Below are 543,611 nucleotides of genomic sequence, written 5' to 3'. Positions count from 1 at the left end.
GCATCATGCTTACAGTGGATTCAGGGCTTCCAAATCCCCTGGAGGCTTTTTATATGCTCCTCTGATTTATAGTCTGGCTCCCCCACTCCCCAGCCCAGCCCCAGTCATTCCCACCAAGCTCATTACAGTACAGGGGTCTGAGACCCCAGCAAGCACTTCATCTGATCCTTCAGCAGGGACACCTAGATGTCCTCAACCCCTTGCAGCTCCTGTCAAGGGGAGCTTCAGGGTTGCCTGACACAGTGTCTACTTCCTATCTCAAAGGATCCGCTGCACCGCTGCTGCTTCCTGTCACCTTCCAAAGGCTGAGACTGTGGTAACCACAATGTTCCCATTGGACCATATATGGAGCACTTCTTTCTTTCTTCTCCCATTCGACAGAATCAGCCGTTCATGGGGGAACCAGCCACATGTATCAGTGTGCTTCCTCTGAGTGCAGCCAGGCACAGATAGTCACAATCACCAAGGAGAAAAGCAGATTCAGTTCTCATTGGGAGTGGAAGTTAGACTGTCTAACTACCTACCAGCTAGCTCCCGGAGTATGAGCTGAAGTGACTCGCTGCGTGAAAGACCGCCCCCCCCATGCCAGATTTAATGGTTTAAGTAGTACAGGGTTGCCCAGTCCCAAGGTGAGGGTCAAAGTCAAAATGTGATTATGATAGAAATGGTGCAGTTGACCAGTGTTTCATCCCTGCTCTGCCACTTCATCACTGTGTGACCTTGGAGGAGTCGTTCATGACTTTGGGTCTCAGTTCTCCCAACTGAGCATAAAATGCAAGCAATGTTTGTGTCCACTACTAATGAATTAGTATGAAGCACTCTTGAGTGTTCTTCAGTGTGTAGGAGACCTTATCAAAAAGGCAGACATTTTACACTATCTAGTTGCTATCAGTAATATATGGATGGTTCTAGAAGTGTCTGTGGCTGTGCAGTTGTGTTATGGTGCAGCTGGGCTGTCCAGCCTCACCAGAGCTTCGCATCTTTCCCTTGAGAGACTCACGGCTCACCTTCCCTCCCTCCTTGGCATCCCACAGCATCTGGAGGTGTGACTGGTGGAAAGCATGTCACCTTATTTGTGAAGTCACTTCACTCATCCCTTCTATTTGATGGGTGGAAAATCTTGAGCACAGAAGGACCTCACCTCTGCGGGTTTGAATGGGAATGGCCCCAGTGGGTTGGCTCATCTGTTTGATTGCTTGGTCTCCAGTTGGTGGAACTGTTTGAGATGGAGTAGGAGGTATGGTTCTGTTGGAAGAGGTGTGTCACTGGGGTTAGGCTTTGAGGTTTCAGAAGTCCACACCATTCACAGTGGTCGCAGAGAAAGGACTCTCTCTCTCTCTCTCTCTCTCTCTCTCTCTCTCTCTCTCTCTCTCTCTCTCCTCTCTCCTCTCTCTCCCTCCCCCTCCCCTCCCCTTCTCCCCCCTTCCCCTCCCCTTCTTCCCCTCCCCTTCTCCCCCTCCCCCTCCCCCTCCCTGTCTCCCTCTTCCCTCCCTCTCCCTCTCTCCCTCCCCTCCCCCTCCTCCCTCCCCCTCCCTCTCAGCTCCATGCCTGCCTGTCTGCTGCCATACTCTCCACCATGATGATCATGGATTCTAACTAACCCTCTGAAACTCTAAGTCCCAATGAACTCTTCCTTCTGTAAGTTGTCTCTTCACAGCAATAGAGAAGTAACTAGACATTGCAGAAGGCAGAAGAGCCCCAGTCCCCTTAGCTGGTTAAGGGGTTCACTAAAAGGTCTTGTCTCTTTGTGTCAAACAGCCAACGTAACCCTTCGATGAGGACTCAGGCTTTGCTCAAGGGGAAGTGGAATTCTCCAGCTGGTCTGTCAGAGTGTCAGTATAGAGCTGGCTGTCAGCGACTATCAGCTTAGACACCATCTAGAACAATGCCCCAGCCTCACATGCTCACTGGGACTCTGCAGGCGGCTCTATCTACAGCTCTCTGGAGGACACAGAGGGGAGGGGTCAGGTTCCTCCAGCTCAGCCAAAGGAAGCTGGCAATGTCTGGAGGTGGCTGCAGATCTTTGATTGTCACACACACAGCCCCCACCCTGAAGGTGCACAAGGTAGAGAGTCCTCTGGGATGGGAGTTCAGGATATACCAAAGGCTGTGGCTTGCTGGCCCACCCGTTCCCTGTGCTCTCTGGGTACTTTCTGTATCCCTTTCATGGCTCTCTGCTGAGCAAGTCACTCTGTCTATCAGGGCTCCAGAGGTCCCCAGGACATGTTTAAAAGTCAAGTCTCCTTCTAACAGTGACATTTGGGAGTTGAATGACACCTTTAAAACAATCTTTCCAGGGCAGCTTTCAGACACCAAGGAGCCCCGCTGTCAGATATGAATATTCGCTTAAAAATAAAAATTATAGTGCACTTAAAAAAGAACATGTTTTGTCAGCACCCCGTGATAGGACAATTTATTGCTGTCTACAAAAAGAAGGCCCCAACGACACACTAGAAGCCAGCTCCACTGGCTGTGAATTACAAGGCATTCTTTCTCTGGTCGGAGTAAATCCTGTTGTCACTCACAGTGTGACAGGTGGCACACATCCAGGAGTGGGCACAGTTTGACAACACATCCATTGCCTGGGAGCCAGTCAGTCTTACTGCCGAGTGAGTGAGGCTCAGATTCATGCTGTCACAGGCCTCTCTGGTCACCTCTCAGGACAGGTGCCCTTTCTGAAATGATATAGCAGCTAGGGTTGGTGGGCTACCAACAGGTCCAAAAGCAGGGTTACGTGGGAAAGAGAGGGTTCGAGACAAAAGCTCTTTTTGGGTTGCCCTGACTTGAGAGAAGCATCTCTTCACCAGTAAAAGGGAAACTTGAGCCTGGGGATGGGAAGAGAAGGGGGTGGTGCTGATTTGTAGAGCCTCTCCCATTGGTGTTGCTTTGGAGGAGATGGGTTCCCCTGCTGAGGAGCCTTGGATGTTCAGGCATCCAAGCTGGGCTGGGGATGCTGTCCCCACAGCCTCTTCCATGCTTCAGGAAGCCAAGCTCAGATCTCAGGGACACTCATAATTCCCTGAGTAAAAATAAACAGTAGCATATCCCATACCCACCTGACCCTGACCTGCCTCTGGTCAAGAGGGTAGGTAATTACCCAGTCTATACCACCCAGGCGATCTTCTAGCTGTCAAGTCTCAAACCCTGGGACAAATGGCTAAGGTGTCTATTTAACATATGAATGTAGACCAGGTTCTCCCAGCATCCCTCAGTCCCTACCTGTTCTTTACCTCACCCCCACCCCAGCTCTCCAGCCCAGGGGCTGGGCTGCCCTTTCCCCAGAGGCTCTTTCCTATGTAATCCAGCCATTTGGTTACCTGTCCTTTTTTGTACCTTCACCCTCTTGGCTGCAGTACCTCATTCCTCCTCTCTCTCTCTTCCCCTCCCCCTCTCCTCACAAGGCCCAATTCAGTCTGGTCAGGTCCCCTCCGGACTCTCCCAGATGTCCCTGCCTTTGGCTATGCACTCCCTTTTATCTACAATAAACCGTCTCCTCCAGCTTTTCAAGGACTGGTCATAGCCTTTCTTTTTTCTTTTCCTTCTATTTCTTTTTTTTTTTTTTTCATTTGCTTCTCCATCCAGCTTCTTTGGATCCCACTGAGGAGGGCTTCCATTGGAAGTTGCTGTCTAAAGCTGTAACTAAACACACACATACACACACACACACAGAGGAATAAACAGCATGGGTAATCACCCACAGCAAATACAATGTGATGTGTCATTGTACATTGTATATTCCTGTGGGATTACATGCTTTCATAGAAGGCTAAGGTGGGGAGGGTGTGGATGCCAAGTAGATACTGGATATGCAGTGAAATCTGAATTTCAGATAACCATGAAAACCATTTAGTGTGTGTACCTGTCTTAGTTCTGTTGCTGAATGAAAAGACACCATGTCCAAGATACACGCCCCCCCTTTTTTAAAGCATTTAAATGGTGGCTTGCTTATAGTTTTAGAGGCTTAGTCCATTATCAGCATGGCAGGAAGCAGACAGATAGCTGGAGCAGTCGCTGAGAGCTTTATTTGAATTCTGATCCACAGGCAACAGGCAGAGAGAAAGAGGGAGAGAGACAGAGACAGACAGACACAGAGACAGAGAGAGACAGAGCAGAGATTGACTGACTGACTGGCTGCCTGCCTGAGCCTAGAACCTTTGAGTGAAGCCTCAAAGCATACCTCCAACAACACACTTCCTCCAACAAGGCCACACTTCCTAATTGTTGGAATCCTTCTCAAACAGTTCCACTTGTGATTGAGCATTCAAATATATGAGCCTGTGTGGGCTATTCTCATTCAAACCACCAGATTCTATTCCTTGGCCCTTACAACCTCACAATCATATATGAATATCATACATGAAAAATACATTCAGTTCAACTTTAAAATTCCCTATAGTCTTTCAAAGTCTCAACACTGTTTCAAAGTCCAAAGTCTCTTCTGAAACTCAAGGCTCTCTTAACTGTAACCACTTATAAAATCAAAATCAAAAGGCCCATACCATACTTCCAACATACTATGACACAGGATATAAATTACCATTCCAAAAGGGAGCACAGTGAGGAAATGCTGGACCAAAGCAAGACCGAGGGTCAGCAGGACAAACTCAAAATTCTACATCTTCATGTCTAATGTCAAAGAGTTAGTTCTTCATATTTCCAACTCCTTCCAGCTTTGTTGACTGCAACATACTTCTCTCTCCTGGCCCGCTTCCACACCCTGTTAGCAGAACTCCTTGGTAGGTAACTCCAACATCTTGGGGTCTTAAACACAATCCAGGCTTTACCTTGACAGCTTCACGCAATGGCGTCTCCAGAGAGACTGCCCTGACTGGCCTCAGCAGCTTTCCATAACCATGGAAGGAGATCCTGAACCCCCTCTCGTATATCCTTGAGTCTAAAGCTAGAGCCAGAAGCTGAAGCTGCCAAGTTCTTCTGCTTGCTTGGACTGAAACCTGGCCTTTCCAAGACGTACATGTGCATAACTTCCACTCGTGAATGGTTTCTAGCTCAAGGAAATCCCTCAGGTTTATTTCATTCACAGGCTACAGGATTATCTGGGTGGTGTCTTGCCTCGGGGGGTACCGCTCCTTTTCTTCTTCTTCTTCAAATCAGGTCTCTCTTTAAACATTTTGTCTTCTTGAGCACAGGAGTTGGTTCCAGCTCCACCTTTCCTGGTGTTTTGGTTTTTTGTTTTCTTTTCTTTTTTTTTTTTTCTTCTCATGAAGGAAAACTCTGAGGGAAAACTCTGCTAACTAAGGTCAAAGTTTACCTTTGTCCAGATAGCCTTCTGGAACTTGGCACTCTATGGAGGACTCCCTTCGTTGGCAGGGCTTCCTCCTCTGTGACCTTGTCTGGGGACTTCAAACCCCCCCCCACACACACACACACACCTCGACCCGTAGCACGTCACATAGCCTTTGTTAGATTACAGGTTTGACTTCCTGTCCATTGATTTCCATTCAGCCACCACTTGAGATTCCTGAAATGCTTCCCCATGCGAATGAGGCATTTCGGTGCCCTAAGTCTTCAGTCAATGACTTTTGCCATCCTGTATGTTTCTATCCCCTGTCCCTCAAAACAGTATAAGGCTTGAATCACCACCAAGTAAAGTTGATCTGCCTCCAGACAGCTGGACCCAGTGTGTCCTCTTCACTGTGCACACTCACAGGGCTTCTGAAGCCCTGACTCTCCTCTCCGCTCCCTTTGCCAGCTTGGATGATATTGGCATATGATTCACGAGGGCAGGGAGAGTCACAGCACTGTACACTTTGTATTCTCTTTGCCCCTCTTGCTCCTTCTCACTGTATATCTGCATAAGACCATGTGACACAGTCAACACTAGATTGTCTTAAAATCTTCTCTGCCAACCTGCCAATAACAGTAGTCCAAAAATCTTCAGTTCAGGCTCAAGCAGATTTCTATGACAAAGGCAAAAAGGCAGCCACACTCTTTGCCAAAATAGTAGAAGAATAGTCTCTAGGCTTGCTGGTAATAATCTTTCCTTCTCAGCCAGACATGGTGGCACATGCCTTAATCCCAGCACTCAGGAGGCAGAGGCAGGAGGATTTCTATGAGTTCAAGGCCATCCTGGTCTCCATAGGGAGTTTGAGGATAGTCAAGCACTCTCTAAAGAGAGACTGTCTCAAAAACAAAAATCATTAAAAAAATTATTCCTTTCCTTGAGTTGGGCCCCCACAGTCACTGTCACCTTCAGCATTACTGTCTTCTGAGCTCTTCCTAGGATGGCCCATGAAGCCCCACTTAAAGCACTCAACTGCTTTTCTAGTCCAAAGTCATCCATTTTCCTCCAACAAACAGCACAGTCAGGCCTCTCACAGCAATACCCCAGATCCCTGTACCAACTTCTGACTTAGTTACTGCTTTATTGCTATGAAGAGAGACCATGGCTGAGGTAACTCTTATAAAGAAAAGCATTCAAGTGGGGGCTTGCTTACTGATGCTTTTAAACTTCAAGTTCAAACCTAGCTGGGTAAGGTCTTTGGTTTCTTTATGTACTTTTTTGCTTTGAGACAGATTCTTGCATGTAACTTACGTTTGAGTTTCCTTTCTTCCTGTTTCAGCCCCTGCCCAAGTAGATGGATACAGACACGAGTCGAGTCAGAACTTCCATCTCATTCCAAGTTTGTATTTACTAAACTGATAACACCAGAGGAAGGTGTCAGATGTTCAAGTTGGAATTGGGTAGGGCAATGTTTGCCATTTAAAAAAAAAATGACAAGCTTAGGTGCTCACACATTTAATACCAGCACTCAGGAGGCAGAGGCAGACAAATCTCTGTGAGTTCAAAGCCAGCCTGGTCTACAAAGCTACTTCCAGGACAGCCAGGGTGACACAGAGAAACCCTGTCTTAAGAAACCAAGCCAAACAAACAAATAAACAAATAAAAATAAGCAAGCTAAAGTTTTGACTAAAACTACAAAACCCCAGGGCTGAAGAGATGATGGGTCATCAATTAAGAGTGCTTATTGACCTTGCAGCAGGTCATGATTCCCTTCCCAGCATCTACCACCAGTGGTTCACAAACAATTTTAACTTTAGTGCCAGAGGATCCAGTGCCCTCTTCTGGTCTCCGCAGGCACTGCATACATATAATGCACATAAATTCACACAGGTGCACATGCTAAAACACAAAATCAATAAACCATCTTTTGTTTGTTTTTTTTATTTTATTTTTGTTTGTTTTTTGGTTTTCGAGACAGGGTTTCTCTGTGTAGCCCTGGCTGTCCTGAAACTCACTCTGTAGACCAGGCTGGCCTCAAACTCAGAAATCCACCTGCCTCTGCCTCCCAAGTGCTGGGATTAAAGGCGTGTGCCACCACTGCCTGGCAATAAACCATCTTTTAAAAATGCAAAACTATGAAATATTTTCTGTTGGGAATGGAATCAACTCAAATTACTTTAAGTGTCTTGCTGAGCGCAAATGTCACCCATTAGGCATTCAGACATATCAAAACAAAGTAAGATTCAATAACAACAAAGAGAGAAGAAAGAGCCCTCAAAACTAAATGAGGTATCTGCAAGAATCCTTATGCTTGGGATGGGTGGTGGCTCTGGAACCTGACAAATTAGAGAAGTTCTGTCAGCTTGCATTTCAGGAAAGGTTGAGCTGGTAGAGCCCCTTTGACTGCCCATCTCCTGATCCCATCTCGTTGGGCTCTGTGATAGGGAAGAGGGGAAGAGGCAATCTGGGTCCATTGCCCTGGACCAGAGAAAGCCCAATTAGTTTCTGGCCCTCACTGACCACCCCAGATTCCTTTAGAACGGACACTTATCCAAGATGACATCAACCCTTCACAGCTATTCTCAGTTTGTCTATGTCATCATTTTTTAAAAATATCTTTGTCTTCTTCTTTGACTTTTCAAACCAGTCTTTTCTTCATTTCCTTATTACCTATTTCCCCACCCCTTTTGATGATCATGAAGACAGCTGTCTCCTGTGGAGAGACCACAGGATCTCAGGGTGGAGCAGTGTGTGATTGGATGCCCATTCTGTCTCCTGCTCCTCCCTAGGAGACTAGATTCTGGTGAATTTCCAGCATCAGGAATTGATCATATATGAACACAACAGCCCTTTGTTGGTTTCTAGTGTCCACAGCAATATACAGTATCTGAGAAAAGAAACATCATCTACATGTTTGTGTTACATATAAACTCACACAGGCACACACACACACACACACACACACACACACACAATAAATCTTTTTAAAAAGAAAATTATTTTATACTCACCCTTTTCTGGGTCCTCTGAATCAATGTTTCAAAAACAACTTAAAGATTTTAATGAAAACCTCAGACCCTTCACTTTCCCTATAACCCTCCACACACATGGGTCAGATCCATCGGAAGTTTATCCTGTGTTTGGGTGTGGTGCTAATGAGGAAGATGCTGCTCTCAGCTGTCAGAGAACCATTCTAGAACCTCATGACAAATGGATTTCAAGTGTTGAAGTCTTTTATGCCCTGAAACTGCTGCCTAGGATCAATATGTGTTAATATTGAATTTTCAGAACTTGCAATTCTAAATTTTGTTTTATTAACTTGAAACATTTGAAATGGCTCCTTAGAATATACACCAGACAAAAGAACTTATTATCCAAAGTGAAACCACCCAGTCTGCCCCCTTCTCCACCTTTATTCCCAGAAGCCACTACCATTAACCAATTCTGTATTTGGTTTCTCTGGGACGTGGCATCTTAATTCTGTCTGTGTTTCCATACTCTGTTGGAATGCAGTCTGTAGAATTCCTGCCACGAAACATGGGGATTAGCAGACTTACACTGCACCTTCTCCAAAAATCTTTATGATTTTATTATTGTTAAGTTTTTCTTTTAACTCGATCTTATACCCAAATGTCATTTCTTGTTCTATTATTTTGGCTAATGTATCGCTCAGATATTCCTAACTTCATCATCGGAGTTGATAATCCTGTATGCTTTTTGTAAACACAAGTGTCATTGTGTTTCTAAAATCCTGAAAAACAAATAAACTGATCATCATTATAACTTTGTGGACATTATTCCTTAAAATTCAATTATGGGGATAGCCGGTGGGATAGCTCAGTCAGCACCATTCCTACTTCAATCCCAAGTACTTAAGTTGGATCCTGCACCCAGGAAAAAAATTATGTAGAAGCAGAAAGATCCCCAGGACTTGCTGGTCAGCTAAACTAACTGGTAAGCTCTAGGTCCCAGTGAGAGACCCTGTCCCAAAATCAATGTGGATATCTCTTGAGAAACAATACCAAAGGCTGACCCCTGGCCTCCAAATGCATGTACTCAACATGTAGGAACACACACATACATACATACACACACACACACACACACACACACACACTTGGGTCACTATCCTAGGACTTTTTTCTTTTCCTGAATATCCACTGTCACTAACTTAAGCAACATGGCGGTCATTCAACTCATGGCACATTTTTGTCTAGTTTTTATTTAGATATAGACCAGAGTCTCTTATATAACTTTGTATTTTTCTTTAAAATCTTAATTGCCTCATTTGTTCCTTGCCAATAAAGTAACATGTTCAGGCTCTCCCTAATTGCCAGGGTCCTCATAGTTCTCAAACCTCTTAAACATCCTGCTTCTTGAAGTCTTATATTCCATAGAAAGTGTGTTCTTTTAAGTCAAAAAAAATCATTCTGTTCATCTTTAAGAAGCTCTGAGTTCAGGATTTGGGAATTTCAGTGATGTTTCCAGAACTTTCTCTTTTGACTAATGTGATAAAATATCTGAAGCCAGTATTATTTTTGCTCCTTTGAAGGCTTTTTCTTTTATTTCTAGCTGTTAGGAATTTCTCTTTGTGTCTGATGTGCTAAAATATCTTGAGTCTGTATGACTCTCTCACTTTCTAACCGCTGCAAACCGAAGGATCTTTTAACAGAGAGAACTAAGAACCAAGTTCCCCAAGTCTGCTTGCTTTAATTCAAGGAAACTCTCTCCTCCTCGGCCATTACTCTCTCACTGTTTTTTTTTTTTTTTTTTTTTAAAGCAAAGTTGAATTTTATTAAGAAGCAATTTTAATACTAAAATACTAAGATGGAAGCTTAGGCTTTACAGGCTAGAGGAGGCAGGTGCTTTAGGAGAACATGTACACCTAAGACATGTGGTGTCTTAGGGTTTTATTGCTGTGAAAAGACACCATGACCACAGTGACTCTTATAAAGGAAAACATACAATTGGGGCTGGGTTACAGTTTCAGAGTTTAGTCTGTTATAGTCATGGTGGGAATCATGGTGCTGGAGAAGGAACAGAGAGTTCTACATTGTGATCCACAAGCAGCAGGAACTGAATGCCACACTAGACCTGACTTGAGCATCTGAGACCTCAAAGCTCACTCCCCAGTGATGTGCCTTCTCCAACAAAGCCACAGCTGTTTCAACAAGACCACGCCCCCTAATAGTGCCCCTCCCTAAGTCCATGGGGGCCATTTTCTTTCAAACCACCACAGCATGGGTGAGGGCTTCTGGAGAGACAGACACATAAAAGTGTCTTCAGAACAGCCAAGCATGATTTGGGTGGTTTTTTAAAGTTATGTGGTTCAAAGGGTTTTAAGGAATTTTGCCCTCCTTTGTAAAACCTAGGGTGTTTTCTGAGGGGGACTGGATAGGTGGATAAAATAAACCCAGTGACCATAAGGGTGGAAGGAATCCTCATTATACCACGGTACAAGAGAGCTAAGATGTATACTTTGACTGTAACAGAGTTTACGATCTCATTTGTGAGTTGGGTGGGTGGGGAGGAGCAGGGGGAAGTATGATTAGAATATATTGTATGAATTTCTTTTCAATAACATCTAGGGTTTACAGCAGCAAGGGAGTGACGTTAACCTCAAGGAGCATCTGCACTTTGGCCTTAAGCATGGCTCATTGCTGTTTTAACATTCTTCTTTGAAATATCTCCATAAAAATGAACACAGTTTCTACACCAGCAAACTTCGGGGTATATTTTGTTAGTTGTGCTGAAATTCTTGATTCTCAGCTGACAAAAGACTTCAAGGGTAGGGGCTCCTTTCCTTTCCTACAGCCCCTTAATTTTCTCTGTCTTGGTATCCTGCCTCAGCTTCCCCTCTGAGACTTTGATCCTTTAGTCTTTAGGTTGATAATGGCCAAAGATCTAACGACTGAGGCATCTTTGCTTCTGAACAGGGATGAAGACCCTGCCTATCCAGCACTGACAGGCTTGGATTGTCTGATCTAAGAAGAAAATCAGAGGGTTCTAACCTGGAGATCAGAGGGTCATCATTTGACAGGACTGGGAACAACCATATAAACATATATGGCATCAAACAATAAGCAAATAGCAGACTGATATGCCCAATCCCAACATTAGCACCAAAACCAGCAGCCATTTTCTCACGGGGTGCCTGGTAACCTTTCTACTGCTAAGTCACTAACCTTTAGGCAGAATCTGACAAAGATTTCATTCAGGTATATAGACTTTAGGGGACAAGGATTCAGCACCCCAATTGTCAGGTACATTTATCAACATTTACTTAAAGAAAAAATCTCATAGACACGATGGAGCTGGAGAAATGGCTCAGCAGTTAAGAGTACTGTCTGAACTTCTAGAAGTCACAGGTTCAATTCCCAGCACTCACACAGCAGCTCACAACTATCTGTAACCCCAGTTTCAGGGTATCCAACACTGTCACAGACATACATGCAGGCAGAGTGCCAATCAGTACACATGAAGTCAATAAATACATCATTAAAGAAAAAAAAAACTGCACAGTCTCCTCTTGTGCTGCTTTCAGAATGCAAGGGCTGTTCAGGTTGCAAGGCAGCTAACTGCATCTTCTTAACTTCTGAGTTTATGGATGAGCCTCACCTCAACCTCATGCCATAAATAAAACCTGACAAAAAGTCCTGAAGGTGAAACCAAAAATCAGTAACACCCAAGTTTATATATTGACAATGTGGCAAAACAAAATAAATTAATTAATTAAAAATTTTAAAAAAGTCTTTGGCAATGGAATACATTAAAATGTTGTGACGTCAACACCGTCTAAGAGCAATACAACCGAAGAGCAACTGAAAGTATGAAGTCACATAAGGTGACAGGAGCTGACAGACTTTGCACATGGGGACCTTCTGTTTGAGAAGTTAAAATGTCTGGTTTTTGAAGAGCACTATTACAATTTTACAAACTATTAAAAGTTTGCAGGTAGAACAGACCTCATCTTCAAGGAGCTCTTGAGAAAACATTTCTAGAATCCTGAAGGGCAAGACCTGCCCCCCAAAAGATGCTCTCAGCATCAGGAGCCCCAACTCTACACTGCCAACTGTAAAGGCTCCCAGACTTGCTTTCAGAGACCTCTACTCAAAAGTGGGCTTTCTTGACCACAACACAGAAAATAACTTCAGGACTCCTCAGTATGAAGCAAGTTGTAGATTACTCAGAAATGTTTTTTTTTTTTGGGGGGGGGGCTGACTCAGTGGCTTGGTGGGTAAAGGTGCTTGCCGACAAGCCTGGTGACATCAGTGTCTGATACCTAGTACCCACATGGTAGAAAAAAGCTGACTCCGAGAACTTGCCCTTTGACTTCTATGGTGTGCCATGCTCTCCCGCCCCAAACAAACAAACAACAAAAAAAGATATAAATACAATAATTTTAAGACAGAAATAGTTTAATATAGACTTAAGCATGGGGGTTTAGGAAGAGAAGATAGTGGGGATGGCATGTTTAATTCAGTAAACGCACAAATAACGTTTCCTTACCCCACTCCTAGGGTCTCAAAGACATTTCTTTCCCCTCTTATTCTTCAAATAGAATAGCATCAACTTTTGAGATGACTCTATATTTGACATCAATATTGTCACGACTGTGTAAATAGTGGCTGAGGCTGTAGCTAGGTCCAGGTATGACCACACTTACCATTTCTCTTAGACAATTTGTGCTCCCAGTAAGGATAGCTTCCTGTCGTCCTTCCCCAAGGGAAGGCCTCATCCATGTCTAAGAGTAGGTAGGCTCCTTGTTCTACCTGAGCAGTGGAGGACTTGGATTCTGAGCTGGAAATCCAACAACTGGCAAAGGCCTGGCTTCTCCTTAGTTTTCAGTGTTGCCGTTGAGCAATGTCTGCAGTCCCATCTTGACTTGTGACACCCTTGAGTGTGCTTGGTGGCTTTCATTCACTGTGCTGGACACTCAGTGAATGTCTTGGGCCAGCGAACAGTGGCATCCACAAAATGTTCTCCAATCACTGCCCTGGAAGCCCCTTCCCAAGCCTTCCCCGGTATTTAAGCAGACACCCCTCCGGCTGCAATCTCTCCTTTGAGCCCAGTTTTGCTACTTGATGGGTTCAGCTTTCTGTTGTTGTTATTATTGTCCTAATTATTGGGAGATTTCCTCAACTTTCTGAATGCCTACCAGTTTTCTGCCTTGGTCTTTTTACATTCTAAAACTACATTTGTCTTCAAAATGCCCCATCCGATAACAATATTCTCTTTCTGCCTACCGAAGTAAATCAAATATATAATTATTTACTTTTAAAGTTTATAATTATTTAGCTCAACTAATAATTTAAGTTTTAGATTATTTTATTCTTTGAGAATTTTATAGACCATGCTTTCATCATATTTATGCTCAACTTGTCCAAGATCCACCCCGACCCTTTACCACAAATTTCATGTACCTTCTTTATTTTTATTTTTGTTTTCAAAATAACCCACCAACCATAATTTGTGTTGTCCATATATTTTGCTTGGTGTGGGACCACCTACTCGAGCATGAGCAACCTCCCAGAAGCTACACAAAAAATGATTCTCTTTTTCCCAAAGGCTATCACCTGTCTGTTGTAGCTTAAAAAAAAAAAAAAAAATTTAAAAACTCCAGCCCAGAGCTTCTTCCCCTGACTTAGACCATTTATGTTCCAGGATGAAAGAAACACACAGCCTTTTATATTTTTAAATATGCCTTAGGCAGCACAATAGCTGGGCAATTGCCTACCCTCCATGCTGTCTGAATCTACCTTCCCATTGATAACCCCAAGCCATCACAGTAAATAGTAAGACAAAGCCTCTACAAAGCCTCACTACTCACTATGTTCCATCTGGGCTGCTCTCAACTCCAACCAGGCAGCCCTCTGGGCCATGTTCTCTTGGACCCTAACTCTTCTTCATCTTCCCTCCTCCCTCCTCCCTCCTCCTTCCTCCTTCCTCCTTCCTCCCTCCTCCCTCCTCCCTCCTCCCTCCTCCCTCCTCCCTCCTCCCTCCTCCCTCCTGATTCTCATGTTCTCTCTCTCTCTCTCTCTCTCTCTCTCTCTCTCTCTCTCTCTCTCTCTCTCTCACACACACAGAGCTGGGGAAACCTAATCTCACTTATGTCTCTTCTACCCAGCTATTGGCTGTTGGTATCTTTACTTACCAATCAGAATTCACTTAGGGAAAGGGTCCCAGAGGTTATGTGCAGACTCCAGGTCTTAGGGGCCCCGCGATTAGCATTGCTATAGACAGTAAAAGACCAAACCTCAACAGTCCTTAGCTCCTCCCTTAGAGGATAGGGATCATGAACTCCCTCCCCCTACACAGGATATCCGGATACTAATGTCTTGAGGAAATATTCCACACTCTTGTCTGGCCTTTTCATTTGGAAACCTTTGGCTTCTGGAATGAGCATAATTCCCTGTATAGGTTAACTCCTACTAAACTGTGTGTGTGTGTGTGTGTGTGTGTGTGTGTGTGTGTGTGTGTGTGTGTATGGAGCTTACAAAACCGTGAGTTTCCACATTCCCTTTTCAAACATCATTAGTGTTAGTTGTCCCTTCCTCTCCCTACCCTCCCAGACCTCTTTCCACTTAAGCCTCCTTCCTCTTTATTTCCATTGTTCAGTTCACACCATCTACACTTGGTTACCGTGTCCTCTTCTTTTAGCTAGCTTTCTACCACTGTAAGAAAACACCATGACCAAAAGCAACTTGGAGGCTTACACATCCCAATCACAGTTCATCCTGGAGGGAAGTCAGGGCATGAATTTGAGGCAGGAACCCGGAGGTAAGAACTGAAGCAGAAGCCTTGGAGGAGAGCTACTTACTGGCTTGTTCAACTTCCTTCATTATAGCACCCAGAATGACCTGCCCAGGGTTGGTACTGCCCATAATGGGCTGTGCCTTCCCAATAATTAATCAAGAAACAACCCACTGAATTGCCTATAGGCCAGTCTGCTGGGGTAACTTTCCTGTTAAGATTTCCTCTTCTCGGGTGACTGCAGTTTGTGTCAGGTTAACAAAAGCTAGCATATCTCTTTAAGACCCCCCTTCCCTCTCCTAAACTTTCTAGTTTCCCAATGCTACTTGAGAATGAGAACATGTTTTTTTTTTTTTTTTTTTTTTCTTCTGAGCCTGGATTACCTCATTCAGCATAATGTTTTCTAGCTCCCTCCTTTTACCTTCAAGTTTCATTTTTCTTTAAAACTGAATAAGTCTCCACTGTATACAGTGTATCACATTGTTATTATCTATTAATGAATGGAAATCTAGGCTGTTTCATGTCCTAGTTATTGTAAGTAGAGCAGCCATGAACATGGATGAGTATGCGTCTCTGTAGTAGGACAGAGCCCTTTGTGTCTATGCCCAGGAGTGCTACAGCTGGGTCAGCCAGCAGATCTATTAGTAGCTTTATGAGGAACTGACATACTGATTTCCACAGTGGCTGCACCAATTTGCACTCCTACCAACTGTGCACGAGGATTCCCTCTGCCCCACGTCCCTGCCAACATTTGTTGTCTTTTCTATTTTTAAAGGTTATTTTTAGGTTTAATTATTTTATCTCATGTATATATGTATTCTGCCTGAGTATATGTATGTGTATCACATGCGTATCTGCTGCTATTGGAGATCAGAACAGGTGTGAGATCCCCTAGAACTGGAGCTATGGATGGTCAAAAGCTACCACAAGGTACTGGGAACTGAACCGGGTCTTCTGAAGAAGCAATAAATGCTCTTAACTGCTCCACTCCATCATTTATAATTCTTAATTTTAATCATTCTGACTAGAGAAAGATAACATCTCAAGATACTCTTAACTTTCTTTTTCTTGCTGGGTAAGGATGGTGAGTGTATTAATAACCCTATTTAGAGGCATAGCTGCTGAAGATATTTTTTTCTTGTTTTGTAGGTTGCCCCTTTAGTCAATCAAAAATTTCCTTTGCAATACAGAAGCCTTTCTATTTTCATGCCCTCCTACTTATTGTAAAATATTGATCATATTTCCTGGGCAACCAGAAGTAATCTCAGGCAGGAACCTAAATATTAGGCTAGAACAAAGAAGTAATTTCAGACAGGAATCTAAATTTTAGGCTAGAACAAGGAAGTAGGCTTCAGATGTGAAAATGACCTAGGACTAGGACAGGGAAGTAGGCTCAGATACTTTGGTCATCCTGATAAGCCCTTAGAAACAGTGATCACCGTTTAATGCCTTGCTTTTTCTTTGACTATTTGTGTTTATTGTCTTGCTTGTTCCTTGACTATTTGCATCTATTGTATTGCTAGACCCTCAACCTAGAACTGACCTTAATACATGCATGTAATCAAAATGGTACAAAAGCATAAAGGAGGAGGGGGATGGGATAGGGGGTTCTAGGGAGGGGAAATGGGGAAAGGAGATGACATCTGTATTGTAAATAAATACAATATCCAATAAAAAAAAAAAAAAGTTCTCTACCTGAGCCTGTAGTTGAAGTGTACTTCCTACTCTTTATTCTTAAAATTTCAGGGTTTCAGGTCTAATATTGAGGTCAGAAGAAGAGAAGGAAGAGGAGGAAGAGGAGGAGGAAGAAGAAGAGGAGGAAGAGGATGAAGGGGAAGCGGAAGAGGAGGAAGAGGAGGAAGAGGAGGAGGAAGAGGAAGAGGAGGAAGAAAAGGAGGAAGAGGGGAGGAGAGATTTAATTCATGCATATGCAGATGTGTCTGCATGAGTTTATGTACACCACAGCACCACATGTTTGCAGTAGCCCACAGACGCCTGAAGAAAGTCAGGTCAGATCCTCTGCAAGAGTAATGTATTAATTACTTTTCTGTTGCTGTGATAAAATGACCAGAGCAACTTATAAAAGAAAGAGTTTGAGGTTATGGTTCTAGAGCGATAGGAGCCCACTATGATGGGGAGGTATGATAGCAAGCGGCAGGCCTGCCAGCAGGAGCAGAAAGCTGACTGCATCCTCAATTCTAAGCATGAAGCAGAGAGAACAAACAGGAAGTAGGGCAATGCTTTAAGCTCTGAAATCCCACCTGCAGCAACACGCTTCCTCCAGAAGCCTGCATGACCAAAACCTTCCAAAACAGTGCCACCAACTGGGGACCAAGTGATCAAATATTCAAGCCTATAGGGGACATTCTCAAACCAACACTAATAGTAAGTGCCCTTAATAGTTGGGTAGTGGTGATGAACACTTTTAATCCCAGCACTCAGGAGGTAGAAGCAGACAGGTCTCTGTGAGTTTGGGGCTATTCTGGTCTACAGAGTGAGTTCCAAGACAGCCAAGGGCTACAGCAGAGAAATCCTGTCTTGTTTAAAAAAAAATAAAAAGTGCTCTTATTGACTGAGCCATATTTACAGCCCCTACCATTGAGAGCTTTGGTCCATTTGGAATTGATTTGTGTACAGGGTAAGAGAGAAGGACCAAGCTTCATGTTTCTCATATGTAGATACCAGTTTTCCCAGCACCACTTGTTAAAGGTTCTGTCTTTTCTACAATGTGTGTTTTGGACATCTTTGTCAAAAATTGGGTGGCTAAAGGTATGATGTAGACTTTATCTGGGTCTTTGATTCAAGTTCATTGATCAAAATATCTGTTTTTGTGCCAGTGCCACACTGGTTTTACTCCTATGGCTCTGTAGTATAGCTTGAAATTGGGTATGCGATACTTCCAGCAGTGTGCAATTGTTCAGGATTATTTTGGCTATGAAGAATATACTGCTAGTTGGGATACAGGAGGACTCAAACACCACCTCTCAATGTCCTGGGGACTTTAATAAATGCAAAAATAATAAGATTTTAATAATAATGTAATAAATTAATAATGTAATAAAACTAAAAAATAAGTCTAACATGTGCATATACTTACCTATTATATAATACTGTTACTATGCATTGATTTACATCTTCTAAAACTTTATATAAATGAAACCATATGTACTGTTTATGGCTGGTCTTCTTTGACCCAGTGAGGGTGTTCTGAGATTCACTCCAGTGTTTCATTTCTTTGAATTTCTACATCATATTCGGTTATAGAAAGTGTATACCACATTATGTATATCCATCCGTTCACCTGCTGATTGGTGTCTGAGCTGTTTTCAGCATAGGGGGTGTAACAAATAAAGCTGCCACGGGCATAGGTGAGCAAGACTTTGTGTGGATATGAACAAATGCTAAGAACAGAATAGCCGTATCATATGGTAGATGTGCCGTTAATGTTTCAGAAGCCATCGGTAATAACTGTCTGTTCCTCTGTAACCAGTTAACCCCTGTATTAAAACCGCAACTATTATCTCAGGATTCCTGTGGGTGATGATTCAAGGCTCAGCTAGAGCTGAGTGCTAAAGAAATTCCCATGCGCTCTTTGTCCAGGTGATCTACCCATCTCCGTGTGGTCTGTGTCTCCACCATCTACTGTTAACCTGCTTATCCATCGCTCTGCTTAATTGCTGTGGCTGCTTAAAAAGTCTTAAACGCTAGGCAGAGAAAGCACTTCATGTACGTTCACTTCTTTTAAATTTGTTTTGTTTTTTGTAACTTCTTTGCCTTTCCTTATAACTTTTAGATATTTTATTACCAATTTCTGCAAAACAACCCATGGGGTTTGGGCTGTTACGCTGTTCTTTACATACCAATTTAGAGGAATTTGTCATTGGGATGATTCTGCACCTCTGATCATGATGAATGTGGCGTCGCTCCCCAGGTTAAAGAGGTTCTTTAATCTCTGCTTTGTTTTGCAGTTTTCAGTGGGAAGGTATTTTCTGCTGTTTCTCCTATTTTTAAAGTTTCTTTTTACATGTATAAGTGTATATGTGCATGTATATGTGTGTACCACATGTGTGCCCAGTGCCTGCAGGCATCAGAACCCCTGGAACTTGAGTAACAGCTGGTTGCAAGCCACCAGGTTGGTGCTGGGAATCCAGTCCTGGGCCTCTGCAACAGCAGCAGGTACTCTCAGCCACTGAGCTGCCTCCAGCCCATATAGTCTTCTCTTTAAATCATCAGATGCCACCTATAAGTGTTTGGGGCTCGGACTGTGTCACAGCACTTATGTCTCTTTAAGGTTTGGCTGCTTCATTTTCTTGGGAGCCTATGAAGTCCTCCTCGGGGTCTCTGTCAAATGTTTAAAAACACACAAAGGTAGGAGGGAAGAAGAGGTCAAGGGGCCCCCAGAGGGAGGGGAGGAGCTAAGAGAGAGAGCTATGGGGGTATGGAGGATAAGAATGCATACACATTGGGAATTGTGAAAGAATATATAAAATACTTTAAAATAACATATAATAGAAACTAAAATTATTATAAACTATATTCACGCTACTGTGCTGTAGAACACTAAGACACACCCTTCTCCTAATTATTTTTATATTCATTGCTCAACCTCCCTCCATTTCCTTTATCTTTCTTTCCTTTTTATTTATTCTTCTCCCCCTCATTCCCCTCCTCCTTTTCCTTCTCCTCCTCTTCTTTTCTTTTTTTTGTTTTTGTTTTTTTGAGACAGGGTTTCTCTGTGTAGCCTTGGCTGTCCTGGAACTCACTTTTTAGACCAGGCTGGCCTCGAATTTCACAGAGATCTGCCAGCCTCTGCCTCCCCAGTGCTGGGATTAAAGGCATGCGTCACCACTGCCCAACTTTTTTCTTCTTTTTAACAAATATCTACTTCATTACATTAGCAAAGCCTTCTTTCTGATTCTGTGTCTCCTGCGGGCGCGTGCTCTTGGGTGCGCAGAGAAAGGTGTCAGTGGTCCTCTATCGCTCCATCCTATTCCTCTGAGGCAGGGTCTCTTCCTGAACCTGGCGCTTGTTATCTTTTAGTCAATCTAGCAACCAGAAAGTCCCAACATGCCTCCTGTCTCTGCTCCTGCCGGGTTATAGGCACGTGTGAGCCTGCGTGATTGTTATACGGGTGCTGCAGTCTGAACTTGGGTTCTAACGGGTACTCGGCAGGAATGTTACGCATCTGAGCCAGCCTCCTTCCTAGTGGTTAAGGAACTTTATTCTCGTTTCTTTGGTGATAATCAATGTTTGTGAGGCATATATGAGAGAAAATGCAGGATACTTCTGAGTGTACAGTGTCTTTGATGTACTGCTTTCATTTGGGTGCACACATCACAAGTTCTCATTTCCCGATGGACGTTCATCGTTTTATCGCAGTGGCTGTATTAACTTCCATCCCCAGTGACAGTATATGAGAGTTCCTCTTCCCACCCTTGCTATTATTTGCATTTTTTGTCTTATTGATAATAGCCCATTTAACCTAGGATAAGATGGATATCTTGCTGGGGTTTTCATTTGCATTTTCCTGCCAATTCCTACTGTCGAACCCGCTTTATATACTTATTGGCCACTATGAGTCTTTTGAAAAATGTGTGCAAAGACCAGCTGCTACTCTGTGGAAAGGAATCCTTCCAGTCCACACTTCAGTGTGTCCTCTTTTAGATGCTTTTATAAGTGGATCGATTTCTAAAAGTTCGATTTCTATTTATTTATGTCCAATATGTAGAAATGTGTTTGGCTTTCTTTGCAAGTGAATCTTAAATCCCACAACACTGCTATGCTTATTTCTTAGTTCAAGTAGGGTTGTGGTAGATTTCTCATATGTTTTGTACATAGATGGACTGTGTCCACAGTTTCTGTCTCTTTCCACCTGAAAGCGGTTTTTCTCCTTTCTCCAGCCTCCCTTTCCCCTGTGAAAAATGATTCCTGGAGAAGCTATGTGTGTGGAGACTGACTGACTGATTAGAACTGTAGTGTGGTAGAGAGGTTGGAATGTTGCAGGTCCAGAGGCTAATTCCCTTATCTTGGGCTAGTTCTAGCAATCTGCAATAGCCATTCCTGGCCCACCTCTGTATCTGCACTAACATCTTGTGACTAAGAGAGAAAACATTGTGGAATGTATGAACTTATCAGACCACTAGCTTCCACCAATGCAGAAACCAAGGATGTCATCAGATAGCATCTTTGGTCTATAGAAAAGCTTCTCCCATCTAAGTGTACAGACCTCTCTGATGTACCTACTCCCTAACCCCCAGTGTACTTTAAAACTCATATAACGATGAGCCATGGGGACCATGACTTTATGTTGACTAGGACTGCTTAGATGCACACATCCTTGGTCCTCTACCTAACTTTCCTCTCACTTCAGGACCCTGAAAGATGGACTTGAGGGGTTTGCTGCATCTCTCTGTCTCTCTTCCCAATGCAGTCACTAAACAAGTCTCTCTTTCCTGCTTGTCACTATAATTTGGTCTCTTTTAGTTGGCTCATTGAAGATGGGTGGCTAGACCTGATTTGACACAAGTTGTGATCTACAACTTACCTCCTAGAAAGATCCCAAGAAATAATAATGATAATAATAATAATAATAATAATAATAATAATAATAATAATAATAAAATTTTAAAATGCCTCAGCTGTTGGGAGAAAGATAATACGTTTGACTCTTTGTGTTACTAAGTCTTCCAAGTCTTCCTTATACTGTAAAGAAGAGATACTGTATGTAAAAGATATCTTACATATGACAGTTTTTTGTTTTTGTTTTTGTTTTTGTTTTTTTAAGCCTTGGCTGTCCTGGAACTCACTCTGTAGACCAAGCTAGCCTCAGTCTCATAAAGATTTGCCTGCTTTTGTCTCCCAAGTGCTGGGGATTAAGGCATGTGCCACATCCACCTGGCTGTAAAACTAAAATTTTAAGGAATAAAATAATGATAAAAGACAAAATGTACATCTAGTCACTGTGACCATACAGGGAAACCAACAGGGGTGGCTAAAGACTCTGAGTCTTTCTTTGGGAAAATTAATGTGAGCTTTTAAATTTAAAATTTTAATTTTGCTTTCAGGAACAAGAGTACATAATCATGCAATTCTGGTCATGATGTTAGCTCCCTCATTCCTGTCTGGTCTGGTTCTACAGTGTGGTCCTCTGTAAATTAACTGTGAGCGGCGATGTACCTACTGTGGGAAGTATTTTTTTTATTAGACAATTGCCCTTCCTTGAGATACTAGACTCTATTCCAAACACTAAGAGGATAACTCATGTCTCTGTTTTCAGATGTGTATGGAAATCAGCAAATGTGTAAATACAAACGTTTTAAGGGTTTCTGAGGATATTTTTGACTGCTGTGGTCTCTTTAAAAACAAACAAATAAACAGACTTTTTTTTTCCAGATCCTTATTTTAGCCTGGCCTATACTAAGATTAAACCCTAAGTATTTTTTAATGTCATTTTAAAAACCTACTTTGAGTCTTACACAGGCATCTTAGAGTTTACAGAGCACCTTAATGTGTTATGCCAGGATGATACATTTTAAAAAGTTATTCATCTCTGATTTTTAGTAAAAAAATGATCCGGATACCTTCTTCTACTTTAGATGTCTTTTAAACACTAATAAAAAGTAAATGATTTTGCTAACAGAAAATATTTCAAAGTACATGTTATAATAACGTAAATCCTTTTTTATAACTTAAATCTTTAACAAGGAATTAATTTAAATTGGGTTAAGCAAACCAACACTATTAATGCATTTTACGTGTGTTTCTAACTGCTAGGTATGTAACTACATGTTTTCTGTTCTTTAGATACAGCCTCATGAGCTTTCAATTAAGATTACCTCATTAAAATCATTTTCTAAATATTATAATAATTATGATGTTAAAGTTAAAGTATTTTCAAGGTTAATTCAGTATCCTGCAGGGCATGGTGGCTCATGCCTTTAGTCCCAGCACTCAGAAGGCAGAAGCAGGTAGATCTCTGAATTTGAGGCCAGCCTGATCTACAGAGCAAGTTCCAGGACAGCCAGAGTTACACAGAGAAATTGCATTTCAAAAAACCAACATCAACAAAATCAATATCCTGAGATAAAATTAATGATTGATTTTCTATAACAGTATCTCCTAATTATTAAGTTGTTCTTAGCATTCATTTACTAAATGGACATTTAAAACTTATGATTAAATATTAGTTTTTTTTTTTTTTTTACATTTTCTCATTGGACATGGATTTTGCTTTTTGAATAATCAGTCATTGCTCTAACCGTAAAAAATTCTCTTTAAAGTGTGATACTTACTTAGAATGTTCCTACTAAATTACATAGAAGTTGTAAATGTGTTTTAATGAAGAAATATTTAAATTTGTTAATAAGATCTGATCTATTAGATAAACAAAGCATGGTATTGTAAAGGACTTTTAGCTTTGATAACTGACGTTCTAAATTAGGTAGAGTCTTCTTCAAATGATGAAAAACAAAACAAAACAAAAAAGATTTCATCAACCTAAAGGGGAAAACAGACATCACATCAAAGACCCCATTCTGATTTAAAGATTATACCATTTCCAGGTGTTTGTAACACATTCCTGGGAGGCAGTGGACTTTCTCATATTATCTGAGAGCAAATTTATGAGGACCTTGAAAATGCTGGATGGTCTTCATCTTCACTGACATTGACAATTGAGTGCACAGAGTAACTATGTTTTTTAAATGCTTTTAAAATTAAATTTAAAAATTTTAATAATATTTAATATTCTGCTTGACATATTCTTAACTCATAACATAATACTAATCTTGGTTATACTCAGTGACAAATAAGGATATTTCATGTCATTTCATTTGATTGTACCTTTTTTGTTCTGAATGCTTATTCATCATAAACTCTTATACTACTCAAAACTAATGCTTCAAAGTTTCAAATTTTTGAACAATAAATAAACAACAACAAAAATATCAAGTAAGTGCTGCACTTAGGAGGTAGAGGCTGGAGAATCTCTGTGAGCTAGTGGCCAGCCTGGTCTACAGAGAAAATTTCAGGGCTACATGGAGAAACCCTATCTTGAAATAAAAAAAAGTTTCAAGTTTTTCATTTGTCTTTCTAAATTGTGTGTGTGTGTGTTCTCGTTATTCAGTATAGTTGGATAAAACAAAAAATCTAGCTTTTAAATTAAACTTTAACTCCATTTATTCTAGCTAGAGATACCTAAAACTTTGGGTTAATACTTCTTATCCAAATTATTCCAATAACATTAATCTCTAACAACATCATATATGATGTTTTATATATTAAATACTGATACTTCTTGATTTTAATTAATATCTAAAATATAGCCAGGAATAAAGAATCAATTAAACAATATTTGTATTTTACTAATGAAAAAAGAGATGATACTCTAAAGGCCATAAGCAAGGCAGTTTACTATAGAGTACAAATAACTGTAAAGTCAGGGGCAAACAGTCAATCTGTTAAAAAAAATAAAATGTGTAAATTGTGGTTATTTATGTTTGTTTAACTTGTTACCCTCACTCCATCAGGCCAAACTCTGTTAATTTTAGGATTGGTAAACCTATGTCCCATGCAAATGTTAGGTCACAGGCAGAGGATGTGGAAATGGTTTAGATCTGGGTCATGACCGCTAACGGTTTTGATATGATACAGGGTTTCTTTCTTAATGGGCTTTACCGGCTATTCCTCTCTCCTGAAGACTACCATCCTGCTCACTACTCAGCTTTGCCTGTATCAGGTCTTAGGAATGAGCCTTCCCAGCCACGAGGGACCTTATAGTATCTAACAAATGATATCCCTCCTCAAATGCACAAAATGTGGTGCTTGGTCAACATGGGAACTGTGAACAATGATTCCTGGAGAAGCTGTGTGTGCAGAAACCGACTGACTGAACTGCAGTACTGTAGAGAGGTTGGAATGTTGCAGGTCCAGAGGCTAATTCCCTTATCTTGGGCTAGTTCTAGCAATCTGCAATAGCCATTCCTGATCCAACGCTGTATCCACACTAACATCTTGTGACTAAGAGAGAAAACATTGTAGAATGTATGAACTTATCAGACCACTAGCTTCCACCAATGCAGAAGCCAAGAATGTCATCAGACAGCATTTTGGCCTATAGAAAAGCTTCCCTATTCTGCTGTAACTGCCTCTTGACTCGAGTGTATCCACCAATGTATTTTAATCTTGCCTTGATTTCTGACTTTCTTTGTGCTGTTAAACTATAAAACTTTGCAAAACTGCTTCCACATTGAAACATGGAATTTGGGGCAACCTAAATCTGGCCATGGTCACTCGGAATGGCTCCAGAATAAAGTTGATTCTCTTTAATATGAGAACTGTGGATTTTGAGTTGACATTCCCTTTACGTTGTACACATCCAGCACATTGACTGGACTGGAACCTTCGTGAAAAGGAGGACCATAAGCAACTGAAGCAGATGTGCTAGCTCACAGATGACGAGCATCTGGTTGTGGGTTTGGAGGATATGCAATGCCCCAAGGTGACATTATAAATCATACAGTGTTTTCTGTTGATATGACCTCTCTCGGAAGTCCTGCCTTCCACACAAGGCCGTCTCCCAGAATCCTACAGGCTGAAGCTTTACGAGACTGACTGCTTCCACTTGGTGACAAGCGTTCAAAGCCTCTCAGTGTGTTTTTCATTACAGCGCATTTTTTTTTTTTTTTTTTTTTTGGTTTTTTGAGACAGGGTTTCTCTGTGTAGCCCTGGCTGTCCTGGAACTCACTCTGTAGACCAGGCTGGCCTCGAACTCAGAAATCCGCCTGCCTCTGCCTCCCAAGTGCTGGGATTAAAGGCGTGCGCCACCACCGCCCGGCTGTACAGCGCATTTTTAATATTCGAAATAGCTTTTCACTTTAAGGATACATTAGAGTTTCTTCACCTTTTGACCTGCTGGGGGACATCTTGGCTGCTACCAGAGTTCTGTTACTTGAGTAAAACTGCCATGAATGTGTGTGCAAGGCTTTGTGTGCACTTTGCAGAGATTATGTAAATATATACAAAAAAGAGGTAATTGCTGCGTTATGTGGAAGGCTGGTCTGCTCGTCAGAAACTGCCAGGCAGGCTTCCACAGAGCTTGGACCACTCTACAGTTACTCTATGTCCTCACTAGCTTTGGGGGATGTCAGTGATTTGTACTTGGTAATTGTGATAGATCCATACGTAGTGCTATGTGTCCTTGACTTAAGCACTCTGCTTTTCAGGGTGAATATCAGCCATGTGTGATTTCTGCCCCCTGTATTTTGTCAGGCCAGTGAAGCTTCCTGCTGTGTTTCTTTCTGTCTGAGGATTAGCGTAGCTATGATGAAACACCATGACCAAAAGCAACTTGGGGAGGAAAGGGTTTATTTGGCTTACATTTCCATATCGCTGTTCATGATCAAAGGAAGTCAAGACAGGAACTCAAGCAGGGCTGGAACCTGGAGGCAGGAGCTGAGGAAGAGGCCTTGGAGGGAGGGGTTTGCTCATCCTTGCTTGCTCATCCTGGTTTTTTTTTTTTTTTTTTTTTTTTATAGAGCCCAGGACCATCAGCCCAGGTATGGCTCCACTCACAATGGGCTGGGTCCACCTTCATCAGTCATTAAGAAAATGACCTACAGCCAGATCTTATGGAGGAATTTTCTCAGTTGAGGTTTCCTACTTTTAGATAACTTTAACTTGTGTTAAGTCGACATAAAACTATCAGCACAACCTATTTCATCTTTTATCAGAAATGCATATTAGACTGTGGTAAATACTTTCCCTGTGAATATTGAGAGGTTCTCACAAGTTGTTTTTAGTGTGTTAGTATGATGAAATACATTGATTTTGGAATGTTAAGTCCACTGTACATATCAGCATTAAACCTCACTTGCTAACTTTGCGGTATTTTTATTATTCAGTTTCAACATCACACTGCTCTCATTGACTAAGGATGAGAGTGTTTCCTGGAGGAGTTCATGTAGGGACCCTGGGTAGTCGCTGCGTTTCTCACACGATTCCAAGCCTCTTCCTTTGAGAACCTGCAATCTTTTTACATACAGTTATCAGATGCTTCCAACTTGGTCTTCTGCTTTCTGGGTTTGCCCAGTTGAGGCTTTGATTTTCCAGGACCAGTTAATAGCATGCTACCACCTGTTTCCCAGCTTCTGAATGGATTGCTTCAGTTTTTCCTGCAGTTGGCTTGGATATGAACACACCAAGGAATGCTAGGAATATATTCACTGGCTCCTCGATGCAGGGGTAGCCTTCACTGCCATTGCTGACAAGCTATGAACAAACAGCAGTGAATGCAGGCATCTTCCATTCTGCCTGGAGACAGACCTTCTAAACTACCGGTTTCCATCTGATAACTCCCTTCACTCTATTGTCTCTCTCACTCCCTCTCTTTCTCTCCCTCTCCTTCCCTCCCTCAACCCCCTCTCTGTGTGTGCACATGGGCATGTGTGTACACTGGCCTGTGCATCTGCTCCTGCCTCCAGGTTCCTGCCCTGTTTGAGTTCCTGTCCAGACTGCCTTTGATCATGAATAGTGAGTGCAATGGAAGTGTAAGCCAAATAAACCCTTTCCTTCCCAACATGCCTTTGGTCATGGTGTTTTGTTATAGTTATAGCTTTGTTATAGAAACCCTAACTGGCTGAGACATGGAGATTGCTTGGATCCCACTAGCAAAGGCTCAGTCCACAAAAGTGCCTTCCAACTGTAGGTTCCAACCCCAAGCCACTGGCTGCTCTGCCTGTGCTTCTGACTGGCCAGCTAGAAAGGAGATGTTTTTTGTGGTTTGGGTATGAGGTGTTCGTATTGGCTCTTGTGTTTGAGCGCTCAGTGACTAGATAGTGAACCAATCACTAAGGGTGAATTTATTGGGTTGAAACCTGGCCCAGGTTCTGCTGGCCTCTCCTGCTGTTCCTCTCTCTCTCCTCCCCAATTTCTGCTATGGTCTAACCAGCCAGATTCCTAGTGGCCCTGTTCCTCTGTCATGAAATTACAATATCCTGTCCTCCTCCTCTGAGTCACTTCCTGTCAAGTATTTGGTCACAGCAACAAGAGAAAAAAAAAATATCTGGACATGGTAGCACTTGTCTTTAATCACAACTCCTGGGAGGCTGAGATAGGTGGAGCTCTGTGAGTTCGAGACCAGCCTGCTCAACATTGTAAGTTCCAGGCCACCCATGACTACACAGTGAGACTGCTTTGCCCTCAAACACACAAAAGTAATTAAATAACTGTTGGGGAATATTTTCACACACTGTGTATTCATATGCTGATTTCTGCACCCCTCTGAGACCCGGTTGCAGTCTGGACCTTGGTGTGACTCAGTATTTTGTAAAGCATTGTTCCCCATTGCCTTCTGATTGGTTAAATAAAGAGCTGTATAGCCTATAGTTGCTCAGGAGAGCATAAGGTATCCATGCCTGGATTAGGAGGGAGGGTCTCAGGTGGGACCCAGAGAGTCAGCATCTCCACTGGGACACAAAAGGAGGAGGATGAACCAGAGAGAGACTAAGATAGCAGGTGATGGGGCCACATGGTTGGGAAGCAGGCCAGGCCAGGCCAGCATAGTCGGGTTAGAATAGCTCAGAATTTGCCCACCTTAGTACCTGAAATGTATTAATAAGTCTAAAGGTCTCCATGTCATGATTCATAGCAAAGGCTGGCACAGAAAAGCCCAACTGATTCCCATTGCTTTAGCCCTTGTAGATTCAGTCAGTTTGCTGAAATGGCTCCCAAAGCTAAGAAATACAACTTTTATTTTAAAGGATACGATGAAAAGACTGTGGTTTGGGAGGAGGGTTGTTGAGCTCTCATGCCCACCGTGAGCACCCTATCAGGAACCCCCAGAAGGTCTCCAGACACTGCCTCATTTGGATTTTATGGAGGTTTCATTGCATGGGTGTGATGGAATCATGAACAACAGTGAAAATGTGATTGAGCAAAGTCTGTGCTGACAGCCAGCCAGGGCACATCCTTCAGTGTTCTCTTAAGGCTACAAGACAAGGCCTTGGAATGAGGGTCTCATTGCTACAAGGCAGATCAGAGACTGTTCTTCCATTTTCTTTCTGTTCAAGGGCCTGAACTTGGAACCTCATGCACGTTAGGCAAGTGCTTGGCCCTGCTCACCATTTTCTTCATTTGTATTGAGACTTAGAAAGTGTCCATCAGTTCCTTGTCACATTAGGAAGCCGATTTGCAAAGAAGAAAAGTGAATGTTGGCTCACAGTTTTGGAGATCTTGGTCTATGACTAGTTGGCAGTGCAGCTCTGGGCTTGTGGTGGCACATCTGATTGGAGAGAGCGATGGAACAAAGAAAGAAGAGAGAGGCTGAGGTCTCACAGGCGGATCAAAGATACCGCCCAGTGACCAAAGACTTATTAGGCATCACTTCTCTTATTTTTTATAGTTTAAAAATTATTATACTTTATTTTCTGAGATGAAATCATTATATTATTTTTCCCTTCCCTTTCTGTCTTCCAAGTCCTCCAATGTACCTGTCTTTTTTAATTGGTTGTTTATATGTATATGTGCAATTAATATAATATTAATTATTATATATAACAAAATAATATAAATATGTAATACATACATATATAATATTATATGTTATAATATTATATATATTATAACCTACAGACAGCTAAGGAATGCTGGGATAAATAGCCTTCCCCAGGGGTGAGCACACCAGTTGGTTATATAATACCAAATGGTCAACCCTGAAAAAATACATGTAGGTAACATTATTCAAACTGAACAGACCTCACTTGCTAAAGTTTCCACTACCTCCTGATAACACCAATATGGAGACCAAGACTTTATACATAGGCCCCCAAAGGACATTCCAGATTCAAGCTATAGGAGAGGTGTGAGAATAAACCATCTTAAACCTGAGGTCAGTACTCCCCTCCCTTTACAGGGCTTAAGCTTCTATAGAATATATACATAACCAGCTTTTTTCCTAGAGTCCATCTAAGCAAGTTCACTGCCATGTTCCTGGGTGCACAGACTTGAAGTCCTCTAGTTTACAGGTGCAATATGTCAGTCACCTTGGATGAGTCTTAGCCAAATTTGCTGGAGCAAGATCTGTGACTTCAAATGATTACCAAAACAGCAGCAGGGGCCCAAGGTGGAGCTACATCCCGCAATTAGAGTGAGTTAGATCTGAAGAGGATGCTTCTTGGGTGATTCTGGCCTGAATAATACAATCATCCCACTGCCAGGGCTGGAGACGGACTGCAAAGCACATATCCAAGGGGCCAGCTGCTGGGAGGCGTGCAGCTCATTCTCCATTCCATCGAAGCTGGGATGTTGTTGCTATAGGATCCTCCAGGTAATGCTTCCCACTTCAGGGAGACAGGCTCTGGAGGAAGTAGAGGATCTTGAAGAAAGCTCTGTAATTATAACTGAAAAGAAGGCAGCTACTATTTTGCCTGCAGAACACTGTGTTTCCCCGTCAACTAGTAGAAAACAGACCCCAGGTTACCTCTTCTACATTTGTGTAACATCTTTGGCTATTGCTTCAACCTCCAGTTGAAAAGAGAATTCCTCTTTCTCCAGGAATCTCCCAGCTGACCACCGATTCACAATGTGGGTCTCACAACCTCCCCATCTCACAAAAATGGAGATGTGATTTCAAGTGGAAAAAAAAATCTGACAGGGAGGTTATGAGACAACTCCACACCTACAGCCGATCTGTCTTCAGCTATTTACAGCTATGTTTTAAAAACATGTCATTTAAATATGAGTGGCGGCTTCCTGTAAAACTTTGGATGTAGCAAGCAACAAGAAATATGGCCCCGGGGGGTGAGAAAGGAGAAAAATAGTTTCTGTACACAAAGCCCTACCATAATAAACAAGCAGAGACAGCGCTTCCTGACCCACTGTGCCAAGCAAACATTTGAATCCCAGACTCTGCTGCATTCAAAATATTTTTACTAGACCAAGTGCAAAGTATTATTATCATTAATATTAAGTGTATCCTTCTTGGAACGCGCCCAGGCTAGGGTTCTACCCAAAGGCCCCCTAGAAGCCAAGGGTAAGGACGTTGATCTCCACAGTTGGTTTGGTTTTAATTCCCTTCATATAAATTTTGCAAAGCTGGGGACACACATGCACATTATTGTGCTGATGAAACCTACGCCCAACAGCCCCAGGCCCCCAGCAACCACCCCACAAAACCATTGCAACGGGATGGGATGGGATAGAAATTCCAGAGCAGTAAATAGGCAGCACGCAGAGCCAGATTCCCAAAGGAGTTGGGGGGGGGGGGAAGCAAGAACAGTTATGAAGGCACTGGGTGTCCACAGCTGCCAGGGAGTCCACCAGTGTAAAAGCCTTGGGAAGACAGGAAAGTGGACAAGAGAGAAACGTCTTTCTGTGCTCTCTTTGTTCAGAAAAGCAAATGCAAATGTGGATATTCCTTTTGCTTAAAACCAAAACAACAAAACAAAACCGAAAGCAACAAGAACCACAAACCCAGAGCTACTAGTCATAACGCATGTGCCAAGTTGACACATGTGTTATATAAGTGACACACATGTCACATGTAAGAGATGCTTGTTTGTATGCAGTTTGCTGAGGTTCCACAGAGCCACCTGTGCAAACCACACCCAAGACCCAGAATGTTAGCAATCCCCGAGAAGTATCCTTGGGTCTCTCTGCAGTCAATTCCTGCCTGACTCATCTCTCCAGAGGTGACCACCACCATCTGGAATCCTTCCATATATTCCTTCATAGGCAGGAACAAGAAATTACAGAGTATATTAAGGGCAACTTTATGCTAATGGATTTGAAATCAGGCTGCAAGAACTGTGTGTGACAAGAAGTGACTTACCCAGAGACTGACTTACCCAAAGACTCTGTCAGCCTTCCCCTGGATGTGACAAAGGAGGGAGGGAGAGAAAGGATGAGTTGCCCATGTGGATGCGTGTGGGAGGGGCATCTTCACAAGTGTCACTAAGGCCCTGAAAGAAAGAAGGCCATGTTTGGAGGGATCCAGCAGGAGGAAGGGGACACAGCATCCACCATAGTGACACCTGTAATGTATTGCCGGCATGCCAGCACCTGGGAGCAGGAGAGTGTCTTGTCACAATCACCACTCACAAACCTGGGTCTAAAAGAGCTGATTGGTCCTAATTCCCCACGCTAACTGATGGGGATGTGTGTCACTCAAGCAGCTGTCCTAACCAACACTACAAAGCATGGGGACGGCAGAGACACATTGATCACCTCAGGGCCTTGATCACCTGTGTGTTACTATCTTCAGCGCCTCAGCCGTCTTAATGCTGCAATCCTCAGGTTGTGATGACTCCCAACCATAAGGTTATTTTTCTGGCTACTTCATAACTGTAATTTTACTACTGTTATGAATCGTAGTGTAAATATCTGATCCGCTTGCAAACACTTCACAGATACACCAGCAGTCCAGTTGGGCAGTATTTACAGCAGCATGGATGGCAGCACAACCTAGCAGGAACAGTTGGGCCTCAGCAAAACAGGCATGAGTCAGCAGGAGGGATTCAGACCACCAGGGACGCCAGGAACAGTCCTTGGCTGTGCCTCTCTCACAAAGTGAAGATCAGGGAAGACTGGAGACCAAGAAGTGTTTAGCTATGCAAGCAAGCCAAGCTCCTCTCACAGTCCGTTGAGTCTATTTATATCCCCTCCAAACATCACTTGTCCTCCACGGGTCTTGTCTCGCCATTTGTCTGTGTCAGCTGACATCACTCTGCCAATCAGCCCAAGTTCGAGGAAGCTGCAAGAAGCTGCAACACACCACCGGAAGTTTTTTTGGTGAGTTTCTGTCTATGGAGTCCCAATAAAAGGGGCTCAACTACTCTCAATGTAAGGCGGACCGATACCGGTGTGTAGTTATCAAGAATCCTTCATCACGTGTCCTTTCGCGTGCTTGTTTTAGCAGAAATCCTTTCACCTGTGTCTGCTTCAGCAAAACAGTCCTTCATGTGTCTGCTTTAGCAAAACAGCTTTTCACTTGTGCCCACTTCAGGAAAACTCTCCTTCACATGTTTGCCCCAGCAAAACATCATCCGACCCAACTGACTTTGCAAAGAACCCGTAAGTTTCCACTTCACTTGTGGAATAAGATTAGTTTGTTTCACAGGAGAAAATAAAATCTTGAAAGAAAATTATGATTATCTGTCCAAAATGTTTATCTTTGTTTTTAAATTTAATTAATTTTAATGGACTAAAATCAAGGATTATAAATATCGCTGGGGTGAAAATAATATGTTTTTGATTTTTAAAATGATTTTATTTTTATATGTACGATCATTTTGTCTGCATATATCCCTGTATACCACATGTATTCCTGGTGCCTCTGGAGGCCAGAGAGAGCATAGAGTCCCCTAGAACTGAAGTTACAGATGGTTGTGAGCCATCATGTGGATGCTGGGAATTGAACCTAGGTTTTCTGGAACAAACAGCAAGTGCTCTTAACCACTGAGCCACCTCTCCTCCTCTGACTCCATAATTTGATATGCAGATGATGTCGTGTTTAAGTCAGACACATATAATTTCTGTTGAAGACCTTCTAGGCTTTGGAATGTAGAAAGTGTCGTCTGTCCTGAAAGTAGCCTTGCTACACAGTCTGAGAGTTGGTTTCCACATACAAAGAGCAACACGCACAAGGGCAACGGCTCTGCAAGAGGAGCTGCGTGGATGTATGGAAAACTGTGTGAACATAGATCCCGGAAAGATGTACAGAAGCCCTAGGCCTCAGTGCTTGTGAGTGAGACTGTATCAGTCTCTTCAGGCGTATGTAGGCTAAGATGAAGGAAGCCATGGTGAGTTGAGGCAGGGTGGAATCTGGCATGGGCGTTGCCTTTATAAAAAGAGGAAGAAAAGGCCTGAGCCTCTGGACCAACAGATGGGAGCTTACTGAGAGCCAAAGAATACCTGAGGCTATCCTAAAAACAAAACAAACAACCCCCCTACCTCCCCTCAACCACCACACCTACAAGACAAATTCCTCCCTGAAGGTCTGGAGGGAACAACACCCTGACTTTGATCTGACCTTCAATGACTCAGAGACAACAATTTCTGTCATTTCCAGCCACCTGCTTGCTGTACTTTATTATAGCCAATCTAGGAAACTGACATAGATAGCCATCACTTAACAGCCCAGGCCTTCCCCGAGATTCAGTGTTCTCCTTTTAAGGTAGGTCTCAGGAAGGAGACGGGGCCAGAGGAATCTGGGTTTCTCTTCAGGCCCAGGTCCTCAGCAACTCCCAGGGAGAGGCAGTAGAATGTAGCAGCAGAGATCCTGGTCTCTGGGGTTTGCATTCAGAACTCTGGTTGGCTGATCTTTGGCAAATTACTCAACATCTCCATGCCTCAGCAGCCTAATCTGTAGGAAGGAGACAAAACTGAGTTTCTAGGAGAGCAAACAGGGTATCACTATAACATGCTGTCCTGATATTAGGGTTTTGGGGTTCTTTTTTTGTTGTTGTTTTTGTTTTTGTTTCTTGTCAACTTGACACAAGCTAGAGTTATCCCTTGAAGTGGAATCTCAATTAAGAAAAATGCCTCCATCTAGATTGTCTATAAGACATTTTTTAAATTAATGACTGATGTGCCCAGGCTCAGCCCACAGGAGTATGTTGGAGAGTCTAGTGGTGGTGGTGGTGGTGGCAGTGGCAGAGGCGGTGGCGGTGGCAGCGGCGGCCTGGAGGAGGCAGCAGCATCTGGGCAGGTGGCCCTGAAAGCTAGTCATGTCAAGCAGCATTCTTCCATGGCTTCTGCTTGACTTCCTGCCTTGACTTCCTCCCCGACCTCCTTCAATGAATGACTACGATACAGAAGTAAAAGCTATAACAAACGTTTCCTCTCATGGTTGCTTTTGGTCATGGTGTTTTGCTTTATCACATTATTAGAAAGTCCAATTAATACAGATAGCTAGAATAACATCTGGATTGTAGTAGGTTCTAAAAGTTCAGTATGCCATAACCCTGGTGTCTCGTTCCTCTTATTGGCCACGGCATACTGCAGTGGGTCATCTGCTGGCCTGTACTGAAACAGTGGTGGGTGGCCAGAGGCTCAGAAAGACCAGGTGAGGATTTGGAGTTGGAATAAGGTCATATGTTGAGGCTCAGCAAGAAAAGTCAATAGCAAATGTGTCCAGAATGGGGATCGTGGTGCACAGTGTTCTGGGAATACCAGGAGGTGAGCTGAGTTGGGAACAAGAGAAGAAAATAGGTGACCAAATGTCTGGGAAAGTGGAGTCAGGAAAAAGCAGGGAAGTGAGCCACTACTGTCCCAGAAGGGGTAAACTGAGAGCATGCACAATGGCTGAGCAGTCCTAGGGGTGGCCAGGGTCTTAACGAGACTCTTGGTAAGGTGTATGGGAGAGGCTACTACCTACTAGGTGTGGGATATGGGTCAGGTAGGGAAGCGGGTAAGGGAGAGAGAGGGGAGAGAAGGTCTCCCCAAGGTCTCCTGGCTGGTAGGAATGGGCGTGCTGGGAATGATGAGCTGGTATTCACTGCCCTGCTGGCAGATGTGGTCAGACCTACAGATTTGGCTACATAGACACACACACACACACACACACACACACACACACACACACCATTCATCACCATAACTTATTAATTAGTTAATAATTAAACTAATGGGTTCATACACTTATATCACACTTCTTCATTTGTTACCTTTGAATAACACCTATGGATTCTATACTATTCAAACTGAGAATTTGACTAGTTTGCCTTTACCCACTGGGGCCAGCCTTTTCCTTCATTTCTGTCTCTCATGTACCTTCATCGTCGGCTACTTCATCAATAGAAGGGTATTATTCTGTTTGCTGGTATCAATGTAAGACATAGATGTCACCTCAAAGGGAGTAAGAACTGTCTGTCTTTAAGCTGAGTATGAATGGCCATAGCCCAGGAACAAGGATTCAGGTTGTGTCAAATAACATGTTCTAGTGCGGAATCAGCTTTGCGAATGTTTATAATTACACAATAAGATGGTTGTAAATCAAGGATTAAAACCAAACATCGATAGAAATGGCGGGTAGAAGAGCATTGAAGAGAGAACACTTCTGCAGCAGATGTCAAATGCTGCCAGACAGCATTCTTATCCTTGAGGGTGGCAGAAGCTAGTCACCTGCTCAGTCACTAGAGCTTTGAAAAGCTTACCTGATACAAGGATGCAAGGGCAGAGACAGACATGGGCAGTGAACAGCAAATAAAGAGATTAAAAATAACCTAAAATCACTTGGCCTTAGATGGGCAACATCCCAACTCCCCACCATTACAAAGTTCCAACCAGTCAATAGTCTTGTGAACCCTTGACAAGGGTATGGGGGTTCTCTGGGAGCTTCAGTTTACAATGGCCTGCAGGTGAGTTTCTTGTTCTTTCTAACGTTTGTCTCCGTGGTGGGAAGGAATGAATGACAACGGCACCTGTCCAACTTCACCAATACTGTTATGTCAGTCAGTCGGATTGTTGGCTGTTCCTGAGCCACAAAAAGTAGAATGTTCTTAAGGCCGAAATCAAATAGATTCTTTCTCTAACACACTGTCCCCGCTTGTAAAGCAGGCAGTTGTGAACCCCACAGTGTGGATGCTGGGAACGGACTGAGTTTTGACTTCCTGAGAGCAGCAAGTACTGTTCTTTCTCTCCGTGTTAAAATTTATTTATTTATTTTACATCCCAATAGCAGCTTCCCCTCCCTCCTCTCCCAGTCCCTTCCTCTTCTTCATCCCCCAACCCCCTCCAGTCGTCTGTCTTCTCTTTCTACTCAGAAAAGGGAAGGCCTCTCCTGGATATCTGCACTGACATATCAAGTTGTAGTAGGTCTGGCATATCTTCTCCTACTGAGGCTAGACAAGGCTCAGTTAGAGGAAAGGGATCCAAATACAGACACCAGAGTCAGAGACAACCCTTACTCCAGTTGTTAGGGGTCCCAAGTCAAGACCAAGATGCACATCTGTTACATATGTGCAGAGGTCCTAGGTTCATCCCATGCACGCTTTCTGTCTGGTAATTCCGTCTCTGTGAGCCCCTATGGGCCCAGGTTAGTTGATCCTGTAGGTTTTCTTGTGGTGTCTTTGACCTCTCTGGTTCCTTCAATCCTTCCTCCCCATCTTCCACAGGATCCCCTCAAGCTCGGCCTAATGTGTGGCTACAGGTCTCTGCATCTGTTTCTATCAGTTGCCAGGTGAAGCCTCTAGGATGACAGTGATGCCAGGTTTCTGTCTGCAAGTGTAGGAGAATATCACTAGTTGTGTCAGGGGTGGGTTCTCTCTCATGGTGCGGCTCTCAAGCTGGATCAGTCTTGCTTAACCTTTCCCTCAATGTCTGCTCCATCTTTACCCCTGCACATCTTGTAGGCCGGACAAATACTCTTTTTGGGGGGTTCGGTTTTTTGGTGGTGTTTTGTTTTGTTTTGTTTTGTTTTGTTTTTTTTGAGACAGGGTTTCTCTGTATAGCCCTGGCTGTCCTGGAACTCACTCTGTAGACCAGGCTGGCTTCAAACTCAGAAATCTGCCTGCCTTTGCCTCTCAAATGCTGGGGTTAAAGGCTTGTGCCACCACTGCCCAGCTAGGACAAGTACTTTTAACCTCAGCATCATCATACAGGATCTCCTGTGGCCAAGACTGGTTGAGACTTACTATATAGCTGGGGCTGGACTTGAACTCCCAAACTTCTTGACTCAGTCTTCCTAATGCTGAGATTGCAGGCAATGACCACATCAGATGTGGTCATAAATTTTATAGCTTTTTGCCTTTGTTTTTTCCTCCCTTAAATGTTATAATCACCACTTCCCCCCCACCCCCACCCCCGTTACAACAAATAGCCACACCCAATTTCCCAAGCTTCACTTATTTCCTGAGATTTGAAACAACTCCAAACTTGCCCTCCCCTGCTCGTATCCACACTGACAGGGTTGGAAGAAGTCTGTGAACTTGACTTCCCAGCTTCCCTTGCCAGCAAGTTTCTACCAATGAGTCTCTTCATTGGCATCAGGGGTGGCAATGGTGGGAGCTGTTATGTTCTAGACTCTGTAGCTGCAACCAAGGGGAAGAATCCAGGTTCTCCAGTGAAGCTGACGGTGGCCACATGCTGCGGTTGGCCCTAATGTCTGTTCCATTCCTTCAGTTCCAGAGTTTGCAGCCTCTTGTGGCTGTCTGGCTTTTGGGTGTTAAGGACTGAATGAATGCTTGCCTCGATCTCAACCCATTCATAAAAGCTCTCATTCCGTGGTGACTGTGTTTGGAGGCAGGGCCTATAAGACTTAGTTAAGGTTCAGTGGTACTGTATATTAGGAGCCCGAATTTGGTAGGACTGGTGTCTAAAGAGAAAGAGAGAGAGAGAGAGAGAGAGAGAGAGAGAGAGAGAGAGAGAGAGAGAGAGAGAGAGAGAGCAGAGATCTCAGGCGTGGAGCACACAGGGGGAAGCTGTGAGGACACTGGGAGAAGGTGCCTGTCTATAAGGCAGAAAGAGCGGCTCACCAAAGCCAACCCACAAGTCTTGATCATGAACTTGCAGCCTGTAATACTATGAAAGCATCAAACGCTGTTGCCACACATGGCACACGGCACACACGGCACACACGGCACACACGGCACACACGGCACACACGGCACACACGGCACACACGGCACACACGGCACACACGGCACACGGCACACGGCGCACACGGCACACACGGCACACGGCACACAGCGCACACGGCACACACGGCACACGGCACACAGCGCACACGGCACACGGCACGAGCAGAGCACGCACTTGCTAACCTCAGCCCCTGATCCTTGCTCCCTTCTCTCTCTCCAGTTGTTTTCTTTCTCTTTGCACGCCAATTCGGGAGCTTCTAGTCATGGACTCTCCCCTCTGCTATGTGCAGGGCTTGTTTCTTTTATTTGTTTGTTGTTGTTTTTTTTTTCAATTTCTCGGTTTTCTTATTAAGCTCTCTTAGTTCCGATCTCTACTTACACACCCATGTGTTCTCCCAGGCTGCCTATTTTTTTTCCATTACAGTTTTCCTTAGAACATTAGTTTTAATTATCTTAAATTCCCAGTATAATTCCAGCAGATCCACTGTATCCGCCTGCTTCTATTGCTTGTTCTTTCTCTTAAAACTGTGTCTTTACTTTTAGTCTGCCTAGTAACATACTGTTGAAAGTCAGTTGTGGCGTACCAGCTAATACAAAAGATAAAACAAGAATTTCCTGTTGTTTGGTTTTGTTTGTTTGTTTGTTTGTTTGTTTTGCCAAGCGTTTACTACTGGCTGTACAGTACAGATCAGGGGCTTCCGTGTTCTCTAGTGTTCTTGTTTTTATTTCTCTTTGGAAATAGAAAGCCTGAGTCTAGCAACTCTTTCAGGTGTAAGCCTATGGTCACACAAGAGCCTGTGGGAGCATGGAAGCACTCTCCAGTCCTGTGCTTGGGTGTTGATCTTCAGTGGGCCAGTGCTCTTTGGTCTTTACAAATCCTTCATTTCTCCACATAGGACAAACAGGAAGGCTACAGGGGGATGAAGCTGGGCATTTCCATCTCCCAGGCCCACTGGGTTCTTGTAAAAACTCTGGCCAGTTAGACTGAACCATGTCGTATCTTTTGAGAGCAGGTCCTGTTAAGAACAGAACACTCTACATGAGTTTGAAAATGAATGCATTCCAGTTTGCTTGCCAGAGGATCCAGATGGTTTTTTTTTTTTTTTTTTTTTTTTTTTTTTTTTTTTTTTTTTTTTTTTTTTTCCCATCCTCACTACGGGAGATCTTGAAGTCAAAATTCACAAGTGTGAGGCGTCCCTCACACCAGTCCCCTGGAGTTTCTTCAAATGTCCACATGGAACCTCCAGCAATTTGTCACCTATTGTCACCTACTCTCAGCCCCTCTCAATCACACTGAGGACTTTTGCTTATTTTTTTGTTTTAAATAGAGTCTCACTATCTTGCCCAGGCTGGTCTCCTACTCCTGAGCTCAAGCCACCCTCCTGCCTCAGCCTCCTGAGTAGCGGGGAGCCCAGGTGTGTGTGTACCAAACATGGCTCCCATGGAGGTGTTTGCTCCTAGATGTTTGCTGTGAGTGTCCGCATCCATCTATCTTAGTTACCTTTCTATTGTTGTGAAGCGACACTACGACCAAGGCAATTTATAAAAGAACGAGTTTTTTTAGACTTACAGTTTTAGAGGGTGGGTCCGTGATCATCATGGAAGTAAGCATGATAGCAGGCAGGCAAACACAGTGCTGGGGCAGTAGCTGAGAACTTACATTTGTTCCACAAGCACAAGGCAGAGAGAGAGAGAGAGAGGAGAGAGAGAGAGAGAGAGAGAGAGAGATTGGAAATGGTGTGAGCTTTTGAAATCTCAAAGTCCACTCCCAGTAACACACCCTCCTCCAACAAGGCCACACCTCCTAATCCTTCCCAAACAATTCTACCAATTGGGGATCCAGTATTCAAATGAATGAGCTTATGTGGACCCTTGTCATTCAGACCACCTCGAGACCTGTCTGTCTTTCCGGTTTTGAAGCCAGCACTTAGCCTTGTGACTTTACTTCTCCAATAGCTCTAAGAAGCTGTGTTGGTTCTCACGCTGTCCAGTAATTTTCTTACAGTGACAAGAGTGATGTCTTCCAAGATCCTTGTGTGCTGAACCAGAAACCAGAGATGGTTTTAGCATCTAGAGTGCTTGTCCAATGGCAAATCCTCCAAGTGCTTTGAGAAGTTTCTGTGTTCTAGACGGGTGCTGCCTGGTCTGGTGTTCTTTCTACTGCAGTGTATCTCCCTGCCTGGAAGCATCCATCTCAGAGCCTCCGGGACTCACGATCAAAGCTTGTCCCACTGCTCTGCAGGCCTTACCTCCAATGGATCGCCTGTCATTAACTGGGGATGCATCCATTGGTCCTTGGACCCAGCATGGGTCTTAATTTATCTCCTTGCTTTGCTGGTGTACTTCCTCAGTAAACTCTATAAAGAAAAGCTGTAGAATGTCTTCACTTGCTATTCCTGACTCTCCATTCCCTCTTTTTCTTATTGTTTTAAGCAGAGTCTCATTATTCAAACCAGGATGGCCTGGAACTCACTATGTAGCCCCGGCCCTCAAGATTAGGATTTACCTGGACCAGCTTGCTGACTTCTGAGATTACAGGCATGAGCTCTCACCTGGATGCTTGGGCCTAACAATTTAAATCACGCATTCACAGATTTTATCTTTTACACCCCAAAGGGTCTGGTGTCATTGTCTTCTAGAATCTTCTGAGAAGCTCTCACTTTTATTTCTTCTCTCTGAAAACTTGGGTATCTTTTTATTTATTTTATTTTATTTCTGTGTTCTCAATTTTCATGTGGCTATGTTTAAATACAGACAATGTGTTATCAATTCAGCACGGTAGTCAATAGCTCTCTTCAGAGGAACACTTCTGATCCTTTGTGCCAGTATCTTCCATTGTTTCTGAGATTATATTATTTCCTAAGTATTCTGTGCTTGTTGCAGACAAACAATCAAGCTTCTGACACACTGGGTCGACTTATTGTGACTGTGTTTTTCACTTACATCTTTTAGTTTCTTCCTATTTTCATTTTAAACTCTAGGAAGCATCCCGGCTTTATTTTATTGACAATGTTGAATTTTAAGATTATTTTATTACAAAAAGTAGACTTACTTTTTAATTATGTGTATATGTCTGTGTGTATGGAGGTATGTGTGCGCAGGAGTGACTGAGCACATGAGTGTCTAAGGAGGCCAGAGGAGGGTGTTGGTTCCCCAGCAGCAGGAATTATAGGAGGTTGTGAGCTCCCTGATGTGGGTGCTGGGAATTGAACTTGAGTCCTTGGCAAGGGCAGAATAGACTCTTAACTGCTAAGCCATCCCTCCAGCTCTAATTAGTTTATTTTAAAATTTATTTTTAATTTTTCAAATTTAATTTTATGTTTCTGTTTTATGTATGTGGGTGTTTGTCTGCCATGTATGTCTATGTACCGTGTGCCTGCTGCTGCTCAGAAAGGCCAGAAGAGGGTGTTAGCTCTCCTGTGACTGGAGTTACAGATGGCTAAAAACTGTCCTGTGGTTCTGGGATTTAAACCTGGGTCATCTGGAAGAGCAGTGGATGGTCTTAACCAATGAGCCATCTCTCCAGCTCCTCCTCTCCCCATTTTTTTGAGAAAATATTTCACTATGTAGCTCTAGCTGGCCCCTAAAACTTCCTATGTAGACCCAGCTGGCTTCAAACTCTCGAAGAGCCACCCGTCTCTGCCTCTTGAGGGTTGTTGTGCACCACCTGGCTCAGCTTAATTAAAATTTTTATTTAAGTCATCATGTTTGATTTCTAAGCTTCTGTCTTTACTGTGTAATTTCATTTTTCACAGCATCTATTTTTGTTTTTAAATTACAGGCCTCATACCTTCATTTCTCTGAAGATACCAGTTAATACTTTGAGGAATTATCTTCTGCTTTCTGAAGTATTTAGTTTCCCTACGGGATTGGCTGTTCTCGTGTTTCTTTATGTGTCCAGTGGGTCTCCATCCTTCTTTTGCTTTTGAGAGTGGAGCACCAAGGTGACTGTGCTGGGTGCCTGGTGCACAGTGTGCCTCGTTTGTAGAAGGTCTGCATCCACAAAAGGTAGCTTCCTGGATCGGAAAGTGTTAAGGACAGGGCCTAGAGCAGAGGTTCTCAAGCTTCCTAATGCTATGGCCCTTAAATACAGTTCCTCATGTTGTTTTTGACTCCCAACCACAAAAGCACTTTGTTGCTACTTCACGGCTGTAATCTTGCTACTGTTATGAGTTGTAATGTAAACATCTGATGTGCAGGATATCTGATATGTGACCCTCAAAAGGGTCACAACCCACTAGTTAAGAACCACTGCCCTAGACCGGTCTGTATCAACAAGCCCAGGTTAGGCCCATCTACCCTACGTTTCAAGAAGCCCTCCAGAGCGTTCTATAGGATGCCAAGGCAGATTTTCAGCATTACCCCATTACATAAAATTTGCTCATATTGAAAGACCAGTTAGTTCTTGGAAAGCATGTCCAGTGTTTCTCAGAGTGACTGAGGGTGGGCTGGAGGCCACGGCTAGCTGTTACCACCCTATGTCTGGGTAGCTGAGGGTAAATGACTGAGCAGTGTTTTAAATAGACTTCTACTTAGCCCTGCTCTTCAGGTATTTCCCCTCTGCCCCACCAGCCTGTTTGGCTGTGTCCCCAGGTTCAGAGGGATGAGGCACCATCCCCGAGCTTCCCTCTGACATGCGCAGACGTGCAGGCATTGACCCTTCTCCCTCCAGTCCCTACCTGTCCATTTGATTTCCTGCTGGCATTCCCTTTTTCAAATGTCCCAACAACTAATGACTCTGTCTCTGGGCCACAGGGTGGCCTGGGAACTCATTCACCCTCTTCCTCAGAGTTCCTTTCTTGGTTACCCAAGAAAACACTTCCCCCCCACCCCCGACCACTTGTTTCAGCAATAGCTAGCTCACCTGTTGTGGTTCTACTATGCGGGCTCATTGTATCACTCACAAAGTCCAAGTTGTCATCGATCTCAACAATTCTGAAGTCAGAACTACTGTTTCCTCCATGTAGAAAGGACAAGAGTAAGATGCAGAGAGCCCATACCTCGGGGGACTCACAACTCCCCATGGGATTCTAGTGCTACACCTTCCCTCTGTGGCGAAGCTCCTCCAACAGAAAGTGTCCTGGGGGTCCACCCTGACACCCTATTAGGAATTACACCCCTTCACTTTTTTTTTTTTTTTTTTTTTAGTACGAAAAGGTCTTTAAAATATTAAAGAGGTTGGAATTCATTTTGTGTTAAGGTCCGCATGGTACTCCATGGGGTAAGTGGAAGCGACTTTAAATTGGTTTATTCTTTTTTTTTTTTTTTAAGATTTATTTATTTTATGTATATGAGTACACTGTCACTGTCTTCAGACACACCAGAAGAAGGTATCAGATCCCATTACAGATGGTTGTGAGCCACCATGTGGTTGCTGGGAAGTGAACTCAGAACCTCTGGAAGAGCAGTGAGTGCTCTTAACCACTGAGCTATCTCTCCATCCCGAAATTAGTTTATTCTTGAGGTGATCTCACTAGCTTGTCTGAAATGCAAGGTTGCCTTGGAGTCTCACAGCCTAGGGCTAATCTCACAAACTTGGCTCAAGCAAGAGAAAGGTCGCCTTCTGCCTTCCATTCTTCTGTTCGTGCCATGAAGTAGAAAGGAAAGGAGAGAGATGGTCTAGTTATTCAGAAAATGCTTCAGTGGCACAGCCACCCCATGCCTTAACTGGGAAGGAGAAGCTGACCCACCTGGGTGCGGATCCCTCAATAATGCAAAGGTAAGGCCAGAGGAGGTTTCCACAGCTGTGCCCGGGTAGAAGCAGACTATCCGGAAGCCTGTGCTTACCACCAAATGCTGAATGGAGACAGACCCAACTCAGCACAACACAGCTGCAGTTCCTGGCGCTCCAGGGTGAGCCCTTCTGCCCCATCCTTGGGAGAGACCACCAAGCTCCATAGCCACCTGCTTCCCAGGAGGTCACACATGAGCCTTGCAGGATACTCTGGACCCCAGTATGTCCCTGGGTGTAATGACTGGGGGTGAATGAGACAGCTGTTTACAGAGGGAGGGAGAAGAGAGGGAGGGAGGGGGTGGGCATTTTTCACAATTTAATAACCAGAGAAGCAACAGCACTTACAAACAAATTGAGCCAAAATGTCATTCAGGGACGGGGAAGAGCAATTACTTAAATATTTGAGACAGACACCCCAAGAGCGGTGATAGGGGCCATTCTTTGTTAATATTTAACTGGAGCTGGGCAGCCACCGAGAAAACAACTGTTTACAGGAGATATGAACTAACACCCCCTATTTGCTGAAACCCATGGGGAGACTATAGCTCTTGAACAGCTGATGGTGTTCCTAAATCCCAGCAGCTCCAGTAGGGGCCCACATCACCACCATGAGGCTGCAGGGGTGGGGAGGCCACAGCTGTCCCCAGAGCCCTGTGAAAACTGTAAACACACAGGCAGGGGTCAGCTGTCTTGCTCCAGACTCACAGTTTTCAGGAAGCCCAGCCCTGCAGCTGGGCCTGGGAGGTGGCTGCTGGCAAGATCATCAGCCCTCTCTCCTGCAGACCCTGGCCAGGCTGTCCTGGGCCCATGCACCATCCTGGCAGACACCATGCATGAAGCCAGGTGCTTATGAGCAGAGGAACTGAACCCCAAACTGGCTTGCTATGTCCCTCAGTTCACACTGGGGCCTCCTGGGACACCAGACTGGGCTGTCTATAGTTAATAAGCTTAGCCTGTTTGCAGGGTTGGGAGACAGGAGCTTTGTTCATTACAGTGTCTACCTCCATTAGCTTGTCTTTTACCTACAATGGACTACCTCAAGTCTCACTTCTGCCCTGCTGATATGACAACCATTTCCTAACTTACTTGTCCATGTTAGCTAAAACCAGACCCAACTTACTCTTCGGCTGCCCTGTACTGGAAAGCCCGGTTCAAGACCAAGGGAAACGTTACCTTGAGTTCTTAGGTTGTTTCCAAGGTGCCACAGTTGAGACCACCTGTGCCTTTCAGAAGCCCATGTCCTGTTGCATCATCTAATATGTTTGTTACAAAGTTGCCCAACCCTAGACCCACAACCCTGGCCTCCTCCCGGCAAGCCACTGCCAACTGGTAAAAACCACAGACGGCCTTGACCTATCGAGAGCCTTCCCGTTGTTTGCACACCTGGTCAAAAGAAGCGAAAGATGGAAGAGGGAGGCGTGCTCTGAAAAAGCCATGGAAGAGCTGGGGCCGGTACAACAATATTTGTTAAAATAAAATTTAGTTTATAAGAGCTAAGGTTTGGGTAGATATTTAGTACAAAATTGCAGACACACACACACGCACTCCTCAGGACTATTGACACAGGCTGTCTAGAGTACTAAAATCATAGTCATTAAACTTTTTGTGTTCACTGAATAGCTCTGGATATTAAAAATCTAAAGGAACATTGAAGAGATTGTGATTAAGGAACGTGAAACAACTGGCAAAGGTTCCAGTTTAGCTAAATGCTGGTCAATGGGATCTAGAGACATCCATGGCCACTGAGTCACCAATTAGTCATTTGAACAATTTTTTATTTTGATTGTTGCTATGGTTTCAACACAACTCCCTCTACCTCCCAACTCAGGTCAGAATTTAGTCCCCATTGTGAAGTAAGTGTTAGAGAACAGACACAATCTAGCCAACAGTGAGGCATGGCTCCTGCCTACTGGGGAGAGATCCCTTGCTGCTTGGGACTCTGCCAGCAGAGTCACCACCAGATGCAGCCTCTCAACCTTGGATCTTTGCAACAGTGAACTGAAGAAGGCCTCTTTTCTTTTGAACTCACCCAGGCAAGGTGTTGTGTTTTCTTAGTAGGGAAATGTTTCCAGCTTCAGAGTGGTACTCTATCTAACATTTTGGGGAGTCTCTTTCTTTGGAAGGAACTTTGTCTTCTTGGGAGAACAGAGCTATTCTCTCCCTGGCTTCTGGAGAGGCGTAGATCCCCGCAGTCCTATATGGCCACTAAACGTGGGGCTAGGTTGAAGCAGCTGGCCAGTGTCCTAGGCACAGGTAGCATGCTCAGTATGGATAACATCCTACACATGTCCCATGGTCACCCAGCAGCAATGGATTCTGGGTCATTTTCTCAAAGCCATTCAGTAGTCAGTTACCTACAGGTCACTTTGAATCCTCTTATTATCTTTCCTCCCAAATGGTAACCAGTCTGTTTTGCAGTCAGAAGACCTTGTGGGCACAATCAGGGATGTCCTTGCATTGCATTGTTTGAGGGCTATCTCCTTCCCTAGCTGAAATCTTATTCAGAGCTAACAGGCATGCCCTTGGCACAGTGCTTTGCTTGTCATGCCTTGCTCATATAAGGCACAAGCCTACCTTGATGTCCCTCCTGCTCTTCCCTCTTCAGCACCCAGATAGGCTCAGTTGTCCTAGAATTGCACACATCAATCAAAACTCAACTGCACGCTCAGATGGGCAGCATGGGGTTACTTGGTGCATTCAAGCGTTGGAGAGGTCACTTCTGGAAGGGTTTTATCATGGTCTGAATTTCAGGCACGGAACACAACTGACTCTTCCACCTGTCCTTTCCTCAAAGTAGCATCGTGGTAACTCATCTCCCTGAAGCAGTGGCTGTCCTCATGTTGGCACTTGAGGACCAGTCATTCTGGTTAGCAGAGGGGGCATTCAAGTAGCCCAAAGGGCCGTCATAGGAGCTGGAGTTTGAAGGGGTTGGGGTCTTTTAGGGTATAGGGAACCCCCTCTTTACATTAAGGAGGATGCAGGATAATGTCCCCTGAGACTACTGCAGAGACAACTCCATCACCCACTGACTGTGCCATTCCTGAGTGTCATTCCCCAGATTCAGGCAGAGGTTCACTCCCCACCTTGGAAAACTTGTCTGTTTGTTGCCGTTGTTATACCCACCTAATAGTCTGGCATGTTTAAAGTCTATAAATGTGCCTACATAAGAGTATTATTTTTTAACAGTATTTACTGAGTTTTAAATTCTTATTTTTATACTGTGATAAAACATGTGCAAGCAAAATTCACTGTTGATGACAGCGCAAGATGAGTAGGCTGAGCACGCTGGTACTTCAGTACAGCCATGGCCACCCCTTTCCAGAAGTTCCTCATCTTCCTAAGCTGGAACTATGAAGTCCCCAACAACCACTCTCCTGCTTTCTGTCTCTGCCTGCACAGGAGCCTCATCAATGGAACTCTATAACATGGCCTTTTGAACCTGGCTTACTTAACTCAGCGTCATCAGGGTTAATCCATATTTTATCATTGGGCATAGTTTCCCGTCTTCTTACAGCTGAATGTTCTACTGTTTGGACTGTGCTTTTCTCAACCATCCATCCGCTGACACTTGGCGTTACTGCATTTTAAATTAACATATTAACGTCGGCTTTCTTCAGTGTCTTAGTTTCAGTGGACCATGACCTCACTGCCTGTTCCCTTTTCTTGTCCACGGCAAGCCTGTTGCCTCTCACCTGGGCCTGTTCCACCTGCACATCTGGCCACAGGCAGCTCCTCCCACCACCGTATTCTTGTTAACAACATCTATTCACAGGCCTTGTCTATCATCACTGGCTCCAGGTTTCTACGAGCACCCTTCCCATTCCAACGTGATCCTATTCATGACTCTTTGTTTATGCTTTCTGTGATTAATTCAGCCCCTAGCTTTCCTTGTGAACTCGACTCAATCTAGAATCCCTAGGGAGAGTCTCTGTCAGGAACTGTTTACATCAGCATGGTCTGTACGGCATGTCTGTGGGGGATTGTCTTGATTGCTTTAGTTGGTACAGGAAGACTGTTTGTCTGATCTGGTTTTTGTCTAACAACAGATTGAATCTGGTGCTGGTCCACAGGAACGATGAGAATCCAAACATCTGGAGGAAGACTGAGCACCTCTGTATCCCTTGCCGTGTTCCAAGCCCTAGAGATGCAGTGGTGGACAAGACAGGCACACTCTCCTGTTTCCACGGGCTCAACATAGCTGTACAATCTGACTGAGGAGTAAAACAGACTGGCCAATAAATAAAATGCACACAGAGCTAAGAGAGGGAGCAGGGGGAGGGGAGTGTGCACAGTTTCAGTGTGAGCCTGAAAAGGGCTCTCCACGATAGTGCAAGGATCCCAGAGAACTGTGAAGCTCTGAGGTGAGGGGGGTAGGAGAAAGGACCCAGAATGGTGTTGAGTGTGCAGCATTGGAAGTTGGCGTCACTGGAGCCATGGGGCCAGTGCAGGGACTGTGTGAGACAGGGAGCTACAGTGACAGCTAAAGGAAGAGTGTTATACTGACCTCTGTGTGAACAGGACACACTTTCCACATGATGAGGCAACACAGGTGGGTTTGAGGGAAATGAAGTGAGGCTGTTTGCAAAGATCCAGGCAGGAAGCAGCCATGGTGGGCCAGGGTGGTGGTGCTCACAGGGAGGACTGTGTTGCAAAGGAAGTGCAGCAGTGTTCCACAGTTTCTATGTGCTTTGTCCTTCTAGGATTCATGGGTTTTTGGCTTGGTCCCCAGTGGTATGAGGTTGAGAGGTTGTGGACCCCAAAATGGGCAGAGTTGGCTCGGTCACTGGGGATGTTGTTTTTGGAAGGGACTGATGTAGTTACTGTGGGAGCCTGAGTTACTCCTCCAGAAAGGGTAGTTTTAGAAGACCAAGACTGGCCTCTCTTATCCTGGATTCTGGTCTGACAGTGTGGTCTCTCACATGCCCATCTGTTCCCCACAAATGCGATCCCATCAGTGGTGGTGTTCTCATGAGCAGAAGCCAGATCCATGCTCTAATGCCTCCAGAAACAGGAGCTAAATAGAGCTCCTTTCTTTCCAAACCACTCAGGGCTCTATCTTTCACCACAAGAGGAAATGGGATAAGACATGGAGAACAAGAGAAGGGGACAGAGATAAATCACATGTGGTCCAAGTGATGGACACTGTCATTCCATAGAGCAAGTATATTGATTGGGGAGTGACACATGCTGAGGACGATCAATCAAACTTGCCAGTGTGGCTTTCATACCTGACTGGAGACACAAATATCCCTGAGAAGACAGAAGAGACTGATGGAAAACACCCCTGCCCAGTCACTAGACAACAGAGAGTTTTTGAGACGTAAGAGATTCTCTGGACTTATTGAAGGAAGTGGAACTGAAGCCTGAGCCCTCACTGGAGAGAAGGAGTGACCAGCCAAGCCAGTACTTCATGGCCTTCCTAATGCTGTGACCCTTTACTACAGTTCCTCATGTTGTGATGACCCCCAGTCATAAAATTATTCTTGTTGCTTCTTCATAACTGTAATATTGCTACTGTTATGAATCTCAGTGTGTGTGTGTTCTGATGATCTTAGGCAATCTCCAAAGGGGATGTGACCCAGAGGTTGAGAACCACTGCCCTAGAAACCCCTGACTAATACAGCCCAGAATGACTGTATTTATGGAACCAGTCTGTCTTTGATCAGTTAAATATGAGTATTCAAATACAGTGGGAAAATGGAACCAATCAGAAAACAGATATCAAACATGGAGAAGAAGGGAAAGAACCCCAAGCCTACTAAAATTTGCCAAAAATTGAAAACATGTCCAAAGGTCTCTCTGCCCCAGCAGTGATAAGAACAGACACTTAGCTTGTTGAAGGGTTCCATTTCTTCTGGAGCTAATGTCAGCTGTGCTGTGGCTGAGTGGGGCGGGGGACAGATAGTTTTTATTTATCCAGAGCAGTAGTTCTCCTTCCTAATGCTGTGACCCTTTAAAACGGTTCCTCATGTTGTAGTGACCCCCCCCCAACCATAAAATATTTTCATTCCTACTTCATAACTGTGATTTTGCTGCAGTTATGAATCATGATGTAAATATCTGATAGGCAGGATATCTGATACATGACCCCTATAAAAGGGTCATTCGTCTTCCAAAGGGGTCACAACCCACAGGTTCAGAAGTGCTGAGGTATACTAATACCACACAACCAAAAAGATGATGGGTATTAGCTAATAGGTTTGGCAGAATGGAGGGACCAATACTGACCATTTTAGGCGCTGTCTGGGGTGATGTGTGGTGCATAGCTGACTAGGCAGTCAGCTAAAGGGATGAAAAGAGGAGGGCACTGGGCAAAGCAGAAACGGGCAACTCATCAAGACATTTTCTGAGGTGGAAAAGAGAAATTTGGGGTAGTAATTGTGGGGGTTGTGACTCAAAGATGTTTTCGTTTACATCATCTTTCAAGACACTAAAGAAGCAAAAACAACTATGTGTTTATGACTCAAGCCTGTGATCCGAGTAGTTAAACATTTCTGGAGCTGGAGGAGGCCTGTGGGATGGATTTCTTCAGACAAGGGAGGAGCAATGGGGAGTCAGAGCCAAGAGCAGATACAGAGCACTAGGGAGAGTAGATGAGGAGGACTGGCAGAGCCTCTGTGCTCTGAGGCACATGGTGGAAGCTGTAGGCATCTCTCCTTATGGCCCCTACTTCTAGAAGATGAGCAAAAAGCTCTCGAGCTGAGAGTGGGGACATACTTTATAACCGGTCACTTTGTCTGGCTGTAATAAGATACCTGTGGTAGATGGTGTTAATGTCAACTTGTCACTAGTTAGTATCACCTGAGTAGAAGCCACGTCTGAGGAGTTGTCCTGATTCCTTTAACTGATGTGAAGAGCCACCCCCGGTGTGGGTGGCGTGTCCAGGTAGCAACCCAGATGAATAGGAGCGTGGCAGAGGGGAGATTGCTTGCCTTCCACTCACTTGGTCTTCCCTCTTGCAGTTGAGTTGATTTACACTGCTGCTGCTGAGGAAAAAGAGGAGGAAGAAGAGAATGACAATGATTGTGATAATGACAATGATGATGATGACAATTATGACAATGATGATGATACTAACAATATGATGATGTTGATGATATGGACTGAGGAGCAACCAAGTTGTCTGCCTTTCCAGTGTGAGACATCTACTGTGGGACTACTCTGACTGCTGTGACATCCAGTGTCCTGGACCAAGCTACCACCATGTCCTCAGCTTCTCAGGTGTGGGACTAAGGTTGGAATATTTTATAAAGAAAAAGGATTATTTTTTTAGGTTTTATTTATTTATTTATTTATTTATTTTATTTTCTCAGGTTTATAAGCTGAAACTTCAATATTAGGTGCCTCATGTATTTCACTTCAGAAGGGCTCCCCTGGGCTTGTTACGTGATAGCGACGGTTTCATGGCAGAAGTATATGCAAAAGGAGAATATCACATGACAAGACAGGAAGCCAGACAGTGGGGCCAATTTCTGTCCTTTTAACTCTGGAGGGAACTAACTGGAGTCCCATGAGAACATGTTTATTCCCTCCCAGGGCTCATGTGCCCAGTGACCCAAGTACCTTTCACTGAGCCTTGTGTGTTAAAAGTCTATCATCTCTCATACTGCCATGCTGAGGACCAAGCTTCTAATGCATGAACCTCTGGGAAGATACCCATGCTGTGTTCAAACTCTGACTCCAAACCCCACATAGCATGCTCAGTCAGTAGTATATGCTGTGACCACTAAATTCTCTTTCCAAGAGATGGTGTCCTGAATGGACATCAGGCAGAGCATGGTGGACAGAAGTCACCAGACCCACAGCCCTCTCTGCCAGCATGCACCTCAGGTGAACAGGGCAAAAGGACTATGAGACAAATAATGGAATGGGATTGGAAAAGAAGGCAGATGGGAAATTGACCTTCATTGGATAGAGGGCTTTTCTCTAGTTACGAGCTGAAGCTCTCTCACTTTTCATGGTCTTGATGGCATTGGTCTCTCCAATGCTCTGTCATAGGGTTTCTGCTGTTGTGATCAAACAGCATTTCCAAAAGCAACTTGGGAAGGAGAGGGTTCATGTGGCTTGCAGTTCCACATCACAGTCCATCACTGGAAGAAGTCCAAGCAGGAACTCAAGGCAGGAGTCTGGAGTCAGGAACTGAAGCAGGAGGCATAGAGGAACGTTGTTGACTGGCTTGTTTCTCACAGTTTCTTCACTCAGCCTAATTTCTTAATCGATCCAGGACCCCAGGGATTAGAAACATCAATTATTAAGTGAGAAAATGCCTTATAGACTTGCCTACAGGTAATACAATGGAAACACTATCTTCAATTGAGATTCCTCTCCCCAGGTAACACTAGCTTCTGTCAAGTTGACAAAAACAAACACGGCTTATGAAATATACCTAGAACTGGGGCTCTCACTTTTCACTCATCTCTGACCCCTTCTGCATATTGCCTACCTGCCATAGAATCTTCCCAGAGCCAGCCTACAAAGGGAGCAAAGAGAGGACTTTTAGGGCTGCTGTAGTTAATATTGTCAACTTGACAAGACCCAGACTTACTTAGGAGACAATTCTTTGTCCATGTTTATAAAGAAGTTTCTAGATTTTGTTAATTGAGGTAGAAAGATCCTCCAGATGTCGGTAGTACCAGTCCATGTACCAGGGTCCTGAACTGAATAGAAAGGAGTGAGCTGAGTACCAGAAGCAAAGGAGGAGACGCAAGATTAGAGCTGTGCTGCGGGAGCTACAGGGAGAGGGGTTTCTACAGGGAGAGCAGTTTTAGTAACTGGGGACCAAACATTTAATCATAGGAGCCTATGGGACCATTCTCATTCAAACCACAAAACCATGACCAAGGCAACTTATAAAAGAAAATGTTTACTTTGGGTCTCATAGGTCCAGGGAGTTAGAATCCATGACCTCATGACAGAGAGCATAACAGCAGGCAGGCAGGCACAGCACTGTAGCAGCAGCTGAGAACTTACATCTTGATCCGTAAATACAAGGCAAGGCAGAGAGCTAACTGGAAATGGTATGGAATTTAAAAATCTCAAAGCCCACCCCCTGTGACACCTTTCCTCCAACAAGGCCATACCTCCTAATTTTTCTCAAATACTTTCAGTAACTGGGGACCAAGCATCTAAATATAGGAGCCTGTGGGCACCATTTTCATTCAAAGCACCACCATGTTCTTTGAGCCATTCTATCAAACCCACCTTATATAGGCTAGTAAAAGTGACTGCATTCACATGAGCTGGCATGCGTATAATGTGTGTGCACATTATTCACCAGTGGGTGCGTGTGGAGGCCAGAGATCAACATTGGGCATCCTATTCTCTCCATCCCCCTTTTAAAAAATTGTTTATTTATTTAATGGGTATGTATGTGTGCCCAAGCATATGCATGTTCATGCAATATTTGAGGAGGCCAGAAGAGGACCTTGGGTCCCCTGGCGCTGGAGTTTCTGGCAGTTGTTAGTCACCTGATGTGGCTACTGAGAACTGAACCCAGGTTCTCTGGAAGGGCAGTGAGCAGTTTCAACTGTGAAACATTTCAGCTCCTTACCTTATATTTTGAGACAGTTACTCTCACTGAACCTGGAGTAAAATTCACCTCTCTACATCCCAGTGCCATGCTTACAGTGTGCGTTTCCACACCTGTGTGTTAGGTGCATGGGTGCTGGTGATACAAATGCAGGTCCTTGACCTTGGATGGCAAACACTTTACCCACTGAGCCGTTGCCCCAGCCCCAAAGACTGTCTTTTACCAAACTCCACCTCTGCTTCATGCTGGCTTACTTTGAAATTCTTTCTACATCAGAGCGAGGGATCCGGATTTATCTGATCCTTAAGTTAAGATTGCTAAAAGATTAAGGGAACTTTCCAGGCTGCCATGGCGACAGCTTAGAACTCTCTTCCTGCCATAGATAACGTTTTTTTACTGACATGAAAGGTACATTCGTGAAAGAATTGTGGAGGCTTGTGCTACAGTCACTAAATGCTATCAGTGTGTAACAGGGTCAGGGTCCCTTCAAGGAGCCTTTGAAAGAGCACGGTGTGAAGCTGAGGGGGTGAGGGCTAAGTTGCAATGGAGACCCTAGGATGTTGGAAACACCGGGACTGTGGGAAGTCCACAGAGGAGAGCTGGAAGTGTAGAGGAAAGCCAGGCTAACAGAGGGTGCATGTGCACTGCAGGCAGCGGGCTGGAGATGTGGGAGCCTAGAGAGGTCCATCACATGCTCCAGGTTTGGTGTTTGCCCCCACTGAGCTTCAGTGTTACACTGGTCCAAAGTTTCCTTGCTGATCCCTCATCTTCCCCACTAGAATAGAAGCAAGCATTTATTCTGTGAGATTGTCTATTGGAGTTACGTATGTGCTTTTTAAAAAATTTTTTATTTCATTGGAAGAGATTGCCTTGAAGCTTAGAGAGAATTAGACTTTGGACTTTTAAACAATCAAAACTGTTAACGACTACAGGGACAAAAGCCACAAGACTTGAGGTTGGATTGAATGCATTTTGCATTAACAGATGGCTAGGAGCCTATGATGACCAGAAAAGAGAGAATCTGGCTCAAATGTGGTATGTTTGGGTGTCAGGCTGACAAGGGGTAGACTTGTGAAAGTTAATATTGATTGCTAGCTTGACAGGTTCTATAATCACCTAGGTGACCATGCTGTGGGAACTTAAGGGAGTTCCTAGACTGGATTACATAAGGTAAAAAAAGGACACACCCTAAATGTGAGTTGTGCCTTTCCATAAGCTAGGGGCCTGCACTGAGATCGAAGGAGAAAGCAGGCCAAAAACTTGTGTTCATCTTTGCTTCCTGACCATGGGTACAATGTGACCATTGCACCTCACAGCTGCCTCAGGCTCCTGCAGCCATATACTCCCCAGCAATTGTGGACTATCCTCCCTAACTGTTGACCAGAATAAACCCTTCCTTTCTTGAGTGTGTCATTTTGTTACAATAACAAGAAAAGTAGCTAATGCTACGCTTCACAGTGCATCTCCCCTGTGCCCACTGAGGTGGCTCTGCAGGTGTCAGCTATTCAGTCCCTAGAAGGGGACAGGGTGACAATGACTACCTAACAACAGAAAGAAAACATTAGCAGGTGGTACCCATGCCTGCCTGCCCACCTGGATGTTCCAGGCTCTGCATCACTGGAAGGCACCACTTCCCAGATTCCTCTTGTGAATCTGCAACAGTGAAGACTAATATCTGTAAGCTATAGTCCCATCTGCCTGATGCTTCCCAGAACCTTGGGCCATCACATGCTCACCTCACCCATCATTGGTGCTCCCCTTCCATGTTCCTACCTGTGTTCTAAGCCCCCTCTGTGTGCTTCCTTTATTCTCACCTCCAAGGGAGCCATCCTGTCATCCAGAGGCATCTTATGCTGTCTCATGGAGGAAGGGCTTCCTTTCCATTTCCCCTAGCTTTCTGCTGTCCACGCAGCAGGTTCTTTCCACTTATGTGACATTCTTGCTAATCTTGGCTTTGGCTTTAGTGGATAGCTTCTGTTCTGTTCCTTTTTAAACAGAGAGAGAGAGAGAGAGAGAGAGAGAGAGAGAGAGAGAGAGAGAGAGAGAGAATTAAACACACAAATGAGGAATGCAGCTAAAAATGGGAGATGTGAGGAGAAGCACTTTTTAAAGTTAGTACAAATATTTTTGGAATTTAATTTTCCTTTAAAAAAAAAAAAAAGAGTTGCAGACAGAGCGTCTACATCCTGTGTTTGAACACTAGTGGCCTCTGATGTCTTTATTTGTAAACCAACTAGTGATATATGACTCCACAGGCCCTCACTTCCCTCCTGGCAAAATTGGAACAATGGCGCCTCTCTTCCTCCTGACAGCCTCCCCCTCTCTTTCTCCCTCTCCTCTCCTTACTCTCCTCTTTGCTCCCTTTCATCTTGCATAATTGTGGGCAAACAGGACCACACCTTATAGGAAATACTTAGCACTGCGAGACAAAGGAAGTCTATAAAGCAAGGCTGGGCCACTCAACCACAAGGTCAGTTTCGGCAAAAGCATTGCGAAGGGGACCTGGGAAGGTGGCAAGCCTCACCCACTCTGAGAAAGCAGATGTGAGAGGTATGGAGAACAGAAAAGCAGACCGCCCATGCTCAGCCCTGGGGCGTGGTCGCCATTCTTGACAGATGTAAGATAATGAAAGCTGGACCTGGTGGCTTAGGTCTGCAGTGCTGGTTAGACTTTGTCAACTTGACACAAGCTAGAATCATGTAGGGAGAGGGAACCTCACTTAAGGAGTTACCTCCATCAGACTGACCTGTAGGCAAGTCTGTGAGGGGTTATTCTTGGTTGATGTGGGAGGGCCCAGTCCACTGAGGCTGTTGCCAGGTAGACAGACAGGTGACCCTGGATTGCATAACAAAGCAGACTGAGCAAGCCAAGGAGAGCAAGCCAGTAAAGCAGTGTTCCTGTAAGGTCTCTGCTTCATTCCTGTCTCCAGGTTCCTGCCTTCAGTGGCTTCCCTCAATGACGAACTGTGTGACTTGGAAGTAAAGCCAAATAAACAGGTTCCTCACCATAAGTTATTCTGGGTTATTAGGTTTTGTCACAACAATAGAAAAGTAAACTAGAATACCTGCCATCCTGGGTACTGGAAAGCTGAGGCAAGAGAATCACAAGTTCAAGGCCTGCCTGATCACTGAAAATTAAAAAAACAAAAGAGGGCTCCAGATGTAACTATGTAGTAGACAGCTGCCTAGCATTCATGAGGCCCTGGGTTCAAATCCCTATACCTCCTCCAACATGCTGACAGAAATCATCTCTTCTTTCAAATTTCACCCAGGCCAGCCTCTGCATAGTCAATCCATGTAGCCGAGGATTCCACTCCATTCCTAACCAGTACATATGCCCAGCTTGCTTGCCCTATTGTGGTTCCTAAGGAGTTTGGTTCTGGGATAGAAGCATAGAACTGGTTTCAGAATGTAGGCTGTGGTGATGGATAGTTGGTTAGGCATCTACCCAGAACCACTCAATTTTCTTTTATGAGAATTGTAAAAACACTGACATTCCAGCCATGGGTTATTGGTTGAATAAACCATAGCATGCCCGTAAATGTGGGAACTATCCAACCATCCAGGTAAAAGCTGGCATGGGAAACCATCAACCTGAGAAAGTGTCAGCTGAAAACTCATCTTTGGTGATGGGGAATCCATATAAGATAGCCCTGAGTGTGTCCATGTTTCAGTCGAGTAAGGCACAGGAAACCCTCCACCCGCCGGCTAGCAAACATGAGTCTACATGTATCACACTTCAAATCCTTGAGCTACATACATGAGGTGAGGACATCACACTGTGTGACTGCCAGTCTTTGGTAAAAGCAGATGGTCCCCTCCACTCATGACTGGAGTCAGAGAGGGCTATAAGAGGATAAAGAAGACAAGAGGCCACTGCCACTGAAGACATAAAGATAGAAGGGAAATAAGAGGGAGCGACCAGGAGGAATTGTTGGGGGGGTGGGGGGTTGTCAAGGTGTGGGTATGATTTAAATACATTGTTTTTGCGTTTTAAATTACCAAATAATAGATTCTTTAAAATGTGGATGGGTTGTAAGAATACTATTAAAATTTAACACGGCTGTTGGTGCTCAAACAAAAGGCTCAGTGGTGAAGACTCTACCCTCATAGAGGCCCTGAGTTTGGTTCTCAAGACCCAATACCCTTTCTAATCTCATTGAGTACAGCACACATGTGACATACATTCACACCACACACACAAACACAAACATGCAATCATGCACACATGTGCACACTTTCATATATACAAGGATAAAGTTTTTTAGAAACGTTTAACATGGCACATTAAATTTTCCAAAGTGACCCAGAATAATCTCTCATCCCAAAGGCTCTCCTAGAACCTTGCTGTTTCCTGCCTGGAGGTGAAAGTTTGTTTCCCTCCCCTTGAACCTGGCAGGCCTTAGTGTTTGGGCCACTGACACAGTGTGGTTCTCAACCTGTGGGTTGCAACCCCCCGCAGGGTTGAACGGCCTTTTCATAGGGGTTTGCCTAGGATTATCAGAAAACCTAAATGTTTGCATTGCAATTCCTAACAGTTATGGAGTTACAGTTATGAAGTAGCAACGAAAATAGTTTTATGGTTGAGGGTCACCACAACACGAGGAACTGTATTAAAGGGGGGTTGTAGCATCGGGAAGGTTGAGAACCAGTGCATTAATTGCTAGGGGTGGGTGGAAGTGACACACCTGACTTCTGCAACATTAGAAAAGCTTTATCTTGAGATAACCCAGCTGCCACGCCTTAAGGAAACCATAACCGCTTGAAGAAACGTGACAACTGCCAACAACCACCTGACTGCCGGAGATGTGTGTAAGCAGCCTTCTAGGGATTCTGGGCCTTTTAGTGTTCCAGAGTAGGAGCCAGACATCATGGGACAGAGGTGAGCTGCCCACTACTATACCTTGTCCACATCCTTCTCCTGGCCCAGGATCGTAAATGGTGGTTGTGTTCTTCAGCTCTGGAGCGATTTGTTTCTTGGCTGTGACAACCAGAAGGAGCATGTGGGTGTGTAAATGGAGGAAACTTAAAAAACTGAACAGAGGGGTTGGGCTGCTATGGACTTGTTTTCCCATAATTCATTAGTTCTATCTCTCTGTCTTTGTGTCTCTTTGTCTGTCTGTCTCTGTCTCTTTCTTTCATTTGTCTGCCCCATGCCTCTACCCTCCAAGTCAGGCTCTCATGTGGGCCTAGCTAGCCCTGAACTTGCTGTGTAGACCAGTTTATCTGTCCTTGAACTTAGAAAAATCTACCTTTTAGGCCTTGTAGTGCTATGACGTCCCAAATTATGACTTGTTCATAATTTTAATGTTTCAACAGTAAGTTGACATTATTTGTGTTATAAAACTAAAAACAATATGAATTTCTCAGATGAAAAGGGGTTACAGCATATATCCAAGCACACTGTACCTAACCAGCCCGTGTCTTGTTGCCCTGTAGGAATTGGAGCAAGTTCACAGGCACCGGTGAAAGGGTCTAAGTCTTGGCAGTGGGGCCCTGCTCCTGGCTGGAGTGTCTTCTGTCCTGGTTTCTGGTGGGCGTGGCTGGCCTTTGTGAAGGGTATTATGGGAACAAGTGTGTGCTGAGGTGGGAGGGGGCTCCTGCTGGGCCACTAATACATTCCTGATCAAACCTTTCATCTTCAAACACCTTGCAGATATGAGGTTAATTAAGAGGCTTAGCCTGGAATGCTGCATCTAAGAATGGTATTAAAATATTTATGTGAACTTTTGCATTTTGAGTTTTCCAAATGCAAGTTGCCAAGCCTTGTACAAATACACTGTAGCCGTGGCAGATGGCAATCAACGCCACAACCTGCATCAGATTTTCTTGAGAAGCTTCAGGGTGGAGGGATTTTTACCTGACAATATCTAGTATATCTCCTCTTTTATATCTCAGGGGAAGGTTCTAGGAGGTATTTGCATGATAGTCACCTTGGGCACTTGGTGCCTCTGCTAACAGTGGGCGTAGGACCCAGGACTGCAATGCCCTGTTGGAGCAGGACCTCATTCTTATGAACGTCCCATGCTCTCCTACCCTGGTATCTTTGATGATCTAGGGGACAGGGGTTGGGGGAGAAGAGGTGAGGAGTAGAGAAGTTTTCACTGCCCATCTTCCTCTGCCCCAGGCACTGAGCCCTGGTCTTCAGGGTGCTGGAGTCCTAGCCTTACTTTATCCTTTCCTGAGAGCACCTGGGTTTACCCTTTGATGAAATCACTTTGAGGGTACAGTGGGTACACAGAGAGGCACAGAATAGCCAAGAGGTCAAGGCTCCAGGACACACAGTTCTCCCTGTATCCCTGCCCACTGCCACTGGTTCTGCCTCGTCCATCCACTTACCTCCCCTCTGTCCTCATGCCTCATCAGTCTTGAGGAGATGTTGCCTTCTCAAAGACACCCTGCCCAGCCACAGGCCAGAGCCACCTCCCCAGTGCCTTATGCTTCTGCTTCTTTGTTTATGGCTTACACCCTGAAGCAGTCTTGTCTGCTTGTGCACCGGTCCGGTCCGTTCCCATCTCCCCTCTAGGATGTCAGCTTGACAAGAAGGATGAGACTCTCTGGTGAGGTTGCTAATATCCACCTCAGCTAAGGGTCAGTTGCTCATGCTGTCCTTGCTTGGAGGGTGGCTGAGCCAGTGAGTGACCCAGGCTCTCAGGGAGGTGCTGGAGGTACATTGGTGAATGAAACACAAGTCAGATGCCCTAATGTGTACAAATAACTGTTACAGCTACAGGCAGGACTATGGAGTCGTGGTAGGTCCTCAGGCTGAGGGCCAGATGGGAGGAAAACAACAGACACTAGGGTGGATCTCAGTGGACAGGAAAGAGAAAAGAGCACTTACTTCAAGCAGAGAAGGAAATGGCAGCATTGTTGCTAAGCCTGAGCCTGGCAGCCCCCTCACACCAATGTATCTTCTTTCTCCCCGCAGACTCCTCCCTGCCCTATAGGCCTTCTTCCTTCTGCTGGGCAGACAGAAGGTATTTTTCCTGAGCTTCAAGAGCATTGTTCTGTCTGAACCAGGTGAGCCCCAGGGGTCTTATGGGATTCTTGTAACTCATCTCCATAGCTTGAAAGGGAAAGCCTAACTAGGCTGCAGTCAGGTCCTGGGTTATGACTTGTTTGCTTAATTAGTTTGCTTAATGCATGCGGCATATGTATGAAGCATGCCATGTACCTGACGGTCAGAGGTCAGCCAGAGGGAGCCGGTTCTCTTCGATTGTGTGGGTCCTGAAATCGAGCTGAGGCCATTGGACGTAGACTTGGATGCAGGCTCTTCAGCTGTTGAGCCATCTCACTGGCCCAGGCCCTGGGCTCCGACTGTGGGTGCTGTCTCCTCACAGCCCAACTCATCCTGCCCTTAACTTGCCTGAGGATGGAAGGCTCCCTCCAGAAACCCTCCTACAACCCAATCGCCCCCTTTCTCCTCTTTGGCCCACATCTGTACCTAAAATGTATCATGGTGGGATGACCAATTTGGGCAACCCCCTGGTTTTATGATTTCTGTCTGAACCCACCATAGGGCATTGTGTGCAGAAACTTAGGTGTCTGCTGTGGCTCTATTGTTCCATGAAGGAGACAGGTATATTCCTGCATGCCGCCTCCTCCCCAGTCAGTCCAGGGAATATCCCAGCATAGAGGTTGTTGTGAGCTTCTTGTACACCTGTCTTCCTGCATGTCAGACCCCACTCGCAACACCCCCCCACTCATGTCTCAGGGCTCAGGAGGCCTCGGTTGATCTGGAAGCCAATGCAGAGGCATGAACATCTGTCTGTCCAGTCAAGGTGGGTTCTGGAAGGATTGTGTCCATAGGAGTGAAGAGCATGTGGGCAGGGAGTCCTGCCCCAGTTGAGATGGAAGAACTGGGCAAGGGCAGATGTCCAGGAGGGGTGGCCCTAAGATGCCCCTGGGAATGCTGGGTGGGGGAGGCCTGGCCCCTCTCACTCCTCTTGTCTCTGTGTTGGTCTTCTCAGCACCTCACCCTTACTGCTTTGGTCTCTCTTGTTAGCCAGTCTGTGAGGCACCTATTGAGCCGAGCATTTGGCTCCTTATTCTTGTCGTGGGAAGTATCGGACCAGCAAATTTCTAACACTACATTACAGAACATGGAACCAGAGACCTGACTCATGTATGTACCACAGACCTATGACACAGGGCTGGCCTCACGTTACAGGCTGGCTTCCCCAGCCGTGCCTGTCCGGTGAGATTTCCGAGGATGTGTTAGGCTCCCACTATTCTTTCCAAGCCTGCGGCTTTCAACCATTTTGACTGAAGCCATTTCCCAAGCTCTCCTTCTGCTCCGGATAAGAAAGTGTTACGTAAAAGCCCTCCTCAGCAAGGTAATGGGAGAAGCTTGTTCCACATCACTCTGGTGAGTCTGGTGCTCTCCAGCCCACCCTCATCTTGTCTTCATAGGCTGGTGGCTCCCGGGACTCTGGCTACTCCACACGTCCCAGCTAGTGCACAGTATCACAGAAGCTCCCAGCCCACTGATACCGTCTGGACAGCCGGTTCCAACCTAACCACATGTGTAGGTGGAAAGGAATTTGAAGAGAACCCAGTCTCCAAATAACAATACGGAAAAAAAAAAAAAAACCGTTAAGGAGACTAGCTCTAACATGGGTCGTAGCAAACCTCGTTCATTAAGATAAAAAGTGGGGAAAATTGGCAAGGAGGAGGGAAAATTAGAGTATTTCCTGTGAGGAATATATGGGGCATCCCTGGAAATTTCTTGAGGCATAATACGTTTACTGTTCCTCTTCTTGGAAAAAAAATATCCTGCCATGGCTCACCTGTCCCCCCTTCCCCCCCCCAAGCAGTTATTTATGGGTGTAAAATATTCCTTGTTCCGAGCAACTTACAACAAACACCACTGTGAGAGTCTCCCCTCCTAGTGAAGAATTTGGCATACAGTCAGGATCTGAGGTTTGGCTATTTGCTTGCAGCCATTAACTGCTACATAAAGCCTTTGGAAAAAAAAAGAAAAAACCCTGTATCTGGAAGTCTGTGCTATAAAAGACCATTTAGACCAGTGGAAAGCTTGTCTTTTGAGTTGTGTCGCCCAAGACTTCAGTCTCCAGGCGGGAACTCCCAATTACACATTTACTGGATAAGGGTACAGGGGCTACCTGAGGGGTAATTAGAAATGAAAACCCCTCTTTGAACCCACCATTGTGGGATGCCCAAATTTGGCTCCAGAATTATGGCCCTCGTGGCCACAAAGGAGCCCAGAGAGAATTGCTTTGGGATTGAGGCAAATAGGAGGGCGGTGCTCTCCCCCCTCCTCAATTAAGAACACTTTGACCTTCCCTCTTGTTTTGAAAATGACTAATTAAATGCCCAAGTCCAGCTGCTTTGGCACATGCCAAGGGGTTATTTAGAAAGCAGACACCTGAAATGAATGCAGACACAAATGTATTCTGCTGCGGAAGATGCTGCCTACACATCCTCTGTATGGGACCCACAGTCAGAAGGATAAAAACGTTCCGAGACAGCCTATCCCAGCCTGGTTTCTTGCCATGGGATTCCAGCAGCATCAAAACAGCCTTCTTGCATAAGCAACATTCTCTTTGTGATAATGGTCTCTGAAATGGGAAGAAGCAAAGTAAAGGTGCCTGCCCACCTTTACCCTCAGGATTTTGAGTGTTGACCTTGCATTTTCCTTAACTGCTGTATTTGTGATCGTACCACAGGCTCTCCAGAACCTGGCATGTCCCTTTGTCAGTACCCAGCCTTTGTAGTGCAGATTGCAGCTCCTGAGCCACACAGCACAAAGTAGCTCCCCTTAGAGGGAAACTGATGTTTGTTAAGGAGTGGCCCCTGATGAACCAGCTCCTTGGATGAACTTGTAACAGATTCTGGCCACAAGCTCATCTACAGCTTGTTTTCCAGTTTCCAGCCATCAGGTCTACTGCACAACGCCCCTTGCTTCTTACCCAATACGATGGCTAAGAAACTGGAACCAAGGCTCCACCTCACACGAGTCACAGAAGGATAAATCTGGAAGCTCCACCCACTTCTATATCTAGCAAATGGCAAAGTCACCTGTCTTTGGTATCGATGGTGACGCCCACTGTTGGGAGGATTCAGATAAACCACATTTCCTGACCACAACTGAAAGCTAAGTTCTGCCATCTTTCTGGAGGGCATTTTGGCACTACTCAAAAGCCTTGAAAACACGCAGTCTAATTTCTGCTTCCAACGATGTTGGACTAGCATGTTTCAGACCACACCTCCCATCAAGAACAACTAGAAAAAGCTGCCTAGCCACTACCTGCCTGAAGGCACTAGAGTAAACACAGGACAGGGAAGACTTGAGAAGACAAGTTCCTGGAGAGAGGAGAGGCTCAGGGATGGAGGGAGGGAGCGGGGGCGGGGGCGGGGGCGGGGGCGGGGGCGGGGTTCTTCTTCTTCTGAAGGCAGTGTCAGTTCACAGGCTGCTGCGGGTGTGATGCTGAGAAGCCAGTGGCGGTGAGGAGCATGCAGTCAAAAAGGTGGACAAAACTTGAGGAGCATCATGGGACAGGCGACAAAACCTGGCACAGATGTCTTGCAAAGGAGGAGTCAAAGCAGATACCCCAACTCCTTGGAGTCCTAGAAAGCAATCGTGGTGACCCTCTATCTCTGTTCACCTGACTGTCTGGCTTTAGTACTGGATCTTCCTGTTCTGAGAAACCCCTTTGTCCAAGAAAAGCCAAGGCAGTGGCTCAGACTTGGTAGGCCCTGAGACTAAAGCTGGTGCCTGGTTCTAATGTCCTCAGACTCTGGGAAAGACTGTCACTCATTTTGAGTGCCAGGCAGAGAGGCAAAAACAGTTCTTCTCCAAAAAAGGATGCTGCTAAAGGTCCCTAGTGTCTTCTATAATTTGATACAGAATGTCTAATATTCAATGAAAGATAACCAAGTATGGACAGTGATGGGGTTGGAACAAGAGGGGGAAATAGACACTAGAAACATATCCACTGGAGATTCTGATGCTGCTGTTCCAATGCTGTCATGATGCTACTTTAAATATCTGGTGTCATATCCCACACCTGTAAACCCAGTCCTTTGGGATTTGAGGGAGGCTGAGGCTATGCACTGGCTTCTTCCCAAAAAAGCAAAGTGAAAAACCTTTACAATAACAAGTCTAATTCATGCCAGAAGCAAAATGACAGCACGAATATTTTCAGTAACATCACAGTAGCAATAAATAGAAAACTTAAAAATGTGACTAAACTTAAGGTTAATGGTTATGTTTATCCAAAGCTTAAGAAAAAAAGTAATTATGAAGGTAAGTTAGAAAAAAATATATGCAGACCAAAGCATTAAAAAAATGTAGATTTTTCTACTTTGAGAGAAAACACATAATTATTGATCTAGAAGGAGAGGGAGAGAAAGAGGAAGGAGGGGGAGGGAGAGGGATGGGTGTAAGGTACAGTCTTTGAAGATCTGAGGGTGGTCCCAAAGTGAGGAAGACAGGGCCACCTGCTCAGGAAGAGCAGACACGGGGCAGGCAGGGGACAGCTATTCTAGTAAGGGTGCACACACACACACACACACACACCACTAACTAACTAACTAACTAACTAACTAACTAACTAGCAGTATAAATGAAAACCACAGATAGATACATAAGTGTAAAACTGTAAAACAAATAGAAAATCAAAAAGCAGCCATTAACCAAACTGTACTTCCTCCAAAGGAAGCCATGAGGGCCAGTGGATGAAGATGCCACAGATAAAGCACTGAACGTAAAAGATGCTGACTGTGGGGGTTTGAATAGGGAGGGGCACTATTAGGAGGTGTGGCCTTGCGGGAGAAAGTGCTTCACTGTGGGTGCAGGCTTTGAGTTCTCCTTCTACCGCTCAGAGCTCAGACTCATCCCAGTGCAGATGACAGTTTCCTCCTGGCTGCTTGAGGATCAAGATGTAGAACTCTTGGCTCCTCCAGCACCAAATCTACCTGCATGCTGCCATGCTTCCCACCATGATGACAATGGACTGAACCTCTGAAACTTACTGTAAGCCAGTCCCAATGAAATGTTTTCTTTTATAAGAGTTGCCTTGGTCATGGTGTCTCTTCACAGACATGAAACACTAAGACAGTGACCTAGGGTCAAATGTCCAATAAGAACATTCATGAATGTATGAATAAATGAATAAAGAGGCAGGTGAATCTAAATGAAGACTGTATGAAGCAATTCAAACCATCACAGTCAGCATCAAAACAAACAAAATGTTAAATTAGCCTCAAAGCTGTAAACTTAAAACAGAAATCAAATCAAAAGGGATGAATTCACCATCTTACTAGATTTTTTAAATATTGTATTTTTTGTATGAGTGTTTTGTCTGCATGTGTTCCATGCATACCTGGTACCAGAAGAGCCCAGAAGAGGGCACTGGATTCCCTGGAACTGGAGTTACTGACAGACAGTTGTGAGCTGCCATGTTGGTACTGGGAACCGAATCCAGGTCCTTTGCAAGAGTAGCCGATGTTTTAAGTTCTGAGTCATTTCTCTAGCTCCATGGTAGAAGAGTTCAACACATCTTTCCTAGGAACAGAGAGAACAAGTAGACAAGAAAGAAAAGCCAGCAAGCATATGAAGGGCTGAGGCAGCACATGTAACAGAGCTGACAGAACTGGAATATAACTCTGTTTGCCTGATTGTGGGATGATCACTCTTTCTAAAAGATTCTACATACAGCATTGGTTACACGTGACCCGGAATCTAGGAGATGATAGAAATCTTTAACATATTCCCAATGACTGAAATTCCACACAGAGCATTTTCTCACCACAGAAGAATTAAGCCAGAAATCAACAAGTAGAAAGACTTATACTATAAATTATATGCTTCCAGACAATCCATAGGTCAGAGAGGAACTCAGGAGAAAAACGAGAAAGTGTTTTGAATTGAATGATAAGAATATATGGCTGGCTTTTTTAACTTTTTTAACTGATTTGGGATGGTTAACCTATGAGTTAAGGGACTATAGCAAATTCATATTTTTGAGTTTATTGTTAGGGTGCTTTCCATATTTTACTTAGAAATAGCCGAGAGGAGTTAACAGAAAACAGTCCAGGTTACCTTACATGGATAGTTGGTTTTCAAAACATCAGAAGTCCATAGAACTGATGCTACAAATATTTATATATTAATGTTCATATTGATTAGAGACCTGTCTGCTCCTGACAGCTTCCTGTCGTGGATTCTAAGAAGAAATTGAGCATCCTTGGAGTTACTCCAGTTGTGTGGTAACAGCCACTAGGCAAGAATTGCCTCTCTCCATCTACAGACAAATTACTGTCCAGAAAAGGACACACATGCAGAATAGTCGACTGATTATATCTGCCTAGACAGAGTAATCAGTCCTTAATAATCCTGCATCACCAAGGTCTGTCAGATGATTCTGGGCCAGAAGGCTGAAGATTTGATGCTCCAACGTTCGGTAGTATAGGGGCTTTTCAGGTGTTCAGAGGTCTCTATAAATTGGCTAAGTTTTAGAAGCTATGCTTTGTGCTTCCCACAATTATAGTTAACTCAGTCATTCTGGATTTCTGACGGGGTTGAAAACTTATAGCTATTTACCGTAAGAGAAAAGATTTGAGTGGATGGTAGTCAGCTGACATTCATCCTAAAGCCAGGTTCAGAACTAAATGTTTTAGTTAGGATAGATGACAGAGGTGCTGGTTAGTCAACAAAATGATGGACTGGGTATTAGGACTATCTTGTACCTCACTGGTACAAATTGGCATAATTATGCTCTAATTGTATTTTGAGAGAAAAGTTTCATTTTAACAGGAAGGGTGATGTGTAGGAGGAGCTAAGGTAGGAGGAGTACTGAGAGCAAGAAAAAGAGTAAGAAGAGGAGGAGAAGAAGGATAGGAGAAGCTAGGTGATGAAAGAGAGAAAGAGGGGGGAGACAGGGAGGCAGATATTCATGTATCTCCACCAGTCAAAGATAGTTGTTATATCTAGGTCGGTCAGTGGGTTACACCTCTGATTGAACAATTCCAAACTTATAACGCTTATGATTAACATTATTTAAAAAAAATGTATAAATGCAAAAAGGAAAAGGGGGCATGTGATAGGGGTTTTCTAAGGGGGGTGGAGGGGAATGGGGAAAGGGGATGGCATCTGAAGTGTAAATAAAATATCTAATAAAAAAAAGAAAAAAAAAAGAATATATGGCTGGGCCTGGAGAGATGCCTCAGTAGTTAAGAGCACTGGCTGTTCTTCCAAAAGATCCAGATTCAATTCTCAGCAGCCATGATATATATCCACTAGAATGCAATGTTCCACACCTTTAATCCAGCACTTGGAATGTAGAGACCGGAGGATTTCTGTGAGTTCAAGATCAGTCTGATCTATGTAGTAACTTCTAGGCCAGCTAGAGCTACATAGATAGACTCTTTCTTAGATAAACTATACACACACAAATACACACACACACACACACACACACATGTATGTGTGGCATAAAATCTGTGAGAAAAAGTTGTACTAAAGTGGAGTATGAGAGAAATTTTAAAGGCTAAAAATGAGCATGCATAAATACTGTATGATTCACTTATACAAACCATCTGCAGTAATCAGATTCATAAGGCACAGATAGTGGTTGTTGCTGAGGGTTTGAGCAAGGAGGAGTGGGAGCCAGGGTTTCTTGGGTGTTACAGAGGTAGATGGTAGTGAAATTTGTACCCAATGCTGCCGTATTATACACTGGAAATGGTTAAGGTGGTAAATTTTGTTATGTGTATTTTACTACAATTTAAAGGTGTTTTTAAGATAAGTATCCACCTTAAGGAGTTGGGAGAATATCACATTGCCCTGAGATAAGAATTAAGGGAGGAGAGGGAAAGCCAGGGGTGGGAAGGAAGTACAGAGACTTACACTAATATAATTCAGTCCTAAAGACACTTCAGCCAACCATACATGGTGGTTGGAAGCTAAATTGACTCTTGGAAGTCTTCCATCTTTGGGCCCTGGACAGACCTTTATGTCCCATAATAACCAGCTAGACCTTAGGTTGGGGTGGCATACGACCCTGTGCTAATAGCTCTATTCAAGTAGAACAAGACTCTGGTTGACATTGGAGGCCATCAGTCAGAGGAACTTTCAGCAGCTGGGAAAGGACCACAAAAGAGGATACTCAACAGATCTTCACATTGTGAAGAAGAAATGAAGCAAGAAGCCACCCATATCACAAATGCAGCAGAGGCCGTGTGGAAGGTCTCACAAAACTAGACAAAAAGAGGGAGGAATTATGGGTAGGTTTATGCCAATCACCTTGAAAATTTAGATGAAACTACAAAATCCCACTAATTGTTAAAAACTAACATCAGAGGAAATAGGAAACTGAATAATTTCCTGTCTATTCAATATATAATTTGGAATCCTTTCTATAAAGAAAAATCCAGACCTAGATGACATCAGGGCATGAATCCACATAGTTAATGTATAAATAACACTAACTGCATAAAAACTCTTCCAAAGAATAGGAAAAAAAAAAAAAAGAAAAGAAAAGAAAACTGTCAACATATCAACCTATTATAGGTAAGAATAAACTTGATACCCAAACCTAGGAAGATCATTATAAAAACTGAAATTGCTGGTTAAGCATTCTCATAAATACAAGTATAATCTTAAAATATTAGCCAATCAATAATGGCTAATATTTTGATGTATTATATATCAACCTCATCATCTATAAAAATAATATTCCAGGATTAAAGTTTCGATTAATATTCAAAAGTTAGTATAATTTAACATAAGAAAGAAGATTCTATGTATCACTGGGTAGGTACAATTCAACATTTATTCATGCAGGAAATGTTATATAAACTACTGATAGAAGGGAATTCTTTGATATGATACAGGAATCTACAAAAATCTCATTGAAGACATCACACTGAACCATGAGTTAGAGAAAGCTTTTCTCTTAGGATCTAAAACCAGCAAGGACCAGAAAGGTAAGACTAGCCGACCCTTCCAGGGCCATGAATGTATGTTTGTGTGGGGACTTCACAGCTCAAATGCTATGACCATGACCACTTATAGGAGAAAGCACTTAATTGGGAGCTTGCTTACAGTTTAAAGCAGCACAGCGGGAGGCAGACAGGCATGGCACTGGAGCAGTCGCTGAGAGCTTTATATCCTGGTCCACAGGCGGCAGGTGAAGGGAGAGACAGGGCCTGGTGTGGTCTTTATGTAACCCCAACATCCACCCCAGTGGCACACCTCTTCTAACAAGGTCACACCTCCAATGAGGGTGCAGTTTCTAATCCTTCCCAAATAATTCCACTAACTGGATATCAAAAATTTAAACATACAAGTCTATGGGGGCCATCTCATTGAAACCACCACATCAAGGAAGTTGTGCAAAATTCGCTCTCAGGGAGTGAATCAATTTCTACAAGAACCAGCCTCACAAGAGGCATTAATTTCTCTCAGCAACCCAACCACCTCTTCAAGGCCACACCTCCCAGTACCGTTGTCACAACCAGTTTTCCACAAGAGCTTGGGTGGAGACAAACCACATTCACACCACTGCAGCTGCTGTGGTGGAGCTCAGTCTGAGGCAGGATGGCCACCAAGGTCAGACCATTAACCTGCGGTAGCAGTGGGTAGCCACACGTAACAGCTCTGCCCAGGACCACATGCTTTCCCATAAGCCCTCGGGCCTCTCATTTGACTTTGGCGGTGGCAGCATCTGAACTTCTTACTCATATTGCTAGCTTCCAACAACTCAGACGTCAAGTATGTGCCTGTTGAGAGCAAAAGGAATTGATCTCGTGCCACTGAGCTCTTGCCAACAGGAAGAACTGTAAAATCTCATGGCTGCTGAATGCATCCAAAAACTGGGAAAGGAATGTCTTAGGAAGTCTGAAGACAGTTTTTGCCTCTATCCCCTCAGGAAAAAAAAAAAAAAAAAAAAAGTGGTTTGAGAAAACCAGATCCCATGTCCTGTGCAATCGGTTTGTACTCAGGTAGCTGGGGACAGTGGGTCCTTCCTGCTACTGAGTACTTGGTTGATTGGGTCCATGGTTGCCTGGTGATGGTTTGTGGACAGTCCATGGTTGCTTGGTGATGATTTGTGGACAGAATGGAATCTTCAGGGAGCCTAAGCTCAGAACCGAGTAGCACGGAGTGTCCCAGTGCCTGGCACCCCTGCTCCGTGGAGGAACCAACCTCTAAGAAGAGTGAGAGAAATGGGTTGCTTTCATTGAGGAGTCTTCACCTTTCATAACAGGCTTGCCAAGCCGTGAGGCAGATATTCCTTCAATGTGGTTGCCCTGTCACCACACTCTGGCTTTCAGAAGGGCAACAGAAAGGCGCTCTTCCCGGCCTTCCACTGAGCAGTTAGAAAAATCAATACAACTAAGCAAGATGGGTGTCACCCAGTTGCTTCATCCTGTGTGCTCTTTTGACCCAAAGACCCATTATCAACATCCCAGAAGGGAAGGCTCCAGCCTCCACCTGCTGCCCCTGTGGCCCCACATTCCCAGTGGGATCGCCTTTGTAGTTCTCAGGGACCTCCCCCTTCAGTAAAAATTTCCCCTTAATTTGAACTATCATGGTGGAAAATATTTCATATGTGCTATACTTTGAAACTTGAATGTCCCCCAAGGAGGGGCTCACGCTTTGAGTGTTTCCCACCAGTGACACTAACTTGAAATGTGCTAAGCCAGTAGGAAATGGGGCCCAGCTGGTAGAAGTTGGTCACTAGGAAGGGGACTTTCAAGGTAGCAACTGGGCCTCTCTTCCTAGCTTGCAGTGTGAGGAGTCTCTGCCAAAGGGGACTGAACTCCCCCTGCTTCCCACCAGGACGAAGCTGGGACATAAAACAAGCCTCTCCTCTCTTGAGTTGTTTCTGTCGGGCATTTTGCTCACAGGATAAAACCAGCTGGTCTAACACTCAGCAAGCTGAAGGGTCAGACCTCAAAGCGCTTGCTTGTTATTCACCCTTTCAGGGACTCGCCACAGACACACATCATAGTGTCTTGTTCTTGAAAAAGGACCTTGTCATCCTCATAGAATTGGGTGTTTTGCTTCTTTCCCGTAGCATCACATGCACACACACAAAAAAAATTGAATGTGATTGATTATGTCTTTTCAACAGTTTAAGCTGCATAATTTTCTATACTCTGGATGTTGTAAGTGAGCAAATCTCCTGTTGTTGGACACTTACATTGACAATGACTCTGAAAATCTATTCATCAGGGATACTCAATAATCCTGCTTTTCCCTGGGACATTTCTAAAATTTGGGGCTAGAGGTGGGGCTCAACAGCTCTTGCAGAGGAACAGTTTGATTTCCAGCATGCAAGTCAGGCAGCTCACAGCCACCACTGGCTCCAGTCGCAGGAAGTCTGGTGCCCTCTTTTTGGCCTCTGCGGGCACCTGTAGTAACACCCACAAATAAAAAGTACACCATAAAAATTTCTCTTGTCATGAATATTCTGGTTTTTCTTATCTTTTTTTCTGACACCATTGAATTGCTAACCACTACATCATGAAGTCTCTTCTCTTTCAGACAAATGTGTGCCCTTGTTCTTTGAAAGACATCAAGTACATGGTGTTGATTTGAAAGAATATGGTCTTATTAACAATGGTTTTGATTATTTTAGGTTTTTATTGATGCTGAAACAAACAACCACACACAAAGTACAGATCAGAAGCCTAGCACAGGCCTCCTTGCTTCCAAATCAGATCTTCTCTAGTGGTCCTACATAGGTGCCCCCTGCCCCATCTTCCAGTTTCAAGACAATGTTCACATTCCTTGGCTTGGAATGTCTTCCCCCATCTTCAGAATCCGTCTCTAACCACACCAATGGAAAACTCTGCAGGCTTAGATTTTTCTAAACCTACTTTAGAGTTCTTGAATGCTTCAACCTCCCTTCTAGCCTACCAGATCAGAAATAGGGGAAGAAGAAGGTTTATAAGAAAAGGGGTTTGTAGACCTGTTTAGAAGTAGTTCTTTAGAGTGATTCCACTCTTTATTATCAGGATAAACAGTAGTAAACACCAAGCACGAGTCAGTAGTAGTGGCAGGATCCAGCAGAAACCACAAGGCTCCACCGAAGTAGCATGAGTCAACAGAAGCGGCCAGAATCAACCAGAATATCAGAAGTTCATTGGCACTTTTCTCTCTATGAAGTGAAGACCAGTGAAGACCACTGAAGCATTGCACTGCTAGGGAAGACCAGTGAAACACTGCAAGGCGTAGCAATGCAAGAGCATCCTTTCGCTGTCTGTGGGGTTCTACTTACACTCTTTCTAAACATCCTGAGTCCTCTCGAGTATCTGCTTCAGCAAAACATCCTCTCACAAGACAGCTTCCAGAAAAACATCACCTGATTTCTCACAAGACAGCTTCCAGAAAATCACAGGACACAAAGAAACCCGGAAATTTCCACCTCAAGGGACTCAAAGGATTTATATGCTTAGACGGGCCCTAGAAAACCCAAGACCATCCCCTATTTATACTTTTTATACTGTGATCACCTCTGTGAAGCCCCTGTGAAGCTCCCATGGCTGACAAACTTGCTGGTTCCAGGGGCAAGGGCGGGGCCATCTTTCCATTCACTTCACTGTTTGTTGAGTGGATGTTAGAGCCCCAAGGGAAGCAAGCACTGGAAAGACTAGCCCCCTTAAATCAGTTCTTACCACTACCCCAGCCCCTCCCCCTCCCCCAGACAGATGTTCTTCTTATCCTTACTGGACAAAAGAGAAGTCAGGGCTGCCAGCCAGCCATCATTTGGAAGTCAAAGCTAACCTGGAAAACATGAGCCAGCCTCAACCCTATGAAGCCCTCTTACCTTGCTTTCCCAAAGAGCAACGCTGGAAGCCGTGTAAATAGTGTAGATCCGAGGCCTTTTAGATTGTTGCTATTTATAAATACTGAATGGGCCAACTTTGTTTTGAATCATCAGTGCGTGTTGTGTGCCCTGAAACCCTTAGGTGAGAAGCTGTTCTAGTGAGCCAGGCATAGCCGTCCTTGGCTGCTGGGATGAGGCTGAGTGGTCATTTTGCCAAGACTGGCACAGTTTTCATGGACCTGGGCGTGGCTTTGTGTGACTTTCAAGTTCCAAATGGTGCTTAGGTCCTCTTCAAAGCCTTTTCATAAAATGAATTTTAAATGGTCGTAAATGGTTTCCTCCATCTTGCTGGAGTGAAATAGCAAGCTATGTTCAATCTCACAGTTTCCCAGCAGCTCCCCTCAGCAGTTGTAGAAGTCCGGTGCATTGCCTGGCCACCATACAACAGGATGGCTCCTCCAGAAAGGACTATGCATTCTGAACTTATCATCCAGCTGAGTTATCATCCAGAAGTGACAAAGGAAATATAAAAATATCATTTCCCAGAATCCCACTGCTACTTCTGAAGTAGGTGGACAGGTCCTTCCTCAGAAACAATGTAACATTATTGAAATGATAGATGGCACATTACTGAAACAATGTAGCATTAGAGTTTCCAAGGTATAGGTCTCCCAGAGTTAGACGGAAGAAACCAGGATGGGCAATTTGACTTGGATTGTACTCCAGATCAACAATGAACAGTTTTTAGTGTATGTTTCCCCAGCATGCACAGTCTTAAACCCACATATAACATTATTTGTTGTTTGTCTAACGTTCAAATTTAACCAGGCACCCTGTATTTTCTCTGGCAGCCCTTCTCAGGAGGGAAGAGGCCCATTTCTAATTCAGGCACCCAATGTGAAGAGTTCCAGCCTTGTGGTTTAACCTCTGTGACTCAAAGGAAACAGATCTGTGTCCTCAGGGTCTCTCCTACCTGAAGCTACTTTTGCTTCTTTATTACTGGTCTGAATTCTTCAAGGCCACCTACATCTTGTTACCTCCAGGGTGCCTCTCCTGATTGCATTTCATCCATTTAGCTCGGGACAGAGGAAAGCCTCCAGTATCCCCAAGACTGAGCACCGTCATGGACTTACAGACTGATGAGAGATGAGGAGAGAAAAACAGAACCCTTCAAAGAATGTGGAAATGTTTAGAGATGTAGAAGAGATGGAATGGGCAGGGTATGGTACTTTATTTAAATGTTACACAGTATACAAGTATACTGTGTGAGGTTCCTGATTAACATACCAAAGCAGACCTGACCTCCAGATACTCCCATCATCCCTTAGTTTCTACCTGTTATAAGGTATGACTAGTATACCCCACCCCTTACCCTGAACTCTCCAGCCCAGGGAGATGACATGCTCTTCCGTATATGATCCTTATATAATTCAGCCATTTTGATTACCTACCCTCCTTTGTACCTTTGGCCTCTTGTCTGCTGCACCAGATTTCTCTCTCTCCTCTCTCCCTTCTCCTCCCCATCTCCTCACATGGTTCAAGGTCATGGCCACTCTGGACTCACCAAGATGTCTCTGACTCTGGCTACACTCTCCTTTTTATCTAAAATAAACTTTCTTCTCTACCATACCTGGGAACAGCTATGTTCTTTCCTTTCTTTTTTAATTTTTTTCATTCATACATGATTTTAAAACTTTAATGTATCAGTTATGCTTGAGGGTGTAAGAGCTAGGAGTAAGAGCCCAGGGAGCAGCTATCAAGACTTTGGGCAATATTGGTCTCTAGTTTCTAACTGGATTTCTGGAGGGTGAAACTTGTGTCTACAGCATCAGCAGACTGTTGTATAGCATGGCTCACCTCCTATGAAGGAAAGCCAGATCCTGTGAAGTATGCTTGGTTTCACATCAGCCATTCAGGGGAGAAAAGAGAACAGGTCTCACGGGTGACAAGAGCAGTTATGGAATTAGGGCCAGGAAACTGGGGCACAGGTGAGATCAGGTGTCCCCCAGTCATGCTGAAGAATGTTATCAAGTGCCAGACAGAAAGCAAGACAGGGAAGACCATTTCTGTGAAACTGGGAACAGAAGCATTGAGCTGACTGACACCCGGGTCTCAAAGAAGAATATACAAAGATACTTTAGCTATGAAGAAGGAGTAAAACCCTGTGACCAAGGGAATCTGAAGGAGTGGACTCCATAACTAAAACTCAGAAAAGCTGAGGGGTTAAGGGAAAGAAAACCAGTGGGGAATCCAGGGAGAGGAGAAAGAAGAAGGGATGGAGAAGGGGTGGGGCTTTCTTTTGCTTCTGGTCCTAACTTCTTCAGGATTTCACACTCTTGGAAACTGAAACAAAATAGGACTAAAATCCTGAGGGTTTTATTGTTTGAATATATACCACTTGGGCTTCTTCTCTGAGACAGGAAGTTTTACACTTGACAGAGAAATTGAGTCGTATGTTTCAAATGCTCGTCATCCAAGGAAATCATGGGGCTCATTTTCACACCGGTCCCGGTGTTCAGGGTCTCTTCCCCTCTTTCTTCAGTGCTAGGGACTAAACCAACGTCCTTTTAAGGCTAGGCTGATGGTCTTCCACTAAACCAATCAGTGGTTCTCAGCCTGTGGGTTGTGACTCCTTTGGGGGTCAAATGACCCTTTCACAGGGCCAAATATCAAGTATTCTACGTAGCAGATTTTTATATTATGACTGATAACAGTAACAAAAATACAGTTATGAAGTTGCAATGAAATAATTGTATGGTAGGGAATCACCACAGTGAGAAACTGTATTAAAGGGTCACAACAGTCAGAAGGTTGAGAACCACTCTACTCTAGAATATAATCTCAGACCCCAGTCCAGGTCTTAATTAAGAGGAATCAATTGGAATTTCAGGGACAACCAAAAACTGAGTATTTCATGTGCTAACAAGGAGGCCCAAGTGTCAGCTACAACAGTGGTGGGCAGGGTGGGTAAAAGTTCCCTACAGATACTCAAAATGTGAGTATTTAAAAAGTATTTATTTTTCATCATGTGAATGTTTCCATGTCTGTGTGTGGTTAACACGCATGTGAGTGCAGGTGCCATGGAGGTTCAGGCCATTGGATCCCTGGAGCTGGAATTACAAGCAGTTGTGAACTGCCCGATATGGGTGCTGGGAATTGAACTCAGATCCTCTGGAAAAGCAGTATGTGCTATTGAGCACCAAGCTACCTCTTTGGCCCAGTGAACATGGTTTTAAAAAGTTTGCTTTACCAATTCCCATGAAGAGCATTGGCACTGGTGCATCTGCACACACCTCCCCAGTGACCATTGCCAGGGAAGAACAAGATGGCCGCTTCTCGCTCACTGTGTTCAGTACACAGAAGCAGCTTGGCAGCTCTCCATAGTGAGACAGGTTTACGTGGGAATCTGCAAACACCTGAGCCTCACACTCACTTGGAGGCCTCTCCTGCTTTCTAGATGGATGACACTATTCGAGTGTCCTTTGGGAAAACACTTTATAAAACCTTGAGATGTGACTTTCAGCTTTCAGGTCCCCTAACTCTAGCATCTATGTCTTGAGCAGATGACACTCTGAGTGGCATTGGTCCTTTAGGGGCTTGGCCTTTGGGGATTATGACAATAAGTTTCTTGAAACTACATCAGAGAAGGTATTAATCTTGGGCAGAGCTGGTGTGTGTGTGTGTGTGTGTGTGTGTGTGTCCATCCTTTTAGATTTTAAGTTGCAGAGTCTTGGTTTTCAGCAGCTTCCATGGAAGAACTATGCTCAGATGTTTTCCTCTTCAGCATACAAATTACAGCTCTTGCCTGGATGCACAGTGGGACAGGAAAGCCTGCTTCTCCAGATCACACTCTAGTGACACTCAAGAGAAATCCTCCTAGGGAATATTTTCCAACAGGCTCACCCAGGTCAGGCCACTGCCAACCATTGTTGCAGTGTTTCTTGGAGTCTTTGAATGTTGGCTGAGCCCTTAACACCAAGGGACAAGAGCAGCAGGACACATGCCACATTACTAAAAGAACATAAGGACCTAGCTTCAGGAAAGCCGCTGTCAGGCTTGCTGACAAGTCTAAACTGGTTTTTGCAACCCCTAACTCAGTGAAACCAGCCAATCAGCAGTAGAGGATGCTGAGAGGCCTGAGGTCACTGGAGAACAGGCAGGGCTGAGAGTTGTGTCTGAAACTAAGTGTCCTGAGACAGGACATGAGGACATCACTGGTCCTCCACTGCCAGCAGAAAGACAAAGGGGAGCACGGGATTCCCTGAGACTTCTCCCTGCTGTGCACTGAATTAGTAAGTTCCTGCTGAAAGTTTGCCAATGGAAATGGTTAGATAGGGTGGGGCCTGCTTCCCTCTTAGAGACATCCCAGGACGGGGGGCCTGACAGGAACAACCACAGGGCCAGGAAGGAGACCAGAGACCAGATGTCCTATGTTCTAGTTCTAGTCATCCTATGTGGCAGGGGTGGGGGTGGGGTGTAGCTGGAAAGAGCTTGAAGGTCCACTGTGTGATGTTTAATATTGTCAACTCAACATGGTCTAAAAGCAGTTAGGAAACAAGCCTCTGGTCGTGCCTGTGTGGGAGTCTCCAGATAAGGTAATCGAGGTGGGAAGACCTTGCTTGTAGCTAGCACCATTCTCTGGCCTGAGGTCTTAGACCAAATTACAAGCAAGCTCAAAGCTAGCATTTCTTCTTTCAGCTTCCTGCCTGAGGAAGCAAAGTGAGCAGCTAGATGTCCCGAGCGTTGTCACCGTGACTCACCCACCATGCTGGATTTGAACTACAAGGCAAAGCAAACCCTTTCTGAAGCTAATGCTGCCAGGCATTTCGCCCCAGCAGTGCAGAAAGTGACTAATGCATTCTGTCATGAAGTGGTCGGCTAGGATAGGGGTGGGGAGGGTGGGTCCTGCAGAAGTCTCATAGCAGTGAGGGGAAGGTGTCAGTCAAAGTCCTAGAAATCTACCCTGGAAGAGACTTTTTAACGAATTAATATATTGAGATAAATATTGTATTAAGTAAAGTTCATCCTTTTTGAGTGTTGCATTTAATGTACTCTGGAACTTTTGCGTAGCTCAGTAGTTCATGCGAAATGCCTTAGGTTTGCCTCCCCAGCACCACAAGAAAAAAAAAAAAAAGTATTTCCATTTAATGAATTCTGCACAGTCCTTTAACCCGGATACAGAACATTCCCCCTAACTTGACATGTCCTCCTGCAGCCACGCCCTGTCCTTGGCTACCATGATGACCTCTGTCCTTACAGTCTTGCCTTCTCTGGAGTCTTGTGTAAATGGAATCACATGGGACATGGCTTCGGTTCTGACTTCTCCCAATCAGAATAACCCTTTTCATGTTCTTCCTTGCTGTTGTGTGCCCTAGCCGTTTACTGCTATTTATTGCTAGGCAACAGCAAAGTGTTCCATGTTGGAGCAGTGTTGTGTTGTAAGCATGTGCCACTGGCTGCCATCCATCCACCAGCTGAAGGACATCTTGATGATCTCTGCTAGAGGGGGTGGTGACTAAATAAAATTGCCTGTATTCACACAGGTATTTGTGGATATATATGTCTTTGTTTATTTTAAAAGTGGACATGCTGGATCACAGAATAAGTAGGTGTTGTGTTTCTAAAAAAATAAAGAGCCGGGCAGTGGTGGCGCACGCCTTTAATCCCAGCACTTGGGAGGCAGAGGCAGGTGGATTTCTGAGTTCGAGGCCAGCCTGGTCTACAGAGTGAGTTCCAGGACAGCCAGAGCTACACAGAGAAACCCTGTCTCAAAAAAATCAAAATAATAATAATAATTAATGATAATAATAATACTAATAAAGAGAGAGCGGATATGTTTTGGTGGAGGTGTAGGCAGGTGTGGGGTAAGGGGGTGCCTCTGAGGGCCCATGGTGAGGCACCCCTTTCCCCTGAGGGACAGAATAGAGTTTATTCAGGGCATGGGGAGGAGAGTTAAGAGGGTAGTAGAGGCAAAGAAAGGCAGAAAGAGAGACAGACAGACAGACAGACAGACAGATAGACAGACAGACAGAAGAGAAGTAATAGAGACCAGCCATGAGCAAGTGGGGAAAGGGGAGAAGGGAATGGGGAAAGAGGGGAGAAGGGGCAAGGAAACAGCTGGAGAAGGAAGCCAAGAATAAGAGAGGGGGGAGAGAGAGGAGGGGGCAAGCAGCCCCTTTGATAGTGAGGCAGCCATACCTGGCCAGGTAACTATGAGGCGGAGCTTAGACGGAATGCTAACAGTAGGTATGGTTCAGCGTGGTGAAGTCTTCGCATAGATCTGGGCATTTTGCATTGAGGAATGGGATTCTGATTCCTTTTAAGTTCTCACTGGCAACATAGCCCCAGGTGTTAGCCATTCTCATGCCTGAGCAGTGGCATCTTGTGAGGGATTCATTAGCAATTCCCTAGTGTTGGCTCTCTTCCCTAGTGTTTTGCCAACGTACAGATCTGATACCATCTTCGTCAAAATTCCAAGACAACTCTTAAGAGAAACAGAATCTTAAAATTCACATCATAACACAAAGACCAAAGGCGCTGAAAAAACAAACAAACAAACAAAAAAAACAAACCAAACTTAACAAAAAAACCTGCTAGTGATGTCACTGTTCCTGGCATCCAGTGGGGCTGCAGAGCTAAGATGAACATGATACCGGCACAAAAATAAACACACATTGAAACAGAACTGATGGCCAACATATGGGGCACTCCTTCAGTCACCTGACTGCTGAGAAGGCCAACAGCACAGACTGGAGGAAAGAGATCTCAGCCAGGCTTCATGTGCACAGCTTCATTCAGTGGCCTCTCAGGTTCTCTTGTCTTCTCGGAACCTTCACAAAGGGACCCCCTGCCACATATGCCCAGCTTCAGCAGCCCCCCGAAGCCACGGAGGAAGTTTTCCCAACCCACTTACTCCCCTGTCCTCCAAAACTTTAAAGCCAGCAGCGCAGGGACAGATGCCACCTGTGACTGCTGCTCGATTGAGGTACACCCTGTCCCCTCACAGCATTTGATTGAATTGTTCTCCTGGGGCAGGAAAGGGCTTATGCTCCCTTTGACAAGTTAGGGGATTAGCGAACAGGAGTCTTGCCTAGAGAGAACCCCCAGCTTTATACCATTGCTGAGCTGGAGGTCTTTCTTAATGACACTAATCTCCTTATCTTTTTCAGCACAGACCTTGGCTGCAACATTAAGTTTCCCAGAGTTTGTATTTCTTTCTGCCCTGTTTGCTCTTTGTGTTGTAAACCTGCATAAAAGTGATTAGGAATTATATGACAGAGTCAGTATTAGTTTTTCTGTGTAACCGTGGCTGTCCTGGAACTTGTTCTGGAGATCAGACTGACCTCAAACTTAGAGAGATCCACCTGCCTCTGCCTCCAGAATACTGGGATCAAAGGCGTGCACTACCACCGCATGTCTCAGCATTAAGCAATCTTGAAATTGCCTGTGTCAAAGAAATGAATCGTTGCTTTTAACTTTAGCCTCAGGCAAGTTCTTAGGATAAAGATAGAAAGCAGCTGTGGGTTTGGTTTTTTTAAAACCCAAATATCACAGTCTCTAGCCTAGTTCGTAATAATGTTCCCCTCTGAAATCTCTTAAGATGAGTCTCCCCAGGTGACATAGCTACTGTCGTCCAAGCTCCCACCAGGATGACCCTCTAGCTCTAGGCTCCATTTGCTATAATCAGTCACTTTTCCAGTCGAGAGTCCCAAAGTCTTCCCCATTCCTACAAAGCTGGCATGATCAGATCTGTCAATAGCCTACTCTCTGGCACCAACTTGCACATTAGTTACTTTTATATAGTTGTGCCAAAACAACCTGACAAAGGGTTTATAGAATGAAAGGTTATCTGGCTTACAGTTTGGGGGGTGGGGGTGGGGGTGGGGGTGGGGGGAAGGAGTTCATCATGGCTGGGAAGTGTGGCAGCAGAGAGCAGACATGGTGGCTGGAACAGAACCTGAGGGCGCACAGCTTGAACTGTTAGTAGGATGCAGAGAGAGAACTGGGAAATGTCTTGAAACCTCAAAGTCCACCCCCAGTGACACACTTCCTCCAGAAAGGCCACACCTCCTGAACTTTTCAAAAGGTGCTGACAACTGGGGGGGCAAGTATTTACATATCTGAGTCTATGGGGTACATTCTCATGTAAATGACCACAACTATGTAACAGGTAAAACTGGAGCTCTGGAAGAATCTGTGTTCCACATGGTAGTAACCATCGAGAGAGACAGGAGACAATGAAATAGGAGATTATCCATTCCCTGCAGCATGCAGTCTACAGTGGAACTGAGGCCACATCTATGCTGCTCTAAAGTTCTGAAGGCTCTAGCCTAGTGATTCTCTTTCCCTATGGACAGACACCCTCACAATTCACCCAGACAACTTCTGCCCCAGATTCTTTTGACACAAAGGTCTCACTGGTGACCCAGACCTACCAGGCACACACCCTGCCATGAGACTCTGGAGACAGGCATGCCTTGAGAGGTGGCTGTGTGTGTGTGTGTGTGTCTGTCTGTCTTTCTGTCTGTCTGTGTGTGTGTGTCTGTCTGTCTGTGTCTGTCTGTCTGTGTCTGTCTGTCTATGTCTGTCTATGTCTGTCTGTCTGTCTGTGTGTGTCTGTGTCTGTCTGTCTGTGAGACTGTCTGCAGAGTGGACTATGGAGGTGAACACTCCTGTGATTGATAGAAAGCCATGCATGAACAAGAAGTTTTAAGAAGAGCCCAGGGACTAGTCAGATGCTTTCCTGACTTGTACCATCTTGGGTTGGGTCCATAAGAAGTTTAGAGCTGTACAAACTGCCAAAATCTAGTAGATTTGCTTCTCCTAAGTAGATTAGATTTATGAAAGCCCATAATAAATAAGTCCTTCTTATCGATAGCTGGACTTGAGTAACCATCACTCACAGTATAGTCCTGATCAATATATCATGACAGCCAAACTGTGTATTTAAAAATAAAGCAACTTTGAAATGAAAAACCAGGAAACAATACTTTACTCAAACAATAGAGGTCTCTGTTGCTGGCAGCTTAGATTGAGAGATCAAGCCATCCAGAATTTCATTTCTATGGAAAGGGAAGTGTGTGAATGTTTCCAATGAGTAGACTCATAAGGAATATGAAGCAGTCAGAGTTCCAGCAGAGATTTAAAATAAAATGGTCTGTACACGCAGGTAACATTATACAGATGGAGCAGGTTATCCTTAGGAATCGATATGTTTGTGCATATATGCGTACACTGACAATTAATGAAACAAAGAGGCCATAATTTGGAAGGCAGCAAGGAGGGGTATATGAAAGGGTTTGGAAGGGAAAAGAAAATGGAAAAAGTTTGTAATTATATTACCATCATGATCATCTAAGCCAGGCATAGTGTATGCCTTTAGTCCCAGCACTTGGGAGGGAGAGGCAGGTGGATCTTTGAGAACAGCCTAGTCTAAAGAACAGCCTGGTCTAAAGTTCCAGGACAGCCAGGGTTACACAGAGAAACCCTGTCTTAAAAAATCAAAACCAACCGAACAAATAATAAAAACATCATTTAAAAGGAAAGTAAACAAAATTAATTTTAAAATTACTCTCTGTGAGTCAGAAAAAAAAAGTTTGAATGCCCTCACTTCCGTTCTAAAGACACTGAGACTCAGAACACTGTTGAAGTCTCATGGGGAATTTGGAGCAAAATTAGAGCTAGAAGCCCCACCACTCAGCCCAGTCTCTCCCTGCTAGGTAGCAGTGTGTGCAGAGGCGAGGATTTCAGAGCAGCAAATTAGTCAGAAAGAGCAGAGGAAGAAGAGCAGACTGGGCCTCATCACATATATTGTGTTTATGGCCGTACTAGCAGAAGCAGAGACCAAGGGAGTAACACTGTGAAAGATGTATTTTGCTGAATCCTTGTCTGATATTCCTCTCTCCACAGGGAGCCATCAATTCAGACAGGAGAGCACAAGCTCAGAACATTCTGCCTTTTACCCACGCCACACACACTGCACCCTCTGTCCACACACAGCTCTCCTCCACAAGGTTCAGTGACAGATGTGTCTAGGGGAGGCTTTGTTTCTCCAAAGCCACTCACTCTATCACAGGACAACAGAAGAACAGGACAGTGAGCAGCCTGTAGTGCCTCATAAGCACAAGCATCCCCAATGGCCAAGGAGATGGTCCTGAGAATGGGCAGACTGAAGACTATCCAGCATCAGCCTTTGGAGATGTCTCTGAGAGGTGATGTTGGCCTAGAAGATAGAAGCTGGATGCTGGGCACCTGCCACAATCTGACAGGAGCTTGTGTGTAAATGAGATCAACGGCCAGCTTAGCATAAAGACCCCCTTGAGCCAGGAGTTGACAGTCTAAGGCTTTGGGTCCTTTCCAAAGGTGAACAAAGAACTGGAAGTTCAGGAATGGCCAGAGGGAAAGCTCAGAGTGTTTATTGAAGCAAGCAGAAATCACAAGATGGGGCTAGAGGATCCTAGGGCTCTCCTTTCTCTTGGTTCCTTTTCTTCTCCCAAGTCCCTCCTCTCCTCTCTCACCCTGATGGTCCTTGGCCTGGGGAGGTAACAGAGGTGAGCAAGGTGACCTCCCAACTGCTCTACCCCTCCCAGCTGCTTCTGTGGAAATGTTCTGTCCCTTCCCTTCACCTCTACCCTGGCTGCCTAGTCCCCATTATCTCCTCCCTTTAGGAAATTACCTCATCATTTGTACGAATGCTTCGGAAGCTCGATAAGATGAGAGGGAGCATTTTCATTAGAGGAAAAAAAGTTTAAAAAAAAAAGATCATTTGTTCATGAATGACTCCCTGGAAATGTAAATATCTTAATCAATGTATCTTCTATAAATAGATGATATGTCATGAAGTCGATCAAACAGGACAGGAATCAGTTTTGGAACAAATGCGAGCTACAAAACAGTATTCTTAATTCTCCCCAGACTGAGAAATAGTAACTGTGTCAGCATTCGGAAGACGAAGCTCTCTACTGTGTATTGAAGAATAACATGGAGTCCGGTAGCCTACAAGAGAGCGCTCAGAATTGGATGCTTGAAAAGCAGCAGGTCTCAAGTTCCAGTGTGTGCTGTAACCTATTTATCTCCGTCAGAAAGATCCAAGCTTGTGAAAACTGAGAGCTTTGTTTTCAGTGTCCTTCTCAAATGGATGCTGATACCAGCATGGGACTGTTTTTTCAACGATGAAAGAACAGGAAATCATAGTGCCTGGCTCACATCTCTTCCCTTCAGAAGCACAGGACTGAAACAGATCACTTATGGCTCACATATCCAGACAGGAGTCCTGGGTCATGAAGGAGAAATACTACCTCACAGTACTGTGGTCCAGATATAAAGCACACTCCCCTAAAGTCTCATGTACCAAAGGCTTGGTCTTCAACACTTGTTTAAAAGGTTGTTTAAAAGCATTGTTTAGAGGTGAAAACTTATGGGAAATGACAGAAATTTTGGGAGGTGGGGCCTGATTAAAAGAAGCATGTCAGTGCAATCATGCCTTGGAAGGATAGATACATCTAGTCCCTGCAATCCCCTCTTTTTTTCCTCTGTTCCTCCCCCTTTCCCTCTGTCCTGGCTGCCAGAAAGTGAGGAACGTTGCTATGTCTCATGCTCCTGCCACCATAATGTGTTACCTCGATATGGGACCACAATAGCAGGGTAGGCGGTAGATCCCCATAGACAGTAAAAGGGAAAGGTTCTGTGGCAAAACTGTAAGCTAGCCGTATAAACACGACACCAAAGGGGGCAAAGTCTAATTAAGAGCCAGGAAATGGCAGCCAAGCTTGGAGACCAGTCACACATACAAAGTCAGCAGCTAAATGAAACAGAAGCCAAAGATGGACAGAGATGGCTTCAGTATGTGACCACCCTCCCAGTGGGTGTGTAGAGCAAGGGACATGCCAAGGGTGATAGACCTCCATTGACCCAGCACATATATGCCAAAAGATTTAACCAGAACTAATAGAAATTACCCCAGGGCTTTGAGGTAGGATCCAGTGAAAGCTGGAATCTCAGTTCTATTAAAGCAAAACAAAAGGTAACACACACACACACACAGAGAGAGAGAGAGAGAGAGAGAGAGAGAGAGAGAGAGAGAGAGAGAGAGAGGAGAGAGGAGAGAGGAGAGAGAGAGACAGAGAGAGACAGACACAGAGAGAGATTCCCAACACTTTGAAGATAGAGTTCAAGACTGGCCTAAGGTACAAAGTGAGTTTGAGGTCAACCTGGTATGTAAAGCAAGACTATACTCCCTCCCACCACCCACCCACCAACCCACCAAATATAAAACTATCAATATAATCACAGAAACAAGATTTGGAGCTTTAAAGATCAAGCTGAACAATATCAAAAAGAAAGAGTATTGAAAGCTGCAAGAGAAACTACTGAATCAATATACAACTTTCAATAATCATTCAATAACTCAATTTTATTCAATAATAATAATGACTTCATTTCTCCAGTCAAAAGATACAGAACAAAGAAATAGGATTGAAAACTACAAGAGAAAAATCACCAACTCATGTACAAAGAAAACCCCATCAAAAGAACAGTTGCTCTCTCAGTGGAAACTTGAAAAGCCAGAAGAGCCTAGATCAATGTACTCCAAGTTCTAAAGGATGATGGACAGCAACATGGATATACAACAAAACTATCCGCCAGGTGTCTTAGATAGGGTTTCATTGCTGTGAGGAGACACCATAACCAAGGCAACTCTTTTTTTTTTTTTTTTTTTTTCCCCCGAGACAGGGTTTCTCTGTGTAGCCCTGGCTGTCCTGGAACTCACTCTGTAGACCAGGCTGGCCTCAAACTCAGAAATCCTCCTGCCTCTGCCTCCCAAGTACTGGGATAGGCATGTGCCAACACTGCCCGGCACCAAGGCAACTCTTATATTTAACTGGGGCTGGCTTACAGGTTCTGAGGTTCAGTCCATTATCATCATGGTGGGAAGCATTGAGACATCTAGGCAGGTATGGCAATAAAGGAGCTGAAAGTTCTACATCTTGTTCTGAAGGCAAGCTGGAGAAGACTCTCTTGCAAACAGTTAGGAGGATCTAAAAGCCCACTCCCTACAGTGACATACCTCCTCCCAACTGTGCCACTCCTTATGGGCCAAAATTACTCAAAATTACTCATCCCACCACAGATGATGGAGAAAGATTTCCCACGATATAAACAAGCTAAAGGAATCCATGTTCTCCGAGCCATTCGCACATAGACTATGGCAAGCAATACTTAGTACTGGAGAGAGGAAGAAGCATAGGCAAATCCTAGAGCTATTTTTCATAGAACTAAAAACAGAATTATAAAGTTCATATGGGAGTAGAGAAAGACCCCAATAGCTGAAGCAATCCTTAGCAGAGAGCGGTGCTCAATACCTGGTCTCAAATTATACCACAGAGCCAAAGTAACAAACACACTGTGGCACAAAAACAGGCATGTAGGCTAATGAGGTAGACTAGAAAACACAGAAGCCATCCCATAGTTACACAGCCCCTTAGCTTTTGACAAGCTGTCAAAAGTATACATTGGTGGGAAGACATCCTCTTCAACCAATGACACCAGAAAACTGGATTTTTCACAAGAATAATGAAACTCCCAGGATTTCATTCTGCTCAAGAGCCCATCCAAAATGGCTGAAACTCTGAAAGTTTCAGAAAGCAGAGTAAAATAAAAGATATAAGACTAGACAGAGAGTTTCTCATTAAATAAAGTAATTAAAAGTATGGCGCATTCTCATTAAATAAAATTCTCTGTTTTTGGAATGCACAGAAAATAAATTCCACTGTGTGTGTGTACCACATTTAATTACGTGACATTACAAAGCTTCTGTACAGGAGAGAATAGCCAAGTGAAGAGACAGCCCATAGAGCAGGGGAGAATCTTTGCCAACTAAACATCAGAGAAGGGGTTGATATCGAGGCCATACCGTGAGCTGCAAAAATTAAACACTAGAAACCCCTCGAGGGGCTGGAGAAATGCCCAGCAGCAACAAGCACTTCCTGCTCTTTCAGGGGACTTGAGTTCAGTTCCTAGCCCCAGGGTCTGGCAGCCTGTGGCTTCCTGTAACTTCCAGCTCCAGAGGATCTGACACCCTCTTCTGGCCTCCGCAGACACCTGTGCACCTGTGGCACGCTGTCACACAGACATTCATGCCTACACGTGAGTAAGAATAAATAACTAACATAATCATTTCATCAATACATGAGCAAAGAAACTAACGGCGCAGTTCTTAAAAGGAGACCGTGGGGGACCCATGAGCATTGGAATTATTTAACATCCATAGAGATCGAGGAAATACGCAAGTTGACACTGCTTTGAGAAGCCCTCTCACCCTTGTAGAGAAGCTACTACTAGGGAACCATGACAAGTGCTGCTGAGGATCCTGAAGAAAGAAGAGTCAGGATTCGCTGTCGGTGGGAGTGTAAATGCCAAGGCTCTATGGAAATCAGATGGTTTCTCAAACAAAACCAAAAAACAAACAAACAAACAAAAACCCTAAAAATACCATAAGATCCAGCATGCCACTCCTAGATACATACTCAAAGGGCTATTAGTCAAAATACAATGGAGATATCTGCACATCATATTTATTTAACAGATAGATCATTGACAATAGCCAAGAATTGGAACCAGTCCAGATGTCCATCGGTGGATGAGTGGATGATTAAATGTGGTATCCACACACAGTGGAATTTATTTTCTGTGCATTCTAAAAACAGAGAATTTTATTTAATGAGAATGCGCCATACTTTTAATTACTTTATTTAATGAGAAACACATACTCTTAATAAGAGACGAGAGGTTGGTGGGAGATGTTAACAGGGGTAGACTTATCCATGAACTGGTTCCAGCTTCTAACCTATATGTCTGTTTCTACATCCTTATCCTTAGAAAGCCATGTCTGCTGATCACACCATTGCTCAAATGAGTGGACTAAGAAGACATACCTCTAGACATTTAGAACTGTTTGGCATAGTCTTAAAATGATTTTTGACTCTTTGCGTTTGAAAGCATGAAAGAAACATGAAAACATGTAGACAGGAAGTAGCGTAGACTTAGCAGACATCTTCTTGCTCCCTCGTCCAACCTTGGCAAACATCACCTCCCTCCTTGACTTTTCTTCACCTTTGTGCAGCCCACAGCTGGGGCCTGTGCTGATCTGATCATGTTTTGGCAAATCTGGCCACAGACATGGAAGAGGTGTAAGAGCCAGTTCTAGATGACAAGATAGTCCTCCCAGGAGGGACTCTGTGATGTATTTCTAAGTTCTTAAAACAAGACATGAGGAAAAGATCTCTTACTCTTCTACTCTGGACTTTAGAAGGCCAGAGTCTGGGGAGCAAAGCTCTGGGGTACCAACTGATGGTTAGCTGAGGTTAGGAAAGGGTTGGCAGAGGAAAGGCTGGGAGATGGCAGGGTTTGACTGCAAGGTTGAGGCAGCCTGGTATTGCACTGCTCTGGACTTTGGTAGTAGATGAGCCAATCCATCCCCTTATCTTTTAAGTTGCCACAAGGTGGGTGTTCAATTACTTGAAGCTGAAAGCATTCTGGGTGATATGGCGATCCCCATCGAAACACACACGATGGATGGGTTTTCAGAATAGCCCAGGATAAATCTTACAAAGAAAAGAAAATCCTAAAAAGCTGCCAGCAGGGAAAAAGACAGATAGCCCTCAAAGGAATGAGAATCAGACAAGCAGAAGACTTATGGCTTCCCTAGGAGCTGGAAACCATGGAGCAGAAACTTCAAAGACTAAAGGGAGATGGTGTCAACTAACAGTGCAGCCAAGGGGACAGCCAAGTATGGGACTCCACTAAAGGAATACTGGGACACCTCTAGGGTTAGGGTGGCTCGTCAGAGAAGGGGCCTGTTGCACAAGTGTGGGAATCTGGGTTTGGAGCCCTGGCACCCACATACGGCAAATGCAGTGGTGCACATCTGTAATCCAGTACTGTGGAGGCAAATGCAGTGGTGCACATCTGTAATCCAGTACTGTGGAGGCAAATGCAGTGGTGCACATCTGTAATCCAGTACTGTGGAGGCAAATGCAGTGGTGCACATCTGTAATCCAGTACTGTGGAGGCAAATGTAGTGGCGCACATCTGTAATCCAGTACTGTGGAGGCAAATGCAGTGGTGCACATCTGTAATCCAGTACTGTGGAGGCAAATGCAGTGGTGCACATCTGTAATCCAGTACTGTGGAGGTAGTGACATATGCTTCCTAGGGGATTACTGGGTAGACAGCAAGTCTAGCCTAAGTGGCTAAGTCAGGTTCAGTGAGAGACCTTGCTTCAAAAACCAGGGTGGAAAGAGGAATACACACACACACACACACACACACTCGTACATAAAAACATATACATAAACACAATCATTAAACAATCATCCACTTTCTTCTTCATAAGAAAGAGAATATTCTAGTAAAGCAAGACAAGGAACCACCAAAAGGAAACCAATAACTCTAAATCCAGATGAGCAGACAGGAAACCCAGAATTACATCTGAGCAGCAGCCTGGCTATGAAGCATCTTACACTACAGCCAAGTCTTGGGGAACTCTGGTGTGAGGACTCATAACAAAGATGAACCACATGCTGAAGACCTACATAAACGAGAAGCTGTGACGAAGGCATAGCATGGCAGAAGGATGGCGAAAGGCATCAGTGCTCCATGGACCACTGGAGGATGCAGGCTCATGACTTATGTGTGCAGCCCCTGGCCTAAACTGATACAGCGTCTGGGTAGGCATAGAGAACAAGAATGAAACAGGCACTGAGCACTGTGGAGTCCCCAGAGAGCTAGCAAGCTCAAGTTCTTCATGTTACAAAGGCCTACATTTCCTCACTCTCCAGACAGAATGGACAAGATGGGATTTACATACCAAGAAGCCCAAGAGGTGTCTTGGGTTTGAGTACAGTAGAAGACCCAGAGTGTTCAAAATTTCTTAGAATGTGCCAAGGACACTGGCAGTAGACCCGTAAAGGAGGCCACAGTGTCTGGGTGTGGTGACACACACCTTTACTCCCAGCACTTGTGAGTTAGAAGCAGATGGGTCTCTCAGTTTGAGGCCAGTGAGGTCTACATAGCAAGTCCCAGGACTGCTAGAGATGCACGGTGAGACTCTGTATCACAGGCAAACTAATCCAACAAGATGGAGGAGGAGGAGGAAGAGGAGGAGGAGGAGGAAGAGGAGGAGGAGGGAGAGGAGGGGGGAGAAGGAAGAGGGGGAGGAAGAGGAGGAGGGGGAGGAGGGGGAGGAGGAAGAGGAGGAGGTCATATTGTCTATCTATGTGACAGATGAGAGTAAGACATCCTGGTGAGACACTGCACAGTAGGGTGGTGACAGATGGCAAGCGTGCACTGTATTTTTAAAAAGTCAAAGGATTTTGGAAAGGTTTTATCAGAAACGTGTCACAGACATTTGAGGAGATAACTATGTTTATCCTGAGCCAGACACAGCAGAACTTTTCTGCAATTCCAGTGCCCAGAAGGTAGAAGTGGGAGGATCAGAGACTCAAGGTCAGACTTGGATACATAACATATTTGAGCCCAACCTGAGCTACACAAGACCCTGTTTGAAAACATAATGATAATAATGATGACGGTGGTGGTGGTGGTGGTGGTGGTGGTGGTGGTGGTGGTGGTGGTGGTGGTGATGATGATGATGATGATAAAGAACTGAGGCCAGGTTCCAGAACATGACTTGGTTCCTCAGAGAACAGGACTTAAGTGGTCAAAAGGCAGTAGCTTTATTTCCCTCGTCTATGAGCGTTCTCCCTTGAGCCTTAGGCTCGGATCCAGCCACAGGTACCCACCACAACAGTGGAGAGCAGAGGCTGGGTGTTTGGGAAGCAGAAGGCAGGCTGAATAGACAGTGAGGACGCATGTGAAAGTGCAGACTCCAGGAGCGCACGGTACAATTCTGGGCGGGGACAGCAGATGCTGAAGACATGAATGTCTCCTGACTTAACCGCACATGCGTGTGATGCTTCTTCAGCGATGCTGGTTTGCTGTGGCCCATTTGTTTGTTTCCATTTTTTTTTTTTTTGGAAAAGAACTAATGAAAAAATTCCCACAAAGCCCCCACTTCCCACTGTTTCCCCATTTTTAACATTTTACATCAACGTGGGACACTTGTGACCATGAATGAGCCCGTGTTGACTGGGAGGCTTAATTATTTTGACTGAGAAAGTTCCTTTATGTTTTGGCTTGTTGAGGACTTTTTTTTTTTTTTTTTTTTTTTTTTTTTTTTTAATCAGGCTGACTGGGAGTGTTTTAAATGTAAGCAGACCAGGACAAATATTTTTTCCTCTTAATATATTAGGATTATGCACTACTAGATTTTCAGTAGTGACTTAAAACAATGATAAATGTGATTTGTCAAGTGTTAGGTGATCTGGTAAAAACAAGAGAAAAAGCAACCCCTTAGATCCTTACCTCACAGATCACACACACAAAAGCAAACGCCAGGCATATTAGATCTAAATGTAAAACTCTGCCATAAAAGAATCGAGGGGAAATATGGGGATATATTACTATAGCCCTGGAGTTGGGAAGCCCTTTCCTGCCTAGAGCCAGAACCCAGTTTCCATCAAAGGAGCCCATAGAACTGATTATGCAGAAGTTAAAAACCTGTGTTCTACTCCCCTGCTCCTGCCCATCGCATACCCTCCCCAGTGGAAAATTCCCACTCACGAAAAGCAGATGAGGTAAAGAGCTGACTGGCGGCCTTGGTTGGGGGAGGGGTAGTAGGCAGGCAGAGAGTACCGAGGCTGATCAGGGCTGTGGACCTGGTGCTCAGGATGCTATCATGGTGGATACCTAACATTACACACGCACTCAAACCCACAGATGGTGCAACGCCACAAGGGAACCCCATGTAAATGATGGATTGTGGGAGATAACAGTGTGTCAACCCCTTTGTGATTGTGTGTCCGTTCATCAAGTTTTAGAAACGTCCCACTCGTAAGGATGTTGACAGTGCCGAGAAGAAGGCACAAGAGAGATATCTGTACCACCTCATCAGGCCATCCTAAACAGAACTGCGTGAAATAGACAAATGAAAAAGTATGCTGAGATACAGTGTTTACCATGGCTATTGGATTAAGGGTTAACGTGCACCACATGGAGAAAGGCACTTCACACCAGCAGGAGTGGGGACAGCTCATACTCAGTCCTGGGGTGACTGAGGTTGAAGCTAGCCTGGGCTGCACAGCAAGATGTCAAAACAAGACAGGGACAAAAAAGAGAAAAAGGAGAAAGGGCCTTCTAGAAAGTAGGTGAAGGTTAGAAGCGGGCAATTCGCTAAAGAATTTCAAGCACACACAAACACAGGCAAGTACACGCAGTATCAAGATGTGACTCCAAGCAACCCTCCAGAATGGCAAAGATTAAAGTGGGTAGTGGGGCTGGAGGCTGGTGGGAAAGTAACCAGGGAGATCTCCTAGGAAATGGAGAGGAGGCAAGTGCTATAGCCCTGGCTGGGGAGAGCTGGTTATGGAGAGACAAGGACAGGCCTGTGGTTGAGACTTCCCATCAAGGAAGACTGGGGAAGGCCAGTGAGGAAATCCATGGCAATGGGACCTGCCATGAGCCTAGAGGGGCAGCTGGTGATGGTCTGCTCTTGGTCATGGTTGGGTGGATTTGTCAACCTAAGTCACAACCAGAGGCTTTGTGGAGAAAAGCAAATCTGTTCGGGAATGAGCAGAATCTAAGAGATTTGACAGATCACAAGTGGAAACTTAAAGAAGAGGAAGAGAAGTCAGTGTGAGCTGTTTTGAAATAAAGATCAATGGCACAGAAACATATTACTGGTTGGGGTCATGGCTATTACTAGTTCAGCCCAGCAACTCACTGTTGCCAGGGAGGTATCTTCAAAGGAACAACTCTGGCTTCTCAGTCGTGAAGGTTACAGTTCACACCGGCTGTGACTAGATAGATGTCCTTACCAGGCATGGTCTTGATTGACAGGTTATATCCAGCAGTCTTTTCCAACAGTTCTTCTCATCTTCTCATCTGCAAACTGTGCATGAGGTTTCCCACTGTATGGCCTCCCAGACTCATCGAGTCTGATTTTGGCATAAGTGACTCCATGTTAGCCTCGGCAAATGTCCGCAGATAGCATCTGTCCACCAGAGGGATGGATGACAGGGTTGGTTACAACAACAGGGCCCAGTCCTTCCAAACAGCCTTCCTCACAGGCTGGTCTTCCTGCCTTTCAGCCCTCCCTGAATGGCTCTCACCACTCCCTGCCCTCCACTCACAACAGAACACTTCACTCTAGCTATCTCCTAGTTTTCTGAGTCCCTACCACAACCCCATGCCTTTCAGAGAAGCAGAAATTGAACGCAAAGGATGAGAAACTCCAACATCTTTGCTTTCCGCACATTTTGTACCATTCAGGAATTTCTAAACACAAACAAACAAACCCAGCCAGTGTCAATTCGCCAGGAAAACAAAATAGTTTGGGAGCATGATGGTATTTGTCTGAAATTCCAACCTTCAGGAGACTAAGGCAGGAAGATCATCAGTTTGAGGCTAGCTTAGGCTAAAAGAAAGAAAGAAAGAAAGAAAGAAAGAAAGAAAGAAAGAAAGAAAGAAAGAAAGAAAGAAAGAGAAAAAGAAAGAGAAAAAGAAAGAAAAAAGAAAGAAAGAAAGGAAGGAAGAAAGAAAGAAAGAAAGAAAGAGAAAAAGAAAGAGAAAAAGAAAGAAAAAAAGAAAGAAAGGAAGGAAGGAAGGAAGGAAGGAAGGAAGGAAAAGAAATTTCACAAACAAATGAAATGCAAATTTACAATATGTAATTAGGCACAGAAGCACTAAAGAGAAAGCACTCCAGCCCCTTGCTTTTGTGGGCCAATTTTACCCACAATTTACAGATAGTAGCACTTATTTTCACCCCCAGACCTAACTTGTTCCCAGCAGCAAGCAGGAAGATGCTGGAGTCTGGGAATTACTGCACAAATCACTGAGACACTGATCTCAGTCAAACAGGGCTGGTTTATTGAAAGCATGCCCCAAGACTGATCTATTAGGGCCACAGACTAGACTCAGGGGCTGACTGTGACCAGGAATGTTTCTCAAGGCCAGTTTAAAAAGGCAAACACCACAATGAGCTCACGTGCAGGTGCAGAAAGCGCTAGCTGCCTGGTGGTTGGCTCTGACTCAAACTATTTTGGCTAGCTAGACAGAACAGTTCTAACTAACCTTTATTATGATTGGTTCTAAGTGGAGCTTATGATTGTTGAATTTCTTAGGATTAACAAATTTCAGAGCATACAGAAAACAACAGGGTATGTGGTCAGCATGACCCTGTTCTGAGTCCAGCTATTTTTCTGTGTCAGTAACAATATGAAATGACTGACGGGCATGGAAGAAAATGCCTACAGCTATGCTGGAGGAGCTTCAACAGAAGGAGGCTTTGGGATTCCAGACCCACTCCTCCTCACTCCCATCTCCGGTCCAGGTCCTTCCACAAGCCCTAAGCGTATCTCCATTGTTGAGTCATCCCTCCCTCCCTCCCTCCCTCTCTCCCTCCCTCCCTCCCTCTGTCTCTCCCTCTCTCCCTCTCTCCCTCCTTTTCCTCCCCATCTCTCTTTCTTTCCCTCTTCCCTTTTTTGTATGTATATATGTATCATGAAACTATTTCCCTTTTGTCTTTAACCTTTTGCCTAAGTCATTGTGATTGCCAACACTGCAGATGTGCGGCACAGGCCTGTGATTCTCACTACTGGGGGGGAGGGGGAGAGGGAGGGGCAGGAAGACTAAGAGCTCAAGATCACCCGAAGCAGCTACATATAGAGTTTGAGGCCAGCCTGGGCTACAGGAAACCTTGTCTCAAGAAAATCAAAGTGAGTTTTGCCCTATCCTCTGTTGCAGGCACATGCCCTTCTCGACACTCCTGCTTTCTGTCGTGGATGAGGCAGCTTGGAGTTTCTCTAGATGTGGAAGCCCTGTGGGCTGGGGCTACTCAGTGCCCAAGAACTGTAAGACGTTTCTGTTCTTTGTTAATTACGCAGTTTCCAGTGTTATGTTACAGTGGTAGAAAGTAGATCAAGATCATGAGCTGATCATGGCGTTGACTATGAGGTAAGTCACTCAGAGGTGCAGGCTCTCCACACGGCCTCAGGGCTGGTTGACACTGTAGGAGTTGAGCTCCTGTCTCTAGCATGATCAGGAAGTGGGAAAGGGAGAGGTCGACCATTGCTTTTCCATACACAGCCCTGACTGAGAAATCCACCCCCTCTCACCACTAGGACATCGGTCCCTCTGTTACAGTGCATGCCAGCCACACACTGCCTCCCTGGACTCATGCAAACACAAGTCCATCAGTTTCATTGCTGTAAAACATTTTCATCATCCTCCATCACCACCAGCAAACTGAGTAGAAGCAGCAGAAGGAGGGGTTTAACAAGAGAAATGTCTTACAGACATGCCCACAGGCCAATCAGATGGAGGCAGTTAGTCAATTTAGATTTCCTCTTTTTAGGTATGTCTAGGTTTGTGTTGAATTGGTAAATACTATAATATTATACCACTTGAGAGCTGACTCCACCCCTTGACAGCTGCAGCACTCGGGAGAGTGGGGCTCTGCACCTCAACTGGGAGCCCAGTAAGGCTGACTCTCATGTTATGGATTTGGGTAAGCTGGACCCAAGGGTGTGAGAGCTGGAGAGCTTGCCCTGGTGGTGCTGGTACGGTGGTGCTTTCAGGCTGACCAACTCAGCTCCACTCAGGCTCAGACCCGGGACTTTGAGCTGTCCCGCCCCGACATCAACGCACTCTATGAACTGCTGGAGCATGTGACAACAGGATAACCAAGAGGAGTTCCTGTGGGGATCCAATATTGATGGAGTAGCAGAAGCCAGAGGCCTCAAACCAGACCAATGATTCATTGCACTGAACATTTGCAAGTGAAAATGTGGGCTACACTGTGACACACTGCAGCTTCCACAACGAGATGCTTTTTTATGTTTTGTTTTATTTTTTATTTTATTTATTTATTTTTTTTAATTTTCTTGGGGGGAAGGTTGCAAGGGCAGAGGAAGGATACAAAGGGATGGAGATAAGTGGGACTGGGGTACATGATGTGAAATTCAGAGTCAAAAAAGTTAAATAAAAAAATATGTCACCCCCTGTCAACTTTGACACACACATACTCTTGAGTCATAGCCTTTTCTTTCTTGTTTATCCCCAAACCACATGCTAATATCACAATATAATACACAGCCCAATGGCAAAAATCCCAGCTTTATATTTTCAAAGTCCAAGTTATCTTTGAAAATCTAAAGTCTCTTAGCTGTAGGATCCTGAAAAATTAAAAACAAGTTAAATGCTTTTCTAGAGAAAAGAATAAGGACAAGGTTATCAACCAGTCCAAGCAAATCCCAAACAAAGCAGTGAAACAGCTTGGGGTCCAGCGTCTGGAACTTACTCGTGATCTTTTGGGCTCCAAAGGGGCTTGGGAGTTCTGCTTCTCTGCTCTGCCATCCACAACAGTATGCAAGTCCTTTTAAAGGGGAGCATCCAGGCTGGGGTGTGGAGGACAGTCCTTGGATGGTCTTGGCAGCTGTATAGTCCCAAGGGTGGAAGGCAGCAGCTGTTCAAACTGCTCAAACACTCTTCCATGGAAGAACAGGGAGGGGAGGACAGCGATGATGTCCCAGGTACACCGGATACACACCTAGATTTGGAACTCCAAAGGACCCAAGTATCATTCATAACTCTTTCTGTTGCAAATGATGACGCTCCAACTCAAAATGCTTATCAGTGGGAAAGAGGGGAGTCTGAGGGAGTTACCGGCTTGTGTAATGGGAACTTCCAAGGGAATATTGGGCTTCAGGCATAGCTGGGCCAGTGGGATGGCCAGCCTACTGCCCAGCAGCTCTAGTACAGGCTATGATTGTCCCAGCTTCAGAGGTCTTCTCACCTTAAAGAAATTGAGTTCTCTAATGGCTTGTTCTGAATCAAAATATCAGATCCTGAAGCTAGAGTGGGGTGACACTGGACAGAGAGAATGAAGGGGGAGTCTGCTGGAGAAGGTGAACAGATGAGACATACGAACCTTCAACGGGTCACCATACTGAGCTCCAACAAGGCTCAAAGTCCTTTATAGATAAGAGACTCTTCGCTGGGTTTCAATTCTTTCATGGGGGCAGAGGATTCTTCTCTAGAACCATTCTATCCCTGGCTTGAGCATCGGCTCAGCAAGTCTGCAGGGGCGTATTAAAGTATAAAAGGCACAGAAACAAAATTGAAAACAAAATTTATGACCCCCTTTCAGACCAATATCCTAAAGCTGACCAAGACAACCAATCAGACAGAGCTCCCTAAATTGCAGAGGAAATTTAACGGACACTTATATTAAACTGCACACATGCAGGGGAATCTGCTCATTTCCTAGCTCCCCAGGGAAGGGATGAAAAATGTCTCAAAGACTTCACTTGAGATAGAGAGATGAGATGTACTTGCCAACAGCCAGCTCATCCCTTCCTTATTTCTGCTAATATCACTGACGCTCATCTGTCATGGGGTCCTCAGGCCACCTTAACAGGATAGTATTGCTGCAGAAAAAAAAAATTTGATGAAGTCAAAGAACTTCTGTTACTCTAGTTTAGAGGTATAGTTGGTAGGACACATAACTTCCCCATGGTGTCCTACTGTTGGTATGATAATATTTCTTCAGCTTATGAAATGGGGGCAGTTGTCAGGGCTGTCCATGAATCCTACAATATATGTATGTACATGCATACTTATGTGCCCATATGAATGCATGTATACATGCACACACCATGCAAATACTCTTAAAGGGGGCTGAGGGAAGACTCCAAACTGAAGACCTTTCACCCAGAAAGCTCAAGACACTCTAAAGGACTGGCATGACTCTCTATGATGGCAAGTCCCATCCTTGTTTCACCCATCAGCTGTTTTCTGATTTTCCTTGCCAGCAGGACTCTGGTTGCATCTGGATAGCAACGTGCTCAGTAGGATGGTTTATCTTCTTTACTGTCTTTCTTAGGGTTGCTATTGTTAGGATGAACTACCATATCCAAAAGCAAGTTGGGAAGGTGTGGTGGTTTGAGTAGGCATGATTCCCATAGACACATGTGTTTGAATGTTCAGCATTATTAGGAGGTGTGACCTTATTGGAGTGACTGTGGCCTTGTTGGAGGAAGTGTGTCACTATGGAGGCAGGCTTTGAGGTCTCATATGCTCAAGCTACACCAGTGTTGTCTACAGTCTCCTCCTTGCTGCCTGTAGGTCAAGACATGGAACTCTCCACTGCTTCCTCAGCACCATGTCTGCCTGTACACTGTTGTGCTTCCCTTGATGATAATAATGAACTAAACCTCTGAAACTGTAAGCCAGATTGTCTTAGGGTTTTACTGATGTGAACAGACACCATGACCAAGGCAAGTCTTATAAGGACAATAGCTCATTGGGACTGGCTTACAGGTTCAGAGGTTCAGTCCATTATCATCAAGGCAGGAGTATGGCAGTGTCCAGGCAGGCATGGTACAGGAGGAGCTGAGATTTCTATATCTTTATCTACAGGCCAATCAGGAGGAGGGTCTTAAAACGCACGTCCACAGTGACACACTTCCTCCAACAAGGCCACACCTCCAAATAGAGTCACTCCCTGGGCCAAGCAAATTCAAATTAGCACACAGCTTCAATTACATTTTTTTCTTGTATGAGTTGCTGTGGTCATGGTGCCTCTTCACAAGAATGAAACCCAAACTGAGGCAGGAGAAAAGTGTTTATTTGGCTTATACTTTCACACCACTGTTCATCATTGAGGAAAATCAGAAATGAACTGAATTAGGGCAGGAACCTAGAGGCGGGAACTGATGCAAAAGCTATGGAGGGGTGCCATTTACTGGTTTGCACCCCATGGCTTGCTCAGCCTTCTTTCTTGTAGAACCCAGGACCACCAGCCCAGGAATGGCACCACCAACAGTGGGACTGGGTGAAAATGTTTTACAGGCCTGCCTACTACTCTATCTAATGGAGGCATTATCTTAATTGAGGTCTCCTCCTCTCAAGACAACTTTAACTTGTGTCAAACTGACACAAAACAACCCAGTACATTCATCAACCTGACAAGATTTAGAATCACCATTTAAACTTATCTGTATATGTTGTGAGGTGTTTTCAAAGAGGTTCAAGTAGGGGGAGGAAGACAGGCCCTGAATGTGAGCATCAGCAATCCATGGACCAGGCTCCCAGGAAGAGTAAAAACAAGTACACAGAACACAAGACTTTATCTCTCTCTGCTTCCTGATTGCAGAAGCCACGTGACTGGTGACCTCAGCTTGCCAGCCTTCCTGCCATCACGGGCTGAGACCCAAACTCTAAGCCATAACAAACAATTCCTTCCTTAAGTTGCTTTTGTCACAGCAAGAAGGAAGCTAAGTCATACAATTAGCAACCAGGAAAAAAATTATGAGTCCCTCTACCAGTGATTGGGTTTAGACATGAACATATGACCAGTTCTCATCAATGATAAATAAGGACATGTCTTCTAGGAAAGTGTGTTCATTTTCCTTTCTTTTTTTTTTTTTTTAAATATTATTTATTTATTATTATTTATATGAGTACACTGTAGCTGTCTTCAGACACACCAGAAGAGGGCATCAGATCCCATTACAGATGGTTGTGAGCCACCACGTGGTTGCTGGGAATTGAACTCAGGACCTCTGGCAGAGCAGTCAGTGTGCTCTTGACAGTTGAGCCATCTCTCCAGCCCCTCATTTTCCTTTCTAATTGGAGGGAAAGTGTTCCTTTTCCTCCAGCTGTGTGTGCATGCTATGATGCAGAACAGGGAACAAGGGAAGAGAATACAAGAACATGAACAGGTACAATAAAAATGTTGTGATGAAATTAATTATTCTGCATACTAAAATTTTAAATGTAAATTTCAAAAGTTCAAGGTCCTGGTGGGCATTACTTGGGCATTGCTTTCTACATGGTCTCTTCTGCTACAAACTGAGACCACATTAGTTGGCATTCCACTCCCCCCGCCCTACCTGGTAGAAGTGGCTCTAGTCATAGGATGTCACTGCATAGGAGGGATGAATAAGATGTCCAGACAGGCCCAGAAGTGGGTGGCCACATACTGGAATACTTCTCCTTCTCTACTTCCCTGCAATGAGACGTGCTGTTATAATCAGAGCACCTCCCAGAGCAGACTCATGAATACTCATGCTCCAGGCCCAGCCTGGAGTAAAGACTCATAAATACAGTGCCATTCCTTCTTACCTTCAAGGTCTGATGATTGCAGTCTTCAGACCCAATGTCTCTTCCTGAGATCTGGTAAGTGGACTTTAGGGACAAACTGACAAGAGTGATTGAAAAATCAGAATGGCTCAGAAACACTGAGGGCCATCATTGTCAAGCGTCAGACAAGATACACCTAGCGCCTATCATAAATAAAAGATGCTATTTACCTGAAGCCTTTTCAAAGTAGGCATCAAATCACAGAGGCAAACATTCCAAACACCCAGTTGAGTTAACAGCGCCTGCCTACCTGCTTCTGCTATCTCTTTGCATTTGAAATCATCATCATTATTGTCTGCTGCCAGGATACCTTCCGACCCCACGCTGGATTACAGAGTCAGTGTTTCTGACGAATGATCCTCATGTTATCTACTGAGGGCTACATTTTGAAATGTTACCTATGCTTTCTTTCTTTCTTTCTTTTTTTTTTTCTTTTGACATTGTAGATACATATAAATTTAGAAACCAAAAGAATGTTTTCATTTATATTCTGTGACTTCTGTAGGGGAGGCAAGAAGAAGCTTTTTGATATATTTTGTGCTTTTAGGTTTAGACCCCCCTTCCTCTTTGCAAATATGATGGAATGTAATACTTACCAGCTGCAACGTATTCTCTAGGTTGGAGATAGCTGCTCAGGGGCCAGTAAAGCCAGCTCTCCGTTCTTTCCCTCCTCAGAATGAACCCATTAAAAATTGTCAAAGCCAGTGGTCTTCCTTCCCAAGACTATGAGTCAAAATTGTTAAGAGTGCCTGGGGTGGGTCCGTTATGTTTCCCCAGGATTCTGGTGCTGTTTGTCTGTCCCACGCTCCTAGGAGTCCTGAGAACTAGAACCCTGCCTTACTGAGGTTTACTGCTTCTGAGACTGAGCAACTGCCATCTGTGTTGACTCTCCAGCCTATAGAAGTTGGCTCTTCATGAACCTTCTCAGCATTGATCAGATGTCAAAATCTAATCTCCAGCACCCCACCCCCCCATATAATACACATATATCTCCCACTGGTTATGTATCTCTGGAGAACCCTGGCTCCTGCTGTAGGCTCTGCATACTATTTTCTTAAATATTCTCTATGTATTTTACATGACCTCTGCTTTGTGAATTTTGCCTTCTAAGCAATTACCTTCCCCAGCGTGCTGTTGGATTCCCATCACGCACTGCATGAGTTTGTGATAGGTCAGGTAAGGCGAGTGTCTGCTTGGAGAACGTCTGGGTCTCTGCAGTAACTACCACGGTTCTGGAAACTCAACCTCCCAAGTCTCAGCCTCTAGTTTTTTAAAAAATTTATTAACCTTTATTTTATGTGCATTGCTGTTTTGCCAGAATATATGCCTATGTGAGAGTGTCAGATCTTGGAGTTACAGACTGTCGTGAGCTGTTGAGTGGGTATTGGGATTTGAACTGGGGTCCTCTAGAAGAGTAGCCAGTGCTCTTAACTATTGAGCCATCTCTCCAGCCCTGCTTTTTAATTTCTTTTTAAGTATTGTGGTGATTTGTGCCCTGAGCTCTTTCTTGTTAAAATTTCAAGGTTTTCCTTCTATTTCTAGGGGATAAATTTGTGCCTTCTGTAGCAGAGTCAAAGAGCTACTAGAACTTCATCTTCTGGTAATTGTGCATAAGTGATTACCTCCATTTTAAAATAGTCTCAAGAGCTTAAAAGTACACTCTGAGTTCATCAGGAATGTGGAATGCATCCACAAACAAATGATCTTCACTAACACAGTTTTCGCTTTCTCTGTGACCCTGGGGAACTCCAGGCAAGGGAACCGGTAGCCTTTGCTTTATTGGCCAATGAATCTGGTTTCCAACCTCACTCAAGGTCTTCAAGGGACTACAGAAGGTCTAGGCCTGACCTCAGCAGGCAGCCCCAGGAAGGCACCTGCTTCTCACCTATTGCTTGAGTGTGGTATGGCCAACTGCTAGACAAACCAGACCCAGCTAGAGTAGATTTTGCATTTCAAGCTTCCAGTTGTGTCCAAGAGTTGGGGAAGTTTAGCATACTTCACTAAGTATGCCAAAGTCCAAGCTCATCTTGCGTGGAGAAGAGTTCTACATTAGTGATCAGCTTGTGATACCCTCTCATACCAGGCAGGACAACCTGGGGAGGAATTTGTATTTAATTTCTAGCTGTAGCTTATAAATTCATATGCTTCTGCATTGTGGCAATACTATAAATTGTCTAGAGATTGTGTAAAATACACAGAAGGGTATGTGTAGGTTATATGTGAATACTACGGCGCTTTATAAGGAATTTGGACATCCATGAATTTTGTTATCTGTGTGGTCCTGGAAGACAACTCTCTCTCTCTCTCTCTCTCTCTCTCTCTCTCTCTCTCTCTCTCTCTCTCTCTCTCTCTCTCACACACACACACACACACACACACACACACACCACACACACACATGCATGCACATATACATACCCCCAGCATTCATCTGTCTGTCTCACCTTTGCCTCACTCATTGGCAGATGGAGCTGGGATTTTTGTTAGCATAGTAGATAGCATGTCAGTCTCCTAAAACTCCATAGAGATAATTATTTCTCACAGACTGTCTTTATTGAGGGTTTTTAATTTCCTTTTTAAAGACAAGGTCTCATTCTATAGCCCCAGGCTGGCCTGGAACTCACAGTGTAGTCCAGGCTGGCCTGGAACTCTCTTCATCTTTAGACTTCTAAGTCTAAATCACCATGCCTCCTGGGACTTTTGTTGAGTTTTGCCAACTCTTGGGCCCACAACTAACCTGGGACTGAGTATGCTTCAGACACGAGAACCCTGAGAGGTTTTCTTTTATGCCAACAAGTGAGGCAAAGGTAAGACAGACAGATGAATGCTGGGAGTTCTCTTACCCATCAGTGATTTAATAACTTGTATGCCAAATCAGATCAGGTCAATGTTCTGGAGTTTTCTAAGCCAGCTGGCATTGGACGTTATGTTCTCAGATTTTTCTGTGTGTTCATTTTTCTTGTGTTTGTTCTAATATGTGAACAGGTAGTGTGTCCCAAAGATAGCCAGGTCCTAGCCCACAAACCCTGTGACTGTTGTATATAGTAAACGAGACTTTGCCATCAGATTAAAGATCAGATACAAATATCCTAGGTCAGCCTAGTGCCTTTAAATGAAATCAGAAGTGTCCTCATAGAAGAGGGTACACAGATATTTGACACAGAGAAGGTTAAAAATACCAACCTGCTACTCAAAAATTATGTTTTTACATATATACATATACAGATACATTATATACATATACATCATATACACATATATCATATACATTATACATATACATACACATATACATCATATAAATATATATCCTATACACATATATACTACATATACATATGTATGCACATACACACAGACACACACATGTGTGTATATGTACATACATATATATTAATATATATTACATGTATGAGTGTATCCCATAGTATGAATGTGGAAGTGAGAGAGGGCAGCTTTTGAAACTCAGTTCCCATCCTCTCCCGTGTATGTCCCAGGCATGGAGCTCACATTCTCAGGCTTATCAAACAAGTGCCTTTACCTACTCAGCCATCTTGGCCACTCAAAGCTGCAACTTTTGACAATGAAAGATATAGCCAGGAGAAAAGCAACTCTAAGCTGCCTTGGGGAGAGGGAGGCAAGGAAGCAGTTTCCCTCTTATAGCCTGAGGGAGTGACCCTCCCAAAACCATGACTGCTGGAGCCAAAGTGCTTTGACATTTCTGACGTCCAAGCTTCAGGAGAAATCTATGTGTGTTACTTTAAGCCATCAAGTTCCTTATGGTTTGTGGGTGGGGCTTCCTGATGTTTCTGGATGGCTGAGGGAAGAGTCAGTTATGCAGATGTGAGAACATCTATTGGAATCTGCTGGGGCATCAGGCTGAGAACAACACTAATCATCTGAAACCTTGCTTGGTAAACACTGTATACAACCCTCTCTGCTCAGACACCCTTCCTCAGCTCACCAGGAAGCCTGCCTGGTGCCTCAGGCCACACCAGTGGCAGGCACCTTTGTAAGCTCACCGCTCAGAATCTGAAGACCCAGAACTTCAAGCCTGCCCACTTTGGTCTCAGCCGTGTAGTTCCCTTCTTGACCATTCTATAACTGGATATCACTGTGTCCAATGAAGGCTGTATCCATTACAGCTTTTTAAAAATATGTGGGTAGCTTCCCTAAGTCTCCCCAATAGATTGTACTTTTATTGCAGTTACTAATTCTATATTAAATTCCCCTGAGTGATGCCTGTCTCCTGATTAGATTTAGCCTACTTTGTATGAGTCCATGATCAACTTTTAAGTTGAATCTGTGTTATTTTCTATCACAGTCTAGAAAATCAACAAAACAATATCTAAGCCCTCACTGGTAGTATTGGCCAATTTTCATGGTGTAAAATATTCCTTTCACTTCCAATTTCCAGCTGTCAACACATCACAGAACATGAATTTAGGAAGAGAGAGATGTCTTATGGCTACCATTATCTCCAGTTTCTATTGAATTGATATAACACACAGATACAAGCCCTAAGCATAAGTAATTTGGTAAAATTAATTAGGAAGTGTTTGTTTTTATAAAGCATATTTAATTGCATTTTCATATAATTTCATAATTGTTAACATGCCTGTGTTTAACAACTGGTTCACAAAATTCCAGATCACTTAAAAGTTGGCTTTTTTTGAGCACTACAAACCAGCTGCTGGCCAGCCCTGGGGTAGAGGCCTTGGGCAATATGCCAAAGGTGCTGACCATGCTCCCCATTAGGGCTGGCCTCTTCAGAGAGGAGGTCTTTTGATGTCCTGCTGGGGTGAACCTGGGTCAGGAGGAGCCTTCACTGACCACATTTGTCTCTCCTGTCTTCCACTGTGACCTTATCTACGTTCCATCATGCCTAGTAGCATCTGCACTCCTGGATAGCAATGTCAGTTACCATGCCCTATGTGTCTTAGAGCAATGGGTTTCTTGGTGGACACTGTTTTGTTTCCAAGTGTGGTTGGTGAGGTGACTGTGGTCAGGCAACCATACCTAGGTGTGGCAGCTTCAAAGCTCACCTCGCTACTCGCTAGCAAGGGGACTCTGAGCCAATCATCCACCACCCACGCATGCCCAATGAATCATGGCTCCAGTGAGGGTGGGACAGGGTCATGGAAGCAAGGACAGGGCCCTCTAACTGAAGCAGCCCTGCTGGAGCCCGCAGCACATTCCCTGGGAAAGCCTATTCCTGGGAACCAGCAGCGGGTCCAAATCACAGAATGCTATCAGATAGCCCAGCCTTCCCCGCACAGAAAACAAAACCCAGGCAAGCCGCCTGATCTTATTCTTGCGTGTTTCCCAGGGATCAAAGAGCCTCTAACATTAACCCCAGAGAAGCTATTCCCTCTTAGAGATAAAAATATTTGCTGTGCCCACCCCTGTAATTTTCTAAGGTATCCTTGGCAAGGGAGTGATCACTGCCACCAAGGGGCCAGCTGGCTAGAAACAGAGTGGGGAAGCCTGGGTCAAGATCCCCAGTCTGCCGCCTGCCTACCTGTCTGGAGCCTATGCTGTCTAGGGAATGAAGCTGCACCAAGACTCACAAGCACCATGCAGGGTCCACCTTGGATGGGGTAAGTGAGAAGGTAGCCTTAGCTTAGCTCTTCCTCAGCAAGGCACTAGGAAGAGGTTCTGTGAAAGTGATTCCGGAGCACACCTGTGAGGTTAATGCAGAGAGATACAGACAGAGACTCTAGAAACTTATGGTCAGTGTCGCCCCTGACCCCTGGTCACTGCCAAGATAATCCCCATCTCCTGGCTAGCACATTCCTTTCCTGTTCCCTCTAGCCTGTAGCTGGGACCCATCCTAGGTCCAGCAGTCCAGGCCTAAGCAAACACCACACTGTGCTGGGTCCTCAAAGGATCAAGATCTTCCTCTGGTAAATACAAAGGGGATGGTTTCAGAAGAGACAACCCCACCCCAGATGGAAGTGCCAATACTGGACCTGCTCTCCAAGCCTGGCTTCTACCCATCCTTCCCCAGCCCGCCTGATGCCTCTGTCTCCTGACTTCATCCAGAGTCTCAAACAGCAAGTCTGACTTACTCTGAGAAAGCTTCCAGCTGACTGTCAGGAATGGCCAGATTATGGGATCTCACTGACCAGGGAGCCTCCTGTCTAGTCCGTTCTTCTTCTCACCTCCTCCCTTATCCCAAGTGTGGCCAAGTCACCAGTCCACAGACTTGTTAGATAATGTGCCTTTTCTTCTTGGTCTCATTAGTGAAAGTTAAATGACAGGATAAAAGCAAGGATCCAGTCACCAGAAAGGAAGAATAGAAAAACACCAACAATACACTCTGATATACACACCTATAGGAACGTGCAGGTGCACAAGTGATCATAGTTACTTATAGTTCCCGACCCACAGTTACAGACATCCACACGTGTATGTGTGTCAATGTACATTTTGTATGTATACACTGGCAGTTGGCCCTCAGTACCCTCTGAGACTGGTTCTAGAATCCCAAAGCCTGCAGTGTTCAAGTGTGGCACATAAAACAGTGTCGTGTTTACATGTAACCTTTGCATGAACCAATACACAGGGTGAATGCCATCTGAAGAGCTGGGTCTTCCGATGCTGTATATTTAGAGAATAATGAAGTAAAAAACCATTTATACAAGATCAGGCAGTGGTGGTGCACACCTTTAATTGTAGCATTCGGGAGGCAGGGACAGGTGGACTTTTGTGAGTTCAGGGCAGCCAGAGCTCATAATAGAGAGACCATGTCCTAAAACCAAACCAAGCATCTGTACACTCAGCATGTATTTTCAATCTATGATTGCTTGAATCCATGATCACAATCTGTGGGTGCAGGGGGACAGGGGAGAGAGAGAGAAGAGAGAGAGAGAAAGAGAGAGAGAGAGAGAGAGAGAGAGACAGAGACAGAGAGAGACAGAAAGAAACAGAGAGACAGAAAGAGACAGAGAGACAGAGAAAGAGAGACAGAGAGCCATTAACATACAAGTCTCAACAAGGCTCAAACAGACACTTAAACAAGTACCATGACATTCAGAGAGAGAACATTCCTTCCAGACAAGGATCCCAGAGAGGTGCCTGGGCATATCACATTCGTCCAGAGTGAGTGTCTCTGGTTTTCAGGTTCCTGGTGGCAGAGAGAGTAAACTGGCCACTGCTCCTTACTTTGCTATTCTCTTCCTGGTGTGATATTGATCATGCCTGGGGTTTTAGACACCATGAGAAATGTCAAGGACTCTTGTCTTGTTCCTTTAGCCTGACTGCCCCTGGCCTCAAGAATCCAGAGATACTGTCACCCCTTGACATCTTCCTCAGACTGCCTATGATGCCTCCATCATCTTCCCGGTGCCCAGCCAGAGCCCTGAGTACTTCTAGCACCGTTCTTCCCTCCTATGCCCATCCCTCACCAAGCACTCTCAAGTTTCATTCCCTAGTATAACTTGGGTCCTCCATGGCTCAGCATCACCATCACCACCCTGAATGGTACCCATCTTCACTCTTCAGACTGATCTTTGCAGAATTCAACTCTCATCCCACTCCCTCTAAGTTTAGTAACAACCCTTCTATACATAGAAGATATTCTAATTCCATTCTGTTGCTGTGATAAAAACAAAAAACAAACAAACAACAATAACAACAAAAAACCATTCTGGCCAAAAGCAACTTGGGTGAGGGTAGGATTTATTTCTGCTCATGGGTTTACTATCCATCATTGAAAGAATCAGGTCAAGAACTTGAAGCAGAAACCATGAAGGAAAGTTGTTTGCTAGTTAGATGACTTACTCATGTTTAACTAGCTTTCTTATGCATTCCAGAAACACCTGCCTAGGGAATGGTACTACCCACAGTGGGCTGAGCCATTCCACATTAATGAACAATGAACACACACACACACACACACACACACACACACACACACAGAGAGAGAGAGAGAGAGAGAGAGAGAGAGAGAGAGAGAGAGAGACCCACTAGCCTAATTGATCTAGGTAATCCCCATGGCCACTTTCTTCTCAGGTGACCCCTGGCTGTGTCAAGTTGACAGTGAAAGCAAACTGGGGCACTTTCTCTGGAGATTCGGCCCAAAGCCTTATACCTGCTTGGCTGCTGCTTTCCCATTGAGCTACATCTCCAGCCTTCTCTTTGCTTGTGCACAGCACATTGGTCTGCATGATATAGGTGCTTGAGAAACATTTGATGAGGAGGGCAGAAGGGAAGGAAAGGGAGAGAAAAAGAGAAGGAAAAAGAGAGGAAGGAAAGGGAAGTGGGCAGGGCCCTATCTGCCTGACCTAGCCTCCACGCTCCCATCTGGTCCTGCCAGAAACTACTCTGATTTTTTTTTTTTTTTTTTAATCGAACACAAGTTCTGGTCTCCGTATGGTCCCTAGGGTTCTCAGGTGTCTGAATCCCATAGGACATTTCCATGTGTTAGGCTACAGCTAAGGATGTTTCCCAGGTGTGGTGGGGCCTCCTTGTGGATGTCAGTGCTACACACATCTCTACACAAGAAGTTTCGCACTCCTTCAAGCTTTCCCAGTGGCCAATACATAGGTTGAGAATCAGTCCAGACAAGTGTTTTCAGAGCAAGCGCTGGCTTTATGAGTGTGTGTGCAAAACGTGTGTGTGCATGCACATGCCTGCTTGCATTTGGGCACATATGTTTATCCAGGCGTTTCTAACTCCTTCCACCTTTCTCCACTGGCCAATAAGTAGACTGAGAGCCCTGACAAGTATATTATGTCTCTCTCTCTCTCTCTCTCTCTCTCTCTCTCTCTCTCTCTCTCTCTCTCTCTCTGTGTGTGTGTGTGTGTGTGTGTAGTGCTTGCATGTATGTGGGTGTCTGATTATGTGTGTGAGTATAGGCATGCATGTGGACCAAGGCATGCATGTGGAAGTCAGAGGACAACCTCTGCTATTTACATTGTTTGATACAGAATTTCCCTATTCGTTTGCTAGCTGCTAGCTGGCCTGTAAAGTTTCTGTGTTAGAATTACAGATGTGCATCACAGCATCCTGCTTTGTGTGGGTTCTGAGGATCCAGGTCCCTTTGCTTGCATGAACATCTCCACCATCCTGTGTTGGCTTTATAGAGAAGCCAGCCTGACTCATCTCCCCAGGCTCTGGCTTAGCACATCCGTTGGGGCAGATACACCTGGGCTGTTCTGCATGGCAGGAGTCTGCTGGCTGAATAGCCAAGCACAAGAGCACCAGGCAGAAGGGTACAGCACTGACTAAACCTGTCATTCCCATACAAAGGAGCCATTTGAGCAGCCTGACTCCACAGAGTATAGGAGCAAGGTTCTGGCTTGATCCAGTGGCTCTAGAAGGGCAGCCCTGGTCACCAGGAAGGGAAAATGACAGGCTTCCTACTAAAGACTCCAAAGAGACACTGGAACTCGAGCATAGAGCTTGTAGACACTAACAGAGCATGTGACAGTGAGGCACCATCCACTGCCACTCATCCATAGGCTAGAGTCTCACAGCAGTGCTTGGGGCATCTCGATCCTGGAGCATCTGCTACGGTGTGGTGGGGGCACTCCCACAGGGTCCCAGGAATCCCCATGTCTAGGTGCCTGCTGCAGGGACCCCAGATTTAGAGTGCTCAGATCAATCATCACAGATACTCTGCTCCTGACAACCTATCCCTCCAGCTACCTCTGTCTACAACAGCACCCAGTCTATACCCGCTCCCAACACAGTACCTTTTTGCCAGCTCCCAGGGCACTGCCTTCCCTTCCAGGCTTTCTGAGTTGTTTAGAATCAGGCATGGTGAGGATGTGTGTGTTTAACCATGGCTGCAAGAAGAGGCTGAGAAGTCCTATGTGTGGGCTAACACACATGCTAAATAGACTTTCCACTTCTTACTCTGGTACTGCTCACTACGTCTCACGGGTCATGACTGAAGTTTATGGTCATTAGTGTTCTTTAAGCAGCTCACTCTGGCTACCTCAAGTACAGACTGGTCTTGCCCACTCTGATTAAGGCCAGATTAGTTAAGAGCATTTTACTGTGTGAGACTGGAGTGGAACCCAGGAAGCCAGGCAGTAGACAAACGAGTAGGTTGTAGCATTGAGCCCAGACTGATGAAATTAGCATAGCGCTAGTTATCAGCAAGTGAGTCAGGGAGCTATGCTCTCCAGCTCTCATTTACAGGTCTGTCATACCCATGGCCAAGTGAGTAAGCACAGCATGAGTCCCAGCACAGCATGACAGCAATTACATGCTATTAGGATGACCTATATCCCCACATCATATGAAAGGCTTGTGATGGGCTATCGAGAGGACAGTACCAAACATTCTGCCAGCACTTAACTCTGCCTGCACAGCAACCAACAATTGAAAATACAGGGACATATCTTAGTGGGAAGTCCAAGAGTCAGTAGTTGTTCAGTCCCACAAGGCTAGGTGTTTCAGCTGGTCTTCTGTATAAGTTGGAATCCTGAAGAAAGAGGTTCCAACAGATGTGCTGGCAAGTAAGTGCAAGCAGGCAAAGGAAGTTTCTTCCATTGTTCTTATGTAGGCCTGCAGCAGAAGGTGTGGCCCAGATTAAAGCCGTGTATCACCGCACCTAGATTTGGAACTTGCTCTGTCCCAGGCTGGTCTTGAACTCAGAGATCTGCTTGCCGTAGTCTCCTGGTATTAAAGGTGTGTACTACCTTGCCTAGGCCTAAGTTTTTCATGGCCACTGTGCCTCAAGATCTGGATTAAAAGCGTGTGTCATTCCATGTCAAGATCTGGGTCCGAGGCCTGCGTCTTCCAGTCTAAAGATCTGGATCACAGGTGTGCCCTCCATTTCTGGATTGTAGTTCATTCCAAATATAGTCAAGTTGACAACCAGGGATAGCCATCACAGGAGGAAAGGACTTTTGGCTTACAGTTTACAAGTCCATCATTGAAGGATCCCAAGGAAGGAATTCGAGGTAGAATCCTAGAGCCAGGAACCGAAGCAGAGACCATGGATGAACACTGTTTACTGGCTTGTTCCAGCTGCCATGTTCAGCCTGTTTTCTTATGCAACCCAGGACTGCCTGCTTGGCAGTGGCCCTGCCCACCATGTGTATCCTCCTGCACCAATAATTAATCAAGAAAATGACCCTACAAACAGGCCCATGGGCCAACGTGAGAGAGGCAATCTTTGAACCAGTGTTCCCAAATCTCAAGAGACTGAAGTTTGTATCAAGTTTGCTTCTTTGTTACTGTTTAAACGAGCACATCTGCCCAACGACTACCTACACGGCCACAGGACTAAAACTGAGAGCAGGTGCAAACAGCACAGTGAAGCTGTTCTCATCATTGCCGTGGGACACACGGTTCTCACCAGCACAGAGCCAATGTAAGCACTACACCCTGAACTTCCAGGACTGTGAGCTAACTAAATCTTAAGCCCCTTTTAAAGTTAGCCATTTTATAATAGCAAGGAGCAGCCAATTAGTAGACTATCGTGTGCCTTGAGAATATTGTGCTATATAAGAGCAAACAGTCTAAGGGCCTGCTCCATCCACGTAGACTTGTTAGCAGGTCCTTAGACTGCCTGGAACGCTTTGAGGACAATGAGTCTGGGCAGGTTGCTGGAGAAAGACAAGTTTTTGTTCAGAAACTTTGGAAGTCATGTGACAGGAGCTCTAGGATATTTTTGTCCCATGCTAGGGAATGAAAAAGAGGTGACCTGTCCACCCCTCTCCACCCCTAGCCTGTATCAAGCCCAGTACAGAAGCTTGGGAGAAGGGTCCTATCGCCTCCCAAGACAGACAAAAGAGCAGTGGAGAGGTCCAGGAGCTCTCGGTGTGGACAGTGGGGTGGTTGGTAGTATAGCTGCAGAAGACGAGCCTGACTGTCCTGGAGCAGGACAGAAGACACACTGCAGAGAGGACCTGAGCTCAAGTCATCTTGAGCTGATAAATCTACTCCAGAAGAAACCTGCAGACATGAAGGACACCAGCAAGGGGTTATGTAAGCTGACACTTACATATAATTTTAGATTCATAGGTGAGAGTTATAGGGGACCTGCCTGTATGGCAGGGAGAAAATAGGGGTACCATCCAGCTGCTCTTTAAAAGACTCATGACAGAAACTGGGGTGAGGCATGGGCATGATCTGGTAGGCCCAGCTGGCCCAGCCAGGAGGTGTCCAGGTGCCTGTTCCCTTGTTTTGTGGCCATGTGGATACAGCTTCTGGGCTGTATGTGTGAGAGGTAGCAAGGGAATGGGGACTAGATTTCTCTGCTGGTGTTTCTCCAGCAAGGACAGCCTTGAACTGATGATCTGGGGTCTGTATACATTCCTTTTCTGTTGCTGTGATAAAACACCACAACCAAGGCAACTGACAGAAGGAAGGGTTTACTTGCACTTATGGTTCCAAAGAGAGAAGACCCCCTTTATTATTATGTCAGGGAAGTGAGGCAGCAGTGGGGCTGGAGACTGGAGCATCAAGCTGAGAATTGTGGCAGGAAGCACAGGTGACCCCAAAGCATACCCCCCTCCCTCCCCCCAGTGATGTAGTTCAAGGCCACACCTCCTAAGCTTCCCCAAACAGCAACTGGCAACTAAGTATTCAAATGGCAGAGCTTATGCAAGGATACTCTTATTCAAACCACCACAGGGCCCTTGTCTCATCTGGCCAGTTTTCATCAGGATGACTATATAGGGATACAGCTCGGAGGCAGGAGGAGGATGAAGTAAAACTGTAAGGCTGGGAAGATGAAGTGAGATTGATACAGGATCCAGAGATGAGAGAAGCAGGTAAGAAGGGTGTAACCACGTGATAGAGGAGATGAGGAAGTGGCCGATGGTGACTGAGAAAATGATAGGGTGCAGGGATGAGGGATGGAAGATGGAGGAGAGGCTGCGGAAGAGAGACAAGGGTTAGTGGAGAGAAACCGATGCAGAGATAAGGTCTTCGCTTAGAAGCTATATGTTACCTGCTGATAATAGATTTCAAATTTGAGTAAACAAAACCAGATGTGTGGGCCGCAGCCAAGGCAGAGGTGGTTCTGAAGAGCCTGGCAGAGGCTCTGTGGGCTGTGTATAGACATGCTAATGGGGTAGGAAGGTGAGCCCTCCTACCCCTGCTGCAATCTGCACTGGCAACATTGTTAACTGTAATCTATTGGCTCAGTTCCGGTTGTCATTAGAATCCAAGCGCCTTGCTGGGAGAGCGCAGTACTTTCACATGCTATGTTGCCGGCCTAGTTCTCTTAATATTTTTCACCATAGAGAGTATCACCTCATCAGCCCCATCTTCTGAGTATTGTTTATGTGCTTATCAAGTCATCAGCCTCGTTTTCTTGGCAGAGGTTGTGAGTGGCCTGAGGTTAACTATGGGCAAGGAAACAGCCTCCAGGCATACAAGCTCACTGACAGCCTGGGAGGCATCATCCGGAAACTCCGTTGCTTTCAAAACGGGAGGTGAGTTCTGCACCGTTTGGAGATGTATCCGGGCTCTGCCGGGGCAGCTCAGCCCATTGCTTACCCTTCTAGACACCACATCAGAAGAATGGCTGTTCTCAGTGACTGTAATGTGGCCCTGGGGATTCAAGATCCTAAGGCTGTGGGCATCATAGTCTGGGGGCAGGGAAAGGCTTTTGGGTCTTTTGAGTTCCATGTGCCCTTCTCAATGCTATACTTTGATGTGATTTTTCCTCTGCTTTGGTCTTCCTAAAATCCCAACATACCAGAAACCCTTTCCCTGATGATCAGCCCACCTTCTCACCTGCTCTGCTGTCTGGCCACTCTAAGACCTGCCTGGGGCATCTTACCTCTCCCAAAGCTCTGGGTCTGGCCTTCCTGCACCCCACCAGACCATTCCGGCAGCAGATGACAGTGTCCTAAAGAACAAACACCAAGCACATTCAATCCCAGGTGCCTTGCAGTCTGGTAGGCCTATGTCCTGTTATAAAGTTGCATGATGAAGAAGCAGTATTCAGCCCTGGAGGGCTCATGAAGTGAGCACCATGGCCTTCAGATCCTTCAAGAACAGGAACATGGAGGAGGAACAGCTACCAACCAGCTCTCTGACTCCCGACTCTGGGGCATACCCTGGCTCTGGGGGTGGGGGGTAGCCTGGCTCTGGGGCTCTCTGAGTAAACACTGACTTTAACCCGGAATCTTGCCTGGGGTCACCCAAAGACGTGTAAGTGGTGCCAGGGGCAAAACAAGGGTTCGAACTGCACACCCTTAGTTATGTTGGTTAGTGTACACTCTCTGGCTTTTGGGTGTCCACAGATGTTAACCAGAACTCCGTTTTCTCACTCTCTTTCTATCCACCAAGACAATGTTCTGTCTCAGTACAGAACACATACAGCAGCTGTGCGGACGCATTTTGCCTTTTGTTTTGTTTGGTTTTTGTTTTGATTTTTTTTTTTTTTTTTTTTTTTTTTTTTTTACTTTTTTGCCTCAAAACAGAACTGTATTGGCCAAAATGCCGGAGAAGCCAGGTTTTAAGCAGGCACTAGGCAAACCTGGTACAGTCACGTAGCATTTTGAAGTATATAGTATAGGGCCACCCACCAGGTCTCATGTGATGCCACTGGGATCCTGTGTCACATGTGTGTACTTGAGCTGCACTGAAACATGTTCAGGCCACTCAGGGACAAACTATGGCACCTGATTGACACAGGAGCCCTCCATCCACCGACATCCCTTCACCTTCCGGGCCCTCTTCCTGTTTAATTGTTGAATTTTATTTTATTTTTTATTAATTATTTTATTCATTTACATTTCAAATGATAGCCTCATTCCCTGTTACCCCTCCACCAACCCCCCATCCCATACCCCCTCACCTCATCCCCTTTGTCTCTATGAGGGTGCTTCTCCACCCATTCACCCACTCCCACCTCACCCCTCTAGCATCTTCCTGCACTGGGGCACCAAGCCTCCCTCCCCTCCCATTGATGTATGTGCATGTGTGAGAGAGGGGATGTACACGAGTGTGGTGCCCACTGAGGCTAGAACAGGGCATCACATCCCTTGGAGCAAGCATTAGGACTGGTTGTGAGCCACCTGATGTGGGGGCTGGGAACAGAACCCAGGTCCTCTGAAAAAGCAGTATGTGCTTTTAATCTCTGAGCCATTTATCCACCTACCTTCACCAACAGATTACAAACTAGACCCTGGAAGCCACAGTTATTGTGTGCGTGGTTCCCTGACTGGTCACTATCAGTCTCACTTTCCCCACAGGGGAGACACAGTGTCTGTCTGGGTGGATGCATATGTGTGCCCGAGTGTGAGCATGGGCGTGCGTGTGAGCCGAGGCTTGTGACGTCAATGACGGAATAAGGTGTGTGATCAGTAGACACACAGCTGGATCTGTTAGCTGCAGGGTGAATCGCTATGGCTCTGGAGTCTGTCTCCTCAGATTAAACATCTGAAGGGAGAGCCGGATGAAAGAGTGTATTTGCTGCACCCGTGTCTCATTAATCCAGTCCTGCCAGGGAATGGCGATTGCCTCTGAAATCCTTCTAACTTTGGAATTAGCGTTTTATCAGAAACACTTTTAGCCTTAACTGAACTTTTCAAAACACAGTATAATTCTCCTTCATACCCTAGGTCCTCCCAGTGAAAGCTGGGCTGTTCCATGGGGTCTGATGAAGATGGCGTGTGTGACCATCTGGTTCCCACAGAAAGGCTCCAGGTGGCTACATCTGTTGGCCTCACGTGTGCTCATTTTAATGGTCACTTGGAACTGTGCGACCACAGAAATTTACAAATACCCGGGAGGGTCAGTTAGAACAAAATACCTGAGGTGAGTGAGCGTTGGTCAGAACCAGTTGAGTTGTTTTGGTGTAGTTGACAGGCACTCCATCTTGTAATCCTTCAGTTTCAGTTTGCAAGAGCAGGGGAAGTGGCTGGAGCTGGGATGGAGGAGACAGAGGAGCTGCAGGGATGTGTTGGAAGATGACATCTTTCAGCTCTGGCTGGGTTTACATGTAGTGATGCACCCCATCCAGTCTCTTGGGGCTTCTGAAGAACACACCACACTATGATCCACAGAGGGTTCAAGGGGCAGACACTTGTTGCCTTGTCTGGGGCACGTGACCACTGGCAGCCTTTGGGATCCCCTGACTGCCAGACCAGGAGTACCTGCAGCAGGCAGCCATTCCTATCCACGAAAGCCCTGTTCTGTATCTAGGGCCATGCCCACAAGGTGGAAGCTCTTTCAGCCCTCATCCCATTCTCCCTTAGAATCTAAAGACTCAGGATGGTGTGCTGAGGTGCCTGTGTGCTGTGAGCCATGAGCACAGACAGTCCTCACTAATAAGAACAGGCAATCCTTTAGTTTATGAATTAGAATGGGTTATAGGGTATGGGTGCTGCTTCATGTAGATAGTCTTGTTGAATGCCTCACCCCCAATCTGCAGAGGAGGAGACTGAGGCTGGAGTAACTAAAGACCACTGTTGCGGCCTGAGCTACCCCACGCTTGGGAGCCAAAATGTCAGGGACTGCTCTATCAATATTCAAACCCGCACTGCCAAAAGCCTTGGAGGCTAAATTGTTCCGGCTCGTACTGCTCCAAGCTGCTCCGGTCCACGGGTCGGGGTTCAGCAAGAGAGAGAGTGAGGACGGACTCAAAGAATGGAGACCAGACAGAATGTGATTCAATCCCATTTATTCTTCAGTCTCTCTTCTTAGTCCAAGTCCCAAGTCTTGAGTTCCTAGTCCCTAGTTGCTAGTCCCTAGTGCCTCCAAGTTCCAAGTTCTTTCTCCAAGTGCTAAGTGCCTAATACCTAATGCCTAATTCTCTGTTGTCTGATTCTCTTTTCTTCTTCTGTCTGCCTCTCGCCTTTTATATGTCTCACTTCTAAGCCACGCCTTTAAGTCACACCCTTAAGTCATGCCTTTAGGTCTTGTCTCTAAATCTGATCTCTAAGTCACGCCCTTAAGTCACACACCTTTAAGTCTCACACACCCAAGGGAAAATCCTGGGTATCTAAAACAAGATGTTATCAGAGTGTGCTCAGCTGTTGTAGGCTAGTATAATCAAGTCTGTTGTCAGAGTATATGGCTCAAGATGGCTGCAAGGATGATAGCCGCCTTCTGTTGGCTCCCCACAGACCACAGTCATGTCTTTGAGAGGTCTGGGCTTTATTGCTTCCCTCTGTTGTTCCCAGACTCACGGTCAGCTTGACTTGCCCACTAAATTGCTGACCACACCTGCCTTCTGGTTCATGAGAGAGAGAAGGATAAGGCACACTGCAACCTCTTGTCCTTTAATCCCAGCACTGGAGAGGCAGAGGCAGGCAGATCTCTGTCAGTTCAAAGTCAACCTGGTTTATACAGTGAGTTCCAGGACAGCCAGGGCTACACAGAGAGATCCTGTCTTAAAAACAAACAAACAGAAACAAAACCTGCAGCCTTTTTTCACCTGTGTCACAGACTGGCAAAGCTTCCAGCCTGCTTGTGTACCCACAATATGCTTTCATCTTTCTGCTTTTGCTCTTTGAGTGTGACCTTGGAGCAAAGTGCAGTTTCTTTCTTTCTTTTTTTTTTTTTTTTTTCACAAAAGAAATAATCTATGGGCAAAGGCCATTTCTTCTTCACAGCAGCCAAAAAGAAACAGCAGGCAGGGTCTACGCTGTAAGACAAAACCAAACAAACGCTGGAAACCGTACTGGGTGCATCAAACACAAAAGGGTTAATGCAAGTACACTGTGAGTCTCCCTTATCTGAACAGCTCAGGAACAGGAGTGCTTGGGAGTTTTTGGATTTGGAAATAGTTGCATAGCCTTTACTGGTTGAGTGTCACTGATCTGAAATGCTCCCAGATTTGACGCTGTGCGGACACTCAAAAGGCTTGGCATTTGGAGGCCTTTCAGACAGTCAGCAGAAGGATGCTAACCTGTACATGAAAAATCAGATGGGGAAAATGGCAAGTGTGGGTACTAAAAAAACAAAACAAAACAAAACAAGATTCAAACCTTCAGGAAGCAGCTGGGAACCCTAGGCTGAGGGATGACTTTGGAAATAGGGACACTATATCTCTAGGCACAGTGTGTCTAGGCTGGGGAGCAGAGCTGGAGCCCATGGTTGGCCCTTGCTGCTGGCACAGTAGAGGCTCTCAGAGACTCTTCTAACTATATCCACACTCCACAGTTTCATGTGGAAAATGGAAATTTACAGGCACCCTGTAAGTGAACCACTCAGGACTCTGCTTCACCAAGAGTCAAGGTTTTCCTCTGTGTAGCAGGATGAGAACCTGCCCTCCTTCAGTGAAAGATGCTGTCTTTCCCTTGCTATGCATGAATACCACAGGCTGAGTAAAGGAACAGGGGTGTGGTGGTTTGTATATGCTTGGCCCAGGAAGTAGCACTATTAGGAGGTGTGGCCTTGTTAAAGGAAGTCTGTTACTGTTGGGGTCACTTTGACACACTGTGATCTCACTTTGAGATCCTCCTCCTAGCTGTCTCGAAGTCAGTCTCTCCTGGTTGCCTTCCAGTCAAGATGCAGAACTCTCAGCTCCTTCCCCAGCTCCACATCTGTCTGGATGCTGCCATGCTTCCTGCTATGATGATAATGGACTAAACCTCTGAAACTGTAAGCCAGTTCCAATTAAATGTTTGCTTTTATAAGAGTTGGCTTGGTCATAGTGTCTGTTTGAAGCAGTGGGAACCCTAAGAAAAAGAGGTTAACTGAGTTCTTAATTTTGGAGGCTGGAAAGCCTAAGAGTATGGTACTCAAACCTCTTATATGTCTGGTGAGCATGCTGAACCATCCGTCACATGATGGAAGGCATCGTATGGGGAGATAAAGCAAGGGTGCTAGTTCTGAGATCTCTTCCTCTTCTGGCAAAGCCACTGGTCCCATCATGAGACCCGGCCCTCATGAACCACCAGAGTACTTGCTAAGGACCCTACTTTTGAATACATCAACAAATGAACTTAAAGGTTAAGTTTCCAATGCACAAACTTAGGAGACATTTCCAAACTTCAGCAGATGTGTTTGTAGCAGTGTTGAGTCGGCCAGCTGCGGTAGGTGATGGTTCCATTTGATATAGTTAAGACCCCTGAGTCATGCATGCTAGGGTCCTGATGTGGAAATCACGAGCATAGTTGATTTGATACCCAGTATTAGTAACTGTCCTTGTTGCTGTGACAGAATACCTGATGAAAGCAACTTAAGGGAGTCAGAGTCTGTGTTGGCTCATGGTTTTCGTGTACATCCCATCATGGCAGAGAAAGCATGGTGGTAGGAGCATGAGGCAGCTGTTCAGAGAGACAGGAATACCAATGCTCAGCTCACTTCCTTTTATTCAATCTAGGGCCCAGCCCACTGAGTGGTGTTGCCTACCTATGGTTAGGGTAGATCCTCTCAGCCCAAGTAGCCCAGCCTAGACACCCCCTCACATTCATGCCAAGAACTCTGTCTTCCAGGTGGTTCTATACCCTGTCAGGTTGATAATCAATATTAACTACCATGGGTCCCTTGAGGCACTGTCTGTGACTGATACATTTGAGTATAAGATCCAGGAATTTCATCAAACCCATCAGTGAGCGGAATGGTGCCTATCTAGACAGAGTGTTGGAGAACCCTGCTATTAAAGTCACAGATCCCCATGAACAGATGGCTCTCTGAGCTTGGTGCAAAAATGGAGGACTCCCTTTCTCAGCAGGGCCTCCCTTTCTCTGCCTGACTTTGTCTGGAGAGTGTCCCTGAACACAGGTGCCTGGCCTTATCTGAAGAATGACCTTATGTAGACCTTAACTCAGCACACTATCTGGCTTGCTGTCTGCATGATAATCAGGCACTGTATTAGGACCCATTAGCCCTTTGCACCTGCGCCCGTTGAAGTCCTTATATGCCCTATTCCTGGAACTATAAAGTTGAGCTGTCTTTCTGAAGCTGATCCTGGAAGTTAATCCATCCATACTCACAGCTGTCTGCACCCGCCCCATGCCTCTGCTTCCTTTGTCCTGAGGGCCATGACTGAGGAGGTAGCTGAGGAGAAGGGAGACCCACACAGAGGGGCAGAGGAGGCCCTCCACAAGCCAGTTCACAAGGTTGTCCTCTCCATGGGTTGCTTCTTAAAGATAACACTGCAAACATGGAAAGCAGACAGAGAAGAGGAGAGCTCTTATGTCCGAACTTTAACAGGCATCCTGGGACAGTTTCTGAAGACACAGGCTTCCAGACATTCCTGTCTTACCAAGATAAGACAGGATTTGTCTTGGTCCAAGCCAGGGCTTTGTTCAGATAAAACACTAGCTTGTTCCATACTTCCACAAAACAATTCTAACTCATACTATTGGTATTACAGTCAGCCTGGAGGGACTGACTTCGGGAATACCCCCCCCCCACACACACACCCATACCCACAGATTGTCTAGTCTCTCACATAAGCGATGTCATGTTTGTATGTAATCCATCACATATTTCTACATTGTTTATGATAGCGACGTGATGTGAATGTCATGCCTCACCACTTACGGTTGGCTTTTCAGTGATCCAGTTCTTTTGGGTCATCATGTTCCTGTAAGAAAACCCTCGTTCACATAAACTCATTGGTTTGCTGAGGCAGACGTGGGGGAAATCATTACTTTGGTCTATTGCCAGTCCTTATTGGGCATGAACAGACATTTTTTTGTCATGTCTCCCAAAAGTGTCACAACAGAAATCACAGGGGAGAGAGATAGAGAGACAGAGAGGTAGAGGGAGGAAGGGAGGGAGAGAGAGAGAAAAAGAGAGAGAGAGAGAGAGAGAGAGAGAGAGAGAGAGAGAGAGAGAGATCTCCAAGGGATTCTGAACAGGCTCTGAGTCAAAACATCCCTATTTTTTAAAGATTGATTATAAAAAATTGTATTTTCTGAAAAGGGCCACTATGATAGCTCTAGTTTTGTACTGATTTTTCTTAAATCTTTTTATTTCCCTCGTTAAGAGCTAGAGTTTGTCTCTTTCCTCTATATATGGTGGAGCTTTGTCACTGGATCAGTCAAAGCTGTGTTGTGTGACTGCTCATGTGTAACTCTTGGGGTAGAGTTGGGACATGCAACACAGCTGTCACCTAGACGACAGCATTAGCCCACTTCCTACTCTGACGAAAAGTATCTGAGTGAATACTAAGAAAGAGGAGAGCCAAACAAGCATTTAGCTCATGTGTCTACAAGTCCAAGAGCATGGTACTGCTATTGGCTTAGCTCTGATGGGGACGTCGTGGTAGATGGCACCTGAGCACATATGCACAAGGGAGGGATCATGGTGGTGAAGTGGGAGCGTGGCTCAGGAGTGTGCCTCATGCTTTTATAACAAGGCCCCGTGGCAAGGACTGATTTAAGATTCCATAGAAGAGAAACTGCCTTAATCCCACCAAAGACAGCACCCCTGTAACCTAAACAAATCCCAGTGGTCTCCACCTCTTGAGAACCACCTCTTAACATCTGCATACTAGGATCAAGCTTCCAGCACACAGACCTTTAGAGGGCCAAAGCACAACCACACTAGGGCTGAGCCAAACCAGACCCACACGAGGAGACCAATGCGGAGGGAGCCTCCAGGCACAGGGCTAACAAGTCTTCAAATGGCTATGGTCCCAGCCTTTGAGTCTCCCTACTCTGAGGGGTCATGCAGCAGAGAGAAACCATTCTGCTGTGCTTATCCAAATTCCCAATCCACAGGAATCTTTGAAAATAAGGGACTGCTTTAAACCACCAAGATCTGAGGTAACTTGCTGCAAACCCGTAGAAACTGGAGCCTTAGGTAATCATAAAAATGTCTGTTTACATTTGCACTCCAGCAGTAACAAGCTAAGATAAGCAGATCTAATACACATGTGTGTTTCTAAAAAAAAAAAATATATATATATATATATAGCACATTTTATGTTCTCTCTCTCTTTTTTTTAATGTATTTATTTTATGTATATGAGGACACTGTAGCTGTCTTCAGACACACCAGATCCCATTACAGATGGTTGTGAGCCACCATGTGGTTGCTGGGAATTGAACTCAGGACCTCTGAAAGAGCAGTCAGTGCTCTTAACCTCTGAGCCATCTCTTAAGAACCTATGGGACATACTGCCTCGGTTGGCTGCAGAGACCTTGTATAAATTTAAATAAGACCATTTGAGAATTTCCGAGCAAACAGGAGTAGTCTTCTGATCATACGCCGTTCCTGAAACTTCTTTACAGCTCTTACTGACCACCTTGATCACTAGGTTGCAAAATGAAAAGTAAAGCAGGTCATCCATAGCCCAAAAACAAACAAACAAACAAACACACAAACAACAACGACAACACAACCAAAAACTTAAATAAAATACAATTTCTCAATCTAGAAAAGTGATTCTCAACCTAAGGTCATGGCCCTTTGGGGGCAGAATGACTCTTTCACAGAGTTTGCCTAGAGCCATCAGAAAACACAGATATTTACAGTGTGATTCATAACAGTAGCAAAAATACAGTTTTGAAGTAGCAACAAAAATAATTTTATGGTTGGGGCACAACACGAGGAACTGTATTAAAGGGTCACAGCATTGGGAAGGTTGAGAACCACTGGTTTAGAACAATATAATTGAAGAAAAAAAATAAGCCAGTACAGTGTTCCTGGTGGATCCGCAGGCGTGCTTCAGTGGCAGCAGCTTTGATTTGTAACCTTTCGTTCTTTCTCCCGTCCATGTAGAACAGGGAATGCCGCAGAGATCAGTGAGAACAATGAGCAGACTACCCCAAGATTATCGGGTTTTGTTTTGATCTAGCGGAGGTCTGAGGATGTACGCTGTCAAATTAAGCTGAATTCCAGGTGGATCTGGCCCTACAGGGAAACTGGGTTTCAGTCACTTAAAGGGCACAGGAGACTCATGTGGCTGCCATTAGGTGTGAGGGAAATTAGGTACATTTTTAGCAGGTAATCAGAATCAAGTCTGGGCTGGGATGCAAGTGTGGAGCAGGACCGGAGCAGGCCTGGAGAAGTCTGTATTCACTTTGGGGTTACTAGTGGGAAGTGTCAACGGCAGAAGACTAAGGAGCTCCCAATCGCACAGGTCTAAGCATGCGCGTACACCAGTGCCATTTCTTCCCGATCCTATGCTGCAAAAGCCCCCACCCATAGGATACTGGGAATATCCTTTGTTTCTGAGGAAGAAGTAAATCTATCTTATCTATTTCTGGAAGAGGGAGAAGAAACCTCTAGCCTCAAGCACATATGGAAAGATCCAAGCAACAGAGGACTACAGACGCATGCCTCTCACTTCAGAGGGAAAGAAAGATGGGAAACCACATAGCAGGATCACGCACCAATCAAGCTGAGGCTACTGCTGGCAGGGAGAGAGGGAAAACCCTGTCCGGGATCCTCTACAGACACAAGGCAGAAGCCGGCTGCAGTAGGAGGGAGAAGAGGCACAGCCTGGGAAACCCCACACTGGGGTTTAGGATCTGAGATTAAGGCTGGTCCAGGACAGCAGAGAAAACCAGCCCTGCCGTATGCTAGCACTCAGCCACAGGAGATATTCTGCCCCGAAGAAGAGGTAAGAATAACAAAAAGAGCCCTCGTGGAAGCTCTGTGAAAAAAACCATATCTCCCTGTCTAGTCCCCAACTTAGAGCAGAGCAGAAGCTTCTCCTGTTAGCATTCCTTCTACACTCCGCCCAACAGTTACCTAGCAACAGCCAGGTAGGCCTGGCTTGCTATAAAAGGGACTGTTTGGCCTTTCCTTCTCTCTTTCTCTGACTCTCTTCTCTCCCTAACCCCTCTCTCCCTCTCTCCGTTCTTTCTCTCCCCATCTCCACATGTTCCTGGCTGGCCTCCTCTCTTTCTCTCTCCTTTCCTGTCTGCTCTCTTTCTCTTCCTCTACTCCCATCTCAACTCCCCTTCCCATGCCCCCAAATAAACTATTCTATACTAGAATTCTGTACTTGGCTGGTACCAAAGGCAGGGAGGGGGCGGGGTGATGCCTCAGCATGGGCCCGCTGAGGTATCCTCTCCCACCTCACCATACTGTGTCCTGTGAAGCATATCCTTAGCTTTTTATAAAACACATCACCTCTCAGTTAGAGAATTGTGACGCTGTGCTTATGTTGAGTGTAGTCGTTAGCAACAGCAGAATCCTCAGCTACCAGCTAGGTTAACTCACCTTGTAGTAAGAGCAGTTTAGAAACAGCATGGACATTCGCTGACCTATCTGAGTTCATACAAATGAGGTTCTGGCCTTGGATGGAAGAATCCAATTTAATTAAAAAAAAAAAAAAAGTAAGAGGAGGCCATCTTGAGATGAAGTGAGTTACAGAAATAGACTCCATGGCCCAAGAAGTTTGAACAACCAGATAGGAATTATAAAGTAACTTTGACAAGTATGTTGATGCATGTGCTGAAAGTGGCAGTGGGGTAGAGGGGTCATCAAGCATGAGGAGAATGTGTGAAAGATGGAATTCTGAGAGTGATGCAGAACACTAGGCATACATACATATTCATACATATTACATATAACTATATAACATGTATTATATATGTGAAAATTAGACAGGTAAGTAGAAGAAATACAGCTTTGGGCAAATTTAAATAACAAAACAAAACCCTTGTAACTACAAAAACAGAAATCATCCTGAACAAGCCATCTCAGTCAGTCAACTGGGTCTCAAGAGACAGATCAAGGATTGAAAAGAAAAAGACAATTAGACAATACTATAACATGATTCCAGCCAATGCTGAGGCTGAACCCAGTTTATTTTTTCTCCAGCCTGCTTTTATACCATTGTAAGTACATGCAGAGAAGAGTCAGTTCTAAGGCATAAACAAAGTAGTTAAGGAACAACCATCATAGACAAAGGTCCCATGATTTCTGTATTCAGGGTCTTAACAAGACTCATCTAGACACAAAGAACACATTTCTCAGCTCTATTCATCTTGAGCCTACTTCTGTGTCCTAGCCCAAAGTCAAATTCCTGACAAATTCCTACAAGGCAGCCCCAAAAGCTCTCTACATCATCCAAATAGGAAATCATACAACAAAACCAACATAGACTATTTGAGGGCTATAGGATATCATTAAGTGGTCAAACAAACATTCAATTGGAGTCACAGAAGGATAAGAGAGAGAACAGAACAGAATATATACATGAAGAGGTAATAGCTTAGGCTGTTTCAAAAGCAACAAACAATAAACCAAGAAACCAAGCACCTCAGAGGACCCAAAGTCAAAATACCAAAAAAGAATGGGAGTAAAATACCACAGTACATCACCACCACACTACCCCCGAAACACATGTCTATACACACTGTAGTCAAACTACCTAAAACTAAGGTACACACTGCTAGGTCCCAAATCCCAAAAATGACAGTCCGGCTTCAGCTCATGTTGAGTGCTCACAGGACAGAAAAAAAAAAAAAAAAAAAAAAAAAAAAAGATTGCTGGTCAAATAGATAAAAGCTGTCTCTCAGTATCCTCAGGCAAATGTAATCTTCCCCAATCACAGGCAATGGGGCATCTAGTTAAATATCTAAGCCCCAGCTAACCTCAAAGCTGCTTTTAACATGTACCTGTAATGCGAATCGAAGTCACTGGGCTCTCTTGGCCAGAAAGCCAGTTCCCAGCTCTTCTGGCTTGTAGAGCTCCCTCTTTGAAGCTACACCCCGCATCAGTTCTTGGTGACACTCCCCCTGACTCCCCATCCCATGGCTTCACTCCTCTCTGCCTCCTAAGAGGTAGCCATGGTACTTTGGACTCCCCCAAGTACCTAAGGCTATTCTTTCTCCACCACCTGAGAGATAGCTACACAGCAATGTCATACTTACAATAAACCTTCCCACTCATGGAGCTGTCTTGTTCTATGGTTTTACTGTGCCATTATTTACAAAGAATAAAGCTTGAAGGTTGTCAAAGAAAAACATACCTCATGCAGAACAGCAAAGGTCAATGCCCAAATTAAAAAAAACTCATCACCCAGAAGAACATAGTCAACAAGATCATCTTCCAGGCATGGAGGTAAATAAAGGTGTTCTCAGGTGAAGGAAAGAAATTGAAGAAAATTTGTTGCTAGCCCACCTGTTCCAAAACGAAACAAAAATGTTAGATAATTTTTTCAGACAGAAAAGATGTTGATAGCAGAAGGAGCCACAGATCAATAGAAATGAAGCATGCAGAAAGTATATGTATTATTTAGTGTTCGATAGATAGGTAGATAGATAGATAGATAGATAGATAGATAGATAGATAGATAGATAGACAGACAGACAGACAGACAGATTACATAAACTGGCTTACATTAGCAAAGGCAAAATACGCCTCCAGTGTCCTTGTGTGGGCTGGAAAGCAAGGGAAAGATCCCAGAGGATGCTCAGTCCATGATGATGATGGAAGTCTCAGGAGAGAAGCCAATGATGACATCCACTCCAAGGCTGAAGGCCTGAAAGCCTTCTGGGGAGCCCCTGATGCAAAGGCTCAAGATCCTGGAGTCTGGTATCTGTAGGCTAAGGTAGCAGAAATGTACCCATGCAAGAAGAGTCAGACCCACAGTGAGATACATCCCTGCATCACTTTCCATTTTTTTTTCTTTAGGCCTTCACCCTCTGGGATGCTGTAAGGTCCCCACGAAGGGAGGACCTCACCCAAGTCTCAGGAATTCGCAGCCACCCAGTAACTCAACTCATAAGACACCGAACTTGATGTAATCAGCAAGAGGTATATTTCAATCAACATGTTGAGGTCAAGACCTGTAGTCCACGCAGGGGCAATGGGGTCTGACCCTGGGGCTTTGGAGACAGAGAGAATTTAAAGCCAAAAACCACAACTGGGGGGGGGGGAAACCACAACCCAGGGGGAGTGAAGGAGGGTTATTGGAGAGTACCTGTGGAAAGTCTCAGCCCATTATTCAGTTTGCAACAGGGTCCAAGGAACAGTCATGGGGAACATTTTGTATAGGCTATTCTCTAAGAGCCTATTCGTAATCAACCATCTATCTTGTGGTCAGCCAAGTTCCTGAAACACGGAGCTCACGACCAAGCTGACCTGTACTCTTGGTTCTGCTCTGCCTGCTAGGAGTTTTTGAAAAATTTTAACACTTTCAATGCCACCATCTAAATTCAGGGCTGGTCTTCCCCCTTAGCTAAGCCTCTCTGGGGACAGCTTCATAGACAGACCCAGGGGAGCATTTAGCTAACTTCCTAGGGACTTCTCCATCCAATCAGATCATCAGTCAAGACCAATTATCCTGTAAGTGTATAAACTGACAACATGATAACCCCATATATGGCTAAGGTGTTTATTGTATATATGATAGAAAGAACAGTCAGAGGCATCTGGGAAAGTCCAAGTAGAGAGGCACAAGTAGACTGAACATGGTGAGCAAAGTGGATTCAGCCATGAGAGAAGCAGGAACAGAGCAGAGAGCAGAGAAAGGAAGGGAGTGAGACAAAGAAGGAGAAAGGAACAGAGAGAGAGAATGAAAGAGAACATATGGAGAATAGCAGGGTTATAAGAAGAACGAGTAGCTGTATGTGGAGGGGGGAGGGGCAGGAGCTGGAGGGAGCCTAGGGTAGGAGAGGAGGTGAGAAGGGTTAGGACACCAGAGAATGAATATTAAAATCTGTAACAGGGACTTATGATATTGAGAGAGCCTGGAGGCTAGCATGAGCTTTGATGTGGTAACAGGTACATAGGTAGCCATTTGTTCCTTCTGCCAATGGTAAAAAACCGATCCCTTTTGGTAGAGGGTAACAGAGCCACATATACCTCAGGAATTCTGGCTTTTGTCTGACTGCTAGAAATTTTCCTATAGTTCAGGCTGAGTCCATTTCTGGATATTCAGACTGCTTTTTGGAGTCTGAGGAACTGAAATCTCTTTTGAACCTAGCAATAAGTAAAGAAGTTTAAAATAACCCTTTCTTTTATTAATTTATTAAGCTTATTCTCTTAATAGTTCAGGTATTAAAACCTAGGGCCTTAGGCATGCTAAGAGACAATACATCTTGAAAATGTTGTATATTATATATATTATGTATTACATATTACATATTCTATATATCATATATTATATTATACATTACATATATTACATTACATATTACATACTACATATTTCATGTATATTATATTATGAATTTATATATATAAACATATATAAATAAACTATTTTAAGTGAATAACATATATATGTTTTATATATATATAAACTTGTATATGTTAACTATTATATGTAAGTATATAATATATACTTATTATATACATTTATACTATAAGCATGAACTCATACTTGGTTCTGCAAGATGAAAAATGGACAAAAAGGCTGTATATTCATCCCCAGAGTGTGTTTATTGCAGTGAGTTCAAATCCTTGTTCCCTCCATGATGGAAGGGCTTCATGAAAGCCCTATCTTTGTGTCTAGACTTTTGTCACAAGAATATCTGTTCCTAAGGGATGGGAATGGCGATCAGCCGTGGAGTCCCTATTGTATGCAAGACCCCAGGCATGACCTCTAGAACCACAAAACCAAAATTTTAAAAAATCATAGTTTTATTTATTCTTCAAAAATATTATTTAATGTATTTCATCATATTCATCCCTCCTCCACCGGCCTCCCTACCTATCCAACGTCATATACATTGCCCCTTCCTCCTCTCTCTTTCTAAAAACAGTTTGCATTGTCTGACTACTCCAGTATGGGTTCTGCCCTAGAGTGGTTGCTATATCAAGTTATCACTGCGTTGAAGAAAACCCAGGTTCCCTCTCCTAGTAACAATCAAGTGCCAATAACTCACCATCTAGGGCTGAGACTTAAGTTTATGAATTATTTATCATTTGGACATTTGGGTTGTTTCTACCTTGTTACCATTAGGAATAACATCATGATGGCAGGGTGGCACTTCCCTTGGACTTACATCTGAAAGTATAATTCTCCAGTCACACCATCTTTCTATTTTACACTCCTTAGATCTGCCATGTTGTTTTCCAAGATGGTTGGCTCATCTTCTATCCTCAAAAACAGTATCTGAGGAACGTAATTTCTCCACATTTCACCAGTACTCATTCTTCTTCTTTAGATTAGTCATTTTTGTCTTTGAATGATGTGGGTATCTTCATAATATTGTATGAAAAAACTCATTCTCTCTCACTCCCTCTCCCCCAGCCCCCACAAGCATTTTTGTATTCCATTCAGCATCCTGTGAGCTAACATCTGCAGGTGAAGTCGAGAAGATGAAGCCGTACCTTTACTCTAACATATGGACTCTGACTGACTAGGATCTTCTAACTATCCTCAACCAAGATGTCCTCGAGTGTGTTGGGAGTGGCTTTCATGATTGATAACTTTCACCCCAGGCTTTGCTCCTGTTTCTGATTTAGCATGGAGACTCCACATCAGTATCTCTGTCCTGGCGTCCACCAGCTCCCGCCCCTGGCCTCTTAGCCTGGAGAGAGAAAGATAAAGACATTGTCCCCCTTCTGCAAACCAATCTATTCCTCTCTGCCAGTGAGAGCCCCTGAATTTTGCTGACTAGCCCCATTCATGGTAGCTTTACACTCCTGAGTGATTTTTTTTTTCCTCTTTCTTGGCCATTTTTTGTCATCTTGTAGTCTTTTTTCTTGTTTGCTGGTCTCTGTCTGCTTGTTTGCATGTTTTAGGGAATGATGTGCTGGTTTCCATTATTTTCTGTTTGTCTTTTTATTTTACTTTTTTTACAGAGAGATGTTATTATCCAGCTGTTTGCTACCATCATTTAAAAATCTTTAAAAAACAGATTTATTTAATATTAATTGTGTGTGCACGCGTGCACACTTGTGCCTTTGTGCTTTGTGTATGTGCCTGTGTATTCGAGTGCCGCGGAGTCCAGAAGAGGACATCAGATCATCTGGAGCTGGAAGTTACAGGTAGTTCTGGGCCGCTCAGCACGGGTGCTAGGACCCTTACTCAGGATCTCTGCAGCAGCAGTGCGCACAAACTGCTGGGCAATCTCTTCAGCATTCACATCACCTTTTCAAAGATGTTAGCAACACTTGCAGATATTCCGTTCACTCCCAGGCATGCCCAATTGTTCACACATCACTTACCCATTGTGCACCCCACTCATGTTAGGCACCACTCTTCAATCTTCCTGTTCTCATAGATTGTGTTACATGCCCACATATGTTCACACCTCACTTTATTTTTATAAGAAAACAATATGCTTATAGAGGTAATTTCAATACCTCGAATTCAAGAATGTATAATACACATTTCTAGATTATTAAGTCAATGCACCAGGTGTTACGGACTGACCTTTAGAGGCTCAGGCTTTGAATGATCACTTCCTAACTTGGAGCACCGTTTTGAAGGCTGTGTAGATTTTAGGTTGTGTAACCTAGCTGGCAAAAAGGTGACTAGGGGTCTGTTTTTGAAAGACATACTTAGCTCTGGTTCTTGGCTCTGCTCTCTGCTTCCTGTTTGTACCATGTGAAGAGTCACTGCCTCATGCTCCTGCCTCTAAGCATGCAGCTACTACCTTCCTCATCACGGTGGGCTGAAACTCCTGTGGAACTAGAAGCCAAAGCAGGTTTTACCTTCCGGAAGTTGCTGCTGTTGGATGTTTGGTCACAGTGAGAATAAAAGTAACTAATGCAGAAACGGGTACAGAAGAAATGGGGCCACTGGTGGATGACTTAACCATGTGGTTGACCTTTGGAGTTGGTTTACAGGAGAAACTTGGAAGAGACTAGAGCTGTGGAGTAGAGAGGCTTTCGAATGCTATAAGCCCCACTTAGTGGGTAATTATGGGTAGACCAGAAGGCTGATAGAAATGCAGCTGGTGAAGAATGTGCCCATGATGTTTTAGATGGAAACAAAGGGCTCAACTAAAAAATGTGGTTAGAATCAGTTGTGGTTCGAATGGGTGTGGCCTCCATAGACTCATGTGTTTGAATGCTTGGACCATAGGAAGTGACACTATTAGGAGATGTGGCCATGTTGGAGGAAGTGTGTCATTAAGGGGGTAGGCTTTGAGGTCTCCTATGCTTAAGCCACATCCAGTGACACAGTCTCCTTCTGCTGCCTGTGAATCAAGATGTAGAACTCTTGGCTCCTCCAGCACCATGTCTACCTGGATGCTGCCATGCTTCCTGCCATGATAATAATGAACTAAACCTCCAAACTGTAAGCCAGCCCCGATTAAATATTTTCCTTTACAAGAGTTGTCTTGATTATGGCATCACTTCACAGCAATAAAACCCAAACCAAGACATCAGTTATGTTACAATCTAATGACAACAAAGAAACATATCGCTATACCTTTGCTTGTGTTCTGAAAATCACTGTGAAGTTCAGTTTAAAAATAATGAGCTAAATTATTTGGAGATGAGAACTGCAAGATGGCATAGTCTCCAGGCTGTAGTGGAGTTGGTACTGGCCACTTTTAGATAGAAATACAGTGAGAATCAAGAGTAAAAAACACAGCAGAAAAATGTGGAAAAGATTGGCCAAAAATGAAAAGTAAAAAAAAAAAAAAAAGAAAAAAAGAAAAGAAAAATGTAAAGGAATGTATCTGAAGCCCTAGGTGAAGCAAGTCTGGACAAAGCTTTCTTCGATCGTCTGTAAAAGGAAGGCCGTGTCCTTTACTCTGGGCAACCGAAAAGGTGCTCTCAAGAGGAGACTCCTCCCATGGAAGGCTCTATGGTATGAACATGAAAATTCATGTGAAAGTTTCTGGATATGTGACAGGAAAAGGGCCACACGGGGAAGTGTTTTTCCAGGGTCAGCTGCCCAGGCACACAGAGCTCAATACAGCTTTGGTAAAGGAAGCCATGGCAACATTTCAACTTTACAGAAAATTTTCAGATCTACAGACAGAAAGAGTGATGGGTAGTGGAGGCTTGTGCTCAAGTCCTGGAGTAAAGCTGGTGATAGGAAACCCTGTGTGGAAGGGTCGGACCTCCTGCAAGAAGCCCACCGACCTCTGTGTGAACCTGTAAAGCTGAACCCTACGTTAGAATGGACACTCCTCCTCAGGATGTTGACGATACCAGAAACATGGAATGTATGCTAAGGAAAGCTGTAGACAATGAGTGGATAGGGCCCACATGTATTACAGAAAGCAGGCCCATAGAGGCAGGCCACCCAACCCTGCTGGAACACAGGTGAGGCAACTATGTGCCCCAGATGCTGAGCATGGAACCATGGGACTTACTATTTATCTTGGCAAAGATAAATACTGGTCTTACTTTGGTCCAATCTTTTCTATCTGTGCCCCAACTTCTCCCTTTTGGAATGGGGATGTTTAATATCTGTCATGGTATAGAGAAAGGATTCAACTTGTTTTTAAATACAGAGGTACACAAGTCAGTTTATTTGGGTCTCAGGAGAGATTTCAGACTTAACTTTTAATTACACACACACACACACACACACACACACACACACACACATATATAATATAGATAGTGGGGGGGGGTATGCATGTGCCACAGAGTGCATGTGACAGCCAGATGACAACCTGAGGGAGTCTACTCTCTCCTAACACCTTGTAGGTCCCAGGGTTGTCAGGCTTGGATACAAGCAGCTTTATCTGCTAAGTCATCTTGCTGGTCCTGCAATTTTGGACTTTTGAACAGTGTTATGATGTAAACATAGTGACTCAGGAAGTTGGACTACATAATTTTGCATTATAAAATGACCATAAGCCTTCAGGGGCCAGAGGTACAGAGCTTTAGGTTGAATATGAAATGTTCCCCATGAGTTTTGAATGCTCAGTCCAACCTTAAGTTGCTATTTTGAAGTTGGAGGAACCTGGAGAAAGCGGCACTTGGTATATACAAATAGGTCATTAAGTGTGGTCATTTCAAGGTTAGACCTACACTTGGTTCCAACCTGCTTCTCCCTGTAGCATCATGCTCCCACTGTAAGGGATGGGGCTGCTCCCGTGTTCCTGCCCCCTCCACCTTGACCCACAAGCTAAAATACACCTTCCATAACAAGTCTGTGTTAGATGTCCGGTCACACAGGCCAGGAGCATAATCCTGTGACAACATACTTTGTAGCACACAAATGCCCTGAGTTTGATACCTAGCACCACCAGAAAGAAAGAAAAAACTTACATGTAGAATGTTCATGGGAGCTAGTTACTGTGTTCTCGACTGCAAATTAATGGAGTAGATTTTAAGTGGCCTGACCTCAAAAAATAAAGGTAACTATGTGTGCTGATAGGTTTGCTAATTTTCTAGGCTTCTCTATATTAAAGCACTGTGTGTGTGTGTGTATTTATGTATATATACACACATATATGTGTGTATATATACATATATATTACATATTATAAACATATGCAATTTGATAGTTTTTAAGGACTGTGGATATGGCCCAGTAGTTGATTGCATCCACACAAATATGGTAAAAAAGAAAAAATAATTTGACTAATAAATTCCTTCTACATTTCAAAAGATTTATTTTTATTTTTCAACATGACTATGATAAAAGAAAAATTAATTTAACTTACCTTCTATATTTGAAAAGATTTATTTTTAATTTGTGTGTGCACAGTATGTGGATACCCACAGAGTCCAGAAAAGGGCTTCAGATCCCCTAGTGCTGAGGTGACACGTGGTTGTGTGCAGCCATGTGTGTGCTGGGAGCCAAAACTGTGGACCTCTCGAGTTGCAGTGAGTGCTCTTAACAGCTGAACCATCTCTCCTACATTTTTGTGGTATTTCATACTTAACCCAGAGTTAATTGGATATGCCACGAGGGATCTATATTCACTCTGAGCTCTCCCTCCGATTTCAAGTGTCAGCACATATGGCTCATTTTCCACTTGTTGCTTCTGAATTCAAATCATCTGCAGACTCCTTAGCATCTGATGTTCTGCTCCACCAATAGAAATGCAATCGTGGCACAAGGCCTAGTCCACCACAGCGGCACAACACAGCAAAGGTACATTCTGAGAATCTTGAGGCAGAGGAACTTTATGAAGGGTTCTCTTTTACAAGTACCATAAGCCAGAATTGTTTCCCAGCAACTTGCAGAAATAATATTAACACGGTGTCACCCACAGATATTTACTCAAAGCCATTCATATGTCTTATCTCCCAGCAGGCACTTCAACTGCCAGTTCTTGAAATGCTGGATGACGCCTTCAAGGTACTCTCGGGAGTCACTCACTCACCAGATATTATGAAAGGCCTATGCATCCAATATGCTGTGCTGGGGACAAAGCGGGTGTTGGAAATAAACAGCATGACACCTTCCCAGGAGGAACTGTGGGATAAAGGCACAAGTGCTGACAGAGCGAGGTAGAGACATGGATGATGTGACAGACGGCCCTGCTCAGAAGAGATTGGCTGACTGATCTAGCTTCCTAATACACACAGCACATGTGCTAGGATGTAAACACTGTATCTTCCACCTCTACTACTGTCAAAATCTTGATACTCAAGGAAGTGGGCCTATAGGAAGTGACTGGTCATGGGAGCTGAACCCTCAAGGATTACAGGAGCTCTAGAAGGACCCTGTTTATGAATACAATGTGAAGACCCTAAAAGGCAATGCCAAGATGAAATGGGTCTCAGTGTCCCCACTCAGTATTCCTAACTCCAGCAGCACCTGGATATTAGACTTCCCAGACCTCCAACTTTACAAACTGTGAGCAAGCTCCAGCCCAGCGAGCACAGAAGAACCTGAAAGTCAAACCCAAACCTGGCACCTTGTTGACAGCAGGGACCCGGGGATCTGTAATGCATGGTGCCTTCCCTGGTAGCTTCTGCAGGTATGGTTCTTTCTGTGGGTTCCTTCAGGGGTCATGTATAAATTAGTTCACCACTGTGTTTCAAGACTCATTCTTTATGAGTTTGTTTAAACTGTATTTGAAAGGTTCTGTCTCAGAGCCCAGCATGTAAGCTTCTGAGCACACCACCAGCTACCACCCTACTGCCTCCAAAAGCTTCCCCTTTCCTGTAAACATTTTAGTATTTCAGGCATAAGTTCACTCAGGATCCGTTTTATGGACTCTGAGTATTGACATCCTCAGCTTTAAAAACTGCTGCTTCCTTGAGATCTGGAGGCCACAAGAACGACCAACTGTCCAGCAAGGTACTAGTTGTTTCTTTCACTATCATGTTTAAGTCAGCCCAGAGTCACTTCCCTCGCTCCACCTCAGCCATTCAGAAGGGAAAGCATCAGGGCCTTGTTCATGGATCTAAGGAAGGGGAGGAAGACAGAGTTGGCAAAAGGGGTTGGCTTCTTGCAGAAGAATATAAAAAGTTACTTTCTACAAAAATACCTGCTTAACCAAGTCTCACAGATAAGAGACTTAGAAAAGTCCACACAGCGTACTGCTGAGACTCAAGTTTGGCAATGTCAGGAAACAGCATTGGAACGTAAGGGGGATGCGCCTCCTAGTGACCACAACTGGAACTGCTCCTGGCTACACCCACATCTCTAATCAGAGAAGATCCTGAAAGATTACCATTCTTAAAGAGTTGCAAATAATTCTTAATGATAAAAGAACTTCCAGGGAAATCACTATCCCTGACCTCAAGCTGTATTACAGAGCCACAGTGATAAAAACTGCATGGTATTGGTACAGAGACAGACACATTGATCAATGGAATAGAATTGAAGACCCAGAAATAAAACCACACACTTACAGACACTTGATCTTTGACAACAAAGCCAAAAATATACAATGGAAAAAAAAAGAAATCATCTTCAGCAAATGGTGCTGGTCTAACTGGCAGTCAGTATGTAGAAAAATGATCGATATTTGTCACCTTGCATAAAGATCAAGTCCAAGTGGATCAAGGACCTCAACAGAAAACCAGATACACTGAATCTAATAGAAGAGAAAGTGGGAAAGAATCTCAAACTCACTGGCATGGGGGTGGGGTGGAGGGGGGCAATTTGCTAAACATCACCTCAATGGCTCAGGCTTTAAGATCAAGAACTGATAAATGGGACCACATGAAACTGACAAGATTCTGTAAGGCAAAGGACATAGTCACTAGAACAAATCAGCAACCTACAGTTGGGGAAAAAATCTTCACTAACCCCACATCTGATAGAGGGCTAATATCCAAAATAAATAAAGAACGCAAGAAGCTAACCTCCAAAAATAAACAAACAATCTAATCAAAAAAATGGGGTATAGAGCTAAACAGAGAACTCACAACAGAGGAATCTCAAACAGACAAAGAGCACTTAAATGTTTAAAGTCTTTAGTGATCAGGGAAATACAAATCAAAATGACCCTGAGATTCCACCTTACGCCAATCAAAATGGCTAAAATCAAAACCTCAGGTGACAACACATGTTGACAAGGATGAAAGAGGAACACTCCTCCATTGCTGGTGGGACTGCAAACTGGTACAACCACTCTGGAAATCAATCTGGAGGTTCCTCAGATAATTGGAACTAGATCTACCTGAAGACCCAGCAATACCACTCTTGGGCATATACCCAAAAGATGCCCCACGCCATATGATGCTTTAATCCTACCTGGGGAGAAGAAAACAAACATTGGGGGGGGGGAGGGAGGGATCTGGGTGGGAGAGGGGAAGGGGAGAGGAAAAGGGAACATGATCAGGTATGGGGGTGGGAGAGCTCTGAGGGCCAGCAGAATGAATGGAAATATGCAACCCTCTAGAATGCACCAGAGATCTGGGAGGTGAGAGACTCTCAGGACTCAAAGGGAGGGACCTTAGATGAAATGCCCTACAGTGGGGAGAAGGAAGTCGTAGAGTCCACCTCCAGAAGAAAGACAGGGCATAAATTGGAGGCATGGGGTTGTCATCCCACTGTCAAAAGCTGACCCAGAATTATTCTTTCTAAAAGAATTGCAGGGACAAAATGGAGAAGAGACTGAGGGAAAGACAGTTCAGTGGCAGGCCCAACTTGGGATCCACCTCAAAGGGAGGCTCACTGGCATGGGGGCAGGGTGGAGGGGGGCAATTTGCTAAACAGAACCTCAATGGCTCTATTACTGATGCTATGGTGTGCTTACAGACAGGAGCCTAGCATGGCTGTCCTCCAAGAGGCCCAACAAGCTGCTGACTGAGACAGATGCAGCTACTTATGCCCAACCATTGGACTGAAGTTGGGGACCCCTGTAGTTGAATTAGGGAAGGGCTGGAAGAAGCTGAGGAGGAGGGTGACCCCATAGGAAAACCAGCAGTCTCAACTAACTTAAACTCGAGATCTCTCAGACACTGAGCCACTAACCAGGCAGCACACACACGTCTGAGGCCCCTGACACATATACACCAGAGAACTGCCTGGTCATACCTCAGTAGATGTGCCTAACCCTCAAGAGACCAGAGGCCAGCCCCAGGGAGTAGGAGAGAGCTGGGGGTGGGGGGTGGGGGATTGGATGAGGAATTGTGGGAGGGGAGACCCTGGGAGGGGGACAATGACTGGATTTTTCACTTTAAGGCAGCCCATACTTAATAAATCATCTGAAGCTTGCCCCCTGGAATTTGTTTCCTTGAGACAGATTTTGTCTCTGCAGAGTCTAGCCTGGAACATACCATGTAGTCCAGGTCATCTTCAAAATTCCTGCAACATATTCCGTGCCTCAGCCTCCCAAGTGCAAAGAAGACAGACCTGAGACACCACGGCTGGCTGTCCCGTGAGGTCAGTAGAAATATTCCTTCTGGATCTAGATGTTGGCTAACAGTCTTGTGCAGATATTAAAATAGGACTCAGTTTTACATCTGACTGAGCAAGATCTTTCTGGACTAAATTATATTTTCTCTTCCATGAAAGGCCTACAACAGATCTGTAGCCATTCAGAAAACACTTGTCTCAGAAGTTTTGTTTTTTGGGTTTTTTTTTTTTTTTTTTTTAACGCTTTCACTGTGTCAACGATCCAGACAGCTCTCACCACCTACCTGTTGAAATGGAGGGATGTGTTGAAAAGCCACCTTTTACTTGTATAAGCAGTGATGACTTTACTTCTGATAGACACTCCGACCCAGAAGGCACCCGGAAGGCTGCTCTGGATTAATGCAGTCCTGCAAACTCATTCTGTTTCCGTACTCTTGGAACTGTTTACATCACTCACAGAAGCCACTGGCTCTATGTAATACTGTACCTCCCTTGAGACAGATCATACTACGAAGGCCTTACATTCATAACTTACAGATAGTGGAAGTCTATGAAGTAACGTCAGCAGGGAGAATTGTAATGGGAGGAGTTTGAGAAAAGGCGTGGCCAGCGCTGTCTATCCAATCATTGGGGAGGCTCTGCTTAGTTCCAGCCACCATGTTCCACATTAGAAGCGGTCAGAGGCCGCCAGAGGCCAGGCTTGCCACTAGACCCACGAGATGCCAGTCTGGCGGCTGGCTCTGTCAATGCACCATGCTGTCCCCACAAAGCTCGCTGAGCCCTAGACAATACCCGCCATCCTCACTGTACCCGGTAGAATGAAGACTCAATGCTTAAAGATTATCCAATGGATGTATATATTTGGAAATGTTCAATTAACAAGATGCCCAACCAATTAGAATTGTTACCCAATAGCTAACCTTTTGATAAGTTGCTACCCAGGACTGCTCTCGAACCATCCAGCCGTCCTCCTCCACGGTTGCTAGCCTCCTTCTCTCTCCTCTCATTCCTCTTCTTCTCCCAGCTCCACCTCCTCTTCTACTGCCCAATCACTGAGCTCCACTGCAAATACAATGTAGCAGTAGCAGGAAATTATCCTGCTACAGAGAATAACTGCCCATCCCCGACCGCTGAAGCTGAAGGACTTGAAGGTGGGAGATAAAGTAACACTCAGGCAGGCAGGACTTTCTGCCTTTTTTTTTTTTTTTTTGGCTTTAAGATTAACTTCACCGCCCCCCCACCACAAACACACACACATACACACGCACGCACGCACGCACGCAAATAAAAAGTTCTAAGTTGTTATGGTTCAGTGTTCCATTTCTTTATTTCACCTTCATTAAGGCAAGCCAAGTACAGATGCTGTACATTAAAAACATAAATACCCCTCTCACACCATGTCCATCTCCCCACAAAGGACTCTACACACTGCTCTCTGAAGCACATAACCACAGCTAAATGTACAAAGAGCCATCCGCTGGTCCCACATAGCCAACTCCAATCAGCAAGACATCGATTAGGGTCCATATTCCCAGGCCACCAAAGCTGAAGAGCTTGCCGAGACCTTCGCGCCACTGGCCCAGGTAGAAGCGATCGGCTCCAAAGCCCCCAAGGGTGATGCTGCAAAAGATGAGCAGAACGGGGTTTCCTCCACGGTAGGAAAGGGTCTGAGGGGATGGAAGCCCCACAACTACACCCTTACAACACCAAACAACCACAGGCAAGAAGATAAGCAAGGACTCAGCATGTGTGAGGCCTGGGTTTGATTCTTGGATGCAGGAGAGAATTAGGAAACACATAATTTTTGGCTATTCCGAAAGTCAACATTTTTTGTTTCAGAAATGACCATCACTGAGGGACCTAGCTTGCAGAGTGCTGGTGTGGAGGCAGGAACCGAGTCTTGAACACTTGCCATACCTGGCGGACGCAGATCAAGTCACCTAATCTTAGGTACTTCTCTCTAAAGTTCAGCACTGTGAGTGATCCTTAAAGGTCTTTTTAATTCTAAGATCTAAAACTACTGGGAAATAATGAAAAAGCTAAAAGCAAGCATCACAGTGCTCAGGGGAGGAGCCTGAGCACCGGCTCCAACAAGTACTCACTGTGGCCAACTGTTGGTGTCCTACCCCAGCCCAGAGCAGAGCAGTCAGCCCTTAGGATCCAAAGGAAGGCTCTGTATCTCAGCCAGCTGAACACAACTCTTGAGAGAAAACACGCCTGTACTGACAGGGAAAACTCTTCCCTTTACCCACAAGTGACAAGCATTCACACAGGGCTCACACTGGATCGAATAGCCAGGCTGAGGAGATGATGGAAGGTGAAGGGATGGGATGTCTGTATGCTGTATGCAAGCATTACACTATTTGATAAAAGGGACTTGAGTGTCCAGGGATTTTGGTATCTGAGGGGACCATGGAACCAACAGCATTTTGGAGCAAACCACAGACATCTAAGAGTGAGCATTCTGAATAACCCATGTTGAGCTGCAACATAAAAAGCTTTCATATTTCCAGTCAGTTGTTCAGCACAGTGTGTGATGTAAAATGATGACAATGTAAGGGTCCATGAGAAGGTTGTCATGGGAACTCTATCTCCTTTGCAATTTTCTGTGAGACTAAAATTATTTTAAATTTAGAGGAGATCTGGTTGGCTGGTTCAGTAGGCCTGGTGTCCCACACCTATAATCCCAGCACTGAGGCTGAGGGACGACTGTTGTGAGTTTGTGGCCAGTCTGGACTACATAGTAAGTTCCTAGCCAGCTAGAACTACAAGGCAAGAACCTATCTCAAGAAACAAGATGAAAAACAGATTTGCAGGTCAGTTACTAGTTTCCATTCGAATCACTACAGACAAAGCCCGCATATGGCCAGCTACTGGACTTGATTTGTCGCAGCTGAGTTTCTGCTGTGGGTTCCTCTTTTATTTTTCAATTATCCCCCTTCTCAGGCAGGATGCTTCTCTTTTCTCAAGCCTAGATCCTACTACAGAAGCAATGTTGCCACCAAGGAGACCTTTGGCAAGGCCCAGAGAGAGTCTATCAAAACTGGGTGCCCTGACAATCAGTAGTAGGTCAGGATGCCACCAGGCATTCCAATACAGCACAGCCCCAAGACAAAGAATTTGACCCAAAAGGTCAACAGTAATCGGATGAGCAGCCCTGTCCCAGCATCATCCACTGCAGGCCCCAAGTCTGGGGCCAGAACTAAGACTTCAGCTGTAAATAGCCTAACTTTCATCACTCATTTGACTGGAGTCCCTCCTGGTTTCTCCTTTCATAGCAAGAGCAGGTATAATTCTTTTAAACACCGCTGAAAAGTTTAATAATCCTTTAGTGCATTTTCTTTCCTTTTGTGCATGTAGTATATGGTGTATGTGTGTTGTGTGACAGTGGGGCCAGAGGCTCTATATTAATCACCTGACCATCTGACTGCACCTGAAGCTTGCCCAGCCCCTGGCAATACTGGGAACCAGCACTGCCGCAGTGGGTGCTGGGCATGCTTGTTTGGCAAGCACTGTGTAGGTTCAACACTTGTTTTTATGTAAGAGTTTCAGGTATACAATTAGACAGCACAATTATAGGTAATTTAAAATGTTTCTCTTGAGCCAGCGATATGGCTCAGTAGGTGCTTGCATCAAAGCCTGGTGACTGAGTTTCATCCCAAGAACCCAAGCAGAAGGCAAAATTGTCCTCTGGCCTCCACATGTATGTTGTATAGACAGACAGAAAGACAGACACACATACACACAGAGCAAAACAAAAATGTTTAAATTAATTTTTTAAATTTTTCCTAATTTTCAGTGAGCACATTACTACTCTCTACAGTAAATTACTTAAAATATTCATCACTAGACTGCTTTAAACAGTATTTTAGTGATTCAGGTGGGTTTGGGTGTGAAACCCTGGCTGTTTCTAACAATGCAGCAACAGTAACTCTAGCATGTCACTCACACCTCAGAGGAGAAGCTAGCACAGCTCAGATCCAGAATTCCATCTCTCTCCAACAATTCCATCTGTCTCTTAGCACCTACCTAACGTAAGCAGGAGGTGAGACAGAGACAAGCCTGACTGAGCACAGTGCTGTAAGTTCCCACTGACCCAGAGAACCAACTCTAGGAGCATCTAAACTCAGCAAGGCTAAGTGTACCTGAGAGCCAGGGCCGTCGACCACTTGTAGCCACCGGTCCAGTTGCAGTACAGCAGCTTAAGGAAAGTCCGGTTGCCTTCCAAAACCAAAAAAGAACATTATATACTGAAACACGGGCAACATAAAATATTCTCAGACTCACTTGTCAACAATGGCCTTGGAATTTGGAATTTAAAAGTTACCTCTCTTTACAAAAGCATTTACCACAGCGAACAGTTTAAGACAAACTCTGTGGGGTTCGAGGCCTGTGCTCGAGCACAGCCCACTGCCCCACAAAACTCTTTGCTATTTATAAACACGGATATAGTGCTTGCATTGTTAACTTAGGGCTAGCCACATGGAAAGAAATAAAAACTGAATCCATCTTAGATCATCTACTAAAAATGAACTCCAGAAGGATTACAGACCTAAATACGAAAAGCCAAATTTGGTTCTTAAAAGAAAATGCCTTTTATCTTTATGATCCCATAATGAGAAAACAATAAGAACACATTATATAAGAACTGGTTCTGAAGGTAACTTAGCTTCTTGACTCTAACTGTGTTCTGACTAGAGAAAAGGCCTGATGGATAAGCACTTTGCATGCATGCATGCATGAGAACCAGTTTGGATCTCCAGATGTCATGGAGAAGCTGGGCAGACGTGCAATCTAAGCAGTGAGGAGGCAGGGACAGGAAGCCTCCCAGGCCGCCTCACTAGCTAGAGCTGGAACAGGTGAGCTCTGGGCTCAGGAAGAGATCAAGGAGGTCCCTAATTTCAGGCTCCACAAATGCCAGCACACACCTCCAACCCCACCCTTTCTCTACCTCGGCCCCCCATCCCCACCCCAGCTCATCATCGAGATCTTCCCAAGAAGGTAGAGTTCACAGCTTGGGAAAGGGACTTAGGGCTACTGAAGGTTGCTATACACAACACAGAATGACAGTAAGTGCCAGAGAAGAACCGGGTGTTATCAAGAGCGGTGTGTACAGTGTGCACGCGCTGGGAACGTTAATGTCAAGAGCAGTGTGTACAGTGTGCACGAGCTGGGAACGTTAATGAAGATAGCCTTTCTAGAAGACAAGGCTATGGGGCAGGTATCTTCCGGAAAGGAAGCAGAAATAGAGTTCAGAGATGAGTCACCTCTGTGAAGACAGCTGGGGGAGAAAAGCAAGCAATGCACTCAGGTGGGTACAATGCCATCAGCACTACCAGCCGGAAGCTAATCTGAGTGAGGTTCCACTTCTGTTCTAGACCTGAGGTAGTTTTCTTGTTTTGTCACAGAGGATGGTGAAAGTTAAGAGAACTAGGGCTCTCCTGCTTTTCCTTCTGTTTGTCAACCTCGTTCTGAGAACTGATTTGTTTGAGGAACTCTGATTTTAATTCAATAAACTTAGTTCTCAAGTTTCTGGTTATAATGGCTCTTGAGTGAGCTCAGAAAAGACAATTTTTCTCACAGCTCCCTCACACTCTGTTCCTTACCCAAGCAGTGGATGTGGTCGCGCACGGTGCAGTTGGCTAAATAGCGCTGCCGAGGGCAGGCCACGGTCATGCAGGTGGTGGAATTTGAACACTCGTAGTCTGTTTCAGGAAGCTGCCAGCAAAACCTGCAAGTCATGTTGATGATGAAGTTCCTCTGGGGTTTGAGGTCTTGATCCTTAAGGACCAAAGCACGAAATCAATCAGCTACAATACGGCAGCTTGTTATGACATCAAGAGACCCAAATTTCTAAAACACTTATATTTAGTATGTAAAGGAAGCAGGTTCATAAGTAGCATCAAGGGAAAAAAATCTATGCAGTTTACCTAAAGAAAAAAGGCTGTAGACTGGGCATGGCGGTGCACGCCTTTAATCTTAACACTTGGGAGGCAGAGGCTGGTGGTGCTGAGTTTGAGGCCAGCCTGGTCTATGTAGGGAGTTTCAGGACAGCCAAAGCTGCAAAGAGAAACCTTCTGTCAAAACACCAAAGGGGTGTTTCAGAGTGGTATTTCACTGTGACTTTTGTTAGCTTTTTAATAATGAGTATTCATATTTTTACAATATATAAAAGGGGGGCTGGAGAAACGGCTCAGTGGTTAAGAACTGACTGCAGGTAGGGTCCCAGTGCTAAGAGCGGGGAGAAGACAAGGGCTCCCACCCCTAACCAAAAAACTATCAGCAACTGGTACCCATCTGCCAAGGGAAAACTGGTCTCCTCTACTGAAGTCTCCTTGGGTACAGTAACTACCCTTCAGGGCAGGTCACATGCCCAGGAACAGATGAGGGCCAGCACAAAATGAACTCAAGAGTATCTCTCTAGACTTTTGTCTCAAATAGCTTTGTTTGGGCATTTTTTTTCTTGTCTTATTGGTCTTTTGCTTATAGTCTAGTTTCCAATTGTATGTGTGTGTGTTTCTTGGGTTTTTGTTTTTTGTTTTTTGTTTTTTAAGAAGGAAAAGAGGGTGTGAGCTGGGTGGGTAGAGCGGTTGGGAGGATGAGGGGGGAAGCATGATCAGAGTATATTGTAAGAAAACCATTGTTTTTTAACTAAAAAAAAAAAAAAGACCTCCCCCACTAAGGGCCAAAGAACCCACATTTCATTCCCAGAACCCTCATGGTGGCTCTGGAGACTCACAACTACCTCTAGCTCCAGTTCTAGGGAGATCTGGTTAGATGCCCTCTTCTGGCCACCAGGGCACCACATGTAATGGCAAATACACACATGTCACACATGTGGCAGATACATGCAGGCAAAACACCCATACACTTAAACATTTTTTTTTGAAGAAAAAAAGAAAAAGGAGGAGGGGAAGATGTGTGCTTTCTACCTCATTCTGCCTCAGGGCTCAAAAGAACACAAGACATGTAGAGTTCTCAGTACTGCCACCAGGTGGCTCTCAGGTGGACTGCATTCTGGTTGATGTGTTAAATGATCACGGACAAAGAAGTAACCCCAAGAGACTGAGTCAGAAAAGAGTGAAAACAATTTAGAACTAAGGTGAGACTGTGTGCTTTGCTTACAGAAGCGCCAGAATGGGGCCAGGGTCAGTGTCTCTCAACAAAGGCAATCGCCCGACCCTTTCATCTACCTGGAAGGTTCACTCCCTTATTTTTCCAGAGAGCTACCAGGTATCCCACACATTTACTGAACCCATCTTTCCACCAGGAAGAAATGAGACTGAAGAGAAAGAAGAAAAATCTACAGGGATGTGGGAAGGGAACGAAGTCCCTTACCCTGGAAGCTAGTTCCTGCTAGCTGATAGTAAAAAAAATCTCAAGTCAACTCATACAGCCCAATCTGCCCATAGAAGCAAGGGTTCCTTCCCTAAAGACAAGACAGAGTGCTCAGGGTCAAAATGTTTGGAGCCTTGACTGTTGTATTAGGATTCCAAAGCTCTAAACAGCATATTCCAGGAAACAACTGCATACTTTCATTTTGAAGGCTAAACTTAAGAAAACCAAGTAAACCAGATCATATGTTTCATTAGCATTTACATCAGAAGAATCATTAAATCTTATTGTAAATTACAGCCTTTACAGCCTGTTAAGTTAAGAAAGTTACAGAATCATGTTCACAGCCACTGTGAAGGCGCCTAAGTGCAACTCTTAAGGGACAAGCAGCCTTGTCTTGGGTGTGCATACTGTCCTTTTCTTACGGCTTTCTCTCTCAACACCTACCTTAATCAACTCTGCTTCACTCTGACTGCTCCTGAGACTTCTCCCTGGCCTAGTTATGGATCCTGCTTTATTGAAGTGGGAGGTCTCCATGGGGACACTGGCCACGGTGCTATGCTACGCTGCCTCTCCCACCACTGACAAAGCTGATCCCTTTGTAAGTTCATCTGTGGCAAAGAGACATTACCATCCCCTCTGCACCCCAGTTCTCACTCCTGAGAACCCAGACGTTCATGGGGGACTTAGGCTAGCGAACTGACATCTTCAAACCCCAGAGAGCAACATTGTCGATCAACAACCAGCCTGTCTGTTGACATTATAACCAAAACAGGACTAACTTGATATGGAAGGAAATGGAAGATTATACTTATAGTCATGTTTTACTTCAGTGTGTATGTGGTATGTGTTCGTGTATGTGTGTGTATGTGTGTGTGTGTATTCATTTGTGTACCTTCATGTGGAGGACAGAGGTTGACATCTGGCATCTTCCCTGACAGTTCTCTATTGAACTTGGAGTTCCAAATTCTGATCCTGAGTCAGTAAAGCAATCACTTTACTGACTGAGCCATCACTAGGCAACAAGCCCTTAAGGTCCTCCTGTGTCTGCCTCTCCCGTACTAAGATTACAGCCACATGCAGCCAAGCTTAAGGTTTTACACTAGTGTTAGTCTTCATCCTTGCACAGAATGTTCTCACCTCAAGATTTTCATTTTTGGAAAAAAAATTAAAAAATTAAGTGGCTCAGGGGTTGTTGAAGGCAGGACCTCATCTATATCCTAAGCATATGTTCTACCACTGAGATATACTCCTAGAACCAAAGATTTAAAAATACTTTCCAGTCAAGTTGTAAAAGACCACAATCAAATCATTATGATATATATCTGACCACTATAAGCTACACTTTTAACGCTATAAAACATGCAGTTGGGAAAAGTAAACTACAATACTTACGACACAGGTAACAGAAGGTTTCACTGTGCAGTCAAACGTGACAGGCTTCCCATAAGTGCAGGAGACATTGGTCGCACATTCTATACAATCTGCAGGAAGTCTGCTACACAAACCATTGCTTGGACACTTCATCATGTAAGGAGGGATTTCAGTACTCTCTGTGAGGTGAGAGAACAGCTGACTCTCTATGGATAGTGATCAAAAGAACAGTGAAAGGCAACTTTCTAAGGAGGAGTGATCCATCATCAGCAATGACACATGTGCTGGAATGCAAACAGCTTGGAGTTGGGGTCAGTGATGCCTGCAGTCTAAGAGGGTTTCTGTCCCCAGCTGGCTGTGACCTGGTAACTAGTGAGACATTAGTAAAGTCTTTCATTCCTGCTTCCCAGGTGGCTATGAAAACTCTAAGTGCTCAATGACAGACAACGCAGAGAAATGGCTGGGCCCAAGTCAGACCCAATGGCTACCAGCACAGTGGACAAACTAAAGCTTGGATAAGGCAGAGTCTATGCAAAATCCCAGAGGACTATTTAACAGAACTGGAACCAGAACACACAGCTATTCAAATCCAACCCAGTGTCCTTTTCACCAAAATTTATTGATAGAAAAATGAAGCTACTGACACCCTCAGGCCTCCAATTCTAGAAATACTGGTATTAGTATGTATGTCCAATAAGAATCTATGAAATACCTCTGCCAGTTTCCAAGTCCAAGTCCCTGAAATAATGGAACTCCAGAGAGATGACCCTGAAGAGCTAGCAGGCATACATTCAGCAAAACAAGAAGACTTGAAAGTGGCATGACTCTATAAATGGCCAACTCTATAAAAACCATTTCCCCCTATTGTCCCTATCTCCATGTGGCCTGGCGTTGAAGGTTCAAATGACAAGGCTGAAAAGGCCTTAAATCAAGGTAACTACAGTGGCCGGAAAGAGGAGGGAACAAAAGTCCTAAAGGGGTAATTTCCTCACGCCCCCCAAAGGCCAACCCCACCCGGATTATACTTCCTGTATCTATCCAGCCCTTCTTCTCCCAGCTCCTCACATAGCATTCGGGAAGCGCGGGAAGCATTGTTTTTGTTTTTAAACTCATGGGAAAACAGCACTGGTTAAGGAACTGGGAGAGAGTGGAAAATAAAAATTAAACAGAAATGAAGAGTCTTGTGGGGTTGGATGAAGAGGTAAGTCATAGATTTAAAAAGGAATCAAACACCAAAACTGGCTACTGAAAGCGGCAGTCTGCCCTTAATTTACATATCTAAACACCACCACAATCAAATCAAACAGCCAAAACAAAAGGCGGCTTCGTAAACTAAAGAAGTATTTATCGAAAACAGAAAGGGGATAGGGGAGACTACACGATATAAATATGCACATTTACTAGAATAGAAAACGTCTACTACCTGCTGCCCTGGGAACTACGGTGAATGTATGTGTTGGGCCCGGATCCTTTATTGACTGAGCCAGCGGCTGCGAATGCTCTAAATTTAAGGATCCTACAATTAGAGAAACATGTTATCCTGGGATAGGATACCCTTGGTTTGTGTGCTTAACAGGTAGGGGCTGCACTGGGCAGATATGGCTCATGAAACGGAAACGACCGGGTCGACTCGGGTCCTGGGCTACCGACGCAGGGAACACGGGCTTTCCGGGAGGGCTGGAGCGCAGTGCGGCGTCGGTCGCCGACCTCCCGCGGCTCCGGGGACCCTCTTGACACCAGCTCGCTCGGTGCAGCCCCCAGCCTTGAACTCACCATCGCCGGACAGAATGTAGCACTGGGACAGGAAGAGCAGCACGCGGGACAGGAGGCGGACAGACCGCAGCGGCTCGGCCGCAGCCTCCATTTTGCCGGTGCGCGTGCGCACTTCCGGGCCAGGAGGCGGGGCTGTGGAGGCGCGCCGAAGGGGGCGTGTCCAGGCGCGGCCCGCAGGCGCACTGCTTCTGGACTCTGCCCGCGGACGTCATTGCCTCCCCCGCTCAGAGGTTGGGTGGTCTGTCTGCCGCCTGTCTCTGAGTGCTGTTGGCCCGAGGAAGTGAGTGAATCTGGGGACCCGCAGCAGCAGGAAGTAACTTGGACCAGAACAGCCCTCACTGCCTTTGAAGAGATGCCCCTCTCTTCCCATTGGAAGTCCGGGAGACGGTTGTGATGCGATTTTAGTGGTTAGCTGGTTTTAGTTCCGCTGACCCTTGCAGCAAGGGAAGTAGCTCCAAGAGGGCGGAGTCCCACGCACCAGGACCTAGGGCTCCTGCATTAGGTTTCACTACAGCCTGCTGGAAAACACGCGGATTTTAGAGTTCCTCTGAGACTGAGGAAAAGCAGGTCAGGTCTCAGAGCCTGAGACAAGAGCCAAGTGTGTGGAATTTTCACGTAGGAGCAGAGTCCAAGCTCAGCCCGGCCAAGAGACCAACCTTCAGGAGGGGGAACTGCTTGGCAAACTCCTTTGTTTCCATCGATTATACTTCAGGAAGCGTGCTATTGATAGCCTCTCGCTGTATTTTGTTGACATGCACTTTGGGCTCCCCAAATTCCCCGTTCCTCCACTTGCACATCTGATAAGTGAAAGAGTACACGAAGTGGTGTTTGGCGCACAACAATCCTGTAGTAAATGTTGGTTTTTAAAATGGTCACAATTTGCACACTGGTTTCATCTATGATCTTTTACTCTTCATGATCAAGAAAATCAATATTTTAAAGAAGATGCTTTTCTGCATCTAATTTGAATTATACCGCACCTAGTGAAATAAATCTGTAACTAAATTCTCTTTGACATAAAGCTATTTTAATTAGGTGCTAAGACAATAAGGTATTCTGAAGGTTAAAATCAGAAATACAGGGTCTGAAGAGCTGAGTCAACAGTTAAGAGCACTGGCTGCTCTTCCAGAGGACCTAGATTCGATTTCCTGCACCCACATTTGGCTCACAACAATCCATAACTACAGTTCCAGGGATCTGGTACCCTCTTCTGGCCTCTGTAAGCACTAGACACTCTTGCAGCGCACAGACAACAGACAGATAAAATAGCCATGCGCATAAAATAAAAATATTTTGAAAATATCAGAAATTCGGTCCAGAGGCACAGACAGGCAAATCTGTCAGTTCCAGGCCAGCCAGAATTACATAGTGAAACCCAGTCTCGATTAAAAAAAAAAAAATCAGAAATACACTTGATTCAGCAAATAAGTGAAACACCCCAGAAAAGCAGCGATTCAACCCCGTGTCCAAACATGGTACATACATTGCAGAGGTTCTAGAAACACCATGTGATGCATTTTATTTAGGACTTTAGTGTTTCTAAAGATAAATAAGGAATTATGAATTAGACGCATTAAAAATGCAACTCTTAACCCACAATGCAAATAACAGATTCCACAAAATCTCTTTGAGGTTTTATAGTCTTTGCCACTAACACAATGTTAGTACTTCTCTTATGATTGCAGACTAAATGAAGTATCAATTCCAACTTTGGGCATGAGTTTCAGTGTGAACTTTAGTAAAGCAGCCATAAAAACACCTGAGGCATGTGTATTAGAAAATAAGACACCTCCCCTCCATGTTCAAAAAGGACATGGGCTTGTATTGAAGGTCTATTTCTGTGGTTGTTGGGTGAGAGGTGGTGGCTGCTGGGGGTGGAGCTCAGGCCTCATGCGTGCAACTCGGATGCTCTGGTCACAAAGCTACGGCCCCCAGGCTGGAAGCTTATCTTTTGAGAAAGAAACAAAACATAATTTCTGATAATTCTTACTAGTGTTCCCCTCTTTGAGTGAACACCATTTTACCACTTAGGTCTCTGGAGTCTTGACATCTTTCAAATTTCTTCAGCTTCTCCTATTTAGTTTCAGAACGCAATGAATTAAAATTCTGTTTATATCAAATAGTCACGTTTCCTTCTTAGGCTGAACTCATTAGAGCCCTACAAGTGGCCCTAGGGTTCTTAGAAGTACTAATATCTTAAGTGACAGGGAAAATACATTTCCAGAGGTCAAATCAAGGTTATATAGAAGCTCAAGGAGAAGCCGCCTTCAGAAGTCTTCCTCAGCATTTAGAGCGCGTGATTTTTTGAGGTCCTTCAATTTTTCAATGACTGATGCTATTGATATTTCGCCATGAATTTTGTTGTCTCTTGTTCGAACATTCACTGCATTATTTATCTTTTCCTTTTCACCAACCACTGTAGAAATGAAAGAAAAATAAACATTTTTTAAATGAATGATTTACCTGCCATAAGTTAATGGTCATTTGACAACACCTGAGTTTCTCCTGAATATTGCTTACTAAATTTCAGTTTAATGAACATGATATTCTCCCTCCATAGTTCAGTGGCTGAGGGGAGGGATGGTGTCTAAGCCCCTCTACTCTCTACTTCAGATACTAACAGCACACTATTGTGGTCTTGGAACACAAATTGAAAGGGAACTTTTTTTTTTTATGACAGACATCTGATTCTTCCCATCCTATTTAGTGACTAAGGAAATATCATGTGTCTGGATCCAAGCAAGCTAACCAGAATTTTCTAGAATGTGGGAGAAAGCGTGTTCTCTCTCGTAACTCATACTGTGAAAAGATGTGGGAACCTTTATCCGTGTTTCTTCCCATTCAGAAAGAAGAAATAAGTGGAATTAAGGATATTCCAAAGGATCAGAGCAAAACAGTAAACAAACAGAGATGAGGCCTGGGGAGGCTGAGTTCCTGGTCACTCTCTCAATAGCTTGGCTATTAATTCAACCTCTCTGATCACCAGTCACCCTGGTACCTTCTAATAAGCTAATCTGAGGTTTCTACCACAAAAAAAGCCGGACGGAGACATCTCACTTCCTTCCACAAGCCAGACCTTATCAGCTATCAACTGCTGACAGAATGGCTCGGGCCACACTTCCTTTTTCTTTCCACTACAGACCCTTTCTCCTTGTGGGATGTGTCTAGATCAGACTCCAGGCATGTTGATATCAGTGTCTCCTGTTAACCTTCATTTATTTTTTTAGCCAAATTTTTGGACTTTGTACCTAATTATTCATGATTCACAAAATCAAAGGAGTGCCTCTGGGTTTCGAATCAGCCAGTTCCACAGAAGAAATAATCCTGGTGTTTGTCTCCATTTGGGCTTGAATGTTAAGTGCTGCCAGTGACAACGCTGCACCACAGACTCCATGTGGAACTGTGGGATCTGCCTTGCTTACCACAATTCAACAGCCAACTTGTGATACAGAGTTACACCATATTCTTCATTTTTATTTCCTTTATGTAAATCCCTGAGCCAAGCATTGAAAAAAATAAACTTAAATTACCCAAAATAAAATTATACTGAGCCAGCTGTGCATTCCGTATTTTCTTATTTAGTGTACAACTGTCATCTAAGTCCACATCGGCCATGAAGCCTTCTTCAAAGCATTCCTTGGACACCTAGAAGAAAGTGGGGTGTTTCTGTCATTACACTGTGTATGGTGGCCCCACTCCACAGCAGCCCTGTTTCCCGTCTGCTGGTACTGACAGCTCTGTGTAACTCCTGACACTTTGTTCCGAGTTGGTCAGAAAGGCATGGAAGGGAGGGCTTATTACTACTAAATGTAGGTGGCCAAAGCCCATCACTTCATCCTCTCCGTATCCCTTGCTCTAGAGGGCATGCCAACAGCTTGAGAAACAACTCACACGGTGAAGACATCAGGAAGGACACCTGGCCCAAAGGCTGCATCCCCATGAGATGCCACGCTGGACCCAAACAGGTAGGGGCTGGCGAGATGGCTCAGCACTTAAGAGCATGTGTTGCTCTTGCAAAGGACCTGGGTTTGTTTTCTAGAACACACATGGTGGCTCATAACCAACCCTGACTCTAGTTCCAGGAGGTCTTTACCCTTTTCTAAAGTCCCCAGACACCAGCATATAGACAGGCAGACAAAACACTCATACGTAGAAAATAAATGAGCCAGGTATGGTGGTGTACACCTTTAATATCTCAGTACTCAGAGGAGGCAGAGGCAGGGGGATCTCTGTGAGTTCCAGGCCAGTCAAGGTTACATAGAGAGGCCCTGTCTTTTTTTTTTTTTTTTTTTGAAAAGCCCAAATACATAAACAAATAAATATATATTTAAAACGTTTAAAAAATAGAACCAGCTAAGCTGCTCCCAGACTACTACCCTCTCCCTCTGAAAGTAAGGTAATAAGTATTTGTTATTAGATACTGCAGCTAATAAGGTATTCTTCCCTGATAAAAACAAGTGGGAAAGAGTGTGTGGTGCTTGGAAACACATTAAGAGCACAGTTCTAACACAGCCCCATAGACTTAACCCACTCATTGCTCCCAACTACTGAAGGAAAAGGTGGCTACCACATGCCGGCAGGACATTATCATACAGCACAAATGACATTTCAAGTCAATGACTACACAGACTATATGGCAAGTTATTAAGTCTTGCGGATACCTGTGACCTTACCTGTAATGCATAATTTTCACAAGCTGGGCCTACAGGGATGACCATTACCTGTCGAGGAGACAGCCAGAGAGGCCTGAAAGATATATAAAATATGCATGCTTAAAGTCATTTCAAACTGACCACTTATGTGATTAAAAGTAATCAAAGCTTTCTTGGGGTGACAGTTATGAGGCAGTGGTACTGGTAAAACCGCACAGAAGCAAATGATACTTTATCAAGTAGGAGGACATGAGAACAGAGAGGAAAGGAAATTTGGAATTTTGATAAGGAAAGAGTGCAGGCACATTCTTGCATTTCTGAGTATCTATCCCAGAGTGCCTTGTGTCCACATGAAACACCTCCACACTGACATCCACCTTGGCTTTATTTAGAACAGCTGCAAACTGGAAACACCCCAATGTGCTTCATCAGGTGAACAGTCAAACATGGCTGACCACACTCTGGAATGCCAACTGTACAAACATGGCTGACCACACTCTGGAATGCGGACTGTAATCACAGTGAACCAACTGCTGACACAATGAAGATGACTCTCAAGGGAAGTCTAGTGAGGAAAAAAGCCAATCACAGAAAGCTGCACACTGCACGACCCCACTTATGGGACACTCTTGAAATGACAGGATTGGCAGAGGGTCCAACCCATAATGGGCGGTCACATCCGTGGGCTGCTGGTCCTGAGTTCTATAAGAAAGCAGACTGAGCAAGCCATGGGAGGAAAGCCAGTAAGCAGCACCCTCCATGGCCTCTGCATCAGCCCAGCCTCCAGGTTCCTGCCCTGTGTGAGTTCCTGACCTGACTTCCTCTAATATGAACAGCGTAAGCAACATAACCCCTTTCCTCCCCTAGTTGCTTTGGTCATGGTTTTTCATCATAGATATAGAAACCCTAACTAAGATAGCCATGATGGGGAATTGCCCAGCAAAAGGCCCTTACATTTGAGGACTTTTTGAATGTTCACATAAAGAGGACTCAATCAGAACATGTTCATGAACAGCGGCCACAAGATGAGAGTCATAAACTCCACCACATGACTGCTCCCTCAGTAGGCTCCACCTTGTTATTAACACCTCTTTTGAGACTTCAATTCAATTCTTGTCAGTAGTGACTAATCTTGATCCAGGGGAGCAACAAGCTAGCTTGGAGCAGTTGACTGCCTTGGGTCCCTTTCGTCATGCAAGGCTGATTCCACAGATAGTGATTTCCCTAGAAACATGGTATCTCTGGGTGTAGGTTTCTTCTGTTCTGCCAACAGTGCCATGGAACAATTCCTTAGCAGAGAAGAGAGGGAGTGAGCCAGCATCACTGGAACAGCTGTGCTTAGAGACAACTGCCTCACCAACAACCATGGCACCTCTGGCACTAACACAGCATACCCAGGGACAGTGATACACAAATCACCAGCACTAGTGAAACAATAGCTTCCCCATCAATCACAAACTAAAAAATGCCCTACAGCCAGACCTTATGGAGGCATTTTATTAACTGAGGTTCCCTCCTTTAGGAAGCTTGGTTAAGTTGATATAAAACTAGCCAGCACAATGGCCCATGGGTGTTATCAATACTTCTTATCCCCAAACCTGTCTCTATTTTTTCAGTCTCATTACTTCTACATATCTGGCCTTGTGATCAGAATGGTACTTGCTCACCAGACCTGTGGCCAGCTTGCCTTCTGGAAGAGAAGACTCCCAGCTATCGTACGTGGTAGGAGCATTTCCTTTCCTTGCTGGGCTGTGCTGCTGGGACACACCTAGTGCTGGTGTGCTGTGAGCCATGTGTGGATCAGATGGATGTGTTTTTCACACAACACTGAAACTGGTGGGCTTGGAAAGGGTGAAAAGATAACACTCCAACACCCCGAGTTCACACTCCTTAAAGGGCAACGGTACAGCTTTACGTCACCCTGCCTGTGATCTTCTGTTTTCTGATCTGGCAAATAGAACAAGAATCCTCCATTTGGTTGTGGATACTTGCTAATTATGAGGCAGGGGCTTAATGTGTTCAGGCTGGATTTTAGAGGAGAGTCCTCCAGTACTCCCTCCTATGTGACTTACCATTTTCCCCCGTAGTTCTCTGAGAGAATGGCTATCATCCTTTCCACAGATCCCAGGATGGCACGGTGAATGATCACAGGCCTATTCTTATCATCCCCATCCTTACTGAAAAAATGAAAAAACACGTGTTAGGTATTTTTCAAAGGCAGGCTGTAAGTTTATCTCCTGACTGTAGTCAGTGTTGTCTGTCATTAGTGTTTTGGGTATCTTTATTAGAAAGTTGTTTTTATTGGTAGCTTTCCCATAGATTTTGCTTTGTTTACTAATCCTTTTTCATTTATTTTAAAATCACGTTATCAGAGAACATTGCAAATATACAAAAGCAGCACACTGTAGTGAACACCATGTGCCACCGCCTCTGAGATTCACAAAATGTCCGTTCACAGCCAGTCGTGTTTAATCCAGTTCTCCCCTCATCCACTGCCCCACTGCAAGCCTTATTTTTCCAAAATATTTCTGATATTTACTTTAAATATCCATCAGCTCAATTTATCCCCAGATTGCAAACCATCATGACACAGACTTCAGTTCATCATTCCCTTCTCCTCTACAGAAGAAACCAATGAAGCCAGTTGTGACTGCCAACTTCAGTGAAGCAAGACACGCCAAAATCTGTGCACACACTCTCAGAAGGTACAGCTTAGTTTATTCAGCATGTAATCCATAAGATAGATCTCAAAACTGCATCAGTTAATAACTTCTAAAAACACACTTGAAACAAATACAGAGAGGTCCTCTCTTAACCCAATTCACATGTGTTAAATCTGGAAACCGCCACAGCTAAACATTCCTGCTGATGAACACTGCTCTCAGGCAGCAATCTGTGCAGATCCCAGAGAGCCTGGCAGTTGGGGGTAGGAAGGGGATGCTCGGAAGCACCCTGAACTCATTCCTGTGTGAACTTATGCAGATGTCACTTACTCCACGGTGCGGGGGGTGGGGGTGGGGGAGGCATATTCCTAAATGCTGTTTTATGTGGAAAAGGAGAGATACGATACCATCTTTGCAGGCCTCTATGTATCCATAATTTTCTGTCTCTTTTTATTTTAATCAATTAGTGTCATAAAATTATGCTTATATACTTACACTATCTAACAAACCTAAGAATGACCATCAAATTTCCCTTCAAATAACCTCAACAGATTAGACTTCATAGGTGGGTTTGATAGTGACTTTGCCATGTTCATGCTTCCTGTTCCAAGACTGTGGACTGAACCTTCACTTACGTAGCCATTTCACCTTTGATAAAATCCTATGATGTAAACAGCACAGTTTATTTCTTAAGTTCACTCCTTGGATACTCAGCGCTGCACCATTGCTTCTGAAATGTTTTTGCCTTGTCTTTCCCAGCGGGTGACTGCTGACACGCAGGGAGGCACACTGGATATTGCACGCTCCAGTTACTGCCAGTTCCCTTACTTTGTTCCTAGCTCTGAGTTCTATCCATTTGATTTATAGGATTTCTCAACATGAGAGCTTCAGTAAGGCCCCTAACTATAAGCACTCCTGAGATAATTCTGGGCAGCAGTAAAACAGGTGACATTTCCACCTCTTTCCTGCTTCTGTTGAGATGCAGCTGTCATTTGCTGGTAAATACTCCTTGTCACAATTAGGACATTTGTTTGCATCACTTCACAGGAGTAGACGCTGAGCTCTGTCTGAGGCTCTTCCTCCAGGCTGTGTGCAGTGGGTCCCCACAGTAAGCCTCTCTTGCTCTCTTGAGAGGCACATTCATGGTGATGCTTCACTCTCTTGCTCCCTAGGTCTCAAAATCACATCAGCTCCTTTAGCAACATACACCCCCAACACCCCCATGTGGTTTGTCACCCTGGTACCACCTGGTTCTAACCATCGCCATCTCTGAGCTGTCTATGGATCACTCTCCGTTCCACATACTGCCAGGATGGACGGCTTGCACGGATGATCTAGTCCCCTTTACTCCCATTGAGTGAGAAGTGGTTGGTTGTTTATTCTCATAACCCTGGTAGGAAACAGCCTATGGAAATTACTGGATTTGAAACATGACAATAAAACTTACAGCTGTTTGTGGATTCAGTGGAAATTGAAAGAACACCAAATTTACCTTATCTTCTCCAGGAAACAGAACAGAAAGGAACACTTCCCCACTTGTTTTAAAATATTAACATTCTTAGATACTGATCTAGTAAAGCTGGTACAAGAAAACAAAACTACAGACCAATTTCCTATATAAATATGTATTCAAATACTCGAAACAAACTAACGGCAGATCAGGGCCCGAGTGGCTTTTAGCCTAGAAGTACAAGGCGAGTTCAGTATTCTAAATAAATACCATCTACCATATTAATAAGCTAAAGAAAATCATAATTCTTGATAAAACTCTTTGGACACTAGAAATATCGGGGAACATTTTTTCCCCTTTTGTAGGAGGAGAAGGAAGTTGAATCCAAGGCAAGGTAAAGGCTAAGCAAATGCTCATCACTAAGCTCCGCCCCCAGCCGCAGAGGTGGCAGATGGGAAATTCTAGCTAGTAGGAGGTGATTAGGCCAAGAGGATGCCCAGGAAGAGATTGCTATAGTTCTCACACAGTTAGGTTAGTTCTCAAGAGAACAGGTTTCCATGGAGCTGGGTTGCCTCGTGCACTCACTAGTTTCTACACAAAGCTATTTCCTTTCCCATGTCTCTGCCCTGTTGAGAAGCAGCAGGAGACCTGTGGCAGATGCCTGTGCCTTGATATTTGGACTTTAGAGCTCCTGTAATTACTGTCAAATAAACGCCATTTGTTTGTTAAGTAGCCAGCTTTAACTTAAGGCTTAACTTAAGCCTTTTGATCCAGCAACATAAGTGGATGAGGAAAATCCTCAGCTTACAAATAAGTAAACAAATGTGTGGTGCATAACATAGACACCAGAGCTCACTAGTGCTTTTTTTTTTTTTTTTTTTAATTGACCGTGATCTTATGACAAATAATGATGATATTAGAATCACTCACCTAACATATGTGAGATTAAATCTAATAGGCAGTTGGAAGTCCAGCTGAATTGTAGCACATTGATGATATCTGCCAATAGCATCCTTAATCTTTATATCAATCTGTAAATTAAGTAATGCTTGCTTAGAGAGTTTTCATTTTTAAATAACCCCTCTTTCTCTTTCCCTTCCTCTCCTTCTCCATCTCTCTCCCCCTCTCTTTTCCCCCTCCCTCCTTTCCTCTCTCCCTCCCCTTCTTTCCCCCTCCCTCTCTCTCTTCCTCCTCCCTCCCTTCCTCCTTTCCCCTCTCTTCTCTCCCTCCCTCCCTCCCTCCCTCCCTCCCTCCCTCCCCCCCTCCCTCCCTCCCCCCCACTCTCTATTGGCATATGTTCTACTTACTTTAGGGCCATAGAATGCTCCATCTCCTGGGTTTATTTTCCACGGTTTTCCAAATTCCACCAAGCTATTCTGCAGTTGCTATTTTAAAGGAGAGATCATTAAATCCCCTATACTTCATCACATATTCATCCTCCTGGACACACAGCTTGTAAGTATCTATACATCTTAGGTATAGTCTACTGTCCTTCAGCACACACTTACCAACAGCTCAGTGGGGAAAACCTACCATTTTCTTAATCATTCCAGGGGGTTCTAGAAAAGGCCAGGCCCTATCGGTCCTACACACTGACAGCAGTTGTCTCTTAGTTTGTTTCTCTGTTGCTGTGGTCAAACCATGACCAAGACCAACTGAGGGAAGGAAACAATCTGTTTCATCTTACAACTCCCAAGTCATAGTCTCTCTCTGAATGAAGTCAGGGCAAGAAACAAAGAGGCAGGGACTGAAGCAGAGGCCATTGAAGAGCCCTGCTCACTGGCTTGCTCCCAGGCTCATATTCAGCTACTTCTCTTCTACCTTCCAGGACCTCCAGTCCAGGGTGGCACCACCCTCAGTGACATCAGTCAGCAATCAAGAAAAGTCCCATAGACATGAGACATGCCTACAGGCCAATCCAATGGAGGTAATTCCTCAATTGAGATGCTCTTTTCTAAAATATGTCTAGGTTTGTGACAAGTTGGCAAAACCAGACCAGAACAGTGTCTCCTAGTGATGTATCTGAGACCTATTTCCCCTTGTAGGTGGGGCTTTCACACATGAAGAGACATGAGAGTGTTGGTCCTGCTTTGTCATTCTCACTGTGTGACACTACTTCCCTATGTGTGTCTTTGACCTCTGCTGCAACTGGGGGCAAGGGCAACACTTATGAGTTACTGGGGTATAGGGATAGTAACCTCACTCTGGTTTTCAGCCTAAGCCAGGTTAGGCTTTAGATGTAGCCTATGGTGGAGATGCTTGGCACTTACTTATAGTGAGTGGGTGTCCAATAAATTCTGATAGAAGAAGCCTTGGACCAGCTTCCCTTGAGAGTACTGAGACAAAATATGTCAAAAGTCCACCCAGATTCCTGCCATAACACCAATATTCTGGAGCACAGGAGGGGTTTGATATTTGGTGATACAGGGTGGTCTTTGGGAAGTCAAGACAACAATGGTATCTCTCAGCTTCAGCTGGAATAACCAAGGACCTGAGCCCTGGGGACATGGTAGGCTTTCCCAACAATCCAGTTAGGGTGTGTTCTTGACAGAGAATTTCATTCCTGAGATGCCAGCAACATCCCTAGTGGACCTAACTCTGTAAGACCAGCCTCCCTCTTTTAAGACCAAGAAAGGCCACCAGCATAGAGGTGTGTCACAGTGAGAGAGGTCCCTCCCTCACTGAGGTATTGTTTCTGAAAGAGAGAAGAATACTAGACAGAAAAACCTAGGCCCTGTGACAGCAATTGGAGGGTCCTGGAGCACCCAAGGCATTAAAATGCCAAAGATAGGACAAGGTTTGGAGAAGAATATGCATCAGAGGTGACCAAATCTTTGTCAGGCCTTGGGGGATACAGGATGAGGCAGTGCAATGAGAGCAGAGGTGGCTATAGAGACGGTTAAGAAAGCTTGGGGTTTTTTGAGCCACTTCAGAGACTTGTAAAGAAAGCAATGATAATAATAACAACACCCCCAAATGTTCCCTTCCTTGACTCCCAGAGGATCACAGGTGCTCACTGTGGGAGACAGTCCCCAAAGAAGAGGAAGGCCCATCCTGTAATTCCATATTCCTGGGAGACTTCAGGCTTGGCTGCTAAACTTTAACCACATCAATCAAAAAGAGCAAAAAAAAAAAAAAAAAAAAAAAAAAAAAAAAAATGTCAAGACTTCCAGCCTGTTGTTTTCATGCCAAGCCCATCCCTCTTTTAGGCCCTGTTTGGGGGGTTGGTCTGGTGTTGGCATATATAATTATATATGTATTCAAATTCTCAATACTGGTTCCCAAGATCTGGTGACAAGCACATTCTCAGGTACATCAAATGATGTTGTATAAACTTTGCTCATTGATCTTCTCTGACTGGTTAAATAAAAGTGGCTGCAGGCAATTCCTGGGGAGAAGAGAGGGAGAGGGAGAGGGGGAAGGGGTGGGAGAGGGGAGGGAGAGAGGGAGAGGGAGGGGGAGGGGAGAGGGAAAGGGAGAGGGAGGGGGAGAAGGAGGGGGAGGGGGAGGGGGAGAGGGAGAGAATAGGATGTCTCCACTAGGAGGAAAGGACCAGGAGCACATGGCCAAGAGAAGTGCACCCTAAGGGCAGACTGATGGAGCAAAACCAGCAAGACAGATGGAGACTCAAACAGCAAGTAATTGAGGAGCACAGCTGGGAACTAGCCAGTTTGGTGTATAGAAAAATAGATCAGGGATAATTGGCCAGCAAGTGTGCTAAAGCTGATTAAATAAATTAATAGGACTCAGTCTCCATTATTGGAGGACTGGTTGTATTAAGAACTAATAGAGTTAATTATATATATGTATGTGTATATATATACACACATATATAATTATATTTATACATATAATTTATAAATAATATAAAATATGCATAACATGTTAATATATATTAAATAAATTTATTTACTATTAATAAAATATAATAAAATATATGATATGTAATTATATATTATATGTATTATTACATACAGACATACATACATATATATAATTAATGACAAGTTCCCACAGCCCACCCAGTTCTAAGTGACTGACTAGGAATGACGGTGACATTGACACAGACATGAAGACAACTGCACATGTACATTAGCTGTCACTATGCCAACATTGTCTCCTACACACGAATTCACTTATGTTCCCCACAGTCTTATGCAGTAGGTGTTATCACCTGAGCTCGGGCACCACGATCACATCTCATGCTCAGTCCTGATCCTGAGAGATCTGACATGCATGAGCAGGGAGAATGGCTAAGCCAGGCTTGGCACCCGCTTCTTCACTTCCATGTGACTCTTAGGTAAACTGAGTCCAGGAAGAGGAGACCTCATTTAACTTTGATCCCCTATTGAGTAGACAGGGAAGAAGAGTGTAGTGAGTGCACAGGGTGGGGTACGTATGAGGAGGAGACCCTACTACAGCTCAAGCCTAGCCTTTGCTTGTGCACCTCTGCCTGGCATCCATATCCTCACAGCATGAGAAGATGCTCTTCATACAGTGCCCTCCATTCTCCTGCCTCCTGTGTGGCACAGATGGTCACCATTGGGATGAGAACTGGCTAGCCACATTCTATGGTCTTCATACTTATTCCCTGAATCCCCAGTTCAAACCCCCTGAAGTGCAGTTTCTTGTATACTACTTACCCTTTCAGCTTCATCCCATATCTCAATCTCTCCTAGGAAGTGCTCAGGCCTTGTCGACAGGTTTAATTGAAAGGAGAAGCCAAATGTTGAGTAAACAGACTGTAAAAAGTGCAAGCACCCCTTTATTTCTTCTTCAATCTGAAATCGAAGGTGAAACACTCAAATGGAATAGCAATTTAAATTCATCTGTGGTATTTGTAACTGTAAGTTATTTATGTCAAATAGTTATTAAAATTAAATCTAAAAGTATTTTAAAATTTTTTATGTGCCTATGAGTGTTTGCCAGTATGTATCTGCACCACATGATACTCAATGTGGCAGAGGCTGGAAGAGGGTATCAGATCCCTTAGAAATGGAATTATAGATAGTCATTAGTTATGATGTAAGTGCTGAGAACTGAACCTGGGTCCTTTGCAAGAACAGCAGTGTTCTTACCAATAAATGATCTCTCCGGCCCCATAAAGCCTGATTTTAACACCAGGCAGTTGGCACCTTCCATTGCTAAAAACTGACTATAATTTCTGCTAGACTTACATATAGGCATACCAGAGTGTCTATTCACATACGCTTTTAGTAGTTACTATGCAGCATTGTAACCTACAGATGTCACTGTTAACAAGTTTAAATGAGTGTAGAAACTCCACTTTCTTTCCCACAAACAGCATCATTTACTTAAGCGTTTTCTCTCTACATGTTTAGAACTACATTGGGCAAGGGTATATTTTTGCTTCAACCATTAAATATAACTTAGAAAACTCAGAAGGAAAACAAAACATTTACCCATTTTTACTTTGAGAGTTTTAGAGTCACTCATGTTCCAAGACTGTCCACCACCACCTACCCACAGCCATCCTTCTGAGGAACAGCTGACAGCTTGCCTTCTCTGTCACTCCTGAAGGATATTTTTTCTAGACTGGAAATTCTGGGATGACAGTGTATTCTTTTAGTCCTTGAAAAGGGCTGGACTGCATATTTTTTCTCCTTTGAAATAACTCTTCATTTCCTCCTCTCTGCCTTCCATTTTCTGTCCTTTTTCCCCTCACATTAAACTCACATCTTAGCACAGACTTCTCTGAGTGCAGCCTGTCTGGACCTCACTTGGCTTTCTGGTGGGTGGTTTGTGTCTTTTATGGATTTGAGAAGTTCTTGGCCACCATATAACACCTCCTTCCATGTCCCTGCAGGAGAGATGATGACGTGGAGGTCAGGTGGGGTAGTCATGGCTAGTCCCTCTCCCAGGTTCATTTCCTGCCTTTCAGATCCTATTTCTATTTTTGTATCTATAGATCCTTCCTGTCTCCTCTGTTCTACTCATAAATCCAATTACTGAGCTTTTATTATTATTTTTAGTTACACATTTCAAAAAAATGTTTACTTAGTTCTTCACTATAATCTTTATTTCTTCCTTGAGATTTTCCCTTTTCTGAGTCTTGGAATAGTTATCATTGGTTTGAAATGGTTTTGTAACTGTTCCTGAAAGCATTATGATAGCTGCCTTAACATCTCTGTCATGGAGCTGGAGAGATGGATCAAACTGAATTCCCAGCACCCACATCAGAAAGCTCACAACTGCCTATAACTCTGTCAGATGCCTTCTACTGCCTCCCACTCGCATGTACTTGTGTGCATGCACACGTGAAATAAGAATACATCTTGAAGACTTTTATCAGATAATGCTAACATAGTATTTCAGTGTTGCTGTTCAAGGGTTATCCTTTTCTTTCTAGACGAGATTCTCCTGGTTGTTGGAACAATGAATGGCTTTTGGTTTCTGAGACCTGGGCATTTAGGATAAGATTTGGGATCAGAAAATTGCTTTGGCTGCTTTCACTAACACTGCTCCAGCCTGGTCACTCCCAGGTGGAAGTGGAGTTTGTTCTTCAGGACCCCAAGGATGAATGGGCTCATCTTTGCTGCTCACTGGCTTGGTAGCTCTGACTCTTCTCGGCAGCACTGGGCAAGGTCATACCATCTGCAAGTAAAACTTTTCCATTTTCCTTTCTAATCTGGATGCTTTATTATTTCTCTCTGGCTTATTTCATCAAGAGACTTTCCAGTATAATAATTACTGGTTGGAGCAATGAGAAATGGCATCTTTACCTTGCTCCTGTGCAGGTTTTTCAGAAGTGCCTGTCATTAGGTTGAGGAAATTTTCTGCCTTCTTTCTTATAGAGTTTTCAACAAGAAATGAATGTTGGGGTTTTCCTGATGCTTTTTCAGCATCTGCCAATACCGTAACTATTAAGACATGCCTTCTTTCTTTTTTAAGAAGGGTGTTTTATTTTTATGTATATGAGTGGTTTGCCCGCATGAATGTTTGTACACTGTGTGCATGCAGCATCTATGGAGGTCATAAGATAGTGCCGGGTCCCCTGGAACTGGAGTGGCAGATGACTGTGAGGCTCCGTGTGGATGCTGAGGACCAAACCTGTGTTCTCAGCTTGAACACGAACAGCAAGTGCTTGACTGCCAAGCCCATCTCTTCAGCACCAAGATAGGTTTTCTTCTTCCATTGGATAATATGGTAAATTACAATGGTTCATTTTGTAATATTAAACCTGCATCTAGTGTTATATACCTTCCATTTGTGGGACACAGCTGACCTGGCGTTGTCCTTTGTATGCTATATTTGGATCAATCTTTTCTAGACATGCCTTTGTCATGTTTTGTTTTAGAGCCCTGAAAGCCTCTAGGAGGAGTTGGTAATGACTTCTTCCTCTTCAGCTTTCTTTAAGATTCTGACTAGAATTTCTTTTAGTGTTTGCAGAATTCATCAGTTAAACCAACATTGGACCAGAACTTTCTTTGTAGGAAGGTTTCAGTTGTCAGCTTATTTTCTGGGTGGTCACAAGACTTCTACTTGAATAAAAAAATGATAGTTTGTATTTTTCAAAGACTTGTCTACTTTATTTGACAAATTTACTGGCATGTTATTCATAAATATGCCTGAAGCATGTGACTTTAGCAGCTTTAAAAGGCCTGGTAGCTTTCTAACTAAATCTTTAGATTTATTCTATTTATTTGTTGGTGTGATAAAGATTTTTGTAATGATAAAAGCATATGCCTTATTCTTCAAGTGTCTTCAGAATCTGAACCAATGACACTTCTTGTTCCTAAGTCTGGAAACTGTTCTTCCCTCAGTTTGACTGAAAGCTTACCCACTTGGTTGATCCTCTCAGAGAACCAGCTTTGGGTTTTGTTGGCACTCTTCATTTTTCTGTTTCAGTGAGTTTTGTCTTAATGATTTCCATGTTAACTCTGTCACTGTGGCAACTTAAAAGGAGGACAGGCTTCTTTGGTTCATTGTTTTGGACTCTAATCAGTTGGCTCTGCTGCTTCTGGAACTGTGCCAGCCAGAGCATCCTGGCAAGGAGCCCACAGTAGAACAAGGCTGATTTACCTCTTGACTTTTGGAACTTTGAATCCTGACAGGACTCAATAGCTCCTTCCAGGGTACACCCCATGACCTAACCTCCTCCAAAAAGGCTCTACTTCCTAAGGTTTCCACCATCTCCCAGCAGCAGCAGCAGCTGGGGCCAAGCCTTCAGTAGCAAACTGAAGAGGGGTTTAAGAACCAGTCAGTAAGTCTTACTACACTTCCATATCACAGTCCATCACCGAGGGAAGTCATGGCAGGGATCTGGAGGCAGGAACTAAAGCAGAGGACATGGAGGGTGCTGTTTCCTGGCTTGGTCCTTGCAGAATGCTGCTTTCTTATAGCATCAGGACCATCATCCCATGGATTGCTCTGTCCACAGTGAGGTGGGCCTTCCTACATCAATCATCAATAAAGTAATGCACCACCGGCTTGCCTACAGGCCAGTCTGGTAAGGCCATTTCTCAGTTAAGGTCCCCTCATCCAAACTGACCCAGGCTTGTGTCAAGGTGACATAAAAACTAATCAGCATGCTCACTGTCACTACATTATATTTCTTTGGCTTCCACTAGATATAATTGGCTCTTTCCCTTTTTCTAGGCTCCTAAGTAGAAGTTGGGGTGCTGTAGACATCATTTTATGGTTTTACACAATTCGTGGTACATGTATTTTCATTTGTATTATATATTTTCTAATTTTACTTTGGATTTCTCCTTTAACCTATGGGTCACTTAGAAGTGTGTTGTTTAGTTCCCGAATATATTTCTGATATTAGTTCTTATAGTAATTTCAGCAGTCATGAAGCATTCTATTTTATCAAATCCTTAGAATTTCCCAAGGCTTGTCATACAGAGAGTTCCTTGGCACACACCCCATGTGCTGTCATTCCAGAATAGCAGTCAAGTCAAACAGACTGCAGTGTCTGACAATCACCTCCGCATGACAATTTGAATTTTAAATGAAAAGGTAAAACTGTAAGTTCCAGGCAATATATCAAAAACAAACAGCACAAGCTCCCTTAAAATACCTCACACGTGGAACTTGAATCTATAAAGTAAGGGAAGGAAAATAAACCTCATGCCAGGAAATGAGTGACCTCTGAACTCTAAACCAGAGAATCAGCAAAGGTTTCGCTCAGTGAATGTGCAGAGACAAGGGCACATCCCACGACACAGCAGCTGGAAGAGACTGAGCTCTGAGTGTTCAGCCTCCCCGTGTCCCTGCCTACCTGCTCCACCATGCAGAAGATGTGAGCATCATCCTGCTGGAAGCGCCTCACTCGGGTTAAGCCGCTTAAAGTTCCTGACAGTTCATTTCTGTGAAGAACTCCAAAGTCAGCAAATCTAACAGGCATTTCCCTCCAGGATCGTGGGCGATGTGCAAACATTAAACTAGAAAAGACATGGGAACAAACAGACTTTACCTGATGGACAGAAAGGGATCATCTAAACACCAAGAAACTAAGTTTCAAGATGTGGGTCTTAGTCAACAGGATTTCTTTCTCTTTTTTTATGATTCTTTTTTATCTTTTTGCCACCAGGAATCAAACCTTTTGCTTCCCAAGGTAAGAATATGCCCTATATAACTAGCTGACAAGCCTAGCCTTCCGTTTCTGAGAGGGTGCCTCTGACAGGGCTGCTGAATTTCTTCTCAGGGTCCAGCAGCATCTCCAGGATAATACATGGTTCCAGTGTTGTTACAAATGACCGTTCACCCAGATGTCCTCATGCTCCTCTGAGCTCCACAAGGAATCAGGCTTTGTCCTAATGACTTCTAGCACCAGGCATGAAAAATGCTCAGCTAAGGATCTCGGCAGAATGAGAGATTAGTTTTCCAGAGAAACACTCTGGCTCCCTTATCTCACCCCAGTGAGCCACTGTGTTCCCAGCTGCTTATTCTGAAGCAGGAAGATACAAAATGGCATTCTCTGCTTTCCCACTGTCTTCCTTAGAGTTGAAACCACAGGCTACAGCTTGGAATGGTACTCCCTGGGAAAGGATCCTGAGAGAGCAGTAATGCATCTGAGAATGTGGGCACATGCTGGGCCCCAGTTTGTTTGAAGAGGGTGGAGACTGTCCAGAAGCCTGCTTCCACAACATTAGAGTTGCAAACAATTCTAATTTCTTTTCATCTCTCCTTAAAAAGGAAAAAGGCTTCCCTGAATGTCCAGAGATTTGTTTTAATAGCTGGCTTCTAATGCCAAATTTCTACAAATTGTGTATGTTGCCAAGAAAAAAAACCTATAAGTGTGTGTGTGTGTGTGTGTGTGTGTGTATAAGATTGAGTCTGTTCACTTCTATCTGTAAAATACATTTATCTTAGAAGGTTAAATTTGCATGCTAACTTTATAATAATTACAATCTCTCATAGACTTCAAAACAGCATTGATTGTAGGACATACCTTTTATTTTAGGTACCACTAAGAAAGAAAACTTTGTGTGTGCGTGTGGCAAGTGTGTACACGTGTGTGGGTGCATGTGCCCACGAGTCACATGTGGAGCCAGAGGTTATAACATTGGGTGTATTCTTTTATCACAGCCCAGCTTATTTATTGTTTATTTAGTTTTTGAGAACAGAGATCTCAAGGAGACTGTAGCTCAGTGACTGGTCAGACTGCACTGCCAACAACTACCCCCTCCTTGTCCCAAAGTACTGAGATTATTACAGACATGTGTCACTATGCATACATTCCCATGTTGATACGAGGAACACGAGCCCAGGTTCTCATGCTTGCACGGCAAGCACTTTATCCACTGGGCCATCTCCCCAGCCCTAGACAATAACTTGATTTATGTTGTGGTATAATACCAACAAACCACCAATTAAGAGGCATTGAAATGTGTAGGAAAAGGTACTTCCGGAATCATCCATCGGTCAGGACTTTGTGAAACTTGTTATAATCATCTAAACAGTATGTAAGAATTAAATATCTTATGAACATGTATATTTGAAGACAAATATAATGATCTGAGAACCCTCTGAGAAGCACAGCCAACATTCCATGCTTGCCAAAGACCAGGCATGTTTTAAAAGGAGCTCAATTCTCTAGAACTAAGTAACATGGTCACGTTCTCTAGAATTAAATGACATGGTAAAATGGTAACAGCCTCCGCTCTTCCCATTACAGAAAATCACTTTTAAAAAGCTAAGCAGCAAGATGAGCAGCTGATTCTGATGAAGTGCTATGTACACGTGCAGGGTCCTCTTCATGTTCAACACTCACCAGTGTCCTGGACAGTTCATGGGTTTGAGGGCGAAAGTGTCCTTCTCAACGTCAAAGGTGAACATGTTGTTACTGTAATGCTGCCAATGGCCTGAAGTTTCCCAGAGTTTACTGTTGTACATGTTAGGAGAGAGCACTTCTGTGAAGTTACGCTTGTGATATTCCTCCTTGAAGACAAACATGGCTGTTGTTTGTTAGGGTTAGGGCACAACTCCAAGCAGACAGATACTATGAGCAACTATATTAAAACCTAAGAACATGACTTCTATTAATTCATGTTTCTCAGGTTCAGGTGACAGGTTTATGAGTGGCAGTTCTGTGGATTATGAACAGAAGGGTAAACTTTTCATTAGTATATTTATTTCACAGCACACTACAGGACTACTCTTTGGATATGAAGTATCCCCTATAAGGCTCATACGTTGCAGGGCGGGTCCACAGCTGGTGGATGCAAGCATTGAGAGATGATGGGACTGTGAGAGCTCTGACTTCAGTGGTGGATTAATTCACTTTTGCAGTCCCAGTTTGATGGTACTGTGGGGAGGTGAGGAAATGTTCAGGGGTGGGGCTTATCTGAAAGAAGTAGGTCCCAGGGATGTCTCCTTAGGGTTGGAATCTCCTGACTATTGGGAGGTGAGTGGCTTTGCTCCTCCAAATCCTCCTTGCATGATGCCCTGCCTCAGCACAGCCCTCAAACAAGGGCAAGCCAGCAGTGGATGACACCTCTGATGTTGTGAGCCTTAATGACTCCTTCCTCTTTTAAACTGTTTCAGTTATCTTATAGGAAAAAAAAATCAAACTGATACACATAGTATAGGCACAAATGTTTCAATGCTTTCCAACTTAGTAACTGAAATTCGATACACATAGTATCACATTTCACTATAACTAAAAAACGTCAAAAATGTTCTATGTTCTTAACAACCTATAGCACCTTCTCTCCTATGATATAGAAGACCTAATAATTTTATAATTTGTAAGTCCAAAAGCCATGTTTCATGCTATACTATTGGTTCATTTCGTTTTAAGTAGAAATAATACCGAGAGTTTTAATATGCAACACATTAGGTAGTTGGCATCTACTAAGTCAGAGGAGTCTCTCCCGCCTACTAGCAGCTTCCTGATTCATTAAATGCATGGGGATAAGAGAGAACTCCCCAAGTATTTTAAAAGTTTCATTTCTATTTTTAAATTTCAACATATCAATTTGGTTGGTTATTACTTAGATACTCTTAAGTTATTTGTAAATAATTTAATGAATATACAGCACGAATCTAGACCACCATACTTCAAACAAGCTAAAAATATTTTTCACAAATTACAAAACCAAACCCAAAACAACAATAACAAAAACCCCACTTCGATGGTAGAAAGAGCTGTCCCTGTTGCTCTTCAGCTGAACACCTTTCCCAGTACCATGGTGGGTATCCTGGACCTCAGCTACCCAGCAAAGCATTTGCTCATCCTTCATGTGTCTAAATTAGAAATTCTTGTCAAAGTTATACAGCACACGAATGGTGGTAATTATTTGATGGTTTCTATACATTCAGATGGTTCTATCCACTCAGATCAAGAACGATCTTGGAATTCAAGGGTCTGTGTGTACATGCACATGTGAGTGTGTACTGTGTTTACTAGAGAGCTCCTCTAAAGCTGAGCTAAGGAGATGTTTAAAAAAATGTATCCATGCTGAAAACACAATCGATATTAATATTTTATTAAGGCATTTAGAAAATATGTCAAACTGTTTCTGAATTAACTTTTGTGTTCTCTCCTCAAATTCACAAGTTGAAACCTTAATTCTAAAGGATGGTATTAAGAAGCAAGACCTTAGGCAGCTGATTGGGCCATGAAAGTGTTAAAGAATCAGCATCCCTTACCAAAGGGGCCTCTGGCATCTTTCTGTCTCAAGACCTGAAGAAGGCAGCAGTCTGCAGCCCAGAAGCAGACCCTCAACAGGCCTGACTGTATTGGCACACTATCTGAATCTTCTAACCCTTGGACTGTGAGACTTATTATTAATAAGCCACTAAATCTCTAGGATTTTATTATTACCACACAAGACAAACTAAAATATTTTCCTAAGAGGAGAAGCACCAATAGATACCACATTTACTTAGGGATGAACCTTTTATTGTTGTTGCTTGGACAGGGTTTCACTAAGTAGCCCAGGAGAGCCCTCAAATTCATCATCTTCCTAGCCTTGGCCCTCTAGATTTGTCCCATTATGTCAGAAAGTCAACAGATACTACATTTTTAATATAAGATACACACACATATATAATATGTATCTCTCTATATTGTAACACACATATAATATATAATCACATATAGGTGGAACAAATTCAAAGTGATACCAACTGATACAACCCAATGAAAGCAATGTGACTGCTGATTGCATCTTTTTCTATAGGTTTGAGCTTTCAAAAAAAAAAAGTTGAGGGAAAATATGTCAGACAGCATGCTATCAATTTCTCAAAAGCAAAGAAAGGCAATCACTAGGAAGGAGCAAGCAGTGCCCATGACCCAACTGTTATAGGCTTTCTATTGCTGTGATGAAACACCATCATCAAAAGCAAGTTGAGGAGGAAAGGGTTAATCTGGCTTACACTTCTACATCACAATCCATCACTGAAGGAAGTCAGGACAGAAATTCAAACAGGCAGGAACCTGGAGGCAGGAGCTGATACAGAGGCAACAGAGGGGTGCTGCTTACTGGCTTGCTCCTCATGGCTTGTTCAGCCTGCTTTCTTATAGAACCCAGGACCACCAGCCCAGGGATGGCCCTACCCACAATGGTCTGGGCCCTCCCCTATCAATCAGTAGTTAAGAAAATGCCCTACAGTCTTTTCTACAGTCCCACTTTATGGAGGCATTTTCTTGAGAAGTTCCCTCCTCAGAAGACTTAGAAGTCTGTGTCAAGTGGACATAAAACTATCCAGCATACCAGCACTGCCCATGATCCGGCAGTGTGCACCTCCATCTGTCTCCTGCAGAATCTTGATAACTGACTGAGTGCTGTGAATCACATTAGCTCCCTGAAGTATCAGTCATATCTCTCTGCCTGTGCTTAGCCACATGGTCCCTCGAAAACATCTCAGTGACCCCTAGGTATCAGTACCACTGAAAAGGTCTTCACATATTCTCTCATTACAGAAGCTAAAGCAATTCTACATCAATAACTCCTTCACAAAGTCCCACTAAAATAGCTATAGTCGTGTGTGTGTGTGTGTGTGTGTGTGTGTTGCAAATGCACACTCATGTGTGCATCCCCACACCAGTAGTGGCTGAAACCACAATTTAGATGTGTAGTAAACCTGCACTAAAATGACCACGCAATGACACAATGGTTGATGAGACTGTGAGGAAGCAAACACCACCATCCAAGCAGAGGATGATGAGGGTGCTGAAAGGCATGAGGGATGTTGGCTATGGTCATGCTCACTGACACCTCCTCCCTACCCAGACCCATCTGCATTGGTGGCTAATTCTTTGTCAGCTTGACTCCACTAAGAGGTTCTCAGATGAAATGCTACTTTGGGGTGCATCAGAGAAAGTGTGGATGAGACAGCACTTGAAGCTGTAGATTAAGCAGATGAGGATGTGGACTGGCATCATTCAACCCACTGGGTGTGTGAAAAAGACAAAACAGTGAAGGAGGAAGATATCTGCTTCTGCTGGCCCCAACTGCCTATGAAGCTGGTATAGGCCAGCCATCGGCCCTTAGACTTGGGTTTACATCATTACCCTCTCAGCAGAGCTCCCACACAGTGTGCTTCCTCCTCTGTGTATCCCATTGGTTGATTTCTCTGATGAATCCTGACTAATACTTCTCTTCTGACTTCTGGCTAAGTTTGAGCACTATGAGAAACTCTGAAGACTCCAAGGATAGCCGAGGGAAGGAAGCTGGAGTGCTTGGCCTCTTTCCCTGCTCTTGTCTGCCTTTAGGTCTTGATGCTGTCCTTTACTTAAGTTCTGGCCTGTGGCTTTCAGCTTTCTGGGTATCATGACCTCCTCAGACCTAACAGTGAGGACGAAGCAACTCCCTTGAGTCATCCTTGTGTGCTCTGCCATGCCTCCTTAGTCCCTGCTGGCTAAACAATCTCCTGTACTGATATTTCCTTCACTAGACTCTTTTTAGCTGAACCATTGAGTACATCCCTCAGGATCCTTTCCTCATGGAAAGGAAGTATCCTGAGACTTGACACATCTACAAAGAAATCCACTGACTCTGTAAGGAAAGAAGAGGCCAACAGTCGCTAGGTGAGATTCTGATGACAAGAGCTTCTCCTCTCCCACAAGGTCCCTAGTCATGCTTCAATGAGTCAAGCATATCTGAAAATTCAAAACACACGACTAACAAGATTCACAAAGGGACCCTCCTACATTACTGAAAGGAATGTGAAAATAACAATCACTAAGAATGGAAAATGGTGTTTTCTTTTAAAGTTCAACCTAATTTGCCATGAGAACCTGAAATGACTCTCCTAGGTACTTGCCAAAGTAAAAGAGAAACACTCATTCAAAAACCTGAACATGAATATTTATAGCAAACTATTTACAATTGCCCAAACCTAAAAACAAATGTCCAAATGACCTTCAATTTGGAGGAAGAGAAATAAGATGTGGAATGCCATTTGGAAGTAAAGGAGCAAACCTGAAAAACCTAGGCAGATACAGTAAGCAAAGTAGGTCACTTTCAAAAGGTCATATACTTATAATCCCATTTATTCACTAAAAGTTTATGGATGAAGAATGAATCCACTGAGTTTGCCTAAGATTGAGGGTGGGTGGGCAGAGTTCAGCTCAAAACGGGTAGCAAGAAGGAATTCCTAGAGATGATGAAACTGTTCTTTATTCTAATGCTGTGGTGGTAAGGCAGTTTTACACATTATCAAAAAAGTGCACACTTCACTGCATGAATTTTAAAATAGAAAGGTAAGAAGGGTAAGGGAAGAGGCAGTGGATGGATGGGCCCCAAGATGCAAGGGAGAAGTGTACAGAAGGGACATTGCATCACTGTTTATGCATGATCCACTGTCTTCACAGTTGGTAGTCAACATAAACAAACTGAAGTCATCTTACCTCAGAGCATCTGCCCACCCAGCCCACCTGGCTGCCTGCATGATCTTCCACAGAAGTGCAGCTCTGGCTCGGAGGAAACAGGTCCTGCCTACACAGCTTCCTCAGAGGCTGGCTGTACTTCCCACCACATATCCCTAGCTCCCTGCCCTCACCTCGGCAGGCAAGGCAAGCCAGGGGCTGTTGCTACTGGACTGAAGATAGTCCAAGAGGCAGCCTGCCATCTCTGAATAGTGATTCACAAAAAGAGAGGCTCAAGAAGGAGAGCTCAGGAAAATGAAGGCAGAAGCAGGCAAATGCAGGGAAGTGAGCTGCACAATACTTACTCCTCTTACAAAAGATACAGTGTGAGTAAAGAAACAGGAAGAAAACAAAAAGATACTATGTAAATGGCAGTAAATGAGAGCTGCTTTGCCTATATTAATAATGAACACACTTTCAGAAAGTCTGTAAAAGGTCAAACATCCTTTGATTTCACTTCTGAGCAATGCCAGAAAGTAGAGTGGTGGTGCCAGACGCTGGGGAGGGAAGAGGAACGTCAGTGTTTAGTGAGTATGTAATCTTAATTCGGGATCATGACAAAACTCTGAAGAGGGGTCCCTTCCGGTCTGGGCCAGAGCACTGAGCAGATCTTGGGTGGCAGCTCTGTCCCCAACCTCCAAGAACCCAGAGGAAGCGGGGATCCCAGGCGCTCTAATTTGGACAGTGTCTTAGAAACTAGTTCTCGGAACTGAGGCCTGGATCAGACCTTTGCCAGGTCTGCTGTTGTGTGGACCCCGGATTCCGCCTGAGACATACTGGAAGGTCCACTCAACCCAGAGCCACAGAGGAACAACTGAACTCAGAGTGTCAGACAACATATCCTGAGATATTCTAGAGGAGACACTGCACCCAGAACAGCAGACACCTAGCTGGACTGCTACCTTGGAGGCACCATATCCTGAGGCATCCTAGAGGTACCACTGTAATCAGTGCAGCTGGAAAAGATCACAGAGACATCTGGACCCCTAGGAGATCAGACACAAGCTAGATAACTGGAAAGACAGGCTTCAGTCAGAGACAGCAAGTACAGGCAGCACTAGAGTTAACCAGATGGCAAAAGGCAAGAGCAAGAACATAAGCAACAGAAACCAAAGTTACATGGCATCATCAGAACCCAGCTCCCCCATCAGAGCAAACTCTGAACACCCATCACACCAGAAAAGCAGGATTCAGAATTAAAATCACTTCTCATGATGATGATAGAGGGCTTTAAGAAAGACATAAATAACACTCTCAAAGAACTTAAGGAGAGCACTAGTAGACAGATAGAAACCCTTAAAGAGGAAACACAAAAATCCCTTAAGGAATTGCAAGAAAATGCAACCAAACGGGAGAAGGAATTAAACAAAACCATGCAAGATCTAAAAATGGAAGTAGAAACAATAAAGAAATCACAAAGGGACAATACCCTGGAGATAGAAAACATAAAAAAAAAAAAGATCAGGAGTCATAGACACAAGTATCACCAACAGAATACAAGAGATGGAAGAGAGAATCTCATGTGCAGAAGATACCATGGAAAACATTGACACAACTGTCAAAGAAAATGCAAAATACAAAAATCTACTAACCCAAAATATACAAGAAATTCAAGACACAATGAGAAGGCCAAACCTAAGGATAATAGGTATAGATGAGGGGGAAGACTCCCAACTTAAAGGACCAGTAAATATCCTCAACAAAATTATAGAGGAAAACTTCCCTAACCTAAAGAAAGAGATGTCCATAAATATACAAGAAGCCTACAGAACTCCAAATAGTTTAGACTAGAAAAGAAATACTTCCTGCCATATAACAGTCAAAACATCAAACGTACAAAACAAAGAAAAAATACTAAAAGCAGTAAGGGAAAAAGGCAAAGTAACATATAAAGGCAGACCTATAAGAATTACACCAGACTTCTCACCAGAGACCATAAAAGCCAGAAGATCCTGGACCGATATCATACAGACCCTAAGAAAACACAAATGCCAGCCCAGACTACTATACCCAGCAAAACTCTCAATCATTATTGATGGAGAAACCAAAATATTCCATGACAAATTCAAATTTACACAGTATCTCAACACAAATCCAGCACTTCAAAGAATATTTGGTGGAAAACTCCAACACAAGGAGGGAAACTACAACCTAGAAAAAGCAAGAAAGTAATCTTCCAAAAACCGTAAAAGAAGGTAGCTACACAAACATATCTCCACGGATGTTAGCCCAAAAGCTTGGATTAGCGAAGACTCAACCCGCAGACCACATGAAGCTCATGAAGAAGGAAGACCAAGAGGAGATGCCTCAGTTCTACTTAGAACGAGAAACAAAAATGCTCTAGGGAGCAAATAGGGAAACAAAACATGGAACAGAACCTGAAGGAGGGGCCATCAGGAGACCATTCCACCTGGGTATTCATCCCATGTACAGCCACCTAAGCTAAACACTGTTGTGGATGGCTGGAAGTGCATAATGTGAGAAACATGATATAGCTGTCTCCTTAGAGGTCTGCCAAAGACTAACACACTCAGAGGACGATGCTCACAGTTAACCACTGATATGATCAGGGGGTTCCCAATGGAGAACTTAGTGAGAGGACTGAAGGAGCAGAAAGGGTTAGTGACCCCAGGTGGAAAGCAACAATACCAAACAACCAGAGCCCCCCAGGGTCTAAACCACCAGCCTGGGAACACATAGGGAGGGACCCAAGACTCCAGAGGTATATGTAGGGGAGGATGGCCTTGTCGGACATAGGTGGGAGAGGAGTTTCTTGGTCCCATAAAAAAAAATGAACACAGAGTGTGTGTGGGGGGAATGTGAGGGTGGGGAGGGGATAGTGAGGGGGGGTAGGTGCAGTCACTGCCTCATAGAAGCATGAGGAGGGGGATGGGATAGGAGGTTTCTGGGTGGTGGGAGGAAGTAGGGTAAGGGGATAAAATCTGAAACGTAAATACTACAACCAATTTTAACAAGCGGAAAAAAAAAGTTGTCAGAACCAACATCTTTAAAAAAAAAATCAGCCCCCTGGGGGGGGAATTTTTTTTTTCTTGATACTAAAACTTGTTCTGAGAATTGTATATTGCAGAATACACAGCCTTGGTGTATCTACTCATCAAGCATACTGAGCAGACCTGCCCAAACCTCCGATGTCCTGGAATTCCATCTGGATTCAGTGAAGACACAGCATCAGAGGCTTATCAACTTATTCTTCCCCCCACCCCTCTTCTAAAATCTCAACGCCCTTAATCAGCCTGAAGAAGTTAAAGAAGAGTCAGCGCCCCTATTCCCTGAGCTTGGGGACTAATGTGGTTAATAATGGTCTGTCTTTCTAGGGAAAATTAGTGGTTTTGTTGGAACAGGGGGGATTAGCTAGGACTTATTGCATAGCCATAACCTATTGATAGAAATCTGTATAATTATTATCAAGATGAAGTTATAATTTCTTAAATGGTACAAAATTTACTTTGATTTCAAATATAAGGTTTTCATTGGTAGGAGCCTCTTATTAATATAAAAATGAGATGAATATTGATACTCTCATGGGCATTGTGCCTGTATAACACATTTAGGAATACAAGGCCTAGACCCAGCCCTTTTTTAACTTTTTTAACTGATTTGGGATGGTTAACCTATGAGTTAAGGGACTATAGCAAATTCATGGTTTTGATTTTATTGTTAGGGTGTTTTCCATATTTTATTTAGAAATAGCTGAGAGGAGTGAACAGACAACAGTCCAGGTTACCTTACATGGATAGTTGGTTTTCAAAACATCAGAAGTCCATAGAACTGACGCTACAAATATTTATATATTAATGTTCATTTTGATTAGAGACCTGTCTGCTCCTGACAGCTTCCTGTCGTGGATTCTAAGAAGAAATTGAGCATCCTTGGAGTTATGCCAGTTGTGTGGTGACAGCCACTAGGCAAGAATTGCCTCTCTCCATCTACAGACAAATTACTGTCCAGAAAAGGACACACATGCAGAATAGTCGACAGATTATATCCGCCTAGACAGAGTAATCAGCCCTTAATAATCCTGCATCACTAAGGTCTGTCAGATGATTCTGGGCCAGAAGGCTGAAGATTTGATGCTCCAACGTTCGGTAGTATAGGGGCTTCTTAGGTGTTCAGCGGTCTCTATAAATTGGCTAAGTTTTAGAAGTTATGTTTAGTGCTTCCCATAACTTCAGTTAACTCAGTCATTCTGGATTTCTGATGGGATTGAAGACCTATAGTCTCATAGCCAATCCTGGCTATTTACTTTGAGAGAAAAGATCTGAGTAGATGGTTTTCAGCTGACATTCATTCTAAAGCCAAAAAAAGCCAGCATCAAAAGTAAGTGTTTTAGTTAGAAGAGATGACAGAGGTTCTGGTTAGTCAACAAAATGATGGTCTGGGTATTAGGACTATCTTGTACCTCACTGGTACAATTAGGAATAAGTATGCTCTAACTGTATTTTGAGAGAAAAGTTCTACTTTAACAGGAAGAGTGATATGTAGGAGGAGCTAAGTGGGAAGGAGTACTGAGAGGAAGAGATGGAACAAGGAGAGAAGATGAAGAAGAGGAGAAGCTAGGTGATGAGAGAGAGAAAGAGAGAGGGGGCATGGAGGCAGATGTTCACATGTCTCCACCAGTCAAAGATAGTTTTTATATCTAGGTTGGGTATTGGGTTATGCTTCTGATTGAGCATTACCAAACTTATAAATCCTTTGATTAACATTTTTTAAAAAATTGTATAAAAGCAAAAAGGAAAGGGGGGGCATGGGACGGGGTGTTCTAGGGAGGGGAAATGTGGAAAGGGGGTGGCATCTTAAATGTAAATAAAATATAAAATAAAATTTTAAAAAAAGGAAAAAAAAAACCCTGAAGAGTTTAAGTTTTATAAGAGGAAAGGAAGTCTGCTGTTGGCTGGTGATGGCTGTATACCAATATAAACACAGTCAATGAGAAGGAGCCAGAAGCTTAAAATGTCTCAATTGTCAATATTGATGTTACGTATATTTTACCACAAAACAACCTAATTGAGTGAGGTACAACTTACATGCAAGAAAGTTTGCCAGTTTTAAGTATATGATTCAAGGACTAAATCTCTGAAACTGTACGCCAGCCCCAATTAAATATTTTCCTTTTTAAGAGTTGCCATTGTCATGGTGTCTCTTCACAGCAATGAAACTGTAACTGAGACAGTAGCCAGCAGAGGTTCTCTCATTCTGTCAGAGGTCTCTTCATTTGGCTGTTTTCTTCACTATGCAGAAACTTTTCAGTTTCATGAGGCCACACTTGTCAGTCTCTGGCCTGACTTCCTGAGTGACCGGACTCTTACTTGGGAACTGCTTGCCTATGCCTACATGCATCCTGCAGCATGTGCCCTAGCTTCGTCTAGCAGTTTCAGTGTCAGGCTTTATGCTGTGGTCCATTTGGAGTTGAGTTTCATGCAGGCTGAGAGTCAGGCGTTCTAGCTTCATTTCTCTACATGTAGGCATCTAGTTTTATGGTCAACATTTTTGTTGCAGATGTTATCTTTTCTCCACTGTGTATCTGCGGCATCTTTGCATGGACTTACATCTAGGGTTTTGTTCTATTGCATTGATTTATGTATCTATTTCTTTTGTTCCAGTACCATGGTAAGTTTTTTGTTTTGTTTGTTTGAGACAGGGTCTCATTATGTAGACCAGACTGACCTCAAATTCACAGGAATCCATGCCTCTGCCTCCAATGTAGCATGTACCATCATGCCTAGCTATCATGTTTTTGTTATTGTCATTACTGTGGCTTTGCAGTATAAAGTGAAATCAGGTATAGTGATACCTTACATCATTATTCCTTTGGCCCAAGATTGCTCTGGCTGTTTGGTGTCTTTTGTGTTTCTGTGTGAACTTTAAAATTGTTTTTTTTTCTATTTCTATGAACAATGAGAATTTTAATTGGGCTTGAATTAAATGTATAGATTTCTTTTAGTAGGACAGTCATTTTCCTAATATAAACTCTACTAATACATGAACATGGGTGGTCTTTCCATTACAAATCTAAGGATCTTGTCTCAAAGTAAAATTAAGTAGTGCATTCAATTTTTATGGCTCACCTTAGGCACACAAAATAGAAAAGTATGAATAAAAACAAACAAAAACGTTTTACATGTGTATAGTGGTATGCAGCTTTAATATTCAGAAATGGGAAAGTGAGGTAGGAGAATTGCAAGTCTGAGGCTAGGCTGGATGTAACAAGACTGTGACTCAAGACCAATCTAATATAAATAAAAATACCCATGACCTTTTTAAGGAAATATCAAAGGACAAAATAATTTAGTTACCTTAAATGGTTTTACTTTCTACTCCAGAACTGAGCCACGGTTCATTTCTAAAGAAGGACAAGTAACAACGCACGCAAAGGACAGAGAAAGACTGAAGACAGAAACAAAAGCCAAAAGGGAAGCTCATCTCAAAGCTATTTTCCTCACCAGGAGGGAACAGAAGACAGGAAACAACTGAGGAAATAGACTTGGCTATTTGACATTACTTCACTTAAAAATAAACACAGAGGGAAATGGCACTGTTATGCCTACAGAAAATGGCCTCTTAAGGACTTTGGCTATTCTCTCTCTGACCCCAGTCTCTCTGAAGTTGAGGTAAATAGCAAGCTGTCAGGTTGGTGGTGAACTTCAGCATGGTTGACTCCATCTGACTTAGAAGCATAGTCCAAACAACTGTCTTGCAATTTGTATTTACCTAAAGTGAGCAGTTATGTGAGCAGTTATGAGCATTAAAGAACAAGAACGTTCATGGTGGACGGCATACAGATAGCATCTCTAAACTAGACATGATCTAAACACCTACAGGAGAATGGACTATCATGTATTGGACCCACAAAATGAAGCACCTGAAGTAACCGCCCCCAACCCCATCATACTAGCACAGCTTGAATGAATCTTAGAGACCACGCTGGAAAAGAACAACAAAACAAGTGCTGTGTGACTCCACTTGCATGAAGCTTTCAGCAGGAAAGCTAATCTGTGTCGATGGATATCAGCATAGGGAAAACCAGGCTGGGGCAGGGACGACAGGGAGACATCAAAATCTCCACAGCCTGGTCTCCATCAAGTACTTCCTACCCTCCCCGCCCTTTCCAAAAGGAAGTGTCTACTGCATCTCTTTCCTCTATCATCTTTTCATAATGTGGGGTAAGAGGGAGGTGGGCAGGAGTTATCTTGTATATTCTGCTCGCAGGTCTGAAGACAGAGAAGGAGTATATTTGCTGCCAAGGATCTTGCATTTGGACCAGATCTCACTGGTGTGTCAACCAGATGAGACGCGGAATAGTTTGCTCCCCAGTGGCAGAACAAAGAAGAGGGACAGAGCTGACTTTCTTCCAGTCTTTTGGAGCTCATGAGAGACACAGACTGATCAGCCTGTATAACAGAGACAAAGAGAACCATATCCTCCCAACAGGATAAAAGCAAGCTACATTGATCTCATTAGACCATGACCAAAAGCAGCTTGGAAAGAAAAGAGTTAATCTGATCTTACAACTCTTGGGTCATGTAGTCTATCACCAAGGGAAGTCAGGGCAGGAACGAAAGGCAGGAACCTGGAGGTAGGAACTAAAGCAGAGCCATGAAGGAGTGCTGCTCACTGGCTTGCCCAGCCTGCTTTCTTATAGAACCTAAGACCTGCTCAGGGATGGCACCACTCACAGTGGGCTGGGCCCTCCCTCCCATATCAATCATCAACCAAGAAAATGCCCACAGACAGCCTAATCTGATGGAGGCGTTTTCTCTGTTGAAGTTCCCTCATCCCAGTTTGTGTCGAGTTCATACATACACACATGCCATACATACATACATACTACACACATACCATACATACATACATACTTACATACATACATTAACACACACATACCATACATACATACATACGACACACATACCTTATATACATACATACACACACATACCATACATACATACATACATACTATACACATACCTTACATACATACACACACACACATACCATACATACATACATACTTACATACATACATATACACACATACCATACATACACACATACATACATACATACATACACACACACATGCCATACATACATACATACATACATACATATACATACATACACATACATACATACATACATACGGACACCAAATAATCATTTTCCATCTTGGCAGAGGGCGAACATCCACTGGAAGACAGCCTCATTCTCTAGTTATTCTATACATTATATATGGCATAAAATTGAAAAATTGTTAGAGGAGAAAAGAATTAAAATGACATGACTGAAAATTAGGATTAAAACTAGCTGGGGTTTCTGGGCATGGTGGCACTTGCTGAAACCTCAGCACTTGGGCACTGGAGCAGGAAAATCAGGAATCCAGACATTCTTGGATACATAGCAAGTTCAAGTTTAGCCTGTGCTACATGAGCCCATTTTAAAAACAGCAAGGAAAACACAAACATGAGGAAGTAGCTGACGTCATTGCAAATTCCGTTATGCATCATAAAACCACTTACTTCATACATAGATATCTGGGAATTTAAGGGGCTCAGCCCTTACCTTAGCATTAGAAACCACTGGGATTGTGTGTTTAAATGCTTTCCAATGCAGCAACCCATATAATCAGGCTTTGACCTGATCATCAGCCATGTCTGTCTCGAATCTATAAAAGATAAGAGAGCCCTTTAAGGCCACCATAAAGGCTTTCTGTTTATTCTTCACCATCTATACCTAACCTGGAGTCTCAGGTACCAGGACTATGCTGATGCCAGCAATAGCTCAAGATAACAGCAGTGAGTGGCCACTGTCACCTGTCAGTCTCCAGAACCTTCAATGACTCTTCAGGTCTCACTCCCTGCCCCTGTTCTACTGCCTCACAGTGGCTGTCCTTGATGGAAGGAACACGGGCTGGGAGCTACTCCACAGACGGCTACCTCTGCCTCCAGAGGTACAGTGCAAGAAGGGAAGGAAGAGCTGCAGCCACAGCGATGGCCCAGCACATTCCATGGATGCCCCTTTTCTCAGAAAGCTCCTGAGGAAAGCCATCCCTTGAATGGGAGTTAGGGAGAAATGAGCACAAGGAAGATGAGCTCAGAGAAGGAGTTCAGCACCTGAGACACGAAGAGTAACCATGGAGAAGAAAAGCAGCAGGGGGAGGTGCTAGGGAGGACATTCAAGAGTCTAATCATCAAGATAAGTCTGGAGAGAAGGGACAGACGTGAAGAATACATTTACTGTGCCTGCTGGAGCCTCTGCAAATAAGCCAGAGGGGGTGCAGCAGCCTTTGGAGAGGGTCTGAGAATATCAGTACATAGAACTCAGGCAGCAAAACAAGCACACCGCACCTCACCTGCTAATGGGCATGTTCTGAGAAATGCACCAAGGAGATTAGAGTCCCCACACAAACTAAGAATGCCACAGGAACCGAATCCTATGGGACCATGAGACTACTCATGTAGCCTAGACAACACACTCTTGAGGGATCACTATACATAGTCTGCTGTTGACTGAAACATCACACAATTACAGTTACACACTACAAGGCTGTAACTGTTACAGGAAAGTCTAAACAGTTACAGTGGTTCAAGTGGCCCACCTCTGAACAGTATCTTCATGCCCCTTACATGCCTGCAACATCAACCACGGGGTGTCAGACACAGCTACATTCTACTCCTGGAGATGTCAGATATTTGGTCGCTCTGGAGTGAGCACAAGGCAGCAGAGCCGTCAGCCATCTTTGAGAGGCAATGCCCCTCAGAGCAGCCTTCTCTGTCACAGATCTATGCTCGGCAGATCGTTAAGGTTCCACATCCTTAGAGACTTAAGATGCCCGAGTTTCATGAAGTTCAAGAAAGTAAACCAACTCCATGTCGTTAGCATTTTGTTGTTAGCTCCAAAATTCTTATATTACTAAAATTTAAGGGAAATGCTATTGTTTATGGGCAAAGATGGTAAGATGTAGAAAGTAGACAAATAAGAACAAAATGCTTTTAGGAAGGAACTTACTCGTATGAAATCCATAAGCGTATTGTAAATGAAGGCTCCTCTTGGGAGGAAAAAGCAGCTTCCGGGGCTCAGATCATGGAAGAAGAAAAGTTCTTGCTCCTAGATGGGAATAATGATTGTATTTTAAATTTCATCTCTTGCTTACTGTGTATCATACCTGAAGTGACAGTCATCCAAGGTCACTGTTTCCTCCTCTCATCTATCGCTGGGTATCCCAAGTCCCTCGTGTCTGTTTAGATCTATAGTGAGTATAATATGACAGCACATGTAAAGTTATTACTCATATCTATGACTACTTACCCTTGAGCTGGCTTTTCTGTTATCTTTTGTTACTCATTACTAAATTTTGTTTTAGTGTAAATCATAGCTAATTGAATAAGTGTTCTTCATACATCTAGAATCCAGGTCTCACACGGGGGCAATATGAAAAGGTGAGAAAGAAAAGTCTATTGCTGACGGCAGGCTTCAAGGGATGGGACCCTTCCATGGTGTCACCCCTAAGAGTGCCCTATACACAAGGTGTCTCCTAGCAACACTGCCACCTACTCCTCAAGACAAATGTAGATGGCTTTGTAAATGAATGTCTTGTCCATCCTGTGGCACAGAACAGAATCTTATGTCCACCTACTTTCAAAGTTTATTCTCTTTGTCCACATACTGCTGCCTCCTAAATATATAGCACGTCATCAAGTAAGAACGAATTTTATTAATAACTTACATCATGATAAAAATAAACTCTCACAGAAAGGTTTTAAAACTCTGGCCGAAGATAGAGAAAGGAAGCTGGTCAGAAGACATTAACTCAGAGTGTGGGCGTGGATGACGTCAACCGCCAGCAGTGAGCATTACAGAACAGCACACAGAGAGAAAGGGAAGAGAAAGGGAAACATTTCTCGTAAGGTTTTGTCCTATGCAGTGCAGCCACGGCCAACCAAGGTGCATCTGTGCGGTGAGGGTGTGGGCGTACCTTCCCGATTTTCCTGTGGTCCCGGCTCTTGGCTTCCTCTTGGAATTTCTCCCAGTCTTTCATCATTTTGCTGTCAGGAAAGGATATCCCATAGATCCGCTGCAATGTTTCCATCTCAGGGTTGCCTTCCCAATATGTTGAGGAGTTCTAAACATCAACAAGATACTGATTTAAAAGAAAACTCTAACCTTTAGCAGCAATACAACTCTTCAGCATGTACGGGCTTCCTATCATAAAACCCACAGTGCTTAGTTACAGGTTTCTTTGTACTGTTTGGAAGAGTCTTAAAATGAGTCCAGTGAAAACTTCACATCCAAATTATAGCACTGACCACCAAAGCTGGTAAAGAGTCTGCTGTGGATTCTAGGAGTAAAGGTGGCAGGAAGTGGGGAAGAGGGAAGATTGAGGAGCAGCTGTGATCACCATGCTGGAACCAGAAAAGGCAAGAGGTTCGTGTTGGACCTCTGACCTATGGCTTGTGGTGATGAGCACCAGAGAGGAATGTGTAACTAAGACCTTGAGAAACAAAAGTCCAGAAAGGGCACGGTGCTCACACTCAGAGTCAGCCCTGTTCCCTATGACGGCAGCACGGTGCTCACACTCAGAGTCAGCCCCATTCCCTATGATGGCAGCACAGTGCCCACACTCAGAGTCAGCCCCATTCCCTATGACGGCAGCACGGTGCTCACACTCAGAGTCAGCCCCATTCCCTATGATGGCAGCACAGTGCCCACACTCAGAGTCAGCCCCATTCCCTATGATGGCAGCACAGTGCCCACACTCAGAGTCAGCCCTGTTCCCTATGATGGCAGTGCTCACACTCAGAGTCAGCCCCGTTCCCTATGATGGCAGCACGGTGCTCACACTCAGAGTCAGCCCTGTTCCCTATGACGGCAGCACGGTGCTCACACTCAGAGTCAGCCCCGTTCCCTATGACGGCAGCACGGTGCTCACACTCATTGCTTTTCTCTTTGCCGGCAGTTCATTATTCTTACATGCAGAAAGATTTCTTGTTCTTGTTGGGCAATCCAAGAAATCTACAGTCCAGCTGTCCTTGGTGTCTGCTGAGGGTTAGTTATAGCTTTTCAGCAAACACTTAAATCAACAGACACTGGGAGTCGCTTATATAAAATTATGAAATGGTGCATTATTATAAAATGGTGCTTTTGCACATAATCTGTACAATCCTCCTGCACATCTTAAGCCATCTCTAGAGTACCTAATGCAAAATAGATGCTATGTATGTGTTTGTTGCAATGTACTGTTTAGGCAATGACAACACCACCACCATTCCCAGCCTTCACATGTGCAAAGTCTATGCACGCTCAGCACAGGCACAGTTTGCTTTCTAGATATTGTTTATTGGGACGTTGATTAAATCCATGTATGTGAAACTATGAACACAGGGGAACATCTAAATAAGGAGCACTCTACTTAAAAACCAAACGGAGGGTTAGAGAAATGGCTCAGTAGTTAAGAGCACTTGTTGCTCTTGCATAGGCTCTGAGTTCAGCTCCTAGCACCCACATCAGACAGTAACTTCAGGGGACTTGACACTCTGGCCTCTGCAAAGACACATACACACACAAATACAAACTAAGATATCTTTAAGAAATGGCCATATAAAAAATATGCATTATAGTATTTAGAATAAGATTAAATAATAATCAAAAGCTCTATAGTGTTTTAATTACCAAGATTCTAAAATATCAGTTTTAGTGAAATAAATATAAAGTGTTTTAAAATACCACCATGGTCAGACTGTAGAAGACATGAGTACAATTTCTTATCTAGTTTACCTCATTTGTTGTATTTATAAATTTTAAAAATTCTTACCTTGAAAATTTTTATGGCTTTAATTTTTCCAGTGTGTCTTACATGGGGGCCTTTACAAAGGTCAATTAATGGACCACACCTATAATGAAAGATTGAAGACATGCCAGACATAGTTACAGCTTTTTGGACTGTTCACTATAAGCCCCATTATCATATTGTCCCAATTAGCAATAACTGTCAATTTGACACAGCCTAGAATCACCTGAAACAGCATCTCAACTGAGTAACCATCTTTATCAGGTTGGCGAGTGGACACATCTGTTAAATATGACTTGATTGTCGTAATTAATATAGTGCCCAGTGGGCAGGTGGTGGTGGGCCATGTGAGAAGCTAGCAGAGAACAAGTCAGAACAAGGGTTGCTTGCCTGCCTGCCTCCCTTCCTCCCTCCCTCCCTCCCTCCCTCCCTCCCTCCCTCCCTCCCTTCCTTCCTTCCTTCCTTCCTTTCTTCCCCTTCCTTCCTCCCTCCCTCCCTCCCTCCCTCTTTTCTCTTTCTTTTCTTTCTTCCTTTCTTTCTTTCTTTCCTTTTGTGTTTGTTTATTTGTGACAAGGTCTCTCTATGTAGTCCCAGCTTCCTTAAACCTCAGTATGCAGAACAGGCTGGCCTTGAAATCTCGGAGATTTGCCTGCATCTGCCTCCCTTCTGCATGGTGTCTGTTTCAAGCATCTGCTTGGATTCCTGTCCTTACTATCCTCAAAGACCGACTGTGACTCACAGATATAAGCCAAAGAAACCACTCCCTTCACTAACTTGCTGTTGCTCAGAGTGTTTTATCACAGGAACAGAAAAATGACCAGGACACATATTTTTAAGTGAAAGGTTTCACATTTTGTACGAGGAGCTAAGGTGGGAGGAGTAAGCAGGAAGAGGAGGAGCTAGGAGAGCGAAGGGAGTGCCAAGTCCCCACTGAGTCCTGCTTCAAAGCTGGCACACACTAACCTGTAAACAGTGGTCGTCGGAGTGTCGACTTTCTCCCTCAGAATCCGGCACTTAAATTTATTGTACTACAAAGAAAATGTTTACATATATTACAAAAATGTTCAACAGGAAAGCTGCTCCTTTTAAGAAGCTCTGGTAGGTTGTCTACTCTGTTCAAGGTATTGGGACACTGGATATGCTGTGCTCACAGCCAAGAATCACACTGTCCAGTACGACCCGACTCTCACATATGACCACGCTGTGAGTAAAAAGACACAGGGCCACAGAGGTGGAACGCTCAGATTTTTATATTGGTTATGTGTTCAAAACGAATTCCATTCTGCTTTACTCTTAAAATGTAGCTGCCATGTGTTCAAGGTTACACACTTGGCTCACACTCCACTGGACACCACTCTTCTAAAAGATCCCGTTTTATCTACATCAGATAAATACAGCTCTTGGGAGCATTACTATTATTTTTATAAAAACAAATCCTACATGACATCATTACATTTGCTAAAAAGCCATGGTATGTTTACACTTAACCAATTAAGGTAATTCACCCTTGTCTCTGCTTGTATTGCATTAATCATAGGATTGAAGGCTCCATATTAAATATCAGCTTAAGACTGCTGTTGGAAATAAAAGGCCTCATATGTAAATGTAATTGTTTCATCCCAATATGTTCAAGTCAAATCACAAAAGTTGGTAAGTTTAGTTCTTAAGAGTAGTGAGAAGCTAACTCAGCCCACAGAATGGAAGAAAATATCTGTAACTGACTGTTATTTAGAGATGGACACCAGGAAGACATAAGAAGTTGTTATGATGCAAATCAAGCCACAAAGAAATTTACTCTCATTTAAAGACTGCCAACGGGCCTGAGCAGACAATTCTATAAGGAAGATGTACAGTCAATAAACACACAAAAAGAGGCTCAGAAAAATGCAAACCAAGACACAATCATACCCCACTCCACACCCAATGGATGGCTCTTATAAAAATAAACAGAATTGGGCTGGTGAGATGGCTCACTGGTTAAGAGCGCCTACTGCTCTTCAGGAGGACATGAGTTCAAATCCCAGCAACCACATGGTAGCTCACAACTATCCTTAATGAGATCCGATGCCCTCATATGGGTGCCTGAAGACAGCTACGGTGGACTTTGGGCAGGAGCGAGTGGGGATGGAGCAAGAGGGAAAAGCAAAGGGGAGGAAATTAAAATAAAACAAAAAACCCATGGCTTTAACAACAACAATCAACAACAAAAAAAGAAAAAAAAAACCCAGAATCCAGAAAAGAAGTGTAGGTGAGAATGTGAAAAAACTGTACAGACTAAAAATGGAGACACTGCTATGGAAAATGCCATAGAAGGTTCTGAACATTTAAAAATAGTAAGATCCAGAAATTCCATTCCTGTATACACACACACACACACACACACACACACACACATGCCATAGAGCGCATATATACATATACATACATATACTATAGACATATATCACATATATATCTATATGTCATAGCCAAGAGAAGTAAAATAAGCACTTAAACAGAAATCTATATGTTCACATTTATATTAGTATATACACAACAGTAAGAATACAAGCTAATTTCCAGTACTCATGGGCAAATGAACTGATAAACAATTACATACACTCATACACACACAGACGCACACATACACACAGATATGTGCATGCACACACAAAGAGAGACACAAACACACACTCATGCATATACATATAGACACACAAACATGCACATACACCACAGACAAGACACACACACACAGCAGGAGTTATTATGTAACATTTTTCTAAAAAAGGCAACTTTGACAGATTCTGCAGCACTGGTGCCCCTTGAGAGCATTACATGAGTGGGACAAACTAGTCCCAAAGGTAAATAGTGTGACACTGAACAGAGGAACATTCACATAACAGTAAACAGAGGGCTGATGGCCAGAGTGGGGGTGGAGGGAACGGAGTTGGTCCTTAGGGGTAGAGGTTTCACTCTGCAAGATGTGGGTAGATGGTACTGATGTCTTCATCACCTTCCCAACAGCTCTCCAGACTATGTGAGTGCTCGCTGACACCCTCACAACAGCTGTCCAGACTGTGCGTGTGACCCTGACACGCTCACAACAGCTGTCCAGACTGTGCGTGTGACCCTGACACCCTCACAACAGCTCTCCAGACTGTCCATGTGACCCCTGACACCCTCACAACAGCTCTCCAGACTGTGCGTGTGACCCTGACACCCTCACAACAGCTCTCCAGACTGTGCGTGTGACCCTGACACCCTCACAACAGCTGTCCAGACTGTGCGTGTGACCCTGACACCCTCGCAACAGCTCTCCAGACTGTGCATGTGACCCTGACACCCTCGCAACAGCTGTCCAGACTGTGCGTGTGACCCCTGACACCCTCACAACAGCTCTCCAGACTGTGCGTGTGACCCTGACACCCTCTCAACAGCTGTCCAGACTGTGCGTGTGACCCTGACACCCTCACAACAGCTCTCCAGACTGTGCGTGTGACCCTGACACCCTCTCAACAGCTCTCCAGACTGTGCGTGTGACCCCTGATACCGTCACAACAGCTGTCCAGACTGTACACCTGGCTGCTGGACAATAGTCATTAATTTTCAGGAAGGGAAGACTAGCCTATGTTAATAACTTTTAATTTTCCTAGTGAAAAGATTGTATGCTAAATTTTCCCAGTTACCTTAAACATTTCCAGGAGAGTGTCCTTGCTGACTTCCAGTCTTTCAAACTGTTGCTTTTCTTTGATGATAGTTTTACATATGTTCTCCAGGGCAGATAACTCAGTGCTGGACACCATTCTAAAGGAACAAAGAGACTCTGAGACTCATTCCGCTCTTCCAGATGCCACCCCCCTCCTCTCAGTCCTGTGGCCTTCACCACTAGTTGACATGCTTTCTAAACCGAGCTGGTGCTTCAGGCACATATACACTGCTGTTCAGAGAGCTGTAGGATGGGTTCCCCATACCCCTGCCCTCAGTGGCTTGTAGGAGCTAGCCTCAAAGAAAGGTTTGTGCACACTGCAGTCTCACACACACACACACACACACACACACACACACACCACTGAACAAAGGCTGAACTTTAATTTGCTTCTGGTTGGAGCTCACTCTCTCCCTGACACATTGGCTTCTTTGCTGCTCCTGAAATAGCCACACACAATCCTGGAAAGGACTGGAATGTTCTCTCCTTACTCACCCATCCATTCTGGCCTCTACTTCAATGACACTCTGCTTTTTCAACCACCTGCCTCTTGCAACATATATGTCTGTGTGTGTGTGTGTGTGTGTGTGTGTGTGTGTGTGTGTGTAAGTCCCTATAGATAGCACAATGATCCTTGAAGTAGTGGGAATGAAAACTCAGTTCATCCCAACTTGGGCTGGATCCAACTTTGGTAGTCTGATTCCAGGCAGTTAATGGACCAGCATATTTAAACACAGTTCAATTTGGGGTCAAGTTTCCTGGTGCAATACAATTCCCCGTGCATAAAGAGGCATAATTCCATTGAAACTCAACTGAAAGTGTATGTCATTTCTTCCAAGAAGATGGTTTTAGAGATAGGCTACCTATATTAGCTTAGGGGCCTAGGGAAGGATCTGGTTTGATCTCTATTATACAGATAGCATAGAGGGCATTTGGCTATTAGCCATCTCTGGCCTTGATATGGCCTGGTCCTACAGATAATATAGACCACCAGGCTGTTAATCACTTCCAAGTTTTAGCCTTCTGGGTGAAAATACAGGTTATATGTCCTTTTCATTGAGAGGCCAATCCTGCATGCTAACATTTTTGGTTTCCCTGGTAATCTGTGGGCACAAGAACCTTCTGCTTGCAACACTCCTGGATTCTTTTCCATCATCCACTAATCACCATCTGATGGCAGCTGGCTATTAGTATGTTGTCTGTCTTACCCCAGCTAACTATCGACTCCATGAGGACAGACAGGCTATTCACAGCTGAGTCTTCAGTACCACACATAAGGTAAATAATCAAAAAGTTCACGTTGCCTGCATGAAGCTGGAAGGCCAATAATAAGAGAGGCCACTGGATACAATATTGTTATCAGACAGTGTCTGTGACTTCATTGCACTAATGACATGAAGGGACCCTCCAGAGACTAAGTCATTACTAGATACCTGGAACTTTATCCCTAAACCCCACTCCAGAAAAGGAGAGGAGATAGAGAATGAGTCCATTATCAATGGCCAATGATTTCATCAAATATGTGTATGTTACAAAACATCCATTGAGGACTGGAGAGATAACTCAGTGGTTTAGAGCACTGGCTGTTCTTCCAAAAGACCCAGGTTCAATTCCCAGTACCACATGGCAGTTCACAACTGTCTGTAATTCTAGTTCCAGGGGATCTGACACCCTCACAGAGACAACATGCAGGCAGAACACCAATATACATAAATAAAAATAAATTATAAAAACAAACAAACGATCTATTGAAAACCACCGAACAAGGCTCTAAAAGCTACTGAGCAAGTGGTACAGGCCAAGGGACATGGAAGCACCACACCCCTCTTGGCTGCTCATCAGTACCCTTTGTAACAACCTTCATAATAAATCAATAGTCCACTATGAGCCAGTACCAACCACTGAACCCAGAGAGCGACTGTGAGGGTCAGACATGTGGAAGGCTTCAATTGTGAGTGGCATCTGCAAGGTGGCAGTCTTACAGGGCTGAGACTTAAGCTGTAGGTCTGGGTTAATGCTTATCCAGAAGGCTAGAGAATCAGTTGATGCTTGGGGGAAGAGACAAACAAAATACCCACACACTTATAGTCATTGATACTGTAAATAAACATACTCTAAACTTATAAGTAAAAAACAGTTCAAACATTTCAAAGTCTGTAAGAAATATCGACATAAGACAGATGTGGTGGCACATGTCTTTAATCCCAGCATGTGGAAGACAGAGGTAGGAGACTCTCTGTGAGTTCTAGAACAGCCTGGTCTACATAGTAAGACCTTGTCTCAAAAACAAATAACAAAAATAAAAATAAAAACAAACAAAAACCCCAGCTACATAATGCCAGATACTCTGTTAGAGAGGTCATTACACAGCATGGGGGTGATGGGCAAGGGCAAAAGTGTTCTATATTCACCCAAGCAAGGGACTCTGTGCATCTGAGTTAAACCACAAGTGAAGGAAGACAAGAATGTTTAGGAGATAAAACTGGGAAACTAGACAGGGCTTCTACCGGATGGTGAGGAGTATAGAAGAGTTAGAAGGACCCAGAGTTGCAGTTTGGCAGTGTCCCTAGGAACTGTGAGGGATACAGAGCTGGGGTGAGTGAGGCAGGGCGAGAGCACCCCGCCTCCAAGCACAGACCTACTGAGTGTGACACGGCTGTGAACCAGCACCTGGCCCTCAGTGTGTGAGACATTCAGTGGAGTTGACAGTGCCTTGATCATCATGAGCCGAAGCAGACAACTGATCTCCAGGATGGAGCGTGTAATTCTGGTTCAAATTAGTGCCATGCTCTATATTAGACAAGCAGCACACAATATCCTTCAAGGCAGAGGAAAGACCAGGTTGAAAGTTACTCTCCGTTCTAAACTCATTTGAAAAAGATGTTTTCACAAATGGTTAACCACTTGAAAATCACACAATACACAATGACCGAACTAATATGTAACCATTATAATACAGTGATATACACACACACAATCATTTGGCAGCCTTACCTGTCTTCAATGAACATATCATAATAAAATCCATTTTCAATGGGTGGGCCATAGCACAGGTGGCCTCCGTAGTAAAGTTCCATGGCCTCCCCCAGGATGTGAGCACTGGAGTGCCAGTATACCTGCAAGATGTGGACAGGAAAGCTGTTAGCTACAAAACTGTCACAGCCATCCCCAAGTGAATGGACATGGAGGGGATAAATACCAAAACTAGGGAGTCCCCAACCCCTACTTGAAGGGAATGTTCCCTGCATCCTCCCCTGCACTTCCAGCAAACTTAGGTCTAGCTCAGAGTGGCTCTGCCAGGCACCACAGCTACAGTGTAGTTGCTTCTTAACTTTCTTTCTGTGCCTTTGACTGTGCAGAACCAGCCCGCCCATCCACTCAGAACACTGAGCCGCACGGCCACATGGAAATGGGCATGGGGGAGTACCAGTTCCCAGTGTTTCTCCAAGACAGTCTCTCTGAACTCAATACAGACAGGGAAGTGGCTACTTGGGGATATTACCAAAGTCAATGAGATTTCACATTTGTGTAGCTGTCTTGTGATGGCTGCTGGTCTTATGTCAACTTGACACACAAACTAGAATTATCTGGAAGGAGAGAACCTAGATCCAAGTGTAAGACATTTTCTTAATGATTGATGAGGGAAGGCCAAGCCTATTTTGGGTGGTGCAATTCCTGGGCTGATGGTCCTGGGTTCTATAAGAAAGCAGGTTGAGCAAGCCATGAGGAGCAAGCCAGTAAGCAGCACCCCTCCATGGTCTCTGCATCGGCTCCTGTCTCCAGGTTCCTGCCCTGCTTGAGTTCCTGTCCTGATGATGAACAGTATTATGAAAGAATAAGCCAAGTAAACCCTTTCCTCCCCTCTTGCTTTTTGGTCATGGTGTTTCATCATAGCAATAGTAACCCTAGGACAAGTCGTCATACGCTGGATAGCGTATGACTGTGGAAGTTTGAAAGAGTTTGAAAGAACACTCAAGTAGGAAACGGTGATGCCAGGGAGTGCTGCTGACTGCTGGAGATCCCCTGGAATATATGTATGGGCTAATTTCCATAGTCCAAAAGCAGGCTATCAGCCCCATAGATCCAGAAACCTGATTTGTTTTCAAATTCCCAAGGAATGAGTATTATTTCAGGGGTAACTAAAACAAACAAAATTAACTCAGTTTATAAGGAATTAATTTTAGTTTACCTATGAGTTAAAATTAACCAAGTCACCAAAAGTGAATGATAATTGAGTCCTAGGTCAGAATGTTCTTCTCTTTTGTTAAGCAAAGAGGAGACAGTACAATTAACAGTAAGGTTTGATAAATCAGAGCAGAAAGAGATAGATGCAGAGAAGCCATGTATAACACTGGTCCACTGCTCAGGAAACAGACCACGCAGGCCATCTTGCCCCAGAGCACCTGGACTCAGGATGCTGCTGAAATAGCTGGCTGACTGCCTGCATCTTCTTTGGGGCATTGTCCTTATCTAGATATGTGGCAGACAAACAATGTGTTAGATACAGGAATATAATAAGCAGTAAGAGAAACAGAGACTATGTCCTTGTGGCAGCTGTGCCTACTGTGGGGAGTGACACACAATCGTATGTCTACCTAGATGCACCTTGGATCTTGGTGTGTTACGCCTGTGCATGGTAGCCACGAGGTGAACACGACTCAGTAAGGAATAGCAAAGTCAGCCTTTACAGTGGAGGAAGGTCTGTGTGGCTGTACGTGGAAAGAGAGGAACTTACCAAGGTCTGGGAGTTAGGAAAGAACCAGCATCAGGCAGACCATGGCAAGAGCTTGAGTTTTATGAGTTTAAAGCAGACACCAGTCAAGTCATATTTTAAGACAGCTGGGTAAGGATGGATTTCAGACAAAAACATTATGTAGGCAGTTTGGGTGGTGATGGCCAAGTGTAATTTCGTAGCCAGCGGTCACAGAGATGGAGAGAAATGTGTAGGTTCTACATATATTAGGAAAGTACAGACTATTGGGCTTGCCCATAACACTGAGATGAGAATTGAGGAGGGAGCTAAGCCTGCATACCTGCCAAGGTCTGGATGGAAAGAGCTGGGTATATGGCGGGGTACACAGAGATGGGCAAACAGCAAAGGAGCGAGTTTGGTGGTTAGAGTCAAGAATTTCTAGCACAACATCTACATGGAGACTGTGCTGAGGTGTAACACACATGGCACTGAAGTGCATCTGCCTGGAGATTGCAGGGAGTGGACAGGTTACAGACTTGCATTTTCAGAATCACATATGAGCTTGGTTTTATTAATATTGCATTGCTTAACAATTTGATGGTTATACTTGGTATAGCGGTTTGAATGAGAACTGTCCCTCCTACAGTCAAGTATTTGAACACTTAGTCCCCAGCTGATAGTGTTGTTTGAGGGAGTTAGAACCTTTAGGAGATGCAGCCTTGCCTGAAGAAGTCTATCACTGGGGCAGGCTTTCAGAGTATACAGCCTCTCCCAGCTTCTAGTTTGCTCGCTCTGTGGAAATATGATCAGCCAGCTTCTCGCTCCAGCCACCTGCCGCCAGCCCTCCAGGTCGTAATGGACTGCCCCGCTGGACCCTAAACCAAATAAACTCTTCCCTCCATAAACTGCTTTTGGTCATGGTGTTTTAACCCTGCAACAAAAAATAGCTAACAGCCTTGGCATACTTTAATCAGGAATTATACAGTTCTTAGCACCCAGGAAGTGTAACAATGTAGGCTCCGCTGACCATAGCTGGGTTTTTACAGAGGCAATAAGCCAGCTGAAAGAGGCTCTGAGCTACGCTGGTGAGCATATAGGAGACATACACAATAATGTGGCACTTATCATAAAATTACTGCATTTACCAGTATTTAAAGGATTTTTGCAAATTCTTCTATAGATATTAAATTATAGGTATATAACTTTAAGAGTGGACTAGGAATCGATTTTGAGTAGACACTAATTTAATAGCTAAAACATTTAACTTAAGGAAATAATTTTATTTTAAGAAATAATAAACATGGTCTACGTATCTGAACATACATCCTACATATGTTTGTTAGCTATCATTAAATGCCATGTTGGAGTTTTAAATGTTGAAAGGCCAAGAGTTTTATCACCCTTGATTTCAATGTATGGTGCTTCCCATAATTCTTGTATCATTAAGACCCAACTCTTGCTGGTTGGTTTTTAAACACTTACAGCCTGGGCTTCCTCGTTGTCAAACATTAACAGCTCTACAGTGGAGTCCCCTTCCAATGGGCGGTCCAGGTCCCACAATGCACCGTTCACTTTGGCAACTACTGTATGTTCAGCCAGCTCTTTACTAGTAGGAGAAAAAAAAACACTTGAGGTTAACATTTATAATATTATACTTCATTGTAAGAAAAGCTTAAAATAACTTCAGGGTTTAAAAGAAGTTAAAAGTACAGATACAAACTAATAGGACAAAGATACTCTACTTTGTAACAATTATTTTATGTATAAAGGTCATATACACTTGCTATTTTTAAAATCTGAAAAATAAAGCACAAAAAAAATGAAATTAAAATCTCATATAAATCTTACCCCTTAGTTCTAGAAATAGTTGTTTATAACATTTCGGTATATCACTCTCTGGTCATTTCTTACACTGTCATCTCATACATGTTATAAAAACATCTAGTTATGAACATAATGTCATAGGCTACTTTTTATTGCTATGCTATCACCCAGAGACCCCAGGCTCTTTAGAGTGTTCTCTTTACTGAGGAAGTCCTGGCTTTTGCACACTTTGGTCGCCTTTGGTTTTGCTCTCCCAGAGGATATGTGTGACCATCAAAACCTGTGCCTCCTTATGCATCTGTAAGCCCACAAAAATAAAATAAGAAATAATAAAATTTTAGAAGTCCACAGGACGAGGCCAGGTGCCTTCACAAGAGTCTGATAATTAAAGTCTCATCCACTTACGCTCGCCCTAAATGACTTTTCAAATCATTGTCAGTGTGATATCAAACAATAGTACTTTGATTTTGTTGATGATTAATTTTACTTTTAATGAATTATCTGATTCCTTTACCTATTATCTATAGAGCTCTCCCTCTCTCCCTCCGTCCTTTTTTTTTTTTTTATATTTCAAAAATAACATTTATGGTTTGAAAACTACTGAGAAATAAAGTTATAAGAAGAAAGCCAGGAAAGCATGGGGTAAGGGTGGGCACACTTAAATCTCTCAAAAGTGACCATTAACATTTTATCTATATCCTCCATAGTATTTTATACATACGCCAATATATAAAAATTTTAAGACTGTCCTTCTGTATCTTACATTATAACCCACTTCTTAAAGCTAGAAATAAATTATAGCACTGTCTCTATCTGTAGACAGACTTCCAACACATATTATTTAATCATTATGAGAGAACCAAATGCTGGGCACTTTGGTTATACTTTTGTGGGGTTTAGTTTGTTGTTGCTGTAACGAACATTCTTGAACACATACTTCCATAGCCAATTCTTTTCTCTGGAAAAACAATGAAAGTAAAATCAGTGTTACAGGCAATGCATTGTTAATGGTTACGTTGGAGTACAATGTTAAGCTCTCCTGACAGCAAACACCCCAGAGCCCCTTGCCACGGCTCTCAAGCTAGGCACTAGGAATTGTATTGACCCTCATAAGAATTACAAGAAATGGGGCAATACCCCTGTAAAAAGAGAAAAAACATATTAGGGGAGGATAATGTTCCAACCTCTGAAGCAGTGGCTCTCAATCTGTGGGGTTTCAATCCCCTGGGGCGGGGCGCGGGGGTCTAATGACATTTTCACAGGAATCACCTAAGGCCATTGGAAAACACAGATATTTAATTACGATTCATAATAGTGTCAAAATTATAGTTATGATACTTATACAGGGGTAGCCTAAGGTCATTGAAAAACACAGATATTTACATTATGATTCATAACAGTGTTAAAATTACAGTTATGAAATAGCAATGAAAATAACTTTATGGTTGGGGGTCACCACAGCATGAGGAGCTGTATTAGAGGGTTGCAGCATTGGGAAGGATGAGAACCACTGGTCTAAAGGGAGGATGGGCCTTCGTCTCCTATGAGAGTGGCCCTGGAAGACTGATTTTTTTCCAGTGTTCCCTGGTAAAAAAAAAAAAAAAAAACCCAAACAACTGCAGACAACCATTGTGACACCCTACTGAATGAACTTGCCCAGTGTACAGTTGTAGATGTAAATGTCCAAAAGCCAAAGGACCTGTTTCTGTCACTGGGGTCTTGGGAATCAATCTATATGTGACCTTATAACATAGCATGGAAGGAACATGGGCAGTCTTGACTAAAAGTCAGGGGATACTCCTAAAGCCATGGCTAACCTCTCCAGCTACTCTGTACCATGTGGTCATCTAGGATGCTTACAGCCTATCAAATCCAAAGCAACACAGGCAGATGAACCTTCTTAAAGATGTAAATATCTTCTGACACGTGCTGGCATCTTCTCTGGGTGGACAAAAGCCTACCCCATGCAGACAAAACAAACTTATTCTCTAAGCTGCGTTTAGGAGGCAGAGGCAGGTGGATCTCTTGGGTAGACCAGTCTGATCTACAAATTGAGTTCCAGGACATCCAGGGCTACACAGAAAAACCCTGTCTTAAAAATCAAAACAACAACAACAATATTCTAGAATAAAACTTCTGAGTTTCCACAGTTGAAAGATATAGAAAACTTATGAAAAGTATGGAGTTTTTATGACCCCTAGACCTGAGCCAAAAATGTAAGCCAGCCAGTTCACTAGTTCCACAAAGAAAGCAGAACTAAATGTGAGATTTTAGGTCTTAGAATTCACTGCCCTGGGATACATTCTGCATTCTGGGAGGAGTACATTATTCCTGAGTCAGAAGGACACTTGCTGGATTAACATTCAGGAGAGGAAGGGAGATGCTGATTAACATTCCTCAGACCTCAGGAAAGAGAACCCACCTTCAGGTGGGGAAGGCCCAAAGCACAGAAACACATTCCAGGATGGAGGAGGTAGGGAATGAAAGGAATGGAAACTTTTTGAGACCCCTAGCAGAAAGAATGAAGCCAGGCCAGCTATGTTCCAGGAACCTAGCTGACCACAAAGCAGCAGAACCAAGAATACAGGTCAGCTGGGTCATTCCAGGAACTGGCTGACCACAAAATATATAGTTGAACAAGGTTAAATTCTTGAAAAAATATGTAAAGGATGTTTCCCACACCCCCACCCTGGATAATGGGTTGGGAGTTTCCACTATTTTTATGGTATGGGCTGGGACTTTTCACTATTTTTATGATATTTTTCCTTGGTTTCCCCATCACCCCCCCCCCTGGTTTGTGGGGGTTTTTTGCTTTAAATACCCTGTACTCCCCTGCCTCGGGGTCGACACTCCTTGGAGTCTCAGCCTCAGCATGCTGATTCTGATCCCGAAATAAACCTCTTGCGCTTGCATTGAGTTCAGTGTCTTGTGAGTTATTGGGTGGCCATGATATCCTGAGACTTGAGTGAGGGTCTCCCCTCCATGGGGATCTTTCACAGTCTCAAGAACACAAGGCTCTTTTTCCATTTGTTAGTTAGTTTAATTTTTGGTTTTTCAAGTCAGAGTTTCTCTGTGTAGCCAGGCTTGCCTCAAAATCAGTCACCTACTTCTGTCTCCCAAGTGCTGGGATTAAGGTGTGAGTATATTTCTCCAGAATATTTTAACTTCTTAAATACAAAGACAAATCCCATTTACAAATCTATCAGTGCCAAGTCCATGTAAGGAACAGTATGACATGATTTCCTGCTCCTGGAATAGAGTCAGTAGGGCATAGGCTCCAGGAGTGCTGATGGTTGCTCTCGGTATAAAGCTTCTTTGTATAAGAGTGTACATATTTTCACATTCCTCCTTCAAGGAATGTCCTCTCTGCTGAGGTTAATGATTCCATGATAATCAGAGACAGCATGAGTCCAGGAAGCTAGGGTATGTCTATGTCTCAGCAAAATGGTAGAAGGATGTGACCTTCAGGACAGTCCCTTAAGGCTGTGGGGAAAAACGTTGAAAACATGAGTTCAAAAATACATAATTTCTCAACTATACAAAATATAAGGATATAATATGAATTATATAAGAAATTTCTCAGATCTAAAGGAACAGAGACAGCTGCACTATAAGCCAGCTTGTCAGAAAGCTTCAAAGACAGGTAGATACAAAGGTAGGCAGATTCCTTAGTTCACGGTCAGCCTGGGACAGAGGGAGTTTAGATCCAGGACCAGTCTTGGTAGGAATGGTAATTTCAGGGCAGAGTACCACCCGGCTATTGTATTGTCTGTGCGTGGTGTGCTTGCTGTCTCTTTCTAAGAATCAAAGGGCTGGGGTCATGAGATGCTGATTCATGGGATAATCAAAAGGGAACCTGGGGTATTGACTGAATTGATATTTAAATAAAAATCTGGGCTTTTGATCTGCAAGAGATGAGTTATCCAGAGAATTTTTAGAATAGCAAGAGAAAGCTGTCTCGAGAAAAGCAAAACACAGAGAGCTGTCCAGAGATTCCCCAGAGAGAACAGAACACAGAGAGCAATCTGAAAAGCTGTCTCGAACAGAACACAGCAGAACACACCCTATCAGCTTGGATCCAGGATTTGACTTTGAGTTGTTTGTTTCGCTGCTCCCAGATACTCTTCCTCTCAGAACCCCTCTCCAAACTAAAGCTGATCCTTGGCTTAACAGTAGCTGTACCTGACTTTATGGGTGGGTTTTCATTCTTTTTCTTTTGGCACTGTTTGTATAATATATACTCAGTGCTTACAAGTTCACACCTTTTTCCTTTTACTCTATTCTACCACTGGATTCCTTCCTAAAATTGTTCTTTTGTGCTTCGCCACATTGTTGATATGCAGCCAAGAGAGCTCACCCTTGGGAAAAGGCTATATAAAGATTGTTCTCTGGGGCCAATTGTAGCCATGGCTTTCTTGATTCTTGCCCTTTGAGAACCACTGGTTGGAATAATCATGTTATTCTTGTTTGGAACACTGTTTGTAGCCCCCTTGTTAAATGAGAGTCTTCTGGATTCCAGACTGGACTTCTTATGATACAGGGATTTCAGTGAATCCTTGCTACACTTATATTCTCCACATTATTAGACCAGGGTGAGACTTTGCTGGTCCCTCTAGGCAAGGTCTTCATCTCTACTCACTGTGTAAGCAGTTATGGGAAGTAGATCATTTCCTTCAGCTTCCCAACAGGACCTCTGACCACACTTCTCAGGAGTGTAGGGTGCAGAGTTAGCTGTGTGAGGGCTATAAATTAGCATATGAAAACCTGTTGACCAGAAAGACTCAACCCCTACTAACCTACCACCACCAAGGACAGCTCCTTACAATGGCGAAAGAACAGTGATTCAATGATCCAAAAGTCTATGTGTGATTCTCAGGTTTAAAAGTCCCAGTTTTTCTGGGACCCACTGGGACACAGGAATTCACTCCTGGCCCAGAGCACTGGTTTCTTCCTGTCTGTGCCCAAGCACTGAGTAGATCTTGGTCCTCAGCTCTAACCCCAGTAGCAACACCCACCCCACACTGTTCGGACACAACCAAGATAATAGGAAAGACAGGCTCCAGTCAGAGAGAGAGCAGGTAGCACTAAGGAGATCCAGATGGTGAAAGGCAAGCGCAAGAACGTAAGCATCAGCCACGCAGGGTACTTGGCATCATGAGAACCTAGTTCTCCCACACTAGAAAGTCCTGAATTCCCCCATATCACCAGGAAAGCAAGATTCAGATTTAAAATCAGTTCTAATGATGATGATAGAGAACTTTAAAAAGGACATAAATAACACTCTCAAAGAATTTGAGAAGAACACAGGTAAACAGGTAGAAGCCCTTAAAGAGGAAACATAAAAATTCCTTAAAGAATTGCAAGAGAACATAACCAAACAGGTGAAGGGATTGAACAAAACCATCCAGGACATAAAAATGGAGGTAGAAACAATTAAAAAAAAAATCACAAAGGGAGACTACCCTGGAGATAGAAAACCTAGGAAAGAAATAGCTTGCTATGATGTTAGGATAGCAAAAGATAATGTTAGAACAGGATCTGGATTTCAAACAAGGGTTAGTGCATGTTTTAAGGCTCTGTTAATTGTCAAGCTAAAATTGGTTTTGTCTCTTCTACAGCATTTATTGTAAGTTGATTGACTGTATAATTTCCAATTATGTTACTGTGTTAAAACCTGGCATGTTTGTTTTGGGGGGAGGTGTCTATCAACCAGCTTTTGTCTCACTGCCCTGAGTATTAGAAAACCTTGATTCTCTGGGGGGTGGGGGGGAAGCTTGAAAGTGCTGGAAGAAGTGAGTAAGGCTTTCAGCAGAAGCAAGAGGGTAGCAGACTTGACTATTGCTGGTATAACAGCTTGAATTCCATTAATTGCTAGCACCACTACTTCTGCAATAGCATTGACACAAGTAGTTAAGACAACTATTTTTGTTAACCATCTAGCAAAAAAATGTTACTAATGTATTGAGTGTACAAAAGGATTTATATAGGTACCTGGAACAATGAATGATGCTCTATAACCCATTCAAATTATCTGAAGGAGGTTCAGGGTTCAAGAGTTAGGAGCCATCCCAGGTGTCATGACAAATATCATTGGAGTAGCATTAGTTTTGAAATTCACAATGACTGTCATTATAATTATAAAAAAGTTTAAAGACACCAGTAGGATATTTGGATAATCCTAACACCTCTCTGGGTGTGTTAACTTTGCATAGTGAGATTACGAATTTAAAGAATGTTGCTCTGTTGACCTTTGATGCTGCAGATAATGCCGGTAAAATTATCCATGGCCTGAGCTCAGTATTTCCATTTTGGACAAACCTCAGGAATGGCATATATAGCTTGATCAGGCTAGCCCTTCTTGTCCTGGGAATACTTTTATTCCTGCCCATCGTGTTAAAGCTTATCCTTAACAGCATCAACATGTTGGCAGCCAAAGTACAAGGCTTAAACCTGAAAATGAACCCTAGACAGAGTTATTAAATTAACAGGCTGACAAGCCAAGGACAGTTAAGATTCTTCACAGAACCTTACCAACCTAAGACATAAGTGCATTACCTTTGATAATGCATATTCCATGCCGGGTAAGGAAGGCATTCTTGTCAGAATGACCTAAGACAGGCTCAGTCTTATTAAAGAAATAAAAAAGGGGGAGAGGTGGAGAGCCTTTGGGGCTGCTTGGCAAGAAGCTGACATGGGCCAAGGACAAGGAAAGGGACTGCTTGGCAGGAATATGACATTGGCCAAGGGCAAGAAAGTAGGCTTCGAGCAGGAATCTGACATTAGACTATAACAAAGAAGTAATTTCAGGTAGGAGTCTAAATCATAGGCTACATCTAAGAAGTAATCTCTGGCAGGAATCTAAATATTAGGCCATAACAAAGAAGTAATTTCAGACAGGAATCTAAATTTTAGGCTAGAACAAGGAAGTAGGCTTCAGACATGAAAATGACTTTGGGCTAGGGCAGGGAAGTAGGCTCAGATACTTTGGTCATCCTTATAAGCCTTTAGAAACAGTGATCGTGGGAGTGTTCACGTAACTGGGTTTAATGCCTTTCTTGTTCCTTGACTATTTGTGTTTATTGTATTGCTTGTTCCTCGACTATTTGCATTTATTGTACTGCTAGACCCTCAACCTAGAACTGACCTTAATACATGCATGTAATCAAAATGGTATAAAAGCATAGATGAAGAGGGGGTATAGAATGGGGGTTCTGGGAAGGGGAAATGGGGAAAGGGGATGACATCTGTACTGTAAATAAAATATTCAATAAAAAAATTCCCAGTTTTTGCAGTGTTTGACACTGAACATCTGACCTTCATACCAGCTATGTCCATATCTCCATCCTTGCAAGTACACTATTTGTTAATACACATGTGTGTCCTGGGTCCATTTCTTTTTTTTTTTTTTTTTAAGATTAATTTATTTTATGTATATGAATACACTGTAGCTATCTTTGGACGCACCAGAAGAGGGCATCAGATCCCATTGCAGATGGTTGTGACCCCCCACATGGTTTCTGGGAATTGAACTCGGGACCTCTGGAAGAACAGCCGTCTCTCCAGACCCCTGGGTCCATTTCTTTGTTCTTAGACACAAGAATCTGAAAATCTGGTAGGTGTCCTCCTAGACTCCAATACCCACCAATAACAACCTTCACTGTCAACTTGACACACCTAGGAAGAAAGAACCTCATTTGAGGTACTGCCTCTATCAGATTGGCTGGTGGGCATATCTGTGAAGTATCTTCTTACTGATGTAGGAGGGCCCAGCCCACTGTGGGCAGTGCCATTCCTGGGCAAGTGAGCCTGGGCTATATAAAAAGGTGGCCAGCAAGCCAAGGTGGGCCTGGGCTGTATAACAGAGGGGCCAGCAAGCCAAGGATAAACAGCATACCTCCATGGCCTCTGCTTCAGTTTCTGCCTCCAATTTCATGCCTTGAGTTCCTGCCTTGGCTTCCCTTCACAATAGACCCTAATCTGTAAGCCAAATAAACCCTTTCCTCCCCAAATTGCTTTTGGTAATTATGTATATTACAGCAAAAAGAAAGCAAATAAGATGAGAAGAATTTAACTCTAAGCAAGACTTCATTAATGACTCTATTTCCTAGAAAAGATAAGTACTGTGATGGATAACACTGTCAACTTACATTTTCAATTTACAGTTTGAAAAACTGTAAAAATGCATGAAAATTACTTGGTGTATGAATAAAGTCAGCATGGGTGTACTGTTAAGGGTTCAGACTTTTTTTCCTAGTACGTCTTTTTATTAGAACTTTAAAATTCAGACTTTATAACTAGGAAAAGATCATGATCCTGTATTCAATTATGTGGTCTTCTTAGGAGTCAGGGGAAAATAGTCATTATATTTAACTCAGCTGAATAAGGGAAAATATTTTAGTGATATCTAGTAAAACCTTTCAACGGGCTCTGGCAGAATAACTTAGCAATGGAGTATAAGTGCTTCAAACAAACAGGTAGGGAGGGAGACGGATGGACAGCGTGTATGTGTGCGTGTGCGCATGCATCTGGTGAGAGAGGGTCGTCGGCGAGGGGGGTCTTACCTTATCCCAGCGGCCACTTGATAAGGTGTTGTTTTCCACCTTTCTCCTTGCACTGTCCTCCCACCAGCCAACCTCACTGAAATCACGCTGTTTGCATTCTTTTTTTCCTGAGTAGCAGGTAACAGCTGATGATCTGTCTTCAATGTTTCAAAAAGCTGCAATCTCTCTTTTATAAAATTCGGTTGCTTCACCTGAAAGTCATTAGCTTAGCTTAACATAAGGTTAAGGACTCATCCCATTGAGCTATCTGCTCAGGGGGGTCCTACTCCACCTCTCCAAATGCTCACCCTCCCTCGATGTCCCCTCCAGCAGACCCTCCACTCTTACCTAATGACCCTGAATACTACCCTCTCCCCCGTGCATATCTCCCTCTCCCACCACTGATGGTATATTTATGCAACGTTTTACGGTTAGCACTTAATAGACAACCCTTGGTATCCTGAGAATTGAATTCCTAGAGCCCCGTGGATGCTCAGATCCTTAATAAAGTCACCTAGTATTAACACATCTTCTCACATCCTCCCATATGCTTTAAGGTATCTCTAGATGGCTAAAAAACAAAACAAAACAAAACACAATGCTCAGAGAATAGCTGTTATACTGTACTGTTTGGGGGAATAATGACCAAAAAAGTCAGTCAATACAAAGCATTTTCACCCCAAGTATTTTCAGATTTTAAAATCCACATATGAGGAACATGTATGTGCACATCAGGGGCTGTCTGTGCCATATCTCAGTCTACCTCCAGTTGTTTGTCCTTAGTCTGTCTGACCTCCATAGCCAGACTAGTATCTTTGAGGCTAGTTATTCCTCCTTTGTGCCTAACAAGGGCTGAGTCTCTACAAACCCTTGCTGGTTGTTTTAATAATTTCTTTGAAGAAGGAGGAGAAGGAGGAAGAGGATGAGGAGGAAGAGGAGGAGGAGGGAAAAGAAGTACGAAATCAGAACTCTATTATTTTCCCTTAAAAAGAGTGGAGAAGGTGGGCAGTGGTGGCACACCCTTTGACAGGTAGATCTCTGTGACTTTGAGGCCAGCCAGCTTACAGAGAGAGTGTCAGGACAGCCAAAACCTTGCTACAGCGTATAACATTGCATAAATAGACTGTGACTAGTGGGAGAGGGAGATGTCCGTGGGTATATCTGAAGACATTAGGTAAGAGGGACAGACAGAGCCTGTTTCAAGAAACAAAATAAAAGAGAAGAGAAAAGAAAGAAGGAAGGAAGGAAGGAAAGAAAGAAAGAAAGAAAGAAAGAAAGAAAGAAAGAAAGAAAGAGGAAGGGGAAGGGGAAGGGGAAAAAGGGGAAGGGGAAGGGGAAAAGGGGGAAGGGAAAGGGGAAGGGGAAGGGGAAGGGGAAGGGGAAGGGGAAGGGGAAGGGGAAGGGGAAGGGGAAGGGGAAGGGGAAGGGGAAGGGGAAGGGGAAGGGGAAGGGGAAGGGGAGAATGAAAGGAAAGGAAAAGAGTAGCGAGCACTTCAGCCAGTGGCTCGCTTGACTGTAAGTCCAGAGGTTACTGATGTGGTCCAAACAGTAACTTCACCAGTAATTATGTTCTTATCCTAAGTCCCACAGACCCACGTTTAACAGTGAACATTCCGTGTTGTTTCTACAGCAGCGACTTACCTCTCTCTCAGGCTCACTCTGCTTCGTTCTCTTCTTCTTTGCGTCCTTCTCTTGGTTTTGAGTGGGAGGCTGAAAGATAAACAAGCGGTAAGAGAAGTACAGAGAAACCTAGGGAAGGAGAAACACCAGGGAGCTCATGGCAGGGGCCACGGTTTGTTTGAGAGTCCCTGCTGGGCTGTGGGAACCAAGATCTACTTATAACCCTCAGGGATCTGGTTTCAGAGTTCAGGCCTATTTGTCCAAGCACATTAAAACTGGGGGCGTAGCTCAGTAATAGAGCACTGGTCCAGTAGTCACAAAGCCATGGGTCCCATATCCTGCAATACACACTGTCTCTTGTTTCTCTCTCTTTCCTGAACTTTAAACAAATAATGTCACTAGAAATTGTGGCTGCCACCAGACTTTCATTAGATGTTGCCAGAGCACCATGTTTGCAAAGAAAAAAAAAAATCTCAGTTTTAGAAAGCTTTCAGAACTTACAAAAAGTATCTTCTAATTTGTTACTTAATAGTCTCCTAAAACATGAAAATACTATAAGCAAATACTTCGGCTAAATATACAGAACACATATAGGCCTCAAAGTAAACCACAAAAACAAGGCAGTAAAAATAACCTGTCTTCAGATAGCACAGAACCAGCCAGCAGAGAGAATAGAAACTGTTAATTCCTCTTCTCCAAAGACGCTGTGACTCTTAAACACTTTAGCGGCCTTTTAAAAAGTTGTAATTGAGACAGCATCTTCTCACATAGCCCTGGCCGGCCTCATTCTCTATATTTACACCAGGCTAGTCTCAAAATCTCAGCCATCCTCCTGCCTCAGCCTCCAGAGTTCTGGTTTAGTGGCGTGCACCTCAGTCGGTTCTGCTACTGGAGGGGGAAAGTGTTGCTCGCAGTCTATCCAATGAAGAGCTGAGAAATGATACTAGCTGGTCAGCTTGGAGGTTGGTGGAAACCTAGCGGTTCCCCCAGGCTGTGGGCAGAGGACAGGGCGCCGCGGGGACACACCCTACAGCCCTGCCCGGGTGCAGAGTTGGAACCCGCTGAGTGCGTGCGCCTGGGCCGCCCGGTTACCTCGTGCGCCACCGCTCGCCCGGCCCCGGGGCCGCGCTGCTCCGCCAGGCGCAGCCGCAGGCCACACAGGCGCTGGTGCAGGTCGCGGTTCTCTGCCCGGAGCTGTGCCACCTCGCGCGTCAGGCGCGGGCCCTCGGCTTGGCCCCGCTCGGACCCGCGCAGCTGCTCGTCCCTCAGGCGCTGCACCTCCGCGCACAGCCAGCGGATGTCCTCCTCCTGTCGCTGCAGGCGCGAGGCCACGGCCTGAGCCGCCAGGGCCTGGGCCGCCATGGCAGCCTCCCTGTGCCACCTGAGCCCGTCGGCCCAGCCGGAGTGACAAGGAGACGGGGCGGGGCGGAGCTGAAGGGCCTCAGGAGGCGGGGTGAAGTGAGGGTGCATCACTATACGGGGCGGGGCGTTGGAGGATGAGGGGCGGGGCTGGGGCTGGGGCTGGGGCTGGGGCTGGGGCTGGGTTTCCTTGCATGGGGCGGAGTGATGCACGGGCAAGAGGCGGGGCCATATCGGGGCAACTGTGCTGGGACAAGGCGATGGGCAGTGAAGGGGGTGGCAGGGTATAGGATAATGAGTGAGGGTCGAGGTAGGAACGATGGGAGGGGCAAGGGTAGGCAACATTGTAGAGAAGAAGCGATGAGAAAGAGCTGGAGCATGGCATCACTGCTGGGGACGATGGGATGGCTGAGCAAGGAAAATGAGCAGGGGAATGTGGTAGGAAGCACCGGCAGCGACTTGGCCAGTGTTGGGTGCACTGCAGGATTGAGAACTACGCTCTTCGCACATGTCTTGGCACATTCTAGGAACTTAAGAGCAGTAAAAGCCAACTTTTGTTCTTGCCACAGGAAGCTTCTTGCTCATGGTTATAAGAGATGCAAAGTTATATGTGAAATTATTACTGGAGTCTTTAGAGTCAGAGCCTGACTTCTGGAAGTCTCAATGAGATAGGCTCAGCTATCCCCCTGCAATATGCCAATTAAAATGACAGTTGACAGTGAAAAGCAGAGAAAGGAGATTTATTCATTGTGGCTACAGTGGGAAGATGAACAGCTACAGGGGTTCAGCGACCCACTCCAAGCTAATCTTTGGGGTGCTAATATAAGGTTTAGGTTTAAGTAGAGGACTTAAACATAATCAAGCAGTGGGGGGTGGAGGTGTGGCTCCATTATGGGCTAGTCCCATCCATCCAGCAAGGTGATCTGTTAATCTGTGTGAATCTTGTGAACTCAGTCTTGCCCTAGGTCAATTCCTCCTCTAGGGGGCAGCAGGGCTTCAGCCTTTTCCTGCTCCAGGATGAGCGCTTAATTCTTTGTGGATCACTGTTTCCAAAGTCCGATAGCAAAAATGTTTCTTCTTAAAATAATCTCCTTTCCTGTCGGGACAATTACAAACAGTCTTTGCTCTAGACCCAAATAGTGAGCTATGTTGTGGCCAGGCTGAAGTTTTTCTAGTGCTCTTCTGTGTGTCCTTGCCAAGTGCCACTGTATTTGCACAGCCTTGGCAAGAAGGTCTATTTTCAATGGCCGCTTTTCAGAACCTGTTTGCACAATGTGGTGACTGCAAGAATTCAAGAGGGGAATGAGAGAAGTTCATCAGGCTCTGCTAACAGTTTGGATTATCTGGTCAAGAGACGCACCTCCTCTGGGCTTCAATATCTCCAACTCCAGTTTCAATAGACTGAGCACTCTTCCAGTAGCACCTGGACACTCCTTAAATCTTCATCACAAGAGATGATGCCATTATATCCATGAATAATGTAGAAATTAAGGCACAGAGAGTAACATTTAGTCAAACATATCTCATGATGTGATATGGGCAATGAATGCCACAGGAGTTCCAAAATGGGGCTTATCTTGAGGTGGAGTAGTTCAAGGATGAGAAATCACTCTGAGAAATGAAGTAAATCTGGGTGATGTCCACAAAGTTGGACAGACAGGTGGGTAAATTTTACTCTGGAGAACTGGGTGGAAGGAGCTGAGGAGTTAAGTCAGACAGAATCACAAACCACTCCCAGCAAGAGATGCCATTGTCTTTCATGTGGAAACCGAAGACCACCTAGTAAACTTCCAGGACAAGAAGAGGCACCGCTGGGTGTGAGGGTGCACACCTGTACAACACTCCCAGAAGTGGAAGCAGGGGTAGTGGTGGGTGGGGTAGCCATCAGCTCAAAGCCAGATCCTGTCAGGATTTACAAAAAAAAAAAAAAAAAAAAAAAAGAAAGAAAGAAAGGAAAAGAAAGCAGAAGGGAAGAAGAAAGGGAAAGGGAGAAACAGAGAGACTAGGACAGCTCAGTTGGTGACATGCTGGTCTTGCAAGAGAGAAGACCAGAATTTGATCCCCAGCACCCTGTGGTGCTGTGTGCCTGTAATTAATTCTAACACTACCCTGATAGAGACAGGTGTGTTCCTGGGGCTTGCTGGCCAGCCAGCTTATCCTAAATGAAGAGTCCAGGTTTTAGTGAAAGGCTTTATTTCAAAAACAAGGTAGTGGGTTCCTGAGAAATAACACTCAAAGCTGTCTTTTGACCTCTACATATAAATGCACACATAGGCAGATCCATCTGCACACTCACAGGCAGGCACAACACACATCTGCACACACACATGCACACACATCTGCACACATACACACACACACACACACACACACACACACACACACACACACACACACATGCACCACACACCATAGTGCCACAAGAGAGAGCAGAGGTATAGAATTTTAAATGAGAATAATAAAATACTATAAATGTTAGGAGTGCATGAATTTAAGAACATGTAATAACTAACATCTACATTGTTAAAAACAAAAGAATGAAAGCTATCAATTCAAAACTCTAGAAAAAGGGCCAGCAAGATAAACCAAGGACAATACCATATAAAACCACATGTAGTCTTCCCTTTGTATCCATGGGTAATTGGTTCACTGGGAAGAGTTCTTCCCCGAAGATATCCCACAGATGCTTCAGTCTTTTACATAACATGTCCAAATTCTTGTGTTTAACTTAGCCACACCATCCTGTATTCCTTACATCACCTCTAGTGATGTCCAGCACCTAATACAGTGTAGATGCTGCGTGTGTTGTAATGCTGTGTAGGAGGGAGTGGGAAGAGAAGACTACAGGCTGTGTAGCTGTGATTCTTCCCAAACACTTTCAGTCTGTGGTCCGTTGAACCTTCAGGAATAGAATAAGTAGAAATAGAGGGTCTATTGTATACACGTCTCTTCCAACCCAGCAGCCTCACTGCTGGAAATTTATTCTGAAGATACATTTCTAAGAACACGAAACTGCATTTGTATAGAATTTAACTCAAGGGTGTGTGTGTGTGTGTGTGTGTGTGTGTGTGTGTGTGTGTGTGTGTTTGTAAAATTGCATAGGATTCTGGTTTCATCAGTTTAATACACTGACTCAATGGAATACCATGTAGCTGTTTAAATGCCATTAGGGAGATCTCTGTAAATTGATATGGAGCCATTCCCGGAGGTATTGTGATGTGAAAAAGAGCCAATGACATGTTACATGTTGTGCAAGAAAGAAGAGAAAACAAAGCATGTCTACATCTGCTTATCAGCACAGAGAGAAACAGAAGCATAGACCAGCAAGCAATGAAATGAGATATCTACAAAGGACCAGGAGAGGAGAAACCAGTGAGAAGGACCCAGAGAATCACCCTTCTCTGGCTACATCCTTTTGATGCATTGACTTTTGAAGGCCTATAAATAAATAGCTTATGTATTTACAGCTGATAAAGCACTAGACACATCTGAGAGAAAATGGAAGGAAATGTAAATTCCAATGAGCACCATCCAAATAGAAGACAGCAGAGACGGGGAAAGAACAAGTGACTTCAAAGTCTTGGCAGTGCAAAGGTGGAAACACTGGAAAGAAATATTGATGTCATTTCAGAACAAATAAGCTCAATGGACCGATACAGGGTGTATTGATTTGTGATCCAGCATTCTCGCTGTAGAAGAGAGATATTATGGAGGAAGACCAGTGAAGAAGTAGATACAAAGTGGCAGTTAAGACATCTAGAGCATGGAGGACTTGCTTTCTCCCACCTCTCCACAGTAGAGGAGAAGGAGCTCCTGGAATGGAGGGCTGTGTCAACGGGGCACATAGGCTTAAGATAAGACTGGAGGAGCCTGTCTTCCTGTGGAGACTAGGGGAGGGCTATCCACTCACACGACAACAATATATCACAGGGAGACAGGTCAAAGGACTTTGACTAACCAAACTGGGGCCATTTGAACATAAAAGTAATTAAGTACCATAATTAAGTATAAGCCACTGAAAATATAATTATTCACATATTCATACAAATAATTCTTTGAAACCCCAAAAGAAGCAGAGCTTAGCTCATACACCAGTGTCAAGGACTAAATGGGAAATCAGCAAACAAAACAGTTAACCTGATATAATAAAAAATAAATAAGCAGTTTTAATTAAAAAAATATTAATATCATAAAAGACTAAGCCCATAGAAGTGTTCCAAATTAAAGAAAACTGTAGTCATGACAATCAAACACAACATCTAACCCTAAACTGAATCCTGGATTGGGTGAAAACTCCGTGGTGCCATCCCTTGTCAGGTGGTCATCAGTTGTATATATTAAAAAAAGTAAGCTGAGCCTGCCAGGAGGAGCAAGCCAATAAACAATATTACTGTATGACTTCTGCTTCAGTCTCTGCTTGTCTTGAGTTCTTGCCCTGACTTCACAGCTAAATCTTTTTCCTCCTAAGTTGCTTTTGGTCAGAACATTGTATCACAGCAATAGAAAGCAAAGGAAGAGAGTTAGATAAGACACTATCTGCAGGCCTTGCAAAAACAGGGGGGTTCTATCTCCTCATTATGTGACATGTCCAAATGCTTCAAGAAAGGAAATTTTAGGAGAGTGAACAGATGGTATGGGGAAGGTAAGGCAGTAGCATCATATGGAGGCTTCTCGTCTTAGTTAGGGTTACTATGGCTGTGATGAAACACCACGATCAAAAGCAAGTCGGCAGGGGAAAGGATTCATTTGGATTAGACTTCCATGTATCTTTGTTCATCACTGAAGGGAAGGAAAGGAACTCAAACAGGGGCAAAAACCTGGAGGGAGGAGCTGACGCAGAGGCCTTGGAGGACTTGCTCAGCCTACCCAGGACTACAAACCCAGGGTTGGCACCACCCACAATGGGATGGACCCTTCCCCATCAATCACAAATTATGAAAATTCCCTACAGGCCTGCCTACAGCCCTGTCTCATGGAGGCATTTTCTCAGTTGAGGCTCCCTCCTCTCAAGTGACTCTAGTTTTTGTCAAGTTGGCATAAAACTCTCCAGGACACTTCTCAAACTGCCTATCTTCCTATATTATTCAGTGAAGAAAGGATTCAGGAGCTTTCCTTTGCAAATGAATCTAATTAATTTGCAAATGAAGTTAATTCCTTTGGCTGTATTGTGATAAAATCAATAGGCTGCAGAGAGCATCCTCAAGGCAGAAGGGTTCATTTTGGCTCACAGTTCAAAGGCACAATGCGGTAGAGACATCCTAGTGGAGCTGAAGGCAGCTGGTCAGAGAGTGATGGATGCCTGTGCTCAGCTCACTTTCTCTGCTTTTATACAATCTAGGATCTCAGGACAGGAAATGAGGCCACCCACAGGGGACAGGTTTTTCTAACATCAAGGAAACTAATGAAAATAATCCCCCATAGGCAAGCCAGCAAGACCAAGTGCCCAGTGCTCTCTAACATTGCCCTATGACCTGCACCCTAAAGCCCCTTGTGCTAATTCATCAAGCTCTCAGATCCTCACACTCTATTCTTTCCAGGTGCTCGTTAATATTATCTGACTTCTTTTCAACCCCATTAAAACTGCGTATGTGTGTATGCTATTTGTGTGTACATTGCATATGGAAATCAGAGAACATCAGCAAACAGTTCCCTCCTTTTACCATCTAGGTCCTTTATTAAGCTCGGGCCATCAGCCTTGGCAGCAAATACCTTTACACACTGGGCCATCTCTCCAGCCCAGTATCTAATTTATTTTCATCCTAAAGGCTTTAGCTTAGATGTGCCACTCCCCACTCTCTTTGAGGTAGTCCTGCCCACAGTCTTTACCAGTATCTTTCCAGCTGTGTGGTATCACGAGTCCTTGAATGTGCTTTCTTGATTCTTACCTCACCCTACCTGCACCTCCTCCTTGCAGTTGGGAGGGTGACTATCTTATTGTCCTCTATTATGTACCTAACACAAATAAAGTGGGACACCGAGCAAAGGCTTTGAGTAAAAATTGGCCTGCAACAAAAGATGTGTGCCAGGGTCTAGGGGTGGGGTGTGAACGGAGAGCAGAGGTGTCCAGGACAGTGAAGCAGTTCTTTATGACGATACAATGGTGGGCAATTGTTCTTGCTCATTCTTTCAAACACATGAACCGCACAATACAGGGTGAAGTGAAGCAGCCTGTGCCAGGTCCCTGGAGTGATCTCACTGGAACAATGCACTCTCTGCTGGGAGATGTTGCCCACACGTGAGGCGGCTGTGGGCAGGGATGTAGACAGCAAGTGAGGTCACTTGTGGAGAGTCTGTACTTTTTTTTTTTTTTTTTTTTTTTTTTTTTTTTTGCTTTACTTTGCTGGGAATACAAGAGAGCTACAAATCGTTTCCAAAACAAATAAATAAAACTAACAGCAAAACCTAGGAGAGCAGTGGCCACAAAGAACCACAAGGTGGCAACATTTCTCCCAGAAGTTTCAATGAGGAGTCCAGTTAGGGAAATCGCTGGTGCTAAGAACATTGCTGGGATTCTGGCTTCCCCTCCCTGGCTCTGAAGCTCATGGGCCTTTACCACATCACCTCAGCCCAACCCCTCTTTATACTTTCAATATGTCCTTATTAAGTGTAGTTTTTATTATTACTTAGATAAGGTAAAGCCAACAGATTGGTAGACAACAGTATTGGGAAGCCCTCCGGAGAAAGTACATCCCAGCTGGAGGGGGTTGACTAATCTAGGAGGGGCAGTCTCTCCAGAGTCAGCATGGTGGAATATCTTAGTATGAGAACCCAAGGTCACCGTGAGGCTGAAGCCTACCCAAGCAAAGTCTTTTCTTGTGAACCTTCAGATCACTAAAGTGAGTTCAGATTTGCCGCCAAGCAAATCTTCCACACATATGATACAGAGAAAGATCTAATTTCTTCTATGACCCAAACCAGAAAGAATATTACAGTGGCAATCTATGGTGGTAGACTTTGTCCCCAAATCCCCAGCTCAGAAAAAGCTTATAACACTGGAGCTTCAGATCACTCCTCACGACAGGTTCATGGTCACCTGGGAGCCAAGAATGGAAGAAGGGCCCTGTTACTGTGACACACTTGTCTACATGCCTGCAGAGAATCTGGACAAGAGTCCCTGTCTGAAAGAAGCAGCCATCCAGGGTGCTGACCTGAGGTGACCCCAGGGACACAAAGTTTCCATGTTCAAGCAAACATGAAGGCAAGCTGGGTGCAACTGTATTATAGCCGCACAATCTTGAGTGACACATTGTTTGTGGCAGCAGCCTCCCCGGAGCCAGCATTAATCCAGTCTAATCTGGTTTCATTAAATGGACACTAGGCTTGGATCAGGGGAGAGGGGTCCTGAATGGGACTGTGCTACTTAGTCAAAAGATGACTTTGAAGCTTTTAGAGTTCTTTTAAAAATAAAAGGACTATGCTCTTTCACAAAAAGCATCATGCAGGATTCAGTTTCCTAAAAGGGAGAGAGGCTGCTAAACAACTGGCCTGGACTCCTCACCTGTAATTCCTTACAGCTTTACTGCAAGGAGGCTGCGGGCTTCAGAATGGGAGGTGGGGAATGCGCCTTCCACATACAGACAGCAGTGTAGTTCTCAGTACAGCTACTAATACTGTGAGCTACAAGCATGGCAGATTTCCTATGCCTAAAAGAATCATCTGGAGAGTGAAGTGTTAGGAAGATGATTATTTGGGGGTGAAAAGAAGAATGTAAATGGATTGGACTTCAGCTTAGGCTGCCTCCTGTCTATTTTTTGAAGTTGCCTGTTGCAAGGGGTTAAGAGTTAGAGAATGTAGCACAATCCTCTTGGGCCAAGACTATCCTGGGGTTAATCCTATGCATCCCTTCACCCTGAAGACCTCTAATAACTCCAGACAGCAGGCAGCCTTTGCTCCCAGGTGTCTAAGTGTGTAGATCCCCGTGGCAAGGCCTCAGAGCAGCAGCCACCAGGAGGGAGCCCTGTCTCCAGATCTATAGGGCCCAGCATGTTGGAGCGAGGAGCTAACTCTTGGTTTTATTCCTGTGAAACAAGGACACAGAGGGAGAAGGAGAAGAGGAGTCAGTGGCTTGCAGAGATACTGACAAGGTACAAAGAGCATATGCTGAAGAACTTCCACCTGGCCCGGGTGCTTCCCTACTTGGTGTACGATGGTGTGTTCTCCCTAAAAGAGTACAGAGAAATCCTCAGTCAGGAACGCTACCCAGAAAAAGTGGAGTGCTTTTTCCTGAAGCTCTTCTCCAAAGGTCCAGGTGCTTTCTGTGCCTTCTGCGCTCATCTGGAGGAGCTCAACCCTTACCTGCTCACCTCCCTTTTCCTTTATTACCAAGGTAAGAACACGATTTGCTCTAGAGATAGTAGCTCTAGCAGTGATGACCCGGAGATCTGCAATAGCCCAGGTCACACTACAGAATACCAAGTTTCAACACAGCATTGATGTATAGCTTCCTAAAAATGTCCAGGCTTCTAAAAAAAAAAAAAAAAGAAACAAAATACTACAATGTACAAATAAATGTATGATACAAAAGAAAAATTGCGTGTAGCTCCTAACACACCCTGAGGGGTTTCTAAATATCTAAGTATTTCTTTTCAAGTGCAAGCCACAAAGTGCTAATGGGCTAAGAAAGCTGAGCTGAAATTTTGTTTACAAAAGACATAAATTATTACCAGGCCTTTTCAAAAACATGAGTTAGTGTGTGACTCAGACATTCTACTCCTGAGCATCAACCCAGAAGAAATGAACGTGTGACCACACAGAGACCCACAAAACAATATCCACAGGAGCACTGTCCATGGCACTGTCCGTGGCACTGTCCGTGGCAGCCCCAAAGCAGAAAGATCCCAAATGTTCATCAAGTAACAAGTGAAAAAAATTATGTCATGCAATTGAATGTTATTCTGCCACTCAAAGGACTACATGTTACAACACAGATGGACTTCAAAAATGTTATGGAAAAGGAAGAAGTTATTCACAAAAATGCAATTACTCACATTCATATAATGTCCAGAGCAGGGCTGGGGCTGTAGCTCTGTGTTGGAGCGCTTGCCTCGCATGTATTAGGCCCTGGTTCAATCCCTGGCACAAAAAAAAAAAAAAAAAAAAAAACTCAAATAGGTAAATCCATAGAGACGAAAAGCAAATTACTGGTCACCAGAGCTGGAAGTAGGAGGCATAGAAGAAGGGAACAAGGGGTCTCCTGTGTCAGTGGGGAGATGAAATGCTATGAAGTTAGTTCTGATGGCTACACACCCCTGTGGGTGCACTGCAAAACACAGGGAAATGCCATGTGTGGGCATTATGCATATAGGAAACTGACTTTTAAAAGTCATCATGAAAATATTTGCTGTTTTTTCTTCTCTCTGTCTTCCAGAGAGAGTGTTGACTCTCCCAAGTTCTCAATGTCTTCCTTCTACAGAGAAAGGGTCACATCCTGCTGAGATAGTGTTCAGACTAAATCAAGAATAAAGATGAAGAGGGAGATGGCCTGAAAGTGGGAAACCAGACAAAGCCTGGGTCAGGAAAGTGATATTGACAAGTATCCTGGGTCAGCTGTGGGGTCAGTGAGGACAGGACACAAGTGACTTGTGAGGCTGTGGCTTGCCTGGGTGTGCAAAGGGAGGTTTAAATATTCTGAAGCAGTATCAAGTTGCTGGCTTCCATTCACTTATGACACTCCCCCAAGACTGAACATAAGGGCCCACCTTTCTAGTGTTGACTTTTAAGGTTTGTCTCTGAATTTCTGTTCTCAGCTTGTAGGGTTGTCATTGTGGATTACAGGTTATGGTAGGTTGTCCATCCTATAGCCTTTCAATAAAATTGTCAATGTATAGTCAGTAGACAAATCAATATGAATATCTACAAGTGACTTACTTCATTAGGATGTAATGCAATATAAGTTTCTGTGTCATGGACACATGTGGTCCTGATCATTTATGGGTTGTTCAGGCTAACTTCATCGTGTCTACTATGTATCAATGTACTATGACCACCAGAATCAATTTATAGCGTCAAATACATGACCATTATTGAGTATTTGGCGTACTTTTGAAGAGCAGTAAGTCTTTTTACAGTGTAATTTAAAATGCCGATGAGTAAAAACGTAAGCTACACACCCATTGCAGCCACTATTTAATATTTAGGGAAGGGATGAACAGAGTGACTTTGCTTAATTTGCTTTCTTCATTTTTTTTTTAATCCAAAGAAATAACCAAGGAAGGAAGAGAGCCAGAAAAATAGTTCAGTTGAGATGTTTACTGTATATTTACTATTTTATTCTTTAAAACAATTGTAAAGCATGTGTCGAAGTGTTGATATTTCTTAAGTCTAGAGTTAGAAAGCTGGACTCCCTCAGGCCTGTCACATTATTGTCTGTATTTTTCTGCACATTTTAAAATGTTACTAAGCAAAAGTACAAATAAATAAATAAATAAATAAATAATTTTTTTTAAAAGTTTGAGGGGTGGCAAGATGGCTCAGTGAGTAAAGGCGTTTGGTGGGCAAGCCTAGAGACCTGAGTTCAATTCTCATTGGCCAAGTGGAGGGGGAAGGAGAGAGCCGATGCCACACCGTTATCCTCAGGGCTCCACATGCCATGACATCATGTCCCCTTATTATACACACAGAGACAATAACAAACAAACAAACAAACAAATGACATTTATTTGAAAAGGAAATGATGTGACTATAATTACACAAATCGCCCTGCTGATAGACTGTTGTAGAAATACAGATGTGTCATAAACTGCACCATAAAACGACCAAGGAAATATGAATACCATCTGTAGTTCAGTATTGCACTAACATCAATTTCCTGATCTTAATCAACGTAAGATTAAATTAAAAAAAAAATGTTATTAAGAGAAGCTGAGAAAAGCCAACGTGGAAATTCTCTGTGCTGTTTTTGGAATGTCTATGGAACTCTAAAATGACTTAAAGATCGAAAAGCTGAAAGGGGAAGATAATATTAATGACATCATCAGTATAGAACTGGAGAGGCCATTTTTGTTTTTATTTTGTGAAGCAGGGTTTTGTTGTATAGCCTAAACTAACCTCAAACTCACGATCCTTCTGCCTCAGCCTCCCCAGTACTGAGAGTACAGTTTTGTATCAGTGTGCCCAACATTGGTGAACTGGTTTCTAATATTAGTTTTGAAAACTAAGGCTAAAAAAGAAAAGAAAAAGATAAAAGAAAAAGCTCATGCTCTCTTAGCATGTGAATGTCAGCATTTTTTGAGGTGTAGCCTGATTGATCACTAATCAATGTATCAGGGACATTAGTGATAATTCTGGAAAATTCTCTGCAAAAGCTCAAATCCCTCAGTGTCGGGTGATCCATCTCGCTCTATGGGACACACCCTGGGTGGCCCACAATGGAACTGCTTTAGAATGATCTGTAGTGACAACCACCTTCTTTCTCTCACTGCATGTGAGTAGCATCCGTTTATAGTAACGCCAAAAAGATCTTGTAGTTTTTACAGTGCAAAAGGGGCTAGGCACTACTGTTCATGTGCATACTGTTAAACACATTTTGGAGAGGCTGAATGAGCCGCTCTCAGGCAGAGCTCTCTGAAGGAAGCAAAATAGTCTATCTAGTCCAAAAGAGGAGTGGGTCTGGAAGGACAATTCAGGTGTGAGCATATGAGGACACACCCAAGAGAGCAGTCCCCAGTCCATTTTTCCTAGAGCTTATCTCTCCTCCGTGGGTTTTAGTAGAGCTCACAAGTCCTATGTCTGCAATGGGCAAAGCCTGGAGCCAGGCTAAGTGCATCAGTTACTTCTCTGTTGCTGTGATAAAGCACCTTGACTCGGGCAACCTATAGAAGAGATGGTTTGTTTGACTTATGGTTCTGGAATGGCAGGGAAGCGTAGCAGCACACTGCAGACGTACAGCTGGATGCGGAGAGCTCATATCGTGAACTGTAAGCACTGTAAGCATGAGGCAGAGGAAGCAGACAGGGAGTAGGGAGAGGAACTGCACTCTCAAAACCCAGCCCTAATGGCATGGCTCTAAGCACTTGGGAGGCACAGGCAGAAAATTTCTGTAAGTTCAAGGCCAGGCTGTTCTACATAGAGAGTTGCCAAAGGAAAAAAAAAAAAGGAAAAAGAAAGAAAGGATGGAAGGGAAAAGAAAAGAGAAGGGGAGGGGAGGGGGAGGGGAAGGGGAGGGGAGGGAAGGGAAAATGAATACCACTCTTGAGTTTCCTGAGTCAGGAGTCTCTCTGTGACACAGTCACTGGCTCCCAGGCCAGGACAAGATGGGGAAGGCATGAATATCGCTGGTCAGGAACAGAAGAGGCCATGCTTGAAAGAGATTCTGATGTTTCCTTCTTCCCTTGTTTCCATTTTTAAATATTGTTTTTAAAAAAGGTATGTTTTTAAATATACATTTTCTTTACTGTGTGCACAGAGGCCAGAGGACAATTTACAGCCACAGAGTGAGAGCTCTTCTACTCCTTTCTGCCCCCACCCCCACCCCCACCCCCAGGGCCCAGGGATCAAACTCAGGCTTGAGGGCACGAGCCCTTCCCCACTGATCATCTCACTAGCCCCTAAATGGGTATTTACCCCCCCCAAAAAAAACCTCTTTATTTAGGGGAAAAATGCCAGTATTTTATTTTTTCTTAAAGAGAGACAGACAGATAGAATTCCCAGTCAAGACAGACAGTCTTTATTTCCAACAGTTAATGACTGTTTTAGCCAGGGCCTTGTGTACCCCAGGCTGGCCTTCAATTTGCTCTATGATTGAAGATGTCCTTGAACTCCCCATCCTTCCGTCTCCACTCCTCAAGTACTGTGATTATAGCATATGCTCTGACACCGGGATCGTTTTTAAATGAACTCACATCGTGTGTCTTCAGAAAAATTCAAGCCAAGTCCTATTTGTCCATTTCTGAGCAATCTGAGATGGCCAAATCTACAGAAATCTGTCGTTACAACATTAGAGAAGGAAAGTGGGTGGTCAGAAATGTGACCATCATCTGTGTTATAATGCAGAGCAAACCCAACGGATCCTACGAGATGTGCTTGTGGCAGAAGAGGCAGCGTGGAACGGGGCTCAATGGGACTCTAGCACTGTCTCTGACCCAGAAGACCAAGAACAAAGGGCTCGGTTATTTAACAAGTATGTTAACATTCTCGGTGTGTTTGCGACCTTTACAAAGTCCTGCCTTCCCCCTTCTCATCACCCCTCCCCGCTTCCTCTCAGGATCCTCACCCCACTGTGCCCTTCAGCTGGATACAAAGAGTTCTGCTGAGGCTCCAGTTTTGTAGGATGTGCCAAGGGCAGTGTATGGCTTCTTGGTTGTTAAATAGTATCACAGGACACTGCTACTTGAAGGCCCGTATCTGATTGTAGGCAGGTGATGTTGGCCTGGCTCATTCATGGCATCCCAAATAACTATATGTATCCAAAGCCTCACTCTAACATTAAATCTGGACTTATAAATTGAACTGTGGTCCTTTAAAAAGCATGTTGATGCTTCTTTCAAAGAAAAATCCAGACGCCGTACATTTAGAAAATCTGAAATTGGTCAGCGTATATAGACTTCATCTGTCTTTTGGGTTCATAACTTGCCTGTGTTATGGATGAGACTGAAGCCTGACCCGTGGTTAGACTTCATGTTCATATCGTGCAGGCTCAAGCTTCCTGAGGGGAAGGGTTTTTGTAAAGTGAGAATTCAAAGCGGCCATTTTAATGGGCTGTCGGTTTTCTTTAACTTGCTCAGATCTTCTAAGTATCTAAGATGTGATCAGTAAATAGTCTAGAAAATGCTCAAGTCATTGTTGCCTGTGTTTGAATTGTCAGGCTTATTGTAAATAGGCCCTGTTGCCTCCTCTGCCACAGTCAGTTCCTATTTTCTGCCCTGGGAAGGAGACCCTGCAGCTGACAGTGGTCCCTGAACTTGGCCTTGGGCTCCCTGCAGTGCCAAAAGACTTGCTCAAACTGGAACTGGCTTGCTGGCCCAGGAGTGGCCACTCCATGCAGAGCAAGACATTCTGCAGGTCCTGTCCAAGAGATGAGGTCTGACCTCACGCTCCCATCCCTTCTTGTTCAAGGCCCTGGATTCTGGTACCTTTAGCATGTGTGGCAGTGGCGACTTCTGGCTCTTTCCTACCATCTTGCTTTCAATAAACAGAAAGAGTCAATTTTGTTTCTATGTAGATATAACACAGAGACACCAACTGTCTGATTTTTAAGGAGCTGGCTCACATGATTTGGGGGCTGGCAAGTCGCTAAACTGCTGCTCCTGGGAATTGAGGCAGGAGTTGGTGTTGCCACTTGGTATCCGATTCCCAGGAATCTGGAAACAGCAGTTTGCTCAGGGCAGCTTTGAAGAACCTCAGTCTCTACATCCAAGTTCTCTGATTAGATGAGGCCCATCCATCAGACAGAGAGCAATATGCATCAGCCCACGTCTATTGATTTAAATGTTAATCACATCTAAAAATTCATTCATAGCAACTTCTAGATTGCTGTTTGAGTAATCAGTAGAGCAATATAACAGCCAATATAAACCTAAAATTTTATAACCTAAAATTAAGCATACATACATTGTGTAGCCTTGGGCAACCTGCTTTAACTCTGTGTGTGTGTGTGTGTGTGTGTGTGTGTGTGTGTGTGTGTGTCACAAGCAGAAGGACTTTGTAGATTCTGACTTCCTGTCTTAGGTGAGGTTACCCATCCCTTGGATCTTTCTTCTTTGGACTCCTACCTCAAGATAAAGTAAGGACAGACTGGTATTGTGTCAACTTGGTGGGCCACAGTGTCCACAGAGTTCATCAAACATGATTTTGGGTGATTTTGCCAACTGTACTCTGGCTGGGATGAACATTTACACTGGTGGATTTTTAATAAAGTATAAGATATAAAATGTGGGTGGATCCTCCAAGATAAGCGGACGGCTAGAAGAACAGAACAAAGACTGGTTTTCCTTTAAAAACAAAAAATTCTGCTGTCAAACTGATTTGATCTTCTCCCTTCCTCCCCCCGCCCCAATTCCTCACTCCTAATTCTGTTTCTAAATATAAGTGGAAATAAAAATGGTGTTCCATCATATCTATTTTGGACCCCAAGAACACAGAAGCCTGGCTCCAAAGCAGCCCCTGGAAGTCAGCTACCTCTCTGACTCCTGGGAGTGCGCTGTGCTTTTATTATTGTTAGTATTCCTAAGTTCCACATTGGCCACCTCTTTTCCTCAGCATCTGCAGTAGGTGGCTGTGGGCCATGAAGTGCACTAAAGGAATCTGCGAGTAGTCACCTGGGCTCCCTCTGTCTAAAGTCTCAGAGCTAGTTCTCCTGAACTCAGTGGACCTAACCTGCCACTTTCACATCTTTAGGTTACCACACTGATAATGACAGTAAGTTATGAAGCTTCTAGATCTTCATCATCCCTTAATAGTACTTCATGAGAAAAAAAAGATACTTTGTGAGAAAAAATTCAGATAAGTCGCTCTCTCTCTCTCTCTCTCACACACACACACATACACACATCATCACCATCATCATCATCACCATCATCATCCTGTTTAGATAATGCGATAATAGGCAGATTATACATACCTAATTCTATAAGGGAGTTGTGAGTCACTTTCCTGAATAGGTTTTCAACCACATAAACATCAAACTAAACTGTAATTACCTTGACCTGTTAGAGAACATTTCAACCGCTCATACATTGCTGTCATTTGACAAGCAAACCTCCATGCCCTCGGTGTGAAACACATATTCTCCCTGCTTTCCTACGGCTCACCATTGGAAGGCAGAGGAGCCGACGCTGACCACCTCTGTAACACACGTAAAAGGCAGGCCAGAAGGAGTCCTTCAAAGCTGACCTCATCCCTGCTCAGCTAATGGAGATTTTGAGTCCAGAAAAATTACTATGGCTTTGTAATTTTTTTTCCTCCCGCTGAAGGGCTAAAAGAACCGAGTTAACTGGGACACAGCAGGAGCTTGCTCTCCTCTTTTCCCTCTTCATTCGGTCACCAAAACAATGGCAGCTTTACTTGCTTGCAGAGGCAAATATGAGAAAAAATAAAGCAGAGATCAGGGCATGTCACAACCCACTTGAAGTGTCTGTGGGGATAACCTCAATTTTTAGAAGCAGAGAATAAATGGAAGTGACTGCCCATGCCCATACATATCTGTGTCAATTCACCAAGGCAACTGTATCCTGTATTCAGGACCTAGAATCTATCAATGAGAAGCCAGTGACAGGCCACATCTAGTCAAAGCTGCAACATCTAAGACCAAGCCAAGCCCTGCAAATGCTTCATGCATCGGAAAGAAAGGCATTGAGACAAGTGCTGGTTATCCTTTATACATAAAACTGCAACTCAAAAATTATGTCTCTCCATAATTATCAATTATGACTTGATAATTCAGAGAGAGTCTAGATCAGTGGTTCTCAACTTGTGGGTCATGACACTCTTGGGGATATGTGCAATGACCACTTCATAAAATCTGTGGAAAACACACATATTTCATTAAACTCATAACAATAACATAATTATAGTTATGAAGTAGCAGCAAAAATAATGTTATGGTTAGGAGTCACCACAACGTGAGGAACTGTATTAAAGAGTTGCAGAATAATTAGGAAGGTTGGGAACCACTGGTCAAGATACTTCTGTGAGATCCTGAGACGTTTCTTTTCACTGATACAAGCCTGCACAATCCACAAGGACTTTCCAACACATTATTTTCATATTCCTTGTGTAAGTTTATCTAGATGCCCAAGGTTTAGGATCAGGTGCAAGGACAGAGTGATTTCCTATAAATTCCTTTGTTCTTTCAAAGCCCGATGGTCTCCAGAAACCTTGTGCATCTCAGCATGGGACACTGTATCTAAGACCTACACAGATGAATGTGGCCAGGCCAGCTCTTGGTCTAAGGATGAATAGCTAGACCTATTTCCCACTCCTGTATATCAGAAACTTTACTATGGGTAAAGAACAGCCAACCTAGTCCAGCACACTGAAGCACAATCACCATGGCAACAGCATATGTTTAACATATGCCTGGGATCCAGGCTCCTTGGCCGATTAGTTTTCTGGGAGTCATATTTCAAAATTCATCCTATTTCAGCCTATCTGGGAGCTTGCTGACTATGTGTGTTCTAGAACATTTCTTGGCTGGAAAAAGCAGGACAGGACTGGATTGGGCTATCATTCCAATCAGTGATTAACATGATGACCTCAAGAAGGTGTGGGTGTAGGAGATGGCAATTCTTAAATTAGATAGCAATTATAAATCCTTGGGTCAAATCCCAAGACCTAAGGAAAAGTTGTAGGGGAATGTTTGGTAAATGGGATGGGGGATGGGTAAACGTTTAGGGGAGGAGCCTTGGAAAGAATGCTCTCATCTGTGAGGAAAAATGATCGGAGTTCATTTAGAGTGGTAAAATATTAGACCAGTCTGCTTTTGGTTTGAGGCTTTTTAGGGTTAGATGAATTCTTCTGCTTGGAGAACCTGGAAGATAAGTGATCATGTGTGCTCTCGGATTGTCTAGGAAGAGGGGCCAGTTCAAACCCCAGTGCATGGAGATCTGAAGGGAGACTTGGAGGGGATGTTTTCTCCTCTTAAATGTCTTTTCTTCCAGACACTCATTTGACACCCACTCTAGTTTGAGAGAATACTGTGCACCGCCCTCTAGCTTTTCTGCATCCCATACACCTCATCCCTCCCATTTTTTGAGAATGAGCCAAGTTCAAGAACTTTGTGATGCTCTTTTAAAACAGTGCAATTGCTTTTTGTTGTTTTTGTTTTGTTTTTAAGTTGGGCCAATGAACACTGATTGGTGGTGGCACATGCCTTTAATCCCAGTACTTGGGAGGCAGAGGTAGACAGATTCTGAGTTTGAGGCCAGCATCATTTACACAGTGAGTACCAAGACAGCCAGGGCCATGCGTAGAAACCCTGTCTCAAACAAACAAACAAAAACAAAACAAAACTAACCAACAAAAACAAAACAAAACAAAAAAACCGAGCAATCAATCAGTCAAATAAGCAAACAAAACAAACAAAAAATTTAAGTAGATAAGACGCCTGCATTCAATCTCTAAAAACTGATAGAAGAAGGAGAGAAATCACCTCCAAATTTGTTCTCACGTGTACAGTATGGCACGTGCACCAGCACGTGCACACATACCACACACACATGATAGTAAATAAATAACATTTTAAATAGCATAAGGCTCTCCTCTCTTTCCTCACTATCTGAGGCTTCTCAGAATATACATGACTCATTTGTGTCTTGCTTCCCTCTCTCTCCTCCCCTGGCTGTTTCCCTTAACCCTACTTCCACATACAAAAGGGAAAAGGATCTGCCCTGTAATTCTAGAGCCCAAGGGTCCTGGGATGGTGCTCCCTGGTTGCTAGGCAGAGGGCAGACATGGAAGGCAGTGCCTCTCTACACCTGTGCTAGCCCCGTGTCCAGCTCTAAACAGCCTCCATCTTGCTTTGTCTCCTTCATGTGCTGAGTCTCTCGCAGATGTGTAGCCTGTGTGTGCTCAGTGTTTTTGCTCAGGGGAATTATGCCTCTCTGAGGACAGCAGGTTTTGTTCACCGGCACACCCATTGTGTCTGCAGCTGTACTTAGAACACGGCAGACATGCTGAGCATTTGTTAAAAGAACTGAACAAGATCTCAGGCAGAGGTTTAATAAAATATACCAAAATACTAAGTTCTTCACTGATAGAGTCTGGAAGTGAACCAAATCCAACATTCGGCCTGTTTTACAACATTTATTAGAACGTAATCTATTTGCGTGCATAGTTTCTGTGGTGGCTTTCAGGCTAGATCCAAGTTTGAACAGTTAGGACAGAGATTGCACATCCAAAGCCTTTGACTCCACAGAAAAAGAAATTATCAGCTGCTGATATAGACCTCATCTTTGGTTTAAAAGTACTAACAGATAGGACAGAAAATGCTTTAAAATTGCAGCAAATGTGTCTGAATTTTTTTTCAGTAAAAAAAGACAAACAAATATTGTGATGATTTTAGAAGACACTAAAGATTATTATTTTGTAAAAAATATAGCATAGTTAAGCCACTAACATAGTTATTTAAAAAAAAAAAGAGTCAAGTTGTGCTGAAATGTGTTTTGGGTTTGACTTATGTGTGTTCAGGGACTGAAGTCAGTACACGCCATGTGTTACAGGGCAGAGCTGTACCTCCAGCCCTAAGTGAGCCTTTTGGATGGGTACATCTGCAGATCTCCACCATTCCCATGCAAATCAGTCTCCTTTTGACTTAAAGTGATAAGACAGGGTATAACTCGTATAGACATATAGACAGGGTATAACACAATGTTTTTTTTTTAATAGGTGTTCTATGGAATTGTTAAATCAAGCTAATAATCATATACCTGACTTATCCCAGATACTTATCATTCAAATGACCTTGGACAGCAGGATTTTGCTAGACTTTGAGATGATAAGGAAACATCCCAGGGCAAACTTGCTGACAGTTTGTACATCGGATAACTAGAACCCTGAAAGTTCAGGAGCCCCTGTGCACTGCCATGATCCTGGGTCCCGTTTTAGGGCGAGGTCTCTAGGTGGCATTCTGTTTCTTCAACAGAGGGATTATGGATTCTTTTTTCATGCTCCAGACCATTGACAAAGACTCACTTCTCCCAGTTTTTCACATTTGTTTTTATGAGGTTAGCTACAATTGGAAAGTTTCTTCTTTCTTTATAGTTGTTGTTTTTGGTCTGTTTATTTGTTTGTTTTTGTTTTGTTTTTACCCTAATTGAATGACAAATGGTTTGCCAGTTTTCTTATACATTTATAGCCATCTCTTTCATTTGGTTAAGGATGTTTTCTTTTATGATTTTGTTGAAGATGCTTTCTGGCCCTTTGAACTGGGAATCTTTACCATCTTCTATTCCTATTATTCTTTTTATAATGTCCCAAGTTTCCTGGATGTTTTGAGTTAGGAATTTTTTACATTTGGCATATTCTCTGACCAATGTATCAATTTCTTCTATGGTATCTTCTATTCCTGCGATTCTGTCTTCCATCTCTTGTATTCTGTTGGTGATGCTTGCATCTGTAGTTCCTGTTCTGTTTCCTAGGTTTTCCATCTCCAGGGCTGCCTCCATCTGTGTTTTCTATATTGCTTCTATTTCCACTTTTAGGTATGGAATTGTTCATTTCCTTCATCTGTTTGATTGTATTTTCCTGTACTAGTTTAAGGAACCTATTTGTTTCCTCTTAAAGGGCTTCTACATGTCTGGTTGCGTTTTCCTGTATTTGTTTAAGGGAATTCTTTATATCCTCTTTAAAGGTTTCTATCATCTTCATGAGATGGGGTTTAAGATCACATTCTTGCTCTTCAGGTGTGTTAGGATACTCAGGGCTTGCTGGAGAAGGACAGCTGGGTTCTAATGGTTCCACATTGCACTGGCTTTGTTGTTTATGTTCTTACACTTGCCTTTTGCCATCTGGTTGCCTCTGGTGTTGGTCTGACCTGGATGTCTCTGGCTGGAACAGGCCTCCCCGGAAACATATGGAGCTGTGTGTTCCAGGTTTGAACAGGCCTCCTGGGAGGCAGGCAGACCAGGGAAGTGGGAGCCCACATGCTGATCTGAGCCTGCAAGTGGAGGTGTAGACCTGAGGGAAGATGGAGCTCCAACAGGGCAGGGCAGAACCCATGACTACTGACTGGGCTTGCTAGGGTCCCAGCAGGAGTGGGAATTGAGTCAGAGGGGGGATCTCACCTGTTTGTCTCAGGTTAGGGCAGACCTCTTGGTAGTCAGGTGAAATTGTGGGGTGGGGTGTGGCGCACCGCTCCAAGCAGGTGGGAACTGGAAGGAGGACCCACTTCTCTCTATTTTAAAAATTGTGTTTATGTTCCCAGAGATGACTGATTTTTTGCATTTCAGTGGATTGGGTGACTTTAACAGTCTTTTTAGATAAATATTATATTACTTGATTAAAATTTGTGTGATTCAAAAGATAAAAGGCTGCTATTCTTCCTTCAATCTCCTTCTTTATTTAGGTCTCTTCCTGTGAACACCTACAGTTACTTTTTTTTTTACTCATTACAAAAATATTTTCTGTATATATACTTTTTTTTTTCTTAAAGAAAGATAGTCCCAGAAATTGGGAAGACATATGTAAAACATTTCCTAAACACAAATGACAAACAAGAGTACAACCTGCCAAAACCTATGGGATACAGCCAAGGTAGTCCCACTAGGAAAACCCATAGCCCCAGGTGCTCACACTGAAAAATCAGAAGGATCTCCAGCAAATATCTTAGTGATGCACCTCAGAGCGCTAGGAAAGCAAGAAGCCAAATCCAATGAAGCAGAAAGCTGGGCAAAGAAAGGGAAACTAGACGTGTGGGGGGTGTGGGGAGGTGAGTCCACCAGAACAAAGAATGAAAATGCCATAAAGACACCTGATACATTATGAGCCAATCAGAAATACTAATTACAAAAGGAATTCTGCTCCTGTTCTGCAGTAGACAGTAAAGATGGATGGACTATCTATTCTGTTTTTGGTTTTGCAGTTACAGAAGACTACACTAGCTGTAGCAACGTTATTTAAACCATCGCCTATTGACTGACGTCTGGCTTCTCTCTTGTCTTTGCTGTCGTAATGAGACTCACAAATATATCTCTAATGTGGATAAATTCCTAAAAGGGGAATTACCTTAAGAGGATATGTGCACGCTTAACTTTGATGGATATTCGCTAACTGTGCCCAGTAAAGCATTGTACTTTATCTTCCTCAAGTAATACGACTCTACTTTATTTCCCAGTATCCTAGTAACTCAGAGCGCTGTCACACGTGAGCATCTTTGCTCGTCTGCTGGGTAGAAATGACAGCCTTTTGTAGTTCCAGTGTGAACGTTCTTATTTAGAGTGAGACAGAACATGATTTCATCTCCGAAGATTCGTAGAGCTTCCGTTTCTCTCTGTTCGATGCTTTACACATTTTCTCTTAGATGTTGGTCTTTGTTTTAAAAGGTGTGTGTGTGTGTGTGTGTGTGTGTGTGTGTGTGTGTGTGTGTATACCATAGGAAGCTAAAAGGTGCTGGATTTCCTAGAGTTGCCAGCAGCTGTGAGCTGCCTGGTGTGGGTGCAGAGAACTGACCTCAGGTCTTCTGCAAGAGCACTGTGTTCTTAACTGCTGACTCACTCATGCTGGTTATTCTTTGTCAACTTCACCCAAAAGAACAGAAGAGGTGATTCAGCCAAGGAATTATCTCTATCAGACTGACCTGTGACCACGCCTGTGGGTCATCATCTTAATTAATGATGCATATTATTATCAGCTCAGCTCACTGTGGGCAAAGCCTCCCCTGGGTACGTGGTCCTGGCCTGTACAAAAAAAGCAGGCTGAGCAAGCCGTGAGAAGCAAGCTAATAAAAAGCACTCCTCCATGGTATCTCTTCAGTTCCTGCCTCCAGGTTCCCTGCTTGAGTTCCTGCCCTGACTTGTGTCTGTGATGGACTGACACCTGGGAGAGTAAACAAAATAAACCTTTTCCTATTCAAGTTGCTTTTGGTCATATTTATTGCAGCAGCAGAAATCTATGTAAGACAATGTCCTGTCTTAAAAAAAAACAAAAACAAAAAAAGACAAAAAAAAAAAAATCCCACATCTTCGCATGTTGGATAATGGTATAGCTTAAATGTTTTTCCCCTCAAAGACCCATGTTAAAATTTGATTGCTGTTATAATGGAGGACTAGAGTCAGGTAGCTCACAATCACCTGTAACTCCCTTCCAGAAGACTGACACTGTCTTTTGATGTCCAAGGTTACCTGGACACATGCATGCACGAACACACACATGCAACCACTTGCTTGTTATCAAAAAGAAATGCTACCACTGTGATGTGATTAGACCCTGAACACTTTACCCTCATGAGTGAGAATAGCTTGGGGTTGTTCTAAAAGTGGATATTTGGTCCTTTACTCCTCCATCATTCTGTGGTGCAAGGATGACATATTTTTACCAGATGAGAAGGTCTTAATCCATGTAAGTTTTCTTTGTGTCCTCCAGGGGTGCTCTGAATTTTTCTTCATACAGATTTACACCTTAGAAGTATTTATTATGTTGAGACATGTGTTATAGTTTGGATGGGTACTGTTCCCCTAAAAGGCTCCTCTGCTGAAGGCTTGGTCCCCAGTACAGGCTCTGTTCCTGGTTGGGTTTTAGGGAAATGAACAACTCAAGAAGGCTCTGCCCTTATCAATAGATTAATACATTCATAGATTCAAAATCTGAACAGACTTTAGGAGATAGAAGAACTGTGGATGGTCGGACCTGATTAGAGGGAGTTGGTCACTCGCAGTGTCTTTGAAGGATGTATCTTGCCTGCTCTTTTCCTCTTTCCCTTTGCTTCCTGGCTGTCATGTATAAAGCCTCTCTGTTTACCTACCCCGACTCCCAGGATGCTCTTTCTTCATTTCAGGCCCAAAGTAACAGAGGGAGCAAAACTTGGAATGACCCTTCTGAAACCAGAAGCTGAAGTCAACCTTCCTGCTTTAAGGTGTTTCTCTTGAACTCTGTCACACAGTGAATAAAATTTTACTAACACAGTATTTTGGAACATGAAAAAAAAAAATCCAGACACCTTTGCAGATTAACCCAACACTCAGTTCTTGTGGACACAAAGGTGGAGAGCACCTGCTCCTCCTCTGTCCTGAGGCTCTGGTTTCCAGGCTCCTCCCATTTCAATATGTTCCTTTTAAACACAGAGCCCAGAGATCCCGAGACCAGGGAAGAAATGCTGGAGAGACTGAGGTATTAACGCCCTTGATCTGAAAACGGTATACTTTTTTCATCATTTTATTAATTAAACTAAGGCCATCTCATTGCAAAGTGTGTGTGTGTGGGGGGGGGGGCAGCTTCCTTTTGTGCCCAGGAAAAGATGGAGGACCACACTCAAGGAACACAGGGAGACATTCTGAAATCAGTGTAAGCTACTAGCAAGGCATGAGGGCAGGCTAGAGGAACATCTGGTCATTTGAAGTTCCAAACGTTTTATGCAGGGCATCTTCTATCAGGAAGTGAAGGACTGATAGGGTGCCCTGCCCAATGAGAGGCAAACCAAGGCAGGGGAAGTGAAGACTGTAACCCAAGCCCATGTCAAGAATGGCTCTAATGCTGGTGAAGGGATTCTCAGGGTGGCAACTGAGACTAAATTTAGAAAACAGATGTGATGCAGCTGTGTGGGCATTTGTAGAAAAAAAAAAAAAAAAGATTTGTTAAGAAAGAAGCAGCAGAAAGGGCCCTAGCCAACTCCAAAGGGCAGAATCAGAGCCATGTGTCAGGGAAGGGACAGCCTATTTCCGGGTCTGGGTCTACTCAGAGAGTGTTACAAGAGTTAACCGCTCCCCTTCTGTTTTAGCAGTTGGCTAATATTCTGCCACTGGCCACAAACACATCCCGGAGGGACACTGGATAACAACCAGCATAGAGAAAATAAAGGAAATAATTACCCTGAAGGAATTCTTAGTTCTGTTAGAGATGTTGTATCTGTCATTAACAGCCACGGTACTTCTGTTCTGAGACCTTAGTCTCCTCAGAGACTATGTAATTTTACTTAATTTCCTTGCAAGTAGTGGGACTTAGAAGTCTGGCTATTTCAGAAATGAAAACCATTATCTTGATGTTGCTCGCTGCTTTTTTATAGAAACATTTGAACAATGGCATTTTCTTTTCTTTCTTCTTAAGGAAATCAGAATGAGAGAATGGACCCTAAAGAAACCAGTGTGATAAAGTGCAGGCAGGACAGCTTGAGGACAAGCTCTGATTCCCCAGGACACACAGAAAAGTAGACCCAGACTCTGGGAAAGCCTGGAGTCCCTCCTGTCACCCAGTGCTTGGGAAGTAGAGTTCTCAAGGCAAGCTGGCTGCCTGAACTAGCAAAAGCTGGCAGCTTCAGCAAGTGACCTTCTCCTCAGGAAATAAAGTAGAGACTGAGGGAGATAGCGACACCCGCCTTTGGTCTCCACTTTAAGTGTGTGCATGGGCATGTGTGCCCCTACACACTCATGTGCGCGCACACACAGTGCACACACCTGAATATTTAAATTTTCTTTTCAGACCCTTTTTTCTTGTAGTAACATCCAATAGACCAAATTGTAGATTCATACATACCAAAGAGTTAGTTTTACCTTTATATATTTATATAAAAACTAACAACACTTGAAGAAAGATAAAATTATAAATTCACATTGAATCTTATTTTGTGTGACTATGGCCCCCTTTCTGTATATGTGGTGTGTGTGTGTGTTGAGTATATGTGTGTGTGTGGTGTGTGTGTGATATGTGTCTCTGTGTGTGTGGTGTGTGTGTGCTGAGTATATGTGTATGGTACGTGTGTGTGTATGTGTGGTGTGTAGTGTGTGTGGTGGTGGTGTGTGTGTGTATGTGTGTGTGTGTGTGTGTGTAGGACAGAAGTAGATGGTGTCTTCCTCCATCATTTCCCTTTATTTCTGTAGAAAATTTCCCTCACTGAACCTAGCACTCGGCAATTTTAGGCAAGTTGGGCAGCAAGCCCCAGGGACCCTCCTGTGTCTTCTCCAGCCCTGGTTACGGGTGTGAGCTGCAGCCCTGGCTCGTTTGCTATGGGTCCCGAGAGATCCGTTCTCACACTTCGCATGCTCATGCATCACTGCAAAGGTGTCTCTGAGCAAGCCATCCCCCAGCCCTGGGAATCTCATTCATAGCTAAGCAAGTTAGACCTGTAATCCTAAAAATCCTTATAATTACAAATATTGGCAAAGCAAGTGTCAAGTGCCTTTTTTATATCTGAATTTGTCACAAAGGTTCCCAAATTACCTCTAACTCTGCAACCTTTGCCCTCAAGTTGTCTCATGAGCAATGAATTATTCCCTTAAAAACATCCTTGGGCTTGGAGGGACGCTGAACACTCACCTACCCAACATTGTGAAGGCCCAAGTTTCAGCCCCAGCTCAGGCCCTCCCTGTAAAGCCCCCATCCACCCTCCATAAAGACTATTGCTTTCCAACAATACACACCATGCCAAAAGTTTATTTGGGGGACTTAAATTTTTGAAAGAAACACACAATGAGCAGTTCTTCATAGTAAGAAAAAAAAAAAAAGAACACAGTAATCAGAATTTCATGGCTGAATCCAGAACTAATTGCTATAGTACTTACTTGATATTTAAAAATACAGTTTATTGAGAACCTGCTATAGACTATGCCTGAACCCTGGAAGCATTTAAACTTTAATATTGTATCTTATGCGTTACAGATGTCTCCTATATGTTCCTTATATTAACTCAGTTCATCTCCTTACGAAAAATTCAAATAAAAGATGACCTTCTTGCTTCAGAGTTTATGATCAGTGTGTGTGATAAGCTATTGACTGGATTCATGAGTCTGAGACTTAAAAGAACCACGGTCCTCACTAACACAAGAATGGAGGCACATCGCCACTAGATGGTACTATTAAATCCCACATTGCCTGACATTAACAGTGATTTTTTTTTTTTCAAAGAATAAATTCCTCTTAGTACATTCTTGCCCTTCCTATCAGCACGAACCTCCTGACTTAGGTCTGCTAAGTCACCTGTTTTGAAGGGATGAGAGCCTTTAATTCATAACAAGAATTCATGAGTTATGTACTCTGGGTAAAATAGAACGTGAGCTTTGGAGAAGAGCCACGGATTCCCTGTTTTCTTTCATAATTGCCTTCGAGCTAAAATATCACAAGGATTTGAAATAATAATTTTCAAAGCCAACTAGGACATTTCAAAGACAACAGAGATGGCACTGAAGAAATTTGTAGTTTGCCGTTCTTCATGATATATGCAGTTGATGCCATAGGCTTGTTCGTTTTCATTGCCAAGTCTTGCATGGGAAGAATGCTGTCCTAATCAGTAGGAATCAAGCAAGTAGTTTGTGGCTAATACCATGTGTAATCCAAGCACTGCAGTCCCCAGCCGATCCTCCGAAAGCCTTAGTGCTGGACTCAGTCACCCAGGAAAACAACACATTCAGCTCAGAGAACACTGGTAGCTAACTTCACAGTGCACTGCTAAATTGGGTCATTTTTCATTGGAAAAAAATTCCATACTATTTACATGAGGTCATTTTTATTCTTGTCTGTAATGCCTAGCTCAAGTCCCTAGCTCGTTTTTGATGAATGAGTCAGAGAGATGGTTTCCCAAAGTCCTGGCTCAGTTTAGCTCTCAGTAATTCCTTCAGAACAGAAGCTTCTCCAGGCCACCAGCATGAGTTATGGGCATCAGGTCAAAGGTGCAATGATGGTTCCAGGAGTTTCCACCGATAGCAAAATCCATCAGTGTTCTATCTCGGATAAAATGGCAGAGTGCTTACAGGTAACTATTGAGCCTCCTTCTATATCTTTTAAATCATTCCCAGGCTATTTACAAAGCTGTATGCAATGCGAATGGTTTTATGCTATATTGTTTGGGGAATAATTGACATTATAAAGTCTATGTGCATTCAGGACAGATGCAACCCTTTCCTTTAATGTGTTTGCTCCACAGTTGTTTACACGAATGGGCACAGAACCCAGGAATGCAGAGGTCTGGTGATGTAGATAGGGATCTCTTCAACAAGGAACACATCAAATGAGTAAATTGCAAAATTAAATAGCTGAAAAATATATTTAAACATCTATTCCTACCTCCTTCATGAAAGAGCACACCCCTCAAATATCTAGCTCAGTACCTTAAAAAGAAATTCCTTATAAATTTTACACATGAATACAAATATATGAATTCCAGTTTATATATATATATATATATATATATATACACAAAATGTCCCCCATGGCTTGTAGGGAGTGGCACTATTAGGAGGGTGGCCTAGTTGGAGTAGGTGTGGCTTTGTTAGAGAAAGTCCTGTCACCATGACTACGGCAGCTCTTGTAAAGGAAAACATTTCATTGAGGCTGGTTTATAGTTTCAGAGTCCATTTTAAAGTTTTCTACCATCATGTCAGGAAGCATGGCTTCAGGCAGGCAGACATAGTGCTGGAGAGGTAGCTGAACAATCTACATCATCAGGAGACCACAGGAAAAAGACTCTATGAACCACTAGGCCTGCTTTGAGCCTCAAAGACCTTAAGACACAAACCCTAGTGACACACTTTACCCAACAAGGCCACACCCACTCCAAAGAGGCCACACCTACTCCAATGAGACCATACTTCCTAATAGTACCCTCCCTACAAGCCTATGGGGCCCATGTTCTTTCAAACCACCCTAATGACTGTGAGGTAACCAGGGAGCCATCTCTTCAGTGAGAGCATGCTGCCTGGGAAGCAAAACATGAGCCATAAGGCAAAGCTACCACATCACCCTGAACAAAGGTTAGTTCCCAACACTTGGTCAACCATGACATGTCCTGTGAAGAATCTGCAGGGTGATTCTCATTATCACAAGGTCCTTACCTTCCTGGGCCCACACTCTGAGTAGATGTGTTTCTGCATCAATGACTTTGTACATGTTTTGAGGAACAGCCAGAAGCAGTGAGCATTTAAAAAAAAAAATGCTCAAAAAACAAAAAAAACCCGAAAAACTGGCATTAAGGAAGTCATTGCTGGGTAACTGTCTGCCTGTCTGAGGACAGGATCACTGGTACTCCACCCAAGCATGTGTTTCTATGGTAAACTACAAGTAGACAAGGGGGAAGTCACTACTAAGAAATGAAGATTTAAAATAATATAAAAGTGGCTGGCTGGCATGTCGGTCGCTCAGTCCACATCTCCCTTTCAACGCACTTAAAGTTTGTAAGTTAAAATTTCTATCTCAAATAACCCTCTCCAATTTCTGCAGCCCCATCCCCCTGTGCCATGACATTTGTGTAGGACTAAGAAAGAAGCTATGCCTAACGTGTTTGTTTTTAGTTCTGTTTACTGTGGAAAATGTATGAGCTCCTATGCTTCAGTCTCCCAGCTTTAGAGAGATGGTCACCGTTCTGATGTCCTTGCTTTTTCTACATCTGCATCCACACACACGCCCCTCTTCCAATCAAGTGGGTTTTTTTTTGTTTGTTTGTTTGTTTGTTTGTTTTGGTTTGTTTTGGGTTTTTTTTTTTTTTTGCAGTTTTATTGGAGGCAAAGTTTACATACATCAAAGGCTTTAAAAGTAACAAGGTTGGTATAGTCTGCTGGCAAATGCCTCCCCCCTCCCCCCCCCCCCCCCGTGACATAGAACACTGCCCTCACACTGGAAACTTCATGTCTATTTCCTGGTGACTCCCTACCAACCATGCTCAACCCAGAGGATTCTTTCATCTTTGGGGGGTGGGGAGGAGCTTCACTTGTTTTATTCCAGGCTGGCATCTAAATAACAAGTACAATATTTACTATTTTGTACCCAGGTTCTTCTGGTTCACATAATGTATATGAAGTTCAGCTACTCAAGAAATACCTTTTTAGATTTATTTATTTATTTAATGTGTATCAGTGTTCTATCTGTATGTATATCTGCATGCCAAAAGAGGGTATAAGATCCCAAGACAGATGGTTGTGAGGCACCATGTGGTTGCTGGGAATTGAACTCAGGACCTCTGGAGGAGCAGACAGTGTGCATAACCACTGAGCCATCTCTAAAGCCCCTCAATGAATATTTTTAAGTAAGTAATTATGATTTAGAAACATCACACTGGAAAACAGTGATGATAGGCTAATAGTGTATGTGGCAAAAAGATCCAACAAGACAAAAAAGGCAGAAGTAAAGAGTTTACTACACACTGTGGTGTAGCTACAGTGGTCCAGACAGTGATACAGTGTCTGTTTATAGGTATTCAGAGATCTGCTTTTCCTGGGAGCAGGGTCTACACAGGCTGTTAGTCACAGTCTCCATTTCACAGTGCTCTGGAATAACTGAAGCTGGAGCTTCTTATAGTTACCTCTTTTTAACGAGAGTGGTCCATCTCGTAGGCAAAAGCATCCTTGCTCTGAGCCCATCATTTCCTGTGACAGTATCAGCTTGACATAAGGCTAAAATATCTCTGGTAGTCATCCATTCCAGAGTCCATGTTCCCTCTAGACAGAACAACAATGTAAAACAAGACATTTGGACTGAAATCCCTCTTTTGAGCTGGCATGTGTTGGCCCCTACCATGGATGATTTGAAAGAAGTTTTGTTTTGTTTTGTTTGTTTTGTTTTCGGGGAAGAAAAAGGACATGAGAATAGAAATGTCAGGTGACATGTCCCAGGGGGTCTAAGGCTCACTCAGAATGAACTGGAGCCCTTGTCAGAGTAGCTTCAAGTCTGCTAAGTCTAGAGGACAATTCAACAGAAAGGTTAAAATGTAAAGGCCAGGAAGGAGCACGTCCATGTAAGTGTACTCGAAAGTAATAGGAACCAGGAGAGCCAGCCCCATGTGTACATTTATAGCAGCCATCCCATCTCCTTGGGCCACACAGAAAGCAGTTGAGAGTATGGTGGATTTGAATTCCTACTGTGGCAAGAGACTTTGGTATGTTCCTAAGAGCCTTGAGGAATGCTGAGGTGTGCCTAGTCCCATAGCTAATTCAGCCAACAAACTGGGTGAGCATAAGAGGCCAATCCAAGTTCACTTACTCCAGTGCCTCCAGTGTGATAACCAGTCCCACTAGAAAGGGCATGAACTGAACAGCTCTCTTAGGTGAAGAGATACCCAAAAAGGGTAGAGATGGGATGTGTTAGAGAGAATTTGGATGCCAGGACTGGCAATGATGTAGGTAGTGGTCCAATTAGCCAGAAGACAGCAATGGGCATTAATTACACTTTAATGCCTGAAGCATCAAGGCATCTGTCAATATGTAGGCAGAAAAATAAATAGTAATTCTAGGAAAAGAGGAAGTTGAGACACTAAAGAAATAAGGAAACTAAGACCATTCTAAGAAGGGGTTGAAACTGAGGAACTTGGTGTTGGAGTGCTATTGATTATTAGAAAGGGAGGGAGTTTCTAAGCTTTCTTAGAGGAAGTGCAACCTGGTCAAGGAGATGGGCCATGGCGAGAGGAAGGTCATGCTTTATTGAATTGACGCTTTTATCTAAAGTCTCACTAGACGTGCTGATCTTAAATGTCTGTGAGACCTGTATGTTGTCTGAGAGTTGGAGGGGTGTGTGTGTGTGTGTGTGTGTGTGTGTGTGTGTGAGAGAGAGAGAGAGAGAGAGAGAGAGAGAGAGAGAGAGAGAGAAGAATGGAGAGAGGGAGAGGGAGAGGGAGAGGGAGAGGGAGAGGGAGAGGGAGAGGGAGAGGGAGGAAGAGGGAGAATGAGAGAGAGGGAGAGAGGGAGAGGGAGGGGAGGGGGAAGGGGAGGGGGAGGGGGAGAGAGAGAGAAGAAAGAGAGGATTTTTGAAAACCTAATAAAGTAGTATAGTTGTATGCTGGCTAGTCTTAGGCCATGATGACCCAAGCTGGAGTCATCAGAGAGAAGGGAACTCAATTAAGAATTTGAGAGGGTGATGTCAATTGAGAGCTGGCTGTAAGCAAGCCTATAGGGCATTTTCGTAATTACTGACTGATGTGTCCAACCCACTGTGAATGGTGCCATCCCTGAGTTGGTGGTTCTGGATTCTATGAGAAAGCAGGGTGAGTAAGCCATGAGGAACATAACCAGTAAGCAGCTTCTTCTCCATGGCCTCTACATCAGCTTCTGCCTCCAGGTTCCTGCCCTGCTTGAGTTCCTGTCCCAACTTCCTTCACTGATGAACTTTGATGTGGAAGTGTAAACAAAACAAACTGTTTCCTCCCTGAGTTGCTTTTGGTCTTGGTGTTTCATCAAAGCAATAGTAACCCTAACTTAGATGAGTCTTACAGTGAAAGGAAGGGATCTTTCCCTGTGGTCAGTGGCCTGAACACAAAGGGGAGCCTAGCTTGAGAGGCTAAGTCCTAACAAGACTACAGTACACCATCAAGTGGCAAGCAAAGAGGTGTATAGAAGGAGGGCCCTGCTCTTATATTTGACCATGAGAATGTTGGAAGGGGTGATGGAGCTCCCCTGGAAATGTATAATTGGGTCAGTCTGAATGGAGTGACTGGGTAAACACTGCCAGTCCCATTAAGATTTAAAGGCAGGCAAAGCCAGCATCCCTTTAAAAAGGTTAAATTGTGTTATCTGAGGAGATAATGGGACTTTTGGAGAAGGTAGGAAGTGGAGACTGCTGTAGGCAACTGGGGAAAAGACCAGCCAAATAGAGAAGGTTACAATAGTTTCAAGGATTCAACCCCTGTGGAGTTGGGGTGAGATCATAGCTTTAGAAATGTAATCATTTCTGTCCAGGTATAGTCAGAAAAGGCCTGAAGGGGTCAGTCTAACATAAAGCGTTTGAAGTGATCAGGCCATGGAAGCCAGTAGCAAGTAGAGCATGTGATTTTATAAAATGACATCAGAGTTGAGAGATATGTGAGAAAGGAGGAGGTTTCATTGTGGTGAGTGGTGGAATTGGGAGTCTGGATGAACTGAAACTGTGGTCTCATTTATGGCTCTTAGTTCCTGGATCATCCTATAAACCCCATCTGATGCCTTGCCGGCCAAGATGGGGATGTTGCATGGTGAATTGTGGAGGTGTAACAGCTTGTGGCCAGGAACTTGTTCAATAAGGACTGCAGACTCACAAGGGCATCAAGTTTCAATGAGTAGAAGTAATTAAGACAGGTGCAGTGGTTAAGGATGGGCTGAGGCTTGATGTATATATTACATAATGGATGGCCTCTACCTGGGTGTAGTGAAAGGGCTGGAGGAGTAGGAGAAGCAGCATCAAAGTGTTGGGGGGGGGCGGTTATGCAAAAGTAAATTAACCTGTAATTCCTACATAACGTCTCTCCCTAGTACAGAAATTGGGCAGTTTGGCAAGACCAGGAAAGAACAAGGGAAGAACTGTTGTTTGTTTCCTTGCACACATCCTTGGGAATGACCAACCAACCAGACTGTGGTCTGACATCAATCTTGGTGAGAAAATTGTGGACTGAGAGTTTAGAACTTGGAGATTTGTCAAGGAAGAATATATGGCCCTTGTGTTGACTAGAAATAGGACTCTGAGGCATTCCCTATCTGAAGTCACCCAAGGCTCATTTATAAATAGGAAACATGGCACCAGCAAAGCCCTGGAACCTATCAACCCTCCAAGGATGGATCTTTTCTGATGGACTCTTTATGGCCTATGAACTGAGGAAGGTCCTCAGTGATTTCCATTATGTGGGACCTCTGAGAACAGAATGTCCTGTCTCTTATAAGGGAGACAGACAGTTCCACTTTCAGGAGTCCTCCCATTTGCAATTAGGGTTTGTGCTAGAGGTGGGTTATGGCAAGTCATGTGTCCCTGCTTGTCACTGCAGAAACGGGTGAAGGGTGGCCTTTCTGAAGAAGGAGGCTATTTTGAAGGGATGAGAGTCTGGGTGGTCTTAAGATGGGTGGCATGTAATGATGTTTTGATGCTTTGTCTAATGTCGAAAGGAGCCTGGTTAGTAGAATGGATAGCTTAGAACAGCCTAGTCCCATTGCCTCTTGGGGAGCAGGTCATTATATTTACCCATGGTTTCTATTACTCAGAACTGAAACAGGACAGGACAGGACAGGGATTTTAGCAAGTTCCTTGGTGAGCAATTTATTGCAACTGATAGGATTGACAGTGGTTGTGCTCCTTCCCCCTATTAGATAAGAAATCATGACGTCCTAGTAGCCCCATCAACAGCATCTAGGGCCTGATATGACTGGTTAGGTTCCCATGCAGGGCCTGCATCAGCACCATGGCTAGCCTTTCTGGATCATGGGCATAGGCTTCATTGGCCCATCTTTGTATCAGTGTTCCTATGTGAGATTATCCCTTCAATGTATAGCACATAGTTAAATAACAGAAAATCTCCTGTAAGTAAGGTCAAGGGCTACTGTAAGTTCTTTAATCTCCCATTGGAGTGAGAGAGACCAAGAGCCCAATTCTGTCTCAGTCTCTGACAGGTCTGACATAGGAAATGGCTCATGTACCCTGATGGTTCAAGTTTCCCCACTGGCCACTTCATGAGGGGAAAGAGATATTTGAGGTTTAGTTTTGTCTGTCTCCCCCTCTCTTCCCTCTCCCTCTTCCCACCCCCCGTGTGTGTGTGTGTGTGTGTGTGTGTGCGCGCACGCACGCATGCACATGCATGCATGTATGCATGCTTGCATGAAGATATCTAGGTAAGGTAGAGAGATTTAAAGGATTGGGGCTGTCCCTGGGGAGCAGCAGGAACCCTGGCTATAGGGCCAGAATGAAAGAAGCCCTAGCAGGGGTTATCAAGAACATCTGGATTGGATGTTGGTCTTCCAAATTTGACAAAACACACGAAGCTTCTCTCATGCAAGGCAGAATCTTGGGGCAGTGCCATGAAGGCATGATCACAAGGGACGTCAGAGGACGTACTGAGGTTGTAACAGAGAAGAGTATAGACTTTGGTGTATTGTGGAAGGTCCAGATCTGATATTGCTTCTCAGGTTGTGGCCTGGGGACGTCACACAGGAAAATTAAATATGCGTGGCTCAAATTTGTTCCAGTGTTTAAGAATATAGCTTACTGGGAAGTCAGAAGAGAAAGAGAGGGGGTCTGTCCCACAACCAAACTACTGATGAACCTCTCCACAGGAGGTTCTCTTGGTAAGTAATGAACCCTTTTTACTATAACAACTGGAGGCACCCCTTCATAAGGAGGATTCACCTACTAGAAAGGGTTTCTCCAAGTTCAGGGACATCAGCACAAAGCCAAACTATCCACAAGGACATATCTACCTATCAGTGCGAGGTTATATTATTCAAGGGTTCAGTCTGGGTTTGTGTGATCGAAGGAGAGGCTCGCTGACTCAGGGAAGGTGGGGCTTACTCCACAACAGTGCTTGAGGAACGGACCGAAAGGCAAGAGTTTCTAAAGCACGTGGGTCAGCTGCCACCGTGCGAGTTCATATAAATAATAGTATGGACGTCAGGATGGGAAAAGGAATAGAAGACACAAACATCATTCCACTCCAAGAGGCAGTGGCAGCAAGTCAGGGAGAAGGAGATGGGAGTCCTCCAAAGATTCAAGATGGACTCATCTTGAGTGAGTAGCCGCCAGCCAGCCCCTCACTGATATCAAAAGGGGCTCCGAGGAGAGGAAATACGGTCTGTAAAATGTAAAAACTGTCCAGCCCAGCTTTTCCATTGCTTTCATAGCCCACCAAAGTGTAGCCTTGGCCAGGGTCTGTCAGTTAAGAATGGGCAGTAAGCTTTTCCACAAGGCACCAGAAGGAATCCCAGTGCATGATGGGAGTCCAGGGTCACAACTTGGAGGCTTTTGGGTGTCTCTGGAGAGCAGCCCCAGCTAGGACTTTCAGTTTCCCATGGGACAACTGACCAAATACCACTAGCACTACTCAGAGGGGAGGCAAGAAGAGAGGTCCGTATGTGGGTGCCAAAGTTGTGTCAGGAAGTGGTAACAAGACAGTGATGTGGGATACGAAAAGATTTACCAGGACGTGAAGGCGGAAGTAGAGTTTACCGGCACACCGTGGCACGGCCGCAGAGGCAGGAGAGTAGAAGCCGTCTATGCAGAGGGCATTCCTGGCGGTGCCCTTATGCAGAGATTTCCAGGCAGGTGGTGTTTCAGCGTTTGAAAAAACTGCAGACAGGCTGGTTATAGTTCAGTCTTTTTTGAGGAGATAACGATCCTGCTTACAGGCTACAATGGTTTTGTTTGTCTAAGCCCAACCTGTCCTTGGGTAGTAAGCCTTGTTCTGAAGCTAAAATAGCCGAGTCTAGCCATCACCCCAAAATAGTGTCCACAGAAAGCAATCGTAGGAGCAGAGGGCTCAGGGTAAGGGATACACTGGGCAAGCAGGTTGGCATGAGTGTGTGGAAGCCACGGGGAGCCAGGAAATAGGACTTTTACTCTTTTTTCTTGGCCACAAGTCAATGGCCTGCTTCCTAATTGCTGGGAGCCTGGGAACTGATTCTCAGCCCCACATCCTCCTCCTTGCTGCTTTCATGAATCACCGCTGTGCCACTGAGTGTCGGTGCCAGTTGGCAATCCTGCCCGGAGCTGATACACTCACATCTCCCTGTGAGGACTAGGCACATCTGCCAAGTTCCATCCCATGCCCCCTGGATAGCTGGGAAGATGAGCGCAGAACTTGACACATGCATCTGAATTGCTTTCTGCCTCCCTGAAAGATCACGGGGAGCAATCCGGCAGCCATGGGCCAGAGCTGGTGCTGGAGCTGGCCTTGCTTTAGTCACCCAGAACCCAGCCTTAGATTTCTGATGGATGGAGTCTGACCATCCTGCAGGGATGGGTTGCCAAGGCTAAGTTTGATTTGTGTGGGTACTATGCAAAGTCAAAAAAAAAAAAAATGTAACCCATGGAATACAGCTGCAATTATTGGACAAAAACACAAAACACAAAGCAAAAAAAAACTATTGACGAGATTCGATGAGAAATGCAGCAGTCAGGCTCTGGGCCAAGAATCCAGCTCAGGCACACAGAAGAATACCATGTGGCTCTAAGCCTAGTTTGAGAGTACCAGAACTAGAAGGCAGAAGAGTGAGAGGACCACTCACTTCCAGAACTCGGGATCAAGATCAGACAGGAAAAGCAGTTGTCCAGCAGAGGGAAAGGCATCCAAAGGCGTGTGTGGACTGAGGAATAGGTTTCTCTCTAAGTAACTCACTACCTTCCCTGGAATTCCAGAAGGGTGTAAATTCAGATGCTATGGGAAGCACTGGGAATGACCTCTAGTAGTTGGTTTGGATATAAGTATGGAAAGATGGGTATCTCTGTCACCTACCGATGCATAACAAACTACTAACACAAACAGCGGTATAAGAAACAAGTCACAGTGCCTGTGGGCAGGATATCTGGACACAGCTCACCTGTGTATCCAGCTCCGAGTTTCTCAGAAGGCTACAGTCAGGGTGTCAGGCAGGCTATGATGTCATCTGAAGGTGCAACTGGAGGAGGATCTGCTTCTAAGCTTCCCGAGTGCTTTTCGGAGGCATTCAGTTCTGTGAGACACAAGGATAAAGGTCTTACTCCATTAGTGGTGGCTGGAGGCTGCCCTCAGCTTCTTGCCATGGAAATTTCTCCACCTTGCTTTAATCACAGCAAGCATGTGAGGAGGGCCAGAAAAAGAATATACAAAGAAGGTGGAAAACATAGTCTTTTTTAGTCTAGTCTCGGAATTGATACCCGTCACCTTTGCTGGATTATATTCATTGAAATGGGGTCATTGGGTTCATCTCTCATAAACAAGGAAGGGGGTTCTATCCATAGCATGAATATCAGCAGTTGGTGCTCGCATCAGAAGCTGGTTGCCTTGTTAGAGACTGAGAAGGTAGAAATGTCTTGGGACCAAATACAATGAATCCATGTTTAAGTGAGTGTGCGGTAAGAATGTGGCTTCCAGAACCACAATCCGTGACCATCTGAGACACAGGACAGCTCCAAGAGGAGAGCAAGCTGGAGAAACGGGTTAGGAAGCATCCCGTTCTGGCTGCAAGCAAGGTGTGGTCATTTAATTTCATTGTACACATCCTCATCATAAAAAAGCCCTCCTTGGGGACCAGCAGGTCTTCCTGGAGAACTCTAACACGTGTACCTCCAGCTGATGTTCATTTTCCCGAAAAGTCTCTTGTGATTCCAAGAGAGCTGGCTGATGAAACTGACCTTGACCACGATGTTGGACCACATGGGAGAAACGAGCCACTTAAACGTTTTTAAAGACAAAATAAGGTCTGAAAATTATGTTTCTTCTATTAAACGGTTACTGGTTTCTTAGGAATAATTGTTTTCTGTTTTCAACAAAAAACGTAAAATGTACAAATCAGTTAATATGCCTGAATGAATTTTGAAAATAGTTTTTAAAAGCCAGGTATAGTGGTTCATACCTCTAATCAAGCACTTGAGAGGCTAACAGGGGAGGATTGCTATAAATTCAAAGCCACTTTGGGCTACAGTGTAAGACTTCGCAGGGGTGGGAGGGAGGAAGGATGGGGAGGGCAAATATCACATAACCAAACTACATGTTGTCATTACCTCTGCTGTTGTTTCAAGAAATTCCTCATCAGGAGACCTAAGCCTTCTGGAAAGTTCTGGCTTCTTCCACATCTGCAATTACCGGTATAGCCAATCGCCACATTCTGTGTGGAGGGTCTTTATCTTTGCTCCGCCTCCCTGCCCAGGTTCATGCCCTGCTCCCCTCAGCTCATCACACACGTGGTCCTCAAGTTTGTTTTCACACAGCTTTTAGTCTTCCTTCTGGAACGTTCACCACATGTCAGTCTCTGTGTGATGTACCAGAGTACCTTCACCTCTCTCACCCTGTGCCACTCTTGCCCCTCCCCTACCCCCCCCCCCAATCCTCACATCTCCACTCCATGGTGCCTTGTTCTAGACCCACTACCCCGGATGAACCCTGCCCCTTTGTCCTTCTCTGTCCACCTCAGAGACCGCGTATCCACCAACCCCCAACTATTGCCTTAGCATTTTGGGACTTGATATAGTCCATCCCATTCTTTCCATCTTAAGTATCGACTTGAGGTTATTAAGTTCTCTTACACCACTGTGGCCATGCCATGAAGATAAACTCAACCTTCACAACTGCGTGCAAAGTTGATATAATACTCTCCATTTATGGCCAGGAATACTACACTTTAAGGCTTCAAAGCTAGTAAAGGTTAAAGCCAATACCCAAGTCTAGGCACTGAGGTTCCCTCTGGTCAGGGTTCCACTGACATCCTCTCTTTGATCAGGAGGCTCTGTGTTCTCCAAATCTTTTGAGTATTCAGAAGAACTGAGAATTTGGTCCTGGCTAGAAAGCAAAGAGATGTGTGCACACTTTTGAAAGATGATTTGTGCTGCAATTCATCAAGTACTGATCAATTTAAATGGGTAAATAAACTTAGCTTGTGTTTCATTAATACTGCTTAATGAAAATTCTAAGCTTCTGGTCATAGTGCGTGTCTTTATTAAACACAAATCTGGTCAGTTAGGTCTCATGCTATTCCATAAAAATACCTACATTAAAGGAAGTATTGATGTGTCTTAAAATTTGGGCTTTTACAGGAATAGACTCCAGGGTGTAACACTGTAATCTATAAAAAGTACTAAAAGTAACCATTACCATGGCAACATCCTGCATTCATTAGTAGGCTTCAGAAGCAAAGCACTTTAGGGAAGATTTGCTGTGCATCACTGTGGCTAATCAGCTCCATAGGGTGGATTTGAACTCACTCCTGGAATCTCATTCCCAGATTCATATACCTTGTATATTTATGCTGCCCTAGCTCTCTCTCCTTGCTATGTACTCAAGGCTAGACTTAAACACGATAACCCTCATGCTCCAGCCTCTCAAGTGTTGGAATTACAGATGTGCACCACCATACCTATTCCATATACTGTGTCTTAATGAAAGGAGAGCATTTAATATATAAATATATATTAATATATATATGCATATACACATTCAAGGATCATTTACCTTATTTTCTGAGACAGGGTCTCTCATTGGCCTAGAACTTTCTAAGTAGGCTAGTCTGTCTGTCTGTCTGGCTGGCTGGCTGGCTGGCAAGTCCCATGGATCCACCTACGGCCTCCCACAGTGTTAGGATTACAAGTATGCAGCACTATACCTGTGATTTCTTTCACATGGGTTCTGGGAACCAAACTCAGCATGCAAGGATTTTATTAACTATGCTATCATCCTAGTAGTGGTGTGTGTGTGTGTGTGTGTGTGTGTGTGTGTGTGTGTGTGTGTGTGTAAAATACAAAGACTAGATTTAAAGATCATTTATATAAGTCACATCTATAGAGAGCATCACCACTTAGCATCACTGGGTGGCAGGTATAAAGCTGGACCTTACCTTGAATTGTATTCAAACCCCAAAACTCTATTGGACCCAATACCTACATCATAAAAGTAAAGATAGCCACAAATCTGACCAAAAAGGTAAGAAAAAGTGCCTGAAGACCTTAGGGTGGAGATTTTTCTTTTACTTCTCTTTTAGAATGTAATTTTATTTTCTTATTCTTTAATAACTTCATACACATATATACTGAATTTTCAGTCTTTTTCGCCTCCCTACCTCCTGACTCCTGTTTAAACTCTTCTTCTCCACAGCCCACTGCTATTTTGACAGGCAGGAGACTTCTTAGGTGAGGCCCTCAAATATACATATTACAGAGAAAACTTTAGATGGCCGTATGAAAATGAGAACATCCGCTCAACAAAGTCATCTTGGTTAAAGTTCGTGTAGAGCATATTCTGGGAGACAATGCTTGAATGGAGAAAGGGGCCTCAAAGGGGTTACACACGGAGCACTGCTGTCCCTGAGAGCAGCCCGTGGCGATGGAAGTGTGCTAGGTCCAGGCTGGTCACTAGCTTCCGGTGGCTCCTGAAACCAGTTAACTGCTTGATATGCTTACTTTAATTTTAATAACCACATGAATCTAGTGATTAACATATTGTAGATAGAGAACCATGGAGACTACTGAGGAGCTTCGTAGGTAGTTGGCTGGGAACGCTCTGGGTTCCTCCAGGCTGGAAGTTAGGCACGGCTGCTGTGGCTCCACGGTTCCTCACAGTGCGTCCCCAACAACACGAGAAGTCCATGGGTTTTTACAGGCTTTAATGTCACGGTGGATGGTGGATGGATCTGGATGCATCCCCCCCAGAAACCTAGGGCAGACCTGAGTTAAATAGGGAGGGAGAGGGGGGAGGGGCTGGAGAAGAATGTTTAATTGGCTCCGCCCTCTGGCCTTTAGGCAACTCATTAGTATGTAAATCTCTCTAGGGCCTGAGGCACTGTTCCTTGCAACTGATGGTCATAGACCTCTCTGTGGGAGGGGTTGTTGGAGGGCTGAAGCTAAATGAAAAGAACCAGGGCCTGGGAGCAGAGCTGAATTCCTGTCCAATAAGGTTCCAGGGTTCCAAGCTAGTGCTCGACCAAGCACCCAGCTGCTTCTCACAGCCCACCACCCCACAGAGCTTCTCAATGCAGTAAGAAAGATAAAACTTCAAAATATGAAAAGGAAAAACTTACATAACCTTGTTTTAAAATTTTATATTACATTTATTTGCTTCTCTGTGTGTGCGTGTGTATGTGTGTGTGCATGTGCGTGTGCATGTGAATGAGTCTGTGTGTGTTCGTCTGTGTGCATGTCACATAATGTATATTGGAAGTTGGAGGACAACCCATGGGACTCGGTTCTCTTCTTCCGTCCCAAAGAAGCAACTAGATTGTCTGGCTTGGCAACAGGCACTTTTGCCCGCTGAGCTACCTTGACAGCCTTCATTTTATCTTTGTAATTCTCCTCTTCTATTCCCTTTTGTCCTTAATATCTGCTTTGTGTGTGTTTCTATAACCAGCCTGCTCTCCTGGCAGAGAGAATCAATAGGATACCGAGAGTGATTTGTGAGAATTGTCTCCTATGATTATGGAGGCTGAGAGGCTTCATGACAGGCTTTGAACAGCTACAAACCTTAGGATGCACAAGGTTTAACCGAATCCAGGTCCAGCCGACCCAGAACCAAAGAAACTGATGGGAAACTCTCAGTGTGAAGGACAAAGTTCAGTCCAAATGCCAGAGAGCCTGGAGTTCTGACACCCATGGAGAGAAGAGATGTGCATCCCAGCTCTAGGAGACAGACACAGTGGCTTTCCCTCTGTTCTAGTCTAGTATGCCCCAGGCCATTGGATGGTACCCACCCACAGAAGAAATGGCTCTCCCCCAGTTTTTGCTGGGCTCTATGCCAATCTCCTTTGGCAGGATACCTCTATGCATGCCCAATTGCCAAGGCATTCCTTCATCTAGTCAAGCTGACATCTCAAATTAACTAGAACTCTGCCCCAGATTCCTCGCTAGCTGTGGAATGATATGAAAGGACACATAGATGATCCATGATCTTTCATGGACTGCTCTAGCTGCAGCTGGCTTCCCAGGGTGGAATGATATGTCAGGACACATAGATGATCCCTGATTCTTCATGGGCTGTTCTAGCTGCAGCTGGCTTCCCAGGGTCTGTGGGCTTTCACATGCAGGCCATCTGCTGACAGGGACACTGTGCATTCTCATGATGAACACAAAATGGGTGTTTCTTTGTGGTCACCTATGCATTCGAGTTCATTAAAAAGAAGGAAACATCAACAGAAACCTAAAAGGCTTCTAAGACCATGGACAGAGGACTCTGAAATCTTCTTGGCCCCATCTAGGCTAACTTTCTAAAATTAAAATTGTATTTGTTTATTTATATATCTATGAGTGTTTTGTCTGCATACTTGTCTGTGTACTGCATACAGGTACAATAACAGAAAGTGGCCTCAGATTCCAAGGACCTGGAGCTGTAACAGCTGGGAGCCTCCATGTGGGTGCTGGCAATCAAACCCAGGTCCTCTAGAAGAGCAGCTGGTGCTCTTAACCACTAAGCCGTCTCTGCAGCGCCCCCTAGGCTAACATTTCTAGGGCATATCATATTCTTTATTATATTCATTTTTAATGTTTAGATTCCTGAGAAGAAGAAACTTTTTTTTTCCTATAAAGCTAATGGATCCTTTAGTCAAAAAGAAAACAAAAGACATGGCAATGAGTTACTTAACAGAACAGAGGCGATACTGCATGTTCTTGCCACAGCCCTCAGAGACATATAATTTAGATTCAGAGCAAGGAAATTAGTAACAGCTGACAAGAGACTCTCTGTGGTGTCTGGGGTGGGAAAGTTTGATCCTCCATGCTAGCTGGAAGGGCTGAGACCCATCATGAGGCTGTTTGTCTCTTGTCACCGAACAACGCAGGAGTGTGAATAACAAATACTGCTTTGCTCAGAAAAATGCCCAGAGACACTAAAAAGAAAAAAAAAAAAAAAAAGACCTGTGTAAGGTTTATCCCATTATTCCACGTAATACAGCTGTCGAGTAGAACAGGCATCACCTCTTTCTGAAAAAATGAGAGCACAAGTTACAGAGTCTCATGGTAGAGAGTCTTAGGACCCTTACCTGGGCAAAGAATTGATTGGCTCTTGCATCCAGAGTTCACATCTCAAGAAATAAATAGACAGCCAAGCTCAGTCTGGAGGAGTAAGTGGAAAGGTAAAAGCAGACTTACAGCCAAGAATCTGCAGGACCATGGCTATGTATCATCAGCATAGCAATAACCATAGCATCAGAAGCATGAGCCAGGGGAGCTTCCAAAGCATCCAGAGCATAGATGCCGTTGATCTTTAGAATCCAAGCTTGGAACACAAACTTAAGTAACCTGTCAGGAGACAATATTACAAGCAGAGAGTGTGGCGTTATTAACTGGTATTTCTCTCATTCTGGATTGAACAGCATTTCGTTTGATGGAAATAAAACCATGTAGAACAAGGGTGTTAGTTTGGTGGTGGAGCACTTGCCTAACATGAGCAAAGTCTGGGGTTTGACCTTCAACACTACAATTAACTAAATAGTTAATTGGGTGATTAATTTAAAGCAAATAAATAGAATAAGTATCCCAATTAACTGAACATAAGAGGTTAGTTGGGTGGAAAGAACTGGGCTAGTGGAAGCAGACACACAATAAAAAGCAGATTGGTCAAAATTACTCTTGAAGAGAGTAATAGAAAAGTTGCTGGTAAGTGACAGGTTGTTTTCAGTTACAGTTTCAGTGCAAGTATGAAGGCAGAAAGAACTTCACTGTCCTGGCAATTGAAAGTGGCCTATTTGTGAAATCTTGCCTTTCTCTCTGTGTAATCCTGATTTCTTGGAAGGCCAGATAAAGAGCTTACCCTGAGCTTGGGGGCAGGGAATTTTTGTGTGACTCCATTTTTATTTTTAGCCTGGTGTGTTAGCTCAAAACAGTGGTGCCATGTAGTTTTTAGTTAACAACATTTCTGCTGGATTGGCAATTGATGAGTAAGTGAAAGAGGTTGGGGGAGCATGCCCTGGTTTTTAATTTAATTACTTAATTTAATTTTCTGTTGTTTTTCATAACTCCGTGATAAATACTGCATCTTTCCTGAGGCATTCCTAGCCTAACTGGGCAGGCAGCTCTGGGCAGCTGATGGCCTTGGTGCTCAGGTCTGAGCTAGAACCTTGCAAAGGAAAACAGCTTAGAGCATTGGTTCTCAACCTTGCGAGGGCTGTGATCCTTTAATAGAGGTCATGCTGTGGTGAATCCCAACCATAAAATTATTATGTTGCTACTCTATAACTGAAATTTTGAGACTGTTGTGAATCATAATGTAAATATCTGATATGCAGGATATCTGATATGAGATCCCCCCACCTAAAGAGGGTTGAAACCTGCTGGCTTAGATAGACACATTCGAGAAAATGTGTGAAGATTTCATTCTAAATTTCTGTTTCACTGGCTGTGAAATTCCTTCTGTTTTATATTTTATCCCTAAAATATCAACTCTGAGGAGACGGCTTGTGTCCTACTTTGTTCTTTCTATCTATGATAAATGCCATGACCAAAAGCAACTTTTCTTTGAACAGAAAGGTTTGTTTCAACTTGCAGCTTATAGTCCACCATGGATGGAAGTCAGGGCAGGAACTCAAAGCTTCCCAGAGGCAGGAGCTGAAGAAGAGACCATGGAGGATGCTGCTTACTGGCATGTTCTTCATGGCTCTCTCAATTTACTTTTTAAATTATAACCTAGGACCACTTGCCCAGCAGTGGTACTGCCTACAGTGGGCTGGGCCTTCACACCAATCATTCATCAAAAGACTGCCTCCATAGATTTGCCTACAGGCAATCTAATAAAGGTATTTTCTTAATTGAAGTTCAGTCTTCCCAAATGACTCTAATTTATGTCAAGTTGACAAAAACAAACAAACAAACAAACAAACAAACAAATCCCTAACCAATACAGCTTAGTAGCGAAGCAATTGCCATACAGGAGCTTGGTCCCCTAACAGCCATGTAAATATGAGGTGGAGATGGTAGCCACCTGTAATTCCAATCTCAGAGGTAGAGACAGGGGATCCCCAGAGCAAGCTAGCTAGTAAGACCAGGTATATCAGTGAGTTCTGGGTTTGATTGAGAGATCCTGCCTGAATGAGTAAGGTGGAAGAGCCATTATGGATGATTCTCAATGGCAAACTTGGGTTTTTCCAAGTAGGTAGTCACTAATGTGAACATACAGCCATAAATACACATACATGAAAATCTGTGTAAATTAGGAAAAAGAGATAATATCATCACCAAGCATCCGAATGAGTAAAATTATTACTCACAAACATAATCTTGCATATGTATGAAAACATTTCAAAAATTCCATAAGCAAATTGTCAGGACAAGGAAGTGAATCAGCAGACTTTCAGGACACCAAATCGACATGTAAAACTGAGTTGCACATCCCTGTGTTAACAATGAACAATAACAAAAAGAAATTAAGAAAATAATTTCAGTAGCCGGGCAGTGGTGGTGCACGCCTTTAATCCCAGCACTTGGGAGGCAGAGGCAGACGGATTTCTGAGTTCGAGGCCAGCCTGGTCAAAATAATAATAATAATAACAATAATAACAACAACAACAACAATAATAATAATAATTATTATTATATTTAATTATTTATATAATCATTTATTATTATTATTATTATTATTATTATTATTATTATTATTTCAGGACTAGAGAGCTAGAGAGATGGCTCAGAGGTTAAGAACACTGACTGCTCTTCCAAAGGTCCTAAGTTCAAATCCCAGGAACCACATGGTGGCTCACCACCATCTGTAGTGGGATCTGATGCCCTTTTCTGGCATGTCTGAAGACAGCTACAGTGTATTCACATACAAAAAATAAAATAGATAGAAAGAAAGAAAAGAATTTCATTTGTGACAGAATTTTAAAAAATACTTAGAAATTAACAATAGACAAGAAATTTTACACTAAAAACTGCAGAATGTTCCAGAAATAAATTTAAGATTAACATAGACAGAAATGCAGTCCACAGTCATGGGTTGGAGGACTAATTATTGCTAATGTGTCAGTACTACCTAAAGGAACATACAGACTGAATGTGATCCTTATCAAATTCTCATAGGCATGTTTACAGAAAAAATATAAATAGTTAATAAGTATATCTAAGGCACTGGGTAGTAGGGAAAATGCAAATTAAAGTCACAGTGGGGACCTGGGGTGTGGCTCAGTGGCACAGCACTTGCCTAGCATGTCTGAGGCCCTGGGCTTGGTCTCCACTACATCAAAATGTTTACAAAACTGAAGAAAAGGAAGGGAGGGAGAGGGAGGGGAGAGGAGGGGAGGGAAGGGAAGGAAAGGGAAGGACGGATAATAAATAGAAGTAAAAAGAACTATACTGAGGTACCATTTCTCTTCCCTGTGTTCAATAGTAGCCAAATTAATGGAAGAGAGACGAGGCATCCCAACTGTCCATCAGTGGGTAAATGGGTATCGAGGATGTGCGCCCATACAGTGAAACAGCCTCAACATTAGGACATTCTAGCACGGGTTACAACATGAGTGAGCTTGAGAACACCCACAGACAAATGACATATAAGTCTGCTCACATGCCCTAGTTAACTCATGGAAGCAGAAAGCAGATTGTTGGTTGCCGGGGATTGGAGAGAAGGGAAATGAGAGGTATAGAATTTCAGTTTTCTAAGATGAGAAAGATCCAAAGATGTTGATTGTGGAACTACATATGCTGATAGTACTGGACACTGGAGAGTGGTTAAGATGCTGTAGTTATCTTAGGCATATTTTACAACTCAACATTTGTAAGAAGACATTAAACATGGCCCATTCTGTTCTGAAATAATTAATTTGAGTATTATTTGAGCACTGAAAATGAAGACTGCGTTTGTATAAAACTCCTTGTACAGTCAATAACAAAGCTTTTCAATCAGGGCACTTGAGGTGTGGTCACACACCACTGAACAGTGGGTACTCTGGGAAATGAACTGTTGGGTGATTGCATCATTGTGTAAGAACACAGAGTGTACATACACGAAACAAATGACCACAACATCGCCAGGTGAGAGAATCTCTCTTAATTTTCTGTGTATATATCTTGGCATATATGTGTTCATGTATGTGCATGTACACACATATGCGTCTGTGCATGGAGGCCAAAGGTCAACCTTGGTTGTTGGTCTTCATCTTTATTTCTGAGCCACAGTTTATCACTTGTCTAGAACTCACCAAGTAGGCTAAGCTGGCCAGCCGCTACCTCTCTGTTTCATTTGTGCTGGGAATGTAAGTATGTTCCACTACGCCTGACTTCTGTCTATGTGCTCCTTTGTGTTGTTATGTTGTTTAACGTGGGCTACTTGCTGGGCTTGAACTCAGATCATCATGCATTTAAAGCAATCATTTTATCCACCGAGCCATCGGCTCTGCCCTTGGTGATGTAATCTTAAGAATACATCATGAGCACTGTTAAGTAGAATGTGACAGTACTTTCAGGCCTTTTTTTTTTTTTTTTTTTGCACTGCCAAGAACAGTTCTTTGATTTAAACATGATCACGATATAAATTATAGCTTTGTCTTAAACAGGGCTGGAAGGCAACCATCATATTCACTGAAGTGTGGTCTTCCTCTATTCACTTCTGTAAATCTCAGTTTCCTCATCTGTAGTATGGGTTGCTTTGAAGGGTAAGTGAGTAAACACTGTCAACACCAGTAATTTCTCTCAAAGCTGGTATCTTTTCCCAGCATCAGGTTTTCCACCAGAGTCCCCTCCCTAGGTTCTAGGATTTCTACAATTGGTTCTACAAAGGTGCACATTTTCACAGGAATAGACACTAAGCGCTCAAATAGAACCTTCTTGGGGGGTGCAGGGAAGTGAGGTCAAGGGTAGACAGCACGGGGCAGCAATAAGGCCTCTCCTCGTCCTGCAGCTAACTACAATGAGCTCTACTCAATGGCTCTGACTTTTTTCTAGATTTGTGTGGCAACAACTAGGGTGACCTTTATCTTCATGGCTTAAACGTCAAGGCCCTGGAAAACATTGATCAAAGAAAAGAATATTTCTCCTTTCTAGGAGCTTTGGAAATTCAGCAAAACAATAACTTAAGTTTATTTCAGGGCCATGTTTTTGTTGTCACTGAGATAGTAGTAATGGGTTTTTTTTTTTTTTTTCTGTTTTGCTTTTTTAAATTTATTTATTTACTTTATATATGTCAGTCTTCAAACATACCAGAAGAGAGCATCAGAACCCATTACAGATGGTTGTGAGCCACCATGTGGTTGCTGGGAATTGAACTCAGGACCTCTGGAAGAGCAGTCAGTGCTCTTAATCTTTGAGCCATCTCTCCAGCCCTCTGTTTTGCTTTTTGAGGCAGTGTCTTACTATATATCCCAGGCTGGCCTCGATCTCATGATCTTCCCTGACTCAGCCTCCTGAGTGCTGGGATTACCAGTGTGAACCACTATGATTGGCTTGGGAAGGCAATTTCTTTTTTTAAAAAAAATAAATTAATAAAAGCATCTTTAAAATCTTTTTTGCTCCATTTTCCTGTTTGTACAAATGTCTTTCTCAGCAGTCAGTGCAGTGACATGGAAGTTGTTGATGTTCGGCCACCCAATAACTCACTCAGAACACTGGAGATAAAAATAGAGACCTCGATCTCAGAGCAAAGAGCCGCTTGGCGTATTTATTTAGTGTGTTATAATTAAAACTGTTGTGAACTCTGCAGCTTCGTTTTGAAGAGGCTGAGAAAACCCTTTTTTCAGGTTAGTTCGAGAAAAACTCACACATCCTGGATTCCAGTTTGTGCCCTAGGATCTAAAAATGAACCTAAGGTTAGAAATGAAAGGCAGCCGTGCCATTGTGGTATACTCGGACTGGTGTAGACACAAAGGGATGTATGCAGTGCATGCCCAGCTCGCAGCCAGAGCACGCACTTACGATAAACTCAGCCGACGCTTGGCAAGTCCATTTTTAATCCAAAGATGTTATTGTTCACACATGCTTTTTTTCTCAGCTGCAGATCGAGATCAGCTCCCAGACCCTATCATCAACTGTATTCTCACCTTTTGGATTGAATTCTTTTTAGATTAATTGAAGCATTAAAAGAAACAGCAGGAAGAAAAACATTTCCAGGCAAAGGAGGTGGCTGAAGGGTAGCCACAGTGTTTACCAGACTGCATTTTTGGAGCGGGCAGGCCCAGAGGCTGTGGGAACATGGAGGGTGGGGGGTTTCCTAGCCCAGCACTTTGCTATGATGGTTTGAATACACTATCCCGAAGTTTATGTGTTAAAAAACACAACCTCCCAAAACCGTAGGTTGATGTATTTAGAGGTGAGACCTTTGGGAGGTGACCAGGATTAAGTTGAGGGCATGAACCGAGTTCCCCTTGTTCCTCATTTGTGCTTTGAAAGCCAAGGAGACATGCCAAGCTACACACTTGCTCTCTTTCACCTTGTTACAGTGTAGCAAAAAGGCCCCCAAGCAAGCGCCAAACAGATTCTCCCACCGAGCTGTGTTCTGCTCCATCTCCTGAGCTATCAGCAAAATAAACATCTTAGAGTAACACCAACCATGGTATTCAGCTACAGCATCAGAAAACAGACTAAAACGCACGATAACTCTACTACTGAATAATGGGGACCGTTAATGGGGACTGTGTGGTCTTTTCTTGGCACGATGTACATCAGGGATGGCCCACTGATACCTAGGCCATTAAAGCTTGAAGATGTGGTAATCCATGGTTGGCGGCCACATCATGGGAGCAGTGAAAGCCGTGGCAACCATGGTGGAACCTTCTGGGGTACTCCCCACCTCTACGTTATGTCCAAAGTTTCGGAACCTTCCAGCGCTGCTGCTCCTAAAGGCTGTTTTTGTGCAAATGTCTCAATCCAGGGTGTTTCACGGTTTAGGGGAAAGTTAGAATGTGAAATCCCCTCTCCCCAGCCCGAATCCCATGTAGTTGAACCCTTGGTCCCAGCTGGTGTTGCTGTGTTGGGCAGCTGTTAGAACCTCTGAAGGAGAGGTGTGGCTGGTGGAGGCGTGTCACTGGGGGAGGGCCTTGAAGGTTACATCTGCTTCTGGTCCGGACTCTCTGCTCTTTGATCTGTCAAGATGTGAGGTGTTTCTGCTTTGTGCTTCTATGACCGCCCTGCCTTTACAGTCGTAATAGGAAGAAACAGTGAACCAAAATAAATCTTTCTCCCTTAAGGAGCCCCTGCCAGGTGTTCCTGCATAACAATAAGAAATGTGACTAATGCTTCAGGGAAGTAATCCTTTATGGTTTATGTGTCTGAAGAGGGTCTTGCTATGTTGAGATTAGGGGTATCTGCCGCCATGTCCAGCTAAGGAAGGGATTCCCAGTGTAGAAAACAGCCTGCAATGGGAGTCCAGTTGTTCTTCTCAGAAGGTAAAAGACATGGCTCTTTGTTTTCGTATGTCTGTTCTCATACCACAGGTACTTTCCTGTACACAACTTCCTTTCCAATCCGCACTTCCTGTTCCTCATCTGTGCAGCGTGGAGCTGAGCCCTGTCTTACAAGTTACTCTCAAATGAATGTGGGAGAGCATTTCAGTGAGCTTCCTGGGAAGCAAAAGTCAGTCCAGACAGCGCTGCTGGATTTAGAATTCCCTTGTGTTACATGCAACAGTTCCCATTTCAATGCTACTTATCCCATGCTAGACTGCTAGAAATGGCCTTACACTCCCCTCTTATGCTTTCAAGAATGGTACTGAATCAGGTTTTGAGGCTGGTTTAATCTGAGACCTCCAGTTTTTTTTCAGTTTCAGCTCCCAAAGGATCGGCTTCACCTCCACTGTGCCACAGAGACCGTGTATCTTATCCAGACACAGCGCTATCAGAAAGAAAAGGGTTCTTGCAGGCCCAAAAGATCTCTTAGCTTGTTCCTTATCCTGAATTGAATCTTTTGCCCGATTTCCATATCTCTCTGGCAAAGGAATGGGCCACCCTCTGACCACTCTCTCCCAGCTCTGGAGGTGAAGTCCACATCCCTGAGACACGTGCACTCATGGAGTGGAGCCGTGTTCTGCTGGGGAGACTATATATGCATTGATGAGTCCGGATGAAAATAGGAGGTTTCATATTCTGCCATTTTTTGGTAAAAAAAAAAAAAAAAAAAAAAAGAAAGAAAGAAAGAAAAAGAAAGAAACAGAATATGGACTGGTACAAATATGCATTATTCATGCGCATAAAATAAACAGGGATAGAAAAATAAGAAACCATTCCTATTGTTGTCTCATGGGAGTCAGGGATGGACAGGAGAAGAATTTTCATTGTACATTATGAATATTGTTTTACATTTTTGAATCCCTACTCTGCCACACATAGACACTGTGCTGTATTATATCATATTTGCTATATTATTATTAGTTCAAAATAATCAATGAAGAAAGACAGGTGTGTTGGCCCCTTTAACAGTGCTGAAAAGGCAGAGAGGCAGGTGGATCTCTATGAATTTGAAACCAGGCAGGGTGACATAGAGTGTTCCTGGTAGGTCACAGGCTATAGAGAGACCCTTGGAAAAAAACTTAAATTAAATTAAAAAAATAATTAAAGCTCTAGGATGAAGTTCAGTTGGTAGACTGCTTACGTGGAGTCCTGGATTCAGTTTCTGGGACTGTATACACTGGGAGAACCGTGCTCATTTGCCACCAGAATACAGGAAAGAAACCCACAGGAGAATCACAATTTCAAAGTCACCTTCAGTTACACAGAGTTTGAGGCCAGCCTGGGACATATGAGGATTTGTCTCAAAAATATTTTATTTTTCTCATCTTTAATTCATGTGGGCAGAAGGTTTGTTTAGAATAAGCAAATCTAGGAGGTAAAGTCTTCTGGATACATGAGGCAAATCGTGCTGTAAGAGACAGGAGGAAGGAACTGGAAAGGGACTCTTTAAAATGGAATGGTGCTGCCAAGTGTAGAAGCACACACCCTTAATCCTGGCACTCAGGAGGTAAGGACAGTGAATTCCAGACCAAACTGGGCTATGAGACACTGACAAAAGAAAAAAATAGAAAAAGAAAGGAAAAAAGCCTAGAAAGGAAAGAAGGAAGGAAGGAAAGAAAGGAAAAAAAAAGTATGTTTTATGTGAGGGTCAGTGTGAAGATGTGATGTTATTTGTGAGTTAGTTCGTACACACAAACACACCTTAACAAGCATTATAGATATAATAAACCCATATGAGATAATTAAAACTGGAAAAGGCAGAAACTAGCAAGAAATACAAAAGGAACAAGCATAAAGGTAATTAGCAGGCTGTGATGGTAAATGTCTGTAATCCTAGTACTTGGCTGACTGAGGCAGGGGGATTGTGAATCCAGAGCCAGTCTGAGCCAGTATAGACATTTCTAGGCCAGTTTGGATGCATCGTGTGATGGTTTGAACTTAAAAAAAAAAAAAAAATGGCCCCATAGGTCCAGAGAGAATGACACTATTAGGAGGTGTGTCCTTGTTGGAGTAGGTGTGGCTTTGTTGGAAGAAGTATATCACTAGGGGGTGGTCTTTGAAGCCTCAGAAACTCAAGCTGGGCCTAGTGGCTGACTGTCTCTTCCTGCTTCCTGCTTATCCACATGTAGAACTCACAGATCCTTCTCCAGCATCACATCTACCTGCACACTGTTACGCTTCCCACCATGATGATAATGGACTGACCCTCTGAAACTGTAAGCCCAGCCCCAGTTAAATGGTTTCCTTTTTAAAAGTTGCCTTAGTCATGGTGTCTCTTTTCAGAAATAAAAATCCTAATTAACACAGAGTGAGACTGGCTCCAAAGAAAGGAAGAGATCATTTAAAAAGTTCCTTATAAAACAGGCATTAACCTAGACTTACCAATAATCATTTAAAATAAATTGCCTAAATAAATTCATTAAAAGATACAGACCATGCCAGGTGTTGTGTATACCTTTAATCCCACACTTGGGAGACAGACAAGTGGATCTCTGTGAGTTCAAGGTTTGCACAGTGAGTTCTAGGTCAATTGGGCCGATTGGAACTACACAGTGAGATCCTATCAAAGAAGGCTGAGGAGGAGGGAGAAGAGGAGAGAGAAGAGGAAGAGGGGGAGGAGGAGGGGAGGAAGAAGAGAAGAAACATACTATTTGAGTATGAGATCCAACAACTAAAAACCCACACTATACAGGAGACATGTGTAGCTTCCAAGAAAATGATACATGTAAATACAATGATAACATCAATTAAAAGAAGTCTGGAATTTCTGAAAGAATCCATTTATGAAGAAGAGATGATCAGGAGAAGAATGAGCATCACACAGTGATAAAGGTTGGTTCTCAAAGAAGACATAAAAACCTTCTTTCACATGCATGTATCTAATAAAAGAGTGTGAAAATGCATGAGGTAGGGCTGGAGAGATGGCCCTGTGAGTTCAGTGTTTACTGCAGAAGCATGAGGACCTGAGTCAGATCCCCAGAACCCATGTAAAAGTTGGGCTGTACGCAGCTGCCTGTAGGCCCAGTACTTGAGCAGTACAGACAGGGTCTACTCGGGGCAAGCTGGTTAGCTAAACAAGCCATAATTGGTGGACTCTGGGTTCAGTGAGAGACTCTCGAAACATAAAATGGAGAGCAATCAAGAAAGATACTGGACATCAACCTCACGTCTCCATTTCCTCCCACACATGTGCATGTATACCCTAATACACATGCATCTACATACATGAACACATACACACATACATATGTAAAAATCAAGTACACAAGGGAAAAGCTAGAAAACAATAGAACAAGTCACAGTTACAACTAGGGTCTACAGCACCACTGGCTGCAGTTCTAACAGGATGAAATCCCATAAGAATACAATTGAGCAAAATGGCACTATGCAATCTGATCTAACAGACCTTCATGCATTACTTCAATCCACAGCAGAACATACCAAAGGAACATTACCTAAAGCAGACCACATCTTTGCCTATAAAACAGCAAAATTTAAAGGCTAGAAATCATATCAAGTGTGCTGGGTAGGTCATTTTACCTGGGAATTAATCCCACTTCTTGGGCTACATGGCATCCAAACAGGCTTGAGGAGGAAACTGACAGAAAAATTCACCAGAAAAGTCATTTTCAATTCTGCTCATTCATATGTGACACTGGAGTATATAACTTCTCTACTAGTATTACAATTTCACCAGTTTCCAAGACACACTCAAAAAACTCAAGGCTTTCTTAATAAAATTTGGTGAAATATGCTACATATAAAATTAGAATCATCAACATGCAAAACTTGGGAAAATACTTACCATACTTTTTATTTTGCCAGATGTTCAGAAGAGGTCCTGGATTTTTACAAGTAGCCATTTGCATCCACCATACACTTACATCAATCATCAACGTGAGTCCACAAGGAAATATCTTGTTAGTGTAAATAAATAAAAAAAAATTCCTTTAAGAATCCAGATATTGATTTTCTTAAAGTTTTGGAGACTAGAAAATCAAATATTCAGGTTCTAGCTGATTCAGTTTCCAGCAAAATCTCTTTGCTTGGCTTATAAATGGAACAAAGGAAATAAACATATGCTGTTTTACACATGACATGGTTCTTTACATGGGATACCATACAATTAGAAACTCCGTTTACACAGCAGTTCATTTCTTTCCCACTAGTAGCAATGAACAAACAAAATTAAAAATCAGAAACACAATGATACTTACAGTGTTGCCACTCAAAATAAAATACTTTGCTATTTAAAAAAATAGTTACAATTTTTATATCATAAAACACTGATGAAGAAACAACCAGGCTATTGAAAAGATATTCCATGTTAATGGCTAGGCAGACCTCATGTTGCTCAACGTTGGTTCTTTCTCACTTAATCTCTAGATTCAGTACAATCCTAACCAGAATTCCAGGAAGGTATTTTGAAAGCCGTGGGTATCCAAAAGACCCCAGAATTAGCCAACATAATACTGAAAAGGACTTGGGAGATTGACAATACTAACTTTCAAGGTTTACAAAGTGCTACAGTAATCAAGACGATGTGATTCTGGTAAAAGAGGATATGGTAAACATGTAGCACAGAATTCCATCCACATAATTACAGCTAAGTGATCTTTGACAAAGAAGTTAAATGGATACAGTAGGAGAGAATCTTCAGTAAAAGGAAGCTGGGAGATCTGGACAAACACTGAGAAAAATGAAGCTAGACACAGAATGTAACCCTTCCACAAATTAACTCAAAAATGGAGCATAAACCCAAATATAAGATGCAAAATTACAGAATAGAAGGTAACATGGGAAAAATTTAGGTCACCTGGGGTGGTGATGTCTCTTTTAATATAACAACAAAGACACATCGAATGAAACACTCCTGACAAAGCAAAGAACTGACAAACTGAGCTTCACTAAAATTAAAAACTGAGGCTCAGCAAAAGCAAGACTATGAGAACTTTCCAGGCATAATGGCACAGGCCTTTAGTCCCAGCCCTTGGGAGGCAGATACAGGAAGATCTCTGTGAGTTCAAGGCCAACCTGGTCTAGAAGTGAGTTGCAAGCTAGCCAGATCTACATAGCAAGACCCTGTCTCAAAAAAATAGTGAGGGCTACGGGGAGAACGCTAAGCCCTGGATCGGTAGAAATATTTGCAAAAGACTTACCCAGTGAGGGACTGTCATTCAAGATATACAAAGAACCAGAACTCAGCAATAAAAAACTGCCAAGTTAATATTTTTAAATGGGAAGCAGATCTTTTTTATTTGCATTTCTTTTTTTTTATTTTATATTTTATTTACATTTAAGATGCCATCCCCTTTCCACATTTCCCCTCCCTAGAACACCCCTGTCCCATGCCCCCCTTTCCTTTTTGCTTTTATACGATTTTTTAAAAATGTTAATCAAAGGATTTATAAGTTTGGTAATGATCAATCAGAAGCGTAACCCAATACCCAACCTAGATATAAAAACTATCTTTGACTGGTGGAGACATGTGAACATCTGCCTCCATGTCCCCTCTCTCTTTCTCTCTCTCATCACCTAGCTTCTCCTCTTCTTCATCTTCTCTCCTTGCTCTATCTCTTCCTCTCAGTACTCCTTCCCACTTAGCTCCTCCTACATATCACTCTTCCTGTTAAAGTAAAATTTTTCTCTCAACATACAATTAGAGCATACTTATTCCTAATTGTACCAATGAGGTACAAGATAGTCCTAATACCCAGTCCATCATTCTGTTGACTAACCAGAACCTCTGTCATCTCTTCTAACTAAAACACTTACTTTTGATCCTGGTTTTTTTGGCTTTAGAATGAATGTCAGCTGAAAACCATCTACTCAGATCTTTTCTCTCAAAGTAAATAGCCAGGATTGGCTATGAGACTATAGGTCTTCAACCCCATCAGAAATCCAGAATGACTGAGTTAACTGAAGTTATGGGAAGCACTAACCATAGCTTCTAAAACTTAGCCAATTTATAGAGACCGCTGAACACCTGAAAAGCCCCTATACTACCAAACATTGGAGCATCAAATCTTCAGCCTTCTGGCCCAGAATCATCTGACAGACCTTAGTGATGAAGGATTATTAAGGGCTGATTACTCTGTCTAGGCAGATATAATCTGTTGACTATTCTGCATGTGTGTCCTTTTCTGGACAGTAATTTGTCTGTAGATGGAGAGAGGCAATTCTTGCCTAGTGGCTGTCACCACACAACTGGAGTAACTCCAAGGATGCTCAATTTGGGAAGCAGATCATAAGAGACATCCCATGAAAGAAGATACACAGATGGCCAACAAGTACTCAACAAACATTGTTAGAGAATTGCAAATTAAAACAATTCTGTGAATCATCCCACACCTATTAAGATGGTGCAAAGGAAAACAAAATTAATGGCAAGTGTCAGAGAAGATATGGGGCTATTGGAATGCCAATTTATTGCTCATGGAAATATAAAATGGAAGACAGCTTGACAGTCTTCTACAAAGTTAAACATAGGCTTACCAAAGGATCTATCAATCACATCCCTCTGTTTTTACCCAAATAAACTGAAATCAAGAGCCCACACACAAAACTGCCTAGGAAGGTGAACACCATCTTTACTTTGAATTGTCAAAACTTGGAAACAGCCAAACACATCTCAATAGGTGAATTTGTTAGCAAACTGTGGTACAGCCAGGTGCTTGAATATTACTCAATGGTAAATAAAATTGTTCAGAAGAACCTTAGATATGTATTACTATGTGTTAAGTTTTCCATATGAAATGTCACCCATTGACTTGTGTGTTTGAACAGCAGTTGGCACTGTTCATAGAGGTTGTGGAACTTCTGTCCAGCTAGCCATAAGGCTGTGGGAGCAGGGTTAGAGATTATCTACAGCAGACCTCTCGGCTTTCTGATCTGCAGAGGCATAACAAGCCATGTCATAAGCCACAAATGCTTTTCTTGTCATGAAACTGAGCCAAAAGAAATCTTTCTTCTCTTATTCTATTTCTTTTTTGGGTATTTTGTCATGGCTATGAGAAAATATCCAAGGCATTAGCTAAAAGAAGACAGTCTGAAAAGGCAGGACCGAGAGTCCTAGTATAGAATAGTCTGGAAAAGTAAAATCAGATTGTGAAAAAGATCACTGGTTGTCAGGAGCTTAGCAGGTGGAGTGAAGGAGAGCGAACAGATGGAACACAAGTGGTGAACTATTTTATGTAGCACTATAATGGTAAGCATCTGACATCATGCCATTTATAGGCACAAATACACAGTGGTCTTCAACATAAAGAATAACTCCTTCATATAAAGCATGCACTTATGCTTTAAAGCAAAGGCCCGTTTGTATTCAACTACTTCTTTGTTTCAAAGTTTATTTTGTTTCATAGTATCCCAGTCATTCACAAAGTCACTATTTGCACAGTTTAATTTACCTTCATTCTCTTGCTTCCAGTCTTGTTGAATCTAAACTCTCTTTTGAAGATAAGACAAGAGTTGGGTGCTCCTTTTAAAATCTAACCAACCTGACAATCTCTGCCTTTCAATATGGAATGCTTGGTCCATTCATATTTAGTGTTATTCTTGATATGGTCAAAACTGTATCTGCTACTTTTGTTTTGTTTTGCTTTTCAGTCTGGGTCTTACAAAATAATCCAGGTTGGCCTTGAACTCCCAATCCTTCTGTCAGTCTCCTAAGTGCTGGGGTTGTGAGAATATGCTTCTGAGCCTGGCTTTTATCTGCCACTTCACTGATTTCTCTCTTTATATGTAGGTCATGACACGATTCTGTTTGTTTTGTTAATGTTGTTAATGTTCCTTCTTTATTGCCTTCTTTTCTAAGTAGATACTTTCTAGTATGCCACTTTAATTCTTTTGTTAATATTTTGATTATTTTAACTATTTTTGTCTTAGTTGGTGTTTTAAATCTGATGCAGCTAGCAAGACATCAGATCAGGGAGTTACTGTATGGATACTGTTTGATACTTGCTATCCATGTGGATACTCTCCATTTCTCTCTCTCTCCGTTTCTCTCTCTCTCTCTCTCTCTCTCTCTCTCTCTCTCTCTCTCTCTCTCTCTCGGAACTACTAGCTTCTACAAATCAAATTGCTCTGGTCTTCCTCTCTGGGGCTGCTTCTGTCTGGAGACCATCTAGATTTCACCCTGGCCTCTAGCCCAGGCTCCCTCCCCGCTGAGCCTGAAGGGTTCACACCTTTTGATGTAGGCTCCTTCATGCCTCATTGAGGATGACCTCAAAGCTTCCTAATGTTAGAGCAGCCCCACTGCCAGAGGCCAGTCAGCAAGCTGTATTTTTGATGCAGAAAGAGGAACCTGAATCTGATATATTTGAAAGAGTCTTTCAAATTCTATTTTCCTCTGCTTGTCTTAAAATGCTGGAAAACATTCTCACCCCGCACCACTGCTTCATACTTCAAGTCTTCACAGTCCTACCCATTATCCGCTGTGTGTTTTAACATCCCCCTCCCCCTTTAACCCGACTTCAGATAAATTATTACTGAGATTCTAACCATTGACGATGTGATTATTTAGAGTTAGCTTTTCATGCTGTAAAATGACAGACTATCCTACACATGTTTTCTGATAGATCTAGGGCACCAAATCCCTTCTGGATATTTTTCTCTGAAATTACACTGAGAGAAATAAACAGCTGTCAGGAGTAGGGACTTGCTAGCCGCTGAACTGCTGACTCAGTGCTGGGCAACTCACTGTGTCCTGGAGTGTAAGGCACACACCCTAACCTCCAAACACTTGCTTTCCTTTATGAGGGAAACATCAATTTGTTGTGAGGGTTAGGAAAGAAGGTAGGGCTACAGATGGAAAACACAAATGTGTGTCCGAATGACAGCCAGCATTCTTGGTGCTCAGGCATCGTCAAAGAAGCAGTCAATACTGAAAATAGGTTTGACATTTAATTTCATAGCTTAGGAAGTCCATTCTTGTCATAGTTTCCTGAACCATACAAGTACTTGTTGATGTGCCCTGTTTTTTTAAATCCAAGACTCTATAAAACAGCTACATGCAGACAATAACACAAACAGAACTACAGCATTTAATGCTAAGGTTACTTTTCATCTTAGACTCTTACCGTAAGTAGAGGTAAGAGGTTTGTTGCCTGAAGCTGAAAGCTATTTCTGAATTGGTTGCTTTTCTTGTCGCTCTGACAAAACATCTGAAAGAACAACTTTCAAAGAGGGAATATTGATTTGATTTGGCTCATGGCTTCAGAGAGCACAGTCCAGGATCACTTGACTCTGTGTGCTCAGGCAGAACATCATGGTGGCAGAACATAACAGACCATATCTCAGGAACATCTTAGGTCATGGTGGACAGGAAACTGAGAGCTGGAGAGAGGAGTTTGGGACAAGATATCGCCTTTAAGAATACATCTGTGGTCACCTACTTCAACCAGCTGGGCCACACCTCCAAATGTCTTCCAGATCCTTCTAAAATAATGTTACCATCTGGGGACCACACTTCAACATGAGCCTTTGGGAAGCATTTCAGAAACAAGCAGTAACAATGCTTTCTTTGGCAAGATGATAGGCTCATAATTAAGGCATACTGATAGATTCTTTTAGTTGCTGTTCAAATACCCTTCTTCATATCTCTAATAGTCAGCATGGGTAACATTTTTCATTCCTCTCTGCTGGATCTTAGTGTTTTCTTCAGTGAGATAGAGGAGAATGTCCTAGAAGAGATGTAAAGGAAACTCTACTCTGTCCATTCCGAGGGATGGAAGAGCAAGAGGAGTTCACTAGAATACTGCAGATTTAAGCAGTGAGCATCCATCATGAAGCTCGGCCCAGAAAGGAGTGACCTAATAACCTCCAAGCTGGACCCAAGCCAGTGGCCATGGAGAGAGACAGACTCAGTCAAGGGTCGATATACTGTATAGAGGACAGTACTGGCACTGGAGACATTGCCATTAGTGAGATGGAAGAGAAGTTGGGCCTGTTAGGGCAGTGCTGTGCAAGAATTGTTTCTGGACCTTCTAGATTCACCTGCTCTGGCCTCAAATTAGAAGAGATCATGGAACCAACACACAGGAAGTCAAGGGCATCACCAAGACCCAAAGCCATGCCACTGCATAAGGTCACACATACAGACCAAAGCCCAGCGTGCACAAAGGATAGAAATAATGAGTACATCTAGTTTTAAATTGGGTGGAATATTATGTTGAGTCAGCTTAGTTCATTTGGTTTTTTTTGTTTTTTGTTTTTTTTTTTGTCATTGTTTTTGTTGTTGCTAGCAGTAGAAGGTAGTTTAAAAATCCAGGGATTATACATATAATAGAACAAGAAATGTTTTTTCTGTACATCCAAATTATAGCTATCCCAGGTAGGTTATCATTAGACAGGAAATGTTTATGTGTACACACACACACACACACACACAGAGAGAGAGAGAGAGAGAGAGAGAGAAAGAGAGAGAGAGAGAGAGAGAGAGAGAGGGAGACAGAGAGAGACAGAGAGACAGAGAGAGACAGAGACAGAGAGACAGAGACAAACAGACAGACACACACACACAGAGAGAGAGAGAGAGAGAGAGAGAGAGAGAGAGACATACTTTCACACAGACAAATACATGGACACACATAGACATATACATAAAAACACATGGACACACACACATGCTCAAACAAGCTGTGACATCCCCACCCCTGGTTTGTACAGCTGAGGTACAGAACTTCGCAGATGTGAATGTCCAAGCAGAGCAAGAGTGCAATTCCAAAATATCCAAGTACTTCCTGGTTCTTAAATGGTTGCTGACAGCATCATAGAGTTCTTGTCCAGAGAAGACCTTGTTTCTGTGTCCCTGAATGATTGTCCAGCTTTCTAGGAGGCCCATGTTAGAAAAACAGTCTCAGAGCTCCCATTTCCCTGAGTATGTGTGACCATGGGGCTATACACATATTATCTTAATTATATACCCAATTTTAAAAATTAGGTTAACAAATTTAACAATCCTTGCAGATTTAGATGTTGTCTGACTAGTGACAGAGTTCCTCTTATGAGGCTCTGCAGCATGATGGGAGACACCTGGATCTAAGGATCACCACACTGCTTGCCTAAGACTCAGTCAAGATTAGCCAATCTTCTCCAGTCTGAACCATAATGACCCAGCCTAACCTTTCCAGAAGCTTCTTTGAACTTAATATGGAGGCTCAGAAAGAGCTGCCATCTCATTGTTTACTTACTAGTTTCTCAAATATCAGTTGTGAAAGCCTCTCTCTCTCTCTCTCTCTCTCTCTCTCTCTCTCTCTCTCTCTGTGTGTGTGTGTGTGTGTGTGTGTGTGTGTGGTGTATGCCCCAAGCTACATGCAAGGCTAAAAGACAATGTTGGGTGTCAATCCATTACTCATCTTGGTTGTTTTGTTTTGTTTTTTGAGACAGGATCTCTCTCTGGTATTTGAACCATAAGCCAGGGACCCACCTATTTCTGACTCCCTAATGCTGGGATCACCACACTTTTTAAAAATGCAGTTTCTGGGGACCAAACATAGGTGTGGTAAGCACTTTACCAACTGAACAATCTCAGCCTTGTGAAGGTCTCCAGTCACAAGCTGACTACGTTAATTTGGGTGTTCACTTCCTTCAAAAACTTGTCCCCACGTTATCTCTCCCTTATGATGATAAGTCATTCATTCATGTTCTGTTTTGTTCTTGTTTCTATAAATGATTTTTCATTTAGAATCTTGATGAATCTAAACTGTCAGGCTTCCTGTGTCTTTCCCACCTAGTTCATTCTCTGCTGGGAAAAAGCACACCCCAGGGTACCACATGTGGTACATGAGACAGAAAGGCCTCTCTTTTTACTGAGAAGATGAACCAAACACATGGGCAGGGCCAGTTATTCAGCTGTATAATCAGCCCTCTATTGTTACAGGTTCTGTATCTATAGATTCCAGCAATCAAAGGCCAAATGTTTGAAAAAAATTACAACTGGACTAAAGCTGTGTGAATATTTTCTTGTCATCATTCTTGAAATGATACAATATTTATGATACAGCAACCATTTTCATAATATTTACACTGTATGAAACATCACAGATCACCTATGACTTAAAATCTACAGAATAGTGTGCATAAGCTTTCTACACATATTATATATACCATCTCCTACAAGGGAGCTCATCTGCAGATTTTAGTATTAGCTAGAGCTCCCATACTGCATAGACACTCAAAAAATGATTGACAGAGGCTGCAGCCAATCAGGTACAGATTCATCTCCACTGGACAACTTACTTATATCAATGGAGGCTCTCTCGGTATTTAAGGTGGGACCACTCTTTTTTGTTCAGACATCTCTTGAACATTATCAGTTATCTGGCATTCCATGTCCCACACAAAAAATAGCAATAACATTTCCCAGCAATCATGGCTATCAATGGCACCTGTGTTTCTTCGTGTCTCCAGCTGAGAACTGATAGCTTCAACAACTATCTATGAAACATTGCAGAGCAATTTTAAAATGGTAACATAATGTTGGCTTTTAGAGCAACATTAATCACCATTTTAATCACCATTTTAAAACTTCCAGTCGTTTAGTAGACAATGCTGATCAAACTAGAATGGTGCCAGTTTCTTCTCTCTTACTAGCTCTCAGTCTCCAGGAGTCTTGGCCTTGTGCCCCCAGGACCAGGTCCTGAGCTGGACATTGTGTAGGCTGTTTGGATCCCAACTCCTACTGGGGATTTGATCTAATTTGAATTTTCCTACTGGAGTGAAAGTAGAAACTTTTCTACCAAAGACCTACCGCATTCTTACCCCACCTGGATTCCATCTTCTAATAATGAAACACTAAGACTACTGGGTTATCTTACCCACTGCTGACAATTATTTATGATAGTCAACAACAACCAAAGCTATTTATTGCTTATGTTAGAGCAAATGCTTCTGGCAATTGCTCAGGAGCTATACTGTCCGGCACTGTCTTATTTGATGCTTTTTAAAATTTTTAATATATCAAGAGTTTTCCTAGTCTAGAGGTAAGCCTACCTTGGGGATGGAGAGATGGCTTAGATGGTAAAGTGCTTTCTGTGCAAGCATGGAGACCTGAGTTCAGATTCCCAACACCCACACAAAAAGCTGGGTACAGAGGTACATGCCTGTCATTGCATCACTGGGGAGGCAGAGACAGGAGCATCTCTGGAGCTTGCTGGCCGTGTGATCTAGCTTAGTTGGTGAGTCCCAGGTTTAGTAAGGAGCCCTGCCTCAAAAACTAAGATGAAGAAGTCACCACAGAAGGCATCCAACATTGATTTCTAGCTTCCACATACAAGCTCACACATAGATGCCCACCTCTACCATTTACTCATGTACATACACACACACACACACACACACACACACACATGCATACAGCATGCATGCTCGAGAGTGCACACATCCAGAAGTTCTGCCTATTCCTCCCGCCCAACAATTGGTCCATGGCTTCCTTTACTGACAGATCAAGAACCAATTGAGGAACAGGACCTTAGCATCAGAACTGCTCCTACACAAATATGCATACACACACACACACACACACACACACATCTTAGTTTGTGACAACCATTTACCACATGTCCTGTCCTTCCAAAGGGAAGAAGAGAGTCAGGAATTGTGCCTCAGAACTGTCAGCAGAGATCAAGATAAAGGGCTGCTTGTGCTGACTCAGGTCATCGCCAGCTGCCTCTGAGAGACATCATGAGCCTTAGTTCTCCAAACTGCTTGCTTCTGTCTGCAGCTGGCTCAGCTGTGCACTCACACCAACAGTCTGTCCAAAGACTCCCTGCACATGAGTTGCCCATGCCCCACAGAGCATCACTGCCTGCCTGGCTCTGCAGGCTGAACTCTCCTCCATCCAGAAACTAGCAAATACTTCCTCATGTCAGCAAAGAAAGTGACAGGAACGGATATAAAGGGGGAAGCAATCTGAGAGAGAGTATGTATGTCCACGTGTGTGCATGAGCACACACCCACACTTGCAAGTGCACACACACACACATACACACACACACACACACAGAGAGAAAGAGAGAGAGAGAGAGAGAGAGAGAGAGAGAGAGAGAGAGAGAGAGAAGCACACATGCTTTCTGACTGTGAAGCATGTGAGCAAGCACTTTCCAGGACCTCAGCCAACAAATGGAGCCATCCATGGGCAAGGTGGGTCTCCCTGACTCAGTTAAACCTCTCTTGAAACACCTCAGACATACTCAAAATTGTGTCTCCTAGGCGATTCTAAACCCCGTCTTCCTGACAAGACAATCCACCATAAGCATGTGATGTAAATGATCTCATTCAGCCACTTGAAGTGTTCAGCTCAGGGTTGTTTAGTGTATTTGCCTGGAGACGGCTGTAATTCCACCCCACCCCGCTCCTATCTTCATTGCATATCCAGGGGAATTGAAAGTCTTCTTAAATTACTTCTTTGTGTTCAGCCAGGATGCATTTGATTTTTCTAATTTCGAAGACTGTGTGACATTTGTGTGATAATATACAGAAATATCTGAAACTGGCCAAACTAAATTCACAAAGGGACTATTTTCAACTCATTAATAACCCATGTGATGCCTTTATTATTATAAACACACATCATTTTCTCCTACATACTGTTTTTTTTACTAAGCCTGAAGAGTTGAGGCACGAATAATACAAACAGAAGAAGAATGTCCTTAATTACATATGTGGTACTCCTCATAAATTCAGAGCAACCAATTTTAATAACATTATACAACAATGAATATTTTTAAAGTTAAGTATGGGTGACATAAATACTATATTCTTTTCATATACACACAAGTGCATTTCTATTTATAAAACTTAAGCACACATACACACTTTAAAGCTGCCTGGCTTCAATATGAGGCTAGTATTTGAAAATGAAAGGCCAAAAATATTGGCACCAAAAAAAAAAATTGCTGCCAGGAAAATTGGGGGTTGTTGACTTAATAACACAAGGCATAAGTGAGGCTACGATGGCCCTTGTTGTGGCTGATACAACTGATAAGGCTATTATTAAGATCCCATTCCTTCTATTGGTCATAGCCTTTTCTTTTTATAGCCACTTTCCCCAGACAGTAAAAGCCTCACCCTAATTCGGGATCTCAGTCATCTTTATTTTATTTAATTTTAATTTAATTTTATTTTATTTTTACATAAGCCCCACCCACAGGGGAAGTTACTTATAGATACTTGCTCCCTCCTTTTCATTTGGACATAGTAGGCCTTAAATAAAGAGCTTGTTGCATCTGGAAACTTTTTTTTGTCAGTTATAAAAGTAAAACTGGCCTCAGTTTCTCTAACAATCTGTATGTTATTCTTCACCACTTTTAGACCCACTTGCTGCCAACTGTAGAGGACCACTACACTTAGAAAACTCTTTTGAAAATAGTAACTTTTGAAAAATTGAAACAAGCTTAGTTCCAAGCACTGGACTTCCAATAGGCTCAAACCAAATGGCTGATCCAGGTAAATGTTTGACATGCTTAATCAAAGCATTGGTTTTATCATCAATGAGTTAGTCAGCTTTCCATTACTGTGACAAAACACTGTGAGCAAATCAACTTATAAAGAGGTAAGGTTTACTGTGACTCATGGTTCCATCAACTTCCAACAGCATCATGAGCTGGGGATATTCAAGATCTAAAGCGATTAAATATTCAACACTTTCAGTAATGTATTACACATCTTGCTTTCTTGCTAAACACTGAGGAAAATTCATTCTACAAATTATGGTTTACAAACACATGTTCCTGGAAATCATCCCTTTACCTAGAATATAGGTAAAAAGTTGACAAGTCTTGAGTCCAGAATCAAGACTATCTTAAAAGACCTGGACTGGCATTTGGCTCAGTAGATGAAGAGCTTGCTGCCAAGCCTGGTAACCTGAGTTCAATCCCTGAGACTCACATGATGGAAGGACAGAACCAATTTCTGAAAGCTTGCTGTGGCTTCTTCCTGCAAATAAATAAATGAACACAATTTTTAAAACTTAAAATAACAACTTAAAATATCTGAATCTAAACGAGTGTTGTGCTTAGAAGGAGTGGTCTCTTTTACTTCAGTGGCTCCTGAAGGCAGATGGAGACACAGGGAGACAGGTGTTTGACCATGGGAGGAATTACAGGAGGGAAGATGTCTGACTATGGGGAGGAGTCACAGGGGCAGCATTCAGCTACACACAATAAACATGCCTAGAATTTAGAGCTGTTCAAGAATGGACCTGGCTTCCTTTTGAGGTGATTTATCACTTAATATACTCAATCATATAATATTTAGGGTATTGAACATTTATTACCTAGGAACCCAAAGCCCTGGGTTCCATTCCCAGCACACACACACACACACACACACACACACACACACACACACACACAGAGAGAGAGAGAGAGAGAGAGAGAGAGAGAGAGAGAGAGAGAGAAACAGAGTCTGAGTTCAAACAAAGATGAAAACAGTACAGAAAATATCTTAAATTACGGTAATTGTTGTATGGCTTGAATGCTGGGTTTTCTGTGGGAATGTGAAATAGAGGTGGTGTCAGAGAGCACTTGGGTTCCTGTATTTTTCTGCCAATAGGGGTAGATGGTTTCAAAAAGTGTTCATATCAATCCATCATATCCTATATGCCTGTTGACAATTCATTTTCGGCAACCAAGAGATGAAAGCTTCCTTCCTCCCCCTGAATGTAGGTTTGGCTTATGACTTTATTTGGGCTGATTTAAATTCATGAAAATCCCATTGCAGGTTCTGGATCAAGGTTTAAAGAAGCATAGAGGCTTCCCCATCTGCCCCTTTGAAAGGCAGAGGTCTAGAATATCATGCTTGGAGAGTCCACATAGAGACAAGGACGTCAGGGGTGGCAGCCAGCACCAGGTGATGACCAGCTTAGACTTTCTGAGCTCAGCCACTCTGGCTGACCCTTCCACCAATAAAGCTTAGCTGAACTGCTCCCATTAACCCTAGCCTGAAAACATATGTCTTTAGCTGTGATAGAGGTGGCAGCAAAGGCAGGAAAGACAGGAGTATCAGTAAGAGCAACGCCCTCATTACTCTTGGAAGTTCAAAGAAGCTCAAACTTAGTCAGACACTATGGAATTTCTGCCACGGGGTCATCATGGTGGTTGGAATGAGAATGGCCCCCATAGGCTCCTAAGTTTGGTTCCCAGTTAGTGTAAGTATTTGGGAAGGATTAAGTGGTGTGGCCTTGTTGTAGATGTGTCGCCAGGGATAAGCTTTGAGGTTTCAAAAGCCTGAGCCATTCCCCATTAGTTCTCCCTGTGCCTGATGTCTTAGGATCAGGAGATACTGCTCTCACTACTTCTCCAGCCCCATGCCTGTCTGCTTCTCACTATGATGACCATGGACTAACCCTCTGAAACTGTAAGCCAGCCCCCATTTAAATGCTTTCCTTTATAAGAGTTGCCTTGGTCATGGTGTCTCTCCACAACCATAGAATAGTGACTAAGACAGCTGTAGAAGGTAGAAAATGCAACTAGTAAAATTGTTGATATGAAAATGGAGATTTCCAAACAATTAAGCCAAGAGTGCAGCTGGAAGTCCAGCTCTTATTAAAGATTCTGTAAAATGTAGAAAATTTCCCTGGCAAGATAGTTGGACTTTGGAATATCTTTTTGACACTTTCTTAGCCTTGTAGGTGGCCCGAAGTAAAGAAAAGCCCATTTTAGAAATACATAAACTTTGACATGGTGTGATCTTTAGGAAGATTCATATTAAGCCCAAGGCATTTAAAAGAAATTGTACAACAAACACAATGACAAACCAATAAGAAGCAAAGTGAAAGACTTCTTCAGGCCTCCATTTTTTAAGAGCGAAAAGCATTTATTACTAACACTTTGCAGGCAGACACAGAAAGATCTCAAGTTCATGGACCACTTGGGCTATATGGTGAGGTACAGCCCCACCCCACAAAAAGAAGAACATAAGCGCTGGGATGTGGCTCAGTAGGAGAGTTCTTGCCCAGAATACTCAAGGTCCTGGATTCAATTTGCAGGAACACACACACACCACCACCATCTTCTCCACCACCACCACCCCCAACAACAACAACTACTACCACTACCACTACCACTACTACAAAATAACAGGCATTAACGATTACTGGTCACTGATATATCTCAATATCAATGAACTGAATTCTCCAATAAAAAGACACAGAGTAACAGATGTGAAAATAGGATCCATCCCTCTGCTGCATACAAGAAATGCACCTCAACAACAAAGATAGACATCACCTCAGAGTAAAAGGTTGGAAAAAGACTTTCCAAGCAGATGACTCTAAGAGGCAAGCTAGTGTGGCTATTCTAATATATAACGAAATAGACTTCAAACCAAAATTAATCCAAAGAGATGGGGAAGGACACTTTATACTCAACAAGGAATAATCCACCAAGGTGACATTTCAATTCTCAATACCTACAGCCCAAATGCACCCACATTTGTAAAAGTGCACCCACATTTGTAAAAGAAACACTGCCCAAGTTTAAATCACATCTCAACCATCATACATCGATGGTGGAAGACTTCAATACCCACTTTCGGTAACATACAGGTCATCCAGACCAAAACTAAACAGGTTAAGAATGAAGCTAATAGACGCTCTGAAGCCAATGAACCTAACAGATATCTACAGAAAATTTCACCCAAACAAAAAAAGAATACACCTTCACACCTCACACGACATTGTCTAAAATTGACCACATACTTGATCACAAAGCAAGCCTCAACAGATACAAGAAAATTGAAATTATTTGCTGCATCCTATCAGACCACCACAGATTAAAGTTGGATTTCAGTAACAACAAAAAGAACTGAAACTCTACAAACTAGAAACTGAACGATTCTCTATTTAAGTCATAAATAAAGATGGAAGACGTCCTAGAATTCAATGAAAACTAATGCACCACATGCCAAACTTAAGGGACACAATGAAAGCTGAGCTAAGAGGAAATTTCATAGCACTAAGTGCCTTCATTTAAAAAAAGTGGAGAGATCTCATGGGAGTGACTTAAAAGAACCAAACACACCCAAGGGGGTAGAAGAAAGAAAATAATCAAACTCAGGGCTGAAATCAACAAAACAGAAACAAAGAGAACAATACAAAAAAAAATCAATGAAGAAAGAGTTGGTTCTTTAAGGAAACAAAAAAGACTGACAAATTCTTAGCCAAACTAACTAAAAGATAGAGAAAACTATCCAAATTAACAAAATCAGAAATGAAAATTAGGACACAGACATCAAGGAAATTTAAGGAAATATTAGGTCATACTTGAAACACTTGTGCTCAACAAAACTTGTGCTATTTCTTTGAGCTCAAGGAGATTCAAATTGAAAAGGAAAAAGTCAAAATACAACTATTTGCAGATGATATGATAGTATATATAAGCAACCCCAAAAATTCTACCCAGGAACTCCTACAACTGATAAACCCCTTCCGCAAAGTGGCTGAATACAAGATTAACTAAAATAAAAAATCCAGTAGTTCTCTTATATACAAATGAAAAAGGGGATGAGAGAGAAATCAGGGAAACAACACCATTCACAATAGTCACAAATAATATAAAATATCTTGGTGTAACTCTAACCAAGCAAATGAAAGACCTGTATGATAAAAAGTTCAAGTCTTTGAAGAAATTGAAAACGGTATCAGAAGATTCAAAGATTTCTCATACAGACTGGTAGGATCAAATAATAAAAAAAAATGGCTGTCTTACCAAAAGCAATCTATAGATTCAACACAATCACCATCAAAATTCAAAAACAATAGTTTATTGACTTAGAAAGAATAATACTTGTGTTCATATGGGAAAACAAAAAACCCAGGATAGCTAAAACAATCCTGTGCACTGAAAGAACATGCAGAGCTATCACAGCCCAGATTCCAAACTGTAGTGTAGAGCAATAGTGATAAAAGCCACATGGTATTGGCACAAAAACAGACATGTTGATAAATGGAATCAAACTGAAGACCCGTATGTAAGTCCACACACCGATGGACATCTGATTTTTGATAAAGAAGCCAAAAATATATAACAGAAAAAAGAGAGCATCTTCAGCAAATGGTGCTGGTCTAACTGGGTTTCAGTATGTAGAAGACTGCAAATAGATCCATATCTATCACCCTGCACAAAACTTAAATCCAATTGGATCAAGAACCTCAACATTAAATCAGAAACACTGAATCTGATAGAAGATGAAGTGGGGAATAATATTGAACATTGGTACAGGAGACAACTTCCTGAACAGAACACTGATAGAGCAGACACTAAGATCAACAATTAATCAATATGACATTATGAAACTGAAACGCTTCTGTAAAGCCAAAGACACCATCAATAGGACAAAATGGCAGCCCAGAGATTGGGAAAAGATCTTCACCAACTCCACATCTGACAAAGGGCTGATGTCCAAATACATGAAGAATCAAGAAACTAGACATCAACAATCTAAATAATTCAATTAGAAAATGGGGTGCAGATCTAAACAGAGAATTCTCAGTAGAGGAATCTCAAATGGCTGAGGAACACATAAAGAAATGTTCAACATCCTTAGCCATCAGAGAAACGTAAATCAAAACGACTTTGAGATTGCTTACACCTGTCAGAATGGCTAAAATACAAAACACAAGTGACAGCTCACGCTGGTGAGGACGTGGAACAAGGCGAACACTCCTCCACTGCTGGTGGGAGTGCAAACTTGTACAGCCACTTTGGAAATCAATATGGCTGTTTCTCAGAAAACTGGGAATTAATATACCTCAAGATTCAGCCATACCTCTCCTGGACACACATCCGAAGGACACTGTCCTACCACAAGGACACTTGCACAACTATGTTCATAGCAGCTTTATTCATAATAGCCAGAAACTGGAAACAACCCAGATGCCCCTCAACCAAAGAATGGATTTTAAAAACCAAAAAAACCCAACCAAACAAAAGTGGTACTTTTAAACAATGAAGCAGTACTCAGCTATTAAAACAAATTAAAAAAAAAAAGACATAATAGAATTTTCTGGCAAATGGATGGAACTAGAAAAAATCGTCCTGAGTGAGGTAACCAGACCCAGAAAGAGAAACATGGTATGTGCTCACTTATGAGTGGATATTAGCTATAAAATATAGTCATGCTAGAATCCACAGACCACATGCAAACATCTTCCTGGGAAGGGGAAAAAGAATAGATTTAACTGGTGGACTAGGGGCAGGTGGGGATGGAAACAGGAAGGATCAAGTCAGGGGTATGGAGGGAGAGAATACTGGAAGAAACGACTGGAATGGGGGGACAGCATTTTGAGGGTAAGCTAGAGATCTAATATAATGGAAACTTCATGGAATCTATGTGGGTGAAACTAGCGAAGTCTCCTAGTAACAGAGGACAAGAAGGCTGGCTGAACAGGCCATCTTCTGTAACCAGAGAAGGCCTCAAGTGGAGGGATTGGGAATCCAGCCACAAAACCTCCAACCTACAGTTTATCGTGCCTGCAGGATATGCGGGACTGGAACCTAGCTTAATTGTCACCAGAAAGACTTCATCTAGCAACTGACAGAAGCAGATGCGGAGTCCTACGGCCAGATATTAGACAGCACTCTGGGAGTCCTGCAGAGGAAGGGGAGGAAGGAGATTGGAGGAGCCATAGGGGTCAAGGACACCTTGAGAACCCGGCCCAGGGAATAATGTCTTATTTTCACCCTTTCCCATTGCTTTTAGATAATGCTAAAGAAAAGCAACAGTTTATGCACAAGTTGACAAAATAACAGAAGGGGGTTATAGAAGAGCCCTCTAAGAGAGACCAGATACAGACAGCAGAGGTTTCAATGCTCCCAAAAGGAGTACTATGTAACCTTTTTAGATCATGACCATAGAAGAAAATACTGAAAACTAAAATTGAGATAAATGCTGCTATTAAGGACAAAAATAGGGACAAATGGAAAGGAGGCTGAGCCCCTCCGAGGTCACTACCCACAGACGTGAAATAATTGCTTCACTCTGACCATTAATTTCTGTAGCTCAAGGGCTGACTAAGAACCAAGTGGGAGTGGAGTGTTCTTTAAAGTCCTTGGCTCACACGCTTTTATTTTAATCATACAATTTAAATTATAACATTTAAAGCAAGTTACTGTTGTATAATTTGGGCATATTTATAATTCTGAAATATTTGTATCCATACATATAAAATGCCTTGTGCCATACAGACAAAACTGTTGAAACGTTGCCAGGATGATCCTTGGCATTGCAAAACACAAGCATAAATTATAAACCAGACGATGAATAAATTGCATCACACGCAAATACACAATGTCTACTGATCAGAGAGAGGCTTGCAGAAGTGACAAGTCCCCATAAATGGGGAAAGTGCGCTTGCCCCATGCGGAAGCATCAAGGGACTAGTCCGGAATGCGTGACTGTCAGAAGACAATAAGCAACAAGCAGATTTACAGGAGAGGAGACAGTAGCAGCTCAGTTCTCCCCTCAGGCAGGAAAAAGCAAGCTACAGGGACACCATGTCATAATCCTCACACTGGCGTCAGCCCTGTCTTGTCAAGTGCCAGCAGCCTGCAGAGCACAGTGTGCAGGCTTCCTTCCACAGACAGGGGCTTTGTAGAGAGCAATCAGAGACCTTCAAGTCAGAGATGTATACAGGTCATCTCCGGGCATTATACCCCAAGATCTACAGGGAAGGGCCTTTGTACCCTGGTAAACAGTTAACAATAATTAAAGAGAGGAAGGGAAGAAAAAAGCATAATCATGAGCCTGTTTCTGAAATTAAAAAAGAAAACAAACAAAAAAAAAATTAAATTGCCCCTAATCTGAATCAGGATTCATTTATTCCTAACAGGCTTCAACTTTTTTTTTTAAAGAAGATTTTATTTATTTACTTTATGTATATGAACACTGTGCATATGAAAATTTATTTATTTTATGTACACTGTAGCTGTCTTCAGACACACCAGAAGAGGGCATCAGATCCCATTACAGATGATTGTGAACCGCCATGTGGTTGCTGGGAATTGAACTCAGGTCCTCTAGAAGAGCATTTAGTGCTCTTAACTGCTGAGCCATCTCACCAGCCCCCAACAGGCTTCAATCTTATGTGTTTATTTATTTATTCAGGAACAAGGTCTCATGTAGCTCAGACTAGTCTCAAACACGCTCTGTAGCTGAAGATGACATCACACTTCTGATCCTCCTGGCTCCTCCTCCCAAGTGCTGGGCTTATAGACATGTGCCACCATGCCTGTCTCTATGTAGAGCTGGAGATCAAATCCAGGAATGCTAGGCAAACATTCTACCATCTCAGCTGCCTCCTAGCTCTGATCTTTAGACTTGCTGCAAGGAACAAGTACCTTCTGAAGAACCCCCCCTTCATTGCGTCTATCAATCACAATTCTATTTTCTTCTCCCAAGAGACAGAAATCTCCACTTGTTTCCACAAGAGGAAGGCTGCCCCCCTGGGTGCACCTGAGTCCCGCCATCTTGGAGACAGCCCAGCATTACAGACTGTCAACACTACTAAGGCATCCTTTTACCTCTGGCTGCATGCTCGCCAAGGGGATGGGTCCTAATCCTGAGTATTCTTCCCACCAAGAACCTGGGTCTCTAGTGTCCTTACACTAGATACAGAAGAGTCAACAGTTGCAAACTGAGATATTTAAAAATAAACGTGGTGGGGCATCTGAGTGCCTAAAACATCTCATGTCCATCAGGAAAAACAAATGATATTTTAGAGAGATTATCACGAGACAAATGGGGAGTTCACCAAAAAAATGAGAATTAAGTTTTAATTCTTCCAATAATCACAAAAAATTCACCAAGTTTCCACATGGAAAGCAGTGTCCACTATGGCCAAGTAGAAGAGGCTGCTGACATCCTTGACCAGACTCTAGAGCTTGGCCATGTGCTACAGGTCTGTAATCCCAGCTGCTACAGAAACTGAGGCAGGAGGATCACAAGTTCAAGGCCAGCCTGGGTAGTTCAGTGAATCTTTGTCATTTAAAATGTGTGTGTGTGTGTATGTGTGTATGTATTAAGGCTGGAAGAGTGGGGGCATAGGCAGGTGACTCTCATGAGTTCAAGACCAGCCTGGTTTACATAATGTGTTCCAAGACAGCCAGAGCTACATAGAGATCCACACATTCTTGAGACCCCTGTATTAAAAAACAAACAAAACACTAACAATAACAACAACAACAACAATAATAGTTTTAAAATATTTTTTAAAAGTCACTGGGGTGAAGCTCAGTGGCAAAGCATTTGCCTGACACATGCAAAACCTTGGGTTTGATCAGCATGCCACAAAAGGAAAGGACTGGAGGGGAGGGGAGGGGAGGGGAGGGGAGGGGAGGGGAGGGGAGGGGAGGGGAGAGAAAAAAATGCCAAGTGTAGCCTAGCCAAGTCCCGAGCTCAAAAGAGATACCTTTAAACAAAGTCCTGGTGTGAAATGGAATAAAGGACTGGTGGCCTCGGGGCAATAGCCCACCCAACTAATCCTGGAAACTGCTAAAAGAGAAAAATAAAAGGCCTAAAACAAGATCTGTTCCTAAAGAGCAACAACACACCAATGTTTATGCAAATGTAATCCAATGAGAGCCATGAGGAGCCAGACTCTAACTCAAGCTGGCCCAGAACTTGGCAACTTCCCCTGGGTGCTTCTGGCTGTAGAGCCATGACGATACAGGAGTTGGGGGAACTGTGGAGCTCCCTCTGCAGTTAAGGAAAGCTACCAAAGTCGGGAGTGTGGCAGAAGAGTCGTTGCTAGGAGACTTGGAGAGGTCATTGTGAGAAGCTGCAAAAGCTTTAATGTACTGGGGATCCCAGGATGTTGGATGCACCAGAGCCACATGGGATGTTTGCCAGGGAGGGGTGCACAGAGGGAGAGGAACAAGCCCAGAGACAGAAGTGAGTTACAGTCAGCGGAGCTGGAAGGGCTGAGCCGTTTGACATCAAACCCAGAGTTACAGAATTTAGAATTTACAAAACTGCAGTCTTTCAGCTTTGCTTTGGTGGGATTTTTCTTCACTATGCTTCCTTCCCCTCCCTTTTAAATGTAAATGTATATTCTGTGCCACTGTGTGTTGGAATTTTGTAATTTGCTTTTGGTTTTACAGAGTGTTTCAATTAAGAGATTGCCTTCAGTCTCAGAAGAGACCTTGGACTCTGAAACAGTGCTGAGATTGAAAGACAATGGGGACTTTTGAGGTTGGACTGAGTATATACTGCATTATGATATGGCCACAAACCTGTGATGACCAGAGTGGAGTGTGATGATTCGAATGAGAATGGCCCCCATAGGTTCATATGTTTGAATGTTTGCTTCTTACTTAGTGGAACTGTTTGGAAAGGATTAGGAGGTGTGGCTTTGTTGGAGGAAATGTGTCACTTGGGGTAGACTTTGAGGTTACAATAAGCCCACACCATTCCCAGTTAGCTCTCTGTGTGTGCTTTGAGACCAGATGTAAGCTCTCAGGTATTTCTCTAAGGCCATGCCTGCCTATCTGCTGCTGTGCTTTCTGTCATGGCTTAGACTCACCTCCTAAACTGTAAGCAAGTCCCCAGTTCAATGCTTTCTTTCTATAACTTGCCTTGGTCATGGTGCTTTGTCAGAGGCAACGAACTATAATTAAGAGAAAAGGTATACTCTATCTATATTTTTATGTATTTCCAGGCAGAGAATAATAATATACTTTCTAATAAAGCAATGGAAGTTATGCAACCAATGAAGTCTCCCAGAAAAGTAGATAAACTCTGTCTCTAAAGGAGAAGACATCAAACTAAAGAACACTGTCACAATGTTCAAAATCAGAGGGGCAGCAAGATGGCTCAGCAGCCTAAGGATACTTACTGCCAAGCTGGATGTCCTGAGCTAGATCCCCCCAAACCACCTGGTAGATAGAAAAAACTGACTCCTGAAAGTTGTCCTGTGACAGCCTTGTCTGGCTTCATTGGGAGAGGATGTGGCGAGTCCCACAGTGACTTGATGTGGTAGGGGGAAGGGAGTGGGAGGGAGGTTGACACCTAGAGGGGGGCTTCCGGAAGGGAAAGGGAAAATGGGGGGGAGGACTTACATGAGGAGGTACTGGGAGGAGAGGAAGGGCTGATATTGGGTTGTAACGGGAATAAATAAATTTAATTAAAAAAAAGAAAAAAAGAAAATTGTCCTCTGACCTCCACACACATATCTGTGCACACAGAGAAACATACAAACAAACAAACACACAGCACAAAATATAATAGGTGTAAAAAAAAAAATAAAAAGGCACAGGGCACAGTATTTCCAAGAGACTTGAAAAATTAGCCTTTATGTTGGGTTGAGAACATAGTTCAATGGTAGAGGCTCAAACTTAAAAACTTTCTGATAGATTTGTTTGATACTATGAATTGTGACATTAACTGAAAGAGAGATGGGGGATGGGCTAGAAATAAATAATTCAGAGCCATCTAATACAAGTTGGATTTCTGGGCAGGAACCCAGGACACAGCCACATCCCTGCTGTTGGCAACACGCAGAGACCGTGTGGTCATATGCTGTATCCTAGTGAAAGAAATAAGAAGAAGTAGTACCACTTTTGTTCTTTGTGGACCATCCAGTGGGGGTGCTTTCTGACATATGAACTGGAACTGTATTTTGCTATCTTCGTCGATGTTTGGATAACTTTAAGATATGGGAATGGACATCTGTCAGCAAGAGTGCTCTGAGGCCTATCAAGAAGCAAGCCACCCTGCCTTTCAGACCTACTGTAAGGCTGTTCACCATCGCTTTTTCCTTGATTCTGCCTATTACAAGTATTTACTCCTACCCAACCCCCAGTAAGGACTGTCACTGCCTTCAAAGGATTGATGTGGGGGAACAAATTATTGCTCCTCGGATTAGGATGGCTCCTCTGTCTAAGTGAGGGCAGCTTTGCACTGTCTATGGCAAAGGCAGGAGATGTTACTTATAGATCGAGTTTCTCTTCCTGTTGTTGTAATACAAAGTCTTAGCCAAAGCAACTCCAGGAAGGATGATTTTATTTGTGTCCACTACTGGTGGAAGTCTTGACGGCAGGAGCCCGGGACGGCTGGTCACATTGTGCTCCCAGCCAAGAAGCGGAGGTGCTCAGCTAGCTTTCCATTTGTGTGCAGTCAGAGACCCCAGTGCATTAAATGGTTCTACCCACTTTTACGATGGATCCTCAGGCTTTAACTAAGGTAATCAAGGTAATCCCTCTCAGCCTTTCCTTGAGGCTATTGTAATGTAGCTAACCTCTCACATGTGTTCCCCCAGGTGATTCTAGTCTGTCGAGTTGACAATCAACGGTAACCATCACATAGGACATTTCTACATTATTTGTTTTAGGACACGGCTCGTTGGCTGAGCAGAAATCTTAAACTGCAAGCCTTTTCCCATTGGTTAGTTATCTGGGCTGTCTCTGGCAGGAGATGTTAAAGGTAGGGGGTTATTAACCTGAGTGATGTCTCCAAGTCTGCAGGAGCATTTGTGGGTTTAAGCCTTGGTGTGTATGCATACATCTCTCTCTCTCAATCTCTGGATTTAGAAGGAGGTCTGAGATGTAATAACCCCATTTTCTTTCACAGAAGCAAACATTGACATCCAGACACCACTCAAGGGGAGAGAGATTAGGCTTTATGTTTCAGAGGGGGATGCACATGGCATCCCAGAACACACATGCGCAACTTAAACAAGAGTTTGTAAATGTGCAATAAATTACAGAATTTCCAATTCAACTATATTTTTGGAGCACTGCATTAATTGGGTAACCTGATAATTGGCTGTGTCCCCCAAATGTGGAAATCCCTGTTTGAAATTTTATATATTTCTTTACCTCATCAGCCTGAGTGTGTGTCCATGAAGGACACAAATGCAAACGCATTTAACTGTCTCTTACCTTCTTCCCCGAATGCTGCTACTTAATTTTTATCTATTTTTAAATGTTCTTATGTTATTTTCTATCATAGGTGCATTCTGTTCTGTACACCTAATCAATGCTATACGCTAGTTATTAAACATTAAACTTAATAAAAGAATATGTACAATATAATTACTATTAGCCTCTTGCCATCCTGTAACAAATACACCATTTAAACAATTTATAAGAAGGAAAGGTTACTCAGGCAATACTGTAACTAATGCCAAGCTCACTGCTCTCTTACAGTACACCCCCCAAAAATTATTCTTACAATCAAAAGATGAAAATGAAGCCAAGTTCTATTTTAGTTGTTAGTTTTAGGGATTTGAGTTCATGGTCCTCATGAAGGGGAAGTTGGGTTTTTTTGTTTGTTTGTTTGTTTGTTTGTTTTTTAAGACAGGATTTCTCTGTGTAGCACTTGCTGTCCTAGAACTCATGATATAGACCAGGCTGGTCTTGAACTCAGATCCACATGCCTCTGCCTCCCCAGTGATGGTTTGCCACCACCACCTGGCTAGAGGGGAAGCCTTTAACACACAACCTTTGGGAATACCTGTGCAAAGATAAGTTACTAATTACTGCAGATAGAAATGTTCAATTACACCCAAAGAAAAACACAGAGATTCCTAAGTCTCTAAACCATGCCCAGCTGAAGGAGAGGAAAACACACGTCAAAGCTCAGAGTTGCTTCAGAGTTCTGGGCTCTCTCTGCTTCAGCTGCGTTCAGCTACGGGAGTCCTGCTTGTTGGGTCCTGTTCCCTTTCTCCAGGCTAGCTTCTTCCCTGCCACAAGTCTCGGGCAGGGTTGTTCAGTGGTCAGCTTCTAAGCCTCAGTGTAACTTCACTTGGGGCATAACCCAGTTTAGAATTATTCCCTGAGAACTTCCAGGCAGTGCTTCTTTGCCTTTGAGCACAACAATGCCAATAAGGAGCCTGAGCTCTTTGGATTCTTCTTCTGTTTTCATTTCTCCATAGATAAATTTCCCATTGGATTTGTTTCAGAAATGCTACTTAATAGTCTGAGTACAAAGGATCTATGCTGTCTTTTAACTTCTCTCTCATAGTTGGGTTTTCCTATTGAAAACATTTTAAGAGAGAGTGTACACGTGTTTGTGTACACGTGGGTGTGTGCATGGGTGTGTGTGCGTGCTTGTGTGGGAGTTGTACATGTGGAGGTTGAGAACAACTGGCTGGACTTGGTTCCTTCCTCTCACATGGATGTGTGACTGAACTTGGGCTGCCAGGTCTGGCAGCGCACACCTTCACCCACTGAGCTCTCTCCTCAGCGCCCACCATCTTTTCTGTTCAGCAGCTTCATTCTACACTTTGTTTTTGGCCACTGCCATTCAATCCATTCACTGAACTTTTTGTTTTGTTTTGTTTTGTTTTGTTTTTTTGAGACAGGGTTTCTCTGTGTAGCCCTGGCTGTCCTGGAACTCACTCTGTAGACCAGGCTGGCCTCGAACTCAGAAATCCGCCTGCCTCTGCCTCCCAAATGCTGGGATTAAAGGCGTGCGCCACCACTGCCCGGCTTCACTGAACTTTTTATTTGGCATATTTTGATTGGTACAAAGTCTCTCTTGCTTCCCAGTTGAGCCTACTTCTTAGTAGTCAATCTTATTTTTGTGGCTGAAGTAATCTAAGTCTGTGAGAATTCGCAATAGAATCATCTTTTTGCCAAGGCGTATTACTCCTGACATCAGCTGGTCAGTTCATTCAACCTGGCCTCATGGGCCTCTCTCTTTCTCTCTCTCTCTCTCTTTCTCTCTCTCTCTCTCTCTCTCTCTCTCTTTCTCTCTCTCTCTCTCTCTCTCTGTTCTGCGCCCCTTCCGAATCCCCTCGCCCGTAAGAGAGACACAGGAGGCAGTGTTCGGGTAGTTACTACAATGAGGCTTTATTCTTGTATCAGCTGAAGCGGAAGACCCCAAGCCTGGAAAAGGCACTGCTTATATGCACCCTAGAGTGGCATGTTCACTTCTGATTGGCTGTTCACTCATCACCCCATATTCCGCCCCGGGATGGGCAGTGACTTGGCGCGCTTTCACCTCTTGCACCTGCGCAGTTTAGTTGTTTACTTGTGGGAGCACTGGATGCCAGCGCCATCTTGTAATGGCGAATGTTGTCACTGCTCGCCACGGCTCCCTACATCTCTCTCTCTCTCTCTCTCTCTCTCTCTCTCACACACACACACACACACACACACATGCACATACACATGTGTACACACACTCATACACACGCACACTCACATGTTCAGGCACACACACATACGCACATACACTCACATGCACACACACATATACACATGTGCACATACACACACACACGTACCATAACAGCTACCTACCATTTTAGGTACAATTCAGTGGCATGGCACATATCCAGTATGTTTGTCAATCATCACCATTATGTGAATTGTCAGACCTTTGGTCCCTGTGACAAATACTTGACAAAACAACTTTAGAGGTAAAGACTTATTTTGGCTCTTGGTTTCAGAAGTTCTGGTTCATAGCCCTTGGGTCTTCAGGTTCTAGGCAGAACATCATGGCAGCTGAAGCTCATGGCTCAGGCTGATCAGTTCATGGGATAGAGGAGGGTGTCAAGATAGGGCAGGCGACAGTTCCCAAGAACATGATCCCCAGTGACCTACTCATTCAGCTGTACCCCCCCCACCTCCTAAAGCTTCCAGGACCCCAAATAGTACAACCATGGGGGGGTGTCAAATCTTTATCAGTGACCCTGTGGGAGACAATTCATATTCCAATGATAACAACATCCATCTCCAGAAAGTTCTGTTTTCCCAAAGGGACACTCTACTCATGAACACTGGCCCCTTTCTGATAGACTCCCCTGAGAGCCACTGTTGTACTGCCTTCCTCACGCAGGTGGCATGGTGGTCAGCTCCTCCTGTGATACAGTTTACCCAGCACCCTGTCTTTACTGCTGTGGTCTTCTTGATGCTGTTGACTTCCATGCAGTGCCTTTGACCCGTGGATCAGTCTGTCTTATGCATGAAGAGTTATAATAATGGAATTGGAAACAGTTTTCATTTCCCCACTTAACCTCCCTGTCATGGGGACAGTGGGTTAGGGCCCATCAAGTGATGAATATGGTGACTAGAAGCCTTGGGGCTCCTCACTTGGTAAACTTAGGAGGTATTTATTCTGGAATTGGTGCATAGCTGCCCTCACTCATTTTGTTCCCATGGTGCCTGTTGTGAACATTTATGAATTTATCCTTAACCCTGATTGCCATTGAGTCCAACAGTAGAACCCAACCTCCTTCTCTGGACAGAATGATTTTCTGTAGGGAACACGGATGCCACTTTTCCAGAGCTTTGAATACCCAGAAAGAAACTGGCATGTGAAGGATGCCTGTATTAGTCAGAGTTCTCTAGAGAAACAAAACTTATAGAATGAATGTGTGTGTGTGTGTGTGTGTGTGTGTGTGTGCGCGCGCGCGCGCGCGCGCACGTGCTTGAGTGTGCATGTGTGTGCATGTGTATGCAGAAAGGGAATTTATTAGAGTGGTTTACAGGCTGTGGTCCAGCAAGTTCAGCAATGGCTGTCTAAAAATCCACAAGTTGTTCAATCCTCAAGGCTGGATGTCTGAGCTTGTCTTTAGTACACACCATAATCCCAAAGAATTAGTCTCTAATGCCAGTGACTTGCCAGCGAGAGTGAGAACAAGCAGGCAAAGAAAACAGGCTTCCTTCTTCCTTCTTCCTTCTTCCTTCTTCCTTCTTCCTTCTTCCTTCTTCCTTCTTCCGTGTCTTTTATATAGCAGAAGGTGGGCCAGCAGAAGGTGTGGCCCAGATTGAAGGTGAAACTTCCCACCTCAAAAGATCTGGATTAAAGATATATCTTCCCAGCTCAAAAGATTTAAACTAAAAGTGGGTCTTCCCACTGCAAATGATTTAATTAAGAAAAAAAAAGCCCTCATAGTTGTACCCAGCCAATTTGGTTTTAGTTAATTTTAGATGTAGTCAAGTTGACGACTGAGAATAGCCACCATAAGTCTATCTCTTGTCAATTTGACATACAATCATATCTCCTTATATCATGCTTAAGTTTCAAATGAAAACAATAACCAGTCCATAATTATGCCTAACATGATATAACTATCCTGTACAATCAATTATATACATTCTTATTTTTAGATGAGGTGACAAGATAATGAACCTTGATGGACATTCTTTCTGTATCTCAAACTTAAATATGATGACCACTAATGTCTTAATTGATGTATATCAATTTCTATATCACATGATAAAGAAATTGAGGAAAGAAAACATAAATATCTGTACAAGCATATCTTAACAAAATACAATAGAAACACTCATGTCAACTATAATCCTCATTTCTGTGACTGGTCACATGGCCTTAGTTGGTACTTATGATTACCTTCCTCTATTACCCATTCTGTATTTCTTCCACCCTCAGCAAACACCTCAGCAGACCTTGGCTCTTTTCCTGGAGGAGTGATCCATACCTTTATTCCTGATGGATCTATGCCCTTTGTCATTCTGCCTCGATTAAGTTGCTGTAGTTTCCATTGATGCCCTGAAGGATCTCTGGCACTCCAGACAAAATCTTTCTTATCTGCATGGGGAGATGCAATCCAGTTTCCCCATGGTATTCATGGATCCCTCACCTCTCCTAACACTGTTATTCCTTTCTTACCCTGTTGGTTTAAGGGCAGGAGGGGAGTGGCCAGGAGGAAGTCTGAGCTTCCAGTTTAAGGGAAGAATGTTTGTTGTGGCTCCTGGCAGGAACACTCCCCCATCTCGAATCAAAACTTCTAGGCCAGCAAAACTTAAGATCAAAGGAACAGGAAGCAAAACTTTCCTAGTGGGTCTCTAGAAGTGATAATAAGTGGAACTATTTCCTTTCCACCCCTTAATTCCTGGACCTGTGGATCCTGGCTAAGGAAGAAACTGTACCATATATTGGACATTGATTCAAAGCATATGTTGTCTTCTGGAGAACCCTACCCAGTGCTCCATGATGCAACCACCTAATTGGCACCATAATGGTGTCTACAAAAGACCATTCCATCTTGCTATGAGGCCAGCTGCTTCAGGATGATGGGGAACATAAGACCAGTGTAATCCTGATTGTGGGCCCACTGTCACACTTCTTTGGCTGTGCAGTGAGTTCCTTGGTCAGAAGAAATACTGTGTGGGATACTGTGAGAGTAGATAAGGCATTATATTTGTCCACAGTTGGTAGTTTTAGCAGAAGCATTATGTGCAGGAAAGGCAAGTCCATAACCAGAATAAGTATCTCCTCCAGTAAAGACAAAGTAAAAGAAATAGTCCAATGTAGCCAACCTACCACCAGGTCACTAGCTGGGCAGAAAAGTGGAGAAATATCTGGGGCTTAGTGTTGGTCTCTTGTTGGCAGATCTGGACTCAGCAGCAGCTGTAGCCAGATCAGCCTTGATGAGTGGAAGTCCATGTTCTTGTGCCTATACGTGGTCTCCATCTCTGCCACCATAGCCACTTTGTTCATTGGCCCATTGGACAATGACAGGCATAGCTGGAGAAAAAGGCTGATGTTCACAGAATGGGTCATCCATCTCCTTTATTACTGAACTCCTCTGTCGAGGTCACCATTTGATGAGCATGGGACACAAGCATTTTCACATCCTTCACCCATTTGGAGAGAAAGACACATACTTCTTTCCCAGATATCTCTCTCACCAATTTTGCAATGATGCTCTTTCTACATCCGTGACCATACAGCCATTATGATAACCGTGATCACCTTGCCCTTGGCAATTCAGTGCTGCCACCTGGCCCCAATTAAACCCATTGTATTTAATTTATTCAACTGAGCAGCAGGATCACTGACCCCCTAAGGTCTGGATTAGTGAAGGGTTTGTCTTCTGGACCTTTCCATGGTGGAGGATTAGGTTTTACACAATATACCCACTCCAACATTGCAATTTCCCTGAGCCTTGAAATTCCTCAATCAACACTAAGCCAAGGGATCTCAGGCATCTCCAACTCCTTTTCAGGAGGCCATCTTTTGAAAAATGCTTCAGCCAACCATTCAATCACAATTCTTGGCATCTTTTTTTTTTTTTTTTTTTTTTTTTTTTTTTTTTTTTTTTTTTTTTTAATTGTGCAAGCTTCCGTATTAAACCTAGGATCTCCACACCAATAACTCAGTCTGTTCTTTGGTCTGATTTTTTTTTTGTTGTTGTTCCTTCCACCATTATCCCACACCCTTAAAATCCATTACCACGCATAATCCCCAGACTTCTGCTTGAATGAATTAGCAAACTCATTAAGCTCCTTAGTAGTATAGCACACCTCCTCAAGGACTATGCTTTCTTTCTCCCCTCTTGGAGCCTGCTTAGCCTTAAGACAGGGTATAGGTCTAGAGATAACTATATTGGTGCACCCTGAAGGACATCAGTATTGTCTTGCCTAGCATTTTCTTAGGAGAAGGTCACTGCTGGTTTATCAGACAATGAAGATTAATTTCCTCAGTCAAAGGCAGAAAAGACAATAAATATTTCAGAGGCTGGGGGTGTGAGTATATCTTCTGCTGAGGGTAAATGTTGGGGGATTGGTTCTAAGGCTCTGTCTTAATTCAGCTCCCAGAATCACACAGGAATCTATGCATTCAGATGATAAAGGAAGCTTGCGCCCGGTTGGCTATGATTGGGAAATAAAGTTGCCAATATCCAATGGCTGGGCAGAATGAAAGAGTCGGAACTTTTAGATTAGGCTGGCAAAGAACTGAAGGAGGAAGAAGAATCACCAGGACAGGGTAACAGAAGGATTAAACATAAACGCTGCAGGCAAAGAAATCAACCAACCATGTAAGAATTTGAGAAAATGGCCCTAGGGGCCACTCTCCAGATTGGGTCTGAGGTAGCAGAGATGAAATGTTGATTTAGCAAGTTGACTCAGGAAAATTGGAGGGGGGAATGTATGCTAGCCTCGGGGAGTATTAGAAATGTCCAGCCATTGAGGTAGTCAAGGCATATCAAAATTAGCTGGTGTGTGTGTGTGTGTGTGTGTGTGTGTGTGTGTGTGTGTGTGTGATTTGAGAATCCAGAGAGCTCTTGGCTGGGTGCATGTGTGTGCATAATCTGCTGGGAGCCAAAGTGGTTTAACTAATTCACCACTACAGATGCCACCCAATGTAGGGGCAAGAACTCAACATTAAAAATTGTTGAGATTCTTGGATGGAATACACACATGCCATGACATAAGATTAGGAGGAGGGGAGAACTGGCTTCTTAGCAGGCTACAGATTTTGCCTGAGCCACTTGGGGATTTCTTCCCGTGGTTCAGAACTATACAAAGGACTTGAGCTCAGAGATGCTGAGAGCCCCTGCTGTGCAAAAAGACAGGCTGGCTGTTGAGAGGAAGGCAAAGACAGACAAAACAATAGAAACTGCCTGCTTTCCACAACCAAATAAATAAAGAATAGAGATAATTAAAATTTGATTTAATTGTTTTTAAGGATAGAAGAAAGTATAATGGTAATTGTTTAATGGTTTTTAAGTGGACATGGAATAAAGAAATCCAGGCCTTTGATCTCAAATATAGGAAATAAAGGCAGGGAGAGAGAGTAGAAGGAATGAGAAAAATGCATTAAAAGAAATTTAAAAGCCTTGCAAGGGCAAATGCTTGAACTCTTTAAACACGGTCTACATGGGATTTCTGGGATTACTCAGCCTGGTATGACAAAAATAGAGCCTGGAAATAGACTTATACAGTAAGTAGAAGGGAATCTAATTAAAGTTAAATACACAGATAAATTAAATATTTTGATGCTTTTGATCTTAAATTATAGGTCAAAGAGCAAAGGATAAGTAGAAAAAACTTAAATAAATAATAAAAGCTCATGTTAATTCAAGTTACATACAGAGAAGGTGACATATGTACCCACAGATATATTAATCTCCATAGAAGGGAGGATTTAATTATACTTAAATGAATTTTAAAAATGAGGCTTTTGATCTTAAATTATAGGTCATAAAGCAGGGGATAGGGAGCCCAGACTATCTCAGACAGTAGAAACTTAGGCTTCGATCTCACTATTAAAAATTAATCATATAAGAACAAAACAGGAGACGGTAGGGAACACTATCTCAACAGATTATGTATTTGTTTGGATTGTTTTAATTGCCTTGGGTTGTTTTAATTATCAAAATGTGTGTGATTATGAGTTTGGTGGCATTTATGATATTAAAATTCCTCTGGGAGAGAAGTCAAACTATACCTTTAATTATTTCCGGTTACTGGACCAAGGACATGCTATTTTTGGAGAGAGGCTCTGTATTTATGTTGACAGAAAAGGAGAAAAGGCTTTGGACCCCTACCAGAATGATTTGGATAAGATATGACAGGGGAAGAGCCCCTGAAATCTTAGCTACAGGAAAAAAAATTTGAGAAAATCAAACAGGACAGGTAATTTGATCTGCTGATTCCTTGACATAGGACTATCCCAATAACGGGCTTAGACATAAAAATGTGTCTAAGCAAGACTTTAGCTAAAATTAGAGGATAAGTCTTGTTGGTTATGGAATCCTTAAGCTTCTTCCTGCCCTCTTCATATGGCACGAATGAAGATTTATTACAATTGATTATTGACCAAACTAACTCATAAAAGAATAGTTGTCTTTCACATGCTCAGAGAAGGAACAAAATTCATCCTTAACTGATCTACGCATCTTCACAGATGAAGTCTTGAGCCTTCTGAACACACAAAGACTGAATAACAGCTGCTAAAGCTAGCTTTTTAAAGTCTAATAGAGTTTCCTAATTTCCCTACCCCTCCCCATTCCTTTAAAGAATTTTTCATTGCCCCTATTAAGCATTAAGAAGTTATGGAGAGTTGTCTTCCTGATCCCTTGGGTTTGGGTGTCTGGTTATGGTTATTTTACAAATTATAGATAGGTTATCATTTTAAGGGATAATTTGGGAATGTCCATAATTCCAAACATGGAGGAAATAGATGGAATGGATTATTAAATTTATTCTTGAACAAAACAGTATATAACCATAATCTTACATTAGTAGGAAGCTTTATAATTGATGCAAAATTGAAGTTATAACTTCTTACATTTGTATAGAATTTATATATTAATATAGAATTAAAGTTTTCATTGGTATAAATTTCTTATATTGATACAAAATTTGAAATTAATATTATTACTCTTAGATTGGCATTGTGCCTATGCAACTCACTTAAAAATACAAGGCTTAGACCCAGTCCTTCTAATAATTGCTATTGCAAACTGTTTAGAATGATTAAGTAATGTAAGTTAAGGGTCAGATAGTAAATTCATGGTTATATTATATTCTGATTTAATTACAATAAAGTGTTTTCAATATTACTCAAATAGAAATGGCTAAGAGTAGTTAAGGTTTAACAATTCAAATCTACTTTACAAAGATAGTCTTAAATAACATCAGAAATCCACAGAATATGACATTTAATATTATTTCATTGCTAAAGATCATTTGACAATGAGACATGTCTGCTCCTGACAGTTTCTCCATTCCCCTGCAAAAAAAAATTTAGCATCAAAACCTTCATATAGAGTTGTTCCAGTTATGGCAAGGTAGCCACTGGACAAAAATTTCCCTATTCATCTACAGAAAAAAATACTGCTCAAGAAAGGACACGCAATGTGAGATAGTTGACACTTTAGCTCTGCCAAGACAGAGCAAACTAGTCTTTCACAGTTCCTGCTTTAGTTCAAGGTCTATCAGATGGTTCTGGGCCAGAAGGCTGAAGACAGATGCTCCAACATTATAAGAAATTAGGAGACTGTCCAAGTAGTCAGCTGTCCCTGCAATTTGTTTAAATTTTGGAAGCCATGTTTTTGTGCTTCCTACATATTCAGATAATAATTCGTTCTCGGATTTCTAACAAGGTTGAAGACTTGTTATAGTCTCAGAATCAAACTTAAGTTGTTTCGTATTGAGAGAGATGATATCGATTTGAAAGGGTGGTTTTCAGATGGTAATGTAAGCTAAAATCAGAACGTAACTCAAGTATAGTATTATAAGTTCTTTAAGTTAGGATAGATGATAGAATATTTCATCTAACTGACAAATATGATTGACTAGATGTTAATTATATATCATACTTTGTAATTTACATAATCATTATGGTTATGCTCAATTTATATCTAAGAGGAGAGCCTGTTTTTAAAAATTTGGACAGAAAAGGAGAGATATTAGGGATTAGTTCTAATGCTTTGTCTTAAGTCAGCTCCCAGAATCACACAGGAATCTGCACATTCAGATGCTAAAGGAAACCTGTCCCCAGTTGCCGTCCTTTAACAGCAAACACCCTTCAAGACTGGGACTTAAATTTTAACTGTAATTCAGCCAACATTATAAATGAGGGCTTCTGCTTGATTTTCTGAGAATTGAACTCTGTGGCTGCTGGAAAAAAGATTCTCTTCCAGAGCACACTTAGAAACCAGATCTGGAGCCGGTCAGTCTTATCACTGACCTCACTGCTGTCCATCATTGTATTCTGAGATGCTAGAAGTTAATTTTATCACAGAGCTCATTCTTTTCCTTTGTCCACTTACCCAGAGATGCTAGGAGCATCCAACCAGCATCATCAGTTTTCTTATTTTTTTCCACAAATTGTCAAAAGTTTTCTATAGAGAGTCACCAAATCCATTGTCTCTCACAATTCAGGAATCAGGATAAGCAAATGCATTTGCCTCCTTATGTTTGTAAAATAGGTCACACCATGGGCTGTAGGTACTCTTCAAACTCCCAATAGAAGTTCCAGTGAGTGAACAGGCTTCAGTAACTGTAGGTGTCGGCAAATTGGAAAGCCTATTATAGATACTTTAAAAATGCATCCTTATATGTTTGTTGCTCTAAATCCATTTCTGGGACCAAAATCTGGATTAGTCAGGGTTCTCTAGAATAATAGAGCTGGTAGAATATATATATGCATATATGTGTGTAAATGGCTTACACTGGTACAGCTAGTAAACAATAGCTATCTACCAAGGAGGGTCCAAGAATCCAGTAATTGTTCAGTCCACAAGGCTGGAGGTCTCAGCTGGGCTTCATGTATGCCAAAATTCCAAAGAAATAGGCTCTAATGCCAGTAAAGAACTGGACTTTACAGTGAGAGTGAGAGCAAGCAGGCAAAAAGAACAAGCTTCCTTTTTCCATGTCCTCTATAAAGGCCACCAGCAGAAGCTATGGCTTAGATTAAAGGTGTATCTTCCCACCTCTAAGGATCCAGATTAAAAGTGGATATTCCTACTTCAAGTAATTTAAATAAGAAAACATTCCTTCACAGGTGTGCCCTGCTGCTTGGGTTTTAATTAATTCCAAATGTAGTCAGGCTGACAACCAAGCCATCACAGTGCCAGAAATGTAGACGACTTTCTTCCTTATAAGAGATGACTTTCTTCCTGTTGTGTATTTACACTAAACTTTATTTATTTATTTATCCATTGATTGACACTCACATTATTTCCATAACTTGGCTGTTCTGAACAGTGACATGGTGAACACAGGTGCACAGGTATCCTACACAGGGACTTCAGAATGTCTGGGTAAATAAATACCAGAAGCAAGGGGCAGCCAGATCCCAGAGCACTTCTCTTTTAGTTTGTTTCATTTTCCACTGTAACTTTATTAATTCATATTCCCATTAGCAAATTAGGAGAGTTTCTTTTTCTCTCTGACCTCGCTAGCCTTTGTTAGTTTTGTCTTTGTGAACGTGGTTATAATTAAGATAAAATCACTGGTGCTGATGCTAACAACAGCAGGACAGCCAAGCGAACTGGAAGATAATGAAGAGAGAGTTTTTCCACATGATAATCTGATAAGTCTTGTAAAAAACTGAAGAGATCCACACTGGTCAGGTGAGATGGCTCAGCAGGGGAGGGAACTTGCTGCCAAGCCTGACAATCTGAGTTTGATCCCAGGACCTGCATGTTAGAAGGAGAGAACGAAATCTTGACATTTGTTGTCTGACCTAGACAGAGAGAGAGAGAGAGAGAGAGAGAGAGAGAGAGAGAGAGAGAGAGAGAGATGCTGACAAATAAATACTAATTTTAAAAAGAACTACAAGCTTCCACAGAGGCCACCACAATCTTAGGCAAGACTTATCCCTGCAAGGACAACTTCCCAGCATCTGTCTTTTCAACCCTGGGTTCATGTCACTCCTGTAATAAGCCTCTAGAAACAGATGTTATTATTTCAAAATACTTGATGCAGTACTCATGTCTTAAAAAACCCCTCTCTGCCTCGGCCTCTTGAACTACGCCCATAATTTGCCTTGGCATGTATGTGCTACTGCGATGCTCTGCACGTCCCAATCAGACTTGTTCTGTGATATTTATCTAGATTGGCATCCTTCTTAGACTGGCCATCCTGTCATGGTCTCACTCGCCTTTCCCATAATTAGTGCTGTTGAATTTTTCTCATGTGTGCTTAGCCATTCACATATCCTCCTTTCAAAAATGTCTGCTCAAGACCTTTGTCTATTTCATAAGAAAATTACTTGTTCTATTTCTATCCAATAGCTTGAGTTCCTTGCATATTGTGGATATTAATCTCTTGTCAAACGCATGGCTTAGGGGGTGGAAAGAATTTAAGAGCCTGAGAATATTAAGGAATGATATAAAACACTGTTCCTGGTCATGGCATGCCTATGGCAGGTGTGAACTCATGGTGGATATAGAGACCTGCACAACATCAAGCCAGCCACTATTCCAGTATGGGTTCAAGAGGAATTTGTTTGGTCCCAACTAACTGAGGAGCTATTGACAGTTGATAGCTGCTGGGGAAGGGAGACTCATTCTTCTTAGGGTTGTAGACAATGACATGTGAATGGCATGCCACATTTCCATGTGGGCAGTACTAAATGGATTTAATAGGTAAGATTTAAAAGGGCGTGAAGTCGGAAGGTGGATGTATGTGGGGACCTTGGAGAAGTTAAAGGGAGGGATGGAAGGGTGAATGTGACCATATATCACTATATGCACACGAAATTCTCAAATTTTTATTGAAATAGATATGAATAGTAGCACATTTTTTCATATAATATATTCTGATTATGACTGCCCCTCCCTCAGCTCTTCCCAGATCCTTTCCCACCCACCACGTACTTTCTTGTTATCTCTCATTGAAAAACAAACAGGCCTCTAAAAAGAAAAAATAATAATAAAATGAGATAAAATAAAATCAAACAAATTTGAAAAGAACCAAACAGACAAATAAATAGAAAAACAAAGATCCAAAGAAAAGCACACAAACACCCCCCACACACACATATATATTCACGTACACAAAGACACAAATATTGATATGCACAGAACTCGCCTAAAAACATAAAATTCAAGACCATAATATAAGTAAAATGCATGTAGGATAAAAAAAAAAAAACTTCAAAAGTACCATTGAGTCTCTTTTGTGTTGGCTATCTACTGCTGGGCATGGGGTCTGCCCTTTAATGTCATTAGCATATCCTGTGAGATTCTGTTGAAAAAACTAAGTTTTCATTTATGAATGGTCATCAATTGGAATGGGACCTTGTGTGCATTTCTCCTCTCAGCACTGGGACCCTGTCCAGTACAGACCCATGCAGACCCATGCAGACCATGTGCATGCTGGTTCAGTCTCTGTGCGTTTATCAGCCCTGTTGTGTCTAGAAGGAGGCCTTGGTTCCTTGGTGTCTTCCATCTCTTCTGGATGGTTCCTTGGTGTCTTCCAACCCCTCTGGATGGTTCCTTGGTGTCTTCTATCCCCTCTGGCTCTTAGAGTCTTTCCTCCTCCTCTTCCATAAGGTTCTCTGAATGGTGAAAGGAAAGATCTGATGGACATATCCCATTTAGGACTGAGTATTCCAAGATCTAACACTCTCTGCACCTTGTTCAGCTGTGGGTCTCTGTATTTGTTCCCATCTGCAGCAGGAGGAAGCTTCTCTGATGAAGACTTAGCAAGACACTGATCAGTGAGTATAGAAGAATATCATTAGGAGTCATTTTGTTGCTACATTCCTTTAGAAGAACAGTAATATTTTATTTTCCCCTGGCCTATCTAGTCTCAGGTTCTTGGCCACCTGAGTAGAGTCAAGGAAGGGTTTCATCTCAAGTACTGAGCCTTAAATCTAATCAGATAGTGGTTGGTTACTCCTACAAGCTCTGGGCCACTAATGCACCAGCATATGTTGCATGCAGGTCATCACTGTAGATTGAAAGGTTTGCGGATGGGTTGGTGTTTACCTTTCTCTTTTGGTAGCATGCAGAGTACCTTCCAGTACCAGGAACTCTAGTCAGAACAGGGAAGGGTTCTAGGTAGGCACTAGCCCGACTTCTCCATGTTCAATGAGTTGAGTAGATGTTCTCTTCAACAACAGGATGTCACCATCAGTTTGTGGAAAGTAATCAGTAGCCTTTGCAACAGCCTGGGTTATTTGGAGGCTTCCCACAGGACCCCTTTGACCAACAACTTAATTAGATGTAACCCATTCCTGGAACAGAAGGCTTCATTTGGTGGTGAGAGATATCCACTTGGGGCTTTGTCTCCTCTGTTTTTTGGTGATTCCATTTAGATCACCTTCATATATGCATATATTTTGGAAGCCTCTACTGTATTAGGTTTCCATTCAACCCCTCAGATGACCTTAACTTTAGCTAATCCTAATCCCTTTTTTACCCCATCCCCATTAATCCCCCTGTTTTAGTCTCTCCCCATCCATGAATATCTAGTCTACTTCCCTTCTTAAAGAATTAAGGAGTCCATCCCCTCCCCCTAGTCTCTTACTCTCTAACCTCTGTAGTTACATAGATTTTAGCTTGCTTATCGCAGCAGACTTAGCAACTAACATCTACAAACGAGGGAATGCATACCAAATTTGTCTTTTTTGTGTCTGGATTACATCACTCAGGATAATTTTTTTTTCTAGCTCCATCCATTTACCTGCAAATTTCATGATTTCATCCTTTAACAGCTAACTAGTATTCCATTATGTAAATATAACACATACTCTTTATCCATTCCCCCACTGTGGAACATCTAACCTGTATCCAATTTTTATGATTTTTATTAAATCCAGAACTCGCTGGGCAGTGGTGGCGCACGCCTTTAATCCCAGCACTTGGGAGGCAGAGACAGGCAGATTTCTGAGTTCGAGGCCAGCTTGGTCTACAGAATGAGTTCCAGGACAGCCAGGGCTACACAGAGAAACCATGTCTCGAAAAAAACAAAAACAAACAAACAAAACAAAACAAAAAAAAAAAAAAAAAAAAAAAAAACAGAACTCTTCAGTTAATTCATACATTTAATATTAAGCATCATATATATTTAGATGATCAACTTTCTGTGGCTACTTCAAAATACAGATTTGATGCAATTGACCACCTCAAACATTTCAAATCAAGCAAAGGAGAGCTGCAAACATAAGAAAGAAAACTGGTCTAAGCATTGCACCAACCATCACTCTGCCAAATCAGCTCAATATTTTTGTACATAAAATTCCTTTAAGTCTTTCAAAAATTAACAGAACATGCTCAGGACAACATGCAGTTATATTTAAACAGACCTTACATAAGAGTACACTGCATGTGCATACCTCCAGAATTATAAATTATTTATCCAACTAAGAGGAACAAGACAAGCATACCAGACCAACTGACATTACAAGGTCAGCAGCACAGGACAGTGACATCTCTAAATTAAACACCCTGCAGTCCCTGGGGCCCAGCACCCCAGCTGCTTTGGGATAAGCATCTTCTTGCAGGCACACTTTTATGTCCTGGCCTGGGCAGCAGAAAAATTTGTGACCTTCAATGGTATCAATTAGTTAATTGAAATTTCTGACAAGCCAGTGTTTTTACCCTGGACCCTGGTGACCCGCTCTTGAACAATTAACAGTAAGTGCTTCCTAGATCTAGATTTGTGTTTTAAATTTCATTCTCTGTGGTTCTTATGTAAGTTGCTGCCTTCACATTGAGAGATTGTCATGGAATTTCCAGTCATCTAGCTGTCGTTGTGTCTCTCTTATAACCTTACCCTGAGTAGCTCATTATCCACACCTTCAGTGTCAGTCCATACTAGAGACCGATTCTCTTCTGTCTTTATTTGTTGAGAACATCTAATTTGGACGCATCAGAAACCCCACATTAACAGTCCACAACTGAGTCTCTTCAGTATTCATTAATTTAATTTTGTGCGGCTAAAAGAGAATTATAAAATACCCAAGCTTAGATGCTATGCCAGGCTTCCTGGGATTACTGGTCTGTGGAAGCTGATTTCAGCATCTCTTCTTAGCACCCTGCTGTTCATTTGGCTCCTCCATGTATCTTTGATGCCAAAATGAGAAGTCTCATGTGGAAATTCCCTTTTGTACCCGACAATTGGTGCAACACCTAGCCAATCATGAGTGTTCATCGAGCTGTTGAGTGGATAAAAAAGATGATAAGACAAATGAAGAAATGGTAACCTGAATCGCTTCTGTTACCCAGACACTTTCCCCGAGGGAGTCACAGCTATGAAGAGGTAGGCTAAGAGTGAGCACAAGCACACGAGAAATGCTTCTTTCATCATGCTTTCGGAAGTTTTATACTTTGTGTCAATGACAACATCCATCTTATCATCAGACCCCCACCCATACTGAACTTCAAGTCGCTACAGCTGAATATATCAGAATTTTATCCAAATCCTTCAATAGCTCAGGGAGCAAACAGAATCACCAAGTGATGGTACGCCTGACTCCATTCTTTCATCTCTCAACTTGTCTGATGATGCCACACACAGCTCTTTGTCAAAGGGAAGAAACATCAGTCGGTGCCACACCATTTAGAGATAAGGGAAGCAAAATGAAGCTCATTTGATGGGAGAGTGAGGAGTTGAACAGACTAGGTTATATTAGGTTACTATCCTGGGAGATGGAGATTGGAGGCTGGCTAAATTCTAATAATTTACTAGAGACTTTGAGAAATTTTTTTTAAATGAAGGAAGCGACATTTTCAAAGCATAGATAATACTGATGAATAATGTCAAGACCCTTTATGGCAAACATTGTAAGTTGCTCATTCAATTTCCTTTCCCCTCTCCTTCCTGAGAAACATCACTCATACGTTTTTCAGGGAGAAAGAGCGGCACACTAAAAAGCTTTATTCTCCAGTCTCTCTTGAAGATAGAAGCTATAAAGTGAAATTTAAATAGAAGTCTTCAACTGAAATAGGAGTACCTGAATGTCCTTAAAGGGGGAAAGTGGGTTGTTTTAACAAAGAGTCCTTCTAGCCCTTGCCTTTCCCATTCCACTCCCCCTGAATTTTAGACATCCCAGCTGGAACTCTGGCAGCCGTCCTGTATTCCTAAAGAAGGAAGCAGAGAAAACCAAAAGAAATGCTTGGGTCCCTCACGTCTTTGTAGAGCCTTCGATGTTGAACTGGTGGTAAATTGGTTTCTTAGTTCCTAGCACCCACATAATTCCTGATATAGCCTAAAATTATGGGTGTTTGCTACATAATACATAAAGGATAAACTAACTCATAAAACAAGCATTTAATAAGCAACATTGTGGGCAAAGTACTGGGAAAGTCTAGGTAGGAACCAGATATAAATCCTACCTGCAAGGGAGTCATTGTCTACAAGAGATAAGAAGGATGCCTAAAGAATAATTCAAGATAGAAAAGGATAAAGCTCCCATGACATTAGGCAATAGTTCTCCAGCTTAGGGGGACTCCCTGAGAAAACTGAAGTATGCAATTCAAAACAGCAAATTTGAGGGAAAAATGATGCCATCATGATGTATAGGAGAGAAAAAGAGGTGCATTTCCTCAAGAGAAAGAGGCACACATGATTGATAATTTCTTCTTACTGTTATCTATATAATTCATATCTATGAGCCACTTGGGACCAGAGGTAAAAGATGCCATTAAGAGCGCTGCTAACCATTGGCTGCATGAGTAGTCTCACAGAAGAAATACCTCACATCCATGGAATGAAACTAATAAAGCAACAGGAGAGCTGTTACCACCAGGATGTGGCAGCTAATCAATTTAGCATGGCCCCTGCAGAAGCACCAATTAACTGCTTTCACTCCTGCTCACATTCGCCAAGGTAAAAAGTAAGAGTGTGTGTACTTGACCGTTGCCCCTGATGCCCTGGGGAGTCCTAATACATTCATTAAACCTCTTTAATTTTACAATACAGAGATCTTTTTCCTTGTTATTATGTAGAAGAAAAATGTTTTCCCAGCCTTCTGAGATCTAAAAATCACCTCTTTGTTTTCACTCTGGGAGCATAATGTTTCTGTGCATGGTGTAAAGGTTACCCTTGTGTTATTCAAAAGCTACTGTCTCTGCCCTCATATCTTGTTTCAGTCAGGGTGTGGCATTGTAATGCTTATGTCAAGAATTTACTGTCTCAAGTTTGTGTAAACGACTCTTACCATTTATTCTTCGCTTTGTCAATAAATGCTGATGACAGGGCAGAAGAGAAAATAGGGTTGGACTTCCCCAGCCAGAGAAAGGAAGTGGGGGGGGGGAGAGACTAAGATCAGCCTCAAAGAGGAAGAGGAAAAGGAAGGAGTTCTTAGAGTTCACCTGGAGCATGGAAGGCCTAATTGCAAGTATTATTGGGATGTTGGCTAGGAGGTAGCCACATTAGTTTAGGAGGTTAAGATAGACTATCTGACTGCCCAGGTATTGAAGTGAAGCTTGGAGATAATCTTGGTCTCTCTGTGTTGTTATTGGGAACTATCTAGGATAAAGAAATAAAGCCACCATATTAGTTCACTAATTACATTTATACTTAAAATTAACAATTACATTACCAGTTCTTCACTGCAGGGAATGTCATCAAATATTTCCTGTTAACTCCCCACCCCCGAAGATGCCTATATCAATAGGAGGTTGAAGCAGATCTGAAAAGGTACTCAACAAGGTGGGGCTCAGGGCTGAGGTTGTAGCTCAGTTGGTAGAACGGTTGCTTATCATCCATCAAACCCTAGGTTCAATCCCGAGAAGCCCATAGCTGGGCATGGTAGCACACACCTTGTGGTTTGAATAGGAGTGGCCCCCATAGGCTCATATATTTGAGTGCTTGGTCATTAGGCAGTGATGCTACCTTAACAGGGATTAGGAGGTATGGCCTTGTTGGAGAACGTGTGGGCTTCTTAGGAGAAGTGTGTCACTGAGCTTTGTGGTCTCAAATGTTCAAGCCAGGCCCAGATTCTGACTCTGCCAATTGCCTCTGGATCTGTAGAACTCTTAGCTACTCTCCAGTACCAAGTCTGCCTGCATGATGTCATCCTTCCCATCATGATAACTCTCTGAACGTAAGCTAGCCCCCATTAAATACTTTTCATTATAAGAGTTCCCATGGTCATGGTATCTCTTCACAGAAATAGAACGATGACTAAGACATACCTGTAATCTCAGCGTTTGGTAGGTAAAGACAGAAAGATCAGAAGTTTAAAATCAGCATCAGTTACAGAGTAAGTTTAAAGCCAGCCTAAGCTATAGAGCATAGATAGATAGATAGATAGATAGATAGATAGATAGATAGATAGATAATTAGATAGATAGATAGATAGATAGATAGATAGATAGATAGATAGATAGATTTAAAGAAAGGCAGACAGAAAGAGGAGAGAAAACTCTAGGTGGCAATTTTATCTGTGACTTGATTGCCCCCAAAGCAACAATTTTCACATCTCTCATCAAAGGAAATCACTAAGGCCTTCCTTGCTCATGAATTCATAACAAAGCTTTATAATTTGCTTATACATTAGCATGTACCTAGTGAGTGTTTCTGCTGTTTGAATTCTAGGCAGCTCTTATTTCATAAAACAACTCCCTTTTGGAGATTACCCTACAAGCACAAGAAAAATATACAGTGTGAATGACTATGTATTTTATTTATAGACAGTCTGAAGTTTTTTGTAAATGTAATTTTCCTTGTAAGTTTGAGGTCAGCCATGGCTATAGCAAGACTGTACTTTAAAAATAATTCTTGGGACAAATAAAACTGAAAATACAGCACAACAGAAACCTAAGGGATACTGCAAAAGCAGCACCACCAGGAAAATTTACAACTTAAGTCAATCAGCCACATATTAGTCAATCAAGGACAGAAGGAAGGACAAAAGGTATATCTGTACATACATACATATACCTTTTGTATATACGTATATATGTGTACATACACACACATACACAGCAACAACAAAAATGTGTTATGCAATCAAGGAACTGGAAAAAGCAAGACAATTGACTCAACACCTAGCCCACTGAGTGTGCCCAGAGAGTACTGAGTGGATGAAAAAGATGATAAAAAGAGATGAAGAATTGTCAACCTGAGCAACTTCTCTTTCAGCTACCCAGACACTTTCCCAGGGGAGGAACTGGAAAAAGCAAGACCAGACCAATCCAAACCCTAGATTAGAGGGGGGGGGGGGAAGGGGGCAGGCAGGAAGGAAAAGTATAGATGTAGATCAGAGCAGAAACAAAGAAGACAGAGATCAAACTGCAAACAGTTCCAAAGATGATAAAATGAAGAGTTAGTGTTTTGAAAAGTCAAGCAAAATTGACAAAGCCTTGGCTTTGCTCTCCGAGGAAAGGGGGAAAGTGATCATAAATGAAAGCAGAGCAGAGAAGGGATGCACTGCAGTTCCACAACATGGAGGGTTTTTATAAATGCAACAACAGATCGGAAGCCTGTGAGAAACACCTGGCTTTCTGGGTGGATGTGACCTACCAAAACCGAGCTGTGGAAATATGGGAAAGCTGAGCAAACCAGTAACAAGCAATCACATGGCATCGGTAAGTCTCTCAATAAAGAAAATCCCAGGATCAGTACCTTCAAGATCTCAAGAACCCCACTAATGCTAAAGCCATATGCAAACAAATAAATGTGACTGATGCTAACATGATAAAAGATAAAAATCATATGATCATCTCAAAAATTCATAAAAGACATTCAATAAAATCTAACATCCATTCATGATAAAAAAAAAAACCAAACAAACAAACGTTTAAATTAGATGTAAATAAAATGTACCTCAAAACAATAGGCTTACCCACACTGAGGAAGGAAAAGTTAACATTCTTTTTTCTAAAGTCAAAGACAAATAGATTCAGTTTTGTTACTCTTGCGAAACACAGCACTGGAAGTCTTTGCAGTAAAACAAGAAAAGAAATAAAAGTCACCCAAATAAAAAACAAGAGGCTAATGTATCCCTGTTTAAGTTTGTCAAAACTTTATATGGATAAACATACAAAGACTTCATCCAAACTCTGTTAGAATTGATAAATTAATTCTCAGGAAAATTACAGGACATAAAAGCAATCTACCAAAGTACTCAGTTTCTAGATACAATAATCACAAAATTGTTGGCCAAAAATCATGAAAGCAATTTCATTCACAATAGTTACAAAATTACCTAGAAATAAGCCAGAAACCAATGGTGTCTATAGAGAAACCCTGATGAAATTGAAGAAGATATACGCAATAGTGAAAAGATATTCCACGTTCCTGGATTGGGAGAATGTGTTTGTTGTAGTGTATCTTCCAGTGCTGTGATGTATTCTCTTTCTCTCTCTCTCTCCTCCCTCTCCTCTTCCTCTCTCTCCCCTTTTTCTTTCACTTTTTCTTTCTCCTCCCTCTCCTCTTCCTCTCTCTCCCCTTTTTCTTTCACTTTTTCTTTCTCCTCTCTCACTTTTCTCTCATTACTCTCTCCTTCCCCTCTCACCCTCCCTCTATCCTCTCCCTCTTTCTCTCTCTCACCTTTCCCTCCCTCCCTCTCTCCTCCTCTCTTTCCCTCCCTGTCTCCTCCTCTCCCTCCACCTCTCTCTCTCTCTCACTCCCTGTCTTCTCTTCCCCCCTCCCCTCTCTCTCTGTGATTATGTGTGGGCATGTGCCTCTCTCTCTGTCTCCTTAGATTGCTCTCTTGCTCTCTCTCACTCTCTCTCTTTTCTTGAGCCAAGGCTTGAGCCCAGGGCCTCCCGAGTGCTAGAGAAGGGCTTCAGCACAGAACTGTAGCCCCGGACTTTCAGCCAGATTGTATTCTCAAAAGTTGGGGTGTATTTTCTCTTTTATAAAGAGTTGCCTAAGATGAAAATGATTTCTCCCATCTGATATCCTGATGACTGTGAGCCCGCAATTGTTTTTGGAGGAGCATTTTCATCTGCAGATTTAGTTTCTGTAATTATTATAAGCAGAAGGCTGAGCATATGGCTCATCCTCTAACTGGAGCATGGTTGAGAATTAAGGGGTCAGGAAAATAATCAATGGACATTAATGATAGGTGTAAGCTGGGGTTGTTGTGGGCAAAATGGGACATTGGGGCCCTTGTAAGATTTTTATTTCTTTCCTGTGTTATTTGCAAGCCTAGCCTCCAGCACACTTTCCCATTTCTTATTATAGATTGCCTATTTCTTCCTGAATAAGTTTTGTAAGTTGTGTTTTTAAGGAAATTTTTACATAAAATGTTTTGTTGAGATTCTTCCCGAAATATTTCTGCTGTTTTCTTTTCTTTTTTTTTTTACATTTTGACCCAACATTTATTGTCCTTTTACCACATGTCTTGCTGTTTTATTTTCATGCGATTACTTTTAAAAAAAAAAAATTTCTAATTCATAGGTTCCTTCCTGAACCACTTTTATGAAAGAACTCTGTAATATTAAAAAACTCTGAGATGTCTTGAGATTTGCTGTGTGTTTCCTTTGTATTTAGCCAATGTCTCTGTGTGATTTAAAAAAATGAGAAAATGGGAATTCTATAGCAATTAGACAGTGACATTACTATGTCAAATTTGAAATTTTATTCAAATTCTTTACATCTTTGCTGATATTTGTTTGCTATTTATATCAATAACAGAAATATAATACAGACACTATTCATATAGATTTGTCTGTTTCATCTTGAAGTTCTATCAGTGTTTGCTTTATTATCTTGAAGATATATAGGAAATTCACAACTTTACAGTTATCATACACTCCCAACAAATAAAACGTGTATCAACATGAAGCTATACATAGTTCTGTACTTTTATTTCTCCAATGCCATGTTTTCTCAGGATAACTGCGTTCGTTTTCCTTGGTTTAGAATTGGTTGCTTTGTCTTACTTAATCTTTTATCCTTCGACTTCTGCATTCTCCTTTTGTGTTTTCAAAAAAATACTTTATGTAAATGGCGTCTGAATAGGTGTTTTGCATTTGGAACATTTTGTCCATTGACAGGAACTGTAGTGAATGCTACAATGTCCAGGCTGTGTGATAGAACCATTCCTGAAAACACGGTTCACATTTTGTGGCCACTTACATCTGCAAGGAGAGTTTGTAGTTTCTGTTTGCTTTATATGTTACATGGCTTTCCTCCTTTCTTAGCTTATTTTGGACTTACTGAGTATTTTAATTATTTGGATCTTTTCTCTTCCCAATATTTAAAAAGTTATGCATCCTGCCAAACCCAGAAAGACAAATGTCATTTAATCTCTTCTGTATGAAATATGAAAAGGTTACATTGTAGCAGTGGAGAGAGTGGTTGTTACCCAAGGCTCTAGGATGGAAGATCACCATCAATGGGTACAGAATTGCATTTAGAGAGGAGGGGTAAATTCTATTGTTTTATGGCACAGCAAGGAGATTATAGTTAAGTAACGATGTATTATATTCTTCAAAATAACTCAAAGAGAAGACTTAGAATGCTCTTGCCACAGGAGGAAAAATGCTAAGTGTTTGGTGGGATTGGTATAGCAGTTACTGATTTGACCATTCCGCAATTCAGCAACTGGATCCTGCAGTGGCAGGGGCAGTTGGTAGCACTCTGTCACAGTGACAGTGTAGTCAAAGCAGCAGTCAGAATAGTGTGACCATAGAGACCTATGGCACTGTCCCATTCCTCGTGGCATCCATAGACATGAGATAGATTAGAAGCTTATTAAACTTTCAAAAGAATAAAGCCTAACTTGAATCACAAAACAAAATCACACCCTGTGAAGCAAGTCCCAACATCAGTTTTTAGAGACAGAACCCATCAAATGAAAGGGAACTAGACTCCCTTTTGGAAGGTCCCTGTTGAAAGAAAGAAAGAAAGAAAGAAAGAAAGAAAGAAAGAAAGAAAGAAAGAAAGAAAGAAAGAAAAGAGAGAGAGAGAGAGAGAGAGAGAGAGAGAGAGAGAGAGAGAAGAAAAGAAAAAAATTAGGCTGTTAAACATTCCATCTGTCTCCCTCTAAGGGACCCATGACCGTTTACCAAGATAACAGTGCATTGAGGAAAAGAAAAGAATTAGCTTTTTGACGGAGATTCTCTTGAATCTGAACCGACCCTAGATCTAAAACACCCAGAGTCACTATGGTCTCCTTATTATGGTAGGTGCTGATGGAGGTCAGATGACGATTGAATTTTTGGAATAAGTCTACTCACAATGGGACCAGTTGCTCCTTAACCGCACCTCATGGCTTCTTTTCCAAGTTCCCAAATACAAAATTGAAACATACATCCTCAGCCACAGGCAGAGTCCCCATTTTTGTTCCTGACCTGAGAAGTGAGGCTAGGATGTCTACGAAGGCCAGGAGGCAGCCACAAGAACTTTCTCTACCTACAACAATAGTAATGTAAAAGCAGTAGCCATCTGGTGGGGGTGGGGTGTTGCAGGGGTTAGATTCAACACCAAGGACCAAAAGATGCAAAGGTGGAGATTTTCACCCCATTCCCTTTCAGCAGTGCCCCTTAGCCTATGCAGGTGAACGGATCTGGGAGAGAAACAGCAGATAATCATAAGCTTAAGCTTAACCTGGTGTTACTCCATTCTTACTTGACCAAATTAACACACCATCTGGTGGTTGGTATGTAATTATTGATCTGGTAAATGCTTTTTAATACATCCTTGTTAATAAAACACACTACAGGGGCTGGTGAGATGGCTCAGCAGTTAAGATCACTGACTGTACTTCCAGGGGTCCTGAGTTCAATTCCCAGCAACCACAAGGTGGCTCACAACCATCTGTAATGGGATTCGATGCCTTCTTCTGGTGTGTCTGAAGGCAGCAACAGTGTACTCACATGCATTAAATAAATAAATAAATAAATAAATAAATCTCTCTCCAAGTGATTTGCTTCCAGGTGGTAAAGCCAACAAGATGCTCTCAATAGCCTGTATCAGGTCTCTAACCCTGTGTCAAAACATAGTTTACAGGAAACTTCACTGTATTTTCCTTTCATACCACAGCATACTGGCCCATCGTTTTGATGACATTACACTTGTTAGATTCGGTGAATGAGAAGTAGCAGGTGATCTGTATGTACTTCTTGGTGGAGATACTTGCAGATCAAAGGGTGGTAAAATATATATATATAATTCAGGGGTCTTCCAGCCCAGTGAAATTTCTATAGTGTCTGTTGGGTAGACATATTATTATATGTTCAAAGATGAAGCTTACATTTTACATATATGGCCCTTTCTATAACCAAAGACATAAAATGTCTACTGACTGTGGCTTCTGAAAGTGAACACCTGCTCATAGAAGCATGTTGCTCTATCCCATTTAGCAACGAATCCAAAAAAGCTCTTAGTTTTGAGTGGGGATGGGAACAGGAGATGGCTCTGTAACACCTCCCATATCTGCCAAGGATGCTGTTCTACCACTTGGGACATATGAAGCGGCAGGCGAAACCATGCTGGAAAATTTTGGTGGCAGATAGGAATGCTATTTGGAGCTTTTGGCAAGTGCTGAAAGGTGAGCTCAAATTCTGGAGCAGTGTCTGCTGTGTTCTGTAGATAGCTGTTCTTTTTTTTTTTTTTTGAGGAAGAGGAGGAGGAGGAGATTCTTAGAGATTCCTGTTGTGTGTACCATAGTCACAATCGAATACCAATGAGTCATCCAGCTACCATGTGACCTGAGCTACACATCTTCAGTTGAATGCAGGCTGACCACAAAGTCATGAAGGTGAGCGGGCACAGCAGGACTCCCTCACTAAATGGACATGGTATCTGGGAAATTGAGACTGACTTTGTGAGGAGGGCTGTAGCAATGACAGCATGAGATGTCTCTTGCAACCTGCAGATGGGAAGAGAAGACTTAGGTCTGATTATGGAAAGTCATTCTTGACATACAGTTACCACTGAGAGAGGACACCTGTGGTACTCCAGCCCTTTTCTGAGACATCTCCAAAGAACTGTGTATAGGAAAATATTTTCGCTGAACAGCAAGCCGAGCAGTGCACCTGGTTGCTCACGTTTCTTGGAAGAAGTGACCAGACACATACTGATTCATGGCCCATGGCCAGTGGTTTAGTTGGATGGGACCCATGTGGAATGTGGTTAGAAAATTAGTGACAAGAAGGGATTTGTGACCTGAAGAATTATCACCAAATAACGAAAAGCAAAGAGGGGCTTTTTATACCAAGTGACTAAGATGCCACCTTCGGTAGAAATAAGTCAGCCCCTTTTCTTCAGTCACTGTGTCATTGCCTAGTGAGTGGCTGAACCAAGTGGCTGTATAGCCAGGGAAAGGGGCTATATGTGGGCTCAGCAACGTGGTCTTAGTTAGGGTTTTACTGCTGTGGAGAGACACCATGACCAAAGCAATTCTTATAAGGACAACACTTAATTGGAGCTGGCTTACAGGTTCAGAGGTTCAGTCCATTATCATCAAGATGGGGAACATGGCAGCATCCAGGCAGGCATGGTGCAGGGGGAGCTGAGAACCACATCTTTATCTGAAGGCCTCTAGGAGGATACTCGCTTCCAGGCAGCTAGGATGAGGGTCTTAAGCCCATGCCCACAGTGACACACTTATTCCAACAAGACCACACCTCCTAATAGTGCCACTCCCTGGGCCAAGCATATTTAAACCATCACAAGCATGAACTTCTACAAACATGTACAAACAAGGCTGTTGTGGCCTCAGCCGTTGCCGAGTGGCCAACCTTCCTGCAGCAACCACCACCAACCCCTAATATAAGCCATTCCCTGGGATAATTACCCAGCTACTTGGAGGGGGGTAAATTATATTAAGTCTCCTCAACAATGGAGAAATGATGATCTGTTCTGAGTGGAATAGATAATTAGTTTGATCATGGATTTACCTCCCTGCACATATTGCTCCTGCCAAATCTACTATGCAGACTTACAAAAGGCCTCCTCTGGTGCTAACATGGCTTCTGAGCAAGGAACTCACTGTCCAGAAAATGGAGCCTAGCAATAAGCCCACTAAATTTATCATGTCCTCCATGACTTGGTCAAATGCCACAAACTGATGACTTATCGACTACAGGGATCTATTTTTCCCAATTCTAGAGGCTGGGAAATCTGAGGTCAAGTCATCGGCAGATTGGGGTGTGGTGAGAGCAGAGGTTCCTGCTTGGGTGGTGGAAGGAGAAAGCAGCCTTTTATGCCACCAGTCAGCATCAGGAAAGTTTTTACCTAATCACCACCCCCCAAACCCCAATACCCAAGACCATCACCATTAAAGGACATCGATACATATATTTTGGGGGACACACATCCAGACTGTAGCATCTACCATGCTGAAACAGCTATCATGGTAGAATGTTGAAGGGACATTTTGAATATTATAATAGCAGCTATGTGGGGATGCCTTGCACAGCTAGCCAAGGTTCTCCACAAAGCTACCAGTGTTCTGGACTAGCATTCAGCAAAGCTTGGCATCTTTCAGAATCAGGATTTGTAGATCTAAGAATCATGGAAAGGAAATGAGAAGGCACCATTCACTGGAAACCCCAGTGCCTCCGTGGCAAAAATAATTTTGCTCCCTGTCCCTACCAGTATGTATTCTGTTGTCTTAGAGGCCCTAGAGCCAAAAGGGAAAAATGCTTTGATCAGGAGACACAAAAATGGCTCCATTGAGTTGGAAAAACAGGCACTTTGGACTCTTCATGCCTTGGAATCAACAAAGAAAGGAGTTACTGTGCTGGGTGTGTGTGTGTATGTGTGTGTGTGTGGGGGGGGGTGATCCTGACTCCTAGCTCAGACTGAGGATCTATGATGCTGATTACAATGGAGGTGGGGAAAAGACTGTCTGAAATGAAGATCCCTCACAGCATCTCATAGTGGTACTGTATTCTGTGCTTCAAGCCGATGGAAAACTAGATCCTTGCTAAGGAAAAGCTACTAATAGTCCAGACCCTTTAGGAATAAAAGTGAGGGCCCTTCACTAAATAAAGGACCACATCCCAGAGGGCTTGGTTGTGTACTGTTGGGCTCAGTCACGTGCATTTCATTCCTAATTGTGATGTTTTCTTGGAAGATTGTCCCCTTCATCTTTAATGCCTTTGTTTCCTCCTGTAACAACTTTGTTCCTGAAAGTTCTTTTGTCTGGTGTTTACGCAGTCATTCCGGCTCTTTTATTACTATGTGCATGGAAAGTGACTTTCTATTTCTCCTCTTTTAACTCATTTGTATCTTTCAAATGTGTCTTTTGGTAACAGCTTGGGAAGAAAGGGTGGAAGTCAGACAGTCAAAAGGCTCCAAAGCTCATCATTCTCATGGAGACTCCAGTAGGGTTTTGTTGCTGTTGCTATTGTTGTATTGATTTGCTTTTTGTTTTTGATTTTTTGTTTTGTTTTCTTTAGTTTTATTGTTTGTTTGTTTGTTTGTTTTGTTTTGTTTTGTTTTGTTTTGTTTTTTTTTGAACAAATCTCCTTGGAGTGTTACAAACCTTTCTCCATCTCTGGAGTTTGGCTTTTTTTTTTTTTTTTTTTTTTTAAGCCTTTTATGTCCATGCAGACTCCTCTGCCTTTCAGAAAGTGTTTCACTCATGCTTCTTTCTATCTTTCATTTCCCCCAATAAGTCCACTAGCCTCTGTATACATCAACCACTCATCACAATGTAGTGTTTCATCAAACACACCACAAACAGCAAAAGCCATGCAAAAGGACGAACAAATTAAACAGTGAGTGTTTGCTGGTGGTACTTGATATCTCTTAAGAAGATGGTTTTGGGTATGGTGGTCCCTGGTGCTCAGGAGGAGGGTTGTAGTAGAAATTAGCAAGCACCTGTCTCAAAATGACTTTTTAAAACTGGGAGTGTAGCTCAGCGACAGAACATTTGCATAGCATACACTAGCCCCGGCATTTGATCTTGAGCACTGCTCCAAGGTGTGCTCCTGTATGTGTGTGCATTTAAAGAGTTGGAGACTTCCTGGCTCCTCATTTCCTGTTAGAGCTAAAAATCCTGGACAAATGGAAGTGAAATGGATGTCGGGATGTTTTTCTCCCTGAGTGTGAAATAATGCTGGGGGCCCAAACCACAGGGAAAGATTATGTGTGTTAATTGTACATGCCAAATAATTAAAAAACAGAGAGGGAGACAGTGTAGAAGGTGAGGATTAACGTTTGGTATTTCTTTCTGATAGGCACACAGGCAACTTGTTCCCAGTACTCATGTGTATATTACACACATACATATATAGTTTTGGCTGTCCGGGTTCAGATATGCCCAGTATCAGCTACTACATTTTAGTAACACAGCATCAGTCCCTCAAAGAACAGTTCAGATTTCAGTTAGCATAATGCATTAACTCTGAGTGAATGTGACACAGGCTCAGCTATTGGTCATTCAGTCCACAGTTTTTTCTAATGGCAGTCCGTCATAATCAGTGATCATCACAACAGATTATTAGTGGGTAAGTGTGCATGTGCTTGTTGTATACCGTGTCTGGTAGTTTGAATGATAATAGCCCTCATAAGCTCATATATTAGAAATCTTGGTCTCTAGTTGATGGAACTGTTTGAGAAGGATTAGGAGGTGTGGCCTTATTGGAGGAAGTAGATCACTGGAGGTGGGCTTTGAGGTTTCAAAATCTCATGCCATTTTCAGTTTCTCTTTCTTTCTCAGTCTCTCTCCTTCACTCTTGTCTCAAGATATAAGCTCCGAGTTACTGCTCCAGTACCATGCCTGGCTGCCTGCTGCCATGCTCCCCACCGTGGTGGTCACAGACTCACCCTCTGAAACTATAAGGAAGCCCCCAATTAAATGCTTCCTTTTATAAGTTGCCAAGGTCACAGTGTTTTGTCATGGCCATAGAAAAGTAACTAAGACACTACCTGTGTGAGGCCTGTGTGATCTGTTTTACTGCTCTCTGTCTTGTTCCCTTGAGAAAGGGTTTCTCAACGAACTCTTTGGCTTTTGGCTAGGCTAACGACCAGCAAGCCCCATAGCTCTTCCTGTCTCCACCCTGTGCCCCACCCTCCAGTACTTAGATTCCAGAGGTGGGGAACCACAACTTCTGTGTGTGTGTGGTGTATGCTCATGTGTATGTGCATGTGTGTATTTGTGTGTGTACATATGTGTATGTGTGTGTGTGCATATGAGTATCTGTCTGTGTGCATGTGTGCACGTGTGTATGCTGGGTATCCAAACTCCAACCATCATGCTTATGTGGAACTCTTATCCACCAATCCACCTGCATGATTCCTCGGAAGTTCTCCCAGAGTGTGTCTGTCTGTGCTTGATCAGTGGACATCTGCTATTAAGTTCAGGCGCTGGCGTAGGGGTGCCATTGCATCACTGTCTTTTCTTGCTGTGCTTGAGGCATCCAGGATTGTATAAACCGGAAGGAAGATATTGATCGGCAAAGATGAAAGTGCAGCAAAGAAACACAGTGAGAATGAAATTGAGGTGCAGTCTGTTACATAAGGGGAAATAATCAAAAGAACAGGCAACTGTGGGAACTGTACCTTCCAAGGCCGTAGATAGAAAGTCAGCAGAACTTACTGAATGAGGATGGAAAGACGCTGGGCCCTGCTAATTAAGATTGAAGTCTATCATTGTCTGGATAGTCTTCTGAGCTTGGTACACAACGGCAGACTCCCTTTACCAGCAGGGCTTCTCCTCTGATCTTGTCTGGGGAGCTCAACTCCCTCCCCCCCCAACACACACCTCTACCTATAGAATGTCTCAAAGCCTTCATGAGATTACAGGTTCAGCTTCCATCCTCTGAATAAGAAACCCATTCAGCAAGCAAGCACCTGAGATTCCTGGAATGCCTCCTCATGAGGCATCTCAGTACCTTAACCTTCAGCCAAGAACCCTTGCACACCCTGGATATTCTTACCGCTTTCCCTACAATTATATAATTCTTGATTCACCCTGAATAAGGTTGATCTGTCTCCTCAGAGCTGATCCTGGAGTGTCTTCGTTTGCTTCCATACTCGTGGGCCATCAAAACCTCAGAGTGATGGAGGAACATAGAAACTGAAGTAGAGAGAGTGAGGTGAAGCCAGGTCTGGTAGCATATACCTTTAATCCCATCACTTGGAGGCTGAGGCAGGAGGATTGACATGAGTTCAAAATCAGTTTGGACAACAGAGTAAGATGCTGTCTCAAATAAGAAACAAGCAGAAACAGAAACAGAAGGAAATAACATTGTACGAGTATGCTCCAGCATCTCTGAAGTAAGACACTGACCAAAAGCAACGTGGGGAGGAAGAGCTGAAGTTTACAGCTCTGCATCACAGTCCTTCACTGAGGGAAGGCAGGGCAGGAACTCAAGGCAGGAACCTGGAGACAGGAGCTGAAGCAGAAGCCAATGGAAGAATGAGGCTTGCTCCTAATTGCTTGCTCAGCCTGCTTTCTATTTCATGACTACCTTTCCAGAGGTGGCACCATCCACAGTGGTCCAGCTCCTCCCATCGCAATCTTTACTCGAGAAGATGCTCACACCGACAGACCAGGTCGACTGGCCAATCTGGCAGAGACTCTCAGTTGAGATTCTCTCTTGGCAGATCACTCTTCTTTGAATTAACTTGACAAAAACTAAGCCGCATAAATGTGACAAAAAGAATAAAGATGTAGTGGAGGAAACATGATGAACAAAAACTAGAATTACGCGAAAGGACCTCTGAGATCCTTCATGGTTGCAGTCCAAGTAATAGAACGCTGATAGGAATCAATCATAATGCGAGAGCTCGCCAAAGCACAGAAAAGGCACCGTGTGAGTCCACAATGTCCTAGCGGCCAAGTACAGCTCAAGGTGCTAGCAATATTGTGCCTTTTTGGGTGTACATGCTTGTGGGGACCATGTAGTGGCCAGAGGTGGATATCAAGTGTTTTCCTCAAACCGTTGTCTACCTTCCTTTAGACGGGAGGGGTGGGGGGGTTGTTGGGGGGGGGGCACTGGGATGGAGGCGCGGGGAGGGGGGAGTGTGTCTCACTGATTTGGAAGACTTGCTGACAAGTCCCATTTTTTACAGGAGTGCTGGGGATGGAACTTGGGTCCCCATGTTTCAAGCACTTGACCTACTAAGCTGCCGCACCAGCTCCATTCCCTTCTAGGGGGACTTTGGATCCACAGAGGAGATAGATTGTAGGCCTGTTGCTTGCCTAGTTGCTTGTAATTCTTATACCTGCAGTATTTAAAATCATAGTGTAAAATGCATCTGTTGTCTACTTTTCCCCCCTTTCCCTATTTTATTGGTCCCACAATATTCCCTTTTTATTATATTAGTTCCACAGTAAGTTTAAAGGTCATGGAACAATCTTAACTTTTCACAACTGATTATTGAGGTACTTTTGCCAACTCTATATTTCCACTATCCAGAACTACTATGTGCATGAGGGCTGCGCCCCGTATAACATATATGCAACACACTGTGCAGAAATATAAAATCGTCAGTCACATCCAGGCAGAAAACAAAACACCTTATAAAAGACAAACCACCAAGTGCTAATCATGTACATTTTTTTTCTGCTCTGAGATTCTTTGCGGTCATAATCAACTGCAAATAGGCTGTCAACCCCCTCGGGGAAACTGAGGCTCGTGGGGTGCGGACCTGCGTGTTGCAAGGCTCGCTTAGCGCCGCCTCCAGGCCGCGCCCGCCGCCGGTGCGCAGCGGTGCCGAGCTCGCGCCGGGCGGCGGAGAGCGGGCGGAGGGCGCGCACGGCGGCGGTACCGGGCCACGCACGGCGGCGCGAGCGGGCCACGCACGGCGGCAGGAGCGGGAGCGGGGCGCGCGGCGGGGCGGCGGATGGCCCAGAGCTGATCTATGCGGCGCTTGGAGGGGTTGTGTCTGCGGCGGCGGCGGCGGCGGCGGGGCCCTGCCCGCGAGCGGAGCGGGGACAAGATGAAGTACCAGAAATACCTGACGGTGCTGCAGATGGCCATCGGCGTCACCCCGTCCAACCGCGGCAGCCTCCTGCCGCTCAAGAGGAAGCTGTGGTAAGGACTCGGGGCTGGGGCGCGCGGACGGGGGAAATGGGGATACCAGTGGCGCGCGGCAGGGACAGGGGTGCTGGGGATTTGGGGGCAGGGCCGGAGAGCGCGTATAGGTACAGGGGCGCGGGACTAGGGCGGGGGCTCGGGGCCTGGCAGCGATGGGGCGCGCAGAGCTGGTGGAGCAGCCATCGCCCAGCGCCCGGGCCGCGCGCCGCGCTCCTGCGGGCGGCTCCGAGAGCGCGCGGGGAGGGAGCATCTGGGACCCTGCGCCCCGCATCCCGGCCTCGCTCCGGCTCTCCTTCTCCTGGGCGCCGGCGAGTGCTGGCTGGGAATTGCACGCAGCCGCCGAGCTCTGCAGCAGACCGCGACGTAGCCCTGCAATCCATTGGTCCTTGTCTGTCTGTGCGTCTTCTGTTATTTCCCCCCAATGCACCTGCTCTGCTGTTGGGCACATAGTAAAAGATGAGCCGTTCCCACGCTAAGGGGAGGAAGTTGTGATGTTAGCGTCGCTTTGTTGTGGACTGTCATTTTATCTGCACGATTTCTGCTTCCTCCAACCTGGAAGCTGTTATGGAGGTAATTGCAAAGAACACCATCAAGTGAAAATGTCTAGGAATTATCCAGATCTGGTTCGCACGGTCGTTTATCCTGTAGGTTGTATGTTGTATTAACATCCAGATATGCTATATGGGATCCCAGGGCAACCTGGACATTCCACTGGCTGGAGAGGTAGGCTTAAGATTTACCTACAAAAGAAACAAGAAAGGAAAAGTAGTGGGGTGGGCATAGAAGTCTGGAACCAGTAATTGTGAGAGTCAACAACCTTTTTAATTTGAAAATTAGTAGTTAGTGCTCAACATAGGATATGAATATTTTATTTAAATGTTCAATTCTATTGACTATAGGGTAATATATTCCTGAGTAGAGATACCCAAAGTATCTTTTGTGAAGTGGAGAAGTAACTTCTGCTATAGAAAACCTGAAACAATGTTTCAAAGTCTATCTGGGTTGGTCCATCGAGGAAATGGGTTTTTTTAAAAGAACAATTCCAATAGTGGTCAGTAGTGAAGGAAAGACTATTAACTGTGGCCACAGAGTTCAGCTTTCCCCTGTGCCACTCACAGTGTGACCTTCAGTAAGTTATTGTCGTGCTTGTTACTCCGTGGGTAAGCAGAGACTCTTGTTATCTCTCTCACAGTGTTACAAAGATCAGCTCTAATGTCAAACCAGCCTGTTCCAACAGCTGTGCCTGGGTGAGTAACACAGGCTTGGGAAATGTTGCATCTTCCATCGTCCTCCCCCATTTGGTAAAAAACAAACTTATTTTGAAAAGGGCATTTACACTTGCTAACCAGCCAAGGACAGCACATAGACTCACCAGATTGGTGAGTCTGGCAACAGTTGAATTAAGATGTGTTCTTGGTGGCTGGGCGTTGGTGGCATAGGCCTTTAGTTCCAGCACTCAGGAGGCAAAGGCAGGCAGATCTCTCTGAGTTTGAGGCCAGCCTGGTGTTCTGAGGGAGTTCCAAGATAGCCAGGGCTTCACAGAGAAACCCTGTCTACAAACAAACAAACAAACAGGAGGTGTCCTTGGGGAAAAGGGGGCGTGGCTCAGCAGAGGAGTGTTCGCCTAGCACGTGCAACAACCTGGGCTTGAGCCAAGCACTAAAAAAGAAATATATCTGTGAAAGATGGTTTGGTTTTTTTTTTTGTTTGTTTGTTTGTTTGGTTGGTTGGCTTTGGGTTTTTTTTGGGGGGGGGGTTGTAAATAAACGAAGAATGGGTCATTCTTAGGCAGCGCAGGGTAGTGAGTGCCCATAATTCCATCTCTTAGGAAACTGAGGCAAGAATATCTTGAGTTCAAGGCCAAACTGAGACCCTGTCTCAACAAAACAAAACAACTGGCAAGATGGCTCATTGGATATAAAGGTGTTTGTCCCCAAGGGGATCATTGGGCTTGGAGACACACATAGTCATCAAACAAGTAGGTCACTCTTGGCTGTATTGTTGGCACATAGCGGGAAAGATGTCAACACTACCAGTTCCTCCAGCCTGCAACTATGCATTTAACTGACAGAACCAACTCTATATCTTACTGATTTTTCAAGTAGATTCTCTGTCTCTCAACTGGAATATAAATTGCACAGAGGAAGGCTTTTCTCTATTTAACCCATTGCTAAATCTCCTGCAGATACTCTCGGGGCCCCAAATAGTATTCTCAATAAGTGTTAGTTGAATAAATATGTGGATTCTTTGGGAAGCAGTGCTGAGACTCACACCTAGAACCACACACATGCTAGGCAAGGCATTTTCCCCTCAGCTGCATCCCCAGCCTAATAAATCGATTCTTACTCATGCACAGCTAGGGAGGAAGTTGAAGGAAATCATTTTCTTGATGCTTGATATGGGCTAATGGAGAAGCTGCTAGGCACGCACACCAGCATTCAATGAGATTTATTCTCTTTCATCATTTGGAGGGCTGCTTCTGAAGGCACAGTCCCTTCATAGACACGGAGTCTATGTAGACAGGACTCAAGGAAATAAAATCCAGGTAATTTTTGTACTCCAGGAATTCACATTGGAGGCCAAGAGTGAATCAAGGCCTGGAATAAAACCATCGTATTAAGAGACGGCCCACAAAAAAAGCTGCTACATTTCATATCAGCTTCTCCATGTTAAAAAGCCATTTCGTTTCTATCTAATGCTAGTTTGCAAAGGCTCGTCTTATTTCCACAGTGACAGACTAAAGAACATAATCTCTTCTGAAACAGACATATAATTCTTTTTTCCCCCACATTTATTTATTTTGTGTGTGGTGTAGTGTGGGTGGGATGTGTGGTCTATACCACATGTGTGTGAGTGGCTTCTCTCCTTCCATTTGTGGGTTCCAGGAGTCAAACTCAGATCATCAGGCTTGGCGGTTCTTATTCAGGTGGGCACCGCATCCATTGGTGAGAGTCTGTAAGGGACAAAAGAAAACAATGAGGAACACAGGGGGAAAGGGCATGTGAGAACAGAGCCATCTCACTGCCTCACCCCCTTTTTAAATTGGAAAATATTGTGCTGCCCAACTTGTGTATCTATTTGTTTTTCTCCGGAATTTTCTTCTAGATAACATTTCATCTTGTCAGGGTCATGTAGCAATTGCCTAGAGAGTTTGGGGAGTGGCCCTGTTAAATGTTACAGTGTTGCGCTGGGACAGGCCAGGTCCCAGCTTCAGAGCTGTGTGTAGGAACCTACTGCAGATTCCAGCAGTATAGCCAGACTTTGGAAGGCACCGGTGGTATCTGCTCACTTACATCATGTGAGTCTGTACTATAAAATCTGCATATATGAAGATTTGTGCCAAGATATTTCTGAAAATGTGTAATGTTCCTTTCTCTCCCCTTCTCTCCTCCCTTTCTCCTCTCTCTCTCTCTCTCTCTCTCTCTCTCTCTCTCTCTCTCTCTCTCCTCCCTCTCTGTCTTTGAATGATTATGTTATGTGTAAAAAAGACCTCCTGCCTGCAAAGCTTATGCAGGCTGGAAGGACAGAGTAGGGTGATCTCATGCTTTGTTCCCACACTTCAGCCTACTTTGGGTGTTGTTGGCTCTCGGCTTTCCTTTGTGTGGTGTCTCCTGTTTTTCTTCCTGGTTCTGCAGAGGGATTGTTGGATCTGTCCATCGATTGAGATGGAAACCCAAACAGCCTCACACCGGAGGAACCTCTTCCCAGCTCATCCCTTCCTCTTGTATCCTAGAAACCGGAAGTGGGGATGTTTTCAGTGATCTGTTCAGGACCGTTGTTGCTGCTGTTGTGGTTAGAGCATGAAGTACCCTTCCTCCCTATCACTTCTGAAGGTCTGCTCTGCCAGCCCAGTTGCTGGAGGTAATCATTGGCAGGTGAATGGATCATAAGGTCTCTAACCCCATCTGTGGACTCCTCTGTGGCCGGACTCATCATTTGAAGGTGTGATTGGGTATGGATGGAAATGTCCAGGGCAGAGAGCAGAGGGTGACTTAAAGGTCAGTGTGGCATGTCCCTGGAGACTTTATCTTGTCCCCAGCCTCTGTGTGTTAGCTGATTTTATTCTGTCTTCTCAATATGGTGGGCAGCTTTTTTTTCTCTCTCTCACAATGATGTTTCTGCTCCTAAGCCCAGAAACAAGGAGTCAGCAGATGGCCTAAATGCCTCTGAAACACACAGCCCAAGGAAGACTTCCCCACCTTTGAGATTGTTTTCTCCAGGTGTTTGTCACAGAGACTGAAAGGTGCTTAACACAACGGTTTTGGAACTGCTGGAGCCTGCCCCCTGCCCCAGATAGATGTATATTTCTGTGTCTAGCTCTCTTTCTTTGGGGACCACCATTGTATTTCCTAGGACCCTGAGAACAAGGACTATGAGTCCCAAGTCAAGGTCTAGGTACCCCGGATGGCTCTGGATTGGCCTTCCCTTGTTCTTCCTATTTATGGTGGCCCAGGTGTTCTCCATGGCATGTTACTCCTGTCTCTAGCTCTGGTAGCACATGGCCTTTGGCTCAGTGTCCCTTGCTTCCTCTTCTGTCCTTTACAAATATGCATCGCCGGATTCAGGGCCCATCTGGGTAATCCAGGATGCTCTCTCATCTTAAGAACTTCAACTTGATTACATTTGCAGTCACTGTTTTTTCTAAATAAGGTGAATTTTTTTTTCTGCAGGCCCAAATAATAATTACCCTAATCTATTTTTATGTGGAATGTGACAAATGTTTTCCTGATAATTTTATTTTCAACAGTCTTAAGTTTTGACACCAACTGCTTCAAGGAGTGCTTACACTGACTTTAGGGAGGGACAGAGCCAGCTGGATCCCTGCACACTGTCCCCTGCTCAATTTACTTGGATGGTTGTCGGAAGTTACATAGTCTCAATGTGCTCGTTTCGGCAGCCTCCACGTAATGGAGGATGGTAAGAACTGCTGTTTCAGTCACTCCCTGTAGACCTAGTGGGAGTACTTCCCAAGCACCCTGTCATTTCATTTAGCTACCTCTGTGAGGCAGGTTCCAGTTTTTCTTTCTTTCTTTCTTTCTTTCTTTCTTTCTTTCTTTCTTTCTTTCTCCATTTTACAAACGAAGTCATTAACAGGAGTTTCACGCTGGTTATTGGGATTAGAAAGACACTTGAGCAGGAAAAATGCAGCTTGGGAAAAAGAGAATGGCTGAGAATAGATGCAGAGGAACCGGGAAGTGCCTTGTAGAATAGTCTTTTTCCAGCGCTGGTTCATGGCACACTGTTGCGTCGCCAAGGTTTTCCTGCAGGACTGACCCCATGACAGTACACAACCAATGGTTGTGCTCTTCCCTGAGGAAGACCACCTTCTCTCTCCCAGCTCTCCTCAGTTGCCTATAGGTCTTTGAGTAGGATTGAGCCATTGAGGGATTTTTCCCTGTCAAGTTTGGCACGTCCATTGGTGTTGTCTTTGTTCTGCTCACATTTGGGCAGTCGTGTTGGTGAGACTTCATTGGTATAGCTTCTGGTATTACAATCTCACAGCAAACTCCCTGATCCTCCGGGTCTGTCTGGCCCTCTTGTACAATATGCTCCCTAGGCCTTAAGTGCAGTAGCATTTTGCAGACATCTCCACTGGGGCTTGGCTCTACAAGTCCACATTTACATTGTCTGTGGTTTTCTGTCTATTGACAGAATAGTTTCCTCAATGGCGTGCGTGTATGAAGACTGTACTTCTCTGTAAGTATAAGGACAGATACGTATAGATTATTGCTAGGGATTATTCTGGTTTAATAAATTAGTAGTTGTAAATTCTTCTCCAGTAACCATGCCCTCACTAGGGCCGTGTAGTTGGCTAGGTTTCCAGTACCAGGCGTGGCTTCTCCGTTATTGAGTGGCCTTAAGTCTAATTAAAGATCTGTTGGTCACCACTGAGGTGTGCCTGCCACTACTGCACCCTGAGGGTTCTTGCAGTACACTGGTCACTGACGTGGTTCATGGGCATCTTAGCTGGGTAGGACTGTTGGTTGCCTCCTGTTGGCAGCTTGCATAGTGCCCTCTGGCACTACGATTGTCGGGGAGGGGGCTTCCAGGTCAGTTCCAGCTCAGGGGTCTCTGAGCCCTGACTGAAGGGCATTGTGCCTTCAGCAGTGGGGCCTTTCACACAGTTTTTAAATAAGCAAATTATGGACATGGTCCTTTTCACAAATGTAACGAATAACTAGTTATTATTAATCCATTACATGGATGAATTATTGGGGCTTCTCTAGTCTGATAACTATAAACGACAGAGAAAGTTCACTACCTTTAAAAATATTTTAATGACATCTATTTATTCATGTGTGTGCGTGCATGTGTAGCACATGCCTCTGTGTGTGTGTGTTTGTGTGTGTAGTGCATTCATGTGTGTAGTGTGACATGGGTGTGGAAGTCAGAATGTCGTTTGCAGGAGCCAGTTCTTTCATCCCACCAGGGTCACTGGGACTGAACTTAGGTATATCCACTTGGGCTTTGCTGGCTAAGCCATCTCATCCGTCCTTTACTACCTTAGTGAAATGTCCTCATAAAGGTTAGTGTCATGTACAAGCTAGCTGCCGCTCTGCTCTCAGCACCTCAGGCCTCCTCTTTCCACACCTTTGTTCAGAATTTCCCTTTGCAGCAAACAGTGCTGCACTACCATCCACTAGCATTGCCTTGAGTCCGTTATGGCTGGTGCTTGCTCATGGCCTATTCATTTTACTATTTTGTGTGCACGAGCATATTGCCTGCATTGTATGTATGCGTACTGTATGTGTGCCTTGTAACTGGAGTGGAAGGCACAGAGGGTTTTGGATCCTCTGGAACTGGAGCTGTGGACGGTTGTGAACCACCAAGTAGGTGCTGGGAACCAAACCCTGATTCTCTGCAAGAGTAACAAATGCTGTTAACTCTGGAGACATCTCTTTAGCCCCTACATTAGTATCTTGCAGCGTGGTTAGTGCTAATCTTTGTGAGTAATTTTCTTCTAATGTAACTGCTTCATTTTTACCATCTTATTTATTTATTTGGCCCAAGTCTTCATTGTTACTAAGTTCTGTTATACTGAAAACCGGAAAGGGGTGAGGCAGAGCGGCTTGGAAGTTGCTTGTACTATGTGGGGTGTGGTCAGGAATGGCAGTGAGCAAAGCTCCTAATTCGCACACGTTGAGTGAAGACCAGAGACTCCTGGACACATTTGGCCTCCTGGATGGGGAGCAGAAAGACATTCCAGCCGAGGGAAGGGCCTGGGAGAGGCTGTGCACAGTGTCAGAGAGGTCTTTTGCGTCGCTGTGTATCTGAAAAGAGTGAGATTTCAGTTTCCTGGGGGACTTACAGAACTTCACTGGCCCATGCCACAAGTTTCCAGGACTGCATATGGATAGCAGCCAACAGACAGCCAGGGGGTTGCAGCATCAGGTGTGACATGATTGATAGGACGAGATTGGTGTTTACTTTTCCCTGGTGGCCTCAGCCAGGAGATTGCACACACAGGAACTAGAAGGAAATGGTAAACCATTTACTGTGTTGATAATAAGGTCTGGGCGGGAGCCAGCTATCCCCCAAATGAGAACCTTTACTAGGAAGCAGACTGCATTACCCTTCACGGCCAGCAGGCGGAGCATCCATGTTTCCCTCCTCTGCAGCTAAGATAGTGGAGCCTCCAGTATAGACCACACCTAACCTATCAAGGTCAGTAAATACAGCAAATGGGGAACCAGAAGCCAGGAATAGGGCTACGTTGGAAACAGGGAGTCAAACGCAAGGGGCCTGGGGTCTTGCCTTGTGGGCACATTGGCTACACCCAAGAAGAAAATGTGGTTCCATAAGAAAATTAGAGGAAAATGAAGAGAGAGACTTCCCCTTCCCCACTCACTACACTCAGCTCTCTTACCCTGAAGTCCAGGCTAGCTTGGAACTCACTACACAGAGTAGTCCCCCTGTCTCAGTCTTCCATGCTGGAGTTATAGGTGTGAACCACCAAACCCCACTGGAAACTGAGATTTTGAAGGATTTAAACCGTTGTCCAGAGTCACACAGCTACTCCAGAAGATGTAAAGGATCAGACCCTAGTGTCATTCTGTCCTTGTGTTAGTCCTGTCTGTACTTACACCATAGTCCAGCTGTCCTGCTTTAGTTCTGTGTATAGTACTCCTACTGAGACAACACTCTTAACTTTTATAGCTAATGAAATTTAGGATTTGGAAAAGAACAACTTTCTTGTAAATTGGTCATTAATTTCTCCTTAATTTAAGATAAGTTATAAAAGGTACTTAGACATATTCGTCCCTGTCAACAAAAGCAGTTCCTTTGAGTATTTCTGGAACTGTCCTTGAGAGTCTGAATTACTAGGTTGAGCTCCATAATACTGGGGTCAGAGAAAGGAGAAGAACCTTGGAAAGGAAAGAGGGAGGAAGGAGGGAGGAAAGAGAGAGATGAACTTGTGGAGGGGGCAGAGATTGATTTTATTGAGTTTATTCCATGTCAAGTGAAACTGTGTTTGTTTGTCCTTACATGGGTCTTGTCATAGGGTTTTATTGCTATGAAGAGACACCATGACCACAGCAACTCTTGTAAAGGAAAACACTTAACTGGGGCTGGCTTGCAGCTTCAGAGGTTTAGCCCATTGTCATGGTGGGAAGCTGGAGAAGGAGCTGAGTTCTGCCTCTTGATCTGAAGGCAGCAGAACGTGAACACCACACTTCCCCCCACAAGGCCACACCTCCTAATAGTGCTCCTCCCTGTGAGCCTATGGGGGCCATTTTCTTTAGACAATTTAGGCTGCCAGTTCTCATTAGAATATTACCAAGTGTCCAACAGAAAGTCGACCACGCACACAGCTCTGTAAGACCATCATTGACGAACAGAGAAAATGAGGAAGAAGAGAAGCAGTATCTCACCTGTGCTAGAAGTACTGATCACTTCGCCATGCCCTGGAGTTAACATTTTCCGTTACTACCTGGGTCACCATTCATTCTTATTCCCCACCAAAGAGGGAGGAGTTTATACCAAACCTTCTGCCTTTTAGCAACTGGTGTCTAATCTTCAGAGTTGTAGTTAGAGCTTTTAAATTAATGGTCCTCCTGAACAGGAGTCTGCTTAGACTCAGATAAAATGCCATGTTCTTGGGAGTCTCTGGCCAAGGTGAGCCAATGACCACCCGGTGTATGGTGACTCTGGTGGACCTATGGGGGTAGTTCCATTTCTCTGATCATATTTATAATTTTTTTTGTTTTGCTTCCTCCTTGTTCTCTGTATTTCACTGAATCATCTCAGATAAACATTATACATGCTAGCCACTTACAACTGGATATAAATTTCACAGCAAGCTTTAAGTTTTAGGCTTACAGGTTTGGGAAAAAGAGACAATTGTATGGTTTTCTAAGAGAGATGTCAAAAAACTTTGGGAAAAATCCACAGATTTCTTTACCCAAAAATAGGTGGTATTATATTTATATTAATTTCCTAAAATGTAGTTAGCCCATGTAACTAGTCCACAAGATATAAAAAGATAAGTTGGGTTGTAGATTTTTTTTTATAATGCCTTATTAATTCTTTTTAAATTTAAGTGTATTCTAAATTAGGATATTAAATTAAAATTATACATATTTATGGGGTTTCACATAATGTTCAGTACGCATGTACATTACATAGCACTAAATCAGGATAAACCTGTATACATACATCTCCTCCCAAATTTATTTCTTTATGATAAAAATATTCACTGTCCTTTCTTCTAGATATTTTGAAATATTAAAATACATCATTTTCTTTGGTAGGGCTTCTTAAATGTTTTCTACTTCTAAATCCTTTTTAACCAGGATAATTTTAAGTGACCTCAGCTCTATAGGCATACAAAATAGGTATTCACATAATATTTCAATGATAATAAGTTATTAAAAACTTATTTTAAAACAATTATTTAGTATACATGTAATTTTGTTATTCATTAGATTGAAGCCAGTTTGCATAGGGAGAGGGACAGGCTTGTTTACTTTACACGGAGAATTCAATCTTTGCTGAAAATTTGTGCTGCATAGCTTAGCACCTTCACCCTGTTTCAGATCTGGTCAGCACCTTGATTTGATAATCAATCCTGAGAGTGCTACTTTTCACAAATATAAAATGGTACAGGTATGTTTAGGGCCATTTCAGAAATTGTTGCAAAATTTATCATAATCCCAAGCCAAAATTCATTTAACAGTTTTTTCCCTGAACTCAAATCAGCAATTCAAAGAACAATTTTTGTTTATGTATATAGGTGTGTGTGTATAGTATGTATGTATGTATGTATGTATGTATTTTTCAGACAGGGTTTCTCTACATATTCCTGGTTGTCCTGGAACTCACTATCTAAACCAGGGTGGCCTAGAACTCATAGAAATCTGCCTGCCTCTGCTTTCCAAGTGCCAAGACTAAAGGCATGCACCGCCACACTGGGCCATAGAGCAATTTTTAAAACCAAACATTCTAACCCAGCAAAATCCAAAGATATGCTAATTTGATACTTACATGTTAAAGACTGACAGCAGGAAAATATTGTCTGTTTTATGTATAGAAATGTATATCGTGTTTCTGTAAGAGCAGACAACGTATCTCCAGTAAAAAGTGCAGTGTGCAGTGAATCCTGTGTGGTGGTTTTGAATGTGAGCTGGTGCTGCAGGCGGCACTCACCAGTGTTCCCTGGCATCCTGGCACAAGCCATCAAAGTTTGTATGTTGTTGTGTTCAGAACTAACACTGTAGTGAATTCACAATACAACCCAGGCGAGTGCGGCCTGCAACATTACCTTTGATTTTGAATTAAGTTTTGAATCTTGCCTGAACGGAAACTTTTTATTGTTGCCAAAATTTTCCATGACCACATAATGTTCAGTTTTGCCAAAATTTCCTATGCCCATAAGTTATATGACCTCATGTGGGGTTTTGATCCACAATTTAAGGAGCTGTGACCTGTAGTCACCCACTGCACACAACTGCCCATTCTTTAAATTAGAATATTTTCTTGTTTGCTGCTGGGGTCTTGAAGTTCCTTATACACTTTGGACGGCAGCTCTTCTCCCCCTGTAGGCTGCCTCTCCGTTGTTGCTTGTTCCCTGTTCAGAAGTTGTTTAGTTTGATGTAATCCCATTTGTTTATTTTCGGGTTTGTTTCCTGTGCTTTTGATGTCTTGTCCAAGAAAGTCCTTGCCCACTCCAATGTCCTGAAGTGTTTCCCTGTGAGTAAAGCCCTTCATTGTTCTGGGAAGGACTTTGACTGCAGGGAAGACAATGGAGCTTCGAGGTGTGCTTCTTCACATGTTGAGAATCCCAAGCATGACCTTATCGAATTTGTACTTGGGGAACTAAACTGGAAGGAGGATTTAAAAGAAATTCATCAAAAATGTAAACACTCATTAAAATCGAATTAATGACAGTCTGAATAAACAGTCAAGAGTGTCCTCTGTGAACTAGCATTCTGAGAACTCTGACATGTGATTAGTAAGCGAGATTCTGTACCAAGAGAAAAGTTTTATAGAGCCACTGTCCAGGGCACAGCTGTGTGTCAGGCTTGAGGACGAACCCTGGGATAGAGTGGAGAAAGAACTGGAGCCACTTAGTGTGATGTCCCAAGTTGGTGGTCTCTTCCCCTTTTCTGTTTGTGATAGTAGCTGCCAGACTTGGCCACAGTTGAAGCTGTCTCTAAGGGATCTGCCAAGTTTCTTGACCCAAAATGTTTTCCCACAAACCTCCCAGCAGCAAGTCCTGCGTCTCTGTTAGTCACTGAGTGCAGGCACAATGAGTACTGTAGCAGGAAAGGACGGCCTGGTACAAGTAGAAGTAACCCGGACTCCGGGACTAGCAGGTCCCTGAGGAGAGAGAAGACAGTGGAGAAAGCGTGAGAAGGAGCACTGCGATAATGATGTCTGGATGATTGTGAAGTTTAAATCTTGCTTGTCAATAGAAAAGAGAATGGTCAGATGACCAACTGCTGGGGGAATAAGCTAGAGAAAGCAGAAGAAGGGTCCATGGATAGGAAACCTGCCAGCTGTTCAGAGCTCAGGGTGGTGTGGAAGTGGAGCGAGGAGGCGTAAGGCTAATTATTACAGAGAAGCACGTGAGGCTGCTAGTGGACCTGCTCGTGGGAGAGAAGGTGAGTTTAACTATATAGTCAGACCTTGAAATGCTGTATTCCGTATGTACAGGTTCTACCTACTGTGGGTGAGAATATGCCGATATTATCTTTGTACTTATTCCCCAGAGAGCAGCGTTACAATTCCTTATGTGACATTTGCATTGTATCAGGTATTATAAATGATCTGGAATGATTTCGGTTTGGTGGAAAATGCACATAAATTACGTACGACTATTTCGCCATTTTCTAGAATTGATTTTAATGTCTGTAGGGAATCCAGCATATGTGAGTATGTTTGTGCATGTGTGTTTACAGTCAGCCAGCTACCATTAGAGTTACCCTAATGTAACTTTAAACTATTACTACGTGGAAACAGTATGAAATCCCAAAGAAGCAAGGATCAGAGAAAGCCCAGTCATTACTAATCAAGCAGAAAAATAAGGAAGAAAATATTTACTTGAAAATCTATAAGACAAGATGGCAGGAATACATCTAAGTAGATCAGGACCCATCTAAGGGCAAATGAACTCATATCATGTTGGTAGACACTCTAACTTCATGTCAGGAGTTAGAGATACAACATAAGAGAAAAGGAAGACTATTTGGGAAGATAGAAAATGTAGGTATGCAAAAAAACATAAACTAGAAACAGGTAAAGCTTAAGACACAGATGGCAGAAATTGTCATAAAAACAGAATAAAGTAAAAGGTGTCATTGGCATAGAGACTTTGTGTGACTAAATCCCTAAGATCTGAGTCTCATGCTAAGGCGGTAAAAGCATTTGAAATATGTAAAACAAAAGCTGGCAGATACGTAAAGATCAACTGAAAAGGCGGTGTTTGTGGTGGGAAATTTTGCAACAGATCTTTTTACAGAAATCAGTAGTTCAGCAATACAAAATCACAAGGACCACAGAGAAGTTGGGCTTTAAGCCAACAGAGTGATGGAGTTCCTGTGCTCCTTAAAGATTCTGAGCGGGTGCTCCTCCACACCACTGAGGGACACACACATCAGCAAGGCCTTTAGGTAGCTGCGCCTGCTACACGTAGAGAACTCCCACCCTGCACCTGCATTGCCCTCCAAGGACTCTTTCTTTAGTGAAGGTTGCATTTGTATGCAAATGTCAGAGATGTTCATACCTTATGGTTAAATAGAATGCATTGGAAACTGAATTCCCATCAACGGGGGGGTACATTAATAAATAGTGTTACATCTACATAGGAAATACTATTTAGTTTTTAAGATCGGAGAAATGGTTCTCTATGGCTTATTATGGGAATAGTTTCAGTCTATTGAGTGAAAAAAATACAGTACAGTAAAAAAAACAATTTGGTCACCTTACTAATAAATTATAAAAAGAGATAACACATAGCTAGGCATGGTGGCATCCACCTTTAATCCCTGCACTGGGGAGGCAGTGGTAGGCATAACTCTGTGGATTCGAGGCCAGCCTGATCTACTAACTACTAAGCAAATTCCAGGTCAGACAGTGCTGTTAGCACAGAAAAACCCTGTCTCAAAAAAAAAAAAGGAAAAAAAAAAAAAAGCCCAACACCTAAACACACACACACACACACGAGGCGGGGCGGGGGTGGGTGGAGAAAAAAGAAGGAAGGAAGGAAGGAAGGAAGGAAGGAAGGAAGGAAGGAAGGAAGGAAGGACAGAAGGAAGGATGGACAGACCAAAAAAAACCAAAAAAAAAAAAAAAAAAAAAAAAAAAAAAAAAAAAAACCAACCAATAACCGTACACCTTGCTTTGGAGATTGTGTGAAGAACTGGTGATCACAGTATGTTTAGAAGAGAGATGGAGGTTTGAGGTAAGGGGAAAGGGGATAACTTCCACCTTCCATTCTCAAATTATTCTGTACTTTTCACATATTATATCTATATATGTACATCCCTTTCATTCTAAATTGCAGGTGTTCTTGGCTGTTTTAATACTTACTGTCTTACTAATAAAGAAAGCATCTGGCAACGGCAGCATCTGCATCAGACAGGGTGGTGCATGCCTATAATACCAGCACAGGGGAAAGATGCTCAGGCAGGAGGGGGTTGAGTTATGGGCCAGCCTAGGCTGTGTAGCAAAACCTAGTCTCCCTGCCTCAAATTAAAACTATTTAAATATTTGCTATCACTCCAAACTATGTGTCTTTTAAAGAGAGATACATTGAGGAGACACCCTTTCAGACAGCATTTGAAGCGTAAAAACACGAACGTGTCACAAAGGTTAATGTGTGAGTTTGGACTGTATTACAGTAGGAGATGCCATCATAAAATAAGCAAGTGGCTTTCATAACCCATTCTCAGACAGTCCTATTGCTTTGTCTGGCTCACTGCCTCCGTCAGACAGCAATGAGCCATTTCCCTGCAGGTGCTAGGCAACTTCTCTAGCCAATTACCTCATGCTACTGCCAGCAGAGATTCAGAAACAGTGTCTGGCAGTCTTGGGCTTTTGACATAAGAACATAGGTCCTAAGATGCATTCTATGGACACTTTGTTTTTTTTCCTTCTTCCTTTTTTTTTTTTTTTTTTTTTTTTTTTGCTGATTTTTAAAATCTGTTTTTCTAACTCCGTGATCATGCTGAATTAAGTATTGACTCATGTTTACACTTGTAAGGTATGGTTAAATAAGCCTTGTCCATGCTTAACAAAAGCCTGCTAAGTGTTATCTGTGTGTGCACAGTGACAGCTGACTTGTCCCAGATGTGCCAGGCACTGGACTAAGTGCTCCATAAATCACTGCCCAGAGGGAAGCAGATGCCTGCGAGTTCCCCAGGAAGCACCAGCCTGCACTGAACTGATTCTATAACCAAAGGGTGGATATAGAATCGACTTTTTCTGAATCTTAAGTCTGAAATATTTGAACTCCGTCAAGAAAATTGCTAAACTAGTTAGCTGCTGAGAAACGTTCAGAAATAGTATTTGATAGGATGTGAATCTTGGAAAGAAAAAACAAGTGTCTGGCATTTCCATAGCAACCTGCAAGTAGACTCATGTTCACATGTAAACCTGTCTCTTTAAGCATCTCCCCCTTTCTTGCAGGGTAACTCCATCCTCTGAAAACCCCCATGGTGCTACTTCCAATGTCAGCCAAGGAAAACCTTCTCTAAGACGAATTAAAGGGAGACTACATCGAAGCAAAAGCCTTGATAGTATCGACTTCTGTGAACTCACTGTAAGTGGACTGGCTATGCTTTTCTTATCTTTCAAAAAAATGAAAATTTTATTATCATATTTTTCTTACAAATGCAGCGAGCTTGTTCTGTGTCAATTTATTCTTTAAATGGTATACCTACCAGGTCGCCAATGAAAATGCTTTCCTAACTAGTAGCTGTATGATACCTTTTAGAATAAATGGTTCATAATGAAGATTCCTCTGCAAAGATGAAAGTTCTGAACATTCCAGAAAAATAAGTAAATAATTTGAGGGGCTGGGAGGGGGAGATGGCTCAGTGGTTACCGTGCTACCACACAAGCCTGAAGACTGTACTTCGGATCCTAGATCTCATGTAAATGTCCCGTCACTGCAGCCTCAGGATGATGCCCAGAGCATACAGACTAGTATTAGCGAGCTCTGGACTTGATTTAGAGACTCTGCCTCATTGAATGAAGCTGAAGAGTAACTGAGGATGACTCTTGAGTAAACCCTGGACCCACATGTACATGCCCACCCACACACAGATGTGCCTACACAAATGTACACACGCATGCATGCACACATATCACACAAGTAGAAAGGAAAAAATACCAGATAGACTGTTGATGTAAATTGCTATGACAGTCTAGTTCACATTCAATTAAATGGTAATGTGAGCGTCTGATTAACTCCAAGCACCAAACACCAAATTTCCTAACAGAGGCAGACTCGAGTCTCGGCTCAGTTAATGGTGGCGCCTTCAGTTTCAAGGGACCAGCACTGATGGTCATATTCCTTGCCGGACACATGACAAGTTTTCACCTGATGAATTCCCATGTGGTTTTGGAGAAACTCTGGCGTTTTAGGCTCCATCCAACTCAAAGTGATGCTGCAATGCTACCACGGGAACACTAGAATATTCTGTGTCACAGGACTCATTTGCAGGTTCGTGGATAGTTAGGAGTGTAATAGTTCTCGTCTCTTCCTCTTGAGTTCTGATCAGGAAAGTTTCCAATCATAAAAATTCTGCTGATGATTATTCCATAAACTATATCAAAATGGGGATTAGAATCTAGCCTGAGACACAAAACCCTGTATCTGGGGGATATGGCATTTGTGTCTCTTTATCATTGATGAAAACAGGAACTCTAAACATGATCGCTGCATTTATTATTTACTTTCAAAATTTGTTTAGTTTTAGTAATTATTTTATTGAAATACTGTTTTATTTATTTTACTTAAAACTGCTCATGACCACCTTTTGCAACACAGACGTAATAAGGTAAAGTGAAGCTGGTGAGAAAACATTTATGACTAACCAGGAAACAGCGCCAGAGCTCTGACATCGAGGGTGATTGTAGAAAACATACATGTGCTTCAACATGAAGAGCTTCGTGCTCAGGAGAGAAAGACCACTACTCTGAGAGACGGATTGGAGTTACCTGCTGGCGTTTAAGAGTGGAAGTTGAGGTGGTGCAGGCTCTTTGTGTGGTGTTCAGCGTCATTGCTGCCGGTGTGTGATGTTAGCTGATGCGTCTGGTACACGGTAAACTACGTTTCCTTGCTGAAGCAACCATTCTGGTTCAAAAAGAAGCGGCTCTTTCTTAAATTGCGAAGGTGTCAGGGAGGGGATTCCTGATACTGTTCGTCACTTCTCTGACATGCTTGGGAGCCGGTGTGGGTTGGACTGGGGTGGTTTGGGATGGTTTGGGATCTTGGCATATTTACATATCCATAATGAGCTATCCTGGGAATTGGCCCCAAGTCCAAAAAAAATCATTTGTGCTTCATAAACATTTTTACACAGGTTTTGACGATGATTCTATTCAGTGTTGTAGTGAATTTATATTTTGGTTATAACGTGTCCTGTGAGTTCAAATTTGAGGTTTACACCCTAGGTCAGCAGTTGTCACCCTGTGGATCATAACCCCTTTGTCGAACCTCTGTCCAAAAATATTTACATTACAGTTCATATAGTAGCTAAATTAATGTTATAAAGTAGCAATGATTATAATTTTATGGTTGGGAGTCACCACAACATGAGGAACTGTATTAAAGGGCTGCAGCCTTAGGAAGCTTGGGAACCGCTGCCTTAGAATCTTACGTCAGTGCTCAGAAAGTTTTAAGTTCTCATGTTGGGAATATTTCCCACAAATAGAGATGCATATTTAAATGATCAGGAAAAACCAGGCTCAAATATAGTTACCTTTTCCCTGTAATTATTAATGAGGTTTTAAATTGCTGATAATTTGCCTCTTGCCTTGATCCAGCCATAATCTGGGTGGGTGATGATCAAGAAAGGAATAAGACAGCACCATCCAGAGTGATCGTCTTCTGCAGGGTTAATCTCCTTCTTTTGGGAAATCTTTGATGCAGGATTTCACGTTAGAGGTGAAATGTCAGAGCCTTCTGGAAAGGCAGGCATTGTAACACTGTTACAGAACTGGAAATGGCTGCTCTGGACCAGAAGTAGGTGTGCTCTTGACTTTGTGTTTCTTCCTTTGCCCTGAAGAATGGTGGACTATGGCCCACTTTGTTCCTTCTCTCTGTTCCTTCACTTATGGGAATATAGTTACAAAGTCTTGTGACTGTAACCAATGGGAGTCTTTGGATTTATTTTCTTTCTTTCCATACTGATAATGAGCCGTGACATATTTATTTTACTCTTTTAACATGTATAGATTGTTACATGTTTTATACTAAATTTGTCCCATTTGTAGAAAATCAATACATATGTAAAAAACAAAAACACAAGAGTTTAGTAGTTTGGCTACTTCTACTTTCTACCATAAGACTTGAAACTTAATACTATAATGTCTAAGTATAGAATCGTTGGCATTTTAGAGGCTAAAATACAATTGTCTCTGCACCACTTGCAGGCAGCTCAACAGGTTGGGGATTGTCTCTTTTAGGCTAGTCTGAACCTCTTCTAGACAGCTTATCTTGTCTGAGAGTATCTCTCAACAGTCTTTATAGCTTACATATGTTTGAGGAAGGAGGAGCTTAGTGAACCTGGTAAATTTTAGGAACTTCCTAAAGCTGTGGAGTTGTTTATATCCAGAGAACTTGATGGAGTTCCTGTGAGATGGAATGTTTTAACCTACTCTTAGTACATCCTATATCTTACTAAACTTCTCTCCAAGGTAGAAGTCTTTATTGAAGAGGAAGCTGCTGCCTGACTGCACCTCAGAGCCTAAAGGAAGGGTGCCTGGTAAAGACCTCTAAGAGTGTCCACTGGGTAGGAGTGGATATGCCTTACTCTGGGAAATAGTTATTAGTATCTCATTATCAGGGTTCTAATTCACAAAAGCCAACAGTTTTGTCTTATTAGATACCATTTTTAAGATTTATATAAATACATGGCTTAAATGCCTACTACTGAGGTTAAATAGAAGTTGGGTGTGGTAGTGCGTCCCTTTAATTCAAGCAATCAGAAGGTAGAGGTAGGAAGATTTCTGAGTTCTAGGCTAGCTTGGTATATAGATCAATCCAAGACAGCCAGGGCTACAAAAGAGAAGAAGAAGAGGAGGAGGAAGAAGAGGAGGAGGAGGGGGGAGGGAGGAGGAGGAGGAGGAGGGAGGAGGAGGAGGGAGGAGGAGGAGGAGGGAGGAGGAGGAGGAGGGAGGAGGAGGGAGGAAGAGGGAGGAGGATGAGGAGGAAAGACAGACAACAGACAAAAGAAAAAATAGAAAAACTAGGTTCATAAGCTAGCAACTTTTTACATTTGATTTTTAACTTTTGCAAATCTGTCTAAGGAAAAATTACATCTTAACTGTGCTTGGAAAACACATCAAGTGTAGCTGGAAGGAGAGCCCTATCACGGAAGCCTCAAGGTCCTGTTCCTGGCCCAGAAGCCCCAGGATCCAGCTGAGAGCTGGCCTTCTTCCCAGACTCTGATTGGTGCCATTTCAGTCCCGGGGAGAAGCAGTTGTCTCAGCTTTCTCTGTGGGGATTAAGTGGGACTGGCATCGCAGCTTATTCTGTAAACCCTGTGGCATACTTGATCATCGTCATGGTGCACTGAGGGGCCTGGACTCACCCAGTCTTTCTGGTTCTTGACACTGTGTCCAGAGACACTGGTAAAATCTTGCCAGGCCAGTCCGGAGCTGAACAAGTTTATTCTGTAGATGTCTTTTCCTAGAAGATCTGAACCTTCTTCAACATTTAATGCTCCATGGTTCTTACCCCACTCCTCCCCCTTGGGGATGCTAGAGTGATTAATAGTCCTCTTCTCTCTGTGTATTTGGTTTCCTCTAAATCAGCCAACTGTGGGTCAGAAGTATTTGAAAAAACACTTGCATCTGTACCAGAAATGTACTCTCTTTCTTTCTTCCTTCCTTCCTTCCTTCCTTCCTTCCTTCCTTCCTTTCTTTCTTTCTTCCTTCCTTCCTTTCTTCCTTCCTTTCTTTCTTCCTTCCTTCCTTTCTTTCTTCCTTCCTTTCTTTCTTTCTTCTTTTCTCTCTCTCACTTTCTCTCTTTTTTCTTTCTTTCTTTCCTCCTTCCTTCCTTCCTTTCTCTTTTTTAAGTTTTTTTTTTTTTTGAGATAGAGTCTTACTATACAATCTGAGATGGCCTGTAACTTTCTTTGTATTCTAGGCTAGTCTCAAACTCATGGAGATCCAAGCACTAGAATAAAAGGCATGTGCCACCACACCCAGACACATATACTGTTTCTTGTCATTCTTACCCAAACAATATAGTAAACAACTGTTTCTATATCATTTAGACTCTATTAGGTAAGTGGTCTGGAGAGGATTTGAAGTGTATATAGGAGTGTATGTGTATGATGTCTGCTATGCCAGGTTTTATAAGGGACTTGTGTATCCTTGGTTTGCTGCAATCATACACTCCTAGAACAAATATCCCATGGATGCTGAGGGTGGGAGTAACAGTGTGGAGGGAGACAGTGTCTTAGGGTTTTGTCGCAGACACCATGATCACGGCAACTCTTATAAAGGAATTGCCTTTACTTTTTTTTTTTTTATAAATCTCTTTTTTTTATTTTATTTTTTTTAAGATTTATTTATTTTATTTATGTGAGTACACTGTTGCTGCCTTTAGACACACTAGAAGAGGGCATCAGATCCCATTACAGATGGTTGTGAGCCACCATGTGGTTGCTGGGAATTGAACTCAGGATCTCTGGAAGAGCAGTCAATGCTCTTAACCGATGAGCCATTTCTCCAGCCCGAATTGCCTTTACTTAATTGGGGCTGGCTATCAGTTTCAGAGGTCCACTCCCTTATCATCATGGCAGGAAGCATGGCAGCTTTGCAGGCAGACGTGCTGGTGAAGGAGCTGAGAGGTCTACATCCGTATTGGCAAGCAGAAGGGAGTGACTGAAACACATTTTGTCCAACAAGGCCACACCGTCTCCAACAAAGTCACACCTCTTAATAGTGCCACTCTCTATGGACCTGTGGGGGTCATATTTATTGAGCCCACCACAGACAGTATGAGGAATGAGTATTTGCTCTTGGATTGCTTACATTCTTAGCTACTCCATTCTCTCCGGAGATGCTGCCTATGCAGAGGGTGCAGGCTACATTTTCACCTCTGTGCCTTCTGCTCTCTTCCATTCTAAATATGTAAAGAATTTTAAAGGGGGTTGAGGGGAAAACTTTGCTTGAAATCTCACATCTCTTCTTGATCAGACTTTCTCCTTAAAGTCTAAACTAGGGAACAGAGCCTGCTGGATGCCGTTTATTCGATTTGTGGGAAAGCTACTCAGTAGCATAAACTTACAACATTTGCTTCTTTTGTTGATGTAGCCATAGATTCCCTTCTTCATTTTTCTACTGACATGAAAAAAATCATACACAACGTTTTCTGCATGGTAAAGGACAAGAACAGTAGAATTAATTGGAGGTGGAGATGGCAGGCGAGGATGTCGTGATGGAGATGACACTGGAAGTGTAATGCAGGTGGCGACGGTTATGCTGGCAATGCTGGAGTGGTGGTGGAAACAGGATGTAGAGATGGGGTCGTCCAGGAGGATGTGGTACCTACAGGGAGATTTAGTAGCAGTGGTGATGAGGGGAGGGGAGGCAGGCCATATAGAGTGGAGGGGTAGAAGTTGTACTGGAGATGTAACTGGTAATGTTGGTGAGATGGTCAGCTATGCTGGTAGAGGAGACCAAAGCAGTGTTAGTATGTGTCCTGGCTAGTTTTGTATGTCACCGTGACATAAGCTAGAGTCATCATAGAGGAAGGAGCCTCAGTTCAGAAAATGCCTCCATGAGATCTCTCGGAAAGGCATTTTCTCAATTAGTGATCAATGGGGGAGGGCCCAGCCTATGGTGAATAGTGCCATCCCTGAGCTGGTGGTGGTCCTTAGGTTCCATAAGAAAGCAGGGTGAGCAAGCCGTTGGGAGCAAGCCAGTAAGCAGCACCCCTCCACGACCTCTGCATCAGCTCCTGCCGCCAGGTTCCTGCTCTGCTTGAGTTCCTGTCCTGACTTCCTTCCCTGGTGAACAGCAATGTGGAAGTCAAAGCTAAATAAACCCGTTCCTCCCCAACTTGCTTTATCATTGTCATGGTGTTTTGTCACAGCAAATGGAAACCTTAACTAAGACAGTATGATAGCAGGGACAGAGCTGTTTGGTAGTAAAAGAATTGAAGGTAGATTACCATGGCGACGGTGGAGATGCAGGAAGAACTGTTGATGATGGTGAGGAAGGTGGTAGATATGGAATGCTGGGTTGGTGGAGAAGCTGAAAGTGGCAGGGGGAGTGTCTTGGTGTAGGTGGGTGTGGAAGAGGCAGTGGTGGGAATAGAATGTGGTGGACGTGGAGACGATCAATGGTGGGAAGGAGGTAGAGGTGGATGTTCTGCGTGTGACAGAGATGAAGGCTGGTGAAGAAGATGGAGGAGGTGGCTTCCTTTGGTGATAGTAGCAGTAGTCAGTAGTGATGGTCTCGGAGTGCTTTGGTGGAGGAGGTGGTGAGGGTGGATGCCATGAATCTGAGTCTGCTGTGGTGAGCGTGTGCTGTTGGCGATGGGGGAAGAGTGTCAGGGTGGCGGCGGCGGTGGTGTTGTGTGTAGAACACATCCGTGGCAAAGATGGAGTTGGAGCACTTTAGTGATGAAAGAGATGGAAGTAGCAGAGGCAGAGGCACTGGGTGTTTTTGCAGTAGAAAAGGTGGAAGTGATGGTGGTGGACTGTATTGGTGATGTAAGAGGCAGAAGTGGTGGGAGAGCCGTAAGTGGTGAAGGTGGTAAAGGTGAGTGCTCCGGTGATGGGAGAGATGGTGGAGATGGAGGTGTAGAGGCAGGAGAGGTAGGATAGCATTTCCAGGGCTGGGGTGCAGGTGTAGTAGAGGTGATTGGGGGAGCTCACAGCGGACCAGGCTTCTTGCATTTTTAGAAAGTGTGAACACCCTGCTTCCAGTTAGCAGAACACTGACTCAAACCTTCTCCATAATAAGGACAGTCAGTATCTCATGTTCCAGAGGTCAGTTCTGGGTGTTTCAGGGCTGGTGAGCCATGTGCACTTTCTTACAGCACTTGGCACAGCTCTATCCGCTTAGAAGCTATTGGAGGGCTTGACAGCTGTCTGGCTCTCACATTACAGAAAGGTCTCCATCCCGGTTCTCAGTTCCCTTCCCAATCTCAGTGGCCATTTTTTGGACCAGTCTGCAACTACTGGTGTATTATTTTGTTGACCTTGATCTTTTGACCAAGAGTAAAGCCTGAAAATCTGTGGCTAATGCCTGCAGTAATCTTTTTTGTTTTGCTTGTTTGTTTGAAGATTCATCTATTTTATGTGCATCAGTGTTTTGCCTATATTGCACGTCTGTGTGAGGGTGTCAGAGCCCCTGGAACTGGTGTTATAGTCTTGAGCTGCATGAGTGCTGGAAATTGAACCCAGGTCCTCTGGAAGAACAGCTAGTACTTCATACTGCTGAGTCATCTCTCCAGCCCCCATCTGGCTGCAATGATCTTTAAGGCTGGAAAATGCCTGTTGGTATGGGGACACATGAATATTGCTCAGGTGTGAGCATCTTTGGCTGATGGTGCACTAGCCACTTGAGGTAGGCTAGCAAGTGTTTCCTCATGAGGGTGGAGTAAGGGCATGGGAGTGCTAGTTTTTAGTCCTGGAGGGCTGGTAGGGCTAACAGACTCCGGAAGGAGGAAACAGACATTCGTTGGTGACTGGTGGTGTCTGGTCTACCTATGAATACAACCCTTAAGGACCAGACGAGAAAAGCTAAATCATAGGCGGGGTGAAGTGGAATTGGTGTCATGCCACTTCAAGACAGAGATGCATTTCTGAGGCCTCTGCATCCGTCCAGATCCATGTCATTGTGAGACTGATTCTCCCATGGGAGTCAGAAATCATGAGCCAGCAGTATCGACAGGTCTTAGGTAGTGTAGACGGTTTGCTCTGTCCACCAGGTAGAAATTAGGATGTTCTTGACACTTTTAATCTGAAAAGACCTTATAATTTCAAGTCTGCCCACACTATGTGGCTTTACTAAAATTTTATGTTGCATGAGTGAGTTGGAGGTATATAATTACAATTTGTGCAAAATGTGACCAGATTGTGTTCAGTTTAAGAAGTCAAAAGAAGTATGGATATACTTTGAGAGAAAGTATATGGCCAGGTGACCCCCAATACAGAGTCATGATAGCTGCAGTTGTCTTTCCCTTAGCTCTGTGAGCACGTCTGTCTGGGACAGATTGGTCCCATGTCTTCCCTCATCCCTGGGTGTCCTTGTCATCCAAGCTTCCAGTGTCTAATGTCTCTGTATGCTTTCTTCTGCAGTCTCCAAGATGACGACATCAATGGTGTCATAAAACTAGATTGCTTTGTAGTAGCTGATGTAGAGTTAAGGGCTCGGTAGGGCTCACTCTGTGTAAATGTTTGTCCATCAAAGGGGGAGATGTAGTTAAATGACTAAATGGCCTCACGGCAATAGGCTTCGAGGCGCTGGGAGTGGGAATAACAGTCAGCTGTTTTAAAATGGCATTGACTTGCTTATCTGGGATGGGGGAGGGGTGCACATGCCACAATGCCCCAGTTGAAGCCAAAGGACAACTTAGAGAAGTCAGCTCCCTCCTTCCACCATGTGATTCGGGGACTGAAGTCCTGTCATCGAGCTTGGTGGCAAGCTCCATTTTCTGCTGAGCCATCTTGCCATCCTCCGTGATCATCTCTGCACTGCCCTTCGTGTCTTGACCGTCTGAAAGAACCCTCGCTGTGTCTGTACAGTATTCCTCAGCAGAAACACCCCAGGATCTGGTGGGCTACTCTGGATGTCTAACATCAGGTCAGGCAGCATGTGAACTCCCACCATCCACCACGCGGTTGTCACTGTGCTAGGCTGGTTATTTTATGTCTGTTCCCTTTCCTCTTTAGTTCACCGTGCTTCCTCTACTAAGTGAAGAAAATTTCATAGAGAGATCATCTTAAGACAGTGGTTCTCAACCTTCCTAATGCTGCAACCCTTTAGTACAGTTCCTCATGTTGTGGTGACCCCAACCATAAAATTATTCCACTGTTACTTCATAACTGTAATTTTGTTACTGTTATGAATTGTAATGTAAATATACAGAATATCTGAGGTACGACCACCCCCCTAAAAAAGTCATGACCCCCAGGTTGAGAACTGCTGCTCTAAGACCAGTGCTGCTCACTGGACTTTGATACTCAAGTCCCAGCCTCCAAGATACCACTGCCTCAGTGAGCACCTCCTGAAGTGGTTCCCAAATTGTGGCTGTCCCTCCATTTTTTTCTTTCTACTACCACTGTGTGTGAAAGGAAATATTCCCTCATCCATTTATCTTACATTCATTTGTGAACACATATGCGTGCATTCGTGCACACACAGACATAATTGAATTGATTAACTTTAATTTTGTAAATGTATATGAGGGTGTGTACATTTGCCTCTGTGTGTGTGTGTGTGTGTGTGTGTGTGTGTGTGTGTGTTTGAGAGAACAAGAGAGAGAGAGAGCATGTGTGCACCTGTGTGTGTGTGCATGTGTACACCTGTGTGTGAGTATGTGCACTTGTGTGAGTGTGTATGATCATGTGTGTATGTGTGCACATATGTACTCAGTGGCCTTATAGCCTCACTAATACTTGTATCAGTTCTTTACCTCAAGACCCCTTTCTAGCTCTCTTACCTTCCTGGTAAGATTCCAGGAGTGAGGAATCTGACCTCACTACCCTTGGATACCTTCATGTCACCCACTCTACCCTCTGACCTCTGTAACCAGTCTCCCAGTCACTCCTACTCTGCCCACCAGGGCCACTGTTCTGTGTAGCATGGACACCACATTTCATGCAGTTCTTATGCCTTGCATGGCTTGGGAAGAATATTAGACAAGAGAAGTATTCGTGCAGAGTGGTAGAATATGGTCATGTTTCTCAGATAGAAGAGTTTGAAGTCCTGAGGTCTGAGGAGCACTTTTCTCTTGATTTTCCTCCTGGTCATGCATATGTTGAGTTTAACAAACAGGTTGGAATAATCACCATTTCAGGAGTTGGTCAGGAGACTATCAACTGATGATTCTGGAGTACAAATGTCTACCTTGTACAAATTCATACACCCAGCGGAAGTCCCGCCTGGGCACACACACACACACTGTCACAGTATGTGGTCAAGCACTGGACTTTCAAGTGTCAGGAGAACCTAGAACATCTGGTCTTGGGGATTTTTGACTTTGCCCATGGCTCTTTTCATGTGTGCTGGGAATTGCTGAGCTCAGGGTGTGCTTACCCTACCAGTGCCCTGTGCCCCCAAATCCTTGGTCCTGCACTTGGAACACCATTGGTGAGGAAGGCTTCAAAGTGTTCTTCAGTGATCCCTGGATCACCAGATCATCGGATCACCTGATCACCGGATCACCAGATCACCGGATCGATGCTGAATGATACCTAAATGGAAAGATTTAGTTCTCATGAAAATAGACCAGCCCTGCATTGCTTTATAAGATTCCTGGAAGAAGTAACGGCAGACAAGCCTGAGAGAAACATAGGTGGCACATGGTTCAATAGCTGGACAGAGTGACAGTTGCTGACATTTTAAGTCTGTTTTTTTAGTTCAGACCAACAAAGGGATAAAATCTTCATGATATATTTGCAACCTTCAGATCTTGATCCAAGACAGTGGGCTTCTCTCTTTGCCAATAGAGAGAATTCACGGGACTGAAACTATAACCTACAAACATCACTGTTGATAAAATAACATTTATTTGTCTAAAAAAAAAGAATTAATATGAGTGAAAATAATTTTCAGAAAAATCCAATAAGGAGGAAAAAGATCAAGAACAGTTCCATGCATTTTGCAGAAAAGTAGATGAAAACTTATGTTGGTTTTAGTAAATAATTTTTTTTTTCTGAGGAGACCTGAGTTGGTATAATTTTGGTTCTTATATTTTTATCTATAAACAACTGGGTGGGGAAAATACTCATTGCTTCCCCCAAATCTGGTTAGAGTAATCACTCAATAGAAATATGATATTAAGATGTACAATACCTGTTACCTACTGATTTCCAATTTTTGCCTATAAATATTTCTTTTATCTGTTTTTCTGAAAGTCTCACTATGTAGCCCTGGCGGTCCTGAAACCCTGTAGATCAGCTGGCTCTAAATTTACAGAGCTCTCCCTGACTCTGACTGTAACTCTGCCTCCTAACTGCTGGGATCAAAGATATCTACCACCATACCTGGCCCAAATATTTCTTTTAAATGCCTGAGGATAAAAGAGTTTAGTGTTGCTTTGTGTTCTTTGTATGATTTTTAAAAGAAAAACATTGGGGGCGGGGAGGGAATGTGCACTCTCGTGCATGTGCCAGGGCAAAAATGTAGGAGTCAGAGGACAGCTTTCCAGTCATTCTCTGCTTCCCCGTTGTGGGCTCCTGGGGTAGAACTCAGGCTGTCAGCCTTGGCAGCAAGCACCTTTACCCAGTGAACCATCTTGTCTTACTATGGGTTAAAAGAGGCCAGCGCTTTATAACTTGCAAAATACTTAAGTGATTTCTCTAATAGTAAAATAATTACAGGAAGGCTAAGTAAGATCAAGCTTGGACAGCAATTCGTATGTCAACGGTCCTTGTCAAGGGAGGTCTGCTCCTTCTAGCTTACTCCCTCACAAACCCCACCCCCCTGCCCCTGGCTTCCACAGTTCCCCTAAGAACCAGGTTTTGCCTGGCAGTGATTTTTTTTTTTCCTTTTGCCCTTATCTGTAAAGTGAGCTCTTTCAAGGCTGAGGCCAGAGTGTCTTACTCATTCCTGTCTCATTATTTTACCCACATAGATACTAAAAAGTGTTGACTGACCAAAAGACATGAGAACGCTCACTCACATGGTCCCTGGGGGCCCCTTTTCCTTGCTGGTTGGCCCTCCCTACTCTCAGTTCATTAAGCAAGCATTTGACCTGAAATGCTGGCCCTGTATTGGAAACTGGAAATGGTACTGGAGTGTGACTGTCAACCCTGGGGGCCGGAGCTGCATTCCTGGAGGGTGAAGGAGCTACCAGAATTATCACTCTCATTAATTTCCAGCAAGAGGGGAGTCAGAGGGCGTTAACACTGTACAGAGCAAGAAATCTGGCTATTTATGTAACTAGGAATTCCAGAGGCCAGCCTGATTGCAATTTGCCAAATGACAACCAATTAGCGGCAGATTTTTACCTGTCATGGTCTCTTTCTTCTTTAAGCAGCTGCATTCACCCAAGGTATTCCCACGCCATTCTTACAGCCAGCCTCTCCAAGACTTTTTTTTTTTTAAGAAGCACTTCTAATACTGAGGCTTTGAAGACTCCATTCTTCTGAGTGGAGCCCCACCCCCACCCCCGTCTCAGTCCAGTGGGCTTTCTGGCTTAGTTCTGTGGCTCAGAAGTTTGTGTCTGTCCTGGACTGCTGCCAGCATCTCATACCTGTTTAGAATTCCTTTTCAGCTGCAGCTCATAGTGGGGAGTTCATTGATTCTGATTTTAGGCTGGATTCCATTCATCAGAATTGAATGGTGCCTGCTCAGAAATTAGTTCTTAATGAAATGAGGAGGGAAATTAAGATCTCAAAGGGGAGGCAGCTGGGATGTCACTGTTCCTCCTTGTATACCCTGAGTCTTTCAAGGAAGTATGCCCTGGATGCTGTAGTTTGGATTGTGAATGTCCCCTCAAAGGCTTCGGGACCCTTAGGGACCTGGGGCTTAGAGAGAGAAACTTAGGTCTTCAGGGACTGTGACCTTGAAGGGATATTTTTGCCCCTGGCCCCTTTCTGTGTGGCTTATTTCTGTGTGAAGCCACAATATAAAGAGGCTTCCTTAACCACTCTCCTGCGGTGTAGTGGGCTGCCACCGGCCCAAAGCAACCATAGACAGAAACCATGAGCCACAATACATCTTTTCTATTGTTAAGCTGGTCGTCTCTGTTATTCTGTCACAGTGGTCTGATAAACATGCCGGATTTCAATAGGCCCTGTCCCTGTTTAGTGCTTAGATTCAGTTTGCTCGCCTGTGCTGGAGACCAGCTTTCCCTCTCCATTTCTTCAGTCAGCTTGGCTGTTCCAGATCCTGCCTGTAAATTAAGGCACCAGCCTCATAGCCAGAACACGTGCCAGCCTTGCCTGTTTTAGTTGAGCCAGGGCTCCCATCCCGCATCTCAGACATATCCCATCATCCTGCGCTAGCTTGCCTTTGGATTGGTCACAGTCAAGCAGAGCACAAACACATGTTGTGTGTCACAGCGAAGTGTTGTGAGGTACTTCAGGAGATAACGGAACACTCAGAGCTGCTCAGTACAGACAACATCACAAAACGGGATGTGTGGAAGAGGATTGGAAAATCACATGTGACTTTATCGGGACAAAAACTGCAGGGGTGCTTCTTGGGCTGAGGGAACAGAGAAGAGAAGGGAGCTGGAGCTGGGGACTGGCACGAGGCTCCTGTTGAGTGTTCTGAGCTGTGGAGTTCTACAAAGATGCCTGGGCTGTGTGGATGATGTAGCAGGCAGCACCCCCCCCCCCCAGCCCTATCTTTCCCTCCCATCACAGCCGCTCAGCCTTTTCTCTTCCGCTGGCTGCTGTTTTGTGAACTCTGAAGGCTAGTTAGTGTAAGAGTCACAGACAGAGGCAGAGGGGCCAGCTGAGGACGTACACAGGGAGAACAGAAAGAAGCTGGGGTAGAGAGTTTCTGGACAGGAGAAAGTGATCCACAGAGACCTTGTCCTCAGAATGGAGCAGGGCAGACACAGCGTGGGAGCAGCAGGCATCAGAGAAGGCCATCTGTGGAGGCCGAGGAGCATTTGGTTTTGATTTTTTTTTTCTCATAGAGAAGTTATAATTTTTTCTCTTATAGTCACAGAACACAGAGAGCTGATGCTGCTTCTGAATCTGCAAACTGAGGCCATTCACTTCTGACAGTCTTACATTTCTGACATCTGTACCTGACTGCCCCCAAGGGGGCCACTCTGGTGGCACGTAGCCTCCTGCTTAGCATTGTGAGTGAAGAGTGTGGGGTATCTGGAGGTGACTCTTGGGGCTTGCTGGGGTAGCAGCTAGGCTGGAAAAGGCGAAAAAATATAGACATGAAAAGAATATCTTTGTGTTACGGAATGAGTTAACTTATAGAATTCTTTGTTGAGTAATATGGAACTATTTGCCTGTGCAGAGGTGATCTTCTTATTGTTGCTCAGTGAGCAGCGTCATTTGATTTCCACATTTATTATTGAACAGACTAAGTCATCCCTAAGAAGCATAACAAATAATAATGCAGTGCCACTGTTCACACACACACACACACACACACACACACACAGAGAGAGAGAGAGAGAGAGAGAGAGAGAGAGAGAGAGAGAGAGAGAGAGAGAGAGAGAGAGACAGAGAGAGAGAATTTTGTTTTGTTTTGGTTTTGGTTTTTTGAGACAGGGTTTCTCTGTGTAACCCTGACTGTCCTGGAACTCACTCTGTAGACCAGGCTGGCCTTGAACTCAGAAATCTGCCTGCCTCTGCCTCCCAAGTGCTGGGATTAAAGGCCTGCGCCACCACTGCCTGGAGAGAGAGAACTTTGAGTATATAAACTTTGAGTATATATAGAAAGTATATACAATTATATTCATCTTTGAAACATATTTTATCCCACTGTTGGAACCAGAACAATTGAACTCCATGTGTCTTCTAGCATGAGAGTCACAGGGAAGCTTTAGGATACATTGTTTTCTGCCTGTAAACTTATCTCAGCAGCCAGCAGAACAGAAAGAGCAGAGCTGCTGTGGTTAGAGGGGAAGATGGGTCTCAGAAGGCTGCCTGCATTCCCCACATCATCCACCCAGCCTGGAACATCTTCAGGGTGATGGAAACTGAACCCAGGGCCCTGCACAGGCTAAGCAAATGCTGTCACACTGAACTATATATTCTCAACCCCTTTTTTTGTTTTTTGGGTTTTTTTTTTTTTTTTTTTTTTTTTTTTTTTTTTTTTTTGTCAACCTCTTGTGGTTACTTTAATGAAAGTGAAATTGGCCCTCATAGGTTTATATGTTTGAGTACTCAGTTCTCAGTGAAACTGTTTGGGAAGGATTAGGAGGTGTGGCCTTGTTAGAGGAGGTGTGTCACTGGGGCTGGGCTCTGAAATATCAAAAGCCAATGCTCCCTGTCTTTTACTTGTGGATAAGGATGTAGGCTCTCAGCCACTGCTCCTGTGTCATGCCTGCCTGCTTCATGCCATGCTCCCTGCCATGATGGTCATAACCCTCTTGAACTCTGAGCCCAAATTAAGCGTTTGTTTCTATACGTTGCCTCGGTGTGTTTTAATCACAGCAGTGGAAAAGCAACTAAGATAATTTCTGTAGCTCGAACTCACCATCCTTCTGCCTCAGCTTCCTGTGTACTTATAGGATTACAAAAGTCCAAGCATCACCTTGCTTGGACTTAAAGGATGCTGCTTTGTTTTTGTTGTTTCCTTGTTTTGAGGGGGAAGAAGTTCCACATTTTGTGCAGCTGACCTTTCGTGGAGTCTCTCCGCCTGTTGGAGAGGAGTGAGGTTGGAGAGTGAGGGTCACATGCTGCGAAGCCTCAGCTCTTTTTTATAAGCGTAGGGCAAGGCAAAGGAGACAAACCAGCAGAATCATTCTCTTCCATCGGGCAAGACAAGAGTGCAGCGTCAAGTTCACCCTAGTTATGTCCTCACAGGCGATCCAGAGAAGGCTTATTCCTCAGAGCCTTCCCCTGGGTGCTGCTCTAGGACTCGGTCTTCTGGGCACTCCTTCTGCCTGTTTGTGGTGATGTCCCAGCTTTAGAGTCACCAGCAGGCCTGGGCAGCAGCTGTGTTTCCAGAGACTGATGTTTGAACACTTGCGGAAGGCGTGCAGGTCTTCAGGCTACTGTAGCCAAATGTGTGTGCTGGGTAAGTGCTCCACCACAGTGGAGTGGAGAGCTCAGAGCTCCATCTCCAGAAGGCTCCTGGGCATCTCGCTGTATCCTCAAGTGGCCAAAGAGGCAGGAAAGCTTCCTAACGCCTTACGTAAGCTTCCTTATGTTCATCAGGGCACTGATCCCATCCACGAGGCCTCCACTCTCCTGACCTGGTCACCTCCAAAGGCCCCGCCTCCTGGTGCCACCTACCTCTGTCACCTTGGGGGTAGGATTTGAACATATGAAGAGCACGGGGCAGACATCAGGCCACAGCACTTATGTAGCCAGAATGTCGTTTTTCCTGCCATCAGATGTGACTCACTGAAAGCATCACAACCTGCTTTCAGCTGCAGTGTGCTGAGAGCCAGTTCTGGGGCCTTGTGAGTACTCAGTACAAACTTTGGAAATGGCTCCTGGCAGGGACAGTGTGGTGTCCGTAGACTCTCTGGGGATGGGTGAGGGTGTGCCTTGAGTTAAAACCAGAGGATGTTCTGCAAACATTCCAGAGGAGACAAGCCCCACCCCAAAAACAGGTGATTGGGAGGCTCCAGACCACAGAGTGGGTTCAATGCAGAGAAAACAGTAAAGACCCCAAGTTCCCAGATGCCTCTTGGGCTGTCACTACCAAGAGCAGTCATATTTGACATTTAATATTAACTAGCTACTCTGATGAACCGAAGCAGCACAGGCATGATACAGTTGTGGACAGGAGGGACACCATATAAATTGGCCCTTACCGTGGGCTAAGAACTTGACTACTCCATGGCAGCCCTATAGACAGCCTTACTTAGGGGATTATAGAGGCGAGCTGATGTAGGTACACTCCAGCAGATACCCAGGTTGTGTGTTCAGCAGGCATCTGATGTGGTCATTGTAGATGTGGGGCCCCAAGAGCAGGCTGGCCAGCTGCAGTGACCTCTCAGCCAGCCACAGGGGGGCAGCACTCTCTAGCTTGTGTGTGGCTCGGCTGCCTGCTGAAACAATCTGGTCTAAAACACTTTATTTCGTTGCTGCTATCTCTCATCTATCACAGCTCTACTTGAATTCGTGACAGGTGGGCTTTAGTGTAGACGTTAAAAGTAGTGAACCTTTGCCCGTTTGAGTTGCTGACAGCAGTGGGCGAGTGGAGATTTAAGCGACCCTGTGCTTGTCTGGAGGTGGATAATACACCAAGTACTATGGTGAATGGGGGCAGTAATAGACTGCCAGTGACCCTGTTGAGGGGGTGAATCCCTGCAGAGCATCTTTGAGCAGCTCTGCCACCAGTAAATGGTCAGGCTTTAGTTTAGTTAAGTTCATAAATATTATTTCATCTGGAGGGGGAAATACATATACATACATACATACATACATACATACATACATACATACAGATGAGTAGGTGACAGAGTGTCCAGGAAGGGGAACAGAGAATACCCCAGAGAGGAGACCGGTAGAAGGATAGAGGGAGCTGGGGAGGCGGCTTCACTGAGTAGATTTCTGCTAGGAAAGGGAAAGTGGAGATTTTAAAGAGAGGTTCCTGCTGAGGGATCGGATCACGGGGGGGGGGGGGGGGGGGGGGGGGGCGGGAGGGGGGAATGCCTCGGGATTTCGGGATTGCCTGAAATGGGGGGCTGGATGACCCTGTCGAGCCCTTCATCTGGATCAGCGATGGAGTGCTGGCTTGACAGGTTTTGAAGAGGAGTGCAGTAAAAGACAAGAGCTGTGATTCTAGGTGAGGATCCACCACGGCCCAGGAGGGGCTAGATGGGTCATTCGGAAGGGACCACGCTGCAGCCTCTGTGTAAAAGAAGAGAGCAGCCTAGAAGACCAGTGAGCAGAAGGCAGTGGGTCAAGGCTACCAAATGAATGGTACAGTCGCGATTTTTGCAGTTGTTTGGAGAGGCCATGGAGGCATTTGTTTACCTTGCTTTCTTTCCTTGGGTTTTCAAGACAGAGTCTCTCTATGGAGCTCTGGCTGTCCTGGAACTCACTCTGTAGACCAGGCTGGCCTCGAACTCAGAAATCTGCCTGCTTCTGCCTTCCAAGTGCTGAGGTCAAAGAAGTGTGCCACTAAAGAAAGCCTTGCTCTTTTTTTTTTTTTTTTTTTTTTTTAATTTCTTTTTTTTTTTTGTGTGTGTGTGTGTGTGTGTGTGTGTGTGTGTCTGATAATTACAAGGACTTAGGAAGTAGTGACTACTCAGAGGAGGGACAGAGAAACTAGATGCCAGATGCAGAGTCTCTGGTGCTAACTTGAGTAAAATGCATACAAAATAAACATGAAGAATTCAAATTCGGTTAGAATGTCAGAAGAACCTTGAGGATAAAGAACCTTTGCAAGGAAAAGAAGATGACTTGTGGAGGCCGTTAGAGAATTAAACACTGAAGCGACCCAAGACATCTACAAGTGTTGCTGGTGGGTGTAAAGACAGAGAGGGTTCACTTGAGCGAAGAGCACAAACATCTGTGGAATGCGGACGGATGCCTGTGAAGGGATTGTGGGATTGTTTTGTGACTTCTTTTTTTTTTTTTTTTTTTTTTTTTTCTGACTGTCACACTCTGGATACCTGCAAGAGATGAAGTTAGGCCTGTTCTCTGAAGGCATCTCTTTGATAGGACCTCAAAGACTTCTGCACTTAATGCCCTAATTTATTTTAATGTACAGGAAGTTCAGAGCTATTTCAGACATGAACTGCGTTGGATATTTTGAAGTCCACTGTCACATAAAAGCCTTCTGCAAGTGTTTCTTCCTCCCATCCCCTCATCTTTTCACACCCTACTAATAACCAGCTTCGGAATTAGCGTTTGCCTGTAGCCCATGTTTGTATCTGAAGTTGAAAACCACTTTTGAAGTTACAAATATTTCAGTAATAGACTTTAGTTATGCATATGCATAGAAGGTGCATGTCTTTAAAAAAAAAATATTGTTACTCATACATTTTAAATCCTTTTTAAGGAGTAATTACAGCCAGAGGTCATTCTTGTTTCCCCAGTTTACTGAGTTGGCGACACAAAGATGTTACTATTAGTGTTGTGATTCAGTGTCACTGAAGGTGGGGCCGACTCTTGATAGGACTGAGGAAATGTCTGGGTTGGATGTGGAACGGGTTGAAGGACCAAGAAGACCCCACCCTTGCCTCTCTGTCCCAGAGAAGAACTTAAAGTAAGTTACACAAAGCACTGAATCACCATAGGCCTTGTTTAGTAAGCTGTGTAGGAAGACCTGGGTTGGGCTGTCTTACCTTGATTTGTTTTGCTGTTAATTCTTTATCTGAAGCTAGAAATTATGCCCTTGACCTGCCAGTGCAGAAGCCCTGTTACAGGGGACATTTACCTACCCTGTCTGCGAATGGACACTTGTAGTATCCAGAGTAAGATATTTTAGGATAAACTAATACTATTTTGGTAAGACAAGGCCTTGCCAGACCCTTCTGTAGTGATGAATAATTTTAAATTTGATGGGAGCATCAGTCCAGAGACAGTCACTAGCACTAGTGTTGATCACTGCAGCACAGACAGGGTTTCTGTAGCCCTGGCTATTCTAGACCTCACTGTCTAGACCAGGCTGTCCTGGAACTCTGAGATCTGCCTGCCTGTGCCTCCGGAGTACTGAACTAAAGGCACATGCCACCACCTCTGCTGGTTCATTTCTAAGATGGTCCTCGACCTCACACTTAGTCCTCACTCTTATTTCCCTTCAATAACCCCTTGAGTATTAGCTTTTTGTTCTAAGAATGGCTTCCCAGGTGAACATTCCTGGACCTCACCTAGTCATTTTCAACGCCACCACCACCACCACCACCCACCCACCCACACACACACAAATGTATACATACATATATATATATATATATATATATATATATGAATGTTTACGAGTTTATCACTAGAAGCAAAGTACAGAAAAACTCCCAGATGTTAACAAGTAAAATAAAAAATGAAGAGGTTTTGTGTTTTTAAAAAAACCAACTGCTGGAGGTCATAGGACAGGAATGGTGCCACACACCTTTAATCCCAGTACTTGGGAGGCAGAGGCAGGTAGATCTCTTGAGTTTCAAGTCAGCTTGGTCTTTAGAGGGAGTTCCAGAACAGTCGGCGGGGAGGAGGTACACAGAGAAATCCTGTCTCAAAAAACCCAAAAAAACTAAATTAAATTAAAATTTTAAAAACTGTGAATGGGCCTAAGACTTCTCAGCTGTGCCATCTGGTCAAAACCCCGCTGCTGAGGAGGTCTTAGGCCTCAGGGACAAACTTGATACCTGTTAGATTGTCACCGTGCCAAGCTTCCTTTTAAAAATTTATATTTATACTCATAGACAGATGCTACTTCCAGCCCCAGAGAAGTTTCTCTTTGCAGGGAAAGGTAGTGAATGCAGAGCCGCACAGTGGCTCAGCATTGCTGAGCGGGACAGCTCAGTGCTCAGTCCCAAACAGGACATTATACCATCACCTCCAAGGTTCAGGGATCATCATCATCGAAGAGGGTACAGAAAGATCGTAGGAGGTAGAAATTAGGGAGAATTGACATTTAGTGCTTTATTACTGGCATGACACAGCCAAACAAGGGACCTTACAGCAGGTGTGGATGTCCATTAGGGGCCTAAACAGGACTGGACATGTTAACAGTCAGTCAAGGATTGGGGTGGGGCTTGTGACCCCTCCCTGCTGAATGATGGCTACTCATGGCCTCTGGGGGAGGGACAGACATTGTGTTTTATTGTGTACTTCCTGAGGAGCCCACCGGACTCTAATAGATACCAAACCTGTGGTCCCACAAATGGCCTCTTAAAGTCAGTAGGTTCCCCAACATAACCAAGCCAGACAAAAGCCATGGAGACCTGGGGAATGAGCTTGAAGGGAGGGGGAGTGTACAACAGGAGCCCGAAGATTCGATGGGTAGGAGGGTGATGGTGATCAGAGCGCACTCTCTACATGCATGAACATGTCCATGAACAAACCCAGGAAAGGTTATAATACTAAAAACAAACAAACAAACAAAAAAAAACTGACATTATTTAAAGACTGACTGTTGGCTTATAGGGGTTCCTCGCATTCTTGTGACTCTGTTGACGGTAATACGAATTACAGATATTTTTCTCCTCCTTGGTAGTTCATCTTTCACTCCCTGCATCTTGCTCCTTTTGGAGAAGGCATAGGCAGAACAAGGTCTCATGTGCCCAGACTAGCCCTGAACTCATTAGGTAATCAAAGATGACCAGGAACCACTGCTCCTCCTGCCTCTGCCCAGTGTGCCTTGACTCTCTCCAGTTACCTTGGCTATGGTTACCCTTTGACCTTCCTCTGGAGTCTTAAAGTCACTACCAGATTCTTTACCCCACACAAACTCACCAGAAGTCCAAGTGGGCTTACAATGAACTAAGAAGGTCAGGATGGGAAGAATTACTACATTTATGATTTGAACTCTAGTTACACAGGAATACACCTTTCTCTTCCCGTGTACTAAAGGTTTATTTTATCTAACTGAACTTGTTATATAAACTTTTGCTGCTCAAATGGCTTGTATATTCATTGTGTAGCTCTGTTGTGTGTAGACCCATGGCTGCTGTTCCAGTAGCCCACAACCCTGTTTCTTCAGATTGCCCCTGCAACTCCTGTGTCTTCTTTTCTCGTCCTTCTCCCCAACCCTCCTGTCTCTTTTCCACACCATGAGCTTCAGTACTGTGTTGGGTAAAGGTGGTACTTACCCTTGTCTATATGTTAGAGAGATTGTTTCTAATGCTCTCTCACCAAAATCACCATGTGCTGTGTTCTTCGTACATAGCCTTGATCAAGTGGAGAAGCTGCCTCTGGTCCAGCTTGCTGAGTGTGTGTTGTGAACAAGTGCTGGATGTTAAGAGTATGTTCTGTATCCTGCTGAGACCACAAGGCACTTTTTTCCCTTCTCCGATCTGTCAGTATATGAATTATGTAATCACACACTAATAGATTTTCTGGAATAATACTGTTTTATGCTACTTGGATAAATTGCACTTGGCAGTATTGTTAAGGCTACAAAATTGGGTTTTCTGATATCTTATTTAAAATTTTGCATGCATCTTAGGAAGACATTCACATGTATTTATATAATTTGGTTTCTATATTGTCTCAGCTTCGTTCTGTCAGCTAGAAGTAATTCCTTCATTTTGTTTCATAGCGTTTGTGGGGGTTAGCTGCATCTTAAAGCCTTGTAAAACTGGACAGTCAAAAAGCTTGGTGCTGGTCCTAGACAGTCACATGGCTCAGTGTTGGTGCTGGCCAGTCTTATGGTACTGACGTCCAGGTTTATTTGTTTTGAGGGATAGAATATAAAAGTTACAGACTCAAGGTTTTATTCAAATTTTCTTTGTTGACTCATTTTTTCTCATGGTGGTTCTTATTTATAAAATGATTGTTACATAGGGAGACACATTACATAGTTTTTTGTACAACCTTAGAACAAAACTTGCATAGCCCCTACTCGCAAGCAAACCATACTGACTCACCCTTACAAAGGATTGCTTTGTTTCCAGCTGTCCCACTGCTTTTACACTTTACACGGCCACAGACAGAACTAACCCAGGTGTTTGTCACAATTTATCTATGTTGAGTTTCACAATAGTGTCTATAAACTTTATTCAGATTATACAGACCTCCAAAAACTAAACAAGCAAAGAGCTGTACCAACTACAGACTCAATTCTGATACCATATTTTTTTTTCGCTAAAATTGTCTCCCCTGAGTTTTCCATTGTATTACATAGAACTTCTCACAGTGTTTAATTTTGCACTTTCTGGATGGTGAGTTGGGTGGAATCCCAATGTTGCTCGGCCTCATTCCCTGGAGTTGGCTGCTCCCACTGGGAGCATGGCTGCAGCTTCTCAGCTTCTCAGCCCCCATTCCCAGAACTTCGGATGCTGCTCTTGGTCCCCTGCCAGATCTCTGATGCCTTCAAGACCACGCCCTTTATAGTTCTGCTTTCACAGAGAGGACTGATCTGAATTACCTCACCCATCAGCCCCTGGGTCTGAGTTCCCTCTTGACCTCCCTGTGACTGCACCTTTTGTGGAGTTTATAGGGCTTAGTTTCTGTACAAGTTTAAACTTTGGTTCAGCTAAGTGGAGGCGCCATTTCTATGCACTCATTTCTGATGCCCTAAATGGTATATTTGGCTGTGTTTCTGTTGTATTCTCCTATGCTTTGTATTTACCCAGTTTCTGGTTTTCAGATTTTTATTTCTTGGGGTTCTTAATTACTTTTTAAATCTCCTTGCTTTACAGAAATCATTTAGAACGCTTTTGAATTTCTATCGTTTCTATTAGGGTGATTATCCGGCAAGATGCTTGTTTAAACATCCATGCCAACTATGTTTGCTTGTTCACTGTTCACTTTCAGGTTTGATGACGTAGTTGGACGTGGTTTCTAATCTGACCTGTGAAAAGTGCTCTTTAAGATGGAAGAAATGGACTAAAACTAGAAATCAAGCCAAAAATGTTAGATGTTAAGTCGTTATCTCTACAGTCCCCAAATAATTGTTTGTCCAGTTAGTTTCATGTGGTTATTTGTGGGACTTTCACTGTGTGTGAGACTAGAGCAAAGATCACACAGCCAAGTTTTAAAACAAAGGAAAATAAACTACCCTCAGGCAGCTGAACTCTGACCTTCCTGGCTGTCATGAAAAAGTACACAAAAATACTTCCATTTGTTTGACCTTGTTTTTGTTCAGACCTCTTTAGTTTTTCAATAAGACAAATAGTTTCAGGGCTGGAGAAGTAGTCCAAGCATTAAGAACGCCAGCTAGAAGAAAGATGCAGGTTCAATTCCCAACACCCACATGGCAGCTCCCAACCATCTGAACCTGCAGTCCCAGCGGGGTTCGATACTCTCTTCCAGCCTCCAAGGTCACTGCATGCACCGGGTACACAGATACTCATGCAGGCAAACTCCCCATATACATACAACAAACACCAGCCAACCAAACAAACAAATAAGCCTACTACTTATTCTGCTGCGGTGAGCATGGGGGTATGGCTGTATGAACTAGACCTGTTACCCACCCTGGCTCATCCTTCCTTCCTCTTTCCCAAACATGCTGGTCACCGGGGATACTGTCCGGGACTCTACCCAATGTAGAACCCAGCAAAAACAAAACAGTGGAGAGAAAGATAAGGGCATGAGAGAAGAGCTGGCCACAGGACAAAGGCGTTAAACCCCATTTTGCCTTCTTTCCTGTGGTGGTCAAGGTCTGCCTCCCTATAATAAACTTCGCTGAACTTTATCCTTTCAACGGGTGACTTTTATGGTCTGTGAAATATGCATCAATAAAACTGTTAAAAAAAAAAAAAAAGAAGAAAAGAAAACAAGTCTGACCTATCAGAAAAGTGGAAGGGGAACACATTAGCCTGGCAGGTCAGTGTACACTGTGATCGCTTATGGAAGGTCCTTCAAAGTCCACGTGTTGGAAGTTTGGTCCTTAACAAGCTGCTGGGGGATGGTGGCATCCCTCAAGAGGTGAGGGACAGGGAAGGCTTTCAGTCCTTGAAGGGAACTGTGGCCTCCAGGCACTTCCTCTCTCTGTTTCTTAGTTGTTTTGAGGTGAACAGCCTGACCCACACGGGTCCCATCATGATGCACCATGTGCTGTCACAGGTATAGAAGCAGGGCCAGGGAGCATGGATAGACACCACTGAACCCAGGAACAAACCATTCTGTCCAACTTTAAAGCTACCAGGATAGAGAGCTGACTAACAGGAAGACAGGGACCCTGCTGAGTGCTGCTCAAGACAGAGTCTCTGGGTGTTTGAGGATGACTCTCAGGGGTCCTGTGCCTTGGAACTTGCCGTCCTTTTTACAGCGGCAAGCAGATATCTCTTTTATTTTTAATTTTAAGAAAGGCAGTATCTATGACGGAACACATGCTATCATGGATGAAGGCTCACCAGCAGGTAGATGCTGTCGCCACACGCCTTCTGAAGATGAGAATGTACAGATGTGTTAACGTTAAACATCTTGAGCAATCAGAGCAAACTAGGTGAGCCAGAGCCCAAGGACCTGGACACCTGCCTTACCACTGCAGTGCTGCGGGTGTCACAGAGCACAAGGTTACCTCTCTGCACTGACAGATTTGGGTGTCATCAGGAAGGGGGCTGGCTCAGGATTGAGAGGATTTTCCAACGTAGTGCACCATTGGGATGCCTCCTGTGCTGGAGCCAGGGATACAGACTGGAGACCATAGCCCTGCAGTGTTGAGGGGCTGAATCTCAGACATGGCACACTCACACGTAATGATCATCTGGGAGTCACAGTGGCGGGGAGAACAGTAAGGAATCCATGTAAAATTGCACAGTGTATTTCGGAAAACAGGTGAATTTTCTGGCCCCAGAAGCAGAAAATACTATGTTAAGTGTGTCATCTTTTGTTCATTTTTCTATTACTATAACAAAATCTTGGCTTTGCCCCATCTACTGCGAAAATGAAGACCATTCTCAGCAATCAGACTGTCCAACATTCCAGAAAATGTTGACATTACTCTGAGGGGGTGCACAGTCATTGTGAAAGGCCCCAGGGGAACTCTGCGGAGGGACTTCAATCACATCAAATAGTGGGGTAACAGTGGGAACTGGCCACTGTCAGAACCATCTGCAGTCATGTTCAGAACATGATCAAGGGTGTTACACTGGGCTTCCGTTACAAGATGAGGTCTGTGCATGCTCACTTCCCCATCAACGTCGTCATTCAGGAGAATGGGTCTTTGGTTGAAATCCGAAATTTCTTGGGTGAAAAATAAATCCACAGGGTTTGGATGAGGACAGGTGTTGCGTGTTCTGTCTCTCTAGCCCGGAAGGATAAATTAATCCTTGAAGGAAATGATATTGAACTTGTTTCAAATTCAGTGGCTCTGATTCAGCAAGCTACAACAGTTAAAAACAAGGATATCAGAAAGTTTTTGGATGGCATCTATGTGTCTGAGAAGGGAACCGTGCAGCAGGCTGACGAGTGAGGCCTCAGTTTCCTGGCTCCAGAAACAAGATCCTGATCACAAGTACAATTTGGGCTCTTTGAGGACAATAAAGGACTTATATTTTGGGAAAAAACAAAACAAAACAAAACAAAAAAAAAACAAGAAACAAAAAAATCCTGGAGACTGAGTAATGTATAAAGAACAGAAGATTATTTGACTTACAGTTATGGAGACAGGGAAATCCTAGGGCATGGCACCAGCCCCTGGGAGGAGGTCTTGCAGCATCATGTGGTGAGACAAACCACCTAGTCAGAGAGACTTTGCTTGATTAACCAAGCTCCTCCTATGCTCATCCATTAACCCATTAATGGACCCATCCTCTCTGGAGATCAGAGTTCTCCGCACTTTTTAAAGGCCCCACCTCCTAACATCCTGTTGTGGGGGCGACGAGAGAGACATAACATAGCATGTGGAGATGATCTAGGCCTATACCTATTAACCACACTTTAGAGCCAGGCATGGCTCACACCTTTAGTCCCAGCACTTGAGAGGCAAAGGCAAGTAAGTGGATCTGTGACTTTGAGGCTAGCTTGGTCCATACAAAGTAAGTCTCAAGACAGCCAAAGCTGTCCTGTCTCAAAACAAAACAAAACAAAACAAAACCACTCTAGGCAAGAGACATGAAAGTTTGGTTGTATAGCAGAATCCACCCTTAGCTTGTTTAGCATGACTGGTGTCTATTAAACGAAACTTCGGGAAGCTGCTGGCAAGGGTGGACACCGCCAACATTCCCAGGGATTAACCTCGCTGTTTACAGCCTGGGTGTGCTGGCTCAGCCCCTGCATTCCATGGAACGCTGGCATTGCAGTGTGGGGCTGTCAGGTAGCAGTCATGGCTGGCCTGGTGGCCTGGACTCTACATCATTCCTAGGATAAGGGCGGATTGCAAACTAGCACACTGGATCTGGGATGTGATTTCATAATCTAGTTTCTTGGGAAGGGCCTGAGATTGGCCACCCTGTCTGCTGATCAGCTTCTGTTCCTGAAGCTCGAGATGTCGTCTCATTACACCAGCACAGTGGCCTTAAGGAAGGGCATGGTGTTCAGAGGAAGAAAAGAATGTGCTACATCTGGAGATCAGTATGGAGGTTGCAGAGGGAGGGTGGGGAGGGAGGGACAGAGGGAGAGAAGGAAGGAGGGAGGGAGGGAGGGAGAGCAAGTGCTGGCCTGGGCCCTGCTTTTCTTAAAGATCATGAACTTTCTTTCTGTATATCACAGTCCGTGAAAATAATGATACTTTTCTGTCCTTTGCCTGGGCACATTATGGTATTATTCCTGTTTGTTATCTCATCCAGCTGGGCGTGGTGGCCCCTGCCTGCTGTCGCAGCCCTTGGGAGGCAGGGCAAGACGAGGATGAATTCCAGGCCAGACTGTGCTGCACACTGAGTTCCAGGCCAGTTTGTACTCCTTAGTGAGACTGGAGATGTCTCTAGGAGGTGAAGAAAAGAGAGGTGCTTAAACCACAGGGAGATGCCAACTTTCCTCAACTAGAATAGCTCTTATCAAATAGCAGACAGATAAAGTAAAATAATAAAAATCTGTTGAGAGGGACACAGAGTAAAGGCACTCTGTGTTTATTTGGTGGAATGTAAACGGATATACTAGCGTAGGAAACAGTATGTAAAAATATAACTACCACACGAACCAGGAATCCCATTTCTTAGTGTAGACCCAACAGAAATGAAGTCAGCATGTTGGAAGACACTCACATTTCCATGTTTCCTTTAGCAGCATACACAATAGCCAGGATGCAGAATCAACTTAAATGTCCACTAGGGAGGAGATTCAAATGTCGTAGTATAGACTTCAGCTGTAAGCCCTGTCATTTGCTAAGTCTGGCAGAGAATGAGAAACACTATGTGATCCTGCTGGCCATGGGGTCTGAAGTAATTGGTTACACACATATGGAGAGTAGACTAGTGGATAGCGGGGACTGGGGAGAAAGGGGGGAAGGACTTGGATTCAGTGGCTACAAGGTCACCATTTGTAAGAGTTAAGTTCTTGTGTCCTGTGGCACAGCAGCAGGGTTAACAGTAACACATTGTGTACTTATTTAGCCAGAAGAGAGAATTTGGGGTGCCCTCAACACAAGGAAGTCATGAAACCATGGGGATGACTGGATGTACTAATCACCCTGGGTTGATCACCACCCAGATATACACACGAGCAAGGCATCATCTTGAACTGTGGGTACAGATATTATTTGTGAATAAGAATAAAATATCTTAAAGCATTGAACTCATCTGCAGTTTTTCCCCATCATAAAACTATTATTTTAGTATAAACCTTTCCCTAAGCTTTTATACTGTCTTATGATATCAAAAAGATGATCCCCGAATCAAGGGTTTAGAGTTTGTAATTTTCACTGCTGGGATGCTCAGAGTCTCTCTAGCTAGGACAGTAATGAGTTAGAATTGGCTTTGCTGCACATGGATGGGGAAACAAGGGGCAGACACAGAAAGTTCACTTAACTGTGAGAATGCATGCCCTGGGGTGGGGAGTAGTCCGGAAGGTTTTCAGCACATGGGGGAGTTTTGCTTTTTAGTGAGATACAATCCATATACAATCCACAGCTCCCTTAATTCAAGTGTACAATTGAAGGTTTTTAGGATGTTCATTAAGTTGCAAGCATGACCATCATCTCATTCTACAGGGTTTAAGACTTCGTAACAAGAAACACATGCTACTCAGCAGTCAGTAGTCCCCATCAGACTATCCTGAGTCTACCTTTTGCCTATGTAGCCATTCTGGATATTCCCTATAAATGATATCATGTAATAGATGACCTTTTGTGTCTGCATGGCCTCCCTCACTCAACAGTGTTTTTAAGGAGTATCTGTCTTGTGCTGGGTCTCAGTGTTTTACTTCTTTTTATTACTGACAGGAGTATGATTAGCTTTTTTGTTGTTGTTTTATCATCGTTGTTGTTGTTGCTTGATTGGTTGGGTTTTTGTTTGTTTTAGACAGGGCTTCTCTGTTCAGCTCTTGGCTGTCCTGGGACTCACTTTGTAGACCAGGCCTCAGACGGGTAGCTCTACCTGCCTCTGCCTCCGGAGTGCTAGAACTAAAGGTATGTGCCATCATTGCCCGGCCATTAGCTTTCTTTTCCTGTAACAAACCATCTGAGGTAACCAGCTTTAAAAAGGAGACCCACAGTTTGCAATCTTTCAGTCTGTGAACCTACTATGTGGGGCCTGTGCAGCCTAGTACATCACGGTAGAAGGGTGTGAAGGGTGTGTTTAACTCATGACCCAGAATTGAAAGAGAGGCTGAAGGCCCACAATTCCTTTGGTGGTCACACCCACAGTGACCTAAGACCTGCCACTAACTCCCAGTTCCCAAAGGTGGGTCCCACCATCTCCCAGGAGCAGCACAGTGGGGCCGAGCCTTTAAACAGACACTTCTTGTGGCCACTGCAAATCCACATAAACCAGAGGTTTCCACATCAGCTGGAAAGGTCTGTAAGGCTTTGGTGACAGCTGGACTGGAGGCATTGATGAAGAATTATGATGGTGCCTGGACCAATTTCCTTTGTTAAATGTCTTTCCTGGATCCCTCGTGTATTTAGTGATCATAGCAGTAGCCTCTGTGCAAGTGTGCGAATGTTCATTTACCCTATCTGTGCCCGGTGGACATTTGAACATTCTGTTGAGCACAGCTTCAACGGATTTGGCTTTAAATATTTATGTTATTGACTTCCGTGAGTAAATTTCTTGATGAGCATCTGACGTGTAAGGTAGGAGCCATTTAATTTTTCCCACCATTCTGGGGCTGAGCCTTGTGCATGCAGGGCTAGGACTCTGCCACTGAGCTGCATACCCAGAACCCAGTTTACATTTTGATGCAAAGGGCCTCCTTTTCACAAAGGAACAGGGAAATTGCACCACTGCCAACGGGTTCTGTATCTTCAAGGAGTTCTTCTATGTGTGTATGTGTGTGCATGTGTGTGCGTGTATGCCGCTGTGTGCTTCTGTGTCTGTGAGCGCTTTGCTGCTGTTGTCGTTGAACAGTTTTTTTTTTTTTCATATAATTTTGCCATTTGTGGTTTTCTTTGCTTTTTTCCTCCTTTTAAAGACTTCTATGAAGTTTTTAGGTAGGAATTTAGACTTTCCGTATCCGGTATTTCAGCTCTTCAGTGTCCTGAGTTGGTTCCCATTGGCTTCCACAGTCGATGGTAATGTGGTTCCTGTTAACCAGCTCTAGCCACTGGTAACCTGTGCACTATCCCGTTAGCATTTGTTTTGTTCCATTACCAGTTCCTTTCAGTGCTTTTTCCTGTGGCTTCTAGTAACCACTTAATTTCTTTTAAAATGCCACCTTCCGTGTTACTCTTCAAAATATTTATTCTTCTGCTGAGATGAGAAACTCACAACCCTCAATTAGACATTTCCCACACAGCTAACCCTGGCATTTTCACACCGATTATTTCTTTTCACTTTAACTAATTTTAGAAGAGTCTAAACTGCCAGCTGAAGACTTCCTTAGACGTTGAGACGACATAGCCCTTTACAGATGTGTTCATGTGTAGCCTACGGGCTAATCTACAAATGAAAACAACTAGTTATCAAATTAATAGACTGATGCTTGCTGATTCATACACTTCGTTTCTGTGTTTCTGAATGATTTACCCTTCAGTGTATCCAACTCTTCATTTTTCTCTTTCTCTTATGTGGAAGGAACCATTACAGGGGCTGGAGAGATGGCTCTGCAGTTAAAGACCTCTGGCTGCTCTTGTAGAAGACCTGGGTTCCACTCGCATCATCCACATGGCAGCACAAAACCATCTGTAACTCTAGTTTCAGGGGCCCTAACACCCTCCTCTGGCCTCCAAGGGCACATATATACATTCAGGCAAAACACTATACACGTAAAATAAAAATAATATATTTTTCAAAAATAAGCCATTATAAAAAGGATATAGCTGACTATATAAAGACTGTGGCATATTCATATTCGTGTGTGTGTGTGTGTGTGTTGGTTCAGTGCTTAATACAAAAAAAGGACCTGGCTCTGATCTCTAGCACCATATAAACCTGATGTGGCAGCATATCTATAATCCTAGCACTTAGGAGGTGAAGACAGAAAAGCCAGGAGTTCAGGGTCATACACCATTACTTACAGAGCCCAACCAAAGGTTGTGTGATACTCTGTCTCAAGAAGAAGATATTACAACAACAACAAAACTTTCTGTGTGCCCAGAGAAATAACAAAAGAGAAAACAAAGGGCCAAGAAAGCAGTTTTCATCCTGTGTTATACAAAGGATTTTGTGAATGTAAGTAGGCTTGCATTACTACTGACAACCAAAGGTTCTCAGAGCTGGCATCTGAGGGATGGAGGCCATACAGTGTGCAAGGCCTTGACATTAGCTGGGGATAGCTCAATGGTTAACAGTGTTTGCTGCTCTTGCAGAAGACCCAAGTTCAGTTCCCAGCATCCATAACAGCCAGCTCACAATTACCTGTAACTCTAGCTCCCGGGGATCCACCTCTTTCCTCTGGCCTCTGCAGACACCTTTACATGTATGTGTACACACACAGACATAATATTCATACATATATACACATGAGTAAATAATAAATCTTTAAATAAAAAAAGTGGTGCGGTGCAGACACATTTAAAAGTAGTTGAGGTGTGCAGCATTTGCTGTCTGCTCTAAATAACCCAGTCGCAGCTTTTCTGAAGTGGAGACTGCAGGAGACAAGAGATTTCAGTTCACACTGATAATTGGGCGATTGAGGGCTGGGAAGATTGGCTCAGGGGGCAAAGCGCCTCCAGATTGAACAATATAAATTCAATACCCAGAAAGCACATACATGTGGGAAAAAGAACAAGAACAGACTTTACAAGTTTATGATCTCCACATCTGCATGAAGACACACACACGCACGCACACATATAACCTATACACATTCTACACACACCACATACATGCATACATACATATATATACATACATCCTATACACACACACATAGATATATATACAGTCTACACACACACCACACATATACACATTCTACATACACACCACGCACACATATGAATCCCACACACACCACACACACACCACACATACCACATACATCTCTCTCACACACACTCATACACACATACACACATACACACACAATACATACACACACATCAAACCATACCCCATACTCACATACTCTACAAATATACACATCACACACACACATGTTCTACACACACATACATACCCTATACACACACAGCACACACATATACAGGACACCATGCATACCATGCCACACATACACACAGGCTACAAATATACACATCTCCCACGTACCCACATACAGATCCCCCCATACACACATATATACACTCTAGTAAGTAAATGAAAATTTAAATATAGGGAGGTTTGCAGTGCTTCACTCTTATTTATATAGGTCAAATGAAAACACTAGTAAGGCTGGATATGCTGTAAATAAGTAATCAGCAAAGGTAAGTGCTGGGCGTTGAATCCCAACAATACAGCTATGCCTTGATTTTAAGTGCACATGACCTGCTTATATTATTTGATCTTATGTTAAGTTGGTCGTTGTACTAAATAAGCAAAATACCTTCCAGGCAGGGCATGGGCTCATGCCTGTGGTTCTAGTGTAGGCTAAGGTAGGAGAGTTGTACAGAGTTCAAGGCTGTCTTTGGCTATGTAGTGAGTTACAGGCCACTTGGGGGGGGGGGGACAGAATGAGACTTTGTTTCAAAAAAAACAAACCACCCCTAACAGCATAAACATTCAAATTATTTTGTAAAACAGAAACGAAGCAGCATTTTTGTGTAGACGTTCGCAGTGCTGAAGGTAAGGGTGGGTGCACAGCAGTGTCAGGTCCAGGCAGCGTTGCTGAACTGTGCTCTTAAGCACTGCCAAGATGGGAAAGTCTGGGGGTGGATATTTTACATATTTGTTTTAAAGCCTAAAATGAAGAAGTATTGTCCAGAGCACAGCAGTTACCTAAGGAAACCAGGAAGAACGTATAGTCGGTCTTGTTTCTGAGCTCATAGAATGAAAGGAGACAGACATGTCACCCTACAGATCTGAGAGAGTCACACAGCTCACACTGTCTTGAGAACTAGGGAAAAGTTCCCTTTAAGATTCCCTTTCTTGCGGGCAGTGGTGGTGCATGCCTTTAATCCCAGCACTTGGGAGGCAGAGGCAGGAGGATTTCTGAGTTTGAGGACAGCCAGGGCCACACAGAGAAACCCTGTCTCAAAAAACCAAAACCAAAACCAAAACAAAACAAAAAAAATTCCCTTTCTTGAGTGTGGTGGCATAGGCCTGTAAGCCCAGCACTCAGGAGGCAGAGGCAGGTGCATCTCTGTGAGGTCAAAGCCAGCCTGGTCTACACAGTGAGTTCCAGAACAGCCAGGGCTCTGCAGAAAAACTGTCTCAAAACAAAACAAAAAAGTCCATTTACCTCGAGGTTCAAAATATTAAATAGGTTATGTAATTCATGTTTAAAGAACCTTTGCCATCATCTGTTGTTGGCACAGAAGTCCATAAACTAGGTATATATATATATATATATATATATATATATATATATATATATATTACAGTTATAGACTCTAGAAAGTCTAGAATCAAGGGAGTGTTTGGTATTGAAGAGAAGCCTTTGTGTTCTTGGGGGTTCATACAGCTCTGTGGGGATAATTTTAATCTAATTTTAGGAATCTTTCCTATCACATATAGTGACTTTTAAAAGACTCTGTGTGTGTGTGTGTGTGTGTTTGCTGCTGTTGCTGCTGCTGTTAATGTTATTGTTCTTGGTCCTAGTATTGGGACCTTCACCCAGGTAGGCAAGTGCTAAAACCACTGAGCTACAAGCCTGCCTCCACCTTGTCCTGCCAACTCTCAGGGTTTTAGTATATGAGTTTTGATGGGACACACACAAAGTAAAGCATTTTATATCCCAGAAATATGTAAACTCAAAACAATTTTTGGATCAAGAAAAAAAAAAGAAATAAAATACAGAATAATAATAAAATAATAATAATGATAATAAAAACCATTTGCTATCAGAGTGTATGGAATGTGGTTGAAATAATGTTTAGAAAGATTCATAGCATAAATGTCTATGAGAAAAAATTGGAAATAAATAATAGTGATGGAACAAAAACAGAAGAGTTCATAAAGCAAGGAACTTGTCCAAGAAAATGAAAAGAAAATTGAGCCCACTTAACTAAAATGAACTGGGGAAAGATAGTGCCCTAGTTAGCTTTAATTTTCAACTTAACACTGTCTGGAGTCCTCTGGTAGCAGAGATGCAGATCAGACTGGCCTGTGGCTATGTTTTCAGGGGAGTGTCTTCATTGTTAACGGATGAAGGCGGGCCCAGCCCACTGTGGGTGGCACCATTCCCTGGGCAGGTAGACCTGGGTTGTGTAGGATAACTACCTAAGTATAAATCTGAGTGAGCCAGCAATCACCATTTCTCCATGGTTTCTGCTTCAAGTTCTTGCTTGAATTCCCACCCTGACTGTCCTCAATGGTGACATATGACCTGGAAATAAATGCCGAGTAAGTCTTTTCTCCATTAAGTCGTTTTTTTAGTCACAGCAATGGGAAGAAAACTAGGACAGATATATAAATATATCAAAATAAGATGCAATAAAGTCGGGCAGTGGTGGTGCATGCCTTTAATCCCAGCATTTGGGAGGCAGAGGCAGGTGGATTTCTGAGTTTGAGGCCAGCCTGGTCTACAGAGTGAGTTCCAGGACAGCCAGGGCTACACAGAGAAACTCTGTCTCAAAAAACAAACAAACAAACAAAAGATGCAATGGGGGAAATAACTATTAAAACAGAAGAAAATATATCCTTTTCATAACTGCAAATATTTTTGAAAACATAGATGAAAAGAGAACTTCCTATGATAACTGTAAATGTAACTAACTCAAATGATATCAGCAGAGACAGGAAGCCTGGGCCCCACTACACAAGAGCACTGAAGAAGAGCTTCTGATAAGGTTGTTCCATGCACACGTCGTGTCCTGGACATCCTGTCCCCACCCCCACCCCCAACCCCCAGAACTGTTCCCAGTTCACAAAGCTCAGATAACCCAGGGCTTCCTCCCTGATCTCAGAAAGGAAAGGAAAGTTCTGGCATCTTCTAATGAAGTGACCGTAACATTAATACGAAGTCTGATACTTTACCAAAATAAAGGATAAGGGGGAGACACAAAGAACAATTTTACTTACCAACATCAGTGCATGTTTTAAGTGAAATGAGAATTCTACGGTATATTAATAGGCTTATTTCTAGAATTCTAATAAAATCCATTAATACAATGCATTTTTAACAATTGATTAATGTTGTTTGACAATTTCATATGTATATACTGTACTCTGAATATACTTACCTCTCTCTCTCCTCCCTGTAAACCTCTCTTCTCCCTACTGGCCCCTCCCCAGGTTCATGACTTAGATTTGTTTTGTGACCCATGTAGTTTAACTGGAGTCCATTGAATTGGAAGTGTTCATTGGAGCCTGCTGGGCTTGTTGGTGGGTACACAACTGTTTTTTTTTTTTTTTTCAGTTGTTCTCCTCCACAGAGCCACATCTTGTGCAGTCCCCATCGCCATCAGCAGTGTATCTGAGCATGGGATGTAGGACCCAGAGCCTCAGATAGTCTATGCAAGAACTCTAGCATTTACCTACACACTCAGCTCCTCAGTCAGGGAGGATTTATTTTAGTTCATGGTCTCAGAGGGTTTAGCCTATGGCTGCTTGATGGAACTTCAAGGCAGACAGAGGGGTTGTCAGGGAGATCGGTTCTCCTCAGCCAGCAGGAAGCAGGGAGTGGGGATGGGGAGAGACGGGGAGGGGACTGAGGGCTTTCAAAGCCTTCCCCTTAGTGACCGCTTCCTCTAACTTGCTTCCCACAAAAGTCTACATAATTTCCACAAATAGTGCCACAAGCTGGGAACCAAGAGTTCAAAACATGAGTTTATAGGGACATTTCTTACTCAAACTATAACAATAAAACAAAAATCTTGATCCTTGAGTCTAAGGGGTGAAATTCAATCAAAATGTTTCATTAAAAAACTCACTGTTGGGCTGGAGAGATAGCTCAGCGGTTAAGAGCACTAGCTGCCCTTCCAGAGGTCCTGAGTTCAATTCCAGCAACCACATAGTGGCTCACAACCATCTGTAATGAGATCTAGTGCCCTCTTCTGGCCTACAGGCATACATGCAGGCAGATGCTGTGATAATAACAACAACAATAACAACTACCACACTCACTGTTAAAAGATACATGCCCAAGCCAGGCAGTGGTGGCACACACCTTTAATCCCAGCACTTGGGAGGCAGAGGCAGGCAGATTTCTGAGTTCAAGGCGAGCCTGGTCTACAGGAGTGAGTTCCAGGACAGCCAGGGCTACACAGAGAAAGCCTGTCTCGAAAAACCAAAATCAAAACCAAAAAGAAAAAAAGAAAGAAAGAAAGAAAGAAAGAAAGAAAGAAAGAAAGAAAGAAAGAAAGAAAGAAAGAGATACATGTCTTATCAAAATGGAAGATTAGGGTCATGGGACAGTGGGCTTCCAGCCCAGGAGACAGGCTGAGGTGATGGAGACTCTCCATCTCCAGCAGAGCTGTGATGGTGCCTCTCATAGCAACCTGCTGGGCTGCTGACCTCGGCTCCTGGTGATGTTCCTGACAGGCAGGAGCTGCTCAAGTTGTTTAATGCCTGTCTGTTCCCAGGCCCTCAGAGTGCTCAGCTGTGCTGGTAGGGAATGTGCTGCAGGCCAGGCTGGAGAGGGTGTGGTTGGTTGGTGCCTCTTGGCATCTCTGCTAGAGAGAACAGAGAACAAAGAAGTAGTTTTGGCACTCCACATTTTCCTGAAGTTCAAGCACCTAGGAGGGCGGCATGCAGGGATGAAAATAGTTTAGTCCAAAAAACCAATTAGTAACTTCAAGGCAGCTGGGTTCAAAGAGGAGACGTAGGTGAGCCGAGCGTCCCAGGTGTAGGAAGAGTCGGAAAGCTTGACGGAGGGTTATCTAATGAATCACTCACAGGAACACTGAAGTTATCCCAGGCAACAGAAGTCTTGCTCTGCTGCCTCTGGTGTTTCACCAAAACCATAAAGAAGTTGAAAGGGTTTTACAGTAAATTCGCCTGTACGGAAAACTTGGATTCTACTCTTATCGGTTTGTTTCTTTCGAATGTCTGTCTGTACATCTACCATCCGTTTTTACTCTTTCTGATCCGTGTCAAGTGAATTGAAGATAATGACATGCTTCTCTCTTCTGGGAATCTTAGGAATTGAAGGTAAGAGCAATCGTAAAGCTAATAGACAGGGCAGTGCTTTAAGTCAGGTCAGGAAGTCGCCTGGCTTTACATGCAAGCCATGACTCAGTGTTTGAACCAGCTTCAGGAACCACCCTCCCGTCCTTGCTCAGCAGGAGCAGCAACACACACACACACACACACACACACACACCCGCCCCCGCTGCTGACTCCTCCAGCTGGCATGAGCCACCCCTCCAGTCTTGCACCATCACAGGTCTCTGCCCAGCAAAGACAAACATTCCTCTGCACCTAGGACACAGCTGGGACCTAAAGGCAGCCAAGAAACGGAACTTCCTGTTTGCAAGGAAAGGCTGAGGCAGTGTGCTCTGAGTGCAGGCATCGCTTGATTCCATCAAAACATCTAGGTGGACATAAGCTTTACTCAAGCCTTCAGCTTCTGCTCTCTCCCCTCCCCTAGGTGTTCCGATCTGAGGCGGACTGACTTTAATAGTTCTGGTGTCTGTCTGTAACTGAGTATAGAGAACAGGACAGCTGAAGTGAACCCCAAGACAGTTATATGTAATTAAATGTTACATAAAAAGATCATTTGCTCCATTTCTACCAGTGTGGAAAAGTTAAAAAGAAGGAGGAAGAGGAAGAGGAGGAGGAGAAAGAAGAGGAGGAAAAGGAACCCAGTGTCCAGCCCTGAAGCAGACCCAAGTCAGTGTGCCCTGAAACCTTTGTGATCTGTCACATTCTCTACCTGGCACTGCCTCAGTTTCTCCATCCATACATGAAGTTGATGGGCTCTCTCTGCCTGCCTGGCTTATGAACATTCACATTACAGAACAGTACTATTATAGGACATTGTCTGGAGTCTCATCTCTCTTGCAGAGTCTCGTGTTAACTCCCCACCACAGAGAGAAGAAAGAGGCCTGATAGGCCCAGTCATGTAATACTTGGGTGCTTAGTCCTGCTGAGGCAGGGGAAGCTCTGGGAAGAATCCACCTAGCAAAGGGTGCAAAAGAGATGAGGACTCCTCAGGGAACGCTTGTACCCAGGCTAACTGGGCGCCGAGGTCTGGTCCTGAAGTTCCCAACAACTACTGTCCTTCCCTCCTCTGGAGCCCAACCCAGCTCCGTCACCCAGCCTGATGCTGTCACTGCTCTGGGTCCCTACCTCTGCTCTAGCACACCACCAGGCTCCACCCTCCCGGTCTGACCCTGCTCATTTCCCTAATGATAGATTTGCTCATTATCCGTCCCCTTTAGAATGAGAACTGGGTGTTTGTTTTGTCTCAGGGTCTCCTGTAGGCCAGGTTGAGCTCAGACTCCCTGGTAGCCTTAAACTCCTGATCCTCCTGCCTTCCTCTTCCTGCCTTGGGATTGTAGGCATGTGCTACCACACCCAGCTAGGGACTTTGTTTTATCACCTCTGTGTCACCAGCGCCCGGAAAAGAACAGTGCCTGGCACACAGCAGACACTCAGTACAAATCGTGGAGTAGATGAATGAATCACGGGGCCCAAAGCAAGGGCAGAATGCAAGGCCCTCTGCTGGGATCCCCTGGGTTGGCTTGGGAGAGGGGATCCAGTTTGCCTTCATCATGGTTGGGGGGCTGGTGATTGGCTTCAGTATAGAATTCTAGCTTGTTTATGATTGCTCTTTGAATTCTAAAAACATTGTGTGCGTTGCTTTTCTTTTTCCTGATAGGGAGAGAGCTCACGGCTCCGTTTCCCCTAGGATCTGCTTTCATCTCTATCTTTGTGCACAAGCATTGAGATGATCTCATATTTAAGGACACGTCTTCTATTGTTTCTTTAATTAAATGCCTTCTTTCTCTTTCTAGGGAAATCCTGTTAACTGAGAACATCCACATCAATTCTTACCTGTTTAAGACTGTGTCTCTGCAGCCCAGACTGGCCTTAAACTCAGTGATGTAGCTCAGGCTGACCTTGATCTTCTGCTCTTCCTATCTCTGCCCATCTAAGATCCGGGATTGGGAGTTTGAGGGCCACACCTGGTTTATGTAGTGCTGGGGGAGGGAGGTGAGCCCAGGGCTTTGTGCACTCTAGGCAAGCAGTCTCCTGCTGTGCTACCTCTGTCTCTAGCTGTGGTCTATCATTTTACACTATTTGCCTGAAGGGTTCTATGCTTTTACTTTCGACCCACCTAGCGTGTTTTATCTATGGTAATTCTTTTTTAATTTTCAAGAGCCCTTCCTTCTTCGTGTTGGTTTCTGTCTATTACTCTGTAAAGTTTTTCTACAGTGCCCTCTAACCCTTTGTTATCTGCTCACCCATGAGTCACTAGAAAGCAGGAACACGAAGAGATATAAACACTCCCAGGTTCACAGCCGTATTATTCAAAGTAGCCACCGGGTAGGGGCAAGCCAGCGCTTGTTGACAGATGCATAGATATCTCACCTCTACAAGGGAGGCAGATCTGAAATATGCCACAGTATGTGTGAACCTGCCAGAAATGACACCATTAAAAGAAGTCAGGTGTCACAAGCAACAGACAATTGTGAGTCCACTTACACAAGGCATCTAGATTTCCTACATTCACAAATTCAGAAAACAGTAATGATTGTCAAGGCTGGGCAGGCTGCAGGGGCAGTCGGGCGAGAGCGTCCAATGACAACTGTGTTTAAGCTTGGGAAAATGACCACCCCCGTGATGCTTGGTATTGATGGCTGCACAGTGTGAAGGTACCAAGCTGGAGCTGTACCCTTCTGAATGGCTAGAGTGGTGAATTTTACAATAAAAAGGGAAGACCTGGTAGCTGTATTGGAAGCTCTTGAGCAAGCAAGCTTGTTCTCTGAGAGAAGCTTCTGCTCTGGGTCTGAAGAGGCCCTGGGGCCATGCACCCACTAGACTTCCCTATGCACCCAAGTGTCTTCCCCACCTTGGCTCTCTGGCTGAGTGCTCCCTACCTGCAGCAGGGGCTGGCGGCTTGGGTGCTCAGAGCGGAGGCCTCTCTGCCTGTGCCCTCACCAGCTGCTGCATCCCCATCCTGTCCATGCTTCTCTGCTGTGTCTCCAACCCCTCCAAAAAAATGTCATTACTTTTGTATCTTTTGGATTTTTTTTTAACTTTACTGAAGGCTTTTTGGTGGTGGTGGTGGTGGTGGTGGTGGTGGGGTTGGCAGGGATTCAAGAGAGAGACAGGATAGCATACAGCTGTTTCTTAATTAGAAGTTGGTGTGGGTATTTTTTAATAGTAGCATTTTTATAATTATAGGTATAATAATCTTCTTAGTCTACTCACACCCAAAGGAAAGTTCAACACTTTTTTTATCAGTTCATCTTATTGTCCACACAATCAAGAGGTCAAGTCAGAATCTTAAACTACTTAGCAGTGGAGAGACACCTCAGTGGGTTTGCCACCAAGCCTGACAACCTGAGGTCTGTCCCTGAGACCTAGATAAGAGAAGCAGAGAACAGGGCTCCCGAAAGTTGCTTTTTGACCTTCGAAAGCACACCCTGTGGTGTGGCACATTGGCTGGCACCTTCCCCACTGTAACAAACCTACTGAGCTTCAGATAACTCTTGCAAGTCATTGTGCCCAACTGAGCTGGCGTCCTCTGTGTCCTCATGAAACAAGACCTCTCTTTGTGTCTCTCTCTGTCTCTCTCTGTCTCTGTCTCTCTGTCTCTCTGTCTCTCTCTCTCTCCTTTCCTCCCTCCCACCTTCCCTCCCTTTCTTTCTCTGTCCCTTCCCTCTTTCTGTCCCTCCCTCCCTCCTTCCTTCCCTTCCTTCCTTCTTCCCTCCCTCCTCCATCTCTCTTTTACATTTTTTAATATTTTTTCTTCCTTGACAGTGTCACACTTGTAAAATGTATTTTGGCCATTTTCACTTCCCATTACCCTCTTTTGTCACCCCCACCCTTAATGAGCCCTTCTGCCTAACTAATCCCCACCCTGTCTGCATGTCTTTTGGTTGTTTTGGGTTTTGTGAGCCACTGCGTTGAATTGTTTTGTTTCATTTTGTTGAACTGAAAAAAATTTTTTTTTGCATGAGTATGAGGTGGGGTTATTTACTGGGGCTTTAGCATTGGCTCAGCACTGAAGAATATGACTCCTTCCTCAGGTGCCATACACTACTGATTGATCCTCAAGGAAGGGTGGGGTGCCCCATGCCTCCCTCCATCTGTGCAGGAATGTTGACCAGCTCAATCTCGTACCAGCCTTGTACAGGTAGCCACGGCTGTGGTGTGTTCACGAGTTCACTGGCCATGTCATGTCCAGAAGACAGCATTTCACAGATGAGGCATTTCTTAAAACAGAAGTCAATGGTAGCAACAATGACAGCTTGAAGAACCAAATCTTAGGTGTCTCACCTTTGTGAGTTCTCCAAGGGGAATTGAACTAGCCCTCCAAAATTATAAAATAATAATAATAATAATAATAACATTGATTTGATTAAATATAATTCAGAAATATAGACCATGAAAGAGGTGGTGTGTGTGTGTGTGTGTGTGTGTGTGTGTGTGTGTGTGTGTGTGTTGGCATGTAGAAGAATGATTGGAGGGTGTGGCTTGGAAAGAAAAAGACATATTATATCCCAACTCACTGTCCAGTAATACTATATCCCAATTGTATAGTGTAGCTTTATAAACGTTACTCAGATAAAGCAGTATGTTACTTTTCAACCTAATATCGTAGATTGATGGTTGGATCTGCTATGTTGAAGGTGAGGTCTTTGAGAAAGAATCCAGTTTTGAATGACATCAGACATTGTGTGGGCTGAACAGTGAGACGAGGAAAGCCACCAGGACAAGAGGACTGCATGGTGTGACAGTGCTCATGTAGGGATTTGAAACACACCCCCGATCAGGTGGTTCCCCCTTAGCCACCATCATGGGAAGTAAATATGTCTTTAATGCTACCATCTTTTTTCCTTTTTAAATTAGTGGTGAAGTTAATCAGCCTCTGGTTGATTAGATGTAAGCCTGCTTGTTGCCCATTGAGGAAATACAGTAGTGACTTCTCTGCTTACTCTGTTATGCTAAATCGTGTGTGTGTGTGTGTGTGTGTGTGTGTGTGTGTGTGTGTGTGTGTGTGTGTGAGAGAGAGAGAGAGAGAGAGAGAGAGAGAGAGAGGGAGGGAGGGAGGGAGGGAGAGAGAGAGAGAGAGAGAGAGAGAGAGAGAGAGAGAGAGAGAGAGAGAGATACTACCCTAGGCACTCCATTGCCCTTCTGAGACCTTCCAAAACTCTGGCGATATATTGAACAACAGTTTGTTAATAGTTTACAATGTAGCAAAGCTTTCTAAATAGTTACAATTTACCAGTGCTTTTTTATACACTGATTTGAAAGCAGAACAGCCCCTCCGACTGAATAAACTTTGCAAAAACCATGCACAAGGATATATATATATATATATATATATATCTCCATCCATCCTATAGTGACAGTTTTCTTACTAAATTTAACTTCAATAATGACAAATTAAATCTTTCAAACACCACATGATACCTTAAATTGGAATTTGCGCATGCAAAGCAAGTACCAACCTTGAATTCTCAGTTAATTTTATAACTCTTTGAGAAACAATCGCTAGTATTTAAAATTGTGCTAATGATCTAGAATGCACTTTGCCTGGAGCTCAACCTTTGTGTCTTCAGTCCTGGAGTTCCTTTCTAAGTTGTACAAAATCTTACAGTGGTAGTTGGAGGAAGAGTGGGTAGTGGGTCCTTTCTAACAAGTCATGTTAAATCTCCATCATGATGAAGGAGACTGTGGTTTGGCATTATACCGATGGAATCTGGCAACAGCCAGGGGTTTCCTGGTGACAGGGAATACAGTTGGTTACAGGGTGGTATTAGGTAATGGGCTGGCTAATATCTACTTCAGGTAAACTGATGTAGGAAGTAAAGAACTACGAGTTTCTGGTTAATTCCCATGGTAGTTGGTAATCAGTTCATTGGTTTCTTGCTTCCTCCCTCTCCTTTTCCTTTCCTTTCCTTTTCTTTCCTTTCCTTTCCTTTCCTCCCTCCTTATTTGACAGTGTTTCTCTATTATGTAGCTCTGGCTGTCCTATAACTCACAATATAGACCAGACTGGCCTCCAACTCACAGAGATCCAGCTGCCTCTGCGTAGTCTAGGATTAAAGGCATGTACCATCACTGGTGTCTTGTTTGTTTGTTTTGTTTTGTTTTTGAGACAGGGTTTCTCTGTGCAGCCCTGGCTGTCCTGGAACTCACTCTGTAAACCAGGCTGGCCTCGAACTCAGAAATCCACCTGCCTCTGCCTCCCAAGTGCTGGGATTAAAGGTGTGTGACACCACTGCCCGGCTACATTACTGGTGTCTTAAGGTGGAAAGATAGCATGCCTCCTGGAGAGTCAAGTAGAAGACCTTGAGTTTTATTGATTTCTTTTCTCCTTCGTGGAGTTAATATCTTCCACACTTCACTTGTCAGCATGGAGTGGGGGCCAAGAATTCCTCATCAGCTCTTTCCAAACCGCTCAGTAGACAGGCATCCTTCCTGCCCTCATTTGAAGGTTACAGTAGATGCAAGCAGAACAAGCAGGACAGCTGATGAGGGTGTTAGAGTTCATGGGGCCCTCTTGGTGAGAGCAGATGTGTTCTTGCTTGTATGAGTAGGTGTGGCTCTGTGAGTGTATGTGTGAGAATGTGTATGAGTGTGTGTGAATATGTGTGTCTCTGAGTGTATATGTGACTGCATGTGTGAGTATATATATGTACATATATGTCTTTGTGTGTGAGTGTGTTTGTGTGTGTGTGTCTCTGAGCGTGTATGTGAATGTGCATGTGTGAGAGAACATATGTCTTTGTGTATGTGTATGTCTCTGTGTATGTATGTGTGTATGTTTGTGTGAAAGTGAGTATGTATGTATATATGTATTAGTGAGTATGCATGTATATCTGTGTATATGTTTCTGTGTGTATGAGTATATGTCTGTCTGTGTGGTTTTGTGTGTATGTGTATGAGTGTATATATGTATGTCTGTGTGTTTCAGTGTGTGTGTGTGTGTGAGTATACATGTCTCTGTGTGTATGAGAGAAAGTGAATGTTTCTGTGTGGAAGTGAGTGTGTATGTCTGTGTGCATAAGCATGTGTATGAGTGTGTAAATATGTACATCTATATGTGAGTATGTGTGAGTGGATGGATGTGTGTGTGTGTGTGTGTGTGTGTGTGTGTGTTCACGTGCTTGGGTTGGGGAGAAGCTGATGTCCCTACATAAGCCCAAGACCTTAGCACTGTTCTTGCCCCATTAAGAGGCCACAGTGGTTGGTCCCAAGTGCCATGTGCAGAGTCCAGGATTGAGCTTTCTCTGTTAATGAGATATGAACATTCTAAGCACCTCAGTGCTCTCTCTGGTGGTTCCTTTTCTGGGTGTTCTTCTCCCAAGAGCCTCCTTTCCTGGCCTTCATGGGTCTGCCCCTGTGTGACTGAGACTCTTGGCAGTGCCTAGTTGTCATGTTACCAGTAATCAGACAGCCCTTCCTATGGTGTTTCCTGACAGCCATCACTGGGGAAGTCTATGAGGATGGGCTTATTGGACAAAATCCTTCTGCTGCCTCCCAAGGTGGGGTTACAGCTCTGGGTCTCAGGGCTTCTGGAGACAGAGGAACAGACAGAGCAGGTATGGGGTTCTCAGTGGACCTCACTGTTCACCTGCAGGCACTGAGACTAAGTGAGTGAAGATCTTGAAAATACAAATGGCCAAGACAATTAAATCGGTCACAGCTCTGAGTCCCTGGAAGCTCTAGAGCAGGAGGCCTCAGCATGGCTTGGTGCTTGGTGGCCTAGCCAGCTGGCAACTCTGCCATGCTGTTCTCCATGGCTTAGTTTGAATAAGAGGAGCATGACTTGTTCTGGGATCTCAGAGCCTTGAGAATTGGAGAAAAAGTATAGAAGTCTGACAGGGCATGGGGGAATCCCCACATTGCTCCACCTTAAACTCCTGTGGCCTGAGTGCTGGAACTGTGGTCAAGGATGAGCTTGAACTTCTGATTCTTTTGCCTTGGACAAGGTTTTATGCAGTGCTGGGAACCGAACCCACAACTCCCTGCAAGCTGGTAAGCACCCTACCAAGTAAGTTACTGCCCTATAATCCTCTTTCTTTTACATCTGGTTTCAGGGAGTTCAGACCCATAGGGGTGAGAGAGAATGTCACCCTGTGGCTTTCTGAACTCCTGGAACCTACATCCTTCCTCTTCTCAAATTTATCCCCAGCCTGCCTACCTGTCCTCCACCCGACTTGTTCTCCTTGTCTTTGGTCTTACTGGGCAACTTTTGGCCTGACCTCAGCTTACTCATTAGCACTCGAAGTTGGCATTTCTTTTGGCTTCAGATCTACATTTTCCTTAGCCTGTGCCAAGAAAGTGTCTATTAATGTAGCTGGTTAGTGGTGAAGAAGGGACTCAGCAGAAATGATAATGTGTCCAGCAGCCCTCAGAGTGCTGGCCCTGGACCACAGACAGCAGTGGCACTGGGGGACCTGTCAGAAATGCAAGCTGTCAGCCACTCCGGTCCTGCCAGCAGGCCAGGGTGATGCTTATACCATCCTGATGACTGTGAGGAAGGCAGAAGTCTGAGAGCCATTCAGAATGAGCGCATCAGATAGCAGGCTGATTCCCAGCTTCAGTGAATGGCCCCCAGCCTGTGTAAAGTCTTTTTACAAGCCCCTTCCAACCAAACTGCAGCTCAGGCCCACCAGAGACACTATGGCAGTAACAAAAAGTTTTACTTCAGTCTGTGGCCCTAAGAACGGTGCCTGGAGACCTGAAGGTCACTGTTGTCCAAGCACACACACACACACACACACACACACACATACACACACACTCAAATACCTTCACTGGAGGCTTGGGAAGTGATGGAGGATATGGCAGTTATTCCTGCCTCTTTCTTTACAGTATTCAACTCACAGGTTTCTCAACCCCAGAACTGGAGGATTAATGGAAGCAAAGAAAGTCCGGTTAGTTGTTACAGTATTTGCCTAAGTGCATGAAGGGTTTGATCATTTGCGTTGCATAAACCCAGCATGGCAGCACATACCTGTAGTTATAGCACTCAGAAGGAAGAGGAAGCAAGAAGGTCAGAAGTTCAACATCCTCCTCAATGGCATAGTTTCTGAGTCCATCTAGGATGCATGAGAATCTATCTTCGATAAAGAAAAAAGTTAAGAATAAAAGGAAAGGGGGTTATCAAGAAGACACAGCAAGTAAAGGCATTAAGTGCCAAGCCTGATGACTTGAACTCAATCTCTGGGACCTTCATGGTGAAGGATCTGACTCCTGTTCTCTGACCAATACACATGACCACATGACCTGTGTGCCACCATTCCTCCACACACAATTTATACATACATACACATACATACATACATACATACATACATACATGGAGACCATGTCCAAATTTGGAGGTACTCCCACTCTGCCCCTCCCATCATACTTAGACAGGTGTTTTTGTTGTTTGTCCTTCTGTATCTTTTCTCCATCTGTTTATTTAATTTCTGAGTCACACCCTTACCTCTTTGGCTTTCTGCCTTTGATATAAGCAGAAGCCATATGTCCTCGACCCTCAAGTATACACTCAGACCACTATAAAGAGCCTGATGGAGTAAGTCTGGATGAGCCCCTCCAACTGCATTCCCAGCAAGCACACCAGGACGCTCAGGCACTGTGGCCCTTGGGCCACCCTGCCAACCCCTGCAATAGAAAGCAGCCACTCTGCCTGGGGCCACACTGGAGCTCTGTTATGCATTCCCTATGCAATGGAAGAAGATAGTAATGCCTCTTAGATCCCTGGGGAGTTTCACCTGTAGAACCGGAAATGCTAGAGATGGTGGCAAGCACAGTGACCCCTGAGCCATCTTGCCTGGAATCTGCTGGAGATCCAACTTTGAACCATGCTAATTATTGGCCACCACTCTGGAGATGCGAATGGGGTGGCGGATCCCAAAGAACCATTAAGGTCTGCCTAATTGTATTTCCTAAACAGAAATATATTTCAGGGGTACATAAAGACACAAGGGAGAAACCATTCATTTAGGGGTAATCCACACTGGGGTCTAATTCCTAGTTTGTTTAGAAAGAAACAATGAAAGAAACAAAGAAACTTAAAAACAAATGAGCAAAAAAAGAAAGAAACGAAGGAAGAAAGAATTTTACATTTAAAACATTACCACTGTTTGGTTTGTATATTTACCTTACTTTATTAATATATTAAATTTCTTTCCTCAGTGTGTGTGGGGGGATGGGCATATCATACCCCCCCCCCCCGAAGTTTCTGGACGCCATGAGGGTATAGAAACCAGGCCTGCATGAAGAATTAAATCATGCCAAGAAAAGCTTTGAAGCTTGTTTTCCCCTCTTCCTTTTTATTTTTATATTCAAGCGGGGTCCTCTGTAGGTCATCTTATCTCTCTGTCTTTAGCCAGAAATATTTTGGCCCATGAAAATAGAAGGCAGTCTCCAGCCAGAGGAACTCAGGTGCAGAGGTTAAACATTCAGTTCTTTGAAGTGAAGTGATTTTTTTGTTGTTGCTGCTGTTGTCTTTCAGAGTGTGGTGATACCTCTCTCTCCCTCTCTGCTTTCTCTCATGCAGTGTTCCTCAACCCACTACTCACTGTGCAGAAACTGTTTGGTCCTCATTAAGTTTCCTTCTGTTCTCCTTCAACAGTTACCTACAAGTCTATAAAAGCAAGTTTTATAAAAATACATTATGAATGAATTCTGTTCACCGCATGGTTGCTGCTCTTGCCTTTGAACGTTTTATTTCTGAACCCTTTGTGGATTATACAATCCAGTATCTCTGATGCGTGCCATAGGCCACATTCTCAAACGTGTGTGTGTGTGTGTGTGTGTGTGTGTGTGTGTGTGTGTGTGTACACGTACTCAAATGCACACACAGTTTTGCAGGCATTCTCAAGACTCACAGATAAAGAGCTCTTCACCAGATTTTTTTCTCTCCCCTAGTCTCTTCCACACCTACTTCCATATTTTTTAGACATTTTGTTTTACTTTTAATTATATGCATATATGTGTGTGTGTGTATGGTGAGGAATGAGTGTGGATATGTATGTGTGTGAATACAGATGCCCTGGAGGCCAGGGGGGAAAATCAGCTCTCCTAGAGCTGGATTTATGGGTGCTGGGAAACTTGGGTACTCTACAAGAGCATATATGCTGTTAGCTGCTGAACCATCTGTCCAGCCTTAAATCGTCTGTATTTTTATCAAGGCCATCTTTCGAAAATAGGTTTAATTATGTCGCCCCTCTATTTAACCACTTTCTGGACTCGTCATTTCTAGAGACTACTGCCCATCGACTTAGCAGTCTTTTAGGATCTCACCCTTTGACCCTTTGCTCTTCCTGCTACCTTCATGCAAGGAGTTTACATAACTGCTGGCTTCCTCGCCTCTGAGCTGTAGCCCCACTCACCTGCTCGCCCTCCTCTGCTGAAACCACGGGAAGAGACTTTGTTTTCTCGGGGCTTTGATGAAATGGTTTGAGTTTATGACACTGTCTTATTACTGTCAGTCTCCGCTCATCTCTGCTTCCTGTTCTCCCGTAGGCTGTCTAGGCTGAGGCACTTAACCATATGAAATTACATTCAGCTGCTTTTGAATTTTGTTCTTTAGGTCACCAGCAGAGGATTTCCCTCTCCTTTGGGCATACGGCTCTGAGAGGTTTGACGTACGCATGTCTAAGCACCACCAAAATGAAGAGGCCAAACTGTTCTATTGCCTCTAGAATGGCTGTCATGATACCTTTTAATAGGTTGTGTGCAAAGGCTGTACGTAACTCCGTATGGCTGACCTAAAACTTAATTCCAACAACTGTCTGTGTTTACACTATGTCGAAATCCTCACCTCCAGTGCTATGGGCAACGTGTTCCCTGATGGGAAGTTGGCTCATGAGGGTAGACTGCTCCTGAAGGGGTTAGAGAAACAGAAAACCACCCATAGCCCCCTGGCCCTCTCCAAGAAATGACAGGCCATTTCAGGGCCTTGCAAGAAGGCCATTGTCAGCACGAGAAACAGGGCCTCGTCAGGCACCCTTTTGCCTGAGGAGGTCAGAGCCTTGACCTTGGACTTCTGGCCTGTAGACCTGAGAGAAACTCATGTTTGCTGTTTAAGGCCTCCAGTCCATGGTATTGTGTTACAGTGACCCCAGTAAACTTTAGCCACTTCCCATTCTATGGTCATCTTCTCAAGAATTCAAACCACCTTTCTTATCTGTGTCTTTCCCATAGTTGGTAGCATTCAGCCAGGTACGGCTCCTGTGTCCGGAGCCTTAGTCTTCCTCAGGGCAACAGATGAAAATGTGGTTAATGACGCTCATTAGAAGGTGTGTGTTGATTGTGATCGTGAACCTCTCTCATGCGCTTTCCAGCTTTTCCTAACAGTCGTGATAAAAACTAAAGTTATTGCCTCAGACTCTGGACTCTGGGTTCACTTAGGAGCTTAAACAGGGACACTGAGCTGTACGCAGGCTCTGAGGCTTGATCATTGGTTCAGACTCTCAACGGCAGTAGGCTACAGCTGATTTGAATGCATGCAAACAGGATCCATGAGCCTGCAGTAAATATATTGTAAGGGGACGTTAGCTTGAGCTTCACCATTTCTTTATCGATCTCCATTCTCTTCCAAGACCTTGTGAAGGCAACAGCCAGCGACCAGAACAAAGTTACCCTGTTCCATCAGATGTAGCACCTCATTAGAGTGTGTTTTCTGGTCTCTTGGGGGCTCATAGCTCATAGCTCAGCAATCTCTTACCCTTTCAGCTTACCTCACTGCATGTAACTGATGCTAGCTAAAGAATTTATATGCCCGATGCTTCACCTTTTGCTGACGATGTGTTCTCTGAGGGAGAGGAGGCGATGAGTCTACTAAAAGTTGTTGAAAAGAGGGTGGTGGTAGTCGCTATGTTTGTCAATAACTACATAAACTATTCTCAAGTACACCTTTCATTCCAGGTGTGAGCTGGGGTGGGGTGATAGTTAAGCTTGGTCAGCTTGATGGGATTTAGAATCTCTTTGGATGAGACTGATTCTCTCTTAGTAGCCATCAGTTGCCTTTAGCTCTTCATTCAGTTGCCTGGCCTTGTGAGACATTGACATGGGCACATCAACTACTGTTGTCATTGGTAGGTTTCGTTTGGAGACCATGTTGTTAAGGCTTCATGGTTGCATATTGAAGACAGCATCTTGATGCAGATGTCCCGGTACTCTGATTCTTGGAATCTGCTCACCTCCTCTCGAGTGATGTTCCCCGAGCCTTAGATGTAGGGTCGTGTGAAATAGGAGCCTGGGCACGGGACGTCCATGGTGAGTTACTCTCTACATTTTGACCACTCCTGGATTTCCTGGATGTGATGGACTCCCATCTGCAGCAAAAAGAAGTTTCTTTGATGAGGGGCGAGAGCTACAATTTTCTAAGATGTAAGGATAGATATTTCTTCCAGAATCATCCACTTTGAGGCAGTAAGCTTAGCCTCATCTGCTCGGTTTAACTTAAATGTATTTGATTGTTACATTTTAAACACTCTTCTTTTAAAAAGAAAAGAAAGAGAGAGAGAGAGAGAGAGAGAGAGAGAGAGAGAGAGAGAGAGAGAGAGAAAGAAAGAAAGAAAGAAAGAAAGAAAGAAAGAAAGAAAGAAAGAAAGAAAACATTTTAAAAGTGGAAGGGTTGAGGGAGTGGTGAAAGCCTTCAAAACAAGCCTGTGTTCTGGACATCCTAGGGGTGGGCCAAACACTTTGGCAGAGATTCAGGTATTGTAGCAATGAACTTGGGTCGAGGGAACACAGTCAAGTCATTCTTTCCACTTAAGTGTTTAAAAATCCAAACAGACTTTGATGTTAAAGAAGAAAGTGTGTGTACACAGAAAATAAGTACTGCAGTTATTTCTTCTTGGGTTCCATAACATTTCTTAGCATAAGAAACGGCTTTGCTCCCTGCCATTGTTTATCGAAGAAAATGGGTATTAGATGTCAGTTTAGATTTGGGGAGATAAGTGAAAGTTCAAACGGCCTTTCCAGATAAGGCATTTTCTCCAGTGGGTTTTTTTTCCCCCTAGTAGAAATAAACAAATACCCCATTGCCTTTCATTAGAATCTCTCTGATCTCAGTGCCGTTGTGGCATGTATATCTAGATCATTCTGGAAAGTTCTGATTGCTATTAGCAATGAAAACTTAAAGAATACTGAAAAGAATACTTCTGCCACCTACAACTTAATGGATGGCCAGGTTCCATGTGGAGCCCTTGGGAGGGTAAGCAACACTGTGTTCCCTGGGGACCTGGCTTCTCTTGTGCAGATTCCACCGTGCCAGTACACAGCATGGCATTGGATGGGCAGAGAGCACTCCCTTCAGAGCCTTGTGTGTGTGCTGTGTGAGTGGAGCACTGCTGGGGAGCACAGATCCTGAGAGCAGCTGCAGGCCTTCTCACACAGACACTAGTTCTCCTAGCGGAGGAGCCGGAGAGCTTGCTTGCTTCTGAGTCTCAAGAGGTTTGTCCGTAAGTTGATTAGTAGAATGTCTCCTCTCCAGAGCATCACGTTGCATGAATAGTGTTTTAAGATTAGCCAAGCTGTTTATTGGGGGCGGGCATCAGTCATGTGATTTCATGTGGGAGTCAATCATTCACATCCCCACTACCATATTTCTTAAACCAACTCTTAGACATTGTGTGTGTGTGTGTGAGAGAGAGAGAGAGAGAGAGAGAGACAGAGACAGAGACAGAGAGACAGAGAGAGAGACAGAGAGAGAGAGAGAGACAGAGAGACAGAGACACGAGACAGACGGACAGACAGACAGACAGACAGACAGAGCATTCACTCATGTACTTCCATGTGCTTGTGTGTCTGGGCCAGAGGTCAATGTTGAGTGGCCTCTCCAATAGCTTCCCACCTTATATTTTGAGACAGTCTCTCTCACTGAACCTTGAACTCACTGAGTCACGTAAGCTGAGTCATGAACAAGCTCCAGGGAGTTTCCTGTCTTCGCATCCCTGGAGCTGGGATCACACACCTAGACCTGGCTTTTACGTGTTTTACGTGGGTGATGAGGATCCAAACTCGGGTCCTATGCATGTGCAGTGAGCAGTTTACTGGCTGAACCATCTTCCCATCCCCTTTAGGCGTTTAAACGGGAACATGGTGACACAGAAATGGAGATTTTGGAGGGGAAAAGGGAGAGCAGGCCTGAAGAGGGCCAGCCCAAAGTATTTTGTAGAATGGAGAATTAAATATTGTCCAAGTTGGCAGTCTGCTCTGACTGAAATTGCCTCAGGCTCAGGCACGCCATCTTTAAAAGAAATTTCTTTTTTGTTTTAGATTTCTTTTATTTTCATTTGTGGGAGTGTTTTACCTGTGTGAACACATGTGTATCATGTGTATCTGGTATACAAGGAGGTCAGAAGTGGGTTTGGAGCTACTGGAGTTGTGGATGGTTACAAAGCACTCTGTAAATACTGGGTATTGAGCCTGGGTCTCCAAGCCATCTCTCTGGTCTCTTGGGATGAAACCATAATTCAAGGAGCCTTTTTTTTTTTTTTTTCTTTGCCTCCTTGGGCAGAAGCAAGGGACTCCCTGCTGTCAATCCTGCAGTGCCACACAAGCCTAGCCTTTATCAGCCAGGAAGCTTTACCTTGCTTCTAGGCCCTACGTTTAGTGGGCTCCATAACAGAGACATGATTGATTAAACCATTGACCACATCATTGAATTAAACCCTCAGCCCCTCCTGTTCCCTGAAGGTCAGACAGCTGCAAGCTCCAACCCTCTAATCAAGCAGTTGGCCCAACTGGTGACCAGTCTTCATCCTGAAGCCAAGGAGGGGTTCTCTGTGACTCGCCTCATTAGCATTAACAAAGATGCTCTCATCCTTAAAACAACCAGGGTTTGGAAGCTCCAAGTCTGACTCTGGCACAAAACTGTACACAGCACAGCGTGGAAGCCTCATGCAAGGGCTTTGTTATTCTCACACTAATGTTCTAAGGTTTCCAGACCCTTGTTTTCCTATTGCTTTAAAATGGTGGTAACTGCTCTTAATTACAAAATGGGATGCGTGTTTATTATAGAAAAATTGAAAATGTTAAGAAATCACAAAGGAAATAAAAATTGCATGTAATCTGTAATCGTACTCCTCAGATAGCTGATATTAACATTTCACTGTTTTGTTTGTTTGTTTGTTGCTCTATCAGTGGTATGTGGCATATTCATGCACTACTTACTGTTTAAAAACAAAATTAGAATCAAACCATAGGTTGTGTTTTTCTTCTGCTTTTGCCAGAATACAAAAGTATATGTCACATCTTTCATAACTTTAAAAAAAAAATGTATTTGTAGGGGGAGTCGGGTGGCTTTTTGAAGGGTCAGTTCTCTCTCCCCACCTTGCTTTGAGGCAGAGTCCCTCTTCTTTCTGTCACCCTGTCACCTCCACCCAGCAGCTGGCCTGTGACCCACATCTCCATCACCTGTTCCCATGAGTGCCGAGGATTGAACTCCGGTGGGTCAGGCTTGCATGCTAAATCCTTTCTCTCTTTAAGCCATCTCCCTGGCACATATCTTTAATTCTTTTTAATCATCATTTAAAATAGATAATTGGGCATTCTTGTTTTAAAGTATGAGACTTGTTTTGAGAACAGATTTAGCTTCAGAGCAGTATTGAACAGAAAGTACAGAAAGTTCCCGTGTACCTCCTGTCCCCGGGAAGGCTCAGACACCCACGGCCAGCATCCACATGTAAGCAGTACATCCTATACAACAGATGAACCTGTGCTGAAGGAGTCGTCCACCACGGGTGTGTGGCTTATCAAGGCTGGCTCTTGGTCTTGTGCATCTGAGTGTTTGGAAAGACGTATATACTTGTTCCCACAACCGCATCACAAAGCAGTCTCACTGCCCTGGGAACGTACTTTGCTCTGCCTCCCCCACCTCCCGACCACCCTTCCATTTTCTTCCTCCATAGTTGGCCTTCCAGAATGCTGTAGGGTTGGGGTCATACAGTATTTTCTAGATCAACCTGTATCACTTGGTCATTTGCTTATTTGTCAATGAGAGCTGATCTGTTTGTGGCTTTGTGAGACAGGGTCTCATGTCTCAAAAATCAGACAGAGCTCACTCTTCAGCTCTTTAGTAGAGGCTGGCCCTGAGCGCTCTACCCTCCTGCCTCTAAGTGACTTGCTTTTGCTCGACCTTTCTTTCTTTCTTTCTTTCTTTCTTTCTTTCTTTCTTTCTTTCTTCCTTTCTTTCTTTCTTTTTTTCTTCTTTTTTTTTTTTTTTTTTTTTTTTGACATGCTTTTACCGTGTAGCTCTGGATATTCTGGAACTCACTATGTAGACCAGGATGGCCTTGAACTCACAGAGACCCACCTGCCTCACAACTTGTGGTATAAACATCACCAGTTGGTTTTCCCCAAGCCCCTGCTGTGAATCTGTGACTCTGCCATCAGAGGTGGCTGTGACCACTGCTTTCACACCACCTGGGACATCATACGTTGCTGTCCCCTTTCGATGACACTGAAACACAGAACCGCAGAACCTTATTCCTTCACAGACCTGGAGGCCAGCCTGAAATCCAAGTGTCAGCAAGGTCAGGCTCTCCCTCTAGACTCCAGAGAAGAAGCCCATTTACCTCCTGGCCTCAGGCAGCTGTCGACAGTCCATGGTGTTCCTTGGCTGGATGACTCCTCGGTGTCTGACTCCTGCTACCATAGCCCTTCCCCCATCTGGGTCCTTTCCTCCTAGAAAGACACCAGTCACTGGGTTTAGAATCCACTTTATTCTCATATAAGCTCACTTTAAAGAGATAGTTCCCTTTCTCCACAGGTGTACGTTCTAGGCCTCCTGCTTGCACTGAGCCCAGAACCTGAAGGGTTAAATGTCTAAGGCAAAGAGCCTTATGGGAGTTGGGGGGGGAGGGGAGTCAACTTATCAATAAGAGCATCCTCGGGCCTTACAGCAGGAAGCAGAGCCACAGCTGGAACTTTCTATCCCACACCTCCCCAAATTCCCTTTTCTGCCCTATAAACTCCGACCTGCTGTGCTGTGGGCATGGTCTGCACCCCTGAAGAGAGGCGCCCCTTTCACTGTTCTATTTTCACATGACTGTCCAGATCGGACAGTTCCAAGCCCTCTACAGTTGCCACATACTGGGATCAGCGCGTTTGTCCATTGGTGAGCAACAGCAAAACTGCTGGATTTCTTCCTGGTTTCATGACTAGGAAGTAAATTCTCTCTCAGTAATAGGGAGGCAGAGGCAGGTGGATATATGTGAGTTTGAGGCTAACCTGGTCTACTTCGTGAGTTCCAGGATAGCCAAGGCTATGTAGAGAGCTCCTGTCTAGAGAGAGAGAGAGAGAGAGAGAGAGAGAGAGAGAGAGAGAGAGAGAGACAGAGACAGAGAGACAGAGAGAGACAGAGAGAGAGAAAGAGAGAGAGAGAAGAAAAAAGGAAACTAGTTGTCACTAAAGGAAACTAGTTGTCACTATAAAGCTTAGTGAGCTTGACATTTAATTCCATATTGCTCACTTGAGAGATTCTGTTTGTTCACCTACAGGAAGCATTGGCCATGTCCGTCTCACCAGTACCAGCACTCATAAGCTTTGGGACTACCAAAGTAACATAAGAGTAACTAGCGCAAACAGCAAGCCACCGTGACAGCTACTGATGGGTTGGGTGGCTGCTCACTGCCTAACAGAGGGGAGCACATACAGCGTAGATATGCTGGACAGAGAGACGTCCATGCCCTACAGAGGATGGAAGGCCATACCCAAGATTTCAGCACACAGTTGGTGTTATAGCAGACATCACTAACCCCAGCACTCACGAGGCAGAAACATGAAGATCCCTGTGAGTTCGACGCCAGCCTGGTCTACATAGTGAATTTCGGGACAGCTAGGACTGTGCAGAGAGACTCTGTCTTAAAAAACAAAACAACAAAACAAAACAAACAGATTTCGGGACACTACTCAGAACAGCATACAGCTTAGCACTTAATTATTTATTTCTAGACTTTTCTATTCAATATTTTCTGACCACTGTTGATTGTAAGTGAAACTACGGACAGCAGAACTGTCAATGGAGGGGGCCAGGCAATTGAAATCCCAGCGGTAAAACCCCTCTTTGTAAATAGTCAAGTTCGGAGTTGCAGGTAGACAGGAGTCTAAGGGGATATTAATCAACCCATCACAATCATCTTAATTTTTTTCACAAACAGATGGGGAAACGCATCTGGATTTTCTTTCAGTGTTAATTTCCATAATTACTAGAGATGCTAAGATCCTTTGATAGAGTAATTCCTACACGTTTCTGGTTTTGTACCTTGTTTATCTCTCTTGCCTGAGATTCATCCAAGTGGTTTGTCTTGATTCATGAAGCCATTTGCGCTTTATTTGGCTTGATGAAGAGGTATGGATTTAATGTTTCCTTCTTCATATTTATAGCAAACGACTCAGGAACAAGTCCCCATTGGCTCTCTCCCATAACCACCTCACAAAGCTGGCCATTTCTCCTTGCCTTCTTGGCAGTGGGCATGTTCTAAGCCCTCTTAGTTCATATCTAGCTTTTTCTTTTCTTTCTTTCTTTTTTTTTTTTTTTTTTTTTTTGGTTTTTCGAGACAGGGTTTCTCTGTGTAGCCCTGGCTGTCCTGGAACTCACTCTGTAGACCAGGCTGGCCTCAAACTCAGAAATCCACCTGCTTCTGCCTCCCAAGTGCTGGGATTAAAGGCGTGCGCCACCACCGTACGCCCGGCATATCTAGCTTTTGTTCTTCTTTCCCCAAACACTGACAGACTTTATGGGAGGTGGGATTTCAACCTGGGATCTCACCCTCTTTGATGATGATGATTATGGAGGAGGAGAAGGATACAGAGAAAGAAGGCTTAGAAGAAGCCTTTGCACACTTTTGACATCCTGGGTCCTTAGGGCATGAAGGAAATAATGGCTTGGTGGGCTGTAGGGGTGGAGGCAGGGCCCTTGCTCCTTATACACATCCACTGTGAACAGGAGGGTGGGTCTGAGACACTGAGAGACCGGGAGCCACAGGCCATGTTGAGATGGCAGCAGGCATGTGAAGAACATGGGGCAACCAAGGCCTCTCTTAGGAATGCCACAGCAGTGCCGGGTGCCACAATTGTAGGGCAGCGTGTTGTTGGCATTCCTGCCTCTGCCTGTGCTCAGTCTCAGTAGCCAAGCCTCCCTTTTCAAATGTAAATTCAGTTCTCTCTCTCTCTCTCTCTCTCTCTCTCTCTCTCTCTCCCCCCCCCCTCTCCTCCCCACCCTACCCCCCACCCGCCAGCAGCCTTCAGTAGGTGGTAAAACAGATCCAGAGCCCTGGCTGTGGCCTCTAGGCCTTCCAGCCTCTTTCCACAACTCTGCCTGCTCACTCTGCAATCCCTCCTTTAGCTCCCAAGCCCAGCCTTTAGGTGCTGGAGCCTCTCTGAATTCCATGCCTACAGAATCAGTTTGAGTTATTTTTAGGCTTTAGAACCCAGTCCAAGAGGTCTGAGAACTGGATGCTTCTACCTCCCCATTCTGTAGCTCGTTTGCTTCAGTGTGATATTTTTCTCTTCGGATTTCCTACTCCTGTCTTTATTGGGATTTTTTTCAAAATTAATTTTCCCTGGGAAGAATCTCTTATTGCTTAAATCTACTTAGACTGATGTTTTCCGTAAAAGTTTTGCCTCAACTTCTGCCCCCCCCCCCAAAAAAAAAGAGGATAAATAACTTGAAAAACGTAAGGGAACATTCTTTGTTTGATTGGGTTTTTTTATTAAAGGATTCTGAAACTTGATAAGATCGAGCATTTGGTGGCTTCTCGATAGGTGGAGTTTTTACTTTAATCCAATGTTTTCCCAAGCTCCAAGAGGATCCTTGTAGATAAATATCATGTGTTATTATAAGCACATGAGTCCTGTAAAAGAAGGATTTTACATCAGCTTCGTGATTTGTACCTTTCAAAAACAGTTCATCTTAAGCTTCATGTAGCCCTTGGGAAATGGGACCTATGAAGTATTTGGGGCTCACCCTTTCTTTTAGTTAGGGTTTTGTTGCTATGAAGAGAGACAGCATAACCAAGGCAACTCTTATAAAGGACAACATTTAATTGAGGCTGGCTTACAGTCTCAGAGGTTCAGTCTATTATTGTCATGGTGAGAAGCATGGCAGTATGTAGGCAGATGTGGGGCTGGAGAAAGAGCTAAGAATTCCATGTCTTGATCCACAGGCAGCGAAGGAGATTGTGTGCCACACTGGGCATACACAGGAGACCTCAAAGCCCGCCCCCACAGTGACACACTTCCTCCAAAAAGGCCACACCTCCTATAGTGCAACCCCACTATGGGCCAAGCATTCAAACATGCAAGTCTATGGGGGTCATTCCTATTCAAACCACCACACCCTTTTCTGATCCAAAAGATGGAGAAAGATAGAAAAAAAGTAAAAGGACCCAGAAGGCCCGGTTGATATGTGTGGTGAGCAGCCTGGCTCTGTTTACAAAGACTATGCTTGTCTTCAGTCAAGTGGTCCCCAACCTGACCTGTTAGGTAGAAGGGGGATGTTGGTCCCCAACCTGACCTGTTAGGTAGAAGGGGGATGTTCCTTCTGGGGGGTAGGGGTGGGGGAGACAAGAAGGAAGAAGGGAGGGGGAAGGAGAGAGGAAGGAAGCAAAGTAGGTAGGGTTGGTAGGTGATGGGTGGATGTGTGGATGAATGAGTAGATGGATGGGTGGGTGGGTGGCTGAGTGGGTGGGTGGGTGGATGTCAGGGTTTCAGGATGTCCTAAGGTGGAAGAATAGTTGCCTAGCATACTGAAGGACCTTGCATTCCTTAGTTTGATTCTCAACCCTACAATACATCAATAAAGAATAATAATCTCTTCAGTCCCAATCATTTTTATGTTTATAAATAGACTAGGATTCTAACTCACCTTGTCAATCTGAGTTAACAGAGTTTCTTTTTCAAATAAATCCTGGATACAGAGCATAAAGATACAACCCCAAGGCCATAGAAGGGGTGTGTGTGTGTGTGTGTGTGTGTGTGTGTGTGTGTGTGTGTGTAAAGACAGAGAGACAGAGAGAGAAGAGAGAGAGAACTGTCAATCAGTTTCCTCATAACTAGCTGGATTTATTTTATCTTTAGTTTGTTAGTGACTTGTCCTCCATCTGTACTGTAGTTAGAACAAACTGCCAATTAATTACACTAAGTGTGACCTCCATTTTCCCAAGTAGATGAATTTTTCAAATAAGTACTAAATGGGTGTGGGGTAAAACTTTAAAAAAGATTTTATAATTGTATTCCTTTTAATAGACGCTGTTTTGATTTTGTTTTGCTTTGACATAGCATCTTACATAGCAGACTAGCCTTGGAGTCACTGTGTAGCCAAGGATGACCTTGAACTACTAATTTTCTCGACTCCATCTTCTAAATGCTAGGTCACAGGAACATCGCCCAAGCCTGGCTTTGTGGGAAGGCTTTGACCTCTTTATGAACTCCAACTGCCCTTTTCCCCTTCATTTTCCAATGTTTTCACAAAATAAAACTTTAAAGATCCCCATGACTCAAACTCTGGAAGCAAATGTTACTTATTTACAACCATATTAATACCCAGAATTCATCTCAATTGCCTGATTCATAGAAGTTGAGTTGTTTTCAGGGTTGAGGGCATGAGCTCAAAGGGTCCTGAAGAAATTCTTAATTCATTTTTCTATGTTGTTTTAAAATGTGGCAGTTTTTATTTCATGAATCTAGGAAAGTCAGATCAGCTGGTTGTGGTGGCAAACGCTTGTAAAACATTTAAGAGGCTAAGTCATAAGGGTCACAAGTTCAAGGCCAGTGAGTCAAAAAAAAAAAAAATGTGAAAGTAGAGAGGGATATGAGTGGAGAGGAAAGAATCTTAAGGATGGAGAGTGGAGAAAAGTCTAGCAGTAGACTACATGTGACATGAAAGCAGGGGAAGGCTGTGGGGAGGGAGGGAATTATCAAGAGAAGTGGGCGGAGAGATGGGATAGAATAAAACCCAGTATAATGACATACTATGTATGAGAACGTCACAGTGAAGCTATGTTAGCTACTTCCCACCGCTGTGAGGAAGTGCCAGGACCAAAAATGGCTTATGGATTAAAGTATTTATTTTGGCTTACAGTTCTAGAAGGAGAGTCCATAATGAGAGAGAGAGAAATCGTCAAATGCAAACAGGAAGCCAAGAATGAACTGGGAGTGGGGCAAGGCTATGAATGCCCAAAACTTGCCTGATGACATGTTTCCTCCACTGAAGCTGCTTCAAAAAGGCTTAGAGGGGGGCAGCCTGGAAGAAACAGATTAGCCAAGTGGCCTAGAAGAAACAGAGTAGCCAAAAAGCTAGCCACTGAATCACCTAGAAGAGGCTCAGACCAACTGAGCCACAAGGAAAGGATATCCTCCAACCTGTTAAGTGACGTGACAGCTTTTGTGAGCTGTCACATGTGCTGATGTAGATTTTGGTAATGCGGCTGTCTATAACTCCTGTTGTAATTCCTCACTAATACTGTAAGTAACCTTAATGAAACATAGTGGTTCACCACGCTGGACTTTGGTGGCATCCGTGCTTTGGTCTGTTATAGGCTCTCAGTCTGGGGTGAATAGATGTTTGTTCCTCTCTCTTTAGGAATAGTAACACAACAGAGGCAGAACTTGATTTGGGTACCAATGGCCTCTTGATCTCCTTTTGTCCCCCTTGGTGCCTGCTGGGGCACACATCAAATGAGCTATATAAGGCTTTGATGCAGCTACACTAGAATACATAGACATTGCCCTGGCAGACTTCTGTTCAACAATAGTTTTGCAGTTAGTGCAGTACCTGAGTTACTGGAAGTCTGCTTCTCTGACAGTGCAAGAGGGAAAGTGGGTGTGAACTTTTACCTTTAGCAATTGTGTAGAGCCTTCCTTTGGCACTGAGATCTCTGAAGAACAAAAGGGCTTCATTGTTTTCCAACATGTTCTGTAGGGAGCATTCTGTATGCTGCTTTGTACAGCCCAACAGTTGTCTAACAGTCTGCCCTTGGATTTTGTTAACATCGATGCCGTACTTGCCCCCTTGGTAGTTTCCAGCAGCATCTTTGCTCTTTTCTGAAAACTGAGGAAGCCGTCTCTGGCTTCCATTTCCTGAAAGCCGTCTGTGTCTGCCCCGATGGGACGCCACACCAACGGTGGCCCAACAGAAATGGGCATTGCTTCTCATCTTGAGGAGCATGATGTCCACAGCCATTGAGATTGTTTCCACTGCATTTGCTCATCTCCAACCTTTTCCAGCTTAGAGATCATTGCTGATAGCTGAAGAATTCAGCAAAACAGTGAATTTTTTTTTTTTTTTTTTTTTTGGATAAATTTATCACTTTACTTTTCATTTAGCTTCAAATGTTTGTTAACAGTCATTTCCTTTTAAATAAGAAAAATCTATTTTTGGCAGCATGGTATCCCCCACCCCAACTCCTTTCTGGTTTTTGCTTTGTCTTGGTTTTTGTTTTCTTTTCTTTTCTTTTCCACTGGCGTGGTAGACCTCAGGTAGCCCCTCTAGCCCACTGTGAACTTTTTTTTTCTTAGTGGGGTATACCACTGGGGATCTGCAAAGGTTCTGAATGGAAGTGAGAGAGAAGAAAAGAGTAATTCTGGCAGGAAGAGGGACTTTTGAGCAGAAATAGGACTGAAGAAATTAAGCCTGTCTTGCTCCTGTGGAACTGTAGGGAAAGCACCAAATCTGCTAATCTTCTCTCCCAAGAAAGCCTTAAATACGATTGGGGAACACCTTGTAGGCCTCAGTCTCCTCTGTGGCCTGGGATGAATAGCTAAGTGCCAGCCACAGTGCGAGAGAGGCCAGGGCCTGTCATCGCTTTTATTGTTGGCTTCCTGTGATATTGCTGCCTAGGAAGGTCCACTCATTATCTGTGATGATACAGGGGAAACTGGGGTCTGCCTTTGGGGTCCCTGGTCTCATTAATAAAAGGATTTAAGAATGGATTCAAATGAAAACACAAGGGCAACTTTATTACAGTATTCAAGAAACACCACAGAGCAGACAAGCTAAAAACCGCAGCTGCTGCCCAGAGGAGGAGAGGGGAGAGAAGAAGAGAACGATAGATGCCATTTAAGTTGTCATTGGAGGTGGGGTCAGGTGCATGGCAGCCACACAGCCACATGTTGGGGGGGGGGGGAGGGAGGGAAGCTTTAGAAAAAGAATAAGGAAGCCTAAAATGTTGGTGGGAAAGCCCAAAGTGTTAAGGAGAGCATGCTTAGAAAAGATATAGAAGAAAAGGATCCATCACACTTCTGAGTAATTTAGAAAAGACCTTAAGTGGCTGTGGTCCGTACCCTTTGCCCTAGAAGCAGGATTCTGGGAAGAAAAAGCACCGTACCTCAACAAATGACAAATTATTATTGCTCTCAACTGCTTAGTCATCTTCCCAGTCCCAAATTTCCTCCAAACATTTAAAGTGCATTTAATTTTTGAGCATTTACATCTTAAAACATTTTATTTAAATATGAGTGTGTGTATGTGAGAGAAAAGAGATAAATAGGGACTCTGTGCGTGTGTGTGTGCATGTGTGCCATGGTGCATGTATGGACATCAGAGGACGTCTTTCAGAGTCCGTTCTCTTCTTCTACCACTGGGTTCTCCAGGTGGAATTCAGGTTGTCAGTCTTGATGGTAAGTACCTCTCCCTGATAAGCTATATCAAGATGCTTGCCCATGCTAAAACGTTCAAATCATCTGAAACGCACACTTGCCCATCTTGACAGAAAGCAAATGCCTAAGACAGAACTCATTAAACTCCAGAGCCATTAAGTGTAGGCAGACATGTCCGGGAGATCTTGTGCTTAGAGCTGTGTCACACATGCTGCGGCTTCCGTTTTGAGTCCTGCTGTCCTCTCTATCTTCCCTGGCATGGTTACCCTACTGCAGGAGCAGATTGTAGCTCTGGTCTTGGCAGCTGGAGTCTTTGGCCTTCTGCTGAGCACATTTTCTGGGCATTCAAAGCCTATAGCACCCGATTGGATCCAATACTCTCCACTGCCTGTTGTTCCTCTTGGAGATTTAGCCCTACTCTGTAGTCTCACGGTGACTGGTGACACTACAGCCCACATTCCTCTCATGCCTCTGCCACGCGCTGCTGTCATCCTGATGACAAGGGTTGAACAGATGGAATGCTGGTCCGGAGCCTGGGCCGAGAGAGAATGTGGTTTCAGGCTACGTACATAATGAAGGCAGAAGAGGTAATGCTTTTATCCAGAGTGTGTGCGTGTTGCTCACCCGTTTTGAGAACTAAATTACTGTTTTTTGTACTTAAATTACTACCTGGTGGCTTTAAGTATGAGGATTCTTTAATGTGTATTCAACTCAAAGCCAGGTGTTTCTCATATGACTTTATTGGGATGAAATTCTGGGAATTAATTTTAATTGTACACTTTTGAAATTATTGTTAATACTGATAGCGGATGTAAAGCAATTCTTCTCCGTGGCTGTAGAAATAAATACCTGGAGATGTAGTTCATGCTCGCTAACAGATGTTATTTAGGTTGGAAGGAAAAGAGAAGAATAATGAATTAATTAGTTAATTAATTACTTAATTGGAAAGAAAAGGAGCCTAAGAAAAGGCTGCATCCACTGCAGGAGATAAAGGGACAGCTTAGCAGAGAAAAGGCTCCTTCCAGGAAGCTGGAAAGGTCTGCATCTGGTCATTTCCCTTAGTCATGAGGGTGGTAGTGTCTTTGTCAATGATTGAGGGGGTTTTCCCCTATAAGATTCAGAGACCAGTTTGTCTTTGGTGGCACCCTGGCATGATCTTTTATCTAGTGGGTCTTCCCCCTGTGATCAGGTTTAAGCTAGAGACAGACTTTATACATTGTTGACAGGAGAAGATAGAAACTCTCAGAATAACAACAAGCCTAGTGCCTCACGAGGAGTATGGAGATTTTGACATCTCTTGTACCCATGAGAGTTCGTATGTCTGTTTCAGTACTGTAGTAACAGTTTGTGGCTTTACACTCCATTTGTTGAACAAATTAGAGGCCTTGAACAAATAATAACAAAATGGTGTAGGTGCAGATCAGAGATGGGAGGCACTCAGAAGGCCTTCCCATTCTCGTGTTCCGGAACAATGAACTGGTTAGGGTCCCATGAATAGGGACTGGAGTGGAAGCACCTTATTAACAAAGGGTGAATGGAACCCCCAAATGTCTGCTGGTGGGCTAAGAAAGACAGATAGAAAATGTGGATTGGAGACCAGTGGACATCTGCCAGGATTCCAGCTCCTTGTGTCCTAGAAAGGTACTTGCCCCATGTACATGTGGTGAATAACAGTAGTGGAGATTGATTTTTAATTAACCGAAAGGCTGGGGTTAGGACTGGGCTAGTGTGCTGGGTGTAAGGCATATATTCAGAAGCACTGGACCGTGAGTCCCGGGACACTTCGTAGGTCACTTACACAGAACTCTCCCTCCCACATTGTATATCGTGGCTGTTGGTTGTGTGTAGTCCAGACAGGGAAGGGTTTCCTGTCTTTTTCTGCCAATTGGCTGCTTTCACTTGTTAATCTTGATGGCCATCTCTGCCCAGTCTCTACTCACCTTCCCGCCACAATTCTACCCTGACAGTTGTGGTCCTAAGACTCTTTGAGGGAAGCAGAAGTGTCAGTGAGGGTTATATGACTTCTCCCATGCCAGTGAATGACATGGTCCTTGCCAGTGAGGGATCACAAAACTCTCTCCCTACTCTATCGGTTGAAGAGGATTTTGGTCTTCTGTAGTAGGTGACTAGAGTCCCTGCATCATTAGTTTAGCTTGAAATCGACTCTTATCCTAGAAGACACCAAAAATACAAAGCCTATAAATTCAGTTCCCAGGATCCACACAATGGAAGGAGAAAACTCACTCCTATAAATTGTCTTCTGACCACCCCCCCCCCACTTGCATACCATGGCACACACATCCCTCCCCAGCAAAAAGTAAACAAATAAATCTGAAAAGTATATATATATTTTAAAATAGAACGTTGAAGCAAGAGTTAATAACTAATGGCCCCCTAAGAGCAAGATCTAGGAAGGCCATCGCCATGCTTGTCCCGGGGAGTTATACGTGTATAACTTGTTTTTAGGACTATGATCTCTTGGACTGTTTAAAACAAACAGTCAAAGCAGCTGACAGCTGTGTGTTGAAAATGTAGTAAAACACACAAGGGCACTTTTTAAAAGGAATCCAATACTGAAAAGATTGAGAGGAAGACAGTTTGAGGCTGTAGCCACTGGGACTACAAGATAAAGTACGGTTGTAACCACCGGCAGATGTGCAGAGATAACTGTGTTGTAGCTCCTGGCTGTGATTATCCAGATGTGCACAGATAACTGTGTTGTAGCTGCTGGCTGTGATGATCCTACCTGGCCTGTCTGTAGTCCGTACTCGGGGTCAGTGGGGTGGCCTGTCAGGCCGAGGCATCATCTCTTTGGCTTTGTTTTTAATTTTTTAGAATTTTAAATTTTATTTGCATTTATTGCATCTGTAGTAGTGAGTGTTTTGCCTGCATGCATGTGTACCTGTCTAGTGCCAGAAAAAAGTCTGAAGAGGACACTGGATCCCCTGGAATGGATGCATATGAGCTGCCACCATGTTGATGCTGGGAATTGAATCCTGGTCCTCTTGGAAGAGCAGCCAATGCTCCTACCTGCTGAGCCATCTCTCCTCCACCCCCACAGCCCTTTGTAAAGTCTTGTCTGAGACCATCTGCTTGTTCTGTTATTACCAGTCATTCTATTAGTTGGCTGCACTTTCCTTCTGGGTGCTTAAAAACACACAGGTGACCAAAATCAACCATTTCTTCTCTATAGCTGAAGTCAGTAAAGCCTCCTTAATTGAACAAAGCCACACGCTGGCTGTCTTGTCAGTCCTTATTATATTCTTTTTGTCTTCAGGAGCCAAGTACAATCATTAAACACCCAGAAGGACAGTTACAGCAGTACTGAAGTACAAATTGTGGTTTAGAATTCAGCCGTTGTGTAACACTCAATGCTTGGCAGAGACTGATTGTTAAAATAAATCTCTACTCTGTTAAGATTCAGTTTCCCAGCTAGAAACTCAGTAGAATTCATAAAGCATCTTTTCTTAATATTTTTATTTCTGTGTATATGCGTGCATCTCTCTGTGTGTATGTGTGTAGGTGCATGAGGAGAACAGAAGATGATGTCTGATCCCCTCAAGCTGGAGTTACAGACAGTGTGAGCTGCCCAGCACAGCTCCTGGGAACCGAACTTGGGTCCTCTGGGAAAGCAGCAAGTGTTCTTAACCACCAAGCCATCTCTCCTGGTCCTAGAAGTAATATCTCTATAAAACATAAAATTGTAATACTTTTAGAAAGTTCTCATAAATATATACTATTACGTTTTAGTTTTTATAGACCTTTTTGTGACATTAACTTTTTGGTTTTGTCTTAATCTATTTTTTTACTTTGCATCAGTCTTTAATACAACATCTCCATACAAAATCCTCTTTCATCTAAAATATTTTTTCTCTAATTGTTTTTGGTCAGAAATACATTTTTACATGTAAGTTTTTGAAGCTCCTTTGCTTATTGGTGGTTCCTTTTGATTGGTAAAATAAAACATTTTATTCTGAATAAAACAATATTTGAGTGATACCATAAGAAACCCTATCTTAAATGTCAGTCAAACATGTTAACAATTCAAAAGACAGTATTTTTCTAATCAACACATTTTTAATAGATATTAAAAATGTAAAGATTTTGGTGTTTTGTCAAGTATTTAGCATCTGCTTTTTATTTGAATTGACTTCTTATTTGGACTCACAAGGCATCCAAGCAGGACATTGTTCTTGCTTCTCTATCTTCATTTCCTGGCTCTTTTCTTTTAGTTGAGTTGAGTCTGACCATTGTAGGGAAACATTCATTACTTAAAAGAAAGCCTTTAAAAGTACAGGCATCTGCTGGTGTCCAAATATTCACACTGTGACCTTAAAGACTTTGGACTAACCTAGCAGTGTTAGCTTAAATGACTTATAAGTCACTTTAATACTGTGTAACACTGTAAAAACATAAACCCACTATCATTATACATTTGCAAAGTGTATGAGGATCAATTATTTTTAATTACCAAAGATTTTTGATAACCTTTATCAGTTTTAAGATATGGTGTTGATCAGATCATTTTTTCCATCAGACTCAACAATCTTTCATCCAAAATCTGTCCTTTCAAAGCCATGACACTTACTATGAATAAAGTAGAAGACTCAGCTTGGAGGGTGCAGAGCTTGACCTGATTATTGATAAGGCTTTATGCAGGCTGGACATGCACCAACAGCTTGCTTCATAAGTCATTTGTTTTTAAGTCTAAATTGGACAAGATAAGAACCCTGTGAGACCTGTTTTTTGAAGGAGGAGAACTTGGGTAGAATGGTTAGGCAATAGTTGCTGTATCTTAATGGTACATCTGTAAGTTAAAATTTATCAGGTTGTATCACCCTGTAGTTTTTATTGTGAAAAGGCAGTTTAACAAAGATCCTTGAGAGATTTCCAGATCCATCATTCTACTTGCATCACAGACTTAATAAAACCTTGTATTTAACATGTACTAAAAATATTCCTGGTCAGGTGGTGGTAGTACATACCATTAATCCCAGCACTCCGGAGGTAGAGGCAGGTTGATCTACAGGAGGCTGAGGCCAACCTGGTCTACAATGTGAGTTCCAGGACAGCCAGGGCTAGATGGAGAAACTCTGTCTTAGAAAAGAAAAAAGAATATTCCTTAGCAGTTCATCTAATAAAAGGATTTTAATATATATTAGTCATATTTAAATTAACATAGCATTTTTAATCTACTACTATTATTCTGTTGCTTATGACTATTACGGAATTGAAACAAAACTTTACTTTTAGAACTATATTAAAAAGGAATTGTTATAAAAATCTATATATCCAATGATAATTTCATAGTTTTATGATTCTGATTAATCATTAATATATACAAGTAATCATATGTATAATATATAATCATGAACAAGTAACATTTTAAGGTTTTCTGAAACATTTAATAGACCAAAAAGAGCATTTTAATGTGACTTAAGAAATTACAAATGCTGGGAGTGGTAGCACACACCTTTCATCCAGCACTTGGGAAGCACAGGCAGGAGGATCTCTTTGTGAGTCCAGCCTGGTCTACATAGAGAGTTTCAGAACAGCCAGGAGAGAACCTGTCTTTAAAAGAAAGAAAAAGAAGGAAAAAAAGAAAAGGAAAGGAAAGGAAAGAAAAGAAAAGAAGGAAGACAAGACCACCTCAGTTAAGATCTGCAGGTCTCTGCTTTCCTAGTGCTGGGATTAAAGGTGTGTGCCAACACACACACACACACACACACACACACACACACACACACACACATTTTACATAGGCATATGAATAAATAAAACATAATAATTACAGTGTACAGTAAAAATGAATCAAAAAGAATGATGTGGCCACAAGTTTTGCTCATCAGTTGTAGGGAATTCTATAGCTGACTGAGTGTCCCCATGCTGTCTTAATCCAGAAAGGCACACAAACTACATGGAAGCACGAATGCTTGACACAGTTATGTCAAGTTAAACATTGTATCTCCATCTTTGGAGAAATGAATTAACTTGTGGGACCGGGAAAGGCTACCCTTTGCATTCTGTCCTGGAAGCAGGTCACCTCGGGCAAGGGTCCCTTCTTTCAGATCTAGACTGAACACCCAGGAGCAGCATCGACAGCCGAGTCTGTGGAGCAGGTACTTCCTATGTTATTATAGTGCTTGGTGCTAACACCGTTATTTTGACTAGTGAATCTTAGGAATAGTTTTGGGCAGTAAAAAGAAAATGAGCAGTTGTCTTCAAATGAGGAAAAACTTCTACCTATTTGGGAGGATAGCAGGAAGGCAAGAGCCAGTAGGATCATGGGAGCAGAGAATTTGGGGTTTTGGAAGTCTCCATAAGGCAAGAGAAAACCAAGTAGACAGGGTTAGACATGGTCCATGTCTGTGATGCTGGGGTGGAACTTCTTCTTAATTAAGCCCAGTTGTTATCTGAATGGCTGTCCTCATAAGTCTTCTCATATAAGCTCACAAGCTGAAGTTAATGTCTGGGAATTATTGGTGAATTGCAGTGGATCCTCAGAGACCCTTCCTAGCTTCTCCACACATCGTTGATAGCCCTGACCTGGAACTCACTATGTAGACCATGCTGGCCTTGAACTCACAGAGATTCACCTATTTCTCCCTCTCAAGTGCTGGGATTAAAAGTGTGAACTAACACATTTTGATTTCACCCACCTTTAGTGTGAGAGATGAAGTTTCACTATAATCTACGCTGGCCTTGAATCCTTGATACTCCTCCTAAGTCTAAAATGACAGCAGTGTGCTACTGATGCCTGGTTTATCTAGTCAGAAACTATATATCAAATGGCTTCCTGTTCCTAATTACAGATTAAATCATCTAAAAATATTTTTACTAGCTTCCTTTTTAATTCTTATGCTTTGTTCACTTGTCTTCTGTCTTTTTAATAGCAGATCGGAATTTCTGAAAAATAATTTAACTTTTATTTTTAAAGACATTAAAGGCAGCTGTGTAATCTAAGCTGATCTCTAACTATCCTGGAATCGTAAGCGTGTCACCTGGCCTGAAAAAAATTTTTTTTTTAGACAGGGTTTTACATAGCTCAGGCTAAGCCTTCCCAAGTAGCCAGGAATGGCTTTGAATTCCGATTTCTCCTGCCCCCCTCCACCGCCATTTCCCTAGTGGTAGGATTACATGTGTGGTCCATCACAACAAGTTTTTGTTGTGTTGTTTAAAAATGTTTTTGTTATTTTTTCATTTTTATTCTATTGTTACATGTATGGATGTTTTGCCTTGTGTATGCCCGTATACCGTGCGCATGCCTGGTGCTTCTGGAAACCAAAACAAGCTGTTGAATCCCACCTCTAACTGGAGTTATAGGTGTTTGTGAGCCACCATGTGGTTGCTGGGAATTGAACCCAGGTCCTCTGGAAGAGCAGCCAGTGCTCTTGACCACTGAGCCAGCTCTCTAGCTGAGAATTTTTATTTTTTATTCATGTGTGTGTGTGTGTGTCAGGATGCCCACAGAGGCTAGAAGAAGGCATCAGATCCTCTAGAGCTGGAATTGCAGTTGTGTGTGAGCGCGGCCTGACACGGGTGCTGGCAACCACACTCAGAACCTTTGCAAGCTTGGTATATGTCGGGTAAGGGGTTATGGGGCTGTACCAGGGGCTTTGTACTTGCTAGGCAAACCTGCAAATACTAAGACTCTAGCCGTTAAAAATAATTATTTTTTCTTAATTATATTTACCTCAGCGTGTGTGTGTGTGTGTGTGTGTGTGTGTGTGTGTGTGTGTGTGTGTGAGAGAGAGAGAGAGAGAGAGAGAGAGAGAGAGAGAGAGAGAGAATATATGAGTGTGAGGAGAGGTCAGAGGACAACTTCTTTTAGGGTGATCCTTCTCCCACATGGGTCCTGGGAATCGAGGCTTGGCAGCAAGCACGCTTATCCACTGAGTGAGCTCACAAGTCCTAAAATAATTGTTTAATTGGTAAAATTACAATCTAATGACTGGGGTTGATTAATGGCATGATGGCTTTTAAAGGAAATAGCAATCTGTGTGGTGACCCTGTAGCACCTTAAGCTGTGAGCATCAGCATGACACCTGTGCAGCTTGGGTTCACATTGATGCGGCACACACAGGGTTTTAAATTGCCATCTGATTCAACCTGTGCCACTTAGTCATGGCCCCCAGCCCAAATTCTCCTTGTTAACAGTCAGTAGAATAGCCTGGTTTGAGGGAGACCTCTCAGTACTGAATTCCCCTGGCAACCTTCGAAGTTTCCTAATTCTGACCATGTTCACTTTACTGATGGCATCAGAGGAGAGTGCCACAGCTATGGTGACTTTACTACTTAGCACAGAAACCTAGGAAGCGTCTTGTAAAAACATGCTTCTCCTTCATAAGCCTGTGCTGTAAATATTTGATTACTAATATATATCCACAAACTCCAAAAGGTTTATAAAGTTGGTATCAGATCAGCAATTCCTTTTACCACCATGGAGTTTCTTTGCTCTGTTTTAATTACAAAGAAGCTCTATCTTGATAATTATGGCCAGAATTAGAAAGGGAGACTCTTACAAAAACACAGTTTCTCCTTTTCCATTTGGTCTTTTTCCTCAAAGGCTTTGACAGAATAAAAGACCCCAGGATGAAAGGAGGAAGAGAACTCAGCAGTGTTTCTCCACTGCAGCCCTGTGTGAGGCCTGCTTCTGGAGTCTGTAAGTCAGCTTCCCAGGCAAGGCACAAAAGCCAGGATGGTTCATCTCTGAGTCAAGGGTGAGCTCTCCGAATTCCCGACATTCTTGAGCATTTAATACATGGTCCTCAAGCTTTTCCCTGAGGTCCTCAATTGCAAACTTCTTAAGCCTAAGAAAACAGACCCAGCCATAAGGAAGTTAAGTCCCAAGGGTGGCTTTGCAGTGTGGATGGGAGAGACCTTTAATTTCAAGTGAAGTCCCACACCAGTAGTTGGACAGAGCAGACAGGTTTTCTGGGGCATCAGATGGCATGAAATGAACCAGAAGTCTCTTTAGCGTGGGCAGCTTGGTAAAGGTCCATCTGGGCCAGGGGTAATGGATATTTCCAGTAAGTCTAACACTTGGGAGGCTGAGGTAGGATTGCTGTGAGTTCACAAACATCAGGAGCTATGGAATGAGACCCTGTCTTAAACAAAACCACCAATATACTAAATAAACTGTGATAAAACTTGGTTGTCTTTCTCTATCAGGAACAATGATCTTGAATGCTTGGGGCATTTTTCTTTCTGGGAAATAGGTCATCTCTTCAAACCACCCTGCTCAAAGCATTTACTTGCTGTTGGAGTGAGTCCTGGAAGTAGCTGGATCAAAATGTTGATCATTTGGGGAAAGTACCAATGGCATTAGAGGCAGAAGCCATCACAGGCTTTAGAAGTCAACGAGAGCTTTACTGAGGAGAACCTATAGTGTGCTCGGCTTCCTAATTTAGGGAGCATCATTGGCAAGGGGCTCTCAAGGCACAGGTGAGCATAGTTGCTCTTCATTGTGCCCAGAACCTTTAATCCAGCCACCTCCACCAATTAGAAATTCTTTACTTGCCAGGTACTGGTGGTGTATGCCTTTAGTCCTGGCACTTGGGAGGCAGAGGCAGGCAGATTTTTGAGTTCAAGGACAGCAGCCTGGTCTACAGAGTGAGTTCCAGGACAACCAGGGCTATACAGAGAAACCATGTCTCGAAAAGCGGGGGGGGGGGGGGGGGGGGGGGGGGAGAAAGAAAAAAAAAAGAAAAGAAATGTTTTAGGTATCCCAAGTGACAAATTGAATTCTGGTCCTGTTCCCTGTTGTACGTGCTATTCTGTGCCTCCCGGTCATCTCATGGCCCATTTTCTACAATCTATTGAGTGATTTGTTTGTGGAGCTATCTAGGATGAAAGTCACAAATTGTTTTTAGAAAGGTTATTAATGCCTCTCCAAACGAGTCTGAAGTCCTTGGTTGGTGACAGGGACAGTGAGGGCAGGAGAGCCATTGCACATTTAAAGTGTGCTCTGGGCAGGTGGGGGGCGGGAGGAACTCAGAGTCTGTTGGCATCTCTTCCCTCTTTTTACAAACAAAAGGCTCCCTGGGACTCTGGGGGAATTTAGGGCTAGCCTGGGCCTGGATGAAGGGGTGACATCACTGTCACTGAGCATCCAGCACCATAAAACGTGCATTAGAAGTTGTCTTTGAAGTTGACCTGGGTTTGATGTTGAAAGGTGTCTCAGAAATAAACATTTCAAGTCTTGATGCCAGCCTACCAGGCTGAGTCCAGTCATTACCAAGTCAATGAAGTATAAGCACCAACTACCACTATGGGACGTTGTGTGTGCCAACCAACCCATGAGTGCCTAGCTGTCCTAGCACAGAAAATATTCCAGGACCCGGAAGTCTCCAGTGTTAGGAAACAGATTGCTGTTCAAGCTACTTCGTTGTATTGTTTAGAAACATCTTTGAAAATCATTTCCCTGAGTATCTAAGAAATTCTGATAAATATCCATAAAGCTTCCTCAACAGCATTCATCTGTTCCCCGGACAGATTCTGAATCCGTTAGGGGAAGAGAATAAAAACATTATTTGCATAGTTTTGTTGTTGTTTGTGTGTGTGCAGTTCTGGGGATTGAGCCAGGGCTTCATACGTGCTCAGCAAGCATGTTGCTGCTGAGACACAACCCGAGCCCATGGGTAAAATTTTCTTTTTTACAAAATTAATTATTTTTTTTAACTTACATTCCAAATGCTTCCCCTCGTAGTCTCCCCTTCCAGAGTTCTTCACCCAGTCTTCCCTCCCCTTTGCCTCTGAGAGGGGAGCCTACCATGGGTAAAATTTTAATGGACATTTGTAGGCATAAAATTTTTCCAACCTACTTTAATACGGGTTCTTACCTCTCCTCTAGCCCACCATCCAGCAAAAGCAGTGGAAGAGAAAAGTTATTAGGCTATGAGGTGTCTTAGTCAGGGTTTCCATTCCTGCACAAACATCATGACCAAGAAGCAAGTTGGGGAGGAAAGGGTTTATTCGGCTTACACTTTCACACTGCTGTTCATCACCAAAAAAAGTCAGGACTGGAACTCAAGCAGGTCAGGAAGCAAGAGCTTATGCAGAGGCCATGGAGGGATGTTACTTACTGGCTTGCATCCAGTGGCTTGCTCAGCTTGCTTTCTTATAGAACCCAAGACCACCAGTCCAGGGATGGCACTACCCTCAATGAACTAGGCCCTCTTCCCCTTGATCACTAGTTGAGAAAATGCCTTACAGCTGGATCTCATAGAGCCTCAAGGGAGGCTCCTTTCTCTGTGATAACTCCAGCTTGTATCATGTTGACACACAAAACCAGCCAGTACATGGGGGAAGGTGAACCTGTCCAGCAATGCTTCTTTGGGCATGAGTTTGATCTTCAGTCCCATAGCAAACACCAAATACCATTCAGCAGCTGCAGGCAGATACCAGATATGAAACAGTAGCTTCAGTTCAGTCCTTTCAGCAAGCAGACACTGGGCACAAGCCAGCAGCTGGACTTCAATCCTGAAGGACCCACCAGGCTCACCAACTGGCCTGAGGCCGCTGAAGCAGCAAACTGCTGCAGGAACCTCATGAGCAGTTCTTGGGTGAGTTTCTCTCAATGGAGTTGTTACCATAAGCTGAGCTCAACAACTCTGTGAAGGCGAACCAGTACATGCAAAGAAAATCGAGGCAGAACAAACCAAACCAATGCCCAGTGCTCTTTTCCCACTGTCTGTGGGGCCATATTTATATCCCTTCACCATGGTCCTTTCATGTGTTTGCTATATCAAAACATCCTTTCACCGGTGTCTGCTTCAGGACAACATTCTTTCTCGTGTCTGCTTTAGTAAGACAGTCTTTCACCTATGTGCTCCAACAAACCATCATTTGACATAACTTTCCAAAGAAACTAGAAGTTTCCACTTCAGACATTATATTGTCTTCCAGTTAATATATTATCCGAGACTAACAGACAAGGAAGGCAGACATAAAAAGTAAGTCAAACCACGAGATTGATAGGATGCGAACTAGGGAAGTGAGGTTCTGACTTAACTGTCTCCAAAGGATGTAACTAATAAGCAATGGAAATTATGAGCAGAGTCCAAGGTCAGCTCACACCATGGGAGAACATGCTGGCAAGCTACGTATCTAATGAGGTTAACTCCCTACATCTGAAGAACTACAACTCCCATCAACTCAAGAGCAAAAGGGTGTAAGTCACCTGCAGCTGGGGCTGTCATTCAGAAGAGGGTGTTTGCCTAGCATGTATGGATGCCTAGCATGTATGTTTGATCCCAGCACCACCACTCCCCCCCACCCCCGCCCACCAAAAACAAAACAAAACAAAGCCAGGAGGGGTGGTACATGTCTTTAATCCCAACACTTAGGAGGCACAGACTGGCAAATCTCTGTAAGGTTAAGGCAAGCCTAGAGTTCCAGAACATCCAGGGCTACCTGGTTAGAACTTGATTAAATCCCAGCAAAAGACTTAAGCATTTCACCCAAGTAGTTGTGCAGAGACAAAAGGCAGGTGAACAATACTCAAAATATTCAGCGCCCTTATGACAATTTGAACTTTTTCAGATCAGTCCCATAGTGAAGTGGGACCATGTGCCTGTTAAGGTGGACTGGCTGGCTTTGTGTTTTAGGATTATGGATGTTAGTGAAGATGAGGAGAAACTGGAACTCCTGTACCTTGTGTGTGCGACTGTCAAATGGTACAGGAATCTGGGAAAACAGTAGGAAATCTCTTTAGAAAATTAAGCTGCTGCCGCACTGTTCAGCGATCCCACCAATGGATACATAACCAAAAGAACTGAGTTCAGTGTCTTAAGGATATCCTGTGTTCATCGCAGCATTATTCCTGATGCATGAGATACATCAACCGAAGTGTCTGCTAACAAATGGAAAGATGAGTAAGTGGAGTCTGTACAACAATGAAATATTATTCTGCTAAAAAAAAAAAAAAAAAAAAAAAAAAAAAAGAAGAAGAAGAAGCCATTTGCCATTTGCCACATAGATAAAACTGGAGACATTATGCTTGGTGAAATAAGCTAGACCCAGGAAGATAAATGCTATGCTGTTCCACTCCTGTGAGGCATCTCTGTTAACCAAACCCACAGAAGCAAAGATGATAAAGTAGTGTGTGCCAGAAGCTGGCCTGCTGCGGCTGCAGCCGCTGGTGGATGGGGAGAGGCGAGCTGCTCTTCACTGGGTGTAAGGTTTCAGCTGTGCATGATGGGTAAGTTGAGGAGATCTGCAAGAACGGCATAGTGCTTACATCAACAATAATGGTGTTGTGCTCTTCAAAAACCAGAGAGAGTAGATCTAAAGTTGATTGTTCTCACCACAAAAGCGAAACTGCCAAGCCAAAGGAGCTCTTGGGGGACTTTTTGGCGAGAAGGTGCCAGATGCACATAATACCAGGTTGCAAGGATGATACTTGGCTATTTCTATGTGGCTACACCTACCAAACTGCGTACTGTGTATGTGTGGTTCTTTGTGTATTAGTTGTTCCTCAGTAAAGTCGGGAGGAAGAGGAAATAGAAGAGGAGGAGGTACCACACCATGAACAAGAATGTTTATTCTTATTATAGTTTAATGAATATGCGTGATGAAATGGTTGGATTGTTAAAATATATTTTATCAAAAAAATATTGAAGATATGACCAAAAAAGCCGACAAAAATTAAGTTACCAACACTTTTGTGATTTTTGACATTAACTTCATACTACTAAGAAACATGTTTGGGTTGGGGCTTGGTTCCAGGGAAACATCCACTCTTTCACTGAGCCATCTCCAAGAAAGTTGATAGTTTTATTTCTGTTACTCAGGTGTTTGAGACAGGGTCTTCCTAGCCATCCCCTGACTGGCCCAGTGCTTTCTCTCTGTTACAGTTTTTAGTAAAATGTCTCCCACAGGCTCGTGTGTTTGAATACGTGGTGACCAGCTGGTGGGCACTGTTTCTGAAGTTGTAAAACCTTCAGCAGGGTAAGCTTTGTTACAGGAAGTTTATTGCTGAAGGTAGTTTTTGAATTTTTATACCCTGCGCCCCCCCCCCCCCCCCCCCGTCTTCTTTTTTCTCTCTGCCTCCTGTGTGCTTGCGACTTGATCAGCCAGTTTCATGCTCCTGCTTGTCATAGCCCTCTGGATCTGTAAAACACTGGAAACCCTTTCTCTCCTAAGTTGCTTTCTGTCAGGGCATTTCATCATAGCCACAGAAAAGGAACCAGTATACTAGGTAAACCAACTGGCTTTGTAGTCACGGTGGGCCTTCCTCTTTAGTCTCCCAAATTATGGGATTTCAGGCTTATGCTGCCATGTCTGGCTGTTGAAAAATTAATTGGGTTTCAGTTTTGCTTTACTTTTTGAAAGTAACTTTGAAAGGCTAACACGGTAAAAACATTCTTCGTTGCACTTCTGATGATGTATTCATTTAGTACGGTAAATCGGTCTGAACCTCGTGCAGAAGAAGGAGCTGGATGTTCCAGCCCTGTCACTGTGGCTGGTAGACACAACTGATCTCAGGCTTGCTGTTGCTGGAGCAGACCAGTAGATGCTACCCAGAATACCCAGGTGTAGTTTGAAACCACTGTAAACGTTGACCCTGACAGTGTTACACTGATCATGGATATAGAAAACAGAGCTAAGAACATAGAAAAAGGAAGAAAGGTGAATGATACATACTCTCAAGGCTCTGGGAAGCTCGGGGGCTGAGCCTCATGGAACTACAGAGAAGGGATAAAGAGTCAGGCTCTAAGGCCTGGCATTACCAACAGCCAATAGAGACCGTGGAGGGCTCTTCTCAGCTGCAAGCCCTCCTTAGCTGTTTCTTGCCCACTGAAATGGTGTCCTGTTCTAACTGCTGGTATGTGAATCAGGGTGAGGGACCTGGAAGAGGCATGGACATGAAGGCAAGAGCAAGTCACATCTTAAGTTCGCCCCTAGTGCCTCTTCCCTTCCCAGCCATGGGCCTTTGGCCAGGTTCATCATACAGGCATGAACTCACACGGTCCATGATGCCAGCGCCTCCCCCACACCAGCTTCCTGTTGGTCAGGGCAGAATGGCAGCATTACACAAGCGAGTGTGGAGCAGATGTATATACAAGGGAAATCATTTTTCATGTCAGCTGTTTACATGCTTGATTGGAAATTATACAGCGCTGTGGAATGCTGAACTGCAGGAGTACCTTTCAGAGAATACTTCCAGAGACTTCCTCCATTTCCTTCTGTGGCTTTCTATTCTGAGGACACATCATTGTCACATATTGAGCCATGGCCTGCTTTTTCTGTCAAACAAGCTTCTGTCAGGACGATCTGACTTCTAAACGTCCAAGAGCTGTTTGTGAACATTCCAGCTTCTTCCCAGGCCACCATAATGGGCGTGGGGAAAGGGCAGAGGCTAGCTAGCCACAGACAGCAGGACTATTTAGAGTCTACTCAGCTAGTCACTGGGAGCAAGCTTTTTTACAATGGGACTCGGCGGATACATCTAAGTTTTTAAAGAGATTTTATTCTTGATTGTGAGTCTGCATATGTATGCAGAGAGGCATATGCACGTGAGTGCAGGAGTCCTTGGAGACACAGGCATCAGAACCGGTGGACTTGAAGTTGCAGGAGATAGCGAGCCACCTAACAGGTGCTGAAAGCTGACCCTGGGGCCTTCACAAGAGCAGTGTGTGCTCTTGATTGCTGAGCCATCTCTTCAGCTTTTGCACTTTTAATTTAAAAAGAAAAAAGAAAAAAAAAAGAGTCAAAGGATAGCCAGGGGGGACAGTGCAGCAGGTAGGGGTGCTGGGTGCCAAACCTGACATCCTGAGTTGGATGCCTGGCACATGAATGGTGCAAGGTGAGAACTACTGACTCCTGTAAATTATCCTTTTACCTCTACTTGAAGGCTGTGGCGTGCATGCACTGTCCGATCTATTCATATGCGTACGTACGTACATACATACATACATACATACATACATGCAAGTTTAAAAGGTCAGACAAGTATGGTAGTATATGCTTATGGTCCCAGTACTCAGGAGGCTGAAGCAGAAGGATCATTTGAGCCTAGTTTGAAGCCAGCTACAACAACATAATTAAGACCCCATCTCAACACATTGGCAAACACAAAGTCGATGGATTTGCTTCTTAAATAATCTTCCAGATCCAGGTTTGATCCCAGCACCCACATCACAGTGTTCTGTAACTCTGAGGGATCCAAGGCCCTCTTCTGATGACTGTGGCCAGAACGCATATATGTGATATACAGACATATACGCAGGTAAAGCACTAATACACATAAAATAAGTAGCTCTGAAAAGAAAAGGTGCTTCCTATGAGCCAGGAGTACAGAGAGTCTCATCTCTCATTCTATGTGACAACACTGATCATTGGAGCTTCCTGGATCACTCAGAGTGGTCGTTGCTAGCCACTACTGGTTTTCATGTGTCTGACATACGGAGTTTTGACTGAACAGCTATTTCGGGTTCTTGGAGATGCCATCTCACAGAGAAAATGATGACATTTCCCTTCTAATATTAGAAAGAGAGCCACCTTACGTTCTGGACTTGGGGGAGAATGCGTGGACTTGAGCATGTCATCTCAAGGGCAGTTACTTCCCAAAGCTTGCACAGCTGACTTGCTGCAGCAGGCGGAAAACACATCACATCGCGCTGACCTTAGCTCTCAGTGACAGCAGAGTCCTTTAGAAAGAGAAAATCCAACAGATAACGTAAAAACAAGGTCAAGAGCTAGGTAGTAATGACACACAACTTAAATCCTAGTACTCTGGAGGCAGAGGCAGGTGAATCTCTGTGAGTTGGAGGCCAGCCTGGTCTATAGAGCAAGTTGCAGGCCAGACCAACACTGCCTCAAAAAACAAACAAACAAAATCCTGTTTTCAAAGGTTCTTAGTGGGGAGAGAATATAGGTCACTGGTAGACATCTCGCCTACCTTGTGTTAGGCCACAGGTTTGATCCCCAATATCTAACAACCAAACATGCCAACAGGTGCTTGTCAGGGCTACACTTAAATGACAGTAGTGGAAGGTTTTGCTGAGAGTCCCTGTTAGTAGCCAGACTTGGGTTTAGCATTCCTTACAGGAACTGCTGGGTGTGGGCCTGCACTTAAGATAAGTAAGACTGGTCCTACATTTAAGATTAAATAACCTCCCCCGAGATAAGTTTCACCCTTTCAACAGTCAGCTTCACTTACTCCAAGTTACTCTCCAAGGAGAATAAAAACCCAACACCTTTAAAAGATCGTGTCCATTGTTGTTATTGCTTCTACTGGTGCCTCTGTATCTAGCCCCAGTGGCTTTGCTTTATGTATGTAAATTTATGTATGTAAATTTTTATTCAGATTTAATTAGCAATCCTTTCAGCCTGACATTTGCCAATTTTCATTGGAAGCACGGATGGTATCCATAGATGGAGACCTGATACAGTGGGCTAGAGAGATGGTTCAGCTGTTCAGAGCACATTGGCTGTTCTCAGAGAGAGAACCCGGGTTCAATTCCCAGCGTGCAAGGGGTGGCTCACAATTGTCTGAGACACCAGCCTTACCAAGATGTGGTACACAGTCAGACACGCAAGCAAGGAAATCCATACACATACAATTTTAAAAACTAAAAAAAAAAAAAGTAAGAGTGATACAGCCACTCGTTAAGTTCTGCTTGAAAGCCGCTTTCTGTTTCATGGGGGAATTAAACATATTTTGTCTTAAAAGCTCTCAATCAAGCTGAGAACTGAAAGTTTAAAAAAAAAATAGCTTTATTTAAAATCAGGTTTTGGTCACTCTCTTTTACCCAGAACTTCATCTGAATGGACTAAGCCACTGTGCTCACTGCGGGACAACGTTGTCAGCTCACAGAACACAGAACACAAACAACTTGCTGAGGTTTCTTCTAGTTCACAATAGGTGGCTTCCTCTTTCAACCCAGGGCATTGTCTCTGACTCCTGCACTCGGGAGACTGGTCACGTGGTCGGTGATGCCAGTCTCAATCACATCCTGAAACAGCAATATGCTGCTTTTGCCATCCCACCCCTCCCCCTCTCAGCTGTGGGGAACGAGTTCCTGTAATCCTAGTGACTGACTGACAATCCACAGCAGGGACTGTGCTATGAGGTACAGCCTCATCCTTCACCCACTTCCTCACTGTCACCCTCTGGGGACCTTCTATCCCCAATACCTCCTCTTTCTCCTCCTCCTCTTCCTCCTTCTCTTCTTCCTCTTCCTTCTCCTCTCCTCCAAAACTAAGGAAGCCTTGGAAGTGATGGCTCAACTCCCATATTGCCCTGGATCAGACCCTGTCTTTGTTAATGTGACCACACTTCTTTTAGCATTATTTATTGTGGTAGTTACCACCATTCGAAGAACATGGAGTAACTATTGTCTTATCCTAAAAACCATGTTGTGCAACAGAGGAACTTCCTGAGAGTAGCATATTTGGGGACACAAGAGGAGGTGGAGAAGGGAATGGCTTTTCTTTCTGTCCCTGAGTTTTCTTTTTCATTTATTTATTTATTTTTATTTGTCTGTTTTGTTTTGTGAAAGGCTTTCTCTGTGTAGACCTGGATGTCCTGGAATTGGATCTGTAGACCAGGTTGACCTTGAACTCAGATCCACTTGCCTCTGCCTCCTGAATGCTGAGATTAAAGGTGTAGCTGGTTCCATCTCTCATTTTGTTCACAAAGGAGACACAGCCATCACAAGGAACGATGCCTTTGAGAGATGCAGCTTCCACACTCAAGTCCCAGGGCAAAGGCCTCTATCTTTCTCCTAGTGTGTGTTCAGCAACTGGGTTAGGATTTGCCTGAAAGAACTGTCATATATATAACCTTTGTGTTTGGAGGCAACTAAGAGCCCTGATTTTTTTTTTTTAACCTGAAAGACACACAAGATTTCTTATAAGCATTCAGTATATATGGCATACATCCATGAGTGGGGCTAATTAGTAAGAAACGTATTTGCCAATTAGACATCAAAAGATGTGCTTAGAGCTACTCTATGCTCCCCAAGCTCTGATGCTGTTTTGGGCAGAGCTTGCCCTTCCCCCACAGCAAGCACTAAGTGTGTGTCTGCTGAGCCTGAACACGCTCCTGGGCAGTTTTCCTCTTCCAATTGTGTCCTCATGTGTACCAGCAGAACTCCCCTTTGTTCCGAGAGCCCGATTTCGAGGGTGTCGTGGAACCCGAGAGGTGTCTTTCGGCTGGAATGACTGTTGTGCATGTGTGATCCATTGCTATGGATCTCCGAGGTCACCATCTGGCTTTAGTCCTGTTTGCATCTTGTGAATGCAGAGCTTGTGGTGAAGGCCCTACCTTGCTGTGTGAAGTGGACAGGTGAGATGCACTGCGAGACTCAGGCTAGACCAAAGCCTGACCACTTGGAAGAGCCGACACAGAGATGGGAAGTACGTTTAGTTTTCATTCTTCCTCAGGGGCTGGCTGTGCCTGTCCTCCACTGGCTAGGGCCTGACCTCACAATCTTGTTCTATTGGCTAGTCTGAAAAGAAGTGTCACACAGAAAATGAAGGTGGAAGGAGTCACTGCTCCAAGGAGACAGGGATCACTACTCTCAGCCCTCAAATTCTTAAAACAGCGGGCGGGCAGTGGGGCTTTTGTGTAAACAAGGTTTTACTAGATGAGGAGGCCTAAAACATTTGCATAAAAGTCTTAAGGGTAGGGGAGATAAAAAGATTTTAATTCCTCGTCCCAAACACAATTGTAGTATTTAGTGGGAAAGATTCATATTTGGTATTACTCACACTTAGAACATACACTATCACCCAACAATCACAGAACCATTTCTTTTAATTCCAGATAAATAAATGTGAAGTTAGGTGTGGTGTTGTATATTTATAATCCCAGACTTTACGAGAAGCAGGAGGAATTTAAACTCAGGGTCAGCCTGAGCTATACCTTGAGACCTTATCTCAAAAATCCCAAAAGAAAGAATGCAGTTGGCCGGGTAGTGGTGGTACACACCTGGAATCCCAACACTTCCAAGGGAGAGGCAGAAGCAGAGGCAGGCAGACCTCTGTGAGTTTGAGGCTAGCCTGGTCTACAGAGCGAGTGTTCCAGGACAGCCAAGGCTATAAAGAAGAGAAACCTGTCTCTGGGGGGGGAAATGCAGTAGAGAAGGAAAGGAAAAAGGGAGGGAGGGGGAGGAAGAAAGAGGAGGAAGGAGCAAGGGAGTGGAGGGGGAAGGAAGGGGGAGAGAAGTAAGAAGGAAAGGAAGAGAGGAGAGGAACAGATGTCAAGATCTCAAGATTTTGGGTCTCAGAGATGCTAAGTATCCTCAGCGTTCTTGGGTATGTTAGGGCCGAGACATCCATGGACGAGGGGACATTCTAGGGCTGAGACACCCATGGGGAAGGCTTGGGCGAGACACCTGTAGGGACTGTAGCGCAGCACCAGCTGTCTCCAGTATCTGAAGTCTGTTTTCCTTGTACTATCTTTGAACTGTGTTTTGTTTATTTTCATTTTCTGTTCTTGTCTGGGCCTTTCATCTTTGCTTTATATTTTGAAGTCTGAATTTGAGGCTCAAGGCTGAAATAAAATAAGTCTTTTAAATCTTAGGGAGAGTTAAGTATCAAAGGGAGACTCCACACCATCTCGGATCGCACAGTTAAATCTGTATTTATGCTCACGGTAAAAATACCCCTCTGACCCGAGAACATTCTAGAGTTTGGAGGAAACAATAACAAACAACAGAGCTTTGGATGGGAACAGTGTTTTGGATAGGAAAGGCCCTGTTATCTCCCCATCATCCAGCGGACAGACACCTGGGCCTGCCTGTGGGCTGCCATCCGGTGCTTTCCTGCCTGCAGGGCTCCTCCCACAGCCAACCACAGCCAACCACCTGGCCTGCCTTTCTACTGCTGGGAACTCTACACTCATCCTGCCTCATCTTCTCCAAAACACCCCACAATCTGTAGACACACCCCTACAGGATTTTTTTCTTTCTCCCAGAGAATTGAGCCATAACTGGACCTCAGACCTCCTTGGCTCTTTATCAACATTTCTGGGGCACCTTCCCAGTGTTGTTCAACAAGAAACCTGATAGAATGCTTTCTCACAGTTTGACCAGCCAACCCTTTCTGTGATGGATTTTGATATTAGAATGTTTGTGGCTTATTTCTATTCAGTCTCTGAGTGTTTCTCTGAGTGGATGTTTCTCAGTCACGGTGTCTCGTGGGGTTGTGACCTGATGGTACTGGGAGTGGACTCGTACACATACACAGTTGGTGTTCTGAGGTAGTTTCTTCATGTGTGTGCTGAGGCGTCAGCTGGGAAGACTGAACCTCCTAGGGCCTGTCTCCCATATGACCAGCACACAGTGGCTCACAAGAAGAGCTCGCAGGGCAGTAGATGTTTCCCTCTGCAAGTGTACCAAGGATGCTCGGGACAAAGCTGCCATCCTGACATCATGGGGGCAAGTTTCAATAGTCTAACATCTGCTTTTCCGGTGCACCCATGGGGAAAGGGTGAGCAGAGAAGGGTTTGGTCATTGGAGCACAGGGAAAGATGCCACTGAGGGCAGGAGAGTCGGGTATGAAGATATGCTCTTCCAGCTAGGAAAAAAAAAACATTCTCTCACAGTTGAGAATGCTGTCTACATTTATTAGAATGTTCTAGTTCTCCTGTTGTTTTCCTAATGTTTGAGTTCTCTGTCTTTGCTCTTATTTCCCATTTTGAGTACCTTTTTTAGAACTGTTTGGGAAGTATCCCAAAAGTTGGGTAAGTGGGGCTGGAGTGCTGACAGAGGCTTCTTGTTACTGGCTCTAAATGGATGCTCTGTGTCCTCTTTAGAAGGGTATCTTTCCTTTCCTTTCCTTTATCCAGTAAAAATATGTCTGAGTATCCAGGGCTTGCCTCTGAAAAAATGATCCCTCTCGCTTCAGAGCCAGCCCTGAGGAGGTAGCCAGAGAAGCTGTGGGCCTGGCCACAGTTCCCTTCTGACCTTGGGCTGGTTATCGCGCACACTCGGACAGCGTTTCCGCTCTTTGTCTTAGCATGCGTTAATCATCTTGTTGGTTGTATTAATTTCTCTCATCCTCCTCTTTGCATCCCATCTTCATTTTGAACCCACTCTTCAGTCTCTGAGCTGGTTGAGGAGTGATGGGCTCTGCTCCTCAGCCTGCCCTGGAGACATGGGGCACTTGGCTCAGGCAGAAGCAGCTCCCGCTAGCTGACAGCCCTGTGGGGGACTCTCTCCTGACAGGAATTGATAAGGGCACATTATGTAAAATCTGGAGGGCAGAGCTTTCCCTTTTAGGTCAGTACTCGGCCTGGAGCTAAAAAGGCTGATCAACAGAAGCATTTTCTGTGTTCATTCCAGAGACTTTCCCAGGGGCACAATAAATCTCACAGGCCTGTTTACAGGAGCATTGTTATTTAACAAGCCAGGCTTCCGAGCTTAAGAGGTTTTGGTTTCATCAAATCTAACCCAACCTGCCACATTCATGATTCATTACCAGTTACTCATACTGAGTTCTGTAAGGTAATGTAATTTTGCATACTTAAAAATAATCTTCACCTACAAGATTAACCTCATGTGCATTGGAAGACGATTTAAAAGCTGTGTGTCTTTCTCCTCTTTTTAAACCTTTTACCTACTGGGAAAGTGTCAGTCCTGGCTCTAATTTACTCACCAACTAAGGAGACCAACTAAGCTAGTTGGTCTCTCATTCATTCATTCATTCATTCAGGAAATGCAGTTTCTCTTATTCACACATCATTCACTCATCTGTTCTTTCATTCAACAAATGGATCAAGCCTGGCTCTAGACGATGTAAACATGAACGGAGCTCATGCAGCCTTCAAGATGCTGCAGGCCCACATCATAAGGACCCGGTGGTGTCTATGGGGTAGTCATTTGATCTGGGTTTGAACCTAAAGAACAGTGATGGTTTCAGGGGAGGGGAAGGATGTGGGCAAGTCTGATCCAAGTGTGAATGACAGCCCTGACCCCCAAGTGGAACCTCAGCTTGTGGGCGCGTGGGGTCAATTTTCTGTGGCTCCGATTGAAGAAATACATGTTCTCTAAATTTTAATAAGCACTGGTAAATCCACCAGAAATGTCTTGTGAGCATTTCCCAGGCTCTCTCCAGAAGGTTCCCAGTCAAGCATATAACATCTCAGGAGGGAAGGCAGCTCTTGGACTGCGTTGCAAATATTTCTTTTGTTTGTGGCTGGAGTGGGGTATTGTTTCCTGCATGCTTCAGGTATTCCCTGCTGACTCTTCCGGCTTCATTTTATGTAGGACAAACAAGATCCATTTGAAACTAATTTTGGTTTAAAGAAGGAGCTAGAAATCCAACTTCCCTCATCTTTCTCAGAGTTACCCAGTTGCATTAAATACATTTTTATTAATTTAACACATTTTTATTTTTTGATAGGCTCAGCTTTCTAATGATGTATATTTACTGTATATCTTTGTAATCGATCCCTTTACATATTTTTCAAGTCTTTGATCCATTGATAAATCTTGTTGATTTCTTCTTTGGTTTCATATTGTTCTAATACCGGTGCATTATAACATGAAAGAAGTTGTAAACTTTGTTAGCAAAATCTTTCATGTCACCAGAACCTTGAAGACGTTTAGTCTTGGCTTGATTTGCTGAAAGGCTCCGCTGTCTTGAATAGTGAGAACCTGTTGGGCACCAGCCTCCTGGCCTAGGTGGCCGTGAATTATTTTTCCTTCCTTTTCTTCAAGTCTGTAAATGTTTACTGTATATTGTCCTTGCTTGTCATTGCTTGATTGGGGCCTGAGAGGTTAGTGACATTTATATGACCCTCAGAGCTACACAAACATGGCTGAGAACCGGAGCTCACGGGTGGACTTTAAACAAAGCTGCCATGATCATGGTGGGAATGGGGTCTCCTCAGTCCCTGTTTCCTGGTTTTACCCTAAGTCTTTGGCCAGCCACTGGTCAGAGTGAGGCAACTTCTAACTGGTGTTAACAGAGAGGTAACAAGGAGCTACGGCTGCATCCCTCGGCTGATGCTTCCTAAGTGTCTTCTAAAACAAAATTTTTACATCCTGAGACAATTTTCAAGGGAATATACACACCCAATTCTGTGGAAAGAGAATGGAAAGCTATGAAAAACTCCCACGCAGAGGCAAGGGGAGGAAATATTTTTCCATTGACCGGAGCCCCTGTAGGCCTTGCAGGAGCTGGGAAGGCTCTATCTGAAAGGAAGGCAGGGGTTGTTTCCAGCCTCAGCAGTTTGTAGTTTGGGCCTTTCTTGATAAGATCATAATCTTATGACCTTATATCGTATCCTATGATTATATCATAATCATAGTGAGCATGACCTCATCAGAAGCATGAACAGTTTGGTTCTTTGATTTGGGATTTTTTGCTCATAAGTCGCCTTTTGGTTTTTAGAGTCAAATGAGGATGTTTTTAGTTGCCCACAAACAGCAGGTGAAGTCTGGGCCTGAATCAGTTTTGATGGTTGAACTTTGCTGGGTGAGGGGGGGATAGTCTACCAGCTGTTAGCATTGCTTTCTTCTTTGCTTTCGTATCACACATAGTTCATCTTATTTGTCTTAAATGCGTCTCTTGAGCCAACACATGGAGGTATGAATTCAGGGAACTTGGAGCAACTAGAAGCATGGTGTCATGAGGCATCCATATAGATGGGACTGGATCCTTGTAAAGATACTACCAGGCTCAGGCCCAATATCCTCACCTTTTTCTGAGTGCCCAGGGTCACTGCCGGTGGCTCTCTGTTGTCTGTGAGGTAGTGCGGTGACCTCCTTATCACTCTTGCTATCTTCCCTTCCTTCCAAGTTGTCACAGGTTGGGGCCCTGCCTCACGCAGCCGGTGGGCCTCCTTCCTCAGTTCTGGCATCTTTAGCTTCCAGCCAGAAGGCTGCCTTATCATCATCCCATGCACATTGCTCCTGTTAACTTATTGTGCAAAGTGAATCCTATTTGTTAGGGGGTCCGAAAACCATGAAATGCTCTCCAGGCATTCCAGAGTAATATTCTCTAAAGTGACATTTGACTTATATAAAAGAGGCCCTTTTTCCTCCCCTGCATAAATACACACGAAGGGCAGCTTTTGTAATATAGTAAATAAGATCCCACACAAATTCCACACAACAGACTGTGTGGGACACTCACATAATAAAATGAAGAATGTTGCCTGCTTGCTTTCTGACCAGTGTGGAGTTTTTATCATACCCTGAGTCTATCAGAAACACACGCACACACGCACACACACACACACACACACACACACACACCCCGATCAAAAATGATCACTTTTTCTCCTAAACAAAACACACCCATTACTGTAGCTGTCCTTTATATTGCAGCAAGGATGAAGGAACTCTCTAAATATAGTTAATGACTTAAGCTAATGCTAAATTTGTGAGGGAAAAATGTGTCGAGACTTGGGTGGGTGTTGCCAGGAGGAACAGGAATGCGGGGGGCAGGACCAGGTGACACGGGGATAAAGTCATGCCAGACGTAAACGCACATTTCAAGAGAAAGTTTAGCAGAGAATTAATACGCTGCTATTTCTGTCAAGGAGAAGGTGTCACATCACTAAAGGAAGGAGAAAAAAAAAACCCTTAAAGCTGTATTTACATCAAAGTTTATGCCAGCTCTGTTTCTCCTCTCCTAAGTGCCCATGATGAAAGTATGCCTTCGAGATTGTTAATTGCAGATTTATTTCTGTCCTGTTACCAATCAGGGATGGAAGGCTGCTCTTAAGGAGCTTGTGGCCCTCAGTTGCCAGTGCAGAGCCTGCTGATGTGAACTGATCGGAATCAGACGGGGTGCATGCATGTTTCAGCTTCGAATCCCATCTCATTTCTTTGCCTCTTCTGTGTGCATCCTCCTCCTCTATAGAGGTTGCTTTCCCTTAAGGCTCCTAAGGGGTCAGGCCCTCGTACTGCTCCGTGCTTGCCTGGGTGTTAAGCTTGGCTTGCCTCCTGGGGCTCGGTTATCTTTGCTCACTCTCACTCTCACCCTCTTTGCTGCTGGGGTTCCTCAGTGTATTAGTGTTCCTTTGCTTAGAGACTTTCCAATCTTTTACCTATTTGTCCCTTGTATCTGTGGTGGTTTGGATACGCTTGGCCCAGGGAGTGGCACTATTAGGAAGTATGGCCTTGTCAGAGTAGGTGTGGCCTTGTTGGAGTAGGTATATTACTGTGGGTATGGGCTCTAAGATCCTCATTCTAGCTGCCTGGAGGCCAATCTTCTCGTAGTGACTTTCAGATGAAGATGTAGAATTCTCAGCTCCTCCTGTACCATGCCTGTCTGGATGCTGCCATGCTCCTGCATTGGTGATAATGGATCGAATCTCTGAACCTGTAAACCAGCCCCAATTAAATGTTGGCCTTATAAGAGTTGCCTTGGTCATGGTGTCTGTTCATATCAGTAAAACCCTAAGACAGTACTTAATTCTCTCATTTAGGAAATGTTTGTTAAATCAATTCTGTTACAAATAAAGAATATACTTCTTCTGAACATGATCATAGTTAACATATCAAATATCTCAGATGTGGCCACTCTCCTCGGAAGATAGGAGAAACGGCAGCAGCTAATATGGGGAGCATTGTGTGTTGACGATGTAGTGGACTGGGCAGGCAAAACTGTTAACAACATGAAGTAGCCGGAGCCGAGAGCTTAATCAAAATGTACACGAATCACCTGCTCCATCCTCCTGCCCTCCAGCTTTAAGTCAGTGTTTTGTGCTAACGTTTTCTGTGTCTTTCTGGCAGCCACTGTCCTCAGGAAGTGCTGAAAGTGCAACACTTATCCTATCACAAGTATTGGTGTTGATCTATGTAGCCAAATCAAGGATGGGACAGCCCATCTAATCTTGTCTTTGAATAGTTTCCTGGTCTTCTTAGCTGGCTTGTCCATTAACAAGCCACTTGTAGATTAAATAGGTTGGCACAAGTCTTTAATCTCAGTGTTAGGGAGGCAGAGGAAGACAGATCTCTTGAGTTCAAGGCCTGTCGGGTCTACATACTGAGTTTCAGGCTAGCCAGAAACATAACGATACCTCAAAAGACACCAACAAACACTTTAAAACCCCTTTGAAGATTTCCAACTCAAGCAAAATTTGGAGATCTGGGCACACAAGCAGCCATGATTTCCTGACCTCCAAATCTTAGTGTGTGAGGGGTCCCCTTTGGAGCACTACTTCCGGAGAAGAAAAGGCAAGATTAAGTCTTTTGAATTTAGCTTAGTGTTTTCCTTATATTGCGTAACTTTTGTTTTAATTGTAGAAAGGAGACTTGTAAACATTATTTTTGTTTGTTTGTTTTCAAAGCAAAACAATTAAAAAGTAATAAATGGCACACAAATGTAGTCCTTGGTACCTAATAAGACCAAGAAGAAAGCATGCCAAAGTCCAAAGAATACGTAGGACAGAAAACACAGGCACAGTTAACCAGTGAGAAATGTGCCATAATAGGAAGATGAGCAGGGATCTGAAGGAATCCTAGCACCATAGAACAGACTGTAAACCATCATGGGTCAGCTTCCAGGTCCTTCTCCACTGCCTTTCTTCTTGTCTGAATTGGCCCTGTGCTCTGCAGGAATCTGAAGCCCAAAAGAGCAGAGATACATAGCGCTGGCAGTCAGAAACTCCAGTGAGTCTCAGTAATTGCTGGGGGCCAGCAACCTTGTCAAGCCGTTGCTTACTAAACTGAGAAAGGCAGTGCCTACCCTCAGTGAGTGCACACTCGGCAAGAAGACACAGGTGACCTGGGAACAAAGAAAAGGTAAGTTATCTTAGAGCCAGAGGCAGCTTTTTCATCCTGAAAATGACAAATCTTTTGAAAACCTCACATCTAAGACAAATAAAGGTGATTTGGTACCATTGGCTATGCTCACAATCCTCAGGGGAACATGGAAGACTAAAGCCAAACCCTTCACTGCTCGTGTTACTGGAAGGTCTACTTGCCCCAGCTTCATGAGGAAGGAAAACACCAGTCAGAAAATGTTTGCAGAAGCTGGGTGGTGGTGGCGCACGCCTTTAATCCCAGCACTTGGGAGGCAGAGGCAGGCGGATTTCTGAGTTCGAGGCCAGCCTGGTCTACCAAGTGAGTTCTAGGACAACCAACGCTATACAGAGAAACCCTGTCTCGAAAAAACAAAAACAAAAACAAAAACAAAAAAAAAAAAGAAAGAAAGAAATGTTTGCAGAGATGATATATTTTCATTACCGCGTGAGAGCCCACAAGCCAGGAGCTCAAGACCGTGTTAAATAAACAGACATGTCATCTGTGTTCCGGGTCAGGTGCACTGAAGTTCAAAGGTTAATTCTACTTTGCCTTTTCTCACCTCTGCAGACCAGCCCCTGCCCACACATTCTCTGAATTATCCTGGGTATACATACATGTTCTGTTTTCTCTCTTTACATGGTTACATTAGCAGAGAGACAGGTCGTAAACTAGAATAAGTTCTTACCAGGACCTGGTTGGGTACATGAATGGGTATTTCTGCCTGGGCCCGTGGAACGACTGTGCTGAAGCTGGGGGACTGTAGGGAACTCTTGTCTCCACCTTCCCCCTGTCTAGTATTCTAGAGAAAGATCTAAAAGAACAAACAAAACATTCTTCTAGTTCAGAACGCATCTATCAGTTTAGATTGAGAGTTCTTAGAGCTGGCTGTGGACTGAGAACTCTTAGGTCCTCATCATGAGATGTTGCAAGAATCTCCTTTGTTGCAGCCCGTACTGCCCGTTCTGGTCCGAGGGTCAGGGTCTAGCGAGAGAGAGAGTGGGGATAAAGGGGAAGAGACGCGAAGAATGGAGACAAGACAGAGATTCTGATCAAGTCTCGTTTATTGAAGGGAATTCTGAGCTATTTATAGGCTTTTGCCACGTGCCTTGTAGGCGCGTGGATACCACGTGCCTTGCAGGTGTTGATATGACGTAAGCCTTACAGGCGTCTATAGCGTGGACAGCACGTGCACCGCAATGCCTTGCAGACGTGGATAGCACGTGTGCCTTACAGGCATGTATGGCGTAGATAGCACGTGGACAGCACGTGAACTGCAATACCTTGCAGGCGTGGCCACCACGTGCACCTTGCAGCTGGGGGCAGTAAACAGCAACACAAAATATGTGGGATATCAGAGTGTGCTTCAGCTGTTGTAGGCTATTGAAAACCAAATCTTTTGTCAGGGTATATGGTTCCAGATGGCTGCAAAGTTGATCTAGCCGCTTTCTGCTAAAGTCGGCTCCCAACACTCCTTCATGCTTCTGGGCTCTGCCTCCTGTGACCCATCATCCACAAGGCAGCTGGCCACATTTCTGTGGTTGCCTCTCCAGGACCAGCACCAGTAGCCTGGTCTACAGCCTCTTGTACAAGGAGCCTGTGCCTCGGCTGCAGCTATGCCTTGGCCTCCTCTCCTGTCACCCCCTTTTTCTTTCGTTCCCAGTTATGGTTTCCCCACACCAGGTAGCTAGCTTCGAGAGCTTCCCACAGCATCCTGTCCAGAGGCATTTGTCAAGAAGCCTCACTTCCCTCACTCAACCCGTTCTACACAATGATGCTGTTTGGTGAATCATGCTTTAAGTCACCATATGTGACTTAATCAGTCACTTCTTGTAATTACTGTCTGTACATCGCTGCTGTTAGTCTCCAGCAACCTATGAGGTAATTCTTGAAATCCAAATAAGAGCAAAATATACTCCTTTCAATCGCTCTTTAAATTCCAGATACAAAGTGGTTTTAAAGTATCTTCATATTACATTTTTTTTATCTATGAAGTGAAGACAATTAGATTAGAATTTAGTAGATTCTTTATTTTCATTTTTAATTAAAAATTTTTTTCTAAAACTTGCTCTGTAGACCAGGCTGGCCTTGAATTCATAGAGATCCATCAGCCTCCTCTCTGCTTCTCAAGTGCTGAGATTAAAGGTGTACACCACTACTGCCTGGCTAATGGATTCTTAATTAGAAGTATGTATTTAAATCACTTGGGGCCAGCAAGATTGCTTAGCAGGAATAGGCACTTACTGTCATGAAGTCCTGAAACTCACACTGTAGACCAGGCTGGCCATGATCTCAGAGATCCACCTGCCTCTGCCTCCCAAGTGCTGGGATTAAGGACATGCTCCACCATACCCAGCTCTAAAATATTATTTTTTTAATCACTTGGCATTCAACAAATGTTGGTAGGACAGTTTAACCACATGCAAAGGAATACAGTTAGACCCTTATGTCATGCCGTATACAAAAATTAACTCAAAGTGAGTCATGTCATAAACCTGAATTAAGAGCTAAAACTATGTGACCCTTAGGAGGAAACAAGAATAAATCATCCTCGCCTTGGACTAAAGAATACCTTCTTGGATATGCTATTAAGCATTAATGATAGAAAAATAAATCATATTTCATCCTTCTAAGGACGTCTTCAAATGATACTATCGATACAGTGAGAGGACAGCTATAGTTGGAGAACGTATTTGCAGATCATATATTTGATAAGAATTTAGCATCTACAATAGAGAATGAGTAACAGTCAGCGATAAGGGGGCAGCCTACTCACAGCACCAAACATATGAATGGCTAAGAGACACCGGAAAAGATGCTTCAAATCTCAGGCATCAAAGTCATGGTGAAGTTTCCCTGTGAACCGCCACTTCACATCCACTAGGAGAGCTCTGACTGGAGAGACAGTCACAAGTGTCGGGAAGAGTGTGGACGAACTGGAAGGATGCTGGGAGGAGTGAAGATTAGAGAAGCTGCTAGCTTTCAGACCGTGTATCCTCAATAAGCTAATTAGAAGAGCCAAATTAAAAGCAGAAAGCAGACAAAGGAAATTTATAAATGGGAGTGGGGGTGGCCTCACCTGGCTTGGCACAGGTTGTAACCCCCAAGTTCCATCACACTTCAGGGCTGTTTTCTGCAGACATCGGGAGTTTTCCCAGTGGTTCCTATGGAGGTAAGGTCCGTTGCTGTTTGTGTATATTTGTTTCTACCTGAAATGTTAGAATTGGGCTGTCACCAGAAGAACACTGGCAAGAACAAAATAAGCAGAACAATAAGAGGCACAAACCTGGGTAGTCTGAAGATGAAATCAGAACAGAACCATTGTGCTTAACAGAACCCTCTGATAATAGTAACAATAGGGACCCTTGGTTAAATCCAACTGGAAATACAGCCTATTCATGTGGGGTTCGTTATTGATCCATTGTTTGTTTTCTGTTTTGTTTGTTTGCTTCAAACTGTACCAGGAGATTGACCCCAAGGCCTTCATATATGCTAAGCTAGCCCTCTACCAATGAGATCATGGCAGGTTTTCCCATTCTTGAATCTAGCAGCCCACCGGATGGCCTCTCAGACTCTCCCTGTAACCTCCTCACTTTATTTGTGTTTCGTTTTGAGTCAGAATCTTTTTTAAGTTCCCCAGGCTGGCCTGGAACTTTTGATCCTCCTGCTTCAGCCTCCCAGGTCATTGAGGTATTAGAGGCTTACACCGGCAGGCCTGGCTTACTTAACTTGTAGTAGTGGACAAAGAATCTCTATTATTTTCATTTCCAGCCGAATTTCCATTTTGATGTGTGCTTACTACATATCTTTAAGTGATAATATAGCCCCAAATAGTTCTCCGCTTTGTAGTTAGAATACCCCATTTGGTCACTCAGGAGGCAGAGGCAGGTGGATCTCTGAGTTCCAGGCCAGTCTGGCCTATAGAGCCACTCTAGGACAGTATACTGGCTGGTTTTGTGTCAACTTGACACAAGCTGGAGTTATCACAGAGAAAGGAGCTTTAGTTGAGGAAATGCCTCCTTGAGATTCAGCTGTAAAGGCATTTTCTTAATTAGTAATCAAGGGGGAAGGGCCCATTGTGGGCGGTGCCATCTCTGGTCTGGTAGTCCTGGGTTCTATAAGAAAGCAAGCTGAGCAAGCCACTGGAAGCAAGCCAGTAAGTAACATGGTTTCTGCATCAGCTCCTGCTTCCTGACCTGCTTGAGTTCCAGTCCTGACTTCCTGTGGTGATGAACAGCAATGTGGAAGTGTAAGCTGAATAAACCCTTTCCTCCCCAACTTGCTTCTTGGTCATGATGTTTGTGCAGGAATAGAAACCCTAAGACAAGCAGCCACACAAAGGCTACCCAGAGAAATTGTCTTTAAAAAAAAAAAATCAGCATCTATAAAATGAGTGCAGTGTGTTTGTCTCTTTGATATTAACTTAATTTTTAAATCACATTACATAGTTGAAGTAATACATAGCTTATAGTCATTTTGCCCACAAGGAACAGAGAGGTTCAGCATTTGACTCCATGTCTACTGGGATCCAGGCCCTACACTGTTAGAGTCAGACTCTCACAGAAGGCAGAGAAGACTGGTTTCTAGCCTTGCCTTTCCTACTGTGACCCTGTGTGTGTCATGTGGCTTCCGGTTCCTCTTATGTATAAAACAAAGTATGTGGATTTTATGGTTTCTGAATTCTTGTCCAGGCTCAGAGGCCTCTGAAGACAAGTTGCACTTTACAGATACCTCACTGAACATCTGTCTCACAGTCGTTTGACAGGGGGACTAAGTCTATGCAGCCCAGACTATCCTTAAAGTCATGCTGTTTCTTCTTGGCCTACCTGCCACGTCTTTATCATTATGGATGATTTGCATATCAAATCAGCGTCAAGGCCACTAGGAAATGATTATCAATAGTCTATTAATTGAAAAGTTTTGAACATAGTGCTTGTAATTCATTAGTTCACATTCTTATTTGGTGTACCCAGTACCCAGGGTAAGGACTAAATATCTGTGCTTTATCCTACTGCCAAAGTGGTGGTGTTTTGAAGAGCCGCCCCTGGGTGGTGATTAGGTCAGGAGGATAGGAGTGGATGGATCACTGCGCTTAGGAAAAAGACTCCTCCTCTGTTCCCAACTGTGGGAAAAAAGAGAGAGAAGAGAGCCATTTCCACTCTGGAATCAGGGATCTGACCCATGCTAGCACCTTGATTCTGGATTTCCAGTCTCCAGAACTATAAGAAATTAATTTCTAGCTGGGTGTGGAGGCACAGACCTTTAATCCCAGCACTCAGGAGGCAGAAGCAGGTGGATCACTGTGAGTTCCAGGCCAGCCTGCTCTACATAATGAATTCTAGGACAGCCAGATCTAGATAGTGAGACCCTGTCTCAAAAACAACACATATACACATACAACAACAATAACAACAACAACAAATAATAATAATAATAATAATAATAATAATAATAATAATGATAATGAATAAAATAAAATGAAGAAAGAAAAAGTAGTATTATTTAAGCCACTGAGTCTGTGGTCTGTGGTATTTTTGTGATAGCTGCTCAGACTCTGAGGGCAGCATCTTGATCTCTCTCCGTAGTGTATTCTTTGTGACTTGTGATGTGTGACTGTACCAGTGCACGCCTTGAACTTTGACCTGGTGAAAGCTGGAGGTACAGAGGCAGACTGGGAGACTGACACCCACAGCCCATGGGCGTGGCCTCGCCTTCATTGTTATTTGCCCCTGTACAATCCCTAAGGCAGATGGAAACTGAGCGGCAAACGTGTGGCTTTATAAAAACCAAGACATCAAGAATCAAGAAAATGAGAGGTTAGTCCTGAGTACTTCTTGCCCTTTAGGACTCATTTCTTGATGCCATTAATAGCACTTGACTGAACGGCACCCTTCAGAACATCATTTCTAATTCCTGAGTCACCGCAGTGATCTTCAGATACTATAGTAACAAGGACTTGTTGCTCGGATGAAATGTCTTCTGTGTGCTCAGAATAAAGGAGGGAGGGTAGGAGGAAAAGCAAAACCTTACACTGCTGTGGATGAGAGGACCAGGATGAAGAGGTGAGGGGAATGGGATCCCTGTTTACCTCCTGTACCTGCTCTGTTCAGCAGCTTTCCATTTCTGTGACACAATAAAAGACCTGAAAACCAACTTAACAGGAAGAAGCATTTATGCCAGGGTCTCAAAGTTCCTTCAAGGGCACTCTTCAGATGACCTGAGTTCTAAGCATTAGGCCCTACCTACCTCCCGAAGGCCCACCACCTTTTTCCCCATCGTGTCATGGGCTGGAGACCAAGCCTTTTAACACATGAACCTTTGGGGGACATTTAAGATCCAAATCATAACACACCCAAGAGAACGTCAATTCTTCTGAGGCACACAGTTGGAAAGCTTCACAGGATTGGCTATTGTGAGTAGAGCCTCCACAGAGATTGGCCATTTATATTTGTAAAGCAGGAGGACCGTTCTTGCTTCTAAGGGTTCTCTTCCTTTTCCTTTCCCTCCCCCATCTCTCTTTTTCATTTTCTTCTTGAGAGAACACATGCTGTTCTGGTTTGTAGGCTTGTTGCATCTCAGCCTCCTGAGCTAGGGATCTTCTACGTTATCTGATAGTAATACTTCTTTACCTCTGTCTTCTCAGTCTACCTTTAACCCAAGCTGCCTCAGTGCTTCCCACCCCATTTTTGTTTCTATAGTTCTTTTAAAGTTCACCAGGTGGTGGCTCGTCCTGCTTCTCCTTCTCTTCCTCCTCCTTCTCTTCTTCCTTCTCATCTTCTTCCTCTTTCTCATCTTCTCCTTTTACTCCTCCTTTTTTCTTCCCTCCTCCTCCTCCTCTTCCTCTTCCTCTTCCTCTTCCTCTTCCTCTTCCTCTTCCTCTTCCTCTTCTTCTTCTTCCTTCTGCTTCTGCTTCTTCTTGTTTTCCTCCTCCCCCTCTTCCTCTTCCTCCTCCTCCTCCTTCTTATTTTCCTCATCCTCTTCTGTGGTTTCATGTTCCGAGCCCCTTCCGTGTCCCCTTCGCCCGCAAAAAAGACACGTGAGGCAGTGTTCGGGTGGTTACCACAGCGAGACTTTATTCTTGTATCAGCAGAAGCAGAAAGACCCAAAGCCCGGAAAAGGCACTGCTTATATACACCCTAGAGTGACGTGTTCACTTCTGATTGGCTGTTCACTCATTACCCACAATACGCCCCGGGATGGGCAGTGACTTTGGCGCGTTTTTTTTTTTCTTTTGCACCTGCGCAGTCAGTTGTTTACTAGTGGGAGGACAGGATGCCCGTGCCATCTTGTAATGGCGAATGCTATCACGCTCACCACGGTTCCTAACATCCAGATGATGGTTTATATATAGCTGTACACATATACAGGGACAATTCTGAAAGATGTTGGAGTCTTTGCGGGCACTACAAAATATGCTGGGTATTAACCAGTGATTAAATCTGAATTGACAGCATCTGGAAGGTCATCTTCATATTGATCTGGGGAAGGGGCAAGCATTTCCACCATGAGTAAAGCCTTCTGTTGTGATTTAAATGAAAATAGACCCCATAGGCTCATATAATTGAATACTGGGTCCTGAGTAGAACTGTTTGGAAAGGATTAGGAGATGTGGCCTTGTTGGAGGAGATTTATCACTTGGGGGAAGGGTGGGTTCTGAGGTTTCAAAAGCTCAAGCCAGGCTCAGTCTCTGCCTGCTACTGTGGATCAGGATGTAAGCTCTCACTACTTCTCCAGCCCCATGCCTGTCTGCTTCTCACTATAATGACCATGGACTAACCCTCTGAAACTGTAAGCCAGCCCCCATTTAAATGCTTTCCTTTATAAGCATTGATTTGACCATGGTGTTTTATCACAGCAATAGAACTGTGACTCAGACAACTTCACATTCTATAAATAGCAGCATAGTAGTGGCAAAACAAATCACTTCCGGATTAAAGAAAATAAAATTGAGAGGGGAGGAATGATGAGAAAGAAATTTCTAGAAATCCAATTCCAGGTTTTTCTGATTGGTACAACAGGTGGTAATTTCAGGGTCACCTGCCATGTCAAAGTTTGGTAGAGAAAGATGACACACAGGGGCAGCCTTGCTGGACTTAAGGATTGTGCAGCCCTTGAAATGAACTGAAGGTAAGTTCTGGGCTGAAGTCCACCTGAGATCCTTTCCCAAAGGCCGTGCCATCACAGCTAACTTGTTCAAATACGCTGTCATCAGGGTTAATAACTATATTCAGTGGAAATGTGTATTGCAGGTCCAGAACCCACATCCCTCCATAAGCCTGAGGAATACTGACCCTTAGGGGATTTCCAAAAGCCATTAGGTGCATCTGTCTATGAGGTGAATCTGTCCCTCACCAGCTGCTTGACTGGATGATGTCACTTTCCCTACATCAAAAGTCTAGGAGAGGTAGTGAGCAGCCTGATCCTGCCTTCGCACCAGGTGTGAGGAACAACCTTGGGGGTCAAGCCTTGTGAGTCACCATCTTCCTCCTCAGGCTCTGCTCCTTCCATCAGCTACTTCCCAGTTCTAACTTTTATAGGACAGTCACCAATTCAGGAAGTTTCTTATTTATAGCAAGTAATTTTTATATACTTAAATCCACTCGATGTTTCAAACTTCTTCATTCCAAGTCATATTTACAGTTGCCTTCCCCAATCCAAAGTTATAGAAATACTCTCCATTATTAGTTTTAGATTCATTAAGAAGCATTCATGTCTGTAGAGGTTCAAAGTTTGGCATGGCTGCCTTCCCCTGGAAGACCCCGGGGAGAATGTGTTCCCTGTCGGGTTCAGCTTTTAGTAGCCATACTGGTACATGACCCCTTAGTCTTTCCAGTCTTTATATCTGTCTTCATGTTGCCCTCTTCTATCTCTGACAAACCTCCATCTCACTTGGATAAGAACATTTGACATCAGATTTAGATTTCATTGCTAGGCAGAGGTGGCACACGCCTTTAATCCCAGCACTTGGGAGGCAGAGGCAGGCAGATTTCTAAGTTTGAGGCTAGCCTGGTCTACAGAGTGAACTCCAGGACAGCCAGGACTACACAGAGAAACCCTGTCTCGAAAAACAAAACAAAACAAAACAAAACAAAACAAGAACGTCTTGGTCAGGTTGTAGGGCAACGGAGTGGAAGCACAATAACATATTAGGTTTCTTTTTCTTTCTCTCTATTTTTGTTTGATTTTTTGAGACAGTGTTTCTCTGTTTAACCCTAGAAATCCTGAAACTTAGAGATCCTCCTGCCTTTGCTGAAATTAAAGGTGTGTACCACTATTCCTGGCTTACATATGTAATGGTTTTCTTTCTTTTTAAATTTAATTTAGTTAGTTTGCCTGCCTGCCTGCCTGCCTGTCTGTCCGTCCATCTATCCATGCATCCATCCATCCATTCATCCATCTATCCATCCATCCATCCTAGTTGTTTTAGACAGGGTTTTTCTGTATAATAGCCCTGTCTGTGCTGGAACACCCTTTGTAGACCAGGCTAGCCTCAAACTCACAGAAATATGCCTTCCTCTGTTTTCCAAGTGCTGGAATTAAAGGTGTGTGCCACCGCACCTGGCTATGTATTGGTTTTCTTAAGAGGGTTCCTGGCAGTTTGTGGTGGTGTCATGCAATGCAGATCTATTGTCCCTACTTAGATGTAATTTCTCTTTAAAAAGACCCCACTGACATTTTATCAGTATCCAATGAAGAATAATACAGTGTAACTCATTCCCAGCAACTACATTTTTATTTCAGAAAGTTTGAGTTTTGACACAAGGAAATTGCTTTCTAGATCCTGAAGACAAGCAACTTTATAAACCCTGTGAAACTAAGAGTTACAGAGCTTTGAATTTAGGCATGTACTTTATTTCACCTTTAGTATGTTGATAAGCAATCACAAGATATAAATTCCTCTCATTCAGTTTTTAAAGTAAGGCTGTTGTGTTAAGTATTATGCCTGTGGAAAAATAATAGAGCCACCTCCAAGAGTATGTAACCCTTAGCCAGGATGGTGGCACACACCTTTAATCCCAGCACTTAGGAGGCAGAGAGGCAGGTGGGTCTCTGAGTTTAAGCCATCTACAGAGCAGCTTCTAGGACAGCCAGGGCTACACAGAGAAACCCTGTCTCCAAAAACCAAAACCGAAATCAAAAACTAGTGTGTCATTCTTTATACAACCTCTGTGTATGTATTTATATATTCATACACACATGTGGAGAGACCAGAGGTCAGCATTGGTGTCTCCCTTTACTCCTCCTGTTCTAAGTTTTGAGAAAGGGTCTCCTTGAATCTGGAACTTCTGTTCAGAGAGTCCCTGTTATGAAGCAGTTTCCTCTAAGGTTGAAAGCATCCATCCTGCAGGATCACTCATAAAGACAGGAAGTAAACAACGTACAATAGCTTCAGGGAGTCTCTGAAACTGACCAGAGAGTCTAGCCTCTCCCTCCTGGGCGGTGGTGGAGCACGCCTTTAATCCCAGCACTTGGGAGGCAGAGACAGGCGGATTTCTGAGTTCGAGGCCACCCTGGTCTACAGAGTGAGTTCCAGGACAGCCAGGGCTACACAGAGAAACCCTGTCTCGAAAAAAACCAAAAAAAAAAAAAAAAAAAAAAATATGGAAGCAGTAAAGACTCTTGACTGTCACTCTTGTTGTGGAGTAGTCACCAGAGAAGACTGTTCATTCAGACATGGCTTTAAGCCAATAGACAATCTTTATTAGCCAGCCAGAGACTATACTGGGTGTTCTGGATCCAAGTGTAGCCCCAAGCCTTTCTCAGGGAGAGCTTTTAAGCATTAAAAAAACCATGTCCTGGGTTGACATACTTCATTTAACACCAACAGTTAGCCACGAGCAGAACTACAGAAGCCAAAAAGCAGGGTTTAGAGACTTTCCCAGCACTATGGACTGGGATGGATTAGGCCTTTGCTTTCATTTTGGCAGGTGGTGCTGTATGTGTGCTGAGTTTTACAGCCTGAATGGCACTTCCATCACGGAGTCAGTTGTGCTAAGGTCTGGAGGCCTGCTAAGGTTTGGGGGCCCTGTTGCAACGCTTAGATGGGAGCCCAGTAGCCTGGACTAAATGGAGACAAGCTGAGCTGCTGGAATAATAGCTGATCTATGTAACCAGTTCTAGACCAACCAAGACTATAAAGCAAGACCCTGTCTCAACATTTCTTTAAAAAGAGAGCTGGGCTGAGTGTGGTGGTTCATGCCTTTAGTCCCATTATTTAGGAGGCTGAGGTGGGTGGACATCAATGAGGAGGCCAGACCTGTATACATGGCCAGTTCTAGGTCCACAGATCTCAAATTAAATAAATAAATAAATAAATAAATAAATAAATAAATAAATAAAAGACAGAGGCAAAGAGAGAGAGAGAGAGAGAGAGAGAGAGAGAGACAGAAAGACAGAGTACTAAATATAGAGAAATGTCTTATTTATTTTGTCCAGTGTCACACAATGATTAAAGGTTTGTAGACACATATATTGTACCACCCTCAGGATAACAACATTGATGGAATATATTGATTACATTCAGATTTCCCAATTTTTATTTGCTTTCATGTATTAAGTTATGTTCAATTGCATCCCTGTGTAGGATACACTGTATCTTTCCAACACTTTCCAACACTGATGTCACCTTTTTTTGTTTGTTTTGTCTGTACACAAGGGTTCTCTGTGTAGCCAGCGCTGGCTGTCCCAGAACTGGGTCTGTAGGCCTCTAACTCGAGAGATCTGCCTGCCTCTGCTGGGATTAAGGCATATGCCACCACACCTGGCTGCTGACGTCACCCTTTTCACAACTGTTTGCCTTCTCTAGCTTCACATAAGCAAGACACTATTCACTGGTAATGACAGAATCATAAAATGCTGTAATTTCAAAATAGTGTATAAACGGAATCAACCTTTCTAAGCAGTGTGAAACATTGGCATCCTTCAACATTATTTCCTAGTGATTGATCTAAGTTATTGCAGATCTTTATGAGTAATGGAACACAGTTACTTTGACCAGTTTACTGGTTGAAGAAATAGTGGGCTCATTCCAGCTTTGAGACACAGTGAAAGCTGCTGGGAATAGTTATGTGCACATTTTTTTTTTATAAATCTCAGTCTTCATTTCCCTGGGATAAATGTCTGATGGTACATTGTCATGTTCTGGTACTTGCATGTTTAGTTTTGAGACAGTGCCAAACTGTATTCTAGAGCGGCCGCACCATATTACACACCCCTCCCCCAGCTATCTTTGGGTCATCCTGTGTTTTACGTGTCTTCGGCTTTTGGCGGTGTCACCCAGTAGATGCTACTTACCAACACGTGGTTTTAGTTCACATTTGTCTGGGGGGGGTTAGGGGTGGCTGGTGATGTTTATCATCTTTGAAGAGTTTACTAGCCCGCTGTGCTGCCCACTCCAGTGAGAGGTCTCCTTGTTTCTCATTAGAAATGCGTTTGTACTGTTGAGTTTTCAGTATTCATTATGTATTTTTAGTCTCCATAGATACGTAGTTTACAAATGTCCTCCCTCGGTTTGTAACTTACATTTTCTTCCTCGTGGTCTTTAGTAGACAGAGAATTTTACATTTTGATGTTGTCCAGTCTTTTTTAGATTTCCTCTGGGGTACTTTCCTATTTGGTGTCTAGTCTAACTTTTGTTTAACCTTCGAGAGCAAAGATTTTCTTTATTTTCCCACCCCTTAGTGGCCTTTTAGTTTCACACTGAGCCCTCTGGTCCATCTTCTATAAGGCCTGTGAGTTCTGGAGTTCTGGAGCTGGCTGATGTTTTTGTCCGGATGCTCAGTCGTCCCAGCACCAATTCTTCACGGGACTTTCCTTCACCCACAGAACTGGTTTTGTGCCTTTGTTAGATGTGGCCATACTTCTGCAGACTCCTTCTGGGTTCCACCGACTTCTCTATGGACTCTTTGTTGGGACGTTTGCAGTCTTAACTACTGTACCTCCATGGTATATCTTAAGCTTGCTACATTGATCCCTACATGTTTTCAAAATCACTTTAGCTATTCTAATTCCTTTGCGTTTTGACTGATGTTCTCGTTAAGATATTGGATAGACTCTGTAATGATGCATAATGACAATTGTTCTGCTTCCCCCTTTTATTTGTCTGTAGATTTGATTGACACCCCATCCCTGAGAAGCAGCCTTCCTCTTTCCTCTTTGCCTTCTGTCCTCTAACTTAGCTTCATTAATGGCCACTCTTAGCTTTCGCACTCTCTTTCTTTTGCTTGAGTTTGACTGGGTTTGCACATTTTTCTGCTTTCTTGGGGGTGTTGAATTAGATTATTAATTTGAGATCTCTCTGCTTCTTTTCTTCTTTTTTACAGTGCTGACCCCAAGGTCTGGCACATACTGCACAGGCTCCTGCCACTGAAGCACATCCTCAGCTCTTTTCTGTGCTGTAATGTGAACATTTTAAACTGCCTTCTCAGTCATTACTCTAATTGCATCTCAATGTTATACTTTTGCTGCTGTTGTTGTTGTTGTTGTTGTTTTAATGAGACAGGTTTTCTCTGTGTGGCTCTGTAGAACAGGTATAAGAGGAGCGCCTTTTCTGACTGTGATGTGCCCTGTCAGGCCCTGGCGGAGAACCTAGCAAAGCAGCAGTTAGTGAGGGACTGAGCTGGGAAGCAGACATCAGAGAAGACCGGGAGGAAGAGCCAGTCTGCAGGCCATAGGCCAATTTAATTGTTTTTGAGACAGGGCCTCACTATTCAGCTCTGATTGTCCTAAAGCTGGCTATAGAGCAGCCTGGCCTCAAACTCAATAGAGATCTGCCTGCCTGTGACTTCTGACTGTTGGGATTAAAGGTGTGTGACACTATACTCACCTCTAATTTAAATTTTAATTTGACTTTGAAGGCATAAAAAGAGGAGAAGGGAAGCCGGGCATGCTTTTTCTGGTGGTGGTAGGTGTGTACTTAGCACACACAAGGCCCAGTTTCATCCTTACGACCACCAATATGAAATAAAAGACAGGAGGGGATGTGGCCAGGTGCTCAGTATCAGTGGAGGGTGATGTGGACATTGGATTGAAGGTTGTGGGAAGAAAGATGCAAAGGCAGGGGTGAAACAGCTGAGGTGGTGTGTTCCTGGGTGGTAATTTCAGAAAGTAGGCAGTTTGTGGTGATAAGAGAACCCTCTGTGTTCCAGGAGTGTGTATAGCTGGGAGTGAGAAGACACGGGAAGGTGTGGACCTATCCCTGCTGCAGACCCGTGGTGAACACGGATGTAGCCAACATTTTCTGCTGTCTTAACAGCAATGGAGGCATCTGAGATTAGTGGTACTTTTGAATTTTGTCCTTTACTGTTTAAATTTGGTTCTTCTTCTCTGTTTCACTTAAGAGTTTTAACTTTTTAAATTTCATTGATCAGTTGGCTTTTGCTGTGTTGGGGGATGGAATGCAGACCTTGTACAGAATAGGCAAGAACTCACCCTCAGAGTCCACTCCAGCACTCTCAGAGTTTTTCCGTGTTTATTCTTAGGACTTCCTCTAGGATGAAATCACCTTTCCAATCTCCTGGGAGATTTCTGTCTCTGGGGCTTTTGTTTTCTCTGGACTTCCTGGGGTGACCAATTAACTGGAAACTATGCTTTGATGTCAGTATCTGCTGGCAGTTCAGAGAAGGAGAAAGAGCCTCAGCCTGGCAGCCGAGCTTCTTAGGGTGCTTGTGCGTTAACATGTGATTATGGCATCTCTGGTGTCACTTCAGTGAGTTAGCAGTGGGGATAAATGCACTCGCAAGTTCAGTTCATTATACATAGGTTTATCTTGCCCTGATAGAAAGTTCAGAAGTGTTTGATTGAGCTCTGGCTAGTTTTCTCTTTCCTTTTTGAACCCAGCCATAGCATTTGACACGAATCTCAGATTATCAGTCTTCTCTGTCAAACGTTTTCTGAACTTGGCTTCCAAAATACCATACTCCATCTTCCTGACTGCTTATTCTCAGTCCTCCGTCTCTCCTGGGCCTCTCACCACTGGTTCAGCACAGAGCCTGCTCTTGGGTCCTTTCTCCATATCTACGCTTATAGCATTGGGAGCTGACCCCACTTATAGCTTCCAATGATATGTTTACTTGATGATTAGCAGTTTCTCCAACAGAGACCTCTTCTCGAAAGTCCAGCTTCATCTAGCCTGCAGGCAGCTCCCCAGGGCCCTTGCACCATTACACCAGCATAACTTGCTCCTGCAGTCTCCCACATCTGCCTGTCCCCACAGGCTTACCACCTCAGTGGCAAGTCTTATCCTGAGCATTGGCTTCTTCCTGTACAATGCTAAGCATACCCTGTTGGCTGTGCCTCAGAATCCATCGGCAGTCCATAGGTGTCACCTCCCCTGATGGTGCCTGACCCAGCTGCCCTGAGCTCCTGCAGAGGTCACCTAAGGTACCTCACAGCTGGCCCCTGTGCGACTTCTTGCTCTCTCACCTCCTTCTCTGTTCTGCATCCACAGTGTGTTCCTTCTGACATTGAGAAAAGAATGGTAGGCACATCCAGCCCCGCTCAGGTGATTCCTTGATTTCCTCCGTCTCTGCTTTCACTGGCCTGATTGCCCCTCTGAGACTGACCACATCCTCCCTCACCTCCAAAGCCTGGTAATCACTGCTCTGCCAGCTTCTTTTCAGACGTCTCCTTAATGAGACCTTCCCGAGTCTACAGACTGGTCCCTGCCTTCCCCACCCCCATCCCCATTCCCTATCCTCCTCTTTCACCTTATTTTTCTCTCTAGAATGTTCTCCCAATAAAAAATTGCATGTATTTGGTCTCGATTCTTCCTCCACAACAGTGGAAACTGGGGAGTTCAGAGGGTTTGTTTGTTTGTTTGTCTGCCCTTCACCACTGGGTCCCGGCACGTAGCCTACATTAACTGCTCAGTAATGGAATTTAGTCTGGATGATAACTTCCGTCATCTTGGAAGTGATTAACTTCTCTGACCTTACATTGATTTAATAATTAAAACTAAGAGTGACAATAAAAAGCCACCTGCAGCCAAACGGAAAAGGAAGCAAAGGACACTTGGGCAAAAAGATGACCTTGTGTGTGTGTGTTTACTATTCCTGTGTACTTTCTCATCCCCAAGCTCACTGAAGCCTCACAGTACCAGTGTTTGTACAAAACAATAGTTACAGTGATAAGGCCTGGTTTTGAGAAATCAGGGTTTGTCCACACACAGGGAGTAGAAAGCTGGCAAAGCCAGCTCTCTGTGTGATATTTCAAAACTCAAAGGCTTTTGTTTTTCTCTTACAGAATGGGTAACTTGCGCTAGTGAAATGGGTCAGTGTGTAAAGTCATTTTACTGCCCAGCCTGGCAATCTGAGTTTGATACCCAGGTCCCACGTGGTAGAAGGGGAGAGTTTATTTCCACAAGTTGTCCTTTGACTTTAACACATGTTCAGTGGCACACAAAGACACACACACACACACACAAATAAATAAATAAATGTAATAAAAATTAAAAAAAAAAAAAACCAAAAAAACAAAGCACTTTTTAGGGCTAAGGAGATGGCTCTGCCATTAAGAGCACTGGTTGCCCTTCCAGAAGATGAAGATTCAATTCCTACTGCCCACGTGACAGCTTACAACCATCTGTGATCTAGTTCTAGGGAGTCTGACACCAACTTCTGGCTTTGACAGGCACCAGGCATGAACCTGGTAGACAGACATACATGCACACAAAATAATATCCATACATATAAAAATCTAAAATAGCCGGTGTGGTATCAGACACCTTTAATCTCAGCATTTGGAAGGCAAAGGCAGGTGAATCTCAGAGTTCAAGGCCAGCCTGATCTACAGAGTTCCAAGATATATAGGGCTACATAGAGAAATCTTGTGTCAAAAAAAAAAAAAAAAAAAAAGCCAAATAATAATAATAATATCAATTTAAAAATCAATGTGTGTCAGATCAGAAAACTTCCCACCTCTATTATCCCCTACCTCTAGAAATTAAGGGAATTCTTAAGGAGTTTCTGGGATTAGGAGCCCCAGGGATACCAATGGATTGATGTATGATCTAATTTAGTATCCATATAATAAATACATAATTATATTCTATTATTATTAGAAGATAGAGGCCAGAGACTATAATTTGATCCTCAACAGTGTCTAAATTATAGTTGATGATATGAACTGTATTTTTAAATTGTCATTGGATTTTTTTTTATATTAGGTTTGTTTTGCCTGCATGTATATATGTGTGCACCACATGCATGCTTTGTGCCTCTGGAGGTCAGTAGGAGGGTATTAGGGTCTTGGATCCCCTGGAACATAACAACAGTTCATTGGGTTGTGACCCACTAGTGGGTGTTGGGAGTGGTGTCAGGGTCCTCTGCAAGAGCAGCAGACCCTTACCAGCAGAACTGGTAAGAGCTCTTACCAGCAGAACTCTCTTTGGCCCAAATAAGTTGTAGTTTTGCAGTTCCTATTACTTTCCCCCAAAGAAAAGCTATACTCTCTCCCTGCTTATAATCTTTGAGAGTATATTAGTTTTGCTGCCCCCTGGATAGCAAGTTAAGGCACAGGATCAGGACTTCATAGCCTCCGCGTGACAAAACATCACTAAGTTAAACTAATTGAGGACAGGGAAAGTTGAAATTAGCCGAAAAGTAAAATTACAGCGTATAAAGAGATGCAACCCTTCCATGCTTTGCTTTGTGCTTTATGCCAATTAAACAGCAGCTAAGTCCTGCAAAGTACAGGTCCTGGAGGGTGGGCCTCTTTTAATGAGTAGGCAGGAGTCCTTAGTTGGCAGTTTATTTGTAAATATGAACAAGTATAAATTATTTTCACTGAGTTAAATATTTTTGCTGGAATATTTCCCCCTTGCATTTCTGCTGTGTAAGCTTTGGGATGCAGACCAGCTAAACTATAACTGTCTGATCCGTATTACACAGGCTCACTTTAGTGCAAACCCCAACTCTTCAGGTTCATTAAGGAGAGTGTCAGGCTCCTGTCCCCCTGGTGCTGTCCAGTCACATCAGACCCTGGACTCTTGGGGGGTGCTTCTCGTCGCTTGTGGGGAATGACAATGTCTTGTTTCCCGAGCAGTCCTCAAGTTGGCACCTTGTGAAATGGATGTCAAAGACTTTGCAGTGCAGGAACTTGTTTTCTGGGGTGTGCAGTTGCTGGTTCAGACTTCCTGCCTATCCTAGGGAAGCATGTCACGGGTCCCCATCGGAGTGAAACTTGCCTTCTTCCCTTCACTTCCTACCTGCTCTTTCCCCCTCCCTCCCTATGACAGCCAGGCATTCTATTAGGCCTGACTTGTACATGCATGTGTGCTGACCCGATTACCCCCCCACACACACACGCCCCAGCACATACTCTCTTGTCTCCGCTCTTCCCAACCCAGTTATTACCATTGTATTAGCAAGTCCACTTTTATCAGCTTCCACACATAGGAGAGCATATGTGGTCCCTGTCTTCTGAGACTGGCTTAGTTGTACTTAACATGATGCCCTTCAGTTCCATCCGCTTCACTGCAGATGACAAGATATCATATTCAATGGCTGAATTAAAACAAAGCCCGATGTGTATTTATGCCACATTTTCATTTTCTGATTATTCATAGACGGGCATAGAGGCAGATCTTACAAAGTGCAGGCTTCTTGTCTGTAAGTTGATTTAATTTCCTTTGGTTATACACCTGGAAGTTGGCTAGCTGAGTCGTTTTGTAGTTTTATTTTTATTTCTTTAGTGATCTTCACAGTGGCTATACTACTTTACATTCTCACCAACAGTATATAAAAGGTTTCTTTGCCTCCCCGCCCCCATCCTCATCAGCATTTGTTGGTAGGGTGTTGATGATAGCCATTCTTACAGGGTTGAAATAGAATCTCATACTTTTTATGGGAGTGTGGTGGGGGAAGAGATTGCATGTCCCTGATGGCTCATGGTATTGAATATTTTTCATATGTTTATTTATTGGCCATTTGTAGTTCTTCTTTTTTTTTTTTTTTTTTTTTTTTTGGAAGCTTTATTCAGATTGTCTGCCCATTTTTTTAGCTTAGAGTTCTTGCTGTTTGTAATTTTGTTTTTTGAGGTCCTTGTGCATTCTGGATGTGAGACCTTGGCTGACAGATACATTCTGATATTTCTTAGGTTGTCCATTCTCCCTACTGACCACTTCCTTTCCTACATAGAAGCCTTTTCATTTGATAGAACCCCATTTGTCAATTCTGGATTTTTTTTTTTTTTCCGTGTCTTGGGATCCTTGTTAGAAAACCATCGACTACCTCCATGTTGCAGAACATGTCTTCTGGCAGCTTCGGAGTTTCAGCTCTATCCTCTAGTTCGTTGACCTGTTTTCAATTGTGGGGGGAGGGGTACAGGGTGAGAGACATCATTCAAGCTTCCATCTTCTGCATGTAGCTATCCAGTGTCCCTAGCACCATTTGATGTGTAGGCTGTCCTCTTTCCTGTGCCTTTGTGGAACGTCTGCTGGCTGTAGACAAGTCGGTTTGTTTCTGGGATTCCTCTTCTGGTTATGAGTCCGTTTTTATGGTGTTGTGGCGGCTGCAGCTCTGTAGTATGTCTTGAAGTCAGGTCCTGTGATTCTTCCGGGTTTATTATTTTTGCTGAAGATTACATTCGGGGCTGGCAAGATGGCTCAGTAGGTAAAGGCATCTGCCTCTAAACCTGATGACCTAAGTTTGGTCACTGGAACCCTCATGGTAGGAAGTAGAGAACCTCCAGATTCTGACCTCTCTGCACACATGCCATGACACACACACACACACACACACACACACACACACACACACAAACACTTGCACACTAAATAAACAGACATTATTTAAAACATCTTTAAAAGCGTACTTTGGCTTCTTAGGTCCTTTTGTGCTTTCATGTGAACTTTAGAATTTTTTAAAGTTTTTTGAGGAATATGATTAGTATTTTGATACTTTGTACTGGATTTTCAAAGCAAGTTAAGTCTCTTTGAGCCAATGTAGCGATATTAATTCTTCTGATCTGCCAATGTGAAAGATTTAATTTCCTTTGTGTGTGTGTCTTCTTTAATTTTTTAAAATTAGTATTTAATTTTCTTTTCTTTTCTTTTCTTTTCTTTCCCTTCTCCCTCTTGCTCTGTTCCTGCTTGCTCCGGCCCTGCTCACTCTGGCCCAAAGGTTTTTATTTATTTATTATATGTAAGTACACTGTAGCTGTCTTCAGACACCCCATAAGAGGGCATTAGATCTCATTACGAATGGTTGTGAGCCACCATGTGGTTTCTGGGATTTGAACTCATGACCTCCGGAAGAGCAATCAGTGCTCTTAACCACTGAGCCATCTCACCAGCCTGTTTTATAATTTTCATTGTAGGAGACTTTAACTTCCTTAATTAAGTTTATTCCATTGTGACTACAATTGCTTTTATGATTTCTTCCACTACTGGTTCATTACTGATTTATAGAAAATTAATCTCCTGGACTTCTCTTTGGCCTTTGGATTCTTTGAGGACCAAGACTTTTTTGTTAGTTTCTCCTGTATCCCAAATTGCTAGCAGATGAGGTGGCATCTGAGAAGGGCATAATGAATGAAAGACTGGGGGCAGTGCTCCATGCTCCCAGCTGAAGCTGCCGTGTGCCACTTGACTCTCTGGCACCAGACCAAAGGTGTCTGGAGGGTGTATGATGTCAGAGTCCTAGCTTTGAGTTTGTCCCTCTAATTTCTGCCTCTTCCTGCCTGGGACAAGGAGAAAGGAAGGAGACTGCACACAGTTTGCAGTTTCAGGACCAAGAAGAGATGCGGAAATAGAGAAGCAGCCAGGACTCTGGATCTTTCAGGTTTTTCTCTCTGGTCCCTGAGTGCTAACACAGCAAGAAGAGAGACAACCAGAGGCAGTGAGAGGGGCCATCCTATTCTAAGGCCTTTCTAGAATGGCTCTTCTGTATATATATAGAACTAGGCTGACCAGCTGTCCTCATTTGCCCAGGACTGTCCTGATTTTAACACTGAATATTGTGTTTCCCAGGAAACCATTCTCAGGAATACAGAAAGCACAAGCTCTTGGCAGTGGGAACTGAAGGTTGGGCAGAGTGGGGGGTAGACAAAACCCAAAAGACAGCTGTAAAACACAGGGCTGAAAACAACATTGCCTAGCATCAGATGGCAGCCGCAGATTCTGTCCCCGGTAGTAGCTGTTCCCACAGTCATGTTATCACCACTGCTAAAAAAACTAGCAGTTTTTAATCCCACTGCTGATGCTGGCAGTGGTGATTGGCAGTTCCCAGCAATGGACCATCTTCTGTGGCATCACTCAGAGCCATGGGGCTTAAGTCGCAATTAAAGGCTTTGTAATTATGAGTGTTAAGAATCCAGCTTTGACTTTGACTGTTTATTAGCTGTTATGCTTTGTGTCAAGAAAGTGCTAGCAGGGATGGGAATATAGCTGGGTAGGAGAGCATGTGTTCTGCCTGTGCATGGGCCTTCACTGAATCCCTAGTGGATGTGCGTGCACACACACACACACACACACACAGACACACAGACACACACACACACACACACGCAACAAGATTTTTACAAAATATAATGTTAGGTTTTAGGGAGGAAGAAGACAGGAGGAAAAGAGAAGTACTGGGCTGAATCATCCTTCGGGTGACAGGTTATTACCCCTGGTGAAAGCCGCAATGTATTGTAGGTAGAAGGACCTTAAGGATGTTTCATTCTGCCAAGAAAAAGCAAAAGTTCACTTTTAAAGGTTTTTTTGAGGGAGGAGAGGTCTAGTACCATGAGGAAGAGGGCTCAGTTTATATGTTACCTATACTGTGAGACAGACAGGGAGTAGAGAATATGTGGCTTATGCTATAGTCATAGGAAAGTTCGGGTTGGTTAATACCTAAACCGTATAGTGTGACAATGGGCACCCTGGATGTCTTCTTGTCACACTTACAGACTAAGTATTCTGATCATGCTTTCAAGAGTTCAGATAATTAAAGTGATGGTTATCATACTTATGCCAATATAACTCAGACCTCATTGAAGGCTAAATAACTGTGTTCTAATGACAGATACGAGAGTGCACACACTGGATCAGGGAAGTAAATGATCAGTAAATGACTGACATATGAGAATATGCCGGGGCTGGGTGGACTGTGTTTCCATCCCATACTCCTTTTCTGCTACAGAGTTAAGGAAAACTATGCTTAGTGCTTCAAAGGTCACAAAGAGTGTCCTAGGTGCCAGCAGAAGAAAAGCTCTTTGTAAGCATAAGCTTGGCCCCTGATGGCAGCTGGTTCTGTGACATTTTCTGAGGATACTGCTTGCTTGTGTCAGGCAGCACATCACAGTATGGCAACAGAAACTCCCCGACTCAGCTCTGAGGGCCTTTGACTTGGAAAGTGATACGTCAGATGCTTTTCTCATTTCTATGCTGACTTTGATAAAATCTTGGAAAACCTATAGGAAAATGGTTGTTGAAATCTTGCCCAAATATGAAAGATTTTGCTCATTCATCTACAGATTCAGCAGATTCAAATGTAAATTTGGGAGTTCTAGCCAATCTATAACCATCGTTCTTTCTTCTTTTTGTTTTGTTTTTCAAGACAGGATTTTCTCTGTGTAAACCTGTTGGTTCTGGGCTTTGTAGACCAGGCTGGCCTTGAACTCACAGAGATCTACCTGCCTCTGCCTCCCAAGTGCTGGGATTAAAGGAATTCTCCACCACTGCCAGACTGTGTCTTTCAGGGAACTAAAATCGTTTTGCCCTCTAATTGCCTTGCTCCTCTCAAATGTGACATGATGAAGAAGGGCATAATGTTTTTAAATGTAGCAATGAGGTTTTTCTCCTTGTGATCTTGAGCCCCTTCGTTTCCTCAAAGAGTGCAGAATTAGCCACTGAAATCTTTGATTCCACAAAGCAAAGAAGATAGCCGCCATTTTCAAATTCATGATTCTAGAATGCTGGTTTGTCATCCAACAGTATCTTTAAAGGATTATTAGGCAGTTTGGGGATATGTTTAGGGTGAGAGTGGAGGAAGGATGCTTAGTAGACAAGCCTGGTTGGTTTTCTGAAGTGACTGAGGAGCAGGAGAGGGACAAGGTGACTGTTGGATACCATGTGTAAACGTGACGGAAGCATCATATGGACATTTGTGTTTAAAAAAGAAAAGAAACAGAAAAACAGGAATCCAGGTTAAATTATACTTTCTCAACTAAACAACATCATTGTTATATATATATATATATTTTTAAATCTTGAAATTACCTTGAACTTAAAACCACTCTCCCCAAGACAGGGAGGTTTAACTTAACATCTATTCAGAATGTCTTCAGGTTGATGAAAAACACTTAAGTGTAAAATACAAAATTATAGCCATTTTCAGGAAGAACCACAGAAAATATGCCATAGTTAGAACGGGGAGTGGCGTGCTTGGGGGTGATGTCAAAGACAAGATACGAAAACTGATGAACAGGAGGCTGCCACGAGGACCAACGTACAGGCCGTAGGCGGGAGAAACTATTTCATGTTGCCTATCTGACAAGGTTTTGGTATCTAGATTACATAAACAAGTTTCAATGATTAAAATTAAACAATCCCAATTAGAAGATAAACAAAAGACCGTGACACATCACTGGAGGGATATTCAGGTGGCCCTGAACACATCAAAGATGTGCAAAATAAACTCCAGGTAGTACTATACACCTACCAGAAAGTGAAAAATCAGCAGTATCTCCAGGTGCTCGCAAGGGCACTGCTCTGGTTTGTTTTCTGTGGCTGTGGTAAGACTCTGACCAAAAGCAACTTGAGAGAAGAAAGCATCTGTTTGGCTTACGTGTTATAGTCGGTCATCAAGGGCAGCCAGGCAGGCACTCAGGGCAGAACTTGGAGGGAGGAAGTGAAACAGAGAGGGCAGAGAAGTACTTATTGCTTGTTGTCAGACCTAGATTCACCTACCTTTATTATACAGCCCAGGCCCCACTGTGTGTAGGCATGGTGCTACCCAAAGGAGGAGAGACCCTTCTCTATCAGTCATCAATGGAGAGACTGTCTCACAAACATGCCCATATGCCAGTCTAACAGAGGCAATTCCCCAGCGAGGTTTCCTCTTCCCAAGCATTTCAAGTTGACGACCAAGATTAGCCATCACCTATATAGGGAAAGTGGGTCACCTCTGCCTTGCTAGTAGGACCATCAAGTGGGATAGAGAGTCTAAAAACCAATTTGGTAGTTCCTTTCAGAACTAACAGTGGATTTACAAGACACCTCAGGATTGGAATTCCCAAGCATTCATTCTGTATAAATGAAGAATTTTTTTTCTAATGGATTTGGTGAGCACATTCATTGGTATTATTTATAACAACAGAACTTTTAAAACTGTTTGAACATCTTTCTATGAGCAAATAGTTAAGCCAGCTGTGATACACCCATATCACAGAACCCTGTTTTGATAAGGAGGAAGGAGCCACCAACACATGCCACTACTTGTTCGAGCCTCAAAGAAATTACCGCTGAGCAAAGAAAAAAAGGCCATTTCTGCAGAGTGACATACTGTATGATTTCATTTACATAACATTCATGAGTTACCATAATTATACACCCGGAGAAGAGATTAGTAGTTCCCAGGGGTTAGAATGGGGTAAATTGATGGGTGTGGCCTTAAGAGGCAACACAGGAGAGTCTGGGGCTGATGGTTGAGTGTCTTTGAGTGTCTTAATGGCTGGCAGTGGTAGTAGTTGCTACCACTGTGACATGTGATAAAGTTGCATACACACACGAGAGAGAGAGAGAGAGAGAGAGAGAGAGAGAGAGAGAGAGACAGAAAGAGAGAGAGATGTATGATAGATAAATCTGAATCTTGTATTCAGATTGTATCAGTGTCAGTTTCTTGGGGTTTTGTTGTTGTCATTTTTATTTTTATTACTTTGAACTTGGTCTATTTAGCCCAGTCTGGCCTTGAACTCCTGATCCTCCTGCCTCGACTTCCCAAGGGCTCAGATTAAAGGCATGTATCACCACTCCCAACTTTGTCTTGGTTTGGATGTTGTTGGATAATTACATGAGATGTTAACTCTGGGGGAGACTGAGAGTAGGAGATATGAAACTTCTACAAGCGGTTCAAAAAATTTCATAAACTGGTGGATAGATGCTAACCAATGAGAAGCTCATGGGTTCAAAGTGAGCAGAGGGTGCTCTGAGGACTGAAACGAAATTCTCAAGCTTGCAAACATTCAAGCTAATAAGGAAACTAAAGACGTTACACACTCTGCTTTTTTGAGAGCTTGATTTTATCACACCAGAGAGACACCAGTAGATGGGTGTCCTGTGACCTTGAGAACAGTAGAGTTGCGTATCAAAGGCCTGGTCTATATAACCATGGTCAGTTTTACTTCACAGAGAAATGAGAAAAGAGGCCTTATCTGAGCAGACAGCACAGAAAGTTGTACGAGGCAGACAAAGCAGAGCATCATGTACTACCTTACAGGAAACCAAGGCAAAGAGGATAACTTTTTTTCTTGATGTTATTAAAAACAGATAGACAGTATCTCTTTCATTATTCATGTGTTTGTTTTCTGATTAAAGGTCTTAACATTTATGTAAATACAAAGCCAACAGAATTTAAAGAATTTGTGGCATTTAAAAACAAGAATTAAAGCAAATTGCTATATCAGAGAATCAGAAATATTTTAAAATATTTATTGTTTTCCACGTATTATTTAATTAGTTTTAATTACTGTTGCTTGCCTTTGATCACAAGTTCTGTTTTTGTTTTGCCTAAATAGTTACATTCATGTAACGAAAAGGTAAATAATGGAAAATAGGGTATCATTTCACTAGTTACTTTTTTGTTTAAGCAGTAACGTGTTCCTTCACTTATGTGCGTTGCTATAACAAAATGCCACAAAGCAAGTGGATTATAAACAACAGGAGTTTATTTCTCACAGTTCTGTCACCAAGGGACCCAAGATCAAGGAGCCTGGCATGTTTCAGTGACCAGAGTGGGCTGCTTTCTGCTTGCTATGTGGTGCCTTGTGTCTGGATCCTCTGGAGGGAAGAATTCGTGACCCAACTGAACAGAGGAGATGGAAGGCAAAAGAGTTCACTCTTGCACTGAGGTCCATAATTTTATTTATGAGGATTCCACCCTGATGACTTAGTCATCTTCTTCAAACTGTCACTTTGGTGCCTTTAAGTTATAATGTGTGGATTTGAGGGACACTCACGATAGCCAGGCCTTGTTAGCAAGCCTTTTTGCTTCTTACTTACTGTACTGTCCTGAGTTGTCTCTGAAAAGTGGCTAAGCCACAACTAGCTTATCAACAAGAATAACCAAGTCATCCAGCTCTTGGTCCACCTCGGACCCAGCCCTGTCTTGTGGAAGTGAATTGTGAGGAGCTAAGTAGCTCTGACATTGCATGGGGCGCTGGCCTAAGGAATGCTGGATTTAATGCCTTAATTTACACTGTCCTTGACTAACGGGAACACACAGCGTTACAATGTCAAAGGCAGGGGTGGGAGAGGGAGAGGATGAAGTAGATAAGAGGAAGCTTGGACAAATTTAAAAAAAATTCTGGCACATAATTGAAAGTGCATATAGATCTGCCGAGCAGAGGAAGGAATGAACAGGAAGTGTCCAGAGAGTTGCTACATTTCTAGGTCCAGCTAGCTGTGGAGACCTTCTCTGCAGTGGATTGGAGGATCTGGCTTGGAAGTTTTTTAGGTGTTTGTCACACCTCTTAATGGCCTGAAGTCAATTCTACATATATGAATAGCATATGTTATGCTATTTTGGGAAGCTGCTCCAAGTGCGTTCAGGATACTGGAGAAATGAATCTGGCTTTGTTAGAAAGTTTCCAAACAATCCAGAGCCAGGAAGCCACACCCTTTCAAAACATACCCTTGCACACCAACTTTAGCTCAGCTGGTGTGTGTGTGTGTGTGTCTTTAAATTTCCCCAGCTTTCATAAAACTTTTTCTTTTCATGTAGTTTGTTCTCCATTATGGTGCATATGAATCATATTTAAAATTAGATCCTTTCTTGGCAACAAAATACACAGTTTTATAATATGCGTCTTTGCAAAACTGGTAAAGTTTACAAATAACCTTAGAAATAACCCACACCCACACTGGCCCCAAAGTGTCAGGGGTGAAAAGGCTTTGGCATTAACACTCGGGGCTGCCCTGGGTGTTGTAGCTACTAAGGCCCTGGCTTTCATACAGCCCCAGTCCGCCTTTGTCCTGCAATCCCTCTTATCACCCCTGCCCTGCAGATGAGGAGCGACGTATTCCCCAAAGACTCTCCTCAGCTTCCTTCCATCACGTTTCGACTGATGCCTTCGCCATGTGTATCCACACTTTGTTACACAGAGAACATTATCTTAGTGGTCAGCGAACAATGGATCTGACAGCCTTCCTCCGCTCTGTGTCGCCTCCGGAGCAGGAAGACAAAAGTGTCCCCCTCCCCGGAAGAAGGAGCCTTGGGGTGTCCTCATTTTTTTTTTTTTTTTTTTTTTTTTTTTTTTTTTGTTGTTGTTGTTGTTGTTGCACCAGAAAGCTCAGCTGGCCTCAAGTTTTCATTTGTCTGTCTGAATTTGGTTTCATATATAATGAAGCTGCCCCTAATGACTGCTTTTGAAGTGCGCTCCCTCAAAACAGTCATTAAACTTGTAAACCTGTCGTCCGAAAAGGCCTGTATGACACTTGCTAAACATGAGTGTGTTGATGCAGAGTAGTATAACATATTCTCAGTTGTACATTTGATTCTTCTTCACTATGTGAAAATTATTCTGTACCTCGGAAAATATAAAAGAAGATTGGGTAAATTAGCATTAAACGTGGATGGCAGTTGTGTAAGCAGTAATCTCGTGAGCAGAAAACAGCCATATTCATAAAAAATTAAAGTAGCAAAACAAACTAACTTGAGAATATTTTCCCTGCAAGTAGCTATTAGTATAGATAAACATTTTAACCACTTTGGATTTTCTGTTTTATGAGTACAGTATTCTTCTAATGAGATGAACTGAGCATAACAGGCTGTATGGGAGAGTTTTGAAGTTACTCAATCAGCTTTTGGTTTTTTGGGGTTGTTTTGTTTTGTTTTGGTGAGGTTTTTGGTTTTTTAAGACAGAGTTTCTTGGTGTCTCTCTGGCTATCCTGGACCTTTCTCTGTAGACAAGGCTGACTTTGAACTTAGAGATCCACCAGCCTCTGCTTTAAATGCTGGAATTAAAGGTGTACATCACCACCGGGCTTATGCTTGAGCTTTTTATCAGAACATTTTTAGCATTTTCTTTTAGTGAAGTAGGCTTTGAGCACATCAAACATGTACACTTTAGTGACTTTTGTATCTTGGATGTGTCCCACCCCTTTCTAATTCATCTTTATACTTGGCTTGAGTGCATGTATGTATGTATATACACATGCATGTATGCAGAGGGAAATGTGGTTTGTTGGAAAGCCTGGTCTGCTGAGTATGTGCCAGCACATGCCTTAGGGCAGGGAAGGTGATAAAGACTCAGTGAAGGTTCTCTCCATGCACTGTATACTTGGGGTACAGAATCCTGTCAGGGAAGAAAGGAAAGACCAACTTCGAGCAACCACAAAGACTGTTTCCCTAGTGTCTGGTTGACTAGAGCAAGACCCAGACCATCCTTATGTCTGACCTAGCTGCCTTTCTCAGTGTTAGAGTAAGCATGATGCTTGATTCAATAGCACCTGCCATGTACAAAAAGCAGTTAACTTTCCTAAGTTTTCCATTGCCTTTAGAGAAATCTTTTTCTACTGTTTTCCAATGTCATGTCATTTCCCTTAGACACCCTTACAGAATACATGCACCTACCTCAAGTACATGCTAAGAAGCTAGTATCTTGAATACTGTGTATACGTGTGTATGTAGTTTAGTATATGTATCAGCTAGTTGTTGCTGTGTAACGAAACACTTAAACACTCAGCATCTTTAAAATAAAAGCAGCAACGAGGCTGGCAAACTGTCCTGAGACCAGCTGAGTGCTTCTGTGGCTAGATTTGTCTGGGCTTGCTCATACAGATGCAGGCAGTTTGTCGCTTGGCTAGAACTTGACAGTATAGCATTCCTTTACTTGAATTTCAAGAGTTTGGCAGATCATTAGCCAGGGCATCTCATTTCTTTTGTATGTGATCTCTCCAGCCGTCTCCTATTGGTAAGCCCAGGGTTCTCAGCATGGCAGACAAGGATCTAACCTCTGCCTGTCACGTTTGCCCTTTTAGTTAAGCAGGTTACACCATACCCAAGTTCAAAGGCTAGAAAAGTTTACCCCATGGCACATCCAGCCTGGGATGGGAAGAACTTGTAACAGTCATTTATAGTTTATCTTTCCAGATAGATGTATGTCTGTTTTTATGCTTTTGTTACTTTTCATGATCAAAAGAAGCCAGACATGTGCCATTATCCAACATACCCTAGAGCAGAAAGACTAGGCTGGGGGAGCCCCTGCGGTTCATCACCTGGACTCACCAGTTTTCAGGATTTTGTTGCAAGTTCACTCCTAGTTTTACAGTTTCCTCTTTGACAAACTATTTTTAAAGTAAACTCCAAACATCCTGGCATTTCAGCTTTATATGTTTGCATGCATATTTCTCCAGAAGGGACCCCTTCCTTGAGAGCAAGCTGTGAAATCACCATTACGTTTGGTATCATCCAACCCAGTCTATGATTGTTCATCCTAAGCCATCTTTAAAATGTCTTGTAGAGGCAGATAGATTTGAAGAGGAGCTTGCATACGATCCTCCTTTCTTTCGTCTCTCTCTCTCTCTCTCTCTCTCTCTCTCTCTCTCTCTCTCTCTCTCTGTGTCTGTCTGTCTCTCCCTTCTTAATGCTCCTCCCTCCTCTCTCCTGCCTCTTTCTTTCATTCACAGGGTCTTATGCAGCTCAGATTGGCCTCTGGCTTATTTTATACCCAAGGGTGGCCTTGGAGGTCTGATCTTCCTGCTTCCATCTCCCTCCCAAGCTCTGGAATTATAGGTATTTGGTGAAGCAATACTGGAGGTAAAACCCAGGCTCCAAACTAGGTAAGTGCTTACTAACTCAGTTCCTTCCCAAGCCCTTTCTTTTCATTTGTCTTTCCCACTGATTTGCTTGGGAAATACCTTCTTTCCAAAGAAACTTCCACATTTATTTGCTTCTTGCACGTCATTAAGCTACTCCTCCTTCACCTACATTTCTGTCAATACAAGACAGCCTTCTAGGCTAGAGGCCATTCAGATTACATTTTTGAGGGAAGCAGGAACTGCTTATAGGCAGTACTGGGTGTTTCCAGTTGTCTTAGAGGAGACATAAAAGTTTGCCCTTGAGGCATCCTGGGAGTGTGGGACTGGTTCTTCCATCCTTGTGTCTAAAGATCCAGGAAGATCTTTTGAAGTCACAAGTTTACCCTTCTTAGCTGGAGTTCCAGGACAGACATTCCCTCCCCTCTTATCATTTCATGGTGAGCCGAAATAAAACTCAGGCACAAAATGTATCCTTGCTGTTGAATGAGAAGCTAGGGTCCCTGTGTGCGCAGGACTGCTCAGTGAGTTATGTTTATGAGGCCTTTCACTCTCTTTTCTTCTCATGATGCATTCATGGGATTTAGATGTCTGGTGTTTATTCTTTCCTTTCATCCCTTCTGCCCCTCCCCCTTCTTCCTCCTTTTCTTTCTTCTCATCAGATTGTATCATCTTTGGTCCTTGGGAACAGCTTCCTGGTGTCTATATCCTTTGACCCACTGGTATTTGAGAATTTTCTTTCCTGCTTTCTGGAACTTGTATATTCCTTGACCTAGACTTCTAACCGCCTGTTCCTGGCTAGACATTCCTTTATGTGTCCTAAGTATCCATTGCTGTTGAGCTGTTGTGATTTCTAGGCTCCTTTCAGTGGCCAGGGCCATTTTAGAATGGCTCCAGTTAAAAAAATAAATAAATAAAAATCAGTAGTCAGTAGTTGAATTACACTTTATAAAATGTTCATTTAACTTTTGTTGTTTTGTGGGTTTGTTGTTGTTTGGTTTTTCAAGGTAGGATTTCTTTGTGTAGCCTTGGCTGTCCTAGAACTAGCTCTGTAGACCAGGCTAGCTTCAAACTCACAGAGATTTACCTCCCTCAGCCTCCTTAGTGCTGGCGTGTACCACCACTGCCTGGCTTATTTAACTTATTTTATACTTTTTTTTTTGTTATTAGTTACAGTATCAGTTCCTAACAATGTTAACATGCACAAATATGTATCCTTCTTCTAACAGATATGACATTGTCATTATTAGCCTACATAAAAATACATATTAGCATTATTACTTTGAAATTGTTCTGTATTTGTTATAAGCTTTATGACAATAATATCCTGTAACAATGCTAACATTATACATTGCTGGTGTGAGTAGTCTGGTGACTTACATCTGTAATGCCAGTACTTGTGAGGTTGAAGCAGGAGGATCACCATGTATTTCAGGCTATTCTAGGCTATATAGTCAGTCTTGGTTACAGAGTAAGATCCTGTTTTAAAAAAACAAAACAAAACCCAAAAACCAAAAAAACAAAACGGTGTATGCTAGTAATGTTAATGATGTTAATGTGTTAAATATATCCATATATGCTAATACATACATTGTTAGAAGTATATTGATGAATATGCAAGTGGATATTAATGCACACAATTACACAGTGTTTCAACCTGGTGGTGTTCTTGTTGTTAGCATGAGATCACCAAGTGACTTTCCTTCCAGGCTGTTTTTCTTAGAATGTGCTGCAGTCACTGTAAACATCCTCTCTGCATAGCTAGGTCACTAAGGATATTAGATTTTCTTTCCAGCTTTGTTTTTGGCAAGGACAGAAGTGGGCAGGGAGGCATGAAAACTCAATATTCCCTTGCAGGGCACAACCCCTGACTAGCCTCTGCCATTCAGTCCTCTATACCTGCTGGCAGCACCACAGGCTGACAGGCCTTTAGTATATGGGCCCTTCTGGAGACACTGAGAAGCTTCTTTTTCCCCACTAATCCATTGATTTGGATTCTCCCTGCTATCTTTGGACAACACACTTAGAACTAGGGAAAGGTAGATGTCTTATTCTTATATCCAGTAGTGTTTGAGGCCCTGAAAGTATCTCATGGTAGCTCTGTCATAGAGTTGAGCCTTAGGGAAAATGGGTCTTGAACTGAATAAGAAATGTGCTAAGCAAAGTATGGTGGCCCAGGCCTGTGATCCCCAAACTTGAGAGGTAGAGGTGGGAAGCGCAAAAGTTCTAGGTCATTCCCCCACTACACAGCAAATCCAAGGCCAACCTGGGCTATATATGACACCCCACCCCCATGAGAGAGAGCTAGAGAGACAGAGAGAATGAGAAAATATGAATATAAATGTATACTTTGCCTTGTCCTTCTACTTTCTGGTAATACAGACTGTCTGATCTGATGATGTGTCTTAGTTACTTTTCTATTATTGCAAATAGACTAAGACAGCTTATAGAAGAAAAAGTTTATTGGGTACTTACAGTTTCAGAGAATGAGTCATGACCATCATTTGGGAGCATGGCAGGAGGCATGGCATTGGAGCAGTAGCCAAAAGATTACATCTTGAGACAGGACCATGAGGCAATGAGAGCTAACTGGGAGTGGTGTGGGCCTTTGAAGACTAAGCCTACCTCCACCAAGGCCACACCTCCTCATCCTTCAAAGTAGTTCCACCAGTTGGAAACAAGCATTCAAATATATGAGCCTGTGGAGATCATTCTTATTCAAACCACCACTTGATGTTCACATGGACTTCTGGAAAATGTGGAAGTTTAAAAACTAATATGTTCAAAAAAGTCTTCCTAATATCTAGGAAGTAGGAGAAATTGACCAACAAAAGGAAGAATGTAAGTGAACGTAAAAGAGTTAACTCTCAAATCAGGTGTGATGATGTCCATCTGTGATCTCAGCGTGTGGGAGATGTGGGCAGAACAGTCAGAAATACCAGGTCATCTTCTGCTACATAGTGAGTATAAGGCAGTCTTGGGTACATGAGGCAGTCTCAAGAAAAGAAGAAGAAGAAAGCAGAAGACTAGGAAAAGGAGGAGGAGGAGAAGAGAAGAAAAGAAAAAGACAAGAAGAAAGAGTGAGTGAATGAATGAATTCAGTGGTAGAGTGCTTGTCTAACATGTGTGAGGCCCTGTGTTTAATTTTCAGCACTGTGGGATAGTGGGGGATTTGATTGGCAGAACTTGACAGTTGAGTTGGTTGTCTAATGTGAACCAAGAGATGTTCAATGTTTTAGGGACATGCAAGATGCTAACAGTAGAGGAAAAAGGGTTCAGGGACTCCTTAGCACATCTTACTTAGCATGTACACACATGTGCGGGCACATACTACACATACACATGAGAGAGAAAGGTGGGGGAAGACAGAGACAGAGACAGACACAGACACAGACACAGACACATAGACACACACATAAATAAGTCAAAGCCCAGAAAGCAATCTGGAGACAAACTTTCTATTTAGGTTTAAATGATAGTATTTATGGGCAGCTGGAATGTGAGCACAGTGGATTTTAAAACTGTATATTACTTGTAAAATTAGGGAGGAGGGAAGATCCAGACGATTTGGGCATGCCTTAACACAGAGAAACAGCTTGTGGGCAGCTCTGGGGAGGCTTGCTACCAATTGAGCAATCTATAGGGAGAGGTGGAATAATCTCCTCCTGTATCTGGATCTTGATGCAAAATGGAAATCAGATCCTGTTCCCAACATAAGAAAAAGTGCCAGGAAAGCCCTTAATTACAGCCTAAACCTGGTGGTGGTTGTTTTTCCCATCAGTGGTTGCTATCATGATTTGTCATACTTATTTGCCAGTCAATGTCATTCTACAGAAAGAGAAGCTTAAAATGTAAAATATTAGCACACATTTTACCGCTCATATTGCGCAACACTGCTTTTAAATGTAAATCTCAGAGATTTTTAGCTCCTGTGAGGAATGATACCATTTCGATTTGTGGCTTGACCTGAGAGGATGCTTTGAGCTGGCCAGAAGTGACTAGCACACCTAGACTTAGGAAGGTTGGAAAGAGCCAGTGGAGATCCTAAACCCAGGAACAGAACCAGTCTTAGCCTAGAAGGCTTGAAAGCAGCACAGGCCTTCACAGGGACCGGGTCCTACCTCTGTGGGTGCTTGGCCTGCTGGTTTGCTAGGATCCCCCTCCTCAAATGACTTAAAATCCCCGCTGAGTGTAAGGTATGGGCAAAATGAGTCCCCATCCAACTGCTCCCACCAAGAAGAAAGATGGGGGATGTTAACTGCCGCCACACACCCCATCCCCACCCCCAATCACTAGATTCCTTGGTTATTCAGTCTATGCTGGCCAAGGATTTACCTCCAACCAAGTTGGACCCCTCACCAGCTGCCCATCAGACAGGAAGTGTCACTGCTGCCTGGGGCTCTTGTGTTGGCAAATGTACTTGTTCCCGCACAGAGTAGCCCCTGTCCCTTGCTTGGATCCTTGCCAGAGTCGGAAGCAGCTGGGAAAGGAACAACATAGACTTCCTGAGGTGTGCTAGCAAGATAGCCCAGACCGTCTCCTAGGAAGTGACTGGAGGGAGGAAGATGGGACAGCATAGGCCCAGAGTCCAGAGTGCAACTTCCTCTGTCTCTGAGACATTTATTTCCAAAATATAGATCTCAAATGGGAACTAAGATTCAAGACCATAAGCCCCGCCCCACCCCCATCTCCAGCCAAGTACAGTGTTCCTATGCACTGGGATCCTGTCCATGTTCACTGCAGTGAGCTTTTGTAGGTAGTCAGTGGGTATGGATCAATGAATATTTTGTTTCTCTGTTTTAAATAGGAGACAGCAGAGGAAGCTCAAATTCTAAGGTAGAATTCTGTGGTCCAAGAGAGGATGGAGTGATGGGGACACAGATGAAAGGAGCACAGGGTGGGCATTGCAGCTCACGGGGAAGGTGAGAAGAGGGGCTCCTCTGGGCAGGGAAGAGTTTCCATTCCTCAGCATCCTTTTCCAGGGGTGTTAGGAGAAGAGCGGCTTGGGCTAGGGAGAGGAGAACCATGGGGTCGGGGGAGGGAGCTCAGAAGAGGCACACAGGATACTGTGAAGAAAAACAACCCGCTGCTTAGAGGTGAGGCAGGCCACCTTCAGGTTCTGCACTCCTGGCATTGCTGTACTTTTGTTTGTGGACTATTCAAGACAAGAGAAAAAGTGTCACTTGTTGCAGTTGGAGGGGGGATGGCTCTAAGGGAGCGGTGTTTTTGTTTTTGAGTTGTGGTGTCAAATAGGCCAGGTTAGAAATACTCTTCTTTACCCTGAAGAGAATTTCAGAAAGATTTTATTTTAGTGTTTATATGAACTATTAAAAAAAAAAAAAAAGAAATGACACAGGGAAGAACAAGGGAGAGGAAGTGGGAGGATAGATATGGCGCAAGCACTGCCAATGCTTTTACATTTATGGAAATGTAACAGCAAAACCTACTAATATGTACAGTTAATATTCACTCATGGTAAAAATCAAATTGTATTGATCATTAACAGTATTTTTGTATCTTTATTGTAGTGAAATATATATACTATAAAATTTTTAGTAACCTTTAAGTATACAATTTATAATGTTTATTTTAAAATAAGATACAAATAAGGGCTGGTGAGATGGCTCAGCAGGTTACGAGCCAAGCCTAAGGACCTGGGACCTATTTGGTAAAAATAAAGAACTTACTCCCCCACTGGTTTACATACATTGAGGTGGGTCTCTCCTCTCTATGTAGTTCTGGCTGTCCTAGATCTCACTATGCAGACCAGCTGGCCTGGGACTCACTGAGGTCTGCCTGCCTCAGCCTCTGTCCTCTGCTGGGGTTAAAGGCAGGCCCCACCATGCCCAGACTGTTTAAGGACTCTAGAAATTTGACAAATCAGAGAAAGTTTTCATCCCATTTTGCTCTCTGTTCTGTGACTACGGGCATATGAAAGTCCTGAAGCACCCCCACAGACTCCTTCGTGATGTGGCCTGGTCAGAACGCTCAGTGACAGTACCCTATTGTTAATAGCAGATTTTAGTATACTCTCCTCTGTTGCATTATCAAGGCCACCTCATGGTGCCCAACATTTCCACTTTCTTTTCAAGAGTAAACCCACAGCACTTAACAAAAAGCAACATTACTATATATTTTTGTTTCTTTCTTTCTTTCTTTTTTTTTTTTTTTACATTGGAAACGTAAATATACATATGTAATGAGTAAGTGTAGACACAGCTCATTGAGTCAAGGCCGTGTTACTTAGCAGGTCTAAGATTTCTAAAGATTCTGTGTGCAGTTCCTTTCGTTCTGACCGCAGACAGCAGAAATCCCACAGGAAGTTGTGCTTCTGAGTGTTGTGGTTTTCAGTTTCCTGTTCCTGTGCATCAGATCAGAAAGAAATCTGCACACAAAGGGAGATTTTTGGTCGTACTTTCTTGTAACACTCAACCAGATTCTCTAACTTACTTGCATTTCTCCCATTCAGATTTAAATCCATGAGAGTGTAGCCACATCTATCAGTAATCATTAATGTCATGGTATACTCTAAGAACTTTTGATGTTCACTGGATAGACTCTTGTTGAAGTTAAGTTGAAGTGTCTCTGAGATTATGCCCTATGCTCTCCACTCCATGTTGAAGCACCCCCCATAAACTCTAGAGAAGCACCCCCTCCTCCTGTCAGATATACTTAAGAGATGGAGATAGATTCCTCCAAAAGTGTTTTTCTTTAAACTGAGTTTTAAATTTATTTTTGTTAGGATACAAATTAACAGGTTTCATTATGGCACCTGCACCTTCATTTCTATAAATGATGGGACCCTTTCTTTGTTATTTGGGGAAGATATACAAATATAGTTTAGTTTAGTTTAGATATTAGGAATATCTATTCAACTTACCTAGTGTGGCATACAGTTCAATTTAGGTAATTTAATCAGGTTACTCAAAATACTACTAGAAATTTTAAGAATGGTTTACATTATTTGGAAAAATTTAATCGACACACTTTTTAAAGCAAAGTATTCTGAAATAGAAATGTTTTTCCTTGATTTCATTTTTTTTTTAAGCCATGGCAAAGATAAGACCCATCAGGTGTATTAGAGATGGACAAGCTGCAGTGATCTAATAGTTAGCTTACATAATGGACGACTTGATAAACTGATTGACCAATGAGAAAAGGGAAGGGGTAGGTAGGTGCATCAAACACCTTTCCTGCCTCTAGGCCGGTTTGCAGAGTGCATCCCTTATTAAATGGGCATGCTCTGGTGTCAAAGTCTTTCAGGAACCACTTTCTCAGCCACAGCCCACCTAAGTCTTTTATAATGCTGTTTTCTCATAGGATAAATTTAATCATCCCTTTTAAGAGAACACAGAAACTTTGCCCATGAAACAATCACACACATCACAACTAAAACAAAACAAAACAAAAACAACTTTAATTGTTTTCCTCCATGCCAAGAAATAGGGTTTGGTTTGCATGATGCTCTTTTCTGGTTCAGCTAGCTTAGAGTTGCAAAATACTTGACTTTGAAACCTTAATTGATGTTTACATTTCATATATGGATATTTCCAAGTTAAAATTAAGTTTAATTTGGTCATGTAGTTGAATTCTCACCAGAAAACAATAGTCTAAAAACGGATGCTTATGTCTCCCTCTTCCTTGTGTGGCTACTACAGCACTATACTAGATACTTTAAGGATGTTATTTAATGTTACTAAAATTATCTAATATTCATGAAGAGCTTTGCAGTATACAGAATGTAAATTAATGACGTTCGAAATAGTTTCCTACTTTTTTTCTGTTCAGCAAGGCAGTTGGCCAAAGTTTGCACAGTGGCCTATTGGACTTGTTGAATTCTGCGTGTACTTACATCCTTTTCTGGTTTAGAAAGGCAGGCAGCCTGATCTGTCTCTTCAGGGGCCAAGAATTTCAGCAACATTGATAGCTCAAAATATTCCATTGAGATCCCTTTCTAGAGAGGCGGGAGAAGGGGGCTGGGTTTATCTCTGGATGCTTGTTCCCCTCAGTGTCCAGATCTGTACCTGGTTTAAAGCAGTCGGTTTGTTCTGAGCCTTCTAGAACGCTTCTGTTATGCTTTAAACAAAAACACACTTATCTCCAATGGGGTAACAATGCCGAGACACATGGTGACAGTTGTGACCATTGTAACTTGCAAGGCTAGTTGGGTATTGGCCAGGCCGACCTTTCTTGTCACACTCCTGCGTGGGGCTGATCTGGGGTGGCTGGCTGAGGAGAGAGTAGACCGAGTCTCTGTAGGGAGTCAAAAAGCTTTAGTACACAGGGATTAAGGGTTCTGGGGGGAAGGGGGCGAATTCTGCCGGATCTGTGATAAAAAACAAACAGGATGGATCGCGAGGCAGCGGAAACCGCCTAGCAAGTTACTTGGATAGCTGAGCTTTTCCTTCCGCGCGGGGGTCGGACCCGGCTTGGCCCCGCCCCTCGCGGAGGCCCCGCCCCCGCCGGCTGGGCATGCTCAATGGCCCGGTCCGGCAGGTTTTGCGTGGCTGCCTGAGTTGCCCGCGACGGCTCTGCCTGCCGACGGCACGTCTCTCGGCGGCCGCGCGTTCCGGGGAAGTTACGTGCGGGAGCAGGCTTTTGAGGAGACGCCCGAGGGCGGAGGGGACAGCTGGAGGCCCTGGTACTGCGGGGCGGCGAGCGGACCGAAGGCGGCGGAGGCCGAGCAGGCGGCCGGGTGTGCCCCGCGGAGAAGCCCGGGCGGGGCGGACGCTTCCCGGACTTTTGTCCCACTTGAATCCCCTCCCCGTGGGCCGGGCCTTTCCGGCCTCCCCCGCCCCTGCTCCGCTCGTCCCCGGGAGATGTTTATGCGGACGGTGGCGTGAGGAGCGGGCGGGCCGGCGGCGCGGAGTTTCGGGTCCGAGGAGCTTCGCGCGGCGCGGAGAGAGACAAGATGTCCGCCAGGGCCGCGGCCGCTAAGGTGAGAACCTCACGGCCAGCCGGGCGGCGGGCGGGCGGGCGGGCGGTGGGGGGCGGCGGGGGAACCTCGCTCCGCCCTCCCCGCGGGCGGCAGCCGGGGGCGACCGGGGGCGGGGAGGGAAGGCTGGAGGGCGGGCTGGGGGTGCGCCTGCCGCCCGGGCAGGTGCACGGCTGCCGGTGCCTGGCTCCGGCTCGCGCTGGGAGGCGACGTGCAACAGGTCCCGCGCCTGGAAAGTCGCCCCGGGTGAGGATTCTCAGGTCCTGGGAGCGTGTCCGCGGAGACCCGGGGGTGTCACCTGCAGCAGGAGGGTGGGTAGTCGGGGCTGGCTCTGGAGGAGTGTTTGGTACCCTACGAAACCCTGTAGTTTCGATCTGATGTCACCCGCTGCGGTATGCGCAGTGGCAGCGATAAAGCTTGGAGACAGCAAAACACTCAGCTCTAGAGCAGCTATGGTTTATTTTGAGGTTTATTATTTATGTGAGACCACAGAAGGAGGCAAGTTTTTAGCACTTTAATTTCAACTTTGAAAAGTAGCCCAAAGTGTCTCTACACATGGGCAGTAAGATGGGTACAAACCAAAAGAGCCCGATAAATTCTGCACAAAACAACTTTCTTGTCCATTTCCCTGTGTGCTTTGGAGTGTGCTTCTTGACAATGTGTTATGTTATTATTACATTAGGCTAAAATTCTTAAAAATAAATCCTCCTTTTGTACATTTTAATTTAAAAAATCCTAAAGTGGTTGCTCTTTCAATGACAGGAATACAATGTGGTAAGTGAGAAAAATCTCCCTTGGAAAAAAAATCAATCCATTACCCAGATAGCTTAAACAAGTGGTGATTTTATGTAGTTTTCTATTTGGAATACTTTAACTTTGAGAATAGATGGAAATTTCTGAATTCTTGACAGGACCTTGATTTTGGGCAGATAGTTACCTGTTAGGTTTAGTATAGATTGTTTTAAGAAATAAAGTATTCCTCCTGTAGGAATAATTTAGTTTATATCTTTTTTGAGCATATGTTGATGATAGATCTAAAATAAAGACTGGGTCTAAAAACTAGAATCAATGCAACATTTGTTACTTATAAAATATAAAACATGTTATATACCTTTGTTGGGACTTCTGGCTTTGTTGCCATATTACACAGAATGTCACTTTGTTTCAAAGTATGAGCTCTGGTACTTGTTACTCAAGACAACACACTTGGAAAGTGTTATTTCAAGAGCAGTGTTTCCAGTGGCTTACTGTGGCAAGGTGATTTAGAACGTGTGCTTTTACACATAAATTATGATATTGAGATCTTATGGCACCTAGAAACACCTCTGTGGCTAAATATTTGGGTGCTTCACTGGGAATTGAAGGGTTATTTTCTTGGATGTAATCATACATAAAGCTAGGCCCACCATAAATGCAGTGCTAAACAGTTGCTTTCTTCCCTAAGTGACATTTCTTGTTCTCAGGGAACCTAAAGTGCTTAAGAGTCCAGTTCTGTGGTTGTTTTACATAGGGTGCTTTTGTTTCTCATGCCCTTGTTAGAAAATCAGACACTCATTTTGCAGCCCCGCTCTTCTGTTTTTGGCACAGCAGTTGTAGAACTTGTGTGAGCCAGTACTTTTCATTCTCCAGTTTTGTAAGGTTGAGTAGCTTTCATCATGATGCTCCAGGCATCGATGCCTTTTGGATGGAGAAGTTTGGCTCCTTTCCAGGATATTGTTATTGCAATGAGTATAATTTATATAATTGTATTTACACTTTTGTATCTGTACACCTGCTACTGTATGTCAGCTTGTTAAAAGTGAAACTGCTATGCCAAAGAGTGCATTTGAAATTCTGATATACACAAAATCTCCAAAGTCTATTCCTAAGAATAAACACAGCAAATATTGGTGAGTTGGCCTGAATCTTGATAAAGGGCATAAATCCAAGTCAGTGCCATAAAACTTTGTGGCTGAAGAGAGTCAGTAGAATTTACCCATGGCCCCTGAATTGATGATTAAGTGCCTCAACTTCGGGTTAGAATTCCAGTGTGGTGCTATAGAAAGTCCGATAGCTTGATAAGATGTTTATCTTTTAATATATATGAATGAAAAGAGAAAGTCTTTTCAGAAAACTCTATTTATTGTAAATTCAGAGTAGTTTAAAATAGAGAATGGAGTTACATAGCCAGAAATACATATTTATAGGCTGTTAGTGATTGTGATCAACATTTAATATGAGCTAAGATTAATCTGTGGGGTTAATTCATTTGATTCTCACGGTAACATTATGAAATGGAAGCAGAAAGCTTGCATTAGGCATATTTAAGCTAGCAAAAGGGAAAACTATGAATATATGTCAAACTAAGTATAGATTATTGGGAAAGAATCCTTTATTCAGTAAATAAAATTACAAAGGCTGCCATACTTTTAAAAAAATGTTTCTTTCCTGCTTTATATATAAAACAATAAAATCCTGATGACTCTTCGAGTTATTTCTTGTGGGTGTCTGATGGGGATATGTGCTATGTGTTGACAGTGATCAGTGGCAGTCAGATGACAGTTTTGTGGTTCTGGTCAGGCTTGCGTCCATGAGTCACAAATGTGTTTATTCACTAACCATCTTTCCTTCTCTGCCCCTCATGAAGGTTTAAGCAGTTGAGAAAATAATTGACAAAACATGAGAAAAAAAGTGCAGGGAGGCATGTGTGCACGCACACATGCACAGGCAAATGACTGAAAAGGAATTCTCTGTTGATGACACTGAACAAATAAAGGAGAAGGCGTTCAGTGCATGGTGCTCATCTGAATTAGTAGTGAGGTTTGTTTACTAGCACACCTGATAACAGTTACTCAAAAGTTGAAACAAGTTTGCGGATGGTTCTCTGACTTGTCCTGTAGTTGCTTAATTATGTAAGGAAATGGTAGTAATAATTACTAGGAACGTTTTCATTGGCTGAACCACAGAAAGTGGCTGAAGGAAGTTGCTGTGGCTTCTGGATTTTCAAGTTGTATCACTTTGGAGGAAACAGTACAAATTTCGACAGTGTCCTCCTTGGCTATTTTCTTGTTTTGCTGTGTAGTGAAATGTTTGTGTCTGAGAAACAATTTTGTTTTTCCTAGTGGGTATGTCTGAAATTATAATGTAGATTGACTTAAAAATGATTTACACCTTTTAAAACCGTTGCTAGCTATTGTAAGGATTCCCAGGAATCTATCAAGTGAGGCACAGTGTTTTTTTTTTTCAACAGCTGAACATTTTTGAAACTTTTTTTTTGGGGGGGGGGGGGGGGTTTCAAGACAGGGTTTCTCTGTGTAGCCCTGGCTGTCCTGGAACTCACTTTGTAGACCAGGCTGGCCTTGAACTCAGAAATCCACCTGTCTTTGCCTCCCAAGTGCTGGGATTAAAGGCATGCGCCACCACTGCCAGGCACATTTTTGAAACTTAAGAACTATAGAAAATAGCTAAGCTAATGAACAAAACTAATTATCACATCAGTCTTTATAGATAGAGATTGGTTGCTGAGTAAGTATTAAACAAGTTTTAATTTGATAGTTAACTGTTGAGTGTTTGTTTCATATGTGCTTTAAGACATTGAGGCTTAAGATTTTCACTTTATTGTATCTACCACCATTTATGATTTGTTATAGAGATGCTTCCCCACCTACTTCGCTCAGTTTGTACTATAGTTTCCACCAGAATGTATTTTAGGCACAGGCTTTGTAAGTATGTTGGTGTGTTCAACATTTTAGATGCTATTCATTAAAGCTTTAATTTGTGTAAATTGGCCGGTAGTCCTCATTACATCATGTAATTTTTAAGTAAGATATCTTCATAACTTATTGATAGAATGCTGTTTTCCTAATAGATGTTTTCATGGTTGGAGCTTGTAAAGTGAGCTTTTATTTCAGATTTGAGGAAGACGTACTGCTTCCTCTTACTTGTTGTGGTGATAGTGTCAGCCATACTCACCAACAGTGAAGGAGCTGGAAGCAGTCTCTGGCTTTTAGAGCTCTGGTGGGTATTTAGAGGACTGTTTCTTGTTTGGTTTGAGGGGAAATTACAGTTAGTTGCTTTTTTCCCCCCTTAGAAATGGTGTTCTGCCTCTGACTTACCTGCTGTTTAATCCTTTTCTATTTAGAGACCTAGTATAATCTCAGTACAGTTGTTAAGAATAAATCAGAATAAATAAACTAGATCAGAGTGCTGTTAGGGAAATGTCTTTAAGGATAAAAAAACTTTTTAAAATCTTTTTTTGGGGGTGTCTTTTAAATAATAGACTTGATGAAATTGTTGGAGATGTCATTTTCTTTCTTGATTTAGCTATGCTGTGTTAATAATTGAGTCTCCTGAAAGACAGGAGCCCAGCTTTAAATTCCCATGATGTCCATCCTCATGTGCCTAGCTGTAGAACATCGCAGGCCTGCAAAGCGTGCTTTCACACTCACTGCCAAGTCCCCACTGAGTAGCCTAGTAACTGGTGACAAGCATGGGGCAGGGAACTGGGGGAGGGGCAGCACTGCTAACTTGTTAGAATTTTTATTAAATGTCAAATTAAAAAAGAGACAACTTTTATTTAGAATGATTTTCATGAAATGTTGACTGGAATATTTTTTTGTTTCCACTCTAAACTTTGAAAGGCAATATCCAATTAAAAAAAAAAAAAACCAATCCCTCAAAAACAAAAACAACCCAAAAAAACAAAAACTTGTAAGTTTGGCTATATTTAATCTGGTGGGAAGAGATAGACATTAGGATAGGATAGTTTACCAAGTTTCAAACTTAGTCCAACTTGCTGCTTCTGAATAGCATTTTCTTTTTAAACCAGCAATAAAAATAGGCCTTTTGCTGTCTTTGACCTAGAGCACTGCTTAATTTATTTATTGCAGAGAAGAGTGGCTTCAGGTTGCTCCTTTATGGGCCAACCAGGTGCTTTATTTCCATTTCTTCTTAAGCAGATAAATTCTTAATAATGAGTGAGAAGAGAAGCTTGGTAGGTATGAAGGGAATGAGTCAGGAGTTTGGTTTTATAACTTGAAAATGGATAGAATAATTGGATTTGAATGATTGGCTGTACTGTTAGAGGTAAAGCCAGCAGTGCCAAACTTTGTGTCATGAAACATAGCATTGGTGTGGTATACGTAGGGCTTGAGCTGTTGTATTTGTAATGTATTGTACTAAGTCTTAACTGTGGGTACAGTGAAAGAATGTGTCAGTAGATCTTGTCACACGTGCATTTTTAGTTTCCTGTCAGAACAAGGTGTTTTTGTGCTGACAGAATTGACAGAAAGGTCAAAGTAAAGGTAATTTTTTCTATGGATAGTAAGTTTGTTTAAGTTTCCTAAAACCTTTTATGTTTTAAAAAATAGAGTAAATTCCTATTCTTAAGATAAAAATTTCCATTTTCAGTGGGGAGGCAGAGGCTGCAGGTCTTTGTGAGTTTGAGGCTAGCCTGGTCTACAGAGTCAGTTCAGGACAGCCAGGGCTACACAGAGATCATGTCTCAGAAATACAAAAATTCATTTTCTCCTGGTTATTTTAGGAGTTTTTACTGTTTTGATATTGGTGCTAGTGTTAAAAAAAAGTTTTTGTTATGAATATTGTTTTGAGATGAGGTCTCATAAAATCAAGAATGACCCCAGACTAACTTTGTAGCTGAGGCTAGCCTTGAATTCAATTCTTCTTTTGTCTCCCTTCCCCGATGCTGAGTACTGCTGTTAATAGTTTAAGCTACTACCATCATCTTTTAAAACAATTTCAGTTGACTTGAATATATGTTAAATTTATAAGTAAATCTTGTAATTCTAGAATTTAGAAGGATGCACTGATTAGTAACATTTTGTACATTTTGTTTTAGTTCTATGCTCTTTAGAAGTTTATACTTTGTGGTATGCAGCTGGTCTATAGTATAATGATCAGTTTTAAAACTTGTAATCCATTATGTAGAAACCAAAGAGTTTTGGGCTGGGTATATCTCTTAGTTGGTACAGAGCTTGCTTGCCCAGCATGCACAAGGACCAGTGCTCGATTCCTAGTACTGCATAAGCGCATGCCTGTAATCCTAGTTCTGGAGGAGTGGAGGCCTGAGAATCAGTAGCTCAAGGTTATCCTCATCTGTGTTTCTTACTAGCTAAGGAGTTCCAGACTATCTTGCCTATAACCTCAGCAGTAAGGAGCCCAGGCAGGCTGAGAGTTCCCTGGTCATCCAGTCTTGCCTAAACAGCCAGTTTTTTGCCTCAGTAGAGATAACCATCTGAAGGCAGTAAGGTAGAGAATGATAGAGGAAGATAGCCGATGTCCCACTCTGGCTTCTACGTACTTAGCACACCAGAATGCTCAAGTCCAAGCACCACATACAGATAGAAGTTCAAAATCAGCCTAGGCAACACAGTGACAGCTTGCTGCATGCAGAGAAGAAATGGCTACACCAGGATAGGAGTGGAGGAGCATTCCTGCAGTCTGAGTATTTCGGAGGTGATACAGGAGAAGCACAGTGTTTAGCCACAGCAGCCACATGTAAAGTTTTAGAGCTATGTTGGTAGGAGGCAGAAATAAGTGCTAACATTATAAAGAAAAGTACCACAGAAGGTGAGAGAAACATGGTCTTTTGAGTTGCAATTACAGTTACACTCATAGTAAATAAATAGCACAAGGGCTGGAGAAATTGCTCGGTGCTTAAGAACACTTTTTGCTCCTGTAAAGGCCCAAATTGGATTTCTAATACCCACTTGGTGGCAGTTCCAGAGGATTTGATGCTCTCTTCTGACCTCTATGGGCACCAAGCATGCTTGCAGTGCACACATAGGCAAGACGCACATAAAATGAATAAATCCAAAAACAAAACCCTAAAATAATAAGTGTTTAACTATGGGTTTTTGTTTGTTTTGGGGGGTAGTGGGGGGAGGGAGTAGGGTTAAGGAGTTAACTAAATTACATCTAACACAGTTTCCAGATTTTCCTTTGTTACTTTTTAAAGCATTGAGTCTGGATAAATCTGTGAAAATGTTTTGTGCATATTTGATATCTCAGTTAGAAACATAAGGTATAGAATTTACTCATTTGCAACTCTGTGACTTGTATCATCTATTGGCATGGTAATAATAGTAACATCCATTACTACTAGGCACTGTGGTGAGGTGCTGGAGCCACAACAGTAAGTGTGTCTCTGTCTCTGTCCTGGTGGGTGTTGTGACAGTGGGAGCAGACAGCAGCTAAGACCCTGAGTGTGATGGTAAGTGCTGTCCTGCATGTGCCATTGCCGGGCCACAATCTCCTACCCCAAAAGACTATGTTTGTGTCACCTTCTGTGGTACTTTTCTCTATAATTTTATTACTTTTGCATCCTACCACAGATTTCTAAAACTCTACATGCAGCTGCTTTGGCAAAATACAGTGATCCTCCTGTATCAGCCTCCCAAGTGCTTGGATTGCAGGCAGGCTCCTCCACTCCTAACCTGCTGTAGCCAGTTTTCTTTTCCACATGCAGCAAGATGTCACTGTGTATTCCAGGCTGACCTCAAGCTTGTTACGTGGCACAGACAGATTTTGAACTCAGTTCCATGTCCTCAGTGTCCTGCATGCAGGGATTACAAAGATGTGTTACTGTACCTAGCCTACCTCCACAGCTTTTATGTTGTAGGAAGACTTGCCTTATTTATTGACTTTGAGGGGAGAAAAGTAGTTTAAGTTGTAGTTTTGTACTGGTTGGATATGATGCAAAAAGAATTATTTGAACAAATTATCCAGATCCCAGTGGTTAAGAGCACTGACTGCTCTTCCAGAGGTCCTGAGTTCAATTCCCAGCAACCACATGGTGACTCAGCACCATCTGTGATTATCTGTAATGGGATCTGATGCCCTCTTCTGGTGTGTCTGAAGACAGCTGCAGTGTTCTCATATACATAAAATAAATCTTAAAAAAAAACCCCAAATCTGTCTTTTAAAATATAATGTACATCTTTTCCAGTAATATCATAGAAAAGGCATTTCGAAGGTTTATTTACTGATTTGTTTTTTAATTGTGCTGGAGTATTTAATCAAACAAAAATACACTATATTGATGCTATATTGCCTATAATATTGGAAATGAGTGGTCATTGACAGTAGATTCTGCATTGATGCTGAATGCTGACTCACAGGTCCTGAGCTTAGTGTTTCATAGATGTGCTATTTGGTTTTGTTTTTTAAAGATTTATTTATTTTATGTTTACGAGTATACTGTAGCTATATCCAGACACACAAGAAGAAGGCATCTGGTCCTATTATAGATGGCTATGAGCCACCATGTGGTGGCTGGGAATTGAACTCAGGTCCTCTGGAAGAATAGTCAGTGCTCTTAACCAATGAGCCATCTCTCCAGCCCATGCTATTACTGTTCTCTTTTACAGGTGAAGTGTCCAGAGTTATTGCTGTGGCCACATCTGATGATAACTCAAATATGTGTACATTAAATGTTACTGTATTCTAAATGAGCATCAGATGAACATGCTATATGTTGGGTTAGTCTACGATTAGACAAGTAGCCTGAGTCCTGAGAGCTGGAAGCATAGGATTTGTTAGGAGCAAACTGCAGTAACGGGAACAGCTACTCTAGCTCCAGCCGCTGCTTTTCCTGGGCTTAGGAAAGCCAGATCTGCCAGTTTTTAAAATCAGTTGTAATTTTGTTATATTGACAAATACCTTGACTTAAAACTAGAAAGCTCAATTAATTTTGCTTACCTTCTTATTGTAAAACTTAGTATTAATGTGTAAAAGTGCATAAAGAAAATGTACATAAAGTGAATACCCATGTAAACTCTATGTACCTGTTATCAGGCCAGATTCTGTAAAGATAAGGACTTTAAAAAAAAAAAAACCCACAGTCAGTGAGTAAAGACCTTTTCGTTTCTGAGTTTAGGGTCTAGGTTTTGAATTTTGGGGAATCTATCTACCATTACCTGCTGCTTCACCTATTAAAAGGGAGCAGGAGTAGAAAATGCAGACAATACCCAGCTTAGGTAGTTGCATATGAATGAACAGAGCCAAGCACATAGTAAGTCACATTGACATATCTTTTTAAAACATTGCAAATAGAGCCAATTTTAATTTTGGAGAAGGGTATATAGGGATTTTGATTGAGCTTATTTCTGTACAGTGTTTAGTATGTAGATAGGTAGGTTCAACAACAGTTACTTTTTAGTTCAGAGACAGTGTTTGGGCTCTTCAGATCCTTAGGAAAACTATCTTACATTAGCATTAAATGTTTCAGTCATGGTTTAATGGTTTAGGCAGTAGTGACTTTAAAGTACATTAGGAATCCCGTGTTATAGGCTCAGCTTGGATATACACCTTTGTGGTGAAGGAGTCTTACGTTTTTAACCAGTTGAGAGCCTCTGAGCCTTTCATGTATTCACCCTGTACTTTCTGCCATTTACTCTGTCCTCTCTTGACCAATGTAGAATACATACATACTAATTCTCATTGGAGTACTATAGTAGTCTTCTAAGGAGTATCTTAGCCCCTGTTTTTCTAAAACAAAGAGTCTTTTTATTTGACAATTCCATATATGTATATAATGTATCTTGATCAGAGTCAGCTCAGTCTCCCTACCTTCAGCCCCTCTCCCCCAATGCATTATGTCTAATGAGTGCTGCCTGGATGCACATAGGTTTGGGGGGCATTTGACAGGGTGTCTCAAGACAATAACTTAACCCTTCTTCAGCAGCCAGTAGCTCCTCAGCTAGAAGTGGAGCCTCATGAGCCCTTTCCTAGCCGTGCTTGGTCCTGTGTAAGTCATCACAGCTGCTCTTGAGTTTTCGTCCAGACACAGCATTTCAGAGTGTGCCTCCTCTGGCTCTTAAATTCTTCATGCCTCTGCTCCATAGATCTCTGAACCTTAAAGTACTCTTATCAGAATCTTAGTGTTATGATTAGTTCTCTTCCACTTCTTCCAAAGCACATACAGACATTCACTCATTCTAAAAATTTCTGTATGTATTGACTTTAGATAGTAAAAGATCAAAATTGGTAATAGTGGGTTATTTGACTGTTGTCTACTTGAATGACCTCATCTTTTATCTTTTTCTTTGCCCTCTGTTGACAAGCTTTGCTTTCCTTTTCTCACTTATTAAAACGTGTGTGTGTGTGTGTGTGTGTGTGTGTGTGTGTGTGTGTGTGTGGTGTGTGATTACTCACAGGCCAGAAGAGAGTATCAGATCTCCTAGAGCTGAAGTTACAGGTGGTTGTGAGCTACTCGATATGGGTGTTGGGAGCCAATCTCCATTCCTTCGAAAGAGCTGTAAGTATGTTTGCTTAACCTCCGAGGCATCTATCTCTTCCAGCCCTTCTTCAGTTCTGCCATGCACTTCTGCCAGCTTTCTCTTTGCTCCTCTCAGGGCACTGGTTTTCTTTCTAAGTAGTACTTAGCCCATGGTTATTTATCAAGCCCTGAAGTGTTTGGATCGTCTGTGCCTCCCACGAGAGAAGCATGGTCATATTGATTGTGACTGGCTATTGCAGAGCTTAATATAATATTATAGCACTTAATAAATTCAGATGGTTTTGAATGAGTTGAGAAACTTCCTGCTAGGGATGGGGCCCTTGATTAGCCTATTTCCTTTACCAGGGATGTTTTCCACATCCATCCCTCCCTCATCTGGCATTGGTTTCCTTTTTTCTCAAGAGATTGTACTGATCAGAAATCAGCAGTGTTAAGATCCTTACACTATGTATCATTCCACTGCTTGAAGCTGACTATTTGATAATTTATTTTACATTGTTGTGTTGTATTAGATAATCTTTTAAAGTGTTCCTGTAAGATACTTGCTTATCTCTAAGACTTCCTCTACTTCTTGTGTTCCTGAAAAGAAAGCAGCTGCTGAAGTAACTGGCGCAGAGGAATTTTCTTAGTGCTAGCTGGATCATGGTAGCAGCACTTTAGGTTTGGGTCTTCTCATATTAATGATTTCAAGTTGTCTTTCTTTTTTTAAGTGGAAAACATTTCAAATGGAAATTATGAATCTTCGATCTCATTTTAGTACAGATACCAATTTATGAGCCCAGTACCACATAACATTTCTTTGTAAGATCTTTCCTTCCCTCATCCCTCCTCTTCTCACCATCCCACATGGTCTCATGTAGCCCAGGCTAGTTTAAAACTCTCCATGTACCTTGAAATGCTTGTTTCTCATGCCTTCCCTGAAATCAAAGGCCTTAGTTGCCACACCTGGCTTTATAAGTTGTATCAGATTCTAAAGTTTTTGTAGTTTCTTAGATCTTTTTTTTTCCTCCTCCTCTCGTCCTCTTTTTCTTCCTCCCTCTCCCCTCCCTCTCTCTTTTTGAGTGCTTGCCTAGATTTCTTAATCCACTAGGTGATAGTGTTTAAATTTTATTTTTGTGTGTGTGATTTATTAGCTGGGATAGCTAAGAAAAACTTCTTTCATATACTGTTTGGTTATCCACTGTTACTGTTTGTAAGAAAGAGAGAATAAACACTTAGTAACAGAAAAAAATTTTTTAAACTACTGTAATAAATTGTTTCAATTTTTTAAAAAAAGATAGATAAATTATGTATATTTGATTTACTTTTACTAATTCCGTTACAGCCTTTATCAACAAATTACTTTATTTTGAAGTTTTAAAAAAAAATTGGCACGCTTTTTATTTTTTTCCATTAATTTATTTATTCATTTTAAATTTCCAATCGCTGCCCCCACTCCTGGTCACTCCTTAACACAGTCCCTCCTCCTATTCCCTTCTCTTCTTGAGAGGGTGCTTCACCCCACCCTTCCATATCCCCCACCCTGGCAAATCAAATGTTTGCAGGATTAGGTGCATCCCACTGAGGCCAGATGAGGCAGTCCAGTTAGGGGAATGGATTTCACAGACAGGCAACAGTTTTAGACAGCCCCTGCTCCAATTGTTGGACCACTTGAAATATTTTGAAATAATTTTTAACAGTAGATTAAATAGATAGATCATAGGTGTATGTAAGTTAATTTTCAAATTGAATCTTACCAGTATCTAGGAGTTTTCCAACTTCTGTGCCTATTCATAAGGATGACTTTGTCCTGACTTTTAACAGGGTAAACTAGTTTTGTCTGCTTAATTTAAAACTCATTTTATTTTGTGGGTTATAAGGTTTATATATGTTTGTTCACTTTGACAAGTACAAAAATTTAAATATTTGATTCTAAAACCAGCGCTTTTCCTATAAATATATAAGCTTTCTTCTTCCGAAATGGTCATTTTTGTTTTTCTATGTGATTTTCTTTAGACTTAACTCTGAAGTACTGTATTCATAGAGATGCTGATTTCCCTGCAGTGTCAGTGTTCTCACATTTGTAACTCACTTGTTACATCTGTACTCACTTGTTACATGATTTCTATTCTGTAGTCACTGCATGGGGATTAAAACTACTTGAATTCTTACCTTTAATGAGGTGGATTTGTTGTTGTTTGTTTTTTCTTCTTGTATTTGTGAGTTTTGTTGAGTCCCTGGCTGCTCTGGGAGTCTCTTGAGAACCTCACATCATTTAACTTCAGATTGATCTTCTTGTACTACTCTTGGCCTCTCTGTCTGGAGAACTGAAGTAGTTCCCTTAGGTCATTGCACTGTATGCCATCTGCTATCTTCCAACATACATTCTAGATGGAGATCTTTGTGCTTCACTTGTAGAACAGTGGTTAGAGTTGGACATGGTGTATTTGAAACTTCACAGGTCAAGGTCCATCCCTGTCCTCTTCGTTCCTCACTCAGTCTGACCCGGAGAAGTAGTGTTGTGTTCTACTTTAGATAGAATAAAAGCCAACAACAAAAATAAAACAAAAAACAAAGGCAGAAAAAAAAAACAAACCACCCCTACCCCCCAAAAAACCAAAACCTTATCGCTCCAGGGAAACTGGGGATCATTTAAGAAAGAGAGTGGCTCCCAGGAAGAGCAGGAGTACTTGATTTTCCTAATAGAGGACTGGGAGCCATGTGAAACAGTTCATGGTGCTTTAACAGTAATTTTCTAGGCATATATTTATTGTTTAAGGTTCTAGCATTTCTAAAATTCAGGTTAATGTTGTTCTTTTGTGTTGTTAGATAATAAAGACTATTGATCTCAGATTAGGAAATGTTGGGTTTTTGTATTTTGGTGTACTCTCTGGACAGTAAAGAATGTTTTGTATTAGCTCTGTTGGTGTCTATGCATTCTCACTGGCAACTAGTCAGGTCCACTTGGTCCTTCTGTCACTAGAGTAGTTGTAGTCTGTAGGGTCATCTTAGTCCTTTGTAAATAGATCTTGGTTTCAGTTCTACAGTCTTGTTGATTGATTGCTTTTAGATCCAGGTCTACTTTATCTAGTTCTCAGTCTTGATCTTCTAACATGTAAACCCTGGGTACCTCAATTAACACATGTCTGAGACCACATTTGTAACTGTAGCCTGCCCTTTCAGAGCTGCCTTTTTGTTTTGTTATGTTTTGTTTTGATTTTTCAAGACAGAGTTTCTCTGTGTCGCCCTGGCTGTCCTGGAACTCAGAGATATATCTGCTTCCCCAGTGTTAAGATTAAAGGCATGCACCACTGCCCTTCCCAGAGCACCCTCCTTCTCATGTTAACTTGCCTTTAGTTGATCTTTCTGCCTTAAATTTGCCTTCCATTTACGGTCTTGAGAATGAATTCTGATTGCACTGCTTGAGTTTAAAGTTCTCAACAGCACATCACAACACATGTCGTGTACTACTCAGACATAGGAAAATGAGCTTTCTTGTCAGTTTAGCTCTCTAGTCTTCTTCCCATTTGATTTGTAATTGGCCTAAAGGATGATGAAACTGCCTAGAATTAGGATCTAGAGTTGGCAGGAAGCCCTTCAGATTTGGTGATCTGAGTAGTGTATTTGCCAGCTGGAGCTTAGAACAAAGAAACCAAACAAACTCTTGGCAGATTCTGAAATACAGCTTTTTGCTTCTTTAGAAATTATGAATCTAGTCAGTTAATGTAGACTTAGAAGTGTGTGCAAAACTAATACAGCAACCATGAATTACAGTCACTTTTGATGCTAATTATTGAATTTGTAACCTATTCTTTAGGATACTTTAATAAGTAAACCTTTGGAACTGGGAAGACCTTTTTCCTTGAGATAATTTAGCCTAATTTCCTGCCTGATCTTATAGGTGAGGAAAACTAAGGTATTAATAGATTTGGGTGCTGGTCTTATTTCTAGGCTAGCTCATTTTCTGTGTATCTTGTGTAGTTAACAGAATACTAGAAGCAGAATCATGCTTAGCACATTAATGTCCTGTTCCCTAGTTTCCTACAAGCCTAGACAATTCTAGAATGGGACTGATGTTTTAACAGAGGCCCTTATGCAGATTTTACAGTGACTCATCTTTAAAGAGATTTATAAGTTTACAGCATGAAAATTAAGTTTGCACTTAAATTTGTTTGCACAGCAGTAGATGAACATTATAAAACAGTACAAAAAGACTAACAGTGAGAGTAAACCTCCCCAAGTCAGCTTCTGTTTCTCTTCATAATCTTGTATCGTATTCTTCCAGAGAATGTCCAGCCTATTCTAAAGGGTCCAGTTCATACTCAGTAATCATCATTTTCATAATTTAATGAACAAAACGTTTAAAACAAAAAGTCCAACTAGAAGCAAATATTTGAAATTTTATGTAACTGTGAAATGTGAATATATTGTAAAATATGTTGCCAGTTTATTATGAGTAGAAAAAGAATACAAAGATAAAGCACCTGATGAGAAATACCACCTACGGTCCTTTTATTTCTAGCTGATCAACATGAACAAACCGTTTTCATATCCTTTCAGTTTCCTCTCCACTTTGGCTTAAACAAAATTAGATTTTGACAGTACCCAAGCTGTTCTATAATCTACTTTTCTTTGCCCGACAGTGTAAACTATGTGATAATCACAACCTTGTAGAGAACCACACACTTTTCATAAGATAGTAACCAAGGAAAGTACCAGTTATCAGATCACTTACTGTTTGGACTGATGGGAAGGGATTAAGAAGTCAGTTCAGCACTACTACTAGTTAACAAAGTGGTCCAGAAAAAACAGTTTAGAGCAATGCAAGCAGTTCTCATTGTTAATGTCAGCTGAGATTGCACAGACTGGCAGTTATTGCAGACACTTTATTATGTGTGTTTTAGTGGAACCATGGGTGTTTAATACATCTGCTTATTACTGTCATCCATGTGAACATGGATGGAGAAGGCTTTGTGCAGTTTTGTGTGTGTGTGTCTGTCTGTCTGTCTGTCTGTCTGTGTTTTAAAATCTGGTCAGTTTTTGCTAAAAAACAAAACAGTTTTGTTTCCAGCGAGTCTCATTAAAAGAAAGTTTTGCTGCTCATGATTGGAAGGTTGAAACAAAAGCTGGTAAAGTTGGCAGTTCTTATCTGTGGGAATGAACACAGAGATCCTTTCTCTCTTGTCCCTTATTCATTTGGGAGGAAAGTCAATCTAGTTGCTTTGAATTTAGGGAAGCAGGCTTTCTTTATAGGAGTTCATTTTCTAAAGTGGCATTAATCTTTCAATTAAAGTTGTTGTGGGAAAAGAGAAACAGGCCTTTGGCACCTTGATGCGCATAGTCTTGTGATGCTACTGATAGCTGTGTAACAGAGACAGATCTCACTCGTGAAAGACGCGGTTATAGTAATAGCTGATGAAGGATGATCTGAATATGCCATGCCACAGTCACTTTACCACACTGAAAAAAAGTCTTTTTTTTTTTTTTTTTTTAAAGAAATGCATATTAGGCATCCCAATTTATTAAAAAGTATTGTTAAAAGGGACTATGTTAAACTACCAAAAGCAATTAACCCAAATTCAAAGGAAATTTGTTTTTAAATTTTTAGCGTTCAACTTTTAGATGATCTTATTCTCTCCATGAGAGACTAATGATAGGAGATAAAGTTCAGCTGCCCTGTGGTCTGGCTGGGATCTACACTGAAACTTGTACTGATTGTTTATGCTTCTGGGGGGTTTGGGGCCTTGTGATTTTTGTTTTGTTTTAATGTATTTACAGATGCATGTTTATGATATGTAACATAAAAGCCTTTTTCTATATGGCTATACTTGAAGTTAGAGGAAGTGATTCTGACATAAAACTGAAACTGGATAGAATAGGATTGCTTGTGACTTTAAACCTATCAGATGGTCTAAATCTGCTTTTCTGGAACATGTATTTACAAATACTGAGTTCAGAGGTATTTTACCTTTTCTTGCTGTATGCAACATGAAAAATGCTCTTAAATGTCCATGTAGATATTTTAAAACGGTTGCAACTTTTATTCTTGTCTAATGTTAAGCACAAAGCTGCTGAATTTGCTAGTTTTAACTTGATTTTGCTGTGTTAAGTGTAGAGTGGCATCTGTCCAAATTAAGTTAAAACAAAGGGAGTTCCGGTGTGTGGTTTCCTATCTCTTAAAACAAAAACAAACAACCCTTTCATAGTTATTAAGTGGTTTCCAGAATATTTTTAATATTAACAGTGCAAGTCTTGGTATTTTATTGTGCTGAATTGTTTCCAGAATGCTTTCTTTTACTTTATTACTTATTTTTTCTTTGAAAGGTAAAGGCTTTGTTTTCTTTTCCTTTATCAGAGCACAGCAATGGAGGAAACAGCTATATGGGAACAGCACACAGTGACGCTTCACAGGGTGAGTTTCTGCTGCAGTAAATAAATCTGTGTTATAATTCAGGATACGGGCAGCTTTGAAAACAATAGAGGAAAGCCAGATGTCAGGAAGCCAAAAGAAAGGGGAAATTTTTACTATATTCTCTTGTTTAAAATTAGATTTATAATAAATTCTTCATTAAGGTCAGAAGTGAGTATGATTACTTTTTCATATGTCCTTTGGTTATTTCTTGTATATTTTCTATTTTTTAATCTCTAAGATTAAGTGATTTGTTGCTTAGAATTTTGGATGATTAGATAAAAGATTATGTATTAAATTAAAAACTGGTTGTATATACATGTATACATGTTTGTATACTTGGAGTTTAAGTTATGTTCCTACTAAAATCTTGAAAGAGGGCTTAAGACAAGCTCAGTCGATAGCATGCTTAGTTGTAGCCCTCTTCCATCCCCAGAATCACATTAAACTCATCTGTGAAATCCTGGCAGTTAGAAGTTTGAAATCATCCTTAACTACTTAGCAGGTTGGCATGTATGTTGTGGGGGAGGGTGCGTCCTTGAAAGATAATTGTTCATTTGAAGCATGCACAACCTTAACTTTGCAGATAGTCAGGAGATATTATTAGTAGTAAACATAGTGGAAATAAATCAGACTGGTCTGGATTTTAATTCTACTTTTGCTTTTCTGTTGCTTTAGAAATGTGGAAGAAACCCAACCTGTGTTGTAAACCATGGTGTTTATGTATTTAAAATTATGCTAGGAGCTGGAAAGGCTCAGTAGGAAATAGTGCCTGTTCTTCAAAAAGACTCAAGTTTAGTTTGTTGTACCATGTTTGGTTGCTCACAACTGTCTGTAACTCCATTTCGAAAGGATCTGATAACCTCTTCTGGCCTCTGCAGGCACCCTCACACACACATAAAAATAAAACCTTTAAAAAATTAGCTGGGTGTGGTGTAGCACAGCTCAGCCTGTTTGACATAACAAGTTGCAGGATAGCCAGGGCTATGTAGAAAAACCTTGTCTCAGAAAATAGAAATTAAATAAGTTACTGTAGGGCTGATGACAAGAATTCATGCTTTATCTGTTCAGGTACAGCTCCTTCAATTCACCTTTTTTCTTCTTTTGAGCAGAGCTGACTACTGATGGCTCTCCTGTTTATAGAGTATTTCAATAAATGGCATATGCCTTGCACTGATTATTTCTGAGCACTTGACAAGTGGAGGTGGGAAAATTATGTTCCTGAACACTTACTCCTGACTATCTTAGGAGGATTTGAATCTGCACGTTGTGATAGTCAGTTAATTATTCAAATTAAGTGGTTTTAGGCAGGATATGGTTGACTTTTTTCTGATTCACTAAATGAAGAAATCATTTCAATAATATATATCTTAACTTTTAATTCATAAAGCTAAAGTAGCTTATTATTTTCATTGTGCTTAATAGGTAGCATGTCTGCATCAGATCTCCATGATACATAAAATAATTTTATACCTTATATCTTTGATTGTTTGATTGTGATATAATGGATTGGTAGCATTTTATGCATTACATTTATTTTTCTTAATACTTTTATTATTTTTATTGGTATAATTTATATAACAGTAAATCCATGCTCATCTAGAATGTAGTTCTGAGTTTTGACATAGTTACACAACTAATATCCCACTTAAAATGCACAGTGACTCCATTACCTTAAAACTTTCCTTCAAACCTTTTTGTGGTCAACTCTGTCCCCTTACTCTCTGCATTGAACCACTGATCTGTGACCTTTAAACTTTGACCTTTTCTGGAATGTCTTATAAATGGATTTGTGTAATAAGCAGCTTTTTGAGACTGACTTCATATGCTTAGATTAAAGCATTTGAGACTTCTCAATAGTGTTGCTTGTGTTGGTATCTAATCCCTGCTTATTACTAAATTCCACTCTATTGTATGAGTGTATAATAGTTTACTCATCCTGTAGTTGATGGTACATTTAGGTTTGCAGTTTTTGTTATGAATAAATCTGCATTAGTATACAGTTTTGTATCAACACAACTATTTTCGTGGGTAAATAGGAATGGAATGGAGTGGGTTTTATGCTAGCTGTTAATTTTATAGGACATGGCCAATTGGATGTTTCTTCTCACCAGCAATGTATGAGTCAGTCTTCTTCAGCTCTTGATATTGTCGGCTTTAACCATTGCGTTTAGCTATTCTTTTTTGTTTAGTTTTTCTTTGTTTTATTTTGTTGTTTTTTGAGACAGGGTCTCTCTGTAGTCCTGGCTGTCCTGGAACTCACTCTGTAGACCAGGCTATCCTGGAACTCAGAAATCTGCCTGTGTCTGCCTCCCAAGTGCTGGGATGAAAGGTGTGCGCCACCACTGCCTGGCCAAGTTTAGCTATTCTAATAGATGTCTTAGTAGTATTTCATTTTAACTGTTTGAGTATCTCTGTCCATTATTGCTGATCATCTTGTAAGAGTCAGTCTTTATTGCCAAGTTGACTGGATTTGGAATCATCTAAGAGACAAAATGAGGCATATCTATGGATAGGTTTAACTGAAGAGGGAAGACCTTCCCTGACTACAAGTAGTATTATTTCTGTAGTCAAAGGAGGTATCTTGTGAAGTACATGGTCTCTCTCCACTTCCTGATTGAAAAGACTGCATTATACTCTGATCGCCATGCAATTCCCACTATGCTAGACTGTATCCTTTCTTATACCATAAACTAAAATAAATCAGTCCTCCTTCTGGTAAGCCAATTCAGATATTTTGCCACAGTGATAGATAAATAAAACAAACTTCATTCTCTATTCGTAAGTGCCGCAGTGATTCTGGGGGTTGAGCCCAGTGTCTGTATAGTAGGAAATGTTGACTACTGCACCACATGGCCAGTCATTGAATGTGTTTTGATGTGCTTGTCATCTACATTTCTTTTTTTGATTGAGTGCTACTGTACTTTTCTTTCTATTTTTGTGATAAACACCATGACCAAAAACAACTTGGGAGGAAAGAGCTAATATGTTCTGATAATACACAGTTCATCCTGTACTCTGAGACAGGAACCTAGAACCTGTAACAGGGACCACAGAGGAATACTGCTCACTAGCTTGCTCCCCTGACTTGTTCACCTTGCTTGTTGTAGTTGTTGAGACAGAGTTTGTCTGGGTAGCCCTGGAGCTCACTCTATAGCTCATGTGGACCTCAAACTCAGATCCATCTGCCTCTGCCTTTGGAGTGCTGGGATTAAAGGCATGTGCAACCACTATCAACTTGCTTAGTCCAGGTCACACAGACCTCCCTAGAGCTGGGTACTCCCACAATCAACCAGTAATCAAGAGAATGCCCCAGAGACTGCCTAGAGGCCAAAATCAAATACAACTTGAATGGAATTTTTTTATTACATGGATTGCCATTTTGTTTACTGTGATCTTCAGTATACAGAAGTTGGTATACAGTATACAGAAGTTGGAGTTTTAAGAATTCTTTATGCATTCTGGACACAGATTCATGATCAAGGATTGCTTTATATTTTCCCCTGGCCTGTAGTTGTTCTCTGCCTTCTGGCCAGCGTTTTTGTTTTCATCAGTCATTTTTTTTTTTTTTTTTTTTTTTTTTTTTTGGTTTTAAATTTCAGAAATCTTTGCCAACTCTGAAGTAAAAGGCTTTCTATGTGTGCTTTCTTCTTATAAGTTGTATGCATGTTAACTTTTGTATGTGATAAATAAGACAGTTTTTTATTATGGATGTCTTAACATCTTGAACAACCATTTTGTTGAAAAGATCACGTTCTCTCCATTTAGTTGCCTTTTGCATTTAGTAAACATGAACTGACCGTGCATGTGTGCATCCATACTTTTTACTCCCTAGTCTTACTGAGCTATGTGCTTACTTTTTACCAGTTACCTTTGCTTTGATTGATACAGCTCTTTTCATTTTTATGGGATCAAACTCAGGATCTCATTCAAGTCAGGGACTCTCGTGACAAGCTACATCACCTTTCTCTTTTATATTAACTATAAAGTTATGACTAACTTAGCAAAGGATGCTTTTACTGATTGCCAATTTCAACATTATAAGTACTTGATTTTGCAAGATTGTTGTTAAAAGTGTGTGTGTGTGTGTGTGTGTGTGTGTGTGTGTGTGTGTGTAAAATCATGAATTTGAGAGGGTTGGAATGTCACAGGAGTTGTAGGAGAAGAGGGAAGAATGGAAATGATGTCAAAACAGTGCTCATGAATGATAATCTAAAGCAATTAAATGTTTCAATTAAAATAAAAGTGCCTAAATAAGTAAAAATATATACAAAATAGATGTATAAATTCAGTTACTGATTTTGTATGAAGCTAAATTTTATAGGACATAGAAGTTAAAAAAATTTAAAAATAAATAATAAAAAGGTAGCTATTTATTGAAATGCCTTTTAATTTCATCATAAATTATACAATTAAAAATCAAATTACAGGTCTTCAAATCAGTTACTGTCAAGCTAACTACTGTTAGCATTCTGTCTAAACTCCATCCCCACAGTTACTGGGCAGTAGCCAGGTATGCTCCACCCCACAGTTACCTGGCAACAGCCAGGTAGGCTTAATCCACTATAAAAGGGGCTACTTGCCCCCTCCTCCCTCTTGTTCTCTCTTGCTCTCTTGGACTCTCTCTCCCTTGCTCTTCCCTTCTTCCTCTCTTTCCATCCCCATTCCCTCTCCTTCCGCCCCCATGTGCTCTTGGCCAGCCTCTACTCTTCTATTCATATTCAATTTACCCCCTTTCTCTCTGCCTTTCTCTGCCTCTACTCCTCTCCTCATGCCTTGTATAAACTCTATTCTATACTATACAATCATGTGGCTGGTCCCTCAGGGGGAAGGAATGAATGCCTTGGCATAGGCCCGCTGAGACATACCTTCCCCCATACCTCACCACACCCCTGTAGAACGTATCTCTTTTCTTTATCTTTTTCGAACACTTTACCTACTACCTATGATCCTTTTACATTTTTGCCCAAACAATATTTAAGACTTAGTAATTTTAATTTTCCAAATGTTCTTGTAAAGAATTATCAGCCTTATTTTTAAGTTTTTAAAAAAGTGCAGTTCATTTTTTACAAGTGAACAGTTTATTTTGAGGGAGCAGTCATCTATTGAATGACCTTTGATGATAGGACCTTCCATGAGTAAATATTTTTTGGTCCATTGAAAAGAATGAAACTGGGCTTGGTGACAGAGGCAGGCTGGCCTTAAGCAGGTTCCATGACAGCCAGGGCTTTGTTACACCAAGAAACCCTGTCAGGAACTCCCAACCCTCGCTCCTTCAAAAAAAGAATGAAGGAAGGACAGAGTATCACTTTTCTTTGTTCATTGGCTCTTGGTGTTAAATGCCTGATTTCAGTGTTCCTGCAACAACAGTTACCATTACCAGTATTTATTCCAGAAGATGAATTGTGCTCTAAGTAGCAGATATTAACAACTTGCAGTTCATTCCCAGGAACAGTTTAGAGCTCTGAGCCACGCTGTAGCAAAACATTCCCAGGAGCCCACCCAGAATTTATTCCTGTTGCATCTTGGGTAGTAACCAGTTGCATTTGTTGCTGTAGGAACTTTAAACTCTTCTGCTGCAAACTTTGTAAGAGTACTGTAAAAGGCTGGTGCTGTCGTTGAGTTGGATAGACTTTGATCTGGTTCTTTTGGGTGTGTAATGTTTGTTGATTTTCAAGTTTTTTTTTTTTAGTAATAAAGTTTATAAAACAAAATTTTTTTAAAGAGGGAGAAAAAGTTATTCTTGCTGAGGAAAAGGTGAAAAGTGCTGTCTTTTTGCTGAGGTGGAGGCAATTCAATGCTGTGTTCCCAGCACAACACTTGACACCTTTTGGAAACCAAAGAGCTGTGAATTTGACTTACCCCTCTTATCTGTTTACCTCTCCTGAACCCTCCAGGGAGGGGAACTTGCATCTCCTAAAGCTCAGGAAGAAGCAAGACACTGAATGCAGCTTCCACTGGCCACCACACAGCCAGATTTGCCTGAGGAATGCCTGCCTAGATTGTTGAAATGACACTTCTAACACAGACATGAAACCATGCTCTGTTTCCTTTAACATTTACAATTTTGCTCTATTTTCCTTGAGCTAATGAGACACAGATTTATAGTATTTCCTCATTCTCAAATTACTAACAATAAAGAAAATAGTGCAGAGGAGAAACTTTTTTTTTTATAGTTATCTGTAATGTATGTGTGCGCATATGTGTATGCATGTTTATATCTGCCTGAGGTTGATAATATCTGGGTATCGTCTTCAATTGCTCTCACCTTGATTTTTGAGATACGGTCCCTAAAGCTCACTCATTGGCAGGCCCAAAATGCTCTAAGAATCCTGTCTTCGCTGGCTTCCAGCACTAGGGTTATATAGGTGCACAGCCACCACACCCAGGTTTTATGTGGGTAATGGGGATCCAAATTAAGATCCCCAGGCTTGTATAGCAGGCACTTTGCCAAATGAATTGTCTCTTCAGCCACAGAGTCATTTAATTTTTAACTAATATATACATCCTTTTTCATTTCCCTTATTTAATAACTAAAGTACTAACAGGAGAAATGTAATGTGATAGTGGTAAATTATACCTGTAGTTTTTGTTAGGTAATTTGGCTGGTTCCTTTAACGTTCTATTCTCAGTATTAGAGTACAGTTAGAATAGGTATTTGGAATGGAGTATATTGGAGCTTCATAGTAAATTTTACTTTCAGTAACAAGTATATTTATCACTTAAAAAAACAACCCAAACAAGAAAAAAAAAAAAAAAAAAACACAACAAAGTTAGAAGTAGAACTCGGCTTTACACCCTCTGTTATAGCTCTGCCCGTTGCCCACATTCAGTCTTTCCTCATCACCTTGCATTTGGCCTTTCTTGTCCTTTTCTTGATGCCATACACTGTACCACATGTGCATCTGTTTATATATGTACATATATTATTGGCTTGATGTTGCGTATTAGAACATGCTTTTTTTTTCTTTCTGAAATTTTGAAATCTCTTAATTCTTTACTAAAAATACTCTTGTTTAGTCTACTAGAAATGTTTTGGACCTAAACGTAGTATAAGTCGCAGGACACAAAATCAGTATTAAAAGACCAGCAGCCTTTCTTTATATTAACAATTCACTCTCTGAGAAAGAATTTAGGAAAAATATTACATTCAAATGTTCCCACCCCTATTTAAGTATTTAGGAATATATATATCTAACCAAAGAAATGAAAGCTGTCTACAGGGAAATTTTTATAATATTAAAAAGGAAAAGCATAGAAGATTCTAGTTGATGGAGAAATATTCCATGTTCTTAGATAGGCAGAATTAATATTATGAAAATATTTATTATAGTAGCCAAACTAATTTATAGAATAATGCAATATCTGTCAACTCCCATGTCACAGGCTTAGAAAAAAACAGGCTGGTCTGAGGGCCTCCACCCCCACACATATGTAGCAGAGGACTGCCTTATCTGGTCTTAGTGGGAGAGGATGTGCCTAATCCTGTAGAGACCTGATGCCCAGGGAAGGAAGGGGGATGCTCACATACACTGGCGCTTTCTCTCTCTTTCCCTCCCTCCCTCCCTCCCTCCCTCCCTCCCTCCCTCCCTCCCTTCCTCTTCCCTCTCCACCTCTCCCTCCTCCCCCTCCCCGTGTTCATGTCGGGGTGTGTGTGTGTGTGTGTGTGTGTGTGTACCCGTTCAGAGTCAAAGGAGAAGGGGGATGGAGGATTGGTATGGGGGAAACATTTAGGATGTAAATAAATAAAATAATTAATTTTAAAAGGTGTGTGCCGTTGCCACCACCACCTGGCTCTCATGTTCTCTTTCATCCAGAATCTAGCCAGTAATATATGTAAAAAAATATGTTCATCTCTACAATATAACATGGAGGAATGGGTTTTTAAAGTAGCTATTTTTTCCTTTAAAAGACTTTAGTGAGGTTTTTATTTAGTTTTAGTTTTAGTTTTTAAAAATTTGTATGAGTCTATGCTATGTGAGTGTGAGTGTGCATGCCTGTGGAGTCCAGAAGAAGGTGCCAGATTTTCTGGAGCTGGCATTACAGGCAGTTGTGAGTTGGTAAGCCTGGTTTCTGGGGACTGAACTTGTTTCCCTCCAAGAGCAGCAGGAGCCATCTCTCCATTCCCTCTTAAAGGGTCTTAAAAGGTAGCTTTTCCAAAGCACGTTGCAAGACTTTTGCCAGAGATTATTTCAGTTGACTTTGAGGCTGCAAAAGTACAGTATCTTTTAGATGCCCCCTCCCCTTTTTGGTGTTCTAAGTTGCTCCAGAATAAAATGTAGAGTATCTAGAACAGGGGCTGCAAACTCTTCTCTGAAAATCTAGATAGCAATTAATATATGGCTTTACAGGCAATAATAAATATTATGGCTGTATACTGCTCTGTAGCTGTATTGCAAAAGCAGTCATAGTAGGTAAACCAATGAATGTGGCCATGTTTTAATAAAACCATATTTATAAAGGCAGACAATTGGATGGGCTGAAGAAACAGTTGAGGTAGTAGAATGCTTGCTGATGTACAAGCTTGAGGACCTGAGTTTGACAGTCCTGGGTAGAAAAGCTGGAAGAGTTGGCATTTGTTTATAATCTTAGCACTGGGGAGTGAATACAAGATGAGCTCAACAGCAAGCAAATCCAACTCAATGAACAAGTCTCAGGCCAGTGAAAAACCTTGTCTCAAAAATCAAAACCAGGTAAATGCCGTCTCCTGAGGAAGGACACCAAGGTTGGTATCTGACCTCCGTACGGGCACACACATGTATGTGTGCACTTGTAAACAGAATGAATGGCAACCTGGACAAACTTGACCTTCGGATCATAGTTTGCCAACATTAACCTAGAGCAATAGCTTTCCAGGTTTATTATAAAGAAAGAAGACTCAACTAGATTGTCCTTTTTTACCAAAGATTCTGATTCTTTTGGCTTAGGGTAGGTTTGGACCACCATTTTTTAAAATGCACCAGTTTGAGATGCGCTATACTTCTAAGAAATTGTGACACAAGAGTGAAAATGTTTCTTACTATGTGATTATGATGGAGATGTAAGTGAAAGACATGGAACACACAAGTAATGATAAATCTATAGGAAAGTCCTGTGGTTTACAATTTAGCTTTTCTCTTTACTGTCAGGAATAATATGTGATGGGACTTGTTCTTTGATTTATACTCTCAAAGGAAACATGGGTTATCTCATTAATACTAAAACCATGGAAATCCAGTTCCTTTTTTATTTTCTTTGTTGTGTTGACTTTTTGACAGGACCTTAATGTGTAGGCCAGATTAACTTCAAACTCAAAGATAATCGTAGTGCCTCAGCCTCCCGTGTACTTGGGTCTGGTTCATTCTTCTATTTACTGGGCGTTTAGTCTATTTGAAGCACTCTCAAAGAACCTGGAATTGTATTAAAGGAATAAACAAGTCAAACTTACTTGCATGTATTCTGGTCTTGACACTCAAAGGTGGTTCTCAGTGACAACCTCTTCAGGGTAGGAAGTCTTAGTTTTATATTTCCTTAGTTGCATTACATCCAGTAAAATTTAATGGGCATATACAATCAATAATGGTCCACAAAGCCACTCCTAAGAGATCAGCAGTATTGCCCAATAACCCTATAACACAATCCACATACAGAATTTTAGTTTTCATGTTTTTAAAAAAAATGGTTGAAAGTTCTTATAATAATCCGATTTAACTCAATCAGAATATCATTTTAACATGTAATCAGAATTTTAAAATTATGTACACTTTCTCATGCTGTTATAAAATGTGTGCATGTTTTACAATTTGAGCACATTTCAGGCAGGACCAGCCACATTTAAAGTGCTCAATCATATAAAGACCATCATATTCTGAGCAAGTGCATCTGTAGCTTAAGGTGCTACCTTAACTGACATATAAGGAGGTTGGAGTCTGTTGACTTCCAGCTTAACACCCCACTTTGCTATCAGCTGTTCTTCCCTAGAAACTGCATGTATTTTAATAATACTTGGACAAATAAAGTGAATACTCAGGAATGCGTTAGGCATTTCTGTTTTCATGCTGAAGTATTATGGTAAAATTTTAGAAGGTGAAATTACGTAAACAAAGAAATTAGGAGGGATGTATAGGTGAGCTGGTAAGTTTCTAAGGAAATGATTGAATAAGAGGGAAACTTGGGATGAGAGTGCCAATACAGAGGATGTGGATATTTAATATAATAGAAGGATGCTGAGTGAACTGTTAGCCACATAGAAAGTGATGAGCTAGGACTTCTTGGTACACTCCATGCTCAAAATTAACTTATGATGAATCATAGGCCCAAGTGTTGCTAGAATCATAGCGCTTCAAGAAGAAACTACAAGAGTAGATATTGACATTACATTAGGAAGTGCTTTATTAAGTAAGATGTCAGAAGCCCAAAACAAAAGAGAAAACAGGTAAAATGTTGGTGTTTGAAAGGACACCATCAAAAAAGTGAGACAGTAACACAGAACGAGAACACAGACTACATTTTGATAAGGACCTTTTTTGAAGTCTGTTGTACTCTTACAACTCAGTAATACAAAGATGTAACTCAGATGAGGAATGAGCAAAAGATCTGACTAGACATTTTCCAGAGATCTGTAAATGAACAGTAAGTGCAGTGAAGAGATGCTTAGCGTCATTAGTCGTCAAGGAAACATACCACTGAAGCCCTGTGAGTGAGCTCTCCATAACTGTTAGCATAGCTGCAAGAATAGACAGTAGAGAGTGTCGATAAGGATGTAGATACATTGCTGATATTAGTGTAATAGGATGCAGCCATCGTATAAAACAATTGAAGAATGCCTCAGAACGTAACTATATAGCTACCATGTGACCCAACAATTCCATGTCGAAAAATATACCTGATAGTAAAAACAGATACACACTTAATAAGTAACATGTGAATGTTCACAGCAGCTTTATTTATAATAGTCAGAAGTAGAGATAACACAATGACCCATTTGCTAATGAATGATCAATAAGATGTGCTGTATCTATATAATGAAGTATTAACAATTAAAAATGACATACTTTTAGAACTTCTTTTTCTCTGTGAAGGCATAATATATTTGTACATGGTATAGTGATTGTCATGGCCCTCACTTCATTTGCATGCCCTTTAGCAGTGTACATAGTGTCAGTATGAAACTTGATAATGACTGTTATAAAGACGGCCCTGTCCTCACATAAATACAACACAAGGCATTTATGCCAGGGAGACAAAGCTGGTCTATTGGAAACCCATTGTTGTTATGTACTTTATTAATAACTATAAGGTTATTTTTATTATTTAAATAACTTCGTGTATGTACACATATGTGGCAGATGTCAATACCAGGTGTTGCCCTCAATTGTTGTCAGTGTGGGTATTTAGTCATAATTCTAAACCAAAACTCACTGAACAGTTTTTTATCAAATTCAAGTCAGCAACACAGAGATTAAGACAAGGCGTTAACCCTCAAGAATGACCTTGAACTTCTGACCCATCTGCCTCTACTTCCCAAGTACTGAGCTTACAGGTTCAGAAAATTACACCTGGCTCAAACAAGTTTTAAAATCAAACGCTCTAACCTAATACTAACCCAATACAAAGATACACTAATTTGATACTTAAATACTGACAAATGGTGGTTAAGTATTTGGGTTTTGTGATTGCAGTATATGTCTGTAAGAGCAGAAAGTTGTACGTACAGTAAAACACTTGCCAATCAGTAACAACTGAATCTGAACTGAGGCATTTCAGGTATTGCCGTCTCCTGGGCACAGTGGCATCCACAGTGCAGAGTGTAAACGCTGTAGCCTCAGAACCAAGGCTGCAGCACAGTCCTCGAACTTAGAAATAGCTGCATTTTTTTTTCCTGTACTGAGCCATTGAGTCAATTATAGAAATTTTAGTTCTTTCAGAAGTTTAAACATTATAAGTATAAACACTATAATTTATTTAATAAGTATAAGTATAAACATTATAATTTATTTAGTTGAAATACAAAAAAAAAAAAAAAGATTGACAATTTGGTGTATTTCCTATACATAAAATGTATGTAGGACATTAGTGTTTTGCTGTGTAGAGATTTCCTTTGGAGATTTGTAGAATAACTGATGGAAGTTGAAATACCTAACACTTGATTTTTAAGGTGCTTGTTGTATTGTGTAAGATGACAGATGGTTTATGAATTAAGTCTGTCCTTTCTGAACCAGGTGGCAGTGTTAATGATGATCACACTGAGCTGTGCTTGTCCCTTTTGGACCCCGCCAGATAATCAAAAATTAATCAGGATCTTACTGCTCAGAGTTTTAAAATCAATTTCTTGCTTATGTAATATTTATATAGTCAACACTTTTAATATCATTCTATCTAGTGTATAATTTACTGGAATATGCATTCTCATAGAATGGACTGATGATTGTAATGTATAACCATCAAGTGAGTACAAATCACAGATGCAATAAGATTATAATTTATAGTTTCTACATTACTTATGCTGGTGAGCAATTTTGTTGTCCTTAATGCAACTATTTTACTGTAATTGCTGTTTTTAGGCTCCTGGGTTTGGATTTGGAATTGCAATATCTGGTGGAAGAGACAATCCTCATTTTCAGAGTGGGGAAACCTCCATAGTGATTTCTGATGTGCTAAAAGGAGGGCCAGCTGAAGGACAGCTACAGTAAGTGCAACCCATCCATTCTATATCATGTGTGTCTCCTGTTCCTTCCCACACTCACTGTTTTTGTCCTTAGTCATGGATCTATTTTGTTAGTGATTCTAGTTAGCACACCCAACTTGTGCTGTACTTATTTAGTATTTGTCCTCAAGTGAATATGCACTTATGCTCAAGAAGTCTTTGTCAACAGTGCAAGGAGGCAGCTAGGTAGAGAGAGAAGGAGAACTTGTAACTAGTTTATGTGGAGCTAGCTTTTGAGAACTTCTCACAGGAAAGTCTGCCCTTTCTGTATACTAAGAGATTAGTGCAGTACAGATGATAAGAAGGGCAGGAAGGAAAAATTGAGACTATAATCAGAAGATTTCAAAGACATTTAACTTATATTTAATGACAATGTCTCTGTTAGTTGGGTGACTTGGTGTCATCTAGTGTTCTAAACCAGCTAGCTACCAGCGATCTTTTTGTTTGTTGTAGTGCCTGTTCTGTTCAGGCAGTTGGGGAAACACTGTCCTTTTTAAAAGGAAAAGGGGCTGCTGTCATGGAGTTAGTTACCTGCTAAATGCTCTCTTGAAGGGCCTGACAGTTAAAGCTGATGTTGTTTTATCATTGTTTAAAGACAAGCAGATTAATTAACCTGTCATTCAATGAAGACTTTCAAAAGGTCTTATGTGCTTTTCTTTAACATGTTTTTCTGGTGTTTTTTCCTCTCTTCTTAGGGAAAATGACCGAGTTGCAATGGTTAATGGAGTTTCAATGGATAATGTTGAGCATGCTTTTGCTGTTCAGCAGCTAAGGAAAAGTGGGAAAAATGCAAAAATTGTGAGTATCTTTTATGTTCAATTTAGTAGAAGTGTCAACTACTCCTGATACTTGTTTTCTATTTGATTCCTCCCTCCCCCCCTTTTTGAATCTCCCTTCCTTTGTTTTCAGAAAATGTCTCTCTGGGTAGTCTTGGCTGTCCTGGAACTCTGTAGACCAGGATGGTCTATCACACAGATCCTTCTGCCTCTGCCTCCCAGGTGCTGGGATTAAAGGTTTGAGACACCGTAAGTAAATGAAGTCAGTTCCAAAGTCAGTTGTTGATGAATGTGAGTACTTCTTACTCTCCTGTGCTATGTACCTAATCTAAGTTCAGATAGAAGTTTTCATTTATATAAAGGAGAAGGGGTGACTTAATGCTGCTGTCTCTTTTATGTACTTACATTATCCTGGATCTCCACAAGTCATGTGAAAGTGCCTGTGACCCTCCTTTCTGGTCTGAGCTTTGTTTACAGGGAACACTTTACCTTCCTTCTCTGACCCCACACCATCTACCACCCTTGTTAACTCTGATGTCTTAAGGAGAGAGAAGAAGCCCAGATTGTCTAAAAAGAGTTGTTCAGGGTGCATTTCAAGTCACTGTCTAAAAGGCAGAGTCTGAGATTGCAGAAAGCACTATTATGCCCAGTTTATGCATACAGGCTTGTGGTATAACAAGATTGAAGTCAAGGCGAGATAAGACAGGGAGGGAAGGAAGCAGCTGTCCTTTCTCCTTTCTTAGCAGCACAGGGCATGTGTTTCCCACATGCTGGCTTTTCTTGCTACTTGTCCTCCAACTTCAAACATTGTTTGTTTGTTTTCACCAAAAGACCTACTTTGGCTCATCTGGATAGTAGGAAGCAGCAGTGTTTAGTGTTGACTCAGCCTTAGAAGATACTTAGCCATAAAAGAAATATAATTTAGAAGGAACTGGCAAGACAAGATTATTAGGCATTTATCAGGTGGAGCAGATTTGAGGTAATTTGGGCGAGATTAAAGATTAAAGCTACACATCACACAGGATGGTAACTGACGAGGAAATCTCTTGGAAGTGGGTGTCATTGAGAACACAACCTAATGGTGAGATTTTATTCACATAACAGAGCTGATCCACTTGATCTTGAGAGCACAAGAAAGAAATGTTAAATAAATGAGACACATTGAAGGGATTTTAGAAGTGGGTTGGTCTAAAAGGACACTGACTAAAGTAGGCTGAGGAACCAGGACCTTCTTGAATGATGAAAAAAACCTGTGTTAGGCAGTTCATTTCGAGGGAACAAGATGCAGATGAAAGGATTGCTGAATAGCAGCAAGAATGCTCCTAGTGGGACTGATGAGTTTATAGATGGCCTAATCAATGAAAAGTATCTTTTATTGTGTCAAAACACGTGGGAGATGAGGGGAAGAAACCAGTAGAAAGTCATTTACATTTGATTGCAAGTGAAGCCCTGAGAAAACAGAAGCAGATGGAGAAATCATAAGTGAGCAAAAAGTGTGAGTGGCTAAAGGTGTCAGAAGACAAGTGTTCCCCAAGAAGCTCTCCTAGGCCCCCCAGGAGACCCAGTGTACCAGTGTGAGAGAGCCGGGCGGCTCTCAGGATTACAGACCTGCATGTTCAGGAGATGCATATAGATCTGGAACTTAGAAACAAAGAAAGGATTGGACAGGGAACACTGCAAATGAATGCAAGAATGAGCCTGCACTCACGCTGCAAGTATAAATTGAACCAACAGAGCCGCACAAGGCAGTTTGTGGGAAGTATGCTGAGCTCATGAGCTCCCACCAAGTAAGTCGTGTGTTAGTTTGTGATGAAGAGATGTATCACTTAGCAGTGTTGGGACAATTTATAGATCTTGATAATTATGCACTATCAAAGTTTGATTAAAGTATGAGGTCAGGCTTGTGAGTTTGTTGTGGTTTTGGTTACAAAGTGTTCATAAGATATGTGATATGTTTAGAGTATAGTTCTAATCCTTCATTCTACACACAACACATATTAATTCCCTGTAAGTTTGTGATTCTTATCACCTTGAAAATTGTTATAAAATTCTGGAAGGATTTAGTAAATTTGCTGTTTAGCCAGATCTTTTTATTAAGAGAATGGAAAACAGTCATTTTGGAAATGTATTGGTGTGATTACTATATTATCTCCTTTGTATTTACATAAGTTAATGTAAGTCAAGGGAAATGTATGTTTCTCTTATGAATGGAGCGTACATGAATACCCTTTATTTTAGTTTATTATCTCTTTTTATTTGTAGACCATCCGAAGGAAGAAGAAAGTTCAGATCCCTGTAAGTCATCCAGATCCTGAACCGGTATCTGATAATGAAGATGATAGTTATGATGAGGAAGTACATGATCCAAGAAGTGGCCGTGGTGCTTTAGTTAACAGAAGGAGCGAGAAGAGCTGGGCAAGGGATAGAAGCGCAAGCAGGGAGAGGAGCCTGTCCCCTCGCTCAGACAGGCGCTCGGTGGCCTCCAGTCAGCCTGCCAAACCCACCAAGGTCACATTGGTGAAGTCTCGGAAAAATGAAGGTATCACTGACTCTCACTGTTCTCACGTGAGACTTTTAAAACTAGTTTAATAAGAAATACAGTGACCATATTTGTTTTATTCTATTTCCCTTTCTAGTCATGTTCTCTTGCTAAGAGTCTAATCCTGGTAAGGCAGACATTGGGACATTTTGGAACATTTTCTCAAATCATTTTGTTGGAGCAAACTTCTGGTTGAATTTTGGTTTTATTGGAACAGGAATAGCCAAATTCAAATTATACTAGCAAGAAATGTCACACCAGCACTCAATTGAAATGCTGTCTTTTTCTTTACTGTTAGGATCAATAGTATGACCATGGAAATAAATCTAAGGGCTTACTTGGAGGGGAGAGATGGGCTAATTTGTAAATGGAAGATTGATGTTCTTAAACTGAATTCTCTAACTATTCTCTTGCTTCACCAAATGGTTAGCATTTTAAATGGCTCTTTGATCCCTCTGGCTTGTGGTTATGTAGGCTCACTCATGGCTTTGGTTTTAAAAATGGTGGAGAAAGGGTTTTGAAGGTGAACTTGGGTGAGCTAACCTGCTTACCGTGCTGTCACTGACATTCCTTGCCCACTCCCGGGGGCAGCCTGCTCTTGCTGCTGCTGCTGCTTCCCTCTCACTTGGATGTCATCTCAATCCACTAGTGCCCGCCTCCCACCCAGAGCCATCCATAGGCGAGCCAAGCCTGTGCATGTAGCATAGCTTCACAGCTCACCTAACCGTTAGAATGACGTCTTCTTTAGACTGTTGTAATTCTCATCTTTCTGAGGTCCTCACTTCTTTTCATTTCCATCCTTCTACCCTTAAATGCTCTAGTGTCTGTCCAGGAACTTGGCTTGCACTTCCTGCTGTCTTGTGTAGACAGTTTCATGTATCCCAAAGACCTCACTGCACTGCTTAGATCTCCACTTCTTCTGTAGTCTACATCAGTCCACTCTGTGCCCAGCTTAGACATACTCAGCTCTCCATAAGGATTCCTTAGAATCAGCCATACCTCAAGGGAATCACAGTTTATTGTTTTTTTTTCTTTGTGCTTCAAATGAATACTTTTCCCACTATATTCCTGTCAATCCAGTTTCTCAGTCAGCTAAGTATAGATGATTTTTCTTGACATCTCTTGTTTGTATGATGAATGTGTCCTGACTCCCAACATACCACCTTATCTGTCTCACTTGTGTCTTTCTCCACTGCTCTTCTCTTCCAGGCTGCTGCTGTCTGTTTCTTCAGTGGACTTTATCAGTGTTGTGACTGATCTCAGGGTCTGTCCCTTCCACTGAACTCTGTAGACGGTTTTCTAAAGGTTTCGTCTTAATTGCTTCTATTTGTGTTTGTATCAGTGTCAGTTATCCTAGATTTAGGGCTTTATCACACCTGCCATGTTCTTTCCTTCATCCTTTGGTATATTTGTTTTGAATACCCCCAGTCTCGTGCACATGACACACTCTTCATTCAAGTTTAGTTTTAGTGTTTCTTAGGTGAAGTCTTAGCTTTGGTATTTCTTTCTTATAAAGGCCGTCTCTGACCCTGATAGAAATGCGTATTTGTACTATATTTACTAGTTTTCACTAGTAAACTACCATGTATTAGTACTTCCTTGCACTAGTAAATTACTATGGTAACATCTTTTGCTCTGCTATGTAAGTTGCCAAGGTACAGGGACTATCTGATCTGTTTCTTTAATTTGTAGTTACTATGTACCCAAAGAACTACCTGGAATAAAGGAGTATACTGACATGCCAGGAATATTTAAGTTACATCTGTATACTGATATTTATAGTCTTTTGTTTTGTGTTGAGACTAGGTCTCACTGCATAGCTCCGGCTGTCCTGCACCACTATGTAGACCAGGCTGGCCTTGGACTTACAGAGATTCAACTGTCTGCCTCTGCCTCTCAGGTGCTGGATTAAAGTTACGCATCCAGCTTTTTGTAACACACACAGTCAGTCAGTCTCTCTCTCTGTCTCTCTTTCTCTGTCTCTGTCTTTCTCTCTCTCTGACACACACACACACACACTGGTTTTTAAGACAGGGTTTCTTTGACTGTCTTAGAACTAGTTTTGTAGACCAGGGTTGGCCTTGAATTTACAAAGATCTGCCACCTGCCTCTGCCTCCCAGGTGCTGAAGTTAAACAATGCACCACCATTGCCCAGCTCAGTTGTAACCTTTTATTGTGAATAAGAATATGTCCTTAGTCCTGTTTTTTTCTAGGTGAAATAGCTGTTTTCCAAGCAGTTAACATTGCCTGTCTGGATCTCCCAATTCTACTCTGGTACTAGTTCTGTGTCTGTGTATATTCTTTACATATTTACCTTACGTTAATCTGTAACTGAGATGGAACATTTAGACTTTTGCTCTGTAGGCTTCATTTTATCCTACATTAAAACCTGTTTGTTCATCTTGGCTTTTAAGTTTGACTTTTTCTTGAATTTTGTTTCTTTTAAAACAGTGAAAGTCCTTTTTCTTTTTACAGATCAAGAATGGTTCTTTTTCTGTTGACATAGGACTGATAGTTACAGCTTTTGTTTTGTCTGTCTTACTGAGATATAGTCCTGTTCTGTTGTAGCCAATGAGTGTGAGCATCATGTGTGTGCTCTACCACACCTAGCTTGCAGTTTTGTTTTTTAATTTTTGTCATTTCTTTAACCCCTTACACACCCACAGATAACATTACCATTTCATGGGTGTTTTGTAGGTTGCATAAATGAGAGCACTGTATATTAATTCTTACTCACATCTGTTAATAGTAGGCTGCACTAAAGCTTTTGAGGTTTTTCAGTAGAGGTTTGTACACACTTAGGAGTGAGGGGACAGAAAACTAGTAATTGATTCATAGCAGTCATCAAAAGCATTGTCAGACTTCAGAGTTTTTTAAGCTTCAAGCAGTTCACTCTAATGATTGTGTTCTTTAAACTACAAGAAACTAGTATATCATCACATTATCAGGAAAAAAATGGTTACATCTTTTGGGCCGTCTCCTTTTCAGTAAGATGGGGACAATAAGATAGTGTCATTTCTTTGAACCATGTTTTATTTTGCTTTTTCTTGACTGTATACTTTTCAATGATTTAAAGATAATAGCTTTAGGTGCAGAGTGGTTCATAAGGACAGTAATTTTAAATCTTAAAATTTAAACTGTACTTAATTATCTTAGAACTTTGAACTAAAGATATTTAACTTTATTCTTCCAGAATATGGTCTTCGATTGGCCAGCCATATATTTGTAAAGGAAATTTCACAAGATAGTTTGGCAGCAAGAGATGGTAACATTCAAGAAGGGGATGTTGTCTTGAAGGTATAGTTATATTTTATATTATAATAAATTAAAATAGGAAACAAAATTTAGAGTTATTATGTAACATCTGCTTGTGTTTGAAGCAGTTTTGCTATAGAGAATAATCAACATTTGTCCTGTCCCTTACAAGGTATGGGGCTAACCTGAGAGGGTTAATTACTGCAGATATATATCACTCACCACAGTAATTTTGATATTGTTCTAGACACTATTGAAATGCTCTCTAGTTTGCTTATAGGAATGCTTTTGAAGACTTAGGAGAAAGTATTAGGTCTTCAAGTGATCTGAGGAGTTTGTCCTTGCCTGTAACAGATCAGACTTAAGTTTTAGTTTGTATTTTGTTGTTTCCTTTTCAACCTGTAGCTTCTTTTCTGTTACAGATAAATGGTACTGTGACAGAAAATATGTCATTGACAGATGCGAAAACATTGATAGAACGGTCTAAAGGCAAGTTAAAAATGGTAGTGCAAAGAGATGAGCGGGCTACCTTATTGAATGTCCCCGATCTTACGGATAGTATCCATTCTGCTAATGCCTCTGAAAGAGATGGTGAGTATAGCTCTGTTTGGAGGGTCCCACTGATTTATTTCTTAAGTATATGAGGATTGGATATGTTTGAGCGGAATGATATTTTTCTTCAAAAATCTGAAATTTACATGTAATTTACGTGTGTATGTTTGTATCTGTTGTCACTACACATGAATAATTTGTAGGTCATTCACCATTGTAGTTTTAGTGATCGCTGGAGATGATATTAATGTTTAAATTATTTTATGTGAAATATACTATTAGCTTATTTATAATATTACTAGAATTCTTTAGTGTAGTCATTTCATGGGATAATTTTCTTTTTATTTAACAGACATTTCAGAAATTCAGTCACTAGCATCAGACCATTCAGGTCGCTCACATGACAGGCCTCCCCGCCGCAGCCAGTCACGATCTCCTGATCAACGTTCCGAACCCTCTGATCATTCCACACAGTCTCCACAGCAGCCCAGCAATGGCAGGTAAAAACAAAATACATTTAGAACTATTTACAAAAAAAATCAGATACATTTTTCTTTTATTATTTAAGATTGTATCTATTTTTCATCCTCAGTTTAAACACTTGTGTAAATAGAAGATAGTCAATTTTTTTTTTCTTTTTTAAAGAATTCAAGGTGGTAGGTAGTACATTTAATAGGCGGGCAAGCCAAGGAAGTATTTGTCAGTGCTCAACTCTGGCTAGTAGCACAGAAGCAGCTATTAACAGTATAAAAATATGTAGACGTATCTGTGCTCTACCTTATGGCAACTGGGGAAGATAGTTTGTTCCTCACAAAATTAAGAATAGAACCACAGTATGACCCTCTTTCTGAATGTCTATCTGGAAGAAAGAAAGTGACCATTCTTAAGAAATATCAGGCTGCAGAGATGCCTCAGTGGTTAAGAGCACTGACTGCTCTTCCAGAGGTCATGAGTTCAATTCCCAGCAACCACAAGGTGGCTCACAACCATCTGTAACAGGATCCGATGCCCTCTTCTGGCATGTCTGAAGAAAGTGACAGTGTAATGAGTACTCACATACATACAGTAAATAAATAAATCTTTTTTTTAAAAAAAAATCTACAATTGTACATTGGGCTAGATCTTTATTTACAGTAACAACAGTAAAGAGCCAGCCTGTCTGTCCTGGATAAAAACACAGACATGCATATGTAATAGAAACGTTATTCAGTGAAAGGAGGAACTCCATCACTTTCAGTAACATAGACATACCCAAGATTATTCCTGGAACAAAGAAACACATAAGTGAACTTATCTCTGGAAGCAAAGACGTGAACCTCACAGAAAGAGAGGAAAGAAGGCTGGGCAAGGAAAAGGAGCAGGGAGATGCTGTCAGAGAGTGCAAAGGAAGCCTAATGCAATTGTGATGACTGTAGTCATTGTAAAACTTAAGTATTCTCATCATAGACCAAATTTATATTTGAGGAGATTTAACTCTGGTCATTTCCAGTGATGTAGATAATCTAAGCAGACATATCAAACACCTTAAATACATATAGTGACTATATCACAGTAAATGTAGAAGAGAAAAAATTGAATTTCATAGCTGAAGAGCAGATTAGATCTAGAGAGATTTATCTGCATGCAGATGTTACCCAAAACTTCAGAAGTCACAGAGGTTGCTAAGAGGAATCCTATGAAGAAGGGCCAAGAAGTAGACTACAGAGAATAGCAAAGTGAGCAGGCAAGCGAGAAGACTGAGAGCTTTGGAAATGCTTATTAAACATAGTGGTATCTGGGCCGGGTGTATTGTTCAGTTGGTAGAGTGCTTGTCTGGCATGCATAAATTCCTGGATTTGATGCCCCCAATAAAACTACACATTAGAGACTCATAATCCTGGCACTTTGGAGATAGAGACAGAAATTTTTGAAGTTCAGAGTCATCCTAAATTACTTAATGACTGTTTGAGTGTTATTACTGCTGTGATAAAACACCATGGTCAAAGCAACTTGGGGAGGAAAGGGTTTATTTGGTTTACACTTCTATATCACAGTTCATTATCAGAGGAAGTCAGGATAAACTCAAGCACAGTAGGAACCTGGAGGCAGGAGCTGATGCAGAGGCCCTTGGAGGAGTGCTGCTTACTGGCTTGCTTCTCATGGTTTGCTCAGCCTAATAGAACTCAGGACCACTAGCCCAGGGGTCAGACAATGGGCTGGGTCCTCCCCAGTCATCATTAATTGAGAAAATGCCATACAGACTTTTTATAGCCTAATTTTTCTCAGATGAAGTTGCCTCCTCTCAAATGATTATAACTTGTGTCAAGTTGACATAAACTGGTCACCATACTGAGTTTGAGGTCATCTTGGGACACATAAGACCCTGTCACCAAAAACCAAAAAAAAAAAAAAAAAAAAAAAAAAAACCGTTAAAGTTGTGCATTTATAAAGGTATTTGTGTTTCCTCAAGCAGCAACAGAGGATACTTAGTTGCTGTCATTACATCTTTTTTAGCTTTTAGGTATACGAACTCCATCCATCCTTGGTACACTTCAAGCTTTGGGTCAATTATGTGAATCTGAATCTTTATTTTGCTTGAAATTATTATGGTATATCAACTGCAAAATTGGTTGATTGGTTTTTTACCTACTGTGAGTTATCCATTCTAAAAAGTCCCTGTTAGCCTTGAGTGGCATTCTGACACAGCATTCTAATGGAGTTAGTGCTAACATCTATGGTGGGTGCATTGAGGGACAATCATAACTTAGCAAATCCTTTAACCCAGAAGCTGCTAAAAAGGAGTGGTAGCAATCAGAATTTCAATCAGAATGTAGCTACTTTGAGTGTAAATAAATTCTGAGTCATAGAAAATTCTCTTTGTTTTCTTGTTGGGTTTGTTACTCTTATTAGCGTACATTACCCAAGCCCTAGGCTTTACTCCATTACTTCCTTCACCTTTCACCTCCCTCCTTGTCCTCTTTCCTTTAAGGTTTTTCTCCTCACACTAAAATCCACATGACTGAAAGCATGAGATACTTGTGTGTGTCTGTTTTGTATGTCACTTAACATGATGATGTCTACTTCTGTTCATTGTCCTGTAGATGCCATGATTTTATTCTTTATGAATAAATTAAACTTTATAGTATCTGTGTGTATGAGCGAGCGAGCGAGAGAGCACGAGCGTGCACGCACACAACAGAGATGGTCTTTGACTTTGTCCTCTCATCTGTGGATGGCCCTGGACTGGTCTTTAACCTGGCTGCTGTGAGTAACGCTGTGGCGCAGCCGTCTAGTTTGTTATCTGAAAGGGTTCAGCCAGGTTGTGCAGAAGGTCTGTTTGAAGCTTAGGAGTCGGTGCTGATTTCCATAGTGATTAATAGGTTTTTTTGTTTTGTTTGTGCAGAATTGGTGTTTTGTTGTTGTTGTTCTTTGGTTTTTTGTTTGTTTGTTTATTTTGAGGTTTTTTTGGGTAACACTACTCATTCCTTTGAGTGTGAACTTTGTAACTTTGTAGATGACATCATGTCTCAGTGTCAGAGGTTGAATACCTTGGATTTCCCTTTCTCCTGCATCATGGCCACTTGTTTGTTTTCTTTTTCTTTTTTTCCTATCATCGTTGTTGTTACGGGGTAAGTTCTCACTATGTAGGACATGCTGGCTTGGCTTCTGTCTCCTAAGTGCTGAGATTGAAGGTTCCCTGCTCTTGTTATTTTCTTGATGGTAGGTAGCCATTAGTAGTAAAATGGAATCATACTATTAATTATACTATTAATTTTATAGAAATTATACTATTAATTTGATAGAAAGTTCCTTTTTCTATTTTGGTTTTTATTTAGTCTTTCTAACAACTTGGCGTCTGTAGCCTCATTTTGAAAACTCAACAACTTATTATTAATTATCTTTAAATAATATCATGATGTCCTCCTCCCTTTTAGGAGCCTTAAAAGTATTTTTATATGTAACCCCAGTTCTGTAACTTTTAAAAAATCTTAACATTCCATTCTATCTGAAGTCACCACCACAGTCAAATATAAGCAGGAACAGTAATGAAAATGTGTCAGGCCGAGCTGTGGTGACACACGCCTTTAATCCCGGCACTTGGGAGGCAGAAGCAGGCAGATTTCTGAGTTCGAGGCCAGCCTGGTCTACAGAGTGAGTTCCAGGACAGCCAGGGCTATACAGAGAAACCCTGTCTTGAAAAACCAAAAAAAAAAAAAAAGAAAGAAAGAAAGAAAGAAAAAAGAAAAGAAAATGTGTCAGAATAAAAGCTCTGAGTGTTCAGATTCACATTTTGTAGTACACTCATGGACCAGACAACTCACCAGAGACCCAAGACATTGACTTGAAGTTATAAAAATGATTTTTAAATAGAGCATATCCTGTTTAATTGAAAGTAGTTGCTTCTAAAGTAGTTGAAAGTGCTGCTTTCAAAAAACTTGAGTTGGTAACCATTTTAAATATTCTTGTTACTACCATTTGTTCCTGAAAGAAATGCCTATACCAAACCTTGCGTTCAGGGGCATCTTTTGCTGACACAGTTCACAACCCAGCCACGTGTGTGGTGGTGATATTGTGTATATGAGCAAAGCATTGCCAACTTAAACTCAGATCTTGTGCCAAGATGCTATATTTGGCGTCCAGGCCTTATAACTATTACAGTGCACACACAGCATTATAATTCTTTGAGAATCTTGAATTTAAATGACCAGGATGTTTTGTTGTTTTGTTATGGAGGTAGTAGTAGTTTCAAGCACTAAGATGGCTCAGTGGGTAAAGCCCTTGCTGTATAAGTGGGTATCTGAGTTCAAATCCCAAGAGCCCATGTAAAGTTGAGTTCTAGTTTTCCTATAACAAGATGAGAGAGGTAAAGACGAGAGAGTCCCCAGAAGCTTGCTGGCGAGTCAGCCGGGTGTACACATGGCGAAACAACAAAAAAAATCCCACCTGAAACCAGCTGCAAGGAGAGGACTGACCCCAGTCCTTCCCAACGGTTCATCAACTGGAAATAAAGTATTCAAATATGTTGAGTTTATGGGCGCTGTTGTCATTCAGACCACCACAGAACATAAATAAGAATTTTACTAATGTGTATTTGTTGTACTTTGTGGGGTTCTATAATGACATTTTTGTTGAAATGTATAGTTTGACCATATTCATAACTCCATTACCCTTTCCTGTCACAGTCCTTCCTCCTTCTTGTCCTTTTCCTCTTCCCAAATGGTCTCCCTTCTACTTTGATAAGTGTGTTACCACTCTAGGTCCCTCATGTAAAAGATAGCATCGTATGTTTTTCTTTATGAGATCAGCTTAATGTGATGATATTCGGTGTATCCAGTTTTCTGCAGATGAATCATTTTATCTGTTGAAATGATTGGGGTTGTCTGGTGGAAGGTGTAGTGATAAGGTTTTCTGGTCACTCAGAACCATGGTAGACAAACTATGAAATTTGGAAATAGGGGTGGAGAGATGGCTCAATAGTTAAGAGCACTGGCTGCTTTCCCAGAGGACCCAGGTTCAATTCCCAGGACCCACATGGCAGCTGACAACTGTCTATAACTCCAGTTCCAGGCAATCTGACACCCTCACATAGGCATATATGTAGGCAAAAACACCAGTGTACATAAAGTAAAAAATGTTTCTGAAAAAAAGTCAGTTTTGTATATATGTAAAAGGTAACTATTAAAAACCTTATTTGTAGATGAAGAAATGTAGAATGGTCCTCTTGCCCTTGAGAGACATTAAGATCACTGTGATACTGATTCTCTACTTCTAAAACCCACAGAACATGCTGTTTGCTCTAGATGTTATCAGAGCGCAGGATAATTGTACTACCATCAAAAGCCTGATGGCCTCAGTGAGGAACAGGCTCCCTAAAGCTTTTTTTCAACCGTTTCTTACTAAAATTATGTTTTGGGCTGTCTTCTTACTAAAATTGTTTGTTTTCAAGATGGCTCATGGGTATAGACCCATGGGTTACAGGCACTTACATAGAATCTTCACAGTCTGAGTTGAATATCTAGGACCCTCATGGTGGAAGAAGAAACACTTGTTAAAAAAATGTCCTCAGATCTCTACATACATGTGTGCACTTGTGCATGCCCAAGTCTACAAACAAAACACACACAGGAGGCATGGTCTAGTGGTTATGCCTCTAATTCCAGCTACTTGGGAGACTGGCCAAAAGAATATCACAAGTTTAAGGTCTTGGATACATCAGTACAGAACAAGTTCAAGGCAAGACTGAATAACTCAGTGGTGTCTGCAGTGTGGATAGGCTGTGGGTGCTTGAATGTTAGAAATAGGAGAGAAAGCCTGTCATAGCATAGCTATGAGAAGAGAGTGAATGTGGTTTATGGGAACAGTGTGGTGTAAAGAAGCTAAACATGAAAGGAGCAGGACTGCAAAGCATTGGCTGCTAGGAGTAACGCTAAGTCTAAATATAAGTACAGACAGCTGTGTCTTCATCTTCTAAGATGGAGTGCCTGCCAGCACAAGAGGCAGCACTTCATGCCCTTAGGCCTCAGATGGAGCTTTCTTGGAAGGGCTCAGCCTCTGGTCACTGAATGTTCAGAGAATTTACTCTGTGTTGCCAGGTGAACTTATAGGGTATTTGCTGTCTGTAGTGTCTGGGAAGGATGTTCGTGGGAGGTATCTCATGTGGAAGCCGTGTACTGCTTAGCCATTTGACAGTGGCTTTCATATGGATGCAAACATCTACCTACAGGGTCTCCAGGCCATTTTACTTGCAGGTTTTCACTTATATTACTCATTGCTGATCTGACTGCTATTTGGTTTACATAGTAGATAAACTACAGAGCCTTTATTTCTAGTAAGTCATTTACGTGAAATATAAAATTTCTTCAAACTCCATTTTATTCTGTCTTTAACAACCACTTTTTTTTTTAGAGCTTTTAGGCAACCCAAAGTTTCTCACTCAATTGGACTATGCTATGTACAAACTATAAAACAGCTATAACAGGACAGCAGGATGGCTCAGTTGTAAAAGGTACTTTTACCTGGTGGAAGGAAGCCTGGTCACCAGCATTCAATCCTCAGACTCCACATGAGCATGATAGAGAAATGACTTCACAAAGTTGTCCTCTCATCTCCAATGTGCACCTCGGTGTTGGTGACAATACACATATGATGTGCATCTGCACTCATATATACATATATTTATATGTTTCTGTCTTTATGAGGATCTTGCTAGCTCTTTGGAGGGCCTGCTGTTTGCTTCTGGACAGTGAGGAGTGTAGTTGATAAACATAGCCCAGAGCCTATATTTGGTGCTAATGTCTGGATGTGCATCTGTACGGAGGTCAGAGGAGAACTTAGAATTGGTTCTCCTTCCACTATGTGAACTAGGGATAAAATGCAGGTCATCTAGTTTGGTGACAAATATTTTTACCCACTGAGTCATATTGCTGCCATCCTCATTTTAATTACTAAGTTTGGAAACTTTTCCCTGGTTCTAAAGTTGCCTTGCCTCTTCTGTTCTCATGAAGTGTTTTTCAAAATCATCCTTACTCTCCTCATGTTTCTATTGTAACGATTAGTCTCCGGAGTAGAGAGGAAGAGCGAATGTCTAAACCTGGGGCCATCTCAACTCCTGTAAAACATGTAGATGATCATACACCCAAAGCAGTGGAAGAAGTTACAGTTGAAAAAAATGAGAAGCAGACACCCACTCTTCCAGGTAAACATAACCAAAAAGCCTTTGCTGCAGAGCACAGCAACTGTCAGCATTTGCAGAAGATTTTAAAGATCCAAGTATTGCTAACAGTGTGAATTTTTCTATATATACATCACAGCTTTTCTTATTATGGTAAGAGTATATAAATCAATAACCTTCATGAATGTTTTAATTTTCTAAATATAGTTATTCATGTTAACAGTTGCTTGCAGTAAGGAAGGATATTTTCCAACCTTACTCAATAGTTGGCCCTGGGTTCATACGTAATACTACAGGGATGGCGTGGGGTATATTAGATTGCCTTCAAAAATTTAAAACAAAAGTTATTTTAAATACTGCAACTGTTTGCTTCTGTTGTACCTGTCTTACTCTAGTTGGCTAATGGCAGGCAGGAACGTGGCTTTTAGAAAAGGCGTCTTTGTAAAGTGAGCATGGTAACACAGAAATGCATGGACCCTTTGATAATTGTTTTTCTGTTACTCTTCTTCCTGTCAGTATCTCATGAGGCTTATTAAGTCCTGACAATTTAAGTTTTCTTTTCTTCTTTTTTTCAAGAACCAAAGCCTGTGTATGCTCAAGTTGGACAACCAGATGTGGATTTACCCGTCAGCCCTTCTGATGGTGTTCTGCCTAATTCAACTCATGAAGATGGAATTCTTAGGTAATGTAGTCTTCAAGCCACACTGACCTTTGTGTTTATCAGATGTTTCTTTCTTAACATGAGAATTGAATAGTCATGTTCCTATAGCATTGTATATAGAGTGCTTGTAGTACTATGATTAACAACAGCAAAGCAACCATTGTTTCTTTTATTACCATCTTTTCTTTGCTAGATCTTAGGTCACTAACTAAAGAGTAAAGATTGGTTCTCTACTAAGATGTCAGAATGTCCACAAGCTTTCTGTGCCCTAGCACTTAAAGATAAATACTTGCTAGTCTGCATTGACATTTTGAGCTAATGTCTCTTGATTATGGCCCTCCTATTCTGTGACATGGGCCAAGTCCCTAGCCATAGTGTCAGTAGCACACCTTCAGTTGTTTCAGCCAAGAGCATCTCAGTGTGCTGCCTAGAGGAACATGATTTCTGATTGAGAAAGCATTCCAGAATTAATTTGAAGAGTCCATACCATTTATTTACTACTTTATAGGTAGATTTCATAAAATTTTGTGAGCAAATTTTAAATCTTTATAGTCTTTAAATCTATAGCTTTTATCATAAAAAGGACATGATGCGAGAGTACTTGAAAAGAAGCACATTCCCTAAGGTGCAATAGATCGAGAACTCAGTAGTTTTTGTACAAATAAATAAGTAAATACAGTAATGCATGGGTTGTTTCCCAGTGCCTAGGCAGAAGCAGATAGCTTCAGAAATAGTGGAGTAGTCAAGTTTTAGTGTCAGTAATGGGTGACTAAATTACTCATTCTTGGGATTGCTTGAAATTATAGTAAGATGTCAGAAGGCTGCCCCCCACCCCCCAAAAAACAAAAAAAATCCCTGAAGAGCAGATGCCCAAGAGGACTTGAGTGTGTCCCCTGTATCAGTAGCTGAGTATCAGTAGCTGAGCTCTGATAGTCTTTCATTCAAATAGTGGGTTTGGAGGGAAAAAAGGGATGGGTTTTATTGTTGTACATAGTTGTTATAATGCAGATAGGGCAGAGTACAGACCCTGTCATTTTCCGGAAGCTGCTGCCCAGCATTGCTTTTCAAAAGTCAGATTTCTCTAAGTGCAGATCCACTCAGTCTCTTCTACTTTATCTGGCACTCTGGACTACTCAGGATTAGCCGAGGATTTCTGAGTACCTAGGATTTTCAAGAAAATATTTAAAGATCTCTCTGTGTATCCAGTTTTTGGGGGTGAGGAATCTGAGATACCTTTGACTTGGTTAGAAAACAGGATCAGGCAGATCTCTGAATTGGAGGTCAGCCTGGTCTACATAGGGAGTTCCAGGATGGCTAAGGCTATGTAGTGGGACCCTGTTTTGAAAAACCATAAAACAAAAAGCAAAGGAGAAAGCGAAGGAAAAAGAAACAGGAAGGAAGAAAGCAAGCCAGATCAATGGTGAATATTTTATACTTAACAATATTTTACACTTAGTAAAAGCTATTGGCAGTTTTTAACTAGTCAGTTCAAAAGTACCAGAATATCTTCCTCAATTCATTTATTCATGTATGTGACTTTATGATAGGTTCTAATAACTTGGCAATTAATTTATAAATTAAAGGCAAGGGACCTTTCTCTATTATTATTATTCAGAATAGTGGAAGTGGGGTACTCGTTCTTAGGACTGTGAGGACGACACTGAGAGCTTAGCAGTGTGGAGCACTTTAACCAGTGTCTTCTCTGCTCAGCTGTTTGCTCCCAACATAGTAGAGGGACATGCAAGCATCTGTTCCTTCACTTCTTCCTAGGGACATAAGGGACAGTGACAGATGTAGGCTTAATCGAGAATTGCTGAGTAACCATAAGTTCTTATCTCAAAGTTAAAAAGGGCTTCAGGTTAAGGGTACTCAAAAGAGCCAAGCACCAATGATGAAACTTAAATTCACTGTCTTGATTGTAGAGATTACAGCAAACGCTGCTTGTATACTTTCTCATAGTAAGATAAAGACTGCATATTTTCTTTTCTTTATATTAAATGAGACTTTTCATTTACTCAGTGGGGATGGTGTAGAAAAGTAGGTTTTGGTTTTATTTTTTAGCCATTATTCCCTATTATTCCAATAGGGAATTTACCATATATACTTGATTAAGAATAGGGAAAATATTGTTAATAAGAAAAGTTATAGGGTGGTCACAAAAAGTATCATTTCTCTATCAAATTTAGAGATTTCAAAACTTATTTTCTAATAAGAAATTAGAAGGTCTATTAAATCTGGTTTTGGATTCTAGTACTAAGTTTTACTTACTAACTAAGTGCAATGTAGGAGGCTTTAGAAATGATGGTCCTGTATTCTGTTCTGAATGTAGCTGTTGCTGTAGCAGCCTGCTGTGACTTTTAACTGTTTGAAATGAAATATCTGTTTTAACAGGCCCAGCATGAAACTGGTAAAATTCAGAAAAGGAGATAGTGTGGGTTTGCGACTAGCTGGTGGAAATGATGTCGGAATATTTGTAGCTGGCGTTCTAGAAGATAGCCCTGCAGCCAAAGAAGGCTTAGAGGAAGGTGATCAAATTCTCAGGGTATGTCAGTATATCATCTTACTTGGATTCAAAAGTCTTATATCATCAGATGCCAGGCATAACAGACCTACTTTTGTGATTATACTATAATTTATGTACAGTCTCTTGAACCACCTAAGTTTCAAATTAAGAACTGGTTAGATCTAGCTTGTGTTAGACTGGTCTCTTGTCATTCCACCTTTACTCTTGTTTGCTGTTTGGTTATCTTGTTAGTGATGTTTTACTGACGTCATTGCTGTTCAAAGACCCTATAATGAAAACGTGTTTTAGATCCCTCTTCCATGTACTAATTTGGACTGTCCAAGACTGCTAGCCACCACAACCTGCCAGCCAGCAATTTTGGGTATTATTTTGCCATAAGAGTGAGGAGGAGTCATAAGAATGCTGACCTTTCAGACTCCTTATTTCAGATAGTGTTCACATCCAAGAGGATGGATGGAGTTTATATCAGGCAAATCTGTAAGCTGCCTGGCTTTCAACCTTCAAACACCACAAGAAAGGTGATCATTGACAAAAGCCAGGAGAACTTAGGCTAGAAGTAATCTACAAATGGTGCTTTTCTCTCCTCTGCTTTTTCTCCATGGCAGTGTTGCTTACTAATGGTAGTGTCTTCATCTGTCTCTCACTCCTCTTTAGAGTCTGAACGTTTATATGTGTTTGGCTACTGGTAGGTAAGCTCTGTTCTAGTCTTTAAATAAGAACACCAGTCTATCCAGTGTGGGTTGTGTGCTTACTGTTTCCCTATCTCTTCTCTTTGGTTCCTCCATTCTGGTCTCTCTCTTTTTTTTTCAGCCTTCCTCCTCCCTGTGCTGTGCTAAGTCTCCCATCTGCTCTACAGTCTTGCAGCTTTGTGCATCTCTTCCTCTTTCCCTCCTTTCTGGTTCTTCATAGTCTCATTTCTCTCCTTTGCTGCTCTCTAGTTCAAGGAGCGATTGAGTTCCTTCCTTGCTTTCTTTTTCTTTCTTTTTACAAACAAATACCCAGTGGCCTTACAACCTGGCTATTTATCCACAACCGAGTCTGAATTTTCACAGCTCTCACTGACCAGAGCCAAGTTCACCTCATAATTTCTATGATTTCTTAGCAGCATTTGCCTGTCAGTCCTCAAAGACTTTCTGGAGACTCTATCATGTGACTCCTGCTCCTGCTGCCTTGACCTGTAATTTTTTCATCTCAATGAGTAGCCCACAGTCAGACTCTTCTTTACCTTAAGCAGTTTCCTGTGCTTGGGCACTATCCTCCTTTCCCTTCAAACTTAAGCATATGAAAGTCAGGCACCATCTCTGACTTAGCAGTTTCCCTCTGACATTGTATTAGGTTCTTCCCGATAATATCGCATGCCCTTTGTGCAATTCTGTTGCATTTGAGCATAACATGGTGACAGTGCTGACTGTATTTGAAATTCTAGCACTTCTTGACTATCTCATGATCCTGTTTTGAAGGAATCAGGGAATATATCATCTAAAAGCAGCTTCTTAATAGTTCACTTTGGGTTTTCCATGAAAGTAATTAGAATATTTTGATTATTTGCCTTTTGGCCTTTTTGTTTAATGGAGAAAATTTTCCTAAAGGTATCAGGATTACACTTGCTTATAATTCTGCTCAGTTATTGATGACACTCAGGTAGATTTAATTTCAACCTCATTTTGAAACTTAGGGATTTTCTAATATAATTAGATACTGACTTGAGGACCAGATAGCATCTACTACAAAGTTGCTGTTATAGGGGCACCATAATGCATATCGTGTCTTTTTAACTGTTTTTGGTATATAGTTTACTTTTCAGCAATTAATAAAAAAAAGTTAGGCTATATTCTATATATGTAGAGTGAATATGGAATTTTAAATCTAGAGATAGTGAATATATATTGTCATTTTGAGTCTAAATTGCATAGATCTGTAATAGGTTATCTTAATATCAGGTAGTATTGTAGCTACTCTGAATTTACATTTTTGCTCACCTTATTTTGTTTGTGCTTATTTTAAATTAGAGAATTTTTATATTCTCCAAAGTTAAAAAAAAAAACCTTCCCTGTTAAATATAATATTGTCAAGTTAGACTCTAAAAATACTTGTTTTCTGAGTAAGTATTTATATTCCTAAAAGTAGCTAGTATACATTTATAAATTTTTTATTTTAATAGGTGAACAATGTAGATTTCACAAATATCATAAGAGAAGAGGCTGTCCTTTTCCTCCTCGACCTCCCCAAAGGTGAAGAAGTGACCATATTGGCTCAGAAGAAGAAGGATGGTGAGATACTGTTTGAAATGGAGAGAATTAACCTGGAGGAGTTGGAGGGATTGGTTCAGTTGTTCAAAGTAAATCAGAGTCAGGATGGTAGCAGCCCATAGTCCTAGCACTCAAGAGCCTGGCATAAGAGGACTGTGAGTTCAAAGCCAGGCATGATGACTTCCCTCAAACTAGAAGTTCACCTTGGCATGATAACCTAGGCATTTTGTCTCCCTACTTGCTAGGCAGAAGTAGGTGGTGCGAGGTAATTTAGAGATCTGTGATTTGAGTCCAACCTGATCTACATTCCAAGTTCCAGGACAGCCAGGGCAGCATGGTGAGACTGTCTTAACAAAACAAAGTGAACAATTAGAAAAATGTAGTTCAAAAGTAAATAATTTTAATTTGAGGATGATTGACTTTATTCTGTTAATTTTATTTAAGGTTCTATAGTCTTACACTATGCTCATTAACAGAGCAAGATAAATATGACCAGTATCTATGCCATTATGATTTAAGTCAAGTGCCAGCCAATCCTTTATAAGTCAGAAAAATATTTGTTTTATCAGCTATTGGAATTATATAAAAGGGTATGTGGATAGTGGTCAAGTTTTGTACTGCTATTTCCCAAGCAATATACAGAATCGTTAATATCATTTTAAAGAATATGTAACTTTTCTTTCTGTTTCTTTTTTTTCTTTTCTTTTTTTTTTTTTTTTTTTTTTTTTTTTAAGCTTTGGCACTATGAGCATTTTGGGCAAACACTCCATTTTTGGTTTGGTTTTGTGTTTTCTGTATGCTTTTGAGGTGGGTGCTTTGTGTGGCCCAGTTAGCTTGGAACTTACTCTGTTGAAGAGGTTGTTCTCGAACACCTGATCCTACTGTCTACTTCCTGAGTGCTGGAGTTGCAGGAATGAACCACCATACACAGTTTAGCATGCTCAGTTGGAACAATCAAAGTCTCCTGGAAGATTAGGGGAACAAAAATTGTTCTTTACAGCATTTGCAGATCAATTAGATGCTATAATAGGAAGCAGAAATGGAACAAATCCATCTTTTTCTGCATCATTTCATCATGAGCCCAATGGAGGTACCAAGATACCCTTTTAGGAGGTAGCACAAATGGTTGAAGAACAATGAGATGAAATAATTTCAGATACACAGTGAAAATTGAGGATTGCCTGGGTATTGTATGTTGATGTGGGCATTAGTAGGAGCATCTTTACAGAATATCTTTTCTGCAGATTATGTTTTTTTATTTTAATCCCAGTAAGTATTGATTAATCTGTTTCTTTTCCTTAGTTTATCGCCGCATTGTAGAATCAGATGTAGGAGATTCATTCTATATTAGAACGCATTTTGAATATGAAAAGGAATCTCCTTATGGACTTAGTTTTAACAAAGGAGAGGTGTTCCGAGTCGTGGATACCTTATACAACGGAAAGCTGGGCTCTTGGCTTGCCATTCGAATTGGTAAAAATCATAAGGAGGTAGAACGAGGCATCATCCCTAATAAGAACAGGTATGAACTCTGGGAAACTCATTATACTGTGAATTAAGTGATGATAGACAATTGAGAGATCCAAATTTGAAAGATTTGTATTGTTCAGTGTGTTTACTCGGTACTGTCATAACTGACTCAATCACTGTACAGACTACTTGATTAAACACTTTTGAAATGAAGGGTACATGTGAACCTCGGTCCTTAATCTTGGCATTCCACTTCATTTCATTGTGAATTTTTTTCTTGTTGCCTTTTAATACTCTGGTTTATGTTTTGTTTTGTTTTGTTTTGTTTTGTTTTGTTTTCAATAGAGCTGAGCAGTTAGCCAGTGTACAGTACACACTTCCAAAGACAGCAGGTGGCGATCGGGCAGACTTCTGGAGGTTCCGAGGTCTTCGAAGCTCCAAGAGAAATCTTCGAAAAAGCAGAGAGGACTTGTCAGCTCAGCCAGTTCAAACGAAGTTCCCAGCTTATGAAAGGGTTGTTCTTCGAGAAGGTAGTTTATTTCCTATAGCTTGGTGTATATTTCTTCATGGCAATATGTTTTAGGAAGTGGAAGTTTAAAAACTTACGTCATCATCATTATGTCTTTTTGTTTGTTTGTTTGTTTGTTTGTTTGTTTGTTTAATTTCTCTCCAGCTGGATTCCTAAGACCTGTAACCATCTTTGGACCAATAGCTGATGTTGCCAGAGAAAAGTTGGCAAGAGAGGAACCGGATATTTATCAGATTGCAAGTGAGTAGACATAGGCTCAGCACTGACCTTCACTGAGCTTCCTCAACAAGTACAGCTTTGTGAGACATTTGCACTTTATGTCATTTTCTTAATTTGAAAGGAAGGCAGAACGATTGTGTTCTGCCAGTTCCCTGTGCTAGGAAGAGTCACCATTTTTGAAAATTTTTGCTTCATGTGAAAGCTGCTTAGCTTCATGATCTTGTTGAACCTTCACAGTAACACTGTGAGGAGAGAATGAAAACCTGTTTTTAATGGTGAGCAGCCGAACCTCAGTGCACTGTGCTAACCATTGCTACACAGCTGTTAGGTTTAACATTTCCTTTTGATGATCACTAATGAGCATGGCCTTTATCTCAACCTTTTCTGACTGAGCCTTGGGACATTTAATAACTAAACTACAGAAATACGTAACAGGGTGATGAGTTGTGCCCGTGCTGGTAACTGTGGTATTGTAGCCTTCAGTCTGAGGCAGGGAACATGGAGGCGGCAGTGCTCTGTATACCTGTGCATGTAGCTTTAACCTCTGAGTATTGTGGTGGCGGGAATATACAACCTCAGTCATAGCCACCTAGTGTGCTTTAAATAATGCTTGAAAACTTATACTGAACTTTTCTCATACTTTACTCTCTTTGTGAAAGTTAAAATAATAATTTACATTATTATTTAAATTATATACATTATTATTATAAATAAATTACATTATTATGACACATGTAATCACCACACCCAGAAATTTTTTTATAACTTTCCAAGTTCATTTTTTGTGATATTATAAAGTTTTTTCTCGTTAATAAGTAATAAAATGTTTTTATTGTTTTTTTCTGAACCTTATGACTTCTTTGACGAACTTCTTTTTGTATATAGTTTCTGCCTTGTTTTTACTGGTTTATTTTTGTAAGAAGATAGCTTTTCCCATACTTACGATAGTTTTCTTATAGGAAGGAGGAAGTCATAGAATGTGAACACATTGTTTGTTTATTGTGTGGGTAGTATTGCTGTCTAGAGGATTATGCTCACAGGTTTTTGTTATTAGACTCATAGACTCATTTAACATTTTGAAATATATAGTCTGGGCTGGTGAGATGGCTCAGTGGTTAAGAGCACTGACTGCTCTTCCGGAGGTCATGAGTTCAAATCCCAGCAACCACATGGTGGCTCACAACCATCTGTAATGAAATCTGATGCCCTCTTATGGGGTGTCTGAAGACAGCAACAGTGTACTTACATATAATAAATAAATAGTTAAAAAAATAAAAAAATAGAAATATATAGTCTTAGAGTTAGCGCATTACTCTTTTTTATATTGCTTTTAATTTGATTTTGATGAAATTTAATAATGATATTTATTTTCTAAAAATCAGATTTTCACATACAAGTGATACTAAAGTTTGAGCAGATTTAAAAAAGTTTTTCCCCCTTCTACTGTTTTCAGACGTCTTTTGGTTATTATATATCAGGCAGCATTTCTCCTGAAGAACCAAGTTTGTAGGTTTTAAATGCAGGGAAAGCAAGTTTGAAGGTTTCCGAAACTTAGCTTTAGGGGATAGTACATTGGTTTACTCAGATTATGCCACAATCCTACATGAAACTTCAGATAGCACAGTTATAAATAGCCTTTTGAGTTAAGGGCCAGAAGAATTTCTTCTACTGAAAGCCCCAGCTGATTACTCTTCTTACTCATGTCTGTCAGATTTTGTGGTGTTGCCCTATCCTCCTGTGAAGCTTGTCTTCTGATAGTCTCAGTCTCTAGTGTTGCCTATTCATTGGTACTCCTGGTTATTTCAGCTCTCTGCCTTTTCTGACCTGAAACACCAGAGCTTCTTCCCTTCCCCACACACTTCCATTTGTGGCCAGAGTCACAAACATCAGTGTTCTCTTTAATGAAGAAGTGAAGTAGTGTATAGTTGGGCTGCATTAGACATGCTATGTATAAGGTAATAGGAGGCTGCCAAGATGATACCCAAGCTGCCTTACATGGCATCTCTAGCTCCTCAGCTTCAGTACTTTTGTGAATAGAAGTGAGGTGTCTGACTGGAAACCCCCAGACCGACCATCTGCAGCAGCATTGTGGATCTCAGCCCATCATGGCTGACCTGTGCCAGGCAGGAATAGCTTCCCTGTATCTGTGTGCCACATAAATGAGACTATATTTTTTTGTGTCACTGTGGATGAGGGTGGGAAACTAAACTTCAGATAAAGGACAAAAAGCATCCTTATGCCCATAACTGGAATTTTTAGGAATACTAATGAGAGTGAAGGAACATTGAAGAAAAGGTAAGCATATCAAAACTCAGATTAAAAAAAAAAAAAACACTTTTTTTTTTTTTTTGTAGCAAACAAGAATTTATTGTAATTTTACTTTCCTGGCCTTAATAAAAGCAAACTCATCAGTACAATTTTTAAAATCTTCATCTCATGTTAGGTGAGGTATTTATCACATTTAATCACATATAATTTTTTCTGGTGCACTGATTTTTTTCGTTGTGACCTTTTTTTAAGTAGCACATCATAATATTTATTTTCATTACTAAAGTTCTTGCCTCCTTAGCTTACTCTGAAAGCAAGTGCCTCACTTGCCTTCTGTTAATCCTGGTTCTCTTGGGAAACATTGTCTGACCTAATATAGGTGGGCCTTACCAGGGGTCAAGGGTCAGGGGTTAGGGAGTAGATAGCTACCTCCTTTAGTGATTTCCACCCCTTGTGATGGAAACATTTTTGCTTTTTACAATAAATGAACAGGGGGCTTTCCCTGATGACTTGCTACTGACCTCTAGTGGATAGAATCTTTAATGCTAAACATGCCACCACGTACAGCACAGCTCCATACCCGGGTATCACTCCAGCATGACTGTAGTACCCACTATTTGAGAAATTCTTATCTAACCAGTGGAAATACTGTTTTGTTTTTGTCCTGTCTTCATGAATAGAAAGTGAACCACGAGATGCTGGAACTGACCATCGTAGCTCTGGCATTATTCGCCTTCATACAATAAAGCAAATCATAGATCAAGTAAGTTATTTTAAGTTGACCTGTTCTTATAAACAATAGAGCTTATGGTTTTGATGAGGAGATTTAATATGTAACAAAGGGAGAATTTCCCAACACTATTGTTGGTGTATCCTGAGGAAGTTAAGCTATTACTGTATAAAAGCATTAACAGCAGTTTCAAGAAGATAGTTGTGATCAACATCAGAAGAACCTTCATTGCTATAAAAATACTGATGTGTGGATGTAATTAACACAGTGTTATAGTAGTGCAATTCAGAGTGTGTGTCTGAAAAGAGATGTCAGAAACATTAAGTTGCTATACTGACTTACAGAATGAGTACAGGTAATAATTGTTAGCTTACAAACTTGTGACTGAATCTTAAAAATAGCTGATAAAAAGTTTTTTAATTTGAGCTGGAAACTTTGATTACAAATGTTTAATAAGTGCTCCTGAGACATAGCAATTACAAGGTTAACATAACACCGAAGTATAGCAGAGCCTGTGGCGATTTTTAGAAAACAATTGATTTTTAATGGTGCTTTGTATCTTTGTATGTTTTTTCCTTCCTGTCTCTAGGATAAACATGCTTTATTAGATGTAACGCCAAATGCAGTCGATCGTCTTAATTATGCACAGTGGTATCCAATTGTTGTGTTTCTTAACCCTGACTCTAAGCAAGGTGTAAAAACAATGAGGATGAGGCTATGTCCAGAGTCCCGGAAAAGTGCCAGGAAGCTCTATGAGCGGTCTCACAAACTTCGTAAGAATAATCACCATCTTTTTACAAGTGAGTATAATATTAAAAGTTCTCTTTCAGCTTAAAATGATCAGGCAATGATATAGAAGTAAAAGGTTTTGTTGTTCAAATGCTAAAGCTTTTATGGTCTCTGCTTGGAGAGCTTACTATTGATGTAAAAGCAAAAATGTTTGGTTGAAAGGAAAAGTGTAATGAATGCCAAATAGAAATATGAAATACTTGTACTGTCCCCTCAGACTGATGATGGACAGGGTTAGATGGTTTCTCCTCACTTTTGGCAATGTTCTAACCACTAAATTACATTGTTCATTCATTTTCAGCTACAATTAACTTAAACTCAATGAATGATGGTTGGTATGGTGCCCTGAAAGAAGCGATTCAGCAGCAACAGAACCAGCTGGTGTGGGTCTCTGAGGGGAAGGTATGGAGCTTCCTACCACTTCATACACTTGCTAAGTTACATAACATGTCTTTTGGTTACCATTTTTTTTTCTTCCTAGATCAAGAGTTTAAAGAAATTTTGGAAAAGCTTTTATAATGCTTTTATCATTTGTGTGTGGTGGTTATAAAGTTGAAAGCTTATCTTTTTTTCCTCAACCAAATTAGTAGTCTATTGGGGTTCTCTGTTAAAAAATTCTCAGGTTACACTAAAAACCATTTTTGACTCTGTCCTTATGTGGCTGGGGAGGAACAGATTTGAACTTGGCTTCAGTTTCCTCCCCTAAGTGAAGGGGTTTATAGCCTGAGTAAGGAGGCCTTCCTAGAAAGACAAGTACTGTGTGGGGAACACCACCCTCCTGTGGCAGTCAGGAGTGTAGCAGGAGCCACTAGCCCACTGAAGCTCGAAGAAACATTCAAAGTAAACACAGTGCCCTCCTCACATTTTACCTTAGGAATTAATTCCCTCTACCTCCTTCAGTGGCACCTTGAACATCCTTAACAATCAACTGGAAAACAGTAACCAAACTAGTTTGGATTTTGGTTTTTATGAATACTTAACTAGCTAGTATTAAAGTAGCTGCTTTCTGGTGTCAGCTTGTTTTATAGTAGTATTTGATGGGAAAGATCTGTTTGTTTGGAGAGGTAATTGTTTCCTTAAGGTACACTGTTAAAGGAATCTTTGTTTTTAATGCCTTCTACCTTCGTCAGATCCATGTGGTTGTTAGGGAATATTGAGTCTCTCCGGGTTTATGCCTTGGTTTTGATTTAAGCTTTTATGTTGCCTTGTTTGTTTGAGTTTTGTGTTTTGCCCCTGCATGGACCCTCCCTTCCTCTGCCTGGCTATTGTGCAGATGCTCTGACAGTGCATGCTGCATGTTCAGTGAGTCCTATCCAGAAACATGTGACCTCTGCAAGGAAAGCTGTTAGGTGTTTATAGCTAGAGGTAGCACCACTGTTGTCAACTTTTACAAAGCATCAGAGTCATTCTCATTGTGTGTACCATCTTGGGTGATGGACTGTGCAGATGAGATAGTAGATTACCCTGAATAACTCACTATACCAATTTACAGCAACACACCAGAGTTTACTTTTGTGGCATTTGATAAAAGGATTGAGTCTTCTTCATGTTCATCATGTGCAACTACATAATTCTCCCAAGTAGAATGTTGATAGCCTTCACTTTTGAACTGAGTTCTTAAAATTAGTCTAAATTTATTCCCCAAATGTACAAAGTTATACATACTTGCCTGCAAGTTATTTTTTAATCCATAAAAATTAATTTTCTATGATTTCTCTTTGTATACTTGGTTTTATTTTAAAATAAAGGATTATTGCAACCTTTTATGTAAGGAAAAATAGAATATTTATTATTGCTTAGTTTGATGCAGTTTGTAAATCAGAAAAGTTATTATAACTTAAATCATACTTGGTTTCTCTTGCCACCCCTTCCATCCAAATATGTTTTTATCAGAATGGATAGATAGTTGGAGACAAGAAATTTTTCATTTTCACCAACTTTTCTGAATTTATCGTTTTGACTTAATTGCACAGAATTATTTTTTTGCAAGATCTGACACACTCTTATTTTCCCTGTGAAATCAAGAAATGTCATCCTGAGAGTTTCTTAACATTAAGACATAATATTTCCTACTTCAAAACAGCCCATGGCTCTTGCTCACTTCTGTATTTCAAGAAGCTAGATAGATTGCTGGATTCTATGATTCTTCTGCAAGCTTTAAATCGTTCCCATCAAGTTAAAGATTAAAGTAGATGGCAAGAAGACTTCTCTTTAACAGTAGCCATTATAGAAGTTAGTGGGAAAGATTTTCCTGTAACCAAGCACAGCCCTGGGATTTTCTGTCCCTAGCCTGGCACAGCCTCCCCTCACTCATCTTACCAGAAAGGCAGTGCTTGAGGTCAGCCTCTCAGTGAAGCAAGCGAGGACATGAAAAGCACTATTGAGGAGATCTGGCTCCCAAGTCCATGCTTGGCATAGGAGACTCAGAGCTGCACCACCCCTGCTGGTTACTGCTAGCACATCTGCCTAGAGAGTGAATCTCAACATTTCTCATGCAGTGTGGTCCATGCTGTAATGGAAGAAATCCTTGTGATTCCAGGATTCTAGTTCCATCACTTCTCATGCAGTATCTTCAGAGACTGCTCTGGTTAACCCAAGTACTAGTTTCAAACTGGTGTGCAGTGACAGTCTGTTGACTGCAACCTGTAGTTCCCTTTCCTCCTGTACTTCTCATTTTCTTTCTGAGCTCCTGTGAAGCTCATCACCTTAGACTGTTAGGAATTAACTCAAGTCTTAATTACTTGCAAAAGACAAACATAACAGCTTTCCCTTTTCATCCATTGGCTACTACATCTGTGAATAATCAGAAAGAATGTCTTCTTAATTGCAGGTGATGGCTTTCTGTTATTTTGTAAAAGCTTTAAGGGCCAAATTCCAATTCAAGAAAAAATTGTTTCCTAACTATAAATAGAGTATTTCTTACTCAGATTACTGTGGGGTTTATTTTTTCATAGTTGTTCTCACAAGTGCTGTTCTGTCAGTGTGCCCTTGTTTGTGTGAGCTTGGTTTAATAGCATTCTCTTCTTCGCCTTGCTTTTTGGATGAAAAGCTAGTGAATAGGTTTATATCTGTGTGTCATGCCAGAATTCTTTCCTGTTCTCTGTGGCTGGGCCCTAGCTTTGTCCTGGCTAGTCAGCCTCTGTTTGATTCATCCAAGCCCTTCCGATCTCAGGGGATGCTATGTGTATCTGCATGTGTGCTTGTACAATCTTCTTGACCTTTCCTCATCAGAAATTTCAAGAAATAGATATGATTTCTCCAAAGAAAAATATTCTTTTCAATCTCTCTTGTAAAATAAAGGCCATCTCTTAAAGAACTACTGAATAAAATTTTTAATTTACTTTTATTTGACCCAGGCGGATGGTGCTACAAGTGATGACCTTGATTTGCATGATGATCGTCTGTCCTACCTGTCAGCCCCAGGTAGTGAGTACTCAATGTATAGCACGGACAGTAGACACACTTCTGACTATGAAGACACAGATACAGAAGGCGGGGCCTACACTGATCAAGAACTAGATGAAACTCTTAATGATGAGGTGGGGACTCCACCGGAGTCTGCCATTACACGGTCCTCTGAGCCTGTAAGAGAGGATTCCTCTGGAATGCATCATGAAAACCAAACATATCCTCCTTACTCACCACAAGCGCAGCCACAAGCTATTCATAGAATAGACTCCCCTGGACTTAAGACAGCCTCTCAACAGGTAAGCAGCAAGCATTCGGCGCTTAGAGTTAGAGGTGCATTATGAAGTTTTGAGAGTGTGGTGATAAGTTAAAGAGTATACCTTTTCTTCCTCAGATTACAACTTAATCTTGAATTTCAGATTGAGAGTACCAAGGTCTTTATTCTGAGTTTTCTGCATTCATCTTACGCAGCATTATAATGAACTTTTTAACAGAAATACAGCCCTATGAGGTCATAGCTAACAGTGTTAATCAACAGACTTAATGTCTACCAATCACTATTAAGTTGAGCAGGAGGTTAGTAATAGACACAGACATTATATTTAAAATATAAATTATTTAAACACTTCACAGAAAGCAGAAGCCTCATCTCCAGTCCCTTACCTTTCGCCTGAAACAAACCCAGCATCATCAGCCTCTGCAGTTAATCATAATGTAAATTTAACTAATGTCAGCCTGGAGGAGCCCACCCCAGCTCCTCCCACCTCGCACGTATCACAAGCTGATTGTTTAGGAGCACCAAGTACCGAGGCAGCTCACATAGTGCTCAGAGCTGAAGGACCGCCATTGCCGTCGCATGTAGACCCAGCCAAGGTACCTGTGCTGCCGTGCTGCGCTGACTGCTGCTCTCATCAACCTGGCACATGATCACTACTGCTTCGCCCTTTACGTTTTCCTTCTGCTTTTTTTTTTTTTTTTTTTTTTAAACTGGGCTCATACACTCTAGTGCTTTCCAACAAGACAGATCATTTCAGTTTTGTAGTTTGCATGGCTTCCAATGGTATATTGATTATTTGTGTGACCAATCCTTTTAAAACTTGTGCTTCAATAATTTTTATTACTTTTAATTTTGATTTTAGTATCTTCTAGACTCCTTGAATGTATAGTTGAGATTCATCATAACATCTTTATGTTTATATAAATTATGGTGTTCATAATTTTCTTCATGATTTTTATCTTCAGTGTCAAAATCAAATAGAAGAGTCATTCTGTGAATTAATTTTCTGCTAAATGAATACTCATCCTTACCTGACTTTTGTTGGTATAAGCTAAAGCATAAACATGCCTACCTGTAGTGTAAATTGTGAGCTTTCACTTGAGCTAGCTCTCTCCACTAATCTGCTGTGTCCCCCTTACAAGTGGTAGAATATACCACTTTACTTTTAAAATTATAACTTAATGTTTGTCATTGCCTAATAAAATAGAATAGAATTAAAAACAAGCCTCTGTCCTCATTTATTTATTTTTTAAATGCAGGTGTATAGGAAGGAGCCATATCCTGAAGAAATGATGAGACAAAACCATATTTTAAAACAACCACCTCTTGGTCACCCAGGGCAGAGGCCAGATAAAGAGCCAAATCTAGCCTATGAACCCCAACTTCCATATGTAGAAAAACAAGCCAGCAGAGACCTTGAGCAGCCGTCATATAGGTATGAGTCCTCAAGCTACACAGACCAGTTTTCTCGGAACTATGACCATCGCCTACGATTTGAGGATCGAATCCCTACCTATGAAGACCAGTGGTCATATTATGATGACAAGCAGCCCTACCAACCTCGGCCTTTTGATAATCAGCATCCCCGAGACCTGGACTCTAGACAGCATCCTGAAGAGGCTTCAGAACGAGGTTATTTCCAGCGTTTTGAAGAGCCAGCCCCTCTGTCATACGACAGCAGAACACGCTACGAGCAGCTGCCTCGAACCTCTACTCTCCGACATGAAGAGCAGCCAACCCCTGGATATGAGGTGCACAATAGGTACAGGCCAGAGGCACAGCCCTATTCTTCAGCAGGTCCTAAGTCATCTGAGCCCAAGCAGTACTTTGACCAGTACCCACGAGGTTATGAGCAAGTACCACCACCAGGATTTACCTCCAAAACAGGCCATTATGAGCCTCTCCATGGTGCTGCAGTTGTTCCTCCTCTGATACCTTCCTCTCAGCATAAGCCAGAAGTTCTGCCCTCAGCTACCAAACCACAGCCTCCACCCTCAACCCTAACTGAAGAAGAGGAGGATCCAGCAATGAAACCACAGTCTGTGCTCACCAGAGTCAAAATGTTTGAAAACAAAAGATCTGCATCTTTGGAGAACAAGAAAGATGTGAATGACACTGCCAGCTTTAAGGTAAAGGCGATATGTCTTGACCCGAGTGTGTGATACAGTAGTAAGGGTCAGAGGTTTCTTAATTCCCACTTACTCCTAATGGCACCTTTATTGCTAACTATCTCTTTTTTTGTTTTCTGCAGCCTCCGGAAGTAGCATCTAAACCTCCAAGTGCTTCTCTTGCTGGCCCTAAACCTGTTCCTCAGAATCAGTTCAGTGAGCACGACAAAACCCTCTACAGGTGGGTGTGCTCCACAGCACGGCGTGAGTCCCAACAGGAAGGTTTGCTTTCTAGGGAGAAACTGATGACTATTCAGTGAAGGAGAAGTGTGAGGAGGAAGAGAGGACCTTACTCTCCACACCGAGCAGTCAGCTTTCCTGATGAACTCTGACCACGGGGAGAGAGTATTCATGTGTTCCTGTGACCAAGCTTTAGTAAACACATCTTTGGAAAAGTTGGGTTATTTATTGAGTTACACTTCTGATTGAGCATTACCAAACTTATAAAGCCCTTGATTAACATTTTTAAAAAATTGTATAAAAGCAAAAAGGAAAAGGGGTCATGGGATAGGGGTTTTCTAGGGAGGGGAATTGGGGAAAGGGGATGGTATCTGAAGTGTAAATGAAAGATCTAATAAAAAAATATATATAATTTAAAAAAAAGAAAGAAAGGGAAAAAAAAGTTTAAAAAAAAAAGTTTAAAAAAAAAAAAAACCAAATGGTTGAAACAAAAGTTTTAAAGCCATACTGTTGTCTCCATTTTAAGTACATTCACAATCCGACCTGTTCATTTGTTGGAGTGAAAACAAACTCAGGCTGATTTAAATCACTACAATTCTTCATTTAGGGAGCATGTGTAAAGTACTTGCTGTTGTTGTCTGTATTACAGGGTTGTCTGTATTACTAAGGTTGGGGCTTCCAGTTAAGTAGCACGTAGCATATGTTAGAGTAGGCAGAGAAGCCAGGCCTCCTGCTCTTGCCCCAGTGCTGTCAACTATGTCCCACAAGTAACAGACTGGGCCAACTCATTTGCTTCATTGGCTAATAGGAAGAAGGAACTACTGTCCACTATAGTCAGCTGTTTCATGAATTGTTTGTTTCCTTGCTCTACCCTCTAGGATTTTGGATAAGATTGTGTTATTTGCTTATAATGAGAATCATTTATTGGTCTTAGATTAAGGTTTGTTTGTTTTAAATCCTTTTTATTCCTTATTCTTAAAAGTCCCTTTGGCTGAAACTGATAACATTGCTGTGGTTCTCCACAGTCTTGATTTCTTTTCTCTTTAATTGCTCCTTGCCTGCTATGACACCCTTAACAAACAAGCAGTGAGTTTGCTAAATTGGACTTAGACACTCCTGAGACAAAGGGAGCCTTTGCATGTACAGCATGAATATGTGATTTTAGAATATACGTGCTGACTTTTTGACTATGTCAAAAATAGTCATAGCTGTCAGTAAAAAGATGAAAGTACAAAACTAAACAAGATGGACCACTCTGAAGAATACCACCCAACATTGGCCTGTGCACACAGACAAAAGGAGAAAATCAAGATAAGATTAGACATTTATGTTTGTTGTCTTTGTAAAATTAACACCTAAAAATCCATTTTACTTGTTCCTCATTATCAGGCTTCCAGAGCCTCAGAAACCTCAAGTAAAGCCTCCTGAAGATATTGTTCGGTCAAATCATTATGACCCTGAAGAGGATGAAGAGTATTACCGGAAACAGCTCTCTTACTTTGACCGAAGGAGTTTTGAAAGCAAGCCTCCCGCACATATTCCTGCTGGCCATCACTCAGAGCCTGCCAAGCCAGTTCATTCTCAGAGTCAGCCAAATTTCTCTAGTTATTCTTCAAAGTAAGTTATTTCACCTAAGATTCAACCTAAGATGAAACAAAAGTTTCAGTTGCATAATGTAGAGTTCAGGTTCTGAGGAAACTGGACACAGTGTGTCAGCACACACTTTGCTGCTGGGTTTTTAACTCTTAACCCTAACATCAGATACACAGAGTTTTGATGTAAGGAAAGTTGCTAAAAGCAAGAGTTTTGGTGAAAAGAGTGAGCTTCAGACTCTGAAGATGAATCTTCAGTCTCTCCATATAGGGATACACACTTAATGATAATCTATCTTTTTCCTGAGTTTTTGTCTTTTAAGACATACAACTAGGTAGGTGACGGGGTCATAGGGAATACTTAGGTATTTTTTGGTCTTGGTTTCACAGAGGTGAGAAGAGCTGTCTTTTTCTTTATTTTTCGAGCATGGCTGTTTGTAGAGTTTTGTGGTCTGGCTTTACAGATATCAGCTGAGATGAAATGACAGGTTTCTTGGTTCTCAGGTTTTTTCCCCTCTGTCTGCTTCTCTCTTCTTTTGTGACTTTATGTTGGTGCACTTTTTTTCTTGTGCCTGGTGGATTAGTGCTTCCTGCTGCTGGCACATCTGTGCTTGGATCCTCGCAGAGTTTGGGACTGAGAGTCGGGTATGTTCCAACACAGGCACCAGTGGCTTATACTCCAAAAAACAAGACCCATAGAAATAAAAACAGATGGGTTTGTCACAAAGAATTGGTTTCCAAAATTATGGGAGCTGCCCAGACAAATCCTAAAAGGCAGATGCTCTGTAAAGCATCTAAATTCAGGGAAGGACTGCATTCTTTACCTGGTAAGAGGCGAGAGGATTCCATTCCAGCTGAAAACCCATTTCTAGTGCACCATCCAGCTTAGTCATTAAGTGAATGGAACTGTGACTTAGGCATAAGACATGTGAGTTTTGTGCCCAAGATTAAAGGCATGCACATTTTACTGAACCTTAACTCTTAGGATTATGTGAAACTGTTATAAATTTAGTACTGAGTAAAATTCTTTCAGGTTATATTTTGAAACTTGTAATATTGAAGACTCAATTTAGTTACTTCTATTTTCTGAGATACCATTAGTAAAGATTTAGAAACATCTTAGTTTCTTTACATCTTTGTTTCTATTGAAGAGATCAGTTTGTGAGAAGTACAGATGCATACTTTGTACTGCAGTGGAGAATTGCATTAAAAATACATTTTTCTAGCACAACACTAGGTAGATGCCTGACTGTATCTAGATAAAATATCAAGTCATTTAAGCTCAGTTTTTGGTAAGGCAAAGAGTATATTCTATAGTAATCTTTTTCTCTTTAAAATTAGTGTATGATTCTTTTGCTCACATATATGTATATGCACCATACATGTGCCTGGTGCCTACAGAAACTGGAAGAGAGCATCAGATCCCCTGGAATTACAGCTAAATATGGTTATGAACCACTATATGACTTTTGGGAACTGAGTCAGAGCCTTCCTCAAGAGCAGCAAGTGCTTGTAACTGCTGAGCCATTTCTCTAGCTCCATGTAGTCATTTATCTTTAAGAGATGAAACAAAATACATTTATTTGTTTGGAAAAGGTGAGTTCACCACATTGTACCAATGAAGTTTATAGAACAACTTTTGGGAGTTGGTTCTTTTCTTCCACTGTGTGAGTCTAGGTATAGGGAAGATGGGAGGATTGACCTCAGGTGGTCGGGCTGCGAAGTAAGTGCCTTACTTGCTGAGATTTCTTCTTGGGCCCAGAGGTAATTCATTCATAAGTGTTCTGTGAAACTCATTCATTCCTGTTAGAAGAGAGCCAAGGGATTTAAAGAAATACTTTATCCTCTTACGTACCTGATAAATAGGATATAGCCTTAAAAATACATGTATGCCGGGGCTTGAAAGACTTGAAAGATGGCTCAGTGGTTAATAGTCCAGGCTGCTCTCCTGGAGGAATTGAGTTCCCAGCACTCACCAGGCAGCTCACAATTGTCTATAACTACAGTTTCAGGGGACCCAACATCCTCACACAGACAAAGCACCAATAAAATTTAAAAATATTTGTCTAAATTTGCCAGTGAATCAGATGAAAAGTTGTTAGTTTTTTGGCTTTTTGTTATTGTTGTTGGTTTGTTTTTTTTTTTGAGACAGAGTCTCACTATATATCCCTGGCTGTCATGGAACTTACTGTGTAGAACAGGCTGTCTTCAAACTCAGATATCTGCCTGCCTCTGCCTCCCAAGTGCTAGGATCAAATGCATGCACTATCAGGCCTGGCTAGAAAAGCATTTTTCATTTTATGTTAATTGAATTTTTTTAAGAGTGAAAACTTAGTTATTTGTGTTACATAACATTCAAATGGGGTCTTGAACACTGCCTAGAACCCAGGATTTATTGATTTAATGGAGGTCACTCAGTAAAGGGTACAGTGCTAATTGGATCAGTCATCTACCCCGCTGCTTATCGGAACAGGTCTGGGAGGAGCCTGTGCTAGTAATGGTTCTCACAGGTAAGCTTTGCCATTGAAAGAAATAGATAGTGTCTCTTTGCCATCTTGCTTTCTGAGAACCAAGTGTAGGAGATAGATTGATGGCAGGCAGTACTTTGTTGTTGTTCATGTATGAGCGTGTTGTGTGTGGCAGCTTTACAAGTAAGCATCCTCTCACCACAAGATTTAGCTTACTACTGGAAAGGCTTGCTAGAAAAGAACATCATTGATCGTGGCCATGTGTGAAAGGTCCACGTGGTTTCATTTGCCAATTCGTCTTTATTAAGGGATCAGTATACCTGTCATGTCAAAAGACATGTCTCATGTGTCCCTTTTCCTGTCTTTACTTATGCCGTTTCTTTTGCCCAACCTTTTAAAATTGCGCTTTACTTATTCATAATTTGTGATTATTATTTGATAATTGCTTATTGTCTTACTTCATTACTTTCTCCTTTTTTTTTTTTTTTTTTTTGTTACTCATGGCTGAGTTTCTCTATGTAGTCCAGGCTGGCCTCAAACTCAAAGAGCTATGCCCACCTCTGCTGGGATTAAAGGCATGTACCATCCAGCAACTCTTTTCTTTTCTTTTTCTTTTTGAGTGTTGCTGGGTGTTGAGCCCAGGACCTGAGGTGTGATAGGCAAGGGCCCTGCCGCTGCGCTGTACCTAATTCTGGCTCAATTCTGGCTCATTTCTTTGCTCCCCATTAGCTGCTGTCACATAGATGAGCAGAAGCCGAGGCTGAGGACATAGATATGTGGTGTGGGGGGAGGGTGTAACTAAGTTCATTATCTGTTACTATTATTGCTGATTCAGTTGGCTATGCGAGAGTGAGTAGTATGTTCTTTTATGAAGCAACCTTTGTTGAGATTGTGGATGTTGGTTAATATTTTAAATGACATTTGAGTTCTATTTGCTGTAAATCTTAGTTAGATTGACCGTTTTCTTTCATTTTTTTATTGCGCTTGCTTTGCCATCACCTAGATTTCTTGGCTCTTACACTAGCTATGACTACTTGAAAAGGAACATCAAGTGGTAAGACTGGCATTGATGTGAGGCTGTCCATGAGGTGTCCCTCACTGTGTCATTGGCATTATGTGCACTTTCAGATATTAATGTTCTAACATCTAGGTCTAAATATGCGTAAGCAAGGTACCAGCTAATTTTGATGCTGTTGATTAAAAACTAGATTATTTTCAACAAAAATATTGTATGAAAATGAATATACATTTCAAATACATGTTATTGTCTGTGCACATACTACCAGTGCAGCTTGGCACTCTGCAGTAAGGCTCAGGTGGCAGGGCTGCAATTATGGGTCTATTTAGATTCCATTGGCTTAAATTTTATGTGTTATTTATTAATAATTGGCAATTTGAAAAACTTAAGGATACACGGCACAATTTTTACTAGACAAGCCTTGTAAAATAAAGTAGTGTCTGCTACTCTAGCAATCATTAAACAGCAAAAGAGCAAGAAACCAGGGCAGATTTTAAAGATGCCCTGTTTTTCCAGTGTTACTGGAACACAACCCTGCCCATCTATTGACTGACTATGTCTAATTTTGCCTGATAACAGCTAAGTCAGATAGCTGTGTCAGAGACCCTATGGCTCACAAAGGCAAGTCCTTTACCTGGCTCTCTACTAGAAAGGCTTGGCAGCATTGGGTCTATGACGTCATGTTTTATGGTGCTTTGAGTATGCTTGACACCAAGACTTTGTACCTGAGATACAAAATTAGAAGTGAGTTTAAGGAAGGTTTGTGCTAAAATAACATTTCTCAAAATATTTGCAAAACTTCCTTAAATTTTTATAAGTATCACAAATATTAAAAGTATACCCAAAATTTCATCTGCCTTTTAATAGATATCTTCTGGATGTTTTACTAATATCCTTCAAGTATCTGTGCTGTCTTGACATTTTTTGTGCTGATGAATTTGTTTGTATATTTTGGTAGAGTTGCTATCTATACTCATGAGAATAAATTGTGAAATTGAACATTTCTAGATACTTTTTTTTTTTTTTAAAGAAACAGCAGCAGTTTTGTGATGGGGTTTATTTTCCAGCATTGAAATTTCTTTCTTTTTCTTTTAAATAGGGGAAAACCTGAAACTGATGCTGTGGATAGATCATTCAGTGAGAAACGTTATGATCCAACCCAGGCCACGCCTCCTCCTCCTCCATTGCCCTCACAGTACAGCCAACCAGCTCCACCTCCGTCCAGCTCTTCTCTCCACATACATTCCAAGGGCGCCCAGGGTGAAGGTAGGAAGTTAAGACATTGGTATATTACTGTAATAGAGTAATGGTTATGAAGTTGAATTCTTAGTTTTGAAGCTTAGGTGAGTTTGACATTTTTTTAAAGGTTAAAAAATGTTTGGGCTGGTAATAGTAAAAAGTAAAGATTTTTGTCAAAAATGTATGTCATTTGGTATGGTAGTTCGTGTCTTTAATCCTAGTGCAGAGGCAGATGGATTTGAGTTTGAGACTACCTTAGTCTGTATAATAAGTCCCAAGGCAGCCAGGACTACATACTAACTCTCAGAGAAAAGAAAGAAAATGAGTTGTGTGTTCTCTTCTGTTTATATAAGTGATCGTTATATTGGATGAGCCTTGTAGCTAAATGGATTTTTGTCGAGGCCCCCCTCCCCCACTCCTGGTATTTTTTTTAACAAAGCTTAATTTTATGCCAATCCCCACATCTTGAAACCATAGCTAGTAAGTGGTATGCCTCAGTTTAAATATTTAAGGGCCATTGAGATGGCTTAGCAGGTCAAATTGCTTCATAGGGCCTGATGTGAATTCCAACCCTGGAACCTGCATGGTAGAAGGAAAGAACTGATTCTAGCCAGTTCTCTTGCTGACCTCATATACTCAGTGGCACACACACACTCACACATGCTAAATAAGATGTAATTTTAAATATTTGAATAGTGTAAGACTATTCAAATGCCTTTTAAGACTTGTGCTCCATGTTAAAATGTGGACATAAGAAAGCCATAGTTTTACACAGAAAATATCTTTTCATCTTTCAATAAAATCTTAATGAATGTAGCTCACTCATTTGAATAGCTAGATAATATTCTACCCTAATATAATATTAGGTATCTCTCCTTGACATTTGTTAGTACCTGTCACATGGGAGTCAGATTGGAGGGTTGCATTCTTGAAACAAACCAATTATTATACACATAGCCCACTCATACTTAGAGATGCATGTGGTGGTATGTGCCTTTAGTTCTGACACTTTGGATACAAAGGCTAGCCTGGGCTGTACAGCAAAAATTGTTTCTTGGTTTTCGTTTTTCTTTTTCTTTTTTTTTTTCTGTTTCAAAAAAAAAAAAAAGACGAGTTTTTAATTGTTGTTGTTATTATTATTATTTTCCACCAGAGTCGAGGACCAAACCCAGGCCTTGCACTTTGTTAGGCAAGCGCTCTACCTCTGAGCTAAATCCCCAACCCCTGGTTTTGGTTTTTCAAGACAGGGTTTCTCTGTGTAACTGTCTTGGAACTCACTCTGTAGACCAGACTGGCCTTGAACTCAAGAGATCCATCTGCCTCTGCCTCCCAAGTGCTGGGTGGAATTAAAGGTGTGCGCCACTACTGCCTGGCTAGACAGCAAATTCTATGCACAATTAAGAGACCTACCCAAGGAAGAAAAACAAATGGTTTAAACAGTTAACTTTTCCTGGTTCCCCTCCTTAAGGAAGAAAGATTTGTTTTTCCCTAAGTGATGCTAGCTGTAAGGTTTTGTTGGTATTGATTTGTTTTAATAGATGCCTTTTATCACAGTTAGGAGCTGTCTCTGTTATTAGTTTGCTGAAAGTGTTTTGTTGAATGTTTTCCCTTGTGAGCTGGAGAGATGGCTCAGTGTTTAACAGCGCTTGCTGCTCTTACAGTCAGCTTGAATTTGGCTCCCAGCACCTCATCAGGCAGCCCTTGACTGACTATGACTCCGGATTCAGTGGTTCCAACATCATAATCTGGCCTACACAGGCACTGGGCACTGGTCACATATGTGGCAAACACACATACATGCGTTTGTACTCAAATATACATAAAATAAAAATCCAGCACTTGGGAGGCAGAGGCAGGCGGATCTCTGTGAGTTCAAGGCCAACCTGATCTATAGAGCAAGTTCCAGGACAACCAGGGATCCTCAGAAAAACCCTGTTTGGGGGAGGAGGAGTCTTTAAAATTAAAAATACTTATTTCTAAAATTAACAGGATCATCTGATTTTTTTTCTACCTTATTTAATGTAGTTACATTATTGTGTTCATGAAGAATTTGGATTAATAGTTTTCTTGAAATGGCTTTGATTTTGTTATCAGTATTGTACTAGTTCTGTAAAAGAGAGCATAGTTTTTTCTTTATCTTTTCTTTAAAACAAAACAAAAAACCTGACATTTTCCCATCAGTGTTCCTTTTCTGTGATTTCACAGAGGTTGGGTGGTTCTGTTCTCGGTTGCTCCAGCAGAGTGCAGCCATCTCTGCTGTTTCCACATCTCCATGGACACTTGATTTGTCCCATTTGTCAGCTTTGCACGTTTCCTGGTTGTGATGGGATCTTTAATGATCAGTTTGTTTTTATTTCATGTTTCCCTGATGGTTAGGTCAGTGTCTTACTACACAGTGCTTGGCATTTTACAGAGAGGCAAGTGTTCCATACTTCTGCATAGAATCATAATACTGATGACCACTTACAGAGTTTTAAAGTGTTTTCTACCAGTATGTGGCCGCTGCGTTTTTTTTTTTTTTTTAATGCTTTGGTTAAGGATGAGTTTTCAATACTGATGGGTTTCATATAATCAGATTTGTCATTCTGTTTCTAATTTTCAATAGATAGTAGGACAGAGTTACTCAAAACATCTGTTTTAGGAGGCCAGTGCTTTTGTAGCCTCTTGCTGAATCTGAGGCAACCAGCTGCATTCCAGCTTGTCTCCGTCAGCATTGCCCAGGACCCAGGGCTTTACTTAAGGACATGTTAATGCCAGTGAAGAAACCAAAGGTTGTTAAAGTGGTTTTCAGGGAGTTTTAATCTTAAGTATGTATATGTTTGTTTTTCAGGCAGTTCAGGATCGTTGGATTTTCAGAACTCATACATGTCCAAACCAGACCCACCCCCATCTCAGAACAAACCAGCAGCTTTCAGACCACCAGCCCGAGAAGACCCTCCTCAGACTTTCTATCCCCAGAAAAGTTTCCCAGACAAAGCTCCAGTTAATGGAGCTGAGCAGACTCAGAAAACCATCACTCCAGCATACAATCGATTCACACCAAAGCCGTACACAAGCTCTGCCCGGCCATTTGAGCGCAAATTTGAAAGTCCAAAGTTCAACCATAATCTTCTGCCAAGTGAAACTGTACATAAACCTGAATTGTCTTTAAAAACTCCCACTTCTCCAAAAACTCTTATGAAAGCTCATAGTTCAGCACAGCCTCCTGAGTTTGACAGTGGAGTCGAAACATTCTCTGTTCACACAGATAAGCCTAAATATCAAATAAATAATATCAGCACCATGCCTAAAGCTGTTCCTGTGAGGTAAGGTATTTACTTACCTTGGTTTAAAGTGTTGCTTGACATTGAACTGTTGTTGTTTGCTTGTTTGTTTAATTGGAAGGTAGAGTGGTCCCCCTGCCCCCCAGGTGCTGGGATTACAGCTTTATAGCTATAGTTTTTGAAGTACTTTATGTGATAAGACTTGAAATGATAAATTATCCTGTAAACTAAACTGTTACAGTGGATACCATTTTGTAGAATGTCCTCTAAGAGGCAAAGGACATTAATCAAATTATAGAGCTTATGAGCACATAGCGTCAGTAAGTATTGTCACTATCCCTATGTCACCAATAGCTCAGATGAAGGAACAGACACTAATTCGCCTAGCCAGCATCACATAGCTAGAGGGCGATAAGCCTGTGGTCATCTGATCTCAGAGCTCATATCTTTAGTAAACTGTGACTTGAAGTATGATGGACAGATATATCCCTTCCTCATTTACAGTTTAGTCAGCTAGGGTGCAGGAAAGAATAGAAGTGTAGTGACCTCAAATGGCTATTGAAGACGGTAGTAAGATGGCTGGTTGATTCTACCACAGCCTCACTCAGGCAGTTTTTTCTGTGTTTGTTACTTAGTGATTGATCAGAGCCATCTGACCACATATTTCTGACTCAGCTCAGCCCCTTTAGACATTTTCAGGTCATCCACGAAGGAGAAGCGCCCACAGGTAGAAACAGGGACCAGGAAGGCCACCTGAACTCTGCTTTTCAAGATGGTTCTGCCAGTCTGCCTTCCTGCAGTCAGTCAGTAGCAGGATCTGTCCTATTTAGGGCTACATGTTGTCACCACATCAGATGGTGGGCTCTGTCCCCATTCCATTGGCTTAAGGAGTCCATGCTGGGGAGAAACTGACTTTCCTTCATGTATTTCAAGTTGTTAGCCCATCTTTTCTTCTTTCTTTTACGCTCTCTCTCTCTCTCTCTTTTTTAAAAAGATTTATTTATTTTATATATGTGAGTACACTGTAGCTGTCTTCAGACACACCAGAAGAGGGCATCAGATCCCATTACAGATGGTTGTGAGTCACCATGTGGTTGCTGGGAATTGAACTCTGGAACTCTGGAAGAGCAGTCAGTGCTCTAACCACTGAGCCATCTCTCCAGCTCTAGTTCATCCTTTTCTATCACATTAAAAGTGTGGCTTAAAACTTGACTTCACAAAGTCTTGATTGTCTTGACTGAACAGGTCTGAAATGTTCGTTGGTAGCTTCATCCTCTGCCTTTGTCTTTCTTGGGTCTTTAAGGTGCACCATACCAGACCTTCTTACCTGGAACTTTCGGCAGCCTGGGTAGTGGGATCCAGGATGTACTAAGGAGGGGCAGTGTGCATGTGCACACTGAAATTCCAAAGTCTACTACAATCTTTATTATAAGCTCTTTTCTGTGCGGCACTGTTTTCTGTGTTGTCACCTGAGCTTCAGTGACTCTGTAATTTAGAGCACTCATTTCATGGATGTTCACTAAGATCCACAGTAGCTGTGAGACCAAAGAATCATGTTTGATACATTGAAATTACACTGGTAATTATAGCAGCCTCATTTTTTACTTTCAGAAAGGCAATTTTGATTTTTCCAGAAAGGGCATGCTCTTAGCCCTCTGAGTAAGGCCGCCTTTCACTAAAAACTTACCTTGTTTGAGTAAAGAATTCTAAATTGTTTGGAGAAATTAGGTTAAATCTACTGTAACAGTAATAAAATGGGAGCCTGTGTGTGTTAGGATTTTCATTTGCCATTTTGACCCCTCAGTCCTTCAGCGGTGGAAGAAGATGAAGATGAGGATGGTCATACTGTAGTGGCTACAGCCCGAGGCATCTTTAACAGCAATGGTGGTGTGTTGAGTTCCATAGAGACCGGTGTTAGTATAATCATCCCACAAGGAGCCATTCCTGAAGGAATCGAGCAAGAAATCTATTTTAAAGTCTGCAGAGACAATAGCATCCTCCCACCTTTAGATAAAGAGAAAGGTAAGTGTGCTTATTGTCTGCTTTACTGGAATTTTCTTGAGTGAACCTGTTTATGGCGGCCAGCCACTGGGATAAGCTGGAAGCCTCTCTGAATGTTTTAGGCAGAGCACAGCATTTTTTTCATACGACTGAGGGCCTCAAATGAGCCTGCTGCAGAGAAGTCGTGTCACTGGCATGTGGTGGGTGGGGCAGAGTGGAGGGAGGCACAGTGTTTTTCTTTCAGTGTGAGGAGGAGGGAATGACGTCAGGTGGCAGGCCATTGGCAGTCCTCTCACGTGACTGCCAGGCTGTTTGCCTGACCTAATCCAATCTGTTAGTCCTTCCATCTCAAGAAGATAGTTGGTATCATCCACTCAAGAAGGCTTTGCCCTTCCTGTCAGCTATTACCTCAGGAAGCAACACTGTTGAACACTCAGCCCAGTGAGTGGCATGTCCTTAGAAGGTGGGGAGCATATTTTTGAACAGTTTAAGGAAACCAAGCATGTTGTTATTTTCATAACCTTTTTGGATCCGTCAACATGCTGATGAATTGAGGTGTGATTACTTTTAGCAGATTTGACTTCACTAAACATGGTATAGTAATACACTTTCTAGAGGTACTCTGCCTTAAAAAAAGTAAGACTCATACTCTTGGCCCTGCTTGAATACCCGAACACATATATAGCAAACTTAAAAATGAAAAGCATAGGCTAGCAAGGTGGCTCAGTGGGCAAAGGTGCCTGCTACCAACCTTAGAGATAAGAATTTGATTCCTTGGGCCCATATAATCAAAGGAGAAAACTGATTTTCTGCAAGTTGCATTCTGACCTTGAGTAGCACACGCACACACATACCAAATAACCTCTCCCTCCCACCACCACCCCGGAATATATGTAACATTTTCAAAAGAGTACATGTGAATGTGTGGTAACAGACTTATATGCTGGAATTCAATAGCCCCTGGTTATATGAGGTTTTATAGCAATAGAAATGTAAAATAAGGACCTCAGAGTGTGTTGGTTATATGTTGAAATATTGTTTCAGCCACATTTAACTGGTTATATGTTGAAATATTGTTTCAGCCACATTAAGTGAGATAAAATATTAAAATGAATGTCACATTTCTTTTTACTCTAATATATCTATTAAAATCTTAGAAATTACTCTTGTTGCATCCACTGTATTTTTCTTAGCACTGCTATGGAGAACTGCGGTCATTTGGCTTTATCAAGTGTGTACTGGGAGGGACTGTATCTAGTGGGAAGACTTCATCTCAGTTGCTCCTTTCCCTTTGTGACTCCAGGTGAAACTCTGCTGAGCCCCCTAGTGATGTGTGGGCCCCATGGCCTCAAGTTCCTGAAGCCTGTGGAGCTGCGCCTGCCACACTGTGCGTCCATGACTCCTGACGGTTGGTCTTTTGCTCTAAAATCATCCGACTCCTCGTCGGGTATGCTGTCTTCACTCTGTCTCTGGGGCTTTGGGAACTGTCATTGATTAATGCCTGTGCTCTTGGTGCTTCCCATGCTGTGTGTGAACAGATCTTCCCTCTGTCCCTGTGGCCGTGTAAGCATTACTAGTAGTTTAAGTGTGGTTCATATGTTATAAATGCATATGGAACCCTGGAGACTTTTTTGCCTTTTAATAATTGGCAATTTGGCTAAAGATTGACTGTTCTTGGGGCTTAAAATTTTTATATAATCTATTAGATTTTTTTTTCAAGGTGCAAAGTATTTATACTAACCTTGGAGAAAGTTTCCACAGTGATGGTACCTGGCCAGGGGTTTGCTTTTTCTAGCCTGAACCTCTAAGTAACTCCTGTTATGCACTGTTCTAAGTGACGTTTGCTCATTGGCTCATGATTTCAAAGCTTGCATTGCATTTTCATATTTCTCAATTGAGTAACTTAGAAGTCAGTCTTTATACCCTAACAGGATCCATAGAAGAACAAAAATAGTATAAATCAGTGAATATTAGTTAAGTTTTAGTTTGGTCCAGTATGACATAAAGGTTATAGTACAAAGTTTACAGTAGGGTCATATTTAAATACTCCTTTGGAAGAAAGAAAGCCTTGTAGGCTAATTTTAAGTAGTGAAGGAAAAGTTAAGCAGTATTGAGAATGGGCGTTGAGAGGCTGGAGAAGGCTGCAGTTTTGAGGCCAGCTTTATATAAACTGCCTGCTGCAAGTGCCTTACATGATACACAGATGAGCTACACGTTTGTCCCTTCAGTGATGATGGGCTACAGTTGAGTTGTGCTGAGCCCACAACTTTGTACTTTCTGTGAGCATTGAAGTATGTTCACCCAGAAAATAGATGGACCTCTGTGTGATCCAGTAAAGCAGTAGACAGCATTGCCACTGCTGACCTACTGTTGAGTGGCTGTAGTGTTGGTGAGTACTGACTTCCTGCAGCAAAATGCTAGTATGTTGAAAAGAATCTTACAGCACAATAATGAGGAGGATGCCTTTGATTTCTAGAGTTGTCTGAATAGTTTTGTCAGCGACTCCTTATTAAAGCATATGATTCCTTATCAAATGTGATGCATACCTTACAGTACATAGAGCACACAACTGGTAGAGTTGATAGTCACCCATTTGTTAGAGGGGCTGCCTGGCATATCACAAGAGCGCTAGTAGCTTCTCTGCTCAGTTGTGTGGGTGTTGTTTGTGGCAGAAGCTTCTTCACACAGTTTCCCAGGCACAGAAGCACTCCTGGCCTAGGACTATTAGAAGGGGGAGGAGGGGAACAGTCAGCAGCTTTGATTCTCAACCCCCCTGGCTTGTACAGAGACAGTTTTCCATTGTTCACAGTTTATACCCACTGCCAGGTCTTCGTGCAGGGTATAAATCTGAAAATACCAAGAGTTTCTTCAAAACTCAAACACCAAGACCTATCTTGGGGCTACATAGCCAGTGGGTGTTTGAATTCCCATAAAGGCCACAAATGGTGTTATTGCACAGCTTTGGTGCTGTCTTGCTGGTTTGCCTTGGTAAGTGGGAGGAGTCTTTAGGAAGTAAGTGCTACAGAACTTGGCAGAATATCCTTTGTGTTCAGTTACTGAATGTGAGCAGTGTGTCCTCACATTCGGCTCAAATGGATTACCATCCAGTACTATCCAGCAGGAGGGTGTTAATAGTTGTACACTAAGGAGCACCTCGCAACTGTCTCAGCCATGGGATTGTCTGGGTCTTTTATTTTTGTATTAAAAAGGCCAACAAACTGGATAACAAAAGGGACATTTAAAACAGCTTTCAAATGCTCATAGCCAGCAAGGCTACTTAAAGCATTAAATTTGGATATAAGTATAATATTTGAAGAAATAGGAGAAAATTCTAATATGTATGTTTATATTTATTCCATAATAGCAAAACATTGTAGGTAGCAGTCTAGACAACCATAAGTGACATCAAAATCTTTTTTTTCTCATAGGTGACCCTAAAACCTGGCAAAACAAGTGTCTTCCTGGAGATCCGAATTACCTTGTTGGAGCCAACTGTGTTTCTGTCCTGATTGACCACTTTTAATTCTTAGCGTATAGGAACTTGACTAAGCAATGTGAACATGGATTGAATTTACTAAATCTAAATGGAACCACTCTAATGAGTATTATATTTTCTTAGAATTTATACTGCAATTAGTAGTATTAAGCATTTGTTGGAACTGATGAAGGTTAGTGAGCATGCCCCTGAACCATGGTCAGAAAACATGCTACAAGCTATGTGTTATTGAGTGAAGAACTGTCAGGCATTGGCTAGAGGTTCAAAGATATTTTGCTTTATAATGATTTTTGTACTTTTTTATGGTCACTGCTTAACTTCACATACTGATTTCCGTTAAAAATACCAGCCAGTAAATGGGGGTGCATTTGAGTTCTGTTCTTTCCAAAGTACACTCAAACTTTATTATGGCCTTGGCCTAGCATATACATTTTATTTTATTATGCATGAGGTAATGTGCACACATTTTTTACAAATGCACCTGGAATATATAACCAGTGTAGTGGATTTAACAGAAATGTACAGCAGGGGGCTTTATAACTTGGGGAGGGAGGGTCAAATGAAGACAATTACTCATTGTATATGAAAACACATTTCTCTTAGGGAAGGACACCAAAGCATGTAAGCCTGGTTCCGTGGCCTCTGAATCTATAAATTAACATATCACCACAGACATCTAACCAGCAGGAATGCCTTACCCTCATGGTTTAATTCTTGGATCATTTCGCTGTGTATTACTAAGTTTTTATGAGTTCTGTGCATATCTAGATACTGTGTCATGGAAAAGACTGAGCACATTGTGGACTTGATGGTTTCAGACATGTGTAAATCACCCGGAAGAAAATAATGGTGTGACTTAAAATATTTTTTTTTTTTTTTGACAAGGGGGAGTGGTGGTTTTCTGTTCTTTGGCTATGCATCTGAGATGTTTGATGTTTTCAGGACGCATGTACATAATGCGTGCATACCACTTTTGTTCTTGGTTTGTAAATTAACTTTTATAAACTTTACCTTTTTATACATAAACAGAACCAAGTTTCTAAGGCTACCTTTGTATTCTCTCCTGTACCTCTTGAGCCTTGAACTTTGACCTCTGCAGCAATAAAGCAGCATTTCTACACATACAAGGTCATTTTTTTAAGAAAAAGAATGCACAGAGTTGTTACATTTTTAAGTGCTGCATTTAAAAGATACAGTTACTCTAGTTTGATTAAATTCTTGCAAAGTATCCCTTCTGTAAAATTTGTGATACAATACTGTGCCCTAAAGTGTATTTTTTTACTAATAGACAGTTTATTATGGCACATCAGCACGATTTCTGTTTAGATAATACACCACTGCATTCTGTTAATAATCATTAGGTGTGAAAGGATTTCTTTTGTGGTTATTAAAAATCTCAAATTTCTAAATCTGCAAGAATAAAACTTTTTAAAATACAATATTTAGTTTGGTTTATTTGCTGTTTCCTATTCCAAACAACTTTATAATCCTGTTTTAAATTTGTGTGTGTGTGGTGTGTGTATGTGTAGGCCAGAGATGGATGTCAGCTATCTTCTTCTGTTGGTGTCCATCTTATTTTTGAGGCAGGAACTTGCCTTGAACCTAGAACTCTCAGATTGCTAGCCTGGCTGGCCAGCAGGATTCAAGGGTCCATTTGTATCTCCCAACTTGTCAGCATCACTGGGGTGCAGACATGGTCCATCTGCATACTCAGTTTCTGTGTTGGTGCTAGACATCTAGACTCAGGTCCTCCTGCTTGCATGACCAACGCTTTTTACTAAGCCATCTCCCCATCCCCTGTCATTCTTTTTAGAGCCTTTGCGCTAATCACCCATGCTACCTGTCATCCTAGTTAAATATTATACATGCCGAGTCCTGTTTCCCATAACCACTGTGCACTATGGATTGGGCATGCTAATCAAAAGTAGTAGGCAAACTGTAGGATGCTCTGCTCTCCACACCGTGTCTGTTACTTAGAACCAGTTTGTGTATGCCTGTCTTCCAAACAGTTTATAACGGGGGCCCGTTGTTATATTACTGCCTTGGAGAATAAA

General features: G+C 42.8%; 3 protein-coding genes and 2 long non-coding RNA genes across 28 annotated transcripts; 2 read left to right on the top strand and 3 right to left on the bottom strand.

Moving 5' to 3' along the window:
• Nucleotides 1–26,481: 26,481 nt before the first annotated feature.
• On the bottom strand, nucleotides 26,482–45,609 carry LOC143442598 (uncharacterized). Of its 10 annotated transcripts, none has more exons than XR_013110881.1 (6): nucleotides 45,476–45,609; nucleotides 44,259–44,562; nucleotides 42,359–42,584; nucleotides 40,139–40,223; nucleotides 31,837–31,950; nucleotides 26,482–30,347 (listed from the first exon to the last, which is right to left on the bottom strand). It is a non-coding gene; the product is annotated as an uncharacterized LOC143442598 (long non-coding RNA). The 10 variants fall into 10 exon arrangements; XR_013110891.1 differs by lacking the exon at nucleotides 42,359–42,584 and having other exon boundaries at nucleotides 26,482–29,273; nucleotides 30,034–30,347; XR_013110892.1 differs by lacking the exon at nucleotides 42,359–42,584 and having other exon boundaries at nucleotides 26,482–29,273; nucleotides 30,091–30,347.
• A 12,681-nt stretch (nucleotides 45,610–58,290) lies between these two features.
• LOC143442594 (uncharacterized) lies at nucleotides 58,291–64,165 on the top strand. The gene is made up of 4 exons (XR_013110876.1): nucleotides 58,291–58,837; nucleotides 60,759–60,850; nucleotides 61,545–61,611; nucleotides 61,836–64,165. It is a non-coding gene; the product is annotated as an uncharacterized LOC143442594 (long non-coding RNA).
• Nucleotides 64,166–139,672: 75,507 nt separating this feature from the next.
• Nucleotides 139,673–149,000, bottom strand: Tm2d3 (TM2 domain containing 3). Of its 4 annotated transcripts, none has more exons than XM_034500169.2 (6): nucleotides 148,847–149,000; nucleotides 148,497–148,589; nucleotides 147,095–147,279; nucleotides 143,971–144,145; nucleotides 142,510–142,585; nucleotides 139,673–139,984 (listed from the first exon to the last, which is right to left on the bottom strand). In XM_034500169.2, exons 1-6 carry the CDS (start codon nucleotides 148,935–148,937, stop codon nucleotides 139,819–139,821), a joined length of 786 nt encoding a protein of 261 aa, XP_034356060.1. In that variant the 5' UTR covers nucleotides 148,938–149,000; the 3' UTR covers nucleotides 139,673–139,818. The 4 variants fall into 4 exon arrangements, with proteins under 4 accessions (XP_034356060.1, XP_034356069.1, XP_034356086.1 ...); XM_034500178.2 differs by having other exon boundaries at nucleotides 147,095–147,252; XM_034500195.2 differs by lacking the exon at nucleotides 148,497–148,589 and having other exon boundaries at nucleotides 147,095–147,252; nucleotides 148,847–148,999.
• Nucleotides 149,001–150,339: 1,339 nt separating this feature from the next.
• Nucleotides 150,340–208,546, bottom strand: Tars3 (threonyl-tRNA synthetase 3). Of its 2 annotated transcripts, XM_034500156.2 has the most exons (19): nucleotides 208,222–208,546; nucleotides 207,151–207,219; nucleotides 205,531–205,721; nucleotides 196,628–196,751; nucleotides 193,447–193,568; nucleotides 190,433–190,550; nucleotides 187,728–187,792; nucleotides 186,789–186,867; nucleotides 184,953–185,099; nucleotides 183,986–184,084; nucleotides 168,854–169,020; nucleotides 166,859–167,021; nucleotides 162,255–162,392; nucleotides 158,919–158,996; nucleotides 158,542–158,642; nucleotides 155,571–155,675; nucleotides 153,520–153,592; nucleotides 152,377–152,491; nucleotides 150,340–151,262 (listed from the first exon to the last, which is right to left on the bottom strand). In XM_034500156.2, exons 1-19 carry the CDS (start codon nucleotides 208,489–208,491, stop codon nucleotides 151,114–151,116), a joined length of 2,373 nt encoding a protein of 790 aa, XP_034356047.1. In that variant the 5' UTR covers nucleotides 208,492–208,546; the 3' UTR covers nucleotides 150,340–151,113. The 2 variants fall into 2 exon arrangements, with proteins under 2 accessions (XP_034356047.1, XP_076791498.1); XM_076935383.1 differs by lacking the exon at nucleotides 152,377–152,491 and having other exon boundaries at nucleotides 208,222–208,545.
• Nucleotides 208,547–216,402: 7,856 nt separating this feature from the next.
• On the top strand, nucleotides 216,403–542,996 carry Tjp1 (tight junction protein 1). Of its 11 annotated transcripts, none has more exons than XM_034494537.2 (30): nucleotides 216,403–216,814; nucleotides 221,479–221,605; nucleotides 335,002–335,134; nucleotides 481,496–481,552; nucleotides 494,092–494,216; nucleotides 494,930–495,032; nucleotides 497,273–497,549; nucleotides 500,744–500,847; nucleotides 501,228–501,396; nucleotides 501,710–501,857; nucleotides 508,893–509,032; nucleotides 509,585–509,690; nucleotides 512,061–512,211; nucleotides 514,355–514,463; nucleotides 515,745–515,964; nucleotides 516,258–516,442; nucleotides 516,586–516,681; nucleotides 519,609–519,691; nucleotides 520,248–520,458; nucleotides 520,749–520,849; nucleotides 523,804–524,154; nucleotides 524,489–524,728; nucleotides 525,392–526,261; nucleotides 526,384–526,481; nucleotides 527,870–528,097; nucleotides 532,658–532,824; nucleotides 535,628–536,102; nucleotides 537,865–538,082; nucleotides 539,365–539,448; nucleotides 541,490–542,996. In XM_034494537.2, exons 1-30 carry the CDS (start codon nucleotides 216,472–216,474, stop codon nucleotides 541,582–541,584), a joined length of 5,814 nt encoding a protein of 1,937 aa, XP_034350428.1. In that variant the 5' UTR covers nucleotides 216,403–216,471; the 3' UTR covers nucleotides 541,585–542,996. The 11 variants fall into 11 exon arrangements, with proteins under 11 accessions (XP_034350428.1, XP_034350420.1, XP_034350410.1 ...); XM_034494529.2 differs by having other exon boundaries at nucleotides 539,365–539,469; XM_034494519.2 differs by having other exon boundaries at nucleotides 216,406–216,814; nucleotides 539,365–539,508.
• The last annotated feature ends 615 nt before the right edge of the window (nucleotides 542,997–543,611 follow it).

The sequence above is a fragment of the Arvicanthis niloticus genome, chromosome 1 (assembly GCF_011762505.2).
Source record: "Arvicanthis niloticus isolate mArvNil1 chromosome 1, mArvNil1.pat.X, whole genome shotgun sequence".
In the NCBI taxonomy this organism is placed as follows: domain Eukaryota; kingdom Metazoa; phylum Chordata; class Mammalia; order Rodentia; family Muridae; genus Arvicanthis; species Arvicanthis niloticus.
Note: the sequence above shows the minus strand (reverse complement) of the source record. Positions and strands in the feature narration are given on the sequence as shown.

What these genes read in the sequence shown, in the direction of transcription:
- Tars3 (XM_034500156.2), bottom strand. Translation starts at nt 208,491, where the DNA reads ATGGCGGCCCAGGCCCTGGCGGCTCAGGCCGTGGCCTCGCGCCTGCAG. An exon ending in GATATGTTCATTGAAGACAG is followed by an intron (nt 190,551 to 193,446) that starts GTAAGGCTGCCA and finishes TTGTTCCTTTAG; the next exon opens with AATGGTGTCCAGCACTGAGT. An exon ending in TCAGTATAATTTTATTTTGG is followed by an intron (nt 151,263 to 152,376) that starts GTAATTTAAGTT and finishes TCATTTCTACAG; the next exon opens with TGGTTGGTGAAAAGGAAAAG.
- Tjp1 (XM_034494519.2), top strand. Translation starts at nt 216,472, where the DNA reads ATGTTGGAGCGAGGAGCTAACTCTTGGTTTTATTCCTGTGAAACAAGG. An exon ending in CAGCAGCCCAGCAATGGCAG is followed by an intron (nt 501,858 to 508,892) that starts GTAAAAACAAAA and finishes TGTAACGATTAG; the next exon opens with TCTCCGGAGTAGAGAGGAAG. An exon ending in GGCTCAGAAGAAGAAGGATG is followed by an intron (nt 514,464 to 515,744) that starts GTGAGATACTGT and finishes TCTTTTCCTTAG; the next exon opens with TTTATCGCCGCATTGTAGAA.
- Tm2d3 (XM_034500169.2), bottom strand. Translation starts at nt 148,937, where the DNA reads ATGGAGGCTGCGGCCGAGCCGCTGCGGTCTGTCCGCCTCCTGTCCCGC. An exon ending in CGACCACATCCACTGCTTGG is followed by an intron (nt 142,586 to 143,970) that starts GTAAGGAACAGA and finishes TGGTTTTGGAAG; the next exon opens with GCAACCGGACTTTCCTTAAG. An exon ending in TCGACGGCCCTGGCTCTCAG is followed by an intron (nt 139,985 to 142,509) that starts GTACACTTAGCC and finishes CATCTTTTGCAG; the next exon opens with CATCACCCTTGGGGGCTTTG.